The sequence below is a fragment of the Lemur catta genome, chromosome 1, assembly GCF_020740605.2.
Source record: "Lemur catta isolate mLemCat1 chromosome 1, mLemCat1.pri, whole genome shotgun sequence".
Lineage (NCBI taxonomy): Eukaryota > Metazoa > Chordata > Mammalia > Primates > Lemuridae > Lemur > Lemur catta.
The window spans coordinates 166,238,444-166,797,677 of NC_059128.1; the positions used below are offsets into that span (position 1 = coordinate 166,238,444).

Genomic DNA, 559,234 nt, shown 5'->3' on the forward strand with positions numbered 1-559,234 from the left:
TCATCAAGATGTGGAAAAAAGGTGCAATCCACAATCTAAAGTGTGCTATGGTGTGTTTCCCACCCCAATCTCCCATTGCAAGGAGACCTTTGAAAAACTTTCTGCCAGTCTCCACTTTTGCCTGCCACCTAATCACAGCTTTATTTCTTCCCTTAACTTCAGGTCTCAGCTTTGACCCTGGCTTCTCCCCTGCTTGCCTTAAAGTTTCTTTGAGGAGCATCTTTGAGAAAGTCCTCAGGAGAGGTGGTTAATTCCATGGTTTCTGGTGAGGTGGGACACCTGCTAAGCACCATGACTTATGGTGTCTATTTGCCTTTATCTGCTCTTCGGATGAGCAGGGTCTTGAACCGTTAGAGGCACAGGGAAAGGCAAAGCAAGAAAACATTGGATCTGCTTTGCCTTCCAAAGCACTTTTCAGAGAGAGAAACATTATGATCAGAATCCAAGTCAAGTGGGTGTCTAATATCTACTAGGAGGGCTTTTGAAGCAACTTTAAGGAATAGTTTTTTTTAATAATTCTGCTCTTGCGTCTTTCAAATCACACTTCATGCTAAATGCCAAGAAGCAAAATCATTATATGTTATTGCATATTTGATCATTATTAGAGCCAAGGCTTCATTTTACATCAAATTGATGCATATTAGGGGCCTTTTATGTCACCCATTTGTACCACAGAGTTGTGCACAAATTGTAGAAATCAGTACAGAAAATTTCTTTCTACAACGATTATAGATTTATAGTAGAGTATTTACATGGTGGGACAACTTTCTCTGCCCCTGGACCTTCATTGTCTTACTCCATCCTTTCTTCTAGTGGGGAGGAGAACTTTAAGCATAATATCGAATCAAAGTTACACTTTGAGAAGTCATCGATATTGGCAAGAGGGGCTTAGTCTGCCTTGTTGCTGCTCCACTCTAAAGGATGGAAAGCCTTAGGCAATGGGATTCGCCAGCATGGTGACCACAGGGACTGGACTAGTGCCCTGGGCTGGGAGCGGTGGAAAAGGAAGAAGGGAGGGAAGAGTTTTCAGACCCGTGTGAGCAGAACTTGGTACAAAAGGGGAACTGTTCAAATGTTTGTGCCACCCCCTGCATTCTGAGAGTGATCCAAATTTGTCTCGAGCAAGACTGGGCACTGTCTGGTGCAGGGCTGTGCTTGTGCCTCCCCATGCAATGCAGCAGGGTCCTACTTGCTTTTGTACGTCAATAAGGGCCATTCGGTATGGATGTTGAATCCTTGATCAGGAATGCATAACAATAGTGAGAATTATGCCTCATCCTTTATTGGCCTTCTACTCTGTGCTAAACACTGTCCCAGGTATGTAGCTTGATCATAATCTCAGAGCCAGGACAGTGGTGCACAGACCAGAACCCAGGTCTCAGGGCTGCTATTTCAGAGCCCTTTCCACTGTGCCATATTGCCCAATGTTTGTAGTTAAGTATGGGGGGGATGTACAAATGGGGATGAGAAAGTTGTCAAGACCGCAAAGAATGAATCTTAGTTGGTGGAGTTTTAGGCATAGGATAAGAATGGGACTTTGTCTAGCTTTCTGCAAATAGTGCCAGATAGAAAGGCTACCACACCCAGGTTAAGGATGTGTTGTTGTTGGGAAGGTTTAAGACAAGAAATGGTAAAGAAGCTGGCACAATGCCTGGCACAGAGTGGTGATTAATAAATAAGGTATATGAGCTCTAGAGGGCCTCACACTGCATATTTGAAGCACTCCTTCCCTGCTGCCCTCCTGAGAGCCATTAAACACAGTACTTACTGCCATGTGGTAGACTTTAGAGAGCTCATCTTCCTTGGGAATCCTGGAGGTGCCCTGGCTTTGGAGGTTTCCCCGTGGAGGGTGGATTTGTAGCTAGTTCTGCCAGACCCAAGGGTGCACAGGTAGATCTTAGACAATGTTGCTCAGTCCTAAGGTTCTATTTTTCACTAGTGATATTTCTACCTGGGGTCTGAGTCAGAAAGCTTATTTCCAGATGCTGCTTTTCAGTTGCAGATCACAGACGGAGCAGAGTTTTTCTGGCCCTGACATTGTGCAGGACCTGCTCTGGTTGGCTGCCTACCTTTCTCACTCTGCTTCCTGCTTAGGCATGAAGCCCTCAGCCCTTAACAAGTATCTAAGACTCATATCTGGAGAGTCTCATATCTGGAGAGCTTCGTAGCTTCATCTTCCACTTACTACACTATCTAAAGTCTCTTTCTCTGCTTCTGGCTCCTGGGAATCTTCCTTTCTTGTTTGCATGTGTATTAAAGAAAAACTCTGCCGAGCTTTGAGCACTCAGGGCATCTACTGAATGATCCCAGGCTCACTGGAAGTTAAGGCAACCAGTTCTGGACTTATTTGAAACCAGACTTCCCATTATCATAGACAAGGAAAGAAAGGATTTACATTCTGCTTCAGGAGCCAACCAGAGACCTGAACTCAGAATCTCGCCTTATTGGTGCGAATCCTTCTTTTCACCATAACCAAGTAATTTCTGCTGAACTCACACCCAAGTGAGGCAATGTGGCTCTTCCTTGCCAGGGAAGCAATAAATCCCACTTTGTTTCAGACCATATTTGGTGGTCTTTGTTTTTTACTGTCCAATATATATTTATTTTTAATTTTAAAATATATATGGACCATATATGTATACACATATATTCCAGACTTTTTGTTTATTTGGAGCACAATTTAGGATGGGGGTTGGTTTATACATCTGCTAAGTCTGCTGCCTTGTCTAGAAGTCTGGGTGACTTTTGCAGCATTTACAATGTTGGCTCACATTGTTATAACACCACGAAGGTCCTCAAGGTCAGGGGAGTATGGACAAAAGTAAACGAATCAGGAGGGAGCGCCAAAAGTGTTTTTCCGTGATGTAGTGAGGCTCTCAGCTGCCCAGGCCAAGGGCACAGCTTTGTTCTTCAATCCAAAGTTGCAGAGGCATAAGAGCCACTTTCTGTGTAGTCAGGAATCTGGGTTCTCACCATCAGCAGCCATGTGGGTTTGGGAACATTCGTCAGCTAGAGAACTCGCTGATCTGGAAAAAGAAACTTTTCATAGGACAGCCCAAAATATTTTTTAAAACTTATGGAAAACTGCTGGTGACTCTCTTCATGTGCCAAATGCTGACATGCAGTTTTGTTTAAAGTATACCAGGTGGAGAAGTTGTGGAATGTTTCAAGGAACTTTTCAGAGGATGAGTGTTGGCTGTTCCTGGGGTCACTTGAAAGAAAAGTCACCCTCAGCATGACTACCAACTCAGAGGTGAGCTAAAGCCAGTGTATTGGTGCCCATCCATCCGTGTTCCAACTGAGGGCTCAGCACTTGCTTCCTGGGTCATCTTGACCCCTCCATGCCTTGGTTTCCACCTCTGTGGAATGAAGATAAAAATTGTACCAACCTATGGAGCAGGGTGGGGATTAGGGTGATTTTCTGCAGGAAAAGGATTTGGAAGAGTACTGACACATAGAAGGCATGACATAAACTTAGCTGTGATTATCATATACAGCAGGATGTTAAAATTTCAAAGGTTTGTTTAGCTGAGACCTCTGAGCTGAAAACAGTAGAGATTAAATTTTCTTGATTCCAATGTGCGTCATTAAACCAGCTAGAACATCATCTATGTAGACCAGCCATGCTGCAGAGGGAGTGGCCAGAGCTTGGTTCTGCCAGGGTCAGGGAGGTTGAAGACTAAGTAAGAGAGAGGAAGTATTAATATTTCTTTAGAGACAGTTGGAGGACTGTGCAGTTACCATTTTCTAGGGAATAGAGGTCCTTCTCTATCACTTTTTTAAACCAAGTGAAGAGAATGTGTCAAGTGACTACCCAGAGAGTTTAGCCTGCATCTCCTGGAATTTAGGGATGTGAGGAAAGGTACCTGACACGCGTCTGGAAAAATCTATAGGTGAGAGGCTGTAAAGAGATCAGAGCAGAAAAAGAGAGAGATGCATAGAGAGGGAGGGGAAGGCAGAGACGTGGAACCCTTGGAAGGGAACTTGCTGTGCTTGGTCTCAGAAAGGACACTTCCCAAGAGAGCAAGAGAGCAAGAGAGCATCCTTCCTGGGGTGAGGTGACCTGGGCAGAAAGAAGCTGGAGTACCACTGCACGCAGAGGCTGAGGGTAGATGGGGGAGCCCTAATGGCCAGCTGGGAGGGGCCTCATCACACCAGGGAATTGCAGTTGAAGCTGCCCCATCTGTGCGTGCTAGTATGTGTGTATGCGTGTTGGCAGTATCTCTAGAGAATTTAAAATTCAGGGGAAGAAGACGTAGTATTTAGATGTCCTTCCTGCCAGTGGGCATCAGCACCAGACTACACTTGTACTCATCAAAAACCATCTTCCTGCCCCCTTTCTAGCTCCATCTCACCCCCTGGGGGAGCCTGCAGCACAACTGTGGGTGGGATAGGAAGAGTAGATGTGGGGAAACAGTGATGAAGCTGACCCTACCCCGACTCCCTTCCACACTGCAGGATTTCAAGCCTGTGTTAGACTGAATGGAGAAGTTTTAAATTAGGCGAGAGTTTAAGTCAACAAAATGGTTTTGTGGAGGCAGTTATGAAAGAAATGAGTTTTCAATCCTTGCACCTTACCGAGTTCATTGATCCTACGTCAGTTTTCCTAGATGCAGAACCTGAGACAGCTATTCAGGTGCCCAGGATTTATTGAGAGAGTGCTCTTAGTAGAAACCTGCAGGGGAGGGAGTGATTCAGGATAGGGCAAGGGAGGAGGCTAAACAAAGATGTGGTCTCAGGTAAAGTCTGATGTACACGGACTGTGAAGCATACACAACACCACAAAGATGTCTCACCTTGAGAAAAAGGGGCTAGCCTTAGCTCCTGTCAGCCATGGGCAATTCTGCAGAGAGAGGGCAAGCTTTGACCTATTAACAACCAGCACTCAAAGCAACTGAGAGCTGGGTACTCCAGACCAGTAAAAGGGACCTGGATTGGCACCAACAGTGGCGACCACAAAAGCTTTTCGCAAAGCCTTAGCCTTATCTTTTTGAGAACTTTAGCAATCCTCTTAAGTGTTCTTAAGAGCAGTTGATATCCCCAGTAGATTCTTAGTCTTGGAAAATGTTCTGTCCATGAAACACACATTGAGGCAGAGCAAGTTCTCCTGCCCAATTTGTGCTGCCACATTGGGCCTGATGTATGATAGCACCTTTCTTTTTGGAATTCAGTGTTTTCATTACAATAATCATAGTACAACACAGCACACACTTAAGTTATCCTCTTCCCCAGAATAGGAAACTTTGTAAACTAAAATCTTGTGCACTCCTGACATGTTTGGGGTCCAATTCGAGAGCACAAATGGAAGCTGCTGACATACTATATGTGTAATTACTTAAAAGGTATAAATCAAGCTAACAAACTGTTAAATAAAATAAGTTGTATCCTGCTATATTAACATGCATGCCTTCATAACAACCTGGAAGGCCAGGTTTGAGTTTATAATTTTCAGATTCCTTGAAGGTCCATGCTGGAATAGGGTGGCGGTGGAGAAAGGACCCCCAACCTGTGGCTCACCAATCCTACACTTCCCTTCCCCAGTTCCGTTTTGTTCTATGAGGGTCCTTGCGCACAAGTGTATTAGTCTGTCTGGGCTGCCATAACAAAATGCCATAGGCTGAGTGGCTTATACAAAGAAATTTATTTTCTCACATATAAATGATTATTGTCTCTTTAAGCCACTAAGTTTTGAGGTGGTTTTTTAAATGTAGCATTAGATAAGTAATAATTTAGAGGAATACAACAGGAGGATCATCCCAGAACACTCTAATATGTGGGGCTCAGAACAGGGGCTTCTTTAGCCTGGATCTAAGGGAAGAACTGATTAAAGGATATCAATTTTGTTTGTTTAGGTACCTGGGGATTTCCTAGGGAAGGGTGGGCTTATTCATACAAAAGAGGAAACTTGGAGAACTGATCAGGGTGTTTGAGCTCAGAAGATTTTCTTACAAAAGCTGTAACCAAAGAGCCCTTTATCTGGAGTATGCAAAAAACCAAAATGTAATGAGACCATTTATTTGCTTGATCGTATAAACACACCAAAATGAACAAGTTTTGGAACAGTCACGGTGGAAGGCGATTTACTTGAGCCATGATGCTGTCTGTCAGTTTCCAAAAATGCCTGTGAAACTTCTCTTTCAGAATTGCCCATGAAGCTGGATTATGAGCTCCCAGTGAAACCAGACTCATCACTCAAACTGAGACTGGGTTTGTGACCCTAGACAGCATTTCCCAGCTTGATCACCCAACCTACTCAGCAGACTTTGCTCTGAATGGCTTAGAACTGTTTTCAAAACTCATGTCCCTCCTCTGAGGACACATGCTGTCAGAATTATCTTTCTGAAACACATCTCGGATCATGTGCTTCAGTAGCTCTCAGTTGCAGAGAGAATTAAGCCCCAACTTCTAAGCCTGGTTTTCGAAACTTTCTGCATTATGCAACCCCCGCTCAGCTTTAGAGCGTGTCATCCGCTGGCTGTCCCCCCACACACAATGTCCTCTCTACTTACAAGTGAGAGGTACAACTTACTGAGCCCTTATGTGCCCCACACTGTGCTAAGAGCTTCATATAATATCTTTGTTTATCCTTATTGGATTTTGTAGGATACATATTACCTCTATAGTATATATAATAATAAAACAATGATCACCAACACTTTTTACAGTGCTTACAACGTGCTAACCCATTGTCTAATAGAAATGTAATGTGTGCCACATATGTAATTTTAGATTTTTTGTGAGCTACATTTAAAAGTGAAAAGAAAAAGGTGAAATTTATTTTAATAAAATATGTAGTCAGTGAGCATGTAATTAGTTTAGAAATTATTAATGACAGATACGACATCCTTTTTTTTTTCTTGGTACTGAGTCATTAAAATCCCATGTATATTGTATACCAATAGCGCATCTCGATATGGATGCTAAATTTTTCTTGGAAATACTTGATCTGTGTTTAGATTTCATAAAATGCACAATAAAAAAGTAGATCACATATCCAAGTTGTTCCAAACATAAGATGTCTAATACCTGAATCAAGTACCCCCCAAAATTTCTTTTTCTATTTTCATCCACATTGCCAAAAATGTTCAATTACAAAATTTTAATTTCATTTCCAATTAATTAAAATTGAATTGAATTAAAAACTTAGTTTCTCAGCTGCACTAGGCACATTTGAAGTCTCAGTGGCCACCTGTGGCTGTGGCTGCCAGGCCGGACAGCGCAGCACTGATCACCACTGCTGGGAGGTAGGTGCTGTTGTTATCTTCACTTTACAGGTAGAGAAATGGAGGCACAGAGAGGCAGTGGGTTGCACCAGTATACACAGCTAATGAGCTAAAGCTCAGAATGGTTGATTTGCCATAGGTGACTTCGTTAATAAAGGCTGGAGCCAGGATTTGAACTCAGGATTCTTCATGTCCATAGCCTAAGTTTTCACCACTGTGCTAGTTTGTTTTACACACACCTAATTGCTCACTATTCTCTGAAAATCCTTACTGATTCTGATCTTTTTTTTATCAGACTGTTACCTCTGTCTGTAATACCTTGCAAAGTCCTTTTCAAGTATAATTTATTCAGTCAGTCAGCCAGTCACTTTTCCAACAGATACTCTTAGCCATTTTTCAAATATCTCTCATGTAGTTTATAGTGAACAAGACACATAGTCTCTGCTCTTACATAGCCTTTAATCTAGAACAGTGCTTCTTAAATTTTGTGATCTCAGGACCCTGTAACACTCTAAAAATTATTGACAAGCTCAAAGAGCTTTTGAGTATGTGGATTATATTATGGCTATCAATATTATTGCAGTAGAAATTTAAACTAGGAAATTTTAAAAATATTTATTTATTCATTCACTTAAAGATAACATAATGAACCCATTATATGTAAACACAAAGAATGTATAGTTCTGAAAATATAGCTACATTTTCCAAAATGAAAAATTAAGAAGAATGACAATGCCTTACAGTTTTGTTAATATCTTTAGTGTGTGACATAATAAAAGACAGCCGGATTCTCATCTCTGCTTCTGCCTTTAATCTCTTGCAATATGTTGTTTTGGTTGAAGTATCTGAGGAAAATCTGGTCTCACAAGATATGTAATTGGAAAAGAGAGTAGTATCTTAAGAATCTCTTCAGATAACTATGAAAATTCTTTTTTGCTACTATACCAAAACTCAACAAGTGATCATTTCTTAAAGGTTAGCTGCGACATGAAATCTGAAATTTTATCAATCAACTTTTCATATGTTAAAATTACATTAAAATTCATTAGTCTATCTTGCACTTTTAATGGGTTTTGTATATGCTTTTGAAACAATGTGCATTGTTCATTTGGAAAACATTGATTCACTGAGTTATACAGCTCTTTCAAATGTTGGCACATTTCATTATATAATATTTAAATATCACATTCATTAATATCAGTATTAATCAAATCAGAAAAAGTCTTCAAGTATCAGGAAGCTGTCAAACTTGTGCTGGCAGATACCATTTTTCCAAAATTCTAATTTTTATTTGAATGTTTGAATTTTACCATTGGCAACACATACTGTGAGTTGTTTTTCTTGAAATGACAGGTTCACTTTGCTCATTTTTGAGAAAATGTCTCCCAAATGCTCAGGTCTAAATAACTATAGTTTAACTGCCTATTGTTCTCTCAAGTAAAAGTGGTGCTCTGTGAAAAAAGCATCTAACTCAACTCACAATCCAAACAATCACACAAATGCTTCCCCTTGAGATGATCAGCAAGCTCAGTGAGCAGCAGAAGTGCTTCATGTGTCCTTTCCCACTCTGTTATGCAGCATATTAAACAGAAATATATTCAAGAGTAGTAATTTAATAAAATTAATCATTTTTCCTGCTTAATCAAGGACACTCTTAAGTAAAACTAGTATTTTTTTCTATGAGTGAATAAGAGAAGGATACAATGACTAACGGTAAGTTTGTTGTCACTGCCTTGATTTTTGCTGAGGTACCAGCAGTTTTACCCACCATTGCTTTTGTCCCATCAGTGCAAATATCAAGATGGTGAAAAAGGTAAATAACATTTTAGTATTATCATGAAAATAGTTTTGACCTTATAAATCCTGTGAAAATATCTTGGGATCCCAGGTGTCTAAGGACCGCACTTTGAAGACCAATTATCTAGAAGGAAAGATAACTAGACAAACACATAGGCAAGGTGGTCCACTCCACGGGGTCAAGGAAAGCCTCATGGATAAAGTGGTATTTAAGGTTAGACCAGAAATACATGTGTCAGTGACTCCAGTGAACAAGGGGAAGAGCAGGAGAAGAGGGTGCCAGGCAGATACAGCAGTGTGTGTGAAAGATGGAAAAGAGGCAGGATGGAGGAATTGTAGGTCCACTTGAAAGGTCAGAGGGGGAGCAGTAAGTGATGAGGACAGAGAGATGGGCAGGGCCAGGCAGCAAACAGCCTTGCAAATCCATTGAGAGCATCAGGAGTATCTGTTTACTCCTGATAATGTTTGACCTGAATCTAATCATGAAGACGCAACCAGACAAATCCAATGTGAGGGACATTCTGCCAAACAACCTGCCTGGACTTTAAAAAAATGTTAAGGTATTGAATGATAGAAAAAGGCTGGGGAATTTTTCTGAATTAAAGAAACTGAAGAGACATGACAACTAAAAGCATTACATAATCTTTGATTGCTGCATCTTGGATTAAAAAAAAACCACTGTCTTAGTCCATTTGGGGCTGCTATAACAAAGCACCTTAGAGTGGGTAATTTATAAATAACAGAAATTTTATTGCTCATAGTTCTGGAGGCTGGGAAGTTCAAGATCAAGGCGCCAGCAGATTCAGTGTTTGGCGAAGGCTTGCTCTCTGTTTCATTGAAAGCACCTTTTGTGTTCTCACACAGTGGAATGGCAAGGCATCCCCTTTCAACCTCTTTTACAAGGGCACTAATGCTATTCATGAGGGTTTTGCCCTCATGACTTAATCACCTCCTAAATCCTCTACTTCTTAATGCTGTCACATTGGTGATTAAGTTTCAATACATGAATTTGGGGGACACATCTAGACCATAGCACCCACAACTACCAACAATAACTCTAAAGGACATTATTGGGACAATTAGGGAAATTTGAATATGGATTATGTATTAGATAATATTATATCAAGATTACATTTTCCAAATGTGATCTTTGTATTGTGGTTATATAGAAGAATGCCTTTGTTCTAGGGAAATATGTGCTGACAGATTTAGGAATGAAGTATGATGTCTGTGACTAGTTTAATTCCCAAATGATTCATCAAAAACTATTTGTATGTACATAGAGAAAGAAAGAAAGCAATAAGACAAATGTGGCAGAATGTGAACAATTGACGAAAATAGGTGAAGGGCATAAGGGTGTTAAGTTTACTATTCTTGCAAATTCTCAGTAGGTTTGAAAATTTTTCAAAATAAAATTTTGGAATATAAGAAATTTGGGCCTCATCCTAGAAATAGAAGCCATAGAAAAATGTTAACCAAGGGAGTAACATAATCAGGTTTCTTAAATAAGGAATTAAAACCTGAGTCAAACAGGAAACTTAGTGACTCATGTGATCAAATATGATGAATGATGCTGGTCTCCAGAATTCACAATGCAGATCCCCTCAGTTCCTAACTTTTCTCTTATTCTTGTTTCTCTGTAATATTTGTCCTCGTTCTTTCTAATTGGAAACAGGAGTCGTCTGCCAGGCAACATAGCCTCAGGCAAGTCTGAGTCTATTTCCTTACTGCCTCAGAACTCCACCCCGACTAATAGATTCTGTTTGAGGTTGGTTATCCCCAGGAAAGCATTCTGATTGGTCCTGGGGGGGCGGGCATAGGTTGCCCTTTGACCAATCACTGAGGCCATCAATGTGAGCAATGATTATTGGTCCCCTATGGTTCTAAACTTGCCCCTGTGAATCAATTCCTCCTCTGGGAAGCAGAAGACAAGACAGGATTAGATTTCCAAGAAATTTATTGGGGAAATGTCAGTATAGGATAAACTGGAAAGGAACAGGAGTAGGCAGAGAGAGCCTTCAGACAGTGATGCAGGCATGACGCTTGTAAAAGAAGAGAAGGAAGCAAAGACTGAGTAGGAAGAGCCTCAGGCCATAGCACAGATCTAAGAAAGCCTTGGCTGGGCCAATGAAGAATTTCAAAGAAAAAATTGCTCATTGGAAAAGTACTTTGTCAGACAGGAGTGTCCTACTTCTAGACCCTCCCCATGCTCTGTCATTGGCTGGAAGCAGCCTAGGGGAAGCATAGTCTTGGTATGAACTCCATGGTACATCCCAAGGTGCAGGAGCTGGAGCCTGTCAGTCAACTATGCCTCCCCTCCCCCAGCAGCATTTGTAGGAGATCTAAACTGCACACCTCACGGTTGCCCCACCCTGGGGTTAGAAAGAGAATGGGGGGAATGGAAGAAGAGGTGCTGAGCAGAAAAAGTGTAAAAGTGGTAGCAGTTACACCATATTTCTCCTTGAGGAAAAGAATTCTGCCTTTAATTTGACTCTCAGTCCTCAGTTCTTTGAATCTCTATGTCCTTACACAGTAATGGGTATATAATTTACATTCTGGACATCAGAAAAAATGAGAGGTACGGAACAGATTTTATTCAGTAATACTGTAAGCTGACTCAGTCTAGCTAGAGTGATTCCTTTGAAAGTAAAAACATGCATTCAATGTGTAAAATTTGATGTATTAAAAAAAGATGTGCTTGTTTTACCACACTAACTTCCTGTGTTTTCTAATTAAACTTCAGGATGTCTATGAGTGTTCTTGTTTCTTATTTAATAGTGTGTGAGTTAGTGGCAGAACTAGAAATAGAAACTAGGTTTCCTCCCTGGTTAACCTGTATTCCCTGCCTCAACCACATTGTATAGATAACCAGGACTGGAACACACAAAATCTGGATTGTCACTGAAAAAGGGATGCGATCTTCGGATGGAAGACCTGAGTTTGGTTTGGAATAAAAAAACTGTTAAAAATGAAGTGGGATGGTGCAGCTGCTGTGGAAAACAGTATAGTGGTTCCTCAAAAAATTAAACAGAATTACCATATGATACAGCAATTCCACTTTTAAATATATACCCCCAAAAATTGAAAGACGGGTTTCAAAAATATACTTGTACACTCGTGTTCATAGCAGCCTTATTCACAAAGCACAAAGGTGGAAACAACCCAAGTGTCCATTGATGGATGAGTGGATAAAGAAAATGTAGTATATTCATTCAGTGGAACATTATTCAGCCTTAAAAAGAAAAGAAATTCTGATACAAGCTACAACATGTATGGAACCTTGAGAACATTATGTCAAGTGAATTAAGCCAGTACAAAAGAAAAAATACTACATGATTCCACTTGTATGTGGTACCTAGTGTAGTCAAAGTCGTGGAGACAGAAATGCTGGTTCCAGGAGCTAGGGGAAGGGGAGAAAAAATGAAATGCAAACCACTTTGGAAAGCCGTTTGACAGTATCAACTAAAGAAGAACTTAAGTATATTCTAAAACCTAGCAATCTCATTCATTAGTACATGCCCAAGATAATTGAGTGTGTTTGTCTACCAAAAGACAGATGCAAGAATGTTTATAGCAGCACTATGCCTGCAGCCAGAAACAATTCAAATGTCCACCTATAGCAGAATGATTAAATAAATTGTGTTGTATTCATATAACAGAATACTATGTGACTAACCTGTTGTTACATACAGCATGAATGAATCTCACAAACAAGAAGTTGAGCAAAAGTGATTCCATTATAAAAAAGGAGAAACTAATTTCTGGTGCTAAAAGTGGGAATAGTGGTTACCTCTGGGGAGGCAGGGGAGGAGTTACTGGCACTCAGAGTGGCTGCTAAGGTGCTGGCGGTTGACCTTATTTTTGATTTGGATGGTTGCATGAGTGGATTCACCTCGTGAAATTTCATTGAAGTTTACGTGTGACATTTAGGCAGTTTTCTGCATGTACACTTGAATTTTTTAAAGTCTATTAAAATTATGGATTAGGAATAATTAGGATTATAGAGTCACCCTAAAATTTGAGAAATTAGTCTTTACATAATTGATATGTGGATAGTTTTGTGTGCAACTGTAGAATGATGGGGACCTTTTCTACATAAAGCATGTTAGCAGTTGTGGGACTACATAGAAGTTAATGGCAGAGCTGTTAGCATTTTAAAAATGTGCTTCAGATTAAAAACTCTTTCATGTAAAACTGTCATCATAGCTACGTTTCAGGTAGCTTTCTGAGAAAACCACCTCTCAGAAAATCAAGTCTTACTTAAGGTGTCTTAGCTTGTAAGCAGTAGGTTCAGAACTGAAGCCCAGGTAGGCTGGCCTCAAGGTCTGCGTTGGCTCATCCTCCCCACTCTCCCCCAGATATCTTTTAGTATCTGGTGACTTCCCCTGCTGACATGATCATGATACTGTGTCTAGATAGAGTACTTCTGGTTATATTATCTATACGTTTCTATCATAGAGAAAATTCTATAATTTTCTTGTTTCTGTTAACCAATTAAAGTTTTTATTGTTTTAAGTTTTAATTTGACGTTTTCTCAGAACTAGAGTACATTAGAGAGTTATTTTTATTTAGGTTTTTACATTATAAAAGAAGTGTAATGACATTAAAGAGAATTAAGAAATTAAAAGAAGTCATCCATAATCTTGCATCCATAATCCTGACCCAACAACTATTTATTTTTGTTTTTATGAAATTTCTTTTTTTAAGCCATTTTATTGAGGAATGATTGACAAACAAAAGGCTGTACATGTTTAATGTAAAGAATTTGATGACTTTGGAGAAAGAACAATTACTATTTAAATTGTAGTATACCTTTAAATCTTTTCTCATGTGTTTATTTTTTCCTACTTTTCCCAGTGCATACTACATATTTTAGAGTTTTCAGAGTCTTTAAAACTACAGTTTTTGTATTAAGAGCAAAACATCCTTATTAATAAAAATGCAAACTGAAAAAAATGAATAAAAAATAAAAATTATCTTAATTGCACAACTGAATGAGAACCACTAATAATTTACTGGGTTTCTTTCCAGTACTTTTTCTCCTACAAATATATAATATTCATTTAGCAATTGGAATCACACTATATATACAAAATTGTATCCTGCTTTTTTCCCCACATATCATATTCTTACAGGCCATCAAATAATCTTTGAAATCATAATTTTAATGGCCATATAACAGCTATTGGATAAAAATACTTACAAGGAAAACAATTTCCCTACACAAATTGTTGATTTTTAATGTTCTTCTAGTCTATGAATGTCTATAAATGTAGTTTCTGACATATTTTAAAGATTATAAGCCTTTTAGGGCAGGAGGGACTTGAAATACAGAATCTAGTCTTGAATCAAAATGACACCTCACAGATGTGTTGCTCAAAGCAGGGAATGACCCACTAAAATTTTTGGATTGTGGGTATCTATTATTTCTGGATTAAAGAAACTATAGAAACTGGTATTTTAATATTTATTTATAAAGACAAATAAAACTTCACGTATTAAGGCAACATTGTCTATGGCTAATGGTGGCAAATAATGGTATATATTTGAATACACCCCAGGTATCTTCAGTCTTGCACACATACTCAGTGGTCTACTTGCCAGAAATTTATCCACCATCAAGCTTCTTTGTGGCATTCCCATGGTGTCTTCTATGCTATGAGTCCTGGAGCTGGCATAGTCACTCAGCTGCCACAGGCAATAGCAGAGTCCTGTTAGCTCCCAGGATCACCCACTCCACTGTAACTGTATTAAGATTCACCAAGGCTCTGTGTCAAGGCCAGAGAGAGGAGGAATTCCCTCTCTTCTCTTCCCCATTCCAAGGATTGTCAAGTTTCCTCCTCCAAGCTTTCTGGATCCCAGGATTATTAACAAGGGAAACAACCATTGTCTTTAGGGAAATCCTTACTACTCTTACTAGAGAAAGATTGTATTCTCTTGGCCCCAAGAAAGCAACAGCAAATTAGTTCAGTCTTGGCCTGTCTCCCATAGTCTGATTCATTCTTTCTTATCCAGGATTTTCAGAGCGACAGATGCCTCATAAATATAAATAGGTCAACTTGATCTCACCTAAAATTAAAAAAGAAAAACGTGTTGGAACAAAGAGCCACAGTTTGTGTTCCAATCAGCTTCAGGCTGCTCATTTGGGAATACTGAAAAACAGAAGGAGACAAAAATTATAAAATCAGATTACACACGGAGTTCAAATAACAATCTCCTTGCCTGTCTCCACTTCTTTATATCCACTATACTTTCAAGGCGGAATGCCCTCTGCCTTGAAAGCAAAGCCTCCATTAAAATAACTGACTATCCTATTATTTTTCGAACAAGTATGTTCGTCAAATGATTTAGAGGATTAGTGTTCAGCTTCATGGCTATTTATTTCAGTCCTGAATGATGCAGGCAAGTGCTCATAAACACGAAGACCCTAGAGGCTGTATTGTGTATTCAGTACCACATTTAGCAAATTACAGATATTCTAGATGTTGTGAGTATAATACTTAAATGTTCCGGATTTAAAACTGCATCTTGTTCATGGTACTAATGGAAATAAACAGATACACAGCTAATTCATTAAATTCACACATTATTTCTGACATTGTAGTTATAAATAAAGTTATTGTTAGTATTGTGTACCCCTGTGAATGTACCTTTCTGTCTAAATTCACCCAGAATCTCATACCTTCTAAGATTATCCTATGCTTTGCCATGTTTGCCTGTGAATGAAGGAAAGCAACTTTAATTATGAGAATGAACCCTGTTCAGAATGGAGAAAGGCCAGGCATGATGCCTCATGCCTGTCATCCTAGCACTTTGGGAGGCTGAGGCAGGAGGATTGCTTGGAGCCAGGAGTTTGAGAACAGCCTGAGCAAGAACAAGATCCTGTCTCACAAAAATAGAAAAATTAGCCAGGCATGGTGGTGCATGCCTGTAATCCCAGCTACTCAGGAGGCTGAGGCAGGAGGATCACTGGAGTCCAATAATTTGAGGTTTCACTGAGCTATGATGATGCCTCTGCACTCTAGCTCAGGTGACAGAGCAAAACCCTTAAAAATAAATAAATAAATAAATAAATAAATAAATAAATAAATAAATAAATAAATAAATGGAAAGAACTGTATGCTTGCCTTCAACTACTCATGATATTTTTAAATTCAGTGTTCCCCTTTTCTCTGAATACTTCTCATTCCCAATATTTATAAGACTCTGGAATCCATTGTTTCTTCGGTGCAGACTAGAATTATGTGTTTTGCAAATATCTTCACAGCAGGGAAGGAAAGAAAGCTGGAGGAAAACACAAGGAATGCTAATAAAGAGTCTGGTGGAGGAAAATTGTTGTAGACCAACCACCTTATGAATTGATTCCAGGCCCCAGGCTCTTTTTTGTCTGCTGGTGGTGGGGATAGCCAGAACTTGGGTTTTGGGGCAGAAGATTTCTTTCTGGCTGGACTGGTCTTAACACTCCCTCCTTGGTCACTGGAAGAATTCTGCCCTGTGCTGTGTTCCTCTGTGCCAGGGTGTCCCTGAGTGTCAATGCAAAGCCCCACAATTACTTCATTCTCCCTCTCTTGGGCACACAAATTCTTCCTCCACTGGGTGTGCTGGGCAGCAGTGCTGTGGGATGGGCAAGGGGTGGCATAAGCAATGCAAGCCTGTCTTTTCTGCCCTCTTCAGAGCCTCTTTCCTTGATATAATGTTAAAACCAGGAAGTATGATTGCTCACTTGATTTTTGGTTCTTCTGAAGGTGCTTGATTGTATGGATAGCTGTTGCATTTGGTGTTTGTGCAGAGGGACGATTGCTAGAGGTTTCCCTTTGGCCATCTTTCTCTGACCCCTCCATTGGTCACTTTTGGCAAATGCAAGACTGAAAATAATATTTGATAATTTTTAATTTCGAGAAGGGTCTTCTGCTGATGCAATTGTTACTCAAGCTGTTAAGAGCTTTTTATAGGCTATGACAACTTCAGGATAAATTGCTGATAAATTACTTCAATATATACATGTTAGTACATCTAGAGGTGACGATTTTCATGGAACAATTTTTCTAAAAAGATTTAATTCTTCCTACAAATCAGTTAATTTTAAATGTAAATTTATACAATGACATTTTAATGTTTCCTCTAATATTTTCTGTCACTTGTGGAAACCAAAAATGGCTTCATGATTAGTATATAATTAAAACTGATTGTTTATTAGGTGCTATGGAGGGTAGAAAAAAATCTTATTTATACATTCTATCACCATACATTCGGTTACAAGAAAATAATAATTTTAAAAGTCTTCCTCATTAATAATTGGCTCATCTGAAGCTTCGTATAAAAACAATGATCTTTTTCATCCAATGCAACAATGTTTAAATTTAACATTTATACCTAAGCCTGTGGATATTTGTTTTACACTATTGCTACAGTTTTCAAAAGAAGAGATTCTAAATTCTTTGAAGGTGAATAACTCCTGGTATGTTTTATTGCAATGCACATTTTATATGCTTTTATTGTGTATTAATTTATTGACAAAGTTGCCTGCATGAGTGCCAGCAATTTCTGTCCTGATACTTGGGCTGAAGAGTTAACATTTGTGCAGATGATGCAAGGCCAGGCTCTGGGGAGGGACAGGCCAGCTGTTCTCGGTTGTTGGTCCTAACAGGGCCCCATGTGAAGCCCCACCTCTCTCCTGGGGTCACAGCTACTGCCACCACATGCTGCTTCTGCTGCTATTCCTGTCATCACCCCAGCAGGCCAGACTTGGTCTCCACTTTGGGGCAGCATAGCACTCCAGACTACTGGAGGCAGGTCTGCAGGCACTGGGCAGCCTGTCCAACGGGCCAGAGTACTCAGGTTGCCTGCTGCCTACTATGCTCATGGGCCTGAGCCTGCACATGCACACAAAGACACCTGGTGTATCTCCTCTGCTCATGTGCATGTTCTGTTGCCTCATTGGATTTTACTTATAAAACACAAGTTCAAAGATCAAATTATTAAGAATTGCAATATGGTGACAGCATAGAATGAAGTCAAGCATAGGAGCACCTTCAAAGAGCTGAGCCCTCTGCCACTACACATGTGGCATGCCCATAAAGCTGGCCCTGTCCTCAACAAAGATTGATCCAGTCCAAAATGTAAATAGTACTGAGGTTGAGAATCTTACTGTAGACTAGTTTTGCCTGACTCAGAAATCCATGTAAATGGAATCAAACCGTATGTTCAGAGTCATCTTTTTATTTGTCATATTTGTTGACCTATAATTTACATACAGTGAAATCCGTCCCTTGGAATGCACAGATCTACAAGTTTTGACAAAGACACAGTTGGGTAACCAACACCACCACAATCAAGATATAGAACAGTTCCATCACCTCCAAAAATTTCTCTCATCTGAGATTAGTGTTGATAGAACAGACACCTACTGTTTGAGAAAGATTAATTCATATTAATGCAAGAATCCTCAGCATGATGTGGAAATGACTTGATTTGGGAGTTAAAGAAAAAAGAAGATGACCAAACTGGTGAAATCTGGCCTGCAGAAGGGAGTGTCTGTTAATGGTAAGAAGAAGTTTATGAGGAATTAATCAAGCAATTTTTAAGTTTAGGGCCATTGTGTATTTTGAATATTCTGGCTATCTAAGGACCTAGAGTTTCCTGAAATACTGGAGTTCTCTTTCATTCAGAAATGTATTGGGGCTATTGAATTTACTTCTGAATGTTACCTCTGAAATTACTTCCCTCTGCATAGCTAGAACAAAATAGCACAAGGACAGGACCATATGGACAGAGCATACACACTTACACTGTGTGTCATAGCCTAAGGCAGGTGGGGACACCTACCACAGAGGAAGTCTGTCATGGGCACCCCATTTGCTTCAACCTGGAAGCATTTCTTAAGGTGTTACAGATTGACTTATTGTCTTGATTACTTTAAATGGTCACAAGTTCATTATAAAAAAGAAGACGTCAGACAGTCTAGCTGAAAAAAGAAGAAAAAAAGAGAAAGATCATCACTTTACAATACAAGAAAAATAAATCCATGTAAGGAATGCATTTGTGGAAGCAGTTTTAACACTTGATTGCATGAAATGGCAGGTGGAAAAGTGAGCCACAAATGCCCAGACCAATTTTTTTTTCTATTATTCTGCTGTGCAGGCCAATTGAATGGAGTCCAAATTTTACACAGCTGAAACTGAGGACTCTGACTGTCCAAGCAGCCTAATTGAAGTGGATCAAAACATTTTATAACACTTCTCTGTAAATTCCCAGAATTGAATATACCCAAGAAAATATAAGCTTTGTGTCTACATGTACACATCAGCTCATATCCCTAATCTATCATTCAAATAGGCATTCTATAGACTTTTATGGAGTGTTTATGACGTAGTGTGTGAATAAAAATTAAATATGTATGTGCTTGTATTTTATGGGCCCCAAACTTGGTTAAATAATTAAGCATTTGCTTATTGAGTCATGATGTTGACCTTCTGTTTTTCTGTTCTATGATGCTTTAGCTGTGGACAGCCAACTGGCAAGAAGCAATTTTCAGTGGAGAATGTTTGCTTGTAGATACGGTGGAGAGTTGTCATGAGGGAGATAATTGCAAGAGAAAGGAAGACAACAGGGGGCTTGAGTCATGAAAAGGCAGAAAAAGAATGTGTCTGGAGGCAGGGTGAGTGGTAAATAAATGTTCATGGATGAGGGCAGGCATAGACAAATAATAATACCAGAAATATTTCTTGTATACTACCTTGCAAAAGACTGAATTAAAATAGAATTTAAGTTAATTTATATTTAATTTCAAGTGGGCTATACTTTTCTTCAAGGGCATACATATATTTGATTTCTGAATGTAACTGAATACAATCTTCCAATTCCCTCTTCCCCTTTGTAATCCATAGGCTGTGAATCATGCCTGGGGTGGGGTTCTTAGAATGCCTTCCCCAAGTAATGACTTGTCAACTTTAACTTGGATTTTGATGGCAGATTTTATGGAGAGGAAAAAATAACTGTATTTATTGAGCTGACAGTAACTACCATTATTATTGGTTGTTTCTTAAAAGGCAAACACCGCCACTATTTTAACACATGTCTATTTTGCCTGTGGTTCTTTTGTCTTGATATATTAAGGGTTTCTTGTCTTTATAATTTATTCTGGTTTGGGTAAATCCAAAGGGTATAATGCAGCATCCAGCCTGAATATGGTCTTAGTCTAAGGGCCACTGCACACCAGGCCAAACTAGGGTTTATCACAGGGGCTGGTCCATTCTTCAGTGTTCTATTAATCATATGTATGAAGAGTAGAAAGGAAATAGGAAAAGAGGAAATAAAAAAATTGATATTTTTTTTTTTTTTTTTTTTTGAGACAGAGTCTCACTTTGTTGCCCGGGCTAGAGTGAGTGCCGTGGCATCAGCCTAGCTCACAGCAACCTCAGACTCCTGGGCTTAAGCGATCCTACTGCCTCAGCCTCCCGAGTAGCTGGGACTACAGGCATGAGCCACCATGCCCGGCTAATTTTTTTTTTGTATATATATTTTTAGTTGGCCAGATAATTTCTTTCTATTTTTAGTAGAGACGGGGTCTCACTCTTGCTCAGGCTGGTCTCGAACTCCTGACCTTGAGCGATCCACCCGCCTCGGCCTCCCAGAGCTAGGATTACAGGCGTGAGCCACCGCGCCCGGCCTAAAAATTGATATTTAAAGAACACTGATGACATAGGATCAGTGTAACCAAAGTTGTCCTCAGAATCAATGTGGTGACATCCACCCACACTGTATGGATTTCCATGAGTGACAGCAAAACAAGAAATTGTCCCTGTGTTAGTCTAGAAGCTTTGAAACACCCAAAATATCAATCACAATTATCCAGCATTCATATCAAGGTGACAAAAGTACAAAGTAATTGTATATTTCTGAATAGAAATCACTTCTGTTATACACTTTCTTTTGGAGAAAGATGGAGTGAAGAGAAAGGAGCATTTTGAAAAGGGGAGTAACAGGCAAATGCTGCCAGGACACATGGAAGGATCATCCAAGACAGCAGAATCTGACAGATCACAAAGGCTTTGTTGAAATGAAGACTGGGGCTCTTGGCTAAGTGGCTCTGAGCTGTGCTGCTTCCAGGGCAAGATCATGCTCACACGAATGTGGTAAACATGAAGACGTGCCACTTAGCTAATTCAGGGTCAAGCTTCTTCCAGGGCGGCCATACTCAGTGACCAAGTGAGGCAGTGGTACGAAGACCTGGTGACCTCAGCCTGGCGCTGGATGACTCTGATGGGAAGGACTTGTCCAGAGCTCTCGCTGGGTGGGCCATGGCTTTGCTAGGTCTGCCTCACAATTCACTCACCTACTTCCTTTTCCCCTTCCTACTTCCTCCCCCTTCCTTGCACAAGTTTGATTCCTAATAAGCATAGTGCACTCCAAAGTGTTTTAGCATCTGCTTCCAGGGAGTCCAACCTACAACAGTAAGTAACAGCATCTTAAACCTCATTAGCAGAGAGACACCTCTCAGGATGCCTCAAGATTTGAGACACTTGTTACTTGAAACACCTCTCAAATAACACCTCTTGTTCTAATTTCATATGCACAAATGAATCTTTTACTATTTGATTTACATGTGGTTTTCCTAAAAGGAAAGAATGTGTGGGTCAGATCATCTGAAACATCTAGTTCATCTGACAATTGTATTTTCATTATAAATGAGTAAACCTAGCCATTTGGTAGACTCAATCTCTGCAAACCTTATTAAAATGAATCTGTTCCTGGGACACGGACTCATTCATGGAGTGCGCACAAATTCAGTGTCTTGAGCCTATCAGATTCAGGACCCAAATCTGACTATGGCAAGATTAACGTTACAGTGGTGAGTATCTGTTATTTTGTCTGTCCAGCATCCATCCTCTGATGAACTCTTCTGCCTTCCATTCTTTGGGGTTCTTTTGGCTCTCTCAGTCCTGACCATCACCACCACCACCGGAATAAGCCTGTGCTCCAACCTTGACTGGTAAAATTCCTTTTTCTGGGAATTTGAATCTCCAGCGGAGATATGCACAGGCAGAATGCAGTTGAAGCTGAATCATATGATGGCAATGCTCAAGAGATTGTCCTTGAACTCCTGGTACTGCTTTTCCTAAAACTATCCTAGATCCTGTAATTTCCAAGCCATGTTTGTTTAGATCTCTCTTCAATTTGTAAACTATCCCAGCAGTCTTCTAATAAATCCCTTTTACCTTCTCAAGTTAGTTAATGTCTTAGGTCTAACTAGGAAAACAAAAACAACTTTTGTGTTTTTGTACCAGATGCAGGGGATTGTAAACAGGTGATGGAAGATCTGTGCAGCCAACCCCAAACCGTGAAACAACCTAGAGAGTAGCCACAGCAGGAAGCTACTGTCACCCTTAGGCTGGAGGGAAAAAGGGAAAAGGCAGAGGCCAGGGTTGCCTGGAAGAAGCTGGAACCATGGTACACCTGTTTGGCAGGGGCTAGAGAAATAAAGGAGACCCAGTTGCAGTAGGATAAGCTGCTGGAAACCCAGAGGGAGGGAAGAAATACCCTGGCTTCTTGCTTCCTCTTGCACTTCACACTCCCACCAGCATCTCTCATCAGCAAAACCAGCTGACATAGGAGCCTGGGAAACAAAGCCGACCAGGTCAGCCTAACTGCATTACAGAGCCCAGAGCCAGCACTGTCAGGATGCATTTCTGCCCCTCTCTCCCCCCATGAAAAACCCCTGATAACAGCCATTGGGGGACCTTCAGGAGCAGGTATCCTATATCCCTTAGATGATCATTTGTACTAAGAATTGTACACCTTCTTGGAATGGTGGTTATATGAGCCAAGCACAGTGTCAGGCACGGTTTACATTTTTTCTTATAAAGTAGATCTAAATACCCAATATAATCTAATGTAGCTTCAGTGAATTGGCATTAGGACAGGCTGATTTGAAATCACATTCATTTCAAGATTTTTCGTATACTACCCAATAAAAGATTAATTTAACCCTATTCTCTTAGTAATTCCAAAGCGAACATACATGAGCCATGTGAATAAGAAATAAAATCTAGTTAAGAATGGAAAATAAAGAAGCAATTGCCGAAACCTCAAAGAGTGCAGTTGTTTACTGTATTTTATAGGACAAAAGCAAGTAAAACTGGAAGGTTATTGTACATACATTCAATTTGCTAATAGTATGTTTTAAAAATGCCAATTACTCTGCACAAATCCCTCCACTGAATGAAATGAGTTATATTTTAATTTTTGTTGTTGCTATTTTACCTCTAATACATGTTTCATTTGTGTTTTCATGAAAGGAAGCTGTCTCATTGTAGGTTATATTTACTTACCATTGTAAATATCCAGCAGAAAGATCATACTTTTTATGGAAAAAATATTTTTAGCAGATGACCCAAAGGAAGTTGCTTATGATGTTGTCTCCCTGGCCTCTTGACATAATAAATATGTAATTTTTAAAACTGCCAAGGCTATAGATTTTCAATTTTATTCTTGCCTATGGAAAATTGCAAAGCAAAATAGATACTTTAAAAAGAAAAATAACTCTACCTACCATTTTTGATTTGTGGAGAAAAATTAGAATAAATATTTTAACAGTAATAGGAATTTAAAATGTGCTCTAAGGAAGCTGGGTTCAAATGTCAACTTTGTTCCACTCAAAGCTGTCTCGTAAAGTGCAAATAATTTAAGGGTGTTATGGTACGGTATGGTATTTAGTTCTCACTTGAGAACTAAATAAACATGATTTTTTGTTGATAATTTATAGGATTGATAAGCTTTAGCTTAGATACAATGATAAAAATTACCTAATGGCCAACCTAACTAAAATGGTGGTAGTTTAGTTTAGTACACCCACGACATTCCAACAATCAGTGATCTCCACACGTCTGATTTCCAATTTTATCAAAAGAAAGTCTGAGAAGAGTTTAGTAAAAGTTTCAGAGATTTATAGTCCTTCCAGTTTCCAGACATAGGAGTTTGGAAAAGGGAGCAAATTATTGACTTTACAATATGCAGGGTTTTGTAATTAAGGTCTTTCTTGAAAGTTGTGGAGACACTTGTACTTCAAATCAAAGTTAGAAAAGGTTGCATGTTGGAAATATCTCTTAAGACTAATTTCAGACCCTGAGGTAAAAATATCCCAGTAGCTTATCAAGTCAGTCACAAAGGTCCATTTTTCAAAGTAACAGACTCCAAGAGATAAGAGTTTCCAGAAGATAAAGATGTTGAAATATATCCCAATTCCCTCCCACTCCCCACTCCCCATCATCTTTTAAAACATTGCCATCATTTTCCTTGGTTCCACTATGAGAACCTGGTGGAGGTAAAACCTACAAAAGTGTGGCGACCTCCTAAAACCATGCCACCTGGGTGTTGATCACTTTCGGGCTAGTCCACACTCAGCCTCCAACAATTCAACAAAATTACCAGTTACATGTTTCTACCCATTGGTGGATCTAGCAGCTGATATTCCAGGTAAGCTGATCTCAGCTGTGGTTCTCTATATGCCCGTCTGTCCAGATTTCAGGGTGGCAGTGTGCCTTACAACTTCAGATCTCTGATGAGTACAAGAAAAGTCATTGATTTTCAAATTGTTCAGGCTTTTTCTTATTACAAGAATGAGATGACTTCCAAGCCTTTTATATGTCAGGCCTGAAACTGAAAGCCCTTTCTATAATTATTTTTAAGAAAATGTTATAGGTACAATTGAAGCTCACTTCTTCCTTTCCACTCTCTTCCCTATTTCAGGGAGACAGTTATTATTCAGAATCGTTGTCCAGGGCTAATCATTATCCAAAGTGGTGTTTGTCTGAAAGTATGTCCATCCATACTTTTAGACTTTTACTACATAGGCATTCTCCATGAACAATTGTATCAGTTATCTTTTGATGTATAATAAATCACCCCAAAATTTAGTGGCTTAAAACAACAAACATAGTATTTCTCACAATTCTGTAGCTCATTTGGGCAGTTCTTTCTGGGCCTGGGATTAGATCTCTAGCTTGGCTTCACAAACATGTCTGTCAATTCACTCAATGTCGACTGGAGTGATAGTAATGACTTGATTAAGTGTCTGTCATCATCCAACAGAATGGCCCAGGCTGGTTCACATTGCTGTGGTCAGGAGGGTTCCCAAGAGCAGCAGGAAAGATTAAAGTGGTGGCCAAACGTTCTTCAAGTCTCTACTGCATCAAGTTTACTATTGTCCCATTAGCCAAAGCAAGTCACCCAACTTAGTGTGGGAGGGGACTGTCTATGGGGATGGATACAGGAAGGGGAAATATTGTGCCCATTGTGGCAAACAATCTCCTCTAAATATATTAGAGTATTATATTGTGATTTTAGAATGTTACATGAATGGCAGCATAAATTCTTTTCTTTTTGCAACATGCTTTTGTCACTAAAAACTCTCCTTGTGCTTTAATCATGTTGACAAATAGATCTAATTTACTCATTTTAACTGCTGTAGAATATTTCACTGTATGAATACACCATGGTATATTTATCTATTCCTGTATGATAGACATTTACATTGTTTCCAGTTTTTATTTTTCATAAATTCCAAAAATGCTGCAGTGAACATCCTTGTAAATTTTCCCTTGAGAGAGAGACAGAGAGTGAGTGTGTGTGTGTGTGTGTAATTTTCTCTAAAACGTGGTTTCTCAATCTTACCCCTTTTGATATTTTTAACGTTGTTGTGAGGGGCTCTCCTGTGCATTGTAGGGTATTTAGCAGCGTCTCTGGCCTCCACCCACTCTATGTCAACAGCAAGCCTTCGGTTATGCCAATCACAAATACCTCCAGACATGTTTCCTACTGGGCAGAGTCGCCCTAGTTCTGAGAACCACTGCAGTCTAAAGGTATATATCTAGAAGTTGAAATTGGGGGTCATTGTGTAGATGTATCTTCCAATTTACTAGATCTTATCAAATTGCTTTCCAAAAGGCTATAAAAATTTTACTTCCAAAATCAGTGTGCAAGTATCCATACTCATTACTTGATTTTTATCAGATTTTTAAAACTTTTAGAAATATGAATATGAAAATATACCTTATTGTTCTATTTTGCATTTCCTGAATTCATAATGTGGTTGAGCATCTGTATTTATTGGCAATTCATGTTTCATTCTCTGTGAATTACCTTTTCATATTTTTTGCCCACTTTTCTATGAGATTATTTTTAATTATTAGTTTATATTTCTTGTTATATTTTTATACAAATTGTTTTCAATTATACACATTTCAAATATCTTCTCTCTGCCATACCGTAACAAAGTCTAAATTAGTCAGTGTATCTACCCTTCTCCTGAACACTTGGACTTTAGAGCCTCTTAATCCAATCTGCCATATCATCAATGTCCTATATTTTTGATAAATTTTTATTTTAACTTCCATTATTGATTATTACTTTTCACATCATTATTTATTTAGATTTACCCTTATGTCTACTAGTTTCTTCACTGTACATCTTTTCTTGAATTCTAGTTCTCCTTTTTTATACCTTTTAAAAAACTTTCAGCAAAGAGTTTTTACCCTTAGCATTAAGTGGTAGTTTACTCAGGTATAGAATACCAGACTAAAAATTATTTTCTCTTTAGAGAAATCTGATGTTATGTTACTTGTTTCTTTGTAGGTAATTTCTCTTCCCCTGATGATTGTTTTTAAGAATTTCTTTGTCTTTGGTATTCTGTAATTTTACTATGATAGGTCTAGGTGGCATTTATTTAAATTTTAAAACTTATCCTTCTAGAGACATTGTATGCTTCCTCATTCTGAGAACTTGGGTCTTTCTTGAATTATAAGAAATTATCTGCCATAATTTCTTCTAATGTTACATCTTTCAATTCTCTCTTCGAGGGCCCCCTTTTAGGTATATTTTGGACCTTCTCATTCTATCTACCGTATCTATTAACTTCTCTGTTGTTTTTTGTTTTGTTTTGAGGTATGAGACACATCCAGTGAAGTTCATAAAGTCCATAAACTGAACATATAGGTCTTGAAAAACTTGCGTGTATATACATACCTATACGCACCCATGTAACTACAGCTCAGACCATGATATAGAATAGTTCTAGCACTAGTAGTTTCCCTTGTGTCCTTTTCCAGTCAATATTTCCCTTTGTCTCAAGAGGTAACCACTCTTTTTAACTTTTATCCCCGTTGATTAATTTTGCCTGTTCTTAAACTTCATATAATTAGATGTATAATATGTACTATTTGGGCTCTGGCTTCTTCTTTTATTCAATAAACTCTAATATTTATTCATTCTCTTGTTTTTTTAATTTTTTTTTCTCTCTATTCAGCACTCTGGGTATAGAATAAGTCCTCAGATTTATTTCTCAGTTTTCTATTTTTTTCAACTTGTTTAGTTTGCTATTTAAATCATCTAATGTGTTTTTATTTTCAATGATTCCATTTTTTATTATATCAATTCTATTTTGTTTCTTTTCTTTTTTTTTTTTGAACTAAGGACATGAATTCATGTTTAGTAAGTAAACTAAGACACTCTGTAATGACTGTTATATTTCATTTGTGTTCCCCAAGCAAAATTTGTTAAAAACAAATTGCATATGTTTACACTGGAAGTGTTCCTAGCATAATGATATAAAGTACCCAGGGCTAAACTGAAATGATCATTCCAAAACAGCAAAAATCTCAGTAACGTAAATTACAATGTCATGGTATGCTTTGAAATGGTAGGGTTTTTAAATTTTTTTATTGTGTACAACATGATGGTTTTTTTAAAGTTTCAAAAGATTTAGGGGAAACAAGGGTTTTTTGTTGTTCTTGTTGTTACACAGATAAATCACATAGTGGTGAAGTCTGGGCTTTTAGTGTATACATCATCGGAATAGTGTACATTGTACCCAATAGGTAATTTTTTATCTCTCACATCCCTCCCACTCTTCACCTTCTGAGTCTTCAGTGTGCATTATGTTTCTCTGTATGACCATGCAAAACCATTGCTTAACTCCCACTTGTAAGTGAAAATATGCAGTATTTTCCATTCCTGAGTTACGTCACTTAGATAATGGCCTCCAGTTCCACCCAAATAACTATAAAAGACATTATTTCATTCTTGTTATACCTCAGTACTATTCCATGTTATATATACCACATTTTCTTTATCTGGTCATTGGTTGATGAGCACTTAGGTTCATTTCATATCTTTTTAATTGTGAATTGTGCTGCTATAAACATATGAGTATGGGTGTCTTTTTGATATAATGACTTATTTTCCTCTGGGTGGATACCCAATAGTAGGATTGCTGGATCTTATGGTAGATCTACTTTTAGTTTTTGAGAAAGCTCCATACTATTTTCCATAAAGGTTGTACTAATCCACATACCTACCAACAGTGTGTGAGTATTCCCTTTTCACCGCATCCCAGCCAACATCTATTTTTGTTTTTTTGGTGGTTTTTTTTTTTCTTTTTTTACTATTTAGTAATGGTCATTCTGACCAGGGTAACGGTATCTCATTGTGGTTTTAATTTGCATTTCCCTGATAATTAGTGAAGTTGAGCATTTTTTCATGTTTGTTGGATATTTGTATCTCTTTCTTTGAAAAATGTTCATGTCTTTTGCCCACTTTTTAATGGGATTGTTTTTTTTTCTTGCTGAGTTGTTTGAGTTCATTGTAGATTCTAGATATTAGTCCTTTGTCAGACATAAAGTTTGCAAATATTTTATCACATTCTACAGGTTGTCTATTCACTCTGTTGATTATTTCTTTTGCTATGCAGAAGCTTTTTAGTTTAATTAAGTCCCATTTATTTATTTTTGTTTTTGTTGCATTTGCTTTTGGGGCCTTAGACATAAACTCATTGCCTAGTTCAATGTCAGGAATAATTTTTTTTCTGTAATTTTTTTGGTTTCATGTTTTACATTTAAAGCTTTAATCCATCTTGAGTTAATTTTTGTATATGATGAGAGAGAATGATGCAGTTTCATTCTTCTACATATGGATATCCAATTTTCCTAGCAATATTTATTGAACAAGTTTCCTTTCCCAAGTGTATTTTGTCTGCTTCGTTGAAGATCATTTGGTTGTAGCTATATGGTTTTATTTCTGGGTTCTCTATTCTGTTCAATTTGCTTATGTGTCTACTTTTATACCAGTACATGCTGTTTTGGTTACTACAGTCTTATAGTATAATTTGAAGTCAGATAATGTGATGCCTCCAGATTTATTCCTTTTGCTTAGGATTGCTTTGGCTATTTGGGCTATTTTTGGTTCCATATGAAATTTGGGATTGTGTTTTCTAATTCTGTGAAAAATGGCATTGGTATCTTGATAGGAATTGCATTGAATCTGTAGATTACTTTGGACAGTATGATCATTTTAACAATATTTATTCTTCCAATCTAAGAGTGTGGGATGTTTTCCGATTTGTTTGTGTCATCTATGATTTCTTTCATCAGTGTTTTATAGTTCTTTTTGTAGAGATCTTTCACCTCCGTGGATAAGTATATTCCTAGGTATTTTATTTTATTTGTATCTATTGTAAATGGTATTGAGTCCTTGATTTGATTCTCAGCTTGGCTGTTATTGGTGTATAGAAATGTTACTGATTTGTGTATGCTGATTTTGTAACCTGAAACTTTACTAAATTCATTTATTAAATCTAGAAGTCTTTTGAAGGAGTCTTTAGGGTTTTCTAGGTATAAGATCATATCATCAGTAAACAGAGATAGTTTGACCTCCACTTTTCCAATTTGGATGCCCTTTATTGCTTTCTCTTGCCTGATTGCTCCAGCAAGGTCTTCCAGTACTAAGATGAAGAGAAGTGGTGAAAGTGGGCATCCTTGTGTTGTTGCAGTTCTTAGGGAGAATGCTTTCAACTTTTCCCCATTCAGTATGATGTTGGCTATGGGTTTCTCATATATGACTTTATTATTTTGAGGTATGTTCCTTCTATGCCTAGTTTGTTAAGGGGTTTCATCATGAAGAGATATTGGATTTTATTGAATGCTTTTTTCTGCATCTATTGAGATAATCATAGGGTTTTTGTTTTTGATTCTGTTTATGTGGTGAATCACACTTATTGACTTGTGTATGTTGAACCATAATTACATCCCTGGGATGAAATCCACTTGATCATGGTGAATTATCTTTTTGATGTGCTGCTGAATTCAGTTTGCCAGTATTTTGTCAAGGATTTTTATATGTCTGTTCATCAGGGGTATTGGTCTGTAATTTTCTTTTTTGTTGTATCCTTTTCCGGCTTTGGTATCAGGTGATACTGGCAATGGTGATACTAGAATGAATTAGAAAGGATTTCCTCTTAGATTTGGGGGAAATTTTTTAATAGCATTGTTACCAGTCCTTCTTTGTATGTCTGATAAAATTCAGCCCTGAATCTCTCTTATCCTGAGCTATTATTTTGTTGGGAGATTTATTTTTTATTACTGATTCAATATCACTGCTCTTTATTAGTCTGCTCAGGATTTCTGTATGTTCCTGACTCAAGTTGGGGGTGTTGTATGTTTCTGGGAATTTGTCTATTTACTCCAGATTTTCTGTTTGTGTGCATAGAGGTGTTCATAGTGGTATCAGATCATGTTTTGTATTTCTGTGGCATCAGTTGTAATGTTTCTCTTTTCATTCCTGATTGAGCTTATTTGAATCCTCTATCTTCTTTTCTTGGTTAATCTGGCTAGTGTTCTATCAATTTTGTTTATCTTTTCAAAGAACCAACTGTTCATTTCATCAGTCTTTTGTATTATTTTTTATTTTAATTTCATTTAGTTCTACTCTAATCTTTGTTATTTCTTATCTTCTGATAGCTTTGGATTTGGATTGTTCTTGTTTTTTAGTTCTTTGATGTGTGACAATAGGCTGTTAATTTGTGATCTTTCTGTCTTTTTGATGTAGGCATTTAGTTCTATGAACTTCTCTGTAACACTGCTTTTTCTATATCCCAGAGATTTTGATCACTTGTATCACTATTATTATTAATTTAAAAAAATTTTTAATTTCCATCTTGATTTCATCCTTTACCCAAAGATCATTCAGCAGCAGGTTGGTTAATTTTCAAGTATTTGTATAGTTTTGAGAGTTCCTCTTGGAACTGATTTCTAGTTTTATGCCACTCTGGTCTGAGAAAATACTTGGTATAATTTCAATTTTTTAAAATTTATTGAGACTTGTTTGGTGGCCTAACATATGGTCTCCCTTGGAAAATGTTCCATGTGTTGATGAGAAGAATGTATATTCTGTAGTTTTGGGGTAGAATGTTCTATAAATATCTGTTAGGTCCATTAGTTATAGATTACAGTTTTAGTTGAGTATTTCTTTCTTCATTCTTTGCCTTCATGATTTGTCTAGTCCTGTCAGTGAAGTGTTGATGTCCCCCAATATTATTGTATTCCTGTTTATTTCTTTTCATAGGCCTAGTAGTATTTGTTTTATGAATCTAGGTGCTCTGGTGTTAGGTTCATATATATATTTGGGATTGTCATAGCTTATTGTTGAATTGGTCTCTTTATTGTTATATAATGACTTTCTTTGTCTTTTTAAAACTATTGTTGATTTAAAGTTTGCTTTATCTAATAAATGAATAGCTATTCTTTCTTGTTTTTGTTTTCTATTTGCATGGAATTTTTTCCACCCCTCTGTCTTGAGTCTATGAGAATTTTTATGAGTTAAGTGGGTTCCTTGAAGCAGATATTTGGGTTGTGTGGGGTTTTTTTTTTTTAAATCCATTCCCCATCAATATATATCTTTTAAGTGGGACATTTTGGCCATTTACATTCAAAGTTAATACTGATATGTAAGCTACTATTCCATTCATCATGTTGATTGTTACCTAGATGCTTTGTATTCTCCATTGTGTTACTATTTTTTAAGAGCTGTGAGTTTTTTACTCTTGAGTGCTTTTATACTGTATCTACCTTTTGTTTGGATGTTTAGAAGGCATTTGAACATTTTTTGTAGGACCAATCTAGTAGTGAAAAATTCCCTTAGCATTTGCTTATCTGGGAAAGAATTTATTTCTCCTTCATTTATGAAACTTAGTTTTGTAAGATACAAAATTTTTGGCTGACAGTTATTCTGCTTAAGAAGATAAAATATAGAACTCAAATTCCTTCTGGTTTATAAGCTTTCTGCTGAGAAGTCTGCTGTTAACCTTATGGGTTTTCTTTTATAAGTTCTTTGATGCTTTTGTCTTACTGCTTATAGGATTTTCTCTTTCACTTTGACTTTGGCTAGTCTGATCACTATATGTCTTGGTCATGTCCTTTTCACAATGGATATTTCAGGTCTTCCTTGAGCTTGTATCTGGATGTCTGAATCTCTAGCAAGATTAGGGTAGTTTTCTTTTCTTATTCCCTCAGAGATAGGTTTTCAAAACTTTTTGCTTTTTCGTCTTCTCCTTCAGGGATACTTATGATTCTTAGGTTTGGGTGTTTTACGTAATCCCATATTTCTCAAAGACCTTGTTCATCTCTTTTAATTATTTTTTCTTTATTTTTGTCTGACTGGATTAATTTAAAAGAATTGTGTTCAAGCTCTGAAGTTCTTTCTTCTTCTTGATCTAGTCTATTGTTAATACTTTTCTCTGTGTTTTGTATTTCCCCAAATTTTCACTTCCAGAAGTTGTTTGTTTGTTTGTTTTTAATTAATTTATTTTTATTTCAGCATATTATGGGGGTACAAATGTTTAGGCTACATATATTGCCTTTGCCTCACCCGAGTCAGAGCTTGAAGTGTGTCCATCCCCCAGATGGTGGGTACCACACCTGTTAGGTATGAATATACCATCCCCCCACTCCCTCCTTATTTGGTTCTTTAATATTGTGTTCATTTTCAAGTTGACCTCTTATTTTTATTATTGGATCATGTTGTATTGTTACATGTTAAAATTTTATCTCATTTAATTATTTCAAGCATGTTTTTTCATAGTCTCTTTTAGATTCTATTATTTGAGTTCTTGGGAAGTGGCTTCAAGCCCAGTTCTGTTTGTGGCTTCTACTATGATAGAGAAATGGTGTAGCTACAATCATAGAAATTATGGCAGATCATCATCTCTTATGATTAGTAATTGTTCATTATGAACCATTTAATGTTACCCATCCCTCATGAAATTCCCTAACATTCTAGATTTTTTAAATGTCCATACAAAATGGTTCTACGTCTGTTTCTTCTGGAGAATGACTGGAGTTTCACTGGTGTTAGACCATATTTTACATTAATTTGTCTACTTTGGATTCCTATACTCCATGAAGAGTGCAGAGAAACTATATTTAGTTTTTCTAATAATTGTTTAGCATAGACTTGTGGTTTTGACTGCTCAAGAAAAACAATAATTTTACCCAGAAACTCAGGTAGACAGCAAATTTACCTGGGCTGGGAGGCACAGTGTTTATATATTCCCTTACATGGAGATATATGCAGTACTGTCTCGCTACCTCATGTAGGCCCAAGTCACAGCTCCTGTTCCAAGTAGGTGTGAAAATCCAGCTTTTGAACCCTAAGTCCTGGGTTTCATACCTTCTGTTTGTAGAAATTGTGGGATTAACTTTGAGTGTTGCTTTCTATATTGTTTTGTGTAATTGAACATTTAAGCTCAGTTTAGACCATAGATGACTACAGTCCCAGCTAACAGCTGACACTACATGATACATAAGGATCCAAAGAAGTGTTATTGATAATAAGTGGTGGTTGTTGTAAGTTTCTATTTTTATACAGCAAAAATAATCTTGATAACTAAATTACCTTCTGTCATCTCCAAGCTTTCTGTGAATCCTGGTGAAAGGTTACCAACAAGATGCTCTCATCACTGGAAAAAATTGAGAGAAGGGTATTATCCTCCTTCCCTCTACTTGTAGGCATGTAATACAGAGGATGCAGAAAGAGGGATACCCTTAAAATGTGACCACAGAGGGGTGGACAGAAGAATGTGCAAAAAGCAGACAGAAGTTCACATCTAGATGGCTGACCAGTATAATCCCTGAGAATTCCTAAAAGTAGTTAGAGAGAGGAATCTGGCAAAGACTAGATATATACCATTGCATGAGTTGGGGACTTGAGTTGTAGTGATTGTGCATTAAAAATATGACCTCATAGAGCACAGCGGAGACTGAGGCAAAGAAGTACCATCTAGAAGGTAGTGCTGGCTCATACAGCCAAACATTAATGGGGCCCAAGTCAGTAGAAAAATCAGGGCCAAGGGCATCAATTCCAAAAAAATCAGAGTGTGTGTTTTGCACGTATGTATGTACATGCATGTGTATATATTTAGTTTCTTGAAAGAGAGAATGATCAACACTCACTATTAAAACTGCAGACAGGAGAAACCAGATAAGCTTTAAATATATATATTGGATTTGGCAACTAGATTTATCTACTCCTGCATGAATGGTTGGGCTAGATGGATAAGATTATTTTCTGTCCTGAAATTATATGATTCTAATGCTTTTGTGTATCGTTGTCTTTTTGATTCATATCATAAGACTCTTCTGTTTTATACTGTTCTGTGTCTAAGGGGAAATAAGAGTTTCATTGTCTATGTCCTGAAGACAGTATAACCCACTTGCTTTTATCAGCTTGATATTCTTTATGCTAATTCAGATAGCATGCTAGTATATGTGTATACTTTCTTCCCACCAGCCCTTGCAAAGTGACTGAGTACATAAGTAAACAGATTCCCCCCCCCCCAATTGAACCTAATTTTTGCATATTAGTGGTAGTGTTTTTTTGAACAAGGAATCTAAGCATGACAGATATTAATATAACTTTTTATCCACGGACCCACTCTATAGTGATGACTCACCCTTATCGAACACCACATGAGACAGTCACTGCTCTAGGTACTTTAAAAATAGGTAGTTTAATTCTCAACAAACCATGAGGCAGACACTATTATTATCTATATTTTATAAATGAGAAAACTAAAAAGGCAGAGATTAATTTACACAGCTGAAGTTCAAGCTTCTTGAATGTCATTGTTGCAGATTGAGTTCTCCAAAAACCATATCCAGAGATGATTACTATGCAGAAAGTTTAATAAGAAGTTCTCTCAGGATAAACACCTGCAGAAGGGAATAGTAGGAACAACATTGGGCAGAAAGAGAACTTGGACTGAATGCAGGTTAACAATAACCTTCATCAGCACCATAGGGGCTCTGAAGCTGGAGTGGCCCTTCAGAGTGGTTCCAAGTAGGAGTAGGGAACCAGGACTTCTACACTGACCACTCATCAGATGAAAACTGCCCTAGGAATAGTGGACATGACCTTGGACAAACAGCTCTCTCCAGGCATGGGCACTTTCCAGAGAAGGGCAGCATCTGCAGCCATTAGGAGAATAAGTTTCTCAGTCCTGAAGCGGGGACTGGGCAGCGCACCCAGCATCCATTGCATATGTGCCTATGAATCACTTGAGGACCTCTTAAAGTGCATATTCTGATTCAGTGGGTCTAGGCTAAGGGTAAGATTCTGCATTTCTAGCAGGCTTGCAGGTGATGCCAATGCTGCTGGTTTGTGGTAGCAAGGCCCTGGTCATGGAGCTTAAATGCTGCAAAGCCAAGAATAGAACCTAGGCTGTGTGGTTGTGAGCCTGTGGTCTTGTTGCTCTGCTCCACTGCCTCTGAAGGAAATTCTGTACTAAATTTTAATTCTAAAGAACTAACTTTATATACTTTGTCAGACTTACTGGCTTTAAAACGTTTTTAGATCTCACAGCTTACAGCTTTAATGGGCATGATGTCTCAAACATTTGTTTATGACAAATATTCTTTGTTTGGCCAAACTTTGTCAGACTTCTGAACCTTCTCCTAGGCTCATCTAACTGTGTATTTTCTTGTAAAATTCCATTATAGCAGAGAACCCTGCTAAGTCAGTTTAGCATAACCTCCCCCTCTTGATAGCTGATCACCAAGAATATCTGATCAAGTTCCTCAATCCTCTGTCATCCCTACAGGTTATATTTGGCCTGTCTTCAGCAAGAATCCTGTTAGGTCAGTTTAGCCAGAATCCCCCTGACCCCAGATGTTTCTTCTTAATAATTTTCCATCCACTGACCTGCATCCTGCTCCTTGGCTATAAATTCCCACTTGACCATGCTATAATTCAGAGCCCATTACTTCTCCCTCATTGTAAAATCCCATTGCAGTGGCCCTTATACCTATCACAAAGGTTCTGAATTAAATCTTCCTTACTGTGCTTTAGCAAGCATCATTCATGTTTTTTTCTTTAACATTTATTGCTACAGTTTATCATTGTTGGCTTTTTTAGTTTTTCTCTCCATTTCAAATATGGCCAAAAGATTATTTTTTTAAAAACTCAGTCACTTCCCAAAGGACTACCAATCCAATCAACCCGAGCAAATTTTGCATCATCCTACTACTCAGTGTTAAGGAGTTTGCAAAGTTTTAGTGACGTTTTCATCCAGGAAGTTCTTCTCAGCTAGGCTGACAGTTATTTTTCTTTTTGACCTTTAAGCAAGCATATCAAACATAAGCATGACCCTAGCTACTTGGCATTCATAATTTGTGGCACACATAGGCTATTATTATTTTTATCAGAAAATTACCATTTTTTCTATTTAAAGAGTTTATTATATTCTCAGGTATGATTTTATTATGTGTTAGAGCCATTTTTCCCCCAAAGGAGTCTATCTTTAATTTCATAATGAGAACCAGTAAGAGAATTGGATTTGACATCCAGGTTCATTTATACTCAATTTTTTAGAAGCATTTCTATTCTATGCAGTCAAACCTATACTAAGAATGTTCCAGGTTACAATATCCTGTTAATTACATGATGATACTTTTCTTACTATGTATGCCCCACAAGCACAGAAGGAAGAAGATAAAGTCCTGTGCAATTTTATAATGTCCACACAAAGGACAAATGTGAGAATCAGTAACATATGTGTATCAATTCTTACCTTGTTTTAAATTCTTGTAAAAAAATCTGTAATCAAATTATTTTACTTTTTATCATTTTAAAAAAGTATATAAAATATATATTCACATACTCTCTCACATGCACATACACACACACATATCTTTCTTTATGGACATTAGGTAGCAGAGATATGAAAAAGAGAAGTGACCTACTTAAAGACATTTATTGGATTGTAGGAAATAAAATCTTGGACTGGGCAACACTGGTTGAGAAATCTCTTCTGGCTCAGTCTGTTCCCTAGGCAACAAAAGTCTGTTTTTTTAAAAAAGATAGCACTTAGAGTAGTTAAGTTTTCAGAGGTATCCTTCATTCAGGAGATTCACAATGGAAAATCATTTTTTCAAATACTACAATTAGTAATGGTGCGTTTATAAGAATTTGGGTCAGCAGACAGAGTAGCTGTGCTGTTAGAACAATGGTTCTCAAAGTATAGTCCCTGGGACAGCAGCAGCAGTATCAACTGGGAACTTGTTAGAAATGTGAATTCTCTGTCTCCATCCTAAATCTGCTGAGTCAGAAACTGGGGCAGGGGGAACAGAGTAGGGAGGCAGCAATCTGTTTTCTAGCCCTCCAAGTAGTTCTGAAGCCCATAAAAGTGAGACCACTGTGGCTATAAAACACTTTAAGTCTATTTAGAACCATTTCTGTTCCAGAATATTTTTCTACACACATATATAGACATACATTAATGGACACAAAATTTTTAAAATATTAGTTTGAAGGAACTTGTACTAAAACAGCTATATCAGAAACAAATTTGGTACGCAGGATTGGATTAGAATTGATAGTCTCTAAAGTTCCTTTTAATGCCTTTTTTATGCCTAAACTATAATAGTTGCAAGTTGCACTGGCAGCTTCAGCACTGAAGATACTACCATTGAATTTAATTTCAAACAGTATCTGGAAGAGTAGTCACAGCAAAAGACATTTTTCAGGAGGAAAAAGACTTCTTTATTCTTTAAATAGAGTGGAATATGACTCCCATTGGATTGTTGGAAGCAGCCTTCGTACTGAGCTGGAGATGTAGTTGGCCATGCTCACACTTCTCTTCTTGCTGCTTAGAGAGAAGGTCAGGGAGGATAAGAGCTATGAACAGGAGAGGAGATACTGTCATTAATTTGTTCCTAGTCTTTCTTCCTTTTGCTAATTGATATTAGGAAGATAGCTATAAATCAGTAACCATTGGTTGAAAAGAAAAGACTAGACCCTCATCTTCAAAGCTATATAAGAGAGAATCTAGGGCGTTCATAGCCAATGGAAGAGAGAAGTTAGAAAGTTCTGGTAATATGCTTACCTAAAGTCTCACAGTTGTTCATTCCAGCTCTAGAAACAATTGGGTATAAGCTAATAAGTGAAAAAAGAAAAAAATATCTAGTTAGATATGGAGACAAAAGCAAAGCTGGATTGAGCTTTAATTTATATATTAAGGCTTAATGTAACAAAGGCTATATGTCTTTTTAAAAACTGCTTTTCAATTAACATACTGTGCTGTATTAAACATTAAAATATAGGATCTATATTTAAATATTTTACTTCAGTATAGTGTTTTTAAGTGGTTTTCTAATAATTATATGTTTTTAAATGATAATGAATGGGGAAATTATTGGTATATTGCTCAGCTATCGCATGTAGTCCCCATTTATGTGTTTCCAAAACATTATCTCATTAAATTCTGACAATCCTGAGGTTGTACCATTTTATTAATAATCTTCACTTTGTATGTGAGAAAGTATTGTTAAGAAATTTAGACAAGTTCATTTAGCTAGTAAACAGTGGAAACAAGATTTGACCCCTGACTCCAAATCCTGCTTTTAATCGCTGCACTTATTGGCTTCAATCTATTGATCATATCCATGATTTAAGACTGGTGGTTGATCATGCAACCAGCATATACATTGTCCCCTTATAGTCTTATATTCTAATTGCAAATCTAGTTCTTTGATAGGGTGAACATATCTTTGTAAAATTGACTCTATGTTTCATATATTCAGAAATCAAGGTGTCAGGAAAAAGAAGAATAAAAATAAAGGTAAATTATAAAGTTATTATTATTTTTAAAATTAATGTATTTTTATAATTGGTTGATGCAAATTTTGCAGGATATAAATCATGCATTTCAAATGCACATTTCAATGATTTTTTAAAATAAATTTACCAAATTTGTTTATCAATTCCAGTAGTCTTGTGGCAGAATCTTTGGGGTTTTCTAGATATAATATCATATAGTCAGCAAACAGCCATAGTTTGACCTCTTCTGCCCCCATTTGGATATCCATGATTTCCTTCTCTTGTCTGATTTCTCTGGCTAGGACTTCCAGCACTATGTTGAATAGAAGCGGTGATAGAGGGCAACCTTGTCTGGTTCCAGTTCTAAGCAGGAATGCTTTCAATTTTTCCCTGTTCAGTATGATGTTGGCTGTTGGTCTGTGATATATGGCTTGTATCATTTTTAGGTAAGTCCCATCTATGCCTATTTTGTTAAGTGTACTTATCATAAAAGGGTGCTGAATTTTGTCAAATGCTTTTTCTGTGTCTATTGAGAGGATCATATGGTCTTTGTTTTTGCTTCTATTTTTGTGGTGAATTACATTTATAGATTTGCATATGTTGAACCATCCCTGCATCTCTGGGATAAAAACCTACTTGGTCATGATGGATTATTTTTTTGATAAGCACCTAAATTCTGTTTGCTAGGACTTTCTTGAGAATTGTTGCATCTATATTCATAAGGGATATTGATCTGTAGTTATCTTTTTTTGTTGCGTCCTTTCGTGGTTTTGGTATCAGGGTGATGTTGGCTTCATAAAATGTGTTGGGGAGGATTCTTTCCTTCTCAATGTTGTGGAATAATTTCTGCAGGATAGGCATCAGTTCTTTGCAGGTCTGGTAAAATTCGGGTGTGAAACCATCTGGTCTGGGATTTTTCATTTTAGGAAGGTTTTTTATTCTGTTTCAATTTCAGTACTTGATATTGGTTTGTTTAGAAATTCTATTTCTTCCTGATTGAGCCTAGGGAGGCTGTGTGTTTCTAAGAATTTGTCCATTTCCTCCATGTTTTCAAATTTATGTGCATATAAGTTTTTATAGTATTCATAGATGATATTTTGTATTTCTGTGGCATCAGTTGTAATGTCTCCTTTTTCATTCCTGATGGAGCTTATTAGAGTCCTTTCTTTTCTGCTTCTCATTAATCTAGCAAGAGGAGTGTCAATTTTGTTTATTTTTTTCAAAGAACCAACTTTTTGTTTTATTAATCTTCTATATAGTTTTTTATTATAGATTTTGTTTAGTTATACTCTGGTCTTTGTTATTTCTTTTCTTCTGCTGGGTTTGGGGTTGGTTTGCTCATCCTTTTCCAGTTCTTTGAGATGATTCATTACATTGATAATTTGTGATATTTCTGTCTTTTGGATGTAGGCATTTATGGATATAAAATTTTCCTCTCAGGAATGCTTTAGCATGTCTCACAGATTTTGATAACTTGTATCTCCTTTATTATTTAGCTCAAAGAATCTTTTGATTTCCATCTTAATTTCCTCCTTAACACAATAATCGTTCAGCAGAAGGTTGTTTAGTTTCCATGACTTTATGTAGAGGTGAGAGTTTCTGTTGGAGTTCATTTCTAATTTATTCCACTATGGTCTGAGAAGATGCATGGTATAATTTCTGTTTTTTTAAACTTGTTGAGACATGCTTTGTGGCCTAGGATATGGTCAGTCTTAGAGAATGTCCCATGAGATGATGAGAAAAACATATATTTGGTGGTTTTGGGGTAGAATGTTCTATAAATGTCAGTCAGGCCCATTTGTTCTAGAGTTCTGTTTAAGTTAATTGTTTCTTTGTTTATTTTCTATTTGGAGGATCTGTCCTGTTCTGTCAGAGGTGTGTTGAAGTCTCTGGCTGTTATGGTGTTGCTGTTTATCATTTTGTTTAGATCAAGTAGGATTTGCTTTATGAATCTGAGTGCACCTAACTCAGGTGCATAAATATTTAGAATTGTTATGTCTTCTTATTGAATTGTACCCTTCACCATTATACAGTGACCATCTCCGTCTTTCATTAGTTTTGTTGAAGACTAAGTTATCTGAAATTAGAACTACTGCATCAGCTTTCTTTTGGCTTCCATTTTCATGGAATATTGTTTTCAATCCCTTCACCTTGAGTCTGAATGCAGCCTTGTAGGTTATATGTGTTTCCTTAAGACAGAAGATACTTGGCTTGTGTATATTTACCCATTCGGCCAGCCTGTGTCTCTTTAGTGGGCAGTTCAAGGCATTCACATTTATTGAAAGAATTGATAAGTGGGACAGATTTCTGTTCATCCTGTTGAGTTGAACTTTGTTGCTTTGTTTTCTCTCTTGAACCATTGTGGTATCTGGCCTTTGACCTTTAGCTTTTGGATGGTTTTATCCTGGTGAGTGTTTATTGTGCTGATCCCTGTGTAATGCTGTTCTGAGTACTTCCTGGAGGGCAGGTCTTGTCTTGATGAATTCCCTCAGTATTTGCTTGTCTGAGAAGGTCTTTACTGCTCCTTCATATATGAAACTTAGTTTTGCAGGGTACAAGATTCTAGGCTGGGCATTATTCTGTTTAAGAAGAGTGAGATTGGGGCCCCAGTCTCATCTTGCTTATAAGGTCTCAGTTGAGAATTCTGCAGTTAGTCTGATAGGTTTTCCTTTGTAGGTTACCTGCTTCTTTCAGCTTACAGCTTATAGGAGAGCCTCTTTCGTGTTTATTTTGGCCAGTCTGATGACTATGTTTCATTGTGTCTTCCTGTTTACAATGAATCTCCCAGGAGTCCTTTGAGCTTCTTGTGCCTAGATTTCTAGCAAGGCCAGGGGAATTTTCCTCCACTATATCTTCAAATAGCTTATCCAACTCTTGTGTATTTTCTTCTTCACCCTCAGGGATGCCTATGATTCTCATGTTAGGCTGCTTCACATAATTTCACATTTCTTATAGGATTTGCTCTTTTCTTTTATTTTCTGCTCTATCTCTATGACTGATTTATTTAATTGAAAGGTGTTATCTTCAATCTCTGAGATTCTTTTTTCTGTTTAATCTACCCTGTTCTTGAGGCTTTCCACTGTGCTTTGTAGTTTCTTGAATAAATTCTTCATTTCCAGAAGTTCTGTTTGATTTTTCTTTAATATTTCAATTTCTTTAGTGAATTTTTCTTCCAAGTCCTGAATTTTTTTGTGGTGGTTTCTTTGTGTTGGTTATCCATTTTCTCTTGCATATCATTGAGTTTTCTTACAATCCATGTTCAAAATTCTTTTTCTGTCATTTAAGTGTTCTGAATTTGGTTGGTATCCATTGTTAGAGATCTGGTGTTTTCCTTTGGGGGTGTCCTTTCAGTTCGATTCTTCATACTTCCAGAGTTCTTTCGCTCATTCCTTCCCATCTGGAGCAGCTGTTGCTTCTTACCTTTGGATTTTTGTTTGGATAATGACATGCCCTGTTTAGTCTCTAAGCCAGTTGGTGGTGTTTGTGGGTGTGACTCAATCACATCCTGTATGATGAGTCAGTAAATGCAGTAAAAGGGCATGCAAATTGACCTCCCTATCAGTAGATGGTGTTTTCTGGGAAGGGTAAACTGCAATGTTGTTTTGGGGTCCTGTAACCCACTCTCTGTCCTCTGGAGAGGCACTCTAGTGCTTCAGGTGGTGGGTGGGGCCCTGGGACCACCAGCTGTATCCTTATTCTCCACCTGAGCAGAGGCAGATGGGGAAGTGAGGCTGGGTAGGGCTGGGTTGGGTGACCTTGCCCTCAAGCTCCACAAATACTGTTAGCAGGGGTCAAAGGTCTGTTCTCTGCTTTTGGGGAAAGCTGCCAGCGAGGGGCTGAAGTGACCCCACTCAATCAAAAAGTATGGGTGTGGGGTTGGGGCTGTCTGAGACCTGGAGTCTGCCAGTCTAGAGTGGGCCTTACTCCTTTCCACCCTCCCTTATTCCACAGTTTTTACCAGGCTCTACTGGCAGGTGGGACTTCAAGCCAGCTGAGCTCCCTCTGACTGTGATGCAGGCTGGGAGGTTCCCTACCCAGGATCACGGCCTAAGCTGGGAGCACAGCTCTCCCATGGGAGGGGTGTCCCTTGAGCACACTGCAGCTAGGACTCACTCTGATCTGCCCCTGAAGGCACATATGCCTCAGTAGACTAGTTCACAAATATCCCATCTGTGCCCCCAGGGAATGCAATGGAGACCTGGGTGTATGGGATCTGGTCTACAGGCCTGTCCCCAGGGCCCCAGAGTTCAATCCCTGACCATGCCAGGAGAAGAATGCTGGTCTCAAGTCATCCACAGGGTGCCCAAGATGGATCAATATCTCTCTGTCTTGGGTTTTGCACCACTCTGCTGGAGTAACCAGGCAAGCAGCACCAGGGAGGGCCAATGGGTAGGGAGCTCACAGTCTGAGCACCCCTCAATCCATTGCAGGGCCCCAAAAGGAGAGATCCCGTTCCCTGTGGATGCCTCCAGGTGGTGGCTAAATTGTCTCTCTTGGCAGCTGTGGGAGGGGAGGGGAAGCAGAGAATGAAACTATATGGCGCCTGCCAATCGGCTCGGGTCTGTGGGGTAGGAGGTATCCTGAGGGAGCTGGGAGCCTAGTGCCCTGTCCATAGGAGGTAGCCATCTGTGGGCTGGTGTTGGCAGGTCTCTCCAGCAACTCAGGAGCCCACCAGCAGTCCAAGATGCAACGGAGGGGAAATTTAACTGCTTCACCTATGCTCTTTGCTGTTCTCCAAGCCTCTTGGGATTTAGACCCTTCCTATGCCTTTCTCCTTCCAGTTCTGCTCCACAACCTCTTCCCAAGGAGCCTCCTGTAGGTTCAGGCACCCTTCCTACCAACCCTCATCCAATCTATATTTGTCTGCCTGTTTGGTTTTTTCACTTTCATCTAAAATCTTTCCTTCTTGCAGAGACACTCTGGGTGGAGGTGTTTCTCGTCTGCCATCTTGCCTCTCCCCCTAACCATGCCTATTGTTTTTAATTCTCCTCACCACTCAGCCCACCCAGACCAATAATCTTGTTTCAGTCTCTATCAGTTTGTCTTCTCTGGAAATTCCATTTCAATAGAACCATATAACATGTCTCTTATATCTGGTTTCTTTCATATAACATAATGTTTTTAAAATTCATCTGTATCCTAGCATGTGTCAGTAGTCCATTCCATTTAATTGCTGGATAGTATTCCTTTGTATGAATCTACCACATTTTGTTTGTCCATTTATCAGTTGATTCCTGTTTGTACAGATGATCTTTTGCAAGCTTGATCTTTTGCGTTTTTATACTTCTTGATGCTCGACATTAATCATGAAAATGGTAAATCAGATATTCAGAGTCCTAGGTCTTTAATTTGCTTCTGCAAGAAAAAGGCTTATCAAGGCTTGTCGCTATTTTTTAAAAAAAATGTAATTATAAGAAGCTTGCATCAAGAGCAGGTACTGGCCAAATGGATTTGAATATATAAATTGACCTTTATTAACACCATTTGAGAAGATGTGGGGAAGGCTGACAGCAAGGTAGATTAATACCTTAAACTCTCCCTGAAGTATTCTTTCATCTTAAATGAGCAAAAGGAGACCAAACGTGACATAGGTATGGTTGTTTCATCACATTACAAAATCAATCTTAATTTTTAGTAACTGGTTTTTATGAATCTTTATATTTGAGCTTTTAAGAGACTTTACCAAAAATAATTTCTTTGTTCTGTTCTTTTCTTGTCTTTTTTCCCTTATTACAAAAATAATGCCTTTTCAATATAGAAAACCATAAAATATAGGCGAACAAAAGAGAAAATGAAAAATGCCCCTCTGTTGACCTGTTTTCTTGATATCACAGGAGAAAAGACCCTTGACTCACCATTTCATTATAGAATATACTGCATGTTAGCTTCCTCCTTCTGGTTTGAGCATAACATATAGATTTCTGAAAATTTAAGCCAAAAATGAACTCATGTTAAATGAAGAACTGAATATATTTGTCTTAGGAAAGCTAAGACCTCTTGAGAGTTTGCGACAAATTTCTAGTTTATGATTTCTTTCTCTATATCTTAAGGACAATTGATCACAGAAAAAATTAGTAAGTCTCTTGTTGAAATTTTATTTATATTCATCTTTAAAAGTTGATTTTGAAATTACATTGAATTTCATAGACTGGAATATGTCTATTATTAGTTCATTTGCAAAATACACATTTTCCCCCTGGCAGAATAGAGCTACCTCCATGGTATGTTTTCAATTATTTCCAGGGTTGAAAATGCTGCATCTGTGGGAAAAGGAGATGGCATGCATGAAAACACTCAACACAGAGTCTTGCACCTAGTAGGCACTGAGCAAATATCAAATGTTCATAGTGTGTATATCACATTCGAATTTTGCTTATGCTGCTGGTGACTTTTCTCTTGTACTCTTGTGACTGAAAACACTTATGCAGGAACCACAGCTCATCCATTCTCTCTGTCCATTGCATGTTCTTTAACCTGAGTTGCTTTGCAGAGCTCTGAAGGGCAGAAAGGACATGTCTTTTTAACAGTAGATTAAGAGGGAGTGCTTTAATAAGGAGAGAACGATTAAGCTGTGAGGATTGTTCAAGAAGTAAATTTTGAGAATAATTTTCAGTATATTGCTTATGTGGTTCTGTCTGCCTGAAGCCCATTTAGGAATTTCCAGGTGGCTCCAGCTGGGTACTCCATGGCTCTGAAATCCCAACAGGGAAAAGTAAACAAACAAAAATTGTCTCTCTGTTCACTGCTCTCTATCCTCAGAGCTTAAAACCATTCCTGGCATGGTGGGACTCAATAATGTATCCTACCTTTCTTTCTGTTTTCTTTGTTGATTAATGGAGTCACCACTAAAGTCATCTTTGACTCTACTTTCTCCTCCACCCCATATCCAAATTTGTTGCTGCCTCTATCAAACATGCCTGCAATATGTCTGGAGAACCACTCCCTCATCTCTCTTCTCACTGCCCAAGAATAAATATGGTGATTTGGTTGACATACTGTGGAATTCCTTCTCAGGACTGGGGAGCATGGGCATGTCCAGGATTTCCAAGAAAAGAGCAGAAGGGATAAGATAGGAAGTCCCTAGGAGCCAGATGTCTAACTTATGAGTGTCTCCTATGTAATGGAATGGAGCCCATGGCTGCCAAAGAATTTGTGAACCCATCAAGGACAGACTGTCTTGATCACCTTTCCCCAAAGTAAGTACCACAGAACTCCAGTTCCATGGGATAGAGTATTGGGGTAGGGGGGAAGGCACATGGCAAAAATATATTTAGGGAATTTGAAGTTAGACAATATTAGCCCAAAGGTTTCTTACAAGTTTTTTATTTGCTTTTGTTTGATTGTGAAACAGTACAGGGTAGAGGTGGTGTCCATATTTCTTAAACTTACTTGTTGATATGGCCCCTTTTCCCCGGACTCAGTTAAGAAGGCCTGGAAGGGGAGACAGCTTGGCCTCCTCAAGCCATTAAAAGAAGATCAGTGTGTCAGAGTGTAGATTACAGAGATCAGCCTGAATACAGAAGTGAGACTGAACAGGAGGGCAAGTCAGATCCTGGGAAGTCTTGTAAAATGTGATGTAAAATTGAGGCTCTCTCCTGATGTCAAGGAGAAGCCACTGGAAAATCAGACTGATCTGTACAGCTATTGAAGAAAGAGAAAATCACATTTAGAAAAAAAATGGAGACCATTGATGCTGCAAAAAAGTAGATAAGCAGAGAGCAATTAAAGTCCCTACATTTTATTTCACCATCAAAGAAACCATTGATTATATCATAATTCTCTTATGATCTATACCATTATATCATAATCAATATTGCACTCTGCAAAGAATTTTTATGTGGAAAAGTGAAAGGAAGTACTGCTTATATCCTTGTAATAATTATTTTGCATTGTAATAAAATCAATATCTTTAAAAGTCATATAAATTGCTTTTTGAACAACCCTCATAGAGTGTAAATATTCATGTTTAGGATAAATATGTTGCTATCCAATAGTTCCACTTGGAGTTTTTTAAGTGTGAGAATCAATGTTCTCCATTTTGAGAATACAAATTAAGAGACCATTGCTGACTGTTGAAATGTTTCTCACTTTATAGGAAAAAAAATCTCTTCAATAAAAAATCTCTGATGCTTTAATGATTAATTAATTCGGGAGAGGAGGGTAGAAGAGAAGCTTAAGGGTCAACTAAGGTTTAGTGAGACATTGATATAAAACATTTCTAAGTGATGACAATGGGAGAAAATTGATTTAATTGACTAACTTTTTACTATGTAGAACTTTCCAGGAACACAACTGTTCTATAAAGAAGAACACACTTGATGCCTGGGTATTTATGAATGTTATTTTTAAATAAACTTTTAATAATATAATTTTGATTAAAATGTAGCCTCCTTACTAAATGCCTCACAGCAGTATGGTTTCCAATGACAGGTACAGGTATTTAAATGCTGCCACTTATATTCCTCCTTTTCACAAGATGTCCCTTTCTTGGTTTTGCTTGTCCTTTAAAATTGGATTTCCTTTACTTCCTTCCTCTCATGCTCTGCCCAAGGTGAATTAGTTCATGAATCTCATCTGTCTTCTGAGGGGCTTTTTGGCCTTTGAAAGTCATTTTACCTGGTTACCTTGTGACCTCACCTCTCTGATGGGCTCTAGAAAATTTAGGATTTTGTAGATTGCCCAGCTTTACCTCATTGTTAGGGTAGGAGTGATGCTTTCTGTATCCTACGAGGAAGATCCTACGAGGAATTGAGGGGTCTGTGGCTCATGTTCATACAGTTTATATCACAACCAGTACATACATTCAGTACATGTAACCAAGATGAAAGTTTCAGAAAACAATAGTCTCTGATTTTTTCTATTCTATTGTATCATTTTCCTTTTATTTTCTATCATATGCTATTCTATTTTATTAAAGAAATTCTGGTTGTCATCCACTAAATTGATTTCACAATCCACTAATGAGGGCATGAGCTACAGTTTTAAAATCCCTGATCTGATATGAGAGGCAGATTTATAAATACATTATTACAGCATAATGTGTTAATTTCTATAGCAGAATATACACTTTACTTATGTATGATACATATTATATAAACAGAATTCTTACTTGAAAATAATACAGCCCAATTTTGGTTAACTTAAGCAGCAAAATAATTTAATAGGGTATCATACAATTCACAGATTCAGTAGGAAGATTAGAGAACATGCTTTAAAAAATGTGGAGGATCCAATAAAGGCCAGGTAGCTGAGAGCACATCCAGGACCACACCATGGGAACGTGCTGGTCAGGACATTGTTACCAGTAGTTTGCCCATCCTAATGGTTGGACTTTTGCCACTGCCATTGTCTCCACTACAAATAATCTCTCAAAAGTCCTCACATCTTTGTGTCAATCTAGAAGGAGTAATGTCCTAAGTGAGAGTATCAGATGGGCTGAGTCTAGGTCTCATACCTGCTCTCTACCTTCTATGGGGTGGGATGGGAGAATATCCAACACAATGGGCTTCCACTGGGAGACAATTTCCCCCCAAATAAAAAGGTGGCCAAAAATGACCACCATGCTATGCACTGTAATCACTCTATATTCTTTTTCAAAAACATAAAATTCCTTAATTTCCATTGCTTTAATTACTACTTATATGCATGCCTGCCTCCTGAATTTATGTCTCCACCCCAAATTTTTCCTCTGAGCCCCTAGCCTGGAATATACAACTTCCCAACTGGGCCTCAGGAACTTCTTCAATCTAGGATCTTAACATGTCCGTGGGTGCCTTCATGATCTTCCCCACAAGCCTACATGTTTGATATCCCAATGACTAACACTTCCATGCATCTAGTCACAAGAGCCAGGAACCTTGAAGGCATTCTTGGAAACACTTTCTTCCCTCATCACACACCTAATTCATCAATTTTTATTCATTTTATTTATCAAATATCTCTGCATTCTACCTACTTCTCTCCATGTTCTCTTCCTCATACAGAATACCAGACTCTCAACAACTATCAGGCTAAACCACCCACGTTGCACCTGTTCTAGCTCTTTTCTTTTACGTTTACCAGATAAGTCTTTTTAAAACACAAACATAACCATGTCATTCTCATTGCTTAAAATCATTCAGTAGCTTATAAGAAATCCTGATTAGAATCAGAGAAATATTTTCTGTATGTATATTTTATTAGAGATTGCAGTATATGTTTTCAAAACACAGGTATGCAAGAGGAAAATGTTCATCTTGGGTATGACAACCTGTTGGGTAAATAGCTGGCTGAAGTTTGAGGATGCTCTTTCAGTGGCTTTTGCAGAGAATGGAATGAGAGATTCTCCCAGAACACGGAAAGCATCAGTGATTGCCAATGTATTTAACACCCTCATATCATTAAAATGATTTCACTCATAATAAACATGTTTCAGTTACCCTTATATATGGATTTAATTTTTTTATTCTAAGAGCTGTTGAAACTAGTTTATAAGCTCCATGAAGTAAAGACAGTCTGTTTCATTCACCCAGTCAGTAGTGTTGCAGGGTCTGTTAACAAAAGGCAAAGGGAGGGAAGGCATTGTGAGCAGAGCAAGGTAATTTGGCAGTATGGGTGTGTGCCAAGAAGAGGTCTCCTATTACGCACTCCCTTCAATAGTTCCTTGCAGTGGTTTTGTACTGGTTTAATTTAAATAATCTAGAATTTCATCTCCCAAAATTTCTTTCCTATGTGACTCTGGGTTCACATTGGCCACAGAGAAATTAGCATGAGATTTGGAAAGCAGAAGTGAAGGAACAAGGGCAGTATAGGACACCATGTACTGCTGCAGCTTGCACACATTGTCACTAATGTGCTACCTCACCTTGTTGGCGGGGCCACAGCCAGCTCTGCAACTCCTCCAGCTCCACTGAATCTCCATCTTCAGTTTCTCCAAGTCCCAAGCCAGGTGCATGTGCAGCAATGTAGCAAAGGGGCTAGCATTTTCTGCAGATCACTGTGTCATCAAAGTTGGAGGTGGTAAGGGATAGATGTGGATTCATTTTTCCTTCCCTCCCATGCTTCACATCCAGCTTTGAGTGCCTACTGTCAGCCCACTGACATGTAGACATGTTAGACCCACCAGATGCAGAGGCAACAAGCCCATTCCAGAGACTTCTTACCAGATCCCACAAGTTCAAATTCCTATAATAAGTTGCTTATTCTGCATCTTAATAGGAATCTACTTCCATGCTTGGACCCTGACTGACATATTCCTGCATAGCATTGTATCTAGAACCCTTGTAAAAAATTCTCTTTACTAGATGATCCTACCCAGGGACAAATTACCGACTCATTGCCTTCATAGGAAGCCAGTTCTAGAGGTGAGGTCCTATTTAATGCAGTACAGTACCACTGTAATTAAGAGCTTGCTCTCAAATGTCAATGGGATCCAGGTTTAAATCTGAGATCAGCTACTTCTTGGGTGAACTTGGGCCTGTTCCTTAACTTCTAGGAGGCTTAGTTCTTTTATTTATAAAATAGAGACAATAATCACTGTATTAGGGTCCTCCAGAGAAACAGAACATATATAGGATGTGTATGTCCTATATGTCTTATATGATTATAAGGAATTGGTTCACATGATTATGGGGGCTGAGAAATCCCACGATCTTCTATCTGCAAGCTGGAGACCTAGGAAAACCAGTTGTATTGTTCCAGGCCAAGTCCAAAGGCCTGAGAATTAGGAGAGCTAATGGTATAAGTTCCAGTCTAAATACAGGAAAAGACTGACATTCCAGCTTGAAAACAGTCAGGCAGAGAACAAATTCTCCCCTACCCTGCCTTTTATTCTATTCAGACATCCAATAGATTGGGTGAGGCCCACTCACATTGGGGAGGGCAATCTGCTTTCTTTAGTCTACTGATTCAAATGTTAGTCTCATCCAGAAACACCCTTACAGACACACCCAGAATAATGTGTAACAACCTGTCCCAGTCAAGTTGACAAATAAAATTAACTATCACAAATGCCAATCTCAAAAGTGTTATAAGATTTGAATGAACACAAAATATGTTAAGCATGTAGCATTGTAAGGGGCACAAAGTAAATAACTAAATTGTGACTATTACAAAAGTAAAAACACATCAGTGCAATCATTTTCCCATCTAGGAGTAAAGAAATATTATCTTTTGTTGGGTAGTAAATTAGAAACATTAGTCGAATTTTCCACTAATCTATCTCTATAAAGAATATCTTTGTATTCTTAGAATAACATAAAGGTCAAGTAACTTTTCCTCAGCCTTCATTATCCTACAAGAGTGAGCTCTATGAGGAATTCCTGCAGAACGGGAGGTGGGGAAACACAGGAGGTCAATAGCTAGAGGACCTGTTTTCAGTTGGCCACAAATTTGGTTGATGAAATGGAACCCAGGCTGGTAAGAACCTACACAAGTTCTTATCCTGTCACACGACAGCTGAAGCTGGGGACCCCAGTTCATGAAAGATGAATGCCTCTGAGCTGTTTGATTTGCTGAGCTCAATGAGGAAAATTTTCCACATGCTTGGCATTTTTTTTTTTTTTTGGCTCTTGTTTTGTAGAATGCTGTCTGCCCTTCTCCAAGATGCTGATTGCTTATTAAAGGTGTAAGGAGGAGCAGATCTCTTCCTGTGGGACACGCCAACCTAACTCCCAGAGGGTTCTCATCAGCCCAGGAAGGAAGATGCTCTAAAACAGTACACTGCCCTGACATTTGGTTGCAGGACATTCGTGGTTCCATAGAACACCCAAGGGTACTATTGTGCTGCAGGGACATGTGAGGGGTTTTCTTTAGACAAAAGGAGAAGAGAAGATTTCAGGCCAAGTTTGGGCTGCGGCACAAACTAATTAGAAAGAAACCACAAGGAAGAAAGGAAAGAATCCTAATCAATGTGACTCTGAGGAGTTCATCCTTTTTAATTGTGTCACAATGTGGCTGCTTCCCTAGATGAAAACCATGCTTCATGGTTTAAATATCATGAAATTTTATCAGATATTCATGTGCATTTTTATGGATGAAGAAAGTCATTTTAATAGTATATTTTCAGGATAAAATTAAATAATGGCTCTGACTCCAAAATTCAATAGCCTTAGGTTATCATAAGAAAGATGATAAAATATTCATTTCTTTGTAATTAGTCTGAGTTGGAGGTAAAATGAAAAAAAAAGGCCTGTAGCTTTGAAGTACTAGTTTGTGAAAGATGCTCTTCACAAAAGTGGGAAAGTAAATGGCATTGTGTTTAATAAAGATCACAAGTTCATAAAACACGGCTACTTCACTAATCTGCTTTCCCAACTTCATTTCTCTGCAAGCAAATATTGCCAATTAGTGCCCACACTGTTTAATCACATATTTTATTACTATCTCATATACTCTATTTTAATTTCACATAGCCTGCAGTTCAAAGGCAGAAATTCTTTGAAATTTAATATATCTTACCTCTCCCCACCAATTATGGAGTGTTTGAACCTATGGCTTTGTTTACATCCACCATGAAGATAGAGTTCTTAATGTTCTCTGAATTATGAACCCTTTTGAGAATTTGATAAAAGATATGGATTTCATCTCTAGAATAAAAGCTCCCACACATTTGCAGGTATGCCCCAAATTTGCATATAAGTACCCAGGAGTACACAGATTCTTTGAAGCACATCTTTGGATTCCAGTTTGACAGCCACTGACTCAAAAGGTGGATAGTTATTTCTGAGGTGGAGTGGACACAGGGAGTTTAGTGAAGATTGAAGATGAGGGAGAAATCAAATAACTTTTTGTTTTTTCTAGGTTTAAATATTCACAGGTTGGTTTTAAAATAAATTTTCAGAATACTAAACATATCTATACTCAATTATAATTTTAAAATATCATTTCTATGTACCATATTTCTGAAGAACAAATTGGTAATATGTATTAAGAAACTTAACAATGTTCATAGATGTTGACTCAGTCATTATAATTTCAGAAATTTACCCTAAGAAAATATTCATAGATGTAGACAAACAGCTATATCTAAGGAAGTTTATCACAGTAATATTTTTATAACAAGAATATGCAAATAACGTAGATGTTTAGGGGAAAAAAGCAATAGGTAATTAGATTAATTTCATCCATGCAATAGATTATTTGAAGATGTCAAAATTGTGTTTTTAAAGGAATATATAATGACATGGGTAACTGCTTAAAATCTACTGTCAAGTTAAAATGGATAGAAATGATTTATATTACATAAATTAGGGAATTAAAAATTTATGAGAGTGGGTTTTAAAAGTCTGTGTGTATGAATGGTGGAACTATAGATTATTTTAAAATTTTCTTCTTTATATTTCTGTATTTCCATATATTTTTTACAATGAATTGGTTTATTTCATTAGCTGAATGAAACAATAATCATTGTATGCCTACTATGCGCTGGCTACTATGCAATGCACATATCTAAGTAATATTTACCGTTAGAAAAACAAATGAAACAACCATAACACACCTGGAATTTCTCTTGCACTGATTCCTGTGTATGTTTTATTTTCCTATTACTTTGTAACCTCTCATAGGTAGAGCTTTCCATTTAACCTACATTTATTAAGTATTTCTTTGAATTCAATGCTGTTCTAGCTGTTGAACTTGTCCACCATTGTTAAAGTCTTCAGCACTATTCAAAGTTATGTAGAGTGCTTTTAAAATTCTTGTTGAATTAAATTCTAATGACAAAGACAAACACATTTGTATACCAACTGAACGAGATCAATCCTGGCTTTGTCTCTTAATAATTATGACATAGTAGATACCTTACTTCTATAAGCATGTTTCCTCTTTTTTTTTAATGGAGCTAATATTACCTACTCAAAGTGCTGATGGCAAAATTAAGTGAAATATTTCTTATAAAATGTCTATCATAGTATCAAGTGTATCAAGCAAGTAGTTGACTTTAATAAGTATTTCTTTTCCATTGCTTATCTATAGATCAAACCATTTGTAACTGCTAATATTCAACAATTGTGACCTACAAAAATTGCAGTTTCATATGGTTCGATCAAATAATTAGTGATTATGATATGTAGTAGCACACTTGATAAATTATTTGGAAAAAGTGTAGCTGTAGATTGGAACAGAAAGGGAGGGCTTGCTGTAATTACAATGAAATACTTCAACAAAATTCTGAGAACTAAAGATGTTGGTTAATTTTAATCTGGGACAGCATTCATATCAGTTATGTTTTAAAAACAAAAAGAGCAATAAAATCTAGGAGTCATGTACAACCAAGGGTTGGGAAAGGCCTTATTAATTAAAATTGGAAAACAGATGTGCTATAAGAAAAGTCAGACTTATTTTTGACCACATAAAACTTTTAAAAATAATATTGAAGTACTATAAATAATATGTATTGATTAAGTGATTGATTTCCTGTTTTTTATCACTAGAATATGAGTCCAAGAGGGAAGGGACTTTCGTCTCTTTTATTCACTGTTGAGTCTTCAGTACCTAGAATAAGGTCTGACACAGAGTAGGTATATAATTACAAAAAAATACTATAACCAAAGTCAGCCAGCAAATAATAGACATGGAACAAATGTTTGCAACAAGAGAACAAAGGATTAGTATTTTAATGTGAAAGGAGTTATGACAAATTAACAAGAAGGGAACATAAAACTCAATAGGAAAATGGGAGAATACAAATGTCCAAGGAATATATAAAAATATTATCAAGCTAATACATAGCATTACCACTTCAGACTGGCAAAAACTGAAAAGAACAAAAGCCTTTATTGTGGATAAGGATGTAGGGGAAAGGGTACTACCATACAAAGGTGGTAAGAAGATGAATTGTTTCAGATATTGCTGGGATGCAAACTGGTGCTATGTGTTAAAATTAAAAATGCATATACATTTTGACCTACGCATACTTATTCTGGGTATGTTTTCTAGGAATGAAAGTACAGGATGTTTATTGCACAATTATTGTAGAGGTCCAAAAGTAAATAAGTAGAAGCAGTATGATTGCCCATCAATAGAGGAATGGTTGCATAAATTATAGCACATTGCAGTATAAAATGTTACACAGTTGTTAGAGTTATTGTTAAGTAAGAAAAAGCAAGATTCAAAAATATGTGTATGTTCCAATTTTTGAAAAATAATAAAGCCTCTCATATGTATATTTATATTCATATATACATTAGGAATATATGTACATGAAAATAATAGGAAAGTGTATACAATAGGTTGTAATATGGGTAACTTTTGTGTCTATGAGGAGAAATGTAGACTGAGGGGGGAGAATATGGGAAAGGAAAAGCTGGACCAAAAAAATATTGCATTAAAAAATAGTATGTATGATATGATGACACATATTGAATTTATGTAAAATTGTGTGCAACTGTTTTATGTATAAACATTTAAAAAGAAAAAATAACAAACAGAATAAAGAAAGTGAGTTTTGCTGAACTGTGGCCATCTCAGTGCAGCCCACATGTCTTGGTGCATCCATAAAGAGCACTATAATATGCCATCAGAAATGGAAAAGCTTATAAGACAAGACCACCAAGCCCATTTTGAGGGGCAGATGGAGAGGGATGCACTTCCAACACTGTATAAATCAAAATGAGTTGAGTAAACCCAAAGAACCTGCTCCTGGATACCATAAAAAAAGTCAACATGGAATTACTAGTAGAAAAAAATGAAAATAGAAAATAATAAAAAAAAGACCCCTGTGAAGCACATTTGTTAGAAGCCAAATTCAAGTGTCTAGTTAAACCTCATCACAGAGAGAAGCCTTACAAAGAAACAGAAGACTTGAAATATATATATATATAATATAAATATATATTATATATATATATAAATATATATATGTTGACTAATTTCTACGGTATGTTTCAAGCTCTAAAAGTCCTTGATTCTAGAATGCAATGGGGATAATCTGACATTTATTATTCATACAATCATAGAATTTTGAAGCTAGATGGGCCTTGGAGAATTATCTACTAGTGGATACAAAAGCTTGGGGTTTTGTTACATTTATTTATTTATTTTAATAATTTTTATTTCAAAATATTAGGCGGTCCAAGTATTCTTGCTACATGGATAAATTGTAAAATGCTGAAGTCAGGGCTTTAATGTGCCCATCACCAGAGGGGCGTACATTGTACCCAACTGGTAAGTTTTTAACCCTCCCACCCTTCTTGGTTTCCAGTGCCCTCTATAACCACCTTATGATCATGTATACCCATTGTTTGGCTCTCATTTATTAGTGAGAACATGTGGTGTTCTTTTTTTCCATTCCTGAGATACTTCATTTAGGATAATGTTCTACAGTCCTATCCAAGTTGCTTTGAATAACATTATTTCATTCCCTTTTATGGCTGAGTAGTCTTTCATGGTATATATACACCACATTGTCTTTACCCACTCATCAATTGGTGGGCACTTATGTTGATTCTACATCTTTGCAATTGTGAATTGTGCTGCGTATTAACATTTGGGTACAGGTGTCTTTTTGATATAATGACTCATTTTCCTTTGGGTAGATACCCAGTAGTGGGATTGCTGGATTGAAGGGTAGGTCTACTTTTAGTTCTTTGAGGAATCTCCATACTGTTTTCTATAGAGGTTATACTAATTTACAGTCCCATGAACAGTGTATAAGTGTTCCTTTTTCACTACATCCACTCCAACATCTATTGTTTTTTGATTTTTAAATAGTGGCCATTCTGATAGGGGTAAGTTGGTATCTCATTGTGTTTTTAATTTGCATTTCCCTGATGATTAGTGATGTTATTTTTTCCTATGTTTGTCAGACATTTGTATATCTTCTTTTGAAAAAACTCTGTTCGTGTCTTGTGCCCACTTTTTAATAGATTTGTTCTTTTCTTGCTGAGTTGTTTATGTTCTTTGTAGACTCTGGATATTATCCCTTTGTCAGATATGTAGTTTGCAAATATTTTCTCCCATTCTATGTGTTGTCTATTTACTCTGTTAATTATTTCCTTTGCTGTGCAGAAGCTTTTTAATTTAATTAGGTCCCATTTATTTTTATTGTTGCTGTATTTGCCTTTGGGGTCTTAGTCATAAGTTCTTTTCCTAGGGCAATGTCTGGAAGAGTTTTTGCTATGAGTTCTTCCAGAATTTTTATGGTTTCAGGTCTTAGATTTAGGTCTTTAATACATCTTGAGTTAATTTTTATATATGGCAAAAGATAGGGGTCCTCTTTCATTTTCTGCATATGTCTATCCAATTTTGCCAGCACTATTTATTGAATAGGACATCATTTCCCCAGTTTATGTTTTTGTCTGATTTGTCAAAAATCAGCTGATCGTAGCTATATGGTTTTATTTCTGGGTTCTCTATTCTCTTCCACTGGTCCATGTCTTTACCTTTATTGATTTTTTTAGATTGCTTTTTAAAAATATCAAAGCCAGGCACAGTGGTGCATACCTGTAGTCCCAGCTACTTGGGAGACTGAGGCAGGAGGATCCCTTGAGCCCAAGAGCTCAAATCCAGCCTGGGCAACATAGCGAGACACTGTCTCACAAAATAAAAAATAAAAATACATAATATAAAATTTGCCATTTTAACCATTTTTAAGCATACAGTTCAGTGGCATTAAGTACATTCACATTCTTGTGCCAATGGCTTTTTAAAAATTGGCCCATTGGGGGAAGCTGGATGAAGGTACATAGGACCTCTTTGTATTATCTTTGCAACTTCCTGTAAATTTATTATTTCAATATTAAATTTTTTTTTTCAGATGGAGTTTCTGTATATTCTTCAGGGCTTCCCTACAGGTACAGGAGAGGTAGCATGAGCAAAATTCCAGGTATGCTTTCTACCACACACCTCCACTTAGAGTAGCTCCACTTTATCTCTTTTACATGTTGTGCCTTCACATGAGGTTTTTGAAATTTCAGGTTAAGAAATGGTCCCATTACAAAAAAACTACTCACTCTACCCCTTTATTGTACTGATTTTGAGAGATTAAATTTAGTTTTTCAAAGTTACTGACCTAATAAACAGCAAGGCAAAGACATAAATTCAGATCCGTTGGCTCTAAGTCTAGTGCTCCCTCTGCTATACCATGTTACATCCATTCAAATAAAAAGACTTTTTGTTTTCATTCCTGGATTTGCCACCATTTATTATAACTTAGAATGAACATCTTCAGATAGCAACACAGGCAATGTTTGTATTATAGACATGGATGAAACTGTAGTTGAGAATAGACCTGGAGACTCAGAAACCTGGGTTTTCAAATTCTAACATATCCATGATTGTAACCTTGATCAAATAAATGCATGTGTATATATCTTAATCTCCTGGAAGGATATGCAATGAAAGATAGTATACCTGGCCTGTATCTCAGAGAAATTTAAGATAAAAGTAAGTGAATTCTTGCTTTTAAATTCAATTCAATTCAATTTTCAATGTCAATTCATCAAATATTTAATGGTTGTATACTATGTGCCAGGAACTATGATAGACGCTGGGGATGCATGGTGAACAAAACAAAACAGGAAATGGTCTTTGTTCTCATGAGCTTACTGCCGGTAAGGTTGGAATACATAATCATTATCCCAATGATAAAACTAATGCATAGGTATATCAAACTGAGTTACAGCAGAGGAAAAAAAGGAAACAGTATAATAAAGCTATGTACATCAGAAAGTGACCTAAAAATGTTCAGGACAAGCTTCCCTGAAGAAGTCATGTTTGACATCTTACTCCATCTACAGGATGAGTAAGAGTTAATTGGACATGTTTGTGGATAGCTATTGGTAAATAAAATTATAGCTTGACAGTTCTTTAGAGATACTTTATTGAAAAGATAACTTTTTTAGGGAAGATAATATTATTTAAGGTCAACAAAATATGCTATTACCTTTCTACTGTCAAACTCACCATCTCTCAACCATAGCAGACATCACCAATCAATTATTACACTATTTCTGATAAATCCTGATATAGCTTCTCAATAGAGCTTCCAGACAGCCCTTGCCAATCAACCAAATTTGGCATAGAATATGAAATGAATTTGCCACCTTGGGTGTAGTGAAAAGATCTCTGGCTTCAAGTTTAAAAGTCCCAAGTTGTAGCTATTAATATATGATTTTAATAATATAAGGGGACTGGCCAATATTTAGGCAGTTTATTTCAGTCCCCAAAATAGATAACAAGTATTGCTGTCTCTTGTGGAAACTACATGAAAGGGACTATGCAGTTAGGCTTCTTTGTTTTCCACTGCTCAAATTGTAGACAGGAAAGTAAGCGCAGAAATCATGCCCTCCGGAAGCACCAAAATTTGTGAATTTGCCTGAGGATTGTGCAAACATTTTGCTGAGACCTGCAAAACTGAAACTAAGAAGAATGCAAGTACAGAAGGTATTAAATTTTAAACCAGAGGGCTGATATTAAAACTCAACAGAGATACTAAATCCACATAACTTAAAATTTCTGAGAGCTTCTGCCTCCACAGGTCACAGAGCCACAGCAATGTTTTCTGAACAATAAAGAATCTTTTATGTAACAAACTCTGGTTGATTTGGAACATGGCTACTTTCTAGAACTTCTGTTTATTTTGCATTTAAGAATGCATATTAATGTAATTTAGAGTTTTTCTTCCAACCCCTGCTTTCTATAAGAATACATGTGTGCCAACTAAAGTTTTATCAGTCATGATACTCTGGCAGCTGACAAAGGATTTGAAAAGGTTTTCTAATCTCAACTCATGGTAATATCTTTTTTTTTTTTTTGAGACAGAGTCTTGCTCTGTTGCCCAGGCTAGAGTGAGTGCCGTGGCATCAGCCTAGCTCACAGCAACCTCAAACTCCTGGGCTTAAGCGATTCTACTGCCTCAGCCTCCCGAGTAGTTGGGACTACAGGCATGCGCCACCATGCCTGGCTAATTTTTTCTATATATGTTTTTAGTTGGCCAGATAATTTCTTTCTATTTTTAGTAGAGATGAGGTCTCACTCTTGCTCAGGCTGGTCTAGAACTCCTGACCTCGAGCGATCCACCCGCCTCGGCCTCCCAGAGTGCTAGGATTATAGGCATGAGCCACCACAACCGGCCCATGGTAATATCTTTAACACTAACTGTTAATACCATTGCAAAAGATGTCTTGGATGTCCTATAGCCTGTTTAGAATCACCCTGGTGCCCTATCACTCAAGACCTTTACTACCAACAGTGCAGCCCTGATAAGAGGGACTATGGACCCTAGAGTGGAATTAACCTCACTTTGTCTAGTTGAAAAACAGACACTTGATTCTGGATGAAATATTCATGCTCTTTACCTCTACAATATTATGATGAATGATTGGAATTACGCTAGTAATAAGGGTTGCCTTTAGCACCTGCTTACTTATCTTACCCAGCTACATGTTCTGACTGCAGTCTTTCATATCAGTGCCAAATTGTGTGAGAGCTACAGAAGAGAATTCAGTTGAATAAGTGGAAAGGATGCTAATCCTACTTCCACTATGTAAGTGTGTTGGCAAGTGAGTCAAAATGACACAAGTAACTATGGATATTGGCACATTTACTACAAAGGAAAACAAAAACTATATATTCTGTTTTGCTATTGTCATTTTTGTCTTCCTTTCCTCCCTGAAGCTCTCAGTTTGAGAGGTTTAAGAGGAGTGGGCAGGCAAAAGATAGATGGTGGTGCTCATCAGTGTTTGAGGTGAGAACATAATATCCCTTTTGGTGCATGTATCAAGGTGCCAAGACACAGAGGCAAAGCCAAGCTACTCCTGTGGCCTAAACACTTGGGAAGTGTGTATGCATAGCTCTGTGTGCATGTGTGTGTATGTGTGTGTGTGTGTGTGTGTGTGTGTGTGTGTGTGTGCAGTAGGTGTATAGTGCTCCATGATCTGATTGCTCCTCCTCCAGCTTCCCCCACCTGTCAAGTGTTTGCCATTTTATTGTCACTCCCTTACAGAGCTTTCTCTTCTTTTTTGTTCCAGTCTGGGTCATGGGTATGTGCATCAACAAAACAAGTAGAACTCTAATTCTTCATGGCTCTTCCTCAGGCATGGAACTTCCTGAGCAAAGGTGTTTCAGTCCTTGGCCATAATAGCAGCATAATAACACAAATGCCTCCATCTCCTTTCTATTATAGCCTTCCTATCAGCCTAGATACAAACAATCTATTTATTCAGCCTGATTAGGGAAATGAGGTACATTATACAGTTATAGAGTTTCCATATAACTGATGCTGAAACCCTTATTCAAGACTTTAATTTTAACACATTTTTGTGGAAATATTGAAAACTATGGCTCTTTTTTCTTTGCATTCTCTAACAGGCTAAATGTACTTAAAAACTTTTTCCTGATGGTTTATACCCAGATGTGGTATCCACGTATGGCTGTCTGCAGCCCCTCATGCTGTCTTTAATACGTTGAGCTCTGGGAAGTCAGAGGGCTCACGGTGCATGATTCTGAAGGGTCAGAAGGTTTTGTCCTGTGAGGAAGGAGTGTTGGGCCAGGAGTCAAGGGTCTTCCTCTTGTCTATAAATTTTTATCCTCTTGGTGGGGGAAATGCACACTTGGCAGAAGGCAGGAGCGAGACAGAGTGGGTTGGGATGTTGGGACCGTTGGAGTCTCCCTATGGTGAGGATTCAGGGAACCAGGAAGACAGCTTCCAAGGAGAGCCCTGGAAGGGCTGAGATAGGACAGGGATGTGTGACCCTCTAAGCCCAGTTTTCTAAGGCTGGAGAATAAAAAGGGGAGTGGGGAGAAGGTGCCTGGCTCTTTCTAATATTTCTTCTCCTTGTCCTCCCTTTCTCTCCTCCTCATCCATAGAGCCTTCTGAAAGAGAATTGCACATCCTCCAAGTCCTGGGGCCTAGGTTCCACCCCCAGCTTCTGGCCTGCCCTAACCTTGTTGACACCCCCTTCCCCTTCCCTCATCTCTTGGGTCCTCTTTCTACAAAGCTGAGTGGGCAGGGCTGGGTCCAAGACAGCCAGATGCAAGGCTGCTGAATGGCACTTGGTTTTATACAGGATAAATAGTTTGAAATTCCATGGACAAGCGTTGTCATTTTATAATTTTTAAAGAAGGGGAAGCTAAGTCTATAAAACCAATAAGAAAAATTCCCTGACTTTTTCTTAAGCTGATCTATAGGAATGCACTCTATCAATAAAAAAAGTCTTTTTAAAACTGTCTATTAACCACTCTATTACTATTTTGTAAAATCAGTAGGTCCAACCAGCAATTTTAAAATAGAATAGAATGGAATAGAAAATGTCAAAGTGCATCACACATAGTAAGAAAAATTATCGTTGCATGAAAAGATTGACTCAGTTAAATATATAGAGTGGTATGAGTATATAGACAAGGTTACGAGGTTAAATGTATTTCTTAGTGTGGGTGGTGGTCAAAACATTTGAGACTTACTGAGTTCTAACAATTGCACCTGCCAGTCAACTTGGGGCCAAATGTGGGCTTTCCCTGTCCTGAGAGGGTAGCTGAAATGTTCCGGCAAATGTGCCCTCCTGATAGAATTTATTGCTGCACAGGAGCCGAGGTGAGTCTGTAGGCTCCTGGGTGGAATCCTTCACCTCTTTCAGAAAAATACTCACCTATGACTTTAGATATGTCTACAAGTCAATTCAGACTGGGCAGAGGTTTTTATTTCATTTTGCATGGGAAAATTAAGTAATTGGAGAAACAGCCGATCTTCCTTTGAAAATGAATGGATCTGTATAATCTCCTGTTTCTATAAATGTGGCTGTAGGCTGTAAGTGTGAGGAAGGAGTGTTGGTCTCAGACAGGTCTCAGAAGGGTCATCTGCTCTCCATCTGTCTCTAACCTGGGCCATGTCATAGCTTCATTGAACAATAATGGCTTTGTGTTGGTTAATTTTATGCATCAACTTCCCTGGCCCTAGGGTGCCCAGATTAAACATTGTTTCTGGGTGTAGCTGTGAGGATGTTTCTGGATGAGACTAGCATTTGGATCAGGGGACTCAGTAAAGTAGATTGCTTTCCCCAGTGTGGGTGGGCATTATCCAATCCACTGAAGGCCTGAATAGGACAAAAAGTAGAAGGAGGAATTCATCCCCTTTCTCCTGCCTTACTGCTTGAGCTTGGACATCTCATCTCAACTTCTCTAGCCCTCAGGCTGAGATTTATACCATTGGCTCCCTGGTCCTCAGGCCTTTGAACTGGGACTGAATTATACAATCAGCTTTTCTAGGTCTCCAGCTTGCAGACCTCAGACTGTGGAACTTCTCAGCCTCTGTAATCACTTGAACAAACACCTCAAAATAAATCTCTCTGTATATACATTAATAGATACAGACACAGATATAGACATAGGTATCTCCTACTAGCTCTGTTTCTCTGGAGAACCCTGACCAAAACAGGCCTCAGGAAGCCTTTTGTCATCTATGCTGATGGCTGGTGTGATTAGATTTGGTAAAAAAAGCCCCCAAACATTCAGAAATACCTGTCACATCCTCACCATGGAGAGAATCTCCACCACCTCATAGCTAGTTTGTATTGTCTCTTCAAATATGAGTTCTACATATTCTTCTACCCTTTCACCCTTGTCTGTCCTCACAGTCAGGCTAAAAAATACATTTACTGAGAATTATAGATATAACTTCTGAACTTGGATGTCCATCTGTGTCTCCTTAGGCCTACTGATTACCTATCCAGGTACAATGGGCCACCCAGCACCAAGACCCTAATGGCATTCAGGCTGTCAAGGTGACTTCCGCCTGCACATAACCAAGCAAGCACACACAAGGGACTTGAGCACACACAGACTGTGGTATCCATAGGGTGGGGAGGGGTCCTGGAACTGATTTCCCGTAGATACCAAGGGACAACTATTGAGTCATCAATTCATTGTTTAAAGATTGACAGAAGAAGGAATGGTGTTATAAATAGGCTCAGTTGTTTAAGCTGTCCTAGGTCTATCCCCTGCCCCAAAGACCTGTGTGACTTGGATGCTCTGGTGGACATTGAGCAAATTTACTGTGTCTAAGCATAGGTTTGCATCTCAGGGAGCTGACTGCATTTTAGCAGCCTCCCCTGGAGCCAAGTTTTCTCACAATCTTTTCAATAAAACATTCCAGCAATAGTCTTATTTATTTCTCTCCTTCCCACATAATCAGACTTCTTGAAAGAAAGGTTTCTACATTCACAACTTAGTTTTTCACCTCTTGTGTTAGTTAGGGCAGAGGCTAAGTTCACTGTTGTGACAAGGAGATCCAAAAATATAGCAGCTTATATGACTTAGAACTTCTTTCTTACCATGTAGCATGCCAGAGGTGAGTGCTCCAGCCTTGCCAAACAGCTGTGGTCCATTCAGTAGTGCAGGTTTCTTTTACTCTGAGGCTCCTCCATGACCTGGAATGTTGTCCTCATCTGAGCTGGGATGACTCCACAGATTTGATATGAACAACAGGAAGAATAGAGTTGTAAATAACAAGACTTGGAAGTCAAAATTACTCCTTGATCCACGAGCTTCCGAATGGATGTTGTGTTAGCTGGCATGAAAACAACATGAATCTCCTTGTACATCTCCATCAGAGCTCTTGGGTGATCAGGTGCACTGTCAATGAACAATAATAATTTGAAAGGAATCTTTTATTCTGAGCAGCAGGTCTCCACAGTGGACTTAAGATATTCAGTAAACCATGTTGTAAACAGATGTGCTGTCATCCAGGCTTTGTTATTTTATTGATAGAGCACAGGCAGAGTAGATTAAACACCATTCTTAAGGGTCCTAGGATTTTCAGAGTGGTAAATGAGCATTGGCTGCGACTTACAGTCACCAGCTACATTAGCCCCTAATAAGAGAGTCAGCCTATCCTTTGAAGTTCTGAAGCTAGGCATTGACTTCTCCTCTTTAGCTATGAACGTAGTAGATGGGATCTTCTTCCAATAGAAGACTGTTTTGTCAACACTGAAAATCTGTTACTTTGTGTAGCCTTCTCCATCAATGATATTAGCTAGATCTTCTGGATAACTTGCTGCTTCACCTTGCACTTTTATGTTATTGAGACAAGCTTCTTTCCTTAAATCTCACGAACCAACATCTGCTAGCTTCAAACTTCCTTCTGCAACTTCCTCACCTCTCTCAGCCTTCATAGACTTGAAGAGAGTTAGGTGGGGCCTTGCTTTGGATTAGGTTTCAGTTTAAGGGAATGTTGTGGCTGGTTTGATCTTCTATCCGGACCAGACCACTAAAACTTTCTCCCTATTGGCAACAAGGCAATTTTGCTTTCTTATGATGCATGTGTTCATTGGAGTAGCACTTTTAATTTCCTTCAAGAATTTTTCCTTTGCATTCACAACTTGGTGCAAGAGGCCTAGCTTTTGAAATCAAAGATGTGTGACTCTTCCTTTTGCTTGAACACTTAGAGGCCATTGTAGGGTTATTAATTGGCCTGATTTCAATATTGTTGTGTCTCAGGGAATAAGAAGGCCCAAGGAGAGGGAGAGAGATAGGGGAAAAGCAGATTGGTGGAGCAGTCAGAACACATGCAACATTTATTAAGTTTTTTTGTCTTATATGGGTGCAGTTAGTGGTGCCCCAAAACAATTACAATAGTAACACCAAAGATTACTGATCGCAGATCACCATAACAGATATAATGAAAAAGTTTGAAATACTGTGAGAATTACCAAAATGTAACATAGAGGCACGAAGTGAGTTGTGCTATTGAAAAAATGGCACTGATGACTTGCTCAACACAGGATTGCCACAAACCTTCAGTTTGTAAAAAAAAAAAAATGCAGTATCTGCAAAGTACAACAAAGTGAAGTGCAATAAAAAGAGATGTGAAAACAAAATAAAATTTCAGGACCTTCTAAATTTATTATACCAAAGGGAAAAGTTAGGGCCTGGAAACTGAGTCACATAACATGGCTGTTTTTCTTCTCTGGTGCATAACTGTTGCTTCCTGATCTTTCTATTGAGATGTTATACATTAGCCAGACTCTCTGTTCTTTATTCAAACCTAGAATAAATGATGTTGGAGATAGAGACCTTTGGGATTGTTACCTCTTTATAACAGAATATTAAGCAATCCCCTTGAAGTCTAATCAATAGTAGCCGATCAAATTTTATATTTGCATATTAGCCTTTGTACGGAAATGTTGTAATTCTGGTCAGCACCTCCATTTTTGCCTAAATAAGCATTCCTCACTTTTCCCCACACCTGGAGAACTGATCACCATTCTTTGCTGCCCTTCACACTTCATGCTTGAATAAACTCAACTGGATCCTGACCCTTTTGATTATTTTAGGTCGACAGAGGTAGAGGTACTCCTGTATTTTTTTCATTCTTTGATCAAAAAATTTTTTAACATATACAGTGTGTCCTATATGCACAACATATTACTTTAGGTAGATAAACAAGAAATACCATTTATAAATTAAACCACTAGCCTTAGATTCAATGTTGGAAATAGTGCTGCTTCTCTCCAAAGGTCACCTCTATTCACTCCTTCACAATCAATTCCCTCCCTTTACTGGACATAGCAGCTGCCTTGGTGACCAGCCCATGGCAAAAATGGCCACACACAAGGGGAAGACCCAGAAGATAGAACTGTAGAATAAATCAATCAGAAACAACACACAAAGTTATTTGGCTAAATGTCATGTAGGGGGAAATGCACGAAATTCTGGAGTGACTGTGCTACAGTGATAGTCTTCTCCTGTTTCCTGAGTCAGAGTGTAACTGTGGATTCCTTGCAGCAAGTATGCACAAATATTCACTCCTGGTGATTCGCTTTAATGAAGTGGAACAATGACATAAATTAGCCAAATCAGCTTTCAAATCACTACATATGGTTATGCTTGTATTAAAATGAACTCGTTTATCTGAACACATATCAGCATGGCACCGTGGGCCCAGGGCCAGGAGGACACCAAAATCCACCAGAGAAAACCCACAAGGCAAACTTAAAGAAGTAGGTGCTAATCATCTAGCTGGTATTAGGCTGCTCTGAGGCAAATAGGTAATCAATTAAGAGGATAGAAGCCTCCAGGTCTGGCAAAGTCTCCAAAACTAGCTGAGTGAACATAGGCACATTCCTCTTCCTTTCTGAAGTGCTATGAGGGAGTTGGACAAGATAATCTTTGAGGTCTTTTCCACCGCTTACATTTTACAACTCAAGTCTCCCAAACTTGTAAAAAGATTCACTTTTTTGACGATTAAGAAGTGCCTTTCCGAGTGCCAGGCGCACTGTCTGGAGAGTGGGAGCGGACGCGCTTGGGACTCTGACTCGGGGGGATGGGCGGGACAGGGACAATGTATATGACCTGAACTTATGTACCCCCATGATGAGCTGAAATAAAAAAAAAATAAAAAAAAATAAAATAAAAAAGAATTTGGTTCTTGCAAAAAAAAAAAAAAAAAAAAGAAGTGCCTTTCCAGTCCCACTGTTAGTTTTGACCCAGATGCATGCATTACTAAAGGTGTCAATGATTTTATCCTTGTAAACCACTTTCTTAGAGAAAGCCATGCATTTATTAACTCAGAAGCCACATGTGTACACAACCTTACAGATGTAGAGGGCTAATAATGTGGGAGCATTTGCTGCCTCTAACCTACGTGCTCAGAAAAATTAGTCTATCATATGCCCAGCCAGGGCAAGACAATGGGAAGGTTGACACTAGAAGGGAAATATTCTGTTACTCAGCACCAAAAGAAAAAAAAAAAAAATGATAGCAGATGTGCAGCATCAGCCCTGTAGCAGAGATCTGTCAGTGACCATACTCCTAATGTGTGCAAGCATGCAGCTTCCTTTTTCCCTTTGTGATTTCTTACCCATCCTTTCAAATTAATTCTTGGCATACTTAGTGGATGAATGTTGTTGGACTTCCATGCTGGGCTCCATATCCATTGTCTAGACTGCATATAAAACAGTGCAATCATTGTTTTTCAAAAATAAAATTTATTAGAACTCACACAAAGCTACACCAACACATCATTCTATGGTGGAAACTGAGAGCCTACAGAAGATATATTCTTGAAAAATAAATCAGAAAATATATATATATGTATGCATGTATAAAATATATTAGGATATGTATTTATGTTCTCCTGATTTATTTTTCTCTTTTTAATAATTTAGAAACTGATTATTAGAAAAATAAAATATCATCCTGTGGGTACAATGCCTTTTAATCAATTACAATAGCAATATTTTACATTGTATAGCCTTTAACAGCCTACAAAGCACTTGCCGTATATTATGTTGTGTGAGCTCCACCATAAACCTCTATTATCTGTAGACCAGAAACCAAATATTATAGCAGTTTATTTGGGTCTGCCAATCTTGAGACATCTTTCTCCCTCTGGGTTCTTTATGATTACGTAAATTTCAGGACACCAAAAGATGAGATTGGAGACTGATCAAAAGGTTTTCCTGTCAAATGGCCAGAAATCTCCCACAGGGCTTCCAACTCCTTGGCCTGAGGGTAGGTTTCTCCAGTCACGTAAACAGTTGCTAATTGCAGACCTGTATTTTCTTCAAATACTGGGTGGGGTGTAGGGGAGTATGTCAAAGCTATTGCCTGTGTGTACTCGACCACTAGGAGCAAACGCGCTGGGTCCCTGGGGACATCCAGCCTCTACTGTCATGTGTCCCCAAGGACATTGAAGGGCAGGTCTCTCCCTGCTCTTTCATAGAAACATAAAAAGCAGGAAAGCATGATTTCTAACAAAGAAGACCTTTAAATGGGAGATTTATAGATGATACCTGGTCTTCTTACAGCAGATACACAGCCTATTTCGTGGGAAAAAACACATATATGGACCCACATATCCTTCCTAGATGATAGTCACAGCCTGCTGCTAATTTATCTCCTGACCAAGGAGGAAAAGAAATGATGGTTATATGATGGTGTGGATCTCAGGCGCCATGCAGGGAATTTCCCCAGGTCCTCAAAGATAGGCATTGACTCCCCCAGATTCACACATTGACAAGTAGGAAAGTTGGGATTTGAATCCCTACTTCTTGACTCTTGAGTTTAACCCTCTCATACATTCACAAATCACAATTATAAAACTTATGAGGCCAATTTTAGGTATCATTTGAACTTTGGATGTAACTAGGTTCAAGGCGAGCTCAACCTCTGGACTCCCCAAGGTAAATAAGCCAATAGCTGGCCTTCTTTGGTTGAGCTACTTTGACATTGGTTTCTTGGCTCTTGCCAGTAAGTTTTCATAATGATATATGAGCCTTCCAATTCTGCAGACAAGTGTGTGCCTATGAAGTGATGACAGTCAGCATGTACCAATGGTGAATGACATGCCAAGTGCTGTGCTGAATGCTTTGCATACATATTCACTTACCATCAAAACAAGGAAGCAGATATTGTTATTGTCCTCATTTTTGAGATGAAGAAACTGAGGCACAGAGCAGTTAGTCCCCAAGATTATGTATCCAGTAAGATTCAGAGCCAAGATTCGAACTCTGGCAGTCCGATGCCATGGTCCCTGCTCATAACTGCATTGCCATACAGAGCCCTGTGTTTATGTGTACATGTGTCTTAACTGCGGTGTTAAGAGGTAGGCTAGTGGGAAAGAAGCTGAAGCTTCTAGCTTTTTAGTCATTTTCTGCAGAGCAGACTCTGATCTCAAGATGCCCAACCACAGAGCATGCCGAGAACTCCTTCCAGGAAGAAGTCAGTGAGTTGAAACTAAGACACCAGACCATGGATCATAGCAAGGAAGCTTAGGGACTTTTGGAAAGTGGTGAATCATGGCATTTTGTCATTGAACAGAAAGTCTGAGTGAAATGAGAGAAGGATTTCTGGAAGAAGAATCCAGCCCAGAGAAGGCAAAAACAATCAAATGGACAGGTGTGTCAGCCAGGCTCCCTTGCCCCACCCCACTCTCCATATATACCTTTAATCCAAGCGATATTTAATTTTTTGGCTATATGTGACTTATTTTATACAATCATCTATTGTTGGGCACTTAGGATGTTTCCCATTTTTCACTATTATTAGCAATGCTACAAAAAAAAAAAACATTTCAGAAACTTCCAATTATTTCCTAAGTCTAACTTCCTTGGAGAAGACTTATTGTGTAAGAGCATACACATCTTAAATCTTGGTATGTATTGCCAGATTATCCTTCAGAAAACTTCTCGGGTAACTTCACTAGCTGACTATGCAAATGTATATTTTACATACTTTTACAGTATTTAATCAGGCTTTTTAATCTTTGAAAATATGACATATGAAAACATCTGATTTTAATTTGGATTTTTTCCCTAATGAGATTGTTCCTATGTTAGCAATTGGGCCAGTGGACATTTAAACAATTTTTTTTCTGTTGTTCATTGTCTGGCAATAAATATGTTAGGCCATACTCTGATTGCAAATGACAGAATTCCAACAAACTAGAGATTTATTGGATCTAGGAGTGGTTGCATCTGCTTTTGAGCAAGTCTAGACCCAGGACCTCAAACTATATAATCACATAATTTCTCTTTGGCGTGTGCCCGTTCTCACTTGTGCATGTGCTCTCGCTCTCTCTCTTTCTCTCTCATCTCTTTTCTTAGACTCTCCCCATGTAGTAGCAAAAATGTCTCTAGGTTTACATTGACTTTGCAGCTAGTGATTCCAGCAAAAAAGGTGGGGCAGTGGTGGTGTTCCTTTTATTTTATAGCACATGCAATAGCTTATAGCACCTGAAAAAGATTGACTCACTAGGAACATGCCAACCCCTCGACTAATCAGAATGTCTAAGGGTCACAAGCCCCTTCTTGAGGTAGGGAAAGTAGAACCATGCTATTAACAAAAGTAAAAGGTAGCAAAAGATATTTTTCCAAGGGAAAATTGTACAAAAAAGAGGGAAAGGATCCTAGGCTGGCAAAACAAAAGACCACTATTCTATTTAAAGATGAGATGTTCATCTTTTTATTGATTTGGAAGAGCTCTTTACACATTAAGAATGTTAACATTTGAACTGTACTATATAAACTGTGTATGGTTTTTTCCATAGTTTTTCATGTGTATTTTCACTTGGTTCCTGGTATACTTTTTTCCTCTTACAGAAATTTAAAATGTACATGTAAGTCCTATAGTTCATGGAGCTTTCTCAGGGCTGACAGTTGAGGAGATCCTTGCCCAGGTCTCAGGGCCACTATACTCTAGCTAAGTGTGCTAAAGCTTTGGTTCCTCACTTACCTCAGAGATTTTCAGGCATTGATCAATTTCCTCTTCTGAAAAGTGAATAATAGTAGTACCATAAGGGTATGCAGTTATATAGCAGAATGTCCTGATTTTTTTGGAAATACACACTGAAGTTTCAGGATGTCTATGGTTTATTTTGAGCTGGTTTGAAATTGTTCATCTAAAAACTTAAATAATGAGAGAGGTAGATAGGGTAAATGGGTCAAAATGTAAACAATGTTGAATCCAAGTGGGGGGGTAAATGAGTGTTCATTGTACTAATATTTCTACTTTTCCTTATTTTGAATTTTTTTCTATTTAAAAGGATTTTTTTAAAAAAGAGCAAGAAGGAGCACTGAAGAGTTGTGGAACAAGTGAGTTCATTACTGTACCTGTCCTCCTCTCTATCAGCTCCACTGGCGGTCTGTCCCAGTGGCTGGGGGTGGCGGTGGGGCAGTTGGGTTCCAGATAAATACCATGGAGTATGCTCTGCAGATGTTGCCTTTGGTACAGCCATTGTTGCCGAGAGTGGAATTCTGGGGGGGGATGGAGGTGTTGGTGCCATGGATGGACTGTGAACCTCCTCAAAGCCTCACTTACCAGTAATCCTTGGAAAGCCGAGCAAGGTGGTGGCTGTGCTGCCTGATGACCCGAGCATGGACTTTGACTTTGAGAGTTTCTTGTGAAAGCTGGAGTCACACTTTTCACAGGTCTCAATTTTGTTCAGAATATTTAGGTCAAACAAGAGCCAGCTTTTTATTGAAAGGAAAAAACAACTTGTCCCAGAGCTTGCTAACATTGATTCAGGAAAAAAAAAAGAAAGATGAACTCCTTGGCAGGGTTAGCCCTGTTCAAAAGGACTATGAAAAACTGGAGTTACCTTTGAAGAATACTAGCCTAGAGAAAGAGTCATCAGAAATCTGGACCCTGGAGGAAAACTATGAAAAGTTTAAGGATGAAATAACTACCTGAGAATAAGGCTTAGATGAAGAAAGCTCTAAATGCACAGTACAAGAGTAGTTAGTGCTGAAATTACAGGAATGACTCATTGACCAGAAGATGAATGAAAGGTCACTACCATCATAAGAAGCTTTTCCAACAGAGCATCAAGCCAAGACCCAACCTCTATGTGGTCCCTCACTACCAGGTGGGCTTTCCCCTCAGGCCTCACCTGTGCTTCCAGACTATGTTCTCCCATCTCTTTCTCCAGTCTGAACTCATTGTTGCCAGTGGATTAAAGAGAATGATTTCTGGAAAAAGGACCTTTTTATCCTTCCATTTCTCCCTCTCTACTTCTACATTTCTCCCCACCCTACTACCCCCACCACCTTCACATCCTGAAAATAGAAGTGGATTCGTTCAAGATTAACTCACCTTTCAAACACACCAAATATTGTACTTCTAGAACCATGCTGAAAAACTTGAGACCTCTTTGTGTCTCTTTTAAAAAATAGTTTTGGAACTACTTATTTTTCATTATTGTTTTAAGAAAGTGCTGCTACTTAGGAGACTACTTTTGCTCAAATTGAAGCTTGGTGGTACTATGATTCTCAATGTTTTGAAAATAGTATTTACATATGACTTATGAATAATATTCCCACATATCCCTTAGATAGCATAAAGACTGTATTTTAATTTTTAATTACCATAATTATAACCTCAATAATAGGAGTAACATGTACGTAGATCAGATATAGGAGTTGTTTTAAACTGCAAAGACAGTTTTTGCTTGCCCAGAGCTATACTTCCTATAGTTATAAAGCAAATGTAAATGTTTATTATCTAAATAAATAGTGATTAGTGATTGGTCTCCAAGAGATATCTACATTCCCAAGTTCACTGCAGCATTATTCACAATAACCAATAGTCAAATAGAAACAACCTAGATGTCCATTGATGGATGAGTGGGTAAATAAAGTGTGGGGTGTGTGTGTGTGTGTGTGTGTGTGTGTGTGTGTGTGTGTGTGTGTGTGTGTATGTATACACTGCAATATCATTCATTCTTAAAAAAGGAAATTCTGCAAAATGTGACAATATGGATGAACCTGAAGGTCGTTATGCTAAGTGAAGTCAGCCAGTCACAGAAGGACAAATACTGCATGAGTCCGCTTATATGAGGTATCTAAAATAGCCAAACTCATAGGAATAGGAAATAGAATGTTGGTTGCCAGGGGGAAGGGGGAAATGGGAAATAGCTGTTCAAGAGGTATAAAGCTTTAGTTTTGCAAGCTGAATAGGCTCTAGAGATCTGCTGTGCGATAGTGCCTATAGTCAATAATACCATATTGTGCACTTAAAAATTTGTTAAGAGGGTAGATCTCATGTTAAGTGTTCTTACCACAATAATAAATGGATAAATGAAAAGCAATTGATTTAAAATGTTTTTTAAATGTGATGAAATCTATCAAATTTAATGCATATGTTTTAGCTTTTCTTCCATGCTTGGAAGCTTTTCTATCTCCGTATCATAAAATCTTTCTTGTAAATTATGTTCCAGGGCAGTTATAATTTTGTATTTTAACCCCTATTGAAATCATTTTTGGTGTCAGTTAAGGTAACACTTTCTACTGTAACAGATAAACCCCCAAACCTCAGTGGTTCAAACACACTAAAAGTGTGTTTCTCACTTAAGTTATAATCCAAGGCAGATGTTAGCTGGGCAGCCTTCCACATAGACCTACAAGAACCCAGATTTCTTCCTTCTGAGTCTATGACTTCCTTTAGGTCAATGGAGTCCCTCCAACAACCTAGAGGGAAGAACATGGTGAAATGTTTACGGAAGGTTTATATGGGCCAGTCATGGAGGTGGCATTCAGCACTCCTGCCCACATTCCACTGGCCAGGATTTAGTCCATGGACACAGTAAACTGCAGAGGGGTCTGGGAATTTAAATGTGGTGACAGGAGAGAAAGAAAACAGGCCTTGGGGAACACAGAAATCCCTGCCACAGTTTTGCATAATTTTGTTGTAAAAGGTGAAGTAGGGATTCTTATCATTTGAAATTTTGGGGCTGTGTACACTAAGTTATTTCTCACTTCCTCCACTATTATTGATTAGTTTTAGCTGTATATTTTTATGTTTTCCTATAGGTCTTTTGTTGTTTTGGCATTTTTGTATTGCTTTCTTTTTTTTCATGTAGTATGAATGACTTGACTTTATTTGGTGAACTCAATTTCCCCAACAGCATCTGTCTAAATAGTAGAAATAAATTGTAATTTTAAAAATTCATTTCAAAATGGAGGCTCCCATATACACAAGGCCCCTCTATGTTCTTCCAGTGTCTATTTGTCTATTTTTATTTTTCATTACCATACTATTTTTATGAAAATAACTCTTGATACTGTAATAACATTATATCCTCCAGGGCCATGTCTGGAGAAAGTTGTTGACAGCCTGTTACTTCGTCATCTTCTCTGGACTGCAAAGTTTCTAGACTTGACTTTTTTTTTTTTTTGGACATAGGGTCTCGCTCTGTCACCCATGCTGGAGTGCAGGGGTGTCATCATACCTCACTGCAGCCTGGAACTCCTGGCCTGAACTGATCCTCCCACCTTAGCTTCTCAAAGTGTTGGGATTACAGGGATGAGCCAGCACACCCAGCCTTAGATGGGATCTTAAGCTGTAACATCATTCCATTTACACATTTACAGAGGTAACATCAGGTGGGCAAGATCTAACCATGTTGTTTTCAGGCAATACAGTGAGTATACATTTGAGCATTTGAGGAAAAAGAGGGATATCTTTGTTGAGTCACAACCATGACAGCCAGGATGAGGGTTTGCTTATGACAATGATACAGGATAACATCTCCCTTGTCAATTTAAAGAATTCAGAATTCTCAGCAATACACAATTTCCTTCCTAATCTGGCTCCAGCCTATTTTTCTAGTCTTGCTGACAGAGACAGCATTATACTCATTATTCTCATGTTCCTCATCTTACCTTTGTGAAAACCAAGCACTTAAATAATTTGCCCCAGGTTATTCAAGCAAGTTTTGGGAAAAGGTAAGACCAGAACCCAAATCTCCTGTGCTTTATAAGTCTGTGTTTTTCACCACCAGCAATGTGGATTCTGCATGGGAGGAGTATCTATATACATGTCAACTCTCTTGTTTCTGAACACTTGCGAAATAGTGCATCAGTAGTCATAGATACTGAAACCAGGGAGCAGATCCTGTTACTCTTGTCCCTCTTCCCTCTGAGGGATTTCTGATTCTAGGAAAAGAGGTGGACGAACAGGTGCAAAATTCCTTTTATCCTTACTTCCTTCAGTAGGGGTTGTGGGGGTGAGGACAATGGCCAGGGGAACGTGAAAGTCGACCTGTAAGATCTATAACTCTTTACATCAACAGTACAAGGAGAGGTCTCATTATCATATCAGTGAACATGAAGTACTTAATCCTTTATCAATAATCTTCTATATATACCTTGGGGAAAAGGGTACAGAAGTGGAATGTATATACTCAGGAACCACATGAATGATATCGCAGTTGAGAACATGATGTCTTCTATGGAACAGCATCTGTGCATGGTTGCAAATAATCTGGAACTTCTAGGGATGGGCTGAACACTGGGCTGAAAGTTTTGTGTGATGCCTCCACCTTCATGCCTCTTAGAAATTTTAGAAAAGTTCCTGTCCAATCATTTGAAAAAGGAGGTACACATCAAAGTCTAAGAAAGATATTGTCCATTTATATTTCCTCTAAGAATCTCTACCAACTCTGGGTAAAAGTTAAATCTTACTCCAGGTGTTACATGGGTAAGTACAAGAAGGCAGGCATGAGAAATGGAAGCAGAGAAGCAGTGACATGTCTAAAGCCAGACAAAAATTGCATTCCTGTGTCCTGGTTTGCTCTGGTATTATTTTCATTAAAGCCCAAAGCCTCTCATCTTTGTTTCCTTTCTAGCCAACAAAATCTGCCTGGGGGAAAATGTACTTAGGATGGAGAGTTCCCACATTGCTCCTGACTCCAGCACATATTTCACATGATGTTTTTTAACCTTCTCAGGTGAGAAAGAAAATGATCTGGGGCCAGTAACAGTTGCTGACATTCAAGTGTTGTTCTTTTAAGAGACTTACATTTAGCGTCTTTCAACTAAGGGCCTGACAACTCCCGGGAGAAACCTGCTGGGTTCTGGTCTGTGGACGCTTTGACCCACCTGCGGACGATGCTGAGGCGCAATGGACACAGAGGCACAGGTGTGTCGGCAGTCTGGGGCTTCACAGAGATGTGCGCCACCAGCCTCTCACTCTATTTTTAGGAATTTCAGCCTTCTAACTATTGTTCCACATGTGATAGCCATCTCTGTGTCTGTGCATTATCCTCCAATATGAATTAAAAGTCGAAAATGAAATTCATTTTCTTTTGTACTTACTGCTTTTTCTGATGCTGCTGCAAAAAAAAAAAAAAAAAACAATGTTACACAAATTCATTTTTAATAATCCCCTTAAAAGAGAGGTCAAGGAAGCTTTTCTGGGCAGTTCCTTGAGAGCCAACTCGAGAGCCAACTCGAAGACTGATTTATCTTTGTTGGATGGTGCCGGGAATGTAGAGACTGCTCAGTGAGGTTCTGTGGAGTGAATGGTTGTCCCTATTCCAGAATATCTGTAATGGGAACGGAGGCCCCCATCTGTCTGAAGTGGTCTGGATGCCACTCAGCAGGTATACAGTGTAACTCAAGGGTCAGACACCCCACCCTTTTTGTTTGTCTCTATACCAACCAACACCTCTCTCTCCGATTCTGAGAAATGTCATGGTACAGTGGAAAGATCATGCACTTTTGAGTCAGGAAATTGGAGTTTGAGTCCTGAAATTATCACCCATTATCTGCGGTAGCATAGGAGAATGACAATTTTTTTGAACGCCCTTTTTTCATCATAAAATAGAGTTGCTGGAAGAAAGAAGTGACAGAATATACAGTATGTAGATAGTGGGGGGGGGTCATAAATTATATATTCCCCCTACTCTCCAGCCCAAATTCAAGAAGTGCTGAATGACAGTGTCAGAGGTGGAGGTCAGTATAAGCAGAAGTTATGGGATGCTTACTTCTCTACTCATTGCTTTTCTTCATTATTTCTTTGATCCTCAATATATCTGTATGAGGTAGGAATGACAATGTTCATTTTACATATAAATAAAACCTGGATTTGAGAGGTAAATACTTTGTCTAAGGTCACACAGCTAGTAAATGGCAAACCCAGGTCTGTATGACTCTGAAGACAAGACTGCAACCTACACAGTGGTTTCTGGCACTGGTGCTGTATAACATGCATAAAATACATACATAATATGAGTATGTACAAAGTGCCACAGATATCCAACCCTAGGAACAAATCGTTCTCCTAAGGAGGCCATAAAATGCTTCACAAGTCAACCATTTCATTCATTTTAGAGGCAAGAAAATGAAGCTCAGAGAAGTTGTGACTTGCTCAAGGTGGCAGAGGGGCAAAGTTGAGATAGAACTAAATGCTTAAGTAGTGCCTTTCCTACAAATAAGAACATGACATCTCATAACACCCCAAAGTGTTAGGGCTTCATAGCAGCTAAAAATAACGTATAGAATAACTAAACAGTAAAAAATGAAAAAACAAAGCTTAAGTATAACTGGGAGGAAATTGGTTCCCAACTGATTCAGTTTACCCATAACTAGTTGCTCCCAAATGGCAGCACCCACTGCCATCTTGAATCAAGTGTCAAATTAGAAGTTGAATGTGCTTATGATTGGATGTTGTTCACAAAGAGTTCATCTGTTCCCAACTTCAAGATTAAGGTGAGGAAGATGAGGAGTAGGTGGAATGGCAGTGTGGGGCATGTTAAGACCTGGTAGACAGTTGCTATGTGCTAATCCAGATGCTTTCTGTACCAGCAAATGTGTCTAAGTGTTGTAGTTATCTGTTGATGCATAATAAAACTACTCCAAACTTTTGTGGCATAAAAAAAAAACCCAAACTTTTTAATGGATTGTATGGGTTAAAAATTCAGACAAGGCATAGCAGGAGTTATCTCTGTTCCCTAAATGTCTGAAGCCTCAGCTGGGATCATTTTTTAACAGGCTGGTGGCTGGCTAGACATCTCTGTCTCCACATGACCTCTCCATTGGCAAGCCTGGGCTCCCTAGTAGCCTGGCAGTCTCTTCTTACATGGAAACTAAGGGTTCCAAAAGACTAAAACAGAAATTGTCAGTCTTTTTAAAAGCTAATCCCAGATCACATTTGCCATAAACTATTTGTTGCAATTGTCATGAGCCAGCACAGATTCAAGGACAAATAGACCCAAGCCCTCAGTGGGAGGAGTGTTAAAGAATTTGGGGCTATTTTTAATTCACTACATTATGCCACAAGAGGGGAACATGAAGAAGATCATTTCTGTCCCACTCGCTGTTCTAGTAAAAACCCAGGCTTGTCCAGTCCAACAAGAGGAAACAATAGGAACAGCAAGACTTCCTAAATCAAGAAATTTAGGAAAGCCCAAGGCAGTTAAGAAGTGAAAAAGGAAGTAAGACACGTTGGGTCTTTGAAACAATACAATATAGCAGAGAGATGATGGCTTTGAAAGTCAAGAGAGCTACTAACTTATGTGATTGGAGCAGGCCCATGCAAAGCTGGAGTTTCCATGTCTGTGCAGTGGGGCTGATCCTGCCTACCTCATGGGGATTGTTGTAAAGGTTAGATAAGATGGTGTCTCAGGTTGAGCCACCTGAAATCAGAATGTGTGTGAAAATTATTTATTAGGATGTGTTATCTGGAAGAAACAGCACAGGAGTGGGAAATTGAGACAGGAAGGGGTACAAGGCCAAGCAAAGTTAAGATATCAAGCCACCAAGGCTCACGGAGAGTAACTTTGGCTCAGTCCCCTAGAGTTTCTCTGGAGAAGACTGAATATAACAACAAAGAGAAGGAATGAGGGGGTGGGGCGTTGGTGTTTATCCCCCTGTAGATGCTTACATTCCCACACCTGTAAGCCACTAGGTGAAGGCTGCCCCAGGGAAATGTAAATTCTCAGGCACTTTTAGCTTCCCCTGTGGCCAGAAAAGCAGGCTCCAGTAGCCTGAGGTCAGCCCTCCAACAAAAAGAATGCAGTTTTATGGAGTAAAAACCTATCTGAGAAGCCAGTGTGCAACACTGAAGGAACAGAAGGGATATGAGCAAAACACTGTAGCAAAGCTGCCATGGTATGTACAAATTGCTTAGCACAGTGTTCAGTAGCAATTCTTATTCTTTTTTCCTGATGTTATTGGTGAGTAATATAAATGTCTTTATATTTCTCCAAATTCTGAAGGAAAAGACACTAGTAGATGAAGTAAAATAGTTTTACTCAAATCCAGGGCTCCTTTTAGCTTTGTTAAGGTTCCACAGGCCCTATTACCTTTTCTCTGTTATCTGCTTCAAATCACTGTTTTGATGGGGAAAAAAGCTACCTTTCAAAATTCAAAGCCAGGGGTAAGGGAAGAGCTTCCCGTTTATTCATATCCTCTACCTGCCTGCAATGCTTGTCAGCAGAGTGTATGTCAGCCAAGGTGGCTCTCCTCAGCCCAGTCACCTCTGCACTTTAATCTTTACCCTTTAGCCGTGGGAGAGAGAGAACTGGCTCCGGCATCTGACCTCCCACTGGAATCACTTGTATCCCTCTGATGGCATCCACTGCCTGGCATTTATTTTGGCCCAGTCATAAATACTTTAGCAACATAAGGCCAGTATGCCCGAACAATCTCAGTCTCTTTTTCTCTTTGAAACACCTTCCAAGCCTTGGCCCAAGGTTACCTGGCAGAGAAATTTCCTCAGCGTAGCTGCTGCTTGTGGTTCTCAGCCTTACCCAGGATGAATCTCTAAGTTCTCCTTGTGCTATGGGTTTCAGAAAGGATGATGTTATGGACCACATGGTGCCCCCCCAAAAGAGAAAGCTATTTAAGTCCAAACCCCCAGTACCTCAGAATGTCCCCGTATTTGGAAATAAGGCCTTACAGAGGTAATCAAGTCAAAAGGTGATTAGGATGGACCTTAATCCTACGTGACTGGTATCCTTATAAAAATGGGAAATCTGGGCACAGAGTCAGACACAGGAGTAAGATGTGGAGACACAGAGAACAGCAGACAGAGAACGGAGTGATGCATCTACAAGCAGCTCCAAGAACTGCCGGGAACTGCCAGAAGCTAGGAAGAGGCAAGGAAAGATTTCTCCCCAGAGTCACTCTACTGGTACCTTTTGGATGTCTAGCCTCCAGAACTACGAGACAACAGAATTCTGTTGTTTTAAATCACTCAGCTTGTGGTACTTTGTGATGGCAGCCCATAAGGACCTTAGCAAGCTACTTCCCAAATTGTCTGGACCTCAGCATCCTCATCTGGAAAATATGGAGAATGAATGTAACAGCCATAGCAGATTGTGTTTTCCACAGATGCCTGTACTAATGCTTCCCAACTCACATGCTTTTCTTTAGTTGATCATATGGACACCCATTAAGTGATGCCCTTAAATAGGGGTGAGGCTATGATTCGGGTGTAGCCAACAGAACGAGGTGGAAGCAGCAGTGTGTGGCTTCTGAGGACAGGACATAAAAGCTCCCACCTTATCTACTGGGATACTTGCTGTGGAGCCCTGAGCCACAGGTAAGAAGCATGACTTTCTTGAGGCTGCCATGTAGAGAGGAAGTCTAGGCCATGTGGAGAGGCCACGAGTAGATATTCCAGTCAACAGCCTGAGCTGTGGGCCTAGCAGACAGCCTCACTCACCAGACATGTCAGTGAAGATGTCCCTAGATCACTCTAGCTCCAACCCACTAAGTCTCCCCTGCCCACTGAGTTTTCCCAGCTGAGACTCTAGACATCCTCAAGCAAAGCCATTTCCACTGTGTTCTTCCTAAATTCATGACCCACAGAACCCATGGGCATAATAAAATGGCCACTAAGTCTGGGAATAATTCATTATGCAGGAATAATAACTGGGCCATCTACTCTCCAAGGTGTCTGGCAGTTCTTACTGCTTGGAGGCTCCGAACTGGTATGGAGTGTTCTGCGTAGAGAATGAAGATGCTCTGGTGAGACCAGGTGTGCCTGAAAACCCTGTGAGGGCCCAGGGAGAGGCCCTGCCATCCCTCTTTTCACCTCTCCCCTTGCCAGAGTTGAATAGCCAATACCAAATAACTACAGGCTTTCCTGACACCTTTGGTTAAATCTTATATCATCTCCACAAAGTTGGTGTGGATCCTGCTTTTCACAAGCATTTTTCAAGTACCTCTTAGCCCAAATTCTATTCCATCCTCAAATGTGCAGCAACTTGCAATATGGTTGGGCTTCCTCTGTGCTCACTTCCTGCTTCCTTATAGACACAACCGTTTCACTCATTTTGGGATCAAATTCATTCATTTGGCAAAATCATTACATACCAACTATGTACACCTGTTGTGCTAGGCTTTGGGGGCCATCAGAAGGTATACAGAGATGAATCAGCCCCTGATCTTGCTCTTAAAGGAATTTACGTTTGAATTGGAGTTAAGGCATAACACCAAAGAACTTCGATTCAAGGTAGAAAGTGGTATGTGTGCCACAGCAGAGAGCAGGCAAAGTGCTGAGAGTGCCGTGCAGAGAGAGGTGCTTCTTGGCATGGGGAGCCAGTTACTAAGTTATTGCCTCTCCGCTCCAAATCCACCCTTCCATACTCTGCTTTCTGATGCCGAGGCAAACTCGATTTTTGCTTTTCCAGCCATTTCCTATTAGGCTCTGCCGATAGGGGCGCTAGAGACAGACTGCAAGACTGGAAAAGGAAAGCGATTTGCTTCATCGCTATGCCTTCGGTTACTGTGAGCATCGCCCCAGCAAGGCTCCTTCACTGTGGCAGCAGCACTTCGACAATGGCAGTTCACTCCTGTAGCAGCAGTTTGCAGTCCCTCCAACATCACAGAACCAGCCTCAGTGTCCCTCTCAGATACCAATACCAGCTTGTGCCCATTCTTCAGATCTCTGGGGCCCAGCCTCACAGAACCTTCCTTTAAGTCTCTAAGTTTGCATGATTCCAACTTCTTCTCTTTGTTCCCTCAGCCCTAGGGGTACTAGTTGCCTCCTGCAATTACTATGTCTTTGAAATCTTAGTATTCACCTTTCACCCTTCCAGTTACCTAGTTAAAAATTCTTTATGTTAAATTCTGTGTTCAAAAAAACTTACGTGATGTTGCAAAGGATGTGGGGAAATTGGAACCTTTTGTACTGTTGGTGGGAATGTAAAATGGCAGCCACTGTGGAAAACAGTGTGGTAGTTTCTCAAGAACTTAAAAATAGAATTACCACATGATCCAGCAATTCCACTTCTGGGTATATATCCAAAAGAACTGAAAGCAGAGTCTCAAAGAGATATTTGTGCAGCCATATTTATAGCAGCATTATTCACAATAGCCAAGAGGTGGAAGCAACCCAAATGTCCTATGAATGGATGAATAAATAAGATGTGGTATATACCTATGATGGAATATTATTTGACCTTAAAAAGGGAGGAATTTCTGACTCATATTACAACATGGATGAACGTTGAAGACATTATGCTATGAAATAAGCCAGTCACAAAAAGACAAATATTGAATGATTCCACTTGTATGAGGTATCTAGAAGAAAGCAAACTCATAGAGATGGAAAGTAGAATGGTGGTTTCCAGAGTCTGGGGCAGGGGAAATGGGAGGTTGCTGTTTAATAGGTATATATTTCAGTTTTGCAAGTGAAAAAGTTCTGTAGATTGATTGTACAACAGTGTGAATATACTTAACATTTCTGAACTGTATGCTTAAAATGGTCACAATGGTAAATTTTTTGTTATGTGTATTTTACCCACAATTAAAAAGAAAAACTGCCATGATTTTTATCTCCTGAGTGGACCCTAAATAGTGTGGCAATTAAAGAAATTTTTGTATTAGTCATGGGAAATGGGGGTGAGTAAATAATTTAATAAACAACTTGATTCCAGTGGCTTCACACAATAAAAAGTTAATTGCTTGATCCTGCCACAGTTCATTGTGGCCAGAAGGGTGACTCTGCTCCACAGGAGCATTCAGTCACCTTTCATTGTGTGAGCTCACTGTCATCAACACATAGCTTCTAAGGTCACCATAGAAGGAAAAGAGGGTGTATAGAGAACTGCCCAGAGGGTTTATGGGCAGGCTGGACATGCAGAAATCACATTTCCCAGATTTTCCATTGGCCAGAACCCAGTCCCATGACCCAAATTTAATTGTACAGAAAGTTGGGAAGTGAGTTTTCCTGAGAGCACAGGAGGAAAATGAAATGAGTTTGGTGAACACATATCATTGTTGCTACAACTTTACAGAGGGAGTGTAGTATTCGGTCTGAACCTCGAAAAATGAATCTTGTCCCATCTTCTTTATCTCTGTATTTCTTGCCTTTACTAAAAGGCCCACCATAGAGTCTTGTCTTGATTCAAGTATTTATTGGGTGGATAGATGGACAGATGAATCAAAACACAGCTCTTGATAACCACCAAGCTACAAAGGGTCTAGAAAAAGAGAACTAATCTAGTCTATGTCCTGTAGAACTATTGCCTGGTGTCTTCTTTTAGGTCATGAGAACATGAGACAATGCTGATTGCCGTCATTCAGCAGATTTTTCTCTTCTTTCAGCATGAGGAAGTAGACACAGAAAAGCTGGTGAGTAGCTTGCCTCCACAGTTCAGTGAGAAAATGAATGGCCATTATGACTCAGCCTTGAAGGTCACCTAACATGGCTTCCACTACTCTACTGGTCAAAGCTAAGATCATGAACCCAAAATGTAACATAGTCTGTTAGACAATGTAGAGTCCACACATGAATACCTTGCTCTTCACACTGATGTGTGAATCCTTGGGTCCCTCTCAATTTCTGGCACAGTTGCTGGAAATGCGGAGAGAAAGTTGTGCTTGAGACACACCTAACTTGACCCATTGAGTCTGTGGCAGGTTGCCCATGTATGAAGGCATTTGTTCTGTTCTGTTTTTGGCTTGTTTGAGGAGATATTAATAAAAATAAAGCCAACAAAAGCAAAATGATTGTAATTAATGCTAATAAAGGGAAGAACCAGATTGTTGAGTGCATCTGTTCAGTCTGGCTTTTTGAGTAGTTAGCCGGGGTTTTATTATTGGTAAGTGGGAGATAGTGAATCAGGGCCATTTTCCATTCCTAATGTACTTACACATGTGTAATGATGGCACCATTTCTGTCCCTAGACTTTGGGCAGCTGCCCAGTAGTTTCTGTATAACAATGTGATCAGGTGTAAATTTCCTGAGATTGTCTTTGATACACTGTACTGCAAGTATCCCTACTCGGAGTCTGTATTTTGGTTATCTTCTGCCGTGTAACAGGCATCCTAAACTTAGTGACTTAAACAACAGACATTTTGTTACGCTCAGATTATGTGGGTGCTGAATGCAGAAGGGCATAGTGGAAATTCTTGTCTTTTCTCCATGATGTCTGAGGACTTAGCTAAGAAGACTTCAATGGCTCAGTGCTGGAGTCATTTGGAAGCCTCTTCACTCCCATCCCTGGTTCTTGGGCTACAATCACATAAAGGCTGGACTCAGCTGGGACTGTCAATTGGAGCACCTACACCTCCCACCTGTCCATGTTGCTCAGGTTTCTTACAGCATGAAAGCTGGGTTCTGATAAGGAGGTGGGCATTCCAAAGACCAAGAAGAAAATGAATGACCTAGCCTCAGAGGTCACCTAACATCACTTCCACTACTCTATTGGTCAAAGCAGTCATGAGCCCATCTAAATTCAAGGAGAGGAGACGTAGACCCTCAAGATGATTGGAATAGCAAAAGGTTTTCAGTTGCTTTTTTAAAAAGCCACCACACTTAGATTCACTCATGTTTATGATAACCAAATTCCTTTGACCTTAACTTCAAAATGTATCCCAAATCCAACTACTACTCACCACCTCTGTTGTTACCTCACTAGTTCCAAGATTCTTCCTCCAAGTTACTGTAATAGTCTGTTAACAAGAACCCCTGTTTCTACCTTGCCTCCCTAAAGACTATTTTCAACAAAGCCACTAGAGTGATCATATTTAGTCATTAGTCATATCATGGTGTTCCTTGGCTCAAACCCTCAATGACTCCCTGTTGCTCTACAGAGGAGAAGAATAATAAGTCTTATGGTAGCACACAAGGCTCTTCACAATCTGATTCCCTATCACCTCTCTGCCCACCTGTCTTACTACTCCCCCCTTTGGCCCTTCTGCTGCAGCCACTCTGGCCTCTTTGCTATCCCTATAATATACTAAACATAGTCTCATCTCAGAGCCTTTGCATTTGCTGTTCCTTATGCCTAGAATGCTCTTCCCCCAGATATCTGCATGGTTTATTCCTTCAACCTTTTCCAGTAATTGAATTGCATGTCACCTCAGAGAGACCTTTGCTCACCTATTTCAAAAAAACACTTCACCTCACCTGAACCTCCAGCATTCACTTCTTTGCTTTGTTGTTTCCATAACACCAGTCATCACCTAACACACAATGTGTTTTCTTATTTGTCTTATTTCTTGACTGTATCCCCCATTAGAATGTAAGCTGTATGAGGACAAGGATTCTGCCTCTTTTATTCACTGTTGTTATTTATTAAACATCCATACTTAGCACATAATAGATGTTTGAGATATATATTTGGTAAGAGAATGAAGTTTAAATTAATGAAAGAATGAATGAATGAGAAAGATAAACTGTCAAACTCTGCTCAAACTGTTCTGAGATGGTAAAATGTTTTAAAGAGTCATAATGCAAAAGGATTTGACTGCACTGAGAAAAGTAAGAGTGGTCTGCTTTCTTTTCATAGGGTAAATGTCCAAGATTACCATAAATTACTGTAGTTGGTTTTTCTTCTCCTCCTTAGATATACCTATAAGAAGGGTGTTATAGAGGTATTGCAGTGGAGCAGAAAGAGATATAGACCTGAACTTTCATTAACTAGTTGTGTGATCAAAGGTAACCCACTTTCTCTTGTATAAATTGAGAGAAATTGTATTTGAACTAGACAATCTACCTCTATGATCCCTTCCAGCCCTGACATTTAATTCTTTGTCTTTGGTCACTGGATCATTCTCCACTGAGTGTAAATCTAAGGCACCGCATGCCCTGGGAATAAAGAGAAGAAATCAGGAAGAGAGAGAGAAGGTAAGCCAAGGACTCAGTGTAACCCTGAGCAAAATAAAACACATGCTGCACTGGAATATTTCGTGAAGGGGAAAGTAGTGGACATAAAATTCTAATCTTTGATCACCCTTGGGGGGAGTAGTTGAGTATGACTGGGAGGTAGCATGAGGAAGGCTATTAGGGTACTAGAAATGGTACTTTAAAAAAAAAAAAAATCTCAGTTGTGGTTGTATGGGTATATTCTTCTGTGAAATTCCATATGTTCTTTAGGTATACTTTTCTATGTGTATGTTATACTTAAATTAAAAAGTTTACGAAAAATTCCAACCCAGAGAGTGTGTGTGTGTGTACACACACATATATACACATATATATGGAAAAAGCCTTTTCTGCTAATTATTAAGGAGAATTTGGACATTTTCCCTGACAAATGATATGGACAAAAATGAGGAAAAAAGGATAATTTAAGTGGGAGGAATTGGCAGGGGGAGTTCTCAGCTTCATGCTTCAGACAAAATTATGATGAGAAGCTTCAAAGTGGTTGAGATTTGATGCAGAGAAAGCTCTTAAACATGGACTCTTCTTGATATTCCTAAGCCTCCCTAAATTCTGGTCTATGCAGGGGTGTGTACCTAGGATACTACCGTAATTCCCAATAAATCACTAGACTCATCCTTGCTCTAATCACTCACAACATCATTTACAATCCACCCCTGGTGGTGCTTTTACTGTCTATTTCTGTGATTTTTTTGATCTGCCAAAAGCCTTCAGGACTCTAAAAGACCATTTGAAGAGCCAAGGAGAGAGGTGCACAAATGATGGCCCAGGAGAGAGACTGAAGGCCTTTCAGAACAAGTCCTACAAGTTGAAAATTACACGTAGTCTTTTGAACTGATTGTCCAGGCAGGATTTGGTGACTAAGAGCAAGGTATTTGAAGAAGGTGGTTTGATTTCCCACTGTGGCAATCTGAAAAAAAATTTAAAAAGTAGTTTTAAGCTCAGGTCTGACATTCTACAACTCACCTATTATCCCTAGCAGAGTGAAATTCCTTTTGCAAAGTTCCCAGGTACAGAAGCTAATTGCAGTAGTTCCACTCCCTTTTCTTTTGTGGTCTGCATAGTAGTTGGTCTGCCTTATGGAAGGAAGAGTTATTCTTTTACATACAAATTCATTCATGTTATTATTCCATTAAGATGCCTCATCCTAATTCTCACAGCTCAGCTTTGGTGTTGCTGTCTTTATGACTTATATTGGCTAGATATTGTATTAGTTATCGATTGCTGTGTAACAAACCACCCCAAAAATGTAATGACTTAAAACAACAATAGTCATTTATTTTGCTCACAAATCTGAACTTTGAGCAGAGCTTAGAAGGACTGCCTCATCTCTGCAGCATCGATTGGGGCAGCCTGATGGATGGGAGGCTGGATGACAATTTCAAGATGACTCACTCACATGACAGGCCAGTTGATGCTGTGTGTCAGGTGGGAATTCAGCTAGGGCCGTCGGACTGGGAACTCAGTTCCTCCCCATATGGCCTCTCCACAAGCTGTGTAGGCTTTACTCTTGGGTTTCCAAGACAGAATGTCCAAGAAGAACAAGATAGAAGTGTATGACATTTTTACGATCTAACCTTGGAAGTGAGAATGTCATTTCTACCATAATTTATTGGTTGAAGTAATCAAAGGCCTACTCAGATTAAAAGAGGAGACAGAGCCCATGTCTTCATGAAGGAAAGCCAAGTTCTAAATGAGCACCTGGGATGGGAGGTAATGTTGCAGCTATTTTGGAAAATACAGTCTACCACAGATGTTGAAAAACAGTGGCTAACCCAGAGGCTTATCAGGACACATATGTGTGTGTGTATGCGTGTGTGAGATGCACATGCTGGAAAAGAGCCTTTGGTTCCCTTTCCTCTTATATTCATGAAGGAATATCCACGCTGACCATTGGAAGGAGGAAGTATTAAAGGACTGCTTCTGATCTCTCACTCTACACTGCCTCATCCTTTCCTTCCAAGGAACAAAGTATGGCTCATTTCCAGGGCCACTGCACTGATACTCAGACAGGGCTGAGTTTTTCTCACTTGAAAAAAAGCCTGAGGCAAAATTCATGCAATGGTTAGTTGGAGCTTGTGCTTTTTGTCATCAAGTGGGAAGAGGATTGGAGCCTGGGTCGGCAGGCTCACCACCTTCCAAGTTCTCCACCAATATTTGGGCAGGTAAGTTAGGGTTCTGCAGATTCCTAGATTGGGAAGAGGGTGGGAGAACTTGCCATGTTCTTTAATCCAACCTTATGAGTGATAAGGCAAATATTAATGCCTCAGTTGGCTCCTTGCTTTTATTTATCTATTGATTAAGAACCCAGATCCATGAAGGATCTAGTTAGCATTCCTAAACATCACACACACACATATCTGTGTGTGTGCATATATATGCACACATATTTATATATACACACACATATATATGTATACACACATAAAACTAAAGTCTAATCTGTGGCTCAAAATTGATCCATGAAGGCACTTGAGTTTGGAATAGGCTATAGGCAAAGATTGCACTGCTTGAGCCGAGTGTTGAAGAGGCAGAAGGACATGTTAAGAAGAGGATTTAAGGGATTATCTGGAGATCTTGAGAAAACTGGTCAGTATGATCCTCTCTCCTAGCCCTATCCCATCGGTTGGCAAGGAAACCCCAGACACCTGCAGGCTTCTGCCACCCTTTCCCAGGAACCCTCAACAGGCCGCCTGAGCTAGATGTCCAGAGTACTAGCACCACCTCTCATTGCCCCACCTGTTGTTGGGCTATGTAACCTGCTCCACATTTTGCGATTGAAGCACCCAGGGAATTCAGTGTGCCATTCTGGCTCCCTTTTACCTGGGACATTTGGGCATCAAAGATTTTTTCCAGCATCTCCCACTGAGGTTGTGGCCCTTGGAGGAAGCCTGCTCTATACTCAATTAGCATTCATTCATTCAGTCAGTCATCATTCTGTATTGGGTGCCCGCTGGGCCAGGCAATGTACTAGACACTGCATGTAGGATTATGAGTAAAATAGACCTAGTCCTTAGTTCCATAGAGCTTAAAAATCAAATGGAGGAAACAGACAATAAACCATAAACATATTAAAAAAAACCAAATAATATATAATTTCAAATTGTGGGAAGTAGTTCGAAAGAACTAAACAGAGTGCAGAGAGATAAAATAAAAAGATGAGGCATCTACTAAAATAGGCCCAGCATCTTATCTTATTTCAGCTAACTCTTTTTGTGGGGCTATAACCCTACTTTGTCCATGCCCTCTATTGAATGATAATAACAACAGCAACAGTAACAATAACAATAGGACTACTACTAATAATACTTAGCACATATAGCACTGACTAAGTCCAAGGCACTTTTGTAAGTGATTTTCATGTGTTAACTCATTTACCATGGTATTGGTTAATGGCCTATATTGCACCAGAATTTAGGATCTGCCTTACCACATCTCTTTCGAATGCCATGCTCCTCTTCCACTATCCCATACACGCACAGACCCACCCACCCCCATCAGCTTCTCCTTGCAACCAGACCTGTATCTGGATGAGGAACGAAGCAGTGTATCCTGTTCAGGATACAGTTGTGATTGCTAACCTCATCTTGGGCTATGTTTCTGCCTCTGTGTGTCCTGCACATTTCCCCCACTCCCTGTTGCCTTCTTCTTGCTTGACATTCCCAGCATAGTACACAGATACAGCACTGATCAATCCTACCGAGAAGCCAATCTTATCAGTATCCAGCTGGAAAAGAAGATAACTATTACAAAGATATGGAAAACAAAATTTGGTCTGGAGATTTGAAAATCACACTGAAGAGATAAGCTTGGCCATACTAGTTTTTCTAACATATCTTTAGCAGGTGAATCCTTTTACAAATGGAATATTATTTGGAAATTCCTACATGTAAGACAAGTAAAGAGCCGAAGGCCCAGGGTCTAGGTCTACCCTTCTCACCTTTAGGGGATCCACATCACTTCCCATGGAATCCTATGGCTCTGTAGAACTCAATTTTAAACACTGCATTAAACAATAAGTAACAATTATGAATAATTGAGTAAAAGATTGACAATTTTTAAAAGGTAGGAAATTAGTTTGGCAGTAATCTACAGAAATAATTGAATGAGGAAAATTGAAGTTGAAGAGACTCTAGCAGATTATTGTTGATCTCCCTGTTTGAGATAATTTTTTTTTTTTTAATCTGGCTAGTATGTTCCAATAATTAGAAGCCTAACATTATCTCACTTGCCCTCACAACACTGCCAAGTGATATGTGAGGGGACTGGCATTATCTCCATGACATATTTGAGGAAGACTCATCCATAAGAACCATATCCCAATATATAAACTGGCAAATATAGTCCAGATTGTGAGATAAGATCCTTCTCTCATTTCCAAGGTGTTAGCTTTCAGGTGTGGACCTGAAGGAATGGAACACAGGACAAATAGCTTTCAAAAGGGAAAAGAGAATTGACCCAGAGCCGTGTTTTCCAGGAGGTGTTCAAGGGGTGTTTATAGGTACATTCATGGGTGTTATATGAAGAAACTGGTCCATCCTCACATGTGGTTGGGAAACACTGGGTTTAACCCCCCCCTTTTTTTTTTTTTAAACATAGTACTATTCAGAGAATATGCATTAGCTATCTCTAGGTGGGGCATAGAGCATAAATAATCCCCATACTTTTTTGATGTGGGACTCTGTCTTCAGGGGCATCTCACAAAATTTGGTAAGGTTCAATAAAATTAATCTTTCTTGGTCACTGTTGCATCTACTCAACTCTGCTGTTGTAGCGTTAAAGCAGCCATAGGACAATAGGTTAAAAAAAAAAAAAACAATCATGGCTGTGTTCTAGTAAAACTTGAGGAACACTGGAATTTAATTCTATATAATTTTCATGTATCATGAAATACGATTCTTCTTTTGATTGTTTTTCAACTTTAAGAGTACAAAAAAACCATTCTTTCCTCTTGGGCTATACAAAAACAGCCAGCAGGCTGGGTTCTAGAACTTAGGGCACTACAAAAGGAAGGACTGGTCTCAGCATGGCGTGAGGCCAGAGAATCTGTGGCTTGGGAAAGAGCAGGGATGGTGGGGAGGGCTGGATTTACTGCTATAACTTTAACCATTGTAAAGTGTAGCTTTGTGACAAATTCAGTCTAGTTCAGCTTATTATATTTAGCTTGAGCCGTTCTACCTGTGGCAGGAACATTTGGGGTAAACTCACTGCATAACTTTCAGTCAAAATCAGTGACCCAAACAAGTTTCAAGATGGCTCATTAGTCTTTGAAACTTTGTTAACCCTCGTTTGCCATCTTTCCTCAGGCAGCTCTAATTTCTTCTATCAGATCCCTTCCTGGACACCAGGGAGGTATTTTGACCCTCTCATAAGGATCTTGGGGTAATCACATTGTAAATATCATTCATTCATCTCATAGCAATATGAGTCTTTTGTTAGCCATAATGTCCATTCCTTCCAATGCAATAGTTGTAAAAACTCAAATACTTGCATCAACAACTCTTTTTACTATCTCATCATTTTCCCACCTATACCTCACTTGCCAAACTACAGGCTTATGACGGTTGAGGATAGGAAAGGTAGAGAAACATTTCACCCCCTGAACTCATTTCCACCTCTACCCAAAGGCAAAAATAGTTTAAATGGTATTTTCCCCAAAAGTCCAGCAAGCATTTTTCCTTTTAAAAAATATTATCATTACAAAAGCAGCAAATGTTCATGGAAAAGACTTTTACTTTTAAAGAGACAGAAGAAAAAAAGGATGAAGACAAAAACTTCCTTAACTCACCATGTAGAGGTAATAGCAGTGGGCACATTGTTGTTTATCTTTAAAGTCTTTTAATGTACATCTAATGAAACTTAATTCATTTTGTACATACTCTTCAACATAGAATTTTTTTTTTTTTTAACTAAAATTAGGGATTTTCCAGTGATGGGTTAAATGCAATTTGGCCTAAATTGGTACTTCCCAAAGTTTGTTAGACAGAACACTATGTCTGTGGGCAACTGATAGACATTTGGAAAAAATGGGAGGAGAGTTATGGTCAAATACATTTGGGAAATGAGAAATAGTAGGTTAAATACAGTTAAAAAGGCTTCATCACAGGGCTTCTCAGTATCTTCAATATGCTGGTGGGTGTTATAAAACCCCAGAATGAGGACTAAATGTGTGGCGTTTCTCAACTTGTTGGACCACAAAAGTCTTTTCTCTAACAATCTCATAATACTTTTGTTCCACCACACACTCTGGGAAATACTGGACAAAATCATTAGGAGTTGAAATTGAACCTTTGCATTTCTCATGGACATTTAAGGTACAATTTTCCCTTTCCAAAAGAACTTTTTAAAATTTTTCTGTAAATATATTACTTGGAAAAAAAATCTAATTGAACTTCCCTGTAGTTACATTTAATATTGTTTTGCTTTAATCAGTATAATTCAATGAAAAACATTTGACTTTAAGGAAAACAGTGGTAACATATTATTGGTTAAAAATAGGTGGACCACTGGGGGAAAAATAATCAGTGTGAACATTTTTTGATATTAGAGTAAGATTTTAACATTGTTCAATAAAGCTTGTTTAATATTGTTTAGTTCTTTTCAGCAAAAGATCTATTCGGTGGAGCACTCATGTCCACAGGAGTCCACACTCAGAATATTCTCTCCATATGATGAATTCCAGTCTCAAACTTGCTGCTGACTCATTAGTGTTGCATAGTGGCCCATGGTGCAACAGAATTTCATTTTCATTTTGTCTATACTGCCACAAAGTCCTAGCTTCAAAGGCATATACTTGGAATTATTTTTATATAGTGTTATGAGATCACTGGGTAAATGGTGGACAGGCCAAACTTCAGAAGGCTGGCCATTCATAGCCCCTTCTGAGACACTTCTTCCAAGTCAAAGGTAGTCAAAGCCAATTAGCTCAGTGAAAAGAGTCTATCTACAGGGAATAGTGATCACCTGAAGCAATCATACCTAGAGAACTGGACTCTGCTTCAGAGAGTCAGTGAGAGTTGATAGAATGGACTCATAGAATAAAATGGAGGTAGAGAGAGTAGCAGAGTCACACGTGTAGGTCGAGTACTAAGATAAAAATACAGGAACTCATGTTTGGAGCCCCTCTGACATCTAGGGCCTCAAATCCATGAGTCCCCATGTTGTCTGGAGGCTTGGCTGTGCACTTTTCTTGAGTGAGCCTGGCCACAGAGTTGAGATTCTTATTTTGCTAACTTCCCCAGTTATTTTCATGAAGAACACATCTTAAACAATACCAAGTAAGACTGTTCCTTGCAATAAGAACCCAGCTTACACAAGTGGAAAATACAGCTGAAAAAACGGTGGCTTTTCCTTCTTACTGCTGTTTTAATAAAATACCTGTCCCATGTGCCCAGGAGGGAAAAGGAATACCTCATGATCTCTGCATCTCGTCAGCTGGAAGTAACTCAGGCTTTATTCTAAAGCTTCAGATCTTTAGCCTAAGGGTTGCTATAGGTGGATGGGCTTTAGCATATCTGTGAATCCTGCAACAGTGTAAGTAAAATTTTTTGCCTATGTACATTTTTCTGGGGTGAGGTACCGTTCATCACACTTTCTCTAGATCCTCAAAGACGTCTATGACTCAAGAATGGTTGTGGATAGAAAGGAAAATCTAGGCCTGTTTGTTTTTGATCTGTGAACTTTTTTTATAGATCAAATATCTTAACTCTCTATATTAAAGTATTAGGGTATTTTTTGGTAATTTCTCTGAATCCATTTTGGGTAACTAAGTCTTATTTCCTTTGGATCTCTCACAGCTTGACATTACTATTTTCATCTTAAGAGACATGAAGTAGAAGTGTCTGTTTCTATTTGATGCATAAATAAATAGCACCAGAAAAAAGTTCAGAGTCAAAACCTCATTTTCAGTTGTAAAGTGACATCTTTTTCTGGCCTCATAGTGTCTTATGCCAAAACTTTCAAGTTGAAAGTACATCCATCTATAAAATCATACATCTATGTGCTCTTTCTATCTCCTTTCCTCTTGCTCACTACTCTCTCTTGCTTTTTCTCTCCCTCTCTCTCCCCCACCCACCAAATATAATTCCAGATTCCAGGGCATGTAGGAAAAAAAGAGGGAAGAGCTAGTGAAGTCACTTCAATAATGCCTAAAGGAATAAAAATCCTTGAAAATGCAAAAAAAACCCAGCAGAAGCTGAAAAGCAAAACTATTTCATGGAAGTGTTGAAATCTACCCATAAGGAGAAAGGAGGGAGCTAGTGAAGTCATTTTTTAAACTGAACATGAGAACGAAAAATCCTTTAAAATGCCAAAAACATACAAACTGAAAAATAAAACACTCTCTCATGAATGTGTTAAAATCTACCCATAAAAGTAGACATTTTTAATTGAAATAAACTTTTTTTGGCCTTGAAAAATGAATCCATATGCTGAGGCAGCACAGTAGACTAGGAAAGGTTATGACCCCGATTTAATGACGAGGAAAAGAAAACATGGAATCAATGCTGCCCGCGGGCATCTTACTGATGGCAGCCCTGGAGAGTCCCAGACTCAGAATGTTCCTCTCTCAGGCCTGTGGTTAGAGCAGTGACCCATGCGCTCTTCATGCTTGGTGTCCATTAGAAGGAGCCCAGATAGTAATGGAGGGAATGATTTGAGATGAATTATCAACTAAAAGGAAAAGGGCACCTGCAAGAATTCATGGTCTCACAGATGGATGCCTGTTATAGTCTAGAAATGCAAATCCTTGGAAAGCTTTCAAGTGATGGCTTCCCAGAAATTATTTCTATTTCTCTTCTTTTGGATCAAAGACAGTAATATTTTTTTAACAAGATTTCTATGTTCTAATTCTTATCTATTAACTTTTGTTTGACAGAAGTCACTTTGTTTAGAGAACAGGAATAAACAGATATTTTTAAGGATAATTTTAGAAGTGGGTGATGTTCCAACTTTAGAAACATTCCCATAGATATATGATTATGGATTTATTGTTAAATTCCTTTGACAATGTGCAGGGCAAAAATTATCTTGTCAAGAAACCAAAAATATATTATTCCCATTTTTTCTTTTTAAAAACGTTGATATGTGACAAGCATACTAAAATGTGCATAATGCATCAATATACAACTTAAATTATAGGGGAATGAATTCATGTTACTCCATCCAGCTCAAGCAAGAGAAGCCTCTTGTGTGCCCTTCCTTATGATAAGCCCTTCTTTCCCTGGAGATATTCACCATTCTGTTATGCCATTCACATCCTTGCTTTGCTTCCTAGTTTTACTACCTAAGTATGCATTACTAAACAACATAAGTTCAATTCATGTTCGTTTGAACTGTGCAGTGTGTACTCTGGTGTGTTGGATTTAACATTTTCACTCAATATTATGTTAAGATTCATCCATGTTACTGCAGTTTGTAAGTCTTCATTGTTGTGTGGTATTCTGTTGTGAGACTATACCACAGTTTGTTTATCTATTTTCCTGTTAATGGATTTTGGGTTGTTTCCAGTTATAGGCTATTACAAGGAATTCTGCTGTGAACATTCTTATATAAGTCTATTGGTGCACATGAGCGTGTGTTTCTGTAGGGTATATACCTAAGACTGGAATAGCTGGGTCATCAAGGTATGTATATCTTCAGCTTTATCAAGCACTGCTAAACTCTTTCCAAAGTAGTTATACCATGCTTAGGTTTTTCCATTTTTAGTTATTATAGTGGTGTACCCAAGTCATGTAGTTAAGGACTGCGCCTGGTTTTCCTGACAAGAATATCTTGGTAAATTGGTTTAGGAACAACTCTGTTTGCCAACTCTTGTTTTCCTTGATTAAATTTCCCCCAGTGATGCACTACTTTAGACATTATATCTATTTCCTTCACTCTGATAATACAGTCATCTTTTTTTAAATCAACCTCCGACCTGTTTCAATATAGCTATATGCAAGTTACCATTAGAAGACCCAGAAGAAAGCCCATATCAGGGAAATAATTTGCATAGGACGTAATTTCCCTTGGGTTTAAAGCATCTATATTAAAGCTTCTGTAATGTGTAGTACAATCTGGGTTTTTTTTTTTTTTTTTTAAGGCTAAGCGATGCCAATGCAACAGAATGACTTAACACAGTTAAATGCCAAACTGAGATTTAAAATACCAATGTTTTCTTCTTTAAAGTTGGATCCCTCCAGGATATTATAAGGATGCAAGCATCTTCACTGCAGTCTGTCACCTTGTGGGTCCAGAACTTGAAAGCTCATGTTCATGGATCAGCACCGTTTCTACTTATTAATATTTTTAGTGTCTGCCTTATAAATCAGGCACAAAATGAAGGGCTTTTAAAAATAGCCTCCTCAGTCTCTTCAGGCCTGCTACACTCTGCTAAAATGAGTTGTTGATATCAGCATCTCCTTCCCCCTTTACTGGCCCTTCTGCATATGGGATACATCTGTGTTTGATCCAGGCCCATCAAAGGTCTCCAGAGATTTAATCATTACTGGCCTTTGCTGCTGTAAAACTCTTGTGATGATTGTCATTTTAGTCTTTCATCCAAGAACAGGCTCCAATAATCCAAAATTAGGAACCAGAGTTTTGCTTGTGGCTAAATTTTGGTTCAGCATACCTAAGCACTGGTTGTTAAAGACATCTCACATAAAAGAAGTAAACATTTGCTTGCTCAAAGTGACAGTAAAGACGGTCTGACTGGTGACTGTTCTGACAATTATACAGTATTAAGGCACACATGGGGCATACATGGACATAGTGTATTTTGCCAGTTTGTCATTGTTAACAGTTTGAATATTTGTCCCTCCCAAAAATCATGTTGGAATTTAATTGCCATTGTAATAATATTAAGAAATAGGACCTTTAAGAGATGATTAGGCCATGAGCACTTCATCCTCATGAGTGGGATTAATGCCACTGTAAAAGGGCAAGTTCAGCCCCTTTTGCCTCCTTGCCCTTCCACCTTCCACTGTGAGAAGGCATAGTATTGCTTCCCTCTGAAGGATGTGACATTCGAGGCACTGTCTTGGAATCAGAATCAACAAGCCTGCCAGTGCGTTGATATTGAACCTCTCAGCCTCCAGAACTATGAGCCAATACATTTCTGTTTATTATAAATTACCCAGTCTATGATATTCTGTTATAGGAGCACTAAATGAACTCCAACAGTCATATTTATATATTAATAAATTAAGTGTGGCAGTAGAAGACTGAAACAGGATCCACACTTCTCACCTCTTACAAAAATCAACTCATGGTGGATAACACACTTAAACCTATGGCATGAAATCATAAGAATTCTAGAAGAAAATGTTAAAAAAAACTCTTGTAGACATTGGCCCTGGCAAAGAACTTACGAAGAATACCCTCAAAGCAATCACAGCAACAAAAAGAAATAAAGGGATTTGATCAAATTAAAAGTCTTCTGCACAGCCAAGGGTACTATCATTAGAGCAAAGAGACAACCTACAGAATGCGAGAAAATATTTGCATGCTATACATCTGATAAAGAGCTGATAACTAGAATCTATACAGAACTTAGGAAAATCAACAAGAAAAAGCCAACAACCCCATTAAAGTGTGGACTAAGGACACGAATAGAAACTTTTCAAAAGAAGATAGACTAAAGGCCAACAAACATATGAAAAAATGCTCAACATCTCTAATCATCAGGGAAATGTAAATCAAAGCCACAATGAGATATTAAAACTACAATGAGATTAGCTTTTATCAAAAAGTCCCAAAACAACAAATGTTGGTGTGGATGCAGAGAGATAGGACCACTCATATGCTGCCAGTGGAACTGCAAACTAGTACAATCTCTATGGAAAGCAGTATGGAGATACCTCAAAGAGCTAAAAGTAGAACTACCATTGATCCAGCAATCCCACTACTGGTTATTTACCAAAAAAAAAAAAAAAAAAAAAAAAAAAAAAAAAAAAAAAAAGACATTCTATAAAAAAGACATCTGCACTAGAATGTTTATAGCAGCACAATTCACAATTGCAAAGATGTGGAAGCAACCCAACTGCCCATCAATACATGGGTGGATTAATAAAACAAGGTATGTGTACACCACGGTGTTCTACTCAGCCACAAAAAAAACAATGGTGATCTAGCACCTCTTGTATCTGGATAGAGCTGGAGTCCATTCTACTAAGTGAATGGTAGCCAACCATTCTACTCTCTGCTTCTGTGAGTTCACCTTTTTTAGATTCTTCATATAAATGAGATCATGTAGTATTTGTCTTTCTATGCCTGGCTTATTTCACTTAACATAATGTCCTTCAGGTTTATCCATGTTTTTGCAAGTGACAGATTGTCCTTTTTAAAGGCTGAATAGTATTCCATTATACACACACACACACACACACACACACACACACACACACACACACAGACACCACAATTTCTTTATCCATTCATCTGTTGATGAACACTCAGGCTGATTCAATACTTTGGCTATTGTAAATAATGCTACTAAGAACTTGGGAATTTAGATGTCTCTTCAGCATATTAATTTCCTTTGGACGTATACCAGTAATGGGATTGCTGCATCATATGGTCTACTGAACATTTTTAAGACAGAATAATGATTGGAATGATTTATAGAAAGGTTAACCCATCAGCCAGGCATGGTGGCTCATACCTGTAATCCTAGCACTCTGGGAGGCCGAGGCGGAAGTATTGCTTGAGCTCAGGAGTTCGAGACCAGCCTGAGCAAGAGTGAGACCCCCATCTCTACTAAAAATAGAAAGAAATTAGCCAAACAACTAGAAATAGAAAAAATTAGCCAGGCATGGTGGCACATGCCTATAGTCCCAGCTACCCGGGAGGCTGAGGCAGGAGAATTGTTTGAGCCCAGGAGTTCGAGGTTGCTGTGAGCTAGGCTGATGCCATGGCACTCTAGCCCAGGCAAGAGAGTGAGACTCTGTCTCCCCTCAAAAAAAGAAAAAAAAGAAAGGTTAACCCATCATTATTAATATCAGGAGCAGACAGGTAAGGGAGAATATTCTGGCCTCATTGAAAGAGCTAGTTGAGGACTCCCGTAGCCACATGCAGTAAAGCAGATGATGTATCATGATGTAAATGGCGGCCAGTAGAGATGAGCATGCAAAACCTGAAAATTGTTTTGTTTGGAGACTGAGATAATTAGGTGGATAAAAAGCCATGGAAATCATAGTACTTGATTTTTATAAAATGTGCCCTCCAAATCAACAAAACTATGTGCATTAGGATTTAAACTATATACACACTAATATTAGCATCTTAAAAGCATATTGCTTTATGTCCACATAAACACTACACAAGAAGGCTCATAGCAGCATTATTCTTAATAGCCCAAGACTGGAAACTACCCAAAAGTCCATCATCAGGTGAATGGGTAACAAACTGGAGTACATCCATACAATGGAACAGCACTCTGCAACAAAAAGGAATGAAGTACTGGGTACATGCCACAGCCTGGGTATATTTCATAGACATTATGCTGAGCAAAAGAAGCCACACAAAAAGAGCACATGCTATGATTTCATTCACCTAAAAATAAAATGCATACTAATCTACAGAGATAGAAAGCAGATCAGAAGTTGCCTGGAGGCCAGGGGTAGAAGGAGAGGCTGCAAAGGTACATGAGGAAACTCTTGGGAGTGATGGAAAAGTTCTTTATGTTGATTGTGGTAATTTCAGGAGTGTATACAGCCACAAAAACTCATAAAATTATTTACTTTAAGCCTGTGAAGTTTATTGTACCTACTTCATACCACAATACATTCAATTAAAGAGAAGCTAAAATTCCAAATATTCTTATTCAAAAATTTTATTGTTAGAGTTGACTTATTAATTGGTGGCAACTTTTTAGATTTTAGCTCTTCTTTGATGTATTTATAAAAGATTTCGATGTTACAATTCTTGCCTATCAACAACTTTTGCTTGAAAATGTGATCTACTTCCATTAGAGAATGGGGAGAAAATAATTATTTAGTGTGGACCAGGAAATCAAAAGCAACTGAAGAATTAAAAAATTATTTTCCCACTCACATTATCTGATTTTGTATTTTTAAATGAAAATACATTCAGAAATCCTGAGTCAGAAGTTGTTGTGATTATCTGATCTTTTCCTGATATTATAAAAAATTCAAATTGAATCAATAAACTGGATTATTTTCACAGCAGTTTTTCCCTTATTAGGTATTGCTGAGTCAGCAGAAAAATCCATCCCAGTTTAGCTCCAGCGAATGAAATGACAGCTTGTGACACACTTGTCACAGGAACCAGGGAAGCTGAAGAATGACAGGCAAACTTTAAAGAGCCTCTTTCACATGGAGTAGCAGTGGCTTTCCTTCTTTATGATAATCTTTTCCTTTTCACCACTGGAAGATGAGCCAATTACAGTCATAAGCTCAACAGGAAGGGGCTCTTACAACTTTGATCATAAAGAGATTAATCACCATTCTGCTAGTGACTTTCTTTGACTTGGTCATATCAATTATTAACTTGTAAAGTGTGAGTTTGTCATTTCTTACTGAAATGCTGGCTGCAAAAATAGGGATACAGCAGAGGAGGAGGAGTATGGTGGCTGAGCAAGAGGGTTGTCACTTCATCACCATGAATATGTCAGACCCTTGTTTAAAGAAAAGGCAGCTTTGGAAAATGTGCTTTTATGCATTCAACTGGTACCATACAGGACTGGAACCTTAAACTTCTTAAACATACTATTTGTAGCATCCATTATTATGCATTTAGAGTGGTGGTTTTCAGCCCTGGCTGCATTTGTGAGTTACCTGGGGAGCTTTTTGAAAATATCAAGGGCAGGCCCTATCCTCAGAGATTCTGACTTAATTGGTCTGGGATAAGGCCCAGGCAAAGGTATTTTTAAAATGCACTCCAGGCGTTTCAAATATGCAGCCAGGATGCAGAACTACCAATTTAGAGGCAGGATAGCCAATTTTTAAAAGTGCTTTAAATAAAATGCAATATATGGAATTTTTTATAGTTCACATTAATTCAAGATTTGAAATGGGTTCCAAAAGTGTATTCAGTCCAAAGATTTTTTTTTTTTAAACTCTGAAAAATATAATTAAATAAATGAAAATTAAGGCAAGAGTGAGATACCATTTTCCTGCACTGGTAAAAATTTAAAACACTGATGATATCGAGTGATGATGAGAATATGTAGACATGGTAATGCTGATACACAACACACATAGGAGTGAAAGTTGGTGCCAGTTTCTTGGAGGGCAATCTAGCAGTATCTACCAAATATTGTACCAATTTGTCTAGCAATTTCACTGCTAGGAATTTATTGCAAATTTTCACCAAAATAAAAGTTTAGAAATATTTATGGCAAAATTTTTATAATAGTGAAAAAATGAAGAAAACTAAGGAAACCCATCATTCAGGAGACCAGTTAAGTAAATTGATACATTAATAAGGTAGAATACCTTGGAAACATTTTAAAAAGAAGTGTTCCTTCTTTTTACATGCTGATAAAGAGATCTGAGATACATCATTAGTTAAAAAAAGAAAAAGGTGCAGAAAATTATGTAGGATATGATCTCTTTTGTGCAAATTTAAATAAATGCACAGTTGAACCTTGAACAAAGTGACTTTGCAACATGAATTGTCTTCTCCCTCTGCCACTCCTAAGCCAGCAAGACCTTCCCCCTCCCTCTTCTCTACATTTCAATGTGGAGATGACGAAGATAAAGACCTTAATAATACACATAATATACAAAATGTGTTAATTTACTGTTATCAGTAAGGCTTCTGGTCAACAGTTGGCTAGTAGTAGTTAAGTTTTGGTGGAACCAAAATTTATACATGGATTTTTGACTACATGGAGGTTGTCACCCCTAACCCCTGCATTGTTCAAGGGTTGACTGTATCCTCAATGCTAGCAAGTCCCCCTGTGCAGTTAAGAGAGAGACAGCCTCAGTAATTACTCAACAGAATTTTGCAGTATATTTGCAAATCATCAAGTACCAAACAATTGTGTTTTATAGACTACTATATATTGCTTTAGGGAACTTTTACTCTGTTATAGAAATTATACTGAATAGCAAATATTATTTAGAACACCATCATGATCTCTAACTGTTGATGTGAGATTTTTTTTTTTTTTAATTCTCCATCCTTTCAACTCAATTTTAAGTACATGCTCATAGATGCATGTTTTTCTTTGAAGGAAATGTGGTTATCTTTGGGAAAATGGACTTTAGAAGAGGTGGGAAATTTGTTTTATACCTTTCTGTACAGTTTTCATTTTCTAACCAATGACACATATCCTTTAGTTACCCGAGTGATAAGATAATGTTCCATTTTTTTCTTTATCATACAAACTTTTTAAAGTGAGGGAACCAGGAATAAAGGTTAAAAAAAAGTAGAAAAGTAAGATGAAAGTATAAGGACATTTGGAAGACAAAATACATGTCTTAAGATCTAAGACTTCTGAAGTTGGGCCTCAAATTTGGCCCTGATATCTCTAGCAGCCAATAAAATAAGGGGAACACTGACAAATGGATTACATAAATTCATGTTATCGGAAACATAAGATTGCATCTATAGGGAAAGCCCAACAATTCATGGAACATGAGTACAATTTCTTTGGTGGATCCTCAAAAAATACTGTGTCTAATACAAGAAAAAAAACACCTTCAAGAGTTACACATAAAAAAGCCAGGAATTTTGAACTATTTTGCAGATGAGAAAACAATAATAGAACACTCATGTACTAGTCCTTTCTGCTGAAATAGTAGTGTTCTTAGCTGCAACAAATGATCCCTCTTCAGCTACTGTTGCTACTGACCACAGAGGTCATAGATCAGATTGGCAATGCTGAGCTGTGGTGCCAGACTTCCACCTCTTACCATCCACCAAGCCAGACACTTTCACCACCACCCTCCCCAGAAAACAGATTCCCCTGCACTGCATTTGATTGGTGGAGCCAAGGTCATGTGACCGCTGTTGAAAGCTGGGAAAATGGAACAGGTCTCATAATAAGTATGTTTCCCCCAGTGTGAGGGTAGGATATTGCCAAGATACAAGTTAGCCAGAAAAAGGCCAAAACACCAAGATTCCATAGCAGAACCAGAATGAGAATCCAGACCCAGGCTCTGCTCCACCCAAAGCCACTCAATCTATGTTTATGCTTTGCATTATACCTCTTGCTTTGCTTCTAATATCTTTACTAGTTCCAACACAGACCATATAAACGTGTCAAATAATAGGGGTTTTGAACACACCTTCTTTCTGGAGTCCCAGATGCTGACAGGCCTTTAAACAAATAAACACCGAAATGGAAATTCAATAATAAAATCTGGAAACAGCCCAAATGCCTTCCAACTGGGGAAACAAACTATGGTACAACACAGGTAAGTCCTCACTTAGGTTCTTGGAACTGCAACTTTAAGCAAAACAATGTATAACAAAACCAATTTTGCCACAGGCTAATTGATATAAATAAGAGTTAAGTTCCTACAGCATATTTCTGGTCACAAAAACATCAAACTTCTAAATAAAGACCAAAACACTTCTAATATTAAACATTGAAATAAATGTTTACATTTATACATACATTTAAGAAAATTTTTTTAAAAATAGGTAAGATAATTATTTAGCCACTTGTTCCAGTTCAGGATTGCATGAAGCCCAAGCCTATCCCAGTGTCCCAGGGCACCAGGAGGGAACCAACCCTGGTCAGGATGCCATTCCATCACAGGGCACCCTCAGACTCACACGCTCACTCAGACAGGGGTCACTCACACCAAATGTGCACGTCTTTGGGAGGTAGGAGGAAACCAGAGTACTCAGAGAAAACCCACACGGACAGAGAAACATGCAAACTCCACAAATAGTGGCCTTAGCTGGGAATGTTTTTTCTGATCAATGTTATAAAAAAACGACGTTATTTGAGGACCTGCTGTATGCAGTGGAAAACAGCAATGAACTACTGATAAATGCATCAACAAAGAACCTCAAAAAACATAATGCTAAATGACATAAACTAGACTCAAAAGGCCTAAATACTGTATGATTCCATTTATACGACATTCTTGCAAAGGCAAACTATAACGACACAAAACAGATCGGTGGTTGCCAGGGGTGGCAAGGGGCACAGGGGAATTTTGAGGATGACTGAATTGTTCTACATCTTGATTGTGGTGGTGGTGAAGTGACTGTGAACGCTTGTCAAAACTCTCAAAACTGCACACCTAAAAAGGTGAATTGTGCTGCATGTAAATTATGCCTTAATTTAAAAAAAGTAAAAATTTGATGAATAATATCTGCATTCACTAATTCAACAAATATTTATTGATCACCTAATATGTGCCAGACTCTCTTAAATGGTCATACAGTTAAGCAAACTAATCCCGATGTATATAATGCATTGGAAATAATCTAAATTACTCTATTGATTTACAGCCAAAAACTCGTGAAGTAGTTTAGTAGCGATGGGAAATGCAGCATGTCGTTTCTTCCATCCATAACTGAAAAACTACTGAAGTCTGGTGTGAAGACATATTGCAGCCAGTGGATTTGACAACCCCCCCCTCCCCAAGCACCGATTTAGAAAATCATTTTTAGGTGCTAATTGGCTGTGTGAAGCTCACATTTTGGTACAAGGAAGCCTAAAATTTCTGCTGGAAAGAACTGGGAAAGGGAGAAGTTGGGGCATTCTGAAGTAGTGAGATGAGGAAAGCAGAGTGCTGGCCAAAGTGGTCAGGAGATCTCACTAGAGCTACTGCTGACTTGGTCAAGGTCGCTTTACCTTTCAGGATTCAGTTTCCTTATCCATTAAACGAATGAATTGGGAAAGTGGGGAAAGCACTGACTGCACAATGCAGAGCTCTTCCACCAATCACATGTGTGACCTTGACAAGTTGATTGGCTTCTGGGCTTTAGTTCCTTACTAGATCAAATGAGAGATTTAATGGTTGCATATTGATGTTGATGCCACTGAACTGTATACTTCAGAATTGTTATAATGGTAAATTTCATGTTATTTATGTTTTACTACAATAAAAAATTTTAATAAAAAAAGATTTAGACAAAATGATCTTTTGGGTAATGCAGTTCGAAGTTTCCTCTTACTCTTAGGATACAGTCCAAATTTCTTAACAAAGCCACCCATAGGCTATGCAGGCCCGGGGAAAATATTTATTGTGGGGACCCTGTTTATACAAACAGTTTGAGTCATCTAAAACCAGCATGTTAGCATAATGCTGGTGACCCAATCTCTTGTGATTAAACACAAAAAAATACTTTACCTGGTAGCAGGAACAATCTGCTTGGTAGACCATGATTCTGGGACCAGGGCTTTGGCCCTGAAGCCCCAAGACAACCTCATAGTGTGAGTCCTGGAGCTCCCTGAGCATCTGTTCAACCCCACACCTGGGGTATAAGATTAAAGAGTACTCTGAAAGAGAGAAATAGAAAATCCCAGTTTGGGCTCTGGGTGCCCTGACCAAATGGCACTGTCACAACCAACTGGTCTGAAACATCAGAGGGGGACTTAGAAAATTTCAAGGTAGGCTCTCCAAAGCACAGGCCCCCTGAGGCATGGGCCCAAGCTTGGGTGCAGGGAGAAGATAGGAACTTGCCCATGCTGAAGGGTGGTACTTCTTGATTTGGTTTATAAACCTTGACTGATCTGTCTCAAATGTGCCAAGGTGCATCTGCCCTGAGACTATGGCACACACATGTGGTTTCTCTACTCAGAACATCTTTCTCCCCTTGCCCCAGTACTCATTATACCATTTACTTTACTAATCCCTATTCATCTGGGAAGTCTAAGATTAGGAAACACTCTGTTCTAGAAGTCTTCTCTGCCCCCCAGTTCTGGTTTAGAGAACCTGATAAGCTACATTTTTAAGATTAATCTAGGATCTTGGAATCTGTCTTCTTTTTCTCTTTCTTAAATCAATTCACCAGAATATTTAAAATAAATAACAAAGTCCCTCTGGGGTAGAATAAAATTTCTAAATCTGTTGTCTTCTTTCTAGAGGCTGGAAAGGAATGGAGTAATTCTGTATCTTAGTTCTCAGAGCAGAAGCCTGCATCCAGAAAGGGAAGGTCGTTATTAGCCCCTGACCAGGCTATCCTAAGCTCCTTGTGGTCTCATACAGCTTTTATTCATTCATTAATTTATTCATCCATCCATCCTTTGATTATTCAACAAATATTTACAGGTTTCTATTGTATTCAAGGCACTAAACTAGGTCTGGAGGTTCGAAGGAGTCAAATAAGATGTAATTCCTTCAAAATGCTCATGGTATATTGGGCATACGCCACTGTGGGATGTAGATAATGGTGGTATGCCAGGGACTCTCATGGAATCCTGCAGATGTGGCCCGGAGGCTTTCCTGACAATTTTCCATGGTACAATGAGTGTGTCACATTTATGAGCCTATGAACTCAGAAAACTGTTAAGAAGAACACAATGCTTCAAGGGGTTAGACCATTAGACTGCACTAGGAATGGAAGGGAACATGAAGTTTGGAATATTCCATAGTTTTACATTATTAATGAGACTGTTTCTATGCTTATTACTTTGTAGCATTTTCTGTAAGAACAGAGCCCAAATGAGAAGCAAACAATTATAATTAGAGGCCTTCCCTGTCAAACACCATGAATGAAAACACTAAGAAAAAGTAGTGACAAGGTCACGTCTACAGGACTTGACTACAGAAAAACCTCTCAATCTGCACCTCCAAAGAAGAATATGGTGATCTCTAATCTCTACCCTTTGAAACAGCTCAGCAGTTAAAGGAGAGAAACCTCACGCACAGAGGTACCAAGAAACGAGTGAGTGGTTTCTAAAATTAAGAGGCTTTGCTGAAGGACACACCTAACTAATGTCTAATTCTATGATTGATTTTGGACTGGCAAAGAAGAGAGTTTATTCTCATATATGCTCCAAATTTGCCTAAAAGAATTCTAAAGCAATTGTTCCATGACTGATATTTTACATGGGGACAGAGGTAGAAATAACCAAGATAAATTAACAGGCTGCCTGATGTTTCTTTAGTGCCTTCTGCCTGGGAATAAGCGTTGAGTTATTAACTCCTTTTAGAATGGGATGAAGGCTATGAGCTTCCTCTCTAGAAAAGTGCTCATAAGTCCATATGCATAAAAATACCCACATAATGTCCGTGGATTCAGAGACCCACTTGAAACCTATCCACGTACCCTAGGGGGTCTGTGCTCCAGGAAATATAAAAATGTAATTTTTGCAAAAATTTAGCTGCATTGATTGACGAGTTTCCAAAAATATTGAACAGTGATTCTCAGACTAGAGGTTTATGGAGAAGTTCCAAGGGAGTGTTTGGAGTCAATAGCTATCGAAATGGGCACAATGGCAGTATCTAACTCTGTGGGCAGTGTGAACACCATTCCCTCTAATCAGAGTGACTAGATAAAACACAGGATACCCAGTTAAATTCTAATTTCAGATAAAGAACAAATGAAGTTTAATATCATTATGTCCCATGTAATTGTCACAGGTATATTTGGGATATACCTATACTAAAAATTATATCTTGTTGACCTGAAATTCAAATTTAACTGGGCATCCTCCATTTTGATTAGCTAAATTTGACAACCCTACTCATGGTCAATTCTACTTCAGTAGGATTCCCTGCCTTGGACTTTGTGGTGGCCATTTTGACAATGGTCTCTCTTCTCCCTTACCTCTAGATGTACCTTAGTTTGATCCAGCACTGATGAGGATCTAACAAGGATTGTTTATCATCACGTTCTCTCAACAGCAGAGTGAAAGCATGTGTCTTCTGTGTGTACATGTATTAGAAAGGGCAAAAGAGAGAAGTGATGGATCATTCAGAATGAGGCTTAAAAATTATTATTTGAGACAAACAGGACCATTAGAAAATGAAGTCTAACCTTCAGTGACTGCAGAACAGGGTAGTAGTACAACGGGTACACAATTAAGAAGAGAAGTAACTTCTGAAAACAAAATAGAAAAATGAAACCCTTGAAGTTTATAGAGCCACTAACTCCTTGACAAAGGGAGTTAACTCTTTAAAAATCAGATGGTTTGGGAGAATTGTGAGTTACTAATGGCATACCCTGTTTTTCTTTTTCTTGAAAAATTCTAAATTCTGACTTTGGTCAAGAAAGTAATGTTTCTGGCTAAACCACACATTTCCTGGCATCTCTTTGTAGCTATGGCAGCCATGTAACAAGTTCTGGCCAAGAAGACATAATGAAAGATTGCTGGACATTTCTGGGTAATGATTGCTTTACTGATAAAGGTGCTACCTCTTGTTGTTGCTTCTTCTTGTTCGTGTCCAGAGTGCAGAAATAAGGCTAGAGTTAGAAGTCATCTTGAGATCATGAAGCAGTCATGAGCATGAAAGCCACATGCTAAGAATGTCAGATAAGAAAGGTGAAGGACTCTGAGACATTGAGAACTGTGGTGGGCACTGTGCCATACCGTCCAATTCCCATTCAGGGTGGAAATGTTGATCTCCACTGCTGGGACTGTTGATAGGTGATGTCCCTCAGCTGTCAGCCCTCTCTGGGAATTGCCCTTGCCTGAAGATAGACACCCCCATCCCAGGTCATACCCCCTTCCTAGCGGGCAACCCACATCCAATGATCAGTTGGATGATAGGGTATATAGGCCAGTCCCCTTGCCCCAACACAGAAAGACTCTAAGGGCCAGCTTCAGAGCTCCCCACATGATTGGCTGAGGTCTTGTTGTGACCATACCATAGCCCAAATCCTTCCTCTTACCCAATGCTGATGCCTTCCCTTACCCTACAGGTGATCCCAAGAGCTTTCCCCAACAAACTTTGTGCATACAGTCTCCATAGCAGAGCTTGCTTTCTGGGGAAACCTGACCTACAACAATGACCTTGGGCACAGCCACTACACCAGCCTGCCTGCAGATTTCTTGTTATAAGACTAAGTTTTAGATAAGCCACAGAGTTGGATTTTTCATAAATCCAATCCAAAGCAATGTCTATCCAATATAATACAGAGGGTTATTTTATATCATGAACTGTGAGTTTAAAATGTCTGAATTAAGTATTGATTCATAAGACTTAACATAGGTTGCTGAGGCAAATGTGATAAGTAAAACTTCTGGATTGACAAGGAAAAAAATTCCCATCCGATTTCTGTTCTGGATTACAAGAGTAAGAAGAAAAACATTCCTTAAAACCACAGAAAACGGCAGGGCCTTGACATTTCTTACTGGAAGAGCAATGAAGGATGAACTCCAAAGAGACTTGGCTAGATTGAAACACAAATATTGGCTCTACACAAGCTGGCAGCTGTCTTTGATGAAATAGAGGAAGGCACATGGAGAACTGGTCAGCATGGCTCAGAGTAAACAACTCCAGCACGAGGGATTTAATGTTCAAATGTGAATTTGTGTTGCTATTGCCAGACTCTTCAGACATCATTAGAGTTCTAGAACATCTTGATGACTAGAGATTCTGATATTAAGAAAACCCACAAGACTACAAATTTAAAAATACCTTGAAATAAATGAAAAGCAAAAATGGAAGCAAATGGTTTCTCTTTCTTACCAGTGAAAGAAAAACTGGAGTAAGTCCATCCTTGACTATTATAAAATTTGAAGAAAATGAATTCTAGGTGAAATCAGCAGTCTTGAGACTACAGAAAGCCTGAAACTTGTACCCTGCTTAGTGTCTTTTGGATGCATTATACCTGTGTTGTTTAAGGAGAAGCCCATCAAATCTAAAATTAGAAAAATAAGGCAGTCCTGAAGGCTTAATCAATCCTCATCCATGACCATTGCATCATTACTGGTGAATTACTTCTCTTTCTGGGTTTTAAAATGAGTACAACTGCCTCTTTTAAATAAGACAGTCAATGACATGAAAATGAGAAATGTGTACTTGCTCCATCCAGCTTTGACTTCAAGGATATTTCCCAAAGTAATTTAAATCAATGACTTCTCAGACATTTGCTCGAGACTAGGGCAGTGACAGAAGTATGTCTGCCCTGTCATGAAAGTCTTGGCAAAAACAGATTCAAGTTTTCATTTGTGCAAATGGCATGTTTAGCATATCTTTCCTTTCTCATTTATCTGCTTTATACAGACCTGCACTATATTGAAAACGGCCACATTTGGCACAGTGACTGCAGTCCTTCCTTCAATTTATTGTGGTTATAAAATAAACAGTACAAGCCACATTATACTCAGGTCAATGGATTGATCCTGAGACTTCCGAGGATCATTCAAGAGCAGGGAGAAAGGAGATTGTTGAAAACATAGAGGTTTGTGAAATTGTCTTAAATCTACTGTTTGAAAGCCTGGTGCATCTTTCCTCTTAGGATATGTGGTTTCCTAAGTAGAATCCAGACATTATTCATGGCAACAATGTACCCTGCTAAAAAAAATTATACTTCCCGATTCCCTTGAACCTAGCAGTGATCATGTGAGAAGATGTTTGGGAGATTTTAGGAAGGATCAAAAGGAGTTGACCCTTTTAGGCAAGGGCCATATCTGATTTGCAGATGTGTTTTGTTTGCTCCATAGACATTCTTTTAAACAACTGGATACATTCCCATTAAAAAAAAAAATCTAGATTTCTAGGTTTCTTTAAAAATCATGAGATGCAACTGCTCTTACACTTCCGTGTTGCAACAACAGAGTACAATTCAGTAACACAGTCCCTGCTTCTTTATGTTGTATGTCCTAGCCTGCTTCACCAGCCTCACCATGCAGGCGTTGGTATTGTAGACCCTGCCTTAAACCACAGTCTGTCTCTCACTCTTTTTTCCTTTCCTGTGTTGTTTGCCACATTTTACCTGCCTGGGCCTCAGCCCTGGGTGACAGAAGTGTTCCAAAACTCACATGGTTACCATGCCCAGGGAGAGCATTCTCAAAGCTGGAGTATGTGAGAGTAAGTGAATGAAGTTATTAGTCATTATCTTTAATATTTTTGGTTACTGGTCTCAAAGTTGGATCACAGGGCATATTTCAGGGTGACGTGGGACATAGGAAGTCTAAAGGTCTCAGATTACTTATCTCATTTTTTATAACTTAAACATGATTTTTCTTTTCTGATTATAAAAGATTTCTTTCAAGGAATTTGAAAAATACAACAATTTACATAGAAAAAGATTTTAAACATTCCATTATTTGCAGCATTGTGGTATACTACCTGTATTTCTTTAATATGCATATAAATATTCTTTTGTCTTGGGAAGTTTGTATATTGCATCAAAACTGAAATCATAACATATAAACAATTTTGTTTCCCGATTAGTTTTTTCTTTTGTTTTTTATTCTTATTTCAGCATATTGTGGGGGCACAAAAGTTTAGGTTACGTATATTGCCCTTGCCCCTCTCCCCGAGTCAGAGCTTCAAACGTGTCCATCCCCTAGACAGTGCGCATCGCACTCATTATGTATACACCCATCCCCTCCCCCACTCACATCTGCCCAACACCCGATCAATGTTATTCCTAAATGTGCTCTCAATCTCTGTGGAAAGCAATATGATACAGTACAATATGATATAATAAACAGATACAAGCAGACCTACCATTTGATCCAGCAATCCCATTATTGGGCATCTAACCCAAAAGAACACAAGACATTCTATAACTAAGATATCTGCACCCGAATGTTTATAGCAGCACAATTCACAATTGTGAAGACATGGAAACAACCCAAGTGCCCATCAATACATGAGTGGATTAATAAAATATGGTATATGTATACCATGGAGTATACTCGGCTATAAGAAACTATGGTGATCTAGCACCTGTTGTATTTTCCTGGAAAGAGTTGGAACTCATCTCATTTTAAGAGTTAAAACTGTTATGAGGCAAAACTCAAGGAATGCTCACCCCATTCTTTTGTCGAAGGCAGCAATAGGGGGCATGTGATGGGAGGTGAGTGGTCCTCACTTCTGTGGTGTAGGCTAATTCCTCTTTTCGTTTTAAGCAATTTATGGTTTTATCACTTGTCTACTTGACAAAATATATTTTCATTACTTTATTTTCCATACATCATTCTTGGAGGTTATGAGGACCACAAATTATGCTTATTGAATGAAGTAGTACTTTCTTCATAAACCTCCTGAAGTTCAAGTTTCAAAGGACCTCCACCTTCTGCATTCTAGGATTTTGGAATTGAGTGATCAATCTATCCATACTGTTCCTGATGCTGGAGATAACGATTGTCCCACTACTTAGCTTTTACCATTCTGAAATGAGAAAACCTTCCAACTCCCTTTCATTTGGCCTTAGAGGGTAGAGCCTTCTTTCCAAGTGGAGCTCTTGCTTTCCATCGGTCTAGATGCCCTTCCTGGAACTTTTCCCAGGGCCACTGTAGCTTTCTTGAATTTGAACAACCAGAGGTATACAAAAGTTTTGTTAGAAATAACATTTCTTTTTGAATGATGTTCACTATCTGGCTTACCATTTTTAAACTGTTGTGTGATACTGCACTGGCATCTTGGAATGACTTCCAGTCCCACCTTTGGTCATAACCATAGAAACCAATTACTTTTGTACATAGATTTTTTATTATTACTTTTTATATTGTTTTTTAGTTTTTCACTGAAACACTGTATCACTGACATAGTATAGCGATTCTAAGGTGTGGTCCTCAGGGAAAAGCATTCACATCACCCCAGACCTGCTGGATCAGAAATTCTATAGGTAGGCCCAGTGATTTTGTTTCTACAAGCCATTCAGGTGATTCTGATGCACACTCAAGTTTGAAACCCACTGACATGGCATTTTGTAAGAGATTATGAGATACAGTGATTTAGTAAAAGTCATAGAAAAGGAAATTTACACTTAGAATTAGAAAAATTAAAAGGTAAAGGAATAGAACATCAAAAATATCATCGTTTTTTGTCCTCAATGGCTGTTGGATATATGGCTATTTATACAATCACTGGCAATGTGTATAAGGGGTCAGTTGTTTACATTTGAAGTGGTACTATCTAGGTTTAGATCGTCAGATCTTACTAAAATTAGCAAGGGGAAAAAAATGTGAGAATGGAGAAGTGAATTTAGCCTGAGAAGAAATTTAAATATTTACACATGCACATATTAACAGAGAGAACACAGAGCCCTGAACGGAAGAGAAATGTAAAGGAATATTAATGATAGCACTAATAGGTAATGGGAATTCTCCAGTTCAGAGGATAATCAGCAGAGATGCTAACAGAAGTGAAAGGAGAATTCTGAGGATGAGTGCTTCTCTTCATTTAACAAATGATGATTCAGCACCTGCTCTGCACCAGATATTGTTCTAGGGGCCAGTATACGATGATGGGCAAGACAGAAATGGTCCTGGCCCTCACACAACTGAGCCTAGTGGAGGTCAGGAACCACTGAACAGCCAACTGCAATTTGGTGTGATAGAAGCCGTGTTAGGGGAAGGGCAAGGTAGCCATGGGAGCTCAGAGAAGAGATGCTGAATACTGAATCCAGACTTGGGAGGTGGGAATGTTGGTAACAGCCACTATGATGTTTGGAACAGAATATTGTATATTCTGTTGAATAGTGAATATTGTATTAATATTACAGAAGCAAACAAATTGGTAAAGCACTTCTGAGGCTCATTCCTAATTGTATTTCTCAGGTGAGAAGCATTAGTTTCAATTTGGGGTTTTAATAGAAAATGTGTGTGCTATGAGGGCAGGCAATAGAAGACAGGGATCTTGGACTATGGCAATCCAAATCTTTGGCAGAAGCACAGGACTGGGTCTATAGAGCCCTCTTTGAAACCAAAACTCTAACCTTAGAAAGGACAGGCAATCAAAACACTGGGGAGAGGGTTCTAGCCAAGAAAAAGAATGAATGTTCTTTGAAAAAAAAATCTCTGAAAACAGAAGACCTGAATACTCTAACGGAATGGCTTTAGCCGCTTCAAGATTCTCTCAGAAGGAGTTCTGAAGCACAAATAGCTATAGGAATATATAAGGGCCATGTTTTGGGGCCGCTTGTTAGCAGAAACCTTTGTCACAGGGCTGTTGCTGACATAGCTGATAGACTTCCAAGTGGGAGCTCAGTACAAAAAAAGAAAATAAGCGGGGAGGTCAAACAGCCTAGAGTTATTTTGATTCTTTGGTTTTTTATGTTTTTATTTACAGAAAAATCTGTTTTAAATCAGGTAACATTAATTGAATGATTACTACGTACTGGGCTTTCAGTATCTCTTAAAACTGCAATTTTAAGTGTAATTGGTGAATACATTCACGAATAATAGTTAAGGTCAAGAGATAAGAAAAAAATAGAAAGAACATGGCCACATATAATTCTTATCAGGTCTGATCAATTAACCATTTCATGAATTTTAAGTTGGGTGAAGTCGTGGAGCCTATAATTGAGGTTAAAATCATTGACTATTTAAACAAAAGTCTCACTCTAGCCAGGGCAACAGAGTGAGACTATCTTAAAAAAACAAAACAAACAAAAAAAACCACCAAATCAAATAAACAAAAGTGATCTTTGAGATTATTTTTCTTCAGGTCCCTCTGAATACCTATGTAGGAATGAGGGACAGCTACTCATCTGTAGATACAAGTCCCCTGTCTGAGTCAGCAGGGGACCCATCTCTCAGTCCTGATGGTTTGTCCACATGGATTTCATTCAGCCTTGTAAAGTATTCTGAGTAGTAGTACATGGTCACTAAAGTAATTCTAACTTGTCCATCTTTGGGGACTCATAGGAAAGCAAATACCTATATTATTTTTTCAACTTCTTAATTTGGAACAAATAATTCAGCCTGTGAAATATGCCCCTCTATTCTTGAGCAAATCCTTTATCCCACCAAGATCAAAGCATTCCACTTATTCTTTGAGTGACTTCTCTCTGACATATTAAAATGATCTCCTTTTATGGGTTTTGAAGACATTTTTAAGGTGCTTTTAAAGTCTTTTTTTTTGTTGTAGTTATTATTCTCTTCATTTATAATTGATTGGGTTTCTTTATTCTTTTCACATGAACTGCCAGTTTAGGGGGATATGTCCTCTTTTATCTCTGGTAATTTATATGGCTACAGCAGTTCTCTTTTCAGCTATCTGTAATGCTTGTTTTTATTCCTCAGTATACAGAAAACAAAAAAGTATATAGACTTTTCTTTTGGGCTATTGACATTTTAAAGTCTTTCGTTTCAATTGTCTCTTAGATAGAATCTACATTTACCATATTTCTCTTTTTAAAAAATCTGAACTGTATGCAGTTTCTTGGTTTTCTCCTGTCCCATGAAGCTGCAGAGTTTAATTATGTTGTTACTTTTTACTTAGTGGTTTACCCACAGCAATTTCTTGTATGCATCTCTGATCCTTTTTAGGATGAACGTTCCCTCTATTTCCTTTCCTTGTGGGATTTAGAAAGCAGTCCTCAATTCACACCCACTGCACGCCCCTCCTCCCACAGCTCTCCTTCCAATTGAGCAGTCAACTACTCTGTGTTTGGATAATAAAGCCTTTCATTATTATCATCTGGACAGATTATTTTCAGCTTTTCTAATTCCATTTAACATTTATCTGTCACCATTCCTCTCAGGTAATCTATAGTATATGTATTTCTGGATAGAGAAGTTTTAACATAAACTGTTTTAACAATTGGAAAGTTGTTAAAAGTTATAACACAAATGGATCCTGTGACATTCATTCAACACATATTTTTGAGTGTTTGCCATGTACCAGTTCTAGACCCTAGGGTTAACCAGGGACCAGAACCAAAGTTCACGTGCTTATGTTCTAAGGAGTAGGCAGGCAACAAAGAAACAATTCATCAGATGTTGATGAGAGGTAAGGGGAAAACGATAGGATAATAGTTTAGAGCGGCCCTTCTCTGTTCCAACAGACAAGTAAACTCTCATATCCTAGGCTACCCTTTGTGCAGAATGAATTAACTTCTCTCTTCTGCAGCTAGAATGACACCGGCTGTGTATCATCCTTGGGAGACTCAAGAAAGCAGTCACTGAAGCCATTTTCTGTAAGGCTTAATTTTCTGAAGGAACCCTACATGAGAAAGGCCCAGTTAGAGAGTAAGAGCAGTGGGAGGGAGTGCTACTTTGTGATATGAATTAGCTCAAAGAAAGTTTCCTACCCTCCACTCCAGAAATTGTTCAATGAGAGATTTAGGTATGTTTGTAAAGAAAGAGATATAAACCACCCACCAGTTTGCCAAGTCCTGGAAATCCACCCCTTGCTCTATCATAATCAGAACCTCCATAGACTGCTTTATAATTGCTAATTACCTTTTTATCTCTCTAACGATAAATAGCTTCTCTAAACTTAATTGATTTCATTCGTGAAGACCTATAGATTACCCAAGATTTCTAATCTCCATCAGTCATATATATCCAGCCAGGGAAACATTTCATATCCATGTATCTGTGTTTTAGTAACTGATGCATTTCTCCATTCAGTGCAACTGTGTACAGATTTAACTTAACAGAATTTCTGCAGAAAAGTTGATTTTCTTTATATTCTTTATATTCTTTATAGAGAATATGAAAATATTTTTATGAAATTTCATATTTAAGATGTTCATAGATAATATATGCCCCTCTACACTCCCTCAACTTAAGAAATAAGGCACTATAAACAGAGTCTAAACCCCCATGTACCCTTCCCAAAGAGGCGATTTTTTTAGGTGGAGGTTTCACACTTAGCAAGCTTAGCCACAGATGAGAGAGAAGAGTTCATAGAAGGAAACACCACATTACATGCACATGATAGACAACACAAACGTAAATGGGCAAAACTCTTGCTGAATAAAATGTTTGCACATTCTGAACTAAGAAAAAGATAAGAGCTGGAAATCTCCTGTGGTCTAACACCTATACTTTACAATTACAAATTTGGATATAGAAAGCAAGTAACCCTTAGGAGGAAAAAAACAGATAATTTAGAAGAGTGATGAGGTGAGGCACCAGATTTCATTCATTCAACAAACACACTACTTCATCCCTGTCTTTTAAGTTCTTTTTATAGTAAGAGAGGGAAGCTATCACAGTTCAGAATAAGAAGTTTTATGTTACGAGTGAGGCACATTTCGTTAAGAAAAAGGAGTACCGACATAAGGGAAGGCTTTCTGCAAGAAGTGATACCTGAGCTGAATTCCAAAGAACTTTTAAGAGTTAACCAGCTGTCATGGACTGTTTGTGTCCCCTCCAAATCTACACATTAAACCTCCCCCCCCCCCAAGTGTGATAGTATTAGGAGGTAGGACATTTCGGAGGTAATTAGGATTAGATGAGATCATAAGGATCAAGCCCTCACAAATCTTATTTGTTGCTATTAGCTTTTCCACGCCTAAGCTTGAGTACTGAAAGAATGAATAATTACTGGAAAAATAGTATTTAGAAAGAAGGGAGAGAAGAAGCAAGACCAAAATCTAAAGGAGAATAATGGCCTCCTCGGCCAAGCTCCTCCCTATATTTATTTCCAAGGACACGTGCAAAGGGTCAAGGCCATTTGCTAATTTCTTTAACAACTTCCATAAGGGTCAGCTGTTTTCAGCTGACCTTTGCACACAGCAAACAAGCAGCTTCAGGCAGGTGTTTTTGCCTGACACCTCATTCTTGTTGCTCACGTTCTTTCCATCCATCCATCCATCCATCCATCCTTTCTTCTAGGCCCAGCCCCTACATTATTAAAGTGACCAGAGACTTGCTTCTGTTCTCTGTCATGTAAACCAGGTAAGGACATAACAAGAAGTCAACAGTCTGCAACCCAGAAGAGGGCCCTCACCAGAACCTAATCATGCTGGCACCCTGATCTCCAGCCTCCAGCCTTGTGAGAAATAAATTTCTGTTGTGCATCAGCCATCCAGTCTGTGGTACTTGGTTATAGCAGTCCAAATAGACTAAGACACCAGCAAATGGCAAAAGGAAGGGTGTTCCAGGCCTAGGGCACAGCCCATACAAAAGGATAAGAACATAGAACGTGGGGAAGAGAAAGTAGTTTAATTTAACTGAGTGTGAGAGGGGAAGGAGAAAAATGATGACTGAAAAATGGGGAAAAGAGTAGGATCCAAGGATGGCAAATGCAAGATGTGCCATTCTTCCATCCACCTGTACATATGGCAAACAATCAGTCATGGCATTCAACTGTGTTACAGTGAATATAAGTAAAATCTAAGGTTATATGATCTGGGTTAAAATCCCAGCCCCTCCACCTACCAGCTGTGTAAACCCAGACAATTTGGACCTTGAAAGATACTAGATAAATGATTTGCACGGTTACCTCATCTTTGAAATGGAAATAATGGCCATACCAGCATGGCAATCCCCCCTTCTCCTCAGGGGATACATTCCACATGCCTGAAACCACAGATAGTACCAAATCTTACATATACCATGCTTTTTCTTATACATAGCTATGATAAAGTTTAATTTATAAATTAGGTGCAGTAAGAGATTAACAACAATAACAAAAATAGAACAATTATAACAATATGCAGTAATAAATTATGTGACTGTGGGCTCTGTCTTTCAGTGTCCTATTATACTGTACTGTGGGTAACTGAAACTGCAGAAAGAGAAATTGCAGATAAGGGGGGATTACTATACTTGTTTCCTACAGTTGCTAATGAGCTACAGCAGTGTTTGGCATGTAGACAGTGCTAAATAAATTTTAGCTATTATTAATATTATTCTCCTAATCCTGGATGTGGCCTCAAACTCCTGAACGCACTGTTACTGGCATCCCACTTCAACCAATCAGAATGGGCTCCCCAGGGGAAACTCCTTGGCATCCCTGGTGCCTGACAGCTCTGATTTAAAGTTCATCCTAATGCCACTCACCTATGCCAATTCTTTTCTGCATTTAAGCAAGTTTTCTATGATAAGATATTTCTCTCAGTCCAAAACCAAGTCATAGAAAACTGGTCTCTGACAACCCTAAATATTTTCTTGAAAACTGAAAGAGATTATTTTAACTGTTTTTTTACTTATAATTTTTTAATAAAACACACCATATTCTAAGTAGTTTGGACTTCTGTCCCTTAAATGCATTATCACTTGCTCACACTCAAGTTTATATGCCATTTTTATGAATGTATCTCATGTATTTCTGAACTATATTCCTGCCCGCTTGCCATTCCTATCAAGAAGAGCTTAGTATCCCCTGCAAAGATGTAATATTGGGGCACATGGATTCTACCAAATGATTCCCCCAAATTCTCATGACTAAGCCCTAGACACGGAATGTCCTTTGTGTATGCATTCACTCCCACTCAGAAACACTCCTGGGATTCTCTGTGGTGTGAACCAGACTAGATGCTAAAGATACAGGGCCAAGCAAACAGGCGTGGTTTCCACCTAGAGAAAGTTTACTATCTCTGCCTGTCCTCCAAGTACTATGTTCCAGGCTGAAAGGCTCTGTTAGCCCAAGGGTGGCACCAATGGTGCCCCACCAAGATCTCCTTGTGTCCCTTTTACCAGCTCTGGGCACCCATTTTCTAGCTTCTGTTCCCTTGGCCATGATCTTCAGAGGATTACCTTTGACACTGGCACCACTTCACCTGTATGGAGAACCAAAAATGCCTAAGAGAGTACACCACCCTGTTGGGCAGCCCAAAACCAATGATTAACAGGTGTACATGTGCGAAAACCCAGCTCCTTTCCTTCAAAGTGTGACAAACTATGAGGTGTTGTTTATACTACAAAGCTCCCTGCATGATCAGGCTGAGTCTGTTGCTTGAAATCCCACTCCTGCTTGACTCTATGAGTTACTCCTAGAGCACTTTCTTTATAAATCACTTGCACCTGAATGCTTGGCTCAGGGTCTGCTTCTGGGAGAACTCAATTATGGCCACCCCTTTGCTTATTATTAAGGTGTAGCATTTATCATACCATACTTAGGCTATGGTATGTTACATACTGTATATTGTAACTTGCATGAGAATAGAGACTATGATTCATTCATCTTTGAAATCCCCCATACCATGACACATAGCTAGAGCTCTGTAAATCTCTTTTGAATTGACTTGAGCTGAAATGTCTATGGAGTCATGAGAATTTGGGGGAATCATTTGGTAGAATCCATGTGCCCCAATATTACATCTTTGCAGGGGATACTAAGCTCTTCTTGATAGGAATGGCAAGCGGGCAGGAATATAGTTCAGAAATACATGAGATACATTCATAAAAATGGCATATAAACTTGAGTGTGAGCAAGTGATAATGCATTTAAGGGACAGAAGTCCAAACTACTTAGAATATGGTGTGTTTTATTAAAAAATTATAAGTAAAAAAACAGTTAAAATAATCTCTTTCAGTTTTCAAGAAAATATTTAGGGTTGTCAGAGACCAGTTTTCTATGACTTGGTTTTGGACTGAGAGAAATATCTTATCATAGAAAACTTGCTTAAATGCAGAAAAGAATTGGCATAGGTGAGTGGCATTAGGATGAACTTTAAATCAGAGCTGTCAGGCACCAGGGATGCCAAGGAGTTTCCCCTGGGGAGCCCATTCTGATTGGTTGAAGTGGGATGCCAGTAACAGTGCGTTCAGGAGTTTGAGGCCACATCCAGGATTAGGAGAATAATATTAATAATAGCTAAAATTTATTTAGCACTGTCTACATGCCAAACACTGCTGTAGCTCATTAGCAACTGTAGGAAACAAGTATAGTAATCCCCCCTTATCTGCAATTTCTCTTTCTGCAGTTTCAGTTACCCACAGTACAGTATAATAGGACACTGAAAGACAGAGCCCACAGTCACATAATTTATTACTGCATATTGTTATAATTGTTCTATTTTTGTTATTGTTGTTAATCTCTTACTGCACCTAATTTATAAATTAAACTTTATCATAGCTATGTATAAGAAAAAGCATGGTATATGTAAGATTTGGTACTATCTGTGGTTTCAGGCATGTGGAATGTATCCCCTGAGGAGAAGGGGGGATTGCCATGCTGGTATGGCCATTATTTCCATTTCAAAGATGAGGTAACCGTGCAAATCATTTATCTAGTATCTTTCAAGGTCCAAATTGTCTGGGTTTACACAGCTGGTAGGTGGAGGGGCTGGGATTTTAACCCAGATCATATAACCTTAGATTTTACTTATATTCACTGTAACACAGTTGAATGCCATGACTGATTGTTTGCCATATGTACAGGTGGATGGAAGAATGGCACATCTTGCATTTGCCATCCTTGGATCCTACTCTTTTCCCCATTTTTCAGTCATCATTTTTCTCCTTCCCCTCTCACACTCAGTTAAATTAAACTACTTTCTCTTCCCCACGTTCTATGTTCTTATCCTTTTGTATGGGCTGTGCCCTAGGCCTGGAACACCCTTCCTTTTGCCATTTGCTGGTGTCTTAGTCTATTTGGACTGCTATAACCAAGTACCACAGACTGGATGGCTGATGCACAACAGAAATTTATTTCTCACAAGGCTGGAGGCTGGAGATCAGGGTGCCAGCATGATTAGGTTCTGGTGAGGGCCCTCTTCTGGGTTGCAGACTGTTGACTTCTTGTTATGTCCTTACCTGGTTTACATGACAGAGAACAGAAGCAAGTCTCTGGTCACTTTAATAATGTAGGGGCTGGGCCTAGAAGAAAGGATGGATGGATGGATGGATGGATGGAAAGAACGTGAGCAACAAGAATGAGGTGTCAGGCAAAAACACCTGCCTGAAGCTGCTTGTTTGCTGTGTGCAAAGGTCAGCTGAAAACAGCTGACCCTTATGGAAGTTGTTAAAGAAATTAGCAAATGGCCTTGACCCTTTGCACGTGTCCTTGGAAATAAATATAGGGAGGAGCTTGGCCGAGGAGGCCATTATTCTCCTTTAGATTTTGGTCTTGCTTCTTCTCTCCCTTCTTTCTAAATACTATTTTTCCAGTAATTATTCATTCTTTCAGTACTCAAGCTTAGGCGTGGAAAAGCTAATAGCAACAAATAAGATTTGTGAGGGCTTGATCCTTATGATCTCATCTAATCCTAATTACCTCCGAAATGTCCTACCTCCTAATACTATCACACTTGGGGGGGGGGAGGTTTAATGTGTAGATTTGGAGGGGACACAAACAGTCCATGACAGCTGGTTAACTCTTAAAAGTTCTTTGGAATTCAGCTCAGGTATCACTTCTTACAGATAAGCCTTCCCTTATTTCATCGGTCAGAATTAGTGCTCCTCCTATATGCTTTCTTCTAATGTAACGTGCCTCACTCGTAACATAAAACTTCTTATTCTGAACTGTGATAGCTTCCCTTTATTACTATAAAATAAGCTAACAAGATAGGGATAAAGTAGTGTGTTTGTTGAATGAATGAAATCTGGTGCCTCACCTCATCGCTCTTCTAAACTGTTTTTTTTCCTCCTAAGGGTTACTTGCTTTCTATATCCAAATTTGTAACTGTAAAGCATAGGTGTTAAACACAGGAGATTTCCAGCTCTTATCTTTCTCTTAGTTCAGAGTGTGCAAGCACTTTATTCGACAAGAGTTTTGCCCATTTACGTTTGTGTTGTCTAGTATGTGCATGTAATGTGGTGTTTCCTTCTATGAACCCTTCTCTCCCATCTGTGGCTAAGCTTGCTAAGTGTGAAACCTCCATCTAAAAAAATCGCCTCTTTGGGAAGGGTACATGGGGGTTTAGACTCTGTTTATAGTGCCTTATTTCTTAAGTTGAGGGAGTGTAGAGGGGCATATATATCATTTTAAACATGAAGTTTTATAAAAACATTTTCACATAGTCTATAAAGAATATAAAGAAAATCAACTTTTCTACAGAAATTCTCTGTTAAGCTAAACCTGTACACATTCACACTGAATGGAAAAATGTATCAGTTACTAAAACACAGATACATGGACATGAAATGTTTTCCTGGCTGGATTTATATGACTGATGGAGACTGGAAGTCTTCCGTAATCTATGGGTCTTCACGAATGAAATCAATTAAGTTTGGAGAAGCTATTTATCCTTAGATAAAGATAATTAGCAATTATAAAGCAGTCTATGGAGGCTCTGATTATAATAGAGCAAGGGGTGGATTTCCAGGACTTAGCAAATTGGTGGATGGTTTATATCTTTCTTTACAAACATATCTAAATCTCTCGAACAATTTCTGGAGTGGAGGGTAGGAAACTTTCTTTGACCTAATTCATATCACACTCTAATATGGCCATTTCCTGAGGCAGGATAGCCAGGTTATATATATGTGAAGCAAATAGACTGAAAAACAAAGTGAGTGATAGGCTGGATGATCTTTTCTCAAATTCACATCCTCAAGCAAGAATCTGTTTGCTTTCTATGGCTTCTTTCTGTGATAACACCCACAAAGAAAAAAAATGCTTTTTCTCTAGTTAAAAATTTGTTACTTGTGCTAGTTAAGTATCAGTGAAAACTGTCCTTGTTTTACCCAATAGCTAAAGGTACAAGTTTACAAGGTGAGAAAAATTTCTCCCCCATTCAGAGGCTGTAAAATATTTTTTAAAGTGTCAGAGGGAGGGAAGCCAGTTTGCGGGCTCACACGTTGGACTTCCATATTTCTGGTATCACAAATAGTCTCTTTTGAGCAAGATGGCTGTTGTTGGTAGAACAGTCTGAGGGGACCTCACTAAGTTAAAAACTATTAATAAGTAGGTCATATCCCACTACAGCAAATATTATTCCATAGAAAAATTCTGCAGCAATAGTTTTTTTTCCAGGATTCAAGTACTAATCACTTTATTTCACAAAATAACAGAATTTGATTAAAAACTCCTGTAAGGAGAATTGAGAATTTCTTGGAATCCTGTAAAACGGATTCAACTTCTTAATTTAGCTAGTATAGCAAACCATAACAAACTACTGGCATAGATAGCTATTTTACTGGAGGGTTTGCTTGTATGTAGGTATCCTGTAACGGGAGGTACAACTTGTACTTAAATCTAACCAGTACTAGCTTCAGAATTGTGGCATAAGAGGCTGGAGGAGGTTCTGGGTTGGACCTTGGGAATCTGCATTTTAACAAGTACCTCAGGTGATTTTGTTCTACATGTTGGGAAAACCCTTAGAGAATAACTCCTAACAATGTTCACCTGGAAATTTCCTTTCATTAAGAAGGGCACAAAACAAGTGAAGCTATCACAAGGGAGTTTGATAGGTTTGGCATAGTTGACAAAAGGCAATGGGTTCTTCTTGAAATATTAAGTCCACTGGAATCAAACCTAGTTGTGGATATAGCTTTTCCATTTGTTCCACTGAATAGTCTTTGAAGTATTTATTACCTATGAATTATTTTGGGCCTTTAAAAAATCAATTCTCAAAAATTATGTGGAAACTTCCCTCTGCTTAAAGAGTTTTTATGTCATTAGTGATTTGTGGTGCAGAGTTAAGTTTTCCTTGTTAAAGAATGAGTCTATCGATCTAGCAGCTCATGCAGGTGTTCCAAACATGGTTGGATATCAAATTACTGAAGGAACTTCTTAAACGTGTAGTTGTCCAGGCCCCATTCCTCATTCTAATCAAATCTCCAGGCACAGGGCCCCACAATCTATTTCCCTAAATACTTACCTTGCAGCTAGGCTTGAGAACGACTGGTTTAGTGATAGCAAAAGAAACTTTCTTTGTTGCTTTCAATCCTGTTTTTCTTGCTGTTTCTTTACTCCTGCCATAGCCAGAGCCATTGTTGATAGATTTTAATATGTTCTCTGTAATTCTGAATTTTTATACAATGCCATCTCTGATAGGAGCAACGTGATAAACAATGTCTGAGATTAAGGTGGGCTTCACTTCTGGGGCTCAGAAGCCAGAGAGGCCTAAGATATAACCCAACAAGGGTGAAATTTTCTGTAAGTGTGGCAGTTTGATCGCCTTGATGAATGGTGAAAGACAACTACTTGAAGCAGTGTTATTTATACCTGATCAGAAGAGATGGAGGAAGAAAGTTTTGGAAAATTTAGCACTTAAGACTGTTGAATTGCCTTAGTGTAACACTATTGGGTAATAAGCTTGGCTATGCTGAACAACAAAAGGTTCTAGCTGGCCAACCTGAAAACATTGAGGCTTTAGGCCAAGTTTGAAAGATGGGAGAGGCACTGGGCTTCCTGACTTGACTGTAATTACTGGCAATATTTGGACAATTTTTAAGATCTCTAAGACAGATTATTTCACAAACTGGTTGGCTTACACCTGAATTGCCCAAGGTGCTGTGACCACGTTTTCCCCCACATGCTTCTTTCTGAGCTTGCCTGGGTAGTTCTATGACAGACGGTAAGTTTCCAGAAAGCAAGCAGGGGCCACTCATGTCGCCACTCTGGCCAAGGGTCTAGCTCAGTCACACATGCCCAATACTTTGGGATGAACGTAGACCTCTCCTGTTCTCTTTGAGCTTTTCCCCTTCGCTTCTGGTTTCTACACGCCAATCGCCAAACTGGCACAAGTGCTGCTCCACAGCCTAAGGGCGAGAAATGTGGTAATCAAGCACACCTGCCGTCAGCTGGCACCCAAACCACAAGCGTCACCACAACATCCCACGTTTAGTCGGTCACTGGAATGCTCTCCATCACTGGAGGAAGGCCAAGAAAGGTCGCAAAGCTTTCAAATAACGTGGAGCAGGGGCTATAGCCAACCCTTTCGGACGGGGGCTATTCAAAGCGTGCTCCTCGGACCTGGAGCACCGTCACGACACCTGGGAGCTTGCTAGAATTGTAGAATCTTGGGTACCTACCCCAGACTTTTTGCATCAGAATCCATAGTTTAAAAAGATACCCAGGTGATTCTTATCAAAATTCGAGAAATCAAGTGATCTGGTAATTGATCAATTGAGTGCCACACAACCTCCAGAAAACGGAGCTCAACCCTTTGTGCCCACCTCGCACCCTCTCCGCTTGGTAGCAACCGAACCCCCAGGGACATCGGAGCGGGCGCTGCCGAGGGCAATTTGGTGATTGGCTGGTCTGGCCACGTGACTAGCTCTGGGCCTTGCGCGCGACCGGATTGGCTCTCGTGGACGCTGACGGACAGGGCCGGGGCGGGCCAGAGCCGGGTCGGAGGGGCGCGCGCGGGGGCTGGAGGGGCGAAGGCGCGAGAGCGCGTGCGCGAGCGGCGGGGCTTTCTCCGTAGCCGTCGGAGGGAGCCGGAGCGCTTCTCCAGAGGTAAGCGGCGCCGCGGGGCGGCTTCTGCTGTCCCTGGCATGCCAGGTCCCGGTGAGCGGCTTGAGCAGGGGTGGGGGGGGGAGGTATGGGGTCCGCCTGCCTGGGGAGCCCCGCTTCAGGAAGGATACAGTCCCGGCTCAGACACCCCCCTCGTTGCCTCGGTTTCCCTTCTGCTACCCTCTGATGCGCCTCCGTATCCTCTCCACCGCGGCGACGGGTCTGCCCGAGGGGAGTTACTCCCTTGGCAGCCTTGCCGCCGCCTTTGTTTCCCGCCCGGAGGGATGCTGGCGTCAGCCCCCTCCCCAGGTAGAGGGTGCGGGTGGTGGGGTGGGGGTGTCACGGGCGCTGGACCCGGGCTTGGGCCGAGGGAGGAGGTGGGACCTGTCACATGGGAGAATGAGGGAAAAGAAATGTAATGTCACTTTGGCCGAGCCCGTGGGGCTTGAACTAATCCGGTGGCTGCGAGCGAAGCCGATTCCTAGCGCAGCTGTGCGAAGAGCCCTTCTGGCTTGGCGCGGGCCGGGTGGGCGGCATCCCCCGTGGACCGAGCCCCGATGCCGCCTGGAGGCGGCTTCTCCGCCCGCTGGACCTGCACGCCGGCTCTCGCCCCAGAGTTTCACCGCGATTGAACGCTCTGAGCTTGCCAAAGGAATCCAGAGATTCGTTAAGAGGCTGAGATTTTTTTTTTTTTTTTTTTAAAAAGCACTTGGGCACTGGTGGAGCAGGTCTAAACGAGAGGCTACAAAAGGAAATTACAGATACAGTGTAACTGATGACTGGTAAATGGTGAGGAGCGAAATGCCTGCAGTGCTGCAGAGGAGACCACCACACTGAGATTCTTCAAGAACATAAGCTTTTTTGGGGGGGCGGGGAGAGTGTTAATTTCTGTAAACTGAGGTTTGAAAGGGGCTGCCCAAGTGGGTGATTATTTTCAGCATGTTTTAATGGGCTGTAGGGAGAAGGGAAGGCAGAATCTAAATTAAACCTGTTCAAACCTCCTTAGTTCTTCGAAAAGCATGTGTTGAAAGACCATTTGGCTGCCAAAGGGTGTGTGTGTGTGGAGGGTCTGGGGGAGCGATGTCGCCTTTATGTCATACTTTAAAAACGGAGGGTGTGTCCAGGAGCTTAAAAGTAAGTAAAAACTGCAAGGTATTCCCTGCCTCTCTTCCATTTCCCCAGACCTGCGATAGCAAGGGCATGTTGTACGTCTTATAGTGAAACATGACCAGTGGAAAACTGAAAGGACTATTTAACTAACTAGTTAATTTGTTGGATGTACCTGGTAATATCAGTAAGAAATGGTTCAGCTGTCATCATAAAGATTTTACCATATTCTGGAGTTCCAGTGTAATTCATTCAGAACTTATTCTGGTATGAGGGTGGACAAGGATCTTCACCTGACTTCTCCTAAAACATTGATACCACTTAAAAGCCCTTTTATTACTCTTACCGTCCCTGTACAGTTGTTTCTCTAGGAAACCATCTGATTTCACACACCTAAAACACCCCAGGCCAGTGAAATCAATTTACCAGGCAAGTTTTTTTTTTTTTTTTAAAGAAACACTTAAATTTGTTAGGGGGATCAAATTCGGGATTATCAGCTGCAGTAAGTCAACTTTTGATGACTGTTTTTTGAGATGAATGAAAGCAAAAGAAGTTGCCGCAAAGCTCATTGGGAATATCACAGATGACCTTAGTAACATGAAATATAGGTTGTGTCACCTGGTAGATTGGAACACAACAAATTAGAATAACTTGTTTAGAAATTTTTAAGCTGGTATGCAGTGGAAAGGAGGAGGCAATTCTGAGGGTGAAGTAGGTGGCATAGTTTTAAAAAGGTATACATTTTTATTTTTAGAAAACTCATTTTTGTTACATAAACTACACAAAGGGCTTACAATGCTTAGTCTGTGGAAGGGAGAGATGGGTTTTGAAAAAGTTGAGAAACACTGATTAGGTTATGCAAGGGTCACAACAGGAAGATTAGCAGGCTTAGTTCATCTTGAGGGAAGCAACATACCTCAGTAACCTATAGGACAAGGTTTTGTTCTGATTCAATAAAAGCCCACCAGTGTTGCTTTCAAAGCAACAATGAAATCATTTCCTTTCTGTTTCTATCCCCTGGGTCAGAGGCGGGAAGGATGGAGAGTGAGCGAGAGAGATTAGAGTCCGACCTGCATGCCTAAGCAGTAGTGTCCTTTGAGGAGGATCTGTGTTACATTGTGTAAACATAAGAGCCTTCACGTTGAGAGGGGTCTGAGCTCCTTAGGACACATGCTGTAAGATAGAGCTGCATAACAGTGCCACAGGTTAGGGGCACTGGGTGAGATCAGTTGGTAGGGAAGCAGTGGGGAAAGAGGACAGCCAGGATACGTTTAATTCAGTGGGGCTCTGCTTGCGTTTAGAGCCTTGAGAGGAGGTATTTCCAGGCAGAGCTGCATCGTTATTGGCTAGCCTGACTGGGCTTTATGTGGCTTCTAGAGGACCTGCCATTCACATGGTGGAGGCTTCTGTGGAGGCTGCATGTCTCGGGTTGTATCAGTTGTGCTTGTAATGTGTTCTCGAAAAGAAAGGATTACAAAAACCCCAATCTGAGTGCAGTTCTTTCAGATCTTTGGCTCCAGCCACCTATAGGCTTCCAGAAAAAAGTTGTACCCTCCCTACCAGTAGATGGCACTGCTGCCTCTGGGAATTCCTGGAGGAGATCAATGCTGGAGCTGGCGAACCACCAGTGGATAGCCTGTAGTCTAGAAGATTTTGAAAGGCTGTGTCAGCTCCCAGTCAAAGAATCTCAAAATAGTTCTGGAAGGCCATGACTGTTTATATAAGGTAGGAATAATGTGTGCTGTGGGGATTAAGGAATGGCTTTGATTACTTTGCAGTCGTGTGTGTGTGCACGCGCGCGCTTCTGAGGGGAGAAGGCAGAGAATAAACTGATGATTAAGCATCACAGTATAAGGCTTTAAAAGCACTTAGCATACATGTTGGTTAATTAAACATATTCAAATCATTGGATCAACGTTTCCAACAACTCCATTGTTTCTGGTTATTTGTATGTAAAGCTAGTCTGCACACATTGGTGGGGTGATGGAAATGTACATGTGATTTAAATCTGAGCAGTAGCCAGTGATTACATGCTCTGAAGACAGCAGTTAGAGTATTAGTGAAATTAATGCTAATGAAATAGTCAACTATATTTTAAGGCTGTCCACAGAAGATAGGTTAAAGTGATGCTGAATCATTTTCTTCTAATACTTGAAAATTCCAAACAAATGTGTTTAGATTTTCTTAGCTAATGTTGACCCTTCAAGATTGTATTAATACCCCAAAACTTGAAGTTTGCTTTTATTGACTTTATTAGCCAGGATTAATTCATTCATCCCTTTTTTGAAATAACTATTCTTTGACTGCTATTGACTGTTCTTTGAGATGAATCTTGTGGACATGAAATTTGAGAGACATGAGTGCTTTGCCAGTGATGGGGAGGTTACAGTGCATAATGAGGACCTCACCTTTGACCCTGGGTGCCATTACCCCAGTCACCTGCTTCCTTGTGCAGTTCTCATCCTCTGGCTAGGCTTATTTGAGGTTTATTTCTGTCTCTTAAATGAATCGAGCAGGTTTTTACTACCAAGGCCGAATCCTAAAATCCTGCTGGTGCTAGATAGCAGTAGTCACAGCAGTCCATTAATGTTGCCTCATTATGTGACCACCTCATCATGTGACCACCAATAAGTCTCTTCACCTTTCTGAACCTTACGTTTCTTGCCTATTCACTGGGATTACTGAGATAGGTGTCTGTTAAAATCTCTTCCAAGTTTGAAGTTCTATGATCAGGTGATTCTCATAAGGTATTTCTAAAGCCTCTGATGAATTCTCATTTAGGAGGTATTTTGGGGCCAGGTGCGGTGGCTCATGCCTATAATCCTGGCACTCTGGGAGGCCGTAGGCGGGCAGATAGCTTGAGCTCAGAAGTTTGAGACCAGCCTGAGCAAGAGCGAGAATGCCGTCTCTACTAAAAATAGAAAAAAATTACATGGACACATAAAAATACATAGAGAAAGCCAGGAATGGTGGCACGTGCCTGTAGTCCCAGGTACTCAGGAGGCTGAGGCGGGAGGATTGCTTGAGCCCCCAGGAGTTTGAGGTTGCTGTGAGCTAGGCTGATGCCATGGCACTCTAGCCTGGGCAACAAAGTGAGACTGTGTCCAAGAAAAAAAAGGTATTTTCGCTGTGTGAGCCTAAGTCAAAAAGAAATCTTGCTAATGTTTCTTCCCAGAAAAATGATTATGTATTGTCTTAGAGTCCTAACAGTTCAGAGTAGGAAAAAACCCTTTATGGTTTAACTTAACTTTCTCAATATATAGACAGGGAGTTTGAGCTTAGAGCTGAGTGACTAGACCAACCTAACAGAGCTAGTTAGAAGACTAGGACCAAAGCTCAGGATTCTACAGTCTTCCCTTTTCCAATGCTTCCATTTTTCACCTGCCATTATGCCATAGAATGTGCTGTGTCTACAGGGCTGTGGCCAAGAACATTTTCTGAGTGATTCCTTAATGTAGGATTTTAAAGCCACAGCATGAATTGCTTTGAGTTTTGGCAGAAATTCAAGGTCAGGCTTCTCTTTGCAGCACATTTTCTTCATTAACTGACTCTGAGCAGGATTCTTTACTGTGCATGTTAGAGTTTTTAAAACTTTTCTGTGTATACCATTTCCCGTAAGAAGAAACATTCATCGTCCTATAAGAGTCATCTCCCTATTGCATGTTCTTAAATTGGGTCTGTGTGGATTGAGTATTTCCAAATAATTCACTTCCTTTGTAATATATTTAATACATTTAATATATTCTGAGGGAAGGAGTCCTTAGGCTTCAACAGACTACCAAAGGGGACTATATCACAAAAAAGGATAAGAATTCTAGACTTGGTTCTGGAAAATTGCCAGGATGAGAGTGCTCTTGACTGAAGAGCAAAAAATGTTATGGTGGAAGAGGGGAGTACAGCAGTAAACCTGTGGAGGTTCTTAGGAACATTTCTACGTTTTAAAAATTGCTCACTAAATGAAGATGCCGATAGCATTTAATCCATCTTAATGGATATGCAAGAATTGATTTCCATTTATCATTTCTTACTCAATAAGTACTCTCCTAATTTTACCAAAACACTTTCAAATTCATGTTGCTTTCTTGGTGGTGATGTGCATACCAAGGGGCTCTTGTTACCCTAATCTGATCTGACTTCCAGATATTCATTGCCTTTCTGATTTATGACTTCTGTCATTAACTTCTGAGGGCACTACATCTTGTGTTAATTATATGCTCCTACGTCCCACCATGATCCTCCCAGAAATGCAAAATACTTCATATGCCAGGGATTTAAAAAAAAATCTTTATTCCTTTACTTGTACCCAGGGTTCACCGTGTAAGTTACTGCTTCTCCTCAGCTAATTATTTTCTTTTTCCATTTGCAACCCCAAGTTCTCTAATTGTCCCCAAATAGGAGTGACTTAGTTTGCATACGTCTAAAATAAAAATTCTTGTTTTTTAAAATTATTTTTGACAGAAGGTATACAGAAGTTGTTTTCTGTATTCAAGTCACATTTTTGACATGTGAGACATAACTTTGGGTATTACTGCATTTTGAAGAACATTTTGCTTGAAATCTCTTGCTTTGTGTCCTGTGACACCTTGCCTACATTTGGTACCATGGTGACCCATGCTGGTGAATCACTTTCTGGTACATTTTTGGGTGGGCCAGAGTAATATTTGTTCCTTAGCAATAAGGTTATAACTGGGTTTATGATATTATGTTAGGTAATAAGTCAAATTTCTACATTCTAATCCAAGCACTCTGAGTTGCGAGATTTTAGGGGCATCACTGACTTCTGAGTTTGTTTCCTTGGCTGGAAAATAAGGGGGGAAGAGTAGTGACAGATTAAATTCTTTCGTGTTCTGAAATTGGGTGACCATGAAACTCTTGATACTCAGGTTGAATTTAGGATATAGTTAGTCTATTTGGGAATTCATTTATAATCAGTCAAGGTTGGTGCCAGGATAATACTTTATTTCTGCAAATCATTTTGTGGTTTATGCAGTATTCTCTAACCCTTTACTGCTTTTCTACTCAAAGCATGGCCAGTAGGCAGGTGCATCAGTATCGCCGGGGAGCTTGTTGGAAATGCAGAATCTTACGCCTCACCCATGACCTACCAAATCAGAATCTGCATTTTTTTTTTCCCCAAGATGCATGGAGGATATGCTTGCACATTCATGTCTGGGAAATACTTTTCATTTTTGACTCTTAGATTGACTCTGGAGGGAGGGGCAGGGTATTTTACAGATGGTGAAACTGAGACTCAAAGTAGTTAAGTTAAGGTTACTGTGCTAATGTCTCATCCAAAATGCTGTACTCTAAACCTAATGTTGCCTCCTTGGTTGGTCTGGAGTCAGCTTTGTACAATAGAGATTACTTGCTGCCCTGTAGCTCATGGGATCAGGTACAGCTATATATGATTGAGTTTTAGCCAACCAACAAAGTGAAAGTAGAAAAATCATAATCCACTTCTCGGAAAACAACAGTGTACACACAGCACCCATGCAAGCTCCTCCATGCTATTTTCCATTCCCAGCTGGCTGGAATGGAGAGGATCCTCAGGGCATCCTTGGAAATTATATTTGAAAGATGGCAGCCTGGGTGCCTTGATCACTGCCTCAGGGCTGTCACTGACTGACATGTCTACCTGTCCAGTATGCAAACGGGAACCAGAAATAAACTTGAATTGAGCTTGAGCCATTATACGTGTTTGGATCTATGCATTAAGCACTTAGCCTACTCTAACAAACTCAAGGAGTGTCTTGGGCCTTGAAGTTGTGGTCCTTTAGCCTGGTGCATTCATTCATTTTTGTCCTTGGCAGTTGCTGATCGATTGGTGGTGGGTCCAACGTGCAAGTGAGCAAGCGGTGAAAAGCAGCAGAGCCAGATGGGTCATGAGGATGTGAGTGGGTTTGAAGGCTTCCACACCCTCTACTCCAGGGTAAGGCAAAGGCATTCTCTGCCATTGTTTTTCTGGCTTTGCCAAGTCCTAGAGGCTTTTGTCTTGCCAGTCTCTTGGAGTCAGTGCAATGAGAACTGTTCTCCCTGAGCCTTTATTGTTGATTCAAGTCATAGACACCATGCAAATCCAATTACAAAGAGAAAACCACGACCAAGGTGATGGGATGGGATCTGTGCATGGAAATACCTCAACACAGGAATTGCTGGAGAGTTTGTATAGGATGTGATTTATATGGAAAGGGCTGTTAAGCCGCCTTGTAGTACGCAGTAGAGAAGGAAACTGGGGCTCTGCTAGCTCATATTTCCCTCCCCCACCATCTTCCTCCTTCATTAGTCACTCTGCTTAACTTTTCCTTCATTAATCACTTCTTTAAGGAAGTAACTCCTTGGAGTTGAAAATTCCCAGTTTGGTGGATAATGGCACTAGCAAAACACATGGTTCTGCCTATTCCATTTTATTTTATCCAGCATAACTAGAAATCATATGCCCATTCTCTCCTCATCTATTTGCAGCCCCTAGTGCAAGGCATAATAGGCATCAGGAACATCATAACCAAAGCTGTGATTAATATAAATCTAAGCAGAGCTAAGGATAGTTAGGAAAAAGAGGGACGGGAGGTTTAAAAAAAAAAAAAAGTACTCAGCTGAAAACTGGAGGGTTAGTTTAAGCAATTTGGCTCAATGCCATTGAACCCTTGCTAGATAACTTCTCATTACCCAGGCATAGTCAGAGGCCACCCAGAAAGGCTGATATCCTTGGGTGCCTCACATGGTCAGTAGTGAGTATAGTTTACTGAACAAAATAGGCAATTGAGGGATGCAGATCTCTGGAGATTCCAGTAAGTGTATGTCATTATTGCTGTGAGGTACTTGGAGGTAATCAAAGCAGGGAAAGGACAGCTCTAAAGCATGTCAACAGTGGTAGAGTCTACCACTGCCAGGTGTACAGACTTGGGCCTGGAGGTTGCTAAGGAAAGAGCTGGCCTTTGCCAGGTTTTTTCATTAAAAAAAAAAAAAAAAAAAAAAACCTGGGTTTTGCTAACTGGCCTCAATTTCCTCTGTAGATCCCGTATATTCTGTTTTAAAAGTAACTAAAAAGCATAGCATGACAGGAAATAGCACTTGACTGGCATATTTTTTGTGTAAAGACTGTACAAGGATTAAATGGTAGAGAGAACCATTCTTTAACTATTGATTAGGGGCCAAAGAAAGTAATAATGGAGATGCCAGTGGACCAAGGCTTCTTAACCTTGCACTCCTGATATTGAGTCAGGATATTCTTGTGTAGACTGTCCTGTGCATTATATAATAGTATGTTCAGCAGTGTCCTTGGCCTCTATGCACAAATGCCAGTACCTCCCCCTACAGTTGTGACAATCAAAAATGTCTCCAGACATTGCCAAATGACTCCTAGGGAGCAGCAAAATTGTCCCTGGTTAAGAACCTCTGCTGAAGGAATACTGTGATTGAATCTTGTGAGTTTCTCTGGTACTGAATTTTAATCATTTAACCTCATCTTGCTTCAGTTTCCCTACCTGTACAGAAGACACACTAATAACTCAGCGTAAAGGAACTATGTACACAATACTGTGTGACTACCTGGGGACTCTATAAATGCTGAGAAACAGTGTTTGTCCCCCAGATATCTAGAACCTGTGCTCCCAAATTTCTAAGATCGCTCTTGATCTTTGGCAATAACGGAGGAGCAGTGGGAGTTTGCAATAACGGCAAAGGTTTAATGATATGGGAAATAATGAACAGTACTGGAGTTTGAGTTCATTCAAAGGCATCATGTTCTGATTCATTGTGACAGTATATTCTGGATGAAGGCTTTTCTTTGCAGAGTTAAGAAAGGGAAGAGTGGATGAGGCAGAATGAAGGCTGTTCATAAGAGCAGTAAAAAAAATTGCATTTGGGTGATTAAGGGGTGGTCTTTTAATGTTAAAATGACTTGTGTATAATTAGACCAAAGGACATAAAGAAGTAGCTCCTGAAAGAAAAATATCCTCCCAAACGAGTGCTGGTCTAGATCACTTTTTGCAGAAAATACAATAGAGATCAGAGAATGTTTGGAGAAATATGCTTTTATTCTAAAACCTTTACATTCCTATATTTTTCTCTTTGGGAATATGGAAAGGGATTATCTTCAATATATGCCTGTTGAGTTATAAATAAGATGTTTTAATATGACATGTGTTCTTTTAATACGCTAGTACTATGTGTTGGGATGGTTAAAATAGGCCATAACTGACCTAGACCTGAAATAATCTACATTATTTTAATAGAAAGCCTCAGTTCAGTTCAACTCGAAAATGGGGCCAGTGCAGGGATTAGATATAAACTGTCCTGGCAGGTTTGAGTTACCTCTTGCTGTGTTTCTGGTCCTGTGACTATTAGACTCACAAATTTTACAACAAATATCCTCTATCTTGGATCTAACATGTGGAGAATCCATCATAGTTTGCCTTGTTTATTTGCCTTCTGTCACACATCTATAGTCCTAGATGTTAAGCAAAACTTGTAAGAATGTTTGAGAGGGATTCTATGTACTGTGAAGAAAGTGGCACTTCAGTGCAGAAGAAAGGCAACAAGTGAAAGAAGCTCCACTTTGGTTAGGAGTAAGGCTGGTGTTTGAATGCTGAAGTTTTTATTCTAGTGCTATTCAGAGTGTGGCTCCCATACTGGCAGCATCAGAATCATTTGTACTTGTTAGAAATGTACAGATCTACTGAATCAGATTTCTGGGATTGGGCCTAGTAATCTGTGTTTTAACAAGACTCCCCAGGTGATCCTGATGGATGCTAAAATTTGCAAAGCATTGCTATATCTAGTGGTTTCTAATGTAGTGCCATCTTACAGATTGTATGTGTGTGTTTGTGGTGGGGAGAGCACTGAGAAACTATTTTTCCAGGTGATCAGAATATACATAAGATTTCCTTTGATAACCTCCTGGATCCATTTTCCCAAACCATGGTCTAAGCCTTTTCCTGCATTGTCCAATACAGTAGCCATTAGCCACATGTGGCTATTTTTACTTAATTACCACTAAATAAAAATTCAGTTCTTCATTTACACTAGCCACATTCAAGTGCTCTATAGCTACATGTTCTTAATGACTACTGTATTGGACAGTGCAGATACAGTGCATGTCCATCATCAGAGAAAGTTCTATTGGATAGCACTGCTTTTGCCTATGAAGACCCCTGTTCGTTAGAAACCCACAGTTGTAGTAACAGTGTGTTCTTGTTGTTAATATAACAAGGCCTCAACTCATTTAAAATAGAATTGAATTTTGGGCTTTACCATCCTGGGGAGGCTTTCAGTCTGAGTATATCTTGCTGAACTTTTTACCTTGCTGTGGCGTCTGTCTGCCACAGGTCCATCTCTTACATTATCAAATACTGTCTCTAAAATATTTGGCCTTTAATCCAAGGCTGCTGAGCTGTCTCTATGTGGTTTTTCTCTGCCCTGGCCCTCGGTGGTGAGGCTTGTTTGTGCAAGATGTCTCTTTTGATACTGCCTAGAGTTTTGCAAAGAGTTTGGAAGAGGTGGCAAGAGAATTTTCACCTCCTTATTTTCCAAGCCCCAGCTTGGCTCAAAAAAGTGTTTCATAACAGGGTATTAATTCACAAGCTTAACCTCTGAGGAGTTATCCGCTGAAGGATTAGTCTCTAAAGCAAATTTTCCAACAGACATATTACAGCACAGATTGGTAATTAAGCCCTTTAGCAACATGGAAGAATTTTCAGTTGATATTATCTATTAACAATATTAGTTGCTCAGAAATTATCATAATTAGAACAATGAAAAGATGTGTCAGGCAGTGCAAAGGCAATTTATGTAACCAAAGCATTTGTACCCCATAATACTCTAAGAAAATTTAAAAAATCATTCTTATTAAATATTTTTCTAGCAAAAAAAAATATAAACAAGTTTTAAAAGATGTTACCTTAAAGTTAACTGAGCCCAAGGATGTTCTGCATGGTAGAAGGAATGAGCATGAGGACTTTGTAGCAGTTAGTATTTTGTTGAAGTGAGGAGAAGAAAGTGGAGGGAGCCTGGATTTCTTGAGGAGCCTTAATTCTACTGATTGACTTCTGATGGTGTGCATTGCTTGTTTTCTTCCTGCCTTCCTTTCTCTTTCTTAAAAAGACTTCATTTGTTTGAACAGTTTTAGGTTCAAGCAAAACTTGAGAGGGAGGTATAGATTTTTCATATACACCCCTGCTTCCACACACGCATACGGCTCCTCTCGTTATCAACATTACCCACCAGAATGGCACATTTGTTACAACTGAGGAACCTACATTGTGATACATCATTATAACCCAAAGTCCATAGTTTACATTAGGATTCACTCTTGGTGTGGTGCGTTCTTTGGGTTTGGACCAATGTATTTTCACTGCCCTAAAAAATCCTCTGCTCTGCCTTTTCATATCTTCTTCCCCTCCAACACCCCCCACCCCAAGCCCTAGCAACCATTGATCTTTTTACTGTCTCCATAGTTTTGCCTTTTCCAAAATGTCATATTGGAATCATACAGTATTTAGCCTTTTCAGATTGACTTTTCACTTAGTAGTATGTATTTAAGTTTTCTCCATGTCTTTCATGGTTTGATAGCTCATTTATTTTTAGCAATGAATAACTTATTTATCCATTCACCTACCAAAGCATGCCTTGGTTGCTTCTAGGCTTTGCCAATTATGAATAAAGCTGCTATATCCATGTGCAGCTGCTATAAATATTGTGTGGATATAAGTTCTCAACTCCTTTGGATAAATACCAAGGGGCATGATTGCTGCATTATATGGTAAGAGCATGTCTTCTTTTATAAGAAACTGCCAAATTGTCTTTAAAAATGGCCACTGTTATTTTGCATTCCCACCAGCAATAAGTGAGAATTCCTGTTGCTCCATATCCACACCAGCATTTGGTGGTGTCAGTGTTACAGATTTTAGCCATTCTAATAGGTGTGTAATGATACCTCATTGTTTTACTTTGCATTTCCCTGATAGCATATGACATAGAACATCTTTTCATATGCATATTTGCCATCTATATATCCTCTTTGATGAGGTAGCTGTTGAAGTTTTTGGCTGACTTTTTTTTAATTAGGTTGTTAACTTTTAGGAGTTCTTTGTATATTTTGCATAGTAGTCCTTTGTCAGGTGTCTCTTTTGCAAATATTTTCTCCCAATCTGTCAGTTATCTTTTCATTCTCTTGACATTGTCTTTCAGAGAGACTTCTTTAATTAGAAAAGTTCAGGTTATCAATTTTCTTTTCATACCTTTGATGTTATGTCTAAAAAGTCATTGCCTTACTCAAGATCATCTAGGTATACTACTATGTTATATCTTAGGAGTTTTATAGTTCTGTGTTTTGCATTTAGACCTGTGATCCATTTTGAGTTTGAGTTGAAAGATATAAGATCTGTGTCAAGATTAATTTTTTTTTTTGTGTGTGTGCATCCAGTTCCAGCACCATTTGTTGAAAAGATGATCTTTGATCCACTATATTGCCTTTACTCCTTGGTTAAAGATCAGTTGAATATCTTGATGTAGGCATATTTCTAGGTTCTCTTTTCTGTTCCATTGATCTGTTGGTCTATTCTTTTATTAGTGCTATACCGTCTGCATTACTGTAGGTTTATAGTAAGCCTTGAGGTCAGGTAGTGTTAGTCTTCCAGCTTTGTTCTTTTCCTTTGATATTGTGTTGGCTATTCTGGGTCTTTTGCCTCTCCATAAAAACATTAGAATAAGTTTGTTGATAGCCACAAAATAACTTGGATTTTGATTGGGATTTCATTGAATCTATAGATGAAGTTGGGAAGAACTGACATCTTGACAATATTGTACTTTTCTGTCCATGAGCATGGAACATTGCTCCATTTATTTAGTAGCTCTTTGACTTCTTTCATCAAAGTTTTTGTTTTTACTTTTCCTCATATGGATCTTGTACATATTGTGTTAGATGATTTATATCTAAGTATTTCATTTTTGGAGGTGCCAATGTAAATGGTATTGTTTTTAATTTCAAATTTCATTTATTGGAATAGAGGAAAACAATTTTATATATTAACCTTATATCCTGCAACCTTGCTATAATTGCTTATTAGTTCCAAGAGTTTTTTCTTGTTGATCCTTCTAGATTTTCTACATAAGTGATCATGTCATCTGTGAACAGATAGTTTTATTTCTTCCTTCCCAACCTGTATATCTTTTGTCTTATTGCATTATGTAGGACTTGTAGTACAATGTTGGGAAGAAATGATAGGGGGCTTCCTAGCCTTGTTCATGATCTCGGTGGGAAAGATTGGGGTTTCTCAACATTAAGCATTTGTTAGCCATATTTGTGGTTTTTTTTTTTTTTTGTATGTCCTCTTCTCTTCAGTTTGCCTTCATTACCCACTTTTGTGTGTCCTGAATGTTGGAGGGGTCTCACTTTTCTGAAGGGGGGGTGCTGTTAGCCTTTTGATGATATACAATGATTCATTGTGTAGAACTTTCCAGTCCTCTGTAGGATATTTAGTCTTTGTTCACTAAATGCCATATTACTCTAAGCAAGTCATTGTGTCAACCCGTGTGTCCCCTCACATTTCAAAATACCTTGTGAGTGAGAATCGCTGATTGCTAGAGAAACGAATCTGTTGGGTTTTGAGGGGGATGTGGAGGGAGGAATAATTAGAGTTGGAAAAGGTGCTTGTACTCTAAGGGTCTGACTCATTCATTTCTACATATGACCCTGACCTTTCCCCAATGCTAGAACTACTGTTAGGAGCCAATATTATTCTTTTGGGACCATAAGAATCCAGTTCTGCTATTCCAAGACTTGTCCCTAGAGGCTCAATATCAACCCAGAAGTCATAGGAGGCTATCAGTGCCCCAGAGAGTAGAAACTACTGAGGCTCCCACAAGGTGCTGCATTTTCATTCTTGACTTACTGCAGTTAAAATTCCCACATCTACTTGAAAATAGATTGTGGTTTACATGTTGGTGATCTACTAAGAGGAAAAATGCAACAAGACCAATTTGAAGACAATCCAAGGGAGAGATAGGCTTTGCTGTACATTTCCTTTCTTTCTCTTTGATTGCCAACATTGGCATAGTAGCCCCTAAATTTGTGAGGTTAAATGTAGAGTACTGGAAGATCTGGGATTGTTCTACAGTTAGCAAAGAGAAAGGGAACACTTTCGGACATCTTGTCGTGGGGCCCATGTAACTGTTTTGATCACAAGAATGACAACTGACTCAAGTTACTTTAAAAAATGGAAAGGTTAAGTAAGGATGCACAAAAAAATAAAATAGAATCTGTCATATGGTAAGTCTGCAAAGAAGCCCAGGAGCCTTTTAGGATGAGAGAGTAGTCTGGACAGACCTTGTGGAGACAGGAATGAACTCGGGAGCAGGAAGATTGTTTCGATCTGTTATAACTCCAGGATGTATCTGTGCTAATAGTAGTTGGTGAGTCCATATTATACTTCTAGACCATTACTATGGTTCCACATTTCCATTTGGGCTTCTCTCTTTGGGGCCTTCTGTTCCTGCCTCCTTTTATCATCTCCACAGCCTAATTGATGATCTGTATCTAGAATAAACTCCGAAAGAAGAAAAGGAGTGTTGATAGGTTCTTTAGTAACTACCATGCCTTCTGGTAAAAGTTCTTATATCGGGCAGTCTTAGAAGTGTTGATGCTCTCTCCTGGCCCAAACAGCTATAGCATGGGGATACTTGCCTTAGTGTAAGGGCTGTGTGGCCCTGGCAGTTTCCCTAGAAGGGAGCCATACTCCCCTTCTATTCCCCTCTAGTATGAGAACTCTGAATGCTTAACTCCTGGAATTGATATAAAAGAGTATTCTGAGTTACGTGTGTAATAAAGAATTGGAAGATAAATTCACAAAGCATACGTGTTTAGTAGCAATTGTGTGAAAGCATGAATCTACGTACTTATTTGAGAAGTCTGGCTGTATCTTAGTGCAGAATGGTAGGGAAACTGCTGGGTTGGATGCTTGAGAAATGGGAGTTGTATTTCCCATACAGGTATCTTATTTTTCGTATCTATCAAATGTGATTCTCTCAGTCACCCTTGTATCCCACAGGAATAACGGTTAGGTGACTGTCTAAATATTGAAGGACATTTTGAAATCTTTGACAAGGGTTGTTCAACAGCTGGGTTTGTAACATTCTAGTTCTGACAAGGGAAGGTAACTCAGCTTATTACTCTAAAAACTTAAATGTTGGAATCTTGGGGATTAGTGCCTTACAAATTGGACTTAAATTTCTTTTGTGTAGTGTGTTTTACTCACTTGCCTCCCATCTTGGAGTGTTAGTTTCATTTGCGCCAATGACTGAGGGTGACTTTACAAGGGAGTACATTCTGATATTGCAGAAGGCTCCATCTTTATTTAGGATTCTGTGTCAGGGTAAGACTGATGGTCCTAGCTCCATTTGGTCCCACACAGCTGTGTGTGGGGTGACCCATGGCAGCACAAATAGCCCTTCATTTCATTGAATTCGTTTAAGGCTCTTACACTTCTCTTCAAGTAACTGGATCACGGTGGCACCACATATAGAGAATAAGTTAGTATTTCCTTAGAGGGATGCAGCTTTTGTTGAAAGTCTGAAGAGAAAGGGGTTCAGCAGGGCTTCTTCAACTTCTGATTGAGGAAAGAATATAGTTTCTTACTGAAGGGTGATGGGGAATCGGCTCTCTCATCCCAGCTGCTGACTGCTGAAAAAGAACAGATAAAGCATTTGCTCCAGTTTTTCTTCTGACTCTGAAGATCCCTATTCCCCCTCTACTGAATTAAAAAAATGTAGAAAGGTATCCTATTAATTTTAACATATATCCATGTTTCTTCTGAACAGGAAGGTTTGTGTGTAATATATATACACATATATATATATATAAAAACCACATGTTGCTAGAAAATTAAAATCTTCAATTTTAATTTTAAAGAAGCACTCATCTGACAGTATAAACTAAAGATAAAGTAACTCAAATTTGTGCATATGCAATTTTTTTACAAAAATAAAACAAAATTGTGTTTGCATAGAATCGGGAATTAATTTGCAGCCCTCAGTGAAGATTCTATAGCAACAGTAAAGACATCTCTCTCCAGGGTATAAAGAGATTCTGAAAGAGGGCTGAGAGCCAGGGATTCTGAATCCTTGATTCCTGTCCTGCCATATGCCACTCCCTGAGAGGTCTCTGGGCAGACCTGTGCATGGGGGCAGAGGGAGGACTTTGGGTATAGATGCTTAAGGGCCAGGATCACTCCCAGCCCTAAGCTGTCCTGTCCTCCCTATGAGCCACAGGAAAGGGCAAGCCTTCTCAGCCCTTTCCCTCCCAAGCCCGCCATTGAATCTTGGCCTCCCCCTCTCAAAGGAGTAAAGCTATTCCTGATGCAGTGTCCTGAAACATGACCCTGTCCTATCGGCACACTCTCTTCTTTAGAGGGTCTATCACAGATAAGGAAGAGGACAGACGGGGAGGAGTGCATGGCCCCTGGCTATTGAAAGCTCTTCCTTTTTCACTGGAAAGAACTTATGAGGTTACTTCTGAAATTTTAAATTACTGGCGTTAGTACAATATTTGCCAGGCATTAAATGTTAGACATTTAGAGACCCCCAACTTAGAAAATGTTTTTACTTCGAGAGACCAGAATTCCATGTTAGTGCAGTTCTGGATTTTACCTTATGGTTCCTTCTGGTGTTTCTCCACATACTACTCCATTTTTTTTTCTTCCTCCCATTAACCCTGTTACCTTGTTTAAGTTCTGCGGTCTCTTTGCCTCCTTTGTTGTAGCTTTCTCTTATTTCCAGAGTTCTGTGGTTCCCAGCTGGCTATATAGGACAAGGTACTTAACTATGTATAAAGCCTGGCCACAGGCTGACTCCAACTTCCCATTCTGAATTTCTCCTCTTTTTATGCACAAACTTCTCCTTTATCTATCCAAACTGGCCCTTGGTCCCATACTCTCCTCCATGCACAGAATGTTCTTTTTCTTTTCAGTGACCATTTGGTAGCATTGACAGACCTTGGGCTTAGCCAGATCTGCATTTCTATCCTGTCAGTTTTTAGAAATGTGACTTTGGACAAAATACTTAATTTCTCTCAACCTCAATTTTTTTTTTTAGTTTTTAGGATGGGAATCATAATACCTACCTTACAGAATGCTTGTGTGAGCATGGTACTTGGGGTACTCTCCTGCCCTGGTCCTCTCTGGCCCAGTGCTCTGCATACGTGCTTGCTGATAAAGTTTCTGAATGAGAATTCCAGAGATGGCCTGCATCACAGTTCTTGATTAGCCATCCTCCCCTTGCCACTTGTACACCTCCTCTAACTGTGTCTTCCTTTGAAAGGGCCCCAGTATCCTAACCCTGTTAGTAAGCACCTGAAGACATAGTCTCCTCCCTCTACCTGTGATCATGAAAATTATGCTCACAGATACTCAGAACATCCTGTTATATCTGCCCACATCAGAATTGACAGTGGTTTCACAGCACCTTTCTACAACCTTAAGCACTGATTCATTTTCTCACCATTTGTTTCCTCTCATGTAAAGTGAGATTTATCAAGAAGCTCAAATGCTGTGATCACAAAGAATCCCTTTTTAATACAGAGTTTTTCAAGGCCCAACCCACAGGCTTTTTATTCTAAACATTGTTTAATAAAATGTAACATGACATTAGCAAGGTTGCCTAGACAAGCCCTTGGAGTTTATTTAAGCAGAGTCTGCCCCATATTGATCCTCAATTATAACACGCTTAACGTGGATAATCCTGCCAGTGTTCCCAAACAATGGTGATGTTCTCCCTGCAGCTCTGCCCTTCGCTGTCAGCTGGGAGCGTATCAGTGTTTTTGTTCATTCTGTTTAAAACATAAATTCTCAACCTCTCGCTCAAATGATTTCGGTCATACGTGAGGTCTGTAAATTTTGGTTTCTCAAACTATCACCTTCTGCCCCTTCTCCCTATCTTTACTCCTCCCATTTCCCTTTTCCTTATTGTCTCATATACCTACATAAGGATTTCAAATTTTTTTTCTACTCAAGGGAAGAAAAACTTCAATACCTATATTCTTTTTCTATTTTTGATCTATTTTTTAAGTCATTGACATGGGCTGGTAATTTCACATATGTGTGATTTTCATTGAATTTGTTTCTCATGAATTGGTGAGAAGATGTGAGTACAACTGCTTAGATTCTTCATATTTTGGGTATTCACGTATGTTTCTAGTTGAACTGTTACTGGTTGTCTAAATTTTGTGGTTTTGTTTTGACCTCAGGCTCTTAAGGAAAATAGATAAAAGGCCATGGGATATTGGTGGTATAAGAAATCCATCACTATCTTTTCAGATACTTCTTTTGGAAAAAAATTAAGATAACTTTTCTGATTATGAATCTAAAAAAAAACAATCTATGTAGTGTTTCTTTGAGTGGAGAGATTTTATAGGCAGGCAACAGGAACTTCCAGCCTTTGCTCTCCATGAGCACTGATAAGAGGGAGTGCCTGCATCTGGGTGTGTTTTAGAGTTAGAGGAAGGGGAGCCTGGTAACAAACTGAAACTGGGTTGTACTCTAACTTCTTAATGCTTCTGAAGGGGGGATACCAGGCCTCTGCCATGTGTCCTTCCTCACTGGATGCATTCATAGTGGGAGGAAGCAAGAAATGTAGCCTCTGAGTAAATTGAGTTTTTTTTTTTTTTAAAACTTTGAAATTTTTTTGGCAACTATGGGTACATAAAGAAAAGTAAAGAGGAGGAGAGGTGTATAGCAGATCAAATACGTGGCTGCTTTGCTGACTTGTGTAAGGTCTGATATCCTACTCTACCTTCAGTTTTTAAGTAAACCTGTCTCTTTCCACCCCCTCCCCCATTAATCTGAACTTTCCCCTACTCCTAAAAGCCCTCTGTTCTCTCAGAATTCAGGAAAAGAACTGATGGGCTTGGGCTCTGCCTAGGCAAGATTGACAGCCTATGCGTTTGCTACTAAGGAGAGAAAAGTGACCTACCTCTTGCTCCTGTTCAAATCTCAGGCTGAGGCTCACACCCAGCTCAGCAGTCAAAAGGGCCACTGCAGCCAGGTGTGTTCTCTCTGCCCCATCTTTTCAGTCTGGGGTGCCCTTTCCTGTCTTCTGTTTGGCTGTGAGACAGGCGGTTCAGTGCTTTGGCTACTCTCTGGTCCCTACAGGCCCTCTTCCCTAGGCTGGGGAGGGATGGGGAAGAATGTGCCTGACTGGGAAAGGCCCACAGTGGGGAGACCAAGAGGTGCTAAGGGTAAAGCTCCATTTCATAATTCTGCCCCCAGGCTCCTTGTTTAGCTTTGCTTCTTAGGCTGGGGGTCTTCATTACTTACTAGAACTTTTTTTTTTTTTTTTTCCCTCAATTCTGTATTTTGTCTCCACAATTGGAGGATGAAGCCTCTACAGATACAGACCATGCCATGTGCTATTCTGGCATTCTTTGCATTGCCTGCATGGTGGGAGGCACACAGCAGGAGCTCTGAATATGGGAGTTTCATTGCATTAATACTTTCTCTTTGTAGTTGTCTTAGTTAGGGCTATGATAACAAAGACTGGGCGGCTTAAACGAGAAGTTTATTTCTCACAGTCCAGAGACTAGAAGTCTGAGATGAGGTGCCAGCATGGTCAGGTTCTGGTGAGGGACCGCTTTCAGGTAGCAGACTGCTGACATCCCATTGTGTCCTCATATGGCAGAAGGAGGGCAAACTAGCTCTCTGGCCCCTGATCATAGGGGCACTAATGCCATTTATGAGGGCTTTACCTTTGTTACCTAATTATCTGCCAAAGACCTCACCTCCTAATACCATCACAGTGGGGGGTTAGGACTTCAACATATGAACTTGGTAGGGGGGGGGTCAAACATTTGGTCCATTGCAGTAATCTGTCTTACTCATTCCCTTTGCTTTCACTTATTTTCCATTCTTACATTTTTGCTATATCTATCTATATATTTAATAACTACTTGCCTACTTCTCCCTGGAGTGACATTTGTTTGGAAGGGTCCAAATTCTGCATGCCTCCAAAGCAGTCTGCCTTAAGATGGATTTGGCCATATCTGACTTTATTTGTTGAGTTGAATCCTAACTTCTCCCTCTCTTGTAACCCTGTGAAGAGCCTGCAGTCTCGGGAAACATCCCCACTTTTGATTTAAGGAGCTTCCTTTCCCCTTCACTACCAGCAGATGAGAGGGGCCTGGGTTCTTTTCCCTCGGGTCTCACTTAATTGGCTGTGTGACTGCAGAGGAGTCGGATCACCTCTCTGTGGTGTATTTGCACTGACATGACATGAGTTAGGCTCATAATCAGAAAGAGTGTAGTGTGTAACTCCTTGGGTTCTCCATCACACTGGAGATGTGGAGAGCTGGTGAAGCCATTGTTTTTTATTAAAGTTGTTCTGTTCCTTTGCCCTCGTTTCATGCATTTTTTTTTTTTTCCCATAGCCAGACCCATTTCTTTGAGGGGCCAGGACGAGACCTAATTCTCACATATCCTTGGCTATCCTTTTTCTCCCTGTAGGCCAAGCGTGAAGGTTCCATGCAAAGTAGGTGATCCATAAATGTTTTAACCTAATTAGACACAAGCATTTATAGAATTCAAGAGGAAGAAATGCCCTTAATACAGAGGTCATCTGGTTTACCACCTCATTTTTGATCATCAATCTAGTGATTCCATGATTTCATTCCTCCCTCTTTCCCTCCTTTTTTTTTCCCCCTCCTTTGGCCAGGCACTGTTTAAGGACCAGGGGATATGATGTGAGCATAGACATGGAGCTTGCAATCAGGCAGGGAGAGATATACATTGGACAAATTAAAAGTCTGAGAGCTTTAAGTACCGAGAGCTGTAGAAGCTCATAATGGGGAGCTGCTGCTTTAGGGTCCAAGAAGACTCTTATGAGGATGTGATGTTTAAGCTGAGGAATTATCCACCTAGAGAAGGGAAATGACTTGCCCAAGGTCAGTCAGTAGCTTGTGTAGCAGAGCATGGCCTATAACCCAGATTTCTACCCTGCCCTGGGTTTATTCATTTGAGTTTTGTGGAGATGCTGTGCAAATGCTCATTGTTAAAGTACTTTGATCTTCTTGAATTTCACTGGGGCACATGGCTGAGCTATTCCAGGAATAGCTTACATTTTTGATAATTGTATGGACTGTTTGTGTCCCCCCTAAATTCATGTTTTAATCTAATATCTACCTAATGTGATAATATTTGCAGGTGGAGCCTTTTGGGAAATAGGTCATGAAGGTAGAAATTCCTGCTAGAATTTACCCAGATATTCAACTTTTAGTAATTGCCCAACTTCTAGTATCTTTCTGTGTTGTTACAACCTTTCTGGAGGGCAGTTTGGGAATATATATAAAAATGTAAAATATGTATACACTTTGGCCCAGTAATTCAACTTCTGGTATTTGTCTAATTGCACAGTTGTAAAAAGATGCATGCACAGAGATACCCGTTACAGGTTTGTGTTTGCAAGAAAAAACTAGAAGTAACCGAAATATCCAATAGTAGAATTGTTAAATATAATGGTACATGTTGACTGTACAATACTACATGGCTGTTAAAAATGATATAGTAGTTCATTTGCTTTTAATGGAAAGATATCCATGACATTTATAAGTCAAAATAATTCTAATCATAGAACAACATAAATATTACCCATGTATATAAAATTATAAATGCATATATGTGAACATATAAGGGAAATTCCATAAAATCTTAGTGATTTTTTCCAAGTGACTTCTAGTTTTCTTTTGGCATTTTGCTGTTTAGGTTGAATGTTTGTACAATGAGGATATTTCATTTTTTTTTTCTGCTGCTCCATCTTTGGAGACCTCATCCAATGATATCATTTTTTTTTTTTTTTAGAATTTCAAAATATTAAAGAGGTACAAATGTTTTAGGTTACATGGGTGACTTTTGTAATGCTCAGTCACAACAATATTTAAAACATACATGGTGCTACTGACTCAAATGTTCATAGCATCATCTAAGGCAGAGCGTTAAATGGGTGAAGGGGACTGGATATATTCATGGAGCATCTGTTAAATTCAACTGCATATACACTATGACACTGGGTGATATGAATACAAAGGAGTGTCCTTGTTCCCTAGAAGCTTAAAGTTCAGAATAATTCCAAGGCAATATGTTACTAAGTAGGCATATAGCTCTGTCATGTGGAATATGCAAATACCTGCCAAGGGGAGATTTTATGATGGCATGTATATTCAAATTTATCTCTTTAGCGTGAATGTTTACCCAAAAATGAAAGGAAAATCAGCGAGTGCTTCACGCTGAAGGAAGAACTTTGGCACAGTTTATAGAGCTACAGTTCCATTTAACTGAGTATTGCTACCAGTTTTGGCACTTATTTTTAAAAGGAAATATCAGTATCATTCATAGGCAATTCATTAGGTATCCTAAAAACCTGCAGTTTAAATCTGATGGTGTGGACGCTGAGTCTTCTGTGTGGCAGTGCTGGAGAGAGAGTCAGAGAATGCGTTTTCTAGGAGAAAACTTTGCAAATAAAATCAATGCTTAGTCATTCCTTAATCCAGTTTTTGTTTTTCTGATGTGGATGTTTTCCTCTAGCAGGAAATCGTACTATTTTTTGACATTGGAAAATCATAGTCTGTTAACCTAATGCGTAAACAATAGTCGGGAAAGCCTTTTAGAGTTTTTGATAACTTTGTTCTCTATTAACATCCCCCTTTTAAAAATTGTCTTGTTTTTATTCTGAGTCGAAAGAAAATTATGTCTCTAGTTAATGGACATTCTTTTGGTCCAGTAGGACATAAGCCCGGGGTCTGAAGAATCGGGGTAGGTTTAAAGGAAGATGGTTAGTGAGCTTAAAATCTTTAATATACTCTGCCATACATTCTCCTGTTTTAGTTTCATAAGAATTTTGTGACAAGAGAAATCTTTGGACAATTAGTCTCAGGACATATATACCACTATACCACTTAGAAATTTGAAGTAAATCTCAGATAAAATTTACTTTCACAGAATTAAATTTGTTTTAGTCTAATATCTGGTGGTGATATTTAATGTCATCATTTCTACAAAGATTGATCAAGTTCTTGTGGATTCAAGAGAATGGGAGGAGAAGATTGGAGACAACACTTCTGAGGACTTTTGCCAGTTAGCTGGATAATGTTAAGGGCCCACTTGAGGTTCCAGATCCTGGATTTAGAGTGAAACCATTCAAAGGGGTTGTGGTTTTTTCCTCCCTCTGATCCCTCATGAGGATGAGTGGAGTGTTAAAGTTAACCAGGTCATGGTTTTGCTGGAATTGGGGAAGAGTTCAGCATATGTGGAAGGGAGTAGTTATGACAATTGACTAGAATTTAAAATGGTTAAGGAGATAAGGTTGGACATAAGGAGGGTGACGGACCATGGAAAGTGGTAGAATCCAATGGGTCACAGGTCTCACTGGGGTCAGATTGGCAGAAGTTTGGGGTACCAAGGTGGGGAATAGAGAGAAGAGGGAGGTGGTGGTTGGAGAAGTAGCATGGAGGAGTTTCACGGCATTAGGGTGGAGGATAGGGACTGAGAAGCCAGAGGATTGGAAGGATGGTCTGTGTGGATACCGAATTCAGCTAGAGTCATGGCCATAGAAGTGATGGAGAGTGGCAGAGGGCCAAGAGCCCTGATCCTCCCAGAATTGAGGGGGGAGTAGGTGGTATAATTTGATTTTTTTTTTTTTTTTTTTTTGTGTGTGTGTGTGTGTGATTCAGAGCTCTGGGTTTTATAGGAAAGGAAAGGAGGGACAATGGTCTAGATGTGGTAAATAGAAGCCATGAGGATACCCACTCCACCCCTAAGCCTTAAAGTTCAGAGAATGTCGGGAGAAAATAGTAACCACAGAAGAAGGCTGGGGGGCAGGCAAGCAATGTCCTCAGGGAACAGTCAGAAGAAGCTGGAGTACAGGGAATCTTGCTGATGTATGTCCAAGAGAGCACAGGAGAAAGGGGTTCAGCCATTGGGGAAGGGTGGGGAGATAGGCTCAGGAAAAGGAATGGAATGGAAGGGGACCACATGGCAATAAAAGTTGAGGGACAAAAAGTGGCCTGGGAGTCATGGGCTTTCTCATCTCTTGTTAACAGGTGTAAAAGGTGTGATTAAATTGGTCCCAATATTCCCAAGCCTATGGGTAGAGGGAGTGGGATGGGGGAAGGGCAGCACCCAGGGTTTTGGGTCTCCCACTGGACTCCTGCTTGAGGGGTGAGTGGTCTTTATACAGAGTGCACAGGGCTCCCGTTTAACCCCAGCCAGAGGAGGGGTTGTCTTAATGGTAAGCACTCGGAGCTCATCCTGCCTGGGGAAGTACAAGGAACAGTAGAGGTCATGGAATGCTCTTATTCAACTTTGTGGATCACTTCACATATTTTACCACATAGACAGCATTCCCTTTGACTATGCCATATTTCTGCCGATTATTTTGTGCCTAATAAAGAGCCTTCCTTCATTTCTTCTTTCCTTCCCAGTTGCCTCTCCGTGTTTTTGGGTGTCTGGACAGATGAAAGCCGTGATAAGTCCCTACTGTCTCCCTATGGACAGATGCTAGTGTCCTTATTCTCTGTCAGTCTGTTGAGCCCTAAACACACTTGCATAAATAGATTCAAGAAAGATTTGCGAAAAGGACCTAATTTTAATTCTAATTTCTGTTTCTGGAATCCTTCCTTTTACAAGGATATTGCACAGAAATGTCATTTCGTGAAACATACGAGTTATTTTAACACTTCACTTTTAAAGGTCCACTTTGTGTATAAGGGGACATTTTAGATACAAATTGTACTTTTCAAAACAAAGGGAAAGAATAAATTTGAATATAAAGGTTGGTTAGAGAAAGGAATCCTTCTTAGGGACAATTACAGAATGTGGTAGAGGTTTCAGAGGTGGCTTGAAGCAAGGGAAGATGGTGTTGATGAAACCATGGTTTTTAAAGGTGCCCCTTCCTTCCTTACAAAAGAAAGCTATTCTAGAGATCATTTGCACAGTATGTAAATAATAAACACAGCCAAAGGTGGTTTACTGGCCTTTTGTTCCAGGACTGACACTTCCTCCATCTGTGATACAGTCGTGATCATGCAGTCCCTTGGAAGATCCTGAAAGTCCTGAGATAGCAAAGTGAAATCATATCCCTGCCAGGATGTAAACTTTTCAAAGGCAGAACAAGGCCTTTTATGTTTTTACACGGTAACTTTGGGGAAATGATCTTACTCTTTGGGATGGCCTGCTAAAGCCACAATGATGTGATCCTTGAATATAGATGTATTCGATGTATATTTGTTGAGTGGATTAAATTACCACTGCATTTTTTTTTTTTTTAGTACTGTGTTTAATTCTGTGGAATCTAAAAGTGTGGTTATGTGTAAGGATGTATAAAAGTATATACAGGTATGCACACACTAAGGTACAGAGATACTCCTGTATGTGGAGAGACTCCCTAACTCTTGGTTAATGGTTTGCAATTAACCCAAGATGTTGCATTTCCTAGCTGTGGCAGATTTACTGCAATGCAATTGTATTTTGCCAGATCATCTTTTTCCTTATAGAGGAAACAACCAAATTTTTCTTAGTAAATCATAAAATCACAGTGTTCTTGAAGGAGTGGTTGTGGCATCTTGGTTTTTTTTTTTCCTTGTGGCTTAACTCTAGTCTCCCCAACTCTGACCTAGTTTTGACTTTTTTGTTTTTAGCTCTAGTTAGTACAGTTAGTACCCATCTTTTCTATGCTCTAGAAATAGGTTCTCTCCTGAAAAAATGAAAGGACCTCAACATAGGATGCATGTTCCTTAATTAAGCACTTCTATGCTGCCTTTAATTGATAGCTTCTCGACCTTATTTTCAACAAGTTGTCTTATAACTTGGCCAATTCTTTTTTAAATTAAAAATTATGTCCATATAGCATTCTTGTGGTTATAAATATTTGTACATAGCTGTTTAGGAATAAAAACATCTTAAAACGAAAATCGCAATACCAGCATGTGCCTATTTCTACATAGTTCAGTTGTTATGAAAGCTTTAAGTGGGGCCGGGCACAGTGGCTCATGCCTGTAATCCTAGCACTCTGTGTGGCCGAGGCAGGAGGATCGTTCGAGGTCAGGAGTTCGAGACCAGCCTGAGCCAAGAGCGAGGCCCTGTCTCTACTAAAAATAGAAAGAAATTAGCTGGACAACTAAAAATACATAGAAAAAATTAGCCGGGCATAGTGGTGCATGCCTGTAGTCCCGGCTACTCGGGAGGCTGAGGCAGATGGATTGTTTGAGCCCCGGAGTTTGAGGTTGCTGTGAACTAGGCTGACGCCATGGAACTGTAGCCAGGACAACAAAGTGAGACTCTGAGTGGGTTTTTTTTTTTTTTTTTTTTTTTTTTTTAGACAAACAAAAATAACTTAAAGTGGGTAGGAATCACTCATCTGAATTTTTCAGTATAATTGTGTTTATTAATGTATGGCAATTTTGGTTCTATAAACAAGGAAATAGACTGTTCTGGAGGTTCTTCTATAATGGGAAATATATTTTTAAGCTTAAGAATTCAAAGTCTCCTAACAGCTATGTAAAGCTGTTCCTCTTTGCTTCATTAGTGTGTGTTCTTTGAGTTTTTACTGTGATCATAATTCTACACATGTGCTTATATTCCAGTTACTTTACTTGTCAGCCCAAACATGACATTCCTTACTAGATTCCCAATGACTTACTTACACTCATCTTTCCTGTAAAGTAAGGACTTTGCTGGAGCTTTAAATTTAATTGGTGTTACACTTGGATAACCACCAACTTCATTCCCATTGCTGTTGGGTACCAGTCCCTTTAGTGTTGTATCTGGTTACAAGATCTCTTCTATCTGTTATATGTTAACATTATTTCTAAATGTATATCTCATTTATTTTATATCACATCTTGTTCTATAAAGGATTTAGGATGGTTTACAAAGATAAAATACATCAACTTAAAATTTAAGAGTGAAAGTGAAAGAAAAAAGAAAAGGTAAAGTACTAAGAATAGAACCTGGAATGAGGCTGAGAAAATAGCAGGCTATTGGAACTTTCACAGCTATTGTGCTTTTGAGTGGGCACATATGTGGAGCTGTGGGCTTCATAGGCAGTTTGAAGGGGTCTCTACCCCATTGCACGGTATCTTTATTGTAAAAACAAACCATATACTTTCCTTCTTCCATAGTTTGATCAGTGTTAATATTTAAAAAGTTAATTCATCACACATAAAAGAGCAATTATAATGTATATGTTAAGTATAAAAAATGTGTACCTTCTGCCTAGCTTAAAACGAACATTACCGCTTCCTTTGAAGCCCCTAACATGCCATTTTTCAATTGCATTTCCCTGTCTACTAGATGTAACTAGTACCCTAAAATTCAGTTACTTTACCATTGTTGAGTTTTAACATCTATTTATATGTCCTTAAGCAAAAATGAATCCACAATGTGCATATTTTTCTGTGATCTTTGCTTCTTGTGCTCAACATTGAGATTCATCCATGTTGAAGTTTTTACCTACAGTTTAGTCATTTTCACTTACATGAATGTGTACTGTTTATCCATTCCCTGATGAACGATGAACAGTGCTGTCCGTATTCTTATGTCTCCTAGTATGTTCCCCTTGTGTATCTCTTACATAGGTACGTGCATGTGAGACTTTTTCTAGGTTTTTTATAGTTATCAACAGGTACTGTGCAAATTTACCTTTGCTAGCTAGTGCCAAATTGTTTTCCAAGTGGTTATACCACTTTATGCTCCCACTAGTGTAATGGGAGCCCTTGTACTCCATAGCGTCATAATATTAGGTGTATTGTCTGACTTTTTAATATGTGTCCATCTGGTAGGTGATAGTATTCTTTATAAAGGTATTGTCAGGCCAGAAGCCTGGTACCAGAAATAAATTTCCTGTTCATCTTGTCCACTAGACCTTTCTTGACAACTTCTCTCGTGTCCCTGAAGTTTTCCTTCGTGCTATCCATCTAGAGCTTGACTGCATCTCACCTGCTTTAGATTCTGAATTACTAACGTTCATATGCTACTACCTGCTTACATTATGAATTTAGAACACGTTTTTCAAATGTCTTCAGTTACAGGTTTTTCTATTAATTTACATAAATCAAATAATTGACACTGCACCTGGTTTGTGCTAATATAAGTGCTTTGCTCTCAGAGACCTTTGTCTTGTGAGGGCGGTGAGGGCCGATAGGACTGGAAACACGTACGTGATAAAGTGCTATGAAGGAAACATCAGGTGCTGAGATGGCGAGTAGTGTGGAAATGTACTTCAGCTGGTGCCTCAGTCCGCTTTGTCCTGCTGCAACAAAATAGACTGGGTAGTTCATAAGGAACAGAAGTTTATCTGGCTTGCCCATCTAGAGACTGGGAAGTCCAAGAATGTGGTATCAGCATCTGGCGAGGGTCATCCATGGAGGAAGGTGGAAGCGAGGGCATGAGACATAGAAAGGAAATTGAGCCAAGCCCATGCTCTATCAGGAGCCTGCTCCCTCCACAACTACTTCACTCCCAAGATAACAGCTTTAATCCTTCAAGAGGGCAGGGCCCTCATGACTTAATTACCTCTTAAAGGGCCCACCTCCCAACATGTTGCATTAGGGATTAAGTTTCCAGCACTTTGGGGGACCACGTTCAGACCCTAGCCAAGTGGTGTGGTTGAGGAAGTCCTCTCAGGCAGGTGAACTTAGCTGAGACGCCATGAGTGGCGAGGGCCTGGCCGTGCTGTGTGACTGCTGTGCTGGGGAAAGGTTGTGGGGAGGTGGAGACGGAGGCAGCACTTCAGGCCTAGAGGGAACAAAAGGAGCTTGAGGCAGGATAAAACTGGCACGTTTAGGAGTGGTAAGAGTGCAGATATGGCTAGAAGACAGACTCTGGTTTGGAAGACTATGGCAAGAGATGAGATTAGAGATTAAGAAAGAGATTTTGCAGAACCTTCTAAGCAGGGTAAGGCATATAGAGTCACACTTAAGTGCAATAGAAAGCTGATGGAGGATTTGAAATGGGGGAGAGGGAGAAAGACATCATCTAGTTGAAATTTTAAGCTCTTTTTGCTGATATGTGACTGGATTGAGGAACATGGATTGAATGGATTTTTGTCCAAAAAAATCACGAAATTATAAACATTCATGGCACCCATTATCTGTGAGGATACAAGGTGGGGGTTTCTACCCTCTTAGAAGTTGTTCACAATTATTTGGGGTGGTGAAGCACGTAAGAAAACTGATAGTACTAAATGCTAAGTGAGCTGTGCAAAGAAGGCATGTGTTAGAGGCTCAGAAAAGGGAGAGGTCACTGTGGACAGGAACAATCAGACAGGGTTTCCTGGGCCAATGTGGGCCCGGAAGGATGGGGAGAAATTAGATAGCAGGGAAAAGGCAAGGTATTCTGAGCAGGATAAAATGGTGAACACTTCTGTTTGGTTAGAACAGAAGAAGGCTGGGAGGTGAATTTAGAAAGAGGGAAACCTGTTGCCAGATTATGAGGGACCTTGAATAACCTTTATTCCCTGAAGATGGCACAACTAGAAGAGCAGAGAACTGACACACTCTTCACATCTTTGTGAGGATGGAGCTGAAAGTTCTGGTTTAGACGTCACTAGCAATATAATTTCTTTATAAATGATACTGTTGTATTTATGATTACAGACTTATTTTGTTGGTCCTGGATTAATTTCTCATGGGTCTGTATAAAGTCACATGGTTGATTTTTAGTTTGACATTGGATCTTTACATAAGAGGAACCAGTTCCTTTTTAAATAACCTAAGAAGAAATTAGACAAATGCATATCTAGCTAATAAAATAAGGGCACTTAGTCTTGCTCCCCCAAGACTCCTTCATGTTAGCAATAGTGTGAGGGAAATGGTTGAGGCAATCTACATCTGGAGGATAGATTTATTTTGATCGGCTAAGATCAAGTCATGTCCATTATTGGTCCTGCAGGAACTTGAGGTTCAGTTCAAGTCTTTTTATTTATAATCCAGTCCCTTCCTTTCTGTCTCATCCTTTAATGCCCAAACTCCTCCCTAGGCCTGCCCTTCAGGTGAAGTAGTGACACCATGTGATATCCACCCAACCTGCTGGTTTCCTGCACTTCCGTAGGCTTTCCCTTTACCACGTCATACCTGCAGCCTGGATTGGTGCATGGTTTGTCTAGGCTTGTCTGTCTGTTTGGTCAAAGTCCAACCGCAATTGCTTCACCTCACTTGTATGCACCCAAAAATGTGTACATTGTTCAGTCTCCTTATCTTGTCTGCTTTCCCCACAGTATTTTGTATACTTATACACAGTCTCTTGAATTTGTTGATTTAATATATCCTATTTTTACTCACAGAACCTGATAAATCTCCCTCTTCTAGGAAAACAAATGCCTTTTTGTTTTATGCTACCCAGCTCCCCCTACCTTTAACATGTCTCTCTAAATTTCCTATCTTCCTAGAAAAGCCCATTGCTGAATTTTTGCCCATTGCTGAATTTTTTTTCCCATTCTCTCATGGCTCAATACCACCCATCATACCCCATTACGTGGTAAGGAAGTAGCAGTGATGGCCCTAACAGAGTCTTCTCCTTTTTCCCCCTGGGGGCATTGAGGGACTCACCAGGATGATAACCATCGTGGGTCATTGCCAACCTTCCTACACCTCTTTTCAGGTGATCAAACCATTTTGGATAGCCTGAGACAGACACAGATTCAGCGAGACCTTCAGAGTGCCCAGTGTATGTGAGATCTTGTGCCTGTCCTCTGGGAGATGGGGACTCTCACAGTGAGGAGTGAATGGATGCACAGACAGGTCTTCTCCGACACTGGGCAGCTCAGCCTCAGCAGTGGCAGGGTTGTGGGGAACCTGCTCCCTCTTTCCTCCTCTCTTCTCAACTTGTGGGCAATAAGCTGGGGATGCTGGGGAAATTTAAAGGTGGGTTCTCCTCTGGAAAAGCCTTAGAACTCTGGGATAATTTGTGAACAAGTTCTATGAATACACATATAAAAGAAACACATAAGAAACTCTGAAGAATGTTAAAAAGAGAGCTGATTTAAAGTTCATTGTAATATGTCATTACAAGGACTCATTCTCTGTAACAAAGTAATATCCATATCCTGGCACGTGAAGCACAGAGAAAGCATTTTGTTGCTCTGAGTACAGTAAACTCTTTGCAGTGAGTGTTTTCTCTAATTCTTGTTTATTTAACAGCCATTTGTATGTCTTGAGATATGCCCATTCAGGTCCTTTGCCCATGTTTTAATTGGGTTATTTGCTGAGGTTCATAAAGATTAATTAACCTGTCCAGGCTATATAATTAGAAAGTAGTAAAGCTGGGGTTTCAAGTTCCTTATACTTCCAAAGTTGAGGGATTTTTGTGTTTTGTTGTTTTATTTTAAATCACAAGTACAGAGAGTTGCGTTAATCCTACTCCTTGGTACATGGCACATTATCATATAAGACCCCCCTCGTGATATTTACTTAAGTATTTATTTCCTTTCATTCTCATACCTCATTTAATTCTCCTTCCCCCACAAGCAGAGTCATTTTAATTTGCTTTAATGTACAGATGCTTCTCAACTTAATGATGGGGTTATGTCTCGATAAACTGAAGTTAAAAATATTGAAAGTCAGCCAGGCATGGTGGCTCACACCTGTAATCCTAGCACTCTGGGAGGCCAAGGCAGGAAGATTGCTTGAGCTCAGGAGTTCAAGACCAGCCTGAGCAAGAGCGAGACCCTGTCTGTACCAAAAATAGAAAAAATCATCCAGGTGTGATGGCATGCACCTGTAGTCCCAGCTACTTGAGAGGCTAAGGCAGGAGGATCACTGGAGCCCAGGAGTTTGAGGTTGCTGTGAGCTATGATGACACTACTACACTCAACCCAGGGTGACAGTGAGACTGTCTCAAAATGTATTTAGTACACCTAACCTACTGAACATCATAGCCTAGCCTACGTTAAGTGCTCAGAACACTTATATTAGCCTACAGTTGGACAAAATAATCTAATACAAAGCCTATTTTATAATAGTTATTATAAAGAATTTTGAATCAAAATCCAAAATTTGAAGTATGGTTTCTATTGAATGTATTGTTTTTGCACCATCATAAAGTTGAAAAACTATAAATGGAACCGTCATGAGCTGGGAACCATCTGCATATCTTTATTTGCGTGTATTATAAAATTTGTATTATTTTGTACCCATGTATTATAACAGATCACCTCATTTTTTTATCCACTAAGCCTTGCAATTTTTGGATCTATCCATGTTGCTATGGGTACATCATACCCGCTGCTTTTCTTTGTTCTGCTTCTCCATGGAGCATCCACCACATTTTACCCATTAATCCAAGGTGTGATGCTCACCCTGACTTGCTCCAGCTTCCCTTCCCCACAAACAATACTGCTATCAACAGCATTCCTCTGGAATACTTACATGGGAATGAAGTTACTGGGTCATGCTTAATTTCCCTAAGTAGTACTGGATTGTTCTCCCAAATGGCTCTACCAGACTGTCCTTCCACTAGCATTCTTGAAGGTTTCCTGTTTCCCCAAATCTTTACCTATGCTTGGCATTATCCAACTTTCTAACTTTTGCTAGGCTAATACGTGTAAAGCGAAATCTTGGTTTTCTTTGTTTTGTTTTTTTGCATTTCTTTAATCACCAGGGATTGGAACATCTCTTGCAATTTCACTGTGATTTCTAGCAAGTTGAAACAATCTTAATAGTAAGGATCCTCAAGGAGTCCACCTCATCACTATGTCTCTGTTGTTCATCACCCCTCCTACCTAGCACATCCCCATGGTGGTTCCTTTTCTGGCCGTGATCCCCCCTGCCTTTCACTTATCCTTTGTAAGATGGTGTGAAATTATTTAGCCCACCCTATGTTTTGTTGCTGTGGGAAACAAGATTTCTCCTGCTTTGTACCAGCTGTGAGTCACAGAGGAAGTAGCAGATGGTTTGAAGGATGCGGACAAAGGCGTCACGCCATGAGTGAATGATGTTCCTTTAATAAACGGTGTCCAAGGAGAAGCAAGTAAAGGAGACTGAAGGATTGAGGAAGCATGAGACAGATTGCTAGGGGGAGGGGTCGGGCAGTAGCTGGAGGACCCCCACATTCCAGAGGCAGGAGGAAATGATCACAAAAGAATGTAACTCTGGGTGATGTGTGCCATAAAGAGAGAGGGAGGCATAAAGAGGATTTAAAGGTCTAGATTTTTCAATCTTTTTAATATGTGCAAACTCCGTAAACATATGCAGTCAATGTGCAATTTTATATATCAATTATGCCTTGATAAACTAAAAGATGCAAGGAACTTTCCATAAAGGCAGGTAATGACACTGATAATAGTTAATAGTAACAATAAGCCCTTACATGTGTCTGTTGTTTCGCAGCTTAGCGTCTGTTTACATTTTGAGGCATCAAAGATGCCACTGCCATCCTTATTATGCTTATGAGGAGGCGGCTGAGATCCAGATGGGGAGAGGGACTTCCTCTGGAGGCTGATATTGGGCCTTGAGTTTGGAGTAGCTTACTGCCTATTTCTGTGACAAAATGCTGGAGATTGGGGTGGGAGTGTTTGGGAGAAGCAGTTGATTGTAAACAGGGAGGCAGAAAGGGAAAGGAGGTGAAAGGAACAGCAAAACTGCAGAGGCAGAGTGTGTATAAAAAGTAAGCTACTCTGCCCTAAAGTTTATGTCCTGTGAGCTCGCAGTTTAAGTTGTTCCCTTGGGTTTTTCTAGTCCAAATAGAATCAGAATGTTAGTGCTGATTACTTTTCCAGTTCTCTCATCCAGCCATGCTCATTTTTCCAGGTTGAGTTGTAGGAGGGCTTTGGCGGTGGGTGGCAGCGCCACTCGGCTCATCCTCTGCAAAGGGGAGGGCTTCAGCCTCTGTGGGCTGTGCCACCTCCACAGGGCTAGTTGGAGTCAGGCCTGGGTCACAGATAGTGATCCAGGGAGACTCTGATGAAGAGAATTCAAGGCCAGGGCCAAGTTTCCACATCAGAGCCAGGAATGACAGCATTCAGAGCAGGAAGGGCTGGGGGGGGGCACTGCCTCCATTCCTTATATGAGATGGTCATTCTAGAGCCCAAGAAGCAGATAGATCCATGGCAAGGAGACCAGGATGTATGTGGGGGACGGTATGGTTCATCACTCTTTGTCTAGGCGAGACCAAGACTCAAAGGGTAAGAGAAGTGAAGAAGTGGGCGCTTGGCCATTTGGGACTGAGCAGGGGAGGCAGTTGATGTTTTATAAATTGTAAGATTAAGAAACTGAAATCTAAGGCTTAGACTTTATTTTTGCATAGAGAAAAAGTGCCCATTTAATTGTCCTTTTTGTTTCCCCTACTCATTTTTTTCTTTTTTATTGTCCTGATTGCAGTGGTATTTAGCTAAGGAGCTTCCCAGGTGAGGTAGGGCTCTGCCCAGAGGAAGAGCCAGGCAGCAGGGGTGAGGCAGGACATCCAGACTTCCTGTGTGTGCCCCCACAGCACAGAGCAGGAAGGCAGTCCTGGAACACCAATTCCAGTAAGTTGTCTGATCTGGAAAGGTTGGCACTCTGTTCTCCCCAGTTCCTCTTTGGGTTGGGGGATGGGTCTTGTGAAATCCTGAGTGAAAACAAAGGCAAACTCTGTCCCCAAGAGGATGTTTGGGTAACATTTCCTCTCTGAGGGCAGCTTCTGAAGTTCTCAAAATGAGAAGGCAGAAATGAAAACACTTCACCTTTTCTGTTTGTGCCCCAAATATCCCTGAATCTCCAGTATTCCTGCAACCAGCTGACTTCCTGTCCAGTCAGGCCCACTTGCCTACTGCTTTTGAGGTTACCGGAGAGATGGCTCGTCACTCAAGGAGGGTCTCTAATCCCTGTCTTCTGTGTATTGAGTGAACAAGAACCTGGCAGGATTCCTAAGCTCTTGCTCCCAGGCTAACTTAGTTTGCCTCTGTTCTGTGGGAAAGGGGGGTGTCCTTCTGGGGTAGCTTTAGGGACATTCAGAGCAATTACCCTGGAAGCTGCCGTCTTTGTGTGTCTTCTAAACCAAGACTTTTATTCAAGTTAACATCAGCTTTTGAGGACAAAGAGCTCCCTGAACAAAAACATGTAGCAGAAGTGGGCAGTGGAGTGGTGTGAAGCAGTCTCACCTGTGTATCTTGGCTAAGCATGTTGGAGTTTGTAGAGCTCACCTGTGTGTTTTTTTAATCTCGGGTCTTTGTTTTTAGCTACCCATATATACACTCCTGAGTTGCTTTCTGTGGATGACAGGACACATAACACTTCCTTCTCAATCCTTTGGGATACCTACTCATTTTACATCACCAAGGGATCACTCCAGCCGCCTTACCCAATTTTTAAGTGTTTGAAGACAGGTTACCCCCAAATAAAGCAGTGTCCCATACCCTTGAAGCAATCAAGTGATGCTCTGCAAAGCTGCTGTGTAGAACTGAGCTGAGTTAGGCTAGGGTTAGATTAAGCAAGGTTCAGAGAGGCCCAAGAAAAATTAACAAGTTACAGGACTGTGCCCCTCAGAAAAGCCACAGAATTATTAGTGATATTTTAATGATAGCAACTCAATAATTTTAAGTGGTTAATCAACTGAAACATAAATACAACTTCGTAGGAAGTAATTTTGAGATGTTTAACTGGAGGAGTTTTAAGATTGGAATTTATCCATTCAGTCAAAATAATTGCACTAAGTAAGACCAAAGTATTCATTTACCAAATGTGAAATGTTTCTCTTCTCTCACATATACACAGTTATATTTTATCACACTTGGATCTTGCAGAAAAAACTGCATGAGGAACTGGACTGATCATTTTTAAATCATTTATCCAAAAAATAGATACTGAAATCTTTTTGTGTGTGTAGTTCTCTGTTCAAAACTGTGTAAAGCTATTAAGATGCTGAAGATATAGTTCTTGATTTTCAGAAAATTTCAGTTGAGAAGATAAACTTGCAAAATAAAATAATAGTTAGGCTCTAGAAGAATGGCACAGACAAAGCTGTGATTTATAAAGAGGAAGAGATACTTGGTGCCTCCATTTTACCGAATCATTTCTTTTCCCCTGGATTTGTTCCTTATGTGTAAGAGGGGCCTTTAACTCTGGTCAGGAGAGATGAAATACTGCATTTATCTGGTACTCTGTCCAAAGAATGGACTTTCCCAAAGCAGAGTCAAGCACATCCTCTCATTGATTCTTTTGGGGGTCGTTGAGATGCTAACCATTATCTTTACTTTGCAAGTGCCTTAGTCCATTTGGATTACTGTAACAGAATACCATAGACCTGGGTGGCTTATAAATAACAGAAATTTATTTCTCATAGTTCTGGAGGCTGGAAGTCCAAGATCAAGGCAGCAGCAGATTTGATATCTGGTGAAGGCCTGCTTCCTGGCTCATATATGGCTGGCTGTCTTTTTGCTGTGTTCTCACATGGTGGAAGGGAGCAAGAGTGTTCTTTGGAGTCTCTGTTATGAGGGCACTAGTATAGCTTATGCTTCAGGATAGCTTATGATCTAATCGCCTCCCAAAGGCCCCATATCCAAATGCCGTCATATTGGGCATTAGGTTTCAGCATATGAATTTTGCAGGGGACACAAACATTCAGTCTACAGCATCAGGGAAGGAACTGCATGTCAGAAGGGCCCCAGCAAAGCATCATTCTGAAATGAATGACAGAAGGGACAGCCATAAAGCTTGAAAGTGGGCAAGAGTGCTTGTCTACAGCTGCCTTCTTGCCCACCTGTTGAGACAGGTGGTAGGTAAGCCTTCTTTCCAAGGCAGGGCCTCACTAGAGATGTAGAGGAGCCTCTGAATGCTTTCTCTGTACAACCAGAAGCCTCACCCTAGTGTTCGGGGTGTGAGCCCTGAGTTTTGCAGAGGTGTCGTCTTGCTGCAGGCCAAGACCACATATAATCAGAAGTGGATTCTCTCTGCCTACTCATTTGTCCTCTCATCCAAGGTATTTAGTTGATAAAACAGTGTTTGTGCTAAAGTGAGTTGTCTGAGGTTCCCTGCACATCCAAAAAAAAAAAAAAAAAAAAAAGGCCTGGAGGAGAGCCCGGGTTGGGAACTGTTGAACTACATTCCCAAGAGCTGTGACAACAGTCAGAACATAGTGGCAGGGTGTCCGCTGTCCACTGCTCCTGTCCCGGCCATTCCTACTCATTCATTATAGCAGTAAAGGAGTAAGTAGGAATAAGAATCTGAGACTACGTGATGGTGAATTTTGAACTCTTTGGTTTGTGATTAATTTCCAGGGGCTTCTAAAGAACTAATTTATGTAAAGTGTGGTGCTGAAACTAAGCTACTCATTGGCATCTTTGCCATATTTTCTCCATGTAAGGGCATGTGTGGGCACCTTTGGTACCTGTCAGTAACTTCAGAGAAGGGGAACCGTTGTCCAATCCTTGCTCCTTCTTTAAGGCCCAATTCAAATAATTTCTCCCTTCTCATCCTTCCCTGTGCTCCTTAGTTTCATACATCTTCCCATAGCTTTGCTCATATTTCTTATGAGCACATATTTGGGTACTCACCTGTGTGTCCACTTCCTCCATTCAATTCGTATATTGTTTTTTGCCTTCTGAAGCTAAAGTGAGTAGGCGCTCAGTGCTGTGTGCTGATTGAAAAGTGTCTACATAGAGGAAATCCCCACAGTTCAGTGTTGCCATTGTGACATACTATCACCCTCGCGTGGAATATTTGGATATTTTCTCAGTTTCTGTCAAAATACTAGGACCTAATGCCTATGTGAGTGAAAGTTTAGTCTCCAGGTAGATACTAAGCAGGGCCTCATCAAGTGAAATGGAACTCATCCTCTTCCTCTGTAAATTCCTTCAAGCTTTTCCTCTGGGTGCAGAGTGGTCTGATGAGAGGAACGTGAACTTTAACCAGGTGGGTAATCTTGGGTGAGTTACTCTACCTCTCCATACACCAATTTTTCAGGTGTATAACTGGGATAATTACAGTTTCCTTGCACAGTTCCACACACAGGCATCATGTGGCAGCATCAGTGATTTAGCTTTGTTCCTTCTCATGCCTTTATCCATAACTTCATCATTTCTCATCTGGATGTTTCACTGGAAGGTGATTGTATTAGTCAGCTTGGGCTGCCATTGTGAAATACGACAGGCTGGGTGGCTTGAAAACAAATTTCTTCCAGTTCTGGATGCTGGAAGGCTGAGATCAGGACACCGGCACGGGCGTGTTCTGGTGAGGCTTCTCTTCCTGGCGTTCAGACGACCACCTTCTTGATGTGTCCTCACATGGTAGAAAGGGAGCGAGAACAAGATCCCTGGTGTTTTTCTTACAAAGGCACCAGTTCCATCACTAGGTCCTCACCCTCATGACCTCGTCTAAACCTAATTACCTCCAAAAGGCCCCAGCTCCAAATACCTACCACATTAGGGCTTCAACATATGAATTTGGGGGTGGGGGAGGACCCAATTCAGTCCACAGAAATAATTGTGCCATTCTTTCAGGCCATTCTCTAGACTCTTCTTTATGGAATATATATCTGTCATCATTTCCCAGCAGACCAGAATAAAATTAAAATTTCTTTGCATAATACTTGAGAATGATTCTTGTTTAATGCTTCAGCATCGTATCTCTCTGCTTTCACGTTGGTTAGTGTTTCTAGGAAGCAGACACCAACATGGCATTAGAAGGGCTAAAGATTCACTGAAAGATAATGGGGAGAGGGAGAAGGAGCAGGCAGGGAAACTTTAGATTGTGATGCCAGCCTGTGAAAAAGGAGTGAAGGAAAATGGAGGAAGAGCCTTGGACTGCAGTGCTGCTCTGAGTAAGTCTTGTCCACTCCAACAGGAAGCTTTGGTGCAAAGATCACCTATAGAGGAGTCACCACTGATGAGGAATGGTGGGCCTTGCTCAGTTATTGCCTAGAACTACCTGAGGAGAGCATATCCTTAGCTTGAAAGCTGAGGCAGATCCTAGACACCCCACAGCTAGGAGCTGTCGGCTAACTCTACTCCCCATGGCAGGTTCTCCCTTGAAAATACACCTGAGCAGCATACCTCATGACCTTGGCAATCTGCTTTGTGTTCTCGTCTCTGGGATGCCAAGTTCCTTCAGCCATTCAACAGATATTTGAGTGCCTGCATTGTGCCAGTAACTAAGCTTGCCAAGCAAAACCAGGCTTCTCTGGAGCTTCTAGTCTATTGGGGGAAATCAACGCTAGTCATATATTCACAATGATAGTAACACTATACAACCTGCACTGAGTGCTCTGCAGGAAAGGAAGCTCATTCTATGGGAGCCAGGTGGCAAAGGAACCTGAATTCCTTGAACTCATTGCACAGTCTCTTGCCTGTCTGTTGTCGCATGTGTTGTGCCTTCTGCCATAACATTCTTTCTCTGCTTTGCTTGGCCAATATCTTTCATTAATAACAACCATGAGCACACATGTAGGGTGATCTCATGTTCCAATTTGCCTTGGACACTTCTGATTGACTCCTTTTGTCTCAGTGTAATTATTAGTATTGCCCTCTTTCATGTTCATAATGTCCCAGTTTAGACTCACTTGTTTGAGTACTAGTCTAAGCTTTTTCTACAAAATACTCACTCAAAACAGTAACTGATTAAAAAAACCAAATTTACAGTGTGAAAAGTAAGCCAGAGGTTAAATAACCCTCTCATGGTCATTGAGCCATGGTACTGGGATTTGAACCCAGGCAGTCTGCCCCTGAGCCTGTGCTTTCCACTGCCAGGCTCTTTTGCCTTGTGAGGCATTACTTGAGAAGCCCTTCTCTCCTGTCCTGCCCCAACCTGCAGGCTGGCTTGACTGCGTCCTGTGTGATCCCTCGGTATCCTGCGCATGCGTCGGTTACTGCACATTGTGAGGGCACCGGAGGCTGTCCCTCACTCCTCGACCCCTCTCCCCCAGCACCTTGCACATCCTGAGAGTTCAGTAAATCCATTGAATGAATGGAGATGGAGGAGAAAGTTGCTCATGTGTCACATGGACTATTAAGCTGGAACAGGACCTGGGATAAGTTACTTTGTTCCTTTTCAGATGTTTTTGCTTTTGTCCAACTTCAGAGTTTACTTCTCCCTGGCTTAATACTGTCCTCAGACCTACCGAATTTATAAGGACTGTGGACTAAAAGGGGAGCATCTTTGAAAGAAGTGTATCTCATATAGTTTTTTGTTTAATTCATTTTGTGTCACATTCATTGGGCAATTCATTTCTTTTCATGTCCTTGAAGTAATGTTTTATTTTTAGACAGTTCTAACCCTGAGGGCAGTCCAAAGACAATGATATTTCTGGGTTTTTAAAAATAACGGAGTATGTAATTTTTTAAAGCACAACTTGCAGTTTGTTAAGGGACTTCCAAAGGGACAGGACAGTTGAGTAATTGGGAGACGAAGGTGACTTTTTCCACCTTGATTCTATTGCTTTGCTTTTGCTCCTTGCATAGGGGCTGGTCTGGACCTGACGTAAAAAGGAGGCATTTAGTAATCTATTAGGAAAACTTCATGCCCCCTCTCTAATCATAGCTGAGACCTTTCATCTAAATTTCTTAAGATATTGAGGATGAACCTATTGACATGGTTATAGGGAACAGAGAAAAGGCATCTAAGAAGGTTACTTGTCAAATGGGGAGCTTTAAGGATCAGATTTTTATTTTCAATCATTCTTTTTTCTTAAAAAGTGATTAGGAAATATTCAATGAGATGAAATTGTGGAGAAACAGTATCACGAACCCCGTATACCCAGCTTCAACCTTTATGCACATTCTATCAATCTCACAACCAGACTTGCCTATACAAGTTATGAGCGCTAGGCTCCTGTCAATCGGGTCTTCTTTCAAGGGCTTGATTTTTTTTTTTCCCCTTTAAATAGGCTTCTCTTGCTGAAAAAAAATCAATGTTAGACCTATTCCAGCTGTTCTTCCTTTCTCTCTCCCACTCTAGAGAAGAAATGGCCTCATTTTGTGGTTTGGAGTGGGGTGATATGCACATACCTCATTCTGAAATGACAGATATTCAGGCACTATCGAAAGACAGCATCATAGGAAAACGAAGGAGGCAGAGATGATTCCTGTTGGAGTAATTAAGTCAGCAGAGCTGGTCCTTGAAGGACTACTAGCTTTTGGAAAAACTTTTGAACAGATGATGGTAATATAATTTTTAATTGTTACAACAACTAACATTTTTGGCATGTTTACTGTGGGCCAGGCAGTGTTCCCAGGTGCAGGAACCATTAACATCCCCATTTATAGATAAAGAACGCAGGGCACAAGACAGTTAATTCCCACAGGGGCACACAGCGTAAGGAGATAGTGGGAAGTTCATATATTCTTGGGATCAAAGAATGGGAGTGAAGGTCATCAAGACCAACTCCTTTATTAAGAAAGCCATAGTGCAAGGGATAAAGGGGCTCCGTCCAGGACCCAGCTAGCAGGTGGCAGATTTGAGACTCTTCTCCAGGAACCCCGACTTGAGCCTTGTTTCCAGTTATACCATGCAGTCGTCTTCACTACAGAAAGCACCTCGTGAGGCCTCACTGTAGTTCTCTGCCTTTCAGCTTTGGTTAGGATTGGCTCTTCTTTTGCTGTTTCTTCCTTTCAGGAATATTTCTTGTTTTATTTCTCTTAATTCTGCAAATTATTGAACTTCGTAAACATTTAGAGAATATAGCCTGTTCCAATCATGGTGCAAAGACAAAGTTAGGGGAAGAGTCTCTTGCCTCTTTATCTGAAATTCCAAATATGAATGTTTTCATTTCTTTTTTCTATTTCCTCCTCCTTACAGCCTCAAAAAAATGATGGGTGTCTAAAGGATAATTTCTTTCTCTGCCACCAAAAGGCCTTACCCACTGTGGTGCTTATTCACTTTCTTATTTTACTTTTGTAATGGAAAAAGGTTATAACAAAGCAAAAATTCAATAAGAAAGGAACACTGAAACATCACTGATTCCCAAGCTATAGCAAAAGATGTGAATATATTATATAATTGCATTATAAAGATTTTTTCTTTTTTATTCTTTAATGCATATTGCTGTATACTCATGGGATTTTATCTATTCAGTATGTTACAATCAATTATCATTATTTTGGACTAAATTTGGCCACTGGAAGCCTCTTCATCAGATTCCTGTGTTTTGGCAGAACCCCATTAATCTTTGAATCCTTTCTTGCATTCTGTGATAATGACATCCTGATAAGATGTCATGTTGTATCTTCTTGCACTTTTTTAAAAAAATAATTACTCTTTCTTTTGTGAAAGAGTATAAGTAGTTTATATTATATAGATTTTGGGACTCCTTGAAAAAATTTGAAACCCATTAGTTAGATCAATGTACCACTTGTGACTTTTAAAAAACATTTGAGCCCTTCAAGAGCAACATTTTTAGAGTGGATCCTTATTTTGGAAATGAAATTTATACGTTTTCTAAATCAAGGCTTTCTATTTTTTACTGATTTCATCTTGTTCAGCAATCCCACTAATTTCTTCCTTTGACTGCTGAGCCACATTAAAAAAAGAGGGCAAGGAAGAAAACACCAATATTGCTTACTAAGGAGAGAGATACCATATGAAAAGAAATGTGAAGAATTCTCAGATCCTGACCTTGTCCATGGAGGGGTGAAAGGGATGGCATCCCAGATGTTAGCTGTCCTTTGTGGCCCAGAGGACACCCCCTTGACCTGTCTGATGTTGGCTAGAGGGAAAAGCAACTTAGTCAGTTCAGCACCAGATTTGTCTGGAGTCACTTCTTAGTTCTTAATCTCTGGAGCATTTGAGGTTGTTTTTTTGTTTTGGTTTTTTTTTTCTTTTTTTTTTTTTTTTTCTGTCTGTAAAGTGAAGCAAACCTTGTAAGTCTAATATGAGCACTAAATGAACAATTCTGTACACTATAAATAAAGGATTTGAGGCATGGTGAGGGTTCAATACTTATTGAATTCCTTCTTCCTTGTATTTACTTACACATGCAGGATATAGTGCCTCTCATTTCTATAAACTTTTTTATTGTTAAATGTAAGACAAATACAAACAAAAGATAGTCTATAATAAAGACATCTGCACTCAAATGTTTATGACAGCACAATTCACTATTGCAAGGATGTGGAAACAACCCAAGTGCCCATCAATCCATGAGTGGATTAACAAAACATGGTATATGTATACAATGGAATACTACTCAATTACAAAAAACAATGGTTATCTAGCACCTCTTATATTTTCCTGGATAGAGCTTGAGTCCATCCTCCAAATTGAGGTATCACCAGAATGGAGGAATAGGCACCACATGTACTCGCCATCAAATTGGCACTAACTGATCAACACTAAGGTGCTCACACGGTAGTAATATTCATTGGGGGTTGGGGGATGGGAGTAGAGGTAAACTCACAACTAATGGACGCGGTTAGCGTTGTATGGGGGAAAGGGCACGCCTCCAATCCTGGCTTGGGTGAGGCAAAGTCATAACATGTAATCAAAATGTTTATATCCCCATTATATCCAGAAATAAAAAAAATAATTGAAGAGCTTAATGAACTATTATAAGATGAACATTCTTTTAGATACTATCCATGTGAAACAAACCCGTCTCCCTCCATTAGAAGATGTACAGTATGTGGTGAACAAGGCACGGTCCTGCTTTCGCTGCTGATTCTGTAGCTTCTGTACTGCCAGAGACCAGACGTAGGAATGGGAGATGACATTTCAGTTGGCTAAATTAACATTGGCCCAAACTCAGCAGAAGACCTTCTTAGCAGAAGGTAGAACACCTTGTCCACTACAGTGTGGTTTGTTTGGGTATTGCTAGGATTAACCACATAATTCCATGTCCCCCTTCTATTGCTACAGAAGGACTGGCTTTCTTTGTAGTTTTTAAATCACAAAATGACTAGGAAAAATGTAGATGCTTAGAAATCCTGAACTTGTCCCAGAAACCTTAAACTCCCACTTGAAAAGGAAATTCAGGAATCCCTGAGGAGGAACAATCAATTTTAGGACCTTGGCTTCTGGTGGAAGTGGTCACCAGCCATTGGCCACAGTCCTGACAAAGGTGAAGGTATCTCAGCCCGGCTTCCTCTTTTCTGGACTTCTCCCTTGTGTCCTCCCACTGTGACTCTGCTGGGTATCTCCTTGAACTCCTCCCCATTCTCCAGGTTACTGGGACTGGATAGGAAGCCTTGGTGAGTTCTGAACACTACCTCTGGGAGTTCCTTTATACCTTACCATTCTACACCCATTCATCTCTCTTGTTCTGCCCTATTGAAATGTGATAACCCTGTAGGATGAATCTTCTAGAACTGTTCCTGGTAGACAAGGCCCAGAGCACCTAACCAGTAGTGCCAGGGAGCCTCAGAAGTGAACTGGGATGGGCAGTGTGGGTGTGAGATTGATAGAAAGGCAGGAAAGGCCTTGCAGATGTGGGGGAATAGAAAGGTTGTGAGTTGGACCTTCACAAATGGGAGGAGTCATAAGGGCAGAGAAGAGGGCTTTGGAAGAGGAGACCAAGGCCTGAGCAAAGCTAATGCACAGGATGTGTTTAAGGGAACTAAATAGGAAAGTTAGGATGGAGTGGAAAGAGGATGAGACAAAGAAATAATGGTGGATAAATTGAGAAGTGTTGGTTTGTTATACCATCTTAGGTGACAATAAATGCTAGCCTAAGAGGTTTGGAGGTGAGAAAGAGTGTTCTAGTGAAGGTGATATAACCTTGAAAGGGTAGGTGGGGTAGCAGGAATAGAGCAATGTTGAAAAGGGTAGTTGTGGGGAAGATTGCTGCTGGGGCTGCCCCTTTTGAGTTGCGAAGCTTAGGCCACTGTGTTCACCTCCTAAACCTAATTCATTTTCATTTTTATAGATCTGTGCTAGCAGTTCATCACACAAAGAAGGATTTTGACCGATTCTTAGTGCCAAACAGTGTATTCATACTATGTTTGAATGTTTGACTTGGAATAAGTATTGGCATTAATAACTCTTTAAGGACATTTCTGATTGATAATAGACATTTGAATAGCTGCTTGCTAGGTGACTCCAAGAGCTGTGGCATTATAACAGCCCTTGGCATTGTAGTGTGGGACCAATGAGGAAGCTTACTCTGTCATATTGGGGTTGACTGTGCCGTGGCCACAAATGGCATGAACAGTCATCCAGTGCATGAGGACCAGGTCACTACGCCTTGATGCCTGGGAGGATCACCATCACAATGACGTCAGTTGTCCAGTCAGCCTGCCAGTTCTGTAGCTTTTCTATAATTTAAACATATCATTAAATGTGGTGTTTTTTAATTAAAACAAATTTTATTGTGTCTTTAAAAAATGCATGTGAATATTTTTTGCTGCAAATTAATCCACTTTAGATGTTTTTTAGTCCATTTTATTCTGAATGTGCCTCATGGACTCCTGTGGTGCTCTGTGGTCAGGTATGGCTGGTGACACTAATATAGATTGTCACTTCATATGGGTAGTGACTGAACATGCAGTGAATTTGACAAGGAAGGAGAGGAAAGATGTTCAGGAGTAGGAAAGAGGCTGGCTCAATGAATGTCCACCTTCCTTAATCCCAGATTTGTACCAGCCACATGGTTCAGAGGCACAAGCTGTCTCTTGTTTCCTGACTCTTAAGAAAAATGCTAATGGTGTGGTTGAAAATCTTGTTCAATTAGTAAGCTGACCTGCTGAAGGTAGGTCTGACTATCTTAAATAGAATGCAAATGGATTTGTTGGCTGGCTGCGTACCAGCATTTGGCAAAAGTTCCAAGTTCAATTAAATGTCAGTTTAGCTTGTGTTCAATACGTAGAATTCCTGAATCAAACTACTCAAAAATGAAAGCCTCAGTTAACGGAATTTAGAGGCAAGTTCTTACTCTGTCAGTTGTGTGGGTTGAGTGTAAGTAGCAGATTAAAATGAGACCAGTAGGATGAAGAAAACTGTAGGGATGAAAGGTGGTGGCCAATGGGTCTTGAGGTATGTTACTGAAGAACTTGTGGCATATGCTTAAGTACAAAATGAAGAGAGATCATTAAAAATACATATATGGATTCTCACTATGTGGTCTGTAGTCTTTCTCACTAAACAAAACAAAACAAAAAACCTCCCTGAAGTTCTTCATATAAAATACTTGGAGCCTGGCAAAAGGCTATCAGGGAGCATTTCTGAACTCTCTTGCATTTTAAGGGAGTGATGTCATTATTATTGCTTGATAAATATAACAATCCTTCAGGAGGGTTTTTCTCCCCCTATTTAAAAGGAACTCTATTACATAGCTGCTGTTTTGTTGGGTCCAGTATATGGGGCTTGAGGTCCATGTATCATTAGGATTTCTTCCCATCTCAGCTGTGGACAGGATGCCTTTGGGATAAAGCCTTTCATAAGCATCAATAAGTAATTTCCTACCACTATAAAGAAATTATATATTCATATATTGCCAAATAAAGCTTGAGAATTCAATGTACTACCATTCTTATATTGGTCTGTAAGAAATTCCAAAGTTGCACTGTAAGAATGAGGCAATCTCCCATGCAGTCAGCATCCAGAGAAATCCGCTGGTTAAAAGTTTGGAGTTTTTCTTTCCAATATAATTTATATGCATATAGGGATATAATTTTGATTTTATAAAACTGGTATTACACTGTATATATGAATATATATCATATCTATTTTTAAAAAACAATGATCTCCCTCTCAGGTAATGATTCATTTTTTTACTTAAGCATGCATACTAAATCTGTATTCACACATTTTATAATTTACCATATCACTAAATATTCTGTGAGAACATGAATTTTTAATGAATAGTATTCTGTTGAATGGTGGCCCCAGAATTTATTTATGGCCCCCTTTTGGTAAATGATTATCTGATGTTTTTTACTTTTATAAAACAATGGTGATGATCATCTTTGCACGTTAGACTAGTGTTTTTGAATTTTTAGGGTGAAAGTACTGTAAGTAAATTTGTTGGGTTAAATATATACATTGTACATTGCTAGAATCCTTCCAAAATGCTGACTGCAGTTTATAATTCCTCTAGAAGTATGTGAAAGCACCTGTATCAATGTTCTCTACCAACACTGTTATTGTTAAAAATTATTTTCTAGATTGAGATAAAACATACCTTAATTTTTATTTGATTACCTGAGAAATTGAACTTTCCTTTATATTTGTTACTTGTATTTATTATTATTCTGACTTACTCTGCACTCGGGAAAGTGATCCTCTTCACAAATAGGCTCCCCCAATGAGCACGAATAATGGAGCAATCATACTTTATAACTAACCGCAAACCAGGCACAGGGACAGCCATTCTTATGGATTTGTTGATTACATCAGTGGCTTTTATGTCTACTTAATGCACATCTGTCATAACTTTCTGTTCCTTATTAATTCTTTCCTTGACACTTATTGATTGTGGTGCATAATATGGTTTAGCAAGCCATTAAGAAAGCTTCTCTGATGGGTAGAATAGTTTTTCTTAACATGAATTTATGAATTCATTAGTGTCATACTTCAAAACTTTGCATTTTTTGTAAATACTATTCTCTACTTATCCACCAGCTCCCTATTCAAATTCTTTGGCCTGAGGAAGACTGAGTGGTTACCAAGTTTATTTTTCTGCCGCTCCTAGGCAAAGCCTAACAAAACTAGGCTGGAAGAGGCAGTAGAGAAATGTAAAGTATTACCTTTCCCAGCCTAGTTTGGGCTTCGACTTAGGGCAGACAATGAACTGATACTTCTCTGATTTGAGAAGCTTCTAAAAACCACCATGGTAGCAAAAGACTGTGAACGTATCATTATTTTGAGCCTCTCTGGGAATATGCATTATTTAGTACTTGCTCTTACTAACCTTCAGTGGTCTGTCCCTGTCTAATAAAATTCTGAGTCTATAAAGTATGATGAATTCAGTAATACTTGGAAGAATTGCAAGGCTTCCCTTGGGAGGAAGACTACAGCTTTTTCTTCTTCTAACCAAACTGAGGCACTCTCCTCTGATAATCTGTTGAAATGGTGAGGGAGATAGCCGAGAGGAAACAATCCATCGTTTGAAACTTGAATTTATAAACAATACATACAATTCAACTTCATTTCAGATCGAGACTGACGAGGGACCAGCTATGAAAAGGCAAATTCTAGAATATTCTTCCACATTCATTAGTTGGCATACCCAGAGTGATCTGAAACATCTCCAGTGTTTCCCAAACTACAGAGTCTAATAACTGCAGCTGATATTTTCCCCTCACTTCTTTCACCCAAGTGATATTTAAAAGTTTCTTTTGGTCAAATTTGAAATTTATAATTTTTAGTTGGGAAATTTAAAATGTGTTAAAATATCATAAAGCTTTTTAGAATTTTAGAATTTTTTATTCCTCTGTAACTCTACAACTGTGATGCAATGGCCATTATTGTTACTTTGATTTTTAACCCTTTTTTTTTTTTTAAAAAAAAAAAAGGAATGGTTTTACAAAGTATGATCATAGGTTATAGTCAGTATGCCCCACTAGAAGGGGGGAGCTGGAACTGTTCCTGAGTAAAGTTAGACCTGTGGGCACACTGCACTCTTGGTAGGGGGAGTAGGAGTCTCCTCCCACCTGGCTTGTCCCTCAGGCCCGAGGTGAGCAAACAAAAAGTCCAGAGGAAGATCTGCTTCTAGTACTGGTTCTCCATCTTTATAATGTGTATGATCTTGGCCAAGTCACTGTATTTCTCTGAGCTAGTTCTATGTTACGTGAAAATAGAGGCATATCAGATAATGTCTGAGATACTTGTTGACATTCTCTAATTTTGTGATTTGTAGATAGCTGTCTACTCAAAACTGAGTGGTGTGGAATTATGGGAAATGAACATGATTTGGTGGAAGAAATTTAATTCTGATAGGGGCAGAGATGGACAGAAGGCCCAACATTTAATGTTGCTTTAAGACATTTTTATGCTGTTCCCGACATTTCATGTTACTGTTAAGATAGCATATCTTTCTGAATTGGAAATCTAGCTATAATTAGAATGCTTTTAGTTCACTGGAAACTCGAGTGATGTCTTAGTGGATGGCTGTGACTTTTTTTCTTCTGGTTTCATTTTATCCTGCTGAGAAGTCAACCCTTGGCCACCCAGGACCTGTCATTTGCTTTTATAACCTCAGTGATGACAGTTAGGGGTGTTGATGTGTGAAGCAGGCATGTGGGTAAACAGGATCTCAGAAGCTTGAGTCATAGTTCATAGACCAGCTATTGTATAGATATCAAAAGAGTAAGGCCTGAAAGTAAATAAATCCAGGCCTGGCCCTGGGCACACTGGTAAAGCAAGGCATGCCACTTGCTTGTGGAATTCCCTTCTCCTTTTCTGCACACCTCATCCATTTATTCTCCTTCCTTCCACCCCGACCCCCCAGTGTCTGGTGCCCAGTAGACTCCTGTTGCTCCTGCTGACCTGACCCCTTCCAGCAGTAGGTTTGCAGTTGTGTGACAATTCCTCAGCCATCTCTCCCACTTGTCATGTTCAGGTTCCAACCATCCTTCAACACCCAGGTTAAATGCCTTGTCCATGAGCCACCTTGATCCCTCATCCAACCTTAATCTCTTCTACCCTACTAACTTCCATAGCACTTGTCCTGTTTTTTAAATGCAGGGTATTTGTTACTTTTTTGTAGACACAAATATTATTTCCACTGATTGTAGTCCCTCTGAGGGTATAATTTGTATCCCAATGTCTAGTATATCTGTTGAGTGAGTAAACAAATGAACAAGGGAAGAAATTAGTGAGTTAATTCGTTGTATTCCCACTTTGTACTATGCCATTAAGGTAGCAGACCCTCAATAAATAAATGTTGTTCTTCTCATTTTCCCTTAGGCCCTTTTTAGATAACTGGCTTAATTTGTGATTAATCAATGAAGAGGTTATTAATGGCTGATAATCTGGTATGTTGCTCAAAAAAAATTTATATCTTAATAGCACATTAAAAAACATAGCTCTTTCATGGTTTTACCTTTCAGATAATGGACTAGAAGAAGGTTATAGGATGTGTGGATGCATGTAGTCAGGGACAGGAAGTTCTATCTACCGTGAGGTGATAGCCTCTCAGCTTGTGTAGAAAGCCGGTCTGAGTTACATGTATTAACTTTTAATTTACTATACAAAACAAAAATTCTCCATAGAATACTTAATTGTGGCAAATCTGACAGTCAGCTACCATCACTTTGTTGCCTTGCAAATACTGTTTCCACTCAACTGCAGAGTTTTAACTTTTGCTGTCTTGGCCGTGAATCTAAGCTACAGTCAAGGAAGACTGAGGTTCTCCCAAACAATGAAGATTGTGTTGTCTTAACATCTTTCATAGAATCTTCCTGGAGCACAGTGGGGCAGTGTTTAAAGGCTCGCTTATATTCACTCTTGAGTGTGGAGTGTGGTGGTTATTTCTTAATGAGACATGGAGTCGAGGGGGACTCTTAGGATGTCTCTACTAATGAGCCACACAGGCTTTCTTATCTCATCGGACTGTAGGCTGAAAAGGCTCACCTCACCCAAACACAATTCTGGTGGCTCTGTCTCACCTACCACTGTGCACTGTGCCTTTCTTGTAAGATGACAGATGGTAAAGAACAATGCAAACTCTGAAAGCCTTGTTTTGTGTGTGTTTGCTCTTTTATTTCAGTCACTGTATAGTTTTCTGTGAATTATATTTCACATATTCTAGAAGACCAAATATGCCTGAATAATTTGGTGTCATGCCCAGCAGAGTATGAGTGAACTGACATGGAATAAATGACTTCTGATGAGAGAATGGAGGTTTGCAAATGTGGCAGTCAAGGAACTAGGGCAAAACTTAACTTTAACAGTTGGCCCCAAGAAGAAGTATCTAGGTGTATTGGTGAAAGAGAGCCAGTTGTCTACGTTTGTACCACAAGTATCGCCTCCCTTTTTTCCCCTCTGTCAGCCCCCTTGCATGATGGAGGGGGATGCTAAAACTTGGTTGAATTGGTCATTCCTAATAATATTACTGAAGTTATGTAAAGGGTCATTGTGGGTGTAGGGAATAGTCTTTGATCTGTCTCCAGAATGCAGTGTGTTTATAAAAGCAGTCACTTGAGGTTAATAGCTCTCCATCTGTGGTGTTTGGTATTTAAAGAATCAATTTAAACATCTTTTATTAAAAGAAAAACCTTAGTGTTCCTTGGTGGTTAATGCGTTCCAAGTATACTTAAGATTTAAGGAGTAGACAAAAAGTAAAAGAATTAAATTTCTCATGGTTTAGACTTCTGGTGGTGAAAACACAACCATTTTCTAATATTTTAATGTTCTTCCTGTGGTGATTCCAGAATGTATGTATTATGGTTCTATGCTGTAAGTATATAGGCACAAAGGAGTTGTTGACAATAACCTAACCTGAGCACTTTTACCAAGCCTATGAGTTGATTTTCAGTTGCAGGCTCTCTGCGTGTTCATGACCACCCATACCCCTCACAATCTGTCATTTTTGAAAGAACTAGAAAAATACTAGTGGCATTTGAAAGGATAAAATTAGAAAATACTGTAGACTTTAGAGAATTTTCTTTTTACCTGAAAAATACCTTCATTGTAAGAGCTAAATGAGCTAATAACATATGCAAAGCCACTTTGTAAATTATAAACTGCCTTATAAATTTATTATGTTCTTCCTCATGATAAAATAGAAATGTCCTGTCATCTCCAGTTTTTGTCACTTTGCTTTTCTAGCTAGTAATTACATATGCATATAGGTGGCACTGAGAAGGTTGTTTTAAAATTACCTATTATGTTATTAGTATGTATTACATTGACTACTATTCTATCTGAACGTGAGACTTCAATGTAAAATTCACTTGTAGTTTGGATTGGTTTAATAATTATGCATAGAGACATAGAAATGTGGTTTACTGTTACTTTTCAGGACTAGATCTATTAGTAAAGAGAGATGTGTGTTATTGTACCCATTACTGTATACACACACGCTGCAATATGCTCCATCACTTTATAAAGAAACAGCTGTATAATGGTAAATATACCTCAGCCTTCTAGTTTTAGTTTAATTCAGTCTTAGAAAGGCCCAGTAAATCAAGGAAAGAGAGGGGCTACTTTGTGAGGATACATTACAAAACTGAGAATTGTACAGCCTGGATACATATTGGCAATAGGATACATGATCTAAATCCAAAAGATGGTGAAGAGTTAAGGGTTTTTTGGGTACCTCCAAAAGAGCACTCTTTACAACTTGAAATAAGCATTGGAACTTTGATTCTATCATCAATTTCATCAAATCGGAAACCTGGAAGCAATTTTTTTCTAATTCTTTTCTAATATTGTTGAGCACAGTAAAGAAAAAATCTGTAACCCTACATCATAGAGATAATTGTTAATCGTAATCATAACCACAATGACTGTGAATAGCTTTTCAAGCTTTGATTTGCATGTTTATATCCATATATCTGTACCCAGTTGTGTATATAATTTTTGATTTTCAAAATTGAAATCGTATTGCTTTTATTACCTAAATTAAGAACATTTTCTCATTGTCACATACACGTGTGAAATACCCCTTATTTAGATAAACCATAATTTCTCTGCCCTATTTTTGGACATTTAAGGTTATCTCCTAGTTTTTGCTCTTACATTAATACATAATGGAGCAATAAGAAACTTGTATGTAAAAATTTATGTGAAATTTTCTAGTTACCTTATTACAGACAGTGCCTAAAAATGGGATATCTGGGTGAAAGGTACCCATAGTTCTAAGGATTTTTTTAAACATCCTGCCAGATTGTCCTCCAGAAGAGTACAGTGAGAGCTTCAATTGTCTTACCAGCTCACCAGGTGCTGTTTACATTAGGCACTTCTGCTATAAATCATGTTTCTTTCACCATCCTACCTTCAGTTAAAGTCTCATCATTTTTTCACTAGTTTAGTAGCTTCTAGTCTTGACTTTCTCTACAGCATTCTCCATGTTTCTGACATGATCTTTTTCACCTAGGAATCTTATCACTTCGGGTCTCCTCCGTGGTCTTCGGATGAACCCGCACATCTTAGCATGTATGCAGAACTTTTGGGGATTTGAGCAGTTCTGACCTCTTCAGCCTCATTTGGAGATACTTGCTCACCTCCAGACTGGGCTTCAGTCCTGTTAAATTGTGATAGAAGCCCTCTGATCTGAGGCATGATTTTTTATTTAAAAAATTGGTTAAAATAGTACAACATAAAAACTGATACATGTCTTAAAATGTTTTAACTTATAACATGTAGCAGGACGTTGCTCACCAATCTTTTGATGTAGGGACAAGACCCTTTCCTTGAATGTGGGCTCCACCCATTGGAGTCCTGAATCATTTTTCTTGTGTAACCACACCCATAAGATGTAACTTATGAGTTCCAGTTTGGGAGTCTTTCAAGCAGAGTGAACACAAGGGCAGAATTCTTCTAGGTTGTGATGTGATGTATTTTCCAATCTTGTATGGCTATCTCCTAATTTGACAGTAATTTTATGGAAGCTAGTCTTTTTGAGTCTAAAGTATTCAACCTAGTTTTCATTGAAACAATAACTCTGGTTAACACTCAGATTTCATTGGTTTCTATAACACATAATTAAAATGCATAATTATAATACCAAGCACAACTGGTATTAAGTATGTTGGGAACCAACATAAGTGACTCTTGGCAAGCATGTCCCTCAACTGGGGGAAGCATAAGTCCCCCAGATACTGTAGAGAAGCGTCTAGGCCAAGAGCAGTCGGCTTGGCATGGGTGCCAGTGAGCATGTCTTTCAGGAATGGAGAGTATTAATTCAGGAGTTTGTTCAGTGGAGGTCAGTGAAAGGTGTTTCTGTTGTTTACAGCCCCTTAAATATGTCATGGTCTCTCCCATATCTTTAGCCCACTGCTTGCTCTGAGATCCTTGCAAAGTTGAACTCTGGCATCGTGACTTCCTCCACAAAGTTCTTTCACAGCCCTCTCTTTCCAGCTAGCTGTTCCTTCTGTATGCTCACTTAATACCATATGCTTTTTTTCTATTAAAGTGCTTACTGGAATTTACTTAAGGTTTCCTTAGATTAGACTGTGAGCCCAGTGATGCCAGGGGCCATGTCCTCTATGTCTAATTCCCTAGTATGTGAAACAGTCTTGGCTCTTAAAAAGTGTTGAGTAAACGAACTTGAATTTCTTTACCAAGTGGTATAAGCTGAAAATATAAATATCTAATATTCTAAGACATTTAATGTTCCTGAAATTAGAATTATAGTAAATGTGTTCCTTTTCTCACTAGCTATTACTGAATTGATGGTATGTCTTAAAAATCAAAGAAATGAGATTGGGTTAAGAAATGTTAGATCACTTCAGGGACAGCTAAATCTTAATGAGCATACTCGTCATGAGTGACAGTGTTCTTCCATAAACATCCCTCCATGCTCCTGGTCAGAATCTCTGTTCTGGGCCTCAAGCAGCCAGGGCAGCATTTCTTGACTTCTAAGTCCTAAGAGTGGCTCAGGGTAGGGAGATTGTGTAGCCTCATGGTTAACAGCATGAAGACTGGAGTCACGGTGCCTGAGTTCAGATGTGGGCCCTGCCTCTTGCTCTTGCCCTTAGGCAAGTCAGGTCCTCACTTTTCTCATGTGTAAAATGGAGGAAGTCGTAAGTTTGAGGTGATTCATGAGAACCTCTTAGAACTGCTTGGCACACAGTATGCCTTCAATATATGTTAGCAGTTTATATTGCTATTGTGAAACCAAAGAGTCCATAAAGGTTATCCACATTAATAATATAACCACAGAAGGATTCATAACATGATTCTATAAATAGTATCATTCGTGTCATGTACTCATTGCAAAGAATTCATGGAGAAAGTGCTAGTGGGTAGCTATTTGATTCTGGAACCTACCATTTGCCAGCTCTAATATTATGAGCTATTTTCTTCTCTTAGCCTTGATTTCTCCACTTGTAAAATGGGATAATAATAACAAAAGATTCAGGGGGTTATTAAGAATATTAAATTTTAGAATGCATGTAAAGTATGGCTCCTGGCAGACGATAACTGTTCAATGTTATCTAACTCTGGCAGTCACAGACTTGGGTATGCAAAACAAAGCTTTATTTGTCTAGAACTGAATTTTTCTCACCTCTTGAGCTTCCATCTCCACCGATGGTAGAAAACTAAATCTTGCCAATTTATGATAAATTCATTGACTTTCAGCCTTTTATCTTAATCTCCACTTTGAATAAATATTCAGTTGATTTGGAATTCTTTCCTTTTGCCTCTGTCCTAAGGGTGAACTTCTAGGAAGTGGGTATTACTCTGATACCCATGACATTTATGTTAGATGAAGGGTCCCCTGTGGTCTTTGGCCCTGCTGAGCATGCAGATGACAGTTTTCATTCCCCTTCTGGCTCCTGGGCTCCAACAAGGTCCCACAGGTCTTTTTGGTTTCCTAGAGCCTAGTCTACCTGCTCCATTTGTGCCACTTTGGGGGGGACATTCTCAGTGTTCTGTGGCTGGCACTTCACAGGAGACCCCAGGACCTGTAAGATGACCTCCACTCATTTCCATGCTCACCCTGTGCAGCCATGGCCCCTCCGCCCCTCAGGACCCTACTGGGTGCTGAGCTTTTCTCAGAGCTGCTGCTTTCCTGGATTTCCCAGGCATCTGCCTAAACTTTTACCTGGGGCTTGTTACCTGAGGATTCATCCCCTGCCTACCTAGGCTTGGCACAGAGTGTGGATGGGGAGAGAAGGGCTCTATTTCCTTCTCAGAAACCCACAATAGCATATAACCATTATTCTTTGTGTTAGTTTTCTGTTGCTGCCAATAATAAATTACCACATTTAGAGGTATAAAACACCATAAATTTGTTATCTCACAGTTCTGTAGATCAGAAGTCCAGCTTTACTCTGCTGACATCTGTCGTAGGTTTCACGAGGTCAAAACCAAGGTCTGCTTCCAAGCTCACCAGGTGGCTGTCAGAATCCAGTTTCTTGCCTTTGTGGAACTGAAATCCTCGATTCTTTCCTGGCTGTTGGCTCAGGGTCGTTCTCAGCTGCTAGAGGCTACCCTCAATCCTTGGCTTGTGGCTCCCTTCCTCCATCTGCAAAGTCAGCTACGGCAGGCTGAATCTTCACGTTGTGAATATCCAACCTCCCCTTCTGCCTCATTTTTTTCTTGCCTTCCTCTTCCAATGCATTTCTCTAATTCTTCTGCCCTTCCTCTTCTCTTTTAAGGACCCACGTAATTACATTGAGCCCACCCAGATAATTTCCCTGTGTTAATGTCAACTCATTAGTAACCTTAATTCTATCTGCAAAGTTCCTTCACAATAGTACCTACGTTAGTGGTTGATTGAATAACCAAGGAAGCTTGGAGTACGTGTGCACGCACACGTGTGCAAATCTGTAGAATTCTGCCTGTCACACTCTTACCCAAACCTCCCATGACTTTCTCTCCTCTATATAAGTAGAGGGATAAACTGGTTAGGCATACATTCCTCAAAAACCATTGCCTATGCTAGAACCTCAGCTTTTGAACCCAAGAACTTTTAAAAGTGTCAAACTATTTTATCTACCACAGGCCTCAAAATGCTTTTGACATCTAGAATTAAAATTAATCATTTTCTCTGTTACAGCATGTGTACCCCATGGGCAATATGCACCAAAAGGCTCCCATGTCTCTGTTGGGTGGCAGTTAAAGGGGACCTAGTGGCATGCCAGTTCAGTTAATCAAACATGTATTAACTATTCTGTAGATAGTGCTGTGGGAGATTCTGCTATCATGGAATTTATAACCCAGTAGGGGTGAATGTCATTTAAATAAATACTTAAAAGGAATGCATAATATAAGAAGGCTATGTAGGAATACACATAGTGGTGTCAGAACCCAGAAGAAGAGGCTGGGACTTCCAGTTGAGAGGTTGAAGCTTCAAAAAATGACATGCAGAATACACTTTGAAGAACAGGTGGTTTTTGAGAAATAATTTTATATATTCACAATCTGCAAAGTACATTATATACCAGAATTCATTTAGTACTCAGCTACTTTTTGTGGTGGGAATTATAATACTTGTGTTACAGATCTGGGAGCTAAGGCTAACGGACTTGCTCAAAATCAGATTGCAATCAACTGAGATTGAACCCAGTTTTACCAACACTAGATATATTATTGTATATTATTATGATATTATTGTTAAGCAGAGAGAACTGCATGAGTAAAGGCAGTGAGGTGGGCTAGTGTAGTATGTATAGTAGCTAGCCTCCAAGATGGCCCCTGGTCCCCAGCTACTGGTGTTCACACCTTTGTGTAGTTCTTTCCCAAATTAAGACTAGCCTGCATAACCCATAGGACATTGTAGAAATAATGATGTGTGATTCTGAGGCTAGGTCATAATAGACATTGCAGCTTGCTTTACTGGACCCCTTGCTCTGAGGGAAAACAGCTGCTGTGTTGTGAGGACACTCGAGCATGCCTTTAGGGGAAGTCCATGTGGCAAGGCTATGTGAGAGGCATCTCGGAAGCAGCTCTTCCATTTTCAGTCAAGCCTTCAAGTGATTGCAGTCCTGGACAACATCAAACTGCACTCCAATGGGAGACCCTGAGCTAGAACCACCCAGATTCCTGACCCACAGAAAATATGTGAGCTAATCAATGTCCATTATCGTTTTAAGCCACTAAATTTTGGGCTAATTTGTTTCACAGTAATAGACAGCTAATACAGCATGAGTTTTTAAAGAGTAAGTAATTAAATCATATTTAAATGGTGTTGCACAGATTGTAAAATCTTTCCTGCTGGTCTAAAAACCGTATTTTTTATTCTATAGGCATAAGGGAGCACTGAAAGGTTTTACACAGTAGAGTGCTTAGAAAAATAGACTATTGGAAAGTCTCGCATGTGGTGTATTTACAAATTAACTGAATTCCATGTCATTTGGGCCTGGAGAGCAGTCACTAAGAAATTAAGTACCCTCCAAATACTTCTGCCTTTTTTTTTTTTTTTTGAGTCTCAAAATCTTAAAATATGTATCTGCCTTTTCTTTTTACAGTCCTAGGAATCATATTTTCTTTTTCTTTTAATTAGTGGAGATCTTCCTACTTTTAGAATTCCTATAAGACTAGCATGAGCCTCTGAAGGATAAAATGGCTTGTTCCAAGAGTATGCCAGGGACAAATCTGTGGGTTACCACCAGGATGAAGTGAATATGGTGTTATAAGTATGTGATGATTAGATTTCAGGCAAGCACGGACATAGCGGAAAAGTGTACAGTAGGAAAACTCTGATCTGGAGCCCGTGTTCTCCAGCCTTCTAATAGAGTCAGATTACAAAGGGGCTTTAATTGCTAGCAAGACCTTGATCTCAGTTGCCAAAAGAGTGATTGCTTATGATTTGCTGGGATACCTGGGAGGAGTTGATGATGCATTCTGAGACCCTTAAGGCTTAGAAGACTTCTGCCTGAACCTTGTCACTGAACAGCCATGGCCTCTAAACCAGTCTTTTCAGGAGCATGAGCTGGGTGGAGTGAATGCTTTTCTTTTAAGTGAAATAAAATTCAGGTTTGGAGAAGGTGGTCTAACGTGGCCTCACATCTTTGGATTTTGCTTGAACCTTGTCCAGACTGATAGATCTTCTATAGAAACTGTATCTCTGAAGATGACCTTTCTATATCATGGGTGCACTTGGTCCTGCAAGTGACCTCAGAGACTGTCATGCCTTGTTGGCTTTGCTTGGAGTTCAGAGGCAGAACAATACAGTGGAAAGAATAGTACGTGGGAGAGTCCAGAGATGAAAGTGCTAGTTCTCACTGTGCCCCTAACTAGCTGTGTGGCCCTGGGCAAGTCATTGTATTCTCCTGGGTCACAGGTTTTTTGCCCATGAAGTGAGGAAGGGTTGGTTGCTTCTTAAGTTTCAATATAATTACAACATTCCATGACTTGTGATTCCTTTTATAGAATATCTTCATCAAAATTAAGGTACCAAATATCTCTGGGGAGAGTTTAAAGTGATAAGCTATTTATAAAGGGAAGAGGACAAGTATTACAACCAAAGATGTTCCTTGGAAATCTTATGCACTGTTATTAGACTGCTATTAAATATCTTTGTTGACTTAGTTTCTCAAGGTTTTTGTGTAAAATGGGTATTCCTTTGTAATTGTAATAATTATTTAATCTCTCAAACTCATAAGGGTATGGTGGAAAAAATTAGAAAGCCTGCTATTGCATGCATTAATGGTGCATGAGTAAGCGAGTCTATGCCATGGATATTGTTCAGTGTGTTTTATATTCTGTTTAATAATTGCAATTGCAATCAAGTATTATGAGTTATAGCATCTTAACAGCTTGCGGGGGGTGTAGCCTCATGACTAATCATTATGACCTTAGTTTTGGTACAACATTAGTATATAATAGGGTACTCGGAATTGTGATTTGTAGTGATTATAGATTTCCTTTGCAAGATTGATAAGTATAGACACAGACCCTTTTAGAACCCCTACAGGATAACTGAAATCCACTAATCACAAATTTTCTATTTTGGCTTCCATGCAATTGCATCTCTTCCTTACCAAGCCTGATTATTTTGCCTAGTTTTTTTCCTTCCCTCAGAGGATTGGTGAAACTGCAGTCAGATAAGCCAGCAGAGAAGTAAAAGTGAAGAAAATTAAGGGGCCTAGGTATGGAGAGAGCTACATAAATTCGAACTCGGGTGCTTCCAGGGTTGCACCTGAATGTGTGAGTGGGGGAGGGAGGGGGGAGGTAGTCACCAGGTGCAGCAGCTTGTCCTGTCTGAGCACGCAGTTAAAGCTTAGGAGAAATAAGGAGCTGGTGCTAGCTCTGTGAAGGGTGTAGTTCTACATCAGTCCTTCCACTGGAGACCTTGTTTACACACTCCAATAAGTTATTTTCCTTCTTTTTCTACACTCATTTCATTCTAAGAGGATTACATCCTCCATTGCTTTCCATCCATGACTTCTTCAATTCCATCTGAGAAAGGCATGTGACATTTCTAGTTGAATCAGGAATGGACCATGACCTGTGATGTTCTAAGAAAGTGTCAAATTGCTGGGTGACCTGCATCTTGCTCTTACATAGTCGGAGGTTAGTAAGAAGCCATTGCTAATCTAGGTCACACCACAGGGCCAGAGGGATAACCCAGAGTCTTCAACTCAGTCAAACCTTTTCTAAACTCATACATGAAACAGATGAAAACTGCTGAAATTACTGAACCAAAACTGTCTTCTAAGGCTGTGGGTTTTAAACCTGTGTGTGCATTAGAATCTGCTGGAGGGTTTGTTAAAATCTATTTTGCCTCTGCTCCCAGAGTTCCTGATTCAGTAAAGTGCAGTAGGGCCCAATGATGTGCATTTTAACAAGTTCCCAGGTGATGTTGATGCTGCTGGCCCAGCATAGATGAGGAATTGAAACTCAGAGTTTAAATCACTTGCTCAGGAAGTAAATGGCAGAGCTCCTGTTTGAACCCAGGACTCTGGCTTCAGTGCCTGATCTTTCTTGACTTAAGTTTCTCTTTCCTGAGTTCTTTTTGAACTGAGGATTTTCACCACCCTCCCACCTCATTATGAAGACTCTCTTTAATTAGAGACTTCAATATACATATGTGTGTATTCATATATATGAGTGTGCACGCACTTCTTTTTTAATATTTTGCATGTATTTATCATATTATATAATATACATCTTTGTATGCTGCCCTAAAGCAGTTAGAAACAGGGCAAGGAATACATTTAGACCCTCAAGTATAGTAAACACATACACACAGACATTATTCATCCATCCACAAACTGGATTTTCCATCATATACATTTTAAGTCTAAGAAAATGTCTTTGGTGGCTAAGAACTTGTACTGGGTTTCAGCTGTACCCATTACTGTCATCAGTAAATGGACTTGAAAAGTGCCTTTGCTTACCTTGCCTCCACCTAGTACCTCTCCATAAAGGAAGAGATCAGGGCATTTATATAGTTCTGGGAAAGGGAGACTGTTGGCAGGTCCGTATTGACATATTCATCTGCTGCAAAACAAGAACAAGCCCTGAGGGCTTTGAAAGTATATTCTGCCATGAGGGTTTATATATACTTGGTCCACATTAATGGCAATGCAGTTTGTTTTTTTCTTTCCTTCCTAAAGGAAACAGCTCTTTTTTCCACTGGGGGGAAAAAACCTGAAAAACAAAAACACAAATTCTGGCATCTGTTTTTTTTTTTTTTAATTTATTTTTTATTTTTATTTCAGCTCATCCTGGGGGTACAAAAGCTCAGGTTATATACATTGTCCATGTCCCGCCCATCCCCCTGAGTCAGAGCCTCAAGCGTGTCCATTCTCCAGACAGTGCGCCTGGAACTCACCATGTAGTCATACCTCCATCCCCTCCCCCCTCCCCCCACCTCCCCCAGTCAGCTCCTTCAAGCATGACCATTCCCCAGAGGGTGCGCAACGCACTCATCATGTAGGCACACACCCCCCCCACCCCATCTCAGTCTGATATCCAATTGGTATCCTTCCCCGATGTGCATTTAGGTGATGATCAGGGAAACCAATTTTCTGGTGAGTACATATGATGCTTGTTTTTCCATTCTTGGAATACTTCACTTAATATAATGGGTTCCAACTCTCTCCAGGAGAACCAAAGAGATGTCGTATCACTGTTATTTCTTATAGCTGAGTAATACTCGATGGTATACATATACCACAGTTTCCTAATCCATTCGTGGATTGATGGGCATTTGGGTTGTTTCCACATCTTTGCAATTGTGAATTGTGCTGCTATAAATATTCGGGTACAGGTGTCTTTGTTATAGAATGACTTCTGTTCCTTTCGGTAGATGCCCAATAATGGGATTGCTGGATCGAATGGTAGGTCTACTTGAATCTGTTTAAGGTATCTCCATAATGCTTTCCACAGGGATTGCACTAGTTTGCAGTCCCACCAGCAGTGTATGAGTGTTCCTGTCTCTCCGCATCCACGCCAACATGTGTTGTTTTGGGAGTTTTTGATAAAGGCCATTCTCACCAGAGTTAAGTGATATCTCATTGTGGTTTTGATTTGCATTTCCTTGATAATTAGGGATGTTGAGCATTTTTTCATATGTTTGTTAGCCATTTTTATATCTTCTTTTGAAAAATTTCTATTCATGTCGTTTGCCCACTTTTTGATAGGGTTGTTTGATTTTTTTCTTGCTGATTTTCCTGAGTTCTAAATAGATTTTTGTTATCAGTCCTTTATCTGATGTGTAGTATGCGAAAATTTTTTCCCATTCTGTAGGCTGTTTATTTTTGTGACTGTTTCTTTGGCTGTGCAGAAGCTTTTTAATTTAATCGGGTCCCATTCGTTTATTTTTATTGTTGCTGTAACCGCCTTAGGGGTTTTCTTCATAAATTCTTTGCCTAGACCAATGTCTGTAAGAGTCTTTCCTACATTTTCTTCTAGAATTCTAATCATTTCCCATTTAAGGTTTAAATCTGTTATCCACCGTGATTTGATTTTTGTGAGAGGTGAAATCTGTGGGTCCTGTTTCAGTCTTCTACATGTGGCTATCCAGTTTTCCCAGCACCATTTATTGAATAGGAATTCTTGTCCCCAGAGTATGTTTTTGTCTATTTTGTCAAAGATTAGATGGCTATATTAGGATGGTTTTATATTTGGATTTTCTGTTCTGTTCCACTGGGTCTGTGTCCCTGCACTTGTGCCAATACCAGGCAGTTTTAAGAACCACAGCCTTGTAGTATAGTTTGAAGTCTGGCAAATTAATACCTCCCATTTTGTTTTTATTGCTTAAAATTGCTTTTGCTATACGGGGTCTTCTCTGATTCCATACAAAGTGTATAATTATTTTTTCTAAATCTGTGAAAAATGATGTTGGTAATTTAATAGGGATTGCATTGAATCTGTAGATTACTTTGGGTAGTATAGACATTTTAACAATGTTGATTCTTCTGATCCATGAGCATGGTATGGTTTTCTACCTATTTGCATGTTCTGCAATTCCTTCCTCAGAGTTTCATAGTTCTCTCTATAGAGGTCCTTTACGTCTTTAGTTAAATATATTCCTAGATATTTTATTTTCTTTGTTGCTATTTTGAAGGGTATTGAGTCCTTAATTTGGTTCTCCGATTGAATGTTATTGGCATATATGAATGCCTCTGATTTGTGTGTATTGATTTTATAACCTGAGACTTTACTGAATTCATTAATTAATTTCAGGAGTTTCTTGGTTGAGTCCTTGGGGTTTTCCAGATATAACATCATATCATCAGCGAAGAGTGAGAGTTTGATCTCTTCTTTCCCTATTTGGACACCCTTGATTCTGCTCTCTTGCCTGATAGCTCTCGCAAGGACTTCCAATACTATGTTGAAAAGTAATGGGGACAGTGGGCAGCCTTGTCTGGTTTCAGTTCTGAGTGGGAATGCTTTCAATTTTTCCCCGTTCAGTATGATGTTGGCTGTGGGTTTGTCATACATGGCTTGTATCATTTTTAGGTAGGTCCCATTTATGCCTATTTTGTTAAGTGTTCTTATCATAAAGGGTGTTGAATTTTGTCAAATGCTTTTTCTGCATCTATTGAGAGGATCATATGGTCTTTATTTTTGCTTCTACTTATGTGGTGAATTACATTTATAGATTTTCGTATGTTGAACCACCCCTGCATCTCTGGGATGAAGCCTACTTGGTCGTGATGAATTATTTTTTTAATAAGCACTTGGATACGATTTGCTAGGATTTTATTGAGAATTTTTGCATCTACATTCATGAGAGAAATTGGTCTGTAGGTTTCTTTTTTTGTTGCATCCTTTCCTGGTTTTGGTATCAATGTTATATTGGCTTGGTAAAATGTGTCGGGGAGAATTCCATCCTTCTCGATAGTGGAGAATAGTTTATGTAGGATGGGCACCAGTTCATCTTTGTATGTGTGGTAAAATTTGGGTGTGAACCCATCTGGACCAGGGCTTTTCCTTTTGGGAAGGTTTTTTATTGCTGTTTCAATTTCAGTTCTTGATATTGGTCTCTTCAGGAATTCTATTTCTTCCTGATTGAGCTTGGGAAGGCTATGTGTTTCTAAAAAATTGTCCATTTCCTCCACATTTTCCAGTTTGTGTGCATAAAGATTTTTGTAGAATTCATAGATGATATCGTGTATCTCTGTGGCATCGGTTGTGGCTTCTCCTTTCATGTTCCTGATGGAAGTTATTAGAAATTTTTCTTTTCTGCTCTTGGTTAGTCTAGCCAGTGTTGTGTCTATTTTGTTTATCTTTTCAGAGAACCAACTTTTTGTTTTATTAATTTCCCTTACGGTATTTTTGTTCTTTTAATTCTGATTTGATCTTAATAATTTCTTGCCTTCTGCTGGGTTTGGGGTCATTCTGTTCTTCTTTCTCTAGCTGTTTGAGTCTATTCATTAAGTTGTCTATTTGTAGGTTTTCTGTCTTTTTGATATAGGCATTTATGGAAATCAATTTTCCTCTCAGGACTGCTTTAGCTGTGTCCCATAGATTTTGATAAGTTGTGTCTCCTTTGTCATTTAATTCAAAGAAACTTTTGATTTCTGACTTGATTTCTTCCTTTATAAAATAATCGTTCAGGAGAAGGTTGTTTAGCTTCCATGACTTTGAGTAGGAATGAGAGTTTCTGTTAGGGTTCATTATTACTTTTATTCCACTGTGATCTGAGAAGATGCATGGTATGATTTCTATTTTTTTACATTTTTTAAGACATGCTTTATGTCCTAGGATATGGTCAATCTTAGAGAATGTCCCGTGAGCTGATGAGAAGAATGTATATTCAGTGGATTTCGGGTAGAATGTCCTGTAGATGTCAGTCAGGCCCATTTGTTCTAGCATTCTATTTAAGTCCATTATTTCTTTGCTTATTTTTCTGTTTGGAGGATCTGTCCTGTACTGTCAGTGGGGTGTTAAAGTCTCCAGCTAATACAGTATTGTTGTCTATCATTTGGTTCAGATCAAGTAGGGTTTGCTTTATGAATCTGGGTGTGCCTAAGTTGGGTGCATATATATTAAGTATGGTTATGTCTTCTTGTTGAATTGTGCCTTTCACTAGTATGTAGTAACCATCTTTGTCTTTTATTACGTTTGTTGGTTTAAAAACTAAGTTATTGGAAATTAAAACTGCCACACCAGCTTTCTTTTGGCTACTGTTAGCTTGAAATATCGATTTCCATCCTTTTATTTTCAGTCTAAATGCATCTTTGCAGGTTAGGTGAGTTTCCTGAAGACAGCAGATACTTGGTTTGTGCTTTTTTTTATCCATTGGGCCAGCCTATGTCTCTTGATTGGGGAATTCAGGCCATTGACATTTATTGAGAGAACTGATAAGTGGGACAGATTTCTGTTCGTCTTGTTGAGTAGAACTTCATTGCTATGTTTTCTCTCTTGAGCCATCGTAGTGGCTGGAATTTGATCTTTAGCTCTTGAGTGGTTTTACATTTGTGGGTCTTTGTTGTGCTGATCTGTGTGTAACTCTCTTTTGAGTACTTCTTGGAGAGCTGGTCTTGTCTTGGTGAATTCCCTGAGTCCTTGTTTATCTGAGAATGTCTTAATTTCTCCTTCATATAGAAAACTTAGTTTAGCTGGGTACAAGATTCCAGGCTGGGCATTATTCTGTTTCAGAAGAGTGAGAATGGAGCCCCAGCTTCTTCTTGCTTATAAGGTTTCAGTTGAGAAATCTGGCGTAATTCTAATGGGCTTTCCTTTGTATGTTACTTGTTTCTTTGTCCTTACAGCTCGAAGAAGGGTCTCTTTAGTGGCTATTTTGGTCAGTCTGATGACTACGTGGCATGGTGTTTTCCTATTTGCTATGAATCTCCCAGGGGTTCTTTGGGCTTCTTGAACCTGCATATCTAGAGTTTTAGCAAGGCCTAGGAAATTTTCCTCTATTATGCCTTCAAATAGCTTATCCAGCCCTTGCTTATTATCTTCTTCACCCTCAGGGATGCCGATAACTCTCATGTTAGGCTTCTTCACATAATCCCAGATTTCTTGTAGACTCTGATCTTTTTTCTTATTTCTTTGCTCTATCTCTGTGACTGACTTATTTAATTGGAAAGAGTTATCTTCAATCTCTGAGATTCTTTCTTCTGTTTGATCTACCCTGCTCTTGAGACTTTCCACTGTGTTTTGTAGCTCCCTGAATAAATTCTTCATTTCTAGGAGTTCAGTTTGGTTTTTCTTCAATATTTCAATTTCCTTAGTGAATTTTTCTTCCAAATCCTGGAATTTTTTTTTTTTTTTTTTTTGTGGTTTCTTTGTGCTGGTTATCCATTTTTTCTTGTATATTATTCAGCTTATTTATAATCCATAACTGAAATTCTTCCTGTGACATGTTCGTATTTTGAATCTGGTTTGTGTCAATTGGTAGAGAGCTGGTATTTCTCTTTGGGGGCGAGGTTTCCGTTTGGTTCTTTGTGCTCCCCATAGTTTTCCGCTGAACCCTTCCCATCTGGATCTATTGTTAGATCTTTTCTCACAGCTTTAGTGTGGCTAACAAGTACGCCTTGTACTCTGTTCTTAGGCTGTGAAACAATCTAGGTATGTTGCTTCCTTTGTCCAGAGGGGGAGACTATTGTGTGTTGTTTAGAGTTTTTTCTATCTCAGTTGGGGGGCTGCTTCTGATGGGTCCAGCCCCAGAGGATTCGTTTGACCTAAGACCGATTCAGCAAGTTAAGTCACTGTGTTGTGGACTTTCAGTTAGCAGGCAGGATTCACACTATTTGCAATCAGAAAGTCTCTCTCTCTCTCTCTCTCTTTTTTTTTTTTTTTTTCCTGTCTTTTGGTTCTTCCTCTAGAGGGGTGGTTTCTGTCTCTTTCTGCAGGAAAAACACTGGCTAGGGGGAGGAGGTGGTGCCCTCGCTCGCTCAGTGCACCAGCTGCTACAGCTCCCACGGGCAAAGGTCTACCCTGTCCCAATGTCTCCAAGGTCCAGGCTCCACATTCTTGCTTCTGGGGAAGCCCTCAGTGTTCACACACAGGCATCGGACCTGGAGAGGGTCCACGGACCAGGGGAGGGAGCCGCCTGGGGAGCCGCATGGCACCTTATGGCTCTGCAGCAGCTAGGCCTTGGACCCTACAATGGCGACTGCCCACCTGCAGATCACCGGCACTGGGGATGAATGTTCAGGGTCTGGCAGGCACCAGAACTGGGGGCCTGGTGAGCTCAGGAGTATACAGTAGCTCCCCAGCTAGAGGGCTGCCGAAAAGAAGAAAAGAAGAAAAAAGAAAAGAAAAAAAAACATCTGTAATTCGGTGACCCTTTCCTGCTTTTCGCCTTAGCTCTGTTCCATCCCTCTCCCTTTGAGAGCCGCGTCCCTGCGGAGATCCCCTAGAGACTAAGCTGTTTCCCGCTGATGTCTCCTGTCCACAGAGTTCACACAAAGCCAGAGCTCTTGGCATGGGTTCACAGGCCAGGGGAGGGAGCCCCCTGGGGAGCCGCCCGGCAGCCTATGGTTCTGCAGTGGCTAGGCTGTGGACCCCAAGATGGCGACCGCGTGCCCTCTGATCGCCAGCGCTGGGGGAGAATGTGCGGAGTCCGGCAGGCACCAGGGCCGGGGGCCTAGTGAGCACTGGAGCCCACAGTAGTTCCCCAGCTAGAGGGCCACCGAAGAGGAAAAAAGAAAAGAAAGAAGAAAAAAAAAAAGAAAAAAAAATAATAATACAAAAAGAAAAAGAAAATAAAAAAAATAAATAATAAAATTAAAAATTAAAAAAACTAATTCCACGACCCTTCGTGGCTTTTCGCCTTAGCGCAGTTCCACCCCTTTCCCTTTAATTGCTGCATCCCTGCGGAGATCCCTTAGAGTCTTAGCTCTTTCCCGCTGATGTCTTCTATCCACAGAGTTCATACAAAGCCAGAGCTCTTGGGGTGGGTTCACGGACTAGGGGAGGGAGCCATCATCACCCTATAGTTCCCCAGCGGCTAGGCTGTGGACCCCAAGATGGCGACCGTGCGCCCGCGGATCGCAGGTGCTGGGGGAGAATGTCAAGAGCTCGGCAAGTGCCAGAGCCCACGGCAGCTCCCTGGCTACAGGGCCGCCGATGAAGAAAAAGAAAAAAAAAACTCTCTATAATTCCTCGATCCTTCATGGCCCCTCGCCTTAGCGTGGTTCCGCACCTATTCGTTTAAGCGTTGCGTTGCTGCAGAAATCCCCCAGAGTCTAAGCTCCTTCCCTCTTATGTCACCTGTCCTCAGAGCTCCACGTCTCCCGCAGTGATTCTGCACCGACTTCAGTCAGATCCCTGATTGAGTGGGTATGGAGGTCAGTGGGGAGATCAAGCCACTTTGCTGTGGGGCTGAACCCGCCTCACTCGTTGGTGAGGCGGGTACAGCCGTCCTGCACTCCCCAGATTTTCTCAGTTCTGTTTCCCATTCGCATCTGTTTTTTCTTGTTCTCTGTGTCCCACGTTGATTCTCTGTGGGTTCACACCACTGTTCTTGCGGGGGAGCGATCCTCTAGTGTTGTGGCAGGTCAAGATCCATGCCTTCCTCTCCGGGAGCACAAATTCAGGAGGTCACCTCCACTCCGCCATCCTGGCATCTGTTGTTGAAGGCTGTTGTAGTGAGCCAAGGAGCTGGATCGCAGGAGGAATAGTAATAAGAAGAGGAAAATGGTAGTTGTAGATACCCCCAGGAACAAAATGACTCTGGGAAAATATAAAATCACTTGTTTTTGTTTTTTAATTACCAAGTAATATGGCAGAATGTATCAATGAATCTTACCCCATCCCTGAATCTGCTTCCTGGTTAGATGATTTTTTTTTTTTTTTTTACTTTTCCTCTGACTCATGTTTTGTGAGTATGTACCACCTTTACTATCAGAAAAACATAATAAAGATATTTGTTAAAAACTGTGACAACTCAGTAGCTTCTGAGGGGGTTCAGTTATGCCAATCTATGCTGTTATAGTAAACTTTGATATTTAATAACGTATAAGGAATACTAGAAAGAGTGTTAGAAATCTTGTCCCATCTGGAGCTGAGAATAAGGATCATCACATTGAGTCAAGTATTTTTCCCTCTTCCCTCAACCCCAACTTACACACAGTGACTAATCAAACAATATTAATGTATTTAGGGACCTATAACAATCAGAGCTGTCCAGCACCTTCCTATTCCAGTGGGAAGCAGAATTGGGTCCATGATTAAGCAGCCAAATCTGTTTATTAATTGATAGTAAACTAATGTGACCATTACATCCTTAAGGGAGAAATCAGAATTTAAGTTGCAGAAAGATATGGTCAGTTCTTCTATAAAGCAACGTAAGTGTTCCTGTCACCATGCTATACAAAATTGTGCAACAAAAACCACTGGATTTATGGGGAAAATGAGATTAGTGGCATAATATTTAAAATATCAGTTAAAACAAAAAGAAACCTAATAAAAATGGTAACACTGTTAACATGATTAAACAGTTATGGAATACATAAATATTAAAAAAAAGTATGGCACTTTTCCTTCAAAAAAAAAAAAACTTTAACTTTGCTTGTGGAAATAGGCATTGGAAAGATTACAGCTTGTAAGTTATTGTGAAGTGGTGGAAAGAGGGTTTTCTGAAATTGGAAGAAAGGTTGTAACCACAGTTATGGAAGAGTGGCTCACAACTCTCAGTGAACTAGGTAGCTGGTAGGTGTTAGAAGCATGTGCACCTGCTTTGGTTCAGCAGGGTTTGGTTTTCTTCAGTCCCTTAGTAACACTTGTAAACGACATTTGCATTATACTTAGTGTTCCCTAATATATCAGTTGCATTGAAACAAATTTGTGTTTTCACAACAAACATTATAGCAGAATTGACTTTACAAGTCAATTCTCAGAGGGTAAATGGAACCCTGCCCCCACCTTTTTTAATACCTAATGACCATCTATGAGGTGAGGAACCATATGAAGATAACTCTGTTATACATATTTATATCCTATCACTTTTAAAATTTAAAATAATACTAAAAAACAAAGTAACAAATAAAGTCCCCCTCCCAAATCCACAGGACAAACAAATGTTATTTTTTAGACCACATAAAAAAGAATCCCATATATCAAGATGGCCTTGTCAAGGTGACTTGTTCTTACCCCACCCCTGTCCTTGAGCTGAGACAAGCGGGGGCTGAGTCACCCATGGCTGGATGTTGTTCATTTTCTCACTGATTATTTTCCTTGACTGAGGAAACAACTGTTGAATTGGTTGTTTCTGTATTGTTTAATGAAGTATATGCATATTCATTTGTTCTAGGTCTCAAGGCAGGTCCCAGGATCTTGTTTGTTGACTTCAGGATATGGCTGGACATTTCTCAGCAGATTCTGCATGCGGAATGTTTAATTCTGGGGCTCTCTGGATGTTCTGCCCTTTTTAGCTACACTTTGGGGAAAAAGAGAAAATACACATAGAGAAAAAAACAGCTCTATATTTTTCAGCCTACATTGCCCAAGGGAGCATGTCTAGAAAAAGCATAGTCAAAGTGATGTCCTAGGAGGGAGCACCTGGCTATTTTCAATAGGTGGAATCCTTACCTTCTAATTAGATGTGGCAGCTAGATTCTCATGTGTGCGTTCAAGTTGCAAAGAGATGAGCACTGCTCCAATTATGTAACTGCTAGGATGGTATAAAATAATAAATTGCACCACTAAGGTGAATGTGGTAGTATCAATATAAGCATGTAGGATTTTTTTTAAATCTAGATTTAGTAATCAATTGTAAAACCCTAGAATTTAGACACAGGAGGAAACATGGAGAGGATATTTTGTCCCATGCCTCATTTTTAACATAAGGAAAAATGTAGGCCTACAGAAGCAACAGTGACTAGGAGATCCTGGGTAGTTATAATGTAACTTAACAAGTACATAAACATGAGGATTCCTGGATGTTTCCTTTGCAGCATAGTATTGATTTTTGTAACTCAGTAAGTTTTGCTACTTACTTAAGATTCCTGACAGCCCTGTGTCCCTGCTCTCCTCTACCCCAGCATTTGTCACACCTGCCTGATTTGATTCCCCTGCCCGCTACCTCTGTTGGATTTTATTTTTTCCAGCTGAGAAAAAAGAGATTGCTTGTATTCAGGCCACAGTTACCACCAGTTGCTATATTTCTTTGGCTGATATCCCCTCATAGAAATATGAACAGGAATAATCCTTGTACAAGGAGAAAAACAGTGCAAGCCTACTTTGTATGGAGGCCCATTTTCTGACAGTTTTGTTTTGTGTAGTCAATGACGTCCTCAGATGTGTTAGAGATATGAGAAGGACACAGGAAAAAACACCCCAGAAAATTTCAGGCAAATGATGTTTATCTCCTCAAAATTTTTCTTAAAACAAATTGGGGAAAAATGGTTTATGAAAAATGTTTAGAATTAAATACAATATTTAAGATATTAAGGGTTCATATTGCTGTTGTGTTACCTTTAACCTTTCAAAATGAATTATAAAAATCATGTGATTGGAAACAATCATGTGATTGTTCATAAGACTGTTTACACTGTCCATTTAGTACAATTTCCATACCCCAAAGACAAGCTGGATATAATAACATCAGCTAAAACTCACTGAGCACTTACTAAGTGTCAGGCACTATTCTGCATGGATTCCAGGGAATCTTTTAATCCTTGCTACAACCCCATGTGGAAAATACCATCATCGTTACCCCATTTGATGGAGGGAAACTGAGATTCAGAGAGGTGACTTTATTTCATAAAGCTGAGCAGCTAATAAGTTGAGGAGCTGGGATGCAAAGCCAGGCTCTCTGCTTCCAAGCTTACACTCCTAGTAAAAAGAAAGGGAGGAATTAGTAGCAGTCCAGCCTCTCTCACTAATTGGGCAAGAAAAGGCATCCCTCCCAGCAGTTTTGTTATACCTTAAAGAGAAAAATAATGCATTTTTCCCTTTCTCGTAGATTTGCTGTGATAATCTTAGAAGATGGGGGGGAGAAGGGAAGTGGTGTTTAATGAACATCTACTATATGCCAGGTACTATAGCAAGTATATTTCACATAACATCATTGGTTGTTGCTGTCCCTGCTATTGTTATTGTGGAATTCTCAAATTCACTGTTGATTCTAGAGTCACTGCCATTTTCAGAAGATAGATTCATTGCCATCTGTTCTCATGTGTGGGTTTTTCTTGTTGTTTGGCTTATTCAACTGATTCCAGTGGGGGTGGGGGATTATATTGAAAGCAATACATGTTATTTGTAGAAAATTTGGGCAAAGGATTTGAATAGGCAGTTTACAGAGAAGGAAACTCAAAAGGCCATCATGCATTGGGGGGGAAACTCCAAATCACTAGTAATGAGAGAAATACAAATCAAATCAATAATGATATATATTGTATAGCATTTTAGAGCACTCCATTATATCAAGTGTTGCTGGTGCTGTAGGGACCCTCATGCATTGATAGTGGGAACGTAAGCTGATGGTATCACTTTGAAGAGCTATTTGGCACCACTTGTTTGAAATAGGGCCACACACATCCCCAGGACCCAGCAGTTACATTCTTAAAGATGTATGAAAGTCTCTTTGGGGTATGTGTGTGTGTGTTTGTGTACGTATCACAACAAAATAGGACATAAGATATTCCCACAAAGTTATTGTGGTAAGAGGTAGCTGGAGGTAACCTGGGTGCCCTTCACTAAGAAATAGGTAGTTAAAATTTGGCGAAGGAACAGAAACAGTACTGTGCAGCAATCAGAAGCAGTTGATTATATGAACATTTATCAACATGGATGGATCTTAAGGGCATAGTGCTGAGGGAAAATAGCAAAAAAAACAATGAGACACAGTACAGAAACATTTTTTCCCAAGTTAAAATACATGCACATAAAAAGAGCACACACGAAAGAAATACCTGTTAAACACATGAGAATGATTGTATGAGGGCTGTATGAAGGATGAGGGGGAGAAGTGGAGACCAATAAAGCTAGAGAGAATCTTGCAAGAACCAGTGAAGACAATGTGTCATAAACTGAGGATGATGATTAACTCAACCTCCTAAAAAATTGGAAAATATATCAGAAAAAATTTATCTATAATTCTGATTTTACTAAGTGTTAAAACATCAACATATAGTTCTAGTATTTTATACATGTGTCTGTATGTGTTTATATGAATATGAATGTATAAATATATACACATACATATATGTATTTACATAAATGGGGATCATACTACATGTGCTCTTTTCGTATCCTGCCTGTGAAGATAGCCTAAGTTATCTGTAAGATGCCTTCCAATTCAAAGACAATCTCCCGTGAGGGTGAATACCAGGTCGTCAAATTATAAAGTGACTTGGGTTCAGCATAACCCAAAACATATCTTGCTAAGCCTCTTGATGTCAACTATGAGATACTAGTGCATTCAAAGGAAAATGTATCTGTATTTTGATTTATTTGCATTTAATTCAAATAGTACTCATTTTGACTTCGTATGCTGGAAATCATTTAAGTGTGTTCAGACCATTTTACAGATTGATAGTTTAACAATATAGTACAGCATCAAACAAATGTTGGTCCCCAATGGAACAAGTGAGGTTGAAACTTGGACTGCTGTACCAGGGGACCATCCCATGTGAATGACCTAGAGGCTTTGATAGGCTAGAATTGAAGAGTTTATGATGACTATTCAAAAGCAAGTCAGTCAGTGAGAGAGTTCTGAACCTTTATTCTTTGTTTTCTATTTGGCCTGTGAACAACCCTTAATAAAGAGTGCATTCCTTTCTGCCAGAGACAAAAACAGAACTGCCCAATGGAAGACAGCAAGTCTATCTGGGCCCCTTAAAAAAGCCAAGAGAAACCTCTCAACACTCAGATCATTGCACCTTGGAGCCAAAAATCACAGAGTGCCATTGTCTATTGTTGCCATGGTAATCACTGCTAACCTTGCAGGTTCCTCCTAATGATATTCTCCTCAACAGGTTCCCTTGTACTGCATTTGCTAAGGTGTGTGTTTGTACGTATGTCTATATCTATTTGCTTGTGGCTAAGTTGTCACGTTTTACTCTAAATCCAAAGTCAAAAGGCAGGAGCCACCAATGCCTTGCACATAATAAATGCTATGTGAATATTGGTGTGATTGGATTGGGTGCACTGGAAAAATATCAGAGGGTATCAGTCATTCTCTAAATGTTTTTGAAGCCCCCGTTGCTGGCTGCTTTTTCTTTCGAACAGTTCCAGTTGCTCTTTGGAGTAATCAGCACATGTGTAAGGTTTGCATCTCTCTAATCTGCAAAGTCCTGTAGTGGACTTTCTGACATAAAGCCAGAAAGGGGGGAAGCCATTCTTTAGAGTTTATTATTAAGCTTCTCTGGGAGAAGGAGTAGCATGGACTTAACAGCTGTCTGACTACTTACTCTTGGTTGTCTGGCTTCTGAGGGTTGGTTGATCAGTAGTTCCCACACCCAGCTTAGTGTAAAGCCCTTCTTTGGGATTTTAATGCCCATCCTGGTGTGGGAAATACTCAGTGGTATAATCTCAAGACCATCTTAAGAGTTTACAATCCTTTGATTTCCCCAAACCTAAATTGATACCATTTTTTCAGATGTTGCTATGTCTCCAGTGAGAAACTCATCTCTCCCATGTTAATGCCTGTGGTTATAGAGTACCATAAGCCTTTAAATGCAATCATTCTTTCCAAGAAGGGAAATATCCAGAGTTTTAAAGGTAATGTAAGCATTTGTATTAAGTTTTATGTTTGCAAAATACTTTTTATTAGTTGCCTCTCATTTAGTCTTATAAGCCTAGCCACCCTACCTCCCCATGAACATCTCAAATTTACTAAGAAATAAAAATTCAGAATAATTTACCTTGAGTGTTGCCCCCAAACTTTTCTTCACTAGTAGAGGAGCAGATGCAGATAACACTGTACTTGATACCTGAAAAATTGCTGTCCCAGAACCTAATAAGTCCCCTGTGAAATCACAGTGAGGCTGAAAGCTGAACCACCAGTGGTTTTCCTACCGAGGATTCTGCTTCCCATAGACATTAATGGATCTGATGCCAGTGGGTTGTCAGTTTACTGTAGGGTATATGAAAAAGCCTTGTCATTTACTTAGGCCTGTGGTGTGGGGACATCACCGCAGACCGAGAGCAGGAAGGCTGGAGTTGATGCTGGGCTCTATCAGTGTGACCTTGATCATGTCATTAACTTCTCTTACCTGTACATGAAGACATCTGCCTTCCCTATGTCACGGGTGGTTATATCAAATGAGGTAACGTTTGTCAGCATTCTTTGCAGCCTCTGAGGTGCTTTGAAAATGTACTGGTTCCAATCACTGAGATCTGATTGTACACAGGCTGGAAAAAGTGTTTCCACATGTGCTTTTCCAGAGTCTAAGAGGTTGTCAGGCACATCCTTCTTAGGCTTCTCAGTTTGAACAAGCTGTCAGAGTGTATCACAGAATACCAGAGAGGAGGGGAAAAAAACAACACAGCAAAAAAAGGAGGGAAAATAAGCAAGCACTCCCCTCCACCCACTCTCCCGCTGCCTTCAGCACACTGACTTCATTCAGCAGTTCTTTCCTGCTTTGTATGCAAAGACTGTGCCTTTCGTGATCACTTGGATGAACAGTGGAGTATAAACACTCGTTTAAAAATAAATCCAGATGTAGTTGGCTGCCTTGGACAGAACCCTGATTCTCTCTTCAATAATGCTGTTCATTTGTACCCCATTCATTCATAGTTCTTAATAATTTCTCCAGGGTAAGTCTGAAGCTTACTTTGTTTTATCTGTGAAGAAAGGACCCACAGAGCAAATGAGTAGTGTAAATAAGTTTGCTAGGAAACATTAGCCTTCTTGAGAGGAAGGGCTGTTTTGAAATGCCTTTCTTGCATCTATTTGCATCCTAACTATGTACTGATTATGAGTAATTCTAGTCATTAAGGTAGTCCTAGGAGGATTTCTGCTTGGTGATATTTTATTAGCATTTAATTTGAATCACTCTAATAAAACTCCATTTTTTAAAAACTTTTCCATAATTCAGTATTGTCACACATATCTTCCATAAGTATAAATTTGTTGTAAAGCATTATTGTAATTATAATCACATGCCCCTAAATACCTTGGGTATCATCTGGTACAATTACATCTTTTTGAACAAGATTTTCAATTTTCCTTCAGTTTCTTAAGATTATAATGTCCTGACACTTACATAGCATCACTGATGTTTAGATGCAGAGAAGAATTGCCTGTAAGAAACCAACTAGAGAAGTATGTAATTAGTTATCTCCACCATGACTGGGTTTCAGTCCAAGATCGAGGCCAACTTCTTCCCCTAAAACCTTGATTAAATTCCTATAACTGCATAAACTAAACTTTATTCATAAAACAACTTCTATAGCATGCTTAAGATATAGTGAACACTGTATACTTAATGTGGTAAGACATGAGCATATATCTTGGATTTTCCTTTGTCTTTCATATAGACTATCTTTTGATATCAAGAGTCCATATTATGATAGGAACTCTGCAAGAGGATTGATTGTATTGAAAGCACTACCTGGGTTCATGCCATCCATCCACCACTCATCTTTCAAATATTTTGGGGGCACCTACTATGGACCAGCCAGGCCTAGAAAATAGAGGAAACCCTTGCCCCTGTACTTCTCACATTTAGTGTTCAAGCCACTTAGCCTTTAAAAGAGATTGGCACAGTCTACAGTGTTTGATTCTTACTGTATTGCGAGTTGCTGTGTGCTTGGCCCAGGTCCCATCCCAGCCGTCCTCTCGTGGTCGTTGCTTTATGCCTGATGGGGCCACTGGGTACAACAGGGCAGGTGCTGTGGACATAGCTGATCACTGCTTACATTTGTGTCTAATTTTTCACTTTATGTTAGAATTCCGTCACATCTAGAGTCTCTCTGGCACTAGGGATCCACAGTTTGAAGTAAATAAAATAGCTTTGTACCAAAGGTAACAGCTAATTCTTTTGAGTATTTGCTCTATCTATGCCAGGCACACTCATAAGAGCACTGCATCAGGCCGGGCGCGGTGGCTCACGCCTGTAATCCTAGCCCTCTGGGAGGCCGAGGCGGGCGGATCATTTGAGCTCAGGAGTTCGAGACCAGCCTGAGCAAGAGCGAGACCCCGTCTCTACTAAAAATAGAAAGAAATTATACGGACAGCTAAAAATATATATAGAAAAATTAGCCGGGCATGGTGGCGCATGCCTATAGTTCCAGCTACTTGGGAGGCTGAGGCAGGAGGATCACTTGAGCCCAGGAGTCTGAGGTTGCTGTGAGCTAGGCTGACGCCACGGCACTCACTCTAGCCCAGGCAACAGAGTGAGACTCTGTCTCAAAAAAAAAAAAAAAGAGCACTGCATCATATGTTCTCTCATTTAATCCTCATAGCGTCCATGAAGTGAATGTTGTTATTCCCATTTTCTAGATAAGGAAACCAAGTCACATGAAAATATGTATAACACAATTTCAAAAAGACATTCTTACTCTTGCCAATAGTAAGGCCTTTATGGCATCCCATATTTTCAAACTGTGTCAGTATGTTCTCTCTCTTGATCTGATACATCCATCCCCATTTGTTCATATGGGAGAAATGAGGCAAATAAGTGTGGGTTTCTGCTTTGGATGGCTCTGCAGGTTAAGGATTGCACAGCACTTGGGCCCAGGGGTTCTGAATCCTGGTCCAGGACTCTTCCTCAGGAAACAAGCTGCCTTCTTTCTGTTTGTCCGACCTCTAGATCCATACTAAAGATGTGGGCCTCTCCATCTGTGTGGGAGATTTGGAATCTTGGGAACCTTGAACAGTTATTGGAGGAGTGTTATAACACGTTTCAGTCATAGGATCTGGAGTATTCCAAATAATGACCAACTCCCAATTTATTTTGTGCTCTTTTGTGGAATTAATATCTAGAATTTTCCCTTGACAACTCTAGAGTAAAAAGCCAGGTCTACAACCAAAGAAGCTGTAGTAATTGGGAAATAAGTCACAGTTTGCTATAGCTAAAAGGGAAAAACTGCCGCAAATTTATCTGTCATTTTGATTCATTCTTTCATCCTTTTGTAGTACATTTGCAGAGTCTCAAAGAAGCTCATCTGTCTGTGAAGGTCTTCATGGAAGCATCTTGTTTTACATATAATGAAAATGGAGAGAGCACTTTTGACAGGAAACTTCACTTCTTGTTAGTGAAAACCATCACAACAGTCATCATGTCTGGCTTTCAGAGATTTCCTGGAGTTAAGAGAACACTAGACAGTTAAATGTCAATGTCAGGAGCATTCTGGGCTTTTATAATGAGTACCAAGGGAAATTTTTCCCCTAGAGTTTGTAAGAAAAAATTAGGAATATTTGGGAGACTGGGAATAATGTGGAAATGAACCTTTTAATGCTCTGTTTTTTAAATGGAATGTTCTTTCTACCCTTTGGGAGTTGAGAAAAGATTAATTTTATACCATGGTTATTGAGTTGACTGCGACTAAGGGACATTCCTCTTCGGCTGTCCGTCTCTGCAGGTTAAGTAATCCCCCCCAAAAGACACATTTTCTGCTTTCTGTCTTTTTCTTTGATTAAATATCATTTAGAATTCTTGGATCCAGTTTGTTGGTTTTTTTCTTTTTATGTATGTACAGAGCATCCTGGGGCTTATGATTTCTAATTTAGCAGCAGGAGTTATTTCTCTGCTCCCTCCACCTCCAAAAGAAAAAAGAAAAAACTCAAGCATTAGAAAAAGGTGTTTATTTTGGCTTGTTGTATATTACAATGAGTATTAGTGCTTTTGTGCATTTTCATCTATTCAGCCCTCATATGATATCTTAATTTCTAATAAGACTTAATATATTTACCATGTCCAACACTTCAAAAGTACAAGCTTTGTAAACAGTATGTGTGAGCTGCTGCTTCCATTGCTGTAGTTTCTCACTTGCCACTAAAGCTGTCGGTGATTTTAGAGACCCCTGTATTAGTTACACAGGGATTTCTGAATGTTAAAAATAACCTATTTTTTAAATTAATAATACAAAATACAATTATGAATTAAAGTGTGAGTAGAACATTCCTTGTTTTAAAAATTAACCAACATTTTAAAAAGCTATAAAGTGAAAATAAGTCTGCCTTCCTATTGTCTCATTCCTAAATATCATTTCTGAAAGGTAACCATGGTTAAGTTTCTGTAAATCCTTCCAGAAATGTTCTAATACAAGCATGCACATACATATATACACATACATACATAGGTATACATAATGCACATCTGTGCTTATACATCTGTGGATTCTGTTGTGCAATATATTTACTTAGCAATATATCTTGGATATCTGCCCATATCAGTACATATAGATCCACCTCATTTTTAATGGCTAAATAGTATTCCATTGTGTTGGCTTGCCATAATTTAACTTACCTTCTGTTTATCAACATTTAGGTTTTTCTAGTTTTATCATGTTGCTAATAATGCTGCAATAAATATCCCTGGACATATATTTTTGTAAATATATTTGTAGGATACATTAAAAACAAGGGAATTACTGGTGAAAAAGTACATTTTTAGCATCACTAAATGCTACCAAATTGTCCTCCAAAATGACTGCACTATACTTCCATCCACATTGTATCAGAATGTCATATTTCTCCACACCCTTGTCAACACTGAATATGACAATTTTAGTTTATAAGAATAAAAGGTGAAAATTACATTTTATTTTAATTGGCATTTTTAGTTGCTGCTGTACCTAAGGTTCATTTCAGCAAATGCTTACTGAGCTCTTCTATGTGTCATCATTGAAATAGGAACTGGCAATCAAAAATTGTTCTTGTCCTTGAAGAGCCATGAAAGTGAATAAGCCTTTTTAGAATAAATTCCAAAGTTGCAAGGATAGAAAAATGGGTCTTATACACCCCACCGGACATAGTTGTCTCATAAAAGATGAACAGTGTCCACCCATGTCTGCTGCTGGTTGTATCCATGGACTAAACTGGCAATTCTCCTCTTTTGCAGCAGGGCCTTTGCTTTCCTTGTGGAAGACAGCTAGCCACAGCTAGTAGAAATGCTTATCCAGTAGCTTTTGTTTTCCTGCAGGACCTGGCTTGATGGTCTCACTGGTTGCTTTTAGGAGCAAGAGCCCACGGTTGGCTTCTGTTCTAAAAGGGCACCAGGAGAGCCTGGAATCCTACCAGCAGAGTACCCTGAGAGTTCCATAAACTGGTCATTGTTCAAGCTTCTCCACCTTATGTGGATTTTCGGAGGAAGTATTTCATTTTAGGGCACTCAGATTATAGACACTGAGTATTTCTTTAGAATTCACGGAGAGGGGAAGAATATGGACAGCAGCAGCGGTCCTTTGTGGTCATGTTGGTTTCTGACACCAAAATAACCCAAATGAATAAAGAACAATCTATAAATTAAAATATTTGGTTGCCAGCCTGTTAAATAAAAACAGGAGGGTCCGAAGGTACACAACATCATGGATAGATAAACCTGGCTTTCTGAATGGAGGCAGCTATTGATAATTTAAATTCTCTTCTTATAGCTGAGGGGGTGGAGATCTGAGATTCTCTGAGGACTAAAGTTCCTCTGGAGTTAGTCCAGGGTGAACTCCTCAGAGCTGTCCACTCTCGGGCCATTGCCTCGAGCCTGTGGACATTTTTTTTTTTACCTTGGGGCAGAGGAGGCTTCATTTTGCCCAATTGCTGTGTGTGCTCCAGGCCAGCACCAGTGAGGCTGCATTGGCAGCTGCCCTTTCCACAGCCAGCCCGCTCAAGTGTGTTTTAGAAGATAAGTGGGGGTCGGGGGTGGGGGGGGAGCCAACCCCCTTTAGAAGGGGCTGGAACAGTAGTTGCTAGGCAAGTTAAAGTAATTCAGCGTCCTTGCCAAATGTCTGCCACGCAAATAGAGAACTTTCAGGGAAGGGGGAGTGAGGTGGTGTGTGTTGGTTGCCATAGGAATGTATCCCTGATTGGAACAAGACCACAGAGTGGGGAAAGCAAGGCGGCAGCATCTATGGTTCTCTGTGCTTGGGAATGTGAGCCCAGAGTGGGCAGTGGAGCAGAGGCGAGCCATGGGCGGCAGGAGTAGATGAGACCCTGGATTCTATGTGAAGCTAAAAACAGGGGAGAAGAGAGAGTAGATTAAGTCAGGGAAATGATATGAGGAGCTCTTATGCTTCTCGGAAGACCTGAAACATGTTGAAGAATTTACAATTCAGAATTAAGCCAGGAAGAATTCCAAGTAGACTCTGGAATAAACCCAGATTTAAATTAGGTGGAGGTTTAAAACAGTGCAATTTAGTGGAAAAAGATACTTAATTTGAAGGTAGGTATTTGTATTTATTTAAGTAATATGTCAGATTATGTATTTTGGTTCATAAAGCAGAGGTAGTAATTAAAGATCTGTTAATGAATTGTACTGCTGTATTAAGTTCTGATTTATAGGAGGGAAAAAAAGCACAGTTGACCAAATTGTGTGAAACTTTGGACCTTGAAGAGGTGCTATGGCAGGAGCTTACTACCCCATTAACAAGCACCCTGTGCATCTGGTGGCAGCTTCCAGAATGACAGCTCAGGGTCTGAGTGGGAAATAAGTGTTTTTTAGCAAATGTTGGACTTGAATGTGCTGTTTAACTTATCTGTGATTAATCAATTACCCAGTGCTGAAAATGGGAGATGATAGCTATCCCTTGTCTCATTCGAATGGTGTGAGCATGGATGCTGTTCACATTTGAATACAATTTTGGGGGGTGTGGAGTGATGTAAGATCCTAGAGTATATGTGATGGTAATGACAATCTTAGTTGTCAGTCCATATGGTTTAGGTCAAAGCTTTTCCACTTTTTAGGTCACAATCTTAAGGGAACTTTTTTAACTGATAAACTTACATGCATAAATTTGTATGTAAGTATATATAGATTTGTCATTTGCCATATATTTGATTCATGTTCGGAGGGTATTTAAAGTACTTTCTTCTTTAGAATATATATATATTGAAATTATATATCACTGTTTCTTTTTATATGGTTTCTTTTTTGGGTCATATAAAATAAGACTAAAGGGACATGATATTTATTCTCAAATACTTAAATTCTGGTGATGCATAAATACAAAGGATGCCATGGGACACAGATTAGAGGTCACTGCGTTTTGTTTCAGGGTTTGCTCCCTCGGTCAGTTTCTTTGATCTGGAACTTCAAGGTCATTTTTACTTTGGAAATGATCACATGCTGGCCGATTGACATCAATGAACTAATCTGAGGCAAATTTGTAAACCAAATGCCAAACTTTAATTTACTGAGAGTTTAATCAAGTAAGACAGACTGTCCTTGGGCTTTTCAGATGGTGTACCCTAGTATGATTTTGACAAAGGAGCCAAAATATATATACTGGCTATGATATTTCTTTAAAAAGTGTTCTTATATAGACCCTCCAGAATCTGGAGCAGCACTGTCCAATAAAAATATAATGTGAACTTCAAATATAAGTCTCACATGTAATTTGAAGTTTTCTAATAGCCACATTAAAAAAATAAGAGAAAACATGAAATTAATTTTAGCGATATATTGTATTTAGCCCAATATATTCAAAATATTATTTCAGGCTGGGAACAGTGGCTCACACCTGTAATCCTAGCACTTTGGGAGGCTGAGGCAGGGTGATAGCTTGAGGTTGCAGTGAGCTATGATGATGCCACTGTACTCTAGCCCTGGTGACAGTGATACTCTGTCTCAAAAACTACATATATTATTTCAACATACACTGTTGTCCGTTGGTATTTGTGGAGGACTGGTTCCAGGACTCCCCTAGGATACCAAATCCTGTGTGTGCTCAATTCTTTTATATAAAATGGTCTGGTATTTGCCCATAATCTATGCACATCCTCCTATATACTTTAAATCATCTACCTAATACAATGTAAATGCTATGAAAATAGTCATTATGTTGTATTGGTTTTTTATTTGTATTATTTTTTGTTGCATTGTTTTTCATTTATTTTTTTAATATTTTTGACCGACAGTTGGTTACATCTATAGATGCAGAGCCCACGGACATGAAAGGCTGACTATAACCAATAGAACTAATTATTAATAAGATATTTTGCACTCTTTTTTAAACACAAAGTCTCGGAAATCTAGTGTACATTTTATATTTACAGCACATCTCAGTTTGGACACTAAAAAGTCATGGGCAACACTTGCCTGTATTTAGATTTAACCTTATAGTTGAAAAAGTAGATTCCCATACCCAAGTTGTTCCAAACATGCATATCAGCTTTCCAATAGCTGAAAAACAGTGTCTGTTTCTAAATTTAAAATTTAACTTTAATTAAAACTAAAATAAATCTTAAAATTCAGTTCCTTAGTCTCATTAGCCATATTTCAAACACTCAGTAACCACATATGGCAAGTGGCTACCATGTTGGACAGCACAGAAAGGACTGCTTTTCTCTAGCCTTTTTCTCTACTCCCACGTATCTCGGATCAGGAGACCTACGTGAGAAATCTAATGGAGAGAGAGTCTCATTTTTTAAGTGTAAAACTACAAAGAGTTTACACTCCTAAAAGGAAATTTCTATTCAAGCTGTATTATAATCTGCCTGGCAAGGAGTTATCTGTCTGGTAGACCATACCATCTCCACCCTTGTTCCTAAATACACCCTTCATTGTCTTCCCAGCAGATTAAAACATGCTGGCAATGACAGTTTGCCTCCCTCTGGCTCCCCTGTGCTGACTTCTGGCTGGATCGTTTCCATTACATCAGTGTATTTCCTGGTTATAGGCCCCCTTTATCTTTCTCATTGTTTCAGTTTCCACATTTGGCTCTCATTTCTGTTACCTTAGTGCAGCATTCAAATGTTTAAATTCCAATTTAGTTCTTAATTAAGGTCACGTATATCAAGGTCAATGTGGTTGATTTATGTTAATTTGAATAAGAAAAATTTCCTTCTTTGAAATTTAGAGCCCCTTGCTCTAGATTTCTGGGTAGCTGGGCTGAGAAACCTCTGTTTCCCTTCCCCTGTGGAGGTATCTTTGGGCAAATCAGTGTTCTTCAGTATAGTCAGCCTGTAGTGAATTAGTCAGAACCTTAAAGAATTTCTCTGTTCCCTAGACAGGAGGAATTCAATACTTAGGTGGGCAGGTACATGGGCAGGCAGTGACTTGGAAGGTAAAGACTCCCCTTAGCCTTGCAGAATTTTCGTTCCACACCTTGCTTGGGTTTGACACTTGCTTGGCACCTGGTATAATAGTGACCCTGTCACCAGTTTATAGAGCACAGAAATTCATCATTTTCTGTTGGGTACCTGCCACTTGCAAGGGACATCACCGGTGATAAAACTTATCCACCATGTTCTGGAATATATCAAGTGAAAAGCACTCACATAGCTTTTTTAGGTCTGGAGAATGATGGCCTAGAAATGGGCTCATGTCCAAAACAGTAACAAGTCCTGCCTTGGCAAGAAAGTTATCTTGGAAATTAGGAAATACATGTTTGACCTGTTGCGTCATTTTAAATTAATGGGGATATAAATGCACATTGTTCCTCTTCTTCATTACCATCAGAAGCAAATCATTTCAAAGCCAGCTAAGGCTTTATGGAATGAGTACCAGTGACAGCCTGTAAACCTGGATGCCAGTCCCAAGTCAATCGGCAGCGAGGGGTGTGATAACAGGAAAGCCAATGAGTTGCTCTGGGCCTCACCTCTCACCTTTCAAGAGCATTAGACCAGGTGTTCTTGAGGCCTCAGTCATCACATGGGTTGATCATCTAGTCTAATTCCCTATCTTCTCAGAGCAAAGCACACAAAGTCACTTGCTAAGATCCCATAGCAAGTGGGAGGCGGGTCTCTGGTTCTCAGTTACATGCTTTGTCTGCCCCAAGGAGCTTCATCATGTACTGAGAGGTTAAGCCTGAACCAAATACAGTTATCTAGAAGGAAAGCTGCTTCCTGGTTCTTCCCATAATATTGATTTTGTCTGCTCATATTTTGAGGCTGCTGGCCACACCTCTGAAACTCGTAGGTTACCTGTTTTTGCCTTCTTCATTTAACTGGTCAGTAATTCAGCTCAGATAGCTTTCTGGCATAAAGTCTTCCAATGGTGGGCTATTTAAAAAATACCAAATTAGTTCTTTGCTGGTGAAGATTCATGGTAACAAAGGAAAAAGCAGTACCTGGAATGCCATATTATATTTGCTCAAACAGAGCCCATTAAAACAACTGCAATAAACAAGCTAAGCAAAACAGAGGGCCCTGGTAGCTGCTCTTATTGAAGTCCCAGTGTAAGTTGGAGGCCCACTTCCAAGTGTTGAAGCATCACTCACATATAAGAAGCTGGTCCTGGCTTTCTTGGGAAGGCTTCTTTTAGCTGTGGCAAACTCAAGGATCTTCATACTCTTCTTTCTGTCATTCAGTGAAAAAAGCCAAAGGTACCAAGGAAGGGAAACTTTTTGACTACCTGTACCAGACATGCTAAGTATTTTTTGTATAATGGCTCATTTAATTCTGTAACCACTCTGAAAGATAGTTAGGTATTATTTCCATTTAACAGATCATTAAAAGTGCTCTGCCGAGTTATGTAGCTTGTCTAGGGTCACACAGTAAGTGAGCAGGGGTTTTATTTAGCTTTACAAACTGGTTGCTTTCCACTAACGTCCAATAGCAGATGATGATATGTAGACCCCAGTGATTTCATTTTGGTTCCAATGAATTTGAGGAGACCTGATATCGTATGGTAGATACCAACATAAATAGACTAAAATGAAAGGTAGATATGGCAATGGTAATTGAGTAAATTTTGTTGATAAAGCAGAGATTGTTAACCTACATCTCAGAGATCCTTTGAAGATATTAAAAGCAAAAATATTGAATTTTTTTGCAAATAACAAATGTGTAAACATATCTACTAGTTGGCATGTTGGTCAGTGGCAAAATGTGTATGAATCCTAAATTGGATTTAACTTTTGGGGTGGTACCTCCTTTTAGGTAAAATACTGTGCCATCATTTTGGTTTTTAAGAAACCCTGCTGTTTGGGCTGTTGGTTCTCTTCTATCCTTTGGGTAGATAAAGGGATGACATTTGCATTCAGTGTCCTTCCCATAGATGTGACAACTGTTCTGGTTAACTATTGCTCCATAACAAACTGCCCCAAAACTTAGTCTCTTATTGAACCATGTATATTTGGCCCATGAATCTGCAGTCTGGACAAGGCCCAGCAGGGACAACTCATCTTTGTTGGAGGCTGGAGGCTGGACTCATCTGAAGCTATCCCACTCACATGTCTGGAGCCTGGCTGGGAAGACTGGAACAACTGGGCTCCTCAGGCATCTCTGTTTCTCTGTGGTCTCTCCAGCATGACAGCTTCAGGGTATCCAGACTTCTATACCAGCTCAGTGCTTAGCACATGACCCAAGAGAAAAAAAAGTCAGGCAGGAACCTTATCTTTTATGACCCATCCTAGGAAATCAGATAGCGTCACTCTGCTGCATTCTGTTAAATGAAGCAGTAACAAAGGCCTCGTAGTTTCAATGGAAGTAGAAATAGATTCCATCTCTTGAGAGGGAAGTGGAAAGTTTCTGGAAGAGCCCTGCGATGGCCATTTTTGGAAAATACAGACTGCCACTCAGATAAGCCAGGTTGCATGTTACACACTGGTGCCCCAACCAAATGTATCTCTGGGCCTTTCTCTCCCACCCAAGGGAGCATATTGGCATGCAAATGGAATATAATTTATTCCATTATAATTTAACCCACCATAATTTACACTTTTCAAAAAAATCATCTGCAAATTTCTGTTCCTCTATCTACTGTTAGAAACAAATTATTTGTAAAACACCAGTGGATTAGGCTAATGAGGTGGATGGTTAAGACTCCCTAAATTTTCCATCATTTTTGAGTTGATACCTGTTTAATGTTCCTGAATTGACATCAGGTTTCTGCTTTTCTACCTTGTGTGTAGAGGTAAACAGCTGAATATTTATGTAAGCAGTTTTGCATAGAAATCTTTCTGTTTAAAACTAAAAAGTGAAGACAATTGCACTTAAAATTGAATGTTTCCTGAAGGAGTTGTTCCAGCATTTTATAGCAGCTGCCGCCTCCTCTTTTGGAGATGAAATGATTATTCAAGACACATTTCTTGAATTTACAAAATTAGTACAGGCAAAGTTCGTTTTACTGAGCTCATTTTATTGTGCTTCACAGATTTGGTGTTTATAAATTGAAGGTTTGTGGTAACCCTGCATTGAGCAAGTCTATTGGTGCCGTATTTCCAACAGCATGTTTTCACTTCATATCTATGTATCTAATTTTGGTAATTCTAGAAATACTTCAAATTATTTCAGTATTTCTTATGCTGAATTGTGATCAGTGACTTTTGATGTTACTGTTGTAATTGTTTTAGGGCACTGTGAATTGCATCCATGTAAAACAGCGAACTTAATTGATAAATGTGCATGTTCTGACTGCTCCACTAAACAACCATTCCCCCATCTCTCTACCTCTCCTTGGGCCTCCTTATTCCCTGAGACACAACAATATTGAAATTAGGCCAATTAATAACCCTACAGTGGCCTCTAAATATTCAGGTGAAGGGAAGAATTGCACATCTCTCACTTTAAATCAAAAGCTAGAAATTGTAAAGCTTAGTGAGGAAAGCATGTCAAAAGCTGAGATTGGCCAAAAGGTAGGCCTCATGCATCAAACAGCTAGCCAAGTCACCAATGAAAAGGAAACGTTTTCAAAGGAAATTAAAAGTGCTATTCAAGTGAACACACGACTTATAAGAAAATGAAATAGGCTTATGGCTGATAGGAAGTTGTAGTCATCTGGGCAGAAGATTAAACCAGCCACAACATTCTCTTAGCTGAAGCCTAATCCAGAGCAAGGCCCTATCTTCCTTCAATTCTGTGAAGGCTGAGAGAGAGGTGAGGCAGCTTGCAGAAGAAAGTTTGAAGCTAGCAGAGGTTGGTTCATGAAGTTTAAGGAAAGAAGCTGTCTCTGTAACATAAAAGTGCAAGGTGAAGCAGCAAGTGCTGACGCGGAAGTTGTAGCAAGTTATCAAGAAGATTTAGCTAAGATCATTGATGAAGAGTGGCTACACTAAACGAATTTTCAATATGACACAACAGCCTTCAGCTGGAAGAAGATTCCATCTAGGACTTTCATAGCTGGAAAAGAAAAGTCAATGCCTAGCTGCAAAGTTTCAAAGGGAAGGCTGACTCTCTTACTAGGGACTAATGCAGCACGTGACTTTAAGTGGAAGCCAATGCTCATTTACCATTTCAAAAAATCTTAGGGCCAATAAGAATGATGCTTAATCTACTTTGTGCTTTATAAGTGCAACAACAAAGCCTGGATGACAGCTCATTTGTTTGGAGCATAATTTACTGAATATTTTTAGCCCACTGTGGAGACCTGCTGCTCAAAATAAAAGATTCTTTTCAAAATATTATTACTCGTTGACAGTGCACTTGGTCACCCAAGAGCTCTGATGGAAATGTGCAAGGAGATTTATGTTGGTTTTGTGCCTGCTGACACAACATCCATTTGGCAACTCATGGATCAAGGAGTAATTTTGACTTTCAAGTCATATTATTTAAGAAATACATTTTGTAAGACTGTAGCTGCCATAGATGGTGATCCCTCTGGTGGATCTGGGAAAAGTAAATTGAAACCCTTTTGGAAAGGAGTCACCATTCTAGATGCCATTAAGAACATTCATGATTCATAGGAGGAGGTCAAAATATCAACATTAACAGGAATTTGGAAGAAGCTGATTCCAACCTTCATGGATGACTTTGAGGGGTTCAAGACTTCAGTGGAGGGAGTCACTGGACAGACAACTGGAATTAGAAGTGAGCCTGAAGATGTGACTGAAGTGTTGCAATCTCATGATCAAACTTGAATGGATGAGGAGTTGCTTTGTATGGATGAGCAAAGGAAGTAGTTTCTTGAGATGCAATCTACTTTTGGTGAAGATTCTAAGAATATTGTTGAAATGACAACAAATATTTAGAAGATTAGAAGCAATGGCAGAGTTTGAGAGGATTGACTCTAATTTTGAAGGAAGTTCTCTTGTGGGTAAAATGCTGTCAAATAGCATTGCATGCTACAGAGAAATATTTCATGAAAGGAGGAGGCAATTGATACAGCACATTTCATTGTTGTCTTATTTTAAGAAATTGCCACAGTCACCCCAACCTTAAACCACCACCCTGATCAATCAGCAGCCATCAGCACTGAGGCAAGACCATTTACCAGCGAAATGATTACAACTCTCTGAAGGCTTAGATGATTGTTAGCATTTTTTAGCAATAAAGTATTTTTAATTAAAGAGTGTACATTGTTTTATTAGACAAAATGCTATTGTACACTTAATATACTACAGTGCACAGTATACATAACTTTTATATGCACTGTGTGTATAAAACTTGTGTGACTCTATTGTTATACTTCCTTTATTATGGTGGTCTAAAACCGAAGCCACAACATCTTTGAGGTATGCTTGTAAGTGAGATCACATGGTGTTTGTCTATCTGTGCCCAGCTTATTTCCCTTAACATAATGTCCTCTAGGTTCACCCATATTGTTGCAAATGACGGGATTGTCATCCGTTTGAAGGCTGAGTAGTCCATTATGTAAATATGCCACATTTTCTTTATTTATTCTTGTTATCTTTTAAAAATATATTTCTAATATTGCATCATAACAGAATGTTGGTATACTATTACTTGGAAATTTAAGGTTATCTTTATAACTTAGTCAGGTTTCAGAGTTTAGTATTTCACTAATTGTTGCATTGAGAATTCTGTATATCTAAAAGCCTATTAATTATGCTATTTAAGCCTTTTTTATCCTTACTGATTTTTTTGTCTGCTGAAGCTATCAATTACTAGGAGAGCTGTACTACAATTTTTCCCTTTAGTGATGGATTTCTCCATTTCTTTTAGTTGCCATGTATGGCATAAGAAATATATATTTGGCCTCTGCCCCCAGTTGCTGACACAGAGCTCCTAAAATGCTTATAATTTCCTGAGTGCTGGGAGTGCTAGGAACATCTTTTGTTCTAACGTTGGATCTTTGACCTTGGTTCCTGACACAGCGCTCCTAAAATCTTTGTAACTTTCTGAGTGATTGGGGGTGATAGTAGATTCTGACACAGAGTTCCTAAATCCCTTGAAATCTCCTGGCTGATAAAACTGCTTTTGTTCTAATGAGGCCACTCTCAGTGGGCTGCTGGGTAGTTTCAGGATGGGGACTATTCATCAGAAAAAGACCAAGCCATGATTAGAAAGTGGAACTTTCAGCCTCACCTCCCAAACTCCAGGGAGGGGAGAGGAGTTGGAGATTGAGTTAATAGTTGATGATGCCTATGTGATGAAGCCTTCATAAAAATCCCTAAACTATGAAGTTCAGTGAGCTTCCAGGTAGGTGAACACATTGAGGTGCTGGGAGGGTGGCACACCCCAAAAAAGAGTGTTAGTTCCACACACATGGACCCTTCCCTCACCCTGACTTCGTTGCCCTATGCATCTCTTCCATTCGGCTGTTCCTGAATTGTATCCTCCTTTATTATAAGCTGGTAAAGGTAAATAAAGTGCCTCCTGAATTCTGTGAGCCATTCTAGCAAAGCAACCTGAAGAAAGGGGGTCATGTGAATCTACAGTTTACTGCTGATTGGTTAGAAGTGCATGTGGAAACCTGGGGCTTGTGATTGGCATCTGAAGTGGAGGGGAGTCTTTTGGGACTGAGCCCTTTAACTATTAATAACTCCAGGTAGATAGTGTCAGAATAGAACTGAATCATAGGACACTCAGTTGGTGTCTGCAGAGAATTGGAGAATTGCTTGGGGTGAAACAAACCCAAACATTGGATGTCAGAAGTGTTGTGAAAATATAGGAAGAAGTTATTTTTTTTCTTTACTATGTACATTTTTTGCATATATTGAGGTAATATTCAATGGATAATACAGATTTATAGTTAAGTCTTATTTCATGTTTTAGGTGTGTCTCTCACAAGCAACACAGATTTTTGTTTAGTCTAAGAATCTTTACCTTTGGAGAGTTGGGTTCATTTGCATTCATTGCAATTAATATTTAGATATATTCTATCACTCTTATGTATTTTTATTTATTAATGTTTTCTGTTTCTTTTTTTGCCTCTCTTCTTGACATCTTTTTTTTTTTTTGAGACAGGGTCATTCTCTGCCGTCCAGGCTGGAGTGCAGTGGAATCATAGCTCAGTACCACCTCATACTGCTGGGCACAAGCACTCCTCCCACCTCAGCTTCCTAAGTAGCTAGAACTACAGGCATGCACTACCACACCTGGCTAATTTTTTCTATTTTTTGTAGAGACAGAGTCTCATTCTTGTTTAGGCTGACCTCGAACTCCTGGCCTCAAACAGTCCTCCTGCCTTGGCCCCCCAAAGTGCCAGGATTACAGGCATGAGCCACACTACACCCAGCCATCTTCGTGCCATCTTCTTGCCATCTTTTGAACTGGTAGTTCTTTCTCCCCTTAACTCCAAGTTTCCCCTACCTTTTTGGAGGTTGTATGCTCTGTGTCTACTCCCTGAGTAGCTGCTCTCACTATCTTAACAGGAATCCTTCAGAAAGTCTCTATTGAATGAATATGTTACTTCTTATGCTCCAAAATTCAAAGACTTGCATTTCTCTAGCTTCCCTATTTTTCCTCCACAAATTATACATTTTTTATAATTTTAAATAATGTTTGCTTTTCCCCATCTACTTACCATTATCTTCTCTCATTGTTATTTTCTTCCATCTCAGAGTTTCCATCCCCTATCATTTTTTTTTCTTTCTGAAGTATGTACTTTAGAATTTCCTTTAGTGGGTCTTTTATTTTTTAAACAGCAAACTCCATAAACGTATCAGTGATAGAGATAAATAAGGTGTGCTCCCATACAATATGCAATTGCAATGTAAACTAAGTACAAACTTAGAGGTTAGGATAAAGTGAGAGTGCAGAGAAGCGAGGCTAAGTGTAGGAGTGTGGAGGGCATCTCAGGAACAACCTTGAGAGTATGTGAAATTAGGGAAGGCTACGAGTGTGTTCATGGAACATTCATCAGCTCAGTGGGCTGGAGCTTAGGCGCGGGTTGGTGCCAGATGGAGCTAGAGAGGTAAGTTAGCTAGAATGGTGGGTTGTGAAGAGCCTTAAATGCCAAATTAAATGCAACAGGATTGGGGGAGGTTTTAAGCAGAGGAGTGACATCATTAGATGCATTTTTTAGGAGTACAATGTGTGACTGCATGGAGGTCCATACATTATAGTGGCCACCTGGGAGGAAGCTGAGTAACCAAAGCAAGGCAGAGCAAGGGTAATGAAGAGAAGAGAACAAATTTGAAAAGACATTTACAAGGTAAAATCTTAATTACAGATTTAAAGCAGAGAGGACTGGAGAACATACCCCAGGGACTTTAGCTTAGAGAACTGGCAAGACTGAAAGAACAGGAAGGTATTCATATTTAAGGGTGGAGGGAAGTTGCCATTATGGAGAGAGATAGAGAGTTTAGTTTGTAACAGAATATATTTGATGTGTTTTCAGGACAAATGGTGGGTTGGTTTTAGAAGAATTTTAAGATATTAGGAATATCAACGTGCTGAAAACATTTTCTGATTATATTTGGTTGTTGTGGTCATTACTGCTCTTTTACTTTTTGAAGTAGAATATAGATCTGTTTCAGGATGCAAATGATCTATTTTTGGCAATAAATAAAATGTAATTGGTAGTTAGATTTAAATTAAATTTTAGGTCAGGAATTTGAAATGTACTGCTTTCACTGTTTCTTTTTTGCAAAATTATTGCTACTGAGAATTGATTGCTCTTAATTGATGGGATGTCTTGCTTTGGGTCTGTTTTTACCTTAACACACTGTTCTCAAACTGACAGATGTGACCAGGAGTGTCTAAGAGCATCTGGCAAGACAGGATAAAAAGGGAAGAAGGAAGACAGGCAGAGCAAGGGAAGAGAGTAGGGGAAAAAATCTTCCATTTAATTAAAAAAGTATTTGCAGGGCTTATGCATCCTTCCTGCTGTTTTTAGCTGGCAAGATCCAGTTCTCCCCTGGAGATTGCCTCCTGGCCTCTGAGCTCAGACCAGGGCTTGCTTTTGGTGCATGAGTCATCACAGTGATTCAGTGACTTATTATTCACTCACATGTAATAATTGCAGTGGGCACTGCTGAGAGTTGAGAGGAGCGTCTTCCCACCAGGCTGTAACGTAACTTTGACAGCAGTTGTAGTATGTCAGCCTGAAACCTGAACGAGGCCTTCCCTTCTACCTGGTGTCTTCATGGAGTGCTCTAGATTCAGACAGAAAGAGGATCCCATCACATCCAGACATCTTTTGACAGAGGAAAGGGAGCTGGGCAGGGAGTTTTGGGGAGAAAAATATACCAGAAATGTTTTATTTGGGAGCTGTACTCTGTCTGGCAGCATCGTGATCTGAAATGATTTCTAACCTTTTTATGTTGCTTGTGGTGGCTGATCCAGAGAATCCTGCTGTGTGGATCAGCTACGGTTAAAATATCTGTTCAAAGGAGTGACTCGGGAAGAAAAACGCCAAGTAAAAGTTAATCATGTCACCCCAGCTGAAAGATAAAATCTGAGTTGTTAAATTGAAGAATGAGTCCTAAGATTGTTGTTGCTGGTAGAAATTATAGTTATAATTTAAAAAAAAGCATTTCTCCATCTGCATAGAAACAATGTTTATCATTATTAGCACCTGCCTCTGAATGGCACTGGTAAGGCAAAAAGCGAGAAGCAGTGATGTGACATGTGAGCACATATGAACAATGCTAGGCATTACCTAAATTGTCTCCCTTAACCTATTATGTAATAAAGGAAATTAGAGATGCTCAGAGAGACTGAGAAAACTGTCTAAGGTCACTGAGCAGATATATGTGACTACAGCTCGTACCCAGGCATAATTGGTGGCAAAATCCATAGCACGCTGCCATTAGGCATGTTTCAGTTTTTCTCTCATTTGAGAGAACAGATGTGGTTTCTATGATGAATTATTCAGCTGTTTTCCCTTGGTAGAGACACCATCCTTCCACTTCTGCCCCAGGTGCCCGTCTTCTTTCTCCACTCCAGATGTTGTTTTCAGGAAGGAAAAAAAAAAAGAAAGGAAAACACCTGAAGACCAAATCCTACTTCATTCTTTGCTTTGAACTCTTCCTTTACTGCCTGTTAGGCCGTTTATCAGTGATGTTTTTAAACTGTTGATATTTCTGGCTGTCCTATCACAAAGATATATTTATTACATAAGGTTCTGAGCAGCAAAGATGTCACCTATATAAATACAGAGATTTGTTCTTTATTTTTCTTAGTGGTTTAAAATTGACTAAATGTCAAGGATGAGCCAAATGTCAAACCATCAGGAAATGCAGGAACATACAAAGGTTGTCTTAGGAGCAGGTTTCCATGGTGCCAACCTGAAGTGGCTTCCTGCATTCTACAAAGCTTAGGGGAAAACAGCCTTTAATTCCAATGGGGTATTCTGTTGTCTCCAAGAGAACTTATAATCACTTGCTTGAACTGGCAGAATTTACAATAAGATGGCTTGAGAACATGACTGGGTAGTTCTTTGTTATGGAAAGAAGTTGTACATATGTAAATGTTAATAGTTTTGGATGACATTGGAACTAGAGCATCTATCTATGTCTTGGTCATTTTCCCTGGGAATTGTAGGCACCCAACCAAAAGAGTACAATAGTTTTAGCACAGGTTGTCACCCACAAAGGAAATAAAATGAAGAGCTAGACCAGGAGTCAGGAGTTATGAAAAAGAGGAACAGAAAGTGAGAGGATCAATTATGGGCAATGACCATTCACGGAACAGGTGTGACCTTCTTTCAACGTAGAGTTTATTACTTCTCTGAGAACCCATAAGGAATGACTTCCTAGAGGCCTGCATATTATTCTCTCTTCCTTTAAAAGACTTTTCAGGAGAAAAAAGAGTAAACCAAAGAGGAGAGAGACTACATACAGGGCAAAGATTGAGGAAGTTCATGTATATTTGGTACAGGTAGCTCAAATGTACCTGACCAAGTTTTGTTTGCTAATTTTATGCCACTTTTTTGCAGGTAAATGTTTTTGGCAAAGTCCGAGGAGCCATTTGTACTAACCTCTGTTGATTTTCTGCTAACATTTTAGAAACTCATACTCTTAAAGTGCTCAGAGGCTTTAGTCTTCTCATCTGTGTAATAAAGGAGATAATGTAGATAACCTGTAACCTTAGATGATTTGTGACCACAGCAGGTAGGTGTAAATGGATTCAGTTATCATTTGCTATACTAGATGTACAATGACTAGGGGAAAGTCAGCCAAGGACAAGTAGCTCCCTTAGAGCCCTATCTGGTGTCTCCTGAGCATGCACAGCCTTGAGCATGTGCACAGCATTGCAGACCTTTAGCGATAAGGAGGATCTTTGTAAGTCTCTGTCTGGTTGTTTCCTTCCCTGGATTCCCCTATTAGATTTCTCATTGGTCTGCCGTTTTTTGCTTATCCCAACTAGTGTCAAGACCTAGGCTAGCCCTGATGTTAGCCTTTCCTGACTGTTTGCCTCTGAGATATCTCATATTTCTCACAGTGTCCTGGGCATGAAGTTTTCCTTGCCTTGTCTCAAATAAAGTCAGCCCATTCCAGCAGGGTAGCAGAGCTGCCAGTTCTCATAGTCTTCCCAATCTGCTAGGGCTGGGTAGGACTTTCAGGTAATAGAGTTGAGGGTGTGAGGGGGCAGGGATGAGAGCAGTCCCTGGCTAAAATGTCACCCACTGTTCTGAGATTCAGTAGGTTTTCTTGAATAAATCCTTCTCAATTTGTTGTATGCCTTTGGTCAGTTTCCAGAATCTTTAAATGGTTGTTTTTGACAACTTTCCTCAGTTTTATCATTGCATTTTGGGGAAAAGATTTGCTAAGTTCCTCACTCAACTATTCCAGAAATCCTACCCTTTCTTCATGTATTTATAAATTTTCTTCAAAATCCACTTTACAGTTCTATGATTTCAAATTAGTGCACGGACATGATAGTAGTTGTAAACATCTTGAGTCAGTTCAATTATCTCTTAGAGCCCTGCAGGTGCAATTTACCATGACTTGGCCCTAAACCATACTGATTTAATGAACACAATCTGCTATATACATCCCTCACGATCTACTGGTAATTTTGAAAGATCATATCAATAGGCATTATTCTGTAAATGGTAGAATATCTGTGAATTTTGCAATTCAGAGGATAGGTTGGTTAGAAAGAATACATTCTGCTGGGCAATTTTGTACTTTAATAACTCTGACAAGTTTATCAGTTTTTTGGTTTTGGGAAAAAAGTCTAAGCAGGATATAGTTAAGGAGTGGCAAAGAGTGTTTTAAAAGCATCCTCACAAAATAGAAATTAAGAGCACAATTGATCTCAAGCTATTCCTTTCATTTATCCCCTTCCATTTTCTGTACTCCATAAGAAGTCTTGAACTTTAATCACAACTGAGTGATGGAAACACATTGCAGTACCGGGAGACAGAAAATTAAAATGAAATCTGGCTCTGAGAATGGAACAGCTCATTCACAGGTACTGGACAAGTGTGAGAGGGCTGACAAGAGAAAACTGCAAGGAGGTAGGCAGGTGGATATGTAGGAGTCCACTCTAGGCACCTTAGATATACCTGGGCAAGAGCAGCAAAATCAACCTCAGCCTCTACCTGTCCATGAGATAGGCTGTTAATACCCAGATAAGTATGGACCTGCTGGTAAAAGGCCTTTGGACCATGCAGCTGGATGAGGTGGAAGGCAGAGGCTGACCTATATGGTCTTTTTGGTGCTAAGGAGGTGTCACTGTCTTTATTCATAGTGAGAGTTAACAATCACTGCTGTTGGTACTATTAGGGATGACACCAATACCACAAGTCCCAAATATTAATATGAAGACAAAATATCCCTTCTGATTTTCATGATTATTATTGCTACTAGCAAAAAGAAAGGGACCCTGGGTTAGTGAGTGTGACCCTAGAATAGAAGTTGAGACTTTGTACTTGGGCCATTGAGATATTACAGAGAAAATGTAATTGGAATGAATCTCATTTTTCCACTGTCCTCAGTATTGTTGGGAAGGGTTTCTCAACCTTGGTACAATGAACATTTTGGACCAGATAATTCTTTGGTATGGGGGAGGAGGGCGGGCTGTTCTGTGCATCGTAGGTTGTTTAGCAACATCTCTGTTCTCTACCCACCAGACCCCAGTAGCACCCTCTTTCCCCACCATGACAACCAAAAATGTCTCCAGACATTGCCAGATATCCCCTGGGGGCAGAATCCTCCCCTAGTTGAGAACCACTGCTGAAAGGATACAAAAGAAACCTGTGTAAGATATGGCTCTGTCCTCGAGGAATTCACAGTTCATTTGGGTGGACACACCTAATATATATGGATAATGTGGTATAAAGGTTGAGTGTGGAACAGTCAACTTCTCAGCATACAAAGAAAAACAGTTAAAAGCAAAGTACGAGACTGGCTGATGTCAGGAAAGGTGCTGAGGACTGGAAGTAGCATTTAAGGATGGACAGCATTCGGCATGTGTAGGGGAGATGGGACGAGCAGTTCAGCTAGTGGGGCAAGTGCCAGTGTATTTGTCAGGGGACTGTGAGACCGTTCCCTGCTCAGCGGGGAGGTGTGTGCTGGCAGGTGGAGCGAGGAGGCTGGGCCAGGGAGCTGCTGTCCTAGAGCAGAGTCCCACACCCCATATTCCCCTGCTCCCTAAAATTCACATCCCAGACATGAAGATAATTTTAGAAACCAGGCCTTACAAGTAACTCAATGTGATTCTACTTTTCTCCTCTCCTCATGTGATTAAGTGTGGTAAAATATCTGCCAAAACTTTAAATTCATAATCTGTGCCCCCTCATTAGGAATTCTACCTGGTAAGATTATTAGTGTAGCGTAATTATAACTAATACTTATTAAATTCTCACCATGTTCCAGGCACTGTTCTAAATGCTTTCCATGTGTCAATCCATTTATTTTCACAACATCTCTAGTTGAAATGTGTTGTCATTTTTTTTTATTTTACATATGAGGAAGCTGAGGCTTGAAGGTTATACATTGAATATGCCCAACATTTTGCAACTAATAAGCGGCATGAACAGGATTTGAACCCAGATAGTCTGGCTCCAGAGTCTATGCTTTTAACCCATACTACCTCTCTACCCATGCTGACAAAATTGTCATATGTGACATAGATAGGAAAGAACTACACAGAAAAGAGAAACAAATGTGTGGGGCTGAAAGAATTACTAGTTCATCCCCACAGCTTCTGGTCTCTGGGAAATCCAAAACTTGTACCTGAGGCATGGGCTTATCTTTAGGGAGTTTACATTTCAGGGCTGAACTGAAAGTTCAGTGCTTGGAACTATATCACAAAAACTACTTGGATATGTTGTGTACTAGGAATATGCCTTGCTTTAGTCTGAATCTTTTTTAAATAGGATCTTTGAATTTATCTTATTTCCGTATTTTATAGATTAATGTGTTGAATTCATACTCTCTGTGATATTAAAGTACAGTATATTCATCTGGAGCTGTTTTTAAAAATGCCTTTGTTTGTATAGGTCAATTTCAATTGCATTATTTAATTTTATCCTCATAACAGCTCCAGAGGCAAAACTGCTTATGAGGCAGAAGAGTTTGCATTAATCTTTTCATTCCTTTACTTTTTATTTTTGCCTTGTGTGACGACAATGATGATGAAATCCTGTTCTACAGATGAGGAAACAGATACAGAGAGATGAAGCCAATTACCCAAGGAGGAAGAAGCAGGGTTTAGGTGTATCATTCTCCTAAGACCCCTGGGTAGATCCTAAGTCTGCATGGCAGTGGGGAGGGAGGCCAGACATTCGATGCCCCTACACAGAGACTCCGTGCTCTGCCTGGATCAGGCTGGAGCCCTGCTAGCCCCAGTGTGTGCCCTGCTCTGCCTTGACTCATGGTGTTTCCCTGGCTTGCTGTGCTTCCTCTCCTCTCCTCTGAAACTCCAAGTTATATACATTTCACAAGGGACAAGGGAGACTTACCTCTTCCCAGTGTGTTGGATACTGGCAACTTCTTGACCACTCTCAAGCCTCAGTTTTCTCACGGGCAAAACATCAGTACAACCTGCTACCTAATTCTGAGAAGATTTTATTTGAAGAAACTCAATTAATAACCATTTTAGTATTTTTCCCTCTCCAGTCTGACCTAAGACTTGTCTGCTTTGAGAAATCCTTTCTTTGATTAAAATCTTTCTCTGTCTGATTAAAATTCTCCTGCTCTGAATGCTTAAATGAATCCTATGATGCTGGATTAAAGTTAGAGATATCAATATGAACTCTTGTTTATTTTAATGCATATATGGATAAATAGATGCAGAAATAAATATAGAGATCGTGTGTTACCTAGGTTCTTATGCATACCTATATTTTCTAGTTCTATCCCTGAAGAGCAGTCAGCATACCTAGTACCGAGATATTGGTTTCTAAATATCATTTTCCAATAAAATGAACTAGGGCTCCTTAGAGAAATGGCTGATTCTAGGGCTGGGAGAAGAAAATATAAGATGAACCTAGAGACCTTGTACTGCCAGAAAGTACAACAGTAACATGTCAAAAGGACACAGCCAATTGAAAGAACCTCCAATGGCTAAAGCTGGAGCAAATTTAGCAACAAAATAAATTAATACAGTATTGGATTACCCAATTACCCAAAGAATACAATAAATATCCTTGAGATCGTATCAATGTAAGTAAATGTAAAGGAGGAATATGTATTCTTTATAGAAGAATTCTAATTATTAAATATAGAGGAAATGAGAAAAATAGAAAATCATCATTAGAACACCACAGTAAATTTCTGCAGGCAAGTTCCATTGATGAATGCTAAAATTAGGGCAAAACTTTGAGAAATGGTATATTTCTATAGATTCAAAGCTTCTCTCCGAAAATAGTTACCACTGTGGTGGTTTTAACATATGTTGACGAATTCTTTAATACTTCTCCCTCTGGTAAGTGAAGCTTGATTCCTCTCCCTCTCACTTCTAACGAATCATTAGAGAAACAGTGGAGAAACCCAGCAGGTACTACCTCAACCAAGTGATCAAGGTGCACACCACCAGTAAGAAGCCACGTTGATATTACATATGCCTTGGTATGATGTGGTGAGGATGCTTCACCTCTGTGGCATTTTTCCAAAATTCGTAACTCCCAAGCAAGGAATATTCTACAAAATGCCTGACCAGTACTTTTCAAAAGTGCTAAGGTCATGCAAGGGTGAAGATGAAGAAAAACTATCAGGGATTGCAGGAGACTATGCAGACATGATAACTAAATACAACGTGAGATCCTGGATTCGATCCAGGAACAGAAAAAGAACATTAGTGGAAAAAATGGGGAAATTTGGAGTCTGTAGTTAATATTATCCCAGTGTTAATTTCTTGGTTTATAATTGTACCATGGTTATTTAAGATCTTAGCTTTAGGGAGAAGCTGGGTGAAGGGTGTACTTTACAATATACTGTACTAGCAACTGTTCTGTAAACCTAAAATTATTTCAAAATAAAGTTTTAAAAGTTCCCTCCAGCATTTTTCTTGTTGTGCATTTCTCCAGCACTTGCATTTATAGACTCTACAGGGCCATAGCACACTTTCTTATATCTTAACTAGTAATTATGCTCTTTCAGATATGTATGTTGCCCCAGTTATTATATGAACACTTCAAAGAAAAAAATCTACATTTTTGTAATCTCCTTGGTTCTAAGTGTAATTCTTAGAAAATATAATGTCTTAAAGTATATTAACAAATGAACAGAAAATGAGAAAACTGGGACATTATTGAAATATCTGCAGTAAATATCTAGTGCATACAGATTTGGCAGTTTTTGTTTTTTAAAGGATTTCTCAAATAATCATGCCTTACTTTGAAAGTCAGAGTTAGGCTCCTTCGTAAGTGGCTTTTAAGCAAACAGGGCACCATTTTCTCAACCATGCTCGTAGAGTAAACTGTAGAACAATGTCCTCAAGTACTGTGTCTTGGAAGGGTATGGGGCACAGTTCATATGTATTATACCACTACAGATAAAAATAGGATCTTAAAAAAAAATTTTAAATTGGCCTAAAACAGTCAAGAAAAGAAAATAAAAATTGGATCTAGCATTTGCCTGTGTTTCCCTCACTTTAAAAAGATTCAAGATCTTTTAAGTTTAGAAGAGCTGTTATTTGGCCTGTCTGAATTTCTAGCCAAATGTTTTCCCAGGTTATGAAGCTCAACATCCCAGCACTATTAAATTGTGCTGGTGGGATGTACATTACCTGAAAAATGTGTGACTGTTGGTTTTCAGGGAATCTTTAAAGGCAATAATTAAAGTCTGTATAATAGCTGTTTTTCTTGGCAGTTGAGAAATGCACAGGATAACTTAGAAGCCAGAAAGTCTGGTTTTGTGGTGGTGGTAATAGTGCCCTTCCTTTTGTTTCTTGGGGCATTCTTTTTTTTTTTTTATAAAAAATTATCTTCCATGAAGATACTGCTTGTATCATATCATTATGCTTTTGATTAGATGATTAGATGATGCTAACATTGGAAAAAGTCCAAGAAAGGTCTTCTATGTGTTCACAATATAAATCCATATTATTAACAGGGCTTTATAATATTTCTTAAAATTATGTTCTTAATGGAAATAAGAGGGTTTTTCAGCTTTCAAATATAGTGGTAAGGTTAAAAAAAATTAACCCAGCTTCTATAATAAAAGAAGAAAACATCTAAGTCAGTCAAATTAGACTTCACTTCTGATATTGCTGCAATGCAGAAATGACCAAGAGGAGCTCAGGTTTTAGGCCTTGCTCAACATTTCAGTACCTCACAGGCCTTCGGATAAAACAGTTCACCTTTTTTCCCCCTCACCCCCAGCTTTATTGAGCTATAATTGACAAAAATGGTGTATGTTTAAAGTGTACAATGTGATGTTTTGGTATTCAGATACATTGTGAAGTGATTACCAGATCAAGCTAATTAACATTGCATCACCTCATATACTTACCATTTTTGCATGTGTGGTAAGAATACTTAGGGTCTTTTAGCAAATTTCAGGTATACACTACACTATTATTAATATTAACTGTTGTTACCATGCTGTACATTTGATCTCCAGAACTTACTCAACTTATCACTGAAAGGTTGTATCCTTTGCCCTAAATCTACCGCCCTATTTTACTCAACCCCAGACCTTGGCAACCACCATTCTACTCTGTTTCTATGAGTTCATCTTCTTTAGACTCCACACATGAGAACTGTATAGTATGTTTTTCTGTGTTTGGCTTATTTCACTTTACATACATTCTCCAGGTTCATCTATGCTGCTGCCAATGGCAGGATTTTCCTCCCTTTATTATTATTATTATTTTATTTTATTTTGAGACAAGGCCTGTCTCTGTTGCCCAGGCTAGAGTACATCATTATAGCTCACTGCAGCCTCCAACTCCTGGCCTCGAGTGATCCTCCCACCTTGTCCTCCCAAAGTGCTAGGACTACAGGCTTGAGCCACTGCACCCACCCAGGATTTCCTTCTTTTTAAAGGCTGAATAATATTCCATTGTGTATATGTACCACATCTTTATCCATTCGTCCACTGATGGACACTTAGCTTGTTTCCATATCTTGGCTGTTATAAAAAATGCTTCAATGAATATGGGAATGCAGGGATCTCTTTGACGTACTGATTCCAGTTCCTTTGGATGTATATCGAGAAATGGGACTGCTGGATTATATGGTAGTTCTATTTTTAGTTTTTTGGGAAATCTCCATATTCTTTTCAATAATGGCTATACCAATTTACGTTCCCACCAACAATGTACAAGGGTTCCCTTTTCTCCACACCCTCACCATCGCTCTTTATCTTTTGACTTTTTGGTAATAGCCATCCTAACAGATGTGAGGTGATATTGTGGTTTTGATATGCATTTTCATGATGATTAGTAATGTTGAGCACCCTTTCACATACATGTTAGCCATTCATATATCTTCTTTGGAAAAATATCTACTCAGGTCCTTTGCCCATTTTTTAAATCAAGTTAATTTTTTTGTGATTGAGTTGTATGAATTCCTTATACATTTAGATATTACTCTCCTATCAGATATATGGTTTACACGTATTTTCTCCCATTCTGTAGGTTGTCTTTCCATTTGTTGATTGTTTCCTTTGCTGTGCCAAAGCCTTTTAGTTTGATATAGTTCTACTTGTTTATTTTTGCTTTTATTTCCTGTGTTTTTGGGGTCATATTCATAAAATCCCAGTTCACCTTTTATAACCTCTGTTTATCTACCTGAATAGTGAGAATAGTTAGGAGTGTGTGATCTTTAAAGTCCCTTCTAGATCAAGAACATGATGGGTAGCATAGCTCTTTTATTTTACAAGTGATATTTTATATCAAAAAAGAGCTATTCAGTGGTTGTAAAATGTCTAGAACAGTTTCTAAAGTGGAGTGGAGTCACAGTGGTATTAGAATAGTTTCTAAAGTGGAGTGGAGTCACAGTGGTATGAGCTATGAGGAGAGGAGGTTTGATGGTACAGTGAACGTCACTCCAGCACGTACAAAATGGCAGGCGGACCAGGCCACAGTCCAAGAACACTCCCTCCCACCTTCCTCTCCAAAACCCTGTAATACCTCTCTCATACTTTCAGGATAAAGTCAAGCAGCTTCACTTGGCTTACACAAGCTTTCATGATCTGGCCCCAGCTTACCTCCTCTGACCTCATCATCCCAACCCAGCTGTATCAGAAGTGAGTCTTTCTCCATTTCTTCCACTTGCTGTGCCCTTTCTTTTCCTGGGCTATGTACTGGTACCGCTTCTTCCCAGAATCCTTTTCTTCTCCACCTCTTCTATTTCATCACCATTTCTTCCAGGAAGCCTTTCCTGGACCCTCTCTGGGTCTGGGTAAGGGGACCTTCCTGGGTGCTCCTTTAGCATTGATCCTCCCCTGTCATCAGCACTTGACATGCTGCGTCATATTTGGCTGCTAATTTTTTGTTACCCTTTTGGGACTATAAGCCTGAGGATGGGGAACATGTTTGTTTTGTTGCATCCCTAGCCCCTAACCCAGTTCATGGCACCAAGCTGCTCAAGGAATACATGTCGAATGAATGGAAAAACTAACAAATGCAGGAACAAATGAGCAATATTAAATCTGAACTAGATTACTGAGAAAACTTTCCAAAGTCCACTCCAGAGATCCTCAGTGGGAAAACCAGATGGAAATCAAATGACAATCCACTTTGCTATAAAATATAAATTTTCTTTGTAGGGTCATTTTATCACTTACATTCCAAGACAGCCTCTGAAGAGTAAGAAGAGTTTAATAGAAACTTGGAGGGGGAAATCATTGGCGTTAAACTCAGGATTTTAATCCTAGAAATAACAGTAACAAAAGGGCTATCATAACAAACCAGGTTTATAGTTTATGACCTAATTTAATGAAGTATTTAAGTGACAGACTTTGTGTTTATATTTGAATTGCAATAGAGTAATTGTGTAGAGTTCCTAAATATTTTTAATTGCAGCTTGTCATTAAATTTGTGGTATCTTGTCACTTTGAGTAGATACTTATTTGTTTAAACATTTTACAGCCTCTCTGTATCCCAGGTGCCTCACACATCAGTTGTCTCTTTGCAGAGTAGAAAAGGGGGCTGGGTAAGAGAATGGAGAGTTGAATGTCATGGTTGATGCCAACCAGAGTAGACCAGATGCTATCGTATGCATCTATAGTTGACCTGTACAAATAGAGTGGAGAAGTGTTTATTTGGTTGTCTGAGACTTCTATTGACCAAAACAGTGTCTCATTTAACTCCATGGGCAAGCTTTGTCTGTTGGGTGCTTTTAAAATGCCAGGTAGGACATTCATTTTAATCAGAATCTCAAGTCACACTTTAGATACAAGGGCCAGAAGAAGATACTTAGCTCTTCATCCATAATGCCTTTGAAGAACAGCAGTGGTTGCTAAGGAACAGCAAGCAATAGCATATTTTTTTTTTTTTTTTTTTGAGACAGAGTCTCACTCTGTGGCCTGGGCTAGAGTGAGTGCCGTGGCATCAGCCTAGCTCACAGCAACCTCAAACTCCTGGGCTTGAGCAATCCTCCTGCCTTAGCCTCCCGAGTAGCTGGGACTACAGGCATGTACCACCATGCCTGGCTAGTTTTCTCTCTCTCTCTCTCTCTCTCTATCTATATATATATGTTTTTAGCTGTCCGTATAATTTCTTTTCTATTTTTAGTAGAGATGGGGTCTCACTCTTGCTCAGGCTGGTCTCGAATTCCTGAGCTCAAACAATCTGCCCGCCTTGGCCTCCCAGAGTGCTAGGATTACCTGTGTGAGCCACCGTGCCCAGCCCATATTCTTGTGTAAACAATTGGTCTGCTGGGAATTCACATTACAGTTTCAACCAGGCATTCCTCCCCAGAAAGGGGCAATATCTTTTTTGTTTGCCCATGTAATGGCAACATGCTGACTCCAGTTCACTTTATCTATTTTGTTGAAGAGGTATCTCAGGTGAACATTCATAAGGGCAGAAGAGGAGCTAGGGTGGCATACCTGCTCTCCATTGAATAGTGATGTGATTCTGCAAAGAAAGAATATAAAGAAGAAATCCATTTTTTTTTTTTTTTATTAAGAGACAGGGTCTCACTCTATCACCCAGGCTGGAGTGCAGTGGTGTGATCATAGCTCACTGGAACCTCGAACTCCTGGGCTCAAGTGATCCTCCTACCTCAGCCTCATGAGTAGCTGGGACTACAGGCATGCACCACCATGCCTGGCTAATTGCTTTATTTTTTGTGGAGACAGGGACTTGCTGTGTTGCCCAGGCTGCTTTCGAACTCCTGGCCTCCAGTGATCCCTCCCACCTCAGCCTTCCAAATTGCTAGGATTAGAGGCATGAGCCACTGGCCAGGAAATCTATATAGTTGTTTTAGAAATTGCCACTATATATCTAGGTAATGTTTTTGTCACATGATCCCTTCATATCTCCCTTGGGTTAGGGGGTCATGAATATAACTCCCAGAGGCTGGAGAGCATGCAAGCATGCTGGAATTTCCAAACCCTTACTACCTGGAAAAACACTTTTATGCTGTTTTCCAAAATGCCCTTATCTAAGCCTTTTAAAAGAGAACCAATTCAAATTTTTTTCACTTTAAAGTACATTGGAACACAGCAAGCATTTCCGATAGCTCTTAAAATTCATTCAGTGTAGCAGTTAAGGGTGACTTAATTAAAAAACAACTGACAATATCATTAAGCTGGTGAGCAAAATAGAACTAATTTCAGACTGGAGTCCTACCTCTAGGCTGCAAAGAGCTTTGATTCAATATTTGGGCTTGTTTCCTTTTGTACTCGGGCCAAAATTTAATAGTGATGGGGGTTGGTTGTGTTCTGTGCGCTTAAATCGATGGATTTTCAGAAGCAATGAACACTAACCAAAGAAAATCAACCTTGATTTGTGTGAGATCAAGTAGATACTGTGTCAAACACCATTCCAAACAAGATGTTCCTACTAGACATGAAATTACACGAAGCTAGCAGTCAGGAGACCCAGATTCCATCTTGGCTCCATCATACATTGTGTGATCCCAGGCAAATGTCTTGAATTGCTCTGGAGCAAGTAGCTTCCAGAGTCCCTTCCAGTCCTAAAATTTCATTATATGTTAATATCTGAACTCAACTGGCTCAAGTGGAAGCATTTGGCAAAATTCAAAAGAAAGTAATAACTATAACATTTAATGAGTACTTCCCATGTATTAGGCAGTTTCTAAGTGTTTTTAATGCATTGTCGTTTAATCCTCACAACAACCTTGTGAAATAAGTACCATTATTATCCCACTTCTATAATGAGGAAAGTAAGGAAGTTAAGTAGCATGCCCCAGGCAAATCTAGTCTGTGGTTAGATTGAGACATATTACACAAACTATTAGGGAACTGCTTTCCCCATTATCACCTCTCCTTTTTATTCAGACTGGTGTTAATCAAGCACTTGGCTTTTGAGCTTTCCAGTCTTCCCCTGTTCAGGAGCACTGAATTTATTCTAGTGTTTTCAGAAAGATTTCTGTCTTTGGAGATCTATGGAAATGACTTTATGATGGCAAAATGACTTTTAGTGAATTCACAGAGAGGAAATTTTGGTGTCAAAGGACATCTACAAATCTGCACTAGTTGTATATAGTAAGAATGATGTATTGTCAGGAGTGTGTGGCATAATGTGATGTGATGAAAAAGGGAAGCACGTGACTGTAAAGTCACACTTCACATGCATCTTAAAACCTTGTACCTGTAAAGGCAGGTGGCATCTAGAGGACATCTCCAAGTGGAGCAGCCGTAAGTTCTCTCTAACAGTAAAGTAGGAGACTTTTCTAGTTGATCTCTTTCTCCTGAAGTGCTTAAAGCACAGGCTAGGTTCAGAAAATAGTGATTCTTTAGGTGTCTTACAAGTTAGTCAAGACACATTTACAAGTATTTTGCCTTTTATGACCCCTGCACTGGCTGAGATGCTGTGGAGAACACGGAGAACTATTTGACAATATGTCTTCAGAAAGCACAGAACTGAGTTAGAGTACATACATATGAAGAGATAAGTAATGTCAGAAAATGTGTTTAATGAATAGTACAAATAACAAGTTGGAATGTACTTCAAATTATGGGTGCAAAGATTTGTACCTCAATAGCCTTTTAACTAAACAATTAAAATATGGAATTCCAAAAACTGTTTGATTTACTATTTATGTGATTAAAGCAAGTCACTTAATCTCTGTGAGCCTTGGTTATTTCATTTGTAAATGGGAATGCTGAATGAACTGGAACTGTAACAGCGGAGTAGAAAGGAGCTAACAAATGTGAAAGAATTTGCAGAGTTCTTCTAACATCATCTGTTTCTTTTTTAAAAATTTCATCATGTTACGGGGGTACAAATGTTTAGGTTACATATATTGCCTTTGCCCCACCCAAGTCAGAGCTTCAAGCATGTCCATCCCCCAGACAGTGCACACCGCACCCATTAGGTGTGTATATACCCATCCCCTCCTCCCCCCCCACCTGCCTGACACCTGATGAATATTATTACCATATGTGCACTTAAGTATTGATCAGTCAAAACCAATTTTATGGTGAGTGCATGTGGTGCTTGTTTTTCCATTCTTGTGATACTTAGTAGAATGGGCTCCAGCTCTATCCAGGGTAATACAAGAGGTGCTAGAACACCATTGCTTACTGTGACTGATAACGTTATCATTTGTGACAGCACTTAATGATGCTCACCAAAAATGTCCAGCTCTGTGCCTTTTAGACATGTAGTAGAATCGTACTGCCTTGCCCCCTTTGCAGGTGGATATGGCCAGTTCACTCTGGCCAATGACATGGACATTTGTCACTTCTGGGTGGAAGCTTTTAAGAGCATGTGTGTGAGTCACTGTTTTCCCCTTCTTTCTCTGACACTATGACTATAGAAGCAATGTCAAGCCTTAATCTATCTGGGGCCCTTTGAGTGGCCATGATGAGCAAAGCCCCCAGCTAACTGACATTGAATGTGAATCATGAGCAAGAAACATATCTATGTCATGTGAAAGTAGTAAGATTTGAGGCTGTTTGTTACTGCAAAATAATCTCCCAGATCGTGTTCTAGCTAGAATATTCTGGCTAAATGGGTATCATTCATCCTTAATATTACTCAGTACCTGTATATTCAGGTTCTAGATACATTATATTGGTAAAGTCTGCTGCATATTGGAGTTGTTCGTATCTTTGCTACCTTTTTAAACTCCACTTTTCCAAAGAAGTTGCTAACCTCAAAGCAGTCTTATCTTTTTCTCGTATCTCCTGTCAAGTATTTAAGGTATCCACAGATACCTATAAGTGTCTGTCTTAAGAATAGAACTGAGCTTTTCTGTCTACTTCTATTTTTTAAAAGTTTGAAGGGAAATTTCTTGGTCAGGACAAAATTGCTATGCAAATCGTAACAATATTTGGAAGACTTGTTGAATATAAATAACCAAAGACAAGCCACCTTTATTGTATATATTTCTTTCTGTTTTTTTGTTTTTGTTTTGTTTTTACTAGTCTGTAGTGACTACAACAGAATTATACCTGGGTCTTATAATTTTGTGCAAAGTAAACTCTGGCTCAAGTTTTATCTCACTCACCTTGACACACTTTTCTCCGTTAGAGAAAATTGGACCCATTTTAGGACATGTGACTATAAACCTCTGCTTGAGGTTTGCTTGAGCCGTGCAAGGAATAGCATTCTCAATAAGAGTACTTTTAAGAAAGTTCAGGATGACAAATTCTGTTGGTTGGTGCCTGAGACAGAACTGCTTTAGAGAAACTCTTTTCTGCATTAAAGAATAGTAAGTATTCAGTATAACAGTCGCTAATGCTGATGATCCAAGCCTTCAATTAAAATGAGCATTCACATGTATCCTGCTGAATATAGCTCTCTCTAGGTGTGTGTGAGCCAGGCAAATGAGTCCCCCTTTGTTCTGGATAATGATAAGCCGAGTACGACTCTGTTGGAAAGCTGGTTGGTGCCAGCACTGGAGATTGCAGTATGGGCCTTTGGAGTATTTAGTCTCTTTAGACTGCACAGATTAACCGATCTTTTTGGAGCAAAGCCTATGTGCCATATGCCAGGTACTGGACAAATGGGTTATCTCCTTTAAGCCTCTTAACAATCCCGTGAGTCCTGACAACTCCTTTTTATAGATGCAGACAAAAACAAGCACAGAAACGCAGGTGAGTTCTGCCCTTCATATTTATTTCTGTTGCACCTCATGTATCTTGGAAATTGGTTAGATGTGAAGTAGATTGATCTAAGGAAGCAAATCTTTTAGTTCTTTTTTAACATCACAGAAGTGACATGTTTTTTATAGAAAACTGAAAAATGTTCAAGTCAAAGGGAGAGAAACTGCCCATAATTCTGCTACGTGTGGCGAAGCATTGTTATGCTTTGGCAAGCAGTCCCCTTCCTGAGCCCAAGTGTGTGCGGAGTTCGTGGAAGGAAATAGAAGAGAGCACTGACCTTTTTCTAGCAGGACTTAGAGAATGAAGTGTCTTAAGGATGGAGGGGCAAGAGAATTAATTCAGTAAATAGGCAGTCGTGAGAAAAGCTGTCACAAGGCTGGTGTCCCTGGTTACTGTCTGTTGACCTTTCCCATAGCTGGCTCATGTCAACCAGCTGCTAATCAAGGCTTGTGAAAAGTTGGCTAAGGCAGCAGAGTAACAGCTCAGCCCATAGATATGTTTACAAGGCTGTAAAAATTCCACCAGCCTTTCCCATAGAGGGAAAGTGTTATAGTCATGCTATATCTGTTGGTGCCTGTGATGAATCACCCAGAAAAGGACAGCACAAATGCAGACTTGCCATATAAAAAGGGAGAACATTGCGTTGATTGTCTCCCCAGACCTTCGCTCCTGACACCCACTGTTTCTGATAGATTTTCCTCTCATTTCCCCCTATTTAAATGAGGTGTGCCAGGAGCTCTACACATCACTTGTGATGCCAGTCGACAGTGAGTAGGAACTCATCACTATGACATATTTTATGGTTTTCCACCTGTAAACTAGTTTTTATTCGTTTTTCTAATTAGGTAAATCCTCACAGCCCATTTCCCTGGAATTTAGGTATTTTAAAACATTTATACACCTGTGCCTTTCTCTCCATTCTCTTTGGCTGCCTTTATCCATGCTTTCAGTGCTTAATTTATTTTCCTCCATCTGATCCAAGGGATCCATCCCTTCAACTACTTGATTTTTGAGGGCTTCTGTATCTTACCTGGCATCTTTCTGGTATAATTCTTTCCAAGAACAGAATTACAAATTTATGTTCAGATTTAAGAAACCCACAGTGATGATGACAACGATGGTAACTCTTATGTAGCTCTAGCTCTGGGCCAGGCGCTGTTCCACATGTTCTTGTTAACTTATGTAATTCTTACAACCCTATGAGCGGGTATTGTTGTTATCCCCATTTTGCATTTTGCAGATGAGGGAGCTGAGTCACAAGTTCAGTGACTTACCCAAGGTCACACAGCTGCTAGTGGCAGAGGTGCGATTCAAACCCAGGGAGTGTGGCTCTAGGTTCCTCTTTCCTTTAACTGTTACCCTCTGCATGCTATACCCTTTCATTCTGCTCCCATTTTTACTTTTTCCTTTTTTTAACTCTTCTTACATGTGAGGTCTCTGTTTTATTCTGTTTAATTTAAGAGGACCCAACAAAGGCATGGACAGAATATGGTGGCTTCCCTCCTGACGTCACTGCAAGTAAGAATGTTGAGAAGCATGGGGAGAGGCAGGAATCAAACAGAACATGCCTAGTCCGCAGCCGCCTTCTTTGCTGAGCACTGCAGTGTGCTTATGAGGGGACTGGCTGCTCTCTGGCCATTCTGAGGCAGAAGGAAGGCATCCTCCAGGTTAGGTGGGCTTCCTTTGGGACCACTGCACCTCAGGTGTATCACTGAGCTTTAATCAAAGTCTGACAGGCAGGGAACTAACTCATGGTGTGTGTTGGTGGGGTCAGGGATTCTCAGCCCTCCGTGATAAAAGAGAAGCTCATTCCAGAAAGCAGCACTGGTGGGAGAAGAGGGACTGACACCGTCAGCGGAATCACATGAGGAACTAACAACTGTTTCCTTAGTCAGTAGGTCTAAGAATGAGACTGAGAACGTGTTTGTGTTCCCAGTTCTCAAACCATAGCTACACCTGAGGAGTTAGCCTTAGGTCTAAATGATGCTCTTTGTTCTGCTATCAGGAGCCGGACAAAGCATAATTTCCGTACTGGGTTCCTAGAAGTCACTGAGCCCTGGGATTCATTCCCAAGAGATTGAATGCTGCTCCTCCAGGCTGAGGTTAAAAGTATTTTAGCCCTGGACCTTGGGGCCAGATTTCTTAAAATAGGGCATAGCCAAACTAGCTACCTTGGACTGTCACCCTCAAAATCTTTCCATTTACAGAAAAACTGATAGAGCTTCTCCTAGGGTAGATCTAATTAGTTGACCATGCCTTGTTGTCACTGCTAACCTGGCTGTGCCTTCAAACCTCTGTTGGCTTTGACATAAAAAGGAATGAAATAATGTCATTTGCAACAATGTAGAGTGAACTAGAGACCATTATCTTAAGTATCTCAGGAATGGAAAACCAAACACCACATGTTCTCACTAATAAGTGGGAGCTAATAGGTGGGCACACACGGGTACAAAACAATATGAGGGACATGAGAAACCAAGAAGTGGGGAGGGTGGGTGTGGGATAAAAACTTACCTGTTGGGTACAGTGAACACTATTCTGGTGATGGACACACCAAAAGCCCTGACTTAAGCATTACAGGAACACTTGTACTCCCTTAATTAATATTTTGAAAAAAAAAAAAACAAAAAAAAAACTCTGGCTTTGAGGACCTGTGTGCCTACTCTTTGCCAGTCACTCAACCCAGCCATCCCGCCCCACTTCTTATGTATCTGGGTCAGCCCCGCACTGTCTGTATGCCAAGTCCTTGTCCTTGTGCAATTTCCTATACCTCTTTGAGGGACTGTTTAAGGATTTGATGCAAAGCATGTATCTGACATTCATGTTACACTGTCACTTAAGCCCTTGCAATGGCCTCATAACTGGCCCTCCTGCTTTTGCCCACCTCCAAAAACAATTTTCTACACAATTGCCAATAAGACTGTTTACAAATAAATTGTATTCATATCACTTCCTTGCTTAAAACCCTCCAGAGACTTCTCAATTGGCATATTGAACAAAATCCAAGCTTCTCACCCAAGCTTCCATAGTTCTGCATGTTCTGGTCCCCACCTCCATCTTGGACATCATTTTGTACCAGTCTTGCCCTTTTGATTCAACCATACTGACCTTCTTCTGTTTTAACACTTCAAGTCCCTGCATCGGCACTTGTGCACATGCTGTCTCTGCTTCCTGGAATGCTTGTCCACTGATCTTCACGTGGCTGGCCTCTTCACAGCATCAGATCTCAACTTAACGTTCTCCAAGAGGCATTCTTTCAGGGCTCAGTCTAAAGGAGCCCCCCAGCGAGTCTTTATGCCTCTTGTTTATCTGTCCATTATCTCTCCTTAGAAAATAAGCTTCATGAGGCAGGGACCTTTCATGTCCTGTTCTGTTTTATCCCCGATGCCTAGAATAGTGCCTAGAACATAGTAGGTTGTTCAGTTAATAGTTATTGAATGAATACATGACATGGTAAGTGCTCAATAAATATTAGCTATTGTATTTGATAAAAACAAAAAGGTGAAATCTTAATATAACTAGAGTCCCATTTAGTCCTGATTCTATGCAGTGATATGTTCAAAGAAACAGCTGTCTGGCAGAAAAATATGACTAAAAGCAACTATCGTCTTTACTCACTCCCTGAAGAAAATGCTTAAAATGGGAGGGAGGGTGTTTTTTGGGTTTGTTACCTATAAAAAAAATTGTTAAAATCTTATCTTGCCATCTCTGATATTCACAATATCCAACACATGCAGAAGCTCCACCAAGTTTATGTTTCTGTCTCTCTGCCAACTCCCAACAAAAGGACACTCCCCCCAAACCTGTAGCCTGCTGGGTGCCTTCAGGGGTTACTGTTACTTTGGGGTTTTTTTTGGGGGGGTGAATCCAGTTTCCAAATCAGCATAACAAAATGTTAGGTCAAACAGGTGCACTTGGAACCTAGAGTGAAGCTGGGGGTGGTGGCGGTGCGGCTGGAAGTACTCAGGTTGGCAGTTGTTGTACCTGCTAGACATACAGGAAATGAAGGAAACTGATTAAAGACTTTGGTGAATTCTAAACTGACAGGTACTTTAGTAAGACTATACTAAATGGCTCTAATTGGGGAGCATTGGATCCTAGGCATTTTTTCCAAACATACAGAAGGTGGATCTCTTAATTCTTGGCATCCTCCTGTTAATACAAAGCTTTGAATTTAGGATGAAAGGAGATCTCTACTGTTGCAAAGCTCATGCGTTAAAACTCATGTGTTTATTCCATAGGTCCTCACTTAGGACCTTATTAACTCAGAATAAATGTAGTTATTCACTTGATTTATTATTTTGTTTTTAATTACTGCACATTATAAACCAAACCAAACAGAGAAGAATTGTTTGAGACTGAGAAGAGAACATGATACCATTTGGCCCGTGTGAGCAAACCAAGATGAAAAATTATCTCACTACACAGTCGTAACAGTGATACTGATTCCTAAAGTTGGGGTCAGCTCAAAGGCAGGGGAATGTCCAGTCAAGTTTTACCTCTGAATTGTTTCTCCAGTAATGGGTTCTGACTTCTAGAGCCATAGTGCTCTCTGTTCAGCTCCCTTATGTCCAGCACACATTTGCAAGACACACCCTTAAGATTACAGGATGTGGTCTGGGGAAAGCAGGGCTTTACTCTGCAAAATCTCCAGGTCTGCCAGAACATCTTTTCTGGGCCCTTGGCTTCATTAGCACACTGCTCCAACCAGCTGACCTCAACTGACTCATCAGGTTATAAACGGAGTTGGGAATAGAAATTATTTCCCTAGGGGATCCCAGTTGTATAATAGCTATCATTTGTATGCAGTTAAATGATTTTTCAGAGTAGCATAGCTCAGAGCTCCCAGCTGCATTCTGTCTGTTTATTTCTGGCAGCATATGAAACAGTTTGCTGGGAATATGGTTTCCAAAAGGTAACGTGGATATGATAGTAACATCTAGGGCTGGGGTTTTCTGCCATTCGATATAGATTTCAGTAGGAGGTCTGCATCCAAGGAACCTGGATCTAATGTTGTTGCTTCCTTTCTAATCAAACGTCTGTCAGTTCTCTCTTGCTTTTACCTGCGACAGTCTTGAGCCTTTCAGCTGCCATCCCCTAGAGAGTGCTGTGGGAAAGAGCCAGACATAAATATTCAGGAAGGAAAGAAAGATTCAGAAGACAGAGGATGGTCAGGGAACCCTTCCTCTCCCCCAGATGGACTGCTGGCTTCTTGCCTTGCTTTCCTTCCCCCTCCCCAACCTCTTAGAGTAAATTGACATATAAAGTGGCCATTATCTTCTCCATCCAGTGGGGAAGAGGCAGGACAATGTGGAAGGCAATAGCCAAGAGAGATGCACACGTTCTCCTGGGATGGCATGGTGTTTACCAACCCAACTTATACTGTTGGTGGGTACACTGTCCAAATATTCCTCATGCACCCTAGGAGCCGGAGGGTGGGATGAGGAGAGCAGAGAATTGCAAGTGCTAATGGCTGTCATGGTTGACAGTAGAGGGACAGGGGAAGAAGAGATGCTCCTGTTTGCCCTAGCCAGGCCACTGGGTCTCTGCCCTGGAGACAGTCATTCAGGGGCTTATACTGCCTCTCATCTTCCAAACTTTTCTGCACCAGAAAATCAGATTAAATGAACTATAGCTGGACCCTTGGTGTCTGTGGAGAGAGGGAGGATATTTCAGCCCTGTGCTTCATTTAAGGGTGGGAGGGTTGATGCTCAGTGGACTACATCTGTGAGTCTTCAGAGAATTTTGCTAAAGGATGGGACATCCCCCTCTACTCTCATCTTTCTCCTCTTTCTGCATCAAAATCAGCACTGGCCACCGGGTGTTCCACAGCTTAGACTACTGGGAAAGGCCCCAGTTTATTCCACACCAGGGATTTGTTCTCTTGACAGCTACATGTCTCAGTCTCAGGTTTCTGACTTTCAGTTTCCTCACTATTCCAAGCTAGGATCTTGCATATTTCCAGCTACCCATACCTAGGTTTTATCTTATAATTTCCAGTTAGAGATGTACAGTTTGATTATCTCTTTGTAATACTCTTTTCTCGTTCTTAGCAATAGAGTTAGTCTCTTAAGTCAGATTAGTTTATTTAGTGTCTTTTTCTGCCATGTACCAAGAATAATTTTTAATAATCTCAGCAGACAAGAGCAAGTGTCAAGTCATAGCAAGGTGATAAAGCCAGGATTTCTCCCTGGCTTGACCGAGTACACACTTCTAAAGCTAGTTCTTTGGGTAATGGAACACACACTAATGCTTTAACGCACTCTTTGTCCCACCTGTCTCCTGAGCCTGACACCTTGAATGAATGGGAAGTCATTGAGCTGGACAGAGGAACACACAGTAGCCTGTGATTGGTGGGAATCATGAAAAGCTTTTGTATTGGAGCTTGAGTGGCCAGCAGGAGGAAGTGTGATACAGTAGAAGGAACACTGAATTTATAGTGAGAGTCGTGGGTTTGGGAGCATTCTTACTGCCAACTTACTAGCCACATGACATGCTCAAGACACTTAACCTGTTACTGTTCAGCTGTTCATGAGTCCTGTGTACCAGGCACTGTGCTTGGCATTGCTGAATGTGGCAAGGTCTTGCAGTTAAGTGTGACAACCCTGGCTGTATTAGGGGGATCTTGTGAGCCTTGAATGAGATAATGGGAGTCACTTCTTTTGTGACCGTTAAGTGTTCACAATACAGGTATCATTTTTGCTGAAAATAACATTAGTACCATTTATAAGTTAAAGTCCACATGGGAGAGCATAAGTATATCCAACCAAGGTACCATACTGAAAAAAGTACATAGCTACATAGATGGAGAGTGCACATTATCTGGTGGGGAAAGATTTTTTACACAGTTATGCACATACAATAGCAAAGTGTAAAAATACTACTGCCATTGACACAAGCGATATAAAGTATTTATTAAAAATAAATTATATGAAACTCGATTCTCATTGAACACCTGGGAAGACTGCAGGCTTATAAAGAAACATCTCTATTTACATAACATATTTCCATATCACTCTGGAAAAGGTCAAAAGAGCAGCAGAGCAGAGTGGCTAGAAGGGATGGATTGAGGACAATCTTCATAGCACCCTTTCATAGAGAAAGGGGGGCTTTGGCAAGGCTTATTTGTTCCTTTGGAGCCCAAAAGGCAGCCCTGGAGATCCTCTTAGAGACTAAATACCAAAGGAAGATGAGGCCTGGGCAGTCTTAGATGCACTGCACATTGGATGATTCTGGGTGACTGAGAAGAACATTTTAAAATCATTTGCTGTAAGATAGTTTACGAATTAAAAGAAAGACAATGTCCCATTAAAAATTTCTCATGACAAGTGGGGAAAAAAAGGAGACTATAGACTGTTTTATACATATCTCACTTTTTGGAAAATGAAATATTTGCAGGTATGTCTTAGTCTGTTTTGTGTTGCTGTAAAAGTAAAGAAAAATTTATTTCTTACAGTTCTGGAGGCTGCAAAGTCCAAAGTTGAGGGCCTGTATCTGGTGAGAGTCTTCTTGCTGCATCATTCCATGGCAAAAGACAAGGGAGTAAGAGAGGGAGGGAACAGGACAAAACTCATCCTTTATTCAGGGACCCACTCTTGCAATAAAGGCATTAACCTATCTGTGCCCTCATGACCTAATCACCCCTTAAGCTCCCATATTTCAACACAGTTGCACTGGCATTTAGTTTCCAACACATGAACTTTGGGGGACACATTCAAACCATAGCAATATGCAATATTAACTGTGGTTATTGAATGATGTGGTTCTGCCTCATCTTTGGACTTTTTGTATTTTCATAGCTTTCTGTAGTAATCATGTATTTCTTTTGTACTTAGAAAAATAATTATTACAAACAAAACCCTAAAGTATTACCTATATATAGGAAAGCAACTGTGTGGTGTTCATTATTTTATCTCCAGTGTCTGCACTGTGCATTATGATCACCTGCCTATAGAGAGCCTGTGAACCATACAGATTTCTGAGCCTCACCGCTGGAGATGCTGACTCAGTTGGGCTGGTAGGAGATGAGGCTGTCAAGGAAAGTGAAAGCAGATTATAGACTAAGTCATACTAAGGAGTATTATCAGAACTATCATTTTCCATGTAAACTCCAGGTTTGTTATAACCTAGGACAAAATCTATGCTGCAGTTGAAAATTATTGCTGTAAACTTCTCTCCACCTTGGCTCCACTTGTTGCTTTACCTGGGAAGAATGTATCTAGTTCAGTTTCCCCCGAAATGCTTTTCAGGCTCTTGGGACTTGGAAAAAGCAATTATCTATCAAATACCAGATGGCTGTGTAGATTAGCCCCGATGAGTAGAAACACAGTGATGCGAACAAAAGATGGTGATTAGCTGGTTGAATAACAACAGACCATCTCAGCGCAGATGTACTGGAAACAAGGGCAAGATCAGATACTAACATTTTTATTTTCTTGGGTTCATTAACAATGCATTCATTATTTCAATACTGCTCTGATGTTAACAGTAGAGAGATAAGGAGAGAGGACTAACTTTTGTACACAGAATTCTCATTTTTATTAAAATAGCATTTTTCTTAAAATCTCGTGGTAAGAGATGAGTTAATGTTGTTTTCCATCTGGTTGTAAAGAATAGTAATGTGTGCTTCCTGGCAGATTTTTTTTTAAGAATTCCAAGCTAAGCATTTTTAGCTCAGTTTATATGACTGCTATGGAAAAACTAATACTTACGCTGTCCACATATGCATACACAGGTCCATGGTATATAAAAAAGAAAAAGACAGTTGAGGCCCCTCAAATGTTTTAGACCACCATTCCAGTTCTGCTCAGTTAAAAAAAAATGGAAACTTTCTAGGATGCTGGCTACTCAAAATTCTGCTATAATATAAACTCTAGGATCTCCCAACTCTTGATTAATTTAGGTATGGGTGGAAAGATGAAAGATCACAGATAATTTAAAGCATGGTTAAACCAAAACTGGTAAAATGTGGGACCAAACTTTTAATTATAAAAATATTTAAAGTGTATCCAATATTTGGAAACACACTTTATAACACATCATTCAAAATTTTCTACATAGGCCACTTTCCGCTATACCTCAAGACTCTAGCAGGTGGGATTAGGGTGGAGGTGGGGTAATACATATGACTTCACTCTCATCTTTTATTAGACTTCTGTGAGAAGATTTGAGAAGCACTGCATAGGGGCATCAAGAAAAATAACATAAAATTTGATTAAATAGATGTCCATTCTGTTACAGTTCTGAAGGGACTTCATCCAATTACACTTTTCTTTGAAAAAACCTAACTCTTAAGTAAGCCAAGCATAAATCAGCAATTATCCTCTTTATGAGGATTCAGCATTTAGAGAATAGTTTAAAGAAATGCGAAGGGCTAGAGTCTCACAATTTCCTAGTAGAAAACCATAGGTTTCCTCTTTTATCTTCTTTAGTGTCTCATTTACCACTTTTGATGTGAAAAGTTCTTATGATTTATGTATACGTAGAATCTTACTGCTAAAGATTCTCTACAGATTCTGATGATGATGATGATAGTCAACATGTACGTAGTGCTTACTGTGTGCCAGACACTGCTTTAAGTTTTTTGCATTTAACCCTCACGGCAACCCGGTGAGGTACTATTACCTCCATTTCCCCATTTTCCAGATGAGGACACTGACTCACAGAGAGTTAAGTAATCTTCCCGAGGGTGTGTAGCTTACAAATGGCAGAACCCAGACTGGACCCTGCACAATCTGGCTCCAGAGTCCTGCTCTTAAACGTTATGTTTTCCTGCTTCTCATCCTAGAAATTATTAAACTCTTACTGTTTATAAGACTAATATTCAAGAAGTTATTGGAAATGATGTTAGAAAACTGCTTGAATCACATGAGCAGCTCATTCACAAATGAGAATCTGGTAGAATTAGACAGTAATGACACAGTGGGTATCACTTGGCTATAATAAGGGAAATAGAATGAAGCCCTGAAATATATTTTTTAAATAATTTTCATCATGATCATGCTATGAACATCTTGTGTGAAATAAAGGATATTATTTGGTGCTATTTGGCAGTTTTGTCCAAACAACCTCACTCCAACAAGCACTTGATTTATACTTAATTTGGAGAATTAGTGACCTTTTCTCAATTATCTCCAGATAAAGATAATCTATATTAGATCAATTGTATGCTTGAAATTTATTTAAATTTAGTCTAGTTATTGACACAGGACACTAAGAAGTTGACGGTGCCAGTGTCAGTAAGGGTATAAAGGGGCTCATCTGCGATCGATGGCCCTGTCCCAGAGAAGAAGAGGCTGAGTGGCCTTCCTATGCCCCATCACTCCAGAGTTCTTTGTCTTCATCATAAGAAAAGAGAAAACCCTCCCCCAGCAATAACTCAGGGGCTACATCATTCCTGTGGCCGCCCTGAATTTCTTTTCCATATTAGGAAAGTGTATGTGTATAGGTGTGTATTTAATTTCCCTCTAATTGACCTATTCCTTCCTTAGTTCTATGCCTTTTGAAGGCAAAATCTGCATGGTTTTTAAATCATACCAAATATTTAGGGTCACTTCTTCATCACTAAAGTTTGCCTTCCCACAGCCCAGACCCAGAAAGAGATTGCCCTCTTATGAGGAAGACTCTATTGCAAAGAAACAAACTGTTTCAGGCACATTTAAATGGAACATATAGGGGTTGTCAAGGAGAGAAAAAAAGTGATTATGCTCCATGAAAATTAAGATTTCAGCAGACTAAATACAGAAACACAAATTGCAATTGAATGAAGGGAGGTTATTCATTACCACCATATTAATCTTGGACTTTAGTAACTGGAATCGAGATTATCCAGCTAGCCAATGTAAAGTAGTTCTGAGTCCAGTCTAGGGAAATTCTGTTATCAAGTAGCTTGACAGTGATCAAAAATTAAGCTTCAGCTTTTATGCTTTAGGCCCTGAAAATTTGAAGATGGTTGATACTGAAATGATCTAAATATTCAGAAAGATCTCTTTGCCCAGAACAGCGAGTCACAGAAATTTTAAGCTACAATGGGCCTTAGGCAATAGCCTTTGCCATTAAACTCCAAATCTCCTCTATCCAATAGTTCACCTTGTAAAATCTCAGCCTATCTGGGCAACCCCACCTGGCTTGATCTACCACCAAGGTACCATTCAAAATCTAATCGTTTCTACATGCTGGATTTTCATTCTAATTTTAATAGAAGCAAAGTTCTTTCTTCCCAGTAGTAGATCAATTAACCAAACTGTATTGAAGTCAGGGAAGGTTAACTTTTCCCTTTAGGACTGATAGTCCTAAGCAGAATATTAAAAATGAAATTTTCCTTTTATCTGGGAAAATGCATTGGTTAGATTTCTCCCCAGAAAGCCTCTCTGAGTTTAAATGTGAGTAGGCTCTTTTTTAAAAGACCTGCTGAGGATCACCCTTTGGAGAGAACAGCCTGAGTTTCCAGTATGGATTTATCACTGGGCACATCTAAGCATTAGCAAAACATGAGAAGGGAATCTTGGGAATCCCATGGTCATTAGGTAGTAGTATACTGTTGTCATGTTGAGGTTTTTATGTTTGTTGGTTTAGAAGTTCATGATAAGGTATTTTCCTTTTGTTTTAATGGTCGTATAGCCTTAAACACTGCCTGATGTTTTTATTTGCCTATTATGTGCTGGAGAAACTGCTCCAGCCAGCAAACCTCATTTTTCCCTTGTCCCAGAGAAGCACAGGCCCAGCTAGAGGTGTGATGGAATCCACCTGTCCTTCCAATAAAGCCTTCTGAAGTAAAAGGAAGATACCCCTTGTGTAACAATATTAATACCACTTGGATAAAATTAATAATAGCACCCACACCAAAATATGACTCAAGAAGATGGTATTTCTGCCAAAGGTGCACATAACTTAGTTGTGTCCTTTCTGGCACCAGCATCTTCACTGTACTGTGCAGTCCAGACATCTACCTATAATAGTAGCAGCTTTTAATCTTTATCGAGAGGTAGAGGAGACTTTATAATAACAAAAGTATTACAGGTTGAGTATCTCGTATCTGAAATGCTTGGGACAAGAAGTGTTTCAGATTCTGGATTTTTTTGTATCTTGGAATATTTGCATATACATAACCAGTTGAGCATTCTTAATCTGAAATCCAAATGCTCCAATGAGTGTTTCGTTGGAGTATCATCAAAAAGTTTTAGATTTTGGAGCATTTTGGACTTCAGATTTTCAGATCAGAGATGTTCAAAACATAGTTGGAAATGCTTGAACCCTCACTCTGAAATGATAAGTGAATAGATATGAAAACAAATAAATGCATGTTTTCATGGATATTAAATTAGTACATCTCCCCCCTTCTCTTAAAGTCTTATTCCTAAGAGACATGATCCCCAGGGCACAGTGGACTCACTGTTCCAGTGTAGGACACTGGCGAGAGTGGCATTGAGGAGTGAAAAGGCCTGTTAAATTCCCATATTATCTTCTCCTTTGGCATAGAGAAGACAAGCCGGCAGGGCCTGTCTCACAGGGTTCTCCTATAGCGTGGAGAAGACTGGAGTCAGGAAAAACGAAGATATGATGTAAGAAAAATGAAAGAAAGGCCTGCCTCTGTCCTGGCCAGGCTGAAGATGGGGAGGAAGGAGAATGAGAAGAGGGCAAAAGACAGAAGTGGGCACAGAGGGCACTTCCTGAGTTCTCTGTGAGCTTTGGTGTTGGGAGACTGAGGAATTCAGGGAGCACCATGAGCACAGGACTCGGCCCTGCACTCTCGTGGGGACTGGGAGTGGGCAGGAGCACTGTGCAGAGGCCCTTCAAGCCAGGGTGGAGCGGCTCAGTCACCATATAGCAGGGCAGCTGAGGTGAGCAGCAGCAGCATAAGAGATGTTGGGGTGGACCACTGGGCCCGGGGCTGAAGGGTATTTTAGCAGACTTCAGGGTCTGCAGCAGCCACAGAGGAGGGAAAGCAGAGCGAGCAAAGGGGAGGTGGCCAGACCTGCTTGGGAGCATTGCTGGAAGTAAAAGAAAGGGCCAGCCTGGTACTGTACCACCAGAGCCCAGAGGGTGACAAGGGAACAAAGGGTATTACTGCAGACCAGTGGGTGCCAGTTAGTACATACAAAAGGACTGGCACAAGGCCTGATATCCCTCACTCCCCACCAGATATTGTGAGGACTGGGGTGCCATTTTAGGAAGAAGGGAGGCTATCAAGGAGTCTGAATATTTTCTAATGGGACTGCTTACATTGCTGGACTAAGTTTTAAGCTGGTTTAGATACTTAAAGTAAAAGCAATTACGTCAGATGTGATTAGAACCAATTTTTTAAAAAGTGATTAAAATAGAATCATAAATAACTTATATGTATATATACATCTTAAACATTTTATTGTAATTTAATATAAATGTACATTAGCAATCTTTCAATGCAGGGCCAAGACCTTTTCTTTTGCATATTTGGTCTTCTAATTAGAGTTTTGCTTCTTATTTTGTGCATAAATCATCCCTCTAATGTATCATCTACTCATCTACAATTTCTAGTTGTATTTTCTTTACTAGGTCAAGATCTCTTTCAGGTACTTGCAAAGAAATTTGAGTGCAGAATCTTAGATTTCTACAATTAAAATAATTTTTTATAGTTGCCTTGACACCTGATTAAAAATATTGTTAGAGGAAACTTGCCTTAATTAAGTCTATTCAAAGCATTCAAGTTAGTCGTCTTATAGACAACTCTCTCTTTAGTCATTTTTTTTCATTTTGCAGTATATTTAATTATATTACATAATTAAAATAAATAAAATGGACATAAATAGACTTGGAGACAAAACTGACTCTTGAAAGCAGACAATGTAGAGACAGCCCAGAGAGAAACCTGTCACCTGTGAGTTCTCGGTGTACCAGGGAATCAGGAAACAGAGAAGGAATGGGGAGTACTGGTTAATTCAGTAAGTCAGTTAAATAGAGATTGGTTAAGAGTGTAAATTGTGTGACATTTTCTCTCTAGCAGCAGATTAGAGCTCAAAAGGAAAGTCAGGTTGTAGTGGACATACAGTACAATTTTTAAAAAATTGTATTTAGTTGTATGTACTGTGGGTTAACTTCACAAACTCTCTGTGTATATTCTATAAGTTAACCAAACCATAGACGTATGTAGCTATTTGTAAAAGGATATTTAGTGGAACATCGATTTTTCTACTTGTCCTTTTCCATGATATTCTTGATTCACTGATGGTAAACAATAAGGTGTTTCTTTGTGGAATTTACTCTAGTTTATACCACACCTCTTCATCAAAGGGCTTTTAAAATATGGTCTTCTTTAATGCATTTGTAAGGAAGTTTGCTTCCTGCCACAAATTTTCCGGGATCATAGTTGCTTACTCTACTACTTAAACCAGGCGTGGCTTGGCTTTGTTGCGCTGGCTCTGTCTATATTTCTCTAATCTGCACCCTCTTTCAATACAATGACTGCTCTGACAGTTGACTAAATAGGAGGAAATGTTTTAAGCTATTTTTGGTGAGAAAAGTAACTTCCTGATTGGGTCCAAGTTAGAAACAGTTGTTTCCCCATTGAATGGAAATAATGGGTGCTTTTGTTTTAAAGATTACATTTCTCTCTGCCCCTCACCCTACCTCCTCTTCTGCCTATCTCCAAAGGTGCTCCTGTTTAAACATTTCCCGGGCAGTGCCGTGCAGCCTTCACCTGCTCCGTGCTCAGGCACTATTTACCTATGTAGTAGCCTAATCCCAACTTTCTGTGGCTGCCTGAATCCACAATGGAGCAGGCTGAAGGGAGAGTTGGTAAAAAGTTCTTCCTTGACATTCTGCCTGTGTGTGTGTTCATCTTCAGGTTCACAGAGCCAAAAATCCTACAGGCCTTGGCCATGGCGCAGGCAGCAGAAAATCAGCAAGAGCTCACTGATTTCTCCAGCTATTAGAAAACATTCCCCTAATAAGGAACAGGTGCCTTTACTTTGGCCAGAAAATTGAGGACCTTGCATTTCTTATCAGTCAGAGGACGAAGTCTCTAGAACAGAGTTCACATCCTTCCATGCTGGATGATCAAGGGAAAACCTATGTTTTCTTTTATTTTTGTATTGTTTTCTCTAGAACCAACACTGTTCACTTCATCAGGAACTGTTAATTGTGACTTCACGGTATTCATCACTGTTTATGATCCATTCGTGGCACATTTTTGAATCTTACTTTCAAGGTGTTGGAGGAACGGGTAGGTTAACTTTCAAGGTGTTGGAGGAACGGGTAGGTTAACTTTCCTAAAACAGTCTGAACTGATATTACTGTTCTGTTCCTACTACGGACATAGCTTATAATTTATTCCTTACTGTCCTAGCTCTGAACTCTCCCCCCTACAAGGCTACATAATGTAAACTGATTTTAAAAGGCGCAGCATCAGCCACTGTGCTGGGGTCAACTTTTAATATCCTGAAAAGGCTTAGGAATCAAAACCCATTTTAAAATTTAGCCCATTTTATTTATAAGTAGAAACAGAAATGTCAGTCTGAGAGCATATTGTGACAAATCTCTGGGCAATGTGTCCTTCAGTGATTTGTGCAGTTATCCGGGGAAAGAGCATATAAGGAAATAAGTCTTCCCAATCCAAATTTCCTTTTGATAAAACCTTGGCAAAAGCTTTTCTAATCCTAGGCTTCAAGTCTTTAAGAATAATTTTGCTGGATGATGTATGCTTTGAGGATATGATATTTTAAATATCATTATGTTGCTTCCAGACATCCGAGGGTTTAGCATGCAAATTAGTGTTTATCATTTCTCCTCTCCCTCCCCATACATGTGTGAATATGTATGTGTATGTGTGTATGCTGTCATATCAAATCAGTCAGTCACGTCAGAGAACCAGACCTTGTGCAAGTCACTTAACCTTTCCAAGCATGTCTTCTCACACTGTAACATGAAGGAATTGCACTGTATTTTATTTTAAGCCCTTCCCTTCACAGTTAAAACATTCTTTTATTCTACTGGGAAAGAACTTTGTGTCCACATGCTTATGTGTGCCCTGCATAGGAAGATAACATAGGCTAAAGTTTTATCTCTGAGAGCCTAGCATAGTATGATTCATGTATGCACAAGGATTATTCTCTCTTTTACATTTCAATATATATAAGCTGGAGAGAGGGATTTTTAAAAGATTAAAATCATTTTTGACTAAATATTGCTTCTATACCTAAACTTCACCATCACCCCACCACTAGCAACTTCAGCATTTAGAAACCACGGGCAGGAAGTTAATAGGGCAGAATGGTGACGTGGAGCTCCTGCAGGGCTGAGAGGTAGGCTAGAGAAACTCTGGGCCTGGGGCTCTCCGGCTGTCACTCACTCATTAGCATAGGAGGGGTCTTGACTGTGGCCCAACAGGACCATGTGGCTAACCAGTTCCTATTCACTTTCAGGGGAGTGTCCTTCTAGCTTACCTTAGGCTTTACATATATGAGAGCACCAGTTGCTGGAAAAGGAAATAGCCAGGAACAAATAATCAATAGGCTTTAAAAAAAAAAATCTGATACCTCACATGCTACTTTTCCCCAGAGCCATTAAAGGCTGTTTTTTAGACTTAATTCTTCATTTCTGCCCTGCAAAGATGAAAACCACAGCTAGTCCTCGCCTCCTTTCTTGATTCTCACACCTCATTAAGATTGAAGCTAATTTGTCACATTTGACACTGAGGAATGTTATTATTCAAAGCTGAATTAAAAAGGGAATTTATAGAGAACAAAACCAATAAGCCAAGCAGCCCTGACATTTAATTTTCTTGGAAACCTTTCCCATCGAGCCAGGCAAGTCTGCATACTACACATTTGCAAAATGAAAAGTGGTGCTGTAGTAGGATTATCTCCTATAAATGATGAGTGAATAATTTAAAAGAAATTGGCTGCTATAGATGGTCCTTTCTCCTTCCCTTGTCCTCACCCACCCCACCCTGAAATGACATTTGGAGTTCCAGCTTTTAGAGGCAGAATGTTAGGTCCTATTTTATTCCTTTTTTCCACAGAAATGGAGTGTTTTGGGAAGCACATGGAGAGAATTGTTATTTATGTTTCTGGCCACCATTCTGGTTTTGTACTATTAAGAATATTGCTTCCTTGGTCCTTGAGTCCAGAAGGTCAATAAGCACTGTCCATCTACCAAGAGTTCCTTTAAAATCTCAGTATGAATTATTTAGGATTAGTTCAGGGCACTGTTTGACTTCTTAAGGTATACTGAGCTCACAAAAGGAACAATATTTCAGGATCCATTTAGCTTCCTGTTTTAGTCAAGGTGGGTAATGCTAGTTGCTTTAACAAAGAGCCAAAATCTCAGTAGTTCGACATAAAAATTTGTTGTTCACATCCTGGCCCAAGGCTGATTGACAAGGGGTGAGCTGGAGAGAGGTCCTGTTCCATATAGACAGTTAGGAACCCAGAGTTCATCTATAATGTAGGTCTGCCATCTGTCATTCCTCCGCTGGGTTCACTGCACCTACCAGATAGGGAAGTGAGACAGAGAGTAGAGGACCATGCAGGATAGGGACAGGTGGGTCTGCGTCCAGGCCATTGACTAGAATGCAGTCACATGACCCCACCTAACTACATGGGAGCTTTGGAAATGTAGTTTAGCTCTGTGACCTGAAGAACAAGAACCAAGTTTAATGAACACATAGTACTGACTCTGCCTTTGTTCCCTTTCCTCTTGCTACGCATACCTGCATGTGCAGTCCTAGTCCTAGGATAATCTGCCTGTGATGTCACCAAGGTGCATCTAATTTGACTGATCTAGTGATTAGGCACATATTCATCTATTCCTATTGTATTCTATTTGCTTTGGTTTTTTTTTTTTTTTTTTTTGGAAGGAGATGACCTTTACACCTGTTAAGGGTAAACACATATAAATGTAGACCCTGCTTGAGTCATCATATTTTTAAAGTGGAGTTCTACAGGGAGTGAATGCTGACTATTCAGTATATACACATGGGAAGTAAGAGAGGGTATCATCTGTTCATCTGTTATATTGGGAAGAGTTTTGAACAATTTTTCCTGTCTGCCAAGCTCTTCCTCTATGGGGAGGAAGAAAGAATTCTAGGGCTTCACGATGACCAAATGACTAAAAAAAAAAAAAAGCCAGAGAGATTTTAGCTTAAATAATAATGGAATAAATTGTCACCAAGATGTCTAGTAACAGAAGTTTACTTGATAATTAGAGACACAGCGTTCTAAGGTGATTCATTTATGCCCCTTCACTGTATTCCAAAATTCAAGGTCTAAGGAATTCTTAACTCAAGTTGGTTCTTGATTAAGAAGCCACTTAGGCATATGAAGGACTTATTAGAGGCGACCAAAAGAAGTAGAGAGACATATTGACAAGGAATTGATAGGAACCAGTGATTGTTTTAAATGCATGTGAGTTCTGGGCTTGTATATCCTTCAGCAAAGCATGGTGTAAAGGCATAGATTGGCATTTTTATTGGGTATGCAAGTATTTCACAGGGGAAAATTTTATCCATGGACATTTTGGGCCCATCAAATATGATTCTGTATGCTTCTGCTTGGAATCCTGTACCCCAAGAGGCATGTGGAAAATGAAATATTGCTTTCTTATTGATTATAGTACTGACTTCATCTGCCAAGAAAAGGCCGGCACTGTAAGAAAAAATATCTCATCTCCATGGCAACAGAAATCTTAACTTTATATCACATGAAAAGGAAATTATTTTTTCTCTAGTCTTAAGGATCACAATTTTTCAAATATGTTGAGTGACCTTTGGTAACAGGGATTTGTTAAACATCTGGGCCAAAGGGCTAATGTCCAGGTGAAGGCCTTTAGGACTTTTATTATGTCAACCCTTATTTTATTTATATCAGGGCAAGAAGTGATACTTAGACCATGAAAGATACTATTTGCCTACCAAGAAAATGACCTTGTTTTTATTCAAGAGGTATCTCAAGGGTAGAAGAATGAGGAATTTCGTTTGTTTAACTTCTCTGAATATTGCCAGATCCCCGGAAATGGGGGTAAGGAGGAGCTAATTAAATTAATCTCTATTGGATGTTACTATCTTCTTTCCCTGCTAAGTCAATAGCCTCCTTATTCTGTCATTAAACCCGTAAGACAGTGGAACAAGTTCTGTAAGGGACACTGGCTCACCCTGATCTAGAAAACTGAGCTTCTCTAAAAGTAGAGCTGTGGAGAAATCACTTTCCATCTCTATTTTTAAACCTTAAAATGACAGTAAGTCTGACCAGCTGTATTTCTTCAGTAAAGAAGCAGAGTGGGGGCTGGCACAAGAAGAGACTTAACATTTATTGGTCACATGCTCTCTGCTGGGCGCTGTGCTAGCTGCTTGAAGTACTCAGAGACTGTAGTGTGCATCAGCTTTCTTGCTCTTGCAAACAAAGAGGAGCATTGGCTCGCGCTGTGTGTTAGAGGCAGTCAAGTCTATATGAGGATCTAAACTAACAGTTGCATACATTCTGTGACCATCGGTGCCCGATATGTTATGATTTGGTCAGAGTTGAAGGAGCTGGTATTTCAGTTAAACAGTAGTTCTTTGCAAAGAAAAAATGTCTCAAAAGTGCTATTCGGGTTCATTTTAATTCTTAACAATCAAAAACATTAAGTCATTTTTTATTAATAATTAATTGGAGGAAGTGACAATATATTTTTGAAAGAACTCTTGTGGTTCTTTTAAGAAAAATTTGTGGGGGCCCAAAATCAGAGAAGGAGTATCAGTTTTAGTGAAGCAATTTAGTTCCCTCCAGAGCCTTAATAACTAGGTTTTAAATTCACCAATGTTTTCTCTCCCACTATTCACTATCTTTGCTTAGTATGCAAACTTTCACCTATGTTAGTATGAAATAGGGCTCTCTTCTCTTTCGAAGTTTTGAGAGATGTTTATGAAAGTTACTATTGCATCTGTCAGGATAGGTGATTTCTGCTCTGGTAACAGACAGCCACAAAATGGCAGTAGATGACAATCACACAAGTGTCTTCCTCACTCATGCTACATGCCAGCAAGGATGAGCTACAGCCCTGCTTAATGTCATCTTTACTGTGAGACCTAGGTGAATGATGTCACCTCTATCTGGAACTCTGCCAGTTTGTGGTCCAGGGAAAGAAAATTTTCTCCTGTTAATTGAGCACTGGCTATTAAAGTTTCTTCCCAACTTCCTGCTTTTAGCCGGTCAACATTCATACTTTGTCATTGCCTGGTGGGAAGCCACTGAAGAATTTGAAGTGTAGTAGTGTGGGGATCATTTGGATTTTTAGAAACTAAGATAGCAGGCAGGTAACCACTGAGAGGCTAATACAGCTGCCCACTGCTGGATGTGGGGGGGAGCCTGCTGTGAATAAACTGATGGGGAGAAAGCATGATGCTGCCACTGTGTTATGTAGAACCTGATTACTGATGTGCCCAGACTGCTTGAATACGTCTCTGTGGTGCTGACGTACCAGAGTGGCCCAGCCTCTCAAGACCAGTCTTTCCAATCAGGTTGGTTTCCTGGCCCCACCCCATCCCACTGCCCCTGCCTCTTGCTCTTTCCAGCGGGCTGTTTGCTGAGATCCATGCGTGTCTCATGGTCAAAGCTGCACAAGCTCGGACAGATGGAAGAACCGATGCTTGGATATGGGAGGAAGAGTCGGGAAGCCAGTACAATAGCAAAGGAAGGATACATTGAGGTTTGTTGCCTGATAAGATGTAGAGGGTAAGAGTTCCACCTTGGGTTATTGAGAGAATAAGTCCATTACTAAGACAGAGAACTCAAGGGAGTGGTTGAAATATGTATTAAAACTAGTTTATTAGTCTTATTTTGAAGAAATTGAGTTGGAAGTTTGAGTAGGACTTCTCTGAGGAGTTGTCCAGCAGGCAAGTGGGAAGCTCAGCAAAGTGTGCACAGAGGTGTCACTAATGCAGAGGTAACTAAAATGTGTGTTTGAAGAAATTGCCTGCCTAGGGAGAAGGTTTAGGGGAAGAAGAGAGTGTGGAGACCAGCATAGGCAGGAATGCCCATTGAAGTGGTAGATGAGGAAGAAGAGACCAAAAAATAGGAACTAAGAGGAGTGTGGAGAGAGGGGAATTGATTCAAGAGAACAGAATGGCACAGAAGTAGTGTCTCTTTTTTATATCTACAGGTAGGATTGATCCCTCAGTGCACCGTGACACTGCCCACTGTGACAAAGTTCCCATAGACTTTAAAACATCTCCATAGATTTGCTTTCTACCTTGTATCATGGCAAGGTATTGAAATAATTTTTATATATCTTTTGTACTGTATATTCTCAACTAAGGTGATTTTTTCCCCCCAAGGGGATCAAAATTGGTTTGGAGAGGGGGAGAATTAAAAGAAAAACATATGTACTTTTTAATAATTTACATTTAACCTTTCCCCTTTTCTACCGTGATGAATTCCCACACACACACTTTTTTTCTTTCTTTTTTTTTTTTTTTGGCCAGTTTTCAGTGTTGTCAAGAGGACTCTTGCATCAGGGTGGGAGTTAAAATAAATACCCTTTAAGTCCTCCTACAACTCTGTGTTTTTTAGGTCTGAAGAAAATATGTGTGATTGTGGAGAGATGTAAGCTAAGGACGAATTTATAGCAGGAAAGGGTTTTGGAGGAGGAAAGTCTCGAATGAAATGTGTTTGAATTGCGAGAGGAAAGGAAAGAGGACATTCCTTGTAGAGGATTCATCTGAAGTGAAAATGAGCCATGCAGGCTCATGTGTGAGTGTGCATGGAGGGAAGTAGGCGAGGGGGCCGGTTTCATGAGGAAGAAGAATGTGTTGAGAAACAATAAAAGATGAGATGGAATAATACAGAGGAAAACTGATATATTAGGCAAAAGGAGGCCTGTATGGACTCTTGAAAAGAAAATTTGTGGTGTGTATGTATGAGTGAGTGAGAGAGCAAGAGAGAGATTTCAGAAAAAAAAGTCAGTTTCAGCAGAAAAACTAGTGAGAAGTCTTTTTCGAGAACCTGTACCTGGAGTGTTACTTTGTCTGGAACATAGTACATTCCTGAACTAGTAGAGAAGATTCTAGAAAGGTTTTGAGCACTGCTTTGCAAAGCAATATTTCCTTTATTACAAAGGGAACAGAAATATGTGGATTTAGTCTCCAGTGTGGGGGGCTAAAGAAAAGATAAAATTTTGTCTTTAAATGAAAGATAAAATGGCATTTGAGCACTTGTTCTTGCCCCTCAATTTTTAAAAAAATGTACAAAAAAAGAGAAAAGTTGTTCTTTTTAGCCACTTTTTAGAGGGCCAAAAGAGATAAATCTTCAGAGATAATTCAGTGAATGAAAATCATTTATAAGAAGCCTGTGTGATTATTAAGCATGTGGGTATTTGGTATGTTTGGGTTTTCAAAGCTAACTTTTAAGAAATTCTGCACAGTTTTTTTTTAATTGTTTTTTATTTCAGCTTACTATGGGGGTACGTATGTTTAGGTTACATATATTGCCTTTGCCCCACCCGAATCAGAGCTTCAAGCATGTCCATCCCCCAGACAGCACACGCTGCACCCATTAGGTGTGTATGGAAAATCTGCATGGTTTTATCTCGAAGTGGGGAGCGGCATGATTTGATAGAAGGGCAAAGAGCTTAGCAAAGTCCTGAGCTGGAATCATGGCTTTGCCACCAGCTAGCTTTATGACCTTTATTAACCTAAACCTTGAGTTCTCCAAAATGAACAAGACCACTAATGCCTACTTTATGAGTCTGATGTGAAGCCACCTATAAAACAGTCCCATCTGACATATTGTTGGGCATGTAGTCATTGCACAATAAATGTTAAATTTCCTTTGCTTTTACCTACAGTTGCAGCATGATGCCCAAATGAATGTTAGAGCCTTAACATATACCTTCAGATCTATTTCTCAGATTACTGATCAACTAGAATAAGGAGATGATCATGTTTTTTCACATAGATAAGCTTTTGGCATAAAATTGAGTTGATTCTTAAACTGGTTAACTATAAGCATTAGCTGGAATCAATCATATTTATAAAATATTTAATTATAAGCTTTAATTAAATGCAAATGCTTAGGAATAGTAGGAACGTTAATCCTTAAATCATATCAATCTCTACTTAATATATTAATAATAATCTTACCTCTTTTCCCATGAATTAGTAATATAAGTATTAAATAATTTCACTGGACACTTTCTTGAGATTCTGACTTTCCTAGAGTATGTTTATGTCAGTTTTGCTATGGGTACCTTTCTGAATTTATTAATAATAATTTTTCAAATTATATCTCTCTCTAGTGACTAGACTCATTCCAGACTAGACAAAATGAAATAAGTTGCCCTTTCTGCTAATATATTTTTTAAATCAACATCCTGAATGTTTAAACTTATCAACATCAAAAAAGGAAGTAAAAGCCCCATGATATTTTTCATTGTGAAATCCCATAATTTTTTTTCCAATCATCAGGGAAACTAATTAACTTTCTCCAAGTTCTTTCATCTCTACTGGCCAGAGAGGCTACCTAGGTGTATGTGAAACAGAACGTGGATTGGGACCAACTTCCTTTCTCATATGAAGCAGCTTTCTTACATTAAAGGCTTTAGATCTTCCTGGTTACAAATTCAACCTCATGTAATTGTAACTTCTTTAATCCTATACAACATAGCCAAAATAATAAGAATGGAAAAATTTTAATTACAGAGACCTATTTGGATATGGCATAATAGCTACCATATACACTGACATAGTAAGATACAGTGCCTGACCCCAGGGCACTAACACTTGTGTGTGTGTGTGTGTGTGTGTGTGTGTGTGTGTGTGTGTGTGTATCTCAAAGGACAATAGATGACAACTATTTAACAATCTGCTAGATAAATTACATGTAATCGTAAATCTTACAAGAACAAAATTGTTCAATCATACCCTAAACTTTCCCACGTTTGAACTTTCGATTCTATTCACTATGCATGGAAGAATACCAAAAATAATCATAATAAGAATAGACACGTAATTATGCCTCTTTATAATCTATAGAATACTTCCACATGTACTATCTAATTTAATATGTACAATGAAAAATCGCTGAAGGGTGATACTATTTCTCATCTTTAAAGGTAAGCAAACTGAGACTCACAAAATTTAACATGTATAAGATCTCCTAGGCCTATAAGAAAGACTAGGATAAAATGTAAAATCTTCTAACTTTGCATCTATCACGTTTATTGCTTTTCTCATCTCATTCCTCTTGACATCCTACCTACCCTTTGATGTTCAGCTCAGCTGCCATCTTCTTCATGTAGGATTCCCTGCAGTCATCCCATCTAGAGGAAATTCTTCCTGTTTTTAACTCTTGAAATACCACATACCATATACACTATTTCCATTGTGGTTCTTAACCTACGGTGCCTTTGTGTTGTCATTTTTACTGTATGTATCATTACTACTCCCAGATGGTAAGCTCTTTGAGTCCAGGGGGTGTAGTGCGCCACTTACTGGTAGTAGGCATGCAGGCAAAGTGTGAATGAGGGAGTGAGTGAATTAATATAAATGAATAAGTGATGTTCCAAGAGTCTCTGGTATAAAGCGGTGTTCTGGTGACTTACTTAGTCAAGGATCTTTACTGTTCAGTTGCCAATAAAGGGGGGAAATGAGCTCAGATATAATCTGAAGCTGAGCTTTGAACACAGAGACATAGTGCATGACAGACCACAGTGGGCTCACCTGTTTGGTTGTGGTCTTCACTTTACCATTGTTTCCTTCATTTTCCTTTTCATGCTGGTACTCTTACCAGCACAACAGCTCTGGAGCAATCAGATAGATAAAAATGTCCCACCTTTTTCTTTCATTATCTAACAGTTCTCCTTTAATTTGGAATGATGAGGGGAATTTTTAACCCTTCCCTCCACCTTTTCCAGATACAACAGATCCTTTACCTGGTAAGCCATTGGCCACACTGGTCTCCTTGTCATCTTTGCATTTTTCATCTGCTCATCTCTATGTCTTCCTTGACCACTGTAGTCTAGTTGGAGCAGTGGGAGAATTCTCTTTGAAAGAGGTCACACTGACTGTCTTGATAGCTTGGGAGGCAATGACTGTAGGGATAACATTATATGTGCTGTCTTTTTTTTTTTTTTTTGAGATAATTGCCCTAGCTAGAGTACAGTGGCATCAACACAGCTCACTGCAACCTCAAACTCCTGTGCTTAAGCGGTCCTCCTGCCTCAGCCTCCAAGTAGCTGGGACCACAGGTGTGTGCCACCACACCCAGAAAATTTTTGTATTTTTTGTAGAGAAAGGTTCTCACTATGTTGCTGAGGCTGGTCTTGAACTCCTAGCCTCAAGCAATCCTCCTGCCTTGGCCTCCCAAAGTGTAGGGATTATAGGCATGAGCCACCACACCCAGCCTGTGCTGCTTTTGTTGAGTGGGAAAAATACTAAGATGTTTTGAATAGGGATCCCAAAGAGCTTTTTATCACTGTGTAGCCTCTGACTTTGGAACCTATCAGTAGAATATTAGATTGCTAATAAAAATGGAAGCCAGTTAGCAAGATAATTAAAAAACAAATACAGTGTTCCTTTCCAGAATATGCAGTTTCAAATGATGATGGTGGCCATGTAGATTGATGTATCCCTCAAGGAAAGTAATTTAGTAACATGTATCACAAATTTGTATATATTTATACCTCTTTTGACATGGCGATTTCCTTCTGGGAGTCTAGTCAAAGGAAATAATTCTAAAGTTAAAGATATATGCAATATATTGGGTAGAGGATCATGCTCAGTGGTGTCAGAGACTATTACAGCAGCTTAACACAATAGACATTTTTCCTTCTCACATAAAAAGATATGAGGAGACCAATGTTTAGGGCTGCTGAGGCAGCTCTATGATGCCATCAACATCCTGGGCTCCTTCAGTGACTTTTGTCTTCATTGTCCTTTTGTGGTTGCAGGATAGCAAGTTTATCACATGCTGTTGTTCCAGGTGGGAAGAGAAAAGGACCAGGAAGACAGGCAAAACTTACCAGAATCCCAAGTAGACTTCTGTTCATTTCTCATTAGCCAGAATTGTGTCTCCTTTAACTGCAAAGGAGATTAGGAAATTAAGAGTTGTGTCAGGTACATTGTCAGGTTAACCAAAATTGGCTTTTGTTAGTAAGAGAAATTGAGAGAATGGCTATTGGTGAAACAAGTAGTAATGTCTTCCATAGAAATCAATGTACTGATGATAACAAAAGTAAAATAATGGAGACATACTTAATATCCCATTCACAGAGTAATAGATTAATGAAATGATGTAACTAACATAGACTATTATATAACTACAGTGTATTAATCACAGTTTGATCAGGAAAACAGAAGCCACTCTAGGTCTGAGGAATAGGAAACATTTTAATACAGGGAATTAAAGGTTTATACAACCTTTGAAGGGCTGGAGGAGTGAGATCAGAAAGGGCTACTGTGTTAGCTTGGACCCTCCCAAAGCAAAGCCTGGGGCAAGGGAGTTTATTTGGGAGGTGATACCAGGGATTTTCAGTGGTAGAGTGAGGAAAGAGGAATGGCCAACATAGGGTGTGTTATAGAGGTTGCATTAGGAAAGTAGGGGCTTGATTCTATCAGTATCTACTGAGAAGCAAAGCACCTTCTAGAATTGTCCTCCCAAAGTATGGAAAGTAAAAGGATTTATCTGTTGGCTCCCAAGAGTCGCCCCCAGGGATGAGATATTAATTCTCTGTATTTCTGAGATGCACACATGTATATGGGCCAAGCTAATTCCCATGGCACTTGAAACAGTGGAGGTACCCCCAGATAATGGTAATGTGTAGCCTGCACTTGAGGTAGAATGCTGCCATCATGATGATTTTAAGCCAGTATGGAACTGTGCAGTCATGGCTGAAATCAGAGGTGAAGACAAGAGGATTATGAGCCAGGGTGCAGTGGTATCGGCTGCAGCAGATTCAGAAACTCAGACATGAAGGACCCATAGGTAAGTAGCCATTAAAGGCCTTTCCTTCCAGTAGCACTCAAATGGGTGGTTCTCTGGTGGACACTTAGAAGCTTCTAGAAAGACCTTTCATCTCTTGTCTATCACTGTTCCACAGCTGCTACTGAAGAATAGTGGCTTCTCTTTCCCTGTCATCTTTCAAATGACCTGCCAAGTGTCTTTGATTGGTGGAATCTAATGGGAATCCTGACAACAAGGCCTCTGAGACATGTAGTTTTCAGGTTTCATGACCCTAAGGTACAAGAGAACACTCAGAAGGGTAGGGGTTGTCCTGAGTATAGATAAATGATATCTGGCTCATCAGCAACTGATGAATTATTTATGAAGAGTTTATAAAAACATGTAAAACTTGTTTTAATCACATCTAGTTCACCCCACTGGTGAGGGAGGGATTCCCGCCCTCAGGTTATAAGGATTGTGGAGTGGTCAAACACAACACCCAACACGGGCTAGATGAGGTCAGCAGCAGTTTATTAGTCACATACAGCTCAGGGAGGAGGATGCTGAACATCATTCAGGGCCTCCTGGGATAGCACTGGGGAACAGCATGAACAACCAGGGGCAGTGGGAGGCAGGTTGGTAGTATCAAGAGGATAAGATGCCCCCTGGTTCCCTCAGGAGGATGTGATTGGCTTTTTTGAATAATTCCACTGGCTGGCAGGGAACTGTAAAACACTATGCAGGGATAAGCAGGAACTGTGCCTGGTCCCTTTGATAAGGAGGACTGTTTGGCTGGAGGATTTTTATCCCTAGGAACAGAGTGGGGAGGGAACGTGAGAGGTTAGGCCATTTGATGTCCTCCTGATTTTATCAGATGTCATAGTGGTGCATAATACTAAGCCTTCATTTTAGACCTTACACCACATCAATGATAAGCAGTCTTCACTAGTTTGAGTAGAGAAAAAAGGGCACATCTTTTTTTTTTTTTAAAGTAAAGGTGAAATGGCTCATTTAATCAGCTCATTTTGCAAAGCAGCCTTTTTTCCCTAGGATTTCCTCTATTTTGTGGTAAGCCCATGAACCTCAAGGCCCAATGCAATCCCAAGGGTCAGTCTTTGGTATAGTGTCTCCAAAGAAGGGAAAATTAAAAAAACAGGGCTGGCACTTAGCATTGGAAAATATTTGAATGAATGAAAATAATTGAATGAATGAATGCCTGAACCAGAAAGCAAGCTCAGACGGGTGAAGTCCTGAGCTCCTCAGTGCTTTTGCTGCTGCAGGCATTTGTTTCTCTGGCTGTCCTGCAGTCACTCTCCTGCCAGCTGTGACATCCGTGGGTTCAACACTACCTTGTCCCCGGTGGGAGAGGAATGCAGACTCTCCTCCCTGAGTCTGAAACACAGTCCTCCCTGCCTCAGCAGCTGCTGCCACAGCCTTTAAGGGGTTAAAGGGAATGCAGGAAGAATCCAGAGCCTAGGAAACATTGCCCACCCAATCTGCTCTAGCATGAGCCAGTTCACAGGGTCAGAAATGACAGGTAAGTTTCCTGCATCACAAACTCATTGTTGTTTTTAATTTCTCTTGTTGTTCCCACCCCTTCTGCCCCCCCCACATATTTTCTCCAGCCTTTATTAACTGCTGTCCAATATGGTAGGCATTCACCACATATAGCTATTTTAAATTTAATTATAATTTAAAGTTCAGTTCCCCAATTAGACTAGCCATGTTTTAAGAGCTCAGTAGGCACCTGCAAGTTAGAAGCTACTGTATTAGTATAATACAATTTATAGAACATTTCTGTCATCACAGAAAATTTCTGTTGGACTGCACCACCTACATCAATTTTGTAGTATCATTCAGACTTTTATTTAACCAGTATATTGAAGGGCTATTGTGTGCCTGATCTTATTCTAAGCACAAGGGATGCAGCAGCAGTCAAGGCACACATTTCTGCAGAACTTACATGTTAATTTATAGAGCCTGCATCTATCTATGTTTCAGTGTGTATCAACAGCTTACATAGGGACAGCACTGGAAAACAGACAGCTAATTGTTTATTAAATTCCAGGCTCATCCCCAGTCTTATTTCTTTGAGGTATAGCTCAATTTTCTTCAACTTTTAGACTTCTGAATTTTAGAGCTCTCATTTGGGCTGATTTGCAAGGCAGAAATGGCTTACATGTTAGATTTACCATTAAGTATTGGCTGTCATTGTTAAGTCTTTAGGTTCTGGATGAGAGGTTTATTTGAGAGTAGTTGTTCCAGGATTTAATCGTTTAAATCAATTCTGGCTGCCTGTATTTAGAATTTTAATTCAGTGAAAAGTCTAGTTCTTCCTGGTTGCCTATAATGACAACAGAGACAATAAATACATTGCAATCATTTTGTTGGTTTTCTTCCCACAAAGCCTATATTTTAATCCCCCCCTCTTACTCATACATTACCATTATTAGCCTAAGAAGTCAAATAATGGAGATGGGCAACATTTCTAAATTAGCCATTAGAATTCAAACACACCACACTAAATGCTCTCAACAAGAGCCACGAATGCCAACACCACCAATTTGTTTGAACTAATGAACTGTAAACATTTCCCCTGCTGGTGAACTGATGAATTATAGTCTATTACAATTGAAAGGGACTTTGGAGATAGGTCTTTCTGCTCCAGCTACTTCTTTCTTCATTTTATTGGTCCTCTAAAGATGTGAATTATTGTCCAAGGTCACAGTTGTACAGTAAAACTCTGCCATAGCATAATAAATGGGGCCCAGAAATTCGCTTGTGTGAAGGAGGGGTTCTCAAACTTTAGCACTTATGCTGGAGGGCTCACTGAAGCACAGGTTGCAGGGTCCCACCCCTAGAGTTTCTGATGCAGGAGGTCTAGAGTAGAGCCTGATCATTTTTATTTCTAACAAGTTCCTGGGTGCTGCTGTGATCTGAGGACCACACTTTTAGAACCACTGTTGTAAACCATGTGGTTACATCATTGTGAAGTCAATAGAATGGTGAAAGCTAGCCTACGCCTGGCCTGGCACTCTGAGGATCCAGCTGCAGGGTCCAGATCTATCCAGGTTTAAACTTGGGTTTGGCACCACCTAGTGGTGGCCGTGTAATGCTGTGTAAACATTGATGGGGACGACTCTGGGATGTGAAGCTGGCTGGGGCTTCCAGGACGAGGACTCTCCAGCTATCTTGTGGTTGGTAGGCGTTTATTTAATTATATCAATCTCGGGAGATTGAGCTTTGGGGCCCCAGCCTCCATTTCAGCCTTATCCTCTCCTGAATATATCCTTCTCTCCCCTAGAAGATACGAACTTTGGCCCAACTCTTTCAGAAGCTGGAGAGCCAGTCATGTGATATCCAAAATTGCATTGATGAAGAATTTTACAACAGCCAGTAGTAGATATTCTATTGTTTGTTGCACTCAAACTCTTGTCACTGTCCTACCTCTGTGCCTTTGCATTTTTCCCTGTTTACCTATTGAAATCCTTCTTAATCTTCAAGGTTTACTCAAATTCCACCTCCTTCAAAAACCTTGTCCTGCTACTCTCTAGAAGAAATCATTTTTCATTCTTCTGAAGAGGTAGGACATGTTTATTGTACTTCTACTGTGTTCCAGACTGCGTGGATATGTTATATCATTTTATGCTCAAAACAAGCTTGCAATGCAGGTATTATACCTGTTTCACAGATAGGGACGTTGAGACTCAAGAAGGATAAAACATTTTCTAATTTGTTATAAGTTTTCTAATGTAGCTAGTAGGGGCAAAGCTGGCTGTAGTGATTTTTGACAAGATATTCTCTCCCCCTGCTAAACTGCAAGATCCTTGAGGAAAGGGAACACGTCTCATTTGTTTTTTTGTTGTTGTTGTTTGTTTTTTTCTCGGCCCCAACCTCTGCTACTAGCACAGTGCTTGTTAAGCTGTGGCACTCAAAGAAATGGATCTCCTGGCTCCCTGCTGTGTGTACTGTATCTCCTTGTCCTGCTTCTGTCTGTGCAATTTGCTGTGGTCCCTGGCAGAGAAGGGGATGCCTTCAGTGTAGTCTCTCTCCTGTTGCTCCCACTCAGAATTTGCAGCCTCTGTCTGTTTCCCCTGTGAATGCAGTCTTCAGGAAAAGGAACACTCACTCCACCCAGGAAACCCATACTTTGGAGATGAGGGTGGTTTCAGCCTCATGCCAAGCTCTCAGTCTGCATGTGGCTTCCCACACCATCTTCACTTCCCTGGATCTTATCTGTCTCCCTTACAGTCATTGTTGCCTTGTTCTTCCAGATATCCTGATGAAGCAGGCAGCAGGGACAAGTGAGATCATCTCTATCAAAATCAGAGATTGGGTGAAAGAGCACCAAGAGCTCATGTGCTTAAAACTTGAATTGCATGAAAGGCGGTGGATCCAAATATTTAAGAAACACTGACTCACTCCTGTTCTGTTTTGAATATGACTTACAAATGTGGTTTCATTTATCATCCCACTTCCTCCATCTCTCATAAAACTGCCACTTTCAGGAAAAAGGATAAGTGGGGCTGGGCTCACTGTGGTTCTAGTACTCTCTGAGGCTGGGGCAAGGATCCCTGGTTCTTAACCCAACTGTACAGTAGAATCACTTGGAAGCTTCCCTCATTTCTTCAGGCAGTCCAACTTCTTTGATCTGGGATGGGGCATGGCACAGACATTGGTATGTTCCTGTTGTTCTAATGTTCAGCCAGGGTTAAGAACTGGTAGATTAGGTTTCTTGGTTTCCAAGCCTGGCTGATCGTGATGGCCGTAATAGGAGCCTTTTAAAATTGCCCTCTTTCAGAACCTAGGAATTAGAATTCCTAAGGGAAAAACCTAGGAATCTATTTTTAAAATAAATTCTGGCCATCAGTTCATTTAGGGAACCACCAATCTTGGTATTTCCAGATATTTCTTCTAGCCCTTCTAGTTATCAAAGCAAGGTAGAATTATCAACATAAGCATATAAAGCTATATTTAAGTACCTCACAGGTGAGGTCAGATTTTTTCATGCTCCCTGGAGCAAGGCAGAAAACTGAAACTCATCAGAAGTATTTGGAATATCATGAACTTCACTGTGGGACTTAACCTCTCCTGCTTGAGTCTGAACAGTGACCTGAATGCCATACTCTTCTTGTGATGGTTGTGGCCGTTTTATATTGGCCCAAACCCCTCTTGCCTACTATGTTTTCATTTCATTATAATTTTTATTACAGCCATATATATATTCAACAGACTGCCAATCTTATAGAACCACTTGACGTAAATGATGTATTTTGAAAGATTAAACTAGAACCGCATATTAAAACTGTCTTCATACTAGCTCAAGAATTAAAGAAGGTTTTATGTAGATTTAGTGGAATGAGAAGAGCTAAAGAAGAGGAAGGGGGAGGGAGTTTGGGATTAAATGTAAAAATTAAAATTTATTTATTTATTTTACCAACATACCACTTAGCAAAAAAATTAAAATTTATTTATGACTATGATACTGTGCATAATTTCATACTGAAATGTATTGCTTCTTCAAAGCATGCCTTTTGGGTTTAAATGTTCTTTCCACATGCTAAACATTCTGGTATGAGTTTTTCCTATTTCATATAGACTTGCCTCCCTTTCCACTGTAAAAATATCAGCATATCTTTTAGGACAAATGCCTGCTGCCCAAAGGAAATACACATGTTTTTAGGTCCTTGAATTCAATTTCTAAAGATGTTTTTCAGGCACTGGAAAAGGAGAAAGAAAAACGAATGAGTTTGCTGTGGACAAGAAATAATCTTTTTCATAAGCAGTGCAGTCAAAATGATAGAACATACTCCTTTAGTATTTGGCATCTCTACAAGATCATTTAATTCCCTGACCTCAATACTCAGTCTTTAACACCAAAACCATAAAAAGGGAAGTGTGATACATATTCTTCACCTCACACAAGCACCGTCCTGTCTCCTCAAATGAGATAAATGGTCTTAATACACTTTAATGCTGGAAGAAGGAGGTCTGTGTCATTCTAATAAGTGTCAAACTCCCGGTACTATTTTTACCCCGTAGCTGACTTCAGTGGCTATGGACAGCAGAACACCCACCCTCAACAAATGCAAACAGAGCCCAGCTGCCCTTCTTGAGGAGCACTCAGGCACTCCTGAGCCCTCCAGCAGAATTCACGTTAACCGATTCCCTTTTGTAGGCTTTTCCTTAGCAGCGGATGAGCACTTTTTGCCCTTTTGTTGGGAATTCAGATCTGACAGCCTCCTATATTTTCTTTTATTTTCAGAGAGGACAATATGAAGGGGAAGAGAGAAAAGGAGCTCTATTTAGGGTGTTTGTTTGTTTGTTTGTTTTTTCCCTTCAAAGTGTACTGAGAGCCTTGGCCCCAGCCCGGCTGGAGGACTCTTGGAGTACAAGGATCTGCCCCGGCTCCTCCCTCAGGATGGTGCTCTCCTGGGACAGGCACTCTGCTCCTTAGCTTGCTAGAAAAGTACTCATGCAGGTTCTGAGTTCACCTTTTTTAGATTCCACACGTACGTGAGATTATACAGTCTTTGTCTTTCTCTTATCAGATGTCTTTCTGTGCCTGGCTTATTTCACTTAACATAATATCCTACCTGTTTATCCACATTGTCATAAATGACAGAAATTCCTTCTTTTCTATGGCTGAATAGTATTCCATTGTGTGTATATATCACATTTTCTTTATCCATTCAGTCATTGATGGACACTTAGGTTGATTCCATATCTTTGGTGTTGTAAATATTGCTGCAGTGAACATGAGAGCACAGATACCTCTTTGACATACTGATTGTTTCCTTTGGATATATACCCAGTAGTGGGATTGCTGGATCATGTGGTGGTTCTAGTTTTAATTTTTTGAAGAACCTCCCTACTGTTTTCATAGTAGTTTTGCTGATTTACATTCCCACTACAGCGTACAATTCCCTTTCCTCCACATCTTTTCCAGCACTTATCTTTTGTCTTTTTGATGATGGCTATTCTAACAAGTGTGAGGTGATATCTCATTGTGGTTGTGATTTGCATTTCCCTGATGACTAGTGATGCTGAGCATTTTTTTCCAAGTACCTGTTGGCTATGTGTATGTCTTCTCTTGAGAAATGTCAATTCAAGTCCTTTGTCCATTTTTTAATTGAATTATTTGTTTTCTTGCTATTGAGTTGTTTGAGTTCCTTATATATTGTGGATATTGACCTCTTATCAGATGAATGATTTATAAACATTTTCTCCCATTCCATAGATTTTTCTCTTCACTCTGTTGTTTCCTTTGCTGTGCAGAAGCTTGTTAGTTTGATGTAAGACCATTTGTCTATTTTAGCTTTTGTTGCCTATGCTTTTTGGATCATATCCAAAAATTCGTTGCCCAGACCAATGTCATGGAACTTTCCCCCTGTGTTTTCTTCTAGTAGTTTTACAGTTTCCAGTCTTATATTTAAATTTTTAATCCATTTGGATTTGATTTTTCTATGTAGTCTGAGATAGGGGTCTAATTTCATTCTTTCTGCATATGGATATCCAGTTTTCTTTTTGTCTCATTTTACAGTTCTGACTAAACTTTTTATCTGGAATAAATATAGCTAGCCCTGCTCTCTTTATTTCTATTTGCATGGAATATCTTTTTCCATTCCTTCACTTTCAGTCTATATGTGTCCTTAAGGGTGAAGGGAGTCTCTTGTAGGCAGTATATAATTGGATCATGGTTTTTAATCCACTTAGACATTGTATGTCTTTTTATTTGAGAATTTAATCCATTTACATTCAAGGTATTGATAGACAAGGACTCTGTAAAAGGAAAAAAAAAAGTTTTTTCCTCTACTCGCACACCACTCAACACAACACTTCTAACACCAAAGGTGTGGGAGTATTTCTCTACACATGAAGGGAAATTTTTTTATCTTTTATGTATCTACAATAGGTTTTTGTTTTGTGGTTACTATGAGGCTCATATAAAACATCTTATAATTATAACAGGCTTTTTAATGCTAATAACAACTTAACTTTGATTTCAAAAAACTCTATACTTTTATTCCACTTCCCTACATTTTATATTTTTGATGTCATAATTTACATTTTTTACATTGTGTGTCCCTTAACAAATTTTTATAGCAATTATTATTTTTAATAATTTTGACTTTTAACCTTTATCCTGAATATATAGGTAATTTACACACCACCCTTACAGTACTAGAGTATTCTGAATTTAACTTTATGTTTACTTTTACCAATAAGTTTTATATTTTCATGTGTTATCGTGTTACTAGTGTTTTTTCTTTAAGCTTGAAGAACTCCCTTTAGTATTTCTTATATGACAGCTCTGGTGGTGATGAACTCCCTCAGCTTTTGTTTGTGTGGGAGGGTCTTTATTTCTCCTTTATTTCAAAAGGACAGATTTGCTGAGTATGGTATTCTTGATTGGCAGAGGTTTTTTCCTTTAGCCCTTTGAATATATCATCCCACTCTCTCCCAGCCTGTAAGGTTTCTGCTGAGAAATCTGCTAGCCTTATTGAAACTCTCTTTTCTGTTATTCTTTTTACTTGTTGCTCTTGGGATCCTCTCTTTGAATTTTTACAGTTTCATTATAATATGTCTTGGTGTAGTCTTATTTGGATTGGATCTCATTGGAGGCCTTTGGCTTTCCTGTTCCTGGATATTTATATCTTTCCCAGATATGAAAAATTTTCTCCTGTTATTTCTTTAAGCTTTCTGTTCCTTTGTCTCTCTTTTCCCTTTCTTAAACACTGTAATTAAAATATTTGTTCTTTTTATGCTGTTTGTATTTTTCAGCTCCAGAATTGGGTTTTGTTTGGTTGTTTGGTTGTTTTTAAATAATTTCAATCTCTGCTAAATTTCTCGTTTTGGTCATTTATTGTTTTCCTGATTTTATTGAATTGTTTCCCTACATTTTATTGAAGTTCACTGAGCTTCTTTAACATAATTATTTTGAATTATTTGTTAGGCAGTTCATAAATCTCCATTTCTTTAAAGTTGATTACTACTGCTTTATTTTCTTCCTTTGGTGGTGTGATGTTTCTCCAATTGTTCTTGATCCTTATGGCCATACATTCATGCCTATGCATTTGGAGAAGTATGGGCTTATTCCGGTCTTTATAGACTGGCTTTGTTTGGGAAAGCCCTTCACTAGTCAGTCTGTCCACAGATTCTGGGGAGGTCATCTGGCATTGTCCATGGGTAGGTTTGCTGCTGGAGTCTGGTATGGTGCCTGGGTCAGCAGGTGGTGGCTCTGGTATCTGGGTATATAGTGTCAGGCCTAGAGCCTGGAACTACTGTGGTGGACCTGTTGGTTGATGCCGCTGGTATGGGCTTTGATCCTGGTGGGTTGTTTCTCTTTTACTCAATCCTTTTGGCTGTAAAACTCTGTACTTTTTTAGGATTTCATCCCAGAAATTAGTTGTAATCCTTCGAGCTCCTAAATTCCCTAAGGGACGAGACTGATGCGATTAATATTTTCTACTGTATGGCGTAAAAAAGGCTTTTGATGGAATCTAATTGTGGCTTGCCATCTATTCAAAGCAGCACAATTGACCCAAGAGACTCAACTGAGAAACCATCATTAGAACAGTAAGTGAGTTCAGTTAGGTCACAAAATTAATATACAAAACTCAGTCATTTTCAGATAGAAGCAATTAGAAAATATAATGGAAACAGAAATTCTATCACAGTGGCAAAAAATAAATATAAAATGCCTAGAAATTAATTTGACAAGACTGTAGAACTTATATGGAGGAAAAACACTACAAAACTCCACAAAAAGACCTAAATAAAGATTAATTTTGAGTAGTCAGCCATATGGTGCTTCTAGCTGGGATATCCCTGTGTAACCCAGATGATCCCAACTCTCCCAGATTTATAGGATCAGTTGTTTCTTGATAGCTGAATAAAATGGCTCTATTCCATGTATTATGCGGGAAAGTTTATCACTTTTGCAAAAATCCCTAAGCATTTCCAGAGATGATTGAGGGGATTATGTTCCCCTGGATTATTACAAACGACAACTCTTTCTCTATTTTCCTGTTACTTGATCATGCATTCATTCATTATTTATTTAATAAACATTTATGGATTGCTTACCATGCCCAAAACACTCCATAGATACTCACTAACCATTGCTTATGGCTCCTGGGGCTGCTGCCTCTGACTGTTTCCTGGGTCACCCTTGGCTTGGGGCATAGTGTATTCTCTCTCTTTGTCCCTGTCAAGTACCACCAATACAAGTGTATATTGTGCCAGAATTTTACTGAGATTTGACAATACTAGTAGTGGATAAGCATTGTAGAGGGGAAGGAATACAGATATAGCATATGAATACAAACAGCATAAAACAAGAAGCAATGAAAAGTTAAATATTAGACATCTTAAACTTCATGGGGCATCCCCTGTGGGGAATTCCTCACTTTATCCTTTATTCTTAGGTCCCACCTGCTGCCATCTTTTGGAATTGTCTCTTTCTTTTCCTGTCCCTCAGTATCTCTTATCATCTCCTCAGCCTTTCCAATTTCTAAAACCTCTAACTCATTTTCCCTAGCCCTAGACTTTGGAAACTCAAACCTCCTGTTGTTTTATAATGAAAAGCAATTTTTCTCTTTCTCTTTCTTACTGATACAAATCACACAGGGTGGGGGGCGGGTAAATTGCTTAACCAAAGTCATTGAGCTATTTCACTTCTTTCCCCAAAAAAGAGCTCTTCCAGGTCCTAAAAAATATTCTTATGATTGCCAGAGCAACACGTTTTAAAATATTTATTTTCTTACTTACCATATTTGTATTTTTTTAATTTTTTTATCATATTTGGATTTTGATGAGATCACATTTGTCCCAAATAAATAAAGCAAACAGCCAATAATTCTGACTATAATCCTAATGATATTTTTTCTGGAATTTAATAAAATGATCAAAGTTAATTTGGGAGGAAAACAATTAAGGTCAAAGAACAAGACAAATCTTAAAGAGAAGAGTAATAATAAAGGACTAACTCTACCAAGGATTTAATTTAAACACTTATTGTTCTAGTGGAAGAATGAGCAAATGGAAAAATAAAACATAATACAAAGTCCAGAAACAGATCTAAGAATATAAAAATATTTATGACATATTTATATTTAAAATATATAAAAATATTTTAACCATGATGGGGGGAGGAGAGAGAGAGAGAGAGGCTCTTTAAAAAACAAGAAAAATAAAAACCCTAGCATGTTATACAACATAGATTAGCCTTAAAAACATTATGCCGAGTGAAAGAGCCACACACAAAAGACTACATATTGTGTGATTCTGTTTATATAATCTGTCGAGAAGTGGCAAATCCATAGAGACAGACAATAGATTAGTGGTTGCCAGGGTCTAGGGTGAGAGGGAAATGGGGAGTGACTGATAATGAACATGTTCTGGAATTAGGTAGTGGTTGGACAACTTTTGAGTATATTATCAACTGCTGAATTGTGCACATGAAAGACTGAATTTTTATATATGAATTATATCTCAATAAAAAATTGTTTTAACATAAAGCATTTCTACTTGGGGTATCATGAGAAAAACTGGCATGCCAGTAGATAGTGGTTAAAGAATATGAATTAAAATTTTTTAAAAGATAAATGACTAATAAACATGAAAAATACAAATTAAACCAATGGGATAGAATTTTGCCTATTTGCTTGGCAAAGAGGAGAAGAAATTATAAATATCCTTCATTAGGTAGTTTGCATTCTAATGGTTATTCTAATACACAGTATTGATGAAGAGCAATTTGGCAATATATTTATTTAATAAGCCTTAAACTATGTCCTTATGTTTCCATTTCTAGGAATTTATCTTAAAGAAATACTATTTAAATAAATACTATTATTTATATTATTATATTATTTAATAAATTATAAATATGTTTATATTATAATTATATTAATTGTTTATATAATTATAAATAAATTATATTATTTTAATAAATAAATGCTATTATTTAAAATAAATTAGTAAAGTAATAGTAACAACTCAGATGTTTCTGCTGCTAGGGAGAAAAATTGAAATGTATAATCCATAAAATGAAACATATCAATATAAGTGCACATTCAAAAGGCTAGGGAGATACTCCAAAATGTGAGCAATAATCACCTCTTATTGGTAGAATAATGGTAATATGTATTTCTAGTTTATTCTTAGCTATATTTTCTGTATATTTTCAAATATTCCATACTGGAAGTATCCTTGTAATTAGAAAATAATAGAAAAGTTATTTAAAATAGTATAATTTCAAGCTTTCTGGTTTGGTTTTTTGTTTTGTTTGTGAGCACCTTAGCAGAAATGAGATTAGAAATTTTTTCATTCTCCTTCTAAGACTAGAGATTCAGGAGAGATTCAGGAGAATGCCTCAAAAGTTCTGAATCTCGTTTCTCACTTACCAGCTTCCCATATGAATTTCCTTCACTGGGGTATATAGTTTCAGGATTTGACCAGTTGATTAATTGTTGATTTTATAACGTAGACTGTTATAAATTAAACTGTTGTATATCCATTCCAAGATTTTTTCTCTTAAAAGTTCAGATAGTTTAGGTTTTACTGCCAGGATCATGTTGAGTGGAGTTCTTTCTGGTTATTAAATTATGTTCCTCAGATGTAACAGTTTTCTTCTCCCAATTTCCTAGACAGAATCATGAATAAACTGGAGGATAAGCAGGACCAGATGATACCATGAAGAGAAGTTTACAGGCCCTCTATTGCCAACTGTTAAGTAAGTTGAAACTGCATATCTTTTTGCCTAAAATATACCAAAGTTATTGTTTGCTGAGTGTCAGAAACTTACACACTTTTAGGAGGAAGACCAGGGTTGGGTCAGTGAGGAAGGTCAGTGAATTCTCCTGCTTCATCTAGGTGACGTGTCAAGCATTAAGTCATCCTATTGCCTTGGACATCAGTTGTAACACAGACTCCATTATAATAATTACAAATTGACATGTTAAGTGTAGTTAATTTGAGAATGAGTGTTAAAAACATGATTGCCCTTGGTTTTGTGGTCACCGAGTAGAACCTATAGGTTTCTCGTGGGGAGGAAGTAGTAGTAGGTTGTGTTTTCTGGATTTTATCACAGAACCTGTTACCATTCAGTGACTGTGCAGCCTTTGGCTTGAAATGTTATGCATGGCTCTCAAATAATGAGCGGTGAAAATGGGACTACTTGGTTTCTGTGGTTAAATAAAGAGTGTTCAATTATAACTTTCTGCATGTTGCCCTTGCATTTTGGAGATTTTGCCACAAAGCACCAGTTGCCACTTAGTGACTGTACATCCTTTGGGATTAGCATTGCTACTGAAGGAATGTAAAAACCAATACCAATTGGTGGGTTTGATGTTCTGATTGGCCCACCTGGGACAATAGGCATTGCCCACTCCAGGTCAAATCAAAATCATTGAGTTAGAAAACTGGGAGTTCATTGTCTAGTTCTTGCTGAGGTAAATGAAGTACCTATCTTTGCTAGACTGAGTGGCTCATTGTTAGCTTTTGCTGAGAAAATAAAATGAGTAAAATAAGAAGAGATTGAGATGCAAATCACCAGTCAGCCCTTAGAATGTAGTAATTCAGTTTATGGTGTACCCCCAGTGCAAAGCACTTTATCTAAAGACAGCATTCTGGCTGGGTGTTTTAATTGACTCATTTCTTCTGTTGAATTCTAATCCCTGAAACACATATCACGTCAGCCTGTTTCAGCCTGGTGGAAAGTTGCCAAGAGTTACGGGGACTCTCTCATGTTCTTTCTCCATGTGTTCTGTGGGGCTGTGGGTTTGTTACTTTTTTTTATTGACAAGCTTTTTTGTTAAAGAAAAGGCTTTACAGATTGAAGAAGCAATGTCATCAAGGAATGATTAACTCTGCCTTGATGGGAGAGGAGACATTTAAAGGATAAATAGGATTTTATACACACACATGCACACAGAGCCCTCAGAGAAGGGGAGGCAGGCTTTGCAGCAGGAGAAACAGGAAAGGAAAGAGCATAGTAGATTTGGGAGGCAGCGAAATATTTATTGAATTTACCTATACTGATTGCTCCAAAGTTTGCATATTTTAAGGTTATTAATATATAATATGTTGTTATAAAGAAATCAGGTAAATTTTCCAACGTTTCAAAGACAAGTATGCTATGACAAGGTCTGTGTTCCTAAGTTGAGCAACTATAAAGGCTGAAGGGGTTTCAAACATCATCTGGATAGCTACAGAAATCAACTGTTTCTCAGCATGTTGTTGTTTGCAAATCTTGCTAGGAAATGCAGATAGCCAGAGTAGGTAGTTTCCTGCTGGTTAGGAGATAGGTAGTGGCCCTCATCAAACTACTCAGATAATTGGCATACACACATAATAGTTCATATGTGTCATCGGTCAGCTAGTTATTAAGTTATGCCTGTATGAACATTGTCCACAAACAAAATGGTTTTGCCATATCTAAAGTAGATATGAGAACTAGAGTCAACACAAACTTAAAATGTTCTTTTATGTAACTCAGTAAACTAATATTTTTAATTTAGAAAAAAAACATGATTGAGTATTCTGGTTATACATTGTTACATAAAAACTACTCCAAATTTTGTGGCTTAAAGCAAAAACAGTCATTTATTTTGCTCATGAATCTGCACTCTGAACAAGGCTTGGCAGAGACTACTGTCCCTGCTGCACATTGTTTGGGATCTGGGCTGGAATGACTCCAATAGCTGGGTCTGGCCAAGCATCTCTCTCTCCCTGAAGCCTTCTCACATGGGAAGTTTAGGCTTCCTCATAGCACGGTGTGCTCAAGGCAGTCAGACTTCTTACGTGGCAGCTCACCACTATGATGCTGAGGCAAAATTTATAAACCTTCTTATCAATTAAACTTTGACATCTCAGAACGATGCTTAAGCCACATTGTACTGTCCAGGGAAGTCACTAGGACCAACCGTGATTCAAGGGAAGAGGCATTAGGCTGCACCTCTCAAAAGGAAGAGCAGTAACATTTTGTAGTTATCTTAAGTCTACCACAGAGTATTTGTTAAATAAAAAAAAAAACTTAATTACTAGTGGACATTAGCCTGTTCATAAGTTGTCATCATCATCATAAAAGCAACTCCCTCTTGAGTGCCTAGTGTGTTCACAGGCATTTGTTTAAAGCTTACCTGCATCATTTCATTCATTCTGGAGGCTTCAAGATGCTTAAAGATGAAAAAGTGTCACAGACGAGTAAGTAAGGACTGGCCCAGGGTGCTCAGGCAGTGAGTGATGGAGCTGCAGTTTGCACCCAGGTCTCTCTAACTCCTGTGTACATACCCTTTTCTTCATCCCCCCATGGTGCCCTCAGCACACAGGAAAAATGAGCAATGCGGGCCTCGGCTGTCCTTAGGGATAGACAGGGATGGTTCTAACCTGTGATCAGTAGAGTTTTCATCCTGCTAGTGATGTTAGGTGAGACTAAAAAAAAAAAAAAAAAAACCAGCCTCACCCTTCTGGCACAGGCACCGGCACAGGCTGTGGCTACTTCCCTCATGCCCACGTTAGCCGCCTGGCTGCTCCATCCTGCATGTAGCTGTCGCCTCCACCATCTCCCCTTCCACCTCACAATTTAAAACACCTGGTTTTTAGAGACAGCAGACCAGTTCAAATCCTGGTTTTACCCTTCCACCTCACAATTAAAAACACCTGGTTTTTAGAGACAGCAGACCAGTTCAAATCCTGGTTTTACCGTTTTATAAGTGGCTTGTCTTAGGCAAATTACTTAATCTCAGTGAGCCCTACATGTAAAAAGGGATGAGACCCACCCCCCTACTAAGGTGGTCTTGAGGGAGATAGCATATAAATAGAAAACCTACCATGGATGCCAGTTCCCTTATTGGCCTTCCTGCCTGGAAGGGACGAGTACAACCTAACCTGGAGCTCTACTGTAACTAACATTTGTGTAGGACCTTCTGGTTTGCAAAGTATTTTCCCATAATTTGATCCTCACAACTTTTTTAAGACAAGTAAGACATTAATTATTATTGACTGCATTCTACAGAGGAGAGAATCGACATGATCAAGGCTGCCTTTCCCAAGCCACACTACAATTTTTTAGAAAAACATTTAATAATGAACGTAAGGAGCATCATCACAAACCCTTAAGAACATGACAGTACTGGGGAGGTGTGAGTCTGAGTCAGCAAGTGTGGCCTTTAGCCAGGTGCTATCTACTGGGAAATCATTGTTACTTCATTATTAAGACTAAGATGTTATTAAGATCTTATTAGAATATGAAGTTTTTATATACCAATATCTATTCAAATCAGAGTTCCTTGATTTAAGAAGTGACCATGTTTAGCAATTTACATGTTTGCTATACCCCCAGGCATGTGAATTTCTTATATCATGCTCTGTATTATTTCTAGTATATCCTTCTTGCTCACTCATGTGTCCTCTGCATATTCTGGTCTGTGTTTGAGCAAAGTAATCCTTTGCTCAATTCAGAGAACTGCCCACAGGTCCGTATCTTAGGAGGAGGAGGAGGAGAAAGAGAGCTCCAGGTGTGGATTTGGCCTCTAGCCTGCAGAATATAGAAGGGGAACTATATCTCTTGTTCTACCGTCTTTACTGGGTCATGGAGATCAGGTCTCAGTCTTAGCTTTGAAGTAAGCACGCGTGCACACACATACACACACTCCAAGTCCCTATCACCTTTTTCTGTAGACTTTTCCAGGAGTAATAAGAAGCTAGTTAGGAGTAGAGTTCATTTTCTCTTGGAACCTGTTTTTTGACATGGTGATCTGCCTCTCATGGGATCTCTAAAACTAAGCAGAGCTCTTGAAAATACTTTGAAGTGAAAAAATTGTCTTTGGAGCCTCTTCAACTCTTAACTAGCCCTTCTTTGCCACCAGCTACCCAGTGACTTTATTCTTCTCTCCAGCTACTTCTTAAACTAGAAATATCCATGTAGTGATATATCCTACAGGGATTAATATTTTCCCTTTTTCCTCCATGATTATCCTTATCCCATATTAGACCCAAAGTCCCCCACCATGCTACCTTCCCAGGCCAGTTGTCCTACTGTGGTCTGTGAATTAAGAAGCTTCTCCCTCCTTAAATCTTGGGAGTATTTGCATTTTTAAAGAGATTAGTTTTACTGTCTTAATGCAAACACTATTTTGTTATCATTTTAAAATAGCATTGAATACAGTAGTATAAAAAAGTGAGCTTCCCCAGAGCCTGTTTGTCTGGCTTTCTCTGTGCCATGGGTCTGGAATCTTCACATCCATCCTTTCTCTTTCTGACTCATTCCTTTCATCTTTGGCCAGCTAACATCATAAATGGTCTTCCTGTGCTTATATCTGTACCTTTGTATCATCACCATCCACCCAGATTTTCCAACCCGAAATACCTGAAGTCACCCTTGGCTTGCTGTCTGCCCTAGGCTGGATACATTTGGATACCAGCTCCCATTGACTCTGACATGTGAATCCATACATGTCTGCTCCCCAATGTCTCCTCTTTAGAGAAGGGCTTCCCGTGTTCTTGGTCTTCCTGGATCATTTTAATAGTCTCCCTGCTTGCCATCCTATTCTCAGTCCACCTCCTTCTAGTTCATCCTCACATTACTTCAGAATTAGCTGCCTGTTGTCTGCCGATAATCTTATAATGGTTTTTGCATTACCAAAAGCAGCAGTTCTCATAGTGTGGTCCAAGAACCCCTAGGGATCCCTGAGACCTTTTTGAGAAATCTGTGAGGCCCTTTTTTTCCACCTACACATCTTTATAGAGCCAGATTTTTTTTTCTATATACTATACTCAAACCAAAACAATATATATCAATAGAGTGAATGTAGAAACTGATATGAGAGCCAGCTGTGTTTCATAAGCCAGACATTAAGGAGATTTATAAAAATACAAAAGAATGCCACCCTTCCCACTAATTGTTTATATATAAAACATAGTTATTTTTCATTACAAATGTTATTTGTTAACACGTAATGAGTTTCTTATTGTTAATGAATATTTTTGTTTCTTAGCTTTTACTTTTAATACAGTAAATATCAGTAGATATAACCCACATAAACAAAGGCTCTTTGAGAAGTCCTTAATAAATTTTAAGAGTACTAAGAAGTCGTGAGGCTAAGATATTTAAGAACCACTGACCTAGAAGAAAAATCCTAAATTGCTTAGGTTAGCATTCGAGCTTTTAACAGTCTGGTCCCAGATCGGCCCTCCAGCCTTCTCTCTCTCCCCTCTCCCTTTTCCCCTCTCCCCTCTCCTCGGAGTAGACACTCATAGTGTGCCCACAACTAACATTCCATCCATTACAAGATACTTAGCCATGGGTGTACATGTGCTTGTTGACTTGTCTCATGCTACCACCAGTAGCTGTAATAATAGTGTCTTCCAAGACACTTGTTTCATGGATCCTACAATTCAGTATTTCAGACTGGATTAATTTCATTGGCTTTGTCAGTGTTTCTCAAACCTGACTGTACACTAGAATCACCTGGGGAGCATTTTAACAAGTCCCCTTGAGAAGATTCCACCCCAGATGCATTAAATCAGAATCTCTGGGCGTGGGCCCTGGGCATCAGATGATTCTAATGTGCAACGAGGGCTGAGAATCACTGGCTTAGGTCTGCGGTTCCTAAATTTTAGCATACAACAGAATCACCTGGAGGGCTTATTTAAACACGGATCACTAGGCTCACCCCAGGTTCCTGATTCACTAAATCTGGTATGAGGCCAAGAATTTATATTTCTAAGTTTCCAATGATACTGAAGCTTGGTCCAGAGGCTACACTTTGAGAATCACTGTTGTAGACTTATGAAAGGCTATCCTGGAGCAGGAGATGCTTTTAGCTTCCCTGCATCATGTGGTCTGTGTGGGGAAGTGGATCTTGGAATAAAACCAGGATTGGTTAGGAAGGAGAAAGGAAAGAAGGTGTCAGGGAAGGAGCCAGCAGAATCTCTTGTATGTCTTATGGGATTAGTAACTGTTAGACCTTGAAGTTTTGTGTTACTCTTCAGGATATACTGGAAGTTGTTGTTTTTAGAACGAGAAGGGCATGAGGAATGGGCTGGCTGGGGTTATAAAGTAAAGGCAAAATAAGAACTTGATGTTATAAAACTACCTCTTTCTTATTTTGTACTGGGTAATTGTTTCAAAGATCAACAATGTGAACTTGGATTTTTTTCATTATGAAAAGATTTATAAGTGTTCTCTAAGGAGAATAATATCTTTAGTTCTGTGGGATAAGTCATTCATACAGAAAATTTGAGGAAGTCACACTTTCAAATGTAATGTTAACCTAGGAAGTTTAGGCATACTGGGTCCTTAAAGGTATCATGTTGATTTAATGTCTTTTACATTTTAGGTTGTGATTTTAAATGTGCATAAGTCAACAACTCTCTTCTCCAGGTGAAACAAAACCTTAATAAAACATTCTCATTGTAAACAAAGCTAGTGAAGAACGAAGAATAAAATATTGTAAAAAATTTCAATTTTATGACTTAAAGTACATCCCATTACATGGTTGGCAGGAGAAAGTAGGTAAGGGAAGTCATGCTCACACTCAGGAGAGTTGTTGACTTATGCAAATTCAAGTGTTAACTTTTAATGAGTAAATTCAATTTTCTATATGAAAGTTCTTTTATTAAAACATATGGTGGGAAAGTATAGAATTTGGATTTAAAGGATGTACTTTGAGCTCTCACTTCTCTTTACTACTTATGTGACTTTGCTTGGAGTACTTCGCCTCCCAGAGCTGCCTCATTTTCCTCAACTACGACACACACGTGATGACTTTAATATCTACCTGGAAGATTGTTGGAAGAGTTGAAGGGGAAGGGTATAAAAATATTTCATGTGTAAACGCCTTCCAAATATGAGGTGTTGCTTTATTAATATCCTTAAATAACTTACGTCTTTTGTTATAATATTGCACGATTGTTTAGCAAATCTTGTTTACAAAAATGAAATGTGAAAAGTAGTCTATATTCCCTCACCCAGATTTCAATTCAGTAAAATGCTCATTAATATGCATAAACCTCATGAGTTGGGGCTGATCTAACAGAGTATTGTTTTGCTTGTCAGGATCTGGTAAAATTCTGGGAGATTTTTCTGAGTAAGGGAAATTTGAACGGAATTTTTTTTTTAATGGAAAAAGGGATTATTTCCAGCAACTTCATATTGGCTTTGTAATAAATCTCTGAAAGTTTTCTGAAACATTTAATCATCATTGCATTTACAAATGTGATGGACACTGGAGATTCTTTAGGCTAGAAGCCAAGAAGCCCCCTAGACCTATGATACATTGCCTTTGCAGTATCTTCCATATGTCCCTCTCCTCTTCATCCACTTCCCTTTCTTTGGGTCATTTCCATCACTAGGCTTTCTCTTCTCTTTACTCCTCCCCTCAGATGTTTTCCAGCCTTTCTCCTCCAGAGGACAAATCATTTACCTGCTGCAGGTGTCCTAGCAGCTTCTTGAAGGTGAATTCCTTGCTTTTGCTCTGGCTGCACTAGAATATCACTCAGCTGTGAGCTGTGGCCAGTCTCATTACTCATTTCCTCCTGAGCATCTTCATCAGTTCCCCATCTGTAAAATGGGTATGTATGTTTGTTTCCTGTGGCTCCTGTAACAAATTATCACAAATGTGGTGGCTTAAAATAGCAGAATTCTTTTTATCTCACAGTTCTGGGGTCCCGGGGTTAAAATTAAGGGGTTGGGGGGGCCACACTCCTTCTGAAGGCTCTAAGGAAGAAACTGTCCTTAACTCTTCCATTCTGGTGGCTCCAGTCTCTGCCTCCATCTTCGCATGGCCTTCTCCTCTTTTCCATGTGTCTTTCTTCTGTCTCTTATAGGGACACTTGTCATTGGATTTAAGGCCCACCTGGACAAGTAAGTTGGGTCTGAGGAAATGGAACCAGTGAATTTATACAGCTTCTTGGATAAGTTTGACCATCATTAGCTCATCTCAAGATCCTTAGCTTAATTATATTTGCAAAGACCATTTTTCCAAATAAAGTCGCATTCAGAGGTTTCAGGGTTAAGATGTGGATGTATATTTTGGGTGACCACCATTCAACTGGCTACCCTGTGGTATTGCTATTCTTCATAGAGTTGTGAATGTAAGTATATCTAGCACTTATAGTGCCTGGTTCAGAGTAGGTGCTCAGTAAGTGGTGGGTACGAGTTGAGGAGCAAGTAGGGTGTGAGCAAACAAAACCAGTGAGTTTAAACAGCTTCTTGGAGAAGTTTCACCACAGAGTCAGGGCAAGAGAGGGCTGTAATGGGCAGGGATAGAGAGCTGAGTGTTTTAAAAACAAGTTTCCTGAGCTGATATAGAAGCTCCCAGGAAGGGTCTGTGGGGACTGAGTGCTGTAGGGATACGAGCTTCAGAGGAGGTGAGATGCACACTGAGGGTGTGCTCCAGGGCGGGAACAGCTCTAGGTGTGATTCTTATGCTCACACGTAACTCTGGTGCACAGGTTCTGTCTCCTGCCCTTGCCAGCCAGTGCTGGGTATATGATTGTGCCATGAGTGATGAGAAAAAGCAAGAAAGAGAACTTCCTGTCCTGTGATCAGCGAGTCTGGTTAACACTGAGCCCGAGTGCTTTAATGATCCCCTGAGAGCTTCTCTCAAAGTCACACAACTATCTCCCCACAGTGCAGAGCCCAGGCTCTGTGCCTTCGATCTGCTAATTACACTCTCTCTCAGGAGAGAGCCCCGAAGCCCTCTGAGATGAAAAGATGCAGTTTTCTTTGAAATGCCTTGGTTAAGTGAAGAAATGAGTTTGCCAACTTTCCCTAAAAGGCAGAGAAGCAAGGGTTCAGGAGTCTCCCAGATAGAGGACCAGGATCGTGCCCCAAGTACCTGCTAGGTCATGCCCTGACATCCCCCAGGGCAGTGGGAGATGAAATGAGAGGGGAGGGTTGGAAGCTCTAGAGTGGGGCACTTGAGCAGGGGTGGTAATTAAGATTCCAGCTGCTGGCCTGCAGGTCATGATGAAACATGGACAGGCCCAAGACCAAGGGAGGGCCTGCTTAAAGGAAGCTGGGCAGCTTGCTTGTCTGAACGCTTGGAGCCACATCCAAGCAGCTCTCACCATGATGTAGTAGATAGAATTCTGAAGGTAGAAAAAGGAGGCTTGGACAAATACAGTCACATTATTTCACTGATATGTTGTTATTATTTTGACCTGTAGTAAGTGCAAAATAATTGACCTAAAAAATAAATATAATACTTATTTAAATAGCCTAGTTATAGAAATTCCATAGGGAAAAAAATCCCATATTTCACCCCAAAATTGGTCTGATGTTGTCAGGATATTCATTGCTCCTGTGGTGAATATCTTAGTCTAGGCAGCTCCCTAGAAGCAGACCTTGAGCCCTGAGACAGAGACCTGTGAAATGACTTCTAAGGAATCCTTCCCAGCAATAACCCAGAGTAGGCCTGGATAGGAAAGGAGGCCCAGCAGGGATGAGGTATCAAGCAAAACCCCACAGAGATTGACTTTGTCATAGTCTCTCTTGAGAGTTCTGGTAAGAATATTTGGACTTCTCCCCATCACAGGTGACAGAGCTGGAGTATCACATTTCTGGTCATGGTTAAGGGCACTGAGGATGGGCCAGGCAATATTTAAACACGTTGAGTTAGTGACTTACAAGTTAACATGTTTAATACATTTAACACAGTGCCATAAATGGGCTATTACTATTCTCACTATCATTATCATGTCTTCCCCTATTCTTGCCATGTCTCTGAACATAAAGTAAAGCTTCATCTCTTTTTCATTGCTAGGATCTTGTTCTCATTCTCATGTACCATGTTACAAATACAAAGTATTGCATCTTCCTCCTCTCCCCAATGAATCCCTCTCCTAAGTCTCATTCTCTGTCCATCTGAGTGCTGAAGGTGGCTGGTGCCGGGCCGATTATTAAGCAGTTTTTCATGTGCCCATTGGTGATAGAGGTAATTGAAATTCCTCCTGGATGTAGTCCCATGGGCTTTTTTTTGTACGTTACAAAATTGTAATGATAAATGAGTGTGACCAGGTATTATATTTTTCCCTGGAGATGTGGCTCTTGCAGATGTAGTCTATGGGCTTAGAAGACATGGAATCACACAGAGCAGAAGCCCTGACTCCTGAACAGCCCTGCTGTGGTGACCGCGGCTGAGTGAGCCCCATCTCATGCATGCACCCATGGAGGCACCTAGAGTTCATCTACAGAGGAAGGCTTGCTTTCTCAGAGCCTCTGCAAAGCGCTCTTCAGAAGAGGGTTTTGTGGTCCCTACACCTTCAGGAGACCTCTGCTGCCATCTCATCCTGGATATCATGCTGTGAGCCAATTCCACCAGCAACTCCAAAGGAAATTGTTTCATGGTGTATTTGTCCCTTGGGGGAAGAACAAGGGTCAGTACTATGTTCTGAAACATCAGATGTCACAGGCTTCTGTCATGGTTCTAAGTTAATTAACAGGTGACAGTTCTCTGCTAAGGACATTAGCAGAGTAACTCTAATTGAGATGTCCAGGGCTGAGATGCCAAGATAGCCAAGGTGCCTGACAAGTAGACAAAAGCTGAAGTTTGTCATGGAGGAAACTGTCTCAAATAAAACCGTCAATCACAATAATTTGCAGGTCGTGCACTTTCCCAAATGAATAAACTAGCAAGAATGGAATCCTTAGAAGACAGCCCTGCTTTAAATCCCTATCTCCAACCCCTGGGTGTCACCAGACCATTTAGTGCACTTCTGTTTTCATGAATACTTTTATAAAGAACCTAATATGTGCTAGGCATTATGCTAGGCACTGGGAATGAAAAGACATGAGCCCTTTCCTCCAAGAGCTCCCAGGCTAGTGAAGAAAGAGGCTTCATCCAGAGAATTGTAGTATAAATGTGGTTAATGACGATCCTTTGTCAGACAGAATGCCTGCTGCAGGTATGGCTCTGTGGGAAACTCTACAGAGATATATAAAACATAGTCTCTGCACTCCAAAAGCCTATAGTATTAATCAAGTATTAATCAAGACAGGTACAGAATGTGAAAAAAAATAGTACATTATAGGATATACTAAGAAGCCACAGGTCAAGCCATGTTCTTAAATCCAACTTAACTAGTAAGAAAGATAATGTTTTAATCTACTTCTTACTCCTCTATGTATGTTTTAATTGGTTCTGAATTTGGAGGCAATGATTAGTCCCCATAACCAACAGGACAACCAAATAAGATGGACAGTAACAAGTTCTTTATGCTTTGCAGTGTTTTCCCATCTAATATGCCATTGATTAACTCATCCTGACAACCCTGTTGGTAGACATCATTTTAACACCATGTTACTATATAGAAAATGCAGCCCCAAAAAGCCAAGTGTTATGCCCAAGATCCTAGAACTTGGAACAGGGACTGAGATCTTTTTACTCCAAGTCCAGTATCTTTTCCATAATCCCACAGCCTCCATATTTCACCCAAGTCACAGCCCTTGTACTTGGAAAACTGTGACCCACTGAAGACAGTTATGCCATCTGATTGTTTCTTTTTTGCCCCTGATATCAAGAATCAGTCCAAGAGTGTGTGTTTCTTCTTGGAGTTTTTGCAACTTCAGCCAGTGAACACTAGCCTTTCCCTTGCAATATGCCTTCTCTTATTTTAGCAGCTTTGGTGGTTGGTCTTTTTGTTTCTCCCCTGGGTCTGTTTAAAGAAACGAATAGTAGCAGGATAGAGGTATTAGCTCTCAAGTCAGATATTGGCTGGGTTATATTTAGGAAAAGAAATGTTGCAACCCATTGAGGCAGTGGGCCATTCCTTTTACAAGCTGATGAATCTGTAGCTCATTTAGCCTCATTATTTTTTGGTTAACAAGCTCTGGTTGTGCCATCCTTATGGCTATATTTTTAGAAGTCTTAGATTATTATAGCAACTGTGAAAAAGGATGGGAAAAGATATCTGGTTCCCAATATACATTCACTTAATTGTTTCTTGAATTAGTCTTCATCCAGCCCTCAAAAGATGCTATACCCACTCCTGCTACTAATTAAAAGCTGCTACCCTTGCATGGTCACTGACAGGCTACCAGATGATGAGAGATGTTTTAGGTAGGCCTCCTCATCCAGTGTAATACAGGTACCAGCTGGGCCTGGGAGGGTAGAGGTGGGAAAGGCCAGATAGGAGGCATGTATAACTGTGGTATCTTCGCAGAACCAGATGAAACATTACCATTTTGTGTTGAGTCTGAAGAAACAGTAATGGGACAGCCTGACTGTGTGTGAGAGGGTGCAAGGAATTGAGGCAGTAAGTAAACATGGCAAGCTGTTGGGCTGCACCAGTGTGGTGAAGGGCAGACAGTGTTAGCCTGTAAACTATTTCTGTCACACCATGGTTAATTATACTAATAGAAAAGCTTTGAAAGGGTTGTAGAGAAAAAGCTAAAGTAGTGAATGCTCTGAGCATGAGAGATGTAAGCTGGTGTTTTATTTCCACCTCCAGGATCCCTTAGCAACAGCCCCACCCCCAGCCACCTTACTGCTATCTTTGAGGCTCTCCCTATTGCCTTCTCCCACCTCTACTAAGGCAAATGTGAGTATATCTGAGCACTCACCTCCTCTCTCCCACCTCAGACTTCGGCCTCTGTCTCCATTTGGTACTCTGGTTTTCTGTGGACATTAGGACCTTGTTGCAAATCCATCTTAGGATTGCCTATTGAGCTCCTACCAATGTCTTCTCCATGGGAACTAGATGCTATTTTCCATAAGTCCTCAGTGCTGAAAGCCTACCCAACTGGTCATCCAGAATTGACACAGGAATAGTTTGACTTCCTGTTTCCTGATTTGGATGCCTTTTATTTCTTTCTCTTTCATGATTGCTTTGGCTAGGACTTCAAATACTATGTTGAATAGAAGTGGTGACAGTGGGCATCCTTGTCTTATTCCGGTTCTTAGGGAGAATGTTTTCAACTTTTCCCCATTCAGTATGATATTGGCTGTGGGTTTATCATATATGGCTTTTATAATTTTGAGGTATGTTCCTTCTATGCCTTGTTTGTTGAGTGTTTTTACCATGAAAGGGTGCTGGATTTTATCAAATGCTTTTCCTGCATCTATTGAGATGATCGTATGGTCTTTGTTTTTATTTCTGTTTATGTAGTGAGTCACATTTATTGATTTGCATATATTGAACCATTTTTGCATCCTTGGAATGAAACCCACTTGATCACGGTAAATTATCTTTTTGATGTGCTATGGAATTCAGTCTGCTAGTATTTTGTTGAGGATTTTTGCATCTATGTTCATAAAGGATATTGGTCTGTAGTTTTCTTATCAGCACTGGGGCATTTTCTAAGATTGATCATATCTTAGGGCATGAAACAAGTCTCAGCAAATTCAAAAAAATTGAGATTATGCCATGTATCTTCTCACACCACAGTGGAATAAAACTAGAAATCAATTCCAAGAGAAACTCTCAAATCTACACAAAGTCATGGAAAATAACCTGCTGCTGAATGATCCTTGAGTCATTGATGAAATTAAGATGGAAATAAAAAGATTTCTTGAACTGAATGACAAAGAGGACACAAGCTTTCAAAAAATCAATGGGATATAGTAAAAGCAGTGCTAAGGGGGAAGTTCACAGCCTTAAATGTCTACATTAAAAAGATAGAAAGATCACAAATTAACAACCTAATGCACATTTCAAGAAACCAGAAAAAGCCAGCAGAAGAAAAGAAATAACAAATCTCAGAGCAGAATTAAACAAAATGGAAACAAACCAAAAAAAGAAAAAAGAAAAGGATCAACAAAACAAAAAGTTGGTTCTTTGAGAAGGTAAACAAAATTAATAGACCACTAGCTAGATTAACCAGAAATCGAAGAGAAAGGACTCACATAAGCTCAATCAGAAATTAAAAAGGAGCCATTACAACTGATACCACAGAAATACAAAATATCATCCATGAATATTATGAAAACCTCTGTGCACACAAACTAGAAAGCCTAGAGAAAATGGATAAATTCCTGGAAACATACAACCTCCCAAGCCTGAATCAAGAAGAAATAGAAATCCTGAACAGACCAATAACAGAGAGATTGAGGCAGTAATAAAAAATCTACAAACAAACAAACAAAAAAAAAAACCCTGGGACCAGATGGATTCACAGCCAAATTCTACCAGCCCCACAAAGAACTGGTATCTATCCTACAGAAATTATTCCATAACATCACAAAGGAGAAAATCCTCCCTATCTCATTCTATAAAGCCGGTATCACCTTGAAAACTTTTTAATAAGAAGAGTTGGCTAGCTCAGTGACTGATGCCTATATTCCTAGCACTTTGGGAGGCTTAGGCTAGAGGATCACCTGAGGCCAGGAGTTCCAAACCAGCCTGAGCAACACAGCAAGACCCTGTCTCTACAAAAATTAGAAAAATTAGCCAAGCATGATGGTGCCTACCTGTATCCCCAGCTACTTGGAGAGCTGAGGGAGGATTGCTTGAGCCCAGAAGTTCAAGGTTTCAGTGAGCTATGATCATGACACTGCACTCTAGCCTGAGTGACAGAGAAAGACCCTGTCTCACTATGGGGAAAAAAAAAAAAGGAAACTTCAGTTTATGAAAAACACAGTAGTTATGTATACATTTAAACTTCAAAAAATTAATAGTAGATATATTTTTCTTATGATTTTTGTGAGAACATTTTTTTAGCTTTATTGTAAAATACAATATGTAATATATATAACATAAAATATGTGTTAAACAACTGTTTGTGTTATTGCTAAGGCTTCCAGTCAACAGTAGACTATTAGTAATTAAGTTTTGGAGGAGTCAAAGGTTATACGTAAGTTTTCAACTGCACAGAAGGTCAGCCCTAACTCCTCCATTGTTCAAAGATCAACTCTATTTTTAATATTAGCAAGTCCACCTGTGCAGTTGGCAGAGACAGCCTCAGTACTTATTGAACAGGATTTTGCAGTATATTTGCAAATCATCAAATGCCAAACTATTGTGTTTTTTGGAGTACTGTGTGCTTTGGGGGACTTTTACTCTATTATGGAAATTATACCAAATAGCAAATATAATGATTTAGAACAATGTTCTAATCTCTAACTCCTAGGGGTAAGGATGTCTTTTAAAACAGTCTCAATTTTTTCAATTCTAATTTATCTCCCATTTTTCTTCCTCTTTCTGTCTCATCTCTTAAAACAGGTATTTTTGGCATTGAGCCTAAAATTTATATAGCATATCACTGAGACAAGAATCCCTTGGATTTTGTTTGCTTGTTAGTTTTACTTCATTTGAGGTCCAGTCTTTCATTCATGCAGTTTTGCTGGGTTGTCTACTGGGCTGGCAAACTTCCCTAGGATTCCAGCGCATCCTTAGTCAGCCATTTTGTAAGCCAAAGACACTTAATGGCATTGACAGACAAAGGTAAGCACTAATTTTATTCATTCAATGAATATTTGAGTGCCTACTATGTGCAAGCACTGTGCTGTATCCTGGGTGTATCCCTTAAAAGTCAAATAAACAAAATCTTAAACTCGTAGAGGAAAGATGTAAAAAATTATCCTTTTCCAAAGCAAATTTTTGTGGACATTTATTAAGCACTTACTGTAAAAGGCACTGAAGAGAGGATGTGATATATATATAAAGATAGGGTCTGTCCTCTTAAAGAGTTTCATACAACCAGCCAACAGATGTTCATCATTTTAGTCAGTATAGGTCATCTGTTATAATGCCTCCAAGATCACTGTGGCTTAACATAGCAAAGGTTTCTTTCTTCACTCACACAAAATTCCAAAATATATACTTCCAGATGTCTGACTTTCCTCCAAGATGTATCAGGGACCCAAGCTTCTTCCATCTTATGATCCCATCATCTTCAATGCTGGCCTCCAAGATCATCACAGGAGGGGAAGAGATACTTATCCTCCTCTGACTAGAAGTGATAAACATAAATTTTGCTCCCATCCCATTGGCTAGATCTAGTCACATGGTCTCATGTAGGTACAAGAGGACTGGGAAATACTGTCTGTGTCTGGGCAACCACTTCCCAAGAGCAGATCTACACCATGGGAGAGAAACATGAATCTTGAATGGTCAACTTAGTTATCTCTGTGTTCTTGGCTCTAAGCTTAAAACTTTAGGTGGAAAAGGAACTAATAAAACAAGACAGCCTGTCAAGCATTGGATTTTTCTGGCAGCCTGTATTATATAGTAAAATAAGGTCAGCAGACACATTTATCAGACATAACTAATTCTAACCCCTGCTGCCATGAAAATTCTACAGCATTGCTTCATTAATAGTTTTCTATTATGAAGTTCTGTTGTCACTGTCACCAGCACCACATCTGTTGATATGGGTGACCTTGAAATAAATGGATGAGTGACCAGAACCACCTTAGTTTCAAGTTTTGATAGACTCATGGGGGTAAATATTGCTATTCACAGATCAAATAAATAAATAAGCCATCACAGAATCCAGGAGAATTGGAAAAGTACCTTTAAAATGCTGATAGAAAGTAACTATCAACTTAAAATTAGAGATCCAATGAAACAATCTTTAAACATGGGGGAAAAATAAAGACATTTTCACATTTTTTAAAAAGTAGAGCATTTTTAAAAAGTAAAGTATCCTCTCTACTCTGTACCATGAGGATAGAGCCTCTTGTATAGAACTTCTGAAAGATATGCCTCAGGAAAAAAAAAATTCTTAGAAGGCCTTAAATGTAAGAATAGCCAGCAAAGAAACTGGCAAACATAGAAGTCAATCCAAACAAATGTTTTCTGTATTAAACAATATAATAATGTCTAATTTGTGGGGTTAATGAAAAACAAGACCGAATAAATATACTGGACAATAATGGTATTCAAATTGGGGGGAGGGGATGAACAGAATCAGTCTTTTAAATTCCTTGTTTGAGGGGATGGGAAATACATCAATTAACTTATTAGACATTGTCAAGTTTAGGTAGGCATAGCAAAATTTCAAGGGAACACCTGAAAGAAATAGAATTCATAACTTCCAAATCTGTAGAACAGAACTATTGGGATAAGAAAAATACTTCGGTCCAAAGGAAGGCAATCAAGACAAGGAAAAGTAGACATAGAGAAATTTTGATAAATAGAACAAGAGAGAAATAAATCCAGTTATCAGTAAGCACAATGAATGTACATGGACCAAACTAACCAATTAAGTGCTTCACAACTGACTTTATGAAATTACTATTAATATAACCTTAATGCAAAAGCTGGAAAAGAATAGTGTGGGAAAGTCATACACCCATGAAGTCATGACTTGGTGTGAGGGAGAACAGTCACGAAGGCTGAGGACACAGAGCCTGTGCTCATCACCCTGGTATCAGGATGCATGCACAGACACTCCATGCCTTCGTTCAGTTTATTTCTTGGGTAGAGGCAAAAGATCTTTATTGATATTATCTCATTTGAAGCTGTCTCTTAATATTCATGACCTGAGGCTGCTATACAGTACCTGTTTTATATAACAGCACCTATTTTACAACCCAAGATGTCACAGTCTGATGAATAATGAGGTGTTTGTGGGAGTTACTGAAGGATTAACTATAGGCTCGGAACCAATCCAAGAGTTGCAGGAGATAAGGCATCATCATAAAGAATTTATCAAAGTGATTCATCGGTGTTGCTGTGGACAGATTACATTCTCATTCAGTCTCTGAAAGTTTATAGCCAGTCTGAGTAGTTACAAATGTATTATTAATAATCCTTAGAAAAGCAATACTTTGTTGCATGGCTTAAGCATTGCTCATGTCCAGAAATTTGAAACAGTCAAATCTGACCTCATAATATCACTGCCTCTCAAAATTTGATCCCTGAAACAAAACCTAAAGAAGTACTGTGTTTATCCCTCTGAATTTAGTGAGTTTACCTGTCATGTATTCAATGGTATCTTAAAGCTTGAACTGATGAATTAGGCTAAAGTTAAAAACTTAGATATGCCTCTCCTCCTTCCCCCTCTTTGAGAGCTGTTATTGAGTAAAAGGGCAAATGGAATGGCATGAAAGTCTCTGGTGGGATTAGATTGTGTATCTAAACTAGGTGGAGTAGATTCCACCTAGTTGTAAACTTCAGCCAATTCCCTGTGTTGAGGAAGGCAAGTGCAGGGACTTTTCTTTCATGCAGTGACCTACTTAGTGCCTAGCACTGAGCTATGCCTGTTTAGAAGAAATCAGAGGCCCCAACAATTTTTATCAGAGGAAATGATTCCCCGTATGAAAAGGTCTAGGAAGAGTTGTTTCATGTATCTCCCTCAGGGATCTTGTGGAGAGGCTGATGGCTAGGACAGGATTCAGATGCCCCTGGGTCCATGGTGAAAATACCATTCATACCAGGTATAGAATGAATGTTTATATCCCTCTGAAGGTGATATGTCAAAATCTTAATCCCCAGTGTGAGGGTGTTTGGAGGTGGGGCCTTTGGGAGGTGATTAGGTCATGAGAGTGGGACCCTCATAAATGGGATTCTGGATCTTGCATGCAGTCTTTTGACTGAATCCAAATCTTACAGAACAGTCCTTTTAACAGAGAGATTTGTTCTGTGAAGTCTGGATTCAGTCAAGGTGCCACACTTGGGGATCTGGAGGGCCACATGTGGCCCTGAGGCCGCAGATTCTCCACCCCTGGAAATAAAATCCCTCACATGTCCCACCATGTAAGAAGTGCCTTCTGTCAACTAGGAAGTGGGCCCTCACCAGACCCCGAATCTGCCAGTTCATTGATCTTGGGCTTTTCAACCTCCAAAACTGTGAGAAGTAAATTTCTTTCATTCTTAAGCCACCCAATCTATGCTACTTTGTTACAGCAGCCCAAACAGACTGAGATGATAGCTCACCATTGTTTCCATCAAGCTATAAGAAGGGCGTATTGTGAAGGCAGGAAAGCATACCAGGTGGTACTCTAGACCCTGTTTGGAAAGACATATATGATGGGCCCTGGCCAAGTGGAGCTGGCTGCCCGGCTCTGCTTCCTCTTGGTAAAAGCAGATGGAGCAGAGTGGTGGAAGTCCAGAACCCTTCAGGTATTCCTGGCTCACACCCTTGTCTCTGAAGCAGCTGCTGCCATCTCACCTCCAATCCCTGCAGCTCAGGACAGAAAGGTGTGTTCCCAGCACCTGTCACCATTCAGTTCTCTTCAGCATCCCACTGCCTCCCGCCACCTTTCTCCATCCTCTTCAGACCCTCCTTGGATGTTTAGCCATGCCCAAGACTTTGGGTGAAGCAAAAGGAGCTCTTCATTCAGACAGGGAGAGTGGAAGGAAGAAGCGAGAAGTCCAGGTGAACACACTTCATAGCCTGAAGGAAGTTTTCCAAGAGAAAAGATTTATTCTTTTTTTTTTTTTTTTTCTTTTGAGAGAGAGTCTCGCTCTGTTGCCTGGGCTAGAGTGCCGTGGCATCAGCCTAGCTAACTGCAACCTCCAACTCCTGGGCTCAAGTGATCCTCTTGCCTCAGCCTCCCAAGTAGCTGGGATTACAGGCATGTGCTACCACAGCTTGCTCATTTTTTCTATTTTTAGTAGAAACAAGGGTCTCATTCCGGCTCAGGCTGGTTTCAAACTCCTGACCTCAAGCAATCCTCCAGTCTTAGCCTCCCAGAGTGTTAGGATTACAGGCATGAGCCATGGTGCCTGGCCAAGAAAAGGTTTGTTCTTAGAATTGTTATATAGGAAACAATTTCTGAGTAGTTGCAAATGTATTATTAACAATCTTTAGAAAAGCAAAACTTTGTTGCATGGTTTTTGTGTTGCACAGGTCCAGAAATTTGTAACAATTGAACCTGACCCATAATATCACTCTCTTAAAACTTGATCCCCCAGAAACAAAGCCTAAAGAAATGTTGTTTCTCCCTCTGAATTTAGTGAATCTACCTGTCATCTATTCAATGGTATCTTAAAGCTTGAATTGGCAAAGTAGGCTAAAGTTTAAAGCTTCAAGCCCAGTTTTTCTTCAGCTATTTGGTATTAGCAGTTAGGGGAAATAATAGGTTACCCAAAAGGAAATATGAGTTTTGCAATGGGAGAACCAAGTACCTTGAGTCCTAATATGGTACCCAGTGGCTGCTAGTGATGACACCTTAGCACAGGGGCAAAGGAAGTTTTCCAACACCTGGAGATTGGGTATGATTTTTACAAACAGGACAGGCCTCAGAGAAATGGGGCTGGCAGGAGATCAGTCCTTAATTGGCCCAAAGGGTCAGGGAGGCAGTTCCTGGGTTGGTACAGAACAGGTGGATGCCCGCAGAAGACTCTCCAGAGGTCCAGGTAGGTTAATACCTTGCGCGGAGAGAGGCCAGAGCCAAGAAGACTAAGAACTGGTTTTGTGGGCACAAGAGATTAGTAAGGCTCCTGCCAGATGTGGAGGCAGCCACACCAGCTCATGTACACTCAGGTACACCTTGAGCCAGGTGTTAAGTGTCTCTGCCTAGCACCTAGTCTGGTATAGGAACCTGCACTAGGTAAAGTATTTTCTTGCTTGTAAAGTTGCTCACATATAACTGTTTTATTTTAGTCTTGTTTTTATGTTTCACTAAGAATATCGGGAACCTACTGTGTGCCAGTCATCATTCTAGATATTGAATAAGATAAATAAGATGTCTACGTGGTAGCTTATAGACCAGTTGGGGAAGTCAGACAATAATGAAATTTTAAAAAACGTCAGAACAGGAACCTTACTATGCAGAGAATTAACAGGGTTATTGTGATAGCATGTGACTGGTAGCTACTTTGACTGAGTGGTCAAGGAAGGTATCTTAGTGTAGGTGCCATTAGGCTGATACATGAATGACAAGAAGCAGCCTGCCAACGTGACTAGGAAAGAATGTTCCAGGTAGGACAACAGGGACAAAGGCCCAGAGGTGTGGACATGCTTGGGATCATCAAGGGAACAGAAGGGGCTAATTGTGGCTAGAGAACCAGTGGGATGAGGTGAGGTGTGCGGACAGGGAGCAAGAGTAAGAGGTTTGGGTTTTCTTTTAAGTGTGGAGAATTCTAAACAGAGAAATAACATGGCATTCTTTATGTTTTGAAAAGACGACTGGCTGCTTTGTGGAGAATTGATTGTAGCAGTTCAGGAGTGGGGGCAGGGTAACCGGTTACCAGTAGTCAGGCGAGAGAGGTGGTGATAACTTGTCCTGGGGTGGTAGTCATGGAGGTGGGGAGGCCTGAGAGTCAGGAAACAGCTTGGAAGTGAAGTCAGCAGCGCTTGCTCATGGATCGGATGATACAGAGTGAGGGAGGCAAGTTCAATCAACCGTGGCCGTCAACAGGGTGAAAGATGTCCTAACCAGATAGGTTTGAGGTCCAAATTTGCTAATAATAAAGAAAGGGATAAACAAGCCTTTCTTGATCTCAGTGCTGATGGCAATAACAGTACCATCTGTGGATCCTGGTATTGTTGGAACAAATGGACAGTAAGAAATCACAAGGAAAAAACTGGGGCTCTCTCTGGAAGTTGTAGATATTTCATTCATTTATTTATTCATCAAACATGTAATATCTGCTAGACATAGCTAAGTGTCATGAATGTAAAAGATGAGTTGGATTTCTACCTGGGACACTGACGCTCTCGTGTCCTTATGGGAATCTTCACAGACAGCCCACATCAGAGTCACATCTGTGGAATGAGACTTCTGTGGACACCAAGTTGGTTCATGTCTGTAATAGACACAGCAGCTATTATTGAGTTTCTGGGTTGGTTGTGGTCTTTCTACAACAAAAATAATTTGGAACTTTTCCTTAATGTGTTTCTGAAAAGAAAGCAAACGTCTCCCCTCTTGCTGGCTGTGCGTCGGTGATTGCAGTCTTCTTGCTCTCACTCACCTCTTCTCACCCGTGCGCTCCTGAAACTCAGCAGTTGCAGTGACTGAGAGTATTACTCCTTTCCTGGAGGAATATAAAGGGTGTCTACAGTGCTCTATTTCTCCCTCTCACAAGATCCAAACAACATTAATTTATCATTGATTATTTCCATTTTAAGAAGCTGTTAATTCCAATAAATGTTGATGAACATTTGAAGCCCAAACATTTTAATGAAGCCATAAATCAAGAAACCATAGAAGCTTTCTTCAAATTTCCTCACAGAAAATACCTACAGGATAGAAGGTTTTCTATGCTGTTACCACACCTGCTTCAGGTAGTCAGGGGCATTCCCAGCTTGGGTTTTAATAAGATACAGCTAGCACAGCATGAAACTAGTTTGGAAAACCTGACTTCGTTCAAGTATCAACTACTTCATGCTCTTTTCCCTTGACCTGCCTCAAATTCTAGCTTTGGTCATAAACATCCTTGAAGTTGCATGTATCAAGGGCAAATATCACTAACAGATGTCTTTTGTTTCATCCGGTTATCACTACCCTCCTTAACTGCAGGGATTAGTGCAAGTCATATCTCAGGCTAATATTCAGCCTCCACTCAGCATAGTTTCATATATTCATCTTCAGAATTCTGCAGCTATTACCTTTATGTGTTGAAATGAGAAAATGTCTTATCTCTGGACTAAATTCAATCTGGTATTTTTTCAAATGTCTTAAAATATTCACTTCTAATCTCATACTTAATGCAATTTTCCTGGGCTCAGTGGATCTATGTTTCAACATATTGTGTCTGTTCTATATAGTGTCATGTATTATTTAAATGCATTTCTTATAAAATGGGACATGCACAAGCTTTGCAGATTGCCAAGGAGTTTGCCCTCTGGGCAGATTTTTCTATGAACTGCATCAATCTCATGATCTCCTCCTCCTTCCCACTTTCATTTACAGAGCATCCTAGTACCACGCGTTACCATAGTAACAGAGAAAGACTGTTCAAACAAAAATGGAAGAGAGATAGCATTGAGCTTTTGTCTTCACTACTTTTGGTTGCTGTGAGCTCACCAACCAAGACACAGGGTGTGGAGAAAGCAGAGAGCCCCCTCCCTCAGGTTGACTGCTATTAGAGATGAGAGTGTTTTGATAGTTGTGGATTCCTGAGAATTAGTTCATCAGCTTATTTAATAAGCCCCCACTGTGTGTCAAGCCCCACTGGGTGCTAGGGATGCACACAGGAAAAGATAGGATTGCTGCCTTCGAAGAACTTGCAGTCTACACTGTTTCATGCAAAAGGGTCATTTTGCAAAAACATTAACAAAAATTCCAAATAGAATTCCTCTTCTGTCAGATGTCTTTTTTCCAAATCTCTTGAAGAGTAGGTTCTTGATTTATGGTTATAAAATAAATTTTTGTCCTCAATACCTGGCTAATGGGGTGAAAATGGGAACCTCCATCTGGAACACTTAAACAAGATTTCTGTGTTTTTGGAATTTCTCTGCTGCTATAGATCACAGATGATGGTTTATAAAACTTTGTAAGCCAATTGCTCTGTTCCCTTGCAAAAACCCTGACTTGTTGAGGCCGCCCAGGTGAGGTAGAGAGCACAGCTGTTACAAGAATGCCAGACAGCCTGTGTGGTGAACTGGAAATGCTTGTAATTTCTTGGAGAAAAATAATTGAAATACTATGGTAGTAAATTAAAGGGAAGGAATTGGAGTGACAAGTGAGAAATTAGTTGAATTCCATTTTCTACATAAGCAAGCAAATAGCAGGGAACATTTATGCCATCTAAAGCTAAGTTATTACTTGAATGTTTGCTACCTTTGAAAGCTTTTAACAATTCATCTGGTGTGCTTTGCGTGGGACTGCTTACTGCATTTCTATTCTAGTCTAATTACAATTAAAGTAAAATAAACCATTTCAATGCTTGGAGAATCTGACTTATAAGTGTAACAATGAAATTTGTTTCCCAAATCCCTGAACACTACATCCTTGCTCCTTGGCCTATTGAAAGGGTGAAAAGAAGCTCTTGGAGAAGTGATACTCAGAGATTCAAATGTCAAACTTGTTAGTTTAAGATTGGATTTTATCACTGGTGCCAATCCCTGGAAGGACTGGCTTTTAAACAGGCAAGTGGCCCAATGTTAGCAGAGGAAGAATGAGAAGGACACAGTCCTCCAATAATATAATCAAAACTTGCAGGCAGCATTTGGGCAAAGTGGAGAAGTCAGTCTGCCGCGCTGTCCTTCTCCAGACTACACAGCCACTGTGAGAGGCGATGGATAGGAGATCTGCTGCAAAAGTCACATCCAGTTTAGAAATGATTCTCTTCTTCTTTCAACCTCTCAAGCCTGAGACAAACTATTTCAGAGCAGTTATGTTGTCTTTCCATGGAGTGGTCAGTATCTTATCCTGCACAAGGGATATCAGTGTCCAGCTCAGAGGTGAGCTATGGAGTATCAGGGATCTGGAGACGAAAATGCTTAGATACTCTGCTTTCAAGAAGGAGATAACAGCACTGATTCACCCAAAGAAGGCTGTCCTTTAGGCTGTTTTCCCAGTTGGTAATAGACTACTTCAGCCATTTACATTCTCTTGTCCAGATTGCGAATGAGCAGGAACCACATTTGCACCCACTTACCTGTGGTTAGAGGTTTATTCTATGAAGTTGGAACTGTGGTTTTCTCAGTGAGAAGCCAGCTAGCTTGGGATTGAACTTATGTCCACAGGTAACAACACCATTTTGTAGCAAAGATAAAACATCATTCCTTCTTCAAGTTGCCATTATATTCTGTTACTTTGTTTGTACAAATTCATCACAAAAAGAAGCAGTGATATCTAAGCACATGTATTGGCATTTAAAACAGCCCACAAAGCAGGTATAGACTTGTGGAGAAAAGATGAAATCATGAATGTGTAAAACACTTACCACAAACAGAACCAGGCTTGATGGTCATCTGTAAAACAGGCAATGGTGAAATTACCTACCCTAGAGCTGCAGTCCCCAACTCCCTGGTCTGTGGACCAGTACAGGTCAGCGGCCGGTTAGGGACCAGGCTGCAGAGCTCCACCGCACCCCACCCCACCCCCACCCCACCCTGTCTGTGGAAAAATTGTCTTCCATGAAACTTAGTAACAGGAGGAAGGGGCACACAGCAGGAGGTGAGTGGCAGCAAGTGAACAAAGCTTCATCTGTATTTATAGCTGCTCCCCATGCTCGAATCACTACCTGCGCTCCACCTCCCCTCCCCTACTCCCACCCCATCCATGGAAAAATTATGTTCTATGAAACTGGTCCCTGGTGTCAAAAATGTTGGGGACTGGTGTCAAAAATGTTGGGGACCACTGCTCTAGAGGCTTGCTGAGGGGACCAAATGAGATAACACAGCTGTGTCAGGAAACCGTGCAGGAATCAGAAATCACTTGAGGTATTTTGAGCAGAAAGGGATTGCATGTAAGAAATCAAGTGCTTCCAATACAGTTGGAAAGATAGGGTAATAGAAGCCTGGGACTGTGGGGACACTCCATTGTAGCAGCAATCCAGAGGACAGGCATGGCTCCTGCCTGGCACTAGGAACCACCGTGGTCATTTCTGAGCACCAACAAAGTGATGACCAAGACACTGAACCATGGAGCACAGCTGCCTCTTTGTTGCCCACTCTGAACACGCATACCTCCATGTCCCGGCCCGCCAGCAGCTGTAGAGCAAGGCGGTGGTCTCTCACTCGCTTCTGCCTTAGTGCACAGCCGCAACGCTACTGCACATGGGAGTCTGGGAAACATGATTTTAAGCCTTTAGATCTCTCCTCCTAGAAGAAGAGTGAAATGGAGGTTGGGAAAATCAAGTCACATTATTTACCACAACAGGTAAGTACTTAATACAGTGCCTGCTGATGTCTAGTTATATAACTGTTGCTGTTTATATTCAGATGTAAGGTCGTAGGTTTAACCCTGGTGTCTCAGCCTTCATTTCCTGTGGCTTGTTTGACTAGATGGTTTTTAACAGCACTGAGAGACCCAGAATGACTGAGAGGTTACTCTTTCCTGAGACTGAAAATTGACCTTTGGCCAAGGATGCTGCCAAAGTCAGGGCACAAGTCATGACCAGGTTTCTGTGGAGTAGACAGCTTTACCTGGGGATACCTCCTACCATTAGGTGAAGTCAAGAGCTTCAATTAACAGTTCCAGAGAAGTTTGGTTCATACCCTGTAGAATTGTGCTGCCCAATATGATTGCCACCAAGCACATTGATAATTTAAATTTAATTAGAATTTAAAAAATTATGTTAAGTAAAATTTAAAACACTCAATAGCTACAGGTGTCTAGTGCCACCATATTTGAGAATGCAGATATAGAACATTTTTATCATTGCATGTTTTATCAGACAGCTCTGGTAGAACATCTCTTGACATGGGAATCAGAATTTGCAGGCATATCTCTAACTCTGTACAACTTCTGCAAGTTTTCTGGAACATTAATGGCACAGAGTATCATGCTAGGGCCCCAAACCTCTCCCGATCTGCATCTGTAGTCCTAGGACTTTTCTGTGAAACCTAAAGCTTCCCTTTGTGTTTGGCAAGAAAAGCCAAGAGTGATGGTGGCTGTTTGATACCCCACTGACCAGTTGACTGTTAGTCAAAAGTTAGGTATACCTGGATGGACCAGACTGGTGTGGGTCTGCCAGGAATCGTGATAGCCAGACATAGGCAAGGCAGGATCTTTTGTTTACATGTTCTTCTTTTAACTCACTCCCTCCAGACAGCTTCTTGTTTCTGCCTCTAAAATTCTGTGTCTTTCAGGTTTGATGTTCTACCTTGAAGCTTTGCAGTAACTCACTTAAAAATGAGTCCTTGAGCTCCCTAATCTGTTAGTAGACAGAGCACATGCTTTGGATCAGATGTGATCACGGTAGCCTGTGCTACAGTGCAGCACTCACAGCAGCAGCGCTTGCAGATGAAACATGCTATCCTCCCATCATTTGCCGAGGCCCCAGTGCAGTGATTCTGAGCCCTATGTGTGGGAGCCTTTGTGAACCAATGTTCCTGGCATTTAGTCCACAGCTCCAAGCTTTCCCTCTGTACCTGCAGTCCTTGGCAAGCAGAGCTGCAGTGGGAGAATATCCCAAGTTTGGACACCCAAGTAAGGAGGTGGAATGAAGGGGTGTCTGCTGTTCATCTTCTGAAAAAAGCCTGAGTGAGACCATCCATTGAAAATAAATGGAATATTCATGCTGTTTTCCCTTCCAGATTCTGTGCTTCTCTTATATCAAGGCAGATGACAAAGATACATACTGTACTTTTTAGCTTTCCATAGAAATACTTTCACGAACCTAGAATTTAACATTGTACTTTGGCCTTTTTTTTTTTAAAGTGGCTATATGTAAAACTTTCCTGCACTTTTTGTTTTTTTTAAAAAAGTATCAAATACCATTCATTGTGTTGCTCAATGCCTCTTATATAAAGACCTGTGAGATCAATTCCTCTTATAATACAATACCAGGGCAAGGTTGTCTTTCCTGACAACTTACATGCCATCTCTTTCAAATGTTGGGAGTTATGTAATCCATTCAGATCTCTTTTTGCCCTGGCTCCAACGAAGCTCTAAAAATTATGTTCACTTACAGTAGTTTCTCTAGCCAGATTTTCTGGCATAGTATTCTTTCCCCACCCAGCCTTAGCATCACTTGTTCTTATTAATATACTTCTCTATTGAAGTTTTAGGGTTTTGTTATTGTTTTAGTAATTGTGTTTTTATAAACCTCCCATTTTGGGGGGGCATAGATTATATAGCAACAAGTCAATCAATATCAACTTGGGAATGAAAATTCACCTATGGAAATGTTTAAAATATACAAGTCTAGAGCTTACTTCACAACTAGTGACTCAGAATGTCTGGGCACAGGACTGAGATAGGAATACAATAAGTCCTTACTTAATGTGGTTGATAGGTTCTTGGAAACTGTGCCTTTAAGTGAAATGACATACAGCAGGTCCTCAGGTAGTACTGTTTTGTTCAATGTCATTTTGTTATGTTGATGAGGGAAAAAATTGGTTTTGTTACGCATTGTTTCACTTAAAGTCATAGTTTCCAAGAACCTACCAATGACATTAAGTGAGGACTTACTGTATATATTTTAGGTCTCCAAAGGTAATTTTGATATGTTCTTTTGATTAAAAGCCACTGAAGTAATTCAGTGAGTGAGTGGTGTGACCTAAAACTGGAAATGAAGCATGCAATGGATTGAATCATAGATGACCCGGGTGAGATGGCAGGTCAAGCAATTAGTGGCAGGCGTTTAAAGAGCTTCCGAGGTGAAGGGATGGAGTTGCTATAGAGTCATGATTCCAGAGAATTTGACTTCATTCATTTATTTATTCCAGCAGTGAGGGCCTACTATGTGTTAGGTACTCTGATTGGCACTGAGGATACCAAAATGATACAGTCCCCCCACCTCTAAAGAGCTCACAGTCTAGTGAGAGAGTCAGACATATATTAATAGATAATGTCTAGACATTGTGACAAATACAGGAATGGAGACATGCCCAGGGCATCTCGGCAGCCCAGAGGAGAGAGGCATCTGCCCAAATCTGAAGGAAAGAGGTCAGTGAGAGAGCTGCATCTCAAAGGATGAATAGGGGTTACCCAGAAAAGGGGCTAGCTCTGTGGGAAACTATCTACTGTGTGTAGGAGAGGTCATCCATTACTGTACAAAAAATTACCCCAAAACTTAGTGGCTTAAAACAACAAACATTTATTATTTCATAGTCTCTATGGGTCAGGAATTCAGGAGTCACTTAACTGGAGGATTCTAAGTGTCTCTCGTGGTTGCAGTCAGGATGTCAGGAGCTGCAGTTATCTGAAGGTTTGAGGATGGAGGACCTACTTCTAAAAATGCAGGTTTCGCTCACGTGGCTATGGACAAGAGGCCTCAGTTCCTTACCATGTGGGTCTCTAGATAGACCCACTCACTTGTCCTCGTGACATGACAGCTGGCTTCTCCCAGAGTGAATGATCCCGAAGAAGGCTAAAATATCTTTGATGATACAACCTTGGAAGTCACACAGAATCCTCATGGCTACACAGATGAGTCCTATGCACCATGGGAGGAGACTGCACAAGGACGTGAAACAGGGATTTTCGAGGAGATCTTGTAGCTGACTGCCACACAGAATATCAAGCTCAATATATGGAGTGGCAGGGAGAGTTCACTAAGTGCAGAGCCCAGTCATGAAGGAGCCCAAATGCCATCAATGAGGAGCTGACACTTATCTGTAGACAACTTGGAGCCACTGCAGAGGCGGCAAGAGAATTGATGGTATCAGATTTATATTTTAGAAAGGCCTTTCAGACAGTATGGAGAAAGGGCTTGGAACAGAAGGACCAGCAGAAGTCCAGCAAGATGATGTAGGCCCACGTCAAGGCAGTTGTGGTGTGGAAACATAGATCTTTGCTTCTCAAAATGTGGTCCATGGACAAGCAGCTTTGGCATCACCTGGGAGCTTATGAAAATGCAGGATCCCAGGCTCCAGCCTAGACACACTGAATAGAGTCTGATTCATGTGGACCTAGAAGTTTGAGAAATGCTGTTGTAGAGGACACAGTAGAAATAGTTAGGAATGTGAGTGTTGAGGAATACAGAGGAGAGAAGGCCAACTTCCAGGTCATATTTACTCCCCTTCAAAACTGGAATGTGCATTGTGAACATTCTTACCAGAATCTACCAAATGGGTCCAGAAAACTTTGGACATTCACAGTGTCACTAATGATGTGATATGATCTAATAACAGGAAGGTTTTCTCTTTTATTGCAAATTGGAAGTATGTGAATAAATGTTGCCGGCAGAGGAAACCTGCTAAATTCTTCCCTGCTGTAAAGCTTCACATTATTTTCCAACCAGCTTGTTTATTTTGTTTCAGAGTCTGAAAAACAAGATACCTAATTTTTCAGAAAATAAGCCATGAGGAATGGAATAATATGATAAACAGGGATTTGGAAATGAGATAATGCACATTCTGGAAAATGTCCTGATTTCCAGAAGACCTTTCCAAGCATTGTCTTTTCTGGAATTAGATGTGGGAGACAATTAACTTCTGGGCCTCACACAGTAGTGTCTGCCAGGAAATCGTGGCTTGCATTAATGGTCAGCAGTCATCATCTTCCAGTGGTTTCTGTACTTGCTAAGCACAAGTGCGTCTTGTGTTGTTCTGGTTTGCCTGCTGGCACATGCCATCTGTCCTCATGGGCCATGTGTCAATCTTTGTTATTTCCTGTCCCTCTTCCATCCAACTCTTTACAATTAAGAGAATTATATAAATCAATTAGTTCTGAATCTCAGAACTTAGATGTATACATAAGCCAGTTCTTCAAAGAAAGAGAGAAAGATAAAAAGAAAGAGAAAAAAGGTCAGGGGGAAGTAGGGAAGAATGGATGGAGGAAGGAAGGCTCATAATCCCAAAGAACTGACAGACAAGCATTGGCACAGTGAGAAACCTTTATTCATGAAGGAGGGAGAGTTTTCTCTTGCAGTGTTTTCAGCTGCTTTGGTGGCTAATGATTTAAGACCTGCCAGAGTTTTAGTCTCCAGGCAGGCATGAGCTGTGGTCCCTGCTGCTAACAAGGAGGTACTTTTAGGTAAACCCATCAAAGAGTGCTGGGGTCACTGGCTACAGGAGCTGCTAGAGATTAAATGGCTTCCCTAGGATATGTCCAGAGAGGAAGAGCCAACAGGAAACTGGTACTTTCTCCTTGGCCCTTCTACCTGGCTCCCTCCTGTATTTCAGCCTGTCATAGTTTGGTTTCCAGTGAGTCATTTGTAGTTGGCTTCTCACGTGATGTGACATCACCAATGGTTAGGTATGTCCCTGACTGGTAACTCTGAGGCTCCCAGTAATTACAGAGCCTTAGGTCTTAGATCTCTAAGCTGCTTGTCTCCTATAAACTTCTCTGGGGTTCCCAAGGATCCCGGTATGAGTCGGGGGAAACTGTTCAATAGTGCCACCCCTTCTGTGCTTTGAGGGCTTGCATGTCAGTACTCTCACTCCAAACCCTTAGTGAGTGTCAAAAATAAGATCCACCTCCTCTGGAAGTGAGCTGGAGTGAGAGGAAGAGATGTTTGTTAAGGCCATGCCTAAATTTTGTAAGTAATAAACCTTATTTTCCTCTTTTTGTTTATGTCAGCTTAATAGGCATCATATCTCTATTCCTCAGAAGTTTACTTTAGAAAGCATTCTTTGAGATTCCAGGAAATCAGACATTAGAGATTTTGCAACTCTCCCTCCCCCCTAAAATTGTTTTCAGCTTTCCAGGTCCTCCTTACCTTACTCTGCTCTATTTCATCCCATAATACTAATCACCTTCTCAACTGCATTAAAAGTTGTTTACTTGTTATCTTTACCATCTGCCTCCTTTCACTAGAACGCAAGCTGCGTGAGGATAGGGGTTCTGGCCTTTTGTGGTCACTGCTGTATCCCCAGCACCTACAAAGTACCTGACACATAGTAGGCACTCAATAAATATTATTTGAATAGACTTAAGATTCTAAAGGACCTTAAGATCCTAAAGATCCTGTTTAGTATCTTTTTTTAGAGATAAAGAGACTTTGTAAAACCCTGACTTTGTGACTTGCCCAAGGTCATACAGCTAGTCTGCCGGATGTGAACCCAGAAGGATCTGGAATGTAAATGGAGACTGGAGGCTACTGGTCCTAGTCTGTAGACGGGATTTTCTGAGTCCTGCCCAGAAGTAGGCAGGTATCATGAGCATCTTCTGCTCTTGAGAGGATCTTGGCAGTCAAATATGGCTATGATTTTTCTTTGGTCATAATAGCCAATTTCTGCTGCCAGGATTTTCTTCCTGCTGCTTATAAGACTGCCTGTTTGCAGAATGCCTCCAGGTACACATACGCAGTTCTCCAGGCTCCCTAAATCAGCATACAGCTCTGTCAGGAAAAGGGCCATAACCTCACCCCCAACACTCTTTGATTCAGCTTGGGCGGGGGGATTGCTGGTAGAATTATTGAAGTTCTGAAGCCCCCAAGCCATCCTCTTGATACAACCACTATTTTGGCCTTTGAACCATCCCAAGGTACCACCTTCTGTGACTCTTTGCTTACGTTCCTAGTTATTTCAGATAATCACACACCCAGCTCTGTACGTGCAAACTCTACCCCAACAACCGGCCAGTCTTGCCATGCCCTTCCCCCTACCCTATACCTTCCTCACCGTCCCCAGGTGCCACAACAGATACTTATAGAAACCAGACAAGACTGAGCTCACTGGTTGAGGGAGAAAGTCAATAGTTCTGCTTTAGAAAGGGAAGAACCAAGAAATAGGATGAGGACCAGAAAATAGGCAGTGCTTGACAACCCTACAGAGGGAAAATTATCTGAGGAGTTGAATCAACTACATTATATTGTCATTGGAAAATATTTATTTTTTTACCCACTGAATACTGTGTTCATACTTCTCAGAAGGTCCACAAACTTCCCTATTACAGGGTTGTCATTTTCAATAGAAAAATTTAAATTCAGTATTTCAAAAGTGATTGCTTGGAAATAATATCTTACATAGTGTTAAGTCTCTAGAGAAAAATGTAGACACTCTTTCTGCCCATTAGATGCTGTTCACAAGAGAGAGAAATATAGCAGGAGTTAGCAGTATGGTTCAGTTGGCTTCACAGGACCCGCCTAGCTAGTGTGTGAGTTCAGGAAGTCTCTCCTTTGCAGGGAGAGAGTGATTAACATGCCAGACGTTCCTCTGACTCTCCTGGGAAGGCTGTGTTTGCAGACTGTCATGAGCCAGCGCCACCTGGAAGCCAGCTGAGCTTGTTTTGATCTAGCCCACAGGCTAGCCTTATTCTTGCTTTCTTGCATTCATTCGAGTCCCTACTATGTGTCAGGCTCTGTGCTAGGCACATACCAAGGAGACAAAGATGAATCCTACATGATCTCTGTCTTCAAAGACCTCAGATGCTCGGTACAGAGAGAAGTGGGTCAGCAAATAATCAACAGCTACTGGCAAAATTAATGCATCAATAAAAATACATTGAAATTAGATTGTGAGCTCCTAACTCTGCTTCAGGAGCTAAAGGCGGCCTCTTAGAGGAGTTAACATCTGAGCTTTGTGCCCCAGTTTCCCTTAAGTCCATACAGATTCCAGGATTCTCATCAATAAGGCCAAACAAGACATTCCCTTCCCACAGACTTTTTCTTTTTTCTTCATTAGACATCTGATTTGTGTTGTCTGATACTTAGGGCATCAGAGGACATTCTTGGTCCTCTGCCTCTGAATCTGCCTTATAAGAACACCATACACATAGTTTTTTCTAAAGGAGGACTTTTATTATATCTGAGAGGAGACATCTGAGAACTTCCTTGGGGTGCAGGAAATCCCCTAAACCCTACATTCGTTACTGCGGAAAATCAACCCACTTTAGAGCTGGCACTGACCTTCTAAATCAACTCAACCCATTTACAGTTGATGGACTTTAAAGCCAGGGGTCCAAAAGGACTGCCCAAAGTCATGCAGCTAATCGCAGGGTGACGTCTAGGACCAAGCCTCTGTTCTTTGCAATTTTTATGGTACCTTACAGGTCCCCCAAGGGGCACACATCTGTCAACACAGGGTGAACAGGAAGAAGTGTTGCAGTCAGATGCGTGATGTGAATCATAGACCTGCAGGGCTCCTAGAGGTCATCTTGATCACCTCCCTCATTTTCCTGGTGAGGAAAGAAAAGCCCTGGAAGGGGAACTTAACCTTTTCAAGCAGGGGAAGTACTGCCCTCTAAGGGAGATCTGGAAACATGCGTGATCATTTTTCGTTGTCATAATGACCAGGCAGGGATACTGGCATTTAATGGTCAGGTACCAGGGATGCTAAATATATTGTATTAATTGGAACAGTCCTACCAGTGAAGAATCACCCAACTCCAGATATCAAAAGCACCCCACTGAGCACTGCAAAAACAGCCCCACTAGCAGCCAGGAGGAGACCAGGTGGTGGTGGTTTACCCAGAAGTAGTACGTCATTGTGTGGGTCTTTAGGGGTGGGTCACAAACTCCTCTGATAATTGAATAAAAAATTCCTCCTAATAGAAACCTACATATACACAGGAACTTGGCACTTAATTTTAATGGGTTTATGTGCCCCTTTAACCCACCCATGAACCCCAGGTTAATAACTTTAGGCTAGAAAGAGATGTAAAGGTAGAAGAAATTAAATATGTATATGTTTTCTTATGGATGAAAATTATCTTTCCAATGGAGTGAATAATAAATGTTAGGGTTTTTTCCTATCAGCTGAGCACAGTGCTGTCCAGACTATTAGACTGTCTTTCTTTCTTCATTCATCAGAAGCCTTGTATTTTATCAATCACTTGAGAATTACAGCTATTATAGTGATTGCCAAACTGAACATCAAACCTGCCTCCAGCACCTTCCTTCCCTTTCTTGTCCCCACATTAAGAAGTACTCAGGGCAGGACTGAGGTAGGAAGAGGTGCTGACTTCAAAGTGCCCCTCCCCTACGCCCTGAAGAGTCTCTTCTGCAGGAGTGTCCGTCCTGAGTGCTGGAAGGGCTGCAGGCTTGAAATACTACTCAGATGCTGTGTTTTAAAATTTACTAAGTGGGCAATTTCTGAGTCATAAATCAGTTAAATTACAGAATGCCCCATTTCAGGATGCTCTATTCCTTCCATTTGCAAGAGGTAGTGGATAATCATGCCTCCCTGGTGGTGGTTTGCAGAGGAGAGGTGAGGAGGATGACTCACAACCACTCTGAGAGAAGACTATGGTCAGGTCTAAAAGTAGGACCAAAGTAACCTATGGAATCGCTCCTCTTTGAGGGTTTTACATGTCATTGAGGCCTGACAGCCACCCTCCAGGGCCTATTTTTTGGTCTATTTAGCTACTGAAGAAACTGTTAGCTCAGAGAGGTTGAGTAACTTTTTCACAGTCAAGTCAAAATTCAAACCCAGCCCCTGTGTGACTCCTAGGCCAAGTTTTTTCCACCCCAACACTTCCTAGCTAACTTGTGTAGGTGAGCAAATGCAACTAACGATGCTTTCAAGCAACTAAAATTATCTGCACAGCAGGTACCCAGCTACAGCACCCATCTCAAGTTGTTCACGGTCACTTCTGAATGCTGAGGATGCAGCTGCTGACTTTAGTTTAGCTTTTTTGGATGATCTGTGTTTCCATCAAGGCCATACAGAATTCCATCGAGACATTTTGTGACTTCAGCTGTGGCTGACCATTGACCTTCTTCCTTCTTTCTCTTGACCTGAACCTTTCCTTCTCTTCTGATGGGAGAGGCCCAGTCCACTGCTGCATGCACCGTGCCTGGGGACGGCAGCCACAGAGACCTCCCCAGACCTGGCATGGACACGTCAACAGGGGATCGGCACCTACCTTTCCAGAATGGCTTCTGGCTAGCTGCTGGCTTTGTTTTGTCCCCTGAAGTTCCTTGTTCTGCTCTGCTTGGAGGTTTGTTTCTCTCTGAATTTATCTAAAAGCAATGGTGTGCTGATAGGCAAGAACTCCTTCCCCACGGCCTTCTGCTGGGGAGCTGTGATTATTGCCGCACAAATGACTCCCTTCTCTGGATGACTATGATCTTATTGACTGAATACTTCATGTCAAAAAGGTCATCTTTCCGAAGGCTGTGGTCCTTTGTGTGTGTACCACTTGCCAATCAGGGGGTAGACACATTCCCCACCCTCCCTGCTGGATGTGATTTTCCACCCCTGACCTGTTTCCAACAGAGCTGGTAAAGGAGCTCACCTCAGAGATTCAGAAGAAATCCATTGTTCTGGACCTGTTGAGAAATGTCTCATCAAATGGGGCTTGTGTACTAATCATCTTTTTCATTTGCTTCTCTGACTCTCCTTTTATGCCTTGAAACCATTGGTTCCAAGTTGGTGCTTTGTTTTCCTACTTCCATCTTAAGAACCCCTAATACTCACTGAGACTCTAAAAACGGTCTCAGAATTCCAATGTCAAGTACAGAGCCCCTAAGTCTTTTCAAGGAGTAATGGAGAGAGCACTCGGCCAGGGTCAGAAGGGTTCAGTTCTGACCCGACAGCTAACTGCCCACGGGACCCAAGTCGCTTTCTCATCCGGTTTCCCCAACAGGAATATGGCAGTGTTTCACTCCGGTATTCTCTAAAAGCAGTGCTGTCCACTAGAAATGTAATAGGAGCCACATGTGTAATCTAAAATTTTCTAAATTTTAGCTACACTAAAAATAAGAAAAAGCAAGTAAAATTAATTTTAATAATATATTTTATTTAACCTAGTATATGAAAACTATTTCAACACGTAAAAGCATATTTTATATTCTTTTTCTGTATTAAGTTTCTGAAATCCAATGTGTATTTTACACCCACAATGCATTGAAGTTCAGACTAGATGCATTTCAAGGGTTTGGTGTGGCCACATGTGACTGATGGCAACTGTGTTGGACAATGCAGCCCTAACATTTCTTTTCTGGCTATTAATATTTTTATTCTTTCATATTCCTTTATTTTCAACTCTTGGTCAGATGCAGAATTAAGAATATTTTTATATTTTAAAATGCAATACAATATTTATTATATATTAATGTCCCAAGGGGGTCTGGAGCAGCACCTCATGATCAAACAAATATTTCTGTAGCAAAAGCACGGTGGTACACACTAAGTGAGATAAGTAAAGATAACGAATAGCATCATGGAGGTTGGTTGTTGCTGCCAAGTGAGTTACAGAAAAAACTTTGTTTTCAGAGGATTTTTTCTTTTGCAATTGCAGATAGAGGATCGTGGTTCTGGACCATGAAAATTGTGTGAGCTTAGGTTCAGTATTTACTTAGTTGTTCTAGCTGTCAAAAATTGGCCTGGCATTAATATGGCAGTGCAATGGTCCAGTTACTGGCCATGGACGTGGCAGGATGATTGAGTCCTCACTCTCATTTTGAATCTCAGTAGTGTCAACTGTCTCCAAGTTTAAAGGGTGATCCATGCAGCCCATGGAGACTTAGGATTGCCAGATAAAATATAGGATACCCAGTTAAATTTGAAGTTCAGATAAATAGCAAACAAATTTTTCACAATACTTGAATTTCAGATAAAGTTTGCCCAAAATTCAAATTTAACTGAGGGCCCTGCATTTTATGTGCTAACCCTCGCAAGCCTACCATGTAAAAGCTGCTTCAGCAAGTAGACCACTGCTATTTGTGGAGCCCGCTAAGGAAGTTTGAGGGAAGACTTTCTTTCTCATCTTGTAGCACATCTGCTCAAACTGTATAAAGCAGCGTGGATGGTCAAGGAGAATAGAAATCTGGGTGTTTTAATTCCATAATCTAAAAAATTAAGAATGGCAAAGAATTCAGCTACAAGTGTGGCATTTGCAATTCTCACGTGGGCAGAGGTCATCGTGGGGGGACTTTGATGAGCCAAAGGCTAATCTGGTAGACATTCTTAACTAACTGTCTTAAAGCCTTTAAAAATCTCATCAGCCACAAACCAAGGAGGATGAATCCGAAACTGTCTCTGGTTTTTTAAATAAGGGGTGGGGAGTGGTGGGCGTTTGTTGAAAGCATAACTCCCTCTCTAAATGCCTCAGAAATTAAGAGGTGCCAAGAGGAAGTGCTGCTTTAAAACCATCTGGCTCACCCAGGTGCAGGGATGGGGAAGCTCGAAGCCTGCATCAAAAGTGAGTTTAGGCTTTTCTCAGCAGTGTTATTCCCAGCATTCCCTGCCAAGATGGGGGCTTGTTGTATCTCAGAGTCAGCAGAAGCAGGTGGCAACTTTGACAGTCTGAGGAGAGGATGGCATGATATCCATTCATGCAGCAGGGTCCACTCAGGATCCCTCAAACTTCAGAGACATCCTTTCCAATGATGTGTGAGGTGCTGGATCGAGAGCGGTGGCCTGGCTGAGGAACTGCTCCAGGTTAAAGGCAGCCAAAGGACATGACAAGCAAATGCACCGTGTGATCTTGGATTGAACCCTGAATTAGGAAAAAAGTTTCCATAAAGGACATTATTGAGACAACTAGTGAAATTTGAATGTAGGTCATTTATTAGGCAGTTTTGTCATTGTTAAAATTCCTGATCATATTTGTACTGTGGCTACATAAGAGAATGCCTTTGTTCCTAGTTTTTAAGGGTAAAAGATTATTTTATAGTTCCAAATGTTTCCAAAAAAAAATAGTACTCACACATGTATGCACATAGAGAAATGTGGCAAAAAGTTAGCTGTTGGTAAATCTGTGTAAAGGATACAGAAGTTCATTATACTCATCTTGTAATTCTTCCATAAGTTTTTTTTAATAAAAAGAAAGGATGGCAGCATGACACCATCCAGAAACAGGTGTTCCAAAGGCATATCCATAGGAGGGGTCTCCCTGAATCAGGAGCTGCCCAAATTAGAGTAGCTTTAGGTCTCTCTGCCCTGTAACTTCACTGACTTTCAGTTTCAGGGTGTGGTGTAGTGTAAAAGCCCACACATCAGACTCAATCAGCCCTGGTGGTCAGTTGGGCATTGCAGTGCCCTAGCTGTTTAATCTTGCTTAGCCTCAGTCTCCTAATCTGTAAAATGGGGACACTGTAACTTACCTCACAGCTTTCCTGTTAGCAATGGAGGTGATGTTTGCAAAGTTCCTGCCTGAGTGGCATGTAGTAGGTATTCCCTCCCCCCACAATTAAATATATTTTTTTCCATAGATGGTTCCAGAGTCTTTTATTTTCATCAGGCACAGGAAGCAGCAATCTGTCACCAAGTCTGGGGACCTGAGACTCAGGCTTCTGTCCCATTTGAAGCCCTGTAATTGCAAACCCCTATGCAAACCTTATTCATTTAGCAGCTCTGAGTGTTTCCAAGCATGATTGGTTTCCTAGCGGGCATGATCACTTCTAACAAAACCACGACAAGCCTTTTCCAGAACGCTTTTGAAAATCTTTTCTTCCTCAGCTGCCACACAGCATGAGAAGCAAGGTCAGGTTATCGGCTCAAAGGTTTGAAAGGATGAAATTAACTCTGGACTTTAACCTTGAGACAGATGACCTCATAAGAAATGGGAGCTAAAAGTAAAAAGAAAAACTGGAGCTGGAGTGAATAGTAATGATGCTGAACCAGGAATGAAAAGACTTGGATTAGAATGCTGGCTTTGCCACTGAGTAGCTGGTGGTTTTAAAGCAAGCCACTCCGAGCCTATTGCTTTGTGACATGGGAACACTGATGCTTCGTATAATTGGTAAATTAATCAAATGAGATAAAGTACAGTAATACATCACTTAACAACAGGGATTCATTCTGAGAGATGCATCATTAGGTGATTTCATCGTTGTGCAAATAACACGGAGTGTACAAAACCTAGATGGTATAGCCTACTACACACCTAGGCTGCACAGCGTGTTACTGTACTGAATGTTGTAGGAAATTGTGACACAATGTTAAGTATTTCTGTATCTAAACATATCTAAACATAGAAAAGGTATGACAAAATTATAGTATTATAATTTTATGAGACCACCATCATATATGTAGTCCATCATTGACCCAAATGTCGTTATGGGGTGCATGACTTTATGTGGGGGCTCTTGGTGAACTGTAGGGGGCTATATAATACATATCCTAGCTACCCAAAGTGTAGTTCAGCATTGATATCCCTGGGGAGGGAATGAGAAATGCAGACTCTCAGGCTCCACCCCAGATGTACTGAATCAGAATTTACATTTTAACAGTATGCAAATTCTCCAGGGCATTCATATGTACATGAAAGTTTGAGAAGCTCTGAGGTAAAACACACTAGGCTTGACTGGATTCCTACAGTGGTACCTTTTAAAGAGGTCCTTGCTTAAAACTAGGGCTTCAGACTGGCCCGGAGAATGCTGAAACCACAGGGGCCACTCGGTCGTTCAGTGTCTTTGCCTATTCAGGCTATAAAGTGTGTCTTTCAAAGGTCTGATAAACCAGCCTGCTCTCCGGTGGACATTGAAAACGCACTGAGCACTCCACCACAGCTTCTGCCTCAGCACTTGTCTAAGCACTGGGAAGAAATCCTCTGTGCCACCCCCACCCTCATCACTGTGGGTGTACTGTAGAGTCTGCTGTGGGCTTGGGGACATCTGTTACTCCCAAGTCCTGCCTTTGGTCTGAAGACTACCATGTCCATTGTGAGACCATCCTAATTTTAATAGGAAAGAAACAAAAGGATTTAACGCGAGGTCAGCTGCTAGTGAGAATTAGGACAGTCTGTCCAGTCCCCCTTTGGTGGCAGAAGTGGAAGGTGGTAATGAACCCAAATGACCCTGCTCACCCTTGGGTAGATTAAAGAAAAAGACCCTGGGGAATCTCCTAACTCCACAGTTCCTTGCATTTGCTCTACTTTGGGCCAAGTCTTGGCTGGCTAAGGCAGGGCCCTCAAGGGCTGGGACTGAGGAGCCTTTATCTGCATTCCCAGCACTTAGTGCACTCAGTCCCTGGCATGGTAAGTAGCTGCCTATGAATGAATTTGATGAAGACTGTGTAGCACAGTGCTTTATAGATACTAGATGCTCAGTAAAGGGCTACTGGTGATTAGTTAGATCAGGCTGACTTTCCTGTTAGGCACTTACAGGCACAGAGCCCAGAATCTGTGAGTTCTTCAAAGCCTATGAAAATGTTTCAGACATGAATATTAACAACAAAATGATTTCAAAATACAAGAAGGAAGCTGTGGAGTAGATATTAAAATATGTGATTAGCTGGCTATAAAACATATTACATCAACTAGTCAAGTGCAACTTGCACCTTAGAATTCTATATAGATTATATTAAATTGTGGGATATGGATACATTTTAATATGTTGAATGTGGCATGAAGGGAGTTTCCAAAAGCTGGAGTCTAGAGCCTAAGAAGGACTTAAAAGAGCCCTGGCCATAGGAATTAGGTGGTGTATTCCCTCTTCCCCTCCTCTGTTAAAGAGTCTAGAGCAGGGGTGGACGAGATGCTGCCTGTCTGAAGGAACCAGGGGCCTCAAAGGTAAGACCCTAAAGCAGTGGCAAAAAGGGAAGCCAGGATGTTGGGAAAATTATAGGGTTTTCACCATGTCTCTAGATGATTTTTCTAGCATATATTTTGTACAGTCCTGTGTAAGGAGAGAATTTTTTTCTTCTTGTCTTACTACCCTAGCATTGATTAATGGCATGCCCTACCTCCCGTGTATCTCTATTTATTTCCTTAATCACAGGCTGTTGAAGTTGGGGCAGACTGAGTGTAGGGAAAAAGTAGGAATCAAATGTTCATCAGTCTTTTCCATTTCCCCATACCCTTCCAGAAAATTTTATTCTAAATTTCTATCAAGTTGCTCACCTAGATGATGTACAGAACTAAGTGGGAAACATAGACTTTTTGCTCGGGGAGGCCCAATTTAATAAACATTTCTGCAAACAGAAATAAAAGGATCTGTATCAGTCAGCTTTTGCGGCATAACAGCCCCTCCCCCCAAATCTTAGTTGTTTAAAACAGCCATCATTTGTTTGGCTTGCAATTCTACAGGTCAGCAATCTGGGCTAGACTCAGCAAGGTGCTCCTTCTGGTTTCATTAGGCTCACTCATGCCTCTGTGCTCAGCTGCCAAGTGGATTGGAGGGATGGCTGGTCTGGGAGGGCCTCATTTGAGACTGCTCATCTCTGATACGCGTGGTCTCGCGTGCTCCAGCAGGCTAGCTCAGGCTTATTCGCGTGGAGGCTGAGTAGGTGTCCAAGGGGAAAAAAGACCAGAAATATATAAGACCTCTTGAGAGTCTGTCACAGAACTGGCACACTGTCACTTCTACCATATTCTACTGGCCAAAGCAAGTGACAAGTCCAGCCCATATTCAAAGGGTGGGGAAATAAACTTCACCTCTTGATGGAAATAACTTCAAAGTCATATTGCAAGGGACACAAATACTATGAAGGGAAGAAGTGCAGCAATCTACCAGAGTCACCCATGAAAGAAACATAGTCTTGAATGAAATGACTAAATAATGTTAAAACTGCCAGGGCAAAAGAAGAGGATAGGGATCAGAGGATTCACATATTTAAATGTAGTCAGACCAAAGGGCAAAAGAGAGCCAGGGCCTGGTCATTCTGCTGGAGTTTGCAGAATTTGTTCTGATGGGGAAATGAATAACCTCTTTAGGAAAGGTAGACAGGAGCGCGTGCATGCATGTATTTGTGTGTGGTTTTGCCAGACAACTATGCTCAAGAGTGTGCAGAGGTATGACATCAGATAAAAATTAACCTTGCAGTAGACACCACAGACAGCTGGATATAACCATGGCTAACTGAGCATCTTTTTCCATACACAGTAACCAAGAGCAGAGACATTTAGTTTAAACAAACAATGTTTTGTCACATGACTGCGAAAGTGATGAGCAGAGGTGGCACTTTTGGCAGAAGCACAGAGCAACTGGCACCCTGGCTGGTGATGGCGAGGCTTACTACAGCAAACAGCAGAGGACTGGTTCAGGGTTAACTCTGCCCCTGGTCTTGGCTCTGTCACTAACCAGCTCTGTTCCTAACCAGCTCTGTTCCTAACCAGCTCTGTTACACTGCCCAAGTCACTTTCCCTCTTTGGGCTTTGGTTACCTTCTCTACTGAATAGGAGAGTGGGTTTGATCATCCCTGTGATTCCTTCCATAGTAAGACTAGGATTATTGGGTTGAATACCCCAGCACGGAATGGCTTATCCCAAAGGATAGATGGAAGCAAAGAGTATTTTTGGAAAACTTTAGTCTTGGGCTCCAGCTGAGTTTTCTTGGCCACAGACCTCTCTGCCAACCTACTTTTGCTGCTTTTCTTTGAGGTATGGGAGTAATTAAGCAAATAAAAATCAAAAGGGACTCTAACAGGATTTACAAGGCTGTCCTTCCCAGGTTTTCCCAGTGGTATTTAAAGCCCCACGGAGCTCCCTGTTGGATTAGGGGGTTACAGGATCACAGCCTCACTTATGTTCTTCCCCTGCCTCTCAGCACATCCACGTTTCTAATGCAGTCATCATGTTACTTACATCCTTGCATAAACTCTTCATCTCTGACATACTTAGAAAACTTTCTTCACCTTGGCATTTTAATTCATGGATGACTTGAATCACCAAGAAGTTTTCAGATGGCACCAAAGAAGAATGCCCTGTGTCTGGCACTGATTGAACAACATGCCCTTGTTTTGCTATTGTGCTTTCCATTTGCCCATCATAATTTTCTCTGCTTGTTGTGAAGTTAAGGATATGTTTACTGTCCCTGTCTCCAAGCCTATTTATAAAGGGTGAGGTATATTGCAGAATAGTTTGTAATAGTGAAAAGTGGGACAAACATGAATGGGGTGGGTAAATAAAGGAAGGAATGGTTTAATTTAAAAGGGTACCACCATGCAAGGAAATACTGTGCAGCAGTTCCGAAAGAGCAATATTAACGTGGAATATTTTCCAAAAGATATGGATAAATGAAAATAACTCAACATGTGGAATATGGTGGTATTCATGTTAAGGTTTACCTGAACTACGTATTTTCAGTGTAGGCATAGATATGTGTAAATGAGACGACAACTTTCAGGAAGGACACACAAATAGGTTACAACAGCCTTCTCTGGGCAGCAGACTAGGTGGGGCATAGGAAGATAAATGAGAATTTTTTTTGCCTTATCTGCATTACTTAGATTTTAAACATAAATACTCATTTGTGTAATTGTTAAAAATATATTTTAAATAGATTTTTTGTAAAGAATAAAGTGGTGGTTTATACCCACCTCTGAATTTAAGCAAATAAACAAAAGGTAGAGAAAAAATTTCTTTCTTTCCCAGATTGATAACCCAGCATCCTGTGCATGGAGGTGTGGTCATCTTTCTGACCCATCAGTGTGATGAAAAATAACACAAAAAAAGATTTTAAGAAATAAAAAAAAACCACGCATTCCATCCTGGACAAGAACCATCTGAACACCTCTGCATTTCAGGTCTTAATTACCCTGTCATTTTAGTTTCATTCTCAGAGCTAATTCTGAGAAGTGACAGATTTTCTCATATACTCTGCAATTTAATTACAATTAACTCCTTACAATTTAATTACAGGAAAGTGGTATTTTTTCAGAATCTGGGCAACCAGAAAGTTCACATAATCAGCAGCTTTCCTCTGTAGTCTGCTTTTTGAAAGTGAAACAAATAAGAGACTAAATCAGGGAACTCTTCCAAAAACACCTTTCAAGCTCTGTCATAGGGTCAGTCCAAATGAAGCTTAATTTCTTACACCTTCAGCAATTATAGTACCATCTGCTGATAACTGATGCTTATAACAATGGCAGTGAGATACCACAAGTTCCTAATGTGACTCCGGAAATTTCAAAGAAAGATAAAATTGTCGGTGGTGTCTGTGGTTACTTTCTGTGTTTTTCAAAATTATAATCCATATGCCATATATTTGATACCTCTCAGGTACCAAAAAACTCAGCAATAGCATCTCTGAATCAAGAGAAGTGGGAGGAAAGACCTATGCAGTGTTTCCAGGTAGCAAATGTGTAGTAGCCACATGTGCCTAGTGGCTACCATACTGGACAGCACAATTCTACAACATTCTGACAGGGAGTCATCTGGGCCAGTGGGCTATTAGGGATTCTATGGTGCTTAAGGATTAGAGGAGGGGCTAGCTTGCTCTGTCACCAGCCATGTCTTTCTCATCCTCCTGTTTGGTCTCCTCTGTTAAGTCATCCGCTCCCAGACAGCTGGAAGAGTCAGCATATTGCCCCCTGCAGAACACACCATGTCCCACCCATTTCTGTTGCCAGGCTCTCCTGGCGGTACTCTCAGTCTCTATCAGCAAGTTGGAATGATGCTCAACTCTGCAGGGTTAGCTTTTTCCTCCACCCTATCACCCTGTGTTGGGAGTCCACACTTCCCTGAGTCCTGAGTAGTATATGCAGAGAAAAGACCATTTGCTCAAGGGGCCAGCATGGCTTGGGCCTTCCACCCCAATGTCATCGTCCTCCTTCTCACAGGCAAACTGGTTTCTAAGCACCAGAAACAGATTCGCCTTATTCTTGCAGTCTATCTTCAAATGGCTGCCTTCACTACACAGTGTCCTCTACTTAGGGGGCAGAATTGCTTCCTTTAGCTCCTTCCTTTAACTCCAGCAACCTGAAAGGTGACAGCCAGTACATAGCAGGAGATGCTGAATCCCAGCTCCAATGGCTGCCTAGTGACCAGCCAGATGTTTTGAGTTTACCTCTTTCAAAAAATGGCTTTCATATCTTCTCTCCGAATTTTTCTGAATTGCTGCCTCTGTTGTCAGACCATCCCAGATTAATGACAAAAAACACTATCTTATTCAAGCCAAGAAAGGCCTACAAACCTCCTTTTCCACTAGTTTTCACAAGAACTTTTCACTTTTTCTTTTAGTGCTATGTCCCGGGTTAATTCCTCAGTTTTGTCTTTTAATTTGTTAATTACCAAATCACTATCTAGGGTTCATTCCATGTATTGAGTTTTTTTATTTCAACAAGTATATGTTTACCAACATTTCTAATTGGGAAACTTTATTTGTCCTTGACTCATTTTTGCATTCCTTATTTTATATTCTTTCTTTTTCAAGTGGAAGATATTTATTTTTTTAGCATCATAAACATATTTATTTTAAAATCCTTATTGGACTGTTCCATAAAATATATTTCATCTAGAGCAATGCTGTGTAATACAACTTTCTGCAATGAAAGAAATTATACCTGTACAGTCCAGTATGGTGGCCACCAGTCACATAAGGTTATTGAGCACTTGAATTTCATTTGATTTTAATTAATTTTTGTTTAAATATAAATAACCCATGTAGCTAGTGGCTACCATATTATATAACATATCTAGAATTCTGAAACTGATACTGATTTTGTTGTTGCTATTAGGTATCCTTATGTGTTTTCGAATTTTGATTTGTAGGCTCATTTTCAGTGGAAGATGGTTTACTTGTTCTCTGTGCACGTGTGCACACGTGTATGGACCTCCATCCCTATTTAGTGGTTTTCAGTATTCTCCACTGGGACACCAGTCTAGAACTACGTCTTTAAATGGTATGTTGAAGCTCCTGCCCCACAGAGACATTATGAATATTGAAGGACCCACAGGTGGCTTGGTTCGGTACATAATTAGGCTATGTCTTTGTTCTTCCTCTGTAGACTTTCCACTTGCAGGAAGCTATAGCCCAAAGCAATAGCTAGTAATGGCACATTTTTTTCACTCTACTTGTATAACCAAAGAAGCCCCATCTGAGACCCAGTCTTCAAGCCATGATCCTAGTCCCAATCCTTTAGCTTCCATGCATCGTTTTAGTTCCATTTCCCTGCAGAGCTAGACGACCATCCCTGCCTGCCTGCCTCCAGGCTGGGCACCCAGTGGGCTTCAGCCTGTCTCGCTGCTTTACCTTTCTGTTCCATTCTGCCTGTGAACATGTTTATCTTGTTTTTGAGTCAGGTTTGTCTTTTTAGTTTTCTATTTTTGTATTATAACTGCCATTGCTCGGGGGGGTGGGGGCACATCAAGGCATGAGCTTACAGAAATATCTAGGCCAGTGGTGTGCCTTCCAATAACATTTCTAATCATAGCACATAAGTAAAGACATTCTCAATTCTGCATTGTCATTCCGTCACCTGTATGAAAGGACACAGTTCTCATTAAATATTTGTTGAATGAATAAATGAAATATCAAACCTGACAAACATTACCTCCAAAGTGGAACCCCAAAAGTTTTCAGTAAACCCCTTCTGTAGTGTCTTAATGGGATGATATAAAGTGATAAAAATTCTCTTCTACTGAGCCACACAGGCCCCTAGAAATAGGGCAAGCACAGAATTTATTATCCAAACCCAAATACTATTAAGAGTGAAAGAGAATATTCTTAATAATTATTCCAAGAAAAACAGGCTTAACGTGGGGCTGTCCCAAGCAAACCAGAATAAATGATCACTTATCCTGTGATAACACTTTGTGTTTAATTTCATGAGATTCCCACATATGGCTAAATGTCTTCCTCTTTTTGCTCATTTCTCTGTTGCTATTCCAGATGGGCAACCACAGCAGTGATTTTATGTTCTTTTTCTCTGGCTACATCTGACTCCATCCTTCTCTCTTCTCCAAAAAGAGAAGAGAAAAATTCAGTGTCCAAAATAGGAAGCTGAGTCCACGGCCATACCACCCTGAACGCACTCGATCTCATCTGATCTCAGAAGCAAAATAGGGACCTGAGAGATCATTTTTCTGGATCTCTCCCTCTACCTCTCCTGATACTCCCCTAAAATCACTAAAATAATCTATATAATATTCCAACAAAACCTTACACACACTGATTCCTCCTGAACACCCTCCCAAACACCTCTCATGGGTTTATGCCTTCAACAAAGCCCTCATCACTCTCAGTGGTCTCCTCTGGACCAGCCATGACCCTGAGAGCCCTTGACTGACTAGTTCACTAGCCATGTAACAGTACTCCAGCCATTCTCCCCAAGACCAGTTGGCTGTAATGCTAGAAGCGGCGGTTACTCCCTGGTGCTGCAAAGCAGCACACCTGGTGTTCCAGTTGTCTGTTGCTGTGTAACAAACCGCTCTAAAACTTGGCAGCTTAAAACAACAATTATTTTATTATATCTTATGGTTTAATGGGATAGGAAGTGGAGTCAGGTCTCCGCTCAGTGATTCTCCTGCTCCATGTGTCATTGACTAAGAATACTTGGTGGGGGTCAGCTTGCAGATGGGTTGGCCTGGAGATGCTAAGGTGACTTCACTCACATAGCTGGTGTCTTAGCAAGGATGGCCGGATGACTGAGCTCAACCAGGACTGTGAACTGTGCACCTGCGTGCAGCCTCTCCTGCATAGTGGTCTCAGGGTAGTGGGTTTTCATACATGGCAGCTCAGAGCCCCTAGAAGGACTGTTCCAAGACAGCCAGGCAAAAGTTGCAAAGCTTCTTAGAACCTAGCCTGAGAAGTCACTTAAACTGCAGTCTATTGGTCCAGCAAGTCACTAAGGCCAACCCAGATTTAAGAGGGAAAGGAATTAGACTCCACCACTCAATGGGAGGAATAGCAAAGAATTCGTGATCATCTCTAATTTACCACACTCATCTTTTCAGCAATCCTGAAAGGACTCCCAAATGTGACCCATATGTTCCCACCTATATCAGCCTCGGGCTACAGTAGGATAGCAGCAAGGATAACAAAGCAGTGGTGAAATCTCTGAACTCTGGCCATTTAAAGGTCCTAAGCATGCCTGTATATCCAGTGAACACTCAGGTAGATCCTGTCACGAGGTCCTCTCTGCCTTAATAACTAAAAAAGCTTCTCTTAGGAAAGCAGGAATCAGACCAACTATGAGTTGTATTGGATTGATTTTGTTTATGTAGTCTCTTCCTGCTATCTGCTTCTCTGATGCTGTGTTTTTCTTAGATTGGTGTCTAGTTAACACCTGCATTTGAGTATTAATTGTGTTTCCACTTCCAACAGCTAAATCCTGTGGTCCTCTTTGCTTTAGAAACAGGGAAGTTGGACAAGAATGAGGCTCAGGTCCCTTGAAGACTGCCTTGCTGCTACTAGAATTGAGAGTGTGGCTGGCAAGAAGTTTCTTGGTATTTTTAATAATTCACCTGCTCCAGACAGTTTGATATGGTAAGGTTCAGGAATTAATGAGCAGATCACTGATAAAGAATATGTATTAAAGTTCTCCAAAACCTTACTTATAAAACCTTTTTAAAAAATGGATCAAGGCTGAATATATCTATGGGTATGCATGACCTCAGTCAATGATTCCATTAACCCAGTAAAAACTGGGTATAAATAAAGCACCATGGAATAGTCAGGTATATACCACAGTATCTCAAGTGTATCTACTCCCTGAACAAGCTATAGACAAATGTGATTTTATTGAGTCCCTACCCTTTTGTAAGTTGTCATGGAGGTTAACAGAATTAATTCCAGCCAGTTCACTCTGTTTGCCAAAGAAATGTTTCTCTTTCCTCCTTTGTATAAGATTGCTGGTCATCTTTGGGATACACTAGATAGAAATTATGATATAATGTTGATAGCAGATGATAAAATGAATGCTGCAAGATTTCAAAACAACATCCCAATCTAAGATATGCTTATCATCTAAAAGACATAAATGGTTTCTACAGATGGTTTAATTGTAAATTTTTCTCTTGGCCTAAATGAAACCCAAAGGATTTTAGTTAGGGCTTCTATCAGATTAGTAAACCAAACACTCTCAAAATCAAAATATCCATGTCAATAATATTTTCAACTTTGTTGAACACAGAGCATCATTTAGTTCAAGAGCAAACAGATTCAGAAGAGTTAAATTGAGAATTTTGCTGCTGTGGCATAAAAGTCAAAGAATTGCTTAATGTTCTCATTATCATCCCTCCTCAATGGGGATCCTTAGGCTGGGTTCAGGATGAGGGACCCAGAGAACCCCAAGATAGGAACAATTTAAGTTACATTTTAGTTAAGCCCCGGGAGAGAATTATGTGAAATCCTTAATAGAAGATAGCCGTTGTTTCTTGTATCCATGGTCATTTGTATACCTCACACCTGAACAACTGGATAAATTAGCAGCTATGCCCCCTTCACAATCAACTGTGTATGCAGGGTAGTTTCAGGAAGGTTGGACCTCCTGCCCTAAGCTGGTTTTTCCTAGTTCTTCCGAAATTGTGCTATAACAGATAAACAGCATTCTGATGCACTTAATTAAGTAAAACTCTGCTGTATTCAAAGTGCCAGGAGGTAAGAGAGAAAGTTGTACCCTGAAGCTTCCCCCACCCAGAGAACATTTCTGCCCAGAATGAAGAAATCAGATTAAATTTGGTGTGGCTTGGTTGTTTATTTAAAAAAAAAATTCTGATGCCTTTTGAATGTCATGTGTTTTCCAAGGTGGGTAAAAGAAGTTCCTTGTGGAGAGAATGTTTGCTAAAAATACACTGGTGGTGCGTGCATTTGCAGCAGCCCTGTTCCCTGTGATCATGGATATACCTTTATATTGGGGAAGATCACATGAAACACGCTACCTTCTACCTGATGATGCATTCCTGAAGAGGAGGCATTGAGAGCTTATATATAGTACCTAACACTTCAGGATGCTCAGCACTGTGCCAAGTGCTTTGCATATATTAACTCATTTCATTTGCACCAAAAACCTAAGAGGTATATTTACATAAGGTACATTTTACATATTTTATATATAGAGTATTTACAGATGAGATCTGGGATTTATGTCCTAATTATGGAGACTGACGCACATGGGAGGGTGGGTGTGGCTGGACTTAATCGTTCTTTGGGCTTGGTGATGGGATGTGGGGTTCATTGTTTTCTTCTGTGCACTTTTATGTAGGCTTGAAATTTCTTCATAATAAAAAGCAAAACAAAAACTATGAGGTAGATACTATTATGTTCTCTTTCTTATAGATGGGAAAACTTCCCCACGTCCACACAACTTCAAAGGGTGTGCATTCAGCCACTACACCCATGGCTCTGAAACTGCACCAGGGCTCCCTGGGGCGCCACAGTGAACTAACTGCAGTGCTGCAGATATTTTAGACCGTGGATGGAAGCACAGCAGTCAGATGCCACATGAACTTCTGAACTAGCTCAAGTTCAAAGTTTCCACATTAGATTGCACTGCCTTCCTTTTGATGACATTGTATCTTTGGGAAGCTGGGTTTTCAGCACTCATGATTTAAAGCAAGTACCATGTGAAAAATCATTGTGGAACAAGAACTGAAGGTACCAGTGTCCAATCTGATTCTGAGGTTTAAGAAGTTGTGTATTGTCCAATAGGTGTACATATCCCATTAGGAAATAATTGCAGATATTAAAGAATAAAATTAAAATATTTTTATTTCAGTTTATATGTATTTTTTTCAAATGGCTACTAAGTTGTTAGGACATAAATTCTTAGGTTTCTTGGACCTAAGGGCCATGTGAGTCAAAAACATTTGGGAATCCCTTCACTGTCTTATACTACCTAAGATATCGAAGCTAAAACAGGGAGCATCTGAATACTTCTCCCCTAAGCTGGCTCAGCTGCCTCATTAAAAGCAAGAATGATCATTCACTTATCCATTCAACCGATATGTGCTGAACACTTACCATGTTCCAGGCACTGTGTCGGATGGGGATATAGCAGTGTACAAGGCAGACAACCTCCCTGCCCTGACGAGGCTGCTGGTGGGCAAGACAGACAGTAAGCAGCATTGACAGTGAACACGCCTTCTGTTGCACTGTGCGTGGTAAGTGCTAAGAAGGAGGGGAAGAGCAGGTTGGGGAACAGGAAACATGGTGGGCAGGGAGAAGGTGCAACTTTAGACAAAGTGGCCAGGGAAGTCCTCACTAAGATGACAATTCGGTAAAGACCTGAAAGAGGCGAGGGAACTGCTGGCCACTTAGTTCTCTTGATGAAAACAAATAAACCAATTTGAAACAGAGCCCTGAAGTTAAATTGTACAAGAAATGAAAAATTGATGAGAACTGGCCTACATCAGGTAGAGTAACTAATAAAAAAGCAAAAGAAAAATGGCGTGTAACTTTTTTTCCTTCTTTGTGGATTACCTCACTTTATTCAGTGGAACCTGAACTTGGAGCGTGAGAGAACAAAGGTAATAAATAATCACTCCAACTCAGTCCTATACCTCATTTGCAATGGGAAATGAAGAAGGGCCCAAAGATTTTATGCAAATAAGAAGTCATGTTATCATGATTTGAAATGCTGAACACCACTAGCTAAAATGCTTAGATGTTTTAAATGAGATCGACACCATGCTAACACCAGCTGCTCATATAATAACAGCTTAACAATATTTTGTTTTTGTATGGAGATATTTTATGAAGATGGGAGTAGAGGACTATGATGGGATTTTTTTTCATTCAACCATGTATAACATACAGAAGTCAATACCAAAAATGTTAATAGCAATGAGAACCATCAGTCAAAACAAGCAGTGGGTTGATTTTCCTTCTGGCATCCTTTAAAAACTATGTAAATGGAAATACCTGAAGAAAAAAAAAACTTTAAATTACCACTGCAGGCTGGGCACGGTGGCTCACGCCTGTAATCCTAGCTGAGGCTGAGGGCCGAGGGAGCCCAAGGCCGGTGGATCGCTAGAGGTCAGGAGTTTGAGACCAGCCTGAGCGAGACCCCGTCTCTACTAAAAAATACAAATAAAAATTATCTGGACAACTAAAAATATATATAGAAAAAATTAGCCGGGCATGGTGGCACATGCCTGTAGTCCTAGCTACCCGGGAGGCTGAGGCAGTAGGATCGCTTGAGCCCAGGAGTTTGAGGTTGCTGTGAGCTAGGCTGACACCACGGCACTCACTCTAGCCCGGGCAACAGAGTGAGACTCTGTCTCAAAAAAAAAAAAAAAAAAAAAATTACCACTGCAGAGGTCTTTTGTGGGATAGCTACAAACTTCATGAAGCTGTGGGATTTCCCTTAGCCTCACCGGAGAGAAAATGGGAAGCTTTGTTGATGACAAGCCCCTTGGATGTCCTGTGCCCCTCCTCAGCTTGTTTGCTGCCTTGCTTCTGTGACCCTTAATGAAGCCATCACACTCAGAGCTTCAGCCACAGCTCAGAGGCGGGATTCCTGAAGGGACCTGGAGCCATTTCAGCTCCTTTCGCTTCTGTCTTGGCCTTTCTCAGCTCCCAACTCTTGGCAAGGTACAGGCCTAGATTATCTCTATACTACCTCCTCCCATTCCAAAAAGTTTAGAGTTAATCCAGCTGTAAATCATCTCTTGTTAAAACCATTAGGCAGAGCAAGACTGCAGTGGTTCCCAATCCTGACTGCACATCTGAATTCCCCCAGTAGCTTAATAACAACAGAAATCTGGGTTTAGTACATCTGGGATGAGTTCTATGAATTTGGATTCTTTACAAGTGCCTCAGATGATTCTGTTAGAAAACACTTCATGGGAATCTTGAAGGGTGAGTAGAAGTTTACCAGATTGGCAAAGGGAAGAAGAGAATTCTTTTACACATGGGATCTAAAACACCATATATGCCAGTATGGACGAGGGAATGTGTGTGGCAAGTTCAAGGTTTTTAAACTGTGCTCCAAAAAATGTACTGGAATGGGGAGGAAGCTGTTTTATAAATATCAGTGTTCTTAATAAGATTTCTTTGAATAAAGGTTTCACAGCTAAGCTACCCTCCAGTTCTGTTGTTTCAACCTTACAAAGTGATGGATTCCTTGCCTGGTCCTCATTAGGCCCATTGCCAAGGTCGAGGTTGCCCTAAGCATTTCTTTGATCCTACCATGGCCACCTCTTGCTTGTTCTTTGCTTTGGCACTGATTGTCATCACAAGAGAAATAAACAACACGCCTGGAACTTGGAACTCCACTGCTTATAAAATATGTCAGGCAGGTGGAGCAACCCACCCCAAAGTGTCCTGCAATCAGTGGTGGATTTGTGTGGTTTTGTCTTTGAGCCTGCCCACAATGGGAACCCTGGAGACAGTTTTTATCAAGTTTTTTTCAAGCTTCTAAAGCAATAAGATCCTCTTTCTTTTCACAGACATATGCTCTAGCCATAATTCCCCTGCTGTAGAGTTCTGAACTTACCAATTTGATCAAGCAAAGCTTTGTGGCAAGCTCTGTGCTTGAAATAGGTGATGTTTGGCTTTCAGTTCTATTTCATATGCTACTTGCTTATTCTAACCTAAGCCAAATAACCAGGCTGAAGGAGACACTCTCTAGGTCTCCATTTCCCTACCTATAAAATTGGCATAATGACATGCTTTACTTTCTGGGAACAGGAGTAATGAGTGAGATCTTATGTGAATGGAGCTTTGAGGAAAAAGTTATATACTACAAACATAGTATTTCTTAAGAACAATAGGGGCCGGGTGCGGTGGCTCATGCCTGTAATCGTAGCACTTGGGAGGCCAAGGCAGGCGGATCATTTGAGCTCAGGAGTTCGAGACCAGGCTGAGCAAGAGCGAGACCCCGTCTCTACTAAAAAAATGGAAAGAAATTAGCTGGACAACTAAAAATATATAGAGAAAATTAGCCAGGCATGGTGGCGCATGCCTGTAGTCCCAGCTACTTGGGAGGCTGAGGCAGGAGGATCGCTTGAACCCAGAAGTCTAAGGTTGCTGTGAAAAAAAAAAAAAAAAGAACAATAGGGAACAGAACCTTGCATAATTCAACCTTGTGAGACAAGTTGCTTTTTCTGAGACACAAAGAAGAATCAGTTTACCAGTAGGTACCTTTCAGGAAATGTTAATTCTTTTTGTTTTGTTTTGTTTTGTTTTGTTTTTCTTTTGAGACAGAGTCTTGCTTTGTTGCCCAGGCTAGAGTGAGTGCCGTGGTGTCAGCCCAGCTCACAGCAACCTCAAACTCTGGGCTTAAGCGATCCTACTGCCTCAGCCTCCCGAGTAGCTGGGACTACAGGCATGTGCCACCATGCCCGGCTAATTTTTTGTATATATATATATATTTTAGTTGGCCAGATAATTTCTTTCTATTTTTAATAGAGACGGGGTCTCACTCTTCCTCAGGCTGGTCTTGAACTCCTGACCTCAAGCCATCCACCCGCCTCGGCCTCCCAGAGTGCTAGGATTACAAGCGTGAGCCACACCGCGCCCGGCCAGGAAATGTTAATTCTAATTGATAGAGTTACATCTAAACCGTTTGTCATTCATCAAAGTATCTGGCCTCCAAATTTCTTCAACACTGAGTCCACAGATGGAGTCAGTTATGCCTGCCTTTGAATTCCCATTGAGTTTAACACTTCCCCCATGAAAGCCTTTATAACACTCTCCAGGGTAGAGACCATCTTTGTATCTGTCCTGCAGCCTAACACAGGCTCTGGCACATAGTAAGCCCTTGACAAATGTTGGCTATTAAATGAATGAGGTTTGGACACCATCCAGCATTGGATTAGATGCACTTAAGGCCAAAGATTTGCACAATACGCATTCCTGAATTGGAATGGATCTTAAGGGTTCATCTTGGCGACTTCCTGCCTTTAACCAGAGCCAACTTTCAAGCAGCTAACAAATGTTAGGTTATTTTTAGTTCCTTCCTGAGAAGGACGGTGAGTGATTTTGCTGACTAACTCATCAAGCATGAGTATCCTTTGTGCAGTTTAAGTTCATTTTCTCTTTCTCCACTTTGAAATGGGAGTAGAACATACCCACATCTTGTGTATGTGAGTTTTTTACATATTGAAGACTCTTGTAGCATCTAGTCTAGTTCAGGTTGGAAGCAGAGACCATCGCCTCAGAGTACAACCAAAGTGCTAAGAGATTGGCCAACTTGAATTTTGGAATTGCTTCCAGTGGCAACTGGCAACGTGCAAATCAGCTTCTGTACACTAAGAAGAGATGCTGCAGATGGGAACACTGCCATCCTCTGCCAAAGAGAGACCAGACTAGCATGCAGAAGGTCTTAGATTTGTCATGTCTGAATATTAATTTCCCAGTCTCTGAAGTGTTTGGTCCTCTGTGCCTTATTTGATGTGGTTTGAGTGAATTTAATTTACTAGAAGTGCTCTTTTGGATAATAAGCATTTGTATTTCTCCTCTTCATAAAAATATGGGCATCTTCTGGCAGAAGATAAGTGATACTGTTAAACATAAGCAGAAAGTTTTATTGTCCAGTAGAAATCTTCCAACTCTAGGACTTTTTTGAGTTGATAGCAACATGGCTCTAAAATTCTTTGAACTTCTCAGAAGAATGTAGTAATAAAAAGGGAAGCCACCGTTTCTGTGTTTATTGTTTTACTTTATTTAAAAAATCCAATTTAAAGTTGAAAAGCTAAAGAAAACTATAAGATTATAAAAATACAGCCTTATGTCCCGCAGCCATCATCCACAATGACTCATCTCAGGATGTTTTCGCTACTACCTTCAAATATGATTTCTGGACAATTTAATTTGAATACCAATATAATGATTATTTCTGGAGATGGGGGATTTGGCTCCTGTGATAATTCTCTTATCTGCAAGATAGAATCAATTTAATTCCCAGGCAGCAATATTGAGATGTATTTTTTATTGGTTTCCTTGATTATTTTTTAAACTTCCTACCACTGTTGGTGGAAACTAATTAAAACTAAATGCATACTAGCTTTTATTAAATGGCTGCTACTGAGATGATGAAGTTTAGGAAATGGTAGGCCAGCCCATTTCCTTTAACAATGTTGGCTGATTCACAATTGGGGTAATTCCAGACTTATGAGATTTCAAGTATCCATATGTCCTTACTGTTTCCTGAAGAATATTTTGTAAAGAAAGGAATATATGTCATTTCAATCTAACAGAGCCAACAACTGAATAATGTACATTCCTTTCCTAAAATCAAATTTCCCCAACCCAGGGAGTGTTAGTAAGGACAAAAGCATTTGGGGTTTATCGAGTAGACTGAAGTCTTGCCACTGATTCATGAAGCATCCCTTCCCTACTAGGTACTTTTATAACAAAAAATTTTGGCAAAATTATGAATTTAAGACTTGAAATGTGAAGGTCACATATTATTAACATTTAGGTCATAAGCACTTATGTTTGTTTCATAAAAAGGACAAGTTTAGAGATTTGTATGTTATCTAGAATTTTTGATGCAGGAACTAGACTGAGTCTGCCTTAAACCTGAGAATCATACCATTTGAGATCTGGAAAGAGCCGTTGAGAGAAACTTCTTTAGAGGGAAGGATGGAGAAGTGAGTAGAGCAGGAAGCTGGGAACCTAGAGCTTTGGCTCCATACCTGCTTACCGTGGTGCAGCCACATGACCTTAAGCCCACCGGGTAACTCCTTGGCCCACTGTTTCCTTCTCTAATTGGAGATGGTGATAATGCATGCCTACCTGGAAAGTTGTGAGCATGAAATGAAATATTCTGAAAGCATTTTGTGAACTATAAAGCCGCATGTCAGGGACAGTTGTTATTATTACTGTTATCTAGAAAATCTCCCTTACTTTTCACATGAAGAACAGAAGTATGCAGTGACTTGCCCAGAAGCATTCCTTGGCAAAACCAAGCCTGGAATCCAGGATGTCCCAACCTCCAGTCCCTGTGGGACACTGAGAGAGCCAGGAGGGAGATACTGAGTTCAATGTCAGGGCTGCCACTGGCTGCTGGGTAATTCAGGTATACTACTCTGCCTCGTCATTACATAGGAAAAAATAATTACAGCCAGAGGTGATGATGTTGGATAACCAACACCAGCGTTGCAGCTGGGCCCACTAAAGAAGAGAAAACCACCTGGTGTAGGGTACACAGTTCACCAAGGCCCCCTGAATCAAAACATTTTGTAGCCAACAAAGGGTGATGGGGCTGTCTAGGGGGGAACAACCTCTCTTACTAAAATGAGACAACTAGATAGAACTTTAAGACTGAGAAGGGCACTTGTCCAAATTGACTGTGTCCCCCAAAATTCTCCTGTGTCTTATTTTCATTCCTGCTGTTCCTTGCATTTCTGATGTCCAAGTGTGTGTCCACCCTTAATTTCTGGTTCAGATATTAACAAAAGCCCCCTTTTTTCTTGGTTTTCTCTTAGTCATGTTTACATTTTCAAAAGAACTTTACTAAATATTAAAGGCGGGCAAAAAAAAAAAGCAAAAACAACATTAAAGCTGTCAAAAGTGGTAGAGTCAGGATTTAAATCTCAGAGTATCCACCCCCAGAGCCCTTGCTTTTTTGAGTTCATTAAATATAAAATAACACTTGCATCATTGAAACAGGAATTACACACACAGGAGTCAAGGTGCTTAGAACTCTCATGGGGATTTCTATTTATGCACAAAGAAATTACATGTTTCTGCCTTGTGTTTCCAGAACTTGAAATATCAAGTAGCCAGGCTAACCAAGAAGTATCAAATAAGTATTAAGCTATTAATACCACGTTGCTAGGTGGCCAAAAAAAAAACTAATAAAAAGCAATACTCAGATGTTTTTACTGAGCCTCATGTTCATTCCATTCCTTGTGGGGAGATGGACAGGTTGGAGGAGGGATGTGCCTAAGCCAAAGTAACCCACGTATCAAGGACAGGTGGAATAGGACAGGGGGTGATTTGGGGCCATGGGGGTCAGTGGGGCTGAGAGCTGACACAGAAAGGTGAGGAGCAGACATGGAGGGGGTGTCCAGGATGACTGTCGGAAACAAGGTTTGAATGTAAAGCATGTCTAGCTCATTCTCGGGTATAAAATCTAAGCAAACACCTTGTTCATTAGGTAGGAAAAAGGATAGCGAGTACAAGCCAGTGAGAATGATAGCCCCCTCAGTGATATTGGCTATCCGCACTTTTGGGGGGGGCTCTAGTCTTCACATAGCCAGTCAAGACAATAGAACAAGGTCCAGGTCTGAGCTTAAATTTCAGATCCTCTTGGTCTCTGAAGGAGGTCAGAACATTATCAGGCTAACAGTAGCTGTTTCTTAAATGCATGCAGATACGCTAATAATGCTCATTAGGCTTATAGCTCACTCGAATCTAATTCAGAGTGTTTCGTTTGCTTCCCTGCTGTGGTTGCCAGGACAGATGTGTGCCTGGCTGGGGCACACTTCCCTCTGCCTGAGACAGATGTCAGGATATCAGGCCATGCTGGAACAGCACCAGCATGTTTGTTAGTAACAAAAGAATGTCAGCCTTCAACCGGGGTTTTAATTTCTCCACTTAAAACCGGCTCAGAAAAAGAGACAGATTTTGAGGGAGGTAGAGGAAGACAAAGGAAGTGGGTGAAGGTAGAGAAGAAAATAGAAAGTGACTGAGAGGTACAAGAAGGAAAGTTTTGGGCCGGTTGTTTCCTCTCACTAAAAATAATCTGTGATTCCCGCACATAAATGAGATTCACCTTGGGGGTGGGGAGAGATTAAAAATGCAGAATCCTGGGCCCCACCCCAGAGCTACTCCTTCATACGGCCTGGAGACCTTTATATTTAAGCTCCCCAGGAGATTCTGACTTAGCCATTCCAGCATTAGGCGGTGGGCCAGTCTTGTGAGCCACTGGCTAAGATAATCTCTAAGGTTTCTTTCTAGCCTTAAGAACTATAAGAAGGGAGTACAAAATTGGGGGATGGGGGCCATGTGAACACAGAGGGCACAGACTGCTGTTATCCATGTTGCTTTATCCTGGGGAGTAAGCAGCCCTCCTGGTGAAGGCTGATAAGATATCAAGATTAGAGAATAAGGAGAGGAAGGAATGCTAGACAGTGTTGGTGTTGGTATCGATGCTGGTATTGATCTCTCTTTTCCATTACTGGAGTTACTTATTTCACTAAATGTGCACAAGTGCCTGACAAGTGAGGGTATTTCGCCCCCACCTTGTAAGTCTCAAATGCTTTGATTTCTTTGTCCGGCCACCTAATGGGCCAAGATGCTCTGAGCTCCCGCCCTCCCCGGATGGGCCACAGTGCTAGGGAATCAGAGTGCAGGTGGAAAGGAGTGCCAGTCCACTGACTTTAGACCCTCTTCCTGGCTTCTGGCTGCCGAAACCTCTCTGTCTTTCTGTCTCCCTCTTTGAAGATACTCTTATGAGTAGGTTTCTATTAACTCCCAGGTAAAGCACACAACTCTCCCACCTCTGCCAGAAGGACCGGGCAATTCATTCCAGCCAGGGGCCCAGGGAGAACATTTCTTCTCATCCCTACCTACCACTGTGCTTCTCCAAGTCTCATCAAAACTTCTTTAAAACTTATAAAAACTTTCTAAAGACTTTTGTTTGCTTGAGAGACACAGAATGTCTACAAAACAGAAAATTCTCCTCAATCCTGACATACTATTTTTATCTTGTCTCCTGATTAATTTTCACATTTATATTTTACCCCAGAGTACTTAAGATTTTCATGGGACCTTTTCTGTTTATAAGCATTTTGGATAGAATTGTTTGTTGGTTGTTGCTCTACAGCCTTGATATTGATAATAATCTTTGTAAAAGCAGTAAAATTCTTCTAGAAAAGGTACCACTTTCCTTATCAAATAATTAACAGTGCTTCCTATGTATCAGGTCCACAAGTATTATAATAAATATTAATGCATTTCATCCTCATAATATTATGAATATAAACTCGTTTCATACTCATAACAGTCCTATTATGCCCGTGTTACAGATGAGGAAACTGAAGCTCAGAGAGGTTAGATGACCTGCCCAAGGACACACAGTCAGATAATGTCATAGACAGGCATAAATGCTCATCTGTGCTCGTAACCACTATGCTATGCTGGCATTTTATGTAACCATCTTTCTGCTGTTTAATATTTATCCTGCTTATAGTTTTTTAGAATTATAAAAAACTGCAAAGAATATCCTATTGCCCATGGCTTTTCATTCTTTTGGATTATTTGTTTAGGATAGGTTTCCAGCGGAGCTGCCTGTCACACTCCCTGTTTTGAGCTGACAGACAGAGGTGACAGTCGTACATGAATTCCCAGTGGGGAAATCTAGACTGTGGGAGAAAGGACATTTTCCCATGAGTTTGTTAATGCTTGATTTGTGGCCAGTGTGACCTAGAAATAATAAGGGGAAATTGTAAAGCTCGCAGCTTAGCAGAGGTGAAGGCTTCAGACGCTGGATAACATCTTGCAGCCAGGTAGGGCTCAATTCATGTCTCCTGGTGGATCTGGCAGCCGTAAATCCACCATTAAACAAGAAAAACAAATTATTTTTATTTCAGTGGGGAAATAAAAATAGAATAACTCTTTAGTTATTAAATAGATTAATAGATTGTAAATAAAGTAATAAATAGCTTAACCAGCCAGTTGACATCCTGTAGACAGAAGTTGATGCGGAGGTCAAGCCCTATTCTCCAGAGTTTCTATATAGATGAGGTTGGGGTTGGCCGTCCTTTTGGAAGGCGGTGCTAAGGGGACTTGTCTTGAAGCTATGCTTGCATAACAAGCACTTGTTTTTCCCTCTGCAGTATGTTTGTTTATCTGCAGTATGTTTGTTTAAAGGATGACTTGGGGTAGAAGAGCTCATGGAGATAATGTCCCCTCCACTCCTTAGCCTACCACTGGGTCAATCCAGTCATGCTTAAGGTTTTCAGATGTTGCTGGGCCAAAACCATCAGAGGTCTTAGTGGCTTATAGAGCAGTTCTTTGCTTTTTCTTATAAGTGACACAGGGCACTTCTTTGTTTTTTTCTCATGTATGACACAGGCTCATTGTTCTTCTTTGCCTAGGATGATAATATCAAAAAATGAAGATGGTTTCCATTTAGGAGAGCCAGGGCAACTTACATCTTCAACCCAACACACACTCTTCTGGCACTTTTCTCCTGGATCATCCCAATTTTAATAAGCATATGTCTGTTCCTCATTCTCTCTGATTATCAATGTAATTATCATATCCCCCTAGCACATTTTATTAAAACAGTCTTCCTATCACATTGAAGTGATAAATCTGAAAACCAGAGATGAGAAAGGTGGAATGTCAGAGTGTAAAGAAAATAAAGAATAGCTGATTTCTCCCCCTAAGTGTTTAGGGAAATTTCAGTGAGCCAAAGAGGCCTCAATAAAGTGTGTTAATGGCATTGTTAGAATCAGTAGACTACCTCGCCGGGCTACACCTTTTATTGCTCCATAGCTCACTGTATCATTTATTAGGTCATTGAATGCTTCAAAAATGCTTGTTCAAAGAAGGAAGAATGCTTTTGTTTTGGTTTTGGCTGGGGGGGGGGTGGTTCCTGTCCACATTTTAAGAATATAAGATGAACACCTAAGAAAATAAGACCTGAAAGAGAGTTTAACGTCCAGGGGATACATACAGCATACCTGCTGATGTTGCCTGGCAGCCTACAGCCAGTTCTAGAGCAACAGAGTCCCAGGCGAAGAAGGAAATTGGGTGTGTTCAGAAGAAACAGCTTTACCACCTTTACTCCTGTTTGTTGCCTCTAGATACAATTGGGTAAGGGACCCTTTTTTTAAATGTAACTGGGATTCGTTTTAATCAGGTATAATAAGACACACAGACATGGAAATGACTGTCATGAAAGGAGCAGTTTATACTCACATACCCCTAGAAACAGCAGGTGTGTGGCTTGCATGCAGGGCCACACGGGGAATCGCCAGGATCAATCAGGAAGCAGAGGGCGCAAGGGGAAAGATGTGTCAGAACCTTTATTGTGGTTTTCATAAGAAGGAATGGGTGAAACAGGTAAGCAGGGTAGATAGGTTTAGTCTGAATTAATTTTCGTGGGCTCTGGGCTATAGGGGTGGTCCCTGGTTAGCAGGCACCTCACTCTGGGGTGATTCAGGATAGGGGATATGTCCTGGACTGCAGAAGCTTGATTAAAAGAGGTGGGTAGGGATGTGAACTCAGGATTTGTTGGTTTGTACACCCAAGGTGTGCTCACAGACAAATTCGCTATCTCTAGGGATTATCTGACCCTGGAAGGAGCAGTTGCTACCGAGATCCAGAAGGCCCTAGATGCCATAGCATAAGAATACAGAAAGCAAGAAAATATAGCTAATGCAGACCCCAGTACACACAGCAAACAAAAGTTCTGCTGTCTGTTTCATGATATAAGAGGCATCAGTATTTTAGGACTGGTTTTCACAGAGTGTGCTGGGAAACTTAAAGAGCAATATTAGAAGATTTCCCCCTCATTGTCCCTTTGATGCCAAGTACACGGCCAGCAAGTCTACAGTCAGTTCTAATGCCAAGCAAGGTGCCTCACTTCACAAGAAAAGCCATTCTCCTTTCAAGATTTGCTCTTAGGACCTAAAGAACATTAAAGCATTTTATGCAGTACTACCGTGTTGTCCATGAGACACAGGCTTGAAAGAATAACTGCAAGCAGTGCTGGACTCCTATCTAGTTATTTTGGTTGTCTCAACACAGAAAAGTGGAAAATACATTTTCCTCAGCTCACCTCACAGGTTTAACCAGAGTTCAGGCATGAACTGTGTCATTTTCTACACACACAGTGAGCATTGCTAAAAAGCATTATCTGGGTATACTATATTGTGCCGTTGTTAAATTAGTCTCATTAATGAGAATAAACATTTGCAGAGCCTTTTGTGTTTGTAAAATGGTTTGCAAGCACCGGCTGGCTCACTTGTTAATAATTACTTTGGGGAATTCTTAACAATGCATATTTAGGAGATAGAAAGTGATGATTCAGATGGGGTTAGGGGGAAAGACAAGTAATAGAAAACCATTTACCACAGTCATTTTCAGTTTCATAGTCTCTGGAAGCCTGTACTGACTAACTTCATCATTTTCATTGCATTTCATTCCACATTCCTAATATTCAAAGCCCAGCACAAGTACACACACATTGGGTAAAACCATGTTTTAAACTTTACATTATCCACTCTTTCTTGTTGTCTTTTGGTGCCTTGATTTGCACATAGCATGGGTGCAACTCTGGAAGTGCTCCATGAGCACACCCACCCAACCACCATGGAGACAGGAAGCCTAGCTCCCTGCCCTTCCTCCGCCTCTATGTGATGGATGACCCCAAAAACTTCACCGCATCTTTAGGCCTCAGTATTCCTAGCTGTAAAATTGCTGAGGAAGGAGGGTTCAGAAAGAACAGGGGAATCTGTAAATCCATGAATCCATGAATCCATGATCTTACCACTTGCATTGAAGCTCAAACTGGCTCTTAAATCCAGAGAATCTATGCTCTTGACACGTTTGTTATCTGAAGCTCAGATCTGTGATTCCAAATGTCTCTCTGTTCATAATCTTATGAAAACTCAAAGTGGCACATGAGTGGAACCACACGAGTGCGTGTGCACACATGTGCATGCATGTGCACACACAAACACTGCTTATCAAACTTTATATAGCAGGGATTTACACTGTTGGTGAACTGGAGACATTCCAGTTCATCTACTCTTTAAAAATGTAAAATTTCAAAAATCTTAATTTGCTCCTCTAATCTCCATTTAATATTACAGTGTTTTTACTCTAATCATTAGGTAATATTAACCCTCCAGTTCAGTGTTGTCCTGTAACGTGTGGATATCCCTGGGGCTCCCCACACATGCACCATGCCTGCTCTCAAGTGTGGAAAGAGTAGCATTAACCCTCATGTTCCTCTTACTTCTTGGTGGACCCGCAAGTCTGAAGGGGGTTGTAGATGGAACAGTGCATCCCATTTCCCTTGCCCTGTTTTATAACTTTTGATGGTTTCTGCTAAGAAAGCCTGAAGTGGTCCAGGAAATATGATCAGAACCAAAGGCCTATTTGAGAATAAAGCCATTCTATGGGGAATTTTTCCATAGCACTCATCTTCAGTTTTGCAAAATAACTCTGATTGTAGAAACAGATGTTCTTCAGAGCCAAGAGTGGTGGCACATATCTCAAAAATAATCATTGTATATATTTATGTATTATTTAGAGTTGTCATTTTCAAAACACTTTTCACATTGTTAGCAGTAACCACCATTTTTTGAGGACTTACATGCTACACACCCTGTAGCATCACCCATGTCAGTCAGGGACCCCATGGGGAATAGATGGGGTAAGTGGGCAGGTTTTGGATCTTTCAAAATTTCGTAATGATCACAAATCTCATAGTCAATGAACCTTATCGAGGTTTTCCATAAAGAACTCTTTTCCGATGCCTTCCTAAACATTTCACTGTTTGTAGAAAATTAGTATAATTTAATAAGTTGCTGATTCAGTATCCTTCTGAAAATAACTTCCTAATGTCCCTCTTCTAAGCTAAAAAGCTTAAGCACTAAAATAATCTGGCATTGTTTTTTCATTATATAATCTTAATGAAACAGGGAAGCATTCCCCAGCCTTAAAAAAAAAAACACATTTACACTGTTAAAATGAATACTGTTAACTTACTAACCCAAGATTGATTTATGAAGATCGAATCACATGTAATCCTGTGATAATTCACTTTGAAAAACTTTGTTATCATAATGAGATATCAGAAAAATCTAATTTTAATTGATTACTTTGTTGCAGTGGGGGGTTTTTAATGGTTGTATAGTAATGTGGTTGCTATTTCCTTCCTGCCTAAGCAGAAAACTGGAGTCTTTTTCTCTTAATGTAGTTTCTGACTTTATAACTATTCCTGGCCTGAGGCTTTACTTTTCCTAGGCTCATGCTGCATAATCCAACATAGCCATGTGGTAGCTGTTATTTCCAGTGAGTCTCATGATTTAAGATCCAGCTTCACCAAGCCATGCTGTCATACTCTGCCATACGACAACTTCTCTGAGCCCAAACCTGCAAAATAGAAATAATTCTCAATTTCATTGGCTGTCACAATGTTTAAATGGGATAATGTAAGAAAAGGAACCAGCATAATATCTGATGCATAAAAGGAGTTCAAGCAATCCTCAATTCTTCACCTTTCCCATATGTGCCATAATAGGGCTGTGGTCATCTCACTCCAAAACAGTGATTGACAGACATTCTGATTCAGCCACGATCACATGAGAATGGTCTGACAGAGTAGAAGGCTCATATATTGCATTTCCCTTCTAAAGTTAGCTATGCTTTTTTACAGCTTCATTGAAGCATAAATTACATATCATAAAATTCACATATTGCAGGTATACAGTTCAGTGATTTTCATAAATGTGTGGAGTTGTACAACCCTCTCTGCAGTCCAGTTATACAACATTTCTGTCACCCCTAAAAGTTTATTTATGCCATTGATAGTACCTCACTCCCACCTCCAGCCCTTGGCAACCAGTGATCTGCTTTTTTCTTCTATAAATTTACCTTTTCTAGGCATTCATATAAATGGAATTAAACATTCTGTACAGTCTTTTATATCTGGCTTCTTCACTGTGCATAATGTTTTTGAGATTCATCCATAGTTGCAGCCTGTATCAATAGTTCATTCCTTTTCATCATGAAATAGTATTCCATTGTATGAATATGCTACATTTTGTTCCTCACCAGTTGATGGGAATTTGGATTGTGTCTACTTTTAGGCTATTAACAATAATACTGTCTATGAGCATTCATATATGTCTTTGTGTACATACGCTTTCACTTCTATTGAATAGATTCCTAGGAGTAAAATTGCAGTGTTATATGGCAAGTTTGTATTTAACTATTTAAAGCCAAATTGTTTTCCAAAGTGACTGCACTGTTTTACATTCCCACTAGCAATATATGAATATTGCAGTTTCTCCCCATCATTACCAATACTTATGTCTTCTTTTTGTTATTAATATAACCATTCTAGTGGATATGAAGTGGATATTCATTGTGGTTTTAATTTGCATTTTCTTAATAACTAATAGCAGAACATCTTTTCATATACTTATTTGCCATCCGTATGTCTTCTTTGGTGACATGTCTGTTCATACCTTTTGCCCATCCATGTTTTAATTGGGCTGTTTGTTTTCTTACTATTGTATTCTTGTTTATATATTGTAGATACAGATCTTTATCAAATACCTATTATGTACCTTATTTTCTCCTGTAGCTTATGTGTCTGTGGCTTATATTTTCATTTTCTTGATAGTGTCTTTTGAAGCACAAAACTTATTAATTTTAATGAACTCTGATTTATTGAGTTTTCTCTTTGACAGGTTATGCATTTGATGTCAGTTTTGAGAACTCTCTGCTCAACCCAAAGTCACAAAGATTATCTCTTATGTTTTCTTCTAAAAGTCTTAATAGTTTTAACTTTTACATTTATGTTTATTTGCCATATTGAGTTAATTCGTGTATATAGTATGAAGGAAGGATCTAGTTCATTAATTTTGCATCTGGGTCTCCAATTGTCCCAGCATCATTTGTCGAAAAGCCTATTTTCCCTTCTTCATTGGACTGTCCTGATACCTTTGTCAAAAATCAATATACAAGGATATATTTCTAGAATCTCATTTCTGAGTTCCACTGTTCTATGTGCCTACCCTTGTGCCATGCCACATTATCTTAATTATGTAGTAAGTTTGAAATCAGGTATTGTAAGTCTTCCAACTTTCTTCGTTTTCAACTTTCTTCTTCTTTTGGTTATTCTAGGTCCTTTGCATTTCCATATAAATTTTGGGATCATCTTGCCAATTTCTACTAAAATGCCTAGTAGGATTTTGATAGGAATTGCATCAAATTTATATGTCAATTTTGGGAGAATTGACATCTTGACCTAATTGAGGGACTTTTTAAAACATCTTTTTATTTGTAAATAATTTCAAACTTATTGAAAAGTTGAAAAATAGTGCAAATAACACATGTATATGTGTATTTTTAAATTGTGGTAAGAACATTTAATATGAGATCTACTCTCTTAATCGAATTTTAAACAACACGGTATTGTTAACCAAAGGCACAGTGTTGTACAGCAAATCTCTCTTATTCATCTTGCAACATTGAAACTTAATGCCTATTGACTAGCAACTCCCCATTTCCTCTTCCCCCAAACCCCTTGTAACCACAATTCTATTCTCTGATTCTACAGATTTGACTATTCTAGAGTCTTCATGTAAGTAGAATTATACAGTATTTGTTCTATGCATTATTCATGTTCACTGAATGTTAACATTTCACCTCTTTGCTTTCTCAGTATCCCTCTGTATATACGTGTGTATGTATGTAATTATCTCCAAGCCATTTGAAAATGAGTTCCATATACCATGTCTTTTACCTCCTATACTTCAGTGTGCACCTCCTAAGAATGGCATTCTCTTACATAACCACAGCATTACCAACTTCACTAGACTTAACATTGTTACATGCTTTCATCTAATCAGTTAACTGTATTCCAATTTATCAATTGTAATGTATAACATATTTTCTTCCTTGCAGGACATAATTCACTTAGTTGTCATGACTCTTTAATCTGGAACACTTCTTTAGTCTTTCTTTGCTTTTTATAACATTAAGGGTTTTGAAAATACATTTTCAAAAAAATTCAGAAAATTTCAGAAAGTATATATAATTACAATTTTTTAAATCATTTTTAAAATATTTTAAAATACATCTTTAAAATAAATGTTCTTTGCTCTTTCTTTGTTTGATATTTCTCCTTGATTCCATTTGTGTTGTGCTTCCCAAGTCACAATACCACTTAGGTTATGATGTGTGCTTGTCAAGCCACCGCTTCTGGAGGCACATGATGTCCCTCTGCCACTCGTTGATGTTCATTTTCATCACCCAATAAAGGTGGTGTTCAGTTTCTCCATTGGATAATTACCATTTTCTCCTTACATTTAGTAAGTCCTCTGACTTTCTTTTTGAACCAGCATGTTTAGACTTTTCTCAGTGTCCCTGGCAAAGAAAGGAGCTGCTCCTATACTTGAAACACTACAAGTAATTGCTACCCCCTGTGAAAAGAGCATTTATAATGGCATTAAATCCTGAAGACCTTTTCAATGTGTATTTAAGGATTTTCCCTAATGCATGGATGATTAGAATTGAGAAAGCTGCTACCAATTGGATGACAGTTTTCTTATCCACTATAATCTAATACAAGATTAACTCCTTTCTGCTATTCTATTAATATCTCCAGTCAAAGATTTCTCTGATTTGATCCCTGCCATGCTTGTTCATGAATAAGTGGATGGAGCTGTGTTCCTGTAGGAATTTTTAAGGGTTTTTTTCTGTTCCATCAAATCAAAATAAATGAACAGCTCAGAAGAAAATAAATGGCTCAGACTTTATTGGAAAGAGTAATACTTGGAGAAAAAAATATTTCTGATAGCTTTGGAAAATAAGAAGGATGATGACAAATCCAAAATGTGTGCCACCTCTCATCAGTATCGCAAATCCAGTTAATAGGAGAGGATGACAGCTTTGTTATTAAATTATGTACATGGTAATTGAAAGCACAACCAAGTAGGAGGATCAGTGCCTTCAAAAGCACTTTCAGATTATTAGCTGTGATTTCAGTGATGGAATGCAATTTTCTAGCCCCATCTCCAATTCTCAGACTGATACTTCTCCTAAATATGTGCATGCTTTGGGAAAGAATGGTTGTATAGCTAGTTTTCATGCAGAACACTCATTCTCAAAGTCACTTTTGTCTCTGAAGATATAAGATCCCCATTATATATGAAAGCCAAGGTCACTCAAGAACTATTAAATATAATACGCACACTAAAGCCATTTCTCCACCTGGTCCTACAGAGGTCTGTGGCTGGTGGGAATCTGTTGGTGCTTTGTAGCATGGAACCCACTCTGGTAATTAGTAGATGGATAGCTTTGCCTAAAAGTCTATGGTGCAAGCAGCAGTTTAGGATTTGGAATGGCCCAGTCCTTAGAAATGGCTCAGCCTAATTCTAAAAGCTCAATAGTATTGACAGATCTCTCTGAAAGAAATAACAGTGAGAATAACAACCTGGATTTGCATGGCCCTTTGTCCTTTCAAAGCACTTTTGGAAGTATCTACTTTGAAGCAATATAGCCAAAATGCCTTAGTTTAAAACTTAACATCACCATCTTCTGCCTGTAAAATCTCAAAGTTGCCTAATCTTGTTTTATCTCAGTTTCCCCATCTGTAATATGGAAATAATAGTGGAAACTTGCTAAGAGGTTGTTGTGAGAACTAAATGAGATAATATTGATCAAATGCTTAGAGCAATGCACACAGGAAGTGCTTGATAGAAGTCAAGTATTGTTGTCCTTATCCTAATATCCTATTGAAAACGGTCTAGGCATGGATTAATATCCTGTTTTTATGGATGAAGAAGTAGAAGCCAGCAGTTCAATAACTTGCCTAAGATCACACAGTATTTGATGGGCGACCTATGACAAAGAGAAGCCACTCCAAAATTTGGGTTCTGCTTTAGGTCCCTGGGGAGGGTCCCCTCCTCCCTCCAATCTTTTGATCATTTTTATCACCCTTAAATGATTGTGAAGCACAGAAAGCCCCGAGGATCCCATTCGGACATATGGAACAAGATGTGGACCAGACTGTGTTCCTGCAGAAATGCTTGACCCCTTACCCCAGGCCCCAGGCTCACCAGAGCTTGGATCTGTGGTAGCTGCCAAATACAGGTTTGATGAAGAGCCAGTTAAGATGGAGGCATGAACAACACAACCCCCACTGCTCCTGCCCTTTTGGGGCTTACAGCTACCTGAGCAAGAAATCTTGCTAATGTACTGATTTCACCAACCCCAACAGCTACAGTGGCTGTAACAGAAGTAGTTACATGTCTCTCAGAAATAAAGACCAAAGAAATAGCTAAGAGACAGATTTTGTAACTTTGAGGTCTTTTGGGAATGAAAATTGAATTTGACCCAACTTTGACAGCGGACACCCTATAAGCACTTGTTTGCAAAATCACTTTTATTTTTATATTATAGATTAACATTAAGTGAAAAAAGAATACATAATTGAGTAAACACTGGTATCATCCATTTATATAGAGAGATAAAAAGCATACATACATACTCTGCAGCTTTAGCTAGTACATGTCCTTAAAGCAGATCTCTCAACTACTAAGACCCAGGGACAACTTTAAGCCCTGCAGCTTTTCCTGTAACCTATACAAATAATTTTAAAAAGAGAGAGAGACAAATGAAAAGACAAACATTGCCTCTAATAATCAACTGATCTTGACTTTCTGTTTCATTAGATGTTCCATTAATCACACAAAACAGAAAGAATAAAAAGAAACACACATATGAGGGAGGAGGAGGAAAAGAACTTAAAAAATAAGAAAGAAATATGCTCCCACATTCTTGTGGGGAAAAAAGACTGGAAGTACCATAGCAGAGGGTTGAGGGACTCCCTTTGGGTGGTGAGATGATGAGTGTTCAGCTTGGATCTTCTTCTTCCTGTAGATATCGTCTATAACATAAGAGTATATTTTATCATGGAAATTGAGGAAAGTACATTTTTAAAATCTCTATAAAGTAAAATGGGTACTCATTGGCTACCAGTTGTAAATCTATACACTGACGAGCCTTCATCTTTAGCGCCGTCGTGTAGGGAACTGTGTGGTTATCAGGTCATTGCTTTCCCTTGAGACAGTGCTGAGCTGTCACTTAACATCACTATGCCTGGTACTTAAAAACTAAAGAGGTCTGAGCCTTAGATACTGCTTGTATGGTATCCACTTGTCATTATAAAGCAGGGGAGGAGGAAGATAAAAAAATATATAAACATCCTTTTTTTCATGGATAAAGAGATGTGGCCAAACCCTGGACCTTACCAATAACTCTGGAATGTTTTGAGAATGAGCCCAGGTGTCAGATTCTTCCTCCCATCTAAACAGAGCCCAGCTGGCAAGGCCCCCAGGGACCTGAATCAGACCTGGAGTGGGCATGTTTCACTCTCGGATTCCAGTGTGTGAGACCAAGGGCAGAGCTGAAAAACAGGGTCTTGGGGAGATGCCAAACCAAAAGGCCAGATAGACTATCCAAGTGAGCTGGCACAGACAGAGCAGGGAAACCTGGATACCGAGCAAGAAGACAGAGCCCAGGAGGTCAGACTGTGGATGGGAGAAAATTCCCTGTGGGAAGAAGCGGTCTGCAGCAGCCTCTTTTAGCATAGATAGGGAGAAGAACACCACTGAAAATGCCAATGTGGCCAGGACAGGAAGGTTTTTAAATCCCTTTGAGCTTATCAGGCAAGGTTTTATTCAAATGTGAACCTCAGCTATGTGACTGTGAGTGACTGCAAAGCATTCCAAATTCCTGGACTGACATTCTCTGTGTATGCACAGCCCTTTTATTAAGCATCTAATTTAACAATAGGGAGATGGAAAGGGATTTGTATCCCCAAGGAATATATGCATCACTGTTACCATATTACTATGATGGCTTTAAAAAAAGGTGTACCATTCTCTTGATACAAGATGCTTGACAGGCTCTCAGCAAAAGTGCTGAGCTTTTACCACCTGTCCTAAGGAAGCAGTACACATGATCCCAAAGGGAGAAAACAGAAGATTTTTGCCAAATCTTGATGATCTTGGCAGATATCAATAATATGATCTTTTTAAGAAATGAGGTTCTCCAAATTGTGGGTAATAGATTTACAGATTGCCCAGATGGCTGACAGAATAACAGATTGTAAACAGAACATAAATTAGAGGCAGGAACATAAACACCAAACCAAATTTTGAAAATAAGCAGAGTAGAAATCTGAAGAGCATTAACAAATAGTAATTGCTTGCAACTTTTAATGTCATCTTGGCTAGAGATGTTATTTGGTGTGAATGCCCCAAATAACAAGAAATGTAAAGGTTTATTTTTCGTATAGTTCAATGCAGCAAATATGAATTGAGTACCTTCTGTGTGCCAGGCACCATTCTGGGAGCAGACAACACAAATCAAGTCCTTTCCCACATGGGGCTCATATTCTTGTGGGAAAAGACTAATAAATGGGAATAAATAAGCAAAATATATAGTATGTTAGATAAGGATATGTGCAATGAAAAAAAAAATCTAAAGCCAGAAATGAGAATAGATGTGTTGAAGGATGGTGCTTCAGCTCCGAAGGGGGAGAAATGCAGCCCGCAACCTGTGGCCCTAACTTCGGAATGGAATTGGGTTCCGGCGTGGGAGGCAGGAGGCAAGTCATCTCGCTCTCTGGATTGCCACTTCTGCATCTATCAAGTGAAGCAGTTAGACTGTGGGATCTTTGTCCAAAACAAGCTCTTATAGCTCAGGTCGCTGGTGGCACTTAGATATATGACACAAGGGAAATTAAGAAACAAATTGGATTTCAAACCTAAAAAGTGACTCACCAAGTAGTGTTCTTTTGTGCCAGGAAAACAAAGCCACAGATTGCCCAAGGGAGGCTTCTGCCTTGGAGTGAATGCCCCTGGAAGACACTACGCTGATGCTTTCCACTCTAGTGGCAACACAGGGGGGGGGGAAATGGGGGGTAGTAACTGGTTTACATCTCAAGGATATTACAGGCTCATTTATAATTGCCTCTTTAACTTTTTTTCCTTAGAATTCACCACCTGTTAGGCACTGTCATTTTTCAAGCCCATTTTATAGATTAGGAAATTGGAAAATAAAAATTAAATATCTTGCTAAAATTTATACAGTTAGTTGGAGTCCAAAAATTTAAACCCAGATCTCTCCAATTCCAAAATCTGTAAATTTTCCACTACACCCAGCCATATTCATATAAGTACCTCATTTTTTACTCTAAAAATCTCTCTCAGATGAGGGTACACTGAACAAAATCCAGAATATGAGACATTATATAAAGGACAAATGACCTGTTTTTTTCAGCAACTAAATTGCAAGAAAAAAGAGAAAGGGAAAATAACCTATAGATTGAAAATTGCTTAAGAGACAACCAATTTCAATGTTTGGACTTTATTTGGATCCTGTTTCAAACAAACTACTTAAAATCAATATATAAAATATTAATATATCTGGGGATTTGAATACCAACAAGTTATTTGATAATATTAAAGAATTTTTTGATGTGATAATAATATTGTAGTTATGTTTTTAAGGAGAGTCATTTTAGAGCTACATACTAACATATTTCCAGAAGATATATGGTATCCAGAATTAACTTTAGAATAATGCATTGGGAGGGGTATAAATAAACAAGATTGGCCATGTGTTATTCACTGATGTAGCTGGGAAATGGGTTCATGAGGGTGATTATACTTTTCTCTCTAGTTTTGTATTTGCTTAAAAAGTTTTACAATAAAAATAAAACCAAACCAAACAAAAATCTCCACCATGGTGAATGTGGAATTAGCTGTACTGACCACCTGCCACTTTCTTAGGTGCTGTCTCCTCCCTTAGACTGGGGACAAGTACCAAGTCTAATGGTCAAAGCACACATGCCAGTGCTGTTGCTGCCCTGGTGTATAGAGTTGACCTAGACATTGGACTTCCTTCTCTTGGTAGACTCTCCTGTTCTAGGTCTCTGGCTTTTATGCAACCAGCTCCAAGGACCATGTCACCCAAGGAACCCACGAGGATATGTGATATAATGAAAAGAAGGTGGTCTTTGGAATCAGAACAACCTTTATCAGAAGTGTGACTTTACCCATTAGTAGCTGCATATGCTTAAGCAAAACCCTTTACCTTGCTGAGCCTTGATGGGTTGTTGTAGTGATCAAATGGAATAGCATAAATCTTAAAGGTTCCTCCCAAAATCTGGGCACTCATATATACTAGTCTGCTGCGACCCAGCAATGAATGAGGGGAAGAAGCAGTCTCTGTATAGGGAGTGACTGATGTTTTTCTGGATATCTGTCTTCTCCACTGGACTGTCCTCCTTAAGGGAAGGGGGTCCCAAAATAGCAATGTGGGAAGAACATGGCCCTGGGATCAGGGAGTCCCCAAGCTGAGGATGTAAGTGTGGGGCTGTTTGCCAAAGGCAGGATGCTTTTGTCTACTTCATGCAAAGAGGTTTACTCAACTAGCAGTGTCCCTGCTTGGAAGAAAAATGCCAGTCACCCAGAGAAAGGAATTCGTTTCTATAATGAAGGACTAGAGTCAAGATCAAGAGGAAAAATAACCCCAGTTGATACTGTCAGAGCACTGGGCCTTCTTTGAAGCAAACCACATTTTTTGACGGTGTTCAAGTTTCTTTGTGGTTGATTCAGGTCCCTGGCCTGGGCATCTCAGTGCTGGGGTTTTTATGAAGACACAAGTGTGTCCATACCAATTATCTAAGTGGACCTGACTGCATCTTAGGACTGAGTTTTCCCCAGGGTACCTGCTGGTCCCAGAACTGCATCAATTTGTATTGCTGCCAGGTGAATCCTGAATAGTGCTGGAGTCCTCCTGAGAAATGCCCATCAGCAGAAGGGGCTGAGGGCTGTGGCTTCTGTTGAAGTGTTTGAAGAGGTGCCTCCTCCCCAGACTGGTGTCAAGGTCAGTGGATGAGCATTTACATCTTCTCTGCCCTTGTCCTGGTCTTCCTACTTCATCTCAGAAGTTCAAGGCCGCAGAGGCTCAGAGGTAGGGATCTCATTCTTCTGAAAGGAAAAAGCAGAAGTAAGGCCCATTTCTGTGGATGTGTTTGGGGTAGGGATCAAAAGGATTCTGAAGTCCATCAGGACAAGCAAAGGCAAGAGAACAGCCCAGAGAGTTTTGAAAAGGAAGAGCAGTGCGATTCAGTGAAGGAAGAAGGGCAGGCAGGAGGGAGCCAGGCATAACAGGTATATGGCATGAAATAGGTATCTCAGTTTATTTTTCTTCATGCTTAGCTGGTTGTCCCAATACCATTTATTGAAAAATTCTTCTTCTTTTATTAATACTACCATTGTTGTAGACTAATTTTTCATCTTTCGGGGTTTTCTGTCTAGTTCCATTCTTCTGTCTCTGAGCTCATGCTAGTGTGTCGTGTTGGAATCTAGGAGTGGCAGTCCAGGAGAAATTCAAACCTGCATTCAGAACAACAGTTGGCTATGTGCTTTCCCATACAGGGGACTGTTGTCCTTATCATTTTGAATCCTAATGTCATGAAGGTAGAAGGAACTGTTTAGGACAATGGTGTGCACCTAATGGAGGATTAATCATTTGTGCCTGAGTGTAAAATCATGCTATGACCTTCTAACCACAAGGAAATGAGGTGGTGTTGGAAAAAACTCTATGAGCTTGTCACCTGGCTTTAAAAGTCTGTTAGACAAGTGTGGGTGCGTTCAGGGAGGTATGGCTGTAGACTGAAAGTCTGGTAGAGATAAATGGAAACTCCTATAATTTGATTAGTTTTCCTGTTTCTGTAGTTTACACAAGTGTGTGAGCCCTCAGTGGCCTGCATGCTGTCTGGTGTCTCCCGCCTGGACCAGCAGGGTGTCTTTCCTCTCTGTCACCCTGTGAGAAGCAGAGGGACTCTTTGACTGTTTTTGCCCAAACAGGGTGAGAACAATGTTATCAGACATTTCCAGGCAGATAGCAGAGGTGGATTTTTCCTAACCTCCTCCCACCCTTTCTCATCTCATGCTCTCAGACTATCAAACAGCTGCAGAGTCCGCCCCCAGAGAGCAGTGGATGGTGAAACCACGTTTTTTTTAACTTTTAGTGTCCAAGTCTGTGGTAGGCTAGATGTATTAATAATATAGGAATGAACCCTGAACAATGCGTTCTGAACCTTCTGTGCCACAGGTTCTCGCAAATAATTGAGAGTGGTTGGAAGGAATCAAGAAGGAAGATGGTTATAGGTTATGGTTCACTGCTCCCTTTTCAGTCTCGTTGTGCTAAATCCATGCCTCTGTTTTAACCCTGTTACACTGTGGTGGTGTTTATTTATCTGTATGTGTATGTCTCCACCCCATTCAGGTTGCCTGAGGATATCAGGATTGTTTTAACCATTTTCAGAACCTGGTATGGTGTGTGGAATATAGTAGGTGTTTGAGAAATTATTAAGTGAACAAATCTAGGAGTGTTTTTGACAACACTAGTACTTTGTGAAAATCCTATTCCTGTGTTCAATTCAGGCACATGGTGTTGGGGGAAGGAGGGTATCTGTTTTGAAAAACAATAGCACCCCACTATTGCCTAGTTCCTGGGAGCATTTTCCAAACCTATATCACTAGAATCAAAGAAGGAATCTGGGAAATGAGGTTGGAGCTCTTTGCGGAGAAAGATAAATATCGTTTCCTAAACAGGTGACACATTACAACACGAGTTCATTGCTGTCTAGAGCCTGTGACAACCTGGGGGTGACTGGCAGAGTTTTGCTAGGTCTTGTCTCTGCAGATAGGATTTCAGGCCTCGAAGAAAAGCTCCAGTGAAAAGGAGGAGGAAAATCCTGAAAGTGGCAGAAACCCAGCCTCCAGTGGCTCCTTTGCCTTGTAGGTTCTACCCGAGGAACTTTGCTAATCACATAGGAACATCTTTTGGGAGAGATTTTACTCACCCTTTCCTTTGCTTGGTTAGCCTCTCTCTTATTTATTTATTTATTTATTTTTCCAAGGTGCAAAGAAAAAGTTTCAATAATTCTTATCACCGCCTGCAGGCTCTCAAGGGCAGGAGAAAAAAACAATTGCAAAATGAAGGCCCAGGGCGCTTTCTGTTCAGCCTTCACCTGAAACTGCACTGTGCAGTGAACACGCAGTTGCTGGTTAAACATGCTTCCCAGCTGTGATCAGCAGTCCCTGGGAGAAGGGCCATGGGACAGTGCGTGGCTACATTCTCTCTACCTCTATAGAAAGGATCATGTCTAAAATTCCACATACCGAAGAACTTGATCCTGGGGAAGACATAATACGGGTTCTCTAAGGAATGAGTTCCCTCCTCTTTTTTCATCCTTTGCATCTGGCAGTTTTTTGCTTTTGGAAAAAACTGTCACAACAACGTGAAGGAGTTTAAAATAAGCAAGTTGCCTTTAGATAGATAAGAAGCTTCCTCTCCGGTGGCTGTGTTTCCCTGCGGAAGCCGGCGGCGCGGTGGCCTGTCTCTGTCAGTTGCTATGGAGAGCGGCTCCAGGTGCCCTGGAGGGGGCAGGGATGGAAAGGAAGCTCTCTTCTAAATCTGAATTGTCCATCTGAAAAGGTTAAGCAGGAGGGAAACAAATTAAGGGGGGGGGGGGTAATAGATGTGTGGGTGTGAGAGAGAGAAAGAGAGAATATGAGAATATGTTTCATTTGATATGTGGATTATAGTCAGTTTTCTTGGGAAAATCCTTTTCTAGAATGACATAGAAAATCTTGGCTAGTAAAACCATCTGGTTTTTACAGCAAAGTATCTGATCAGACAGAATATATCCTGTGCTTTTTTTTTTTTTCTGGTGGTGGTATATTTGCGTTCCTTTTGCTAAAATAAAATGCTTGTGTCTTCTTTAACTATATTCAGCCCTTTCTAGAAGATGGAGCTGGCTTTGTTGGCCTTGCTGGATTCTAACTTATACTTTCCATGCAGACCAAATCACACCTTTTTTTAATGTGTTCAATTCTATGGAAACTAGTGAATAAATAACTTTATAACAAAGCATATCATTTGTTCACAAAGGGCAGAAAGAGGAATGAAAATTTTTTTAAAAATAGTATCCGGCTAAGGGGAAGAAAGGGACCCCCCAAAAAAACGACTGTTGGGATTCACTTCAAAATAAAACATTAGAGGTAGGAAGTAGACAACATTACATATCAGGGAAGGGGGATAAGCAAGGTCCCTAAAAAATAGTTATATGCTAGAATTTATCTCAAAACAACATAGGAGAGCAGAGAAGTAAATGGGGGTTTAGATGAGACAAGACTGGCCAGGAGCTGATAATTGTTGGCACATGGAAGGCTCATAATGCTATATATAGGTTTACATTTGCCTGTAATAAGAAGTTAAAAAAAAAAACAGTTGTGCACATGTCTCTTACCCTTTAAAATTGGAAGAATCAAAGTTGACCTAAAAGAAATCAGACTGCAGGCTAGAAAGACATTTTACTAATAGCAAGATACTGGCATTAGTGTGAGTTGTTGGTTTATTTGGAAATGTTCACTGTTATTAAATGTCTCATCAGTAATGAAAAAAACACTAGAATAAAGAAACCCCTGGATATGGATTTGATCCAGGCTTAATAGATCTCTTCCATTGCTGAGCCAATTTAGCATCCTAATGAACACTCCTCTGATAGAACATTCTAATATAAGCATAGAAACTACACAAGTGGTTCTGTGTCTGCTAAAACCAACAATAAAACATTCAGTGCAGACTGTAGTATGTAGGCTAAACAGCCAATATATTGCATTTCTTAGCCGGTCAGAACTCTCTGGGGAGCATATAAGGCATGTAGACTCTGACTTGAGCTACCATATCAGTGCCATTTATAAGCTGCAAACTACATACCCGCTGGGCCCCCCCAAGGACCCACACTGATTATCATTTCTTTTTCTTCTGGTTTCCCCCAAGCATGGCTCCCTGTGTTCAGTGATACATATACTTCCCTGGGGATAAACCTAATTAAATCTCAAGAACTCAGAAGAAGAAATCGATTAATATTTGTCAAGGGAATTGTGTAGTGATGGAGGATGGAGAGGTCTCAAAACCCAAGAGGCCAGACTAGAAGTCAGTTTTTCTCAAAAATATGTGCTGATACTTTGAATTCAATTTCCTGGCTGGAGTCTTTGGGTCATGATCTTCCTGGCTGAGTCAGGATCCTTAGAGGGAGCGGAGGTGTACCATTTGCCATAAAATAGCCACTCCCTGTATTGGGAAAGACAGTGTATGAAGAAGGAAAATGGTTTCATCTTATCTCCTAGAGGTTTGAGGAAGCTGCAGATTCAACCTAGAGAACGGGTAGGAACTGTGTTGAAGGGGGATCCTGAGTATCTGGAAAAGTCTCTAAAGGACTCTTGCTGCAGCCGTGACTAAAATTGCCAACAGAGAACTTCCTGGAATCCAGACACCAAATACAAATTGGCACATCTATGTCCACCTTAAAGGCTGGCTCTAGAGGTTGGTTAACATGCTCACCAAACAGGGAAGGCTGGGAGAGTTGTAATATGTGGCAGGAGGCACCAATAATGAAGCACAGAGAGGTCCATCTCAACTTGTCCGCTTGCTGCAGGCAGGCAGATGAAATAGTGTTAGAACAGGATCCTTCTGATGCTGTGGTAATTAGCCTCATTGGGAAATGCATATAGCCCCAAGCTTAAATCTAGAGACAGGTGCTGGTGTATTTCAAGACCTTTCTGAAGATGCGGGAGGGGGGAGCAGAAACCTATACACATTAAAGCCATTCTATTTTAGCAATTATCATTGCCTAGATTCAGTCTTCCTCCTATCCTTTATTCACATGCTGTGAATAACCAAGGAATCATAAGAAAAGTGCATGACCATTTGTGTCAATCTTGCAAACTATTTCAGGAGGATAAATTGAGAAAGAGCAAGAGAGTTTATCCCCTGTAGTGCTCCAAGTATCATATTCCAGAGGGTTTGTCAGAGAACCAGCCATCTCCTCAGTCTCTGACACTAATCCATCATGACCCCATCTGAGGCCAGGATTAAATGACTACACCTTGACAGCAAGGCCCTAGAGAGCTCTCTGTAGGCAGTGCCTCTTGTAGGGTGAGGTTCTCTTCTCAGGGGAGCCCGTGGCTGTTTTGTCAGAACCCATGCCTCTAGTTCTATGATAAAAGTTCTAGACCTGTACTCTATGGTATAGTAACTACTATACTAGCAATTAAATATAAATTTAAATTAAAAACTCAGCTTCTCACATCAGGTGCTCAATAGCCACATGTGGCTAGTGGCTACCATATTGGACAGTGCAAATATAGAACATTTTCATTATCACAGAAAGTTCTTGTGAATAGCGCTGCTCTGTACCAGGGATCAGCAAACTGTTGCTCATGAGCCAAACCCAGCCTACCTCCTGTTGCTGTAAATGGTTTGATTGGAAGATAGCCATGCCCATTCTTTTATGTAGTGTCTATGGCTGCTTTCACATCAGCATGGTGGGCTATTTGCAACAGAGAACATCTGGCCCATAAGTCCAAAATATTTACTATCTGGACCTTTACAGAAAATATTTGCCAGCTCTAGTCTGTTTCCTTTTCCCAGAAATATGTACATGGCTATTTACATACAGAATATTACCTATAATTTTAGAAAATAAGTGAACTCTTCACTCCCATCTATGTAACCCAAGCTTGAGTTACAAGCTTATTTGCTAGTTCCATTCTTCTAGGAGACACACTTCTGACACGTGAGCAGGTTAACGTCCCACAGGCAGGCAACCTTTGACCAATGAGGGAAGGAACCAGTGGATAAAGTCTCCCTCTTCTGTCCCTGCCAGGGAGAAAGGGGCACATTCTACACATTCCTTCCCCTTTTCATTTTTTCCAGTCCCCCATACCTATTTTCTGAAATCGCTCTCCAAAATAAACTGTCTGCATTTAAGCCATGTCACAGACTGATTTTTTTTTTTACCTTCCTTACTCTGCTTATCTATTTCCTGCCCCTTCATTTACAAAAATATCTATTCCCTGTTCCTTCATTCAAATAAATAAGTAAACATAGAGCCAGAAAGACCTTTAGAGAACATTTATTTCCATACCTTTTGCCTACAGATACGGAAACAAAGTCCCAAAGAGATTAATATGCCTCTGCTATAAATTTTTGTTCTTGTGGAAAGGATGTGTGGAGAATCAAAAAAATGTAAAGGCCCACAGAGCTTTGCAGACCATTCCAAAGTCAAGAATAAGATCTTTTTTTAACAGAGAGGAAAGAGACCTAACCTTTGGCATGACATAAAAGGAATCAGTGCTTAGAAGTTAAAATGGAGAAGTAACTGTACAATTTTGTTTAAAAAGAAAGTTTGAAAAATAAAAAATATTCAAAGTTTTGGGTCAACTGTATCTTTCTGGGAAGTTTAGTTTCCTACTAAGTCAATCCATAATACTTTCATTGAGCATCTATCCTTAACAAGGTTACTAGGTGGTCCTCTGAGAGAGAGTCAAGGGGCATTCTGAAAGAACTCCCAGCAATCTAGGGATGGGACATTGAATTTCAGAGTATATTTTGGCCATTAATCGACTCTGTGAATTTGAAAAAGTCATTACCTCTGTCAGGGCTGAATCAATTTCTCCTTTGTAAAATGACAATTAGTCTTACTGTGTAGTCACAGAATGTTAAATTTAGAAGTGGCTTTAGAACTCATCCTCATTTTGCAGGTCTAAAGAAAGGAAGTGAATTTCTGAAAGTTATGGAATTACAATCAGATCTGGTACCGTAACCCCTGTCTACCTGATCTTCAACCTAGGATGAATTTTAAGAATCTTCCCAACTATGAAATCCAGTGATTCCATGATCTCAAGATAAGACAGTATTTCTTCTTCTCTGAAGGATCTCATAGCCAAATTGAGACACTTAGCACACATAAATAGTTATTATAAAATAGGAAATGAAATTAAATAAGTAGACAAACAACCCTCACTTCTTTGGCCATTCAAGAGAAGGAAATTGTCAGGAAAAACAGTGAAATTTCAGCTGAGCTGTGAAAAAGTGGGTAGATAGAAAAGGTCATTATGGTATAGGAATGTAGCCAGAGCAAAGTCATGGACATGGCATCAGCCAGGAGAACAGTGACTGGATCTGTTTAGCAGGAAGAGATGAGAAAGGGTTGAGGGGTTATGTTCCTTTGAGAGGAGGAGTTCTTGGTGTCATTTTTCCCCATTCCTTGGGGCAGATCTGAAGCTATAGTGAGGGGATCTGACTTACTCCTTCAAGTCTATAAGGGAAGGGAAGTAGAATATGGGAACTGTGACCAGGATTCCTTGTGGTAATTAAAGTGTTAAATCTGATAATTTCTGATTTGTCTTCAAGCAGTTTTATTTTTAAATTACATTTTAAGCATAACAGATACACAGTGTTCCTGGCACTGGGCTAGTTAGAAAATTTTAATAGTAGACTAATGAGGAACAATTGACATTTTTGCTGGTGGTTGTTTAGAACAGATTGTTTAAATAAGCACAATTGTTTAGAAACAGAAGTGGGTGAGGCCCACCAGCTTAATAAATTTCTTATTTTACGTAGGATTGATGAAAGGGTAAGGAAGACATTCAGAGTTTCATATTTGGCATGGATAATTATAGAAATGTAGTTCTGGTAGGAAAATGAAAGTACATATACTTTAAAAACAAAGAAATGAGGAAGCATCAAAATAATAACAACAGCAAAACAAGCAACAAAATAGAAATTATAAAGCAAGATGGAGAAATAATACCTAACAATATTTATGTCAATAAATGTAAATGGATTAAAGTCCCCTATTACATGACAAAGACTTTTATCCAAGACAAAATGTAGCCATGTGCTCCATTCATCTAAAACAAAATGACACAAAAGATTTACAAATACAGGGATAGAGAAAAATCAGACAAATATAAAATAGAAATATATTTTTAAATCAAAAAAGCAAATAAGAGAGAACAACACAGTAGTGGCAATGTTAATATGTGTTAAAACATACTGAAGAGAAAAAAACTTTAGATAAAAAGGATGATTTTATAGAAGTTTCAATCCACAATGAATGTGTAATGTACTATAATATAGCACAGAAATACAGTGAGAGCAAAAACTATTAGATAACAAAGAAAAGGTGAAAAAAATCTGTAATTCTTTTAAAAAAAAAAACTTAGCATACCATATTTAGTGTTCAGTAAATCATGGAGTCAAAAATAAATACGATTTGATAAAGAAATTGTGGTATGTATATACAATGGAATACTATTCAGCCATAAAAAAGATGAAATCCTGTCATTTGTAGCCTGGATAAGCCTGGTGGATGTCATGTTTAGCAACATAAGCCAGGCACTAAAAGAGAAATACCAGATGTTTTCACTCATGTGGGAGCTAAAACAGTTGATCTCATAGAAGTAGACAGCAGAATTGTGACTACCAAATGGTGGGAAAGGGAGAGGGGAGGGGAGGATAGGTAGAGGTTGGTTAATGGACACAAAATTACAGCTGGACAGGAGCAATAGATTCCAGTGTTCTTTAGCACTGTAGGATGGCTATAACTAACAATAATTTATTGTATATTTTCAAATATTTAGAAAAGGATTTTGAATTCCCAACACAAAGAGATGATAGATATTTGAGGTGACAAAAATGCCAATTACACTTATTTGATTGTTACATATTGTATACATGTATTGAAATATCACTCTGTATGCCATAAATATGTATAATTATTATATGTCAATAAAAAATGTCCAAAAGATATGAACAGGCACTTCAAGAAGATATATGGATGGCAAGTAAGCATATGAAAAAAAATGCCCAATACTATTTGTCATTAGGGAAATGGAAATTAAACCAAAATGAGATACCACTACACAACTATTAGAATGACTAAAACATAGACAATACCAAATGTGGTGAGAATGTGGAGCAACAGGAAGTCATTCATTGTGGGTGGGAAGGAATGATGGTACAATCACTTTAAGGACAGTGTAAAACTTTACTATATGCTTGAATTTATACATATTTTTCAATTTAGCAATCCCTCTATTCGATGTTTATCCAAGTAAATTGAAAATACATGTTCACACAAAACCTGTATGTGAATGTGTATAGTTTACAGCACCTTTATTCTTAATACCTCCAACTGGGAAGAACTAAGATGTCCATCAGCGGATGAATTAATAAACTGTGTACAACCATGTAGTGGAACCCTACTAACAATAAAAGAGAACAACTTGCTGATTTGTGCAGACATGAATAAATCTTGAGTAGAAAGAAGCCAGATCCAAAAAGAAAAGGAAATTATTTGAACAGAAAATAATCAGTGATTGCCAGTGATTGAGGTTGGTGACTAAAAATGAGCAGTGCAAAAAAAAAAAAAAAATGGGCTGTGCAGTAAAAATTTTAGGATATGTATTAATAACTGTTCTGTATTTTACTAATGTTGAGGATACCTGATGGTATACATTTATCAAACCTTTATAAAATATACATCACAAAGAGTAAAATTTATATCCAAGTGAACAAAATTAACTAAATTTGGGAGTCCAAGGATGGACTGCAGACTAAGGAAGATGAATATAGAGTTGACCCTTGAACAACATGGATTTGAACTGCACAGACCCACTTATACGAGAATTTTTTTCAACCAGAGGTGGATCAAAAATACAGTAGTCATGAGATGCAAAACTCACAAATATGGAGTGCTGACTTTCTTCAGGGCTGACTGCGGGACTTGGAGCATATGCAGATTTTGATATACACAAGGATCATGGAACTAATCCCTCAAAGATACCAAGGGACAATTGTAACTATATTACAAATGTATGAAGTAACCTCAGTGAGGCCCCAAATGGAGACAAGGGCTTTTGTGCCCTGACATCAACCAGTGGTTGAATGTGGGGTTCACCCTGGAGGGGCATAGTCTTGGGTGAGACAGCTCCCTTTGGCCCAGGGAAATTTCTAGGAGAGGAATTCAACAGTAAGCCATCAGCAGCCAAGAAGTTGGGAGATGAGAGCCTCGGTCTTGAAGAGGAAATCTGAGTGGCACACATCTACTACATAGTTAAATGTAAAAGATTAAATTATGGCCAGGCACGGTGGCTCACGCCTGTAATCCTAGCACTCTGGGAGGCCAAGGCAAGAGGATCACTTGAGGTCAGGAGTTCGAGACCAGCCTGAGCAAGAGCAAGACCCTGTCTCTACTAAAAATAGAAAGAAATTATCTGGACAACTAAAAATACATATAGAAAAAATTAGCTGGGCATGGTGGTGCATGCCTGTAGTCCCAGCTACTCGGGAGGCTGAGACAGGAGGATTGATTGAGCCCAGGAGTTTGAGGTTGCTGTGAGCTAGGCTGATGCCACAGCACTGTAGCCCGGGCAACAGAGTGAGACTCTGTCTCAAAAAAAAAAGATTAAATTATAAGGCAAATAAAGGAAAATATTGGTAAATATTTCAAAAAACAGGATTGAGAGGGACTTTCCTGGTGAAAAACTAAGCAAAGCAAAACCCCATAGATAAAACAAAATTAAAGACAAATGATTGGTGGAAAATATTTGCAGTAAACATGACAGTTAACAGGTTAATATCCTTGACATGTAAAAAATGCTTACAAATTAATTTTTAATGACCAATGCTACAGGAAAAAAGTAGGCAATAATCTTGAGCAAAAGAAAACGTACAGGTGCAATCCTAGCCATGGGAGAGCCCCTCAACCCTCGTGGGCCCTGAAACTAATGTAGGGAGGTGCCAGGAAGCTGTGTGATGGCACTGTTCCAGGGAGGGAACACGTTCGGGGTCCCACACACTTAAGAAGCTACAGCGAGACATCATTTTAGAACCTCACACCCAACAGACTGAGCACTGTTCTGGAGCCCAGTGGCATTGGGGCTGAGGCACAGGAGAATTACAGATTGCTGTTCTTAGGGCTTAGGCACAAGCAACTGTGGGCTACTACACCTGTGCCTAAGGCATGACTGAGGTGCATGCAGGTTACTACAGTCAGGGCTGAGACATGAGCGAGACAGTAGCTACAGCAGCAAGAGCTGAGGCAGAAGCACCACTGGGGCTGAGGTGCGAGTGGTACTTGTGTTCCCCACCCACCAGCATAGTCTGCTGCTGTCAAAGGCAGCAATGCCCTCACCCCTCCAGCATTCCACCAGTGTCCTAGAGATCTCCCCACTCCTACTTACCACAAGGGACACCTGCACAGACCATCAGAGTGCTTGAGGACAAGCCCACCCAGTCCAGCTTTGCCACCCCTCTGTCAGAGCACACAGTCTAGGATCCAAGGGATTTCCTATCCTAGTCCACCACTGTTGGCACCTAAACACTCCTCCCACGGGCCTGAGGTTGGGACTACCCACCTAGCCGCTACCACCACAGCTGATACCTACCTTCACATGCCACCTGCAGGCCCTGAGGCTGGCCCCACCTAGCCCATTGCAGCTAATGCCAAAATCAACATGTACTGCTCAGGACTCAGAGGTCCATCCCACCACTCCCGCCTGCCACTGCCCAAGCCACAGCAGCTGTCCAGGGGCCTGAGAACCTGCCTCACCCACCTGGTCCACTTCTGTCACTACTGGCATCTAACTAAGCCACCTGGAGGTTCAAGAATCAGCCCACCTGAACCTGCTAACACTGATGCCAACGTACACCACCCTGGGGCCCAAGGATAGGCACACTCAGCCCACAGCTGCCACCACTGAGGCCCAAAAACAGGCCTACCTGGCATCCCAGTCTCCAGCAAAAGTTCACCATAGTCTCTACTAAAAACTGTACCCTAAGCCACCAAGAAAATTACAGATACCACTGTTGCTGTTTATAGCCCAAAACATCATAGAGACTACACTACTGCATGCACCCAGAATCAAAACCAAAGGGTCTTGCCCAGCCAACAGCATAGATACATCTTCAAGAAAAAATTCTTCCCTATGAAAGCAAATTCAAAAAATTGGAAGAAGCCACTATTATACCAGATGCACAGATATCAACATAAAGACACAGGAAACATGAAAAATAAATAATGACACTTCCAAAGGAACACAATATTTCCCCAGCAACAGATCCCAATCAAGAAGAAATTTATGAAACCCCAGGAAAAGAATTCAGATTATTGATTCTATATAAGCTCAGTAAGATGCAAGAGAATTCTGATAAACAGTACAAAGAAATCAGAAAAACAATTCAGGATATGAATGAGAAATTTACCAAAGAGATAGGTATCATAAAAAATAACCAAAAAGAAATTCTGGAACTAAGAATTCATTGAATGAAATACAAAGTACATTCAAAACCTTCAACAATATACTAGATCAAGTGGAAGAAAGAATTTCATAACTTGAAGAAAGTTCTTTTGAAATAATCCAGCCATACAAAAGCAAAGAAAAAAGAATTAAAAGGAATGAACAAAGCCTTTGTGACATATGAGATACCATAGTGATCAAACATTTAAATTATTGGGGTCCCAGAAGGCTAAGAGAAAAGGGTTAGAAAACCTATTCAACAAATAATAGATGAAAACTTCCGAAGTCTAGCAAGAGATTTAGATATCCAAATACAGAAGACTCCAAGATCCCCAAACAGATACAATGCAAAAGGGTCTTCTCCATGGCATGTTGTGGTCAAATGTCTAAAGTCAGAGACAAAGACAGAATTCTAAAAAGCACAAGAGAAAAGCATCTAGTCACCTTTAAAGGAACCCCCATCAGATCAACAGTGGATTTCTCTGCAGAAACCTTAAAGGCCATGAGACAATGGGATGATAAAGTGTTGGGAAAAAAAAAAAAAAAACTGTCAGCCAAGGATGCTATAACAGCAAAATTATCCCTCATAAGTGAAGGAGAAATAAAGTCTTTCCCACACAAGCAAATGCTGAGGAAATTCATCATCTCTAGAATGGCCCTACAAGAAATGCTCAAGGGAGTTCTAAATCTGCAAGTAAAAAGACAACATTTGCCACTGTGAAAACACATGGAAGTATAAAATTCAATGATAAAGCAAACACACAAACAAGGAAGAGAAAGGACTCAAATGGTTCCACTACAGAAAACCACCAAACCACAATGAAAAACAATAAGACAAAAAGAAACAAACAAATAACATACAAAGCAGCCAAAAAAAAATTAATGGTATGACAGGAACAAAGCCTCACGTATCAATAAAAACCTTGAATGTAAACAGATTAAATTCTCCACTTAAAAGATATAGACTGGCTGAATGGATTTTAAAAAACATGATTTAACTATGTGCTGCCTACAAAAAACATAATTTACCTGTAAAGATGCATATAGAATGAAAGTAAAGGGATGTAAAAAGATATTTTATGCGAATGGAAACTGAAATCAAGCAGGAGTAGTTATATCAGATAAAACAGATGTTAAGTCAAAAACAGAAAATAAAAGACAAAGAAGGGTATTATATAATGACAAAGGGATCAAGAGAACATGACAATTCTAAATATATATGCACCCAACACTGGAGCACCAAGATTCATAAAGCAAATGTTACTAGATCTAAAGAGAGAGAGAGAGAGAGAGACTTCAATACAATACAATAACAGTGAGGGACTTTAACACTCCACTCTCAGCATTAGACAGATCTTCTAGACAGAAAATCAGCAAAGTATTATAACATTAGATTTAAACTGTACTTTAGAACAAATGGATCTAACAAGCATTTACAGAACATTTTATCCAACTGCAGAATACACATTCTTCTTGTCAATACATAGAACATTCTCCAAGATAGACTATGTGTTAGGGCACAAAACAAGTATCAGCAAATTTTTTAAAATTGAAATCAGGCCGGGCGCGGTGGCTCACGTCTGTAATCCTAGCACTCTGGGAGGCTGAGGAGGAAGGATCGCTCTAGGTCAGGAGTTCAAGACCAGCCTGAGCAAGAGTGAGACCCCCATCTCTACTAAAAAAATAGAAAGAAATTGCTGGGCAACTAAAAATATATAGAAAACATTATCCGGGCTTGGTGGTACATGCCTGTAGTCCCAGCTACTCAGGAGGCTGAGGCAGTAGGATTGCTTAAGCCCAGGAGTTTGAGGTTGCTGTGAGCTAGGCTGATGCCATGGCACTCTAGCCCAGGTAACAGAGTGAAACTCTGTCTCCAAAAAAAAAATTATATCAAGTATTTTCTCAGACCCCAGTGGAATAAAACTAGAAATCAATACCAAGAGTAACTTTGGGAACTATACAAATACATGAACATTAAACAACATGCTCTTCAGCAACAATGGGGTTAATGAAGAAATTAAGATGAAAAGTTAAAAATTTTCTTGAAAATAATGAAAATGGAAACACAACATACCAAAATCTGTGGGATACAAAAAATGGCTGTACTAAGAGGGAAGTTTATAGCAACAAACACTTACAATTTCTAGAAACATACAGCCTACGAAGATTGAATCAGGAAGAAATAGAAAACTTAAACAAACCAATAACAAGTAGCAAATTTAATCAGTAATAAAAAGCCTCCCAACAAAGAAAAGCTCAGGACTGGATGTATTCACTGCCAAATTCTACCAAACATATAAAGAAGAACTAATACTAATCCTCCTCAAACTAGTACAAAAAATTGAAGAGGAAATTCTCCCTAACTTACTCCATGAGACCAATATACCCTGATACCAAAACCAGACAAGCACACAACAAAAAAAGAAAACTATAGGCCAATGTCCCTGATGAGCACAGATGTAAAAGTCCTCAACAAAATACTAGTAAAGCAAGTCCAACAGCATATCAAAAAGATAATACACGTTGATCAAGTGGGATTTATACCAGGGATACAAGGGTTTAACATATGCAAATCAAGAAACATGATACATCACATCAGCAGAAAGAAGGACAGAAACTATACAATCATTTCAAAAGACATGGAAAAAGCATTTGATAAAATTCAACATCCCTTCATGATAAAAATTCTCAACAAACTAGACATAGAAGGAACATAATAAAAGCCATATATGACACAGCTAACATCATACGGAATGGGGAAAAATTGAAAGCCTTTCCTCTAAGAACTGGAACAAGACAAGGATGCCCACTCTTACCATTCTTAACATAGTACTGGAAGTCCTAGCCAGAGAAAGAAAGAAAGGATATCCAAATTGGAAAAGAGGAAGTCAAATTATCCCTCTTTGCAGATGACATGATCAAAGACTCCACCAAAAAAACTCTTACAGCTGAAAAACAAACTGAATAAAGTTGCAGGATACAAAATCAACATATGCTAATGAATAGCTTTTCTATATACCAATAATGAAATAGCCAAAAAATAAATGAAAAAGACAATGCTGCCATTTACAATAGCTACCAAAAAATAAAATACCTAGGAATAAATTTAACCAAAGATGTGAAAGATCTCTACAAGTAAAACTACAAAACATTGATGAAAGAAATTCAAAAGGACACAAACAAATAGAAAGGAATTCCATGCTTATAGATTGGAAGAATTAATATCATTAAAATGACCATACTGCCTACAGTAATCTAAAGATTCAATGAAATTCCTATCAAAATACCAATATCATTTTTCATAGAAAGAGAAAAAAAATCTTAAAATTAATATGGAACCAAAAAAGAGCCTAAATAGCCAATGTAATTCTGAACAAAAATAACAAAGCTGGAGACATCACACTACCTGACTTTAAAATATATTATTAATACAAGGCTATATAACCAAAACAGCATGGTATTAGTATAAAAAGAGACATACAGACCAATGAAACAGAATAGAGAACCCAGAAAAATTCACATATTTAGAGCCAACTGATTTTTGACAAAGGTACCAAGAACATACGCTGGGGAAAGGACACCCTCTTCAATGAACAGGGTGCTGGGAAAACTGGATATCCGTATGTAGAAGAATGAAACTGGACCCCTATCTCTCACCTTCTACAAAAATTAACTCAAGATGGATTAAAGACTTAAATGTAAGACCCAAAGCTATGAAACTACTAGAAGAAAACATAAGGAAAACACTTCAGGATATTGGTCTTGGCAAGAGATCTTATGGCTAAGACCTCAAAAGCACTGATAACTTAAAAATAGACAAATGGGCTAGGGGATGGACACGTTTGAAGCTCTGACTCGGGGGAGGGGGGGCAAGGGCAATATATATAACCTAAACTTTTGTACCCCCACAATATGCTGAAATAATAATAAAAAAATAAAAAATAAAAAAATAGACAAATGGGACTATATTAAACTAAAAAGCTTCTGCACAGCAAAGGAAGCAATCAACAGAGTGAAGAGACAACTTGTTGAATGGGAGAAAATATCTGTAAACTATTTACCCAACAAGGGACTAATATCCAAAATATACAAGGAACTCAACAATGAAAAAAACCTCAAATAATCCCATTAATAATGCCCATTAAAAAGTGGGCAAAGGACATGGATAGACAATTCTCAAAAGAAAACATGCAAATAGCCAACAGATATATGAAAAAATGTTCAACATCACTAATCATCAGGAAAATGGAAGTCAAAACCACAGTGAGATATCTTACCCAGTTAGAATGGCTATTATTAAAAAGAAAAATAATAATAGACGCTGGCAAGGATGTGGAGAAAGGGGAACTCTGTTGGTGGGGTGGTAAATTAATATAACCACTATGGAAAACAGTCTGGAGATTTCTCAAAAAAACTAAAACTAGAACTACCATATGACCCAGTAATCCCACTAGTGGGTATCTAGCCAAAGGAAAAGAAATCAGTATATCAAAGGGAAACCTGCACTTGCATATTTATCACAGCACTATTGACAATAGCAAAGATATAGAATCAACCTAAGTGTCCATCAGTGAACAAACGGACAAAGAAAATGTGGTATATATACACAATGGAATACTATTCAGCCATAAAAAAGAATGAAATCATATCATTCTCAACAACATGGATGGAACTGGAGGTCATTATGTTAAGCGAAATAAGCCAGGCACAGAAAGACAAATAGTGCATGATCTCACTCATATTTGGAATCTAAAAACAAAAAATATTTATCATAGAAGCAGAGAGTAGAACAGTGGTTACCAGAAAGTGTGACTGTGGAGGGGAGAGGGGAGAAGAGGATGGTGAACAGGTTGGTCAAGGGATACAAATATAAAGTTAGATAGAAAGTGCATGGAACTGCAGGTGAAAAAAAAAAAACAAGAGGAACAAGTTCTGGTGATCTATTGCATAGCATGGTAATAATAGTTAACAATAAGGTATCATATATTAAAAAATAGGTAGAAAGGAGGGTTTTGAATGTTCTCACCACAAAAAAATTATAAATACATGAGGTAATGGATGTGTTAAATATCCTGATTTGATCATTATACAACATATATATGCATCAAAACATCAAATTGTACCCCCTAAATATGTTCAATTACAATGTGTCAATTTTAAAAACTAAAAAGGAGCTAGAAGACAAGTGGAGAAGGTCAGATCCTAAATTGGGAGTGGGGAAGACCTAGAACCAACTGCAAAAACCTCCCAAAAGCTCAGGAATTGGCAGTAATTCTAGGAACCCCTGGAAATAGGGGTAGAGGTGGGAGTCCAGGTCAGATGGTTGAATGACCATGTAAGAAGCAGTTGGATCTCCAGAGCTTTCCTACATTCCAGGCAGCTGGGGGTCTGCACTTGCTTTACCCCGGCAGAATCCTGGAGACCCACTTTCTGCAGATCTAAAATGCAGGGGCATGCTGGAAACATCGGGCACTGGGTACAGAAATAGAGTGGTAAAGGGCAGTTTACACACTGAATGCTGAGACCCTGGCCCTCTTCCCCAGCTTGCTCCCAGAATACTAGTAGCCAGCCCCACACCCTCCAGGCAGGAGACCAAGAGGAACACTTTAATGACATCGACGTCCAGGGTTCCCTAAGTTATATTACAAAGCCTGTTTCTTTTCTGCTACACCATGTGATATTTTTCAAATCAGATTTAAAAATAATTGTCAAACTGCAATCATGACAGTTGGTTTTATTGAGGCGGGGGGGTACAGGTGGGAGGAGAAGACAGTAGGAAAAGCTACCAGCATAATTATGGTCCTGGTGCGACCTCCCTTTCCTATAAGGACTGACTTTTCTTCCAGTGCTGCTTTTCTCAAAGCCCTAAACAATAGAGCATGTCAGTCTTGGTTTGTGGCTGAGCTGTTTGCTCCCAGATCCTCAGGATTATTTCACATTTGTGTCTGGTGGGGAGGGCCTGATCTTCAGTCACCCCGAGGGCCCTGCTTATTTCAAATTCAACATGCTTATAAGAGAGCATGGTCTCCAGGGAATATTCTCCCACTGGCTCCTTCCTCTCCCTGCAACTTGCACATCCTGGGTGGCTCCCCCCACCGTCGTTTGCCTGTTTTAGAAAGTCAGCACCACAGGAGCTGCTGAACATGCAGTGTGGTGGGCTTTTGCTGTAGGTGCTCTCTCAGTGTCCCATGTTCTCACTTGCTACCCTGTTCTGAGCGCTTGCGAAGGCTGATGCACAGTGAGAAGATACGAGGCTCTAGGAAGGAACAAAACACCCTTAGGACAAAAATACTTATGACTGTACAAGACACTGTGAGAGGCATTTTCCTATATTATCACACCAAATCTTCATAAACCTCCATTGTACAGGTAAAGCGAGGTGCAAAGTGGTCAAGATCACACAGCTGAAAGTACTCCCCCAGCCCCCTGGACGTGGCTCTTTACCCCACCTCCGGTCCCTCTCAGGCCCTGTTCGGTGAGATGGGCTATGGAGACCTTGGCGGAAGACTTAGTGTGCAGCCGTTCTTAGAACACTGACTCCCAGTCTCGGCTTCACATTAGATCCACCTGGGGAGTTTTCCAAACTCTCATTGATTCCACTGAGAAGCAAGGTTGAGAACTAATTATCAGATGCACGCACACACGCACACACACACACACACACACACACACACACACAAAACGCAGAATACAAAGTTGGTGTCATCTCACATATACTCACCATCAAATTGGTTTTAACCGATCACCACCTAAGTGCACATATAAGAATAACATTCATCCAGTGTCGGGCAGATGGGAGGGGGAGAAGGGGATGGGTATAAACTTACATGAGTGCGATGCGCACGGTCCGGGGGATGGACACGCTTGAAGCTCTGACTCTGGGCAGGGGGGACAAGGGCACTATACATAACCTAAACATTTGTAGCCCCATAATATGCTGAAATAAAAAAATAAAATAATTTCCCCCCCAAAAAAAGTTGGTGTCATCTCAAAAGCTAATATTACCTCATTTCTTAAACTTGAAGGAGATTGCATCATTGGTGCCCCTGTGAATACTTACAGCATTTTATTTACTAATTTATTTTTGTATTAACCTAACAGAAAGGATAACAAAACAAAAACACAGAACATAGCAGCTTCATTTGACTTAGGAATTCTAGTTGCTGCCAGGCATGCTTGTGTGTGGCAGGGAGTCATAGTTCTGAACAGTTAGAAAGGTTCAAGTTTCAGCTCTGCCACTAGTAGCAAAAAACAAATTGCTTTTCTCTATGCTCACACTCAACACAGAACACTTCCAACACCAAATGTGTGGGGTTTTTTCCCACCCCAACCAATTCCCCAACTTTCCAAGCACTAACTGGGTGTCGTATAATTTAACTCTATCTTGTCTCTATCTACCCAGCAATAGCATCAGATCTCACAGGTTCAGGGCTCAGTACAAGACCACACTTTAGGTGCCAGTCGCAAGTCCAGGTTGTACCTGTGCTGTTGACTGGCTATAAATTGGAGGTTTCCACAACCTCCTCCTCAGGTTTAATAATTTTCTGGCACAGCTCAGAGAACTCAGGAACACCATTTACTCACTAGCTTATTGGTTTGTTATTAAAGGGTACTACTCAGGAACAGACAGATGGAAGGGATACAGAGAGCAAGGTATGTGGGAAGGGGCACAGAGCTTCCATGCCCTTTCTGGGTGCACCACCCTCCCAGCACCTCTGTGCTGAGCAATCCAGAATCTCTGTGAACCCTTTCCTTTTGAGTTTTTACGGAAGCTTCATTACATAGGCATGGTGAGATAAATCACTGGCCATTAGCCGTGAACTCAACCTCCAGCCCCTCTCCCCTCTCTGCCCCTCCCCAGAGGTCAGGGAGGTGGGACTGAAAGTTCCAATCCTCTAATCACTTGGTTGGTTCCCCTGGCAACCAGCCCCCATCCTGACTCCATCCAGGAGCCCCTAGCCACCAGTCATCTCATTAACATGCTAAAAGAAGCTGTATGCCAGGAAACCAGGCAGAGACCAAATGTATATTTCTTATCATGTCAGAGCCACTTAGCCACCTTTGTAGTCTTGATCTTGAAAGTTGTCCTTAAACTGAAGGAAGCCAACAAGACTTTTGAGCAGCAGAATGACATGGTGGGGGTGGAGGGGAACCTCTTCCCTAATACTGGAAAGCTGAAGACAAAGATGTTGTTCAGGGATGTCAGGATATTAATAATGCCGGCTTCACCCACCCAATCCAACCCCCATTAGAAGAAGATATGGAGAACAATCCGATGCTGATATTGTCTTAAGAGTCAGGAGAGCCTGTTCTGTGTATGCATTCCTTAAATGGAAGCATATGTAATCTTAATTCTTCCAAAGTGAAGATGGAAGACCTGAGCCTGCAAGAGCAGGGGCATAACAAGAGTCCAGCATGACTTCAGATACTAGAAAGGTCTTATCCACGAGGGCAATGGAACCCAGCCACCCATGCCAAGGATTGCTATATCTGCTTTTGGCTTTGTGCAGTCACCTGTCTCTGACCCCATAAATTAGGACCTTACTCTAACTTAAAGTGGGCACGTGATCTGCCCCAACTCTATCACCTTCATGCTCTGGACATGAGGAAGTCCTAGGTATAAGATTTGGATTGGGAGAAAGGTGGTCCAGTGGAAAGAAATAATCACTTCTTAAACTTAACACACATGGAGACAGTTTAGGAACCAGCCAAGAACCTCTTTATCTTCCCTCATCTCTTTGTTCAGGCTCTCCCTTTCAGAAAACGAACAGAGTTATGTCTTGCCTGCTATCCAATTTAATCATGCCCATTTACCCAAACTTTCCTTCATAAGCGCAAGGCAGGCATGTGATCTCTCCGAAACGGTGTTGCTTGACATCCTAGAGAAGCATCAGCTTGCTTGTGTCCATTGATTCGCTTGTGTCCTTTAAGGTTGCCTAGCAATGAGAGGACGGGAGGCACGCAGAGCAGCGTGAATTTCACAGGTGGCTCTTGCTTCTCCTTGGTGCATTTGTTTCCACCTCTGCCTCAGCTCACTTTAGTCTTCTATTCCTCTGTAAAGTCTTGATCTCAATTTGTATGTTACAAGAGTTAGGTTTGTGCCTGTTCTGTCTCGAAGCCTTTTGGAAAGTATGAAAGGTGTACAGCACAGACCAACCACATCGGGTGTCTGCCAGTGAAGCTCTGAGCCAGGGACACTGCCCAGCTGGGGCACAGCTGAAGATTCAGATTCACATGGGTTTGGCCAGGCATCCGAGACTCCGGCCGTGTTACAGGAGCCCAGGAGGGTGAACTGGCATCCAGAACATCAAATCACTCGGGCCCCTCTCTAAGGGAGCTTTGCCAGGAAGCTTGTTTGTGACAGTAAGTTATACAGAACAGAAATATTAGGGCTTTTATATTGGATTCTAGCAGCACCTCTGTTAATCAGCAAGGGATATAAAGAACATGGGTTTGGAGTTAGACCTGAACCTCAAAAGGAGAAAGACGCGAGATCCATGACCAAGAGGAGAGGCCCACCATGTGGCAGGGTGTTCTTGCTGCCGCCCCCGCATGCACCCACCCTCCACCACATCCCTGCACCCCCACCCCCACCCCCACGCCACCAGACAGAACCTGGCAAGCCGGGCTCAGAGAGCAGCTTAAGGAGCCAGGCAGCATCCTTAACTGGTAGCAGGAGCTTGTCACATCTTACTTTAAATGTCATATAACCATTTTTTAAAATGGATATAAATTCCTAATTTGGCTTTTTCCCTTACACATTCCTTTGGCATATGTGCTAAGCACATGTTTAAAAATACTAGCTGTAGTTGACTTCTGATTTTCTTACTTTAAAATGATCAGCATTTCATACCCTGATACATAATTCATTATGTAAACCATAAGATCCTTTTTGAGCTCACGGGAGGGCAGGAGGGAGGACAGGCAAGTGTGAAGATACAGTTTTGTGGGTCATACCAAGTTAGCCCCTGCGAGAATTCCGTACTTAGACCGGTTTTCAGCCAGGTGACTTCCAGCACACAGATGTTCAGCCGAAAGTGTCTGAATGTCACTGCAGAGCATTTGAGAATGGTTGTGAAGAAGAAAAACGCTTGCTTTGAAGCAACAAGTTATCTCTTTACCTCCTAAAGTTCACAATTAGAACTTTGTTTAATTAATCACACATATTCATTTAGGTTTATGTTATTAGAGAAACTTCTGTTCCTTTTCATATCTCTGAAACCAGGAGGTATCTTACGGTCACTGTCAGCCAGACCACACTCGGGACGTAGTAACTGTTGCCCACGTCTGAGCAAATGTCGGTTGTAGTTCACCTCATCATCTCTCCGTTTGAGGCAAATGTGTCATTGGCACTATATGTGTATCTAACTTCTGTTTTAAAAGCCTTCACAGAGATTCACTGTGACTCAGCAATGAAACAAAAAGTTGTGTGTGCAGAAGGGCAGAGCAGAGTGCAGGGCAGAAGTTTGATATTTATGGAACCAATATTCATCATTATAAGAATGGTTTCCATTCCATAGGAAGGAGTAGGAGAAGAGGGACCGAAAAAAACAAGACACTCACAAGGCACTTGAAACTGGGTGTTTTGTGAAAGGATTGGCAGTTACGCACCATGTGCGGTAACTGAAGGCAGCAGGATATATCATAAAACTGTCAGGATAAGTCTAAGGGAGCTCTTTCAGTAAGCATATACTAAGAATTGTAAATGTAAGAAAGCATTGTGTTATAGTTTAATTGGAAGCTTTTTTTCTCACTGGCACATAAAACAATAGTGTGTTGCTTCTTAATTTGATGAAATATGGTGCTTAAAACAGAAGAGCTAGAATTTCCTTAGATAAGTGTCGTATCTATGGCCCAACTGTTAGATAAGAAAACATAAAATTCACTCCCAGAATTACATGTGTCTAGCACTTTTCTGGCCACAAGCTCACTCATCCTCATACGGTTCTGACATGGACAAAGATTTCATGAAATCCTAGAAGGAGTAATCTGTCAAGAAGTCTGTGGTCTTACAGATGATGGTGCTGAAGCCCAGAATCCAAAAGCCTCCACTTAGTCATGGGACATTTATTTAATCAGATAGAGCATGACGATGTGAAGCACGGATGCCCTTTTCCAGTGCTCTAGGTGGACCCTCCGGGCATAGAGGGGATGGCGGGATGCAGAGGAGAAGAGGGTAGGCAAGTGGTTTCAGATTGAGCAGTTGTTCATTCAGTTCTTGGCAGTTTTTATTCTCCCCAGCCTCTGCTCCAGGATACCTTCCCCCTAATTTGGAAAACACTTTCAAAACTTAATGGGGGCCAGGTGCAGTGGTTCACACCTATAATATCAGCACTTTGGGAGGCTAAGGTGGGAGGATTGCTTGAGGCCAGGAGCTCCAGATTAGCCTGGGCAACATGGCAAGACCCCATCTCTACAAGAAATAATTTTTAAAAATTAGCAGGGCATGGTGATATGCATCTGTTGTCCTAGCTACTTGGGTAACTGAGCCAGGAGGATTGCTTGAGCCTAGGAGTTGGAGGTTGCAGTGAGCTATGATGATGCTACTGTACTCCAGTCTGGGTGACAGAGAAAGCCTGTCTTACCAAAAGGAAAACAAAAACAAAAACACACCATAACAGAAACCTTCCAAGTCCTTCCATACTCTGGATCAGGAGTTAGCAAACTACAGTCTGCTGCCACTTTTTGTAAATAAAGTTTTATTGAAACAGCCACACCCATTCATTTACATCTTGTCTGCAGCTGCCTTCACCCTACAATGGCTGAACTGAGTACTGTAATTGCAACCAACACCATATCCACAAGCCTAAAATGTTTACTGTCTGGCCCTTTACAGAAAAAGTTTGTTCATTCTTCATCGGAGAGTATTCTGCAGAATTCTCATTCTGCAAAATGTTAAGTAGGTATTGCTGCAGAGAAACATTCTCCAGTCAAATAATTTTGGATGCTCTGCTTTTTTAATCCCAGGACTTCTTAGAGCCTTTAATAAGCTGATGTGCATTATCAATTTTTAAGAGGTAGCCATAGTATGCAGCATTTTCCCAAGTTAATTTGGGAACCCTTTTCTTATAGGTACAGAGTGATGGCTAGAGTTCCTCAGAACACACTTTGGGAAATGACTCTTTAACAATATCCAAGATATATTGTTAAATGAGAAAAGCAAAGTGTGTCCAAGACACACTCGTCTGTGTAAAAAGTGAGAGAAGGAAACTGTAGGTAATTGTTTCCTTGTGAATGTTTCAGGCCTTGAGGAACTGGTAACACTGTTCACCTTCAGGTGGGTTAACACTGGGAGGAAGACATTGCACTGTATTTATTTTCTGCATTTTGACTTTTGGATGATGCCAATATACTTTATTACCTAAACAATCAGTTAATCAATCTGTTGATAAACATAATTAAATTTTAAGACAAAAATGTAAAATGGTAAACCACTTTGGGAAACAGTTTGGCAGTTTTTAACAAAGTTAAATATACATTTACCATATGTCCTAGCAGTTCCATCTCTAGGTATTTACCCAAGATAAATTAAAACATATGTCCACACAAAGACATGTAAACAAATGTTTACAGCAGCTTTATTCATAATAGCCCTAAACTGGAAACAACCCAAATGTTTATCATCAGATAAATGAAAATACAAATTGGGGGAGGGGAAAAAAAAAAAAAAAAAACGAATGTAATGGAATACTACACAGCAATAAAAAGGGAATAAACCACTGATCCATGCAGCAAATGGATAAATTTCACAGATGTTATGCTGAATGAAAGCCAGACACAAATGATTCTATTTAATTCTACTTACATGAAAATCTAGAACAGAAAAAATACACCTAAAGTGATAGAAATCAGATCACTGGCTTGGATTGGGGGCTGGGGAGGAGATTAGACTACAGAGGGACACAAAGGAACTTCATGGCAAGATGGAAGTGTTCTGTGTCTTGATTTATGGTAGTGGCTACAAAAGTGTATACATTTGTTAAAACTCATCAATATGTACACTTAAAATGGTGAATTTTATTGCATATAAATTATACCTCAATAAAGTTAATTTTAAAAAGAAGGGAACAAATGACTCCCTGAGTCACTCAAAAAGGAGCAATGAAAGAGGAAGGAATATTCAGTAATTAGAAAATGGGTCAAGTCAGGTCTCCAGTATGATTGCAGATAGGGTAAGCCTCTGCCCTAAAGTGTGGGAACCCCCAGAAGAATAGAGAGGTATGAGCAGACCCTGACTGCACCTGTTCTGTGTTTAGCCAAGCCAGCTGGGGATCCAGGCTGGAACCCAGCTCTGTAGGAGCAAACCTGCTCCACCGGGTTGAAGGTCCCATCCACCACAAGTGAAGCTGGTGACCATTGCTCCCCCCTACTGTACACTGTCTCTGATGGTATTCCCTCTGTTTGCCAATTCCAACTGTAGCCCCCAAGCCATTTTGGGTGTACCAGCTGGTGGAATGTACGGAGCACATCTGACTTTTCTGTATCCCTGAAAAATTATCCCAAATGGGCTATCTCCAGCTTACTAACCAGACTCCAGAGTAAAAGACAGTGAAGAAGATTTTTGAGTCTTAGAACACATTCCTTAAAATAATATTATGGATGGATAAAAAAGAAAAAAAGCGGGCCAACCTCTAAAAGTCCTCCAGAGTTCTAGGACATCACAGCTCTCATGCAAGCTCAAGGCCACCAGCATCCTTTGTTCCCATTCCCACTTCAAGGTCAAATGTCTTTTCATACCAGGCATAAGAATCAGCCTTATCTGCAGACCTTGAAGGATGACATATGAAAAGACCTAGTGGTCATTTCTGCCTACAGATATCCATGTGGATTCATGTGTAATCTAACAGACTTTCTAGGCAGGGCTACAGACCCATTGTAGTGGCCAGGCTAGGTAAGATGTGACTCCACAATCCTGTGCTCAGAGCAAGATAGTCCTGGGCTTGCAGCTCAACTCTGCCACATATCAGCTGTGAAATCTCAGGCAAATTACTTAACCCATTGCATATTTCCTCATCTGTAAGATAGCCATAATGCCTAGTTTGAAAGATTACCATGTGGATCTAATGGCATAATGTAGGAGTTCCATTTACTATTACTGTGTAACAAAACCACCCAAAAAAATAGCATTTTAAAACAATGAAACTATTTATTTTGTTAGAAAACCTGCAATTTGGACAGGATTTAGAGGAGAGATCTCATCTCTGCTTCACTCGGGTCAACTAGGCTGAAGTCACCTGAAGGTTTGCCCACTCACATGTCTGGCAGTTGCTGCTGGGAAGATTCATACAGCTGGGGGCTTGGACAGCTGGGACTCCTTGGGCATCTCCTTCCATCTCTGTGTGGTAGCTCCAGGGTGGCTGAACTTATTACACATTGTCTTTCATGACCTAGCCTTGGAACTCATTGAGTCACTTCTGCCAGAGTCACAGGCCTGCCCAGACTCAAGGGGAGGGAACACAGACCCCACCTCTCAATCAACATCACATTATTAAAAGAACCTGTGGGATGAGATATTTTGGCACCATCATGTTTGGAAAATATAATCTGGCATAGTAGGAAAGTACTTAACACAGTACGTGGAACGTAGTAGGACCAAATAAATGATATCTATTTGACCATTCTTCACCACCACCACCACTGTAACTATCACTTCTATGATTAATATTATTAGTGTTGTTGCCAGTAAACCTGATGCAGCTGTCACTGCTCATGTGATGCTTGCCCTTCCTACTGTGGGTGGATGAGGGCCACAGACCCAAAGCTACACATATTTACAGAAAACAGTGTAACAGAAACCTTGCTGCTGGCCCCAAAGTTCGGCAGCATAATTCACAGTGCATAAAGGTGATATCATCATTATGAGCAGAGATGGCTGCGAGCTCACAAGCTTTAAATAAAGAGGAACCTGGGGCAGGGGGTGGGGTGAGCAGAGAGCAAAGACAGGCTTCTGTATAAGGATGAGTCTGTTCCGCACCCGCAGCATCCTCCATGGTGATGATGTCCCACGGAGCCCCCTCTTCCCAGCTATCCCCTCCCATTCCCCCAGGGAAAGAAATGGGGCCTGAGCTTACCAAGTCCCTTGAGTCACACCGTGTCATACCCATGCCACAATGCAGGGGCTTCTTTGGACTCATGTCCCTCTCTATGAAGACCAAGGGCAAAATCTGGGCTTCATCTACTGAAAGGCATCCCCATTTGGTAGGAGCCCCAGAGAAAATAAAGACCATAAATCCAAAGCAAAATCATGGCGTTAGTGTAGAATCTTCTCCTAACGGGCAGGGATCTCTGCAGCCGCTGCTAATCCTGCCCTGGCTTATGTACTCACAGGAAGTGGCTCTATTTAGAAGCCGACCCACTTGTCACGGGCTGGCTGCTGAGCTCTTGCTGCTTGCCTCCTGCCCTCTGCTCTGAACCTGGGCTGCCCGCCTGCACCACGTCCAGCTGGTGGTGAGCACATCACAGGGAATAGCACACACACCTATTGAGGTCATGCTGTAGAAATGCAAATTAATTCCACTAAGGGCACACTGTTTAGATTCCATTTGTTCTTGGCACACTTTAGATGAAAAAGGTGCAGAGGGCAGGGGACCTAACTAGGCCAGAGGGCATTGTTTCCAGAAAAAAGCATCTGGAGAAAACAAGCCAAGTGGGATGGATATTTGCTGTAGGCCCTCTGACTATTTTTATGTCAAACTTACTAAATGCCTAGACCGTTTCTGTGTGTCCTCTCCTGCCCTCCATCTTCTCCGTTACTAGTGTGGTGGGTGACAGACCTTTCTTCAGAGTTGCTAATTCAATCTGGAAGGGGGACCTAACAGTCTTCCTTTAGCAGATTCCCAGGTGGTGCTGATGCTGGTCATCCACAGTTACAGTAGCCCTTCTGGCAGTATATATACCTCTATGATGGTAGTTCTTATATTTTGCTTTTTGTTATTTTTATAGCAAAGACTTGGATCGGCACTGTCCAATAGAAATATAATATGAGCCATACTTATAATTTCAATATGTATAGTATCACATTAATAAAAAAGTAAAATTAATTTTAACAATATATTTAGCCCAACATATCTAAAATATTATCATTTCAACATGTAATCAATACAAAAAGTTATTAATCGAATATTCTACATTTTTTATACTAGTTTTCAAAATTGGAGGCCATGCTGTAAGGGAAATTCATTTGTACAGGCAATACGTTTCTTAGGCCAAACTAAAGTAATTGCCGGTATGTCTTCCGCTGGCCTTCCAGGGAGCCATGAGTCAGCACGGTTATGTAACCAAGGTGTTATCTCCTATGTGGACCCATGTGATCATCCTTTCCCATGGTATGTTGCCACTATTGTTCTGAGCCATATATGAGTCCTCGCCATGTTCTCGGCCATGCTCTCGCTGTGGCTGCATCCCCCTTACCTATAAAGGAACATGTCTCATCTGCCCACTGCTGCCCATCTCTTCCTTCAACTCCTGGAAGCCTGCTCCGGTGCACTCACTAGCCACAGAGCCCACTCCCCACACATGCATGGTGGCTAATGCCTATAATCCCAGCACTTTGGGAGGCTGAGGTGGGAAGATCACTTGAGGCCAAAAGCTCGAGACCAGCCTGGGCAACATAGCGAGATGCCATCTCCACTCAAAAAAAATTTTTTGTAATTAGCCAGGTGTGGCAGTATGCACCTGTAGTTCTAGCTGTTCAAAAAGGAAAATAAATCAATATATAAAAAGATACATGCACTCATATGTTTATTGCAGCACTATTCACAATAGCAAAGATGTGGAATCAAGCAAAGTGTCTATCAACAGAAGATTGGATAATGTGGTATATATACACAATGGAATACTATTCAACTATAAAAAAGAATGAAATCCTGTCTTTTGCAGCAACATGGATGGACCTGGAGGCCATTATCTTAAGTGAACCAAGTCAGACACAGAAAGACAAATAACACATGTTCTCACTTATATGTGGGAACCAAATACTGTGTATACGTGGACAACGAGTGTGGAATGATGGATGATGGAGACTCGCAGTGGTCAGAGAGTGGGAGGGGGTTGGATGACGGAAGGCTGCTTAGTGGGTAAAATTGTGTTGCTTCATTAATGTATACATTGAAGGCCCTGACTTCACCACAATGTAATATATCAATATATTCAACAGTAAATTGTACTTGTACCCCACGAATATATACAAGTTTCTAAAAGGGGGGGAGGAAATTGGGTATGTATTTTATACTTATGGCATGTAACGACATTTAGAGTGCTCAGTAGCTGCATGTGGCTAGTGGCTACCATACTGGACAATGCAGACTTATAATAATGCTTACAGTGTGCCTCCTTTAATCCTCACAATAATCCTATGGGGTGGATAATAACAGGGTTATAATAATAATATTCTTATTATTCTCATTTTAAAGGTAAGGAAACTAAGGCATGGAGAGCTTAAATAACTTGCCCCAGATCACTGAGTGGGAGAGGGAGGTTTGAACCTTGACAGTCCAGCCTGGGCTCACCCACTTTACCACAATGCTCTCCTGCTCGACCCCAACTCCCTGGATGGTAGGGAGAGAACATTTCTTTGTGTGTCCCCACAGCACAGACAATTCCTAGCTCAGACAGGACAGCCAGTGTGTGCTGACTGAATTAAATAGTAAGAGAGGAAGGTGGGGCAGCGATAAAGGATTTGTCAAGTGTCTTTTGCCAGCAGGATTAAGTGCCACCAACCATCACTATATATGACTGGGTGAGAAGGAATATTTTAAAATTAAATTTGAAATTGCCTATTCATAAGAAGCTTCCAGGCTAATGGAAAGATGTGAGAAAATACACAATGGCAAGAATGAAAGCCTTACATACCATCTGTCAGAGTGGCATTTATGATTAGGGTGACCAGAACCAGGAAGGGGTACATCAAGGAAGCCTAGCTGGAGGGGGCGAATCTCTGAAGGGGTGTTGAATGAGATGGAAGGAATCCAGGGGAGTAAGACACGGGAAGGGAACAACAAAAACGAACAACCATCCCCTCACCATAAGCATGGATTGGACACCATCTGTTGCAGACCTGGTTCCCAAGAAGCAGAGTAGGAGCTGGAAATTTGCACACAGGAGGTTTTAGAGAATTGCTCCCAGAATCAACACCCTTAGGAGAGTAAGGGAGGCAGGATTAGGCAGGGGGAGAAGCTGGGCTGTGGTGCAGTCACACCAAGGCCTTAGCCAACTCTATGGGGAACTCCGGAGCTGGGATGGCCCTTCACAGCCCTCCCAAATTGAGTCAAGGAAGCTCTTTTAAGGCAGCTGCAGTCCTTTTAACCCCACACAAACCAGTGCTTGGATACAGGTTTCCCAGGAAGGGGGTGTAGCCTTGAGCAAGGCAGCTGTCTTCATCCCAGGGCCATTCCTGAAAGCAGCTCAGCCATGTGCCCTCGGCTGCCAACACTCCAGCAGCTATGGAAGGAGAGGCTCATTGTTGGGGGTTTGGGGGAAGAAGGTGGGTGGTGGACAGCAGGAGCAGCGTCCATTGCATCAACTCAATGCAAAATCTAAAAAAACCCAACGAGAAGACACCATGGTGAATGGAAAGAGCTAGACAGAATCCCAACCTAGCTAGCTTATCTGGGAAACTGATGCCAGGTATTAAAGCTAGTGAGTGGATTTATACCTAGTTCTGTCTGATTCCAGTGTGTGTTTTCTCTCCACACTCCTCAGGAAAGAGAAGAAAGAGGGCACAGGATATACATGGGGGGTGTTATCTATGTGCCTTGGGCATCTGGGTTGTTGGGACCTGTGGTTGGGTAAGGGAGGATCAGCTAAGGAAATCTCAGAAGCAAAGAACCCCTTTCCCTCCTCCTCCTACCTGGGAGATAGGGCAGCTACGCTTCTATTACTGAGGAGGGTGTGTCTGCAAGAGACAACATCCCCAAGCTGGGTTGCAGTGGGCCTTCCCCATGCTACCCCCAGGCTTAGCCTGGAGCTTAGAGTTTTTCAAGGGACGTGGTCCAGTTTTCACCCTGATCTTATTTTCTTGGGTTCATCTCAGAAGCAGGGTTTGAACTAGGTGCCTGGAGTGGAGGTCAGACCAGAACGGAATGGCCCTGGAAAGCCTGACTCTGCAAGGTTGTCTTTTTCTCTTCTCCAAGGCCTGCTGAAGCTAGGAGCCCTTTGATCAGGTGCTGAGCTCACCAGGAGCAGAAGTAATCAAGCATTACTACTAAAGGAGTTTGCAGCTGGCAGCATCTACAGCTGAAAATAGAAAGAGGGAAACAGAGAAGGAGAGAAAAACATGAATGTACTTAGGTGTCCATCTTAGCTTCACCTTGAATAAATCTCTTAACCTCCCTGAATCTCAGTTTTAGGGAATGAGACCCATCTCACAAAAGTTGCTGTGTGAAATCAGTTTGCAGGAGTAAAATACTTGCAAATACAGTAGATGCTTTTTAAATGTATGTTCCTGTTCTGAACATAGCACACTGTAAAGATCTTCTGCCCATGGATAAACTTACCTTTTCAGAATTTGCCAGAATTTTCCCTGCCAATATGCATTTTATTGCTCATGGTGGGGAATGAGGTAATAACAGCCACCTCCATGGCTGAAATCAGGGTACTAATTTATCTGGGAAACACAAAGCCACCCTCAGCCCTCAATAAGTGTTTGTTGAATGTGTGAATGAAGAAATGAACAAATGGTGGAGTGGTAATAAAAGGACTCAGCTTTCCCCTCCTCCAGGAAGCCTTCCCAGGTTCCTCCAGCTTTCTTGGGCTCCCTGACAAACTAAAATCTGTTCCACCCAATATGGTCCTGAATTATAGATCATCTTCCATTGTTCTCTCCTTGTTCTGTGTATGTTGTTTATGTCTCCCCTGTTTTATGTGGACAAGATGGTCTTATTAGTTTTTTCACCAGAAAACTATCTTCAAATCCACAGTTAATCACATAGGTACCTAAATCCACAGATCTATACCCAAAAGAGAATAATAAAGAAGTGGAGTGTGGGTACCTTATAATCATATAGGTCCTATGAGGATATGGGTTAACGTTTGTTCTTTTCTGCATCACAGGGTTTGTGAAGACTGAGTAAGATGCTACACAGAAATTGCTTAGTACAGTGTGTGGCACATAGTAGGTTCTCAATGAGTGGAAATTTAGCATTAGTAGTAGTATCATTATTGATAGTGGGGAAGGGGGTGGATAGTGGAGGAGGGAGCAGGGGAGGAAAAGCATGCACAGCCTAGAGGGCTCAGTTTCAGAATTCAGTTGTGAAATCCAACTCGTGCCCAAAACCTAAATTATACCTTGGGGTATGGGCAGCCTGCCTTGAAATGGGGAAATTAGGCAATTTCACAAGGATGCACAGCTGTGTTGCCTGAGCTATTTTGTTCCAGGCAAACTGGAGCAGGCAGTGAACCTTTGGCAACCGAGGAGAGCAGGGCCGGACAGCCCTGCAGCCACCCGCCCAGAAGCAATCGAGAACACCAAGCAGCCTTGCAGGACGCTACAGGGGATGCTGCAGGGGCTCAGGAGTAGGGAACAGACCCCTTCTTGGACATTGGCTGCTCCCCAGTGGGCTCTGCCCGGCCCATGCCCCTCCTCCTGACACTTTACCATCGTCCTTGCTAGCCACCAGCCGCAGCCTCTTCTCCTCCCTCCTCAGCAAGCTCTTTTGTGCTGAGATGACACTTTAGACTGTCAGCACACCCAGGAGGATGTCAGGTCAAAAGCCCCCAATGCTCTTTTTAGGTGATTCTCAGGCATGGTCAGGCCAGGACTGTGTGTCTTTTTCTTCTCCTCTGGCTTTGGAGATTGTGCAGCTAAGTGTACCCAGACGCTGCTGTGCTCAGGTGGGGTACCTCAGCCTCTTTGGGCAGGTCCTGGGACTCCCCACGGGGTCCCCTGGCAGTCCCAAAGGTCCTGGTAAGTTCTCTGAGGAGCCTGCTGGGCCACACCCAAGCTGTGGGCTGTAGGCTCTGGGAGTGAGTGTTGGGTTTATAGGAGCCAGGTGTTCTGGAGACACCACGGTGGGCCTGTTCTGTCTTGGGGCTGCCCCGTCAGCTGCCCACCAGCAAAAACTCCTCTGCTTTGTCCCACTTCCTACTGTTCCCATCAAAACTTTCTAAAAGCATAAGTTTGAACCAGCAAAACCTGGGACTCGTCTCCATAAAATCCAAATCTTGGCAAACACTTTCACACCACCCATTACAACTTTGGAAAGAAATGCAGGCTTAGGTAACTAGGAGTGGACCTCACCACAGCGGGGCGACTGTGGGAGAGGGTGTCCAGAGCAGATCTGCAGCCAGCGGGTTCAAGCTCACCCTTCTCCTGCCTCTGGCTTGTGGGATATGTGCTTCTTTGAAGCAGTTAATGTTAATCGCTGAAACAAGCAAAGTAAAAACAAGATAAATACACACATGCACACACATGCACACTCTGAACTGCCGTGTTACAGAATTGACATTATTTACTGCTTTCTTTCATTGACATTGTCTTCAAAGAAACAAACATCTCTAATTTTGTGGTAAGCATTCAGCTGCAAATAACACAGGTGTGTGGAATTATTTATTCTTTCATTCTCACGTTGTCTCAAAAGCATTACTGTGCTTGTACTGTGTGTCAGGTTGTGAACTAAGTTCTGGGGCTCCAGATAATTCAACTCAAAAGGCTCACAGCCCCAGGGGAGTGACCTATAAGTTTAGTTTAGAAACTAAAATAAGAGCTACCACCTGTTGAGTGCCAGGCCCTGTGTGGGGCCCTCCATGCATCTTAATCTCTTACTCCCACTCCTGAAAGCACCCTGCAGTTAGCCACTATTATCCTTATGATACAGCTGAGAAAAACAAAGCTTAACTAATTTGCCTGAGGTCCACAGCTAGGAAGTTACAGAACCAGGATTGAACCCAAATCCCACCGACCCCAGGTTTGTGGCCTTCTCACTGTGCCCTCTACTGAAGGTCTCTGGGGAGAAGGGTCACAGTATGATTGGGGACAGAGTACCCTAGGAGCACTGGGCAGGGAGCCACAGTCTGTGGGTCCTTGACTTTGCCAAGACAAGGTGACAGTGAAGTTGGATTTTGCAGATGAATGCGTCATCACCTAGCAGGAAAGGAGTATGAGCAGAAACTTAGAATGGATGGAGGTATCCACGTCCAACACCTGGTATGGCCTCGATGTTTAAACACAGGGCAATCTAGCTCCATGATATCGGTGAATAAGCTTTGATTTTCACTCAGCCGGGTTGGTCAGAAAGTGGTGGCTGTTTATATTACATGGGTGGCATTTACCCTGATTCCTCAACTGGCATTTGAACAGGTTAAAAGCTGTGTTCGGACTGTTATTAGTCTCCCTGACCATTTCACCTCCAAAGCCCACACTGTGAATGAGAATACTAAAAAGGTGAGAATCGGGGGAACACAGACAGACGCAGCAACAGCCGTGGAATTTTCCTTCCTCTCTAAGTAGGCTCCAAAACACATCAGAAGACACATTAGATCAGAATCTACCCACTAGATTCAGAGAGACCTGAGGAGCCAGAAGCGGCAAGAGGAAAGGAGAGGCCTCAGTGCCCCCCACCGTCTGCACGCCCCCACCTGGGAAAGTTGCCTACGGACCCCACTTCAGCTATGCCCCTTCTAGAACCCACCCCGCGGGACAGCCTCCACATTGTCCCTGCTGCCTGTCCTGTGTGTGGACCTTTATTTTGAAAATATTTTTTTAAATTTTAAAGTGGTTTTAAATATACAGAAAAGCTGCAAAGGTAATACAGAGATACCTTGATACCTAGATATCTTGTACCCAGTTTCCTCTATTATTAACATCTTATATTACTGTGGTACATTTGTCGCAATTAATGAACCAATATAGATACGTTATTCTTACTGGAGTACATACTTTATTCAGATTCCCTTCGGTTTAGTCTAATGTCCTTTACGTGTTCCAGGGTCTCATCCAGGGTACCACATCGCATTTAGTCATCATGTCCCCTTAGACTCCTCTTGGCTGTAACAGTTTCTCAGACTTTCCTGGTTTTTGATGACCTTTTAATGTCTAAATGTCCCTCAATTGGGGTTTTTCTGATGTTTTTCTTATGATTATACTGGGGTTATAGGTTTATGGGAGAAAAAGTGCAGAAATAAAGTACCATTCTCGTGCCAAGGGACACAGTATCAACATGACTGTATTCCTGTTAGTGTTGCCATTGATCACCTGGCTGACATAGTGTTTGTCAGGTTCTTTACTGTAAAACATGGAGCACTTTTTATGAGCCTCTTCCTTTCAGTTTAGGAGTGTACAAGGCAGTCTGAACTGGTGCATTTGTGTTCTTTCTTCTTTCCCATGATGTCAAAGAGATATTCCCTGAATATTAATGACTCTGTTATTTTATTAGAGGCTGAGTTGACCTTTTCATCCATCTAATTCTGACTCTCATTTCTGTTTGGGAAAAGTCTTTGAGAGAATTTAGTGTGTGAGTTTGTGCCCCTGTCACAGCTGACTTTAATCCCTTCTAGAATAGCAGCTCCTTGAGGGAAATGGCCATGTCCTCGATGTGCTGGCACCATGTCCCAACCTCCAGCTCTATCCCATCTGTGCCCCAAGCCCATAAAGTGTGTGTGCCAGGAAGCTTCATGGCCCTCCTAGCATGCATATGTTCCTTTCTTCCTGGGAGTGAACCTGTGGCTGTCAATCAGAGAAATCATAATGCTGTAGGAAGAGCCTGGAATTGGGGTGTTTTTCTTTCCCTGAGTCTGGTCAGGAAAGGACAATAAGGAAACCCGAGTCAAAATCAGCGTGCTGAGCTCTAGCACTAAAAAAAAACCCTGATGTCTAAATCTGGAATAGTCACTGTAGGAGCTTTGATTTCACTTCTGCATGGGTGATAGTCTAGTTACTGCTGCTGCCTAACATACCCCAAAACTTAGTGTCTAAAATCAGTAATAATCAGCCAGGCATGGTAGCTCATGCCTGTGATCCCAGCACTTTGGGAGGCCAAGGTGGGAGGATCACTCGAGGCCAGTAGTTCACGACCAGCTGGAGCAACATATTGAGACCCCATCTCTACAAAAAAATATTTTTAAAAATTAGCCGGGCATGGTGGTGCATGCCTGTAGTACCAGCTACTAGGGAGGCTGAGGCAAGAAGATTGTTTGAGCCCAGGAGTTTGAAGCTGCAGTGAGCTATAGTGATGTAATGATGCCACTGCACTCTAGCCTGGGCAACAGAGTAAGATCCTGTCTCTTAAAAAAATATATGCTATGTAAACACTTCTTGTTGATGGGCTAGAAGATCTATCCACTTTCTAGATGGCTCACTCACACAGCTAACAAGTTGGTACTGTCTGTCATCTGGAAGTTCAGCTGGGACTGAAGGCCAGGAGCCTCAGTTCCTTTCAACATGGGCCCTTCCCTGGGCTACTCAAGCTTCTGAGGAGGAAGCATGGCAGCTGGCTTCTCAGTCTCCAGGATCTCTTGGGCAGCCAGGGTCAGAGAAACCTGGGTTGAAATCCTACACAGCAGTCCTTCAATCTTGGACAAATGACTTAACCATATGTTAGCATGGAGATGATGGGGGGGGGACTCAAGCTGCAAATTTGTCATTCTTGCCTGTTTCTTGATCCCAGGAAAGGACCTGTGCTCTGTGTCGGTGTGTATATATGTGAGCACACATGCATGTGTGTTCACATGTCTGTACACGCCTTCGTTAGGAAGATCTGATCTGTCAGCCTCCAGAGCTACAGCCCAAGGTGAATGCATGTTGGCTGGAGGCCATTGGTGTGTCTGGGGCACACAGGCCCATCTCACGTGGTTTTCTTGCTGGCACATGTTCAAGAGATTATATTCTGGGAAACAATTCCCAGCGAAGTCATGGACCTTGTCGGTCTAGCTGTGGAACCAATAATCTCAGACATTTCTGAAACCTGTCAGGGGATGACCCCAGTTAGTTCAGAGCTCTGATCTGCCCTGCAGCCATGTGATATGAGGCATGTCTCCAGCAGGACTTGACAAGAGGGAACATTTGAAATGTGGCAGCCTGTAGAAAGGGAAACAGCAAAGATTTGCACCCAAAACTCCTTGGTTCCATAATGAAGCAAGGCCACAGGCATGGATTGCCTCTTAAAATTAGTCACCCAGTTCACCCTGAAGTCAATGATGCATATTTATTTCTGATTAAGGGAAACCATGCTGCAAGTAATTAGGAGTTTACATTTGATCTTTAAAAGGAATCATTGAAGTTCAGAGAATGGAGCACACTAGAATACTGGAACCACAGTGAATATAAAAAGAACACTGAGTTTGAAACTTTAGTTGGATTGGCCGGGCAATGAGTTGGCCTGGGTCCCTACCTGTCCCTAACCCTATGTAGCTGTGTGGCCAGGATAAGCCATTTCACTTTGTTGGGCCTCAGCCTTCTCATCTGTAAAGTGAAGGAGTTAGATACCGAGAGTCCTAGCATCCCTTCCAATTGGAGAGCAATAATCTTGAAATTGGAAAAGCCCCTTCCCTGGTAAGGTTGTATGTTATTGCCCATGTAGAAAACAGACTTGATGGCCAGATTTGGTATGCTGTAAATACTCTTTCCTTTTGTTGTTGAAACATCAGATGCAGAAGCTAAATTTCTAAGTGTTTCAGTTATCTATGGATGCAAAAAAAAAAAAAACCAGTGGCATAAAGCAGTTATAATCATTTATTTTGCTCACAAATCTTAAGGTTGACTGGGCTCAGCTAGGCGGCTCTCACCTGGAGTCTCTTGTGTGCTTGCCACCGATAGTGCCTGGGGCTGGGGTCATCTTGCAGGCTTCTTTACTCTCGTGTCTGGTGCCTGGCTGGGGCTGGGACAGCTGCTCAGGTGTTCCTGTCTCTCACCGTGAGGTCTCTCCATGGGGCCACCTCAAGGGAGCCGGCAGTCATGGAGCTGAAAGCCTCCAAGAGAAACCTGCAGAAACTGTGCCATCTTTTCTACCCTGGCCTGGGAAGGCATGTGGTGTCACTTTAGCTTCCTTGTGTTCATCAAGGCAGTCACAAAGGCCCACTAGGTTCAGGGAGTGGGGAAATAGACTCTATCTCTTGGTGGGAGGAGTATCGGAGAACTTTCAGACACAACTTTAAATCACCACACCAAGCACCTGGGATAGCCCAGCTGCCACCTTGCTTAGTGACAGAGGATGGCTCAGAAGACTTCTCAGACTCCTGTGATTAATTGTCATAAGGGTTTAAAATGGCAATGGACAAAATATCTTATAGGAGAAACCTAGATTAATGGGGAAGCAAGACCTACTTATAAGAAGATGATATTTAAAATCAGTATGAAATGAAATAAAATTCTGTTTATACAAATTATCCAGTAACAAATATATCGTGCGTGTAAGTAATTTTAAAAGAAACTTTATATATATAATTTTTCTTCTCCCAAACAACGGTGTGCATGAGATGTCAGGATTAGGGAAGAGGAGAGAATTAAAACAGGGGTTTTCAGTTCTTTTATCGTATACTACAAGCTCCCCCCAGTTACTTGCAAAATGAAGTTAACTAAATTGTTAAAAGAACACCAGATGTGTCATACAGAGCCCTGGAATAGCGATAGAAGAAAACAGGCAAGAGAGAAGAAAAGTCAAGAAAAGAACAATAGAAAATCAATTCCCCAAAGGTCTGAATCATTGCTTTTGAATGTGCAGAGCATCCTGGGGGCATGGGCAGAGCAGACCAGTGAGTGAGGTGATGAGAGTGTAGTCTCTGGAGCCGAGCTCCCAGAGTTCAGATCGAAGCTTGCCATTCCCCAGCTGTGTGACCATGGGCAGGTTCCTGTACCTCTCTGTGCTTCTCTTCCTCAATTGCAGCAGGGAGCTAATAACAGTGCTTGCCTCATCAGATTGCTATGAGGATTAAATGTGTCAGCACAGGCTTACCCCTTCCAGCAGTTCATGGTACATATTAGCTATTTCTCTCTTCACCAATTCCCTCCTTGCCTTTGCCAGATGCAGATGTCATGCCCAATACGGACTGGGCAGCCAACCAAATAAACAGAAGGAGGAGGGCCTTTCCTTCCCTTGGGTCCTGAGCTCACGTATGCATTGGAATTTTGGTAGGAGGAGGCCTTCCCATGACATCTGGGCACCCATCAATCTGTGGGTTTCCACCCCACACACACGCTTGTCTTTATTCCAACATGTTTTAAAAATCGGTTCCACACTTCAAGCACGTCAAGCTAGATTTCAGTTTTAGTCTCTCTTACATATTTGAAATTAGAGGCTCCAGAGTCCATTATGCAAATCAATGCAAATAATATGCAAAGAGGCAGTAGCCCCAGATTGTGGGGAGGGGGAATGTGCAGCCCAGCACAAAGGGCCCTGAATGAACATTTGCATGTGTTAGGGAGGCCCCGGGTTGAAGGCCTTGCGTGTTTATTGTGACAGTATGCATCGCATTCAGTTGTTAACCTTTTGTGCAGAAGAGGAGAGGTAAACTTGTCTGATTTCCATATTGAAGGTGACAGTAGAAATTGAAGGTGGTGTTTGGATGGTGCAACATTATAGTGATTTTTTATGAGAAAAATGAAAAGTTGCTTTGAAATAATGGCTGTGGTCCAGGCTGTGTCCCCAACTAGCTGAGGGTTCTTAGGCAAGTCACTTCCCTTCTTCCATTGCCCCCCTATGAAATAAGGGGCTTGGATTAGATGAGCTCTAGGTTCCCTCTCATTGTGACATCTAAATGTCACCCTCCAGGTGAAAACCCTTGGCACCCAGGATGGCAGTGTCCATGCATCACACCAAAGATCTACTCTAAAGTCCAAAGAGGAAAGGGCTGAGAGGTAACTCTACAGTCCTCCTAGAGAGAAAAATAACTTCAGGGGATACTGGCAACTAAACAAACAAACAAACAAAAAAAGCAGCAGCAGGACAAATATTTACTTAGCCTGTACCTCTTACAACACCGAGGATTCTGGCCATAGGCTTCCCGGCTGGGAGCATTAGCCCCTGGAGCTCTGATGATGGGAAAGTCAGAGGAATTTCTTCCCCTGTGTATTGTAAAGACCAGTCTGTATTAACCCCTCTGCCTCTGGAGTGCTGCAGAAGCTCTCCTAGAGGCTGGGGCGGCTCCCATCCAAAGGCCTGTCGCTGGGGTCAGTCAGTGTCTCTCCTAAAGCTTTGTGTTGCCCTTGATGTTGCTGCCAAAAGACTGCTGTGTCCTTGGTCTCCAGTCTCTGATTGTATCTGACACATCTGGTGCTTGACCCCAGGAATCCCTGGGCCCTTAAATTTAACTCCAGCTGTTGCAGCAGCCACCAGCTGGGCACAGGCGGGCAGCCCCTTGGCCCAGGGCTTCTCTGACCAGCCAAGCACAACTCCTGGCAGCCAGGAAACGTAGTGGGGTGAGCACCCAAGGGGAAGCCCTTGGCCAGTGGGGACGGGAGCCTCTGCGTGAGTGCCCCTTTCAGGCAATTTGAGGTGCAGCCTGCTCAGCTCCTGGGAGGTCCCCAGGAGTTTGAGGTGCCTACCCGCAGTAGCTCATAGCCTGCCCTGTTACGAGCAGATTGGTTTCTCTGTTCCACCCGTCTCAGGCCCCCACAGCTGACCTTTCGGATCACTTCCCAATATAAACCACCTGCACAAAAGCCCTGTCTCCATCCCTCCTTTTTCAGAGGATCTCTACTATAAGACACATGTACCAGTTTGCTAGGGCTGCCATAACAGAGTACCACAGCCTGGGCGGCTTAAAAATCTATTTCTCACAGTTCTGGATCCTGGGAAGTCCAAGATCAAGGTGCCGGCAGGGCTGGATTGCTCTGGGCCCTCTCCTTGGCTTGCAGCCGGCAGGCTCTTGCTGCTTTGTCTCCACGTGGCTGTGCCTGTGTACACACGCCCCGGAGTCTCTGTAGGTCCTCATGTCCTCTTCTGAGGGCACCAGTCAGACTGGGTTAAGGCCCACCCTATTGGCCTTGTCTTACCTTAATCAACTCTTTGAAGGTCTTACCTCCAAATACAGTCATAGTCTGAGGTACCAGGGGTTGGGGCTTCAACATAGGAGTTTGATGGCATTCAATTCAATCCTTAACAACTTATATTGAACCAAGGCACTTGTGAGCCAAACAGAGACTTAGAAGGGAATGTTCCTCAAAACACTGGAGGTCACCACCAGCAGCCCTAAGAATAGATTGTCCCTGTAGTGTTAAGCTGCAGCAGGGAGCTGGCCTAACCTCTGGCCACGGAGCACAGCAGCACATGGTTTCTTCTGTGGAGACAACTTACTGCTCTTCTTCCTCCTGTGTCATTGATGGTGGTTGACCAGAAAAAGCACGCATTTTAGGAACAGCCCTGGTCTCACATACTTCTGCTACGATGTGACTTTCTGCATGTTACCTAATCTCCCTGGACCTCAATGTCCTACCCCACTGAGTGGTCCTGAGGATTAAATTGAGCCTGAATGCCTGGGCTAGAGCAGGTGCTCAGTAAACAGTTTTTAGGATTGATTTGAATAAGCAGAGCATACTATTGGTATATGGTCTAGATCGTGAATGCAAACTTAGAAGAAAGAGGTTCTTCAGGGGAAATTATTGGTCCTGGAGGTGGTGGGTGCCACCCCTCTGTTAAATCTGAAGTCCTTTTACTTTACCTACTAATTTGGAAGTGCAGGGTAAGGGGGACACTTGTCCACCCAACAGCCCTGCCACACACCTAATGTGATCCTCTCCTGGGCCTGGTGTCAAAGGCCACCAGGAGATCTCCCTCTCTCTGCTCCCTAGAATCTCGCCCCGGCCCTTGCCTTCCCCATCAGACACGTGCACATCACAGCCAGGGCCCCTGCCTTGGGCCTTTGTCCTGCTGGAATCTGACGGGGCCAGAGGCTCTGAGAGTGTTAGCAGATGGAGACAGAGCTCTCTATCCGTAGTCTGGGGGCCCGGCACGGGCTGAAGGAAAGGCCTGAGAGTGACAAGGGGGTTCGTGTGAACAAGGAGGCATTCATGGCTCAGAATTGGGCCTTAGTCTGGCCTCTCCGCAGGAATAGAGACCAGCTCTTCCCAACTCGTGTGTTGTCGGGAAACAGCCAGTCTTACAGTCCACAATCTGAGTAGAGCCTACATCTCATGTGTGTATGAGGCACTGTTTTTCAATATAGGCACCTGCTGTTGTGATTAATAAAATCCATACATATTTAGAAATGTTTTTAAACTTAGAGGCTTTTGTTCTTGTGCATTTTCTCAATGAACTAAAAGTACACATGTTGACTATCATGGAAAATCCATTTTTTTTCGTGTTCAAAAGGACTCTTTCTACTCAAAAAGGCTAGGTATCACCAATGACCACTTCGCACAGAGAGTTCAGCTGCGTGAGTGCCATAGGACAAGCAGGTGATAATAATGACATCATACCAGGTGGTGTTCACAGATTGCATCTCCTCTTCCAGACTGTGCTAAGTGCACTATGGGCTCCAGATCTGGTTGCCCTTCTCTGGACCCCTGTCCCTCCTGCGTGTCACTCTCCTATGGCACTGAGACATCTGTGTCTTATTTTAGATTCTTTGTGGATGTGTGCAAGCTCGTGCAGGGCTGGAGATTGCCCTGTTCATTTTTGTGTCCTCCAGGATCAAGGAGAGGGTAGATCCTCTTTAACTGTTTAGTGAATGGGCCTGAAGGAACAGAGGTCTGTCCACTTGTACCTCTGTCTAGTTTATAGATGGAAGATTCAGAAAGGGGCACAGGAGTTGGTCAGCTCTGGCCACCCAGGCCTTCCTCACCAGCTCGGGTGGCTCACACACAGCTGCAGGCTTCCCTGTGGGCAAGGTGGCCTTGGGCGCTCCGTGGTTGCAGAGGAAGAGGCAGATGTGGAGGCCACAAGCCTACTTCTGCACCCACAGCTCCAGCCCATCTGAGAAGCTGCCCTGGGGGGGGGGGGGGCCGTGGTTGACAACACTTCAGAGGCACGTGGGAAAGGACGGGGCTGGCTGGGTTAGCTGCTCTGCTTCCCCCGGTGCTGGTTTCTCCTCCCGACAGGTGCTGGGTAGCACCTACCTGACAGACCTGCCCCAACTCCACGTATGGTTCTGTCTGACTGAGTGTTCGGCTCCAGCGTGGACCTCGGGAGTTCCCAGAGCTTCCCAAGTTCATGTGTAAGGAAGGCCCAGGCCATAAGCTGCTCCCCAGGTATTTCATCTGTGCTCTCTGTCTCCCTCTCAAGGCTTCCTCCTGATCTTGGCACTGACCGAAGCTCTGGCATTTGCCATCCAGGAACCATCTCCCAGGGAATCTCTTCAGGTCCTCCCCTCAAGCACTCCCCCGGGCACCATGGTGACAGCACCCCACGGCTCTAGCAGACACTCCTCCACAGTGATGCTGACTCCCTATCCCGATGGACCCTCCGCACAGGCCACAGCTCCCATGGCAACGACAACACCCCGTCCAGATGGGCACCCGCCTACAGACTCCGTCTCCACCACTGTGGGAACAGCAACCACCCTCCGTTCTGAAAGCCCCCTGCCCACGGGGCCCCCTCCAGCTGCCATGACAACCACATCTTCCCACTCAGAGGGCCGCCCCCCGGGAGAGGCCACCCCCACCATCCTGCTGACAAAACCATCGGGAGCCACCAGCCGCCCCACGACAGCACCCCCCAGGGCTGCCACGCGCAGGCCCCCCAGGCCCCCAGGCTCTTCCCGAAAGGGGGCTGGGAGTTCAGCGCGCCCTGTCCCACCTGCCCCCGGTGGCCACCCTGGGAGGAAGGAAGGCCAGCGGGGACGAAATCAGAGCTCCACACACCTGGGGCAGAAGCGGCCCCTGGGAAAAATCTTTCAGATCTACAAGGGCAACTTCACAGGGTCCGTGGAGCCAGAGCCATCTGCCCTCACCCCCAGGACCCCGCTCTGGGCCTATTCCTCTTCACCACAGCCCCGGACAGTGATGGCAACCACGGCACCCAGCAGTACCTCGTGGGCACCACCCACTACCCCCCTGGTGCCTGCAGAGGACAAGCCAGGCCTTCACAGAGCAGCCCCAGGGGGTGGCTCCACTGTCACCAGCCGAGGAGGGGAGCTGGACACCACAGCAGCCTCAGGTGCCCCTGCCAGTCCACGACCTGACCCAGTGCCTTCTCAGCGCCCCCGCGACAACCCGCCGGGCAGCCCCAGCCACAGTGACTCCTGGCTTACCGTCAGCCCTGGCACCAGCAGACCTCTGTCTGCCAGTGCTGGGGTCTTCATAGCTGCCACGGGGCCCACCCAGGCTGCCTTCGATGACAGTGTCTCAGCCCCTTCCCAGGGGATTCCTCAGGGAGCATCCACGACCCCATGGGCTCCAGCCCACCCCGCCGGGGTCTCAGAAAGCACTGTTTCTCCAGCCAGGGAGGAGGCTGCAGCCACCCTCCCCGTGACCGACAGGGTGCCCAGTCCTCTTTCCACAGTGGTGTCCACGGCCACAGGAAACTTCCTCAACCGCCTGGTCCCCGCGGGAACCTGGAAGCCTGGAACAGCAGGAAACATCTCCCATGTGGCCGAAGGGGACAAACCCCAGCACAGGGCCACCATCTGCCTGAGCAAGATGGACATCGCCTGGGTGATCCTGGCCATCAGCGTGCCCATCTCCTCCTGCTGTAAGTGCTTCCCTCTTCCCACTGCTCCCTTCCCCCCTTCCCTCCTCTGCCACGTCAACTGGCTCAGCCCCAGGATTCCTCTGCCCGAGATTTGGGCAGCCCCCACCAAGTAGGCTAAAACAATTCCCAGAACCCAAGGAAAGCAGGTAGCAGGACAAAGAAATCATAGGTTATCCCTGTCCCTAGTCCTCAGCTCTCCTGGGCCATGGCTTGAATGCCCAGTGATCGTGAAGCCACAACTCCCAAGAGCTGGGGAGGACCTTACAGGCCACCAAATTCAACCCTGCATTTTGCAGAAAGAAATGCCAAGCTAGAGATGCTGTGGCTCCCCCAGAGTCCCAGAGTTAGTGAGAGGCAGGGCTGGGATGGGAGCTCCTAGCAGCTGTCTTCCAGCCCAGGGCTCTTGTCATGACACCAGCCTGCCTCTAGGGTAGCCTGCAGTGCCTCTAGCAACCTGGCACCAAGACACCCTGGGCTGACGCTTCCAAATGTACAGCCTCCAGCTAGCATAGCCCTCACCCTCTCCTGCTTCTCTTCTGCCTTCCTTCTTGTCCTTTCTCTCCTCTCCCCCTCTTCTTGTCCCCTTCTGTCTCTCCCTTCCCCAAGAAAGAAGAGGAGGTAAAGTTTTCATATGAGGGGAAGGAGTTCTATTAATCTTGGCAAAAACATAGTTCTTGCAGCTAAATTAAGGCTTGAGAGTTCTGTGAATTTTAGCAACTCTCTGCTCTCACCCTGTCTTATTTGTTCATAGATGGTGTGAGCGGGATAAAGCCATTATTTTTTGCTCCCCTGAGGCCACAAGCACCTCCTTGCTGCTGCCTGCCCCTCTGTGAGCAAGGACTTGGGGGCATTCTCCCTGCTGTTTCCATAGAGACCCGGACAGAACCTTTCAGGACCTCGGGGCTTTCCTCATGTCTTGCCGGAGTACTCTGTCCTCAATTCTTAGAGTTTCTCTGATAACCTCGCAGGAGTCCTCACTGTTCTCAGCCCACCCTCGAATGGTTACCATCCGGCCATTCCCTGATCCCTTCCAGGGGTGACACCCCCCATCTCCGGACTCCTACTCTTTTGACAACCCATTGGGGGGTTGAAATTTGCTCTCTTGGAGGGCCTGAAATTTGCCTCCATGTAATTCCCACTCTATGTTCCTAAGCCATGTCCTCTGAAGCCACACAGAACAAGTCCATCTGACAAGCCCTCAAACATCTGAAATAGCTCTAAAGGGCAGTCTTCTCTCTGTCCAAGCTGCTCATCCTGTGTCTTCAAGTCTTCACGGGGCTGCATTGCCCTGAGCCTGGCCCATCTGCCTCCTCTGGGAGCCTCCACTTTGTCCCCCAAAAGGAAGCACAGCATTCCACACATGCCTGGTCTCAGCAGAGGGAGCAGATGGTGGACACTTTGGTCACATCGAGGCAGCTGACACTGGCATCGGCTCTGTTGGTTGTACTGGTTTTGAGTCACACCACGGGCTTGCCCTGATCTCCAGAGGAACAAAGCCCCAGAGGTGTCCTACAGGGGAGGCTGTCAAGCTAGGTCTCCCCAGCCTTTCCTCATGCCCTGGTGCTTAGTGCAGGAGGTTTGTGACTTTAACATGAACTGTGATTTCCACTTGGCCTTGTACTTCAAGATCTTTTTAAATCTGGAGTCTGTATTCCTTTCAGGAGCCACCTCTCCCAGCTCTCTGTCTCCTTCAGGTTGATAAGCGAAGCAAACTTGCCATGTCAGGGGTAGGTGGCCTGCTTCCGCCTAAGGACTCAATTCAGGAAAAGTGAAAATGTTTGCAAGTTGCATATTTCATTCTTAATGAAAGCAGCATTATTGTCTGTCATGGAAACACACATATATTCTTAAAACCATGATTGCCCACTTCTGAAACAGAATGACAATGAGAAAATGCAGCACTGTTAGCCAACACGTTATTAATGTGGTCGTACTTGAGAAGTAACCAGAGTAGAGACAGCTTTCTAATTTTCCAGTTCTTACACGCGTCTTGGATGCTCTGGTTTACAAAGTAAGTGCCCATTATTTTTTATCATTCCATTCTTAAAACAGACCAGCCAGAAAAATAAAATAAAAACAGAAACAAGCAAGCCAAGGTGTCAGGATGGCTTGGGCTGTCCTCCACACCTTACATGTGGGGGGTCAGTTGCCAGGTGAGGTGACTTGTCCAGAGTCCCAGTCACAGCCCAGATCTGGTGGTACAAAATCTGTTTGCTTGAATGCACTATTTCCCGAGTGCCCGTTGTGTGCCAGGCACTCTGCCAAGCCTGAGAGAGTCAGAGAAATGCGATGCGGCTCCTCCCCAACTGCCAGCACCCACCCCCCACCTGCGCCTCCCTCTCCGCCCGTCTGGGGAGCCTGTGCCCCCGCAGGCCACACCCGCCTGAGTTTTGCAATTCTAAAGGGATGACTCCTTCTCCCCCCGCCCTTCTGCTATGTATGAGTCTGAAATTAGATCAGACCTTGCTGGAAAGCCCATGGGCTGCCTAAACCATGCATAAAAACGTCAGCCAAGACAGGAGCAAGGACACAGCCTGGAACGGCCCCTCAGGAATGCTTCTGGCACACTGAAAGGAGTCTTCAGGTGCTGGGGATGGAACATACCACTTTCTAAAGAAAGATACGAATTTGTGTTCAAAGTAGGCTCTGGTAGCCCCTTGGGAACCGCACACCCCACCTCCTTTTCTGTCTGTCTTACATTTCCAACCACCCGCAGGGAGGCTCTGTAGCCCTCACCCCACACGGCTCCCACCTCGGCCCGGCTGCCTCCACATCACCTCCCTGTCCTCAGTCACGGCCCCGACTCCTGTGGGGCCATCACTAACCCTGTGAAGGCCCCAATGAGGGGGCCACTAAGGTAGAAGAATGTCCAGCTTTAGAACCCTGTGCTCTCAGTAAGTATCCTATCTGTCTGGGCTGTTTCCATAGCCCAGCCCCACTCCAGTCATCAGGCAAGCAGACCTCTTTCAGGTCTAAGGTCCCCTTCTTTCAGAACTTTTCAATAGCTCCATTTATGCTAAAGCTACTTTACAGACCTCAAAGAAGGGAGTCTTTCTTTGCCAGTTTCCAGCTATTTCAGACGATCTGAGCTGGTAGCAACGTGTGTGCATCAGTTTCCTCCTATCTGGCTTTTCAGACCAGCACTGGCTCCTGCCCTGCTTTCTGCAGCCACCAGAAGCCAGAGTTCAGATGGCCCAGGGTGCTGGGCAGGGGTGCTCCCTCCGCTCCTGGTGGAGCAGGGGGTGAGCACAGTGGGTCCCAGGCCTATGCATGGAAGGAGGGCATCAGTTCACCTGCCTTTCCAGATCACGAGCCCAACCCAGTGGCCGGAAGGTGTATGATGTGTGCCAGGGAGAAAAGCTTTGTCTCCTGAGCCCTGCCAGACACTCTAAGCCACACGCAGCTTCAGATGTGCTGAGAACTGAGATTGATTGGATCCAGGCCACACTCAGGGCAGGGGAGCCGGGTGGCTCCTGAGCTGGTCTCTGCTGCCACCATCAGGACACACACAGCCCACCGTCCTTGCTAGAAGCCTCTGGGCCTGGCGCTGAATGGTCCCCACTTGGCATTGTCAGCACTCCGGGTTTTCATGGCACGTCAGTTTTGTGGCCCTGCTAGGCTCCTTTGCCTGTCTGTCATGTGCCATGTCCGTTCTTGAGAATGTCTTCACCCATCCCCTCTGTGAGAAGATGAGCTGTCTGGAGGTGAGATCAGGAAACAAGGCCAGCTGCAGAGGTTTGTCATCACCAACCCAAGGTCAGCCTGGCGGAAGCAGGGGAGCCCCTCTCTCTGAGCCTAGACACGCAAGGGTCCCTGTACACCTGGCCCCAGAGCAGCCTGGCTTCCTTCCAGGCAGCGTCCAAAGAGATCACGTACCATTGTGCCCAGTGGTTCTTGGCTGTTATTAATAGTTGTTCGGTGAAGATTAGATCTGAATGTGTACATGTGCCTCACAGGCCCCAGCTGGGTTTGTAATTATTATGTGAGAAAACCTGGATCACAGTGACCCTTGCCAGTGAATAGAACAGAAGAGATTGTGCAGTGCAGCCGGGAGGCTTGTCTCCTTGGGGCTCATGGACCTAGGGCAGCAAGAGGGGGAGACGCTCAGGGCAGGCCAGGCTGTCCAGGGGATGCCCGCTGGCCACACTGGTGTCACGCCCACGCTCTGACAGCTCTTCCCTGTGCTTCCCGGACAGCACCCCATGGTGGGAACCTCTTTGAGCTTCTATGGGCACATTCCCACCCACCAGACTGGGGAGCCAGACTAAGACCCCAGCCTGGTTTCACCAGGCCCGTGGCCTTGTGTCCAGCCTGTCGTCCTTCCGTACCCTGAGGCCACCCTTGTGGCCTCTCTCAACCTCCAAAAGAGGGAAATGACTGTCCACAGCCCTGGCTCAACCCTCACATTGGCACCACCTGACTAATCCTTCCCCCCGCTGGTCTCAGGTTTTTCATCTGTAAAACAAAGGGGCCAAAGTGTAATGTGTCATCACTCCCTGTCCTCTCCAGTTTGTCTAACGTTAACCCACATGGGTCACAAGAGACGAAGCCTGGTGTGCTAGAAAGACTTGACATGTGGAATCAAACACACCTGCACACAACCCCAGCTCTTGCCACTCTTTGGCTGTGGGACTTTACACAAGTTACTTAACCATTGATCCAGTGTTTTCCCATCTGCAAAATGGGACCAGTGTCTACTGTGTTAGTTCCTTCAAGAGGCAGGCACCAAGACCGGGTTAGGCATGCAAGAGAATTATTGGGGAAACACGTGTAAAATGTTCAGGAAGGAACTGCAGTAGGCAGAGAAAGCCCCAGACTGCAGTGCAGGCCTGACACCCGTGAAAGGAGAGGGGGCAGGAAGGAGGATTGGGTGGGAAGAGCCTTGGACCGCAGTGCAGTTCTGAGAATGTTTCTGCCAGGCCAGTAGGAGTCCTTGAGCCATTAGAGGAGTTCTGAGTCCCCCAGGAATAGGCCTGCACTAGCACCCCTGCCATGGTCAGTCATGGCTGGGAGCAGCCTGGGAAACAGCCTCAGCACGGGGGCGGCAGCAGGGCTGTCCATCCACTGCGCTCCGTGTGGCAGGAGACCTGAGCAGGGCACCTGCGTGGCTGCAACACCTACCTCAAAGACTTGTAAAAATCAGAGCTGACGCATGTTAGGTCTTATCCCAGTGTCTGCCACGGAAGAGGTGCTCAATAAATGGCAGTGATCAAATAGTGATTGTTATTCATCTCATTGTTAGGATTTGCAGTGCCTGCTCAAACAGGCCAGGGAGAAGAGCAATTTCAGCAGGTGTTTGGCCTCAGGGGACCTGTAGGGCTTCATTTCCATTTCTCATCACACAGCAGGTCCGTCACCTGAAAGCATCCCAGAACATGAGCGTGGTACCCAAAGCAACCCTTCTTCTTCCTGTCGCACATCTGACAAGCCATGGATGATTTCCCGTTGACGTTCCTGGAAAGGCAAGAGAGCTTGCCTAATTCTCAGCCCTGTTTTAAAACTCCAAGAAATAGAGGCCCCATTCACCTCCTTTAGAGTCTTGATGGCTGTTGCCTTGGGAGAAACAGAGCAGTAGAAGCTTGGGAAAGGGAGTGGCTAACACCTTGTGTTTGACATACCTCCTGTATGTTCCCTCCAGTGTTCAGGACAACATAGGACACTAGTCATCAGCTTGAAGGTCACTGAGACCTGGGGTCAAGTTGCAGTAGTTATCTGGGTGATCAAGATCAATGTTATTAACTTCTATGACCTTCAGTTACCTCTTCTATAAATGGGAATAGTAACAGTACCTTCTTCAGTTACCGTGTGTGTTAAGCCTGTAAAGTACCTGGGTTGGTGCTGGGAGTACAGATAGACTCCATAAGTCTGATTTGTCCTTTTCTCTCTTGTATGAATGGTCAGACCACCGAAATAGTGAACGTCTAAACCCCAGGTGGAGCTTTGGCCTGGAGCCACCTGACAGTCATATCGCCCAGTTTTTCTTCATAGATCTCGTAGAAGATGCTGGGAGAACAAGGAGAGAACTTTCATAAGTTAATCACCCATTGTATGTCAGACATTGTGCTTGGCATTCTCCATCCATGGTCTCCTTAATTCTCGCTACAACCCTATGAAGTCCATATTAATCAGAGACAAAGTGACTTACCAGGTGGCCGGAGCCATAACACGAATCCAGATCTTTCTGGCTCCAAGCCCGGGCTGTCTCTATAGCCAGGCTGGCTTCCGGGGAATAAATGAAATGGCACTCGAGAAGCACTGGACTCTCCCTGGGAGAAATAATCATGCCAGGAGCACTAACAACATGTGAGGGGAGAAGGCATGGAACAGAACTCCCTGTTCCAACTCCCAGGCCACCCTGCAACAGTGCCTGCCCTTCCCGCAGGGCAGGATTCCTGCTTTTGGCATTCTAAGCAGGCCCAGACTTCAGAGCCAGGGCACTGTAGCTGTTAGAGCGCTGAACTGGGGGTCAGGGGACTTGGATTCTGCAACCTCTGCCAGCCCAGGTTAGCAGCGTGGCCTTGGGCAAGTTCACCTCTCTGGGTTTCCATGCCCCACTCTGTAGAATAAGAATATAGGATAGGGGTAGGGACTGATTTGGTTCAGCACCTACTGTGTGCCTGGGACTATTCAAAGTGCTGGCACATGCATGATTGCATTTAGTCTTTCCAGAGGAAGCTAAAGCTGAGAAATGTTTAGTAACTTACTCAGGTCATGCAAGTAATAGATTATCGTCTGGGTTCTGATTGTAAATTCTATGTCCCTTTTACCATCTTGACTAGGCAATGCCTAAGACCACATCTGTCACTTTAATTCTGTTTGCTTGCAACTGCTCAAGAGATCGTAGGTGCAGATTTCCTTCTGTCTTAGAGAAGTGTGCAAACTATACAGATCTGGCTCACGAATACATTTTTTCCCCTGCCAGCCCATGTTTTGCATCTGTCACAGTGTTTTGTGGGGCACGATGGGGATGTGTCCCTACAAGCTGATAATTGAGAGTCACTCTGTTTGTCCCAACATGGGAAACATCCCTGACAATCCCCCACCACAGTTCTAACTCCACCAGAACTAAACTGGGAAACATCACTTTTCCCACTTCCCAAATGCCTCCCTCTCTGTGTGGCTTGTGTCGCCAGCGAGAATTCCCCCAGGCTATTTCACATCCCAGTTCCAGAAGCAGGGTGAAATGAAAGGTGTGACAGTGAAGAATAGAGACAGCAGAAAAGGAGAGCGGGGACTTGGGGTCTTGTCCCAGCCCGGCCACTCACACACCCGTGACCTGTGGGAGTCAGCCGGGCACTGTGAGCCAAGTTTCTCCTCTGTAGAAGGCGGTGGCCGAAATTCGCAGCTTTCAGGCTGCTGCAGCTCCCTTCTCCCCCCTTTCCTCCTCTCTCATTGGAGGAAGCAGAGGGAACGGAGGAGACCCACCACATTTGAAAAGTTCTATACCAGCTAATCTCGAAATCCCCCGTTAGCCCAAACATCAGAAATCTCCTCTGTGTTTTGAAGGTTTTTAAGAGGGCTCTGGAAGAATGATAAGCAAATTGGAAGTGTGTTTGATCGAAGCAGATCAGAGGAAATGGAAACTTACCCCATTGCCCTTATCCGAAGGCCTTTCCAGGTTGAGAGGCCAGCAAGGCCGGCAGCTGCAGAGAAAGCTGCAGATTCCTGTCAGCCCACAGGGCCTGGGCTCTGGGCTCTGAGGTCTCAGCCTGTACAGCTGGCAGCGAGTACAGCTGCCCACACCCTGGCACGCGCCCACCCCCAGTGCTGGCCTCTCTGGACGGCTCACCTGGGCCCCTACTCCCCAGCACAGAGATGTTGGCACCACCAGGATGTTGGGTGTGGCCCTGTCCACCTCGGGCCCAGAGTTTCAGGCTCCCCCATCCCTGGAGGCTCTAATGATGGTGAACCTAGGGCAGGATGTACTCAGTCCTCACTTACTGGCTTCTCCCCAGGAGGGCTTGTGTCACCTTGTCATTACATCACCCTCTGTTGTGTGAGCCCAGACAGGCCACCCCACCTCTCCGACCTCAGACGCCTTCCCTGTTGACATGCCCCAGCCACTCTGCTCACACCTGGCTGGGCAACATAGTCCAGACATGCTCCTTCCTCCTGGGCCCTGTGCGTCCCAGGGTCACACGTCACACAGTGTGCTCAGGCAGGCTGCAGGGGCCTGACCAGGCCCTCTGTGCAGGGTGGGCTTTTGCACCAGGCTGAGGAAGAATCGTGGATGAGTAAGTGCACAGACTTCGGAGCCCAGATGTCTGGATTTGCTCTTGGGCATGTCACTTTACCTCTCTGAGCCTCAGTTTTCCTATCTGTAAAATAGAACTGACCTTACGGGGCTAAACGGAGAATTCAATGAATTGATATGTCTAATGTGCTTGGAATCATGCCTAGGGAGTAAGTCCTAGGTAACTGTCAGCACGGTTTTCTGATGATGATGATGCCAGAGAAGCTGTTTTACCAGGATCCAAGACCTCTACCCTGTGCTTTTGCTCTGCAAGCCTCTGCCTGCAAGACCCGCTGTGGAAGTCAAGGGCTGGTTTTGTAAAGTGCACTCCACTTGCCCCTTTCCGCTATGCTTCCACTCCAACTGAGAACTGTGCCCATCAGTCAGGCGGTGCAGCTCACCCACATGCCACTCTGCAGCCAAGCAAGACCTTTATTTGGTGCAGACTTGTGAGCAGCACTGTAGAATCCACAGGTATCACCAGATTGCACCTGAACCCTGCGCCCTCTAGATGCAGCCTCCTCACTCCCTGAGAGTCACTCTAGTCCGCATGCTGCTCTGTCCTCTTCTCCTCACACACACCCTGCTTGTCCCCACCTCAGGCCCTGGCGCGTGTTGTTCTCCCTACCTGAACACGCTGCTCGCCCTGCACACGGTGGCTCCTTCCCGAATTCTAGGCTCTGCTCTAACGATGACTCTGCAGAGGTCCCTCTCCAAGGTCCTCATTGTCTCTCTCACTTTGCCCTGTTTCATTTTCACCCCATCTTCTCTAACACCTGTACATTTTCTGGCAAAAAGTAGGCACTCAACTATATGTAGATATTTACTGAAAGAACAAACGAGTGAATGGATGAAGGGGGTAGGTAGCTGAGTGTGTGACCACGGCAGCCCCACCTGGAGACTGGCATTTGTCTCCGACAACGCTGGCTCCACCTTTGTCGCCTCCCTCTCCTTCTCTCTGACTCGGACTCTCTCCGCAGCTGTCCTGCTGACAGTGTGCTGCTTGAGGAGGAAGAAGAAGACAGCCAACCCGGAGAACAACCTGAGCTACTGGAACAACGCCATCACCATGGACTACTTCAACAGGCACGCCGTGGAGCTGCCCAGGGAGATCCAGTCCCTCGAGACCTCGGAGGTAATGAGCCCCACAGCTTCCTAGGGGTCCCCCTGGAAGTGCTGGCCCCACTGCAGGGAAAGACACAGGCCCCAGAGAGAGCCACGGGCATCTGCTCACTTCTGAGTGCCCCTGTCCTCGACGCATGGCCTGTGGACCAGCAGTATTGGTAACACTCAAGAGGTTGTGGGCCCCGCCCCAGCCCTATTGAACCAGGATCTGCATTTCAGCAAGAATCCCCAGGTGCTCTCTGCACATTACAGTTTGGAAAGCGCTGTTCCTAGGACTTTTGGTTTCTGGGAACAAATCAATCAACAAATACTCAGTGAGGACCCGTTTTGTGGCAGGCACTCTTGGGGGACTATGAAGATGAGAGCTTGCTCCCCAGGGGCTCGGGTTCTGAGATGTGCTGGGGGAACAAAGCCCAGCATCACTCAAAAACAAAACAAATTAGCAGAATTACAAGACAAGGTATAGACAAAGACTTAGAGACACCCAGGGGAGGAAAGCCTTCCCCAGGGACGTGCTAGGAAGGATAAATGGATTTCAACAGGCGTCCCAACAAGGAAATAGCCTGAGTAAATGGGGATGCGTGCTGGGTGTAGCCCATGAAGGAGAGAAGGATACACTGGGTCGGGGAGTGTTTGCCCCAGACACTGGGCTGGCCCATGGGAGCACTGAACTTGGAACCCGGGACTCTGACCACAGAGTCCACGCTCTGCCCATTCTCCCGTGGGGGGTGTGGCAGGGGCCAGGGTGCAGCAGGAAAGCAGGATGAAGGCCAGATTAGGCACAGCCTCGAGTGGGGCATTATGGAGTTTGGACTTTAATTTTGAGCAGCAGAGGGTCAGTGAAAGTTTTGGTGGTTGGGTGGCCCAGTTTTAGAAGGAGTGTGCTGACGGCCTGGTGAAAGCACTCTGTGATCAGCAAATGGATAAGGGAGGAAAGAAGGGTGGTTGATAGATAGATGAATGGATGGAATGACAAACAGAAAACCAGACTAAAAATAGGTGGGTCAACTAGGACGCAGTTGAGGTGGCCCAGGAGAAAGCTGGCAGGTGTCTGAGTGCAGGCAGCGAGACTGAGAAAAGCCCCTGGGGAGGTGCGACCCCCAGCTTCCCCTGCAGATCCCTTCCCCGCAGCCAGTGAGCTTTCCACATCGCTCCCATGCTCAGGACCCTTCGGTGGCTGCCCGTTGCTCTAAGTTCAAAGGCTTCCACAGGACCTATGAGGTGGGCCTAGACCCGGCCCAGCTTACAGCCTCATCTCATGCCCCTCCCCCTCTTGTGCTGAGCTGCAGCCACACTGGGTTTCTTTCTGTTCCTTCACGGCACCAAGTTACGTCTCACCCGCTCCAGGTCCGTGCATGAGCTGTTCCTCTCCTGCGTGTCTTCTGTCCCCACCAACCTCTTCACTGTTGGCCTCAGTGACCCATACCTGTCATTCAGGGGCCAGTCTAAGCGTCACTTCCTCTGGGGCGCCTCCCCCGACCTGCCAGGCTGGGCTCAGCTGTCCTGTCACATGGTCTCAGCGCCCATGCGTGCTTGTCATGGCACTTATGAGAGCTGTGCTTATGTGGCTACTGGTCTGATGTTACTTTCGTAGCTCTCTCCCCCACTAGAGTAGTTGCTTCCGCATTGCTAAGCCAGTGGTCGGTCCTGAGCACTTAGTCCTCGTGTCAGAAGCATTGGGACAGTCCATCGTTTCCTCCCTATGGTGTTTCTTCCCTCCTCATGGGCAGCAGAGACCCCCTTCTCTCTGCTTCTCCCCCACCTCCTGCAGCTCCTTCTGCACCTCTGTCACTGGTTCCTTTTCCTTTTCTCAACCTCTCTTCCCTCGAGTGCCCAGTCTCAGTCCTGCCACCACTTTTCTTTTCTTTCTAACTAGTCCTGTGACTTAAATATCACCTCTGCACTGTTGACTCCAAATCCTGTAGCCTTGACGGCTCCCCTAGCTCAAGACACTCATACCCAGGGGCTCAGGTTCTGAGATGGGCTGCATGAGCCTAAAAGGCATCTCGAAGTCAACACACCCAGGATTGCACCCTGGATTTCCCCTCCCCATCCCCAACCCAGCCCTCACCTGGCGTTGCTCATGTCGAGGGCACTGCCAGAGCCTTTCCCTCTCACACACAGCCCGTCTGTTGGCAAATCTCACTGGCTCTTCCTAAGGATGAGCCTGCACTGCTGTTCCCCACCCAGGCCGCCCTCATCTGTCACATCATGACTTCAGAGGCGATGGCCTCTGAAGACAGGGCTCCCCACTCCCGTCTTGCCTCCTGCAGTCTGACCCCCACACAGTAGCCAGATGATCTTTTCAAGGCAGGGCCCCAAAGAAGCCGCGATTCAGCTCTCAAATGGCCCCTCTCCACACTTGAGTAAAATCCAGACCCCCTCCCCATGGCCCGCATAAGCTGGCCCCTGCCCACCTCCTGACCCCACCACACTTCCTGGCATTCTCACACTCAAGGCATACCGGCCTCTTCACTCTTCCTCCTGCACAGGAAGCTTGCCCCCAGCCCCCGAGAGCTTTGCCCTTGCGCCAGTCTGGAATGCCTTTCCCCTGGATGCCCTCCTCCCTCATTCCTTCAGGTCTCTGTTCAAACATCCCCTCCTCCGGGAAGTCTTCCCTGACTGCCCTATATCGATTAGACCCCACCTCTGTACTCTGTCCACTTCCCTGCTTTATTGGTCTTCAGAGCGCTTCTCACCACCTCACATTGCATCCTTGTCTCGCTGTTTACTGGTTCGAGGTCTGGCTCTCCTGCTGGGACACAAGCGGCCCGAGGACAGGAGCATTGTGTGTTATGTTCACTGCTCTATTCTCAGCACTTAGAACAGCGCCTGGTACATGGTGGGCACTTGGTAAATGTCTATTGAATGAACTATAAATTTCGTTCACCACAATGTGCCCATCTCCCAGCCCGGGGCCTAACACTGTCGATGCTCAACAAAATAATTTTACCCCAGGCCAACAGAGGGGCCAGTTTCAGGAGGCATCAACTGTCAGAGTGGCCAGGGCACATCTGGCATGGCAACAAGTGCTGCTGAGAACTGCTGTAGTGGGTGAAAAAATGTGCGACTTGGCAAAGGGGTGGCCCTGCTGTGAGTACGGGTTATGAATACCTGAACTCTAGGTTTCTCATTCTCTCTTTACAGATTGGCAAATGAAAACCAAAGCCAAAGGACAGTGCTTGTAAATGCACTGTAAGAAAGGCCCTGGTTTGTAGAATATTCCAGTTAGTCATTCCAACACACAGCACCAGGGCCACCGTCCAGCACAAGCCCAGGCTCTGGATGGAACGGCCACCCCAGCCGGCTGTGCCCGGGAGCAGGGGGCGCGTAGACCCGCAGCACCGAGCTCACTTTGGCTTTAGAGTGGATTTTATTGCTGTTTCCCTCCCAGCAGTCAATTCCCTTCATTCTGCTTTGTTCAGAGTAATGTTACAATTTGTTCTGACTCTGGGCTCACAGTATTTGAGGGCAAACACAGGCAGCCCGGAGCCAGGATGAGGACAGCTGGGCACACGCACACTGCCGACCCTACACAGAGTGGTCACTCGGTCCTGGGGCATGTTCCACCATATCCCAAGTCCTCGGGACATGCACTCAGGGCAGCTGCCCTTTAGCTGCCAGCTTTGGAGACCGCCAAGTGCTTTGCCTAAGCAAGTTCCTCTGGGGCCCTGCCCGCCTTCTGTGCTAATGAAAGCAGCAAACACAAAGCCAGGCTGTACAGGCAAAATTGTGGGGCCCAAATGGTGCTTGGAAACCTTCCATTCTTTCTTCTTTTTCCCTCTTCCTTCTCCTCCTCCTCCTCCTCCCTTCATTCTTCCTCCTCTTCCTCTTCATCCCTCTCCTCCTCCTCCTCCCTTTTTTTCTTCTTTTTCACCTTGGTTATTTCCTGAATAACTTTCTCTTTTTATATTTTTTATTCAGTGAAACATACCCACATGGTTCACCTCGGTGAATACTTGCTTTGTCAAAACTGTAAAACGACAATCCAAATCTCAGCCTCCAAGATTCCGTCCACTGCTCACCCACAGGCATGGTGGAGTAAAGGATCCCGTGCGAGGTGCTGCTCTAGTTCCCTTAGTCAGACTGCTGGTCCCGTGTCCGCCCCTCTGACGGGTACTCAGCTAATTCCAGACAGTAAAGGACGTTCTTGTCTTCGGAAAACGATGGAAATTCTTCCTTTATTACCTTATAATTCACAGGGTAATGATACTCCCCAAAAATTATCTGTTGTGTATGTTCTGTTTAAAAATAAACTTCAAAGAGTTAATTGTGGCTCCTTAAAGTGAAGACAAATCTACGCAAATCTGGCATAAGCCAGTATGCCCAGGCTTTGCCCTGAAATGGCCTGGAAGTTCTGAAAAGTTAGTTTTTTAATTTGAGCAAGCTATGACTTTTTTTTGTCCCTAAATTAATAACGGGGCCTGAATCTGAGTACAGTCGTTCAGTGGCCCAGAAATGCTTGCAGTCATTGGTAGTTGAAACCAAAAACCCTGCCAAAGCCATTCGGATGACCTTCTGGGCAGTGGATTGCCTATTTCTAGGCTTTTCTGTTCCTGGGGTTCAGTATACAGACTGAATTTTCCACTTACCACCTATTGTCCGATCACACAGAAATTTAGATCTGTTGAGCTCAGTATTCTAGTGCTACAGGAAATGGGGCAATAATTTTGACCAGGCTCTAGGAAGATTTGAGAGGGAGAAGAATTTCCCCTTGAAGACTCTGACAGGTCTCTCAGATTCTGACAGGTGGGTGGCAGGAAAGAAAGCCGTGGGCAAGCCTGGCTATGTTCAGGAAGAAAAAGCAGAGAAGTTCCCCAGAGGACTGTGAGAAAGAGGCAGGAAGTAGAGTCTGGGGTCCAAGTGGCCTGAGTTTTGCCCACGAGGGCAGTGAGCCATGCACTGTCTGTTGTGCATGGCAAACCCCCTCTGACTTTGGCAAGGAAAGCAGTACCATCTCTGGAAACCTACGCAGGAAACCTTTTTTGGAAGCTGCTATAAAAATCTGAAAGAACAGCCGATAGGGCTCTGCACCTCAGCACTGGCAGTGGGGATGATGGAAACACGTGCCAGGCAATCAATGCTGAAATAAATGCCCTCGTGTGTACGTGTCTTGAAGAACAGCCACCTCTTAAGTCTTCTCCACCTCCTCCCTCTCTCCCCCAGGACCAGCTCTCCGAGCCCCGCTCCCCAGCCAACGGCGACTACAGAGACACTGGGATGGTCCTCGTCAACCCTTTCTGTCAAGAAACACTGTTTGTGGGAAATGACCAAGTATCCGAGATCTAACTGCAGCAGCCTTCGCTTTGCCATTCCCTATTTTTCGTCTCTAAATTATAAATATACAAATATATATATTATAAATATAACCTTTGTGTAACCCTGACTTAATGAGAAACATTTTCAGCTTTTTTTTTCCTAAAAATTGTCAACATCTTTTTTATAAGTGTGGTTTAAAAAAACAAAAACTTTACAGAATGATCCGTGGCTTTATAAAATAAAGGTATTTCTAAGCAAAGCAGCTGCACTGATTGCTTTGATTGCTTCTGTTAATAAGTGTTCTTAAGCACTTGGAGAGCCCAGGAGCCCCAGACAGGTGAGGTGAGAGACTGACCTCCTGTAGAAGCTGGATGTTAGAATGGTCACGTGCACAGTCCTTTGAGTGATTCTTAAAGTTCTAGTTCCTCCTAGAGGGATAGTGTGACCCCGTCCCCTCCCTTCCTGTGTGCACACCTGTGATGGGAACTGGGCCGCCTAGGGGGAAGACAGCAGACTCATGTGCAGAGTAGGAAGAGGGGACGACTCATCACCCCAGAGGATGAGTGCCCTGGAACCTCACAATGGCACCATCAGATGTCAAGTTTAATTCCATGCAAGTTATGGTCGGTGGGCAGGAGCGTGCAGCCCTCAGGAATCCACAGAGAACTTTTGGGCGTCCTAAGGCCACGTCCCCCTGCCATCACACAGCCGGGGGTTTCCACCGTGCTCACGACAGGACTGCCTTCTCTGGCAGAAAAGTGCTCCCGTCAAGCCCATTCCTGCATCCCCTCCGACACCCACACCTGCATGAAACACCCGGGCCCTTCTCTCAGGGAGGGTTTAGACGCAGATCCCAGCCCTGAAGCTTTAGAATGCTTGCCCTTCTTCAAGGATCAAGTGTTTATTGGGATTTAGCGTTGTTTTCTCAAAATGCTATAGTATTGTGCCCCTGAGGAACATATTTGTCTGAGAAGCCTTGAGGTGTAGAGCTGTAATTTTTGAAAACTTCCTCCTGCAATCATAAAAACAAAAAACAGATTGCCCAAACAATAGCTTGGGAGAAGACATCATCATACCCCTACTCGGCGTTCCAGACCTGCTTGCAGCACCAGCCAATGGACCTGCCACCAGCTCGCATCGTCCCTTGTCTCCCCTCACTGCTCCCCCAGCCCACGCTGTGTCCAGCACAGCCACCAGGGGTCAGACCCTCAGAGACACCAGAGGGGCTTCCAGAGACTGCTGCTTCTCTATTTTTTTCCTAATAGATAGGAAGAGGTGATAACTGCTGTGATGCTTCCTTTCTCTAAAAGAAAAATAGTTTGATAGTATATTTTGAATATAGATGTTCTTATAGTCAGATTGGAAATTGAACTTGAATGTTGATTCATATGTTTGTGTTGTTGCTGTGGTCTTTTTTATCATGACTTTTTCCTTCCTGCATTTTCTTTTTTTAAAAAAAAAAGATGGCCTTCAAAAATGTGTGTTTTCGATGTTGTATGAACCTATTTAACATGAGTTTGGTTGTTGTCTCTCTTCAAAGACTCTTCAGCCCACAAAGAAGCAGGATAAATGTTTCTCTGAGATTCATCTTCTAACGTGTTTCTGTCTGACCTTTTAAACCTTATCATAATATTTCTGTTAGCTATTGCATTTAATATATCAATGTGTGTGAGTATATATAGAGAGAAATCTGTTTGTAAAGTAAAATTTATATATAATATATGTAATCAAAGATACATATGTTATATATACATATGTGGATGTATGACTTATTTTTCCTTATCCACAGAATTCAGCTACCATGTATATATAAATAAACTTATTTTATTAGCCAGAGGATTAAGTTGCTAATACATTTTGCATTCCTTTCCCTTTAGTGTTTAAGTCTTCCTTAGGCAGTAGCAACACCACTTTATGCCTATCTGTGTTTTTTAATCTGATTCAACAGTAAGTTGGATTTCATGAACATGATGAGCTAATAGGATTAGTGGCTTATCATTTGATAAAACAAATCCTTTTGAACATGTTTGTGATTTCTCCAAAATAGAGTCATCTCTCATCAGGTCTCTGGAGACATTGGTGTCAATTAAAGTGCGTCCCGTCCTAATTCTTCCTGTCTCCAGGCTCGGTGGATTTAAAGTAAATATCTTTCATTTGGAGAAATCTGAAGGTAACCTGGCCACTGAGTATTACCACTCTGTAGAGAATAACAGTGCCTAAACGTGACACCTTTGCAAACAACTCCACCAGTAGCTTGAACCTTTCATTCAGCCTTGGACGATACCTCCTAGAATTCACAAGAATGTAGATCATTGAGACCCAGTCAGTATCACCTACATCAGGAGGATGTTGTCATAATACGGTCTCACGTGCCCCATAGGCCTGTTTGGGTGCACCAGAGTGGTGTTCCCAGCAAGAATACTACATCCAAATAAATAAACAAGGGCAGTACCAGCCTTTACTTGACCTAGCTGGTTCCTTAATCTGTTAATCCAATAACTAACATTGATGTTTACAAAGTACCTTTTGTGTCATCTCAAATAGACAAGGTAGAAGGAAAAAAAAAAAAGGAAGGGTTGTGGTGTCCTCATCAGTAGGAAGGAAGAGCACAAGGAATATTTCAGCAGGCCCCCAGGTGTTTTAACTTTACCTGTGTGACCTTGGGCCAGTACCCTTCTCTCTGGATGGTGGGCAATAGGGAGGGTCCTAAAGTCACTGGACTGGGAGTCAGAAGAGGCCTTCTCATGGCCCCTCTGCTACTTTCTGGACATGGGACCATGGGCAAGTCATTGCAGCTCTCAGGGTCCTCGTCACGTAAGGGAGTTAATAGCCAGTTACAGGACATGTGATACTTTGGGGGTTGCAAAATGCATGTCAGCCCTGTATGCCTACTTCCTCAGGTTGACTTGAGAATTCATTCAGTGAGATAAAGTTAGGGAATCACGCACAGCACTGGGTGGATTTGGTACTCACTTCATCCCTCACTGAAGGTGTACAAGATAAATATCCAGCTCTGGATTTTAGCCACCTGGTTCCTCCAGGGTAAAACTTAAGCACAGTGTTTTCTAGGTCCATGTTGTCAGCCCTGGAGCCAGTGGAACCTTTCTGGAGAAGTGATTGAGGTTTGGCTCTTGATGACATGGCTTAGTGTCATCCTGACAGCAGGAATTAAAACCCAGAGGGTATCATCTAATCCTAACTTGGAGCACCTTTGGAGAGCTTACCGGAAACCACTCTCTCTGTTATTTTTATTTATTGGTTTTCTGACAAATGGGAAGCAGAGGTGTAGGGAATGACTACATAGGTACCCACCATGTGTGGGACTTGAATTTGCCCAAGATCCCTTACCTAGTGCACCAGAGAGTTAGAGTCCAGGCCAGCGTGTGCAAAATGAGGTCCAGGGGGTGAAGTGACGTGACCAATGTTCAGCAGTTGATGACTAGCAGAGTGTCAGAGGACAGAGATGAGAAGGGAAGGGAGAGCAAAGCTAGGGAGAGATCTGAAGCTTCTTCCAGGACTGAGGGAGGGTGAAGGAAGCAACAGGCAGGTTTGTTTCTCTTGGGTCCCTGGGGCTGCCTCCTGCCAGGGCTGGTGCACATCCATTTCCTCCTCTATTCCTGTGTGGACATGTGCTCACCTACATGCATTCAGACACACCAGCACACACAGGGATGTAGAAAGCACTGATATTGGCCTTGAAACACCGAGATTGAGTCCTAGTTTGTAATCTGAGGTCTGGGGCAAGTGATCATCACTACACTTGTGATCTGAGGTCCCTGAGCCTCAGTTTACTCATCTGTGAAAGGGGGCTGCTTGATGCCTACCTTGCCCACTCTTAGGCAGTAAAATACACAAGCCCCAATGATCCACCTCCACAGCCTGCACTGATCCAGCCTCCCCCACCACCAACAGAAAAATCTGGGAGGTTGGGCACATGACCCTGCTTCAGAGAATGCATGAGCGCCTCTCTGCACACAGCCCTGGGCAGGGCCTGTTTCTCTTTCAGCTCAGTGAATGATGGAAACTCATGGAAGACAGCAGACAAAGCAGCCCCAGGGATAGGGGAGCTTCCAGAGAGGCCCGTGACCAGGCCACAGGGACGCTGGGACTGTAAACCAAAAGCCACAGGAATCTGTAAGCCCACTGGGCACCACAGAGGCAGAGGGGTGATGAGCGAGAGGCGAGTGGCCGTGGACTTGCCCGTCAGCACCAGCTCCAGCATGCCCCTCCAGAGGCGCCGGCCGTCCCTCAGGGGGCCACGGTCATCATCCTCCCTGGATAGCCCCCCAGCCTCCAGGACCAATGCCATGAGTGGCCTCGTCCGAGCTCCCGGGGTCTATGTAGGGACGGCGCCCAGTGGGTGCATAGGTGGCCTGGGTGCCCGTGTGACCCGCCGGGCCCTGGGCATCAGCAGCGTCTTCCTACAGGGCCTGCGGAGCTCAGGCCTGGCCACCATGCCCACTCCAGGTTTGGAGAGGGACCACGCTACTGTGGAGGACCTTGGGGGCTGCCTGGTGGAATATATGGCCAAAGTGCATGCCCTCGAGCAAGTCAGTCAGGAGCTGGAAACGCAGCTGCGGATGCACCTGGAGAGCAAGGCCACGCGCTCGGGCGGCTGGGGCGCCCTCCGGGCCTCCTGGGCCAGCAGCTGCCAGCAGGTGAGTGCCCACGTCGTGCCCAGGGGCTTTGCAGGGCTGCTGGGAGGGGCTGCTGAAGGCAGGGGTAGGGTATGAGTGGTCTGAGGCCAGAGAAACTGACCAAATTGACTCCTACACTTTCATACTAAAATGCTGATGATGACAACACCACTATCTTTTCCTGAGGTTTACTAGGGGCCCACGCCAGCCCCCATACGTGGACTCTCTCCTGTAACATTTGAAGGAACTCTAAGTGGTGGATCTTCCATTGGTTGCATTTTTCAGACGAGAAAACTGAGGCATGTAATTTGTCCAAGATCTCAAAGCTGGTAGGGGGATGATGGAGTTGAGATTTGAACCTGAATTTTTCTGGCTCCGAAAGTGCACTTGTTCCACGAGCCTAAGCTGCCTCTGTAACCTTCACTGTTGAGAAAGGGGTTTTATAGCCATTATCTAATTGAATGCCATCAAATGAATGTGGTATTAAAAAAATGAATAAATGGAGGTATGTTCCTATACCATCTATAACAGTGCTGTTCAACAGAAACATGAGCCACGTAGGCAACTGACAAGTTGCTATTAGCTGCAGTAAGTAAAAAGAAACAGGTGAAGTTAATGTTACCATCACAGCTTATTAACTCTACGTATCCAAACTGTTACTTCAACATGTAATCAATATAGAAAAAATAGTGAGATAATTTACATTCAAATAGAACTTTCCTGCTGTGATGGAAATGTCTTATATCTGCACTGTCCAATCTGGCACAAAATGTGCCTAATGAGACCAAGGAATTGAATTTTTTATTTTATTTAATTTTCATTAATTTAAATTTAAGTAGCCACAGGTAGCTAGTGTTTATCTTATTGGCCAGGGCAGGATGCAGAGGTTTCGTCTTTCTCTCTTGCTTGGTTGGCCTTGCTTTTCCTGCCTTCCAGGGTGGTATCTGCAGAGCTCCAAGCCCATCCATCACATCTGGCCTGCAGCCTGTGGTTCTAACGCTAGGACTCCAGCCAGCATTGCACATCTCAGCTGTTCTCTCTGTGGATGGCTGGCTTCTCTCCTTCTCTTTCTCCCCAGTTGCCGGCCTTGGGATCCCTGTGAGCTAAATCAGTGCCTAATGCAGCCAGGAACTGCCCACTCACACCCTTTGCCCCCTAGGGTCCAGCATGCAGCTCCCAAGAGGAGGTCACAAACCTTTGTTTGCACGTAGCTGGGTGATGCTGAGCAGATTCACACAGGGACTGCCCATCTGCCCCTCCTGCCTCCCATCATCCCACGATGCTCCTCCGTCACTGTTGTCAGTGCCCGGCTGGCAGCACAGGATGCACGATGCACAACACTGTCCTTCCCCCTGGCACTGCTGTTCCACTTGCATCCGTCTGGGCTGAGAGGGAGAGCCATCTTAGGACAGCCCGGGGACTTACAGACTGTCAAATCTAAGAGGCAGCCCTTCCTCCAGGATTCTCCACAACTGTCCTGATTCCGAATATTTGTACCATATCAACCACCAGAATGTCCCTAGATATTGTAATATATAAGCATCTGCTGGAAATTGCTTGTACTCACAAATGCCACACAGACTTGTCAGGGGAAATCAGGCATCCCAATTTCTAGGTTAAAAAATATGTCCACAAAACTTAGTCCATACTCAATAGATACTGACTTGCTCTGGCTACATCTACTACAAGAACTTTTGCAACTAACTCGACTTCTCTGGGCCTCAGTTTCCTCACCTATAAAATGGGTATAATAAATGCCTGGATAGTCCAGCAAATCCATAGATAAATAAAATACATGGTTCCTGTCTACAGGTAGACTACAGACTAAAAAGCTATAAAATACTGCAAGAGCAGTACAGCCCCAACAGCAAGACATTCAACCTCTGTCACTGGTGGTAAGAATCCCAGATGAGGTCACTTTCCTCTCAAGTGACTATCAATGAGGTCCTAGGTATGAATAGAGCTCTCTTTTAATTGTTTTTATTTTAAACATGGATTTGAAGACACAATTAGACCAATCTATAAAATGAAGTTCTTATTTCTGTCTACCCTTCCAGCCATAATAAGCTCTATTCCATCAAAAAAGAACAAAAGGAAACTCTACATATTTGAGAAATACCCATGATTTTTCCAGGCAGGCCCACAGAGCTGCAGGAGGGGCCCACCCCCTTCAAGGCTAGAGCAACCTACACACACACACACACACTCCAGTCATTTCACCAAGAGCTGCCGTCTTAGGGATCTTCACTTGGGGATCAGAGGCAGCCATGCAGACACCCAAAGCTCTCTCGCTCTGCCCTCACTCCCACGTCTTGGCCTGGGGCTCATGCCCCTCTTCCCAAGCTCTTGGTTCCAGTTTCTTCACAGCACTCCCTTCACCTCCCCCCTTCTCCAGCCAGCAGGTCTCCTCCTCGCTCTGCCAGCCCAGCTCCATGGCACCTCTTCTGTGAGCCCCCTGATCCTCTGGGCCTCCTCAGGGCCCACATGGCACCTGAGGCCTCAAGTTGGCAATAACTGAGCCCTGATTGGCCATAGGGTGGCTGGGCACCCACAGAGAAACTCAACTCCTCCTTAGCCTGGCCCCCAAACAGAGAATCCAAGAGGGACCTCCATTGCCCAAGACAGGTTGGGGGATGTCCATTTAGGTGGCACTTTCTTGGATCAAGCTGAACCAAGCAGTGGGGAAATTCGGAACAAGTGACCACTTCTATAAATGCCTGAGAAAGAAATCTGCTCTCAGAGGGAAAAATAAAGGGTTGGGAAGTAGACAGACTCTGCCTCCCCCAACACAGACAGCTCCTGGGGCCATTCTGGGGAGTGGAGGCCCTTGTGCCCTGGAATCTTCCCATAGCCTCTCCTGCCCCCACCAAGAGGAGACAAAAACAGGCTTTCAGCAAAACAAGGAAGAGAGGCAAAGGGGAGGGAAGAAAAGTTGCTGTCACTGTGCAGAAAGCCATGACATGGAAAACATCACAAAACTTGGGGGCCAGGAGCCTTCACACCACAACAGAATCAAGAAAGCAGGCCTGGGCAGGGCAGGGGAGGGAATCCTCTCCATCCTTATGACTGTGTAAGTTGGGGAGTCTTGAAGACAACACCCTTAGGGCCAGGGTCAGCTTTATGGGTGACCACCAATGCAGTCTCATAGGGGCCTCCATTGGGGTTTAGTGCTCTGCAGTTGCCATCGAAATTCTTAATAGTTTTATCTTTGAATTTGTGCTTTATAAGTGAAGTCCAATGGGGGACAATGGAGCATGGGCCAGGGGCTCTTTCATGGTCCCATCTCCCTCTGTCACCCTGGGATGGGTCCTTGGTGGCCCATTCCTCTGCCCCCAAGAGCCCCCACCCCTCCTGACCTGCCTTCCTCACCCCACCTGGGTGGCAGCAACTAGGGGGAGAGGGCAAGCCTCTTGCCAACCCCTGACCCAGGTACCTACAGGTAGCACTGAGGTTGTAATATTCTTGGGGGTCACCACTCTGCCCAGCAGCAGGACATGACACATAAGTCCAGCAGTTGGGGGCTGCACACATGCCCTGAATCATGCAGCAAGGCCCCCGGGTGCCTGTAAGGGTCTACGTGAGCATCCCCATGTAGAGAGTGCAAGATTAAATAGTAAATAAAAATTGCCGTGACAGGTTGAGAGAGAGACAACAGAAGAAAGGAAAAAGTCTCATATTTTAGTAACTTAAATTGTGCTTTATTTCCTGCTTTTTGAACAAGGGGCCCCACATTTTCAGTTTGCACTGGGACCCACAGATTATGTGGCTGGTCCTAGTTAGGGTTCATGTATATGACGTTCCTTTTCAATTCAAACCTCTCTCGCCCTGCTTCTCAGCTGTGTTAAAATCACTCCGCCCCTTCCCCTGCTAAGAAGTGAAAACAGACAGAAAAACCCCCAGGTGGCAGCCGCAGAGGCTGAGGAGGACCCCAGTGCCTGCCCAATTCCCGAGGAGTAGGTGGCGGTTTCCTTCTCTGGCCTTGCTCTGTGCTCCCGACTTTTCTTGCCAAGTGAATGATGCTGATGATAAGTTCTGGTGGCAACATCAGGCCCTTTCATCCTCAAATAGGCCAAACACAAGCGTGGCGTTAGGCAGCCTGTGCCTCAGAGCTGCAGATGAAAGGAGAGTGGGCATAGGAACAGCCCAGAGACCTGGTGTCAAAACAAAACGGGCAACTAAGGTGTTGGGGGGCGCGCAGCAAGGAAGCCTCCTGGGAAAGGAAGGGCAACGTGGGGGCTCTAAGTTAAGGAGCCAGGCGCTAGTCTAGGCCTCCACGGGGCAGGGGTGGGGAAACAGCAGCTTACACCTCCGAAGGATAAGGCGGTCAGCTGGAGGAAAGGGGAAATCAAAATTACTGAAAGGCAAGGATTAGCGTTTACAATGGGCCTGATTTGATTACTCTTCCTGCTGCTCCCAGCCTCCTGTTCTGTCCCTTGCAGAGAGAAAGCTCATACTCTGCAGAAACTAGAAACTCAGGCAAATCCACATGGGGCCAAATTTCTCTCCCAAAGAACCTGTGGCCCTAGAAGGTTTTTTTTTTTTTAAAAAAAAAAAAAAAAGAAACAAGAATTAATCCTTCCCTACTGAGTAAAAAGAAAGACAACGGGATTGTTATTCGTGGTTCACAACCCGGTGTCTCTGAAAGCAGGCTAGTGGGGCAGAACCATGAGCTATTTTAGCATCTGCAAAAACCTGGATGCATTTCCCCAAGACAAAACCTCTCAGTCTATCTCTTAATAAATGCAATTTGTTTGGTCAGAGCAGGCCAGTGGGGCGGTTACTCTGTTGGCCACGCTATAAGGGGCACCAGAGTGTGGCTAGACATGTAACTACACAGAGAAAACTATATTCGGGAGAGTCATTCCTCTTAGAAAGAGTGATGTGTACGACTGGAAGAAATACTTTGATAGGAGGCAAGGGAGAGGAGAGGAAGGAGGTATGAGGCTGCTCCCTCGGGCCTGGGCATTAGTACAGGTGGTCACTGAGCTACTTTCTAAGAATGGTGTCTGATTTCCTGGGGGCTCTTGTGTTGCAAGTAGAGTGAGTCTGGGAAGGAGAACTGCTAAAAGGTGGCAGAGGAATGGTGCCTGTCACCTGGGGCCTCTTTTCATGCCCTTCCCAAATACCACACTCAGCCACTCTTAAATCTCTTAAGATCTCTTAAAATGTGAGGTCCACGCTGAGGAGTGGGAGATGGGGGCAGGAGGATCCATGTGATGAAAAACAGGGAGGTGTGGTGCAGAGACTGGGGATTTGGAAGCCAGACAACCCTGGGGTCAAACTCAGGCCCGCCACTTACTAACTGTATGACCTGGAGCCAAGTTCTTCGTTGATCTCTCTACAACTCAGCTTCTCACCTGAACAACAAGGACATTTGGTTCCCTGACATGCTATCTCTCAGGAGGAATCACTAGAGGCCTTCCATAGAACTAGGAAGGAAAAGAGGGTGCTACTACTATGTAACATTGGTCAGAGGTGGTAGTCTATGTGATTAGACAAGAGAAAACAATAGCTATAAGAATTGGAAAGGAAGAAGGAAAATTTTGGTCTCTCTGAAAAGCCCAGAAGAATCAATGTAAAAGCTACACAACAAACAATAAAATAATTTAGCAAAGTAGCAGGTTATAAAAGAAACATCAAAAATCAAAGTTTCTGGGCACAATGATTCATGTAACTCAGGAGGCCAAAGCGGGAGGATCGCTTGAGCCCAGGAGTTCTAGTCCAGCCTGGGCAGCATAGTGAGACCCCATCTCAACAAACAAATAAAAAATGCTATTTATAGATACACACACAAAAAGATGTAACAGAAGAGAAAATCTTATTTATGATAGCATAAAATAAAATGAAATACCTCTGAATAAACTTCAGAAGTGCCCAAAATCTATATTAGATGATAATAAAATCCTCCCAAAAGACACAAAAATAATCTTGAACAAATGAGAAGAAATACTATGTACTCGAATAGAAAGATTCAATAGCATAAAGATGTCACTTCTCCCTGAGTTAATTTATAAATTTAATGCAATCTCATCTTTTTTTTCTAGAGCTAGATGAGTTGATTATAAATTTCATTTATATCCCACCACCACCACCACCACCACACCACCCTCTCCCCCAAAAACATTTCATTTATAATAACAAAAAGGCAAGAATAGCCAGAAAAGAAAAACTGAGAAAGAAGAGTGAGGGGGAGGGTGGTAGGGAGGGAAGTGGCAGCCCCACCGACATTAAAACATATTATAAAGACTCTATAATTAAAACAATTTAGTACTGGCATGAAAAAGATTGGACAACCATGGAAAAGAATAGAAAATCCAATAGTAGGCTCTACTGCATCTGGAAATTTAGTATTAATAAAGGCAACATTTGAAACCAATGGAGGGAAGGATAGGCTTTTTAATAAGTGATATTCAAACAACTAGACAGTCATAAGGAAGATAATAAAATTGGATCCATCCCTTGCTGCACCCTAGATTTAATCCTAGATTTAAATGTAAAAAGGAAACCATACAAGTGGAAAACATGGGTGAATTCCTTCATAACCTAGGTGTGGGGAAATTTTTCCTTGTTATGATTCAAAATTCAAAAGCAACAAAGGAAAATATTGATAAATCAGATTACTAAAAATTGTTTAAATTTACATTGCAAAAATAACACTAGAAGCAAAACTAAAAGATAAAGGACAAACTAGGAAACATTTGCAACTCAGAATACAATATCCCTATTCTACAAACAGCATTTAAAATCTGAGATAAAAGAAAAGCCAACAGTGCTGTTTTATTTTTAAATAGGCTAGAGATATGACTAGACCATTCACACAAAAAACAGATGAAAATGGCTCAACTGCACCCATAATAAGAGAAATAATAAAACCTACCTGAAATACCATTTTTACCTATCCGATTGGTAAAACTCTAAAAGTGTGGTGATCTATTCCATTGGTGATGCTCTAGGGAAACAGGCAAGTTCATACAGTGCTAATAGGGATAGAAAATGTTACAACACCTATAGAGAAGAATCTGGCAATATCTAGAGAAATTATATAGGCATTTATGTAATTTGCCCCAGCAAACCTACTTCTAGGAGTCTCTGCTAGTGAGATACCGGTAAAAATATGAACAAGATGTACAGGGCTATTCACTTCAATCCTATCTGTAAGACCAAAGACTGGAAACAATCCAAACATCCATCAGGAGAGGACTAGTTGAATAAACTATGGTGTATCTGCAAAAAGAAAGAGGAAGAGCTCTATGACTATCATGGACTAATGATCTCCAGGGTATGTTATTGAGTTAAAAGGTAAGGTGGAGAGAATGTGTATTTCATTCTACCATTTGTCTAAGAAAGGAGAAGGACATAAACATATACATATACATTGAAAAAAATGGAAAAGACAAACCATAAATGTTTTTATAGGATCACTTATAGGAGGAGGGAGGGAATAGAGTAGGGGGGAAAGGAATGGCACTAGAGTTTTTTTAATTTATCTTGTTATGTGGAGATGACTTTGGACCAAGAAAATATTTTGCAGAATTATGTAACAAAATTAAATCTTAAAAAGCAAATCCTAAAAATCAAAAATAAAAGGAAACAAATTAATCCAACTATGTATCAAGTTGATGGCATAGTGACACAGAGAACCATTCCAAGTGACTTTTTAAACCACACTGATTTGACTGTACACTCCTAGTGGAAATGCAAAAGAGAATTGCAAAAAAAAAAAAATACAACAAGTTTTCGGTAATCATATTGTTGGTAGTAGCATTGGCATTATTATTCTGATGTTGGTGTATATGCATGCGTGCATGTATACTGTGGAATACAGTAAAAGAATAATTATACTTGTGTTATTGAGAACTGAGAGTTTTAGTGTGAGACTCTGAGATCCCCAACCTTTTTGGCACCAGGGACCAGCTTCATGGAAGACAATTTTTCCACAGACTGGGGTAGGTCCCATCTGTGGTCCCATCCCTAACAGGCCCTGGGGATTGGAGACTGCAGGGTGGGTGAAAGGAAATACAGTTGTAAGACTGATGAAGTTTAGTGACAATTCTTTTGTTGAATTTAAATTGGAATTACTGGTATATAAACTCATGATGTATGTGATCTAAAAGCAATGGCCAACCCAGTGGCAATGAGCATTTTCAGCCTCACATTTTGATCTCTAACAGCCATCTTTCACTAAAAGAATAGGGGCTTCTGGGAGGGATGGCTGAATCCAGGTCTGAGAACAGGAAATATACAAAATGAGTGTAAAACATCTTGTCACACCAGAAAGCAAGAAAGCTATTATGTGAAGAACTACTAGAGTCATGTCAAAACACTTAAAACCAATTTGAATAAGCTCCCCCTAACTAAAGATGGCTAAGAATCAATAAGAACATTACTGGGGTTCCCAGGAAGGTGCGCAAGAAACAGATCCTGTGCTGGGAGGGTGGCGCACCCCAACTCCCTGAGGACAGAAGCTCCTGTGCTCGGGACCCTCCACACCTCACCCTGTGAAATCTAGAGCAACAGCAAAGATGAGGTCAAATGGCCAAAGGATGGACACAAAGGAAAACTGTTTAGGACAAAAAGATATCGAGATAAGCAATATGCACCGTGAAGACCAGGACATGCTGCATATGAAAGGATGGGAAAGGCGGAATCAAGAGATTCAGCAGGGTAAAGGCACCTTCTTGTACTTTGACAATGCATGCTGAAACATTTGGAGAAGAAATAACATGGTATCTGGGATTTGTTCAGAATAATGAGGAAATATATGGGGATGTAAGTGACACAAAATAGACCATGTGCTTAGATCATGGAAGCTAGGTGACGGGTGCCAGGGGTCCGTCCTCTCTTTGCTGAGCCATGCAAAGTTACCAGCAGAGAAGATGAGTAATGTTAAGTGGTATTCAGAGTATGCTTGGAAACTACGATGAAATGAAGGATTTCATAGGACATAGATCTATACCAAAGCTTGTTGCAATTCCCAAGCCCACGGTACCACCAACAGCGGATGAAAAATCTAACCCAAATTTCTTTGAACAGAGACATGGAGGCTCTCATCAGAGTAGCAAATGGACTCCAGTAGGACCCGCACCCAGCACTTCTCAGTCTCAGAAACAGTCCTCAGGCTCACAGAGTGGACCTAGCAGCCAGTAGATCAGTGCAGGTGGCAGTAGTGGCACTAACAATGGTGGCCAGAGACATGACCATAACTCATATAGCGGTAGTGGGAGCAGTAGCCGGAAGAAAGGCCAGCATGGATCAATCAGAACACTCCAAATCACACTCTTCCAGCCCTGGAAAATCCAGGCTATGTCTTCATTAAGCTCCAGTCATTCCAGGTCTCATGGGAATGATCACCATAGCAAAGAACATCAGCGTTCCAAATCACCTCCGGGACTCTGATGCAAACTCCTTTCTGTGTACCTTTTCAAGTGGGCAGCACTCAAATCTGTCATTCCCACCTTCGCTGATGTCAAAGTCCAACTTGGTGTTACAGAAACCCACTGCCAATGTTCGGCCCATGGACAGACGGGGAGTCCACGGAACCCAAGCTGTCCTCTGAGCACAACAGCAGCCGGTCCCACGGCAACAGCATGACTGGGGTGAAGCCCAGGGGCAAGGCACATTTCCCCAAGCCGAAAATACCTTCCCAACTACGGGATGTAAGTCACACATTTAGAGCTTTTAACGTTGTGACTATGTGGAGCAATTGACCATGAAATAATGATTGAGTTTCAAGTGCCTATTTGCCTTAATAGTAAAGAATGTAAACGTTTAAAGGTGAAAAAAGTTTAAAGAAAAACTTGCAAGTAACTCCCCAGTGGATCCATAGATCTGTTATCTTCATCTCTTGGGAAATAGAGATGTCATTCACAGTTTTCAAATATTACAATGACAAGTCAGTTGTAAAATAAAAGCATGATCTGTTTTTTAAAAAAAGAATATTTACTGCAATGGGTTGAAACACATCAAATATGTTTAAATCCATGAGTTCAATATAATACAAAAAAATTTACTAATTAATCACCTTTGCAATCTGCTAAGGAACCAACTCATTGTTTTGAAAACTGGTAAATAATGAGAAAGAAACAAGCATTTTTTTCCTGCCTTTTTTATAAGACCTATAAGTATGTTAGGTGAGAAAGAAATAATTGAAGCAAGGAAGTATCTTTTTATAGAAGTATTCCAGCTAACAAACAAAAAAGGATAACAGAATTATAAATTTTACTTTTATCTATAAAAAGTATTAATTATTAAATAGAATATCACCACATTGCAACCAAAATAAAATCACGGCTCTAAGCAATAACAATCATCAAATAGCTACTAACATCACAAAAAGAGACCACTGGACATTACGTACCTCCTGGTGGAGTGCACACCACCACACATGAAGTAGTCTTGCAAAAAAAAAAAAAAAAAGTAACCAAATATAATTAAGCCTCAAGATAAAACCACTAATTTACAGAAAATACAAAGATCAGAGGAACATGCTAATTGACACCACAGAGATGAAACCAGCAAAATCCAGCCTCTGGGAAACTACAGGACAAAAAACCCAACTTTTTCAACAAATAAAAATTACAAGGGAAAGAATAGAGATGGAGGGAGAAACCTATAAATTAAGAGACTAAATTAACATTTCAGCTCATTGAAACAGACTTTATTTGAATCACTGTTCAAACAATTTAAAAATAGACTAGACATTGAGGAAAGATGAACATGGGATATGTGATGATTAAGGAAGGAGTACTAATTTTTAGATGTGACCATGGCTGTGAAGTTATGTGTTTCTTTAAAGCATTCTTGTACTTTGACAATGCATGCTGAAACATTTGAAGAATAACATGGTATCTGGGATTTGTTCAGAATAATGAGGAAATATATGGGGATGTAAGTGACACAAAATAGACCATGTGCTTAGATCATGGAAGCTGGGTGACAGGTGCCAGGGGTCCATTATACCAGACCTTCTTTTTATATATGTGTGAAATTTTTCATAATGAAAGTGAAGATAGAAGACCTACTTCATAGTGTTGGTCCAGGGGTATTAAATGAAATGATGTGTGTAAACAGCCTGGCGTACAATCAATGCCCAATTAAAGTGTGTGGAATTGAATAAACCTGAAGAAACACACATTAAGTGAGCAGTAACACAGGCAGCTGTGTCTACACACACAGGTTGTTCAACTACACATGCTGGGGGAGTTTCCAGAAAGAGCAGGGTATTGATTCGTTCTCAGCGAGGGTGCCCTCAGAGGGGACGCTGAATGTGGGTCTCAACGAACATGCCAGCAGGCAGCCCCTCGGATCAGGGCCCAGCGCGGGCAGAGGCGGAGTGGGCACGGGCTCTGGCTTCCCCCGCAGCCCCTCCGGCCTCGCCCGCAGGCCTGGTGCGGGACGCTCGCCGCGGCACTCACTGCGGGCGCCCCAAGTGGCTGGGCAGTGACAGCCGCGTACAGAACCGGACAGGCTCAAGGCTTCAAATCAGAACCCGGAAGTTAGAGGCGGGAGGACTTCTTTAAAATTCCAGACCAGCACCGAAAGCAGGAAGCGGCTCTGAGGCCCGAGACAGCGCAGTGGCAAGCAGCGCAGCTGCGGGGAGAGGACAAGGCAGAGCGCTGGATTTTGACGTGGAACCAGTGCCAAGATGTCCTGCTGAGCAAAAGGCAGGCTGCACAACCATGTCTACCTCTGCAGCTATTTGTGATTTTAAAAAGTGGAGGGCAGACCCTCTGGGGAAGTATACATAAGGGGGGGAGGGGGGCGTGGGTGCTTCTGGTGAGGGGCTAGGGGCGGGGCAGGAGCAGGCTGGCCTTGGGCTCTGTACTCTTCTGCACTGTTAGGAGGTGTTACCTTAAGTAGAATATGCAATAATGAATAAAACTGCTGCCAGTGGCTTACTACTGGGGTGGGGTAATTCCTGCCAGGTCTGGGGCAGGGGAAGCCCTCAGAGCCTCACCGAAGCAGAACCCTTCTACTGACACGTCCTGGTGGGAGAGAAGACATCTCAACAGCTCCTCTCAAAACAAAACCCAACAAAAATTCAACATCCACCTGCAAGAGCAATAGGAAAGAACTTCTAATGGGCTACACTCTCCAGAAGAGCTAAATTAAAACTAATTTTAAAAGCTATCAGCTGGCACAAGTGCCAACGCGGTGGTTCATGCTGATCCACCGAAGTTGAGGACTCAATTTAGGCGAATAAAACCTAGTTTATCGTCGTCTGACTGGGGAAAGGCACATAATGACACATTTATCTGGTTGTAAACGAGCTAGCAGAGCTGCTGTCACAAATGCATTATTCAGCAGAAATGAGTTATTCCAGCTGTCCTAGCAGGTAGTAGTGAAAGCAGCCACAGGGAGGGCGAAAATCCACCACCAAACTGACCCACCTGTGGAAAACAACTCGTAGTTTTTGCTCACATATTTATTTTGGGGCCAATGAATAGCCATCTGAATACGTCTTAGGCCCTAAGACTTAGGGGAAACACTACAGTGTGGAGACAGAACTAGTGAAGTTAGAAAGGCCCCCCTTTTAGCAGCCTCTGGGCAAAATTATACAGAAGACAAAGTGCCCTGCCTGAAGTTAACTGCCCACACCTGCCCGGCCCAGCTGCCACCTGTCCTCTCTCTCTCCCGGCCCTGCTGCCAGAGCACGCCCAGCCTCCACCCCCAGCTTTAAATTCACCACATCTCTTGTTGTGACGAGTAAATGAGACAAGGAGCTGAAGCCGGGGGTATCGCAGGAGGTCACCCATTTTACAAATAAGAAACTGAGGCACGAAGAGATTAAGTTCCTCATTGAGTTAGTGTTCCAGCCAGGATCAGTTCCATGTTGTTTCTACCCCAAAAACATTACTAAAATCCTCATTTGTAAGACCAGAGTGATTCCTGCCACAGAACCCTAATGGGTAAATGGGTCTTGATAGACTTTGAGCACCTCCTGTTAGGTAAGACAGAGCTGTAGTCAGCACAGGCCCTGCTCCGTGAGGAGCTTAAACTCGGAGATGTACCTCTTTTTTCTCCCTTCTCTGCCTCTCTTAATTTGGAAGAAACTGTCAGGAAGGGCGATTGATCCTCACGCAAGCACAGCTCAGACTGGAACTAACTGCCTTAACTGGGACGCGTGAAGCTGGGCGGCTTCCAGCTTGTCAGCTCAGAACTGAGACTTGAAAGTTTAATAGCTTTGCTGCTGGGGAATGGTGCAGCCCTCCTTGGGGTTTCTAGTTTTCTTTTTCAGTGATTTTAATGCTCAGAAAAATGTGCTGAGCAGCCCGCGCTCAAGGCGGAACATCTTTATCTGAGTGGAGTTCAGGGACTCCCCGTGGTGCGTGTCTCCAGCTCCCCCAAGTCATTCCACCGCGGGAGCTGGCAGCTGCGAGGGTGGCAGAGGCCTCTGCCTACAGTGACCCACGTCAGGGGTTTCCACAGACTGCTGGGCTGGGACCGCTGTCCCTCAGGGCGATCACCTGCCACCTAGCTTTGTGGACTTCTTGAAGAGCTAAGAGTTTGTGGCAGGGGCGAGAGGCCACACCCCATGGTAGGGACCTCAGATGCCAACTCCTGTGGGTCCTGGGTCTGGGGCGAGGCAGGTATCTGTCTGTTAAATCCCACCAGCCAAAGGCCACTGAGAACACACTTCTAGGTGGACAGAGCCAGGATTATTAGCCTGCAGCAGAAAAAGAAATACTAGGAGAACCTGGGACTCCCAGGTAGGGAGCGTTAGGAGGGGCTTGTGATGAGGTTTGGGCTTGTGCTGGGTGGCTTGGGGGGAGTTTAAGGAAGCAAGGACCTGTTCTGCATGTGACGCTGTCAGGAAGTGGGGGCGATTTGATGACTGAGGATCTTACTAATCCTTTCCCAGGAGGTAGAAGGTGTGGAGCAGGCATTAAAGCTGTCGTTAGTAAAGGAGCAGGAGTCCCTCCTTAATCTGTTAGCAGGAAGAGGGGATGTAGGGTTTTGTGGTTGCAGAGTGTCGTTGCCTCTCTGTTCAGATACAATCACGGTGTGCCCTGTCTCTGTCTCCTTCCACCATGATCACGGAGTGACCTTGTTTGATTATCGCTGATACTCTGTAAACGCACACACGCAGGTGAGAATCCTGTGGCCTCGCTGTCAGTTGCCGACTTTCAGGGCCATGGTTTTGCTTGCTCACACCAAGCCAGGTGTCCTCAGCCTCCTCATCCACGTGGGAGGACTGTGGAGACAGAGCTGACGTGTTGGGAACCTTTCGCTTTCTGTGTGCCTATGCAGGACCCGTGAGGCCAGGGGCTGGGGTGTAATTTCTTGAGCTGTGCTGGGACTTTAGGAGGCAGGGCCCATCTGTGCCTCACAAACACTGAGCAGGGTGCATCCCGGGACCCACGCCCCTGCCCGTCTCCCCAGAGTCTGTCTTAGCTGTCATGCATCTAAGCAGTAAACTGAGGCCAAATGGAGCAAGCAGGCCCCACTTCAGCCTTACCAGAAGAGAGGCCCTGGCCCCATTACTAACCCCCTAAGAGTCAGTTTTCCTATCTATAAGTTGAAGGGATTAATCCATACTGTATAGGATTGTTGTGAGGAAGCTGGGAGATAACGCACGTGAACTAAACAGTATGCTTCCCGCTGGGCAAGGTGGCTCACACCTATAATCCCAGCACTTTGGGAGGCAGAGGCGGGAAGATTGCTCGAGACCAGGAGTTGGAGAAAGTACGCTTCAGGAAGGGAGGAATTCATCTTCTCTTGCTTCCTGCTGTTTCTCTATCACCCAGGACAGTGCCTGGCACATAGGTGCACGATAAGTATTAGTTAAATCAATAAATGGAGGTGCTCAGCAAAGTAATCAGTTAATAAGAGGTAGCTGTGTTGGTTTCCTGGGGTTGCCATAACAAAGAGCCACAAATTGGATGGCTGAAAACAATAGAAATTTATTCGTTCACAGTCCTGGAGACTAGAAGCTGGAAATCGAGGTGACAGCAGGGTTGGTTCCTCCTGAGGGCTGGGAGGGAGGACCTGTCCCAGGCCTCTCTTCCCTTGCCGGCGATGGCCGGCGGTGCTGGGCATTCCTGGACTCGTAGATGCATCAGCCTCATCTGCTTTCACTCCCCCTGTGTGTCTGTATCCAAATTTCCCTCTTATGAGGACACCAGTCACATTAGATTACGGCCAACCCTAATGACTTCATCTTGACTTGATTACATCTGCAAAAAGACCTTATTTCCAAAGAAGGTCACATTCACAGGCACTGGGGGTTAGGACTTCAACTTATCTTTTGGGGGATACGCAATTCAACTCATAACAGTACCTATTGTTTTTTTCACATTATAGTCCTGATTTCCAACATTTTGTCCTGTTTTCTCAAATGCCATTTAAAAAGGTTCTAGAAATTGCAATATTTCTGCACCTAACCTACTTCATCCTCACTTTCTTTTCACTTGAAATTAGATCCCACATCCCATCAAACCACTTGGGGCTCTGGGGTTTGGAAAGCCAAGCCAGGGGAGGACAGAAAGCCCAGGCGAGTACTGTTCATATAGTAGAAACACAGTAAATGTCACTAAGTTACTGTGTGGCCTTGGACGATTTACTCCACCTCTCTGAACCTCAGTTTCCTCAACTGTTAAATGAAGGGATTGGATCTCACTGGCATCTCCCTGCAGACACAGAGGGAATAGGCCAGGTGCCTTCCATGACTCTGGCAGGCAGGTGAGACGGACCCTGTCTGTGGACATGAAGAGACTTGGCACTGCTGACTCCCTGTCTTCACTTCTGACTGCGAACTGGCTGTGTGCCCTGAGACAAATTCCCTGCCCTCTGAGGCTCCTCATCTGTAAAATCAGAGGGTAGAATTCTCTAATCTCCCAAGCCTCTAGCCATAGAGGAGGCTGTCACTACTCCTTATTATCTCTGAGCACTGGATGGAGCCTAAAGAGAAGAGACAGCCTCCAACAAGCCCATTGCCCTAATCCTTGGCAGCTCAGCCGGCTGCCTGGGACCGGGAATGCTCAGTACACGTGGCCACCTCCTTCTTTCCTGAGGGTCAGGTGGTGGCCTATGCCCCGACCTTGATGAAGCAGCAGTTTTATTAACCCTCAACACCTGCCAGAATGTATCCCAGGTGTTGCCAAACAGCAGTGGAGGAAGAAATTGTCTAGACAGGTGGGTTCACTGAGAGAGAGAGCAAAGCCCACACCTGATCCAAGTTCACAAAAACTCAGATTAAATTAAACCAATGGACAGCTGGAATTTCCAACTTGGACAGCCCCCAAGACTGTGCCTGCCGACAGCTCATGCTGAAAACACGTGGGCCTTCTTCCTCCTCCTTGGACACACCACCATCACGGCTCCAGTCACCCACTGCTGCACTTCTGGGCCTGTAGTACCCTGGGAACCCCTAAGAGCAGAGCTATGGCCTGATTATTCCTGAACCTAAAACCTAACACAATGCCAGGCACAAAGGAAGAACGGAAGGAAGGAAGGAAGGAAACTGAGCTAGTATATCATAGTGGCTAATGATGCAAGCTATAGAGTCCAAAAGAATAAAATTCAAACTCTGGTTTTGCCACTGACTGACCTTGTGACCCAAGACAAATCTCTTACCCTGTCTGAATTTCAATGATCTGATTACAAAATGAGGATAATATTCCTTCCACAGGGTTGTTATGGGAATTAAATCATATAATTCACGTAGAGCACTTAGCATAGAGCCTGGCCATGGTAAGCACCCAGTAAACTGTAGTAGTAATTTGCATTGTTATTTATAGTAGTTAAAATAATAATAACCATGTTCATTGCACAGCCCTTCTGACACCATCTGCCAAGCCAACTTTGCGGTACCCAGGAGGAAGGAATTAGTAATAGTATTTACACGATGGCACCCAAAGGTAGACCCTGGTGTCTCAGGAGCATCCCACTTGGTGTCAACAACCCCAGAGCGGCTTCCAGTCCAAATCAGAGTTGTCCCAGAGCCGCTTTGGGATGGGGGAGTCCCAGGCCACCGCCTCTGACCAGGTTCTCTTGACAAGTGGCGCCACCTGCTGGCTGCTCCAGGTACTGTCTTGCATGCGTAGCCACTCGGCCGCAAAATGTTATTTGTGTCAAGTCCTGAACTCCTGTAATCATTTCCTCACTGCCAAAGCCACTTTGATCCCGGGAGGCCAGACACACAATTCATGCCATGCTGAAGTCACTCTGTGCATGTCGGAATTTCCACGACATCTCCTAATTTCCTGAGGATTATAAATGAACCATAAAATTTCACTTTACCCTGAGACTTTGCATATTAGCCAGGAAGTCTGTTCCTGTTCTCTTCTGGTTCTATTTGTGACAGAAGAATGCCCCTCCTTTCCTCTTTCAGTTGCATTTTGTGTTGATTTGGAGGTTAGGTCAGAGCTTGAGTTTAGAGTCAGGGGTCCTGAGTTCCTGTCTCAGCTCACCAAATACTTTGCCCAGGCCTCTAATCGCCCGTGCTTCAGCCTCCTCCTCCAGAAAAGGAGGGAGATAATTGCACCTGCCATCATGGCCCCAATCCCTTTGAAATTTAAAGGGGAGTAACACGAGTGGGAAAAGCCTTTGTCAGTGTCAGAAATTAGGCTACAACTTCCCAGCCTGTGGGTATAATTAGTGTCACATGTAAGTACAGAATCTCAGTGATGGTGGCACGCTTGGTCCTGCCCCCTTCCTCGCCAGCAGCCTCACAGTGTGGCACTTGTCACGGTAGCTACTGTGGGGCTGGCAGAGAATTCAGTTTTATTCTGTTCATTCATCAGGCAGGGAATGCAAGTCTACCATGCACCAGGCGCTATGCAAATTCAAATATTAAAGAGTCAAAATTCTCAGACTCGGAGCCCCAGAGATCTAGGCAGGATGAAGAGCACACAGACCCACACATTGGTCCACCCCTGTCGAGTGCTGAATGTGCCAAGCATGGCGCTGGGCGTGTGCTGGATCCTGGCCCCACGAGGTGTGGTTATAAACCCAGCTTTGGTTTGGTAGGGACCTCGCCCGAGATCCCTTCAACTTGGGTAGTGGATGAAAACATGAATGGACCCAGGATTTTTCTGATCACTTGCTGGTAACTAAAAATTTCACCCTCACTTTGGGTCACAAAACATAGCCTCAGTTCAGTAAATAGAATGTCTAGTCAGTATATTATTCAACACATCAACCCTCATTTTCTCCCCATCCCAGATAGGGCCCAACACCTGGGGAGGGGATGAGGTCGGCTTCATCTCTCTTTTTGGCTGTTCTCCCAACCCCCACTCCCCTGCCCCTGTTTCTAACCCAGCTGGAGTCTAAGCAGGAAGAAAGGAAAGGAGGGCAGGAAAGTTCTTCTTTGGTCGATAATTGCTGTAAGTTGGTATCACAGTGTCTGGATGTGGCTAAAGTTTAAACCAGATTCTTTCTCCTGGGAACACTTTTCTGGATTCTTCTGAGACTCCCTTGCTGGGTCATCTGCAAACACAAGCCCCACATTCAGCTGACCCCAGCTTCTGCCCCTGTCGGCTGCCCCATGGTATCCCTCGCAGGCTGCTCTCCCAAGTGACCCCAGGCCGACGTGCCTGTCATGGGCTCCACACCTGCTTCCTTAAGGTGGAAGTGCCTTTGGGGCGCTGTAAGAGGAGCACAGGGACTTTGCAGCCTCAGCTCAGACAACTGAGCATGCTGTTATGCATACACCTCTTGTAATTATCTTGCAATCAGGGGAGAAAGTTTCCTTATCCCCATTCTACAAATAGGGAGCCTTTCAGAGCATCACACGATCACCAAGTGACAAAGACGGGTTTGAGCCCTGTCCCTCCAAGTCGAAGCCTGTGGTCTTCCCATGAGTCCTTGCTGCTGGACTCTGCAAGGCAAAGGACCCAATCTGGGACCTGGGACTAGCCACTAAACCTCTGCCTTGATTCTTCCTCTTTCATAGTCTCCAAGAACCTTTCACATTCTAAAACTCTAGAATAAGATTTCTGATTGAGGTAGCCTAGAAGCACATGGCAGGGAAATTTGCAGCGACCTCCTTCTCCAATGTGGAAGGTGGTCCCCGAGCTCGGCTCTCCACTGTCTGCCCTAACACCTAGCATCACAGGGGAATGTGTCTTCAGCAAGTGCAGGGGAGAGAGACAAACACCACTCAAGTGGTAAGTGATGCTGGCATTTCTGCTCCTCCAGGAGGATATGCCCTGTACTGAGTGGGAGAGGAAGGCATGCATTCGCTTGCTCTGCAGACAGGCTGGTCCCTACATGCCTCTCATGATGAGAGCATTATGCCATGCTGAGCATGATGCTGGCATCTCAAGCTAGGAACTTTCCAGATAACATGATTCCTAGTTTAAGCCAACTATCCATCTGCAGTTCAATTAAAGAAAGAACAATTTATCCGAATGCTGAAGAAAACCCCTAGCTGTGCTGGCCTGACCGTGGCTGTCCAAGATGGAGCCCTTCCAAGGGATTTCCAAGGACAATTTTGACTATGCAATTACAACATTCTCAACACCCTCACTTTGTCACTGTAGATGGGACTCCAGTGTGTGGCAGCTCAAGGAAACTGGCATGTTATCCTTGGCTATATCCTCCTAGATTCCCACAGCCTCCCTTTAACACATAAGGAAACTGAGGCTCAGAGATGAGAAATATGGTGTCTGGTGAAAAACAGACTTGAACCTTGGTTTCCCAATCCAAGTCTAATACGTTGAGTCCTATACCCTCTTCCTTGCTGATGTTCATACAAGATTGGGGGAGCATTTCCTGCCCTTCCTAATCTCCTGCCTATCAGAGTCTCATTCTGGGTCACAGAGCCCCAGCCCATCTCCCTGCTCCTCAGCCGGCTCAGGGTTGGGGCATGGGGTAGAGTCTCAGGCAAAGGAAGGGTGAGGATTATTCTGTAATTCTTCCAGTAGTGCATCAGCCACATCCACCCTGGCAACAATCCACTAGATTGTACATTCTGTCCCATCGGGATAAATTGAGGTTTATCTCACAGCAAAGAACAGTTTGTTCCCCTCAGCAAATCAGCCTGGGTTCAGGGGTAAAATATATCTGTTCCTTGATTACCCCTAAGTGTCCCTTAGTTCCGGTGGAGATTAAGGAAACTGACATTTATTGAGCACTTACTATATGCCAGAATTTGTTCTGAGGGTTTTGCACATCTTAACTCGTTTAACTTCACAATGAGCCTATGAGGCTGTTAGCTTGTATGACCCCTTTTTATAGATGAGGAAACCGAGGCACAGAGCAGTTAAATAACTTCTCTGCAGTCCGCAGCTAGGGAGTGATAGAGACAGACTTTTAACTTGGGTGGGTGGATTACAGAGCCTGTGCACCCAGATCCACTCTGGTCAGACAAAGGGTTTCCAGGAGTGGGGCACAGGCTAAGGGGAACACTTGTCTTAAGCTGGATTCCCAAGAAGCAGAGCCCAAGTCTAAGGTTCTCTTGAAAGTGACATATTATGGAAGTGTCCTGGGAAACCTATGAGGGGGCAGGAGAGCAAGATAGGGAGGGACAAACACGGGAAGGATCTTAGGCCAAGCCCAGGCTTCAGCTGGAACCTCAGCGCCGTCCCACGCCTAGGCACGGGAGGTGGGCTCTCCTGTCCCCACAGCTGGCAGGCGGAGCTGAAGGGCCCGGACCCGGTGCCTGGGGGCACTGCTGGCTGTGGGGAGTGAATGCATGGGGGCCTGGAGGCACACAAAATGATTAAAGACAACAACAGCTAAGAAGGGCGTGTGTCAGAGCCCTGACAACACCTGCCACCGCAGCCACACCTGGAAAGGAAAGGAGCGCTGGTAACTAGGTCTAAGCCTCTACAAGTCACAAGCATATTTTTGAGGAGCACAAATTCTTCTGACATTGGCAAGCGCCCAGGGAACAAGTCTTGTCAGAGGACAGTCGGGGCCACCTTCGGGCAAACACACAGGGCCTGCTGGGGAGCCACGTGACCTGCCCCACCTCTGACCCGAGTCCACCGCGAATCCCACACCTCGGTTTCTCCAGGCTGCCCCAGGACACCCCTCCCCTTCATTACTCTGGGCGTCTCTGGCCGGCCTTGGCCACCAAGCCTGTCCCAGCCAGCCTCTCTCTGTACATAGGGGCCCAGGATGCATCCACCACTGTGCTAGTTTTCATTTCCTGGTTGATTTTGTTTATGCCACCTCATTTGTTTTTCTTAATTATGAAATACTCTGAACACATAAAAAAGGTACCCAACACTCAGCATTGTTGGTGCTTAGTGTTATCTGTTAGACCTTTTTGACATGAAGTCAAAGATTTTTACATACAATTGAAACCCCCTTTGTGCTCCACCCTGATTCAATTTCCCTGCCCAGACGTAACTGCTGCCCTAAATTTGGTGCTTATCACTCCCGTGAACATTGTTACAGTTTTACTATATAAGTTTTACTATATATGTATATGAACCCTTTATAGGACTATTTTGCATGATTTTAAACTTCATATGAAATTGTATTATACTGTGTATTAGTCAGGGTTCTCCAGAGAAACAGAACCCATAGAACGTGTACAGAGAGAGGGATTTATTTTAGGGAATTGGCTCACACAACCATGAAGGCTAGCAGTCCAAGTTCAAGGTGTCGGCAGGTTGGAGGCCCAGGGAAGAGCTGAAGCTGCAGTTCAAGCCTGAAGGCCATCTGCTGGTGGAATCCCACTTTTTCCAGGACACCTCAGTCTTTGTTCTATTAAATCCTGCAGCTGATTGGATGAGACCCACCCACATTGTGGAGGACCACCTACTTTACTCAGAGTCCACTGATGTAAATGTTAATCTCATCCAAAAACACCTTCACAGAAACATTCAAAATATTTGACCAAATATCTGGGCAAACAAGATGGCCCAGCCAAGTTGACACATAAAATTGACCATCACATACTGTTTCCTTCTGCAACTTGCTTTCTCCACTCCTTGTGTTTCTGAGATTTATCTATGTTGATAAATGTAGCATTTCATTGTACACAAAGGGACTTTAAAAAGTTTGTGGAAAAATAGAATTACAAGGTAAAAAATAAAAAATGCAAACTTTATTTCTCAACATAAGCTCCATCAAGTGCAAGACACTTTCGGAAGCAATGATAACCCACCATTTAATCCATCCTTAAAGAATTGAGGGTCCTGGGGATTTAACCATTTCAATGCAGTCTTTTTTACATTATTGGCTGAAGAAAAATGAGTGCCATTTAGAGATTCTTTAAAATTAGGAAACAAAAAGACAGAAGAAGCTAAATCACGACTGTAAGGTGGATGCCTAATGACTTCCCATGGAAACTCTCACAAAACTGCCCTTGTTTGATGAGAGGAATGAGCAGGACGATTGTCGTGGTGGAGGACTATCTGGTGAAGCTTTCCCAGGTGTTTTTATGCTAAAGCTTTGGCTAACCTTCTCAAAACACTCTCATAATAAGCAGATGTTATCATTCTTTGACCCTCAGAAAGTCAACAAGCAAAATGCCTTGAGCATCACAAAAAACCGTTGCCATGACTGGTCAGCTTTTGCTTTGACTGGGCCACTTCCACCTCTTGGAGGCCATTGCTTTGATTGTGCTTTGTCTTCAGGATCATGTGGGTAAAGTCGTGTTTCATTTCCTATTACAATTCTTCAAAGAAATGCCTCAGAATCTTGATCCCACTTGTTAAAACCTACATTGGAAGCTCTGCTCTTATCTGTAGCTGATCTGGGCACAACGATTTTGACACCCATTGAGTGGAAACTTTGCTCAACTTTAATTTTTAGTTGTAATTGTGTAAACTGAACCAATTGAGATGTCTATGGTGTTAGCTATTGTTTCTTCTGTAATTGTCAGTTTTCTTCAATTAGAGCATGAACAAGATAAATTTTTTCTTTTCAAATTGATGTGGATGTCCTGTGGCTGTAGGCTTCATCTCAGGATCATATCCCTTCTTAGGATGAGTTATCCATTTCTAAACTGGAGATTTCTTTGAGGCATTGTCCCCATAAACTTTTCATAAAGCATCAGTGATTTCACCATTCTTCCACCCAAGCTTCATCATAAATTTGATGTTTGTTCTTGCCTCAATTTTAGTGGACTTCATTTTGCTCTGATAGGAGCTCTTTTCAAGCTGATGTCTTATCCTTCTTAGAGCCTCACACTAGATCCTGTTCAGACATGTTATAACAAGACCATACAAGTTCATTTTGGTGCAAAAACATTTTGAAATGCATGCATAGTTTTTTCATAATATGCATTTTCCATGAACTTTTTGGAGACCCCTTGTATACACCATAGGTTATGAATTTTTCTGTTGATAGGCTTCCAATTTTTCCCATTACGAACAACAGGGGACGTGAACTTTCTCATGCATGCACATATGGGAGAATTTCTCTAGGTCAGGTGTGAGCAAACTATAGGCAGGTCAAATCCCACTCTGTTTTTGCACTACAAGGCCAGAGTTGTGTAGTTGCAACAAAGACCATACGGCCCACAAAGCCTAAAATATTTCCCATCTGTCCCTTGATAGAAAAAGTTCCCAACCCTGCTGTAGGTCAATACATAGGAATCAAATGGCCTGTGCCCACCATCAGCTTTCATATGGCATTGCCAAATTGCTCTCCAAAGCGGCTGTACAGATCGACCTTCCCAGAAACAGCGTAGGAGAGCTCTGTTTTCTTCACGGCCTCCCCTCCCTTGGTATAGTCAGCCTTTTAAATGTTTGCTTACCTGATATTTGTGAATCGATTTCTCGTTGTTTCATGTATTTGGTTCTGTAAACGTGTGTCACTTATTCATTCAACAAATATCCATGAAGGAATTACCATGGCATAATACATAGTAAGTACGTAAAAAATGTTTGGGTTTGACTTGTTCGGCTTACTATGCACCTGGTACTGTCAGGATAAAGCTGCCCCATTTTACAAGAGAAGAGAAACTGAACTATTTAATGTTAGAATCATGATTCAAACACGAGGGTAAGGCAAGTTGGCCAAGCACAGGCTCTGCAGGCCTGCCTTGGAGAGGGAGCACTACGAGGAGTAATCAAAGAGCTGGCATCGCTCTGCAGGCCCACGGATGCTTAGTTGGGAAGTAAAACAACGACTTGGCTATCTGCCCACAGCTTCTGACAACCAGGGCCACCTACATCATAATTCTTAGCAGAAAGGACCTATATTTCACACAGACATCAGTAGAGCAGTTTAGTAATTAAACTGGTTTTTTGTCTTCCCTTTTGACCTTAGAAAATAAAACATCTGTGATTATAAGATAGAGTGTGTGAGAAAGAAACTGTCTATAATTGATACAAGAAATGGAGCATTATTATTTAATGTGATCAAGATAGCCAATAAAGGAAAAGGGAGGTGGAGTGTGAGTGAACTAAATCTTCATCCGTCAGCCGGGAAGTCAGTAAATGATGTCTGTGGCTGATAACTGGAGCAATGAAGAAATATGTGGAAATAGGGGGGCAGGCTCTGGACAAAAGAAGAGATGATACTGCTGAGAGTAGGATGTGGGACTAGGAAGATGTCGGGCGTAGGAAGATATTTCTCTTTATAAGGTCTTCAGGACTGTTTAACTTTTTAAATCAAGTGTATGTATCCCTCTGATAATTTTTAAATTAAAATGCAAGTGCTATAAAATAGGACAAGGACTACTGAAATATTTACAGATATTTCAAATGATGTGTGCGTAATAATATCCAAGATGGGGGTAGAAGTTGGTGGGAGAAGAGATTTTTTAATATTAGCTGTGAGATTTCAATTGTGGAAGTGGAGGGATGGGGGAAATCATTATTCTGGTCTCTCTCTACCTTTATATATAGTTGAAATTTCCCATAATAAAAAGTTTTTTTAAAAAAAGAAAAAGAACATGGGTCATGAAGTGAGACAGGTCTGAGTTAAGTTCTAGCTGGGCCACTTAGTACTGTGGGCAAGTTACTTAAAATCTCTGGGCCTCAGTTTCCTCATCGTATGATGGAAATGACCGATGTGCGCCCTTTTGTATGACCACGCACCTTGGGCACCAGGATTAGATGAGCTCATTTATGCCTGTGAAGGGCTTGCCGGGGCACGTAGTAAGTGTTTCAAAAAACGTTTGGGTTGGATTTTCTTGGTTGCTTCTCTTTTGGGTTTTATAAAGAAGATTTAGCTCTAAAATTTGAGTTTTGTTTTTTAGGCATCTTATATTTAATTTTATATCTCTAATTATGTTCTGCCTTATACATTTGCTGTTTTGTGTTAATTTTCTTTCCTCAGCTAGCTTGCTTCATTTACTCAGTTAGCAAATATTTATTTGCTGGTCTGGTGGCTCAAGCCTATAATCCCAGCAGTTTGGGAGACTGAGACAGGAGGATTGCTTAAGGCCAGGAGTTTGAGAACAGCCTGAACAACATAGTGAGACTCTGTCTCAATCAATCAATCAATCAATCAATAACATTTATTGAGAACCTATGTGCCAGGCACTGAACTGGGTGCTGAGGAGGCAGAAATGAGAGACTGTTCCTGACCTAAGGACATACAGGTCAGTGGTGGAGAAAGACAGGAAAAGACTACAACATATAGCATGATAATTGCAGAGATTGAGCTATACTCACAGGGGCTATGGAGAGTACAGAGAATGCCCAGTACAGCCTGAGACAGGTTTTGAAGGATGGATAGGAGTTCGCATGGCAAAGGAGAGTATGGAGGTAGGGTGGTGTGGTTAGGTCTTGACATGCAAGGGAGCAGCATTAGTCAAGGTCTGGAAGCTGGAAAGACCTGATTCTGTTCAGAAAAATTATTCAGTTCATGGCAGGGGAGTGAGGAAGAGATAAAACTAGACTGAGGAGCAAGGCTCAGATTGCGAGTGGCCTCATACATGAGACTAAAAAGTTCATAGGACGCAGAGGATATGGCAGGGTTTATTCAGGAGCACGTTTCTAAATAAAACATGAGTTCAAATCTGCATCTTAATATTCTAGTTGAAACGGGGAGGATGGGAGGTTGGAAAGCAGAGAGAGAGAGATGTCATAGAGGGAGATCGGCTGGCTGTCCAAACAGAGCCCCCCAGGGTCACTGTATCTTGATGTGCCTGGTGCTCACAACTTAGATTTTGTTGGGGCATCTGAAGAAAATTAAATCCTGAAGGGCTATCTCACAACAATCAAACTCTTCTGATATATACATGCAGGACTATGTTATAAATATATGGTGGTGGTTAAACCTCTTTAATGTCTAGCACTGGAGACTGCCGTCCAAAGCAAGCCCTCCTGTTTCTAAGGTAGCTGGAGGCAGAATGCCAGGTGAGCCCAGAACCAGAACTTGGAGAAGCCAAGAGGCTTCCAGGGAAAGTAGGGCCTAAGGAACTTTGTCCTCATCATGACAGAGGGTAATTCCTAGGGACCAAGGTGTTCCTGTTTGCCCAACAATGGCAAATAAACAACACCCACCAGTTCCAGCTTCTCACTCCCTTCTACAAAGCTCATCTGTCCCTTCTACAAAGGCATTCTTTCTTCAGCCAGAGCACAGTCTAATGGTGAGGTCAAGGCTTATTTGCAGCTCAGACTCAGAAGTGTCCATTGTTCTGGCCTTCCAGGGTGAGGCCCAACCTTCACCCTCAGGTGTCTCTCATTCTCCTTACTGTGCTTGGGGGTGACCTGTCTCCAGAGATGGCTGAATTTCTCCATCACTTGATGACATTTTTCCTAAGTTCACTTTCAGATATAATCTGAACTCACTGTGCTTAGACTTCTTATATTTGGTCCCCAGGTAACAACTATCAGGTTAAAGCAGAAAAGAGATAATAATCAGGGTCTGAACCAAGCTGGATAATGAAGTAGAAATGGATTTAGGGCACACCTATGGGGAACTGAAAGTTTTTCGGCTTGGAGATGAGGGAGAGGGAAGTGTTGAAGGTGATTCTCAGGTTGGAATTGGGTAAGAACCTGGGTGTTCCCTGAGGGTAGGAACCAGGTCTTCTCTGCCTTGGATCTCCATAAATAGGCAGAGCTATTGCTGGGCTCATTAATCCAGCTGGTACCTACTATGCCAGATACTGTGCGAGGGATAGAACAGAAAACAGGAGAGAAAGGAAGTGCTTGCATCAAGTAGATTATATTCAAGGAGCAAATACAGAGAAAATAATTAATAAACCAATAAATAAAAATGGATAATACTTACAAGCTGTGGTGTTTTAAAGAGAGCCAACCAGGCAAAGAGGGGCAGAGGTAAGGCCACCAGGACGAGGGAGCTACCCATGCAGAGAAGACGGGAGCAGTGGGCCAGGCAGAGCAGTCGGCTTGTGCTAGGGCCTCGAGGCAGGAGAGAGACAGACCGGTGTGGTCCAGAAAGACCAGACACACTCATGGCTAGCGCCTGGTGAGCAATGGAAGAGTGACAAGCATGCAGGGACTTGAAGGCCACTGTCAGAAGTTAGAGTTTCCTTCTAAGAGACACCTCTGAAGAGTTTTAATTCAATTTAATCAGTGACATGATCTGATTTTAAGAGTTTAAGACTATCACTCTGGAAGCAGGATGTAGGATGTATTGGAGGGGGAAGGGCAGATCCAGGGAGTTAGAAGGATGTTGCCATGGTAAAGGACAGCATGATGGTGACCTGCATCAGGAGAGGTGGAGAGAAGTAGACAGATTTGAGATACGTCGTGGGGTAGAATTGACTAGACTTAGTGCTGGATTAGGTGTGGCAGATGAGAGTGAGAGCTCAAGATGACCCCCTGGTTTCTGAGTAGGTGTTGGGGTTGTTGACAGAGATGGAGAAGATTAAGGGGAGGTGGGGAAATCGAGGATTTGAGGGGAAAAATCTAGATTTCCACTGAGGGGCGTGTTAAGTTTGAGATATCTGAGAAACAGCCAAGTGTGAGGACCTCAAGGAAAGAGTGGATATGCAAGTCTGGAGCTGAGAGGAACGTTCTGACCTGGAGACATAAACGTGGAAGTCATTAGCTCATACGATGGTATTTAAGCCTACGTGAATAGCTCAGATCACTTAGGGATAAAGAGAAGCCTGAAGACCCACTCCTGAGAAATATATAGAGTTCAGATAAGGAAGAAAGACCTAGTGGAGGAGAGATTGGTGCAAAAGAATGGTCCATGAAGTAGAGGAAGTGCAGGAGAGAGGGGTTGTCCTGGAAGCCGACAGAGAAAAGTACATCTTCTGGGACAAATGCAGCTGGCAGGTGGAGATGAGCACAGCGACGCATCTGCTGAGCTTGGTGATGAAATGGTCTTTGCCACCTTAGTAAGAGCAGTGTCCCCGGGGTGCCAGGGAAAGATGATTATTCCTTTCCATTTATTGCTAGAAGCAAGTTATGCTGAGCATCCATCCTAAACTTGAAAGTCACATAAAGTCACATAAATGTGGGAAGGTTTCCAAGGGAATATCACATCGTGCCCCTGCACCAGCTAAGTTTAATTTCCCAGGAGCCCAGCCTTGCCCACCTCCTCCCCCGGCCTGCAGCTCTAGCTGCTAGGATGCCAATATCTTTAACTCCAAACAAAGCATTAATTGTACCCCTGGGCCCAAATGATAACCTTTTGTCAAATGCTGCTTGTCTTTGCCTTTTTCTAAATGCAGTGATGGTCACATCTCTCATCCGCCACCGCCAGCTCCCTTCGTTTAACAACTACATCTGCCATGAAGACAGAAATAGGAGGGGATGAAATCCTCATCCTCATAGCACAAATGACCAGGGCTTCTCAAATGGCTACAGACAGGAAAAACAGAAAGGAAAAATATATATATATCAAGCCACTAGATGGAAGTCTTCATTCAACTGCCTGTGCATTGAAAAGTGGAGCGGGATCCGTGCCAGAATGCACAAGCCCATCAGATTCATTCAGCAGTCATTGAACAACTGCTTTGTACAAAGACAAATAACAATAATAATAATGGCAGCCGTTCACGGCATCCTCGCTCTGTGCCAGGCAGTCTGCTGGGTGCTTTACATACGTTGGTTCATTTAATTCTCACAACAACCCTAGGAGGAAGGGTGCATTGTCATCCTCATTTTATGGGTGAGGAGACCAGATCTTAGAGTTACTTACTCTAAGTGACCGGCCCAAGCTGGCGGGTGGAGGAGCTAGGTGCAAGAATCGGAAAGCACTGTCACCGTCTAGGAAGCGTTTACGGTGACTGTGGTGAGCCAGGGAGGATGCGCCACAGCGGTGGGTGTGATCAGGCAGGAGGGACCCAAGAAGGGAGGAAGAGAATCACAAAAGGCCCTACCATGCGTGCAGCAGCAGCTCAGGCCAAAAACCTCAGGGTTGTCCCTGAGTCCTTTCCCTCACTCTCCCCATAACTACTCCGTCCCCCAGATACATCTCAGAACAGTCTGCTTGTCTACAGCCACATGGTTAGTCAAAGCCACCACCACTAATCAGATGGACTCTCTGGACCACTACGAGAGCCTCCTGGCTGGTCCCTCGGCATCCTCCCCTGCCTCCTACGATCCTCCCTTCCCACAGTAGTCAGGCGGGGGGGCAGGGGGCGGTCTCTGTAACACACAGAGCACACCTGTACCCTGCTCAGAACCCGTCAGTGGCTTCCAGTCACTCTCGCCTCCTTCCCCTTGTCTCCAAGGCCTTCCCTCCATGGCCTTTGCCTACAGCCTTTTTAACCTCATCTCCTGCAACACCTGCTAGTTCCCCAACAACCAGGACAGAGCCTGGCATGAGGTAAACAGGGGTTACGTGCTGAAGAAGTGAGGGCAAGAATGAATGAGTGAATGAATAGAAAAGCCTCATGGAGGGAGCCATGTTTGGGATGAGCATTAAAGTGGAGAAGGACTTCTCAGGCAGCAAGGCCTGAGGTGTGAGGGGGTAAAACAGTGTTCTCGATGTAGGCAACCCCGAGCAAGGGCACAGAGGACTCTGGCTGCAGGGCTGGCGGAGCTGGGTAGGCCTGGAGGCAGGTGTGTGTAACATGGTTCCCAAAGTGCAATGTGCATTGGAAGCCCCTGGAGAGCCTGTTGAAACAAATTGCTGGGACCCACCTCCGGAGACGCTGATCTGTACGTCTGAAATAGGGTCTGAGCATTTGCATTTTTCACAAGCTGCTAGGTGACCCTGCTGCTGCTGGCCCAGGCAGGCCTGCACTTTGAGAACACTGGTATAAGCAGTCGCCCTCGGTAACCATGGCTTCCACGTGTGTGGATTCAACCAACCGCGGATCAAAAATATTTTTTAAAGAATGGATGTTTGTGTCTGTACTAAACATGTGCAGACTTGTTTTTTGTCATTATTTCCTAAACAAGATGGTATTATAAATAACAGCTATTTATAAGCTTTTACATTGTATTAGGTATTATAAGTAACCTAGAGCTGATTTAAAGTATACGGGAGGATGTGCGTATGTTATATGTACATACTACACCATTTTATGTAAGAGACTTGAGCATCTGTGGATTTTGGTATCTGCAGGGGTGTCCTGGAGCCACGGGACAACTCTGTATGTGTGTGTCCGTGCGTGTCCGTGTGTGTATGTGTGTCTGTGTGTGTGCATAAACGTGGCTTTTCTGTAAGTTTTAATTTGGGGGAGGAGGACTGGTACTTTAAAAGAGGTTGCAAATCACTGTTTTAAGCTTGTGTCAGTCCATTTGTTCTTGGCTGTGAATGAGTTGCAGGCACAGGGGTCAGAGACAGGAGAGAGATGAGAGCTAGGAGAGGGAGTGCTCCCCGGGGTGCCCCAGGGCCAGGCTGGGGAAAGATCCGCTTTGCTAGTGGTAAATTCAGTGAAGTGAAACAAGTAGGACAGCCACACTGCAACAAGGGGAGAGCACAGTCACTTCCCCCCTGTAGCTGGGCGGCTGGGATTTGGCTCCACCCAGGTGTTCCCTGGGTCTCCCCATCAGAGCCATCATCCCGCCATGTAGCTGTGTAATATAAAGGAGTTTCTCAGGTTGAGGAGAAAACCCCCCAGCACCCACCTGTGGGGGATCCTGAGGGGTTCGAGAGCCACGTTTGGAACACCGCTCTTCAAGGCTCCGTGAAACCCTGAACTATTTGCACAAGGTTTATGTTTGCATGTATGTGTTGAGGGTGGACCAAATTCTAGAGCCACGCTGTACAGTAGCCACTAGCCACATGGAGCTACTTAAATTTAAAGCAAATGTAAATAAAATTAAATTTTCAGTTCCTCAATCACCCCTGCCACACTGAGCGCCCAGTAGCCACGTGTGGCCACCGTGTTGGACAGTGCAGATGCAGAACATTTCCATCATCCCAGGGAGATCTGCTGGACAGCACTAATCTAGATATTCCATCAGCTCTTCAAAGGCACCCATGACCAGAAAACGTTAAGCCCTGCCAAGAAAGCCAGCAAAACTTCATTTTAAGGACCCAGAACTCTTCCCTGGAAACTTGAAAAGTCATCACTATGACTGAGGCTGTGAACAAGTCTGCCTGTGAATAATCCTTGTGTCCCAAAAATCCAACTCTAAAAAACTTTTACAAGACATTTAGATTTTATGCTTTACAGTTTATCTCCCTCCATCACCACCTTTTTGGAAATGGACAATTTAATTCTAAAAATATTTGTTATCGAGGCCAAGTGTGGTGGCTGGGACCTGTAATCCCGGCAACTCAGGAGGCTGAGGCAAGAGGATCACTTGGGGCCAGGAATTTGAGACCAGCCTGGGCAGTACAGTGAGACCTCATCTTGAAAATATATATATACATATGTTTGCTATAAGAAAGGTTCTGTGAATTCCCCAGAGCCTCTGTGCCCAACACAAGTCACAGTGGTAAATGACCATGACAGTCCCAGTGACCTTGTCTCCTTTGGTGTGTGTGATGGCTCTAGGTGGGTGAGGCAGTCTTGGAAAATGCCCGGCTCATGCTGCAGATGGAGACTATCCAGGCGGGTGCGGATGACTTTAAAGAGAGGTAATGCTCTACAGCAGAGGGGACAGTCCCTCCACACGCCTAGACTCCTGGGCAGTGCAGATAATGCTGTCCTGGAGTCTGCCTCACTCATCTCCAACCTCATGGGGAATCCAGAGCCATGATCATCTGGGTCAAACCCCTCCTTGTAGACACAAACGACGCCCCAAGAGCTCAGAGATTTTTCCCAGAGCCACTTGGGTTAGAGCAGAGATTCTCAGACTCGAGTGTGCAGTCTGGATCACCCCAGGGCCTTACAGAAACAGACTGCTGTGCCTGTGCCCCACCCTCACAGTTTCTGATTCTACAAGTCTGGAGTAGGGGCCCCAACTTTATATTTCTAACAAGTTCCTCGGGATTCTGATCCTGCTAGTCCCAGGACTCTATTTTGAGAACTACTGGTTCAGAGCAATGGTTCTCAATCCTGCATATTAGAATTACCTGGGCACTTAAAAATGCCAGTGCACAAGCCCTACACACTAATTAAATCAGAGTTCCCTGGGGCCAGGGCTTCAGCAATTTTAAACCTTACTTAGGTGACTTAATGTGCAGCCAGGCATTCCGTTCCCATGTCTGATAGTCCTTCCTCTACATTCCCCACTCAGCCCCTGAAGGCATTTGGGTTTGCAGCCACTGTCCTGGAATTTCACACTGGCTCTTTGGAGATGGAAACCACATTCCTCATTTTGGGATTCCCAGTCTGGCACTTAGCAGGTTCTCAGTAATGTTTGTTAAAGGATCGTCCTGTGAAAAGGAGGACGATTCAGGGTAGGATGTAGACGCTGGCTTCCCCTGCCTGCGTCTGCCCTCCTGGAGAGGATTTCCCTGGAGCTCTGTGCTTCAGAAGCTCCCTGGGTGGCACCCCGTGAAGCCAGGTCATCAGAAGTTGGCAGCAATGGCTTTCATTTTAATAAATCAACATGTGACAACTGCATTAACCGTGCCCTCAGAGCTATTGGAACAGTGACTTTCACTATTCATTGTCTAACTATCACATAATTGGCCCGTTGGTAACATTTGTAATCTGATTTTTTTCAGTTAGGCTGATTAAGATCCTTTATCTACAGATTTGAAAATGAGCAGCCATTTCGAAAGGCAGCGGAAGAGGAAATTAACTCTCTGTATAAAGTCATTGATGAAGCTACTTTGACAAAAATGGATCTGGAGGGTCAAATAGAAAGCCTGAAAGAAGAGCTCGGCTCTCTGTCAAGGAACTATGAAGAGGTAGGTGGAGGCTAGGGCTGTGGGGTTGGCCGCTCCCCTGTCACTGTGCTTCAGAACACGGTGATAGCAGCTCATCTCAGCCCTCCACATTGCTTATCCAGGGCTGCTGGGAAAATGCCCGTAAAACACCTTCCAATCCTGGCAGTGGGTCGGTTGCCCCAGCAGTCTCAACTCAAATAGCTTCAGGGACCAGTCTGGTACAGGAATCGGAGAAGGCGGCAGTTCTAAGCACTAGCAGGTGGTGGAAGGAGGGAATCGGAGGGAGGACTCCCTCCTCAAAGCATTCTATGTCAGATATCTTTTCAACACCGTATAGTACCAACAAATTAACTCTGAGGGTAGATCCAAGCTGTGGTTTACACACACTCATTAATGAATTAGATCAGATCATCAAGTGACAGGACTGAAGGGGACCCTAACAGTTATGCAGTCCAGTTCCCCACAGGACTGTGTGATTCTAAATCACAGCCCCCCCCCCCACACCCCGCCCCATATCACTGTCTGATCCAAGATCTAAGCTGCTTCCTGTTGAAAGAGTCAAAACTCACTTAACAATGTTTAACCACAGGAAGTTCTTCCTTGTGTCCAACCTTAAGCTAACCAGCAACCACAAGTCTACTTCTTGCTGTTCTTAGCTCGGTCAGTTAGGACTACTAAGACTACTCTCCAACAGTAACCCTTTAGACACTCCAAAGTTATCTTTACATCTCTTTCAGCCTAGTCTGGCTTTATGCCTAAATTCATCTTGCTGTCGTTGTTTACTGTTTCTTTTTATTTAGTTATCTATTTTGATTTTTGCTTTGGGCCTGGGCTTGTGGAGAAATAAAAAAAATTCACCCTTAGGAAAAGAGAATATGGTCTCTATACTGGGAAGAAGATCGGGGACTTTGCCAGTCTCTGTGAAGCCCCGTGTTTGGCAGTTGCAGAATGAGAAGCAACGAAAATATTGCCCACAGAGCCAGACTTCTGCTGGCTAGAATTCTGTGTCATTATTTTCTCCCCTGTAACTCACCTAAGTTGTCTATTGTCGTTTTCAGGATGTGAAGGTGCTGTACAAACAGTTGGCAGGGTCTGAGCTGGAACAAATGGATGTCCCCATTGGCACTGGTCTGGATGACATCCTTGAGACGATCAGAATTCAGTGGGAGAAAGATGTGGAAAAGAACCGGGTGGAGGCAGGAGCCCTGCTGCAAGCTAAGGTGAGAGGCGGGACAAGCATCCTCCACTCTGCCCTCTGTAGAAGGAGGCCAAGCAAAGATGGAAACAGTCAACACATAGAATAAGAAATGTGACTGTTTGGTAGCAAGTGCAGTCTCACTAGATGTAGAAGAAATGCAAATTAAAATAGTAGCTTTTATTTACCTATCTAAAAGCAGAAAATGTTTAAAATGGTATATCAATGCTGGCAATTATGTGGAGAAATTCTCTACAGTATTGTTGAAGAGCACAAACTAGAAGGCAGTATTTGAATAAGGGATTTGGTGATATGAATTGAGAGTATTAAAGTGTCTCTACCTACCAACTAAATAATCTGGACACAAGCCTAGTAAAATAATTGAAAATACAAATAGTTTATGTCCCAGGATACTCACCAAAACATTATAAGGGTGAAAAAAAAACTAGGGGCAAAAACATACAAATCTTTAATCATGGGAGAAAGACCATGCCACAACCTAACTATGCCACATGCAACGAAATATCAGGCAGTTACTAGAAATGATGTTTATGAAGCACTTATAATAACATGGAAAAATGTTCATGACATAAGGTAACATAAGGAGAAAAAGAGAGTACAGAATGGTATATGCCAGGAGCCAATGAATTTTTTCTGTAAAGAGCCAGATAACAAACATACTAGGCTTTGTGGATCAGACGGTTTCTATTGTAGAGACTCTGTGGCGTGAAAAGTGGCCGTAGACAATAGGTAACAAATGAGCATAGCTGTGTTCCAATAAAACTTTATTCACAAAAACAGGAGGGGAGCTGGATTTGGACTGCAGGCTGCCAACCCTTGGAATATACAGCAGGGTAAAGAATTCAGACAAAGAAACTAGGCATCAAGAAAAAGTTAGAAAGAAAAGACTAACATGTTAATGGTGTTAGTGGTTGCCTTGGAGTGTTAAACCAATCTGACACTTTGAGATGTTTTGTGTTTTTCGTTTTTGAGTATTTCTCAAGTTTTTCTGAAGTGGTATGAATTATATTCATGGAGGAAAAACCACTTTTATGAACCATCATAAATAATAAAGGAATTAGCCAGAAAATATAATGCATAGAGTTTGTTTTTCTCTTCTCCACCTCTCACTCATGTATAACTGGAATTTTGAGGCAGAGGGTGAAAAGGGAGGAGAAAGGAAAATGTGAAGAAGTGGGGGAAATGAGGTGGGTATTTGAGAAAAGGCAACAGGCTGCCTCCAAGCTCTTGTTTGACATTCGGCGGCTCGCGATCCTGGCAACACCGCAGAATTATTTCAGAGCACTTTCAAAAATGCCCATGGCCAGGCCCCATCCCAGACCAATTAAATCAGAAGGACGGGAGGGATTTGTGATTTTGTAAAGCTCTCTGGATGATTCCAACATGCAGCCCGTTAGAGAAGCAGGAGATTATAAAAGCTATGAAAAGGAAAACAGGAGTAACTTTTCTGTCCTTCCCTCCTCCATGCTCCCTCCAGCCCCTGTGCCCAGGATAGCAACAGGAACCTTCCAGCAGGGTCTTCACCACTGTTGGGCCCCCCAAATGTTCTCCAGCCTGGAAAACATCTCTCACTCCCACATTTCTCTACCCCCATCCCCCTTTTAATCGCTTCTTTTCTTTCTAACCATCAATTCCTTGAGCCAGGTCACAAGAAACACTTTTTTAATGGCAAATAGTGTCTAGTATCTTAACAAGATGAAGCCCCCAAGCCCCACCCAATCTGCTGAGAGGTGGAACAACACAGAGGTAAAGTGAAGCCAGACCATAGACTTGATTTGGGCCCATTGCCTCTTTTCCAAGAGACTCATGAATGTTAATGGTTAAGGACGCCAGAGACCATCTGGTCCCATTCCTTCTCTTTAGAGTTGAAGAATCTGAGACCCAGAGAGCACAGGCGACTTCCCAAGGTCACATAGCCGGTTGGTGCATAGCTCAGCTCTCCTGGCTCTTGGTCCAGGGACCTTTCCTTCATTGGGCGGCATCATTTCTCCCCTGGCTCTGCTCCCAAAGCTAAATCCCAGTGGCCAGCAGCTTGCAAACTTGCTCCTGCCCCAACACTCCCGGGGTGTACACCACACTGTAGGGATTGTTTATTTGGGAAAGGGTAGGCCATTATAATTATCAGAAATGAATCCTGCATAGTTTGAAAAAGGAAAAAAAACTGGTCATTATTATTCACCCCTTACCCCTTTGAGAATTACCACTAGCCCAACAGTAACTCAAACATTAATTCTGAACAGATTCATTAGTGTTTTTTTAATAGAGTAATCTGAAAGCTACATCTCAGAGAAAACAGACAGTATTTGTTTTAGTTTGGTCAATACTGCCCAGACCTCTTGCAGAGAGGGAGCGCTCAGAAAATATTTGCAGAATGAGTGAATTCCTCTGATCATCAACAGAGATCAGAACTGACAGCTAGGATTCCTCCAATAAATAGTTTTGTCAGTTGCAGTTGTGCCCTCGGGGGCTGACATTTGCCCATCCTGAGCATCTCTTGGCGGTTTCTTGGCCGCAAAGCATAAACATGAAATGGCCTAGTGCACACTGCTTTCAAAAGCTTTTGTAAAGAGATGCAAACATGCATTTAATTACCTTTCAGACCAGGGAGGCTGAAAATTAATTAACATGATTAATTTATGTCTTAGTTTAGGTTCCCCCAGAAGCAGATCCTGAGACAAACGCTGCAGTGAAGGTAGTTTACTTGGAATTTGGGGGAGCGAGGAACCAGCAAGATACCAGTAGAGAAGCAGCAGAGAAGGGAACCAACAAAAAAATGCATTATCAAACCAGCCAGCACCATGGGAGGCTGGAGCACAAACCCAGGGAAATTCTGAGAAATGGTGTAGAATCCAGGAGAGAGGAAAGGCGAGGGAGCTGGGGTATTAACACCACCTCCCACAAGTCTTCTGTCACCTGCTATCAGAGCGACCTTTCGGAGGCTTCAGAGAAACTTTCAGGCAAAAAGATGCAGAATCAGCAATGAGAAACTGGGGAGCTCTAAAGTGTGAAAGCCTAAGGGATAAAGGTGGTGCCATTGGCATCTCCTACAACTCATCTGCAAGCCCTTTATTTATTTATTTTTTTAATCTTTAAAAGCTTATAAAGAGGTTCTGGCTAGGGTCAGTGTAGTAACCACATTCTCTCCAGCCATGGTGTTGTGGGTGTTAGGAACCTCAGTGTCCAGTTTGGGGAGTTTCTGAAGTTGCATGATTCAGTGACTGGGGCATCAGATTAGTCCAGAGAATTTCTGCAGTATCTTAAAATCTGGCTCTTTCTTGTCTATTTGTTGTGGTTACCCACCTTTGGGTGTTTAGGGATGTTTCAGGACCCTCAGACAATATGCTGTACTACTCTCCAGACCTGTTAGCAGCGTAAACTTTTAAAAACCTTTTTTTTTTAAGCCAGGTGCAGTGGTGCATGCCCGTAATCCCAGCTACTCAGGAGGCTGAGGCAGAGGGATTGTTTGAGCCCAGGAGTTTGAGGTTGCTGTACACTATGATTTTACCTGTGAATAAGCACTGCACCCCAACCTGGGCAACATAACAAGACCCATCTCTATAAAACACACACACACTCTTTTTTTCCATACTTTCACACACAAAATACTTCCATACTTTCTGACACCAAATGTGTAAGGTCTCTTCCACACCAAGCAATTCTCCAAACACCAACTGGGTGTCCTACAATTCAATTCAATTCTGACACTACCTACCCTGGCGTTAGCATGGATCCCACAGGTTAAGGGCTCAGTCCCACAAGGCTTCCCTCACTTCAGGTGACAACTGCAAGTCTGGCCCTCCCGTACTTCTGATCAGCTGGCTACAAACTGGGGGTTCCCACAACCCCCTCCTCAGGTGCGATAATTTGCTAGAGGAGCTCACAGAATTCAGGGAAACACTTCACTTATTTTTAATAGTTTATTATAAAGGATACAACTCAGGAGCAGTCAGGCGGTAGAGATGCATAAGGCAAGGCATGTAGGAGGGGCACAGGGTCCCTAGCTCCAACTTTTTGACTCTTTTGTATTATAATAACACTTAGCTTAAAACGCAAACACATTGTACCACTCTAGAAAAATATTTTCTTTCATTACATCTTGATTCTATAAACTTAATTTAATTTTTAAAATTTTTACTTTTATTATTTTTTAAATTTATTTGTTAAAAATTGAAACACAAACACACGTTAACCCAGGCCTACAGGATCAGGATCATTGATATCACCATCTTCCACCTCCACCTCTTGTCCCACTGGAAGGTCTTCAGGGGCAGTGATAAACACGGAGCTGTCATGCCCTGTGATAACAATGCCTTCTTCTGCAATACCTCCTGAAGGACCTGCCTGAGGCTGTTTTACAGTTAACTTTTTTTTTATAAGCAAGAATATACTCTAAATAGTGATAAAAAGTATAGTAAATACATAAACCAGTAACATAGTCAATTATCATCAAGTATTATGTACGGTACGTCATTGTCTGCACTAGACTTTTACAGGACTGGCACTGCAGTAGGTTTGTTTACACTGCACCCCCACAACATACTACAATGGCTATGAAGTCCTAGTGGTAGGAATTTTTCAGCTCCATTATAATCCTTATGGGACCACCATCCTATATGTGGTTCACTGTTGACCAAAACATCATTATGCAGAGCATGACTGAACTGCAAACATAGTGGCTTAAAGCAACATATGTTTATGTTGTCACAGTTTCCATGGCTTCAGGAGTCCAGACACGGCTTGGCGGGTCCTCTGCTCAGGGTCTCACAATGCGTCGATCTAGGTATCCGTCAGGGCTGCATCTCATCTTCGGTGTTTACTCCCATGATATCTGCTCTGACAGTAGGTCTGCACTTGCCTCGGGTCACTTTGAGGCATCTGCACTCAGGAACTTTATCTGAGCTGTAACCATCGTGCCTTAAACAGTCAGGATGACAGATTGTGGAAACTGTTAAGAATGAAGAGAGGAGAATAGGTTGAAATGAATTGTGAGGTTTCTGGTTGTTGACAAGTCTTAGAGCTAGAAGAGACATCCGAGAGTGTCTAAAGCCCAGTCAGCAAATAGAAATATCTGCAATAATGGAAACAGTCTGTAATCTACACTGCAATCCACTATGGTAGTTACTGGCCACATGGGGTATACAAGCATTTGAAATGTGGCTGAGGAACTGGATTTTGAATTTTATCTAATTTTTATTTAAGTAGCTACATATGACTTGTGGCTACCACATTGGACAGCGTAGATCTAGATTTACCCACAAAGAGACTAGAAACCTTGGATAATATGTCTCCATGTCATCCATACTTACAAATAATAATTTGCCCTGTAAAGGCAAATATTTTATACAGGCTTCTCTGTGCCTTTTCTGTACTTGCTTTACCAAGAAGAGTCAATATTGTCCGATATGAAATCAGATTAAAATGAGCTTCTGCAGGATGGCCTATTGTGATGTGGCCATGTTGGCCAACTGGGAGAGTTCCTTTCAAGGGGCACAGGAAAAGCAGAATGCCCGTCAGCATCTGCAATCCAGCGGTCTGTGTGTGTCGATGAGCTGGCTATGATCCTTGAGGGCTCTTCAGGGAAATAAGCCGTGGTTTTGCCCCAGTGTGCTCACAGCAAGCACTCACACGGCATCACTGAGTATTTCTATATCTCCATATATCACAGAGAGCTTTGCAAAAGGGCCTTAGTTTGCTTTTATTTTTTAATTTACTTTTATTTAAAATTTATGATAGATAATACATTCACTTGATTCAAAATTCATAGTGTACAAAATGATCTACAGTGAAAAGTGCCATCTGACCCATGTCCCATCCACTCAGTTTTTTTCTCCGAGGTCAATCAATGTTATCCTTTTCCTGTGTGTCCTTTCAGAGCCACTTTATGCATATGTGAGGAAATGTGTATATGTTTTTTCTCTCTTTTTATGCAAATAGTAGTATTCAGAATTTATAGCTTTATAGCTGCATGATATTATACCACAGGGGGCAGAAAACTCTTGCCCACAAGCCAAATCTGACCCACTCCCTGCTTTTGCAAATAAAGTTTTATTGGAACACAGCCATGATCATTAATTTATATGTTGTCTATGGCTACGTTTGCACTATATTGTCAGAGTTCATTCCTTTCAACAGAGACCACATGGCCTGCTAAGTCTAAAATATTTACTGTGTACCCCTTTACAGAAACAGTTGTTGACCCCCATTTTACCTAATGGAGGCCCCAGAATTTGTTGAGCCTGTATCCTGCTGCTGGGCATTGAAGGTGGCTTCCAATCTTTTGCTGTTACAAGTAAGATTGTAGTCAGTAGCTTTGTATATCCCTTATTTCTAAATATAGAGATGTATTTGTTGGATAAATTCCTAGAAATGGAATTCCTGGCCCAAAAAGTATGTGCATTGGGAATTTTGATAAATAATGCCAAATTGCCCTCTACAAATGGAGTAACAATTTACATCCCCATCAGAAATATTTGAAAGTGTCCATTTCTCCACATCCTCACCAGTACTGTGAGTTTGCACATTTGTGATCTTTGCCAATATTATAGGTAAAGAATAGTTTTTCAGTGTAGTTCTATTTTGCATTTCTCAAAAGGAAAGTGAAACGTCTTTTTACATGCTGGATTTCATACCTATTTGCTTTCATGTATATGATATCTTTTCCCCATTTTTTATTAGGCTTTGGACTTTTTTAGTGTATTGTTTAAATTAAATTAAATTTTTAATATTTTATTTCAATAGATTTAGGGGGGTATAAATGGTTTTTTGCCACACGGATGAATTGTACAGTGGTGAAATCTGGGTTTTTAGTGTACCCATCACCCAAATAATGTACATTGCGCCCAATAGGTAATTTTTCATTCCTCACCCTCCGTCCCACTCCTGAGACTCCAACATCCATTATAACACTCCGTATAACCGTGTGTATCCATAGCTCAGCTCCCACTTACAGGTAAGAATATGTGGCATTTTAGGCTTTGGACTTTTTACTACTGGTTTTTTTTTTTTTTTTTTTTTTTACTACTGGTTTTTAGTAGCTTTTTGTATATCAGAGAAATTAGTCCTTTCTGTGTGATACAAGTTGCACATATGTTCCTAGTTGATCACTTGCCTTTTTACTTTATTTATGGTAGTTTCAGCTAACTTTCAAAAAATATTGTTAGCCAATGAGAAAGGGTTATGCGGGTGCCAGGTGAGTCAGTATTTGTTTCCTGTAGTTGTGTACTGCAGTATCACATACCAGTTGGTACGGCTCAGGGAAGAGTGGGGAGAATCAGAGTAGTGTTTCCAAGGGAAAATAAGACTGTCTCATTGAGGTAGGTACTGCCTAGTCTCTGCCTGTTTTTGCTCTGACTGTAGAGGGCACTCTCGAGCCCTTATCGTCCATATTGTTATAAAACCCACAACTGGTTGACAACCAATATCTGGGTATCTATATAGGGGATTGCCCAACACTGAAACCTCCTCCTTACACCTTCTACCAAGGAATCTCCACTCACTCATTCATTCAAAATTCATTTGGCAAGCACAAACCAGGTGCAAGCCATTTGCTCTTCTGTGTTGTCTTTGGCTGCTTCAACAGAGCGTGGGAACTGACCCTACACCCAAAAGAGAGCAGTTTCAAGAGCCAGGCAGCTCCTGAGTAAACTCGAGGAGAAACCTGGCCTAGCCTAGCCAGGCCAGCCATTCTGCCAGTGCTGAAGTTTCACCAAGCGAGCCATGCACTTCTTTTTAATTCTCGCTAAGGAGTGCCCATGTCACTGGTGCAGACTGGATGGCATCCAGCCTTCTCTCAAATAAATCCTACATCTGGCTGGGGGAGGTCAGGAGTGTGTGTGCTGCCTGTCAAAAGCTATCCCTAGCTAAACAATATGACACTGCATGACCATAAAATGACTTACAACTGTTACAATAATGATAGCAGGCCCTCCTACCAAAATGGAGGTTTGATCTAATTCCATGGCTGGTAGATCCCTCCTCTTCTCTAGTCCCTGGCATAGGCTCAGTCGCAAAACCCAGAGAGCCCAAGTGACTTGCTCAAACCTGCACAGCAACTGCTTGGGAAAAGGCAGAAGACATTTGAGGCAGAGGGCTCATCTGGATACATGATCTGCTGAGAAGGAACCTGCTATTTCAAGGATCAGGAAGCAGCATCGCCCTCTCTACACACTCTGCCTCCTCCTAAACACTCACCTTCCCTCACACTACAAGGTGGCATTTTTCCCAATTCCGGGTCAACGGCAAGGGCATTTTTAGGAATGGCAATACTAATCAGCATAGTGGGTCAGGTTTCGAGATGGTCTTTTTCTCTTCCCCAGCCCCCATTTGTATCTCTAATAGTCAGACTGTCAAGTACTTGATTATGACTTACTCAGAAGCATGCTGATTTTCTCCTCTCACATTCATCCTTCACGTGCAGTAACATGCTAATTTAATTTAAAATATTTGAAATTTGAAAATCTGTGTTGTGTTTCAAAATGTCAGCATGCTCTCCTGCTCCAGAAACATAGGCAGCTCAGCTGCTGTGCAGGAGAGCCAGGACCTCAAGCTGGTTTCAAAGTCTAGGGACCAACATCTTTGAATCTCATTACATACCTTAGCAACTGCACTGAGCGACAAAACACAGTCCTACCTTCCTGTCCTCAGGGCCTAGGATCACACACCTACTATTTGAGCTCTGAGAAGAAATCTGGAGGCATTGGGTTGAAATGGAAACAGAAATGGAGTTATTATAGCAACCAGAAATCATAAATCTTAAAATCCATTGGAGAAGAATGTGTAATTCTTTTAGGTGAGTTCATGCAATTAACTGGCAAGTATCACTTGTGGTAAGATAATTTGAGAAGATGTGGGACACAATATTAAATGACATTGAAACTCATAGTGATCAAATTAATTTCTTTTTCAATGTTAAACTAGAAAAAAGTCTTTGGTGCTGGCAGAGGTTTTAACACCTCTGCTATACTTATTAATCTTTCCTTTAAACGAAGAGAAAGCAGACTTTGGGACTTGGCAGCTTGGTAGACAATGGTAGCTAGAATTTAATAACATTGGTTTGTTATAACTTTATTAATTTTTCAGTTATCTACTGTCCATGGCAAGTGATAATGCTGTGTTAGTTTCTGTAGCTATGTAGAACTTTGCCTCCATGGAGCAGGCATCACTGTGTAGTTGGCAATGCAGACTGCTGGGACCTCCTGTGATGACCAGCAACACGGCATTGTATGTTATCTCCACCACACAGATACCATGGACGTAAATAACCTCAATAGCATAGAAAATAGTAAATGATGTGTCCAAGTATTTATTACCATTTTAATATCATTTAATTGTAAGTTGGTATAATTTAATAACCCCGAAGAGAGGGAAAAAAACAGGGTACTTGAAAGGAGGATACTTCAGAGTGAATCACCTACATTTTGGTGAAGACACGTCCAATTTGGGGGGTCTTAAGTGGATGGATTCAATACTGGTTAAGAGCACAGCTCTGAAGCCTGCTGCTGGGCGTGAATTCTGGTTCTGTCCTTCATAAGCCACATGATCTTGAGCAAGTAACTCAATCTCTCTGTGCCTCAGTTTCGTCATATAAAATGAAGATAATAATGGCATCTTCTTCATGGAGTTAAAAAGATTAAATGTGACAATAAACTTAAAGCTGTTAACATGGGAGTTGGAACAGAGTAAGTGCCTAATACATATTAGTTATTATTGGTAGTATTTAACTTATAGTGGCTTTTACAAACTCATCTGTTAACTACTATTACTTTTTACATATAGAAAATATATACAACCAATATTTTCATGTTTTTAAGGTTCTAAAATCATCTATGTGCATAATCTGATGGATGCCTCACAGTGACCCCAGGCGATAGCCATTATGTGATTTTCATTCTTCCTCACTGACATCTGCCTTCTGTGGGCAGGGACTGAGACTCTGAGCGGCTGGTTGACAGCCCAGGGACACAAGCCATGGCTGACCAGTCAGAGCTGGGTCCAGGGCTTCTGTTTTCCTTTAGCTGCTCCAAAGCCTTTAACGGTCACTCTGTGGCCTCTGTAAAGCCTTTAAACAGTTAAGAATGGGAGGAACTACTACTGAGATATGAGCTTGTTGACTTAGAATTTCTTAGTCAATCCATTAGATTGGACTATTTTCCATTACTCTATAAATAAGTAGTCTTATATGGTAAAAATGGTAATTCCAGAAAGCCAGTAACCTGGGGGAGAAAACTGTTTTTTTTTTCCCCTCCCACATCATTGACTAGGAGACATTCCATCAGACTGCATTGAAGAAAATGGGGGTGGTCTTTTTCACCTTTTCCCCAGCAAAGAAGAATAACGGTGACCTGCTCCCCTGAATATATGGGGGTGGGATCATAATCTGCTCTGGAGAGAAGTTTCAAAACAGACTTTGCCTTTGTTATCACAATTATGGCTAGACTGTGGTTTAAAAAAAAAAATCAGGCACTATCAGATTGACAGAGATCAAATTGGATACCTCCTTGTTTGAGGAAGGTGTGGGGCAACTGGTGCTGTTTTACAGTGCCAGAAGGGGTTACCAGTTTTCTGAAGGGCAATTTGGTAACATTCACCAAAATTACAAATATATACCATTTTAAATCAGTTCTACTACAGAAATTAACCCTTAAAAACACTCCCTTGTGTAAAAAATAAGGATGTAAGGTTATTCTTTGCACCATCGTTTGTAATAGGGAAAGACTGGAAACAATCTGTCCATCAGCAGAGACTTCTACATAAATTACAGTACTTCCAAACAGTACTACGCAGCTGTTAAAAAGAATGTACTCAGGCAGGTGGCTCACGCCTGTAATCCTAGCACTCTGGGAGGCCAAGGTGGGAGGATTGCTTGAGGTTAGGAGTTCCAGACCAGCCTGAGCAAGAGTGAGACCCCGTCTCTACTAGAAATAGAAAAATTAGCTGGGCATGGTTGTGCGTGCCTGTAGTCCCAGCTCCTTGGGAGGCTGAGGCAGCAGGATTGCTTGAGCCCAGGAGTTTGAGGTTGCTGTGAGCTAGGCTGACGCCACGGCACTCACCCTGGTAACAGAGTGAGACTCTGTCTCAAAAAAAAAAAAATGTGCTCGATTTCTGTATACTAATACAGAATAATTTCTGAGATATATTAAGTACCAAAGCTGGGGGGAGGGGTGATCCATATTTATTTATAAATATATGAAATATCTCTGGAAGTAGGTACAAGAAATTACAAACAGGAGAACTTGGTAATTAAGATACAGAAAAGGACACTTTCTACTATACATTCTTTAGGGAACCTTTTGATTTCTATTTCGTTTGCAAGCATCATATGTTAAAAATAAATTTTTGTATACAAGTTGGTGAAAGGACCTGCAGAAAAAAAAACGTTTTTAAATCCGACGGCTGTGCTTCCCTGGTTAGGGGCAGTGGAGTGGTGATCAGAAAGGCTTTGCAGGAAGGATGCACTCAGGGCCTTGCCTCATCCCTGCTCACTCTAAGACCTGACTCTCCACAGCAACAGTCGGAGGTGGCCCACACGGCCCAGACCCAGGAAGAGAAGCTGGCTGCTGCCCTCAGGGTGGAGTTACACAACACGTCGTGCCAAGTCCAGAGCCTCCAGGCTGAGACCGAATCCTTACGGGCCCTGGTGAGTAGGCCAAAAAGAGCCCTGGCATCTCCTGTGTTCATTTTAACTCTCAACTGTCCAATGCTAATCATACAGGTCATAGTTTTCAAGGGATTCCAATCTCACAGCTGTGTGTTTTGAGGCCTGAAATGTCTTCTGACTCCCTGTGAGCATCCGAGGGTGCCCCACCAAAGCATCCCTTATGCAGCTACTGCTGCGAGTGCTGGCTGCTAATGCCCCCTGCCGCCCCTTTTCAGCTGCCCACTTCTCCACACAGTTGCCCTGGGCCAAACAGAAGACACCTGCCCGGGAGGCTTGGCCCCGCCCCCAGCCCTCAGCCAATGACTGATCACCATGGGGCTTTAAAAGCCCAGCCCACTTGCTTCATTGTGGAACCAGTTCAATGGTGTAATCGGTGGTCCTCAATCTTTTTGGCACCAGGGACTGGTTTCACAAAAGACAGTTTTTCCATGGACGGGCGTGGGAGGAATGGTTTCTGGATGATTCAAGCACATTACATTTATTGTGCACTTTATTTCTATTATTATTACATTGTAATATATAATGAAATAATTACACAACTCACCATAATGCAGAATCTAATGCCTCCACTGATCTGACAGGAGTGGAGCTCAGGTGGTGATGCAAGCCATGCAGAGGGCTGTAAATACAGATGAAGCTTCGCTGGCTCACCCACAGCTCACCACCTGCTGTGCGGTCTGTGGCCCGGGGGTTGGGGACCACAGGTGTAACTTATGCTCCAGGACCCTCTGTGGGATTGACTATAGCCAGATTCCAGCAGAGACCAAATCCTCGCTTAGCACCTTCCCGTGTCCCACCCTGCTTTCCTCGTTCCCCCTTTTCCCTGAGAGCAATCCTTAATTATTTACAAGTGCCTGCATCCCTGTCTCAGGCTCTGCTTTTGAAGAACCAAACCTAAGACACCTAGTAAGGTCCTCAGACTCACGGTGTTTTGCAGACAGATTTCTTGCATTATTAATTATTAATTAAATACTTAAATGATAAAATTAATAAAAATAATGCAGCAATCCACCCTCTGATCTCTGGGATGAACTGAAGTTCTGTTAGGTGTCAAACACAGTTCCTCCTGGATGTCCCCTCCAGGGGGTCATTTGTACTGTTCTAACCACAGCTTTGTTGGCACAAATCAAAGTATGCGAAGGGGTTGGTCTGTGTAATCCTTGTGCAGCTGAGATGGTCTGGAGTGCAATGAAGACCATGACAGGATCTGGGTCAGTGCAAGGGGATGTGAGAAAAGGATCTGAGGGAGAAAAATCCAGAGAAGTAGAGTCAGAAGGGCTCGGCTCCTTCATTTATCCCTTTTGTAAACAGGCGAATCCCCAAGCCACAGTTTCCTCTTTTGCAAAATGGGTATGGCAGTCACAGTCCACCCCATTCTCAATGTTTCTCTGAGGAGCCAATGAGAGAATGCACACGAGCATGGTCTTCTTACTATTAGCATCACTTTGAAGAACTTAGTATGTTCTAGGAACTTTAACAAGTGCTCTGGGAACATAAAACTAATTAGACGTGGTCCACTATCCCGACGGAGTTAATGTGACTTCAGTGGAGGAGCTGATATAACCACAGGAACCAGAAAGCTCTGAATGTGCAGGGGTGGCAGGTGAGAGAGATCACCCGCTCCTGTTGTGGGAGTCAGGATGTAGACTCTGGGGGGATGAGGAGGGGAGGAGCAGATAGAGATGGACAGAGTCGAGGGCAGCGGTCAGAAAATATTCCACCCACCACAAAGTCTAGAGCTGACGCTACTCCTCTACCAGGCACAGCAGTCCTGTGGACTCAGGTGCTCAGACTCTGCAATCTTGAACGCTGGCTCCTCTACTCACTAGCTGGGTGCTCCAGCTAAAGCTTTCGTTTTCTCACTTGTAAAGCATGAGCCTCTTTCGGTTATCATATCTCTATCTGATGTCTTCGTGGCTTAAGAAAACAGTGAATCCTTTATCCTCTCATTATGCGATTTAGGCAGAGACCAGCAGGGATAGTTCTCTGTCCCATGTGGCATCTGCGGGGACTGGAACACCTGAGAATGGCTTCTTCAACTCACACATCTGACCCCTCAGCTGTGCATCTCTTTTTCTCTCTCCACGTGACCTCTCCATGCAGCTAGCTTGAACTTCCCTGTATCATGACAGTCTTACAGTAGTCAAACTTCTGCTGTAGCGTCTGAGTGAGCACAGAAGCTACCAGGCCTCTTAGTCCCGGGATCCAAAGTTCCTGAACATCACTTATGCCACATTCTACTGGTCAAAGCTGTCGCAAGACCAGCCCAGACTCAACAAGAGGAGAAAGCTCCACCTCTTGATAGGGCATTGGCAAGGTCACATTGAGAAAGAGCTTGTGGAATGGAGATCATTGTTGCAGCTGCCTTTGAAAATGTGATCCACCATAGAATCATAATAGAATGTACCTGATAAAGTCATAATAGAGACTAATTAGATAATGCACATCAAGCCCTTAGCACAGTGCCTGGCACAGAGTGAGCAGTCAAATGGCATCTATTATTAATCATATAAAATTATTATAACTACTAGTATAGTAACCCTGAGTTGGCATTACCAGCACCTGGTCACTTCACTTAAACCCCATGGAACAAACAGAAAAAGAATTCAGACCCCTACCCAGAAGACTTTGGAGCAGTGGCCCATTCTGGCTGAGATCATGACCCAAGACAAGCTGTCTCTGTCCCCTGCTGGTTCTAGTAGATCGTAATTTTGGTCACTGGGCCTTGCAGCCAAGGTGAGGAGCACAGACTGAGCCAGAATAGGTAACAACCTCTCACGTAATTTTGGTCACTGGGCCTTGCAGCCAAGGTGAGGAGCACAGACTGAGCCAGAATAGGTAACAACCTCTCATACTGTTTTCAAATCCAGAAAGTGCATCCAGCCATCCCTGTTATTCTCAGAGCAACCTGTGTGCACACAAGGCCCCTGCAGCTTATATAAGCCTCAGACAGCTGAGCTGGCAAGACTTTCAGCCCCTTTTGCCAATAAGGCACTGTTTGTATTGGAAGCCAGGCACAAATAATGGTGCTTGAGGCCTACTGAACTCTGTGTTCAGTCAACTCAAATCAGGAATGGAATTCAAGGCCAGAAGTCACAGAAGGTCACTCTTTTACTTTCCAGAGGGTTTAGCAATTCAAAAAAGTCCCTTCAATTTTCCAGACACCTGCAGAATAAGTGTATGTCTGTGATCCCAGTTTGCTTGCTGGTGCTGTCTGGGTTGCTGAGTGGGCCAGGGTTACAAGACGTGCAGTGGTAGCCTGATTATAGTCACTCTAGCTCAACCATCTCTTAGAGAACCAGGCCTCCTCTCTTTCTGCCAGAACGTCAGGTACTTAGGTGGGGAAGCTGGATTTGGACAGCAAGTGAGATGGAAAACACACAGGACCTTTGATAGGGGTTCCCATGAATGTCCCATAGGGCAATGGGTTCTCAGTCAGCAAAGAGAACCCTCAGGACACAAAGAGAACTCACCTAGAAGATGGAGTAAAAACTGCAGACAGATGATCCAACCATGATTCTGGGAAGAGGGTTTCCAAATCACAGGTGTTACAGATCTAGTGTCAACAACTACTCACAAACCAACCAGTTTCTTGTATAAAAAGAGAGAAAATCTAGGATGTAGGAACAAATTATTCTCAAAGCCAAGGTGGCCATTTCTGCATCCTGACTGCTACAGAGGGGTTTCCACATCCCACTTGTCAAATAATATCCCTAGACCAGATACTGATCTAGATTTATTTTCTAGTGATCATATTTTGCTTCTTATAAATGTACCTAGGATGGGAATCTGACTCAACATTCCCATATCCAATGGAACTAAGAAGATTTGAATAATATAATTATCCCTGCCTAACAACAGTTGTGATTCAAAATGGTGTCATGACCAAGAATCCTCCATTTCAGCCACAGTGGTCAAAAGGGTATAAAAAAATCTCCTCCTGGAGGGCAGAGTACAGAATCTTGTTTCATTGATTCAATCCAATTTAAAAAGATATTTATTTGTTTTTTATGTGTTATATATAAAAGCCAGATACTAAATTATAGCTCAAATATAATTAAAACTATTAGAAAATATTAAACACAGATATACACAGTTTTTTTTAAGTTGTTTATTGATCAACTCTACAGTTTTCAGGGCATAGTATACGGGAAGATGAGAAGAGGTTTCCTGTCCTATGGGGAGACAGATAGGTAGGGCAACAAGTGTAACTGTAGTACAAGTGCTGTCATCTGGGGCAACTTGCACATACCAAGCACCTACTCTGTGCCAGGCCCTGATTTGGGCATGGGAATTACAGAGACTTGGTTCCTTCCAAGTCTCCCTGTCTGGTGGAAAAGGCATGCTTAGTCCACTTATAAGTTCAAGTGGACTATGCTTGGGGAGCCATGGAAATACAGAGGGGCAGCTAACCCAGCTTGGTCATGGTAGGGGCAGAGGGGTTTCAAGGAAGGCTTCCTGGAGGAGGTGACCCCTGAGTTTGGACTTGAGGATGAGTAGGAGTGAGGCAGGTGAGGGTGGTGGAAGGAATGGAGAAGGAAGTTACAGGTGTAGGAGATAAGATGAATCCAATAAATTCCAAGACTGGATGGAAGTGCTGACACTGCTGCAGGATGGGGGGTGAAGATGCAAAGCTACTGCGCCAGGCGTGTGTGCCATGTCTGGGGCCCTGGGGAGCTATCCATGGGATTTAAGCAGAGGATATACAAGCCCAGATTTGGGCTTTAGGCAGAGCACTGTGGCTGTTTGTGCGGGGAATGCAGGACGAGGAGGAACTAGAGGCAGGACATGCCCCAAAAGCCTGTTGAGGGCACCCCAGGAGAAAGGCAACAAGCTCCCGATCCCCAGCCATGGTGGCTGGAGAATGTGAAAACTCGGGATATACAAGAGGCTGTGATGATTGCGTCAAAAGGAAAGGAAGAAAAGCAGGGACACATCTTTCCCAAGTTTCTAGCTCACGTGGGTTCACCAGCTGAAGCACAGAATAGGAGGGGGCTACAGGTTCAGGAGGAGGCCGAAGGCCCCGTCTACATAGCTTGATTTCAGGTCTGAGAAAGAAGTTCAGCAGCAGGTCCACAGCTACTGGGGAGAAAACCTGTGCTGGAAGTACCAGTGCAGGAGCCCTGGGCCTAGCAACCACGCCTGAAGTCACAAGTGTGGGGGAGACCCGCCCATGCAGGCCCGGGATGCGGGGCTCCCAGAGAAGCAGGCTCACGATGGGGCGGTGGGGAACCCACAGGGAAGGGACAGTGGAGGAAGAGGGACGGACAAAGATGTGCTCCTAAAACACTAAAGCGAAAGATGCTGAGCACGTAAAGACCAGCGACATCATGCTAATATGGTGATCTGGGAAAGTGCTGGAGACAGCGTCTCCCCCGCATGATGGTTGGGGCTTCAGCAATGGAGGGGGAAAGGCCCCCAGGGGGTGAAGAAATCATGAGAAAAAGCCCCCGAGAGCAAGATTTCCTGGAAGAAACACCTATATATTGCCCCTCCTCCTGCGTCTCTCCCAACATCTCTCCCTCTTTTTCTCTTCCTTTTCTTTTTCTCCCTCCCTGTCCCCCCATCTCTTTTTTCCTTCCCTGTCTCACTCTCCCTCCCATCAAAAAGGTCCTTGAATCGGACCAAACCACAGTCTGACCTCCTGAGGGCTCCTTATGTCCCCACCGGGCCGCGTAAGACGGGCCCCGGTCAGTGTCCGTAAATGGCGAGGTCCTTGTCCTGGGAGGAGCGGACCCACCCCCTCCCGCTGCTCTGCCCACCTCCGTCTGCAAGGGCCAGGCCTGTCGGCCTTGGTTTGGACCAGGTTTGCTCTGTTGTAGAAACGAGGCCTGGAGAACACCCTGCACGATGCCAAGCACTGGCACGACATGGAGCTGCAGAACCTGGGCGCCGTGGTGGCCCGGCTGGAGGCGGAGCTCGGCGAGATCCGCGCGGAGGCCGAGCAGCAGCAGCAGCAGCGCTCGCACCTGCTGGCGCGCAAGTGCCAGCTGCAGAAGGACGTCGCGTCCTACCACGCCCTGCTGGACAGGGAGGAGAGCTGGTAAGGCTCGACTCCGCTTTGGTTACCGAAGGAATGCCTATGCGTGGCTTTTAAAAGAATTATTTTTTCTAAGCACTATAGAAGTAATTAAGAGAAAAAGGAGAAATCACCCCAAACTCCCCCTCGCACACGCACTCATTCCCACAGTCTAGCTGTGCCCTTCCAGAATTTTTCTATTCACATACAAATATATGGTATATGTATGTGTATATACATATGTGTGTATATATCCATATCCATATCCACGCACGCACACATACACAAACCTACAACATACATAGTAGTTGTTAGGAATGTCAGCTGGGTATAATTCAACCCTAATTAATGGGCTATAAACAAGTGCTCCTGAAACTAATGTGCATTTAAAATCCCTGGGCATCTTTTTAAAAGGCAGATTCTGCTCCAGTAGGTCTGGGGTGGGGCCAGTCTTCATTTCTAACAAGCTCCCAGGTGATGCCTGAACTGCAGACCACACTTGGAGTAGCAAAGGCATAAACCATATTTATTTATTTAAGAGTCCCAGAAATAGGCTGCACAATGATTTCATTGAGGACCTAAGCTCTTTTCATCTTTTCAACATACTGCGACATGTTGGCTTTTTGTCTTCATCTTTGTCACCGCATGGTTGCCAAATATCTGCTACAGCTCCAGACATCACAACCTCATTCATGGACAGAAGATGGGGGAGGAAAGAGGCAGCAGCAAAAAGGCTTTTCCTTGAGTGGTTCTCTCCTTTCATCAGTGAAGGAAAAACGTTTTGAGAAGGCTTCCAGTGGATTTTCCCTTATGTCTTATTGACTAGAACCTGCTCACAGGACCATACCTCTCAGCAAGGGATGCTGAGGAAGCAGCTTTTTAGCTTCTCCAGACTCCACAGTGGAGGCAGGCAAAGGGTTGGAAACAACAGTTGGGTTGGCCAGCCACAAAGCCTGCCATAATCTCCCTCTCTCTCTCTCTCTCTCTCTCAATCTCTCTCTTTCACACACATGTACGTATATATGCAGTCTTTTTGTAATCAATAAGGATTCCAGAGACATATACATCAACCTTGGGGCTTAGCTTCCTTGCCAACTCTTTCCAGAAATCCATGCCTTTATTTGTTTATTTATTTATTTGACAGGGTCTCTCTCTGTCACCCAGGCTACAGTGCAGTGGCATCATCATAGCTCACTGCAACCTCAAACTCCTGGGCTCAAGCAATCCTTCTGCCTCAGCCTCCCAAGTAGCTGGGACTACAGGTTCGCACCACCACACCCAGCTAATTTTTCTATTTTTAGTAGAGATGGGGTCTCACTCTTGCTCAGGCTGATGTCAAACTCCTAACCTCAAGGCATCTTCGGTCTCCCAAAGTGCTAGGATTACAGGTGTGAGCCACTGCATCTGGCTGAGTTTTTATTATATTTCTATATCTTCTTATTTTCCTCCAAGGTCCCATCTCTGCAATATGTTAAAGAATAGAATAGCAGCTCTAAGAGACAACTTAGCAATCATATTGTCCAACCCATCGTGGTTCAAGAGAGAGTACAAAGGCTCAGTGCGGGAAAGGGTTTGTCCATGATCACATGGGGAGGTGGAAGCAGAAGTGGGACTGGAGCCCAGGTCTCCTGGCTCTCTCCAAGAGTACAGACTCTCTTTCTTTCTTTCTTCAGAAGGTGGGAGAGCTGCCTGGAAGTGACCTAACCCCTCCCTCCTTTCAAATGGAAAATATGTCATCCAGCTCCTCTCCAACTGTCTTTTTATTGAATTGATTTCTGTTGATTATAAAAGCCAGATGCTCCTAACCAAGCTATTGTTTTCAGATACCTATGGACCTCTGAATAAATAACACAAAGTCATTTTAAACAAACACAAAGACTAGTGAGTTAGGCTGAATTTACTTCCAGAATACAAGTACTGTAGGCACTTGCGAGTGCCTGCGACGGGCCAGTGCAGGCCTGATCCTTTGTTATCTTTGTTTCTCCCCCAAACCTTGCCAGGACTCCATCATGATCCCCATTTTACAGACAGAAAACAAAGCCTCAGAGAGCTTAAGCCATTTGCCCAAGGCCTTGCAGCGAATAACCGTGGAACAGGGATGTAAACCCCAAAACTGTCATTTCTGTGTGACAGCTGCCTTTCCCCAAACCCTATTGGGATGTCTTTACTGATTTTCTCATATGTGTTTCCTTTCAGCTGATGGAGAAACTTCCCCTTCTCATGAAGAAAATGCTACCTTCCTCACCAACTGACCCGTGAAGTCGCCCGAGCGGCTTTCCCCTGAGCTTCAGCCCCTGCTGGATTCCCTAGTTGATTCAGCCTGGGCTGAAAAGCTTCCTGGATTGGAGAGGGTCCTTCTGCTTTAATTTGAGTAGTCTGTAGCTTGAGCAACCTCCCTTGTCCCCCCGCAAATAAATGCTTTGTGTGCAGCTTCCAGTCTGCCCGCCTTGTTCAACTCACGTTGGGGTCAGGACGGGTATCACTTTGCCTGCCTGGCCTTTGCCCACAGAGCCATTCTTGAAGGCTTCTGGAAGGGTCCTTGAGTGTGACACGTCTGCTTTGCCATGCAAGGGTCAACTGATCTTGGATTTATCAATGTAAAAATGCTGCTCAGGCAAAAGCTCTGCTCACATCTTGCAGGATTGCCACAATTGGAAGCAAAAAAACAACACTCTTGCTGGAGAGCGGATTAGTGTGGTGTTTTATTGCATGTATCATAATTACAGGCATCACAGAGTATTCAGACCTCTTTAATGAACTCTGCATGCATATTTATGTGCAGACACATTTCACATGCTATTGGCAGAGCACCTCTCAATCAGATTAAAGGGAACTTCAATCTAAACCCAATCTAAGCCAATTCAATCTAAGTGGGGGATTAATTAGATTGTGGTTGCTCACCCCACTTGCAGCCTCAAAATTTTCTCCCAGCATCCTCCCACCTCCTCCCCCCAGCCCTCTCAAGGCCTGGGCCAGCCAAATATAGTTCATGCATCTGCCGCCTACCCAGGCAAGACTCTCTTGCCTTCTGATTAAAATTGAAACCACCACCTGTGTCTCAGTGCCTCTAAAACCACACATACAGACAAGAAAACCCAGCCTTAATTTCTTAAGCTTTGTCTTTGTGAGCTGCTAATCCAGATAGGGGGATGTATCGAATATGAGCATAATTGAAGAACCCTCAGATCAGAGGTTTCAAATAGCCAAGGGTGACACAAACAAAAGAAACCTTATTTATCTTTAAGGAACCCTTTAAAAAGAAATAGGTCTCCTGATTGGAATCACTACAACTGGTGTTCCTTTTTGGTCTGAAAAGGCCAAAGGGAAATTTTATTAATTCCTGTATTAATAAATCAGATGGCCAGAATAGCTATTTACAGTTTGCACAACACCTTTACCTAATTTAGTTTGTTGTTTGAGGCATGGAAATAGCCAAGAAACCACCGAAAACTGCATTTCAGCAAAGCGTCCATCTCCTCTGGAGCTGCACACTATGGGGCTGCCCATAATTGAACCACCTGGGCACAAGGGCTCTGCCTGCAAACAAAGTGTGCTGCTGGCCTCGCTCTGTTGGAGGCAGCAAACACCGAGGTCTGTTGCTTTTCTTTCTTGCTTGCTACTATTAATTTTTTTGCCCCCCAGCCAAGACCTAAATCTCTAACCTAAACACAGCTGGAGGCTTGGAAGGTGAGGGCCCCGAAAGGTCAGCCATCAGGAGGAGGAACTTCTGTGTCTGAATGGCCATGCATTTTTTCAGAACCTGGAAACCGTTTCAGCCACTGGAAGGAGGGGAGAATGAATTAGCACACACTCCTGAGTTTACACCAGACGGCACGCTGTGCAGGCCTGCACACACTCGGCCGCCTCTGCCGTCATCTCAGAGAGCAGCTGCCGTAAATCATTCAGTTAATCACCTTTTGGCAGGGAGAGCCTCAGCAGACTGGTGCTTCCAGTTCCCAGCACAGGCTCTTGCTGTTTCTAATGAGGCTTCATTAACAGGTATGAAAAGGCACTGCTGGACCCCTGACTCCACCAGGGCCCTGTTTAAATCAGGCTTCCTCTCACAACATCCCGGTACAATTACACTTTGGCAGTGGTTCATTGACAGGTGGCAGGGGAGGCTGCTGCTCGTATTGGTGTCAAGGACAGACATTTGTTCTGGAGCAGACCAGAGCAGGGCTCCCAGTAGACTCCTCCTAAAACACAGTCGAGCTCTATTTCCATCCCAGGAAACTCCACCGGCCTCTGGCATAGCTCCTGGATCCCAGCGTGAACTCCCAATGGGATTGCTAGAACAGCCATTGGCTTTCACACACACCCGACATTCTTTTATATCAAGATCCTCAAATCCTTCATAATCATCTTTAACACTTCCTAGCATGTACTGGTGCCCAGACATTTTGTTGGAATTTACGGATACCAATAAAAAGAAGACACAGTTTCTGCCCTCATGGGTTTACAATCTTATTCGGACGTCCAGATGTGCACATTAAAGGATCAACAATGCAACAGATAAGCAAAGCAAAGCGGCACATTACAATTTGCACAACCCTATTATATAATTCATTTTGTCATCAGAGGCTTGCAAATAGACATCCGGGTCTGATCTCAGTTGGTTTCCAGCAAGATGGTTTATCAAAAACTGTCAAGCACCATGCTGGTCTCTGATTTTCTCCACATATCCCACATATATTCTTTTATAAACCCTTACATCATCTTACTTGTTTTGAGAAAGAGGATGGGTTCCCTCTTTGGAGGCAAATCCAGGGTCTTATCTGGGGTTGCAAGACTTAGCAAATAAAAATACAGGATGCCCAGTTTATTTTTAATTTCTGATAAACAATGGATATTTTTTAGTATACGTATGTCCCACATGTTGCATGAGACAATTTATACTAAAAATTATATGATAGCTCTAATATCAAACAAAAGCACTGTTTCTGTGAGTGGAAGGTAATTCATACCCCAGGGAATCTAGCTTTCATATTCCCCACATAGTTATCTGACCTCAAGCAATACAAGAAGTTTTGCCCAGTATTTCCAGTTGGGATATCCCAATACACATGGGGAAAGGGTGACCCAGACTGTGTCCTCACCCAGTCTTGACTGGAAACTCACTCCCCTGACACAACAGCACAATCATGTTCAAGAAATTAATTTGCTAGTTTAGTGAAGAAATAAAGCAAACTATTTTCTCAGCTGAAGTGACTGGTTTAATTGGATCATATAGACTGGTTATTTTGAACAAAAGGTTGAGCAGGAACCGGAATGGATCCCAGTGTATACATGCTGTGCTGCAGAGTCAACAGAATTTTTCTGCCATGCCCAAGAGGAAATACTCTATTTTCTCCTGCTTTTCCTGTGAGTCGAAGGTAGTTCACACCACAGGGAATCTAGCTTTCAGTGTAATTCTGGGATTGGACACAAAAACCATTTTCCGTTTTAGGAGAAAGGGCTTTGCAAAGTGGATAACCAATAAACTACTAAATTTCTCTGGACAAGTCATAGGTACTTTGTTTTTGTTTTTGTTGTATTTTTTTCTGCAGCTAAAGTTCTTACTGATGTCCTGGACAGGCAAAATGTATAAATGGGGTTCATAATTTTAAACAAAGAACACTACTTGGCAAACCTGACTAGATAATTAAGACAAGTTGTCGCTAACTATCCCCCCACCTTTTTTTAAAATCATACAGCCCAAAATGTCATCTGCCTTCACAATGATTAGTGGTGCTATGGGTACTTTGAGCGAAAAACAAGAGGGGAGGGGCAGGAAATCAATAGACCAGGTTCAGCCTTTCATTGTTCAGTACCAGTGACCAACATAAAAGAGGCAGGAGAAACATGTAGGCTAATAATTGTCCTGAGGAAGTGAAATAGTGGATTTACATATTATTTGGGGAATTAGGTCTTAGCAGTTCACCTGATAGTAGAAAACTCCTCCCAGATTAAATCCTCTTCCTCAATAAACATTTATGCAACCCTGTTACATGTCAATGCCATGTTAGTGCCAAGGATACGGAGATATACAAAATGTGGACCTGTCTTTAAATAATCCAGATTAGCACTGTCCAACAGAAATAGAATGCAAGCCACCTACATAATTTAAAATGTTCTATTAGCCACATTTTAAAAAGAGAAAAACAGGTGAAACTAATTTTAATAATGTATTTTACTTAGCTCAGTATATCCAATATCCTACCATTTTATCATATAATCAATATTTTAAAATTATTAATGAGATAATTTACATTTTTTGTACTAAGTCTTCAAATCTAGCTTGTATTTTATCCTTATAGCCTATCTCAATTCAGATAGTAAATCTTCCTCTGAAATGCTTGACCTATATTTAGATTTCATAAAACTTATAATTGGAAAAAGTAGATTCGCATACCTAAGTTGTTCCAAATGTACTTAAAAGTTTTCTAGTAATTGAATTTAGAACCAAAAATTTTGTTTTCCTCTGATGTTTGCATCCATATTGACATAACTGGTTCATCTTTTTCAGAAGAGTTCATTTGACTGTGATGCAAAAGGATATCAATTTCAAAACTGCACATGTCCAAGTTAAGTGAATTAACTCTTGTGCTCACTCAATATTGTTACCATCATGTGCAAGGAGGTACTGCATCTACTGAGAATCAACTCTAAATTTACCAATATACAAAAAACCCACTTTTTCAAATGTTTCTTATAAGTTTTACAGGACAATATTTTATACTGCTTCAGTTTTAGAATTAAATTTTAAATTAATTAAAATTAAATAACATCTTAAATTCAGTTTCTCAGTCACACTAGTCATTTCAAGTGCTCAATAGCCACATGTGGCCAGTGGCTGCCATACTGGACAGAACGGATAAAAGCTGAGTGGAGGTGGATGGGATCTACAATGGGTTGGACCAGCTTATAAAACCAATTGAGGTCAGATTTGTAGGATTATTTGTGAGAAGTCTTGCTTTCCCATCAATTTACCTCCCAAAACATATCTGAAATTCCTGGCAGATGGATACCCCACCTAAAAACAGAGTAGCTGCATTTCAGCAGTTTCACAGGCCTCCCACTTGGCTCAGGCAATCCTTCCACTCCACTGCACTGCTTCTCATAACCAGCTCTTTTGGAAGCAGTTCCCCTAGCAGAGCTCTTGAGTTTCCCATGGCATAGCTCTTTTGTTTTATGCCATACCCTTCTCCTTTCCCTAATCGCGTAACTACACAAGCCCTGGGAGGAGTGAGCTGGATGAAAAGAGGCTGGCATGGTCTCACAGCTAGACCCTACTTGCTCGGCTAGACCACACTGATGGACTCTTCGCCTCCTCGTGATGATTTTCTCTCCAAGGTCTCATAGTCTTTGCCTCAGTCTAGCTTCATCAGGACTGACCCCCAACCACTTCAGTTCCTCAGACAGATCTGAACCCCACCTCTGGGCTCAATTCTTTTTCCTTCCTCAGATTCATGCAAATCAAGGCAAGTGAGCAGGCATCAATTTCAATGTCCCCAAACATTTCATAAGTTTTAAGAAACTCCCTATCAGTAGTTGTTAGGGGACTAATCTCAGATTACAAGAGGGACCTCAAGGGGGCAGTGTTGTCCAAACCCCAAAGGCCAGCCTGTTGGTCTCAGGGGAACCCAGCTGGAGTATTCTATTATATACTATGTTCATGGAGCCTCAGGCATCATTGATTGTAAGATGTGCCATGACTGGGCATGCCACCAGAAATGAAACTTTTCCAGAGGGAAGTCTAATAAACCCTGGATAAAGCTTAGACACTTAAGGCCTCCATATAGGGATACATGAAAAATATACAGAAAAGAGGGCAATAACAGGACACACAGAGTGGGACAGCAAGCAAGAGATGCCTGTCTCAAGCCACAGGGTGAAGAGAGGGAAATATCTCCCCTGATAATTTGAACCCTGAGTTGGTTCTCATGCAGGCTTGTCACGGTACTACTTATGCCGTGAAAAAAAAAAAAAGAACCTCAGAATTTCATTTAAAGTACAAATACTCCTCAACTTACAATGGGGTTATGTCCTAACAAACTCATTATAAGTTGAAAATATTGTAAGTCAAAAGTCATAAGTTGGGACTGTCTGTAGACTCACATTATTAATATTATGAGTTCCCTGGCAGGGGTAGAGCCTGAACCTTATATAAGTTTGGGCCCTCCTTGAAAAAAAGGAATACAAAATATCTTATTCTTGCAAATTTTACAAAAAAATAAGATCACATGAAGCTGTGACTAGGACTCCTTTCAGAGCCTTGCAAGAGGCACACAAATGAACGGCCCTCAAGCTTTAGTTTCACTGCTAAATCACTCTCTCCCCCAAGTGACTGTCAGAAGGAAAGAAAAATCCTCTGTGAATGAATTCAATTTTAATCTAACTCGGCAGGAATCATAACATACCATCAACTGTTATCATATCCTGGTTTCAGAGTTGTTAATGTGTGAAACATTATGCTTCTTAGGATCAATGAAGTATAGTACTTCAAAAAGAAAAGTGGTAATGTAGATTTTGGCCCTGATTTGGCTAAAACAATAACAACAATGACAATGGCACTGATATTAATAGTAGCTATGGTTTATCAATCTCCTACAGTGTGCCAGCCTTCCTACAAACTTTCTCCCTGCTCGCAAGAGCTTAGTGCCACCACTAAAGAGAAAGATGCAAGGAGGTGACTCCTACCATATCCACAAGTAACTCACTTGTTTGGTCAGTGTGCAAATCAGTTAGGTCACGGAGAATGACTACAGATTATCACAGAGTAATCAAGTGGTGAGGTGAATCACAACAAGAATTGCAGAAGTGGTATTTTTACTGGAGCAAATCTACACAGCCCCTGGCGCCTGGTGCACCACTATTGGCAAATGCTTTCTTCCCCATCTTCTCCTGCCCTCCCATGTTCTTGCCTCAGGGCTATGTTAGCCTGCCTGAACTTGGTCAGTATGTAATCTGGAGGGACCCAGAAGCCCAGGCTGATCTTAGGCTTAAATGTCCTCATCGTGCTAATTAGACCTGGTCAGCCCAAAAGAGCCACCACTTAGGTGCCTTAATAAAGCACCTGCACGCCAGAGAGTGGGAGACAAACCCTGAGAACATATGGGGGCTGCCACAGGGGTGGAGCCTCTAGGAATCCAGTGGTCTGGGCTTTGTTGCCATAGACGTTCTAAAGTGAGATACAAGTTATTCTTTACACCAGGCACCATGAAGAAAGACACAAAGCTTGATTTTTTAAGTAGCAAAAACCAGATTTGGGTGTATTGCTGTGAACCATTAACTCAGTATCCCATAAGGCTATAAGGTTTTGGAGGTTTTTTTAAACTTTTTATTTTGACGTAATTTCAGGCTTATAGAACAGTTGAAAGAATAGTAAAAAAAAAAAAAAGAGTAATAATAATATATGTGTATATATTACTTCACTCAGATTTCACAAATATTAACATTCTCAATCATAGATAGATAGGTAGTAGATAAATGCAAATCTATCCAAAAGGCTTAAGGCAAAATGCTACAAACTCAGAAAATTATTTTTAAGTTGAAATATTTAAATTTCTTTTATACTTACTTAGTTCTAGGAATTTTGACAGGTAAACATTGACTGGGACAAAAACTTAAAATTAAAAAGGTACTAATTTTTTATTCAAAATATTAATAATATTAATTTATTCAAAATTCATAAAAATAATTTTAATTAGTAGACTTTATTTTTTAGAATAGGTTTAAGTTTACAGAAAAAATGAGCAGATTGTACAGAGAGTTCCCATATACCCTCTCTCCCAAACATAGTTTTTTCTATCATTAACATCTTGTATTAGTGTGGTACATTTGTTATAATTGGTGAACCACTATAGATATATTATATTAACAAAAGTCTACAATTTACATTAGGGTTCATTCTTTGTGTTGCACTGTTCTATAGGTCATGCTAAATGTATACTGTCATTATCTACTACTACAGTATCATACAGAATAGTTTCACTGCCCTAAAAATCCCCTGTGCTCCACCTACCTATTCATCCCTTCCTGTTCCCCGAACCTCTGCAACCAGTGATCTTTTTACTGCATAGTTTTGCTTTTTCCAGAATGTTATATAGTTGGAACCATACAGATTGTAGCCTTTTCAGACTGGCTTCTTTCACTTAGCAACATACATTTAAGTTTCTACCATTTGTGTGTGGGGGGGTCGAGGGGGCTTGATAGCTTACTTCTTTTTATTGCTTAATTAATATCTCATTGTATGGATGTATCAATTTGTTTATCCATTCACCTGTTGAAGGACATCTTGATTTCTTTCAATTTTTGAATAAAGCTGCTATAGACATATGTGTGCAGGTTTTTGCGTGAACTAAGTTTTCAACTCATCTGGATAAATACCTGGCAGTGTGATTGCTGAATTGTATGTTTAGTTTTATAAGAAACTGCTAAACTATCTTCCAAAGTGGCAGTACCAATAGAAAGTAACATTTTCATTCCTATCAGTAATGAATAAGAGTTCCTGTTGTTCCATATCCTTGCCAGCATTTGGTATTTTCAAGGTTTTTTTAATTTTAGCCATTCTACTAGATGTATAGTGATACATCATTGTCGTTTTGTTTTATTTTTCTGTTTAAAAAAATTTCTTAAGACTTTATAAGTGAAGAGCTATAATTGTTGTTTTAATTTGTAATTCTTTAATGACATATGATATTGAGCATCTTTTCTTATGCTTATTTGCAATCTATGTCTTAGTTTCCACACACACACACATATATATATATATATATATGTTTGTGAATTGTCTGTCCAGATCTTTTGCCCATTTTTAATTGGGTTGCTTGTTTTCCTGTTGATTAATTTTAAGAGTTCTTTCTATATTTCAGATACAAGTTCTTTATTCAATATGTGTTTTACAAATATTTTCTCCCACTTTATGGCTTGTCTTTTCATTCTCTTAGCAGTGTTTTTTGCAGAGCAGAAGTGTCAATTTTAATAAAGCCCAACTTGTCCATTTTTTTCTTTCATTAATCATACCTTTGGTGTTATTTCTAAAAATTTTATCACTAAACCCAAGGTTTTCTCCATCTTCTAGGAGCTTCATAGTTTTGCATTTTACATTGAGGCCCATGATTTATTTTGCATTAATTTTTGTGGAGGATATAAGATCTGTATAGAGATTCATTTCTTTTGCATATAGATATCCAGTCATTCCAGCACCATCCTTCCTCCATTGTATTGCTTTTGCTCCTTTGTCAAAGATCAATTGACTATATTTGTGTGGGTATATTTCTGGGCTATTTTGTTCTATTGATCTATTTATCTATTCCTTTACAAACCATGCTGTCTTGATTACTGTTGCTTTGTAGTAAGTCTTGAAGTCAGGTAATGTCAGTCCTCCGTCTTTGCTCTTCTTCAGTATGTGATGCCTATTCTGGGTCTTTTGCCTTAAACTTTAGAATCAGTTTGTCAATATCTACAAAATAACTTGCTGGGATTTCTGAACCATTTTAAAGTCAATTGTAGGATTTCCTTTGCCCCAAAATATAATAATTCATTGAGAATTTCTTAAAAAGAAGAACATTCTCTTAAATAACTACAGTACAATTACCAAAATTAAGAAATTAATAGTGGTAATAATACTATTATCCAATCTAAAGACCTTACTCAGATTTTGCCAGATGTCTCAATAATGTCCTTTAGAGCAAAAAAAATTCCAGATCATGGTTTACATTCAGTTGTCCTGTCTCTTTAGTCTATTTGAATCTGAAGTTCTCAATCTTTCCCTCTGTGTTTCATGACATTGGCATTTTGACGAGCAAAGATGTATTAGTTTCCTAGGGATAATTTATAAATCACCACAAACTGGATGGCTTAAAACAACAGAATTTTATTGTCTTGCACTTCTGGAGCCTAGAGGTCCAAATGTGAGGTGTTGGCAGGGCCATGCGCCCTCTGAAGCATGGAGGGGAGAGCCCTTCCCTGCCTTTTCCCAGCTTCTGGTGAATGCCGGCAACCCCTGGTGTTCCATAGCTGCAGCTGCAGCACTTCAATCTGTCTCCATCATCACATGATGTTCTCCCCTCCTGTGTCTATGTCTTTGTATCTTTTCTCCTCTGCTTACAAGGACACCAATCATGGAGGATTAAAGGCCTGTCCTACTCCAGTGGGACCCTGTCTTAACTAATTATATCTGCAGTGACCCTATTCCCAAATAAGGTCACTTCTGAGATACTGGATATTAGGACTTCAAGTTATTTTTTTGAGAGACACAATTCAACCCACCCCATCAGACTAGTTATTTTATACAGTGTTCCTCAACGTAGGTTTTCTGATATTTCCTCAGATTAGATTCAGGTTGCACACTTGTTGGTTAGAATGCCATAAAACTGATCAAGAGATACATAGTATCAATATATCCCACCACTGGTGATGTTAACTTTGATTACTTGGTTAAGGTGGTATGTGCCAAGGTACTCTAATATGGAGTTACTGTCTTTCTCTTTGTAATTAATAAGTTATCTTATAGAAAGATATTTTGTGGCTATGTAAATATTCTTACACCCCAAACATTCTTTCACTAGTTTTAGTTTTAGCATCAGTTGATGATTCTTGCCCAAGTCAATTATTACTATTGCGGTTGCCAAATGGTGATTTTCATATTCCATTATTTCTTCTACATTTTTTTTATACATCATAGCATTCAATCTTCTACGTGTTTTAGTTGATTTTCTCCTGTAAGAAAGAATGTTCTGTTCTCCGCTATTGTGTGTGTGTGTGTGTGTGTGTGTGTGTGTGTGTGTATTTATATCAGCTCAGACTCATGGAGAAGCTGCAAGTTTTGAGAAGGGCCTGGAGCAAGAAAGGTGTCTGTGGCAGGTTGAGATGTAGTGCCAGCTGCCTGCCATTGAGACTTATAACCAGCACACCCAATAATTTTGCAAGTGTCTGTTGCAGGGGCACCATATAGAACCCTTGGCAAGCCACCATAGGAGAATCACAGTGCAGACTCCTAGAATGTTTGAGAAAGGCTACATCCACCACTGTTGACAACTATTCTCCATTGAAAAGCAGTTCTTGAGTTACTCCTGAAACCTCGTGGACAGAACGCTGGACATCAGGTCCTACTCTGTACCCGGTTTGTGTGACCCGTGTGAATGGGCACGCTTCCCTCTGACCTCCAGCATATTCCGGCAATAGGGAGCACTAACCAGGGAATGAGGGAGGGAAGAGAGTGAGATCAAGGTATTTGTTCCCCTGCTCCTCCCTGCAACGTCACCACAGCCTGGACAGGCGCTAACTAAGGGTCTCAGCTGTGTGTCAGGCAGCCCTCTCCATACCACTCTTTCTTTCTGAGTTCTGGGAACGGCTCCTCCCTCTCACCTTCACAAACCTAGAAGTGGTAAGAGTGCCCCGTTGTCCCTAGCCTGGCGATACTGCACTACTTCATGTGATTTACTTACTGTACGCCCTGCATCTTTGTAAATTATCCATTTATCAAACTCTTCTCAAAGTCCCCGAGTTGAGTGCGCCATCTTTTTCATGTCAGAACTTTGATAACACATACAACCATACCAAAGTGGTACACAAGCCCCTCTCACAGGTATTCATACAAGACTTACAAAAACCCTAACAAAGTAGGTTTCGTTACACAGAGGAGGCTCCTTCCAAAGAGGTGGTTACTTTAGTCAACTGACATGTATGTCAATACACTCTCCTAACATTATCACTTGGACAACGTTAAGATAACCCTTAACATATTTTTTATTTTTAATTAATGACCTTATAGTTTTAACTAAAATAATACTCCAATAATGAGACATATTGATATCATATGCCTTCTGATGATGAACAGAGAAGGACAAACATCGCTCTTACGGTATTCCTGCCAAAAAAGCATAATCCAAATTTAATAATGAGAAAACATCAGACAAACTCAAATGGAATATGTCTACTATCTAAAAAATGTCAAGTTCATGAACGGGAAGGAATGACTGAAGGACTGGGCAGATTAAAGAAATCTAAAGAGACGTGATAACTAAATGCAACTCATGAATCAGGATTGGATCCTGGACCAGAAAATTTTTTTCTTTTACCATAAAGGACACATTTGGGACAATTGAGAAACTTTGAATAAGGTCTGCAGGTTGGAGGATAATACTGCATCAATGTTTATTTCCTATGGTTGTGTAAGAGAATAATGGTTCAGGAAAAAAAAGAAGGAGAAAAATACACACACACAGAAAGATAAAGCAAATGTGGTAAAATATTAATATTTGGAGAAATCTAGAGAAAGGGAATATGGAACTTATTTGTACTATTCTTACAACTTTTCTGTAAGTCTGAAATTATTTCAAAATAAAAATCTAAAAGGTTTGCTTGTTGTAGAAATCTTAAGCCATATTGAAAAATTCAAATAAGAAACAATATGGCTTGTCCACATGCAGTGGTGTTCACAACTAACTGGTCACCCTCAGTTACAGATTTCTTTGTTCTTTCTCCCCTCCCACTGCTTCACTTGACTAGCCTTAAAAAAATAATAAAAGAGGAAACAATAAATCACTTAGAATCTCACCATCCAGAAATAACCTATGTTAGCATTTGGTGATCATTTCCTAGCCCTCTCTCTATGCCCATGGTGGGTAAGAATTACGATCAAAAGAGATTTATATAGAGAGAGGCAACCAGAAATAATCATGCTATGTACGCTGCTTTTTTAGAAAACTGAATTTTTAGTTTACTTTTACTTGACTTTAACAAAAGAAAAAAAATGAAATAAAATTAAAGGAAATACTGAACTTTTTAATAAAGGTTTTTGTTTTGTTTTTTTACCTTAGGAAATCATTAGTTGCTATAGGATTCTTTTGGGTTTAATGTTTTAACAAAAAAGGTATGAAAATTGTTAAGACGTTGGGATATTATGTATTACTTTTAAATGTATGTTTTAGTTTTACGTAGTATCAATTGTCTCTATGCCATAAAACATGTATTAATAAGTATCAGTACAGCTACGCTTTTTCCCTTTTGCCTTCTCTTTCCCTCTTAATTGTTTTTGCTCATATCATTTTTAATTTATCAAGATTTATAAAATTCATGTTGTTTTCTACGGCCATAATTCCTCTTGCTGTTTAGCCTTAGTATATGTATAGTTAAATAAATTACAAGTACCATTACAGCTTTTTTTTTATTCTTAGATTCTTTATTTTGTTTCATCTCTTGGTTAAGTAGTTTTATCTTTAAGGAGTTTTCCAAGAAAGGATGATGGGTACAATACCTTCTGTTCTTTCATGTCTGGTCATGTGTGACTGTTTCTGTTATATTTACACAAGAACTTGACTAGATACAGTGTTACAGGGTCACACTCTGTCTTCCGCAGAACTTGGTAGACAATGTTTCATCATCTCTCGGTTTTGAATGTTGTCAAAAAGTCTGAGGCCAGTCTAATTCTACTACATCATCCTGGATATTAAATAACTTTTCTTCATTTTTCAAGTTCTTAAATAAATTATCATGTAAAAGTGCTTTGATTGTCATCATTCTTAATCAATTTTTCCAAATATGTACTATGCCCCTTCTACCTGAAAATTCTATTCTTTCATTTCAGGGTACATTTTTTTGTATTATATCTCTGAATATTTTTTCTGTTTCAATTTTTAGAGTCTCTACTTCAAAGCCATCAAAGAATCACCTTTGCTCTCTTCTATGTTTATCATCTCTTTAACTTTTAAAATCTTTTTCTCTCTTTTCTCTGCATTAGTTATGATTATCTCAAGCCTCTCCACCAAAATTTGACTTCCAGCTACGTCTATTCAGTTTCTAACTATATTAATTTATTTATTACACAACTAATAGTATTAATTTTTCTTTAGCTCTACAATGTCCTCTTCAACCACTTCTGTTGTCTTAGCTTATCATCTCATAGATATTACTACAGCAAATTGCTATTCATTTATAGTTATAATGCAAAACACTTATGAAGAATATACTCCTGTTTGAGAGTGGAATTTCTTCTATATGGTATTTTTGTATGCATTTTGCATTCTAATCATTTATTCAACATATATTTGAGTGCATAATATTGCAAGACAGTTTTCTGGGCTCTGGTGATACCACAAAACAGAAAAAGTCCTTGCTTCTTTCATGGTGCTTATATTTATTGTGTGTGTTTGTGTGTGCTTGTGTGTATATACAATGTGTGTTGGGGGGTGGTATTTGGGTTTGCCATGATATGTTTACATAGTTATATCATTCTTGCCATTTTACTGATAGTTAAATTGGGCTGTGTTACCCAGGTTTTTCAATTTTTTAATAAAGTAAGACATTATTTTCACAATATCTGGAACCAGTTTGAATTCTATTCAGGGCTTCAGATTAAATTCTACAAATTGATTTTAATCTACTTTTTTGTAGCCTGAAGACAGAATTGTTATGATTAAATTTATGGACTTCAGCCATGTGAATGGGGTTCAGTTTGTTGTCATAACAATTTTTTCTTTATAAATTTAATTTTAACTACTAACAATATAACTACATTTTCAAAAATGGAAAACAAAAATCACCCATATATGATTCTATTGGAAAACAATTTTTATGATTTTTTTTTGAGTAACTGGACCATTACCTAAAAATAAATAATCTGAGGAACCCAATAGAATTTGCCTGTAGTCTCTATGGTAACCTATAAGAAGATTCATCACATGACTCTGAAAATTTGTTATTGACTGTTTAGAAGCAAACAACTGAGCTTTTTCTAACAGCTCCACAAAAATGAGAAATCCTGAAAGTGTTCCACATCTTAGTTGTATTTCATAACAAAAACAACCATATTTTTTATGTCCCTGTGCAAGTATTTTATTTGTGTTCAAATTGGAAATGTGTCCTCCATCTTCTCATTTATCTTCCTCTTGGTCAAAAATCATTTTGGTTTCTCCAATGGAATAGAAAGCAATGGTGTCAAACATCAGAAATAAAATATTTCCTCTCTAGGGTGTCTCTAAAACCAAAGAGCGAAAGCAAGAGGAAGAATCTTTAGCTAATTCCTTAAAGACAGCCACAAGGAAACCTTTCAAAGGGTGTTACAGACTCTCAAAGGAACGGAGTATGAAATTACAATATCATCTTAGACTAAAGGACATTTCTGCATCTGAGCAGAAAATGTACCTGGGTTTCCTGGCAGCCAGGGCAAAGAGGACAATAAAATAAGTGTCATGCTTCTTTTTGCCTTAGAAATAAATGTGTTCTAAAGTGTTGGAAGACTCAAAATTTCTTCTCATATTTGAATTCTCAAAGGACAATTTTTACATGGATCTTTATGTATAGGATCATGCACAATAGTATAGGTAACGTTCTCAGTAATAGTCTTAACAAAAATAAGAAGAGATTTACTTATTACTGTTTTTTCTACGGTCCCAACTAGGAAGACAATAAGGCAAGATGTGGTTCTATAAAGTCAATGCCACAAGATAAACTCTGAAAACTCCTGTCTAGACTAATAAATCCACTGTGTGATTCTCATCGTACTGGGTGTTCTAGTTCCCACTGCTTCTACCTTTGTACTTTTTCTCTGATTCTGTTTCTCTCTTGAGGATGAAAGTGTCAACTGTCACAAGCCATTGTTCAAGAAACCATCTTAACAACCAGAAGAGAATGAGTAAGCTGTCCTTAAAGGCAGGTCCTGGTGAAAGCAGGATGCAGGAACCCTTTTTCCTTTGATGTTCTCTCACTTTTCCATGTCCTTTACATGTCACCATCCCCTGTTGGTTCTCTCTGCTCTCTGGGCTTTCAATTTCCATTGCCACGTCCTAGCCGGGCTCACCTCAAACATTGCCTCGGCTTTAAAATTACCTCCTCCTTTTATTTTCCATCAAGTCTTCTCTTTCCTCGGGGCTGAGTGCAGCATCAGAAGGAAATTATGCCTATCGATCCAGGTTAAACCAGAGAAGCAGAAGTACAAGGAGCTCTGGGATAAGGGATTTGGAATTAGACTTACACAATGATGGGAGGAGCTGGGAGGTAAAGGTTGGAAAAAAGAAGTGAGATCAGAGAGTCACCAGCCCTTAGATCTGAGAAGTACATCCCCCTGGCATGGTCAAGGGAAAGCTGGTGGAGGAGTCTATAAGAAGCAGTTACCTGCGTTAGTTGTGAGTCCAGAGCCGTGCGTCCCGTGGTAAGCCCGGGGCTGCTGTTGGTCTCGAGGTGAGCACTTGACGGGAAAGCGGGTCCCAGAGTGTGGGCGGTCAAGGACAAGCTGGGGCCTGCGGGGCACTTCCGCATCTGTTGCTGCACCCAACCATGGTGGCCTTCTGAGAGTAGTGGCTATTGCTTCTCTTCCATCTCCCAAATTTTGTGCAAATTACTCTTTCGGACAACTCTAACCTGAAACCACACAGAAAAGAGGATTCTGGAAATGTAACTCCTAGTTTAGCCAAGTTGACAATAGAACAATCCAGCATAGTATGTTTTGATAAGTTCATACTCAGTTACAAATGGCTGATATTCCTCGAATTCTCCTCCAAAGGTCACTCTCCAGTAAAGAAGCTTTTTAATTCAAAGAGGTCTCAGGCTCTGACAGGCCAATAAGGAATATACGGGCCAGGGGGCTAAGATATGTTCCTGGTGTCCTAGTTTATTTGCTCTGGGGCTTTGCAACTTTTTCCACCAACAAACCCCTAATTATAGAGGACAGTAAATGTCTTTGAGTATACTCAAGGAAGCCTGAGATCATAGCCCAGAGGAGACCACCACAAGCTCTTAATTTCCTTGACGCCTTCTGCTTCACCTTCATTATTCCTGCAAATCTTCTGTCTTACTTTGCAACACAGTATACTGTGTGCTTGTGTAGTATAAAAGTAAATTTTAAGTTACTTGCTAGATATATTTCTTTCCTTTTTCTCCCCCAACCCTTCAGTTGCATGCAAGAAGATGCACCCATTTATCCCGTGGCTTCAAAAACCCCAACCACATCACTATGTGTCCCCTGGAAAGTGCATAACTAAGACTGAGAAACGGATTTTCCTTTGAGCCTCAGCTAATCCACCACTGCCCTTCCTCAAACCTCCAAAGGCTCCCAGAGACCCTCAGGATGGAGCGCAGTCTTCCTAACCAGCATGCAAGCCTCCAGGGTCTGGGCTTCCCTGCTTCTCCTGCCTTGTTTCCTCCCATTCCCTGCCCAACCTCATCCCTTGAGCTCTACCTTCCAGCTCACTCCTGCAGGTCCCTGATCACACTGTGTTCTTGTGGCTTCCACATTCTCACTCAAGCTGTGTCCTTTCCTCTGCCCCACTTCTTTGCTTGAAGAAACCTTCCTCAACCTGTAGGCTCAGCTACTCAGGAGGCTGAGCTGGGAGGGTCACTCAAGCTCAGGAGTTTGAATCCAGCCTGGGCAGCATAAAGAGACTTCATCACTTAAACACACACACACACACACACACACACACACAAAACTGAAAAAGAAAGAAATCTTCCTGGAGCCTCAAGACGCAAATCAAATCCCACAAATCCCTGACGCACCCTCCCCTTCATCTCTGCTCCCACTGATCTTTGTTTGCACCATTAGTGCCAAGCTTTGCATTATGTACTGCCTGTTAGGATTCTGTCTGGCTTCCCAGGAGTCTGTAAGCAATTCAGTGGCAGATACTGCCAGAAATCTACCCAACAGCCATTCCCTGCTCCTTCCTTGCTAACAAAAGAACAGTTTTATTTGGAGGAATCATGACTAGTCTAAACCAATCGTGGAAATCCCATTGTCCTCTGCCAGTGAGTGATATAAGGTTGAGCACGTGACTCAATTCTGGTCAGTAGGATGTAGAGAGAAATGTGTTGAGGAGCTACTGGGAAAGATGTCTTTCCCTAAAAAGAGAACGACAACTTAAGGAGTATCTTTTCAAGGAGGACACTTTTGGCTACTACAGGCCTTGCTTCCTGCTGTGGACGTAGTTGTATGGTGGTTGGGGTTGTAGCAAACATCTTGTGACCACGAGGAAGCAGATATCATAGACATACCAAGAGGAGCAGAGCAGGATAGAAAGAAGCTGGGTCCTTATATGGCTGAGCAAATCAAACCAAATACCTTCAGAAAATTTGCTTTATAAACATGTTCTTAGGGTTTATTTTATCTTTTAGGGGCTATTCTGCCTCTTGCAGCTGAATATACCTGCTGTAGGCTGAACTGTGTCCCCCAAAAATTCATATGTTGAACCCCTTACCCCCAATATGATGGTATTGGAGATGGGGGCTTTGGGAGGTAATCAGGTTTAGATGAGGTCATGAGAGTAGGGTCCTCATGATGGAATTTGTGCCCTTATAAGAAGGGACACCAGAGAACTTGCTCTCTTTCTTTTTCCTCTCTCTCTCCCTCTCTCCACCAGTTGAGGACACAGTGAGAAGGCCACTATCTGCAAGCCAGGAAGAGAGTCCTCACTAGAAACTGAACCCTGCCAGACCTTGATCTTGGACTTCCAGTCTCCAGAACTGTGAGAAATAAATTTCTGTTGTTTAAGCCACCCAGCCTAGGATATTTTGTTATAGCAGCCCAAGCTGACTAAGACAGTATCCTAATTGGTATATACTTAGTAGCTAAGATTTATTTACTGTGTACCAAGTGCTAGACACTGTTCTAAGTACTTTAAAAGCACCAACTCAGTGAGTATTCCCAACATTCCAGGGAAGTAGATGATTGTATCTGTGCTATACATAAGGAATCTGAGGCACAGAAAGGTTGAGTCACTCTCCCCAAATCACAAACCTGATAAGCAGCAGAACTGGGATTTGACTGGGGTTGTTGGGCTCCTGATTTCACTCTCAACCACTACACTCCCCTACCTCTCAAGGGCTGGCCTGTGCATTATTCATCCAAAAGTTCTCTAGGACTAGCATGATAGCTGCCCCATATTAATGCATGTATTCAACACTGATGTGCTAGGCAATCCCCTAAGCTTTGTCAACAGCACCCAATTTCATCCTCATAATAACCTTATGAGTAGGGCGACCAATCGTCCTGGTTTGCCCAGGACTAAGGGGATGGTTTCCCGATGCTACACTTTCAGTTTAAAACTGGGACAAGTTGGTCACGCTACCTATTAGGTCAACACATAGCTGTGTTATGACTTCCATTAGCCCTAAATACTTTTGCCTTCATGGACCTCTCTTACTATCATAGATTTTTGTGATCCCTATAAAATTCATTGTTTATAATATGAGAAAAAATTAAAACATCTTCTTCAATACTGAAGGTTCATTTTATCTTTCCAATTTTAAAAGCAATTAAAACATTTTGGTAGACCCCTAAAAATATCATGGGCCGTCATCATTGTGCCATGTGCCTCCTGGGCCTAAGTGTGAATTGGCCCTGGGTCAGGTCTGTCACAGTCCCCATTTCAGAGAGCGTTAAGTATCCTGCCCAATAATCCTACATCTAGAAAGTGATGGAACCAGAATTTGAGTTCATGCTGTCTAACTCCAGGCCTTATGCTCTTAATGACTACATTAGTCTTTTTCAAACATTTTTGATGTTGATCCATAATAAAAAATAAATCCTGTAGCACAGTGCAGCACTCACATGCACACATTCACACACCTACCACATAGATACCGACTCAAAAGTTCCATGTAACAATATTTACCCTTACTACACATAATTTTCACTGATATTTTCTATTCTGTTTGATTCTATTTCATTTTTTTCAAATGCTGTATGCAGCCCAATATACTGAGTTCACGACCCATCAATATATTGTGGCCAACAGCTTGAAAAACCCTGCACTCCACTATAATACCATTTAATAAATATTTTCTGAATGAAGTTCTTGGGTGTAAGGACAGGGCAGGGACATCAACCAACACAAACATTTTCAGCCAAATAGCTATCTGTTTCATCTGTCTCTTTAACAACTGAAATAACATGAAAAGGCAACGTGTTGTTTTAGAAACACAATGCCAGTGGTTGATTTAATATTTTAAGGTATCTGCTTTCTGCTTCCTGAAAAGAGTGTGGTGAGAGCTTTGATTTTATATGGTTTTGTTTTGAAGAAGTCTTAACATTCCACCCTTCCTCAGCAGTGCTAAGATGGGGCCTGGAAAGGTGCTTAAGGAAACTCAGGAACCCAAGGGCTAAAGTGACATCGCGCACTCTTGTAGGTCTGTGCATGCCTGTTTCCTCCGTGATTAATCAAACATGAGGCTTTCACTGGGTTTCCTTAACTGTATGCTAAGGGAAAATACAATTGTCAAGCCAGCTAGGTAGCTAAATAGTGGTTACTAAAGTAGACCCAAATGTAGATCAGGCAATGTATTATAAACGTACTATATGGCTGATTTAAAATGACTCTGAAGCCTGTAGGATGTGTCACAATCCCAGTCACACTGAGGGGGGTGGCTTCCTTCTACCTTTGGGGAGTAGTCTTGGTAATAAAAGTAGCATGAAACCTTCACTCACTGGGACCTTCTAACAACCAGTCTTACCCTGACACCCAAACCGGCGCTGGGTTCCACATAGCAGTTGGGGAATGATGGATGGGTAGAGGCCTGTGGGAAGGAAGTTGGCGAGATCTCAAATCAAAGAAGTTCAGACCAAGAAGACAGAAGACCTAGGCTCTCAGAGTGGGGCTCAGAAAAGGAGGGAAGGCAAGAAGAGGAACAGCAAAGGACAGTTAAGGACATGAGGATCATGGTGCAGTGGGAAGGGCTCAGGCCCTGCAGGGAGCGGGCCTAGGCTCTGTTGATCTTTGTATCTAGCTTGCCTTGTGATTTTTGGCCATAGCCTTCACTTTTCTGAGCCTCAGTTTTCTTAACTATCTCCACCCAATGACATTAAAGTCTCCTTTCAGGCTTTAATCTCAGAATCCCATGGAATCACACATCTGAACAACTGCAGGTCCTATCTATATCAGCCCATGAGTGCAATGGTTATGAGTAAGGGCAGGGAGGAGGGCCTGTTGGAAACTTTGACTCTAGAAAGAGGTCCTCATGCCCTAGGAGGTTGGTACCTACACTCACATCTTCACTGAATGCACTGTTTTCCTAGCTGGGTTTTAGAACCCTAATTCCTACACTAATTTACTAGATTACCTAGGAGAAGCCCCAGCACCCCTGTACTTCTTTAATGTTCCTAATTATGATTGTGCCAGGCATTGTGCTAAATTCTCTATGTGTGTGATCTCAATCTGTCCTTAGAGTAGTCTGTAAGACAAAGTCCATACTTTATTGTGCCACAGATGGGTAGAGAAGGCTCAGAGAGGTCAAGCGGCCTGCCCTCAGTCATTCGGCTGGGGAGAGGCAGAGGTTGGATTTGAACCGAAGTATGTCTGTCTCTAATTCCTATGCTCGTTCTATAGCACCAGGCTGCACAAGTCTCAAAGTTTGCAAATATGAGTCCTTTCCCACCCTACCCATGTCAAGAGGATTAATAATTAATCCCTTTTGACACTTTTTGTTTATAATTTATAGCCCACTTACTCCCTAAAATGGATCTAAGTCACCTCAAAATATTAAAACACATAGGGCAGTTTTTAAAAATTATAACACACACACACACACACACACACACAAATGAATACAGGTTTAAAAAATCGTGAAAACTAAATAAGATCTGTAGTCTAGCTAACAGGAATGTACCCCTGTCGTTTCCTGCTTTGTTATTGTACTACAGCTGTATGAGATGTCTGTTTTGAGGGAAGCTGAGTTTAAGGTACACCAGACATTTCACGCTATTTTTGCAACTTCTTATGAGTCTATAATGATTTCAAATTAAAGGTTTTAAAAGTATACAAATAAATAAATTGCTAAATAGAAATAGATTAAGGAGAGATCTGGAATAATTTAAGAAACAACTCTGTAGCAGGAACCTGGAATGTCATGTCAGGAACTGCTGTCCCTTCACCCTAGTCCATTTCCTCATCTTCCTGGGCACGCAGCTGGCCTGTATTTTCCCAGCCTCCTTTGGAACTGAGAATGGCCACATGAGCGAGTTCTAGCCAACAGAGAGTAAGGAGTGGAGGGGTGCCATTTCCAGGCCTGGTCTATAAAAACTTTCTAAATGCTTCTTCCACGCTCTTTCCTTTCCTGTGAACTGAATACAGAAGATTGCCAGGTTCTAGAAATGAGTAGAGCTACAATGTGGAAGAAGACTGAGCGCCTGATCAGAGTGTGGGGGCGAGCTGCCCACTGACCTTTCCGCCTCAGACTGTTAAGTGAGCAGGAAATAAACTTCAAACCAATACTCTTTACACTTCCCGTTTACCCTCTTAAAAAGTCTTGGGGACTGAAAAAGTTTTGTTTATGTAGGCTATATCCATTGATATTTACTTACTATAAATTAAAACTAAAAAAAATTTAGAATATTTGTTCATTTAAGAAGAATAATAAACCATTACATGTTAATATAAATAATGTATTTTTACGTAAAATGACTGTTTTCCAAAAAAAAAAAAAAATTACATTTTTGCAAATCTCTCTTTTTTTTTTTTTTTGAGGCAGTCTCTCTCTGTTGCCTAGGCTACAGTGTAGTGGCATCATCATAGCTCACTGCAACCTCAAACTCTTGGGCTCAAGCAATCCTCCTGCCTCAGCCTCCCAAACAGTTAGCTGGGACTAAAGGCACAAGCCACAACACCTGGATAATTTTTCTATGTTTAGTAAAGATGGGGTCTCACTCTTGCTCAGGCTGGTCTTGAACTACTGATCTCAAGCAATCCTCCCACCTTGGCCTCCCAAGTGCTAGGATTACAGGTGTGAGCCACTGTGTCCGGCCTGCAAATCTCTTTAATGTCTGGTTTAAAATAGGAGACATCTAGGTTCTGACATCTGCTTCTGCATTCACTCTATGAGATAAATTGCTGTAGTTTATGTACATGAAAAAAATTCTAGCCTCATACAGGTGTGTAGTTGAAAAAGAAGGAGTATTTTACAGCCTTTTTCAGATAATTGTGGATATTCTTCTTTGAGACTACATCTAAACGGGACAAGTGATAGTTTCTTAAAAGTTAGTTTTGCAGTGTGAAATCTGAAACATTATCAATAAACATTTCATATTCCATTACATTAAAATCCACTGGTTTATCTTGTACTTTGAGTCGATCTTTTACCCATACCTGACTTTGTAATATCTTTCATTGGTCATTTGGAAAATAGTACACTAAGTTATACAGATTTTCTAAATGTTAACACATTTTATTACATAATAGATATTTTAAAAACCCACGTTTGTGAATATCACTACCTATTATTATCCAAAAAGTCTTCAAGTATTGGAAAGATGGGGGGAAAAAGTATTAGAAAGATAGAAAGTTCATAATGGTAGATAAAAGTTTTCCTAAAATCCTGAGTGTTATTGTTGATGACAAACACTGTCGTTTGTTTTCCTTGAAGTGACAGACTGACTTTGTTCAAGAAAAGGTCTGCCCAGTCCCCAAGCCTGAATAATGATAGTCTGTCAGTCATTCTTCCAAGTAAAACATCATTCAGCTCACAACGCCATTGCGTAAGTGCTCTCCCCCAAGACAACCACTGGGGACTTCAGTACGCAACAGCATGCTTTGTGTGCACTTCCCACTCTGTCTCAGGGAATATCAAAAACACGGGTATTCAAGAGTAGCAGTTTAATAGCATCAGTAACTTTTATTGCTCATCAAAGACATTCTTAAGTGAAAGTGACATTTCTTTTTATTGTTAGTGCATGTCGGGGAATAATCTAGTAACCACGAACCACAGGACAATTAGTGTCATTGTCTTGGTTCATCCTGAGCTGCCACCATTGCTTTTGCAACATCAGTGCAAATAGAAACACAGTGGGAAAGGCACATAGAGTCTTAAGTATTGTTATGAAAAGGGTTTTGACCTCATGTGTTCATTCCTGTAAACAGTCTTGGGGAAGCATCCCTCTCCCCAGGAGCTCCTCAGACCATAGTTTGAGATCCATGCGGGAGCAACTGTATGCTCACTCTGTTATTTTTTCTCTCTTTCTCCTTAGTTGTCTCAGCTCAGCCATTGGCAGGCCCTGAAGAAAATGAATTCGAAGATAACACATCTGGCTTTCTTTGATACCTTCAGAAGAAAGAATAAAAATATTGGCTGAAATTATGACTGTCTTTCCCTTTTTCTGATGATCTGGTCTTTAAATTGATACATTATTGACTGGGTGCAGTCATTCATGCCTGTAGTCCCAGCTACTTGGGAGGCTGAGGCAGGAGGATCACTTGAGCCCAGAAGTTTGAGGCTGTAGTGAGCTAGGATTGTGCCACTGCTCTCCCGTCTGGGTGACAGAGCAAGAGACCCTGTCTCTAAAAAATTTAAATATATTCTTAAAATAGTTTAATAAAAATTCATTTTAAAATAAAATAAAATGATTTGATAATAGAGTTACTGTAAAAAAAGAAATATAAAATAAAATGATACATTTTGGTATATTTTATGAGGTTTTCTTTTCTTTTTCTCTTTTTAAATACCTTGGTATTAGTAACAGTGGTGCCCCCAACATCATGAGGCTTTCTGATTTTCATAACAGACATTCCAGCAGTCCCAAAAGCTTCTGAGTAATCTTGAACTGAAAGAGAAAGGAATGTCCTAACTCTGAGAAAGCTGCCTGATTATTTCTATCTGATTAAAACAGCTGTGTGTAGCAAGATCAAGAGAACAACAGTGATCACAGAGGCCCCTGTTCCCACAGATGGAGATGTCAGACCCTCCCCATTCCTCTGTGTGACAGTCCGCACACCTGGCAAGATTTCATTTTCCATTTTTCTTCTCTTTTCCTACTCCCAGCTTTCAAACTGCTTTTGGGGGCACCTGCTTGACTCCTTGAATTTTACTATGTATCCCTCCTCCCTTGGTTAAGCTGACTTCAGAAATCCCATGCGATTGTATTACTGAATCCTCTACTATTTGTTATCAATGTTTTACTATATATTTCTTTGCATTTATTTATTCTTGTTGACTTAGGCATTGCACTTGGACTTGTGATATTTGCTATGCTTCATCTCATATGCTGCCAGACTGCTTGAATGATTTTAAAATTAAAAGTCATAATCGACTCCTCACTATTGCACACTGTGGAGAGCGCTTCCTGGAGTGTAGTGTGGCTCATCTCACCCTCTGCCCCCAGAACTGCCTCACTCACCCCAAGGATGGAACCTCATGGCCATTTTTGTCCTCAGTGACCCTCCCCTCCCGCGGCCACAGCTGATTGGGCCAAGGGTGGTGGATGGTTAATTTCAGGTGTCAACTTGACTGGATGAAACCCAGAGAGCTGGTAAAGCATTATTTCTGCTTATGTCTGAGAGTGTTTCTGGAAGAGATTAGCATTTGAATCAGGAAACTAAGGAAGAGCCGCCTTCACCCAGTGACAGGGTGGACTGACAGAACAAAAAGGCAGAGGAGATACACAAAATGTTTGCAATGGATATTTCTAATCAACCATTTATACTAGGCAAGGAACTTAGTGACACTGTATATGATACTTTTGAACATTTGTGGAAAACTAAGGAATACAGTATCTACAGGCGATTGGTTCCAGGACCTCGGATATCAACATCTGTGGATGCTCAAGTCCCTTATATAAAATGGCGTCGTATATTCAGCCCTCTGGATACACAGGTTCCATGTCATCGGATGTGGCCAACCATGGGTTGAAAATACAGTTAGCCCTCATAGCCATGGACGTGATGTCATTGGTTGGTTGTTCCTAACGTCACTGGCCAAAGTGATGAAAGCAAAAGATGAGCTCAGGGATTCCAATTTCTGGCTCAAGCAATGCATACATGATCTAAGAGCTTCTAGGTGTGCCTTGAAGAAGAATCTTATGTCCTATAGCCATAGGGCTGAAATTACTGAAATCAAACACAAGTCCTCATCATGCAATTGGCTGAATCACAACAAAAGCTGAACTCCCAGCCTCACATGGCATGTACTGTTAAAGGTGAGGTACAAAATGTGACCCATGAGGAGGTGGACTCTGCTCCAAAGGAACTACTTGGGTTTTCTTATCTGTACAAGCAGAAACCTGGCAAACTTGTGGGAAGGGATATTAAGAGTGCGGGATAAGAGAGGAAGGAACATAAAGTTTTATCAGGCCAAATTTATTGATATGGACCCACCAAGAAGAGATTTTGCATTTAATGTTGCTGCTTGGAGAGTTAGAAAGGGCTCTAACAGTTTGTTTGGTTGGGTGGCTGGAACATGAATCAAAAGATGGCCCACCACAAGCAAGTTAGAGATGCCTGATCTCCCCTGCTTCAATGTAGAAGAGAGGATGCAAAGGCTTAGGGAGATTGGAATGCTAGAGTGAATTTGTCACTGAAGTCCTACACGCCCACTCTGGGAGAGTCCAGAAGACATACCTTTCACCAATACTTTGGGAAGTAGATTTGTGAGGGGAGCCCCAGCATCCCTAAAGATCTCTGTGATTGCTCTTCTCTGTATGCCAGACCATACAGTGAGAACTACAGCTACTCAATTGGAAAATTTAAATGCAGTGGGAGTAATTACATCCTGGGATGACAGGGAACAAGTGGTGACACTCAATTGCCAAAGCAAGGAGGGCATAGCTATTACAATGTACAGCACAGTCAAAGCAATAATCAGAATAGTCTGACTCTTGTAGATCTATGGCAATGACTAGTTAATCATGGTGTTCCCAGAAGTGAAATTGATAGGAGGCCTACTAAATTCTTACCCGAACTATATAAGAAGGAAACTTCCAGGTCATATCAACAAGAGTCTAACTCAAATCATAAAGAAAGAACTGCATCTCCCCAATCAATTCCTAAACTTGGACGAGTTTACAGACTCAAAACCCCTTGACTGAAGGGGAAGCCAGGTCCACCCAAGGAAGAACCCTGGTATACTGCTGAATATTTATACTGTAATATTTCTCCCAGCCTTCCCCAAAGGGACCAATGGAATGTTAGCAGGATAATTGTGCTTTGTGAAAAAAGAAAGAATCAGAGCTTGTAGGGACTACTGCACACTGGCTCTGAACTGACATTGATTCAAGAAGACCCAAAATGTCACTGTGGCCCTCCAGTCAGAGTAGGGGCTCATGGAGGTAAGATGATCAGTGGAGTTTTAGCTCAGGAGGTTCCCTGAACCCATCCCGTAGTTATTTCCCAGTTCCAGAATGCATAATTGGAATAAACATACTTAGCAGCTGGCAGAATCCCACACTGGTTCCCTAACCTGTGGAGCAAGGGCTATTAATTAACGTTAGAATGGCCAAATGGAAGCCATTAGAGCTGCTCTACCTAAGAAAATAGCATATCAAAAGCAATATCAAATCCCTGGGGGAGTGCAGAGATTGGTGCCACCGTCAAGGACTTGAAAGATGCAGGGTGGTGATTTCCATTCACCTCTCCTATTTGGCCTGTGCAGAAGGCAGACAGACCTTGGGGAATGACAGTGGATCGTAAGCTTAACCAAGTGGAGACTCCAGTTGCAGCTGCTATGCTAGATGTGGTTTCTTGCTTGAGCAAATTAACACATATCCTGCTGCCTGGTGTGCAGCAATTGATCTGGCAAATGCCTCTTCTCCATACTTGTCCATAGGTCCACCTGTCTACCAGAAGCACTTTGTTTTCAGCTGGCAAGGTCAGCAACATACACCTTCACTGTCCTACCTCAGGGGCACATCAACTCTCCATCCCCATGTCATAAATGAGTTCACAGGGACCTTGATCACCTTTCCCTTCCACAAGATACCACACTGATGCATCACATTAACGACATTATGCTGATTGGACCTAGTGAGCAAGAAGGAGCAACTAATCAAGACTTCTTGGTAAGACCTTTGCATGTCAGAGAGTAGCAAATAAGTTTAACTAAACTTCAGGGGCCTTCTACCTCAGTAAAATTTCTTTTTTTAAATTTAAAAATATTAAGGGGGGTACCAAATGTTTTGGTTATATAGATAGCTTATATAATGCTTAAGTCAGGTCTATTAGTGTGTCCATCACCCAAGTAGTGTTCATTATACGTGATAGGTAGGTTTTTACCCCCCTACTCCTCCCTGCTCCCTTCTTAATTTCTGACCTTTACATTCCTTTGTGCCCATGTGTGCCCATTGGTTAGTTCCTAATTATTAGCGAGAACACATGGTTTTTGTTTTTCCATTCCTGAGATACTTCACTTAGGATAATGATTTCTAGTTCCATCCAAATTGCTGCAAAAGACATTATTTCGTTCCTTTTTATGTCTGAGTAGTACTCCATAGTGTGTGTGTGGGCACGTGTGTGTATACACACACATCCCACATTTGGTTAATCCACTCATGAATGGATGGGCACTTAGGTGAATTCCACATCTTTGTGATTGTGAATTGTGCTGCAATAAACACTCAAATGCAGGTGTCTTTTTGATAAAATGACTTCTTTTCCTTTGAGTAGATACCCAGTAGTGGGGTTCCTAGGTCAAATGGTAAGTTTATATTTATTTCTTTGAGGAATGTCCATACTGTTTTCCATAGAGGTTTTACTAATTTACAGTTCCACCAACAGTGTGTAAGCATTCCTTTCTCTCTGCATCCACACCAACATCTATTGTTCTTTGTCTTTTTAATTATGGCCATTCTAACAGGGGTAAGGTGATATCTCATTGTGGTTTTTTTTGTTTTTTGTTTTTTGTTTTTTTGAGACAGAGTCTCGCTCTGTCACCCTGGCCAGAGTGCCGTGGCATCAGCCTAGCTCACAGCAACCTCAAACTCCTGGGCTCAATCAATCCTCCTGCCTCAGACTCCTGAGTAGCTGGGACTACAGGCATGCGCCACCATGCCCAGCTAATTTTTTTCTATATATGTTTTTAGATGTCCATATAACTTCTTTCTATTTTTAGTAGAGATGGGGTCTCGCTCTTGCTCAGGCTGGTCTCGAACTCCTGACCTCGAGCGATCCACCCGCCTCGGCCTCCCAGAGTGCTAGGATTACAGGCATGAGCCACTGCGCCCGGCCTCATTGTGGTTTTAATTTGCATTTCTTACCTCAGTAAAATTTCTAGGGGGCCAATGGTATGGGGAATGTTGAAATAATCCTTCTAAGGTTAAGGATACGTCACTGTATCTGGCTCCTTCTACATGCAAGAAAGAGGCACAACACCTGGTGGACCTATTTGGATTTTGGAGGCAATGCATTCCTCATTTGGGTGTGTTACTATGGCCCATTTACTGAATGATCCAAACAGCTGCTAGTTTTCAGTGGGGCCAGAACAGGAGAAAGGTCTGCAACATTTCCAGACTGCTGTGCAAGCTGCTCTGCCTCTTGGGCCGTGTGCCCCAGCAGATTCAGTGGTACTGGAGATGTCCGTGGCAGATAGGAATGCTATGTGGAGCCTCTGGCAGGCCCCTACTGGTGAATCACAGCATAGGCCTTCAGGATTTTGGAACAAGGCCCTGCCATCGTCTGCAGATAACTACTCTCCTTTTGAGAGCAGATAACAGCCCTTGGCCTGCTACTGGGCCTTAGTAGAAACTGAACACTTAACCATGGGCCACTAAGTGATCTGAGCTGCCTGTCATGAACTGGGTGTCATCTGACCCCCTAAGGCACAAAGTTGGGTGTGCACAGCAGCACTCCACTGTCAGATGGAAGCGGTAAATACGTGATCCGGCCAAAACAGGTCCTGAAGGCACAAGTAAGATGGCCCAAATACCTGTGGTTCCCAGTCTTGTTACACTGCCTTCTCTCCCCAGCCTGCACCTGTAGCCTTCTGGAGCATTCGCTATAATCAGTTGACAAAGAGAAGACTTGGGCCTGATTTACAGATGGTTTTGCATGGTATACAGGCATTGGGGGCCAAGATAGCACAAGAAGGCAGAGGAAAACAGATTTGCACCCTCTCCCTCCCTCTCTCTCTCTCTCTCTCTCTCCTGGAGCTGGGATACCCATCTTCTGCCCTTGGGCATCACAACTCCAGCTTCTCTGGCCTTTGGACTTGGATAGAGTCATGCTACCAGCTCCCTTGATTCTCCAGCTTGCAAATAGTATACCTTGGGACTTCTTAGCCTCCATAATCACATGAACCAATTAACCTAATAAATCCCCAAGAGAGAAAGAATAAGAAAAAGAGAGAGATCTCTTGTTGGTTCTGTTTCTCTGGAGAACCCTGACTCAAGAGGGCCAACTGGAATTTTTTGTCCCAAGAATATAGAATCAGGCCTATAATATATGAGTCCATTTCTGCTGCTTGCTTGACTCAAAGATGGGCCAGCTCAGGAGCTGTGGGTGGGCTTTTTTCCTGAACATGAATAGAGAAGTCTAGAAGTCTGATCTACAAAAAGGGAGGCAGAAAACAGACACCCAAGAGGAGGAGAGACAGACCTCACAGCTTTGAAGAGTCAGAGATCTCTACCTTTCTCCCTAGTCTACCCAGGTCCTGGTCCCAGGCCTTGGGAGACCCTGTTGCCTGGTTCTAGGAAAGTCCCTGTTTGCTCCCCCCATACTTCCCCCTTTTTCTTAAACTAGCTCCAGTTTGAATAGAACCTACATTGTGTCTCTTGTATAATGTGTGCAACCTTCAAGACTTGGCACAAATGTCCCCTGCTCAGAGAAGCCTTACCTGACTCTTCCAAAGGGAACGATTTCCTCCCAAGATTCCTACACTATCAAATTCTCCTGATACTACCACATTCACACCATGCTGTCACAGCCATCCTAGATGACTACATTCCCCTGTGCTGCACAGCCACCCTGTACCACCACGGTAACCCTACATGACCACAGTTGCACTGCCATCCCTGCCCCTCAGCCCATGAGCATTACTTGTTTTCTTATTTATTACACTTGAGGCCTCAGGTGACATGACAATGTCCTGTTCAAGCCCCTTCTCCTAATGCCTAGAACAGCACCCGAGACCTAGTAGGTGCTAAACAGATATTTCTTTATGAGCCAGTAAGATAGAAAATTAATGAATGGGGAAATTGTTTGACTGCTAGTCAATGACTCTTACTCAACTTTGCAGGTTTGAAATTTTCTCACCTTCTTGTAAAAATTAAAATGCAAGCACTACAAGAGCAGGTGGTCCCTGTATTGTCACCAGCGTGGCCCCAGCTCACAGCACAGCATCCAGCATGGCAGACACTCAATAAATGTTTGTTGAATGAATAAATTAGTTAGAAGGTAGTATTTGAGGAAAAAGAAGTAAGAGGTTTTTGGACTGCTAAAAGCTAACTTCCTACAACTCCTTGCCCAGGGATGATAAATTTCTAAATGTTATCCATAACTTCTACCTTATTGTTTACATTTCCTTTTCAAGAATACCTGCAGAAGGAAATCAAGTGGTCATTCAGAAAGAGTTGTGGACCCCTGGTCTGTCCTCGCCCTGCCCCCATACACAAGGCAGATGGTCCCCTGAACCTGTGCTGTGTGCTCTTCCTCCCTCTTCCCTCATCGTGGGAAAGAAGATTTCATTCCTCTGACAGTACTTCCCCTTTCCCACTGAGGAGGTCTTCTCTCTGTTTCTCTCTTTCTCTTGCCTGAGCTCCTTCCGTCTGAGCAGGCTGGGCCCTGACATTCTTTACCCCACCTCTCGCCATCCATGCTCACCAGGAGCCCCTGCAAACTCTTTGCCTTGGTTCTGGCTGAGGCAGAAGGAGCAAGTACAGTTTTATAGGTTCCTGTATCAGATGTTTGCTGAACGCTCACTGTATGTCTTGAATACTCAGGAGTCATTGGGGATATAGACTTGGATTCTGCGGTCCTTGTTGTCACATGACTTAGTTTTATGGAGAAAACAGATATTCAGTTTCCACTGAATTAAGAACAATACCCTCCCCACAAAGCAGTGGCTAAATGGGATTTTAAAAAGGTCTCCCAAGTAGTTATGGCTGTGCATACTGTTTCAATACATCTAGACAAACCTGGTGTGCTGGAAACGACGTGGTGTATGTATTAATCTGCTAGGGCTGTCATAACAAAGTGCCACTGACTGGGTGGCTGAAAGAACAGAAATTTATTTTCTCACAATTCTGGAGGCCAGTAGTGCAGGATCAAAGCACCAGCGGGCCTGGTTCCCTCCGAGGCCTCTCCCCTGGGCTTGCAGACTTGCTAGCTTCTTGCTGCCTCTTCACAAGTCATCCCTCGTTGCATGGGCTCCCGGGTGCCTCTCTGGTTGTCCTAACCTTCTCTTCTTATAAGGACACCAGTCAGATTGGATTAAGGCCCACCCCATGGCCTCATTTTAACTTAATCACCTCTTTAAATGTCCTCTCTCCAAATACAGTCACATTCTGAGGTGCTGGGGATTAAGACTTCAACATGAGAATTTGGAGAGGACACAATTCAGCCCGTGGCAGTATATAACAGCCAAACAAGCTAGAACCAACCTAGATATCTAATGATGAGATAATGATGAAATTCATTCAACAAAAAACATACTGTGTGCTCACAGGGCCAGCTGCTGCACTAGGTACTGAGTCTCTGTCACAGTCTAGTGGGGGCAGTGGGGACAAATCCTAAGAGAGGCAGCCTAGCATGGTGTTTATAGGCATGGACTCGAGATGCAGACTTCCTTGCTCCCCTACTCACTAGCTAGGTGACCAGGGGCAAGTGTTTAACCTTTCCGTGCCTGAGTTTCCTCATCTGTAAAATGGGGTTAATAAGATCTTCCCCATAGGCCCGTTTTGAGGATTAAATATTTGTAAAGCACTTCCAACAGTAGCTGGCACATAGCACTGTATGAGTGGCAAATAAATAAATTTGCAAACATCCCCGAGAGTCTGGCATTGAAAACGAGGTTTATTGTAGATTGCATGATTGGTCCTAATTTTACCACCCTCCCCGTATCCATGCCCTCTGCTGTGTAACTCTGCAAGTCCTCCACAAAGAGTGCAGTCTTCTTTGTCTCTTGACTTTGGGCTCACCCATGGGACTTGCTCTGGCCAGTGGGATGTTAGCAGCTGTGAAATCAGTAGAGGTTTGAAGTGTGACAGTTGGGTGTGTCCCTTGTCATCGTAAGATCACGCTAGAACTAGCTTGCTGATGGAGGGTAGGATGGAGACAGAGGGACCAGAGTTACCCAAAATGACCCCCAAACACCTAAGTGAGAACTAAATGCTTTTTTTAGTATCTTGAGACTTTGAGGTTGTTTGTTAATGCAGCAATAATTAACTAATAGGAGGCTGATTAAGACTATTTAATGATGGGGAAAATGTTCCCAATAAATTGTTAAGTGGTAGAAAAAGCAGATAACAAAACAATTTGTACAGTATGATCAGGTTTTTATTTTAAATAAATGTGCGTGTGTGTGTGTGTGTGTGTGTGTGTGGTGTATCCCTGGAAAAAACATAGGCCAAAATGATAATCAGTGGTTATCACTGTTGGTAATAATTTTTATTTTGTGTGTATTATATATTTACTTATTTTTCTGTTAACTTGTATAGAGAAGTGTGTTTTTTTTTCTATGTTGCGAAATGTTCTTTGAGAAGAGATCTTGCTGGAGGGATAGCCAGAGGTAGCTGGGGAGGGAGAAGCAGCCCCTCCATGGTGTCTGTTCTCACAGCACATCCCCAGCTTTGGGCCAGATTCCTTCGTGGGGATCACCCACTGCAACTCCGCTACAGTGGGGTTGGAGGGCACACGGAATGTCTGTGGTGGTAGGAATCTGGAAAACAATTTGTAAGATAGTCTTTCAAGGTGACACAACTTGTTAAAATTCTCTGGGGCCCTCTGAATGCTTCTTTTGGGGCTTGGAACATCAAATTTAAATGCATTTTGGACACATGCCAGGCCGGTGCTGAAATTAGAGGTTAACATTTAGTTTAAAAACAAAACAGGCAAGGGCCTGAGGAAGAAGTTTGAATTATCAGCTCTGCTTGCAGGAACAATTCATGTTGGTCTGCAGCATTCCACCCACCGCACTGGCCTCCTCAGGGTGACCAGCTCTGGTAAACAGAACCTCAGGGCATGAAGTGTGGCCCCGCCAGCCCCAACAGTGAGAACTGTGCAGGTCCTGCATCCTTCATTCCAGCTCACTCTGGATTCTGAATCCACACTGCCACCATAAGCGACTGACTTCCAGGCTGTGGTAGAAAAGACTGTTGCTATTTTCTTTCCTTTTCTTTTTTTCTTTTCTTGATTTTATTGAAGTATAATTTACAGACAATAATATTCATCCATTTAAAATGTATAGTTCCATGGATTCTAACAAATGTATATATTCTTGGAATGACCTCCACAGTCAAGCTAGAGAATTTTTCCATCACATGTTCCTTTGCAGTTAGTCTCACCCCCAATCCTGGCCTCAGGTAACCACTGATGTGCTTCCTAACTATAGATTAGGTTCGCCTCCTCTAGAATATTATATATGTGAAATCATATAGTACATTCCCTCTTGTGTCTAGTTTCTTTTGTATAGCATGATAATTTTGAGATATATTCAAGTTAGTTTTTGTAACAGTAGCTCATTCCTTTTATTGCTTAATAGTATTCCATTGTATGGAGGTACTACAATCTCTTTATCCATTCACCTTTTGTTAGATATTTGGATGGTTTCTAGGTTTGGGCTGTTATGAATAAAGCTATTTTTTTAAATTTCAACTGTATTTATTCAGGCCTCAACAGCTGTTATGGGGCTCACCCACTGCTGAATGAGTAATGAAGCTTGCTTTTACACTGAGAAAAAAATCTCCGACCAAACAAATTGATAGTTCATTCATTCATTCCACTAATCACTCATTAAATTAGACATTCATCGAAAAACTTTCACCTATCACCTACTATTACTATTATTAATAATATTATTTACTTAATAAATGTGAAGGTCATCATCCTTAGAATATTACTGGGAATTGCATTCATTTCTCACAGCAGTCCTATACAAACTGTCCCGGCTATGGGTGCTTCTTAAACCAAAAAGTGCTATGCAAATAAGATTGCACTTTTTTAAACAAAGAACTTGAGTTTTTCATTTGTTTACTGGCCTTCCCTCTCCTCTCTCACTCACTCCAGTTGCTGCGAATTGATGAGTTTTTATTGCATCTCTTCTTTAATCAGGACCAAATGGTCTATGACATCGCTCAGGCTTTTATGTTTATTGGGGTTGAAGTGGTGTCTGGCTGACACTGGGAGGAAGACATTACACTCCCAGCATCCCTGGTATCAGAGCAAGATTGGTATTCACTCCAGGCACACTGAGCACTTCATCTTCCAGATACCCGATTGAGCCAAGGTGCTATATAAGTCAAATAAATAAGTAAAGCAGTGGAAAGCCAAGGGCAGTTCTGTCCTTATTTGACACATAGAAATGTAGTTAACCTTCTCTGAGTTCCTATTGAATGCTAACATTCACCAGGAATTTGGAAAGAGAAAGAAAAAAATAAGATGAGCTAGAGAGAGAGAGACGGTCTTGACTCTTGAAGAGTTTAATTAGTACAAGAACTAAGGATAAACTGAAAGAATAGATATCAAAAATACATATAAATAGGAAGAGAAAACTAGCATTTATTTAACTTCTACCATGTGCTAAAGAATATGTGAATCCATTGGTTCTCAAACCTGGCCAGTCATTAGAATCACCCAGAGGGGCTTGTTAAAACACAGATTGTGGAACTCTCACACCCAGAGTGTCTGATCCATTAGGTCTAGAGTAGAGCTCCAGAACTTGCATTTCTAACAAGTTTCCAGGTGATGCTGGTCCGGAGACCATACTTTTAGATCCACTCAAATTTGATAATATGTGCAAGACACATGTATTATCTCATTTAAGCATCCCAAGAACACTATGAAGTAGGTCTCATTATCCCCCATTTTTCACATGAGGAAAGTAGAGTTCAGAGAATTTTCAGAACTTGTCCTAGTTTCACAGCAAATGAATGGCAAAGCCAAACTTTAAATTTAGATCTGTCTAACTCCAAAAGCCATAGTTTTCTCACTACTTCAAACTGCCCTCAGACACTTCCTAAAAAAATTGGACCTAGAATATTATCTGAGTTGGTCAATGTTGTCAGAATCTCCAGAGTTTGAGAGTAAACAAGCTTGGGGACATCGTTTAGGACTACATGCTACTAAAATGATAGAATGATTAACTGAATGTTTGGAAAGGACAGAATATAGGAGTCTGTGACCCTGATTAAAACTTCCTGATCCTGTGAAGCGAACCCAGAATGCAAAAAACCCCAGTGCAACTACCACCTCTGCTTTCTCCCTTCATAATGAGCGTCTGGTTACAAATCAGATTTCCATCTGGCTGTCCCCCTTCACCTTCCCATGAGCTTCCTGCCACATTAATTCCATATAATAAATAATCCTATGAAGATGTAAAATGTGATGATTTTTTGGTGGAGGGTAGGAAAAAATAAAAGATGTGTACAAGCAAGACTTCAACTTTTCTCATGTGAACAAAGAAATCCTATCTTCCTATTGAATTTTTGTCATCTAAAAGACTTCAGTTCAGACATAAATTACCAAGTTAAGAAATGAGATTATAGATTATAATCTCATAGATTATAATCTCAATAGATTATAGATTATAATCTCAATAGATTATAGATTATAGATTCTACAAAGGTCAAAAGGATGTTAAGGAAAATTCATGAACAACTTTATGCCAATAAATTTGAGGACTTAGATGAAATGGATGAATTCCTTGAAGGACACAAACTAGCAAAGCTTACTTAAAGAGAAATAAATGACGTGAATAACCCTGTGTCTATTAAAAGAATCAATTTATAGTTTAAAACCTTTCCACAAAGAAAGACTCAAATCCAGATGGCTTCACATATGAATTCTACCAAACACGTAAGGAAGAGGTTATACCAATTCTATACGAATTCTTCTGGAAACTTGAAGAGAAGAAGATTACTTCTCAACTAATTCTGTGTGGCTAAAGTTACACTGAAATTAAAAGATGTTAGTTCAGGTTGAGACCAAAGACTGCACTACTATGAGGTGGATTAAAACATCACAGTTTTGGTAATGCTGGACAAGATGTAATCTGAGCCTCCCTGCCGCCCCATGAGGGGAGCAAGTGTCATGTATGTCCCTGTTTTGCAGATGAGGACGCAGGATGAGCAAAGAGATTGGGGGGGCTCAGCCTGCATACCTCTCTTCTGCTGGTAAGGAAGGAAGCGATAAGACACCAAAAATAAACTTTGCCTACTTCACAGTTTCCCTGTGAGTGAGGTCAGAAAAAGTTCAGAGTCGCCAGAGAATGTTAAAAAGGGTCCTTAGAGAAGGCCATTCACCTCATGAGCAGGTTACAAGTTTTTTTTATTATGGACAATTTCAAACTTATCTAAAAGGAGATAGAATATAACAAAGCTCTGTACCCCTTACCCAGGCCCAACCAACAACTCCCAACCACTCCTATCAAGCTACTTCCCCATCACATGTTACTTTGTAGCAAATCTCAGCCATTGTATCATTTTACCCATAAGTATTTCAGTATGTATCTCTAAAACATTGTCTCTAGACCTCAGCACTATTGACATTCTAGGCCAAATGATTCTTTGTCATGGGGGACAGTCCTGTGTGTTCTGGGATGTGCAGCCACATCCCTGGCCTCTACCCACTAGATGCCACTAATACTCCCTCCTCCCAGTTTTGATAACCCAAAATGACTCCAGATGTTGCCAAATGTCCCCTGGGGGGCAAAACCTCAAAACTGAAAACCACTGCTCTAATAGATGAGGAGTCTTTAAAAAATAAAAATAAAAAACCTATGATACTATTATCACACCTAAAAATATTATAATTATTTCTTAGTACAATCAAATATCCAGTCAGTGTTCAAATTTCTAATTGTCTCATAAATGTTATTAGTGGATTATTTTCTCAAAACTTTTTTAAAAATAAGAATCCAACTAAGGTGCACACATTTGTGACTGGATGATACATCTTCTAGGTATCTTTTAATCTATAGGTTTCCCCTCCATTTCTTTTCTTTCTTTCTTCTCTCTCTCTCTCTCTCTCTCTCTCTCTCTCTCTCTCTCTCTCTCTCTTTCTTTCTTTCTTTCTTTCTTTCTTTCTTTCTAGAAAACAGGTCATTTGATCTACAGAATTTCCCACGGTCCAGATTTTTGCTGATTGCATCTCCTCAGTGTAGTTTAACATTTTCTCTGTCCTCTTTATTAAATTGGTAGCTAGATCTAGAAGCTTGATCAGATTCAGGTTCACATTTTTGGCCAGAATGCTTTAAGATGGCATTGTGTTCTTCCATCAGAAATACCTTGCTCCAGCTTGCTTTTGATAGAAAAAAGAAAAGAAACACTTGATATAAACAGCCATTGGTGACCAATGCCATTCTTTTCCACCATTCTTTCTTCATTTATTAACAAAATTCTTCTATGAGAAGAAATTTCCCCTAATGAGCAATTTCTTTAGTAATAGCTGCCCAAAGTTTTGTCCAAGTCCAGTAGAAAGATGCCAAGACTGACCATGGATGTCTGGCATGGGCATGTGAGGGACAGTGGTGGTCGTCTCTGTCCCTAATCTAATTCACTGCCCTTTTAGAATTGGAAGGCTCAGTTGCAAGAAACGAGATCATTAAGTGTGGTTTAGGGACAGAGGGTTGAGTGTGGTTCTGGAATCAGTCAAAGTGGGATTTTTCTCTTTTTTTGTTTTTAATAATTCCTAGTGTTGACAACGTGCAAGGACACAGGCACTTTCAGATATTATTTGTGAGAATATAATTTGGCACAACTTCTTTAGAGGACAATATATAACAAAAACCTTAAAAGTTTGCTTACCCTTTGATCTAGAAATTCTACTGCCAAAAATTTATTCTAGGAATGTTCAGAGAGATGTAGTAAAGATTGTTCACTGTGACGTCTGTAATAATAAATCATTGGAAACAACCTAAGGGCTTGACTATGGGGAATTAGCTAAACACAGTATGCTCTCCAATTGATGACCTTGTGGCCATATGGATGTTACAAAATACATGAGGACACGGAAAGATATTCATGACATATTCTTAACTGAGAAAAGCAACTCTTAAGTAGTATATTCAGTAAATCTCATTTTCTATTTTTTTAAAAGGGACTCTATATACATAAATATATGCATGGAAAAAAAGTCACAGTAAATTATCCAAAAGATCAACAGAGGTTGTTGCCTGCTAGTAAAAATTAAGGGTAATTTTTATTTTCTTGCTTTTGTTTATGTGGTTTTTCATAATTTTCTATAAGGAATCTCATATTATTTTTAGGGGAAAAATTTTTAATAACAAATATGTCTAATTAGGTTTACCAGATAAAATGTACCATGGAACATACTAAAATACTGAAACTAAAACTATTATTCATTGTTTACCTGAAATTTAAATTGAACTGGGTGTCCCATATATTTATTTGCTAAATCTGGCAAGTCCACTCTTAATGCAAAGTGATAAAGGAGTGAGCAGGATGTTGGACCCAGTGGGCTGGACCCCAGTGGCCCCTGTGAGGACAGGAGAGGAATTGATTGTTCCAAGTCTTTTAAACCAGGAAATCAGGATTTTGTTGGAATAAGAAAGGAAGATGAATTTGGGAGCCACATAGTTCTTGTCTCAAATCTGGAGTCTACTACCACTGCCACCACAAGCACCACCATCATCTCACCTCATTCCCTTCCCCCCTCCCCAATCTGGATGTCTGGGAGCAAGTTACTTGTCTCCCCCGATCTCAATAATAGTGCCTATCTTGTAAGGATTAAATGAGAACACATGTGTGAAGGCACTTTGTAAATTGCAAACTGCCAAACAGCATGTTATTACCATGTTAGTAAATTACACACACAAGGACATGTTAAATAGGAGCAAAACATCTGCCGCAGACAACCACAGAATTGTTGCTTGCACCATGTTTTTGATGGCTCTCTGAGGTCAAAACAACTCAAGGTTTAGTCACTCCTGGACTGAACCCATATATTAACATCTATCCAAATTGTTTTATGATCCTATTTATAGATGCACCAATCATTAAATCTTGTTGGAACACTTTGCTGCAAATCAGTTGTTAATTTGCTTGGCGAGTCGTGTGCAACGCGTGGCTCAGAGGAAGCCTGTGTGGTTTACAAGTTTTGCAGCTCATAACTCCAGGGCCTCACCTTATACTCACACACTAGTCTCGGTCACCTTGGAAACTGCCCTATTCTAGATGCAGAGCACAGGACGCCCTTGCTGACATGAAATTAATCAGCAGCCACCTTCTCTACTGGACTCTGTTACCAAAAAAATTCAGTGTCTCTCAAGCCACTTTAGGGAGGATCCATGGCTGAGGTTTAAGGATCTGGCAGAGGAAAAATTAATACAAGAGGCAGGGGTTTGTAAGAATATGGAAAAATAAAATGAGAGGGAAAGAAATTAAGGGAGAAAGAAGAAAAGAGAGAGGGAAGAATAAAGAGAAGAAAAAACATCAGGAGGAATAAAATTAGATTATCATCCTATTTTACAGATGAGGAAACTGAGACCCAGAGGCCCACATTTACATAACCAGTAAGTATCAGAGCTGTGTTTCAAATCCAAAAGAAATAAAATCCCCCCAAGAAGAATGAATTTTCTAGATGTCCAAAGGTATAAAGATATTGCCTGTGTTTATGTCCTTCAGGTAGAGGGTAAATTTCATGGAAAGATATGAAGACACTCGATTAGATGGACAACTTTTTTTTTTGAGACAGAGTCTTACTCTGTTGCTCTGAGTAGAGTGCCGTGGCATCAGCCTAGCTCACAGCAACCTCAGACTCCTGGGCTTAAGCGATCCTCCTGCCTCAGCCTCCCATGTAGCTGGGACTACAGGTGTGCACCATGATAATATTTCTATCTTTAGTAGAGTCAGGGTCTCTAGGCTGGTCTCAAACTTCTGAGCTTAAGCTATCCTCCTGCCTCCACCTTCCAGAGTGCTGGGATTACAGGCATGAGCCACTGCGCCTGGCCTGGTTGGACAATTTTTAAAGCAAAATGTGTTATTGAAACTGGTGTACTCAGACATTGTTAGTGACAACAAAAAGCAATTTGTAAAATGTACCAAGAGTTATAAAAATGTTATACGTTTATTCCAGTTATTATTGCTGTATAACAAGTTTCTCTAAAACCTATCAGCTTAAAACAAGCATTTTATGGTGTTCATGGATCCTGTATGTCAGGAATTCAGACAAAGCACAGCAGGGTGGCTCATCTCTGCTTCTCAGTGACTAGGGCTTCAGCGGGGAAGACTGTATGGCTGGGAGGACTCAGTGGCTGGGGATGGAGCCATCTGAAGGCTGAGCTGGGCTGGAAGCCCAAGACGGCCCACTCATGTGGCTGGCAATTGGTACTAGCTATTTGCTGAGAGTTCAACTGGGCTGTTTTGGGGAGCATCTACCTGTGGTCTGTCTAGCATGGTGGTCTCAAGGTAATTGGACTTCATGGCTGACTTCCCCCAGGGCAAAGGTCTCAAGAGAAAGAATCCAGCAAGCAGCTGCCTGGCCTTTTCTGACCAGGCCTTGGAAGTCAGCAGTATCACTTTCACTGCATCCCATCAATTGAAGCAGTCACAAGCCCACCCAGAATCAAGAGAAGGGAATGTTTAGATGTTCCTTTTGATGAGACCCTGGCAAGATCATGTGGGATATGCGATTTTGATGTCATCATCTTTGGAAAATATAATCTGCCACATTCTTCAGCTCAGTAATCTGATTACGATCTTCAGGGAGGCATTCAATCTCCAGAAAATGATCCAAAGAGTAGAAAAAGCTATATAAATGCAAAGGTTCATTGTGGTCTTATCTGTAATGAAAAAATATATATAAAAATCTATGCATCCAACAACAGTTGTTAGATTATAAAGTGTCTAGTCAATAGAATATTATGCAGCATGAAAAGATAAGGATCCATGAACACCATAAAATGCTTCCCTTGTGAGTATTTTGATACATCTATCACACTGAGCTCTATTCTCCTCCTGTCTTGACCACCAACTGTGAGCTCTGGGAGAGAAGGGTGCCACCTTGGTCATCTCATAACCCTTGCACTGAGCACCTGAGACATGTGGATACCCAAGAAATTCTTACGAGTGAAATAAGCTACATAGAAAAATGGGGACATGTTTTCTATGTAATGCTAAATAAAAGTAGGCTATAAAAATCAATCAGGGTGAATTTACAAAATCTTTTTTTAAAAATCATAGCTACACTTTGATCACTGCTATATAAAAAGTATATAGATGTTCCTCAATTTACAATAGAGTTATGTCCCAATAAACCCATTATAAATTGAAAATATTATAAGTCAAAAATTTATTTCATACACCTAACCCACCAAACATCACAGCTTAGCCTAGCCCACTCGAACGTGCTCAGAACATTTACATTAGCCTACAGTTGGGCCAAGTCATCTAATACAAAGCCTATTTTATAATAAAGTTTTGAATATCTCATGTAATTTATTGACTACTGTATTGAATGCAGACCACTTTCACACCATAATAAAGTTGAAAAATTGTAAGTCGATCCATCGTAAATTAGGGACTATCTGTATATATTTAGAGTCAAAGACTGAGAGGAAACACAGAAATGTGTAATTGCAGTTGCTGTTTACAGGGCTGGAATTATAGGTGACTTTTTTCTCCCTTCTGTGTTCCAGACTTACTGTTGTTAATCTTCCTTATAATAATTTTTTAAATTGTCAGAGAGTTCTGGATGAAAAATAGGCAGAGAGAAGGAGAACAGCAGAGAGAGAAGAGGATGTGTGGGGATTGTATTAGTCAGCTATTGCTACATAACAAATCACCCCAAAACTCAGGATCTTAAACAATCATCATTGACTGTTTAGCTCACTTGTGTGAGTCAACTGAGGTCGGCCAATCTACTCTGAGCTCACTCATGCGTCTGTGGGTTGGCTGGGGGAGCTGCTCTGGACTGGGCTTGTCTGGAGCAGCTTTTCGGGGGCAGCTCGGCTCCCTGTGTCTGTCCTGTGACCAGTGGGCCATGGGGGCCGTCTTTTTCTCATGGTCATGGCAGAGGTGTAAAAAGGCAAGCAGAAACACATGAGGCCTCTTGAGACCTAAGCTCAGGACAGGAATATATTTACTTTGGCATTATTGATACAACCAAACCCAAAATCGAGAGGCTGGTGGCATTCACAGAGGGAAAGCACTGCAAGGTTACGTGGCAAAGGATGTGGATACAGCGAGGGGTGATAAATAGGGAGCAATAACATCATCTACTGCAGGCAGGGAAAGGGAAATGAGGGAGTAGACAGGATGAGAAGCCCCTCACGGGAGGATGTTCAAGGACACAATGGGATTCCCAAGAACAGGACAGAATCGGACACTCTGGAAATAGTACCATGAAAATGCAGCTTATTAGTGAGCTGACATGATATAGAGGAGAGAATACTGGCGTGAAGTCCCACTGTCCTCAGCCTGAATCTTAGCTCTGCCACATATTGTGTGTCCTCCCCAAATAACCCATTACTGTACACTGCAGGGCACGACGGGCCAGAACCAGCTCTGCTGTGCATTAGGGCAGCTTTTCCCAAGTGTATTCTTAGAAACTTGGCTTTTGTGGGGTATGGTATGAATGAGTGTTATGAAGGGGGAAAAGAAATTCCAAGGTCAGTTAGCTTTGGGAAATGCTGGATCAAATAATACCAAAGCAGATTTCTTTTCTGCAGGACTTCTCAGAACATTTTGATCCTAATTGTATGCTTTGAAATCTCCAACGAGGGGTGAAGTCTGCAGCATTTCCTAAACCTCTTCGTCCTGGGAGACCTTTTCCAGCTGGGAAAGGCTGCATCAGGAAATGAAGCATCTGTCCACGGAGCAGTGAAACCACAGACAGCCATCAAGGTCAGCCTCAACCTGGAGTTCTAAATATTCACCCCCAACCACCGCATTGTGGAAATTCTGTCCTTTCATGCCTTATCCTAAACGGTAGCTTAGAAACTGCAGTCTCTGCTGCTCTGTAGTCTTCCCTAGTGTCCCCATTCATCCTCGCTGTGTGAAGCAAATCTCCAAATTCGGAGGGGTGTTAGGTAATCTTCCCAGGCTGTGAGAAGGAGGTCACCTTGTCGGGACTGCGGATTTCACTCTCCCCATTCCCATCCTTCCCCTCTCAGCCGGGTCCCTCAGTTGCTGAGTTCAGTAAATTTCCAGAGAACTGGCTTTCCTGGGTCCTGCAATTACCCTTTTGTATGTTAATGAGCTTTTTAAAAAAGCCAGGATAAGTTTTGAGACTACAACTAAGAGATATAAGGAAAGGTCAGGATCAGGGCAGACCAAGCCCTAGCAAAGCAGGAGACTCTGGGGAGAGGTTGTGGGCATAGTTCCAGAAGGCCCCGGCTCCAAAGTTCACATGTAATACAAATGCAAATGAGTTATTCCCTTCTGTTGCCACCTCCCAAATGGTGAATAATTCCATCTCAGAAAGTGGCCGGATAAAATGACACTGAGTTCTCACACGAGCTTATCCTGGGTCTTTTATTCTCAAGTGCACTGAGAAAACTGAGGCTTTCCCGAGCTCTTGTAAGTAAAATGAAGATGTTCCCAGGATGACCCCAAGACAAAATCACAGGCACCAGTGCGTCTTTACCAAACATCTACTGTGCGACAGATACTGTGTTCCTCCAGCCGGAGACAAGAGCCAACTGCCCACAAATGCATATGGCTGGAATTCATTCTAGCCAGTCCTAGGACCACCACCCGCTCCTCCAGACTATCTGCTCAGCTGCAGTTTGGGAAACGGAGCAATGTCTGCAATGTACGGAATCCGATCCACCCAGCCCTCATCGACTGGCTCAGACAGCTGCAGCTGTGGGTGAGGCCCCTGGGAAGATTTACTTAAGTATGAAGCTAGACGTGGGTTTGTCTTTCATTTAACGTACTTAGAGGGAGCAGGCAGTGGAGATTGCAGAAGAAAGGCTGGCCCAGTGCTCTGTGGTTGGGCGAGGTGGGCCATTGCCTGGGAGGCAGGGGGCCTGGCTGCAGACACTATGGGGTGGCCTGCAGCTCTGAAACAGCTTTTTGGCAGGAGGTTGGGGGGGTGGGGTGTTGAGGAAGAGAGGCAGCCTGCTGTGGTGGGCTGTGGTCTGGCAGTTGTGGCCTCACCTCTGACAGGCTGGGCCATCTCACCAGGCCATTTCCCCTTTCTGACCTCAGCTTCTTTGTCAGTGAAAAATGAGATGCTTGTTCTAAATCTGTCTACTGGGATTTTTTTTATTGTGGTAAAATACAATTAAAATTTACCATTACTGACATTTAATACATTCACAATGTTGTACAATCATTACCACTATTTTTTCCAGGACATTTCATCATCCCCCAAAGAAACCCTATATCCATTAAGTAGTCACCCACCATTAACCCCTTCCCCTGGCCCGTGGCAACCACTAGTTGGCTTTCTGTCTTGGTGGATTTGCCTATTCTGGATGTTTTATATAAATGGAATCACACAATATGTGGCCTTTTGTGTCTGACTTCTTCCACTTAGTGTGCTGTGCTTGAGGTTCATCCATGCTGTAGCACGTCTCAGTACTTCATTTCTTTTTCTGGCTGAATAATATTCTATTGCAGGAATATACTGCATTTGTTTATCCATTCATCGGTTGATGGACATTTGGGTTGTTTCCGTCTTTTGACCATTGTGAATAGTGCTACTATGAACATTACAAGTTTTTGTTTGAACACCTGTTTTCCATTCTTTTGCATATACACCCAGGGGTAGAATGGCCGGATCATGTGGTAACTCTGTGTTTAACTGATGAGGAACTGCCAAACTGCTCACCACAGTGTCTGCAAGATTTTATGTTCCCACCAGCAATGAGAGGGGCTTCCAATTTCTCCCCATCTTTGCCAACATGGAAATTTTTTTAACCATGGAAGGCATTTAGTAATCAAACCTCTTCTTCTAATGAAAGCTTTCTTGGAAACCCACTATAATAAAACAGATTTAAAAAAAAAACTGCTAGGGTAGAGGTGACAGCACTTCTGAGGAGCCTTCTAGGGCTCCAAGAATACAATTTAGAAATCACTTGCTCCAGAGGGGTTTGTTGGAGCCTTCCCTGCTTGGAATCTGAAGGCCCCATTTTCCTCCATCTGCCCTCCAAGGCCAGTCTGGTCTCTGGTGCTATATAGTATAGTTTGAAGAGGGTTCTTCCCATCCCTATTCTACGCCTGAGGTTACAGTGCTCCTCAAGACGCGGCATGACATTGACATGAAGAATCACCTGGTTCTTATTAAAATAAAGATTCCAGGGCCCCGCCCCGGACTTATAGAATGGGAATCTTCTTAGGAGGAACCTTGAAATTTGCATTTTTTACATACTTCCCAGATGGTTTTGATGTTCTGAAATCTGAGGACCACTAAACTGGAAAGGACTGAGAGGTGAGAGGTGGGAGAGTAAACAACAGAGGCTGACAGAGGCCAAGGTGCCACCACCATGGCTCTTTGAGGGGGAGGGAGGAGTTGGATTTTACTTTGGGATCCAGGTGCCAACTGGGGCTACCTCAAGGTCATCTTGGCATCACTCCCCGTCCACAGGACTGTGAAGACTAGTCCCCAAGGACAAGGACCCTCTTATGCCCCTCAGGAACTGTGTGCAGTGTTTAGGCATTTCCAAATGCTGTTATTTTTTTTAATGATGCTTATTATGGTTACTTTTTTCAAACTGGAAAATTTCAAAAATAGCAAATCAGTCATAAAGCAATGACTGTTTATGTGAGCTTAAGTGGCATTAGGCAATGCCTCCTTTGTGCTGAGAATCAACATTATTTGCTTCGGGAATCTTGCCCAGATTTCTGTTAACTCATTCACACACAGTTTCTTCTCCCAGCCTGTGACTCAATGAATTTTTTTCCCAGCTGGGGCAGGGAAAAAGAAAAATTAGCATACACAGACCCAGACTCGTGGGCTGAACTCCTCAAGGCCCATGGAAGTTCCCCTCCTCCACCCAACCCCGAGCAGGAACCCCTCCTGCTGGGACTCATCCAGGAATGAGTAACTCCCCCTTGTTTTGGTTATCCACTGCTGGGTAACAAATCTTGCCAAAACTTAGTGACTTAAAGCCACCACCATTTTATTAGCTCTCAGCTCTTTTTGGATTGACTGTGCTTAACTGAGCAATTCTGCTCCATGTAATGTCATTTGGGCTGCAGCCAGCGAGGGGCTTAGCTGGCCTGAAAAGGCCAACTTTCATTCTCATGGCTCATTCACATGGCTGGTAACTGATGCTGGCTCTCAGCTGGGAGCGCGCCTAGGCCTGTTAACTTAAATGTCTACACACAGCCTTTTCATGTGGCTTGGGCTTTCTACCATATAGCAGCTGGGATTTGAGCAAGAGTATCCTAGGAGCAAGTGTTCTAAGATGGAGGAAGTGATTCAAAGCACTGATTTGGGATTCAGTCCTAACTCTAAGGCCTTGGACAAGTTACTTAATCTGCTAGAACCTCAGCTTCCCCATCCACCAAGTGAAAATAGTGCCTTCTGCATGAGTTTTATATGAAGATTAAATGAGATAACATATGTAAAGCCTTCACACAGTGCTTCGTAAACAGGAGTGGGTTGTGATCAGGGACACAGTGACACCTAATCCTGGGATTACGCTTGACAGTACATGCTGGATCTCTCTACTTTTTCTCCCAGGCTCACACAAATTCCTGAGTTGCCATCCACACTTGAAGACAAGGGGGTGGTTACTCTCTTTAATGGGACCCTGTGGGACTAGGTGCAGAAATCAGAAACTATGACATTATTCCTTGGAATTTATCCTTAAGGAAAAGAAATTCTTACAATCATTCAAAGATATTTGTAGAAAAATGTTTCTTGCAACGGTGCAAATAACATGTTATCTACAGCATGTTATCAACCTAAATATGTAACAATAGGGGATGGGATGGGATTCATCCATATTCTACTAGCAATTAGTTGCTTTTCAGGGTATCCAGCATCTAATCATCATTCCTCTTAGGGAGAAATTCTAAGGTAGAGGGGAAGCACCCCTGCTTTCCACTACAGATGCAGGAGGAAGGCAGATATCCCCACTCCCTGCTCCTTGGCAGGCAAGGTACAGGCATGTGAGCTGAGTGTGGTTGAGTGAGACACTCCTGCCTATGGCTTTGCCCACAAAGACACAGGTGACTTTCAAGATTGCTGTGTTGGTAGCAGAACCTAGATTTCAGAGACATAGACTTAAGTGTCTAGTGGAGCAGAGCAACCTCAGTGACCTAGACTGTTCACATTGGAACTGTGATGTGAGAGAGAAATAAACTATATTCATTAAACCACTCTAGGTTGGGGTCTCTTTATTACAACAGTTTACCCTAATTGTGGTGGTTTTAGAATGTGGACACAAATTCCTTGACAACCCTCCCCTTGAGAAGTGGAGTCTATGTCCCCTCCCTTCCTATCTGAGCAGACTGATGACCACTTTGATCAATGCAATATAGCGCAAATGACACTTTATGGCTTCCAAGGATAGGTCATAAAAGGCCACGCAGCTTCCTCCCCGTTTGCTGGAATACCAGCTTCTGGAAAACTGAGCCACTTTGTTAGAAGTCAGACAGTCCAGAGGCTGCCACCCTGTTAAGGTGCCCAAGCTGCGTGGAGAGACCAGGTATAGGCACTCTGGTCAACAGAGTGCCAGCCCAGCCCAGGGCCCCAAACGTGTGAATGAAGAAGCTTCCAGATGATTCTATCTCCCTACCCACACCCCAGCCTTTCATGTCACTCCAAGTTAGAGTTTTCCAACTGAGGTCCCAGACATTGTGGCATTATCCCTGCTGTGTCCTGTCAGAATTTCTGACCCACAGAACTTATCAGCATAATAAAATGGTGGTTGCTTTATATACCATCTTTGGTGAATTGTTACACTGCAATAGCTAGTGGAACACTAAACAAACATATGATAGATTCTGTGGGCTACCCAATACGTTCCAAAAAATTCCTTTTTTGCCGATTAAGTTAACCAGAATTTGTTTCTGTTGTTGCAATCAAGAATCTTGGTATATATATATATATATATATACACACACCAAATATATATATATTTATATATATATAAAATGAAACACTATGCAACCCTTAAACTAATGATGTAGTTGCATATTAATTGTCACGGAAAGATGTTCAACCTATAATTTTAAGTGAAAACAGCAGGTTCCAAAACAGTGTGTACAGAATGGTTTCATTTTTGTCAAACAAAATTATTGCTTTTGCATAAAATAAATTCTGGGATGCTATATACTAAAATTAAGTGGTGATTGTCTCTAGGTATTGACATAATAGCTTCTTTCTTATGTCTGTGTTTTCTAATTTTTCTAAAATGAACATCAGTTTCGTATGTAACTTTTAAAAATTAAAAAATATTTTTAAAAAATAAAAGCCAGAGTTATGGATCCAGGAATTTGAGAGTTCCTGGAATACCCCTCCACCTCTGGAAATTTTGTATATTTCCCAATGACACCTGGGCTAGCCTGTGACTGCATTGGCAACAGACTATATCATAAGATGTTCAAGGACTTCTGAATCTCAGGCCTCAGGACAACCAGCAGATTCTGTTTCCTTCCTCTTGCATTGCCTGCTCGTGGGACATCCCCTCTCAGAACCCAGCCCATTCCACATGGAGAGGCCACATGGAGGAGAACCGAGACTGTCCTGCTGACAGCCTCATCAGGGCTCCAAGCTGCCAGCCACTACCAACTGGCGAGTAAGTCATTTTGGATTTCAGCCCTGTTGAGCCCCAGATGACTATGGCTTCAACCAACATCATGTGGAACAAAAGAACCACCAGGCTGAGAGTCTGGTTAGCCCACAGGTATCAGAGATCCTAAAGTGGTTGTTGTTTTAAACCTGAGTTTTGGGGTAATGTGGCAGGCAGCCTCCAACATGGTCCCCGTGATCCCACCTCCTGACAGTCACACCCCTGTATAGGCCTTATGCAATTGGTACCAGGGCTGCTCTGCGCGGCCAGTAGAATACAGCCTGGTATGGTACCTCCAGGATTAGGCTATAAAGGACCTTGTCTGGGTCCCTCTGTCAGATCACTCCTCCTGTCCTTTCCCTGGAGAGGCCCCCACGGGGTGAGCAACTCATCCCAGGGTTGCCCAGGACTTCCTGGTTTTAACACTGAAAGTCTTACATCCTGAGAACCCCCTCAGTTCTGGACAGACCGGGATGGTTAGTCACCCTAGGCCCACGTGGTGAGGAACACGCATCTGGACAACAGTGAGCAGGAGATGAGACCTCCTACCGACAGCCACGTGAGCAAGCTATCTTGTAAGCAAATCCTCCAGCCCTGGCGAGCCTCCGGCTGACTAAGTCGCAGCTGGTACTCGACAGCATCCTCACAAGAGCCTCTGACTAGAACTGCTCACCTAAGCTGATCCTGGAAGCCTGACCCTCAGAAACTGTGTGAGAAAATAACTATTCGTCATTTTAAGATACTAAATTTGGGGTAAGTTGTTAAACAAGTGTAGACACCTCATACAGGTGGTTGGTTACGCCCAGTGGATAACAGAAACAGTGGACATAAATGGATCATGTTCTCCACCCTGTTTAAACAGCTGTGATGATCTTACTGTTTGGGGATTTCTTTTCCTTTCCTGAAAATCAACCTGAGGGAATTTTGCTGCTAGAGTTCCTAGACAGTAGTGCCAGGCAGGGCCTCCGGCTGCTGCTAGGTGAGCTCATTCCAACTCTAATTGTTTTCCAAGCTTTAACCATAAATCCCTTGGGCTCCCTCGGGTCCTCTCACCTCTCCATTTCCAAATGCTCTCTGCGGAGCCCTGATATCCCTGAAGGCCTGAGGTGCTTGCCTAGGCTTCTCTGCCAGCAAAGATCCCTAATGTCTGTCAACATGGGTGTCTGCATGCAGAGAACATACACGGGGTGCATGGCCTACAGGACATGCAGCTGTGGGGGTCTGGGCGGGCCCCCATGACCTCAAAATCCCAACCAGGCACCAATGTATCTGAGATCTCACCATTCCAGTGTGATTCATTCACTTGGGAGGAATAATTTTGTCAGTACTTTCTTCTGAATGAGCTTATTAAAGACATTCTTCTTTAAAGACATGCAGGGTAGCATGAGGTTAGTAGGAATTTATTCCAAGGAGAGCACAGGAAGCAGTTGGGGCCTGGAAAAGCTGACCTTGGTTCCACCTCATCGTGCCATGTTAGACTGATGTGTCTGCAGAGTCAGGCTGCAGGCCGGGCACCTGCAGCGCCCCCAGCGTGCTCAGGGCAGGCTGCTCTATACACCCAGAGACCCAAAGTAGATTAAGATACAAGTAGCATGTACTGAGTACGTTTGTTTCCTAGGGATGCCATAACAAAGTACCATACACTAGGTAGCTTAAAATAACAGAAATCTATTCTCACAGAATTAGGGGGTCAGCAGGGTTGGGTCCTTCTGAGGGTTGTGAGAGAGAGTCTGTTCCAAGCCTCCCTCCTAGCTTCTGCCGTTTTGCTGGCAATCTTTGCCATTCCTTAGCTTGTTGATGCGTCACTCCAATCTCTTCATCTTCACATGGCATTCTCCTTGTGTGCATGTCTGTCTCTGTGTCCACATGTCCCACCCTAATGACTTCATCTTAACTTGATCATATGCAAAGACCCCATTTCCAGATAATGTCACCTTCATAGGCACTGGAGGTTAGAACTTTGACATCTTTGGGGGGAATACAATTCACTCCATAACACTGAGCATTTAGTAAAAACAGTTAATATCCCTGAAATACCAGGCACTGCCATGAGAGTCACTTTAGATACATTATTCCTAATCTTCACAAAGATTTCCCCATTTTATAGCTGTAGAAACAGAGGAAAGTTCACAGAGCTAGAAAGTATTGGCTCTGGAATCAGATAGCCTGGCTCTACCACTTACCTGTGAAGCCTTGGACAAGTTATTTTACTTTTCTGTGCCTCAGTTTCCTCACTTGTAAAATGAGGATAATACTAATAATCACACTTCCATCCATGCTGGGCTGTTGCAAGGATTTTTAAGGATAATGCACAGAGCCTGCACACAGTCATTACTGAACTCGTGGTAGCTGCTACTGTAAGCTGTGGAGTCAAGATTTAAGTCCACATCTCCTTAGCTCCAATTCCCTCAGTCTTTCCTCTCCGATCCAGCATAATGAGGTGTCAGGCACCTCCGCATCCATGATCTCACTGAATCTTCACGATACCCCTGTGAGGCGAATATTTCTGGCTGTATCTTGTGGATGTGCGAACTCAGGCACAGAGAGGTGAGGTGACTTGCCCACAGTCATCCAGCAAACAAAACATTCTAAGGTGGCTCTACTGATGCTTCTTCCACTCTGTCCCCTGTCACCTCAGCACATGGAGGTCCACAGACCCAATAGGGTGGAGCATTTTCCTTCACCATGGTTGACTAATAAGCTCCATGTCTAAGGTAGTCAGACCAGATTATGAGTTCGGTCAGTAGCCCACCCGAGACTACAGCAGCCAGAGCGTTCTGTGTCCATGAGTGTTGGCTCCTGAAGCGTTCAGGAAGCTCAGGCCAGAAGATCTACTGTTAATTCTTGAGGAAGTCCTTCAGAAGGAAGACCTCTCTCATTCTCTCTCTCTCTCTCTCTCTCTCTCTGTCACACACACACACACACACACACACACACAGCTTATAAGAGGCCTCACCCATGGGACAAGCAACTAACCACTGAAGGAGGATAGGCTACATAAGATTTTTCAGTTAGGAATCCTGAAAAGTAAGAATCAACTCCTAGGTCCAATCCAACGTTCTCTGGCAAATCAGTGCTAGGGAGGATTCCAAAAGGCAAAAATAAAAACAACCCCCTCCAAATGCAAACACTTCAGAGATGGACACTCTCGGGTTTCTCTGTCAGGATGGAAAGAGGGCTGGAGCAGCAGAGGGCTCTGGCTGGACCTTTCTCTGATCTTCTCTCTACCACCTCTGCCCCACCTTCAAATGCCTGAGGAGAGAAGACATTTCACATGGCCACTCCCGGGCTTCACCTGGCCCTTAGGCAAGTTTTGTTTAGCCTGCACACATTTTTAAGTAGTTGTTAACATTTTAAAGCAAGAAATTTTACATGAGATGAATCTGGATTTTTTTCTTCTTTTAAAAAGTCAAAGATTCTAGCCAGGTGGCTCTGTATTCCTGAGTGGTAAGTGTGAGACGTGGGTGCCTCCAAGTTCATTATTTTTATACCAAGACCACTTTTCATCTGTGTCTGGTCCCTGAAAGAATTGGAGTTTTTCACTCCAGGCCAACTGAGACCTCACCTCTACCTGTCCAATGAAACAGATCTCACCTCACCCCGACATTCAAAATTCTTTTACAGCGTGGCTTATTCAGACTTACCACCCACGACTATACTTCATTCAAAATTTATCTCTCCTTCACCCCCAACAGGTCTCTTATTTCCACATCAATGGCTTTTCTAGTGCTTTTTTATTTCCTCCAAGATGCCTTCCATCCCAACTTGGCCTTGGAACTCTTCCACATCTTTTATGATCCACATGAAGGCCTTTTCAGAATCTCCCAGATAGATGTCCGCTTTCTTTCCTTTGATGCTCCAAAGCAACTTGGTATTTTTTGAAACACTTGCTGTGGATTTTCACAACTTCACATATTTGCATATTATAATTCCCCTTCCTGGAATTCACTTCCCTCTTCCTCTGCCTGTTGAAGTTCTAATTCTTCTGCACTCACTCATAAGTCACTCCCTTTGGCTTCCTTCTTCATTTACCTGAGCAGAATGAGCTGGTTTCTCTTCCATGAGATGCTAAGCTGCTTGATTTCAAGCAAATAAATTATCTGTCTCTCTTGCCTCATATATAAAATGGCAATGATAATGATAAAACCTACAGCAAAGAGTTGCAGTGAATATTAATTAGTTGCAACACAGCTAAACTATCAATAAAGATAGACTAGTGTTTTTCTCTCTGTACTGGCACTAGAGACCATGGGTATGTCTCTAGTGGGCACGTGTCTTCCCTAGCAGCTTGTGGGCTTCAGAGTGAGGACTGTGTCTTACTCATCTTTCTAATGCTTAATAAACATGTATGGGATGAACAAACCAACTCATCATTACGTGTATATTGGTTTCATGACATCTACTTGAGGGTTACCTCCCTTGAGGTTGTCAACTGGGTCTTTCTTTTTGATGTAATCTCCGTATCCCTCAGAGCCTGGCGCAGTGACTTTAGCAGGCCCTTAATATGTAAATATTTAGTGAATTATTGAATGAAACTCCTAGTCCAGCATTCAAAGACCAGTGAGAAGCAAGAATCTGTGCTGAGTAACTGCTATGTGCCAGGCCCTATAAACATATCATTCCTTTGTCTTGTTTTTGTTTTTGTTCATTCACATATCATTTCCCTTAAAGAAACGTGTCTCATTTTATCCTCACCAACATGCATTAGGGTTACCATATTGTTTTACAAAGGAGGGAACAGAGACTTAGAAAGGTTAAGTAAACTTGTGAGATTTCAGAATCCCATTTCTCTTTCTAATACCCCTATTCCTAGCCAGAATTTTCAGTCAACATCCAGTAAATAGAACAAAATTTCTCAACCTGTCTGTGTTCTAACCTGGAGCGATGGTTGCTATAAATACGGCCCTTCCCTGCCCCTCACTTCCAGCCCATCACTCTGCTGTTAAGGACTTTTTTCTCCTTGTCTTTCCCTTTCTCCCATTTTCCAAGAGAATGGAAAGTCTTCCTTGAGAAGGGGCTTGGAAGAAGACAGCTATAATTAACACTCTCAGGGCCCAGGGCAAAATAACATTCAAGGCTCCTTGTTAAAAAATTATTAAGAATATCCCTGAATGCGGTGGTTCACAGCTATAATCCCAACACTTTGGGAGGCCAAGGCAGGAAGATCACTTGAGGCCAGGAGTTTACAACCAGCCTGGGCAATACAGTGAGACCCCATCTCTATAACAAAATTTTTAAAAAGTAGTCAGGCGTGGTGGCATGCACCTGTAATCCCAGCTACTTGGAAGGCTGAGGCAGGAGGATCCTTTGAGCCCAAGAATTCAAGGGTTGCAGTGAGCTATGATCGCACCACTGCACTTCTGCCTGTACAACATAGCGAGACTCTGTCTCTACAAAAAAAAAAGAGAAAGGGCTGGGCATGGTAGCTTATGCCTGTAGTCCCAACTACTTGGGAGGCTGAGGCAGGAGGATCGCTTAAACCCAGGAGTTTGAGGTTGCTGTGAGCTAGGCTGATCCCACGGCACTCTAGCCCAGGCAACAGAGTGAAACTCTGTCTTAAAAAAAAATAAGTAAATAAAAAATAGGAAGAAAGCTCAGGTTAGACTACTGAAATGATGAGAGACCACATGGAGATAGAGGAAACTGGCCATCCCTCAGCTCTTCCTGACACCCCAGTTAAGTCATCAGGAAACCCATCTTGGTCATTCTCACCCTAGCCAGGCTCCCACCTGAATGCGGTCACATGAATGACCCCAGCCAACACCACATGGAGCAGAAGAACCACCCAGCTGAGGCCCATGCCATCTCCTCCTCCCACACAACACTTGGCACGTGGCTGGGTAGGCCAGACCACACTGGCTGAGCAGGCCCAACAGTGGTGCTCACCTTGACTGCGTTAGAATCACCTGGACAGCTTTTCAACATCCCCATGGTGGTCCCACCCCCAGAGGTTTGGATTCCTTGCTCAGGGAGAGGCAGGGCCACTGGGATGGGTGAAGGGCAGTGGGGATGGGCAATAGCTCATTATGGAAAGAAGGAAGTGACTCTGCAGCCAGAACAGGCCTAGGTTCAAATCCTGCCCCTGCCTCTTACTAGATGTACATCCCTTCTGACCTTCCTCTTCTATAAAATGGGTGACTATTATCTCCCTCTCCAGGGAGCTAAGGGGAGTCAGCTGCAGTAGAACAAAGTGATTTAAAGACCTTGGAGGCAGAGACAGTGGGGTTAAACTCCTGGCCCTAGTACTATGAGAAATAAGAGTATGTTATGAACAACTGTATCAAAAGATTCTGCAGCTTAAATGAAATAGATCAATTACTTGAAAAATATAAACTATCAAAACTCACTTAAGAAGGAATAGGCAACCTGAGTAGTCCTATATGTGGTAAATTGAATTTGTAGTTTAAAATTCCAGGCCCTGATGGCGTCTCTGGTGAATTTAACCAAAACCATGGGACAGTCCAGGCTATATACATTTACTTAAAATCTCAGAAGATGGAGATGATAAAACTTACCCCTGCCTTAGCTACAAGGTACTGGACTGGACTCCTGGCCTGCTGTGCCTCTGACTAGTGAGTGACTTTGGGTAAAGCCCTTCACCTCTAGGTACTGCAGGATTTTTAGCAGGAAAACGTTAAGATTCTAAGAATGCTCTGCTGTGCATAACGCACCGGAGAAAAAATATACCTGCTTGATGCTTGGAGGGGAGGGAGACAGACCCCTGGACAACAGGACTCTGCTTGGGGCCCTTTCACAAGAGGACACCTCCCTCAGGGCCCACGTAGGCAAGAGAAAGATTTGACCAATGGTTTGACCTTGTAGTCAATGATAAGAAATTTTCAGAAAGAGAAAGTATGCTTCTAAACACTTTATATATATTACCTTTTTCAATGACCCGAAATGCAGGCAAAATTATTGTCCCATTTCAGAGATAAGAAAACTTCAGCTCATAAAATTTAAGTGCCTGCCTGGCATAAGGTCTCCAGAACTGTCTGACTCCAAGGCACTGGCACCCACCATGGTAACAGTACAGAAGCATTGCTTATTTCTGTTTCCTAAAGTGCAAGGGGGGCCGGGCGCGGTAGCTCACACCTGTAATTCTAGCACTCTGGGAGGCCGAGGTGGGTGGATCGTTTGAGCTCAGGAGTTCGAGACTAGCCTGAGCAAGAGCAAGACCCCGTCTCTACTAAAAATAGAAAGAAATTATATGGATAACTCACAACTCAAAATATATATAGAAAAAATTGGCTGGGCAAGGGGGCACATGCCTATATAGTCCCAATGACTCAGGAGGTTGAGGCAGGAGGATCCCTTGAGCCCAGGAGTTTGAGGTTGCTGTGAGCTAGGCTGACCCATGGCACTCTAAGCCTGGGCAACAGAGTGAGACTCTGTCTCAAAAATAAATAAACAAATAAAGTCCAAGGGGCATAACTCTATTCTCTCCCATTGGCCCTGCTTGCTTCTCTCTCTACCAATATCTGCATGCCTGAGCACCTAGACCTGCTCAGCCTGGAGACACTCCAACCCAAACAAAAGCCAATGGCCAGGCATCTTCTCCAGAGAAACCCTTTGATGATTTAACTTTAGAACAAATGTTAATATTACCACCTTTCAGACAGTTCCTGAGGCATATTAAAAATTGCTATAAATTCTGCAACATTCCTTTCATGAATATGTGGGGTCTACGCCCCCTGTTCTTCAATCTGGGCAGGCTCTGTGATTGCTTCAATGATAGAACACAGCAGAAGTGATTCTGTGCCAGTTTCCAGGCCCAGATCATAGAGTTTGGCAGCTTCCTCCTCCTGCCCTTTGGACACTTGCTCTGGAAGTCCTGAGCCACCACAGGAGAATCCATTTACCCTGAGAGCGTCACACTACAGAGGCCACAGGGAGGCCCTTCTGTCAGTGGCTCCAGCTGAGCCGGGCCTTCCAGCCATCTCCACCAAGGCACCAGACCTGTGATTGAGGAAGGCATCTTGACCCTCCACACCAGCCCATTCACCAGATAAATACACCTGAGTGACCCCAGTTAATGCCACATGGAGCAGAAGAATGGTAGAGTTAAGACTTGCCCAAATTCCTGCATCCAGATTGTAAGATACAACAAAATGATTGTTGTTTAAAGCCACTAAGTTTGGGGCCGATTGGTTACATAGCAATAGATAACTGAAACAGTTGGGAAAAAAATCTTTAATCTCATTTATTATTTTCTTCAAATCTTTTTACAAGGTAATGAAAAAAAATACACACATACACAGCTCAGAGAAGCGGAAGGGAACTAACATTTATTGAGCACCTAATTTGATTTCTGCCTGGTGCTTTTACAAGAAGTAACTAATACTCAAGACAAGCCAACTTGTATTTTATCTACATTTTTAAAAAGAAGAAAACCAAAGCCTAGAGAAGTTAAGGAACTTGCAGCTGATCACATAGCTCGAGAGTAGGGGAAATGGAAATTAAACCCCTAGTCTGGCCTATCCAGCTAGAAAATCCATGTCCTTGTTGCCGTCCCGCATCCCCACACCACCTCTCTCGCCTCTGCTCGTAGTCTGCGCTCTACCTAGCATGACATCATATGTGGTTTTTCACGTTGCTACAAGGCCTTCAAAACTCTCCTTTTAAATGGTCACATACTATTCCAGCTATAGTTTACATACCATTCCCCTATTTTGAGTATTTGCATTCCTTCGGAACCTTTTTGCAATTAAAAGGAATTCTGAAAGGAACAAGCCATATCACGCAGATGCTAGAGGGAGAGGTGGGCCATTCTTGGGCTTCTTTGGTATTACCATCAATCTCATCTGCGAAGCTCCTCCTCCAGCTCTGCCCCACTCATCTGCGCCTTCTCCACCCAGACTGCCCTAATGAACCTGGTTGCCCAGTCACCTGAGGGGAGTGTCCTGGCCTTGCTGTGTCCCGAGGAAGGTGGAGCAGCAGAGAAGGTGGAGAATAACAATTCCCTTGGAATTTACATGCCATTCAGGCCAGATGAGTTAATCACCCTTGAATGATTTAGCGCAGACCTCATCTGTCTTAAACAGCTTGGACAGCCGGAAAAATTAAGATCCTCTCAGGATGCTCGTTGGCTTTGAAAAGATTATAAATCCTCTTATCTCAGAAAGGCCAGGTGAAGGATTTGTAAATCCTATTAACAATTTTAGCCTTTATCCTGAGGGCAATGGGTAGCCATTGAATGGTTTTAAACAGAGGATGATGGCCTGATCAGATTTTTTTTGATCTAGAAAGAACACTCTGGGTGGAGGGCAGTTGTAGGATTTAATGATTAAGGGACTGGAGGGTGGGAAAGGGAGGACTCCACGGTGCCCCTAGGATTCTGCACTAGGAGGATGAGGAGCAGGAAGGGGAGGGAATGACAGGGGAGTAGCTCCCTTTCGGACCAGGTGAGTTAGCATACCTGAGGGTAGGGCCCAGGGCAGGCTGGGATTTGAGGCAATCAAGCAGGCTGACTTCCAGATGCTTGTCCCCCCAGGCTTTTGCTGGCTGACTACTTGGTCACATGGACCCAGGCCCAGGAGGGACGGCACCACCAGCCAGGCTAGCCCAGGGAATTGAGCATTCTGAGAGGCCACCGCTGGCCCAGCAGCAGAACTGGGAACACTGGGGAAGCCCTTGAGGCCGTGAAGATTGCTGAACCCATGAGACTGTTAATCTCCTTCTTCCTGGTAGGGAGTTCTAGACTGCCCCTTCTTCAGGGGCTGTTTGGGTTGGAGGTTATCAAATCCCTGGAGCTTTTCAATTTGATGTTTCTTACTAATTTTATACTTCAAAGAAAGTATCACACCAGGTGTAGCCTCAGGAAAAGAAATCCCCTGGTCCCTCCCCTCCCAAAGATCTACAGGCAGCAGGAGACTGGTGCCAAGGTGACTCAGGACAGCACAGGCTGGACTGATGCTTTAAAAGCGGTATAAGACCCAACAAACGGGGGGAGGCAGAGTTCATCCAAACAATGGGCAACCGGGAAGGTGCAGAAGGTGATGAGTTTTCTGAGCCCTAAAGAAAGTTTGACTTCCACAGGTGGAGAGGAGAGGGCAAGACATTCTCAGAAGAAAGAACAGTTGTGCAAAGATCAAAAGATGGGAAAATATAGGACATTCTGAGCCAAGGGAGCTTTGCAGGGGCACAATACTTTCAAGATGTAAAGAGACACAATTGGTCCTATTGCTCAGATTCACAAGATAGTGACACTCTTGGGACGACCTAGCCTTGTCACTGAACACAACCATCATCATCAGTGGCTGAGACAGAAACATTCTGTTGACTTCATGCCTGGAAATGCTAGGAAACTCAGTCCCTAATTGCCTCGTTCCCAAAAAGCAACTTTCCAGATCCTTAAGATGTACATTTTTTGTACTACCCTCATCTCTCCCTGCAACTTACTTCCTTACCTATATTTTTCCATTTACCTTCTGTCCATCTAAGCTTTTAGAGGAGGAGGTATGTACAAACAGCCCTACAAAACACTAAACTCATCATATTATATTTCAGAAGAAATCTAGTGTCCACCCAATCTTCAAAGAGGCCAAATGTGCCCTGTGAGTCTCAAAGGTGAGACTCGGATATGAACAGAGCAGGCAGGGTCCAGCACAGGACCTGATAGGAAAGTCCAATTCTTAAATGAAAGGCAGGAAGGAGCAAGCCTGTGCACGGGACCCTGGGGATGGGGTTGAGAGTGAATTGACCTGAAAGCACAGGACCTCCTCAGGGACCTCAGGAGGTTAAAGTCTACCTGCATGCGTAGCTTCAACTGAGGCTGGTCAGGCAAGATCAGATGCCAGGTAATTTTTATCCAAATAGCATCTCAAGGGTTAAGAGGGGAGATTTTCAGACTTCACATTTTTCACAGCTAGGAAATGAGGCTCCCTTCTCTGTAGGACATCCTGGGGAAAGTGAAGGGCCTGGGGACTTGGGAATTGGGTTGGGCTGATAACCACGTTCCAGCACTTGCAGACTTGCTGCAGTATGGCAGGGTACGGCGGAGGTAGGTGGGATCTGAGCTGCTTTGCCATGGAAGTTAGGGGAGAGGGAAGAGGCACAACACCATTGAGAACCTTTCGTTGACTTTGTTATTTTACTGAGAACCTCTAAGTCGAGTTATTATTCTTCATTGAATAATGAAGTTTGGAAGCAGGTTCAATACATAACAGATAATTGTAAACTACTGACTTATATACATTCAGAAAACCAGCTTTAACTATTGGCACCAGGAAAAAATACATTCACAATTGTTTACAAACACATGACATGCATCGTGTTCCTCTAGGGCCTCTTGGGCCAGACGCCCGTCAGGACCAGATTCTCCAGCAACAAGAGTGAAAGCCCAGACAGCCAAACAAAAATTTCCAATTTCTATCCTTTCGCAGTCTTCAGGCTGGGCTTCCCATCGCATGGAAAGACTTGTCTGAGGCCAGGGAGGGGTTGGGGGCCAGAACCCAGAATCACCCCATCTAGGATTAAATCTGCTAAGGAGGTTGGGCCATCAAAATGCTTTCTTCCTCTGTGAAATCATTCCACAGAAGGACAATCAATGATTACCTGAGGCTCCCTTTGCTCCTCCCTCAAACACTTGACTGGGGCATAGGCCAGTAAGTCAAGTTCTATTTGGGCTCAAAGGGAGAGTGACGCCCCAACTCCCAAAAAGACTGAGGGAGAAAGCAGGTAGTAGTGAGGTACTTAGGAATGAGCCACAGTGTCACTAAGCAGACAGGGTAATGTATAGTGGCTGTTTTGAGGTCATGAATGGGTTAGTATGAGGAGTATAAACTATATATAAACAGAGCATTTGAAACAAGAGCCCAAAATACCAGGCTATTTCATATTTAGTAACTGCAAATGCAAAGTGAAACTTTAATTTGTTTTTTTGTTTGTTTGTTTGTTTTTTGAGACAGGGTCTCTGTCACCTGGGCCAGAGGGCAGTGGCATCATCATGGCTCACTGCAGCCTCAAACTCCTAGGCTCAAGTGATCCTCCTGCCTCAGCCTCCAGAGTAGCTGGGACTACAGGTGTGCGCCATCATGCCTGCCTAATTTTTCTATTTTTTTGTAGAGACGGGGGTCTTGCTCTTGCTCAGGGTGGTCTTGAACTCCTGACCTCAAGTGATCCTCCTGCCTTGGCCTCCCAGAGTGCTAGGATTACAGGCATGAGCCACCACACCCAGACGTTTTTGTTCTTTTCTGATTGCCAACCAATGTTCACTGATGGTCTACTATGGGGCAGTTACTCACTCAAAAAGCACTGAGGATGCTGTGGTGAATGGATGGTGGGGTCAAAGAGGACAGGTGAAAGGATAGTCACCAAAGTCCCCGTGTACCATAAATCAGGATGCCTGTCAGCATAAGCATCATCACCACTTTCATCATGGCTAACACTCATCCTAACATTGTATGTTTCCTATTTGCTGGGCACTGAGCTGAGTGCCTTAAATTCATCCCCTTGTTTAATCCTCACAACTCCACAAGGCAGGTGTGCTTATCATTCCCACCTTACAGATGAAAAAAGTCCGAGACGCAGAGAAGTTACTACTTGCTAGGAGGAGGCAGAACTGTGACTTGATCCCAGGTCTGACTCCAGAAAGTATGTACTTGACCATAGGGTAAAGAGCAGAATCCCTGAGAGAGTAGAGCACATGCCTTCAACTAGGCACAGGGGAGATCCCCTAGCACTCTCTACACTCTCACCCCCTCCCCGCTTTATTCAGCCCAAGGAGGATGACAATAGCATTGCCCTACTGGCCTGGTAACCCGGACTGGGGAGTCTCCGAGTCAGAAGCAGAAAATGCCAGACAATTTCACATTCAGTCGTTAGGTCATGAAGTAGGATCAGGAACAGAGTTGAAGTCAGGGACAGGATAATCGTGCCTTGCCAACATAATTATATCCCTTGTACCGTGTGATCAAAATGATTGAGTCAGAAGGTCTTGCTTTGTGCCAGAGTCACTTGACTGGCTCCCAGAGTGGCCACCCAGGGTAGCTTTTCCTTGGTAAATTTGCCACAGAGCTTAAGCTGGTTCACAGCCAAATCAGTGTCCTGGGGGCTTATCTGCCTGGAGAGTCCTGGCTCCCAGCAATCCAACTCATAGGAGGCCAAAGTATATAACCACATGCCAATGTATTCGATAGCAGTTGGTGTTAGCCCTTCAGTAACCGAAATGTTCCTCCCCCAACTGGAGCAGCCTTTTCCCAACATCAGCGATCCCAGGGAGCCAAATTCGTCATCAGCAGGCTGGTTGGTGAGTGTATCCTGAGAGTTAGGAGAGGCTGACCTTCTGAGGGCTATTTCACCCAAGTCAGGGTGAATCATCTCCACCCCACAGCAGATCACATCTGTGTGAGCACCAATTTCATGCTGCTCTTTCCTGGATAGAGATGAGCAGTAAGTGCCAACTTCTGGCTTTTGGCTTTATCCTAGTTCTTTTTCCTTCCTCTTGCTATTCTCCAGCCTCATCCCTCATCCTTCAGTTCACACATTCTCCATACAATAAAGTTGATGAGGTTGCTGATCATTCAGTTGTCCTCACATCCCAGCCCTCCCCCTCAACTCACACACATCAGGGAAGTCACCGTGATGGATGGGTAGGTTGTTCTCGAGCTCTTCGTTCATTTACAAAACTTTTTTGTTTATCTTCAAATATATTAGGTTGAACCTTATATGAGATCATTGTTTTGTCAAAAACAGTGAAAGAGCAGCAGCTTCATGTGGTTTAATTAACAGCAAACCAGACCCTTTGGGTGTAGATTTGAGTGTGACTCCCTTTCCCAAGCCTTGGTGGTGGGTATGTGTGGGTGGGTGTGTCTATGTCAGGGGGCGGGGAGGGGGAGGCATGCGTAGCAGTCCTCTCCCTCTTTATGGAAGGAAATAAGCTCTCCTGGTAGTCACTGGTATCTGGGTCCTCATTCCTCTTACTGTCCACGCCTCCTCCAACTAGGGCCTTAATGCCAGGGATAAGCTAAGGAGGGACTTGAGGTTGAGGGAGAAGGTTGAATTCTTTTATTTCTTTACATTTTATATTTTTATTAGGTCCCACCAAGATATGAACTCGGATTGCTGCATTCAAAGTCCAGAGTGTTAGCCATTACACAATGGGGCCAAAAAGGTTGAATTCTTTGTTTTATGTGGCAGAGTTAGCATGTGTGCAGAAGCCAACAAAGAAACACTTTTTGATAGTCAATGGTTTGTGCGTTCTTCTGTTAATGTGGAAAATTGGGGATTCATAGAGACATTTTCCATTTCACATACATCAGTCAAATGCTGTGTGATATAGGCTGTAACGCTCAACACCATTCCTGCCTTCAAGAGTTTTCAATATGCTGTCATTGCAGGTATACTCAGACATCTGCTTCTAATTGCCAGCTGCTGTACAGTAAGCTCTGGGAGGGTAGGGCCTGTACCTGACTTACTTTCCTTAACTCCTAACACAGACAGGATCCTGCATACAGTAGGTGCTCATTAAGTAAATGTTTTACATAAATGAGTGAGTGAATGAATGAAAGTAGTTAAATAATAAACCAAACATATGAATGCCAGGAAGGCTTCGAATATCATACCAAAGAACAAACCTGGGCCTCTGAAGACCAGGAAATCAAGCTGCCTGTAGAGAATCAGAAGAGACCTTCCCCAGAGGAGGTGACCTGTAAGTAGTTGCTCCTCAGCTGAAAAAGGGTGGAACAGCTCAGGCAGTGGTACAGTCTGCCTCACAGATGTTAGAGAGGAAGCCACAAATGAAAAGGATTTTAGCCACCCATTTCCTGGCCAGCTCTTTGGCCAGCATGAGCTGCATTCCTTTGAGCTGAGCATGAGTGGAATTTCCAGCCTAGGTAGCAGAATGGAACTTGGAACAAATAGCTCAGCAGAAAAGAACTGAGAAACAATGGGGCCGGGTCCAGCTGCCCTTTGCCAGCTCTTGAGCTCATGGAATATAGGAGCTCAGCAGGCCTTGTCGAGGGAGATAAATGATGTCCTTTGGATTGTAGGACTGTACCATTTCAGAGGACCCAGACAGAAATTCCCATGTTCAAACAGCATTTTAGGAACTTTGGATGTGCTGAAATACCTGGAAATAGTCCTCATCACTATTCAACTTTCCATCTGGCAAGGACAAGTGAAGATATGGTTTGCTTTAAGGACGGGGAAGATCCACAAACAATGGAAGGTAGAGGGGAAGACACCTTCATCAAGAGAGCTGGAGGATGCTTCAGAGATGGGGGCCTGGTGATGGTGAGGGAGGTGGTGATGGCAGGATTCAGTGCACTGTGCAACCAATCTGAAGAAGGGTGGCAGGGGAAAGGAGTAACTAGTAGGAATAGATGCTGTCAGTTTCAGGCAGGGGATTCAAAGAGAAAGGGACCAGCTTCACATAGGAGAGAATAACCACATACAATGACATAGACACAAAGACACTGGTCTCTGTACTAGCCTGACCTGAATTTCTTACACATGATCAAGTTCTGGGTGCATGCCATCAATCACACTGAAAAATGTAGTGGGAAGTTCTGCAGTGTCAGCCCTCAAATGCTGTTCCTTCTCTGCATTTTCCTAAGTCATTAATCCCTTGAAGACAATGATGTATTGATGCATTTCAGTTATTTGTATCTAGATCTTCTCTTCTAGATTATAAGGGAATTGAAGGCAGGAATCACAAATTGCTTAACTTTGAATAAGGCACATTGCCTTAAATATAGCTAAATAAGTGCTTCATAGATAAGGAAAGGCAGAAAGAGGGGGGAGAAAGATAGGGTGGGAGGGAAGAAGAAAGAAGGAAAGAAAGAAAAGAAAGAAAGAAAAGAAAGAAAGAAAAATTTGATTAGAGATGTTGAGGGGTGGTGCTGGTGGTGCTGGGCTGGTGCTTAGCCTACATCACAGGAAGATATGTGGTGTCACAGAAGGAAGTTACCTAGGACCCCCCGGGGTGGTTGGGGGCAGTTTATCTTTAGGGAATAATATATGTCGTTGGACAAGCCTAGGTCCTTTACTTCTTGGACATATTCACAACTTAGTTCTTTAATAGTATTTGGTGGGTAGGAAATGACAATCTTTCACAGGGAAATTGTAAAGGAAAAGACAAAGAAGTCACTCCATTTACTGGCTGGGTTCAATCTACCCCACAAGACTACCAACATATATCTCAGTCATTTCCTCAGTGTTGTGATAGCTCTCTCCTCTGCCTTTAGAAGGAGGAAATGGAAAGTTAAAAATCTTACATTAGACCACCTTTTGCATACCCAAGAATTCATTTCATTCTCAAGGCCCCAAAAGTACTTAAATAGTAAAGCCAGGTTTAGCAAGGGCATTTTGGTCTCCACCCCTGTGATACGCCTTTCCCCTCCTTTATCAAGGATAGGAACTAAGGATAAACTGTAGTCCTCATCTAGACTCAAGTCAGGGTAGGGGGCACTCTTTAAATATGTTTAAAAAATCATTTATCTCGCATCCAATGTGTGCTGAGCACTGTGCTGGGCCGCGGCTAACAGGTACTCTCTCCCCCCCATATTCGCAAGAGCTAGTATGCCCACTTTACAGATGAGGGGCTAGAAGGTCATATTTATTTAACTTAACCTTGGTAGACGTATCTAGTAGAGGGCGGAGTCCTACCTTCCTACTGGCTTATTAAAGATCTTTTAGTAAAGGGGACCTAAACTTCAAGCTCACTGCTCCTCTCACTTTCATAATAATCATCCCGTAAAGATGAAAAGTAATGGCTGCCAGACCACAAACGGTGGAAGAGCAAAGGGGGAGGGATAATCTTTAACATAGCTGGTTTAACACAGTGCCTTTCCGTTTCAAGAAAGTTCAAAAGAGTAAGAGGCCACAGATAGCTCCGGGCGAGCAGTCACAAGCGTACCGTACGCATGCGCCCAGACAGGACCCACCCGCCCCTCCGGCCGGACCGCTTTGGCCAAGTCACCAACCGGCCCTCTAAATGCCCGCCCTCAAGGCTAAACCCTCGGCCAATCGGGAACCGGAGTCTTCAGGCACGTCACTTATTTGCATATACCCTCCTCTCCCCGCCCCCACGCTGGAGCCCCGCCCTATCTGTGGCACGGATTGTCACCTAAGCGCTCCGTCATGGCACCTGATTGGCTCTTTTGCCAGCTCTGCCTCCATCTCCTCCCGCCGCCCGCCCCTGCACGCTCCCACAGCGGCGGGCGGAGCAAAGTACGCAGGCGCGGGCGCTGCCTCTCTCTTCTGGTGGCCCGCCCTCCCTCCTCCCCCTCCCTCCCCTCCCCACCCCCTCTCCCCTCCTATCTGGGCCTGCGCGCGCGCATCTTCCTCCTGCACGCGCCGCCGCTAGACAAGCACTGTCGCAGGAGCCTCTGGCCCGCGCGTTCCTCTTCCTCTCTGGCTGTGGGGCGAGCGGGACCCTGCACCGCCGTCGCGGCGGCAGCGGCATCCCGGGCGGTGTCGGGCGGCGGCAGCGGCGCGCGATCCCTCCGGCGGACCGTACCACCGCTCGCCAGCACGCGGGGGGAGCCGCACGCCCCGCCGCACACGCCTCGGCGACCCCGCGGGGCTGAGGCGTCGCCGCGCCCGGCAGCGTGAGCGCAGAGCCGGCCTCGACCCAGAGCTCGGAGACCCGAGGGCCGCGCACGCCGCCGGCCCCACCCATCCGGGCCGAGGAGGCCGCGGCAATGGCCGAGACAGAGGAGCGGAGCCTGGACAACTTCTTCGCCAAGAGGGACAAGAAGAAGAAGAAGGAGCGGAGCAGCCGGGCGGCGAGCGCCGCGGGCGCGGCGGGCAGCGCCGGCGGGAGCAGCGGAGCCGCGGGTGCGGCGGGCAGCGGGGCTGGCGCGGGGCCCCGGCCGGGAGACGGCGGGACCGCGAGCGCGGGGACCGCCGGCCCCGGGGCCGCTACCAAGGCTATGACGAAGGTGAGGGGCCGGCGGGCCGACACTTGGGACCCGGCCGCGCGCTTGCACCCCATGTGCCCGCCCCCGCCTGCCTGGGGAGGCGCCCGGGAGGGGCCGCGGGGCCCGGCCAGCGGCGGGCGGGCGGGCGCTGGGGCCAGCCACGTGACGTCGGCTTCCCACGTCGGGCCGGGCTTGCCGGCACCGTGACCACCCCCGAGACCCGGCCCGGACCCGTCCCCACACCCCGCGGCGCTCGGCTTCAGCCGCGACTGAGGCGGCAGCACCCTCAAGGGGCACTTGGTTTGGGGCTGCAGTGCCCGGCATAGCGTTTGTCGAGTGACGTCTACTCTGAGTAATTTGGTGTGCTGGCTTCGCACTCTGCTGTCATGACTTGGTCTCTAAGCCTGTAAAAGAAAAAGTCTCGTGGCAGTATTGAGGTAGAAATGTAGCTGTGGAATTACTATTGACTTTTTTTTCGGCTTTTCCTAGTTGCTTTAAAGTAACAGCTCTCTTGCAGGAACCCGGCGGAAGTAACAATGTTAAGACTACTGAGCACGTTTGTCTTCCATCTAGTCTAGTCTCCCCGGGATCAAGCAAGGGCTTCAGCTAGAAACTGAGTCCATTCCATACTTAGTTTAGCCACTTGATCCTCTTTTCATAGTCTGTTATTTGTTTAGTTGTGTGTTTACAAATAGCTTTAATTGATCAAACGGTGTTTGTTTTACAGGATGAAGATGAATGGAAAGAATTTGAGCAAAAAGAGGTTGATTACAGTGGCCTCAGAGTTCAGGCAATGCAAATAAGGTATGGTCTAGTTACAAATGTGTTTAGATAACCTTTAGGCTAGGTATTGGACACAAGTTTGCTTTTTTTTCAGCCCTTTAGTCCCAGAGCAGCATCACAGTAGCCTTGTGCTTTAGATATGTTTATTAGGACTCTAATGGATTATGTCTATTCTTTCTCACTCCAGGAAGGCAGTCCTTCTATTTGTTCATCAAATTAGCTGCTAGCTCTAAAATCCTGTGAGAGCTTGCCTACTTCAGTTCTAGTTCTAGTTAGGCCTTTTTATTTGAGCCAGCTAAAATAAATGTTGTCACTTAAAAATTCTTTTAATTTTGGTGACTGAACTTAGTTTTTCTTTTTGTCTCAAAGATAATGTGGATGTTTTCAGATTCTCTCCAATAAGCAAGTTAATATATATTTTTGTAACTGAAGTACAGCATACTTACAGAGAAATACAGATTTTACGTGTTCGCACAGTGAAATCACCCTGTGTAATCAGCACCCAGGTCAAGAAAATGAACATGACTGGTATAGAACAAGTACCAGTACTCCTAATGCCTAGTCAACGCCTTCATCACCCGAAGATAACTGCTATCCTAACAGCACAGGTTAATTTTTTCCTTCAGAACTTGATAATAATGGAACCATACAGTCTAAGCTTGTCATCTTTAAAGTTCAAGAAAACATAGTAATTTTAAAAAATTGGATTGGTTGGTTTAGAGGATTTGGAATTAAGAACATATTTTGTCAAGTCCAGTCTGTGGTATTCAACTTTAGATTGATGTTAAATAAATGCCATATTTTGAAGCATTAGTAAAGTAGGAAAAAAACAGATGAATGTATGGTTCTGGTTTAAGATTAAAAATCCTTTGCTCCCAGTTTAAAGAAACAAAGGATCTTGATAAACTGCTTCCAGTTTTGAAGTTTGCATTTTGTATGCAATGCCAGTGACTTCATGGCACAGTGGAGTAAATAGTTTCTTTAACTGAAAACTGTCTTTTGATCTCTCTGGATGACAGTGTTTATGGCCGTATAACTTCTTCAAAAACCAGGGCTAATATTTTTTTTTCTTTTTTATCCACTTTGCTTCTTACATTGTTGAGAACAGGGCTGCTATTTTTGACGTTTGTTGAATACCTACTACAGCTAGGCATTAATGTCCTAGGTGTTTGCACATCATTTTGTGAGGTTAATCAAAGTGAAACCTCCTGATCGATAGTGGGAAACTTTTAGGGAATGTGGCTTCTCCATTCTTGATTCCTTTATAGTAGTGTTCGGTAGAAGTGATTTGACTGGAGTTTCATTCCCAGCCACTTATTGGCTTCCTTCGTGTTGTAGATGTTTTTGAAAAGCTGTAGTTTAGAAAATGTCCCCATTTTCTTTCTCCCAGATCTTGACCTGTAAAATGGGAGAGGAGGGGATGTGAGGTTCTTACATTTGGGATTGTGGGACTATGTATGTGTGTGGCTCCTGTCCTGTTGTAAAAATAAGGCTTCTCTTGGTCTGCGTTTTCTTTCCTGACTGACTGGTGTTCTTACAAACTTGAGTGACAGGAAGAATGGTATTTTGCCACGTTGAATTTACTGGGTACGAGTAGCACTTTCTGAAGAGAAAAGGTTTCAAGTTTACTGAATGTTAGAAATTGATTTTGTTAGATTATGGAGAATTTTTAAGCAGAATCTATGTGGGGTTTATTTTTTTTTGTTATTGACTATAAATCCCGTATTCATATTCGGGGTTATTTTAGTCTTTATCTATTTTGGCTACTCTTGAGATGGTGAAAGGGTTCTTAAATAAGTTAAATACTTTACCCTTGCCAGGGGCTTAAGTAAATCTCAGCTAGTATGAGCATTCATACTCTGCTTGACCTGAAGTGGACCAGCTTTTATATTGTGTTTTTTCATTATTCTCAGCATCTAGTTGTTGCCCCTAAGTGGCCACCCTAGAGGTTTTCCTCTGACCTGCTAACATTAAAAAATATTCCTTCTTCCCTATGCTCTTCACTCAGATCCACCAATCTTTGCCACATCTGTTTTATCTTTATCCCTATACTGAACATTAGCTGCAGATTTTGCATACAGTTTTAAAGTTATTGACACTAGTACTTGTAGTAGGTTAGCATGTTGGGCCTTTGTCAAAGATAAGTGTACATTTGAAAGGGGGGACATTTTCGTAGCAGCAAACATACCATGTTAAGGTCCTATCTCATGTTTATCAACCAGTTCAAGATTTAAGTACCAAGAGTACTTAATGTGCCCAATTTTGTGTCTAAATTAATAGATCTTATTCAGGGTCGTGTCAGTTCTTGACAGGGAAGCCACTGAGATGGTGACAAAGGAGCCTGACACTTGGGGCTTAGATAATTGGTTGATGATAGGACTTGAAGCCCACTCCCATCTTTAAAATGGATTTTGGAAGAAAGTTAGATTTCATTTAATTTTTGAGGTTATACAATACTGAGCATATGTCATGTTTCAGTAAAGAATGAGTTCTTGGAGCCCAGTGGTTTTTCTTGGAAGCTTCTTGAGAAATCTAGACCTTTAAACCTATTTAAACTTAACTCGGTAGAGCTGGTTAAGTTGTACTTTGAAAAGAAGTAACTCCTGAATCCAAGCTGGATTCATTATAGCAAATATTTATGTGATGACTGTCAGACATTGTATGCTAGGTTTTCTGGTTGTAAAAATAACCCATGTTCTAATAGACACCAGTAGATAATTTCAAGGAGATATGTAGGGTACTCTGGGGCACAGCGGAGAGACAGTCTACCATGAAGGGGTCAGGAAAGATTCTTAGGATGAAGTGCAGTGACATTTTAAGCCACCAGGCATAGCTCATCAGGCCATTTTTATCTCCCCATTTTACTATTGTAATAGTGATTGGTATGACAGGAACATGCCCAACATGCCAGCAGCTCAATCAAGTCTGAATTTTTTTTTTCTTTAAATTTTTTTTTTTATGTTCACCTGCAGGTCCATGCAATCAAGTTTAGTTTTGTTTTAGCTGCTTCCCTCTAGTGTTGGGGAAGGGGAGTTAGGATGCATAAATTCTCATGTTATGTCCCTTGAGGTAAGGAAATAAGAATGTTCGGGTCTTTATAAATAATCTGTTGTAGGATATGTGATTCTGATCAACTTTGCTAAAGAAAATGAATTTCTCAAACTTCAAAATAAAGAAAATTTCTAAGATAGCTATCAAGAGGATAAAGTGAAATAAGAGGCAATGTGAAAGAATATGGGCACTGGAGTCCCACGGTCTTGGTTCTCCTACTTTGTAGCCCTGGGGAAGGTACTTAAGTGCCTATCAGTCTCTTATATACGATGAGTTTCCTCCCTGCCTTGGTGTTACTGTGAGGTTTAACTGTGTAAAGTGTACTGTGCTGCCTGGCTTAGTCTTCAGTAAATGTTCCTTTTCTAGCATCATTATTCCCTCTGCCCCACCAATAGTATCTTAGGGAATTACACATATTTTACAATGTACACTTCCTTCCTTGAATTTGGATGAATTTACCAGTAGGATTGTAGTGTTTAAAAGAGAAAATTTAGCTGTTGAGAAGCTATATGTTATATGTAGGTCAAACACTGAATTTTAGCCTGTCTTCTGTGGAAGTCACTGCAGCATGTTTCTTGTTCTGGCTTTGGCATTTGGAGAGTTGACACTTTCTGGAATATATAAATATGGAAAAGTAATAGGGTATGTAAATCATTTCTACCCTGCTTTTAGTACTGTGGCATTTTTAGTCAAGGCCCTAAGCATCTATGGGCCTTCGTTGCTTCATTTGTTGGATCAACAGTCTTGACTAGACGATTTCCAATGTTACTATAGCTGATATTTCAGAATCTGAACCAAAATATTAAGTTGTTTCCTTGCACCTTTTATTATAGCTATGTAGTCCATCTAATTAAATGGATCATGCTTGGTTTTTAGAAATAGTTTATAAACTAGATACATTTTTAAATTTGTGGTTATTTTATCCATTTGTTTTTTTCCTGAGAACAAGGAGTTGGTAGAAAGACACTGGACAGTAAAGGAAACTTCTTTTGCTTCAGATGCTGCCAGTATTCTATCAGACCACATTGGAATTTTCTTTAACATTTTTTCATGAATTAGAAAAATAATATGCTTGTTTTTAGAACATTTGAAAAAATTTGAAAGCATAAAGATATGTATAAGAATTATCTATAATCTCTTCAACTTAGGAGTAATCAGTGTTAAAGGTTTTTTGCTTTTCAGTTGAAGATTGTTTATTGCAAAGTAATAATTTTGGAGTTTAGATATTAGTCACCAAATATTAAAGTAATTTTGGGGAAAATATATTTTAGCATCTAGTATGTATGTGAACAATTGTGATTTAGTACATTAGTGAGTTAAGAACTGTTTAAAAATGTAAATGACCAACTGAAAGCTATTACAGCTTGGGAGTATAAAAGAGTATGTAAGCGGCATGAATACACTTAAATCCTTGTGGAGGACTCTACCTGTCTGGAATGGATTGGGTTGCTGAGACATTACTAAACTAGTCAGTTGTAGCTAGTGACTAGCACTCATACTTTTACCCTTGAACCAAGCAAATCCCATTATAATGTAAGTACACTGGCATTTCAGAAGTGGGTTTTCTTTGTAATCCTTTTGGGACAATTCTGACGTTTGGATACCACTGTTAGACTCCTGGATAAATTATGACCTTCATATTCTTACTTGGTCATTCATCCCACTTAATAAGCTACCTTTAGAAAATGAGGTCATACTATTTGGTATTGATTTTTTAAAATCCATTTAAAGAGAACGTTTTCATTTTTGTTTTTTTCAAGTAAAAACTTTTTTTCCTATTATGAAGGTGCGATATTGCTGCTTGTACAAAAATTCAAATGAGTATGAAAAAGCATGTAGGCCGGGCGCCGTGGCTCACGCCTGTAATCCTAGCTCTGGGAGGCCGAGGCGGGTGGATCGCTCGAGGTCAGGAGTTCGAGACCAGCCTGAGCAAGAGTGAGACCTCGTCTCTACTAAAAATAGAAAGAAATTATCTGGCCAACTAAAAATATATATACAAAAAAATTAGCCGGGCATGGTGGCTCATGCCTGTAGTCCCAGCTACTCGGGAGGCTGAGGCAGTAGGATTGCTTAAGCCCAGGAGTCTGAGGTTGCTGTGAGCTAGGCTGATGCCACGGCACTCACTCTAGCCCGGGCAACAAAGTGAGACTCTGTCTCAAAAAAAAAAAAAAAAAAAAAAAGCATGTAGTAGCAAACACAGTGCTTACTATGTGCCAGGCACTGTTCTATTGTTATAGCATTTAATCTTCATAAAATGAGGCTGTTAGCTCCATTTTACGTAAGAAGAAGCTGAGGCATTGAGAAGCTAAGTGCCATACTCAAAGTCTCCTGGCTAGTAAATGGCAGAGCCTGGATTTGAACCAGGCAGTCTGGCTTTAGAATCTGCTCCTGCTTGCTTCATGAAAAAAATAAAGTCATGCATTCTAGCACCCAAAGCTATTCCTTATAACATTAAAAAAAAAGTTATAGACGTCTTTATATTAGGTATATAGGTATTGTTTTAGTAAGTTGTTGGTTTATGACATGAATGTTACTTCCATATCAGCATAGGTTTAACATCATTTTAAATGGCTGCATAGAATTCTATTATGTTGTTAGTCAAAAGGAACACTGAGGATGGTTTGGCCCTGTATTCTCCAGCCTTTTTTTCTCTCAGAAACAGTCTTAAGTAAAACCTTACTATAAATGCAGGTTGAAGATAATTTATTACTCTTTCCTCTTTCTAATTGCCACCCTAGTCTGTAAATTCTGGAATCACCTCGGGTGGGTGGGTAATTCATATGATGCTGCCATTATTTTTGAAAATTTTTTAAGCATCTTTAAAGAAGACCGTCAAACTGGTCAAGAACTTTAGGTCAAATAAGTCAGGACATGTGTTATTTTTAATAGAAATGGAAGTAAGGCATCCTTAGATGTACTTTTGCAGAAGCCAAGAGAGGCTGTGATGTTCCCAGGGTCACACAGTTAGGAGTCATGTGGGGTCATCTGTACATTTTTATGGCCATGATTGTTGGTCAGAAAAGGAGAAATTGTCTAAAGGAGTGGAAGACCAGGAACAGAGATTTGGGAACCAGGCATGTTTTTAAATAGGGAGGGGAAATGGTAGAAAGGTGAAGGAGATTTAGAAGCTGAAGACCTTGGAAAAACCGCCATTGTCATGAAAAATAATTCTGGGAAAGTTTGTTAATGTCTGCTAGTTGTATCTGCAAGGTCAAAAAGTTGTAAAAAGGACATTTGATTTAGCAGTTACTGTACTGAAAATCCCTGCTGTCAAGCCAGCAGTAGAGAGAAAAGATAAATGTACTTGATAATTTAGGATTTAAAAGTTTACATAAAACAGTAATAAGTAATTCAGCAAAAAGAAAAATAATCAAAGATACCTTGGAGAAATAGATTTGACTCAAGTAAATTTAAGAATAAAAAACTAAAAATTGGCATTGAATACACACCGTAAGCAGTCTTAAGATGGTGTGTTACCACTGCATATCTTTTGCATTTATAATAACTTGTAAGCCAAAGACTGAATTCTTATATTTTCTAATTTTTTTTTAAACAAGTGACAAATACATGTTTGATGTTAGGGGCTAGTTCTATATATTCTCTATGCCAGACAGTAGAGACTGGCACTAATGAAATCTGTATCACTTATGTAAACACTGGACACAGATTTGTTTTCTATTGGAATGTGAATTCTAATTTTGAGAGCATTTTGTTACATGTGCTAAAGGATTTGCAAATAAAATTATACAACTTTTCAGAAACCACTTATTTGCTCACTAAAAATATGCTTACCATAAATGCCTGTTTATATACTTAGCTGAAAAAGGCATCTTGTAATTGTGCTTTTAATCCTTCAGGTCAGTCTTTTCTCTGCATTTCAGGGTGCGTCAACCTCTCTTCTTTCCTAGGCAGTAGCTAGGGTCCTGCTTTTACTTGCTGCTATAAATAATCATGCAGGTTGTCACACAGGCATGCCAGTATTTTAAATATCTCTAAATTTTCTTGAGTGTATGAGGTGGTTTGCAAAAAAGGAAGGAGAGACTATCAGACTTAGTGGTTTTGTACATCTTTTTAAGCAAAGAAATCCTTTTTTCATATGAAGTCAAGTACAAGTCCCAATGTATAAGATAGATAAAATTCTCTTTCTCCGCCACCTCCCTTTTTTCCCCAAGAAATGAGGCATTTAGGCTTCTAAGAAGTTAAGTACCTTCTGCTGGGTCACACAGATAAGCATTGGCAGAACTAAGGATTTGGACTGACAGTTTTCTTGGTGGATCTTTAATTGAATTAACTTGTTTTGCTTTTCCTGTAGTGAAAAGGAAGAAGAAGATAATGAAAAGAGAGAAGATCCAGGTGATAACTGGGAAGAAGGTGGAGGAGGAGGTGGTGGTATAGAAAAGTCTTCAGGTCCCTGGAATAAAACAGCTCCGGTACAAGCACCTCCTGCTCCAATAATTGGTAATCTTACTATTTCAGTTTCAGAAAGATTTCTAATTCATGTGTAATTTTATGTGTGGTCATCTTTCAACTATAAAGACTTTCAAATCCTAAATAAAAGGAATCTGGAAGTTAAAAGACATACTTTTGTTCTGTATGGTGCTAAAATTTATGGGATAAATAATCAATTAAGTATAAAATTTATACTTAATTGGTGCTAAAATTTATGGGATAAATAGTCAATTAAGTATAAAATTTATAAACTAGTTAAATATTTAAGCATTTATTGTAGTTTTCCTCCCTAAATATTAACTCCTGGCTAGTGGGGAAATAGGTAAGGAGAAGACTTTCATTTACTAGAATCCAAGGTAAGCTTCATTCAGGATATTTAGTAATATGTTTAACTCCAAAAATTTTCACAGGAGAGGCAGTTCCTTAAAGCTTTTATTATGTTAAAATATTTTTGACAGCTGAGGAAGGCATATTGGACCCCTTGTGTTTCACTTGTGCTTGTCTTTTTTTCCCATTCCTTATTTTGTTCCTACGTCTTGAAGCATGAATTCTCAGCAGGGCTGATGTTATCTTTCTCAAGGGTGAAAGTTGGTGGTTCTTTGGGCTTGAAGAAATCTTAATCTCAACAGTAGTTTGTGGCCCACCAAAGTACATAAACAGATGTATAGTATCTGTGGTTTTAAAATTTCATGGAGTGGGGGGCATTTAGGGAAAAGATGTCTCAAACGACTCCTTAGAGGGCAATAATGAAAAAAAAAAAAAAGTTTGAGAAGCCATAGCTTTAAAGTAGTATATACCTCTTATTTTTTTGAGAATAATATAAAGAATGACAGATCACCCCAAATCATGCTATCCAGAAAGCATAGATAACTATTACATGTTAACATTTTTGCATCCTTTCTAGCTTTTTGCTATGTATATATATTTTTGTCTGTTTAACTTTTTAACTGTTCTGTCAGTGGTCCCCAATAACCCCTCTACATTGCTAAATCCAACTCCCAAGTCTCAGTCCTCATCTGACTTGACCCATCAGCAGCATTTGGCACAGTTGATCACCCCCTCAAAAACACATTCTTCTCTGGGCTTCCGGGACACCACATTCTCCTCCTTTGTTGGTTGTTTCCCAGTCTTTGCTGGTATCTCCTCCTCCTCTGCCTCTAAATGCTGGTCTCCTCCTGAGCTCAGTCCTAGTTTCTCTGCTGTCCTCACTCCCTTGGCAGTCTCTTTTATATGCCATTGACTGTTGTGTTTACCTCTTCAGCTCGGATCTCTATCTTAATTGTCTACCCAGCATCTTAAACTCATCATGTCTAAAGCTGAACTAATTTTCACCCCTCATAAATCTGTTCCACCCTACAGCTTTTCTCATCTTAGTGTTATTGTTTCAGTCACTTAGGCCACAGATTTGGAGTCATCTTGACTCTTTTCTCTTGCTCCACGCCTAAATCTAACCTGTTGGTAGATTCTGCTTTTATTTGCACAGTAAATTCAGCCTGTCTTGACTATTTTTCACCAAGTCTACTCCTGCCACCCTGGTTTAACTGTCATTATTTCTCATGGATTATGGAGGTAGCCTCATACCTAGTCTGCCTGCTTCTACCCTTGTGTCATCATCCCACCCATACACATGCTCTGTTCCCAACACAGCAGCCAGAGTGGTGATCCTATTAAAATGTGTCAGAGCATGTCATTGTGCTGGTCACAAACTCCAGTGTCTTCCCCTCTAATTCAGAGTAAAAGCTAAAGTTCTCAGTGATTTACAAGACCTTGCACACCTGCCTTGTGATTCTCCCTTGGTTTTTTTTTTTTGTTTGTTTGTTTGTTTCTTTTTCGAGACAGAGTCTCACTCTATCACCCTGGGTAGAGTGCAGTGGTGTCATCACAGCTCACAGCAACCTAAAACTCCTGGGCTCAAGCAATCCTCCTGCCTCAGCCTCCTGAGTAGCTAGGACTACAGGCACACACCGTGCCTGGCTAATTTTTTTTTTTTTTTTTTTTCCTATTTGGTAGAGATGGGGGTCTTGCTCTTGCTCAGGCTGGTATTAAATTCCTAACCTCAAGTAATCCTCCTGCCTTGGCCTCCCAGAGTGCTAGGATTACAGGCGTGAGCCAGCCAATTCGCCTTTTTTCTGACTGTATTGTTAACTTGATCCTCACTCACGCTGCTCCTTGAACATATTAGGCACACTGCTACTGCAGGCCCTGTATGCTTATGCCTTCAGCCTGGAGTCCTCTGCTTTATGTAATATCAGGAGTCTGCTGACTTGCTATTAAGGGCCAGATAGAAGATAATTTAGGCTTTGAGGGCCATGCGGTCTCTGTTATAATTACTCAGCTCTGCAGTTACAGCATAAAAGCAGCTGTATAGGATACACCAGTGAGCATAGCTGTGTTCCATTAAAACTTTATTTACAAAATCAATTGTTGGGCCAGATTCAGTTTGTTTGCCAACTCCAGCTTTCTGTGTTGCTTCCTCTTTTCAGGTCTTTGCTCAATTTTTACCTCATCACTGAGACCTTACCACTTATTTAAAACAACAGCCTACACCCTGTCCATTTTGCACTCTCTTCACAAACCCTTCCCTACTTTAATTTTTGCTATAGCTCCTCTCTGTTTTTACTTATTTTGTTTCCTCTGTATGGAATACCACTGTTTGGTAGAACTTTTTGTGATGATGGAAGAGTGCTGTCTGGTACAGTAACCACTAGCCACACGTGGTTATCAAGTACTTAAAATGTAACCAATATGATCAAGAAACTAAATTTTACATTTTATTTCATCGTACTCATTTTAAGTAAAGGTGTGGCTAGTGGCTATACTAAAAGATTCATGAAGGCAGGGTTTTCTGTTTTGTTAATTACATCCTCAGTATGTAGTTTGGGTGCTGAGTAAATAATGCACATATAAGCTTTTCCTTGTATAATCAAAAACTATAGAAAAACAGTATTGAAATGACTGTCTTATATTTCAGCTGGCAAATGTTTATATAGATGTTTATTTGAAATGACATATTTGATAAGTGGAAAACGTGTATATAACACTATTTGAATCTATACTGAGAACAGAAAAAAGATAGGAAAAAGCTGGAAGGGGACTATGTGCCCAAAATGTTGGCCACAAGGGAAGACTTTGGGCTGCTGAGCTGCTTCATTTTTTTTCCTGTTTTATCCATATTTTCCAAGTAAATAGAGAAAGAGTCATAAAATCCATTAATGATGTGGAAGACAGTGAAATAAGGATATCTAGTCATTTATTTTTATTTTTTATCATCTTTAAAATATTAATAAAGGTCGGCATGGTGGCTCATGCATGTAATCCCAATGCTTTGGAAGGCTTAGGCAGGAGGATAGCTTGAGGCCAGGACTTTGAGACCAGCCTGGGCAACATAGTGAGACTCCATCTCTACAAAAAATAAATTGGTCAAGTGCAGTGGCACACACTTGTACTTATATAGCTACCTAGGAGGCCAAAACAGGAGTATCAGCTTGAGCCCAGAGTTTGAGGCTGCAGTGAGCTATGATCATGCAACTGCACTCCAGCCTGAGTGACAGCAAGACCTTATCTCTAAAAAAAAAAAAAAAAAAATTTTAACTACTTAAAAAAAAATCTCAACTCCACAGGCATTTTATTAAATAAGTTCTTTACACATGGCATCTTATTTAACCAACCAGCCAGGTAGAGAAGTCTATCATTATCCATATTTACTGATAAGTAAACTGAGGACTAACGTGGTCACATTCTGAAAGGCAGCCCCTGATGAGCCCTAGCCCTGTTGTCCAGTTCCAGCAGGCTCCTTCCCACTTCCAATACCGAGGCTTACAGTACTCAATAACACAGATTATTAACAATGTTCGTGGAGGAGAGGTTAGAACACTACCGTAGGAAAATAGAATGTTTTTACTTTGGGACATTTTCTCTAAAAACTTTCCTTTTGTTATAAGGGACCCAGAGACCCTTATATCAGGTATTGGCTTTTTCTGTAATTGCTAGATGATCGAGAATGCAAGAATAGCTTATTTTAAACGCCCAGCATTTGAATAGTTTGTCTAAACTGTTACAAAATATTAGTTACAGAAACCCCAGAACCGGCAATGACTAGTGGTGTGTATAGGCCTCCTGGGGCCAGGTTAACCACAACAAGAAAAACACCACAAGGACCACCAGAAATATACAGCGATACACAGTTCCCATCCCTTCAGTCAACTGCCAAGCATGTAGAAAGCCGGAAGTAAGTACTATGATTGCATTTTATTTGGGACCTCTATTCATTGGCCAAGGTGTGGGCAAAAGGGATATAAAATCCTACCTGAGGGGGATTACTCCTAATTGGCAAAGCCCAGGCTGCAGCTGACAGGCAGTAAGAACTAGCGTGGGACTTAAGATGTGTCCTGGAGGGAGGAGAGAGGTATTAATAAAAGCCCTGGAACAGGTGAGGGGAACTAGCACTGTAGACTTTGTCTGCCGTCTGCAAAAGTTTCTCCTATCCCCAGTTCATGTTGTTTTGTAGCAATGACAAGTCTTATTTAGTTAAAATTCTTTGCAAGTACTTTAGTAGTGTCTGCTGCTCCTTAAAATACAGAAACTAGAAATGTAAAAGTGATATTTCATTGTATTCCCAGTTATTGTGAACAGATGAAAGATGTTGGCATTTATAAATCTAATATTAAAATAATCTTATTTCAGCAGGTACTTAAAATGAATGCTACCTGGAGTTAAATGACCACATATGGCACATCTACATCTTATTTAGGGACATGAATTTTAAAAAGTAAATAAAATGGGAAGAAATATAAATGACATCAGATGGAAATGTTTCTTTTGGGGTGGCCTTTAGAGTTAATCTCAGCCTTTTCGCCACTTTGAGAGCACAGCTGGCTTGAATTCAAACCTCCACTTGGACTTACTCCTCTGCTCTGTCCTACAAAATGTATAAGGGACCTACGTCTGGGAGGGGAGTGACTCACCACACTCATCTTTCTTTACCTGATCTAATCAGGTCCACTCCCATAAAATATAAGTGAGGAAAAATTACTGAATAATGAGTAGAGCTTACTTGAATGAGAAAATTGTCACCTTTACTTATACATAAAGAAAGAGATGTATTATCTATTTGTTAAAAGTAAAAAATGAGTCTTAGGAAGAATGCCATTACACAGCTTTTAACTGAACAATTGTCTTCAAGGTGGTCCTGAAATAGGGTCACAGTTAAAAACTATTCAGTAGAAAATAGGACCATGGAACTTCAGTACGATGTTTTGTGTTTTCTGTTCAATCAAAGCCTTAAAAATGATTTGGTAAGGATTTTATATACCGGTTCTCCCCTCCTGTCCCTCCCCAAGATTCTTCCAAGTGGTGGATTAATTTTTTTTTTTTAATTCAAGGAAGAATATTTTCAAAAACCCTAGTGAAGAAGAAATATTTAATGATTACATTTCTTTTCCCTTAGGGATAAAGAAATGGAGAAGAGCTTTGAAGTAGTAAGACACAAAAATAGAGCTAGGGATGAGGTTTCAAAAAACCAGGCACTTACACTTCAGCTAGCCAACCAGTATGCTGTGCTTGAAAATCAGAAAAGCAGCCACACACAGTACAATTAAGGAATGGTCTTTGCTAACCCTTCTAAGGTATCTAGACCACAGCTAACCACCATGAACAGCCATTCATCATCTGATCTCAGCTGGATCTACAGCAACCGATGCAGACCACTTGATTTAAGTGACCGGCCCTGTTGCACTATGGAAGTTTAAAGTGTCACAGCTGCTCTTTATGTATATTGGATTTAGAGGAGTTTTCATTGTTATATAAATGTGTGAACTAGATTCCACAGTGTTCTTTCATAATTACTCTGCAAAAACAAAAAACCAAAACCTGCAGCCAGTGGTCATTTCAAAATCTTTTTATGTTCAGATACTGAGCCTTCGTAAGGGTTGACTACCTCAGATTTGCTGCACTCATTGTGGACTTCATGTGGATCACAACTTCTGGATAAGAAGGTTTACAGCTATTAATTGTCGACGTGAACCTTTAAACCAGCTCTACTGGATTCCTGTCAGAAATCCTGCAGAAAGTCAGCCATCTGGGTTCTGATCTGCTGTAAAAGATGAAGATTTAAGTGACCTTAATTAACCTGTCCTGTGCCCCACCCTTAAGGAATACTCTCTAGTAGGCTGTGGCTATATTAGACTTCCTGGAACACGCTGATCTCAAAAGAACTGATCTGTTCAGATCATCTGTGTAGGGCTGTGATTTGTAATTTAAACTTTTAGTTGTGTTCTGAGGTAACCACAAAATAAATTCCACCAAACTTTGGTCCTCCAAGTGGGAAAGGGGGTGGGGGAGAGAATAATCTTGTTTCTCTTAGTAATTTTTTATTTGGATAGTGCTTTTTCTTTGTTCCACATTAAGGCCTTTTTTGCTTTGACTTGAAGTAAGTTCTTTGACAGAGCATATTGCTTGGTTAAGTAAGTAACCTGAAGTATGCATTAGAATTGTGAAATGTCTTGTGAATTTGCCAATCCGAGAGTAGAACCAAATAGCCTTTGATGTAAAGGGCAGTGGATGCCAGAGGCTCTACTTCAGGTGCTGCTAAAGCCTCCTCTAATCAGGTCTAAGATGTGTACTAAACTGCAGTGGAAAGAGTGTGGTTTCTGCTCAGGCTAAGGGATTCACTGACCTGTCCTTACAAATTCAAAGCAATGTAAGCAAAAAACCTCAGCTAAAACCCATGTAAGTTAAAGGGATCATGCATGATCTTTAAGAATTCTATATAGGCCGGGCGCGGTGGCTCACGCCTGTAATCCTAGCACTCTGGGAGGCCGAGGCGGGTGGATCCCTTGAGCTCAGGAGTTCGAGACCAGCCTGAGCAAGAGCGAGACCCCGTCTCTACTAAAAATAGAAAGAAATTATATGGCCAACTAAAACTCTGTATAGAAAAAATTAGCTGGGCATGGTGGCGCATGCCTGTAGTCCCAGCTACTCGGGAGGCTGAGGCAGTAGGATCCCTTAAGCCCAGGAGTCTGAGGTTGCTGTGAGCTAGGCTTACGCCATGGCACTCATTCTAGCCTGGGCAACAAAGCGAGACTCTGTCTCAAAAAAAAAAAAAAAAAAAAACTATATATACTTGTGCCCAAATTTAAGGTATTGGAAGTTCTGTATATGCAACGATTGTCCCAGCTAGCTCTCTTATCAACCTTTTGATGTGTCTTTATGTTGTTCATTTGGAGTCAGGGTAAAAAGACAGGTGATGTAGCACTTCATTTTTAATAATTACAGTTTAACTGTCTAGTAGTTTTTAGTCTTGAAAAGGGACTTGAAGCTACCCAGGATTACATAGAAAAGTTTCTTTCTACCTAATGAGTTAGTCTGGCAGTTTTAGTTCTCTCTTGGTTCAACAGAAATATTTCAGAGTGGTATGTGACCACTTGATGCAGTCTGGGTTTCTCTGTCATAAATCCCTTTGCCAAATGCAGGAGTTGCAGACTTGCTACTGGCAAGAGTGAAGCAAATGGGTGAGTGAAACTAGCCCGATGTGGGGGTATTTTCCTGTAGCAGTTCCATCTTGATGAACACATCATTGCAGGAATTGACTTCTAGGAGGTTACAGTATCTCCTGACAGTACCTGCCAGCCACATTTTTGCAATAAGGTTGGCATTATTTGAGGTGGTGGGCAGGATGCCTGCCTTGTGATGTATTTGGGTGGAAGTAACTGAGCCAGCCAATGGGAGGTTGGATGATTAAACAAGAACTGGGATTCTTGGTTAAACTGAAGACTTCATTTGGGAACCAAAAACCTTAGTAAATAATCTCTTGGACCTTGAGCCACATGTTTTCCCTGAAAAGTATGCCTTTTTTCCCAGCAAAATTTTGTTGGGGTTACGTTATCATCAAGGCATGAACTGAGGTGAATGTATGGAGGTGTTATTTAATGGCATACTGTACCAGAAATCTGAAGACCTGCAGCAGATTTAAATTCCAACTCTTGTTACAACTTTTTAAAAGATTGTGAAAATATCAAAATGTACATGAATCAATTTTAATATACTGTATGATGGGTGGATGAGGCTGTCCATTGTACCATTTCTTTCTTTGACTTCTCAGGCATGGTTTGGCAGTGCAAGAACTCTGTAACTTTAACAAATTCAATAAAAAGTAAATATATGGACTTTGGAGTTTAATGGTTTTTATTAAACCTTTTATCTTTGTACATAATGAGTTGATGTCATGCCTCTTTTGCTGTGGGAAGATGATGATGCTGTCAACTCAGGAATGTATTTTGTTTAAGAAATGTGTGCAGGGCACTTGGAATGTTGGGGAAAAAGTGGCTGCAAAGCAGTGATAAATATTCTTCATCTTTAAAAAAGTATTGAAATATACTTTTGTTTTAGTTGCTATATAGAATTTTATTACCTTAAACTATGGCAAGGCAACCTAAGTTTTATTCTATAGACAAGATTTGGGGCTTTGTCCCTTGAGAAACTTACACATTTCCCAAAAGAGCAGTAATTTTAAATTTAAGGATTTAGTTTGGATTATAGTCGCTTCATTTCTAAACTAGTGAAAGTATACTTGAAGTCACTTTTGGTAATGGAGTTTAAATATTTAATGTTCACAATTTACTATGTGAATATTCTTTGTGCTTGATTGAAGTGGGTTTTTTTTGATAGAACTATTTATAGTAGAATATACACACAGAAACTTACACTCCCTATCTTCCCTCATTTAATTTCCTCCATAGTTTTTTTAAACTTTTTTTTTAAAAATAAAAGTCACCTTTTTAGAGTGTACAGCATAAGTTTTTAGTATATCTCCAAAGTTATGCAGCCATCACCACTCTTGATTCCTGAACATTTTCATCACCTCAAAAAGAAATCCTGTACCTGTTAGTCATTTTTTTAATTTCCCCCCACTTCCTGAGCCTTAAGCCACCAGTATTCTATTTTTTTGTCTCTGTATATTACTCTGGAAATTTTATTTAAACAGGGTCTTCTGTGACTGGCTTTTTTTCCTCAGCATGTATTTGAGGCTCATCCATGTTGTGGCCTATATCAATACTTCATTCCTTTTTGTTGCTAAACAATAGTTGTCAGGGAGGGAGGGAGCTAGCAAAAAAAAAAAAAGTCAGATGTGCTGTATTTAATTTATACATGCATCAGTTGGACATTTGGGTTTTTTTCAGTTTGTCATTATGAATAATGTTGCTGTGAACTTTCATGTACAGGTTTTTGTGTCCACATGTTTTCAGTTCTCTGGCTGTGTACCTAGGGGTGAAATTGCAGGGTCATACGGTAACTTTTGAGGAACTGCCAAACTTTGAAAGTGTCTTCACCACATATTATTCCCACCGGCAATGACTGAAGATTCCAGTTTCTCTTGTTTCAGACTCTTTGATTATAGTTTTCCTAGTGGGTGTGAAGTAGCATCTTATTGTGGCTTTGGTTTGCATTTTTTCATGTGATTAGTGGTCATTTGTATATCTTTGGAAAAATATCTATGCAAATCTTTTGTCAAGTTTTAAATTGTGTTTTACTATTGAATTGTGAGTTCTTTATTCTGTGTATTAGTCCCTTATCAGATATGAATTGCAAATATTTTCTCCCATTTTTTCCCTTTTCTTAGTGTAGTGTCTTTTGAAGCACAAAATTGTCAATTTTGAGCAGGGCATCATGGCTTTTGCCTGTAATCCCACTACTAGTGAGGCTGTGAGACAGGAGGATGGCTTGAGAACAGGAGTTCCAGACCAGCCTGGGCAATATAGCAAGACCCTGTCTAAAAATGTTTTTAACTTTTAAAAATTTAAAAATTTAGGTATAGTGGCATGCATTTGTAGTCCCAGCTACTTGGGAGGCTGAGACAGGAGGATTGCTTGAGGCCAGGAGTTTGAGGTTACAGTGAGCTTTGATTGTGCCATTGCACTCCAGCCTCAGTGACAAGACCCTGTTTGTTTTTTTTTTAAATTCAATTTTGATGAAGTCCAATTTATCTATTTTTGCTTTAGTCGCTTATCCTTTGATGTCATATCTAAGAAACCATTGCCTAACCCAAGGTCAGAAAGATATATGCTTATTTTCTTCTAAGCTTTATAGTTTTAGCTCTTTCATTTAGGTCTTTAATCCATTTTGAGTTAATTTTTGTATATGTGAGTTAGGAGTCCAACTTCATTCTGCATGTGGATATCTACTTGCCCCAAACCATTTGTTAGAAAAGACTCCTCTGTAGTAATTACTCTATTTGGCACACTAAACATTTTACTTTTGTATCTCCCTCTATTAGAATGTGAAATTGGTTTGGGGTAGAATAGGTGGAGATGTCAGGAGGTCGGTGTGGGGTCAGAATTGAGAGAGGTAAGACCATGGCTGTGGTGACTAAAAAAGGAACACAGACTTGTTCAGAATCTGTATGTAAGGAGTGGAAATAAATTAATAGGAATAATCAGAGATCAGGAGGAGAACAAAGCTATGAGAGGTTTTTGTTTGTTTGTTTGTTTGTTTTTTTAATAAGACAAAGTCTTGCTCTGTTGCCCAGTGCAGTGGCATCAGCTCCCTGCAACCTCAAACTCCTGAGCTCAAGCGATCGTGCTGCCTCAGCCTCTTGAGTAGCTGGGACTACAGTTGCTCGCCACCATGCCTGGCTAAGTTTTCCATTTTTTTGTAGAGATGGGGTCTTGGCTCTTGCTCAGGCTGGTCTCAAACTTCCTGAGCTCAAGGGATCCTCCCACCTCGGCCTCCCAGAGTGGTAGGATTACAGGCGTGAGCCACCCCGCCGGCCAGAATGAGAGAATCTTACAAACAGGTATTCTAGTGTTAATAATTAGTTCTGAGACCACAGATGGTTTTTCATCACCATCTACAATAAGTAGGTATTAATGGGGCATGCAGAATGCAAGTAAATTATGAATTGCTTCTTGGCCTTGAAATGAATATTATGAAAGATATATTGAATAAGAAGTAATTGCTTTAAATAATCATATTTGTATTATCTAAAATAAGAGGAATTGTGTCCACATCAGGGATTTAGGATATACGTGAAAGTAATCATTAAGGTAGTTCAAGCGTTTTGGAATTGCAGCCCAAGTGGGAACTGGAATTCTAAATAGTAATTGAATGTAGTAACACAGAAGATGGAACTTAAGTTGTCAGCTTTAAAACAGTCTTCAATCTCTCAACTGAACTGTTCAGGGGTTCAGTCAAAGAATGCAGTAAGAAACCTCTGTAAAGATAAGATCCTTTGTCTTTAAATATGATGGAAAGATAGTAAGTAGGAGGGAAACAGCATTCACAGCCTGTCTTATTTGTGATTAGAGCAGGCAGCTTTAGTATCAGGTGAGAAGTTGGGTTAACTAAGTAGGAAGTAGTCACTTTCTTACTAACAATGGCAGCAGATATAACAGCGAGAATAAGTTAAATTTATTGCAAATATTTAGTGTGTGACATTCTGTGTTTTGCATTGCCATTTTAGGAAACATGGTGTTACTATGACAATTTTTTTTCTTGAGACTAGATAGCAGTTTTTGACTGTTAAATATACAAATATATGAAGTTAAAATCTTAGTATATCTTACCTTTTCTTACCTTGCTATGACGTAGTTGCTAGTAATAATTTTCTGTACCATCTCTTTGTATCTTTTTTTCCAGAGAACTCCAATTTCAATTTTATATTTTTTGGGGGGAGGCAAGATGTACAAAATAGTTTTGAATGTTAGCATATGGAAATTTGAAATATTGCCTAAGGACAGAGACTTTGTTTCTCTTTTTAACTTGGGAGTTCAGATAGTATATCATTCTCTAAAAAATACTGCAGCTGAAGTTTTTATCTCATGGAAGTCTGTAGGGGGAGGAGGAAGGGAACTGATATCTCCCAAGATTAACCTTCACTTTTTAAAAATTATTGTACATGTGATTTTTTTTTCCTGTTTATACATTTGTGCTGCCCATGTACTCTTGACACATTTCAATAAAATTGTTTGGGAGGGGGGGAAAGAAGTGGGGCAACTCTGCAAGATTACATCTATGGTTCTTAAACTGCATTTTGGAATAATCTAGGGATCTTAAAAAAACGCTGATGCCTGATTCCCACCCCAAGACATTGTGATTTAATTGGTAAGGGGTGTGACCTAGCAGAGGGATTTTTCTTTAAGTTCCACAGGTAATTCTAATGTGCTACAAAATTTGGGAGCCACTGGGTTATGTCAGAGTAAGAGATAAAGTACTTCCCTCGTAGGGAGCTGGAAAACAATCACAGGGCTAGTTTATGTAGGCAATCCCTTAAATTGCATTCTTACCCCAAAAGGATTACCATATTTCTAAATTTTTGGATACTGCTAAATGAGGGGAAATGGCTACCGAAGTGGGGAAAAGACCCATAAACTAAAATATTAAATTCTTTTTTGTTGTTGTTGGAGACACCGTCTCACTTTGTTGCCCAGGCTAGAGTGCCGGGCGTAATCGTAGCTCAGGGCAACTTCCAACTCCTGGGCTCAAGTGATCCTCCTGCCTCAGCTTCCCAAGTAACTGGAACTGCAGGCTTGTGCCACCACACCCAGCTAATTTTTTCTATTTTTTGTAGAGATGGGGTCTCGCTCTTGCTCAGGCTTGTCGAACTAACTCCTAACCTCAAGTGATCCACCCGCCTCAGCCTCCCAAAGTGCTAGGATTACAAGCATACACCACCACACCTGGCCATATGTACACCTTTTTATAGTTTTGTAATTATCAGTATAAGGACCACTTTTTATATTTCATGTTCATTTCTTAGATAACTACCTCACCATCGATATGATTTCGATAGCTACTTGCTAACCTTCTCTAACAATATATTCATTCTGTTTGACTTGTCTCTTGACAATAAATCTCTAACCATTCCAGAGTTTACTCACTGTTGATCTGCCCTTCATTACTCCTGGCTACTTTTAATTTGACCTTCCATTATGTTCTCAGTTACAACACCTGGATTTTAATGGGTTCTGTAGAATTCTTCAGTTTTCCCTGGTGACTATGAATTGAACCCTAATTAATTAACTTTACCAGAGACAACCTTCGGCAACTGCAGAATCCTACAGCTCATCTACTTAGTAATTGGAACCTCAGATGCTTGGACTGCCTGCACTCTTGGTCTGTGGTTCAGTTTACTTACCAGTTCCTGCCTTTTAAAGGTCATGTGGGTTGCACTTAAGCATCCTTTTTAATCAGGTTTGGGCACCGACCAGAGTCTCTTAGGCTTGTCTTTGGTTTTAACTTGCTGAGACTATCGTAGCTTTATTCCTGGATTTCTCTGATTTTTACAGTTCAAATTTATGCCTTTAATTAGAATCTGAATTAAACCTGGAAGTCAGGGACTCCCAACCTCAGTGACACCATGGTAATGGGGTGAAGAGCAGGTTGCACGCTTCCATTATATTCCTTTGTTCTGCTCTGACATCCTCTTCTGTTTTTAAAACTTTAGCTCCAGCCTAGCAAGAGTGTTAAATCACTCACTGGAATTTTAAAAAATTATTTATATATTAATAGTTTTTAACCTGAGGCCAGGCACTGTTCTAAACAGGTAACAAATGTCTTGTTTAACCCTGAAAATGCCTTAAAGACGGGAAAATAGGTTCTGAAAGGTGAAATAGCTTGCTTGAAGTCACAGCTAGTCATGAAGGAGCCAGGATTCCAACCCAGGTGTTTTGGCTACCGCATGTTCTTACCCATGAGGCTTTGCTTCCACTCTCCCTAGATTTAAGGCTGGAGGAGGAAAATGGGAAATGCTCTTTTGAATTTGACTTGAAAGTATCTTTTTACCCTGTCGCTTCCCCAAGGTGATTGTGGATGCACTAGAGCCTCACCTCAGGCTCCCTCTCAAAGCAGCAGAAAATTCCTAATGTTGAGGTGAGTTGTACTATCCTTTTTGTTTGTTTGTTTTTGACTGCTGGGGGTGGGATTTTATTTTTTGAAGACTGTTTTATGATGAAATTTTTCAAATAAAATAGTCATAGTATAATAAATGCCCTTGAGCCCCTAGTCCAGCTTCAACAATTATCAGTTTGTGGCCACTCTTGTTTTACCTGTGAACACCCTCTCCATTTCCTGGATTATTTTAAAGCTAATCCCAGACCTATTTCAGCCATAAATACTCCACCAATGGATAGAGACTTACCAACCAAAATGCCATTATCACACCTATGCAACATTTCTGTAATATCAAATATCCTGTTGATGTTAACATTTCTCTTATTTCTCATGGTGCTTTACAGTTGGTTTTTTTGAAAAACAGTCCATAGAAGGATGACCCATTGCTTTTAGTTTTCTAAGTCTCCCTTAATTCCCCCACTTTATTCTTTTTTAACCATTTTAGTTATTGAGGAAACCTGGTCACTTGGCTTGTAGAGTTTTCCACACTGTATTGCCCTTCTACATTTCCTATAAATGGGTAGAGTGCAATTACAACGCTAGACTGAGCTGGAATTCATTGGTATGGCTGCACTTACCAGATTCTGGATTTAAAGGATTAGCCCATTAAGGCTCTTAACAGCTTGCTTGGTTGGTTGACTGAAACTTGGACTCCATGGTGGCCTATGTTTAATGAAGTTGAGATGCCGGAGGTGGAGGATTAGGCTTAGGGAGATAGGAACGTTGGAGTGGATTTATCACGTGCAACCTGCGCATCCCGTCTCCCAAACTACACCCTCTGAGGAGGGCCGCAAGACACCGCTTGATTAAGACATTGAGAGGTATGTTGGTGAGGGAAGCACCCACGTCCCTGAAATCTCTGTGGCTGCTCTCCTGAGGGCAGGCACGACTGTGCCGTCGAGATGAGCTCCCTGATCTCAGCGAGGACTGTGGGATCTGAGCAGCAGAAGCCAAGTGCAACACCCACCTGGTTCCATTATCAACAGACTGTGTTGTCAGTGTACTGCCCTGTTGAGACAGTGGAAAGCTAGAGCAGGAGGAAGGGACTTCGCTTCCTGGTGTGCTGTTTTCCATGGTGGTTGGTGGATGGGCACGTGGTAGAGCCAGGAAGTGTCGTGTGTGTGGCTCCTGTGGTTCCGCAGCAGTCCACGCCCTCCAAGCTTCTCCCCACTACAGCACTGCTTCCCATGGTCAGCTGCGGCCCAGAGCCCCTGGCAGGTTTTCCTGCCACCTAGTGGCAGGAGTCTAGGT

The 559,234-nt window shown here is 41.2% G+C and overlaps 3 protein-coding genes across 10 annotated transcripts; all 3 read left to right on the forward strand.

Annotated features, from left to right (window-relative positions):
• Positions 1-126,173: 126,173 nt before the first annotated feature.
• On the forward strand, positions 126,174-410,146 carry TMEM108 (transmembrane protein 108). 4 transcript variants are annotated; one of them, XM_045538873.1, is made up of 6 exons: positions 126,174-126,313; positions 133,228-133,346; positions 275,599-275,684; positions 393,864-395,270; positions 404,484-404,638; positions 409,795-410,146. In XM_045538873.1, the coding sequence occupies exons 3-6, from the start codon at positions 275,645-275,647 to the stop codon at positions 409,915-409,917; spliced, it is 1,725 nt and encodes a 574-aa protein (XP_045394829.1). In that variant the 5' UTR covers positions 126,174-126,313; positions 133,228-133,346; positions 275,599-275,644; the 3' UTR covers positions 409,918-410,146. The 4 variants fall into 4 exon arrangements, with proteins under 4 accessions (XP_045394829.1, XP_045394822.1, XP_045394839.1 ...); XM_045538866.1 differs by having other exon boundaries at positions 126,213-126,313; positions 275,603-275,684; XM_045538883.1 differs by lacking the exon at positions 133,228-133,346 and having other exon boundaries at positions 126,267-126,313.
• A 3,842-nt stretch (positions 410,147-413,988) lies between these two features.
• Positions 413,989-468,863, forward strand: BFSP2 (beaded filament structural protein 2). The gene is made up of 7 exons (XM_045555909.1): positions 413,989-414,545; positions 446,254-446,336; positions 447,401-447,557; positions 448,595-448,756; positions 460,256-460,387; positions 466,231-466,451; positions 468,624-468,863. Exons 1-7 carry the CDS (start codon positions 414,057-414,059, stop codon positions 468,625-468,627), a joined length of 1,248 nt encoding a protein of 415 aa, XP_045411865.1. The 5' UTR covers positions 413,989-414,056; the 3' UTR covers positions 468,628-468,863.
• Positions 468,864-535,147: 66,284 nt separating this feature from the next.
• CDV3 (CDV3 homolog) lies at positions 535,148-550,940 on the forward strand. Of its 5 annotated transcripts, none has more exons than XM_045538931.1 (5): positions 535,148-535,837; positions 536,544-536,620; positions 543,963-544,108; positions 548,168-548,327; positions 550,007-550,940. In XM_045538931.1, the coding sequence occupies exons 1-5, from the start codon at positions 535,598-535,600 to the stop codon at positions 550,011-550,013; spliced, it is 630 nt and encodes a 209-aa protein (XP_045394887.1). In that variant the 5' UTR covers positions 535,148-535,597; the 3' UTR covers positions 550,014-550,940. The 5 variants fall into 5 exon arrangements, with proteins under 5 accessions (XP_045394887.1, XP_045394861.1, XP_045394869.1 ...); XM_045538905.1 differs by lacking the exon at positions 550,007-550,940 and adding an exon at positions 549,546-549,972; XM_045538913.1 differs by lacking the exon at positions 550,007-550,940 and adding an exon at positions 548,783-548,896.
• The last annotated feature ends 8,294 nt before the right edge of the window (positions 550,941-559,234 follow it).

Coding starts and splice junctions, on each gene's coding strand:
- BFSP2 (XM_045555909.1), top strand. CDS start 414,057: ATGAGCGAGAGGCGAGTGGCCGTGGACTTGCCCGTCAGCACCAGCTCC. Junction 446,337..447,400: donor GCGGATGACTTTAAAGAGAG/GTAATGCTCTAC, acceptor CTTTATCTACAG/ATTTGAAAATGAGCAGCCAT. Junction 447,558..448,594: donor TGTCAAGGAACTATGAAGAG/GTAGGTGGAGGC, acceptor TGTCGTTTTCAG/GATGTGAAGGTGCTGTACAA.
- TMEM108 (XM_045538873.1), top strand. CDS start 275,645: ATGAAGAGAAGTTTACAGGCCCTCTATTGCCAACTGTTAA. Junction 275,685..393,863: donor CCTCTATTGCCAACTGTTAA/GTAAGTTGAAAC, acceptor CTCCCTCTCAAG/GCTTCCTCCTGATCTTGGCA. Junction 395,271..404,483: donor CGTGCCCATCTCCTCCTGCT/GTAAGTGCTTCC, acceptor CTCTCTCCGCAG/CTGTCCTGCTGACAGTGTGC.
- CDV3 (XM_045538905.1), top strand. CDS start 535,598: ATGGCCGAGACAGAGGAGCGGAGCCTGGACAACTTCTTCGCCAAGAGG. Junction 535,838..536,543: donor CTACCAAGGCTATGACGAAG/GTGAGGGGCCGG, acceptor TTTGTTTTACAG/GATGAAGATGAATGGAAAGA. Junction 544,109..548,167: donor ACCTCCTGCTCCAATAATTG/GTAATCTTACTA, acceptor ACAAAATATTAG/TTACAGAAACCCCAGAACCG.